Below are 576,716 nucleotides of genomic sequence, written 5' to 3'. Positions count from 1 at the left end.
AATAGGAATGAGTGTTGTATTTTGTCAAAGGCTTTTTCTGAGTCTATTGAAATAATCATGTGATTTTTGTTGGTTTGCTTGTTGATATGGTCAATTATATGAATGGTTTTCCTAATATTGAACTATCCTTGTATACCTGGGATGAATCCCAACTGATCATAATGAATAACCCTCCTGATCACTTGCTGGAGTTTTATCACTTTTCTAAATGCAAATTATAAGCAACAATTCACTATTTCATACATAATCCTTTTTGATCTTTGTATACAGAAATTTTTTTGGTTGATGTCTAAGTTCATAATTGTTTTTTTCTTTTTAGTAAACCTTTACCTTCTGTCTTGGAGTCAATCCTGTGTATTGGTTCCAAGGGAGAAGAATGGTAAGGGCTAAACAATGGGGGTTAAGTGACTTGCCCAGGGTCCCACAGTTGGGAAGTGTCTGAGGCCAGATTTTAACCTATGACCTCCCATCTCTAGGCCAGACTCTCAATCCACTGAGCAACCAAGCTGCCCCTAAGTTCATAATTTTTTAAAAATTCAATTATGAAAAAATACTTCTTTGAATGACTAGCAATGAAATTGCTTTTTATAGCTTCTATGTCATACTTGTTGATTCCTCTTGAACTTGAAGTCCACTAAAACCCTGGGATCATTTTTCATGAGTTTGTTTTTCAGGTGTCTGTGCAGGTGATTAGTTGATTCCCAAATGAAGGACTTAACAGTTATTCTTATGGGATTTTATCTTATTAGAATTTGCCCCCTGCTTTCAGCTTGTTAAGATCCTTTTGGTTCTCCTTTCTGTCATTCTGAACATTAACACTCCCTCTTAGCACTTAAGATAAATGCCTGGAACATTTAAAAACCACACAGGTTCCTAATCCCTTTCTTACAACTTTCTTATTACAAATGATTCATACATAAATAGGTGGTGGGTGCAAAGAAGCTACTATGTTAACGTACCTGTGAACTTGATAAATGTACCTTTATCTGCAAAATTACACTTGAATCATTTGCCGTGCTGTCACCTAAATGTGTGTTTTCATTGTTGGTCATATGAAATGCCATAGGAGGTGGGTAGATATCTATCATTTTGAATTCTGACACCACGATTAAGTTGTTATTCCATCATGATAGCTGTCGAAATTTAGGGTGTAAAACTCATTCTTTATCACATGGAAAGTACATTAAGTGCCTTAAAACAGGTGACAGCAATTCTCAAAAAAAAAAATCATGCTTATATGAAGAACTTCAAGCACTAGTCAAAAAGAATGTGTTAATCATTGTTTTGTTCTTCATTAACCATTATGCTAAGAATGCTAATACTTTCCCCAATAAATTCCTTTTTGCTTAGATAGAATTCCAGGGTCATTCAGTGGGGCAGCAAAATGGCCTGAGCTCCTACTGCATGTAGGATACTATGTGACATGGGTCAGAGAATACAATGATGAATAAAACACCATCCCTGAAATTTTTAAGCTTAATAGAGACACATGCACAAATCAGTGTACTTTATAAGCTGGACTAGCACATAGCTTAACAGAGGGATGAGGTACCGTGGAGGAAGGGAGAGAACACTGAAAATGAAATTCCACAGTTAGTTAGATTGGGAAGTGTGTATGTGTGTGTGTGTGTGTGTGTGTGTGTGTGTGTGTGTGTGTGTGTGTGTGTTTGTGTGTGTGTGGCGGGGTGGGGGGTCAGAGAATTCTTCACAAAGAAGAGACATTTAAGCTGGAACTTAAAGGCTGAGAGCATTTCAATGGGTAGAGGTGGATTGGGATTCATTCCAAACATTTAAAAAATAGTATGAACAAAAGCACAAAGGAGGGAAATCTCAATGTGGTTATGTAGAATACACAATAGTCTTGTTTGGCAGGACCATGGAGTGTATATATAGGGAAGTAGCAGGAAATCAGCCTGGAAAAGCAAATTTGGCCTAGAGCATAAAGAGCTCTGAATGGGAAGCTAAGTAGCTTGGACTTTATTTTGTAGTCCATATGGAGTCATTAAAGGCTTTCTAGTAGAGGAGTATAATGAACGGAGCTGTGTGTTAAGATGACTCATCTGGCAGGTGACTGGTATGAGGATTTGAGGGCTGGAAAGGACTAAACAAGTTGCCTTTAGCCAACTTCTTCTTCTGAAGAATGTAGAAAATGAGGTCTAAAGCTGAAAGGACTTTCTCAATGTCTCATAGATAATAATGAATACTGAGAGTGGAGGAGGGAATGACAAGATGAAAGGGATGGGGTCATTTAGCAGGTGGTCACAGTGGTCTAGGGAGCGATATAATGAAAGATTAAACCTGAGTGGTGAGTGAGAAAGGAAAATTAAAAAATGATTTTGGATATCATAGAATTAAAAGAACGACAAAAGATTGGAGAGAAAAAAGGAGAGGAAAGCAGATGTTAAAAATAACTCCCAGGTTTTAGGTAATAACAATAATTATAATAACTAGCATTTTTCTAGCACTTCAAGATGTGCAAGGTACTTTACATGCTATCTCATTTATATTCACAGCAACCTTGTGAGGCATCATCATAAACATCATCATCATATCATCAGCACCATCATCATTATTCCTATTTTATAAACTGGAAACTGAGTCCAAAACAGGGTTGGTAAATAGCTTGAGGCCACACAGTTGGTAGGTCTGAGATGTATTTTGAACCCATGTCTCCCTGAATTTGAAGCCTAGTTTGCTATCCACTATATCATCTAGATGCCACTTTTTAATCAGTTAAGCATCTTTTCACTTGCAAGATTTGAGTTTAACCCTACAAGGAGAAATTGTCCTTAGGCTATACCTTCCTTGAGATTTTGTTTTTTATCAGTAAATGACAATTGATCCTGTGCAGATCTTGGGGGTGGGGCAGGTTTGAAACAAGATCCATAAGCTGAGTGAGGGAAGGAATCAGCTAATCACAAAACATTTATTAAGTACTAAACTGTGTGCCAGGTATCATGTTAAGTGCCAAGAATATAAGAATAAGTTAAAAGAAAAATGATCTCTGCCCTCAAGAAGCTTACATTCTAAGAGGGAAGACAACAATACAAGAAAAAACAAGTGTGGGAGAGGGAAGAGAGATACAAATACTGCAGGTATTGAAGTCCAAAGGAGTGCAGTCTTATGAGAAATGAAGAGATGACTAGCCTAAATCCCCTTGTTAAATGTAAGAAAGAAGCACAAAAGACCCCCTAATTTTAGGAAAGTATTTGTGGGAGGAGACAGATGTCACCAAATTGGGGTGGGAGTTTGCTACTGGGGAAAGTGTTCAACTTTTCACACCCAGATGAACCAACCCATTTTGCAAGTTACCAGTGAATCTCATTATTTTTGAAAACTAGGTGCTAAGGTCAGTTGTTTTTTTCACTTTAGGATCAGGTAACCTAATTACTAGTAGGTATCAGTGGAGTTGATTTGACTTAAGATTTAAGACCAGTAGGACAGTCCCACCCAAAAAGTATCATGGTAAAATTAGAAAAAATTTAGGTTTATTCAGCCCAAAGCTTTGATATTTATAGAAGAGGAAACTGAAGACCCAGAAAGGATAAATAACTTCCTCAAGGTCTCAGAGAAAAACAGTTCAACTTATGAAATTGTGTCTAAGCTAAGGTGAAATCTGAATAAACTCATATTTAATAGACTCACAGAGCTTTAAGGTAGTGGTGTCATACCTAAATAGTTTTGATGTGGGAATATCGACTTAAACAAGCACAACTGAACATTATATATGTTGCATTGCATTTTTATTTATTTTGTTAAGCATTTCTCAATTACATTTTAATCCAGTTCAGGATAGCCTAGGCATTTTTTGCAGGTTACAATCTGCCAAGGAGTTTAATATTTCTTCTGTAAGGAATCTTAGAGACCACCTTGACCAACCACTTTGTTTTATAGAGGATGAAATGGAAACTCAGAGTTAGTGTAAGAGCAGGAACTAAAACTCAAGTTTTCTCACTCCCACTCCATCATTTTTTCTGCCAGCTTCTTGAAATGTGTCCTCTCTTGAGAGTATGAGCATAGCAGTGTTCTTATTGCAGTAGCCTTTACTTTTATGATTTGGAGCAATTAGATAAACAGGGAATAGTCCCTTATACATGCAACATCTCTTTCAAGCTCAATCTCTACCCTACAGGAAAGTTAAAGTTGGAGTCTGTAAATTTTTGAAGAAAAGAAAGAGGTAGGAGTGAAGGAGGCTAAGAAAATGCCAGAAATTCATGTCCCTCCAGTAAGGACTTAAAGATTGGATCCCTTTTCCACTTTCAAATGAAGGGGATTCATCCCCCACCCCTCTGATTATCCTTCTCTAAAGATGGAGACAGAGGCAGTGGAGAATCCCTAGTAATATGGAAAAATTACCCCCTCCCACCTTGGGAAACTAGAGAGTAAAATTTCATGGCAAAGACAAGGTTGCCCCAGTCATGACATAAGCATCCTTAAAAAGAGAAGACCCTATAGGAGATATTGTGTCCCTTCCTCTGCTTTGCCATCCACCTGAAGGGTTACCTTGTTTGGAGACCATTTATGCATATGAGAGTGGTGACTCTTTCTAGCCCTTTGTTACTCCCAGGCTATCCTCTACCTGGAGAGAGGTTTTCCTGAAGGCTACCCTTACTGCTATGCCACAAAAGGGACAGGTTTGTTGACCTAAGCATTAGATCTCTGGACCAGAACTGGTCTTCCTTCTCCAAGCCTAAGGTGGGTCATACTTTAAGTCCTAGCAGCCTTACTCTATCCAATTGCTTCTACCATCTTCATCCCATCTGTGGTTCTACTCAGCCATCATTACATTCCTTGACCCAAGCACTCCTAACCTCTACCTCACCTTTACTCCAGGATGTCTTACTCCTTAGAGGGATGTTATTACAAATCTCAAAGTCCATTAGTATGAGATTCTCTTCTAATTGGAAGAAAATGTCCTCAGCCTGTCGGAGGAGAAAGGTGGGATTAGTGAGAATGGGAGAGCAGAAAGTATTAAACTTATCAAGTCACTTCAATCTGCTTCCACTTCAGTAGCTATGTAGGGATGATGCTAAATCCCATTTAGATCATTGAAAGAAAAGACTATGAAAGTAGCTGTTGGTCTCCACCATATCCCTCTCTCCAGCTTGCTACACTAAACATCAATGAACTTCCCCTTGGGTAAGATATAGGACTCTCTCTTCTGTTTGAGCTGTGACCTTATTCCCAGTAGGAGATTTTCTTTTCTACTGCCTAGTATATATTTTCCTATTTCTTTGATTTCTGTTTTGCTCTCAACTTGATGTGGCCTTCTGCTGGCCTCTAGCTGTGTTGAAGTGTCTTCCTGGACACCTTGAGTAGGTCTAAGTACTACAACAGTCATCTACATTCTCCCTTGCCCAACAAACCAGTTTCTAGACAGAGACATGTAGAGAAGTAAAGTGTTTATGCACTTTTTGGGGGTATATTTTTGCTATGTTAGAACTAAGGAACCTCCCTTTGTTAACTGCTCAGTGACTGCTGAGTGTCATTCCATCCTAACATCAAACTTGAACTGTCAGTTTGTTTGGTACTAGTCTTATCACTAACAGAAAGCATCCATTGTGACTTGAAATCTATCTTCTAGAATTGGGTCCATAATAGAATGAATCATTAAACCAAGAATTAACAGTGACCAACTCCCAAAGTTTCCAAGGCATGTTTCAAGGTTCCCTACAATTAGCAAAGTTATCTGTAATTCCCAGGTATCACCAAAAATGATTATAGGAATCATGAGAAATGAAGGAAAGAGACAATTAATAAAGGCATAATCACTTGATTATTATTAAGCACTTACCCTTTATCCATCTGTTATAATATTTATGTGAAACGTGTTTTACTCCTTTAAGTTCTCTGTATCTGTGAGTGACTATTATTGTTCTTAATATTATTATATCTCCATCTTGTATTTTATGAAGTCTAGGTAGAAATAGTCTTGGAATAAATTATAATCCTACTCTAATCTTTTTCATTTAATGCAATTATTATTCTTAATCTTGTTCTTCTCATCTTTTTGATGGTGTTCATCTAGAAAGGTCCTGGGATGCCAATATCTTACTAATATTTTCTATGCCCTCCAGACTATTGTGTAGATGGACAAAATAAACCTAGATTCTTCTGTAAATTAGCTGAAAATGCCATCAGAACAACTCCAGTAGCAGACAGAACACCAGAGATATGTACTTTATCTTGTTCTCACCCAGTTTTGATTTCCTTTGCTAGATTTCCATATTTTGAAAGTTTTTCAGTATACCTAGTTTAGACATTGTGAATATTGATATGACCACATTATCTAAAATTATTTTTGAATTATTAAGAATCATTGTTTTGTTGGAGCTATTGAAGAACTTAGGAACTACAAGAAACACAGTAAGTGCTATATAAATGATTATTCCCTTCTCATGTTGCAACACTTTAGTCTGGGATAATTCTATAGTTCAAATAAAATTTATTTGGAAAACCCTCAGGATATTTTACAGTCTGTGTTTGTAGTAGAGGGACTTGGCATCAGTATATGGTAGTGAACTTTAGGTATTCAGCAGGAGCTAAATTCTTGCAACCTGAAGTAATGTTTTACAGTTTGAGGTATTTTTTTCCATTTTCTTGTATATGGAGATTAGCAAATGTCCTTATTTACATAAGGAAATCTACATTTAGCAATAAATCTGAGCTCCTTATGGCACCCTCTGTCATTGCTAATGTCAATGACCTCATCCTGAATTGTCATCATCGGCCCATCTGTTTCTATAACAAATCCACGTAACACAGCTATTTATTTGACACTTATTTCAGATATGTTTTTGGCTGAATTCCTCTTGAATTCCCATGAAGGGCCTCTTGATTCCATTATTGGTTCTTTATTGTTTCATATGTTCCTTTTGAAGCAATCAACTTTTCCTACATTCAACCATTCATGTGTATTTATTTACCTGTTATAAGTTAGACTATTGCTTGATGAAGTGATGTCTGCTGCAAAGTATTTCCTTGTTTTTGTATTAGTATGTCCTGTGTTTAGCAGTCTTTGGCACAAGATAAGCACTTAATAAATTTTTCTTCATTCATTTCCACAGGCTATTGACCTGTTCATCATGTGCTGTAAGGATATCAATCCTTGTCCTTTCTGGCAAGGAAGTTTTAATCATTTGATAGCTGCCTTAGAGTGATGGTCCCAGTGGATCATTAATATCCTTTTTTTTTAACTTTCCAAATTTCTTATGGTCTATTTTTCAGAATCAAAATTATACATGAAAGGCATTATTGTGTAGTTATCAGTTGCTATAAGAGTGTCTCCATATTTCTTTAACATACATTAACATTTTTATACTTCTCAAATCCAAATTATGTTATTGTAACAAGAAGCAGGATTCAATCTACCTGCTGCCAGGCTCATATCCCATCCACTCATTCCAGAAAGAATTCCAGGAGTTGTGAAATTCCTTTTTCTTTCTCCCTTCCTGCCTACTTGCCTTTCCTTGCTGGACACTTCCTTGCTCTTTACCAACCCGTGGGGGGCAAATAAAGTAAAATCCCTACCCCACTCCAATTCCCTAACCCACTCCCTCCTTTCCAACAGTGATGAATCAGGTCTTTTAAGCCCCTAATCCTGCAGCTTAATAGATATGACCACTCACATCATTTGGGTAAGCAAGGAATTGCAACTAGTCTTTCCTGTAAGATGGAGGAGTCCTGGTTCTCAACTTCTTCCCCAAATTAGTGATCTATGGTCCATTGAGCCTTACCATCTTCCCTTCACTATACACTTGGGCATACTAGGACTTACTTAGTAAGTGCCTTGCCACCACAGCCTCCAAATCCCCAGGCACTGTTACTTAGTACACCAATAAACCCAAGGAAGGGGTTGGGGGGTGAATTATTTGCCCTGTACATCACCAAGCCTTTCCATCTAACCTATAGGTGAACTCTCCTTTGTATGTTGGATTTTCCAGGTAGAATGGGAGTTTCTTGAGAGCAGAGATCGTCTTGCTTTTTATATTTGTATTCCCAGAACTTTGCACAATCTTTGACAGATAAGTAACTACCTAAATAATTTTTTTCATGAGGATGATGTGTTGTATAAATATGCCGTGAACTTGGTGACATTCTAGAGGTAGCTAGGTGGTACAGCAGATAGAGCTCTGGGTGTGGAGTCAAGGAAGATCTGAGTTCAAATTTGACTTCAGGAGTTTACTAATGATCTGCGTAACCTTGGATAAGTCACTTGTTCTCTGTTTGCCTCAGTTTCCGCAACTGAAAGATGGGAATAATAACTTTATCTACCTCTCAGAGTTGTTGTGAGGATCAAATGAGAGGATATTTACAAAGCACTTAGAACAGTGCCTAGCAAATAGTCATTACTCTGCCCTTTTCAGTCACGGCCAATTCTTTGTGAAGTTTTCTTGGCAAATATATTGGACTGATTTGCCATTTCATTCTCTAGACAATTTTACAGATGAGGAAACTGAAACAAACAGGGTTAAATGACTTGCCCAAGGTCACACAGTATATATCTGAAGCCAGACTTGAACTAAGTTCTACCTGACTACATGACCAGAGTCCTATTCATTGTACCACTTACTTCATCTTCAGCCACATAAATGCTCATTCCCTTCTTCCCCTTCCTACATGAATGAAATAACTAGGAATTATTGCAAAACAACATTCAATAGCTAAGTCAAATCATATGATAAATATCACAGGAAATGAAAAGTAAGGGGAATTAGTGAGGGTTAGAATACCCTCAGGTGAGTTCATAAAAGAGGTAGAATTTGGACTGGTTTCTAAAAATATAGGTGGGATGAGGATAGATATAACTTCTAAATGTGGGAGAAAAACAAGTAAGGCATCATGGAAGTAAAAGTTAGTATGACATTTTTGTGGAATGGAGGTAGGGAGTTAGGTAAAATGATATGATCATTGCAGATGATGCATATTGGGTAATAGTGGAAAATAAAGTTGAATGGATTCTCCAGATTAAGCTAGATGATCAGCTTTGGGAGATTTATAGAATAAGAACAGCCTGTCAAGTAGGACAAGAAGGCATGGAGACCTGTAAGAAGCCTTCCTTCGAAGTCATCTAGTTCAATTCCCTCCTTTGACAGATGAAGATAAGGAAACTGAGGCTCTAGGGATATTAGGAGACTTTCTTAAGGTCACATCAATAATCAGTGGCAAAGCTAGCATTTCAATCCACTTCTCAGACTTCAAATACAGTGTATTTCCCAAAACAACATTTGCTATCTGCATCAGCAGATGGAATACAGACAAGGAAAAAAACATTACCAATTCACCAAAGTAAAGAATGATGCCAAGGCAAGGCAGTGGAGTGGGGAGGGTGCTAAGAGTAGAACTCAGAAACACTGGGTTCTGGGCCATGGTCTGCTAATTAGCTATGTGAACTTGGGCAAGTTATTTCATTGCTCTTGTCTTCATTTTCCAAATTTGTAAAAAATTAAAAATTAGATGAGCTTATGCCTTGTAATTGCTTTAGTGTAGAGAAGTCCTAGTGTGTAAATACTCTCTCCTGATGCAAAATAAGCAGCAAAAGTACAACTTAGAGTCTTACCTAGTTTCTGGGACAATGAGAAGTTCAAAAAATGGCTCCTATTAATAGAACTAGTACATATCAGAGGTGGGATCTAAGCCCAGGTTTCCTACTTCCATGACACAATGGTAAGAGCCAGCAATAATACTTATGGGAGAGGTAATTGCTTCAGTAAATTGTAGATTCATAGAATTTGTAGAAAAGTAAGAAACCTTTGAGGCCATCTAGTTGAACTCTTCATAAATGATGCTCAATTTGTTTGAAAATAGTTTGTACTCTTGACCCATCAATCCTGTCTAAACTGTCCATTTTCTTTTTAGTCACTATATACGTCCCTTAACATCTCTAAAGTACTTTGAAAAACACAAAACATTATATAAAAGCTAGGTATTATTGTTATTTATCCTTTTAAATCTTTTATTGATGATCCCTTTTTCACATCAGCTGCCTCCTCCACCAACCTTCTCCTGTAACAAAGATGCAAACAAATCAGCATAGTGAGCCCATTCTATTCTATCACTACTCCCTCCACCAGATAATGCAAAAGTTACAGACCACCAACTTGGTGATGAATTTTTTGGTCTTAGCAACCAGTAAAACAAGGAATCATATAATTTGCCACCAGATCTGTGTGACTTTAGCAGGAGTGAGAGACAGATAGAAAATAGGGGAGAAGACACTAAAAATCACTTCATCTAGAAAAGAAAGTGGACTAGTGAGGGATGGATAGCCCAGATGCTTCATTAGTAACCATATAATGTCAGAATATCAAGAGAACAGCCTACAGCATGTTGGACAGATCCTTTGTGGGGAATTCATAGGAAGATATGAAAAAAAGAGGCGCCCAGGATGAGAAGGCATGGGTGGTTTGTGATCTGTCTCTTTGGAGAGAGTATACACATTAAAGAGATAACACATCTATTGGATTATCAAAGCATCCCTTTATTTCTTTTGCATTCTCAATTTTCTAAGGATATAACTGAGTGTAATAGACTCTAATAGATATCTTTATTTCATTTTAATTCATTGTTATTTACCCTTTCTCATTTTTTAATTTCACCATTTGATTTTCTTTTCTCCGCTTTTTGATTAAATTTGCTAGTAGTTCATTTTATTTTTTTAAATTGGCTTAGCCTTGTTCATCAATTACATTGTTCTTTCACCCTGTTTTATTGATTTCTCTTATTTTTATCATTTTCCCTCATTTTGCTTGCTTTTCATGTATTGACTTGTTTGTTCTAATTTCTTTAACTATAAACTCAGCTTATTAAACTTCTCTATCCCTCTTTTGTTAATATAAGTCTTCTCAATTAAAAAAATTGCCTTTGAGTATTGCATCAAATATATTGTGTTACATTGAATTCATCGTGTTATCTTTAATATAACATGTTTTTGTATAACACAGAAGTCATTTTTCAGTCCTTGAATAGTATTGCAACTTTTGATCATATTTTCCACATTTCATTTTTTATTGCATTGTGATCCATCAATTTAGGATGCCATAGGAATGTTATAAATTTTATGTGTCCCAAGAACAAAAATCTGTTTCTTCTTTTCACCATTTCATTTTTTCCACATCCCTACAAAATCCAATTTCTTAAAAATTCTTTCAATAGCTCTAATTGCTTGCTAGTTTGTTTAATTTATTTATTTTTGCTTTATTTATCATATTTTTTTGGTAGGGTGTATAAATCTCCCACTATAATTAATTATTCAATTTAATTCCTTTAGCAAGTCAGTTAATTTTTCTTTAATAAATTTCCTTGCTGTATCATTAGGTGCATAGATATTAAATATTGATATTCTCTGTCAATGCTAACTTTAATCATGGCACAATTTACATACATGACTGTACTTGATACATTTTATTTATCTTCTACTATTCTTCATTAAATTATTCATTTTGTCCTTAGGGAATATATTCTTCCTAATTTCATTTATAATGACACCCACACACATACACATGAATCAACAATGTTTAATATGGTTCCTATACATTTTATTATTAATGTTATAAACATCGCAAAAACCCCTCATCTACTTGGTTAAGATAGAGTTTGGGCTTTAGCTCAACTCCTTATTGTCCTTTGTTTCCCCCTCACCTTTCTATATTTATTTCTCTGTTCTTTTTTCTTCCTCTCTTTATCAGTAACATCAATAATCAACTCATTCTTTTCAGCTTTCCCATCAAGTCTGAATATGCCATTCTGTAGTTAATCAAAATAATGCTACTGTTATTTTTAATCCCCCTATGGTGATTGCTTTGAGATAGCTGTTCTAAAGCTTTTGTTGATTAAAGAATTTATCTTGACCAAAGCTTGTTCTGGGGACTTTTCTATCCTTGTTCATTTTGCAAGTCAGAAACTGCACTTAGGATGGTTCTTCTCTCCATATATTTTTTCAAATTAATCTCATTTAAAAATATCTAGCTTTTGACTTCTAAAATAATGCTTTGTTTTGTCTGGAAAAGGTGATTTTGCAAGTCAGAAGTTGCTTAGAAGATGCCTTCTCTCCATATGATTCTTAAATTCATTTCATTTTTTTTTTAAATCTAGTTTTTGACTTCTAAAAGAATACTCAATTTTGGCCAGAATGCTGATTTAGGATTAAATTATACATTTCTTTTTTTTTTAATAGTATTTTATTTGATCATTTCCATGCAGTATTCATTAAAGACAAAGATCATTTTCTTTTCCTCCCTCCCACCCCCCCGTAGCCGACGCGTGATTCCACTGGGTATCACATGTGTTCTTGATTCGAACCCATTGCCATGTTGTTAGTATTTGCATTAGAGTGTTCTTTTAGAGTCTCTCCTCTTAGTCAGGCAGTTGCTTTTCCTTGGTGTTTCTACTCCCTCAGTTTGTCCTCTGCTTATGGATAGCGTTCTTTCTCCTAGATCCCTGCAGATTGTTCAGGGACATTACACTGCCACTAATGGAGAAGTCCATTACGTTCGATTATACCACAGTGTATTAGTTTCTGGGTACAATGTTCTCCTGGTTCTGCTCCTCTCGTTCTGCATCACTTCCTGGAGGTCGTTCCAGTCTCCATGGAATTCCTCCACTTTATTATTCCTTTTTGCACAATAATATTCCATCACCAACATATACCACAATTTGTTCAGCCATTCTCCAATTGATGGGCATCCCCTCGTTTTCCAATTTTTGGCCACCACAAAGAGCGCCGCTATGAATATTTTTGTACAACTCTTTTTGTCCATTATCTCTTTGGGGTACAGACCCAGCAGTGCTATGGCTGGATCAAAGGGTAGACATTCTTTTATCGCCTTTTGTGCATAGTTCCAAATTGCCCTCCAGAATGGTTGGATCAGTTCACAACTCCACCAGCAATGAATTAATGTCCCTACTTTGCCACATCCCCTCCAGCATTCATTACTTTCCATAACTGTCATGTTAGCCAATCTGCTAGGTGTGAGGTGATACCTCAGAGTTGTTTTGATTTGCATCTCTCTGATTATGAGAGATTTAGAACACTTCTTCATGTGCTTATTAATAGTTTTGATTTCTTTTTCTGAAAACTGCCTATCCATGTCCCTTGCCCATTTATCAATTGGGGAATGGCTTGATTTTTTGTACAATTGATTTAGCTCTTTATAAATTTGAGTAATTAAACCTTTGTCAGAGGTTTTTATGAAGATTTTTCCCAATTTGTTGTTTTCCTTCTGATTTTAGTTACATTGGTTTTGTTTGTACAAAAGCCTTTTAATTTGATGTAGTCGAAATTATTTATTTTATATTTTGTGATTTTTTTCTATGTCTTGCTTGGTTTTAAAGTCTTTCCCCTCCCGAAGGTCTGACATGTATACTATTCTGTGTTTACCCAATTTACTTATGGTTTCCTTCTTTATGTTTAAGTCTTTCACCCATTTTGAATTTATCTTGGTGTAGGGTATCAGGTGTTGATCAATTCCTAATCTCTCCCACACTGTCTTCCAATTTTCCCAGCAGTTCTTATCGAATAGTGGATTTTTGTCCCAAGACCTGGGATCTTTGGGTTTCTCGTATACTGTCTGGCTGAGGTAACTTGCCCCCAGTCTATTCCACTGATCCTCCTTTCTGTCTCTTAGCCAGTACCAAATTGTTTTGATGACTGCTGCTTTGTAATATAGTTTGAGGTCTGGGACTGCTAGGCCCCCCTCATTTGTGTTTTTTTTTCATTATTTCCCTGAATATCCTTGATCTTTTGTTCTTCCAAATGAATTTTGTTATGGTTTTTTCCAAATCAGTAAAGAAATTTTTTGGGAGTTCCATGGGTATGGCACTAAATAGATAAATAAGTTTGTGTAGGATGGTCATTTTTATTATATTGGCTCGTCCTACCCATGAGCAGTTAATGTTTTTCCAATTGCTCAAGTCTAGTTTTAGTTGTGTGGCGAGTGTTTTGTAGTTATGTTCATATAGTTCCTGTGTTTGTCTTGGGAGGTAGATTCCTAGGTATTTTATTTTGTCTAAGGTGATTTTGAATGGGATTTCTCTTTCTAGTTTTTGCTGTTGAGCTGTGTTGGAGATATATAGAAAAGCTGATGACTTGTGTGGGTTTATTTTGTATCCTGAAACTTTGCTAAAGTTGTTGATTATTTCAATTAGCTTTTTGGTTGAATCTCTAGGATTCTTTAAGTAGACCATCATGTCATCTGCAAAGAGTGATAACTTGGTCTCCTCCTTGCCTATTTTGATGCCTTCAATTTCTTTTTCTTCTCTAATTGCTACTGCTAGTCTTTCTAGTACAATGTCAAATAATAAAGGTGATAATGGGCATCCTTGTTTCACTCCTGAACTTATTGGGAATGCATCTAGTTTATCCCCATTGCAGATGATATTAGCTGTTGGTTTTAGATATATACTGTTTATTATTTTTAGGAATGACCCTTCTATTCCTATGCTTTCTAGTGTTTTTATTAGGAATGGGTGTTGTATTTTATCAAAGGCTTTTTCTGCGTCTATTGAGATAATCATGTGGTTCTTGTTGGTTTGCTTGTTGATGTGGTCAATTATGTGGATGGTTTTCCTAATATTGAACCAGCCCTGCATTCCTGGTATAAATCCTACTTGATCATGGTGGATGACCCTTCTGATCACTTGCTGTAGTCTTTTTGCTAGTATCCTATTTAAGATTTTTGCATCTATATTCATTAGGGAGATTGGTCTATAGTTTTCTTTCTCTGTTTTTGACCTGCCTGGTTTTGGAATCAGTACCATGTTTGTGTCATAAAAGGAGTTTGGTAGAACTCCCTCTTTGCTTATTATGTCAAATAGTTTATATAGTATTGGGATTAACTGTTCTCTGAATGTTTGATAGAATTCACTGGTAAATCCATCAGGCCCTGGGGATTTTTTCTTAGGAAGTTCTTTGATGGCCTGTTGGATTTCATTTTCTTATATGGAATTATTTAAGAATTCTATTTCCTCTTCTGTTAGTCTAGGCAGTTTGTATTTTTGTATATATTCATCCATATCACTTAAATTGGTATATTTATTGCCATATAATTGGGCAAAGTAATTTTTAATGATTGCCTTAATTTCCTCTTCCTCAGAAGTGATGTCCCCCTTTTCATCTTTCATGCTGTTAATTTGCTTTTCTTCCTTCCTTTTTTTAATTAGATTGACCAGTACTTTGTCTATTTTGTTTGTTTTTTCAAAGTACCAGCTTTTTGTCTTATTTATTAAATCAATAGTTCTATCACTTTTGATTTTATTAATTTCTCCCTTAATTTTTAGGATTTCTAGTTTGGTTTTCTGCTGGGGGGTTTTAATTTGGTCACTTTCGAGTTTTTTTCATTTGTATTTCCAATTGATTGATCTCTGCTCTCCCTAGTTTGTTAATATATGCACTCAGGGATATGAATTTACCTCTGATTACCTCTTTGGCTGCATCCCAAAAGGTTTGAAAGGATGTCTCACCATTGTCATTTTCCTCGATGAAATTATTAATTGTTTCTATGATTTCTTCTCTAACTAAATGATTTTGGAGTATCATCTTGTTTAGTTTCTAATTAGTTTTTGATTTGGTTTTCCATGTACCATTACTGATCGTTATTTTTATTGCCTTGTGGTCTGAAAAGGCTGCATTTATTATTTCTGCTTTTCTGCATTTGTGTGCCATGTTTTTGTGTCCTAATGTATGGTCAATCTTTGTGAATGTGCCATGTGGTGCTGAGAAGAAGGTGTATTCCTTTTTATCCCTATTTATTTTTCTCCATATGTCTATTAATTCTAATTTTTCTAAGATTTCGTTCACTTCTTTTACCTCTTTCTTATTTATTTTTTGATTTGATTTATCTGAATTTGATAATGGTTGGTTCAAGTCTCCCACTAATATGGTTTTACTGTCTATTTCTTCCTTCAATTCTCCTAGTTTCTCCATTAGAAATTTGGGTGCTATATTATTTGGTGCATATATGTTGATTAGTGATATTTCCTCATTATCTAAAGTCCCTTTTAACAAAATATAATTACCTTCCCTATCCCTTTTGATCAGGTCTATTTTTGCTTTGGCTTTATCAGATATCATGATTGCCACTCCTGCCTTCTTTCTGTCAGTTGAGGCCCAGAAGGTCTTACTCCTGTGACAAGGAAATCACTTTTAAAAGACTGATATATATTAATTTAAGGTCACCAAGGAATTCAGCTATGTAATTCCTAAATGAAAACTCAAGTCAGCCATCAACCTTTTATAGAGTTTAATTACAGACAGGAGGAAGAAAGGAATTAGAGATAGAGAAAGAGAGGGAGAGAGAAAGGGGAGAGAAGGGAATAGGGCTTAAATACCCCTTCTGTTTAGGCTGGGCCAAAAGGCCCAAACCCTTAGATAGCTGGGGCAAAGAAAAGAGATTAGTCCCTATTACTCACGTGACCAAAATGGAGAAACAGTCTCAGAGGCCCCCACCTTCAGCTTCCTTCAGAGCAAGCTTCTCAGAGCACCTCTCCAAACACCCAGAGCCAAAACTCTCCAACCCACCCCTCAGTCCTCAGACCCCCCTATCTTTAAGGAAACCATCCAAGTTCCCTCCCCTCAGTTCTCACATCTACCAATCACTGTCCATCATTTTCCCTGTGCCAATGGTGGCTCTAGCTTAACCCAGGACCACCCAGAGGTCTGTGGCTTTGCACATGTCTGTTGAAGGTCATATTCTCAAATAATTAAATCTTGATCTTTTGCTACAGCCCTTCCTAAATCCTGTTACCCTGAGTATGGTAGAGATTGGAATAATTAAATTTTGATCCATGCTGCAGCCCTTCCTAAATCCTGTTAGGACTGAGTAGGGTGGAGATTGCAATTTCCAAGACCTGATTCTGTCATTCCAAGTATCTCCATTGTATCAATTCTAAAATCAATCATGACTCAAAGAAATTCCTGTTCTGTGCTTAAGCATAGGTCAAAGCCCTTTCCATTGTTCAGCAAAAGGTTTCTGTCCTAAAGTAATCTTAAGAAGGGAGGAGGAGGAACCTCCCATGCCAATGGGGTTCACATTCCAATAGACTATCACTAAGAAATTTTCTAAGTATGAAATTTCCCAATGGTGAAATTTCCAACATTTATAAGTCTAAGAAATTTTAAGGTTTACACTCCATCCTTTAATTCTGACCTTGTGGGTGTCTACCTGCCTCATGTGTGTTTCTTGGAGACAACATATGGTAGGGTTTTGGATTCTAATCCATTCTTCTATTTGTCTACGTTTTATGGGTGAGTTCATCCCATTCACGTTCAATGTTATGACTGTCACTTGTGGACTCCCTGTCATTTTGATATCCTTCCCTAATTCTAACCTTTCTTCTTCAGCTCTACCTTTTAGTCCAGTGATTTACTTTAAATCCATCCCCCTTGTATTTCCCTTTCTACCCCCCCTCCCTTCTTATTCCCTCCCTTATTTTCCCCTGTAGTCTTTTTAAAAATTCCCCACCCACCCTCTCCCTCCCTTATACTGCTTCCCTCCCCACCAGTCTGTTTTTTACCCTTCTACTCCCCTATAGGGCGCAAATCTATTCTCTTCCCCAATGGATTGGATTGTTCTTCCCTCTTTGGGTCAGTTTCAAAGTACGTAAGAGTTGAGTATTTCCTATCTCCAACCTCTTTACCCTTACAGTGTATCGATGTTCTCCCCCCTCCCGCCATGAGCTTCTTTGTGACATATAAATTTACCCCCATTTGTTTCTTTTCCCATTTCTTTTAGTCATAACCTCTTTTCTTTTTTAGCTTTAGTCATGTATATATATATATATATATATACATACACATGTATATGTATTTATGCATGCATATATCTATATACCTATTTATGTCTTGTCCTTTCATCCTATACAGTTTTTCACTGTTCCCTCTGAGTGTAGTTCTTCTAGCTGCTTAGGTGATAGCAACAGTTTTTAAGAGTTGCCAATGACCTCTTTTCTTATAGGGATACATATCATTTTAACTTATTGAGTTTCTTAAAAAAAAAAAACTTTTTTGTCGTTGTTTTTCTCCTCTTTTTTAATTACCTTTTGATGATTCTCTTGAGTTCTGTGGTTGGACTTCGAATTTTCTGTTCAGGTCTGGTCTTTTATTTATGAATGCTTGGAACTCTTCTGTTGTGTTAAATGACCATACTTTCCCTTGTAAGAATATAGTCAGTTTTGATGGGTATTTTATTCTTGGCTGTAGGCCTAGTTCCCTTGCTTTCCGGAATATCATATTCCATGCCTTTCGGTCCTTCAGTGTGGATGCAGACAGATCCTGTGTTATCCTCACCATGTTTCCATGGTATCTGAATGGTTTCTTCTTGGCAGCTTGTAATACCTATTCTTTTATCTGATTGTTTTTGAATTTGGCTATAACATTTCTTGGTGTTGTCAGTTGGGGATTAAATACAGGGGGTGATCTGTGGATTCTTTCAATCTCCTCTTTCCCCTCTTGTTCTAGGATTTCGGGACAGTTTTCCTAGATAATTTCCTCTAGTATTATGTCCAGGCTTTTTCTTTTGTCGTGGTCCTCTGGTAGTCCAATTATTCTTAAATTGTCTCTTCTTGAACAATTTTCTAAATTGTCTGTTTTGTGAATGAGATGCTTCACATTTTCCTCAATTTTTTCATTCTTTTTGTTTTGTTTTATAGTGTCCTGCTGCCTTGTGAGGTCACTTGATTCTAGTTGTTTTACTCTGGTTCTTAAAGATTGGATTTCATCTTTGGCTTTTTGGTCATCTTTTTCCTTCTGGTCTGAGTTTCTTTGAAGATCGTCTTTCATCCTCTTTATCTCGTCTTTCATCTCCTTTGCCTCATTTTCCAGCTGGATGATTTTGGCTTTCAGGACACTATTTTCTTGTTTTAGTTCAAGTGCCTCTGTTTCCAGATGATTTATCTTAATTTTTAAGTTCTTTTCCCAATTGTCTTCAGCCTCTCTTAGTTGTGTTTTGAGTTCTTCCACAGCCTGTATCCAATTTGCTGGGATTTCTGGTTTATCGTTTGCTGATCTCTCCCCCTCTGTTCCATTTGCTGAGTAGTAGCTGTCTATTGTAGTTTCTTTCTTCTGTTTCTGTTGTTTGTTCAAATTCACCCCTTCTTTCCTCCCTGTATTTGTCTGTGCTCTTGTTCCTCTCATTTTTTTAGTTTTTTAGGGACTTATATCAGTCTCCCTTCTTGGAGCTTTAACAGAGGATCTCTTGGTGTAATCTCTGAGGGAGGGTTGTTGGGGGTTTGAGCTTTCCTGTCCTCTGGAGGCTTTTGATTGGCTTAAAGTCCAGCAGTCAATGAGGATGGATGGGGAGCCTGGGCTTCCCTGTGTTCTGGAGACTTTTGATGGGATTGAGTTCAGTTTAGTTGGGCTGGGTTTACTCTGAGTTTTAAACTTCCTGGATGGCTGGAGCAGATATGGAGGATCTCTAAAGCTCTGGCCAGGCTGCCAGGTTTATGCTCCTTCTAGGCTGCCATCTTGACTTCGCCTCTAGGTTTCTGTTTTTTCAGAAGACCCAGCTCTCTAAGGGGGTAGGGGTTGTGGCTTGCCTGGATTCTGATGGCTCCTGATGGGATTAGGTTCAGGTGGTGTGGGCCGAACGATCCTGGAGCCAAAAAAAGGAAGAAAAAAAAAGCAGCAACCTCCTCTTCCACAGTCTGTGTTGAGTGCCCAGAAACTGGCCCGGGTTACTTTCAAGGTAAGCTCTTTGGAGCAACCCCTTTGCCATCCCTGAGTTTTCTGTCCTTTCAGTAGCTCTGAGGGCTCCTGATGGGATTGGGTTCAGCTGGTGCCCTAAAGCTGGGACCTCCCTTGAGACTCAGATGGAAGAACCCAGCCAGGGGGCTACAGGCTTCCCCCTTCTCTCTATGTTTCCCTGCCGTCTGTGTTGGGCGCCCCGGAGACTGGCTCGGGTTGCTTTCAAGGTGAGTCCTCAGAGCCCTGAGGTTCCCGCTGCTGCCTTGGGCTCAGCACTCTGGGTTGGGGGGGATGGGTCCTGGGACCTTCTCTCTGTCTACCCCTTAGATCTGAGTGATCTAGGGTTCTGGCTTTTGGGGTGTGGTACCTTTTGATCCAGGTCCAGGAGGAGGTTTCCCCAGGTCTATCCTGTTGTTTGGTTTGAATTTCGGTGGCCTAGGAGCACTCTGTTTGCGATTGGTAAGGAAGGGTTTCCGAGGTCTGAACTTTCACTGCTTCTACACTGCCTAAATTATACATTTCTGAAAGTTTGGTAGATAGTATTATACATTTTTAGTGTTTAAAAATTTTTATATAGGATATCATGAAATTTAATACATTTCTTTATATTTTCCCTCTTTATTTTTTTTTTGCTGCTTGAAAGATCATCTTCTTGACATTGCAGCCCAGAAGCTTAGCAGTGATGGATACATTGAATTTTAAAAGTTCCTCTCTAACTATGTACTATGAGTTTTGTTGGTTTGAAATAACTCCCTCAGTATCAATATTTTAAAGTTTTTTTTTTTTCTTGTAGAATATCCTGGAATATATATGTGGGCAGGCTCTTAAGATTTTCATAAGTCCATAAGCTCAGTTTTCTTTCCTTTATCTGCTCTCTATGTGTCATTTTTTAGTTCTACATTGCTTTCAGATCATTTCTCAGTTTAATAATTTTCTGGGTCTCTTTTTCTCCCTTTATTCTTCTATTCTCCAGTTTAGTAATTCTCCTTTTCATTAACATCACAGTTATGTTTATATTTTTATAAATATTTCTGAAATATCAAATTTCATTATCTTCCTATTCTGAAATTCTTCCTTTGGATTCATCATCTCTTGATAATTGTACTAATTGAATATTATCTATTCATTCTTTCATCCCCTTTGTTGTTTTGATTAAATCAATAATTTTGTCCCAGAATTCCTTGCTGGTATTATTTCAGAACATTTTTCTTCTTTTTTCTCCTAGTATTTTATCTCTTCTTTGAATATCCATAGGCAATACATATGTCTTGTACACATATTGTGCACATTAAAATAAATAGAATTATATATATATATATATGCTTATGTGCATATATTACATAGGTTTCATTGGTTTGTTGAGCTCTTTTAATTTTTTAATTTTCTTTTGAGGAATTAGGATAGTTCTACTTATTCCTGTAAAGAATTAAGGAAGTTTTGTAATAGAGTTTTAGTTAGCTAAATGAAAATTAGAGAAGCAGACAGATATAAAAGAAATGAAACAAGTTGGTAAATGAAGGGAAAGGTGAGAGAAAAGTTGATAATAACTACTGATTGAAAACCTAGATAGCTTGACAAATGGATGGTGTACTCACAAAAGGAGTGGATTTTGGCAGGGAGAAAATAAATTCTGTTTTAGATTTATTGAATTTTATTTCATGATTTTTGGTTATAGTTTGTTTTCAGGTTTTTTTTTTCAATTATAAAATAGTGCTGCTAAGACTATTTTTGTACAGATATGCCCTCTGTCAATTTTTTATATGTTAATTATTCCTTTTTTCTCTAAATCACAGTCACTTTCCAATAACCTTCTCCCTATTCAATACTTCACATACACACCCAAATTGCAATAATAAAACCTCTTATATATGAGAACTGTAGGTGAGCAAAATATAATTTATTGTTATTATTAATTTTTGTTGTCCATATCTGAGATATGTGACATATATTGGATTTTCACATCTCTGTTTAGAGGTGGGAAACAAGCTTTTTCCTCTGAAGTCAGTTAATTATTGTTCAGAGTTCTGAAGTCTTTCAACAATATTTTCCCTTAGTATATTTGTCATGAAAATTTGTACTGTGTACATCAGATTGCATCAGTTAATACAAATCTTCCCATGTTTCTCTGAAATTTTCATTTTCATAATTTCTTTTTTATTTCAGGCTTTTCAGTAATTTCTGGCTCTCCTTGACCCCATTTATGTTTTCTTGGCAAAGATATTGTAATTCTTTCCCATTTCCTTCTCCAGTTCATTTTACAAATGAGGGAATTAAGGCAAACAAGATTAAGTGACTTGTTCAGATTCCCACAGCTAGTAAAGGTCTGGAACCACATTTGAACTCAGGTCTTCTGGACTCCAGGCTCATTTTACTGCACCACATAACTGTCCTAGTGTTTCTTTCAGTAATCATATACCACAATTTATGAGGCCATTCTCAAGACTCTGTTCAAATACTTTCCTTCTACTCTTTTGCTACTACAAAAAGCACTTCTTAGATATTTTTAAATACATGGCATTTCCTCATTATCTTTGATCTCCAGTGTTTGTAAATTTTAATACATCTAAAATATCCAAAATATTTTCCAGAATGAGCTAACCAATTCACAGCTCCACAGGAAGTACATTAATGTACCAATATTCTGAAGGGTGGGGATAGTAGGTTGAAAGACTCAAATGAAATAATGGATGTAAAGCACTTTGCAAACTTTAAAATACTATAGAATACCAGTTATTATTATTAATATTGTTATTATAATTTTTTAGCCTATAGTCATCAGGCCTTCAGTTTTGTGATGATTTAATTCCCAGTCTTGTATTGTCCTACTGCTGAGCTCAAACAATGTTTATCAAGAAATTCCAGGGTATGCTGATAAATATTTAACTGAGTTTTCAAAAAATAATGTATGTATACACCTTTCTTAACTTTAATCTGCATTATTAACACTTTCTTAAGCCTATATAATAACAAAAGGAATATGAAGCCTTGATTTCTAGCAAATTTTGCTTTAATATCCACACTAAAATTTACCAATTGGCTCTTGTAGGATGGATTTGATTCCAAAAATGTCTGCGATTTTCCCATAGATTCTCCAGCATTACTGATTTTTTGTCATTTGGCAACTTCACCCAAATGTGGATTATGAGATGAAACCTCAAAGTTGTCTTAATTTGAATATATCATCATTAATAATGAATTGTATCACATAGTTGCTGATTGCTTACATTTCTTCTTTTGTAAATTTTCTGTCAATATCTTTGATTGTTTATCCATGGGGGAATAGTTCCAGTTCTTGTAAATTTACATACATTCCTAATATTTTTATGTCAGGCTTTTATAAGGCATATTTATTATAAAGATTTTTTCAAAAGCAATAATTTCTTATTCTAGTTAATATTATTTTAATTACATCAAAGGTTTCTTTTTAAAATTATGTAACTGAAATAGTATATTTTCTCTCTTGTTATCATCTCCATCTTTTGTTCAATTAAGAATGTTGCCCTAACCATTGTTGTATAAGCTACATTTGATTTTATTTGATTTTTTATGTTTTAGCCTTTACATTCAAATCATGTATACATTTGGAGTGTATAGCAGTGTATAGTGTAACATGTTGGTCTAAACACAGTTTCCTACAAATTGCCTTACAGCTTTTCTATCAGTTCTTGCTGAAGAGACCACAAAAGCTGATGTTTTTTAGTTTATTGCACACTCAGCTATTATATTGGATTGCTTCCAGATCTTAATTTTTAAGTCTGCTCTACTGATCAACTTTCCACTTTTTAACCAGTGTCAAATACTTTTGACTATTACAACTTCATACAAATGGTTTGATAACTGTCCATTTTAGGTCCCCTTCATTCCTTTAAAAAAAAAAAAAACCTTATGATACCTTTTGTTCCATCAAATTAATTTTATTATATTCACTTATTCTATAAAGTAAAACTTTGGTGCTTTCATTGGTAAGGCATTGGATTTATAAATGAATTGAGGAAGTATCATTATTTTTTATTAAATTGGCATAATGAAATTGAGAACAATGATCCAATCTTCAATTATTCAAATTTTTATTTCTTCTACTCCATACACACTTAGTAGTGGTATTACTGGATTTAAGAATTTTAAAATATTTCTCTTTATTGCATAATTTAAAACTATAGAGGCAATTCATTAGCATGGCAGTTTTTCCAGAGATCTTCCAATTTTTAGTTTTGAATATTTTTACTCTTTTTCCTAGTGTGATGGGGAAAGGTGATATCACTGTTTGGGTTTGCATTTCTAAGACTATTAAACATTTCTACAATTTTTATTAATGGTTGTTGGATTGTGTGTCTTTTGATAACTACCTGCTCATTTCCCTTGGTTGCTTATATATTAGAGAACAATATCTACTCATATTTTTTCCCTAATTCTTTATAAATTTTTAGGTGCTAGGATTTGATTAGTAATACTCAGTACAAAAAAATTTTCCCTAACCCTTCTTTTCTTTCTCATTATAGATACATTGATTTTTAATTGTATAAAGCTTTCAAAAATTTTATGACCTAAATCTTTTCCCCAATATAGAGATAAGAAGGGAATTCACTTCTATTTTCCTCTATTTTTAATATAACTTTTAAAAAGTTTTAGTTCACTTATCCATTTTAAATTGTGGTATATGGTTTAAGATGCTATTGTATTTTAGTCTCTCTTTCTTTATATACATCATCCCAATTTTTATTGAATGCTGATTTTTTTTATAACTTTTGCCACTATACACATTTGGTTCTATATCCTGCACCTAGTTTATTTCACTGATAAATGTTTATATTTTATATAGTAGTAAATAGTTGACAATTACTGTTTTTTTGTAGTTTCATGTGAGTTCTGGCATTCTCCTTTCCTTCATACTTTTTTGGTTATTATTGCCCTGGATGTTTTAATTTTTTGCTTGTTTTTCCATATATATATTTTATTTTTAAAAATAAAATCCTGTTATTTTCCCATTAATATTTTGATGGAGAAATTATTAAATCTATAGATTAATTTCAGGAGTATTATCTTTATTACACTGACATAGTCCAGAATGAATTTAGAAATTTCCTTAATTATTTTGTTTTTTATTTGTTTAAAAATATTTTATAGGTAAATTTCTATGAGTCCTATGTATGCTCTGGAAGTTTAATTCCCATATGCATAATGCATTTTGTAATAATAAATGAGATTTCATTTTCTATCTATTTTCCTGGGGTCTGTGAGTGAAATATAGGAATGCTGATGATTTTTGTGGCTTTATTTTCTCTCCTGCTATTTTTGCACACATTGCTTATCATCTCAATTAATTCTTTAGTTGATTCTCTCGGACTTTCTAAGTAAACCATCATATCGCCTGCAAATTGAGATATTTTAGCCTCCTTGCCAAAGCTTATTACTTTAATTTATTTTCTTGTCTTATTAATATAACTACCATTTCTAGAACTATGTCAAATAATAATGGTGAAAGTGGGCATTCTTGATTCACCCCTTTTCTTAGGGAGAAAGTTAATGTGTCTCCATTACAAATAATGTTAGCTCTCTGTTTCAGCTAAATGCTTTTTTTTTTTTATCATATTAAGGATACTCCTTTTAAGGATTTTTATTTTTTTCACATAAATAAGTGTTGTATTAGATTGGAGGCATTTTCTCCATCTATTGATATAATCACACTTTTTCTACTTTTTATTATGATGATGATTTATTATACTTCCTACATTACTGAGAAAATTGAGGCCATCCATCTTGCACTCTATTTCTCTTCTTATTCCACACCTCAAACCCCTTCTTTTTATACTACCTCCCTCGCCCCTGCCCTCCTTCCTCCTTTGCTTCCTTCTCTAGGGAAGAGATAGCCTTTCTTGCTAAGGCCAACTCCACTATTTTGCCCTGGATTAAATTACCCTTTGTCTTATCTAAGAACTTGCACTTTTGTTTATTCCTTGACTCGTTTTCATCTTCAGACTCTTTATTAACTGGTACCTTGGCTACAAACATGCTTAATTCTTATCCATCTTTGAAAAAAAATTTTTTTAAATGATCCTATCCTCTTCCCAACTGTTATCCTATGTCTTTTGCCTTTCACAACCAAAATAATAGCATAAAATAATCAATAATCATTTCCTTTATTTCCTAATCTCTCATTTAATCCTCAATACCTTGCTTTTAATGTTTACCTTTCCATTGAATCTATATTTGAATTGTTTCCAGTGATTTCATAATTGTTAAATCCTATAGCCTTATCTCTACCCTCATCCATCTTAATCTCTGTAAAACTTTTAATACTAATAACCATTCCCTCCTCAACTACTCTCTCATCATTTGACTTCCAAAACACTGGTTTCTACTGATTTTTTCTTCTATAGTATTTGGCTCTTCCTTTCTCAGTCTCCTTTGCTGAGTTATCATCTATCTTGCCCTCTGGGCCTAATAAGGGTGTCAGTACTAGACAAATCCATCCAGGGCCCTCTTCTCTCTACATTAGCTCCCTAGGTGGTCTCATCAAGTCCCATGGATTCAATTATTATCAATCAATTGTAAGGTAGGAGTGTGTGTGTGTGTGTGTGTGTGTGTGTGTGTGTGTGCATGCACTTGTTCACTCATGAAGTAGCCAGCATTTATATGATGTTTTCAAGTTTGCAAAGGACTTTACAATCTCTGAGGCTAGGAGAGGTTTAAATGACTTGATTATGGCCACATTATAAGTATCTGAGGCAAGATTTGTAACTATGTATCACTGACTCTAAGCCCAGTGACACTGTCACTATACTACTTGTATATTTACATGGAATTTCCAAATATATAGGTATGTCTCTTGTGCAGCATGGAAAAGTATATCTGGAACTTCTTTTTGAGATGGATTTTGATCCCACTTTTTTTTATTCCTTTTTATCCCTATTTATTTTTCTCCATATGTCTATTAATTCTAATTTTTCTAAGATTTCATTCACTTCTTTTACCTCTTTCTTATTTATTTTTTGATTTGATTTATCTAAATTTGATAATGGTTGGTTTAAGTCTCCCACTAGTATGGTTTTATTGTCTATTTCTTCCTTCAATTCTCCTAGTTTCTCCATTAGAAATTTGGGTGCTATATTATTTGGTGCATACATGTTGATTAATGATATTTCCTCATTGTCTAGAGTCCCTTTTAACAAAATATAATTACCTTCCCTATCCCTTTTGATCAGGTCTATTTTTGCATTGGCTTTATCAGATATCATGATTACCACTCCTGCCTTCTTTCTATCAGTTGAGGCCCAGAAGGTCTTACTCCATCCTTTAATTCTGACCTTGTGGGTGTCAACCCGCCTCATGTGTGTTTCTTGAAGACAACATATGGTAGGGTTTTGGATTCTAATCCATTCTGCTATTCGTCTACGTTTTATGGGTGAGTTCATCCCATTCACGTTCAAAGTTATGATTGTCATTTGTGGACTCCCTGGCATTTTGATTGCCTTCCCTAATTCTAACCTTTTCTTCTTCGGCTCTACCTTTTAGTCCAGTGATTTACTTTGAATCAGTCCCCCTTGTCCCCTCCCTTGATGTTTCCCTTTTTAGTCCCTCCCTTTTTTTCCCTCCCCCTCCCCCCTCTCTTTCCCTCCCTTTTTGTTCTCCCTCTCCCCCTCCCCCCCTTGGTTTTCCCTTCTCCTTACCCTTGTTGGGTAAGATAGAATTCAAGATCCCAATGGATCGAGATGTTTTTCCCTCTCAGAGTTGATTTCCCTGAGATTGAGGTTTAAGTAACCCCCCCCCCCTCTTCCTCTCCTTCTTATAGGAGTTTTCTTCCCCTCCCCTTCCCCTGTGAATCTTTGTGTGAGAACCATTATTCTATTTGGTCTTTCTTTACCCCCTATTTATACATTACATTTTCCCCACATATTAGTATACATAGGTTGATATAAATGTAGTCCTTATAGAAGAGAGTTTGAGTAAAAGAAGATAACATTTTTCCCCTTTCCTTAATATTTACCTTTTCAGGTATTCCTTGCTCTTTGATTTTCGGTATCAAACTTTCCACAGAGCTCTGGTCTTTTCTTTGCAAAAAGTTGGAAGTCTTCTATTTTGTTGAATGCCCATACTTTCCCTTGGAAGTATATAGTCAGTTTTGCTGGGTAGCTGATTCTTGGTTGGAGACCCAGCTCTCTTGCCTTTCTGAAGATCATGTTCCATGCCTTACGATCATTCAGCGTAGAACTTGCAAGGTCTTGTGTGACCCTGATTGGCATTCCTTTATATCTAAATTGTCTTTTTCTGGCTTCCTGTAGGATTTTTTCTTTTGTTTGATAGCTTTGGAATTTGGCAATTACATTCCTGGGAGTTGTCTTTTGGGGGTTTAGTGTAGAAGGTGTTCTGTGAGCTCTGTCAGTGGATGTATTGCCCCCTTGTTCTAGAATCTCTGGGCAATTTTCTTTGATTATATCTTGTATCACCATGTCCAGTTTGGTGTTTATTTCTGGCTTTTCTGGGAGTCCAATTATTCTTAAATTTTCTCTTCTCCCCCTGTTTTCCAGATCTATCACCTTGTCGGTGAGATATTTTATGTTCTCTTCTAATTTCTTGGTGTTTTGGCTTTGCTTTATTAGTTCTTGCTTTAAAGCCTGGTTTTCTTTTACAGTTTGGTCAAACTGGTTTTGTAGATGCGTGAATTTCTTTTGCATCATTTCCCACTTTTCCTCCCAGAGGGCTTCCATCTTTTTGGTCCTTTCTGATTCAAATTCTTCATGGGTTTGTGGAGAGTTTCTATTTCCTTTGGAAGATTTTGGAGAATTTTCTTGTATATCTTCTTCTATCTGCTCTGTATTTTGTATTTTGGCTCCATAGAATGTGTCCAGAGTCGCCCCTTTCTTCTTATTTTTCTTGGTATTTTGGGGCTTCTGTGCTTCTGTGGAGTTTGTCATCTCTGAACGTGGAGGATTGGCTTTTCTTGTCTTTGTCTGGTGATCAGAGGCTTTAGTCCTGGGCAGATGTTGGTTCTATGAGCGTTCCCTGGGTTAAACTGAATATGCCTCACTGGAACTGGAATGGAAGGGTTGGACCACGAGGCCACACTCTCCCCCTGGCTCGATTTCCGGAAGTTGCTTTCAGAATCCCTGGCCGTGAGGCTGTTTCGTCGGCCTGCGGGGGGATGGGCTGCCGCTTCCCCAAGCTCCGAGAGCACAGACTTTCACTGAGACTTGGATAGCAGGATCCAGCCCGTGAGGCTGTCTTGCCCGCCCTGAGGGTTGCTGTTGTTTTGACCAGCTCTCTGCAGCGGAGGCCCCAGGCAGTAACTTTCACCCGGACTGGGACTTGGGTAGAAGACCCTGAGGGTTGTTGTTCCTCAGACCCTGCTCTCTGAGCCCGGCGCGGCTGCCGCTTCCGGGAGCCTTGGACTCTGCGCTCCTACCCCTGAGGTCCGAGGGATCTTGGGTTCTGGCTTTTAAGGGGAGCTGTACCTTTTGAACCGGGTCCAGGTCCAGGAGGAGGGTTCCCAGGGTCTGTGCTGTTGATCGTTTTGAATTTCGGCGCCTTAGGAGCTTCTAGTTTGAGATCGGTTGGGAAGGGTTTTCCGGAGATCTGAACTTCAGCTTTCTCTAAGCCGCCATCTTAACCGGAAGTCCCGATCCCACTTTTTTTTAAACCCTTACCTTCCTTCTTAGAATCAATACTGTGTATGGGTTCCAAGGGAGAAGAGTGGTAAGGGCTAGGCAATGGGGGTTAAGTGACTTGCCCAGGGTCACATGTCTAGGAAGTGTCTGAGGCCAAATTTGAACCTAGGACCTCCCATCTCTAGGCCTGGCTCTCAATCCATTGAGCTATTCAGCTACCCCCTTGATCCCACTTTTAAAAGAGCAGCTTGATAAGAGGTATCAGACTAAAATTATGTCTATCTGAACACACATACCTGAAAATAAAATTGCTAGCATGTGGGATACAACTTGATTCAAAACAAAAGTTCATTAATGTATTTCTGGTAGAGTTGTGAATTGATCCAACCATTCTGGAGGGTAATTTGGAACTATGCCCAAAGGGCTTTAATGGACTGCCTGCCCTTTGATCCAGCCATACCACTGCTGAGTTTATACCCCAATGAGATAATAAGGAAAAGACTTGTACAAAAATATTTATAACCATGCTCTTTGTGGTGGCAAAACATTGGAAAATGAGGGGATGCTCTTTTGTTGGGGAATGGCTGAACAAATTGTGGTATCTGTTGGTGATGGAATACTATTGTGCTAAAAGAAATAATAAACTGGATTAATTCCATGTGAACTAGAACAACCTCTAGGAATTTATGCAGAGTGAAAGGAGCAGAACCAGGAGAACATTATACATAGAGACTGATACACTGTAGTACAATCGAATGCAATGGATTTCTCTACTAGCAGTAATACAAATAATCCAGGTCAATTTTGAGGGATTTATGAGAAGGGATGCTATCCACATCCAGAGAAAGAATTGTGGGAGTAGAAACAGAGGAAAAAAAAACAACAACTGCTTAAAAGGTGGTAGACCTTTAGCATATTGTCAATTTGAGAATCTGCAAATTGATTACATCAGCATGCCAAAAGCTGGAAGATACAAGTTTTGTTTGCTAATTGTAGACAGATTAAGTGGCCTGAAGCATTTCCATAAAATAGAAATACAGCTAGCTTTGTGGTGAAAGTGTTGATTAAGGAAATTATTCCTAGATTTGGAGTACCACTTACATTAGACTCTGATAAGGGATCTCATTTCACCCAGGATATCCTGAAAAGAGTCTGTGAGAATCTAGGAATAATACCCAAATATCATGTTCTTTATGACCCACAAAATTCAGGTCAAGTGGAGAGTGTAAATAGGGAATTCAAGACAATGGTGGAGAAGATCTGTGCTGAAACTCATCTAAAATGGCCACATATTCTTCCCATAGCTTTGTTTTACCTATATATGAGACCAAGAGTAGATTTACATGTATCATCCTATGAAATGCTCTTTAGACATGCTCCAATATAGGCAAAGTCTTATAAGACAGTCTATACATCTCTCTTAGGAGGAGATTGTCAACTTGTTTCTTACCTAAGTGCTTTACAACAATGACACAAGGAATTACATGATATGTGAGTATTGATCCAAGCTGGTCCATTGGATTATACTCTCCATAATTTCAAACCAGGAGATATGGTATATGCTAAAATTTTTGCTAAAACATCAGCAATGCAAGAGAGTTGGTTAGGTCCTCACATTACTGTGTTAGTATCTCCATCTTTAGTAAAAGTTTTGGATAGAGATTCATGGTATCATTGTTCACATATAAAATTAGCACATGGTATAAATAATGAAAATGTACAAATTATTGGACAAGAGGAAATTGAAGAAGAATAAATAGTAGAAAGTAAAAACCATCAGTCAAATTGAGTTTGCAGTCAGAATGATCAGTAAGGAGAGGACCATTCTAGTGGAAGAGGACAGTGGAGATGAAGAAGGGAATACAGGAAATTAATGGACATTGTTTAAAAACTGGAAACTTATAAATTTAAAGACTTTGAGAAATTTGTAATGAAAAGGATCATAGGATTAATGGATTAATGAATTAAACTTTTGGGGGTAATATATTATAACACAAAGCAATATAACACATATTCACAACTATTCATAAATATATTTCTTACCATGGAGTTGAAGAAGAAGAATGATTCAATCAAGATGAGATGAAAACAGGAAGAAAAATCTGGAGTGGTAAGTTTATTACATGCAATAATAACATAACATTAATATAACAGTAACACTAACATTACACTAGCAAAATGATATAACATAACAAAAATAACAACATAACAAAACATAAATACAAATACATAAGCATGGTAAGGTTACATTGATTCTCTATGTGAATGAGTGAAGCAATGTATAGTTAGGGTACTAACAATGTTATAAGTAGTTATAAATTAGTTAGTTAGTAACAAAAATTAACTAGATACCTAGTTTAGTATGGAAATATAAGTAGACAGGAGAAATTTACTAAGATATGGCTTTAGTTAGATAAAGATTAAAATTTAAGATAAATAAGATTAGGTACTGACTTGCATTACAACATACATAACATATATTACATAATACAAAAGACATATATCATCACATATCACAAAAATTATAAATATATGCAAATAGTGTATATAATAGGATTGTAAATTAATTGTATTATAGTGTATATGTATGTATATTTGTAATATGTGTATCATATGTATAAATATGAAGTATATTGTGTATATGTATAGCATAGATGTATATAGTATATGTATGTATGTACTATATGTATATATGTGTATACAGGCAAAATATATGTAAGTAGATCACTTATGTATAATTTTATCTATTGTTACCTGTAGTTTTCAAAGTGAGTTTAATGTTTTGGTTTGATTTCTGTGTAAAACTTAAGTAATGTGTTTATTGTAATTAAAAAGAAAATTCTCTACATTTGCTGTTATGCATTACAATAGTAGTAGTAAGTTTTGTATTAGTAGATAAGAGTAGTATTTATGAGTTTAATATTTGCATGGAAGTTGTGTTTATCTTTTGCTTTTGATGTTATTTGCTTGTACTTTAGCATATGTTTGAAATTTGTACTGGTTCATAATTTAATCCCTTTTTTCCTTTCCTTATAAAATCCCTAGAATAGGATAATATTATATAAGTTAAGATAGTTGAGTGTAGGTTGTTTGTTATTTTGGGTAGATATTGTAGTTTAGGTAATGGGTAAGTGAGTCAACACAATTTAGGCTTTGTGCAAAGGGGGGACTGTGGTGAGGGAAATTACAGGGTGCAAGGGAATGACTGACAGGGTGTGAGACTCAGAATCTTCCTGAGCCTGGTTAAAGTCATAACTCCTAGAAACAGTTCCCCAACTGTCACTCTGGACATGAGAGAGGAAGGAGACTGGTGTATATGTGATTCATCTTGAAATCAATCCATCAAACAACTGGTCTTGAGGATTTTCTAGCTGTGGTAAAAGATTATCTCCAGTTTTCCTGGTGGACAGCCAGACTGGGGAAAAGATCTCTACCCTGCTGGGACATCTGAGGACATCAGCTGGATTCCTATTTCTGACTGACTGAGGACTCTTTGTGAGAGACTAATCCTCTGTTAGACTTGCTTTTAGTCTAGTATAAGTCAGATATTGTTTATATAGTGGTTAAAAGAATTCCAATTTCACCCTTTCCCATTTCCCTTTCCTTCATCCCTTCTTTGTTAAATAAATTCAATATTTATATGTTTCCCCCTCTGTATTACTTTCCTTCCCCCTATCCAAATTATATATACTTTTAACAGTGTACAGTGTTCCCCTGTTTCTGCTCCTTTCCCTTTGCATTAGTTCCTGGAGGTGATTCCAGTTCATATGGAATTCCTCCATTTCTTTATTCCTTTAAGCATGCTAATATCCCTTAACCAACATATACCACAATTTATTCAGCCATCCTCCAATCTATGGAAACCCCCACATTTTCCAATTTTTTTTTGTCACCACAAAAACTGTGGCTATGAATATTTTTGTACACATTTTTCCCTATTATCTCTTTGGGGTACAAACCCAGCAGTACTATGGCTGGATCAAAGGGCAAGCAGCCTTTTAAACTCTTTGAGCATAATTCCAAATTGCTTTCCAGAATGGTTGGATCAATTCACAACTCCACAAGCAATGCATTAATGTCAATTTTGCCACATCTTTTCCAACAAATATTGCTTTCCTAGGTATGAAGTGGTACCTGATAGTTGTTTTAATTTGCATTTCTCTAACTTTAAGATATTTAGAACACTTTTTCATGTGCTTATTGATAGTTATGATTTCTTTGACTGAAAATTGCTTATTCATGTCCCTTGCCCATCTATCAATTGGGGAATGACTTGATTTTTTTATAAAACTGATTTAACTCCTTCTGTATTTGAGTAATTAGACCTTTGTCAAAGGTTTTTGTTATAAACATTTTCCCCAAATTTGTTGTTTCCCTTCTAATTTTGATTGCATTGCTTTTGTTTGTATAAAACCTTTTTAATTTAATGAAATCAAAATGATTTATTTTACCTTTTGTAATTTTTTCTAACTCTTACTTGGTCTTAAAATCTTCCCTTTCCCAAAGAGCTGACAGGTATACTATTCTGTGTTCACCTAATTTACTTATAGTTTCCTTTTTTATATTCAAGTCACTCACCTATTAATTTATCTTGGTGTAGGGTGTGAGATGTTGACCTAAACCTAATCTCTCCCATACTGTTTTCTAATTTTCCCCAGCAGTTTTTGTCAAATAAAAGATTTTTGTCCAAAAAGCTGGGGTCTTTGGATTTATCATACACTGACTTGCTGAGGTAATTTACACCAAGTCTATTCCACTGATTCTCCCTTCTGTCTCTTAACTTGTACCATATTGTTTAGATGGCCACTGCTTTATAGTACTTTTTAAGATCTAATACTTCTAGGCCCCCCTCCTTCACTTTTATTTTCATTATTTCCCTTGATACTCTTGGTCTTTTGTTCTTCCAAAAGAACTTTGTTGTAGTTTTTTTCTAATTCAGTAAAAAAAGTTTCAAGTTTGAAAAACAAAAGTAAATTAATTTGGGTAGGATTGTCATCTTTATTATGTTAGCTTGTCCTACGCAGGAGCAATTAATGTTTTTACAATTGTTTAGATCTAGTTTTAATTGTGTGGACAGTGATTTGTAATTGTGTTCATATGATACCTGTGTTTGTCCTTGGCAAAAGGATTCCTAAGCTTTTTATAGGGTCTAGGGTGATTTTAAATGGAATTTCCCTTTTTAATTCTTGCTGCTGGAATGTGTTGGAAATATATAGAAATGGTGATTATTTGTGTAGGTAACTTTGCTAAAGTTGTTGATTATTTCCACTAGCTTTTTAGTTGATTCTCTGGGATTCTTTAAGTAGACCATCATATCATCTGCAAAGAGAAACAGGTTGTTCTCCTCGTTGCCTATTTTAATACCTTCCATTTCTTTTTCTTCTCTAATTGCTACAGCTAGCATATCAAGTGCAATGTTGAATAATAGAGGTGATAATGGACATCCTTGTTATATTCCTGAACTTATTGGGAAGGCTTCTAATTTATTCCCATTGCAGATGATGCTTGTTGGTGGTTTTAAATATGTACTGTTTATTATTTTGGGGAAAGATCCTTCTATTCCTATACTTTCTCATATTTTCAATAGGAATGAGTGTTGTATTTTATCAAAGGGTTTTTATGCATCTTTTGAGATAGTTATATGATTTTTGTTGGTTTGTTTGTTGATATGGTCAATTATGTGGATGATTTTCCTAATACTGAACCATTCTTGCATTCCTGGTACAAATCCCACCTGATCATAGTGAATAACCCTCATGATCACTTGCTGGAGTTTTTCTGCTAGTGTTCTATTTAAGATTTTTGCATCTATGTTCACTAAGGAGATTGGTCTATAGTTTTTATTTTCTCTGTTTTTGTTCTGTCTGACTTTGAAACCAGTACGATATTTGCATCATAAAAGGATTTTGATAGAACTCCTTTTTTGCTTATTTTGTCAAATAGTTTGTATAGTATTGGGATTAGTTGTTCTTTAAATGTTTGATAGAATTCACTTGTGAATTCATCTGGCCCTGTGGGATTTTTTCTTAGGGAGTTCTTTGATGGCTTGTTCAATTTCTCTTTCTGATATGGGGTTGTTTAGGTAATCTGTTTCTTCCTCTTTGACTCTAGCCAATTTATATTTTTGTAAGTATTCATCCATATCAACTAGATTGCCATATTTATTGCCATATCATTGGGTAAAATAGTTTTTAATGATTGCCTTAGTTTCCTCTTCATTAGAGGTGAGATCTCCCTTTTCATCTTTCATACTGTCAATTTGATTTTCTTATTTCATTTTTTATTAGATTGACCAGTACTTTATCTATTTTATTTGTTGTTTTTTAAGCACCATCTTCTAGTCTTTTTTATAAATTCAATAGTTCTTTCACTTTCAATTTTATTAATTTCTCCTTTAATTTTTAGGATTTCTAATTTAGTTTTTATCTGGGGATTTTTAATTTGTTCTCTTTCTAGTTTTTTTAATTTACATGCCAAATTCATTGACCTCTGCCCTCCCTAATTTTTTATATTATATGCACCCAAGGATATAAATTTACCCTTGAGTACTGGAGCTAAAAAAAGAGGTTAATACTAAAGGAAATGGGAAAAGAAACAAAAGGGGGTAAATTTATATGTCACAAAGAAGCTCATGGCAGGAGGTGGGAGAAAATCAATACACTAGAAGGGTAAAGAGGTTTGAGATAGGAAATATTCAACTCTTATGTGCATTGAAATTGTTCCAAAGAGGGAAGAACAATCCAATCTCCTGGGGCAGAGAATAGATTTGCACTCTGTAGGGGAGTAGAAGGGAAACAAACAGACTGATGGGGAGGGAAGCATTAAAAGGGAGGGAGAGGGTGGGGGTAGTTTTAGAAAGACTGTAGGGAAAATAAGGGGGGAATATGAACATAGGGGGAAGAAAGGGAAGTAAAATAAGGGTGGGAACTAGGGGGACTTATTAAAAACAAACATTGGTGTAGAAGGAAATAGTGAAAGAAGAAAAGGCAGAACCAGGAGTAGAAATCAAAATGCTAGGAAATACACAGCTAGTAATCATAACTCTGAATGTGAATAGAATGAACTCACCAATAAAATGCAAGCAAAGATCAGAGTGGATTAGAATCCAAAACCCTACCATATGCTGTCTACAATAAATACATATGAGGAAGGTAGATACACATAGGGTAAAAGTAAGAGGATGGAGCCAAATCTCTTGGCCATCAACTGATAAAAAGAAGGCAGGAGCTGCAATCATGATATCGGACAAATCCAAAGTAAAAATAAATCTAGTTAAAAGAGATAGGGAAGGTAATTACATCCTGATAAAAGGCAGCATAGAAAATGAGGAAATATCAGTACTCAACATGTATGCACCAAATGGCATAGCATCCAAATTTCTAAAGGAGAAACTAGTGGAGCTCAAGGATGAAATAGATAGAAAAACTATACTAGTGGGAGACCCGAGCCTTCCTGTATCCGAACTAGATAAATCAAACCAAAAAATAAATAAGAAAGAGGTAAGAGAAGTGAATGAAATCTTTGAAAAATTAGAATTAGTAGATATGTGGAGAAAAATAAATAGGGACAAAAAAGGAATATACCTTCTTTTCAGCAGCACATGGTATATTCACAAAAACTGACCATGTATTAGGGCATAAAAACATTGCAATCAAGTGCAAAAGAGCAGAAATACTAAATGTGACCTTCTTAGATCACAATGCAATGAAAATAATTATTAGCAAGGGTACATGGAGAGGTAAATCAAAAATTAATTGTAAATTAAATAATATGATTCTCCAAAACTGGTTAGTTAAAGAACAAATCATGGAAACAATTAATAACTTCTTTGAAGAAAATGACAATGATGAGACATCCTTTCAAAATGTATGGGATTCAGCCAAAACAGTATTCAGGTGGAAATTTATATCCTTGAGTTCAGATATTAACAAATTAAGAAGGGCAGAGGTCAATGAATTGGGCATGCAAATTAAAAAAACTAAAAAGTGAACAAATTAAAAATCCTCAGATGAAGACTAAATTAGAGATCCTAAAAATCAAAGCAGAAATTAATAAAATTGAGAGTCAAAGAACTCTTGATTTAATAAATAAAACTAGAAGCTGGTACTTTGAAAAAACAAATAAAATAGACAAAGTACTGTTCAGTCTAATTAAAAAAGCAAAGAAGAAAACCAAATTGACAGTATCCAAGATGAAAAGGGAGACCTCACCTCTAATGAAGAGGAAATTAAGGCAATCATTAAAAACTATTATGCCCAATTATATGGCAACAAATATGGCAATCTAGTTGATATGGATGAATACTTACAAAAATATAAATTGCCTAGAGTCAGAGAGGAAAAAACAGATTACCTAAACAACCCCATATCAGAAAGAGAAATTGAACAAGCCATCAAAGAACTCCCTAAGAAAAAATCCCCAGGTCCAGATGGATTCATAAATGAATTCTATCAAACATTCAAAGAACGACTAAACCCAATATTATACAAACTATTTGACAGAATAAGCAAAGAAGTTTTACCAAATTCATTTTATAACACAAATATGGTACTGATCCCAAAGCCAGGCAGGTCAAAAACAGAGAAAGAAAACTATAGACCAATCTCCTTAATGTATATAGATGGAAAATCTTAAATAGGATACTAGCAAAAAGACACCAGCAAGTCATCAAAAGAGCTATTCACTATGACCAGGTAGGATTCAAACCAGGAATGCAAGGATGGATCAATATAAGGAAAACCATCCATATAATTGACCATATTAAGAAGCAAACAAACAAAAATCACATAATAATCTCAATAGATGCAGAAAAAGCCTTTGATAAAATACGATACCCATTCCTATTGAAAACACTAGAAAGTATAGGAACAGAAGGGCCTTTGCTAAAAATAATAAACAGTATCTATCTAAAACCATCAGCAAACATCATCTACAATGGAGATAAACTAGAAGTCTTCCCAATAAGATCAGGAGTGAAACAAGGATGCCCATTATCACCTCTATTATTTGACATTGTACTAGAAACACTAGCAGTAGCAATTAGAGAAGAAAAAGAAATTGAAGGTATAAAAATTGGCAATGAGGAGACCAAGCTATCACTCTTTGTGGATGATATGATGGTCTGCTTAAAGAATCCTAGAGAATCAACTAAAAAGCTAGTAGAAATAATAAACAATGTTAGCAAAATGCAGGATACAAAATAAACCCACATAAGTCATCAGCATTTCTATATATCTCCAATCCATTTCAGCAGCAAGTAATAGAAAGAAAAATTGCATTTAAAATCACCCTAGACAATATAAAACACTTAGGAATCTATCTCCTGAGACAAACACAGGAACTATATTAGCACAAGTACAAAACACTCTTCACACAATTAAAACTAGATCTAAACAATTGGAAAACATTAGTTGCTTATGGGTGGGATGAACTAACATAATAAAAATGACCATCCTACCCAAATCAATTTACTTATTTAGTTCCATACCATTGAACTACCAAAAAAACTTTTTTACTGAATTAGAAAAAAAAAAACATAACCAAATTCATTTGGAAGAAGAAAAGATCAAGGATATCCAGGGAAATCATGAAAAAAAAATGCAAAGGAAGGAGGATTTGCAATCCTAGATCTCAAACTATACTATAAAGCAGAGGTCATCAAACGTATTTGGTACTGGCTAAGAGACAGAATGGAGGATCAGTAGAATAGACTAAGGGTAAATGACCTCAGCAAGACAGTCTCTGACAAGCCCAAAGATCCGAGTTTTGGGGACCAAAACCCACTTTTTGATAAAAAACTGCTTGGAAAATTGGATGACAGTATGGGAGAGATTAGGTTTGGATCAACATCTCACACCCTACACCAAGATAAACTCAGAATGGGTGAATGACTTGGATATAAAGAAGGAAACTATAAGCAAATTAGGTGAACACAGAATAGTATACTTGTCAGATCTTTGGGAAAGGAAAGACTTTAAAACCAAGCAAGTGCTAGAAAAAAATCACAAAATGTAAAATCAATAATTTTGATTACATCAAATTAAAAAGGTTTTGTATAAACAAAACAAATGCATCCAAAATTAGAAGGGAAGCAACAAATTGGGAAACAATCTTCATTACAAAAATCTCTGACAAAGGTCTAATTACTCAAATTTATAAAGAGCTAAACCAATTATACACAAAATCAAGCCATTCTCCAATTGATAAATGGGCAATGGACATGAATAGGCAATTTTCAGTTAACAAAATCAAAACTATTAATATTCTGATGAAAACATGTTCTAAATCTCTTATAATCAGAGAAATGCAAATCAAAACAACTCTGAGGTATCACCTCACAACTACTTGAATACATGGATTGAAGGGATATGGTGGGGGATATAGACTCTAAATGAACATCCTAGTGCAAACAACAACAACATGGAAATAGGTTCTGATCAAGGACACAAGTAATACCCAATGACATTGAGCATTGGTTGTGGGATGGGTGGGTGGAGGGGAGGGATGGAAATAATGCAATTATTTTAACCAAGGAATAATGTTCTAAATTGAATAAATAAACTAATTCAAATGGAAAAAATAAAGATTTATTCACATCTCTTACCTCTTATTTATTTTTTATTTTGATTTATCTAGATCTGATAGAGGAACATACAGGTCTCCCACCAGTATAGTTTTACTATCTATTTCTTCCTTGAGTTCCACTGGTTTCTTGTTTAAAAATTTGGATGCTATACCATTTGGTGCATGCATATTGAGTACTGATATTTCCTCATTGTCTATACTGCCTTTTATCAGAATGTAATACCTTCCCTATCTCTTTTAGTTAGATCTACATTTACTTTGCCTTTGTCATATATCATGATTGTAACTCTTGCCTTCTTTTCCTCAGTTGATGCCCAATAGATTTTGCTCCAGCCTTTTACCTTTATCCTGTATGAGTCTATTTGTCTCATGTGTGTTTCTTATGGACAACATATAGTAGGATTTTGGTTTCTAATCCACTCTGATATTTGTTCTTGTTTTATGGGTGAGTTCATTGCATTTACATTCAGATTGATGATTACCACCTGTGTGTTCCCCAACATTTTCATTTCCTCACCTTGTTCTGTCCTTTCTTCTTTCACTATTCATTTTTAGACTAGTGGTTTGCTTTTAATCAGTCCCCCTTAATCCCCACCCTTATTTTATTTCCCTTTCTGCCCCCTCCCTTTTTATTCCCCTCTTATTATTTTTAGAGTCTATTAAATTTCCTCCCTCCTCTTTTTCCCTCCCTTTTTGTACTCCCGGCCCCACTCCTTCTCAGTTTCCCTGTAAGGTAAGATAGAATTCCATACCCCAATTAATCTAGATGCTCTTCTCTCATAGAACTGATTCCACTGAGAGTAAGATTTAAGTATTGTGTTTCTACTCTCTTCCTCTTCTTCTTATAATTAACTTTTCTTCCCCTCCCCTTCCCATGCACATCTTTGTGTGGTATTGATTATCCTATCTTTCTTTTTCCTTCAAGTTTCTCTTGGTGCCATCTTCTATTGTCCCACTTTAATTTTTTGCATATCATCTTAGATCACTTAGTACCCCAACCTCTATGTATGAATAATTCTTCTAACCACTGTAGTAGTGAATATAATTTTTGAGAGTTACAAATAACATTTTTTCCATATAGGAATATGAACAATTTGACCTTATTGAAGCCTTTAAAGAAAAAAATGTTTTTTTTTTATTTCTTTCCCCTCTTTTTCTTATTTTTCTTTACATATTCCTCTTGATTTTTGTTTTTGGATATCAAACTTTTTGTTTCTTTCTAGTCTTTTCTTTACAAATAGTTGGAAATTATCTATTTTGTTGAATACCCATACTTTTCCCTGGATGTTTATAGTCAGTTTTGATGAGTAGGTAATCCTTTTTTTGTAGACCCAATTTCTCTTGCCTTTCTCAATATCATATTCCAAGCTTTTCAGTCCTTTTGTGAAGAGGCTGCCAAATCTCGTGTAATCCTGATTGGTTCTCAGTGATATCTGAATTGTCTTTTTCTGGCTTCTTGTAATATCTTCTTCTTAGCTTGAAAGTTCTTGAATTTGGCAATTATATTCCTAGGAGTTATCTTTTGAATATTTAATGTAGAGGGTGATTGATCTATGGATTCTTTCAATGTCTATTTTGCCCTCTTGTTGAAGAACATCAAGGCAGTTTTCTTGGATAATTTCTTGTAGTATGATGACAAGGTTTTTGTTTATTTCCAGTTTTTCGGGTTAGCCTATGAATCTCAAATTGTCTCTCCTGGACCCGTTTTCCAAGTCAACCATCTTCTCAGTGAGATGTTTCATGTTTCCTTCTTTTTGTCATTCTTTTGACTTTTCTTTATTAATTCTTGAGATCATTAGCTTCTACTTGCCTAATTTTGGTCTTTAAATACTGGTTTTCAGCTACAATCATTTGCTTTTCCTTTTCGGTTTGGTCTGTCCTGCTTTTCATGGCTTCCAGGTATTTAATTCTGGTCTCCAACTTGCTTATCATTTCATTTGATTTCTGTGCTTCTTTTTCCAAGTGGGAGTTTCTATCTTTTAAATTGTTATTTTCTTTTTTGAACTATTTCCCACTTTTCTTGTCAAGTTTCTTCTATCTTTCTCAGTTGGATCATCATCTCAAATTTAAGCTCCTCAAGAACTTGTGACCAATTTCCATTTTTTTTTTGGAAGGTTTGAATGTGTTTACATGTTTATCATCCTCTGCTGTCTCCTCTGTAGTTGGATTGTTTCTCCATAAAAATTATCCAGGGTCAATTATTTTCTCTTGTTCTTTTTTTTGGTTGAAGATTGTTTTTCTTGAGTGTTGCTGTCCATTGCTTTGTTGGTTTTTCTTTCCCTTCCTAACAAGAAGTCTGAGTAAGGAGGGAAGGCTCCCTGTGTATTGAACTATAGAGCAGTTTTTGCTCTGAGGCTATTTTTTGAGTCTCTGTGCCTTTTGCTATGTTCTGCCCCTCTCTGTTCTATCTCTGTGCCCAAGGTCCATGTTCCTCAGCCTCCTAAGGTGCCAAGTCTTGCTGCTCTCAGAGGTAAGTCTATGGTGTTCTCAGTCAGCTCCTGAGAACCTATAAATTGTCACAAGCTTGCTCTGATTCTGGTGTGCTGCCTCTGACTCTGGCACTGTAGTTGGAATGGGGGAAGGTTGATCAGATCTCATTTTTTGGGGAGTTATTTAACTCTCTTATAGTGTAGAAAAACTCAAATCCCACCTACCTTCAAGCCTGCTTCCTACAGTGGAATCCCTTCGCTCATCTGATTATGGTTTTTTGTCCTTTTGAAGAACTTTATATCTATTGGTGGTGATGAGAGGAAGAGCCTTGCTTCTACACTGCAGCCATCTTGAAAAAACACACTTCTCTATGGTGACATTTAAAGTTTTCTACAATCTGGCTACTACCTATCTTTTCAGATAGACCTGATTAGTCTCATCTATGTAATTTATATTCTAGCCAAGCTAAATACTTTTTGTTTCCCAAATTCAACAAATTATCTTGCCTTCATAGGTTTGCATTAGCTGTCATTTAAGACCAGGAATTCATAAACTTCTCATCTGTGCCTCCTAAAATAATTTATTTTATTAAGGTTAAGTTCTAGTAACTCCTTCTTTCCTAATTCGCACAATATATCAAGTTCTCCACATATTCTGGAATTATCTTATAATTACTATCTCTGTATATTTATTTGTATGAATAGTAAGTAATTCCTCACAGAAGGATGTCAGCTCATTGGCAGTGAAGTCTGTTTCATAAGATAATAGAATCATGGCTTGAGGACTAGAAGGGACCTCAGATGTCATACAGTCCACCACTTCATTTTGAAATAAAGGAAACTTGAGTCCAGCAATATTAAAGTGACCCTAAGGTCATATAGGTGGTAAGCAGAATTTGAACTCAAGTCCAAATAGCAACTCAAGTTCAACATAGTGCCTGGAATATAGCAGGCACATGATGAATCCTTTTTTGAACTGAAAGCACATGAAGGTATTCCCTTATTTGCATGATAAATTCTATAGAGAACATCATTATAGATTTAAAATATTCTGTGGGTCAGTATTGGTTCAAAAACATATCTTCCAAGCCCCTAGCAATGTGTTTAACTTTCTAGTTAAAAAGGAGAACATAATAAACTCAGTCATGAATATAATGAAATAGCGTAGAAAGAAAAATGCTAACAAAACCTTCCATCTATAGACCTAGTCACAATCTTCTGAAAAGCATGAGCACTATTAGTGAGAATACTAGCCATATGTAAGAAATATGGGTACATCAGTAGGGAACCCACATAGCCAAAGCATAAACAAGGAGAGAAACACACACACAAGGGAAACACAAGGTCTCTTGAGTTCCTCTGTGCAAAGGATGGTCAATAGATATGCATGGATGGGTATCTCAAATTTTGGGCACTCCATTGGTAACAAAATCTCCTAGTGACATGATTTCACTGTTTCTATTGTCCCTTTTCCCAATGGCATTGCCAGTGTCTCTTGCTCTGGCCACTTCCATAGTCCCATGGCTTCTACCAAGTTAAATTGAATTTGGCCTGAGATTATGAGGATTTTCTCTGCTTCCTACTTTTAGTTTTTACCAGGGTCCTCATCTGAGATGTTATATCTTGGGTTTCTGCCATTAATTCTTTGAGTTTAAAACTCGGAGGCTCTTTTTGTTATAATTCTTTTAGAAAAGTCAAAACCTAATAGACTCAGGCAAAGAACAGAGGGAATCTATCTGTGGCTTTTTTCCATAAGTGATCTATTCATCTTTCAGAGTCTTATCTATCTAAAATGGGTTTTTCCTCTCCAGGAGGAAATTTCCTTGCTCTAGGCTCTAAGCTTGTTGAAGCCCAGAGCCATTCCAGCTAGCTGGTGCCCTCAGGCTTCTGTCTGTTTTATTTGTTTGTTTGTTTTTCACTTTTGTGTCCTGGTCACCAAAGGCAAAATATTTTGGAAAAAGATTTGTCTAACTTAGAGTCAGAAAGTCTATGTAACTTTCAAGTCAATTCCTCAGAGTTAAAGTATAGTAAGTCAGCATCCTTTTAGAGTCTATTCTTCAAATTGCCAAAGATTGTCAGCATCCCAAGTCCTCTCATTTCAACAGTTCCAAAATTCTTTTACTCTTCAATGCAAATTATTGAGAAAGAAAAAATTCAGAGGAACAAAATGAAACCCTGGAAATAAGGTCTCTCACTTCCTTCTGCCTAATCACATTCCTGTCTTTAATATGTATATGTCCCTGCCAGCAGGCCAGCCTGATAATTAATTTGTTGATTTTCTAATATTTAAAAAGTGTCTGCTCATATCATTAATCTCTTTTTCTATTTTGTTATTACGAACATTTAGGAATATAAATTTGCCTCCAAGGACTGCTTTAGCTGTGTCCCATAAATTTTGATATTTAGTATTATTATTATCATTATCTTTAATATATATATATATATGTATATATATATATTTTACCATTTCCACAATTTGATCTTTGGCCCATGCATTATCTACACTTTGTTTTATGGTCTCCATATAAACCTACATCTTTTTTCAATTAGATTTTTCTTATTGATTACAGTTTTGTTGTGTTTTGGTCTGTAAGAAAGGGGCCTAGTATTTTTATTTTTAGGATTATTTATGCCACTTATTATTTTCTACAACAGTTATCAAACATGTGCCTTGGGGATCACATCTATGGTAGCAAGAGATCACTCCTGATTTCAGATAACCAGATTAAAATATAATTTGGGAGCAGCTAGATGGCTCAGTGGATTGAGAGCCAGGCTTAGAAATGGGGGGACCTGGATTCAAATTTGACCTCATATACTTCCTACTTGTGTGACTCTAGACAAGTTACTAATTCTGTTTGCCTAGCCCATACCCTTCTGTCTTGGAGTTATTAGTAAGATAGAAGAAAGAGTTTAAATAAAAATGATGACCTGAGTTAGAATATTGCCTCACACAGCCAGGTGGTACAGTGGATAAAGTGTGTACCTGAAGTCAGGAAGATTCATATTTCTGAGTTCAAATCTGATCTCAGACACTTCCTAGGTATGTGATCCTTGATCCTTTGCAAGCCACAATGCCAGCTGTCTAAACCTTACTATTACTCTACCTTGGAACCAATATCTTGTATTGATTCTAAGATAGAAGGTAAGAATTTTTTTAAAAAAAATCAGTAATTCATGTATTTCTACAAAATAGGTATAATCCAAACCCAATATAACCTAGTATTGGTCACCCAGAACAAAATGGATGAATGCAAGGTGGCTGTAAATATGCTCCCTTCTTTACCATGATGATATAGTACCTGATGCATAGTAGATGCTTAATGAATTTTTATCAATTGATTCATGGACATTTATGTTAGAAATATTGTAAAAGAATTTTAAAATAGCAGAAGAGCAGAACTGAAAGGGATTTCAGGGATTTCAGTCTAAGCCCACACATGAAACATAATTTTCTCTAGGTATCACATAAAATCAGTTCTGGGATCACTTTCTCAACCCATCTTCTAATGGCAAGTTGGGTCCCAAAAGTTAAGCTTTTCAGATCCTCCTTTTGGGTTCTAGAGAACTGACTGCGAGAGGTTAAAGATACTTTTCTAATGCTTGAACTCATGAGTGTGTGCCCTATGTAATGTGTTCTTCCTAATATCATATTGCATTGAGCTATATTATTTCTCTAAAATGAATGTGACTAGTTCTTATCTCCCTCAGTGTGCTTCTATAGTATTTTGATCCTTTGATTTCTTCTTATTATCACTGACAAACATTTTATGCCAATCAAATTTTAATGAGAAGAGGTAGCAAGACAAAAACTTCCTTAACCAGAAACATATTCTCATCTATTGTTTTAGTTTCTGGGGAAAAGGGACTCAGACTTTAAAGTGCTTACTACAAACACTGCTCCTACCAAGATTACTTTTGGGTGTAGTGTAAGCAATGGAGGAATTCACTGCTGGGTGGTATTAATTTGATTCCTCCTCAGGACTAACTCCTATTTGGATTCAATTGTTAAAGCTACCAGCAAATAAATTTGCCCAAGTGTGCTTGCTACTACTTCTCTGGGTGGCTTTCTTGATCTTTCTAAGATCATAAGGATGGAACATGATCCAATCTGATTCTTATACTCACTTACTTAAGAGAAGGAAAAAAACAACACAACAGAAATGGGAGAAAAATGAGTCTTGAGTTCATAGCCACAAGTCAGCTAAGGTGGGAAGAGTAAGCAGCTTACCGGGGACGGGGAAGAAGGCTTAAGGGATCATTACAAGAGATTTCCCTAAAAAGGAGAGTGGAGAGGGTAGCTAGGGGACTTAGTCTTTAGAGAGGCAGGTCCATAAATGGGAGGTCCTAGGTTCAAATCTGTCCTCAGACACTTCCTAGCTGTGTGACCCTGGACAAGTCACTTAACCCTAATTGCCTAACCCTTAACAGGGTTTAAATAAATAAATAAAATGGAGAATTAAAAGGGTACTCACTGCAAAATTAATCAGGTAGGGATAGATATCTTTATACATATATCATCTAAAATGAAAACACTCAAAAATGTTCGTTTGAAAATAAGAATTTTTTAAAAGAAAAAGAGAAAATATTCATTTGACAAAAATAAATTTAAAACAGGATTCAGTAACTTTACTACTGTTACAATCTACTTGGGGGAGTAGGACTAGTATTTAAATCTCATCATACTATAAAGCATTTTCTGAGATTGTAGAGATGAAATTTTATATTTGACTTTGATTATGCATTATTCATAAAAATAGGTAAGATTTTTTAAAAATGTAAGACTTCAGACAGTCCTGTTGTCAGTGTCCATTCTTTTTTTTTTTTATCTAAAGGCTTCCCTTATGTCTACCTAGCTCCACCGAAAAGGACCCAGGATCTTTTGACATCTTGAACACATAAGACTATCTCCAATTCTGGACACAGATTTAGACTTTCCTAGGGATGACCTGAGCTTCATGTGATATATACTTAGACATATGGAAGCTGGGATGCGAGAACTGGATAAGCTACTTCTTCCCTCTCATTCAGTCTCAATAAGTGCCTCGAAATGGTTCTTTATTATTCAAAGTAGGATTGTTGTTGTTGTTTGTCACCAGTCATTCTGTCTCTCCAGTCTGTCAGTATATAGATATTTTTAAGTGTCTGTTATATGTCAGAAACTGTACTAAATACTGAGATTACAAAGTAGGATAAAAGACGTTACTTTCAAGGAGTTCACAGTCTAATGAGAGAGAACACAGGCAAATCATGTGCAAACAAGCTGAACGAATTAGAAAAAAATCAAAAGGAGGAAGGCATGAAATTAAGATGGATTGGAAAGGCTTCTTGAAGAAGGTGAAATTTTATCTGGAACTTGAAGAAAGTTAGGGAAAGCAAAAAACAGAGATGGGGCAAGTAAACATTCCAGGTAGGGGGAATAGCAAGCAAAATGTCCAGAATATAATAATATCTGATAATAATACATAATAAGAAAACTCTTTGACACCTTAAAGTGCAAGCCATTCAGCAATGGAAACATGGCCAGAAGCATCACTCAGGCTCCTAACTGGTCGCCTGAGTTCAGAAGTGGAAAGTTTGAACATCTTCCACCGAATGGCTTTTGTTAAAAGTTGAAAAAAAATTACTGTGTACCACTTTTATCTCTCTGGACAAAACACCTCTACTTCCACTAACTGGTCCTTATTTGATATGAGCTGGAATCATTTCACCATGCTTGCTATCTTCCATATTAGACACTCTTTGGCTTACCAGTGTCCTTAACTTGAATGTGGGATCTGTAGTTGAACATAATACTTCTGATGCTGTCTGGCTAGAACACAGCATAACCCAACTATCCGCTTTCTTCTGCTAAACATTTTGCCTTTCTACCAGCTTCATTGACTAACTTTTTGGCTGTCTTATCACATTTTTTAGCATATTGAGCTTTCAGTCCACTGAAATTCATACATAGTTTTCAGATTAAATTACTTTCTATATATGCCTTTCCTCATATTTTATTTATGAAATTGATATTTTTAATTCAAGTATGAGATTATTCATTTATCTCTATTAAATTTCATCTTATTAGATTCAGCCCAACATTTTTTTTTTTAATAAACCCTTACCTTCTGTCTTGGAGTCAATACTGTGTATTGGCTCCAAGGCAGAAGAGTGGTAAGGGCTAGGAAATGGGGGTTAAGTGACTTGCCCAGGGTCACACAGCTGGGAAGTGTCTGGGGCCAGATTTGAACCTAGGACCTCCCATCTCTAGGCCTGACTCTCAATCCACTGAGCTACCCAGCTGCCCCCTCAGCCCAACATCTTAACTGGTCAAGAACTTGTTAAACTCTCCTTCTTTCATTTAGTTTATGCTAGCTATATTAACTGGTTCTGTGTCACTGGTCAATTGAATAAGCATACCATCTAAGCCTTTATCCAAGTGATTAACTTGTTACTTGTTAATGTAACAAATATTAAGCAGCACAAGCCAGACACAAATTCTACAACACACTACTAGAAACCCTCTTCCACTCTGACATTGAAGCAGTAATGACAAATCTTGGCATCTAACCATGTAACACGTTCTGTGTCCATCTAATGTCTACCCAACTTTTCCACAATAATACCATGAAAGTCCTTGACAAATTCTTTGCTAAAAGTCTATTTAAGCTATACCTATGGAATTCTACTGATCTGTCTCCTTATATTGGGATTTTTAGTTCATTATTTAATACTCATACTTGGTGTATCTGAAGTCCTAGATTTTGTGAATCTCTTTCTTTTTTGGATAATGTTTCCTTTGAATTTTTGGTCTCTTCTGTTAATCTTCTTAAGTGTTCTGTGTTATCAACCTTGGTCGATCTATCTGGGAAAATCCCCCCCCCCCCCCACTCTCCAAGTTCTTATTCAAATGCATCAAGATCATATTGGGAGACTTCAGGAAAATGTTCTTAGTATATCTTTTTTTGGTATATTTCATATCTGACCAGGAAATCATCATTTCTATGTGGCTGACAAAAGCAAATCCCATTCTCATTCACCACATTTATAATTGTTCGTTTTCCATATCTCTAATTCCCTTCCTAATCTTCTAAAGTCTTCTTAATATTCCTGATCTTCAACTGGGAGTGATGAAGAAAAAATTACCAATGCCACCAAGGTCTTCAGTTTTTGTTTGTTTACTTTTTTGCCCAGGATTTTATTATTCTTTGCAAAGATTTTGAAGTTCTATGTCATGCTATCATTTGTCTCCAAATAAGGCATCAGAAGTAAGTAGTGGCAGTCAGAATTTATAAATTCTCCATCATATCTCAGATACCTGCTTTTTTACTATTCTTGTGTTGGATCTGCTACTCTATGGTATTTTTTTCCAGCTTTTATATTATTGAACTTTATGTACAAAATCATTTGATTTCAAATAAACATTTAATGTATAAACAAAGGTCCATTTCAACAACTGAACTTTTTCCATTTTAAAACACACCAACTGTACCATTCAAATGCTGACCAGCTTACATGATTTCTTCAAAATCTCTTATCAAGGGTACATATAGAAAAGGCATCTTTTTATAAATAGAAACAAAGGGATTTTTTTCAGACTTGGCATATTATGTCCTTTTGGTGATACTATTTGTTCTTACTTGAATGATCTAGAGTGAGAAGTGGTGAGCAAAACTAGGAGACTCTTCGGTTTAAACAACAAGAAGCTGATTCTATGATTCTGAAAAATGAATCATGTATGTAGACAATAGACATTCAAACATGCCCCAAAAGGAGGGATTCACAAGAAAAACTTCAGAGAAAATCTCCTAGCTACAGAGGGAGGGGTTCAATCACTCCTTGACCATTATCTGTTCCAAGGATTCCAGATCTCCTACAGTGATTTCCACAGGAGAAAAAAAATTCTTGGAGTTGGGAAAGTGGAAGAAAATACTCCTGGAAGAAAGAACATAGCTCTATACCATAGTCATAGACATATGGAGAAAATACACCATTCTAATGTGTTTATGGGATAGTATGACTAATCTCATAATGAAAAACAATTAGAAAATAAAATTCATTTTGCATAAATTCTTGTTCTGATTAACTTTGTTGGAATAGATCTACCAAGGACCACCTGTTCAATTTTTTTTTTCAAGATTTCAGGTGTGGTCCATCTGAGATTTTACCACTGAATGGAAAAAGCTTCTTGAATTGACCACTGTGAGGCTGAGATTTTTATAGCTAATTCAGAAATCATCAAAGTGTTTAAATAGCTCAGATTACTTCTTTAAATATACATTACCTTGCACTTCTCTACATTAAAGTTTATCTTCCATTAGGTTACATAATTAACTAACTTAATTAGATTCTCATGGGACTTCTCACCATTCTTAATGCTTTCTACTTACTTGAATGAGGCTAGATAACCATCTGTCAGGAAGGATATATCTGAGTGGGAGGTTGCACTAGATGACCTCCAAGGTTCCTTCTAATACTAAGATTGTAAATAATTAAGCATCATTTACCACCTTGCTAGGTAGAACTTTCAAATCATTAGTAAGTACATTGCTGATGCCAGCAGCATTTTATTAAATTAGCTTCCCAGTGGCAGCATGGTAGCATACAATAGATCAGTCTTAGAATCAAGAAAACCAGGGTTCAAGGATCACCCTGACACATGTGAGATATATGACCTTGTATTCATCCCTTAGGCCCCCACTTCCCCCAAGTATTGACTCAGGAAACTCTCTAGTACAGTAAGTTATAGACAACTGCATCAGTAGAGGCCATTTTCACAGTAGTGCTTGCCTATACCTGTAAAATCACAGGCCAGCTCCTCCCTTGATACCCTCTCCACTGATGAAAATTCCACTTGTCCAGAAATCTGGAATTTAGAACTGAAGGACTTTTTTAGTTCATCTACTTGAGGGTAATTCTTTTATTTTATGGATAAAGAAACTAAGACCCTGAGAGGCCAAACAAGTTGCCCATGGTCACAAAACTTATTAATGATAGAATCAGGACTACTAGCCTTTGTTATTGCCATTTTCAGTGTTGTTTTTTTCTCCCTACTATGTTGAACTTTCATTTAGATAATGGGATGCTCTGGCCAGTTAAGCAAAAATAATGGAGGATTTCCATACTATGGACAGTGTAGTTGAAAAGAAAATGCATTCAACTGGGTGTCTAGAGAATGGTTTTCTAGCTTCTAGTCTTAGGCTAGCCACTAACCCACTCTGTGACCTGAGCAAGCCGGTGACTTCTGTAGGTCTTAGTTTTTTCATCTTTAAAATGAGAATGTTCTCTAAATACCATAATTCTAATATCCTTTGAATCTTCATTTTAAAAATGTTAGAATATGAAAAAATATGCCTAACCCTAAAAATATACTCAATAAAATTTAATCATTTCTTACATTGTAACATGTAATCATCATAACCTCATCAGTTAATGGTGGTATAAATTTGCAAAAAAAAAAAATCTGGGTGAGTCTTCTAGTTCTTCAGTTTCCAGATAAACTGCAGTTTACAATAACTTCTCTCACTTCAAAAAGCAAATTTTTCTTCTTGTTTTTTTCTCCTGATTTCTCTCTCTGACTTTTTCTTTTACATCTAAAACCCTTCACTCAGTCACTACCACATTTAGCCCATTGTTATTATATTCACTTAAATAATTTTCCATTAGAGACCTTATCAAATTACCTGTAATATCAAAGTGAGGTCTACTATTCCATTAACCTTTTCAATAATTTTAGCAAAATTCACAGCGCTAGTTATTATTACAGAAGCCATGATGGAAATTCTTTAAAAACAAGTTTTTTTTTAAACTTTAAACATATTTAAGAAATAAGTTAATTTGACCTTGACCATCTGAGAGCATATATTATCAGGTGGTAATATTGATGAAAAGAAATGATTGTCTTGTGGCACAGCTGTACTTCTCAAAGAGTCAAAACCACGAAATCTCACTGGCAGAAAGTGTGACAGTGAACAGATTGCTAAAATTGTAGTTCAGAGGATTTTCTTATCTAAGTGACTCTGTGCACTTAAGTATATTCTGTGCCTCAATTGCCTCACCTATGAAATGGGGGATATAAATAGTGCCTACCTCAAAGGGTTGTTGTGAAGGATCAAATTAGATAACATGTATAAAATATTTTACTAAACTCAAAACACTAGATAGATGTTAGCTTTTATTTTTATTAGACAAGGTCAAAAACCTAGGAGGGCTAAAAAAGGAAGAACTTTTTTTTTTTTTCTGAGAGGTATGTTGTGTTCCAAGATGCTGCAAAGGGAGAATTGAGCAGTTAGAGTGTATTTATTCACAGTAAGGTTCCTGAAATCAAATAGGAACATAGAATAGTCTCCACTGGGCTAATTCGCCAAGGGCTATTGAAATAAAAAAAAAAAAAACAACCCAGAGATTAAAGTAGGAGCAGAAGATTCAGAGCCAGAAGGAACTTTGGCAATTTGAGTAAGTCACTTTAAGCTTTTTGGTGATCCTTAGTTTCCTCATCTGTATATTGTGACTACTGACTAGACACCCTATTATGGAGCAATCTACTACTAAATTCTATGTTCTGCCCATTTTATTTTATTTCATAAAACCCTTACATTCTGTCTTAGAATCAATACTGGGTGTTATTTCCAAAGTAGAATGGTAGGAGCTGTGCAATGGGGGTTGAGTGGAAATTTGAGCAAGTCACTTTAAGGTTTTTGGTGGTCCTCAGTTTCCTCATCTGTATATTGTGACTACTAACTAGATACCCTATTAAGGAGCAATCTACCACTAAATTCTATGTTCTGTCCCTTTTATTTTATTTTATTTTATTTTATTTTATTTTATTTTATAAAGCCTTTACATTGTGCCTTAGAATCATTACTGGGTGTTAGTTCCAAAGTAGAATGGTAAGAGCTAGGCAATGGGGGTCAAGTCACTTGGCCAAAGTCACATAGTTAGAAGTGTTTGAGACTAGATTTGTACCCAGGACCTCCCATCTCTAGGCCTGGCTCTCAGTACACCCAGGACCCTCAGTGCACCCAGCTGCTCCCCTACTCTGTCCTTAATTTTATAGACAAGATAAGTGTCATACACAGAATTTTGTCCTAAATCCCAATGGAAGTGAACAAACTCCCAAGGGAGGATGGGAACCCAGGTGCTCTGCCTAGAGATGCAAAGGGTCTTTCCATTATCCCATGCAGCCTACTGGCATAAGGATCAAATCATTCAACTGAACAAGGGTCAATAACCAGAGAACTTTTATTTTCCTTTCACTAAGGATTTAGGTCGCATAATAACTATATAAAGCAGAGGTGATCACTTTGACTCTGATAAGCCAGATGGCAGATTTTACTTTATCTGTAGGAGAAAGCTACCTGAGTAGACTTCTTATGAGAAGATTAAATTTTAATTGTCTATCTGTTGTATTAATATAGTTTAAAGTATTCTTGGTGGGTTTTTTTCTCTCCTAACTGAACATTAGTCTTTGCTACTTTTAAATGTCATCATTCCATTGGGATTTCTTTTTTTTTTTTAGGGGTGCTTTTAGGTCCCAAAGGGAATGAATACCTTGGTGCGTGTGTCTTATAGTTGAGTAGTGAGGATGTTAACGAGTACAACTATTTACTGAATTCTAACCAGAGACTTATTAGAGTAATAGAATCCCGCTCCTCCCCCCCAACACCCCCATGCCAAATGTGACATTTGTAGGCATGGACATAGCGTGAGAAATGGTTAGAAAATGAAAAGTCTTCTTGACGGAAGAGAGAATTTAGATTGCTTGACAAATGAACTCTTTGGGGAAAGGTGCAGAGAGAGACAGGCAAATTAATTCTCAACAGATATGGTGAATTGGTGGCAAACGCAAAAACAGATTAGGAACAAATGTAATCAAGATAAACTGAATCAGATCACTGGAGGCAGATCAGCCAAGCTTTTTAAATCAGGAGGGAAATAAGAAAGCTGCTTGCTTAACAACAACAACAAAAAAATGGCGTCCCTAAGGCCCTCTCTCACCATGCTCCATCTCCATCCACCCATCTGCTTCGTTATGTTTTTGTTCTTTGCTCATCAGGTACTATCTGATTTTGTTCATGGTGGAGATAAGAGGATTCAGGAGGGAAAAGTAGAATAAGTTAAATTCTTGCAATGCTGTAAAACTTGGGCCATGCCAGCAATCTAGGAGCTGCGATAACAGGGGGAAGCATGCTACTCTGAGGTACAATATCCTGGAAGATTATTACCAAATTTGAATGGGACATGAGAAGGGCAACATCAGACTCTTTTTTATTAAAAAAGTCGACTCCTTGTCTTATGTTTAGCTGCACAATAAATCCTTATCAGGGATTTCAGGCCTCCATCTATAGATCTGCAAGTCAAAGACATTATTTCTTCTTTCCATGAAATAAATAGAGGGAAGGCAGTGCAGGCGAATTCTTCTCTGATTAATATTGCTGGGCAGCCACTTCCTTTTCACATCCATTCACTGTGGAGTTGAAAGAGAAGTATTTTATTTGAAGCTGCCTATGGAAAAGGGAGGCCTGGAGGGTTTGGTGTGGAGGGGGGGGGGGAGGTTATTTGACCATTCATTTCAGTTTGAATATTTGTGCCTGTCCAGTCTCCTCAAAGCAAAGCTGTAAATCTCAGAACAATAGGTCTGAGTCTGGTCAGAGCTAGACTGCCCAGGCAGACTTAAGTGTCTAAGGGAGTGTGGATTGAAAAACAGTCATTCTTGGGTCCTAATGGCCTTTAGTGCCCAAGTTAAATTGGCTGCTCAGGCAATAGGGTCCACTGTACAGAAATTGGTTGTTCATACAGGGAGGGAATGCTGAATCACTTGCCCTGTTTGAATTCGGTCTAACATTAACTCTGGGTTTCGTGGTGACTGAAAAAAAGAAAAAGTTCTCCAAGTCTCTTGATCTTTGTGAGTTATTAGTCACAATTTGATTTCATCTGCAATGATTCCAAAGGAAAGAAAACATCTTGAAGCCAGGTGGTATTTTCATAAGCAGAGTAATGAATGGGACTTTCCATCTTTGGCTGTTCATTTGCTTCCAGGTTTGCTGAAATGCCATCTCCTTGAGACTGATACACTTTCTGGGTGCCAAATAATAGTGGCTGTTACAGCACCTCAATTTCAAGTAATCCAGAAGCAGGTTGAGGCAGGAATAGGAAGAACTATCAGTCTGGCAACAGCTGAGAGCTGAATCCTAGTTCTTGCCCTGCCACAAGTCACTAGCTAGGGTTAGTGGCTTCCCCCCATGGGACTCAGTTTCCTTAGTGGTAATATAGGGGAGCTGGAATTGGTCTGTAACATTAAAACAGTCCTGCTTCTCTGCTTTGGCTCAGGGTGCTGTCATCTGTGTGTGTCAGGGATGCGGGCAAGATTAATGTGCACCCAGAAGTTGTCCCCTCACTACATCTATGTGGAGACTTTGTCTAGCCAGTGTTTGTGGAAACTGTCATTTGTGGTCCTCTTGGGGCCAAAGCGACTTTCATGGCTCCAAGGGAGGCACTTTCAAAGCCCCATTATTTCGGGTCACTAGGTTAAAATGTAATAAATGACTGCACCTTAGTGGCCCCGAAAAAAAAAAAAAGTTAATGCAGCTACTTAAAGTGTGTAACTTACAACCAGGGAAGAGTCAAGGTCAAATATTGTCACTTTTTTTCCATCATGACGCCAGTCTGGGTCCAAATGAAGTATATAGGGTAGGTGCTGGTCTGCTTGGGGTGCAGGGGGGGATTGTATGTTATTTTCTTGGCATTCACTGCTTCTCTCATGAGACTCCTGCTCCCCCAATGCAACGAGAATATCAGAAAAGCAGCATCCAGGGATTTTTTTTTCCTTTGCTCTACAATGTAAGTAGCTGAGGCTAAAAGATGAGCAAGATGCTCTATAGTACTGACCCTGGAACAAGATTTGTGCCTGCCTTTAGTTCTAAGAAAATGGGGCTCACTAGAATACTATCCAAAGGGACTGAGGAAAGGCAAAAATCCCAAAACCTCAATAGAGGTAAGAGGCCAGATTATTGATTACAAGTGTCCAATGTCTCAAAGACAAGGACCAAAACTTCACAACCAAGATGGCTGTAGCATTTACACTGTAGCATTTCTAGATGGAATTGACCCTAGAAACCATTTTGTCTCCTTCTCCCTTTATTTTATAGAGTATTCTCTCTCTCTCTCTCTCTCTCTCTCTCTCTCTCTCTCTCTCTCTCTCTCTCTCTCTCTCTCTCTCTCTCTCTCTCTCTCTCTCTCTTTATATATATAAAGAGTATACTTGGACTCTATATATAGAGTCCCAGACTGGTAGAGCAACTAACTAGTTTCTTACTCTCTAGGTAGAAAGCAGTAAGACTGGGATTCAAATCCAGATTTGGGGACTCTAAATGCTCTGTTCCTTCCATAACGCCCTTCTTGCCAGTAGAGACTAGAATCAAAGGGCAGACTCTGCTTCTGCTCAGTGTGGGAGGACTTGCTTGCTACTCCAAAATCCAGCTCTCAGGATCCTATTGATAACCACAAAGAACAGCATTGTCAATAGCAACCATTGCAAGCATGAAAGGCAATGGTATGTTTCTTTCTTAACTGTTATTTATCTTGCTGATGATGTTGTAGGGGAAATGATGGTTGCTATTCCCTCTACCCCACCTTTTGCTTTTCAGTCTATAGACACCATCATTTACTATTGTTCAAAATCCTTTCATTTCCTTCATCTATTACAGTCTTCTGGTTGTTATTGCTGCTGCTACTGCCGGCCTTTTACTCTGCTCTTTTAATAAGGGTCAGCGAGGACCAGGTGATGAGGAGTTCCGCAGGCAGCCAAATTGGGCAACTTGAGAAATCAGCAATTATTTTCTGATCACAAGCAACTGAACATTTTTGGTAATTTCTCTCATGGCTCTGCTCTAATTGTGTTCTTGCTGTATTCTTTGGTTGTTATAATGTGTTATAATTTCTGTTCCCGAGTAGGTTCAAAACATATTTAATATTGGGAAGAGTAAATAAAGGCTTAAGGTTTTTTGAAATGGAGTGAATTCTATTATATAGTGGGTTTTTTTTTTAATACCCCAACAAGGAAAAACAGAAATCCAAATCAAGCTTGACCTCCATCTGAAGTCCACTCACGGAGCAGGAAGAAAGCTGCAACATGGCTTCATGTGGTGACTTGTCGGGCAAAGAAGAGCTGGCCAAGTGTGTCCCTGCTGAGAAATCAACTAGCCCATGTTTGTGGAAATGGACAGAATTTCTGACCTGACTTTGCAGGGCATGTACATTCAATCCAATTCAATAAACATTTGTTGTTCACTTGGGCTTAGTCGAATGCTACTGGGGCATCATGGTTGCATTTGCACCCCAGTCTCCTCAATTATATTTAATGGTTAGTCTGGAGGCAGTTTCTCTTTCACTGTAAAAAAAAGGAAAAAAAAGGTTGTCTGAGTCACAACTTTTCAACCTCTGTCTATATAGCACAAAATGAGGTGGTGGCTTAGCTTTTATCAGAGGTCCAGGGTTTAATTATTTAGTTCACCTATTTTCATTTTAAAAAATTAAGTCATTTGTTGTTTGTTACATTAAAATTCCCAGGTCTATCCCTTCCTTTATTCCCTTCCCACACTAGAGAAGGCATTATTTGGCAAAAAGATATTTATCTCTGTTTATCAATTCTTTCTCTGCAGTTGGACATATACAATTCATTCTTCAAACAGTATTTCTGTTTCTATATATAATATTCTCTTGGTTCTGCTCATTTTACTCCATAATTTCACATGGGTCTTTCCATGTTTTTTTATTTTAATTTTAATTTTTTTGTTTTTTAGAAAACCATTGCATTCTGACTTAGAAGTAATAACTGTGTCCATGTCAGAAGAGCAGTAAGGGCTAGAAAATGGGATTTAGGTGACTTGCTGAAGATTACACAGGTCAGATTTGAACCCAGGACCTAGCCACCTAGCTGCCCACCTCACTATTGTTTTTTAAAAAATTAATCTGTTTTGGGGAAAGCTGGGAAGCTCAGTGGATGGAGAGCCAGGCCCAGAGATGGGAGGTCCTGGGTTCAAATCTGGCCTCAGACACTTCCCAGCTGTGTGACCCAGGGCAAGTCAGTTGACTCCCATTGCCCAGCCTTTACCGCTCTACTGCCTTGGAACCAATACCCAGTACTGATTCCAAGATGGAAGGTAAGGGTTTTTCTTTTAATTACTCTGTCATGTCTTGCAGCACAGTAGTATTCCATCACAATCATATGCCATAACTTGTTTAGCCTATCTATTTTTCATGCAACTTGGAAAAAGCTGGATAAATTCTTTGGATCATGGTTTTCCTCATGTGTAAAATGAGGCCGAATTGACTCTGAAGGCAAGGTCAAAGGAGACAGTATAGTAACACAACTAGAAGAGCAGAACATTTCTGGTCCACTATTTCAAAACCTAAAACTCATAAAGTGTTACAAAGACCAAGTTCACAGAGACTCGTGAGTTCTGGTCCCATCAGACCCACATGCTTATACAAGCATACAGACATATATAAGTCTAAATGTATATATATAATCTATATCTTTATTTCCTCCATCTTGATATTCCTATATCTATATAGAAATCAACTTAATCAATTTAGAATACACTTAATATTTTTCTTTTTAAAATCAAATACAATTAATGCCTAGATCATCAACTCATATATATATATATTCATATGTATAATCTGTATTATAATTCCCTTCTCTTACTGCATAAAATTAACAATCAATTTCTTACATGTAAGAGAATTTCTACCACTTGTTTAGAAGCAAATTATTTGAATAATAGTCCATGTCATTATAATATTTCATAATGACAATGAGCTTTATGTATCTCATTGGCTTCTTAGATGTAGATGATCTATATATTGTTATCCCCATTTCATAGGAGGGAAAGCTGAGGCTCAGAGAGGTCAACTGAGACACCTTCCTCAGGTTTTCCTAGTGTTAAATCCAATGATTTGTACCATACTATTGAATTCTTCTAAACTTCTTGCCATTAACATTAACATTTTTCTTCACCTAGGTTTTTTCTTGTTAGCCAAGAAAGAAAATTCCCCCAAATCCATGCTACCTGTAGAGAAGATATTTTCTTCTATAGAAATCTGAGTAATAAGTACCTTCTGCAGTGTCTGTGTGGAAGCAGCTTCACAAAATGCCTCCAATGATGAAAATATCTTTTTTTTTTCCTTTGAGAGAGTTCAAGTTGGCTGATTCAGTCAGGTCAAGATTGTTTTGTTTTTTAATGTCATGTAAGTGCTATTTAATTTCACAGTCCCTCTCAGAAATGTTTTCAGATCTCCCTGGGGGAGGCCCATAATTTTTCCAATGGTGATTTGTGATGTAAAGAGAACTGAAAAGCAGCAGGCTCAACCCATTCAAGAAATGTTGATTTGGTTTTTCAGGATATTCTAGAACTGATGATATTTCCTGATTTTATTCTAAAGGTCAACACGGATTTTGGTTGCATATGGAAAATGTCTTTTTTTGGTGGTTGTTCTTTTTCCTTCGTACCTGTATGACAAAGATCCAAGACACAACTCTCTTCAGAAGGAAATGAATGTACAGTGCATTGGCTTTATATATCTTCTAGGTATTTTGAGAGAGTTTTAAGTTAGCAAAGACATCAAAATTTTAAAGTAAGAAAGACATGTTCTACAATCCTGCCAATAACACTTCCATAAAATTTTCTTTTTGTGGTTGACTTCTACATAGACAATGTAGAATAAGAATGTGAATATTCCCAAATGTCCACCAAATGTTGTGCTTTCTTCCCAGATTTGGTAGGGTTTTGTCTGTTTTTTAATTCAATTAAATTTAATTTTAAAAATGCCAGTTAATAAAAGTATACTTCTTTAAAAATGAAAAGAAAATCAACTTCAAGGATTTGTGATTCCATTGCTATGGTTGATAATTACTTCATACCTTCATAGATTATGTCATTAGTTGCTATGAGGGAAGAAAGGGACCAAACAAAAACCTTTTACGAGTGAGAATCTCTGAACTTTTCCAGGTGAGCCCTCGAGTTATGAGACACACAGTCTATCCCCAGAATCATTTTTCATCCCTTTCCAGTTTAGTAGAAATACCAGAGGCTAAGTCCTACAGGCAGAGCCTTCCAGAAACTCATCGCTTCTCTTTCACTGAGCAGAACAATGTAGGTCCATTCTGTAAATGACTCTTGCACTCAGAATATGATTATGTAATACTTACTATGGGTTAGGCATGGCATGCATAGGGTATGTAGCCAAATTGAGGGTAGTAGGCACATTACTTGGCACATAGGGGAAACAAGGAAAAATAAGACATTTATATTCATATGATTACAGATTTAGAACTAGAAATTACCTTAGAGCCATCTAGTCCAACCTTTATATTTTACAGGTAAGAAAAGTAAGGCCTAGAGAGATTAAGTGACTTGTCTGAGGTCATATAAATAATAAGTGGTGGAGTGAAGTTTGGAACTCACAACTTCTGACTCCAAATACAGCATTTCTTGCCATTATACTCTTTTGGTTGGAGAAGCTTAAAGAAAACAGGTAGAAACATGGGGAAATACAGCTAATAAGGACTAAAGAGCAAAGAAATGATACTGAGAATAACTCAGAAAGCATTTAGAGTATAAGGTAGTGCAAAAGCATGTAAAAAAAGAGATAATAAAAGAAACAATACTATCTGAAATTATAGAAAGGATAATTGACTGAATAAAGACATTTGCTGTTTAACGGAACAATCAGTCCTTGGCCCCAATAGACAGAGAAAGAGAAATGCTAGATAGCAGAAATAGTTATGCCATGTAAAGAGCTTCTCTTTTGGGAAGGGGAAAAACAGAAAAAATACTCAAAGAATCACTGAATCACAAAATCACCAAATCTCAATATGATTTTTTAAAACAGAGTTACTCCCACTCCAATTAATGTAAACACAGAAGATCCAATCTTCTTGAAATATTCAACAAATTCATTAAAGGTATAGACCAGGTGTGATCAAATCAGAGTACTAAAGTTCAATAGATAAAAGCAATGTATAAAAGTGTAGATATCTTGTGATTGACTGAAAGAATCAAGCACGTGTCTGAGCTGAGGTATAACATAACAAACCAGTTTAGAATGGCACATTTCAGCAGAAAGGTAGTCAGGTTCTCCTCCTACTTGTCTGACCACTCCTTCTTGGTCTTCTAAACTTGATTATTATCCGTATTTACTGCAAATATTATAACTAATTTTGTAAAAAATTTTTTGTAAAAAATGTAAGACATTTGGTCTTACACCTTTTCTCACTCAGCTGATGGTAACCTTGTCAGCTCCCATGGTTTCAATTATTTTAATTCTCTCAGATCTACATATCACAACATACTCTCTCTCCAGACCTCCAAGATTACAACACCCATTACCTATTGGAATTGTCTACTAAATATCTTATAATCATACCAAACTCATTGTGTCTAAAATAAAATGCCACATATGTCTTCTAAAAGCCACACTTCTTCCAAACTTTCCTGTTTCTGTTTTATCATTTCCATTTTTCCATTCATTCTTCCTTCCCATAACCACAACTTGAAAATGTTTTGGCAATGCTAGGCTCTTCAGCCAATAAGTTGCCATTTTGTTTTCTACTTCAATAGAAATTTATTTATTTATGTAAATAAAAATATTTAAATCTAATATCTTTCTCTTCATTTATTTGACCACCACTCTAGTTCAGTTCATCAACTTTTATTTGGATTATTATAAAGGCCTTCTAGTTGGTCCTTCTGCTTCAAGATTCTCCCCATGTCAATCCATCCTTCAGATAATAGCCAAAAAAGGTTTTCCTTGAACATAGGTCTAATCTTGTCACTCTTGTATTCTATGAACTCCAATGGCTCCCTATTGCCTATAGGATAAAGTTTGTACATCTCTCTTTTAAAGCCCTTTACAATATGACCTTTCCAGTCCCACAATACAAGTAAAATTTGTGACCCTACAGGACATGACAGATAGAGATGTCCAGTAGGCAGTGTGTAATGGAGGTCTAGAATTTAGAATAAAACTAGCAGTAGAGATGTTAAGTATTTCATAGGAGAAAAAATCCTATTATCTTGTAATATATTCCATGGCTTCATACACAAAGTATGGGTTGAAGGAAAGGTAAAATATTGTTGCTAAAACAAAGACAAATTTGGACTCATAGGTTATGTAGAGATGTGGCAAATATCTCCTATAACTGGAATATGACTCTGGAAGAACTATGTCTTATTTAAGTGAAATAAAATATATTTTAAGGGGTGTGGGGAATTCACATTGGTTGTTCAGTCATTTCCAGCCATGTCCACCATTGGTGACCTCATTTGAGGATTTCTTGGCAAAGTTACTGGAATGGTTTGATTTTTTTCTTCTCTGACCCATTTTATAGATAAGGAGAATAAGGCAAACAGGATTAAGCAACTTGTTCAGGACTGCATAGTGTCTGAAGATGGATTTGAATTCAGGAAGACTGACTCATCAGGGAATGCATATTACTTTTTGAATATTGAGATGATATACCCATATAAAGAAATAAAAGTACTAGAATGAGGGAAAATGTTGGGAAGCATTTGAATGAAGTCTGAGGGAAGAGACAAGAGGATTAGATTTCAGAGTGTAGAACCCACCTGAACAAAAAGAACAAATAACAGAGTTTAGGAAAAATAGTTCACAATTTTGGTACAGAGCTATAATATACTATTGATGGGAGAGTTCAATTATCTAGGCATCTGTTGGGGCTCTCTGTCTGCCAAAAACTGAATAGCTGAATAATTCTTGCTTGCTTTAATGATAATTTCATCCTTCAGAAGGTGGAAGAAGCAATAAATGATTCTGCTCTTCTGGATCTGAATCTTGCTAACATGGAAGAATTAGAAGTTGAAGTTGAAATTATGAGAATTTTGAGAGTAAATTTTGAGAGTAAAAACATTTTAGCTTAATATTTATGATAGACAATAAGAGAAAAAGTGCAGATAATCTGATTTTTTCCTAGATTTTGGGAGAGAAGAAATCAAAGGATGTATTAAAAGGGTAGATAATACACTTTGGCCTAAGTATATTGACAGGGGAATGCTCAAAGTGATGAGGAAGCTCTCAAGAATAAATTTATGAAAATACATAGAGAAAAAATTCTGATGAGGGAAAAAAAGTATGAGTTGTCTCCATAAGCCAATGAGCACGCACAAATATAAGCACTGACAAGCTTATATTTCTAAAAGGATAAATGCAGAAGATGGAATCAAGGGCAGGTAATGAAAGTGAATATAAAAATCTTGTACAGTACTGTCAGGAATATTCAAGCTCAGAAAAAGATGAGGCTTTCAGGATAGCAAGGACAATTTTAAACTATACATAGGAAAATAGATCAAAGAAAGTAAGGACTTCTCACTAACGAGAATGGGAAGATTAAAAATTGATTACATAAATTTCAACTAAGGAAGAGAGTCAAAGCAATGCCCAAATGTTAGGAATTTTCCTAACTGGGGGCTCTGAGTTGTCATGATTATATTATTAATCGTCTGCCTGATACAAACTATATAAAATATCAGGGGAATTCATGTGGACCTAAGGGTCATTAATATTGCCAAACAAGATAATAAAGGAACCAATTATTATAACAAGGTGTGGTTTATTAAAATACCAGCAAGAAAGAGTATAGGAAGGAGATGGAGGTTACTCACTGGAGAAAAGAAGAAACCTCAAACTGTCCCTCAGAGAGAAGACAGGAAAAGACCTAGAAAGAATTTAATTCTGTCCCTACAAGCAAGTAGGAGAGAGGAGAAAGGACCACAAATCAGCTAGTCAGTTTTTCTTTCACAATGAAATACTAATAATTTCTTGAACTGATTGTAATCTCTTCTCAGTAATATCCACCTTCTAGATCTACATAGACAGTTTTCTTCTTCACTTTTCTTTTTCAATTCATAGTCAAATTCATAGATTAGTTTCACAAGATTCTAATAAAATATATATTTCCCTAATCCTTGCTAAAGATGCAGTACTTAATCCTTACAAATGAAAAAAAAATTTAATGTATATTTTCAAGGAAGCTGTATAACATTCTTTTTTAAACTAGGATTCAAAACCACAAATTAGACAGATCTGGTAGTCTAAATTGTATCAAGAATTCATCTGGGGACTTAAGATCTGAGGAGCCTATTTTTTTGCCATTTTTTGCTACATTAGTGTACATAAGCTTATGTCCAAAAATTACAAATTGATTTGATCAATTTAGTCAATCAATCCAGTAAAGCTTTTAAACTAGTTGCTCGACTGAATCAGGAAATTCAGTCAAAATGGTCCATCCCATAACTCCATGTCCAAGTTACATAAGATTTCTCTGAGCTAGCTATGAAAAGGGATTATATATTATTGCCAGAGGGGAAGATGATTAATGGTTCTAATATTTCAATACTTAAGAGACTGATGATTATGTTGGTAGAGGTAATACTTTTATGAACACAGACTTCTTCCTTTCCCGATTGTATGACTTCAGTAGACAGTGTACATGAGTTGCTATAGCCCCAGAATTCATCACCTTGTCACCAACCTTGTAATGAGCTTCTTTGAATTTAAATAGACTGATCTTCAGACGACAGGTATACAGTCTTTCACTGCCCCAGACCTTCCTACTGTGGTAGAACTCATCATTGCTTGAGTTCCAAGAGGTAAATTTCAAGGTCCCAGTGTTACTCCTTTGCCATCATGTGGTATCAAAAGGATTTTAAAGGCAATGATGACTCTAAATCACTTTGGAATCAGGATGAAAAAGAATAACAGAAAAATGTTAAGCCTTTATTAAACTCACTAATCATTGGTATAGATAAGTTTAAACCAGACTCAACCGTTCTTCATCTCTATCATTCTTTGAGTATACCTCATCTGCTTCCTTTTGATAAAGCATACCTTCCGGAGACCTTAAAACTATTTAATCCTGAGGTTGGATATACCATATGGAAAATCATATAACCATAACAATTTATCCATAATCTTCCTCTACGTTGTACTGAACTTTGCACTATACAAATAAAATGACATAAATACAGTCTTTAGTTTCTTTACACTATGGGACCAAATCACTTTACTATTTCATTTCTTAATTTCCAGTATTTAAATGGTGGTGAGGGAAATTATACTATCTGAAGTCCCTTTTAAAAGGCTTAGAGTTCTAAGATTTTAGGCTTTCCAGGTTTGCTACACATTTGCTCCTTCTAGTCCCTTAACCTTTCATTTATAGCTCATTTGAAGGGCCTCTGGCTGGCTGACATTTTAAAATATTTTGAAAGTATCACAACATATTCTAGATCTGAGTTAAGAAGGAAAGACTTTTTTTTTTATTACACTTAAATACTTCATAATTTTCGTACAAGCAACTAGGACAAATCATTGTGTAGGGCTTAATCTCCTTAGCCTGTGAGATTACTCATACTGTATTACATTTGCCAATTTATATGGGCAGATGTAGTTTTTTGTTCGATGATCTGTCAAAACCCTTTCGTGCAGGCAGAAACCATAAATACCAACTCCAATTTCTGTTTCAGCAGTCAGTAAACATCTAATGTAAAAATTTAATTTTGGAAGTTTGACCTGTTTCACATTACTTATTTTTAATTTTGGACCCAAATATTTATTGCAATATTTCTAGAGATTTATGAGTTCACAAAAGGCAAGAATTTCAGAGGTCAGGATTTCAGAGGATCCTTGATTTTATTTTCTTTCTTACACTTCCTGACTAATGTGGCATAGGTTCTTTCATTATAGAATATCGGGTGATGAAAATTTGTACTAAATCAAAGTGCTTCAGGCTAACCAAGTAATTATTCATAGGCAAAATTTCTTCCTTCTATTAAAGGTACACACCATCTTTAGCATACGGTGGCAGAAGGATTGAAAAAGGGACAGAAGGGACTCTATGTTCAATATTGGATATCCTTTGGAGTAATTGGGATTTGCCTAGTAAAGCAATTTTATATTCATTTACTCATTCATTCATTTATCACTCATTCATTCATTCATTCATTCAGTAAGCCTTTATTAAGTACCCAATATATATGCTATGCATTGTGGGTATGAAGAATAAGACGTGTTCTTTCCCTCAAAGAATTTACATGGGAATTAACCTTACTTGGCTCAGAAAAACAATTTAACCTTACTTATTATGACCAATGGTATGAATAAAGATGGCAAAAAAAAAAAGCCAAACAAACAAAGGAAGCAAGTTCATTTTGATTTGCCACTTTGACTTTCATGGTGAACTAAGTTGTCTCTCTTTCTGGACTAATACCATGTAAGAAGCAGTATATGAGAGTAAAAAAGCAAATTATTTTTTGAATAGGAAGACTGGGCTTCAATCTTAGCTTGGCCTAGTATATAGAACTATGTACTCAAAGTCCAGAGGATCTGAGTTCAAATTTCATTTCTTATATTTATTTATTTCTTTTTAAAAGTTCAATTATTTATTTAATTAATTCAAAATATTTTTCCATAGTTACATGAATCATGTTCTTTCCCTCCCCTCCTCCTTCCCCCTCCTATAGCCAATGCTCAATTCCACTGGATTTTACATGTGTCATTGATCAAGACCTATTTCCATATTTTTAATATTTGCACTAGAGTGATCATTTAGAGTCTACATCCTCAACCATATCTCCATCAGCCCATGTGATCAAGCAATTGTTTTTCTTCTGCATCTTTACTCCCACAGTTCTTCCTCTGAATGTAGATAGCGTTCTTTCTCATAAGTCCCTCAGAATTGTCCTGGATCACTGCATTGCTGCTAGTAGAGAAGTCCATTACATTTGATTGTACCACAGTGTATCCGTTTCTGTGTACAATGTTCTCCTGGTTCTGCTCCTTTCACTCATTTCTTATATTTATTAGCTCTATGACCAAGCACAAGCTCTTTAACCTCATGGTTCCTTCCTTTCTTCATCTTTAAAGTGGTCAATGATATCTCTTGCATTTTTATTTACAGTGCCAGCTGTGTAACTCTTTGGATCTATTACTTACAAAATGAAGGACATGAGCTCTATGATCTAGATGTAAAGGCTATATATAAGCTACTAGAGGGCAGGGGTTATTTCATTTTTGCCTTTGTATCCCTACTGCCTAGTGGAATTTCTCTTGTTTTTCAGTTTTAACCAATGCTTTCACCAGTGGGGGAATCCTCTCTGAAACCACTGGCCTCTTATCTTATAGAATTACCTGAGACACTAAGAATTTCACTAACTTCCCCAAGTTCATACAATTAAGAAGGGTCAGAGATGGGACTTGAACCTCAGTCTTCCTGATTTAGGTTTCAGCATTTTCTTCATTCTGCCAAACTGAGACTAACCATGGTCTGCACCCATTGATTCATTCCAGTTGAGGCAAATTGAAATAAGAGTTCTTTCTTGTTCTAAATCTTTAGCTCTTCTTGTTAAAAATGAACCCATCTGAATGTGTTGGCAATGTTTAATGTGTTTGTGTTTTTTGCTTGCTTGATTGCTTTTATATTCTGCTCTTTCCTCACTGGTGTTATTTTATACTCTGCCATGGAACTATTGATATATTTAGGGTTTGTACCGTGTAGTGACATTTTAAAAATAAACTCCTAATCCTTCCAATGATAATGAAAGGTGATGATGACTAAAGGATTGAGTTAGTCAACAAATATTTGATTGGGTGCTTAGTACTGCAGTCATTTGAGGAGAGATATGGGGGAGAGATTGGTCAGAGCCTCTATATTCTAAAAGCATTCACTCTGAGTCATTGCTGGGGATTTTGCTCCCAGATAAAAGTCATAAAAGGGGCCTTAAATAGGGGAGGTGAAAGGTATATCTTAGAATGCTTCCTCTCTATTTTTACTAATTTTCTTTGCTAACTAGGAGTTAATTAAGTCCCTCCCTGACACATAAAGGGGTGGTAGGCAAGGTAGCAGGAGGAGAAAGTCCACTGCCCTTTTCATCCACCCACCACAAAATCTTCATTCTTTCCAGGAACCCCTCACTATTTCTTTGTAATGATAAATGAATGAATGAGTTCCAAGGGGAACATTTAAATATGAAAAACAACAGTGTGTATGTGTGTGTGTGGTGGGGGGAGGATTGATGATAAGTGAATGAAAAGTATTTAATAAACTTGTACTAGGCTCTGGATATACAAATACAAAAGTATAGTTTCTGTCCTTAGGCAATGTATATTTTAATAAGAAAAAATAACACATTTAGCTAAATGATGGTCAGCAAATGGAGTTTAAATCTCTGGATTCTGAATGGAATTATGAAGAGTTGGCTATCACATGCTTTCTAGTAGCAATGGTTGAATAATGATCCTCCTCACAACTGGTCTTGTATTGATTGCCTTTGAGGGGGGTGCAATTTGCTAAAGACATGGGGAGTTGCGAGTCTCCCAGCTTGAAAGAGAGAAGCTTAACACCAGAGCAGAATGGGATGGTGGAGTTTCAGGGCTTTAAAAATCCCCTCAGAGGGAGGACAGATAACATGAAGATCATGGAGCTTCCTCCAGGACTCAGACCACCAATAGAACCATTATTTTAATGGTGGTGGTGATTAGTGGTATTTCCCTTTGTCAAATGCATTGGGGGGCGGGGTTGACTGAAAAGGTCTGTAAAGAGGTCAAACAGGAAAAAATAAAGCTCTCTTTCTATTAATTAATTAATTAGTTCATTTATTTATTTATTTATTTATTTATTTATTTATTTATAGGCACCTGTTTAGGTAGCTAGATCTCAAAAGAAGAAGAAAAAACAGACATGGAGGAACTAATATACCTTATTCTCTTTCCATTCCTTGTTTCAGCTAGGTTTCCTAGCCTAATTCTAAGTCTATCTTTTATTCTGTTAAAGACTGCCACTTGATTGATCTAAACTTATTTCTCAAAAATACCTATGGTTGAGCCTGCGCCTTACATTTTCTTATCTCCCTTTGTTCCCATTAGGAGGTCTCAGTACAGCTCTGGGAGCCACACAGGAGAGATTGAGCTTTCCTAGCACAGAGCTTGGATCCCAAATCTCCAACCCCTTATTAGGGCGTTTTTTTTTTCCCCTCTCTCTGAGGGAATAATCACAAGCCATTCATATGCTTCATAACTGTTTCCAAGTGCAAAATTACTATAAACTTGTGCCTTCAAATCTGCCCCATTGGACCACAAGCCTAATGTAGTGACCCTTGGGTTACGGAAGGATTGATTTGATTACTGTGTCCAGGGCAAGAAGTGAAAAAGCTAGAGGTGGGGGGAAGGTCACATGTACACAGCGGGGCTGATGTCAAGATGCCTCCAGGGGCGTAAGATTCCTGGCAGATGACTGGAGGAAATCTGAAGCTTGGTCTGGATCTGGCTACAATATGGTCTCAAACATAGATGACACACAGAGAAGTGTCAAGATGTCAAGAGATCAGACTGAGGAATGGTCAGCGAGAGTCAAGACTTTTCTGCTTACAAGGGGCCCCTGTATGTCCTTTGCACTTAAGCCACTTTCCTCCACCACCCACCTAGTCCATTTATCTTCAATAGAAGGAGAAGGTCCCAGGTCAGACCAGTTATACCAGAGATGGACAAAGGGATGGACAGTCAAGGCCCTATTCAAGTCTGCCTTATTTTATGAAGTGGCAACTCTGTGCCTTCTTCTAATCCTGAAACTAGGTTGCAAATCAAGAAGTTTCCAAGATCCAGGGGCCATTTGTCATTTTGATTCCCATTCTGCTAACACATTACTCTTTTCTAGGTTCAGCCTGGGGTTGAGAAGTTGCCCAAGGTTAAGGATTCTTTGGACCTGTTAGGCCTAGGTCTAGGACTTTCCAGACCACAGTGGAGGAGCTTTGGATCTCTCTCTAGTATGGCTGTCCTGTGGACCCAGGCAGGAACATTTGATCTTGGTACAGTATAGAGCAGTGCATGATGGTGGGGAAGGCAGAATAGGGAATCATATTCCTTCAGCTATTACCTACCCAGGTGTAGACTTAAAGGTACACTCCATATGCCTGTGGGTTGGGGATGAATTTTACCAAAACTTTCTAAATTGGGGTCCTTTCCATTCCTTTATCCCTTGGGGGGAAGCCACAATTGCCTCCATCCAAGTTTCAGCCCTGCTTTCAGTGGAGAAATTTGGTTAATGATGCTTTAAGTCTATAAAATATGTATAAAGATTTCATTCTCAGTGACTTGCTTAATACATATTAACATTTCCCCAGATTCTGGATCAGGGTTATGGAGTAAGAACAAGAGACCCTGTAAAATGGACTAACACCTGTCCAAAGCACATTTTTACTATGCTGCAAAATTTTAACGACCCAAAGTCCTTACTGCTATGAATCTATAAACTTTAAGTAACTCCTTCTCCCTGCATCCCACTCCTCCCATCCCTGGCCTCTTTCTTCTTGCTGATCTTGATCTCTGCTTTCTTAGTTGCCAAAGGCCTACAAAGTAGAGATGGGTCCTTGGTTGAGGGCATTTTACTGATACAGTATCATTCCATTTGGGAAATATTATTCTAAAATAGAGTCTATCCAGGAGCTTGGGAAAATTAGACATGATCTTGCTTTCTTCATTTATATATATTTGCTTCATGATGTGGAAAATAATGAACTGGAGAAAGTGTTTGATTTGCCCTCTATCAATAGAGACCTGGGAGGCTAGGGAATTTTAATGCTTGGCTATGGACAGGGCTTTGAACATGGTAGAGATGATCAAAAGGGAAGCTTGATTACTTTTGTGAGCCTCTGGTACTTGGTTGCTTCATCCGTGGAATATTTTATCATGGAGAGGCTCCTTAAGGAGATGAAACAAAGGTAGAATCAGGGTGTGACTAGTCTTAGCCAAGCTTTACTTCACTCCCCTCTGATCTGACCATCTCCTTTCCATCCTCCTCAGTCATTTCAAAGTTTATGACAGAGACCTTAACCAGAAAGAAATTCTGCATTGAATCCCCAGGATCCTGCCTGGGAAAATGCCTCTCTCTGATTGCTATTTCAAGGAAACTCCAGCCATCTTTCATTTTACTTTACCCTTCCCTCCCCTTTCTGGAACTATGAATTGTGATTAAATCAGTTCTGACTACTCTCCTAAGGCCCCACCCTTAACTTGCCAAGCAAAGCTCAGTACTTGCCAAACTCTCCCCTGGTGTGTTCTATTTTCTCCTGGAGAATGTAAGCTCCTTGAGTTCAGGGGCTGTCTTTGCTTTTTTTTTTTCATTGATATCCCAAGCATTTCGTATAAATCAAATAAGCACCTTGTAAGTGTTAAATAAGTTGCTTTTTTATTCATTCATTCATTCATATATGAATCCATTCAATAAGGTTTCAACTGTTGTCATATCAAAAAGTCCTCGTGAGAAGACAGCCCTCATTAGCAAGCACTGTGAACTAGGAGCAAGTCATTTAATTAACTTCTTGTGAGACTATTTCTGTGTCTGTAAAATGAGAGGGGTGGAGGAGATGATTGCTACCATCTTTCTCTGCCAGAACATTGCATATTTAGTTTTTTGTGATATGGTAATAGTAAGTCCAATATAATAAGATGTGCCTACTTTAAGGAGACAAGCTAATATTGTAGGGGCAGATAGGTAGCTCAATGAATAGAAAGTCAGCTTGGAGATGGGAAGTCCTGGGTTCAAATCTGATTTCAGACACTTCCTAACTGCTCTTATGCCTCAGAATTAATACTTAGTATCAATCAATAGGGAAGGTAAAGGTTTTTAAAAAAGGAAGAGAGATGAGGCTTAATATCTTATGTAAGGAAACCCTCGGTTCCACTACAGTTAAATACTTTCTTTGAATTTATAGTCTTAAGGGAGTTACCTAGAGTCCTAAGAGATTAATTAAGTGACATATACCCGGTAGGTATCAGAGGTGGGAACTGAGCCCAGATCTTCCTGACTAGCTTTCTATCTACTATGCCATATTGCTTCCCATGCCAACCTTATGATACATTAATGGAAGCATAATATTCAACCATATGAAGGACTTTGTCAAACTGACCAGTCTGTGCTGGTCAGATCACATCTGAAGTCTTGCCATGATAAATGTTAAAGTCTTGGGAAGGACATGGTTATCATCAAAATTTGGAGAACTAGAGATAAAATAGTATACTTATAGAACTAGCACAAATCAGGGAAATTTAAATGGAGACAAATTTCAGCTCAATAGAAGAGACAACATTCTGTCAATTAGATTTGTTCGTAAATGGAATGGTCACACTTGAAAAGTAGTAAATTCTTTGTTGCTGAAAACAAGCAAAGGTTGATAATTATAGGATCAAAGATTTAGAAGTAAAATGAAGCTTAGAGGGGAGCCTTACCCCATCATTTTATAGATAATGAACTGAAAAGTTCAGAGAGATTAAAATACTTGTTTAGGGTTACATAGGTAAGTTCATGGCAGAGCTGGGACTTGAACTAAAATCTCTTGGACTCCAAATCCTATAGTCTTCCCACTATTCTATGTTGCCCATCAGGATGTTTTCTGGAGGATTCCTGCACAAAGTGCATTCAAAGACTTTCGTCTATGAATGGACTATAGATCCTTGGACAAACCACTTAACTTATCTAGACCTCAATTTTCTTATCTGTATAATTCAGGGATTAGATTTCTAAGTATTCTTTTAACTCTAAATTTATTATCATATGCTTTTTCCCAATCCAAAGACTACATTCTGGAATAAGCAACTAATTGGCAAATTCTTGCTAAAATTGTGGTGGAATTAGGAAATCATCATTGAAAGTGAGCTCAAACAATATTCTTTCAGTGGCCCAAAGAGAGCTAGGGATGTACAGTGGCACAACATATACTATGCCTATCTTTGATCTGAGTATACGAAACAGGGGGTGAGAGACACATTGTAATGCCAACTCATTTCCAAAGAGTTCTTAACCTTGTGTCTATGAACACAGCTGTTTCTGGCTTCCTCAGGTGTTAGGTGTGGTGGATGGTGAACCTTGTTCTAGGCACCATGTATTGGCTGTGTCCCTGTTTGGGCACCATGTGTGGCTGCCACACATGGGAGTCATTGTGCTGTGATTCTTCTGCTCTGTCCTCAGGCATGCTGGAAACTATATTTCTTGTCCTTTTTTTTTTAAACATTATTTTATTTGGTCATTTCCGAACATTATTCATTGGAGACAAAGGTCATTTTCTTTTCCTCCCCCCTCCCTCTCCCACAACCTATCCCATAGCCGAAGTACGATTCCACTGGGAATCACATGTGTTCGAACCCATTTCCATGTTGTGGGTATTGGCACTAAAGTGTTCATTTAGAGTCCTCCTCAGACATGTTCCCTCAACCCCTGTAGTCAAGCAGTTGCTTTTCCTCGGTGTTTCTACTCCCACAGTTTGTCCTCTGCTTGTGGATAGTGTTGTTTCTCCTAGATCCCTGCAGATTGTTCAGGGACATTGCATTGACACTAAAGGAGAAGTCCATTACGTTCGATTGTACCACTTTCTTGTCCTTCTTATCTCGTTCTCTCTCTCTAGCCTTAGTCTCCCTAGCAGGCTAGCTCTCACTCTTCATGGCTACAATGGCCCTCAAATCCAATCATTCATCACCATGCCTCCCACACATGGCAGCCACATACCACCTAAAACAAGTTGAGAACTCTTTGACAGGGAGAGTCACAGGATCAGAGGTAGAAGGTACCTCTGAGGCCATCTCCTTCACTTTGAAAAGATGAAGAACTGAAATCTGAGGTTTTCCCAAGGACGCACAGTTACTAAATTAAAAAAAAAAAAAAAAGGGAAGGAGTACTTGTCCTACAAAGAGTGGTCAGTCATGCCTTGTGCCTCATAAGGTGCAGGAGGGGAGGTGTGAAGGCAAGATTCTGGGGAGAGGAGGTTCATTTTCTGAGACAAACAAACAAAGTATCCTACTTCCTTTCTCTACTCCCATTTCTACTCCCATTAGCCCCGCCAATACCTCTGCCAAGATGATTGGAGTTCTGTGTTCAGGAAGAGATAAGTCATGCATTTCAAAAAGGTCTTGAACTCCTCATTCACCAAGTACAATGGGTTTGTATACTTAATATTTGGGGGAGGGGGGTAAAGTTAAAACTCAATCCAAAGTTTGTTTACTATTCTTGTCAGATCCCTCTTGCTTAACACTTTTGTGTAGATTAAGTGAGAAGTGCTTCAGTGATGCAGAGAGAGGATGACAAGGGAAGAAACGTTTCTATTATTTTGGTGGTCTCAAGTATCTATGACAGAGGAAAGATAAATGATTACTCTCTTTGAAATCTAAAATGGAGGAGGTGAGAATCTAAAAGATAGAAATACCTTAGTGCCTCTGCTGATTCTGGGAGCAGGAGTTATGAATATGGAAAGATAAGGAAGATTTCTATGACATCTCAGTCCAAAAAATCATTAAGTTATCCATTAGGAATAGTCAGTGCTCCTTGAGTAAATTATGTCTTTACAGTGATGGAAATGTATCAATATTAGGAGATATTCTGATTTTTTTCACTTAATCAGTTTTTAAATTTTCAGATAATTGAAATATATATGTGTGTGTGTATATATAGGCAGCTGGGTGGTGTGGTGGATTGAGCACTGGGTTTGCAGTCAGAGTGTCCTGAATTCAATTTCTTCATTAGATACTTACCATGTGACTCAGTCTCAGTTTCCTAATTTGTAAAGTTATTTCATAGTCTTCTTGTGAAGATCAGATGTTATACACTTTGCAATCCTTAAAATATGATAACAATCTTATCATCTCTGAGATTTTTAACTTAAATGATGAAGCCCTGGAATTTTTTATTTGCTTACATAGGTAGCAATTATCAAGATAAGATTTGGATGTAAACAACTTTAGTTGTGATTTACTCTGGCATTCCAGGACCTCCACAATCTGTCCTTTTCCCTTTCTAATTTTTTCCCTCACATACTATTTCCCTCCATGCATTCTACATGGAAGCCAAAATTATTCTGGTCAACTCATTCCATAAGCTCATTTTACACTTCTTCACTTAGTATAATTTGCCTTTGATGACTGTTCCTTCCACCATTACTAGAAAATGCTGCTTCTTTATGTCTTCAATTGAAATTTTTTGCTTCTTTTGAGGATAAGTTCAGATGCCATTTTGTTAAGCCTTCTCTAATGTCTTAGCTGAAAATGATTCTTCCCTCCCTAAGCTTCTTGGTTGGTATTTTAAAATCTTCTTTGCCATTTTCATTTTCTGCTTTGTACCAAATGTAAGCTTCTTGAAGGCAAGTACTATGTCTTTGCTCATTATTACATATTGCCTGCTTAACAAAGGCTTGCTGAATGAAGTTGATGAACTTTAAAAAGACCAGAATAATGAACACTAATCAATTACTCAATCAATGTGCATTTACAAAGTATATATGACATGCCATATTGAGTGAATCTGAGGAATAAATATAAAAATGAAACAATCCTTTTCCTCAAGGAGTTTTTTATTCTATCAGATGATATATCACCTGCATGTAGAGGTAAATAAAAAAATTTCCAGAGTGAATGCAAAATAATTTCAGTTCTGGGAGTGGACTGCACCAGCAACTTGTAGCTCTAAGGAGTGGAGGTGAGATGACAAAGTACTCCATGTATGGGATATAGTGTTTGAAAAAAATAAAGGGAAAATATATAGTGTATTAGGAAAAGCAGAGGCCAGACTGACTAGACCATAGAGTGGAGTGTGGAGCAATTTGTAGTAAACTGAGAGAGGGAGGCTGAAGTCACAGGTGATTTCAGGTTCAATATGCTATCATTATAAAAATGGAGCCCTAGAGAATGGACAGTTCTGATTCAGAGATGAGCTATATCAGCCACAGAAATTACAGGTTGCCAAAGCAGCCTAATACCTTGTGTAAGAATTCAGATTTTCCCTTTATTCCTCAGTGACTGATTCTCACACCATTGAGAAGGTTCTTTTGCTTTAGGAGACCAGCAGCTAAGAGATGATACACTTCTAACACTGTTTCCTAGCAACTGACATGGACCTTACTGATCTCCTGTTTGATTCAGCTTTAGTCAAAGTCAACAATGGCCCAGGAGGGTTGACTCAACTGAGCTCTAGTGTGGCTCCCTTATCAATTGTGCTAACAAAACTGAGTCTAGCCACCTAGTAGATCTTTCAAGGCATCTTTAAGAGGATCTGGAGAATAGATGAGATTAAACACCTAGTCTAGAATCGTTTTCAAAGTCTTCCCTCTCCATCAATGTAGAAAGAGTGGTGTCTCTAGCCCCCTCCTAGAAAGGGAAGGTGGTAGAATCAGTGACATAGGGATGGAAGGGACCTGAGTGACCACTTGTCTGCCTCTCTTTCTCCTTTTGTTCCCCACTTTATAGATAAGCCAACAAATCAGAGGATGATGGGTAGATCAAAATGCTCTCCCTTCCCTACTATTAGTCAGATAATCAAGGAAGGGAGAAGGGAGATAATCAAAGAAGGGAGCATTTATGTTTGTGTGAATGATAAACTGGATGAGAAAATTTTAGATGAACATTCAAGGGAGATGGTATATATCCCAAGAGTAAGAGAAGAGGTGTAAACCAGGGGTGATTAACATTCTTTCTGGGTGAGCGACTTTTAACAAGCTATTTCTAAACCTAGGCCAGTTGATTGTAAACTGTATTAAATGATCATAATACAAGATAATTCCCATTCAGCATTCACTCATTACCATGTCCTGATTTTGTTTTTCCTTCAGCACTGAAACATCTAATTCTATAATAATGAGTAATTTGAGTCTATCAATTATAAGCTGATAATAATCAGGTGTCATTTTTATTACCAAAACCCAACAATATTAGTTGAATAGTACATCAGCTCAAGATTAAAGGCTTTAATTAAAACAAATAGATGAGAATAAATACACATGGATGCTGGCAACAAAAGGCTTGATTTCCAGTTGCCTTGGTTTTATGTGTAGCCTTTCCCCTGACCCCCCTTCCCCAGCCATCCTTTCATATGCCTTGAGGCACAGACACTCTGTCCATCCATGGTGTATTTTGTATGTTCCCAGTCATAGTGGGTTCCATTACTCTATCAGTTGTTCCAGGATCCCCCAAAGTGCTGGTTGAAATATGACATGCCTGAATGCAAAATACCAATGAGCACTGTGGCAGAGGTTAATTACCCCCCAAACAAATTCATAATTGAACACAAAACCCATCAGAAAACATGGCCCTACATATTAGGCAAACACATCATTAATAAATTGAAGAGAAACTACCACCAGGGTTTTGAATAGGTCTGCAACTTTCCTTCCTTGTCAAAGAGTGGTATGGGATGGTAGCCCAAGAGGTACTATACTTGCCACCCTTCCTGTTGATTTCATAGATGTTAGGAACAGAGGATGCCAGGGAAATGATTCATGTTTACAAGATTATTCCTTTTTATCCATATTTAATAGTTCCTCTGTGTAGAACTCTGTTAGAGTCTGCTCCACTATGGAAAGTTAGCTCTCTGAAAATTTGGGAAATCCATCATAAAAAACTAAGTAAAATATGAAAGGTTTTTTTCTTCCATGCTTACCTTGTAATAAGAATCCAGGATGTCAAATTCATTAGGAAGCATGTGTGATCTGTGGGGGGAAAAAAAGCATTAAACTTTCAGACTTCAAGGCAGCATGGAATCTTCCTATCAGTAGGGGTATTAATGCATTTTGAAGTGGTGAGAGATCCTTAGAACAAGGCTTTAGAAACAGTCTTTGGTTTCACTCACTAGATATAAATATCATTTTTTTTTCTTGTAAAACTTTGACTGGACCTGAAATTTCATCCCTTTAGGGAGCTCCTGGTGAGGAGAAGCACTCTACCAATACCAATCAGCTCTTGCTTTGTAATTTCTATCTGAGAGTAGGCTTTGGGGTCCCGAGAGATTTTAAGATTTGACCAGGGTCCCCACACCCAGTAAATGCCACAGGTAGGACATGAAAACAAGTTTTCCTAATTCTGAGGTCAGCTTTTTTTTTTTAATATTCTGACTGTCAAGAGTGTAAAATCCACTTAAAAGAATCTAATGAAGATATGGAAAAAGCACTAGACTAGGAATCAAGAAAATTGAGTTCTAAGTTCTCTCTCTGACTCATTATAGTGTTGGGTGAGTCACATAACTTCCTTGGGCCTCCTATTTCTTCATCTGACAAATAATAATCTTCATTTATAGGCAGCACTTTTAAGATTTAGAAAATACTTTCTTCAAAATTACTTTGTGAGCAAGAGTCACTAATTACCTTCAATTTACAGATAAGGAAACTGAGGCTCTATAAAGAGACTTGCCCAGAGTCCCATAGCTAGCAAGGGTCTGAACCCAGATCTTGTTTCTCTAAGACTAAACTCAATGAGCTCTAAGGGTCCCCATCCAGCTCAAATATTCTATAGTTCTATGACTCCAAGTCATAAATTCGATAATTAAGCAACAGAAGGGAATTTTTTTTTAACAACTCATTTACTAATTTGATTAAGCTAAACTTTACCTAATTGGATTACGGAAGGAGGACTGAGAAATGATCAATTGGCCCATGTGGGTTGTGATTTTTAAGATGCTAATTATTTTAATGAGAAATTTAATAATGAAAAGGAAATACTTTAGGCATATCAACAGCTCATGTTTAATAGGGACACAATAGAGAACATTATAAATAAAGAAGTTGTATAATTGGGTGTCAATTTGTATTTCAAAATCTTATCACCCATCATTTATGGGGTGGGGGGAAAATCTCCCTGCCTACACAGTCTGACCTGGAGGAGTCAATTTGATATTCCTCATATTTGGAAAGAAAATATTTATGCTCCACTGAGATTTTGGTCTTTGACAGATTTTTGTTCCTGAAGTAAAAATGAAATTTTAGTGGCATGATTTTGTTTATGAAATACTTTTCAATATACCTCAGGATTCTTCTACTTTGTAATTACCACAGTTAAAATGCCTCAGAGTTAACTTCTCGCTATTGTTGTGAATATTCAATAATGCCTCATTTATTTTGCATTATCAAGAAATGAACTGTTTTACATGGACATATTTTCTAGGTGAATAACTGAAGCTTCATATTTTAAGGAAGTTTGAGCACTCCAATAGTTGGACCTAGCATATCATCTGGGTGTGTACCCTCTCAGTGATCCAGAACCTTAACCATTGCACACCTACCTATTTTGCCGGACTCGCATCCACTTCGTCCCATAAATTCACCACAGGGTATATACTCAACATACTAAAGGACTTTCTTAAGTCATCTTTTGAGAAGACCAGGGGACCCCAGGAGAAAATATGGTCTATTTACTCATTATCTCTTGCTTTCACTCTTTGATTATATGTTAAGCATTTTTTACAGCTCTTCTCTCATTAGGTCCTCACAACTACCCTGGAGGAAGGTAGTTAGTACCTTCTTCATTTTACAGTTGAGAAAACTGAGGCAGAAGTTGAGTTACTTGCCCAAGGTCATAGCTAGTACGTATCTGAGCCTGTATCTGAACCCAGATTTTCCTGAATCCTGACACAAAGCCCTATCCACAGAGTGATGTATCTTACAGGGTTGCAGTGAGGATCAAACTTGTGAAGTGCTTAGCATAGTGCCTGAAGCATTGTAGGTATTATTACTTTTTATTGTTAATGTTTTGTCTTTTGACACACACCAGGAGTCTTTCTGTTGCCCTTTGGGTGATACTCAGCTTCAATTAACTGAATTTTGATAGAAAATCTTCTAAATTACTTTATGTATTTCTCCACATTAGCAAAAAGCACAATGAACTTGGGACTCTGGGACAGCAGAGGGATCAGTTTTTGCATGGCACTATAATCGATTTTACACTCAAGGGGTATTGAATATTTATAGCTTGCCTTTCCATAAAAATGTGCTTCCAGGCAGGTTAGCAGTCACAGCAGGTAGGTGGTCAAATGGATAGAATGATGTGGGCTAGAGTAGGTAAGACCTGAGTTCAAATCCCACTGCAGAGTTTTACCAGCAGTGACGCTGAATAAGTCACTCAGCCTCTGTCTGCATCAGTTTCCCCAATATAAATGGGGATAATAACAACATCCATCTCCCAGGGTTATTGCAAGGATCCAATGTGATTAGCATTTATTTGTAAAACACTTAGCATAGATCATGGCACTGATTCACCTTCCCCTAAAGGCAACAAGTGCAGTGAACTGATAGAAACTTGAGTTCAAATGTTAGCTCCTCACAAACAAATGGTGTGATTGTGGGCAAGTTACTCAGCTGCTGAGTTTCTGCTTCATCATTTGCACTTCAATATTCTGGTGAATCTTTTCTCTTCGTGGCGGGGACATTACCTCCTCCAGTGTTCTTCCCAGCCTGCCCATGCCTTCTCATCCTGACTAATGAATGTTTGTGCCTTTCAAGAACTTCTTTCTGCAGGGAGTCTTCTCTGGAGATGTTCTTCTGGTCTTTTAATGTTTCATTTATACCATTACAACATGCCAGTCCTCATTTGTAAGATGGGAAAAGAATAGTTGTATAACCAGTTGTAGGAGCTATATGTGAGGAAAGTACAATACACTTGAATTCAACAAGCATTTATTAAATGCCTACTATGCACCAGGTGCTATGCTTAGTCCTGAAAATACAAAGAAAAAATGAGTTCCTACTCTCAAGGTGTTTACTTTCTTTTCTTTTTTAAACTCTTATCTTCTGTCTTAGAATCAATACTAAGTATTGTTCCTAGACAGTTGGAGTTAAGTGATATGTTCAGGGTCATAAAGGTAGGAAGTGTCTGAGGCCACATTTGAACTCAGGACCTTTCATCTCTGAGTCTGGTTCTCTAGCCACTGAGATAACTAGCTGCCCCAGAGGTGCTTACTTTCAACTATACAAATGGAACGTTATTATTCTAGTTATACTTTTGTCATGGCAGAATAATTCTTTCAACGGAGTATGAAGGGGTTATTTGCTCCTTGGATGCTCATTGATTTTCTGACTTTTCTTTTGTTTCTTCATGGGCAATTTTCCCCTCTCTGTTATTTGTTATCACTTTTCAAGTATCTGCATACTCATGATTATCCTAGCTCTTAATGTCTCCATTGTTGCTTCTTTTATGATTTTTAAAAACCATCTCTGTTCTCTCTATTTCCTGCCACTCCTGCCATATTTTTTTAAAGTGAACATGCTTTGACTTTTATATTTCTATTCATCCAATGAAAATGTTCCCCAATTTGTAAAGGAAATAAAAAACCCAGAGATGTCCCCGTAAAGGCTTAACAACTAGCTCTCAAAAAAAAAAAAGTCTGAGACATATTTTAAGTTAAATCTACATTATTAACAGTTTCTGAATCGTTTTCTTAAGACTAGACAATCAACAAAACAATAAATCAATCCTTAATTTGTAGCATTTGATAACTGTCATGGTTAAAATGCTTATTGAAAATTTAACAATCAGACTTTTGAGACTAATCAATGAGCTCCGGTGCTTCCCTTAAAGAATTACACTGTATCATATATGATTTTCCAATTTAACAATTTAACAAACAATGATGTAAGTGTCTGTCTTAATAAAAGATCTGGTAGGTAGTTTCTGAACACACAAAGAAGAAAAATAGGCATAGCCCCTACCTCAAGTAACTTACATTCTTCTGGGTGTGTGTCAGGTGGAGGTTTGACATATTAAATAAACACATTAGTACAATAAAAGAGCAAGTATGGTGGAGGTGAATAAAGATCCAAACAAAGAATTAGAGAAAAACCTGAGAATTTGCCTGGGATTAAATACGAATTTCTCCACCATTTCTCCACCCTTGAAAATATGGTTCTAACCTTGTCTGGTTTTACATTACTATTGACATAAGCTGTCCCCACTGGAGGTGGCCACTGAATCTTCATGACCTTAGTTGAGCCAAACTGGCCTTCTGGCTATTCCTCAAACTTGACAGTCCATAGCCCATTCCCTGCCTTTACACAGGCTTCCCTGATGCATGGCATGCACTCCCTCCATCTCATAACACCCCCAGTATCCTTCAAAGCTCAGCTCCAGCTCTACCGGCTACATGAATCAAGTCAACCACATTTATTCAGTATTTATGAGGTGCCTGCAACCGTGCTAAGGAGTAGGGATACAAAAACAACCTGTGCTCTCAAAGGGTTCACATTCTAATAGGGGAGACAACATGCAAAAAAAAACCCTATATACAAACAATCTATAGGCAGTATAAATTAGAGATAATCTCAGTGAAGAGACTAACATTGAAGGGAACTGGAGAAAGGCTCCTGAAGAGGGTAAGATTTTTATTTAGGTGAGATCTGAAGGAAGCCAGGAAGTCAGGAGGTGGAAAATTCCAGTGAAAGTCAAAGGGGGATGGTGATGTTTGTTGGTTTATTTTGAAGAACAGCAAAGATCCCAGTGTCACTGGATTGAAAGCACATGGATAGAAATAAATTAAGAGATAGGAAAGGGCTGGACTTTAAAGCCAAACAAGACCTTATATTCAATACCAAGGGCAATAGGGAGCCACTAGAGTTTATTGAATGAGTGTGAAGGCTACATTGTTATACTTGTTCTTTAGGATAACCAGTTTGATAGCTTAATGTATGAAGTGCTTAGTAGAGAGAGACTGGAGTCACAGAGATCAACCAGAAGACTGTTGCAACAGTATAGACATAAGGTGATAGTTCTAGGGAGGTAGCAGTGTCAGATAAAAAAGCAGGTATAAAAGACAGATCTGAGGAATATACAAAAGACAGGACATGGCAACGGCTTGGATGTGGGGAATAATAAGAGAGAGGGAGGAATTGAGTAAGACACAACTGTTGCAAGCCTGGGTGACTGGGAGGATCAGGGAAATCTTGAAAGTCGTAGGGAAGGAAGAGGGGAAGGTTTTGGGGAAAGGACAATGAGTTCACTTTCTAGCTGTGTGACCCTGGACAAGTCACCTAACCCTGACTGCCTAGCCTTTGTTACTATTCTGTCTTAGATTTGCTACCTAAGACAGAAGATAAAGATTTTTAAAATGAGTTGAGTTTTGGATATGTTGAGTTTAAGGTATCCATGGTATGTTTGAGATGTTCAATAAGCAGAGATGTAAGACTTGATAAAATAGATCTGAAAATCATCTGCATAGAGATAACTGAATCTGGGGAAACTGATGAGAATACTGTGCAAAACCATAAAGAGATAGAAGAGAAGAATGTCCAGAATAGAACTCTGGGCAACACTCATTCAGTTGGTGGGGTAGGGCTGGAGAAAAATCCACAAAAGGAGAGTGAGAATGCATAGTTGGAGAAGTTGGTCAAGAACCTAGAGATCAGTGTCATGAAAACCTAGAGAGAAAGGAGCATCATGGGGAAGAAGGTGATCAGCAACATCAAACATTTCATGGGGTTAAGAAGGAGGAGGATTGAGAAGAGGCCATTAGATTTGGCAATTAAGAGATGACTGGCAATTTTGATGAATGTGGTTTTCAGTTGAAAGATGAACTCAGAACTCAAATTGTAGAAAGTTAAGAAGACAGTGAGAGAAAAGGAAGTAAGGTATCCATTGCAAAAAGATATAAGATGATAGTTAGCAAGATGGATGGATGAGATGAGGGCTCTTGGAGATCAAGAGAGATATGAGAGGGACCACAAAAATAGCCAAATGACAAGGAAAGACCAAAGATTAGTGGGAGAGTGGGGATGGAATTGGATCACTTGAGGACAGATAGGTGGCATAGCAGATGGAATTCAGGGTTTGGAGTCAAGGAGACCTGAATTCCAGCACTGCCTCAAACCTTTAAATAGCTGTGTAACCCTAAGCATGTCACTTAAGTTCTCTGTGCCTTAGTTATCTCTAAAACGGGAATAATAACACCTACATCACCAGGTTGTTTTGAGGATTAAATGAGTTAACATATGCAAAATCCTTTACAAACCTTAAAATGATATATAAATATTAGTTATTATTATTAATTAATATTATTATTATTTTGTTTTCTCTTTTAAATTAATGTAGCTTCTTATGGTCATGGACTGTTTGACTTTGCCTTTGTATCTCCAATACCATGTACAGGTTCTGTAAGCACTTGAGATGTTTGTTGATTGATTGAGTAATTAAAGACTTCAAGGAAGAAGTATCCTCTGAGTTGAGCCTTGAAGGGAGAGAAGGATATTAACCAACAGAGATGAGAAAAGAAAGCATTCTAGGCAGGAGCCTGGTAAATATGATGAGGGATGACATGTCAAATGGGGGAACATCTAATAGACCAGCTTAGCTGGATATATAGTGCTTGAAAAGGGGAATTTGTGAAATGATGCTGGGCTAGGTGATCTCTAAGGTATTAGGGATCTTTGGCATGTCATTTCTCTCTGGCCAGAAGCATTTTTTTAACTTGGGTTCAGAGCTGTTCCAGATGAATAAGAGTTCCAGAAGTAAAAGGCTGCTTTAGCATTCTGACCAGCAAAGGCTGATTTGTCTTAAGCCCACATGGATATACAATAGATTCATATCTTGTTGGAAGAAAACTTTTGTTTGTATCATAAAATGCCATCATTTGGGATTCTAATAACTTGGAATCTGTGATCATTCAGAAAAAGCTTGGACTGAAGCTGACCTTTGCACTGCTTATAGGGGAAGAAAAGACTTGGTAAGCAAATTAATAGTTTAAACAGGATTTCAGGTCAGACCTTTAACCCACCCAAGAGAACAAACAGCTTTAAAACACTTTAGAAACATCATTTACAAAGAATTGCAACTGATGATCTCCAGGGTCCCTTGTAATTCTAAAATTCTGTGAATCTAAGAGATATTGATATAATAGCCCCCTCCCCATTAATTTTATCACTTGCTCAGTCCTGGAATAAATTTAAGAGGTGGAAATGGCCTAAGAAGTCATTAAATCCATACTCTTCACTTAACAGATGAGAAAACCACAGTCTAGAGCCATGAAGGAAAGTGACTTTCTCAAGGTCAAGTAGTTGGGTCTAGAAAATCCTTCTCTAGAATACACACTCTACTGTGGCCCTTTGTTCTCAGGCTTCTTTCTCCTCTCCCGCAGTGCTTCTGCCTCATCTTCTCTTTGGAGATTTCTCTTTGGAGATCCGATCCCTGATGTCAAAATTGTAGATATTCCAACCATATTTTCACATCAGGATACCTTTGTGGCTGGTCATTCTGTTGTATTCTCGTCCTTGTATCTGCACGTGTCTTCCAAAGACAATCAATAAGACTTATGGTAGAACTTTCTCTTCCAACAATTCAGGCAATCAACAATGATTTGTTATGCATCTACTCTGGGTCAGAGGTTGCTCTTGACTTTGGGGAAATTGGGGGCGGGGAAAGAAAGTCTGTCCTGAAGCACCTTACATTCTTTCAGGTGGGGGACACAACATTAATCTGGATGCGTACATGTAAAAGGCCAAGACAGAGTTAGAGATTGGTCCTGCAATGTCATTGATAATGGGAACTGTTTACAGGATGAGGAAACTTCCTCTATCAGTGCAGGTAGCTATCCTTTCTGCAAGTCTCAAGAGTTGCTTAGAGCACTGACTAGGCAGACTGATTTGCCCAGAATATGAGTTGGAGGCAGGGGCACAATCTCAAGCTGATTGGTCAGTTTTTTGGTGCAAGCATTTCTACCTAAGAAATTGGCAAATAATACATTTCTGGGCTTGATTTATTATTGTATTGATCATCTAGACTTCTAGATGCATCTAGACTAGATGGATAGGCTTCTCTCTTTGGAATAGTGGATGAGAACAATTTTCTCCAGTGGCCATGATGGGGACTGAGGTAGGTGCCATAAAGCACTTACAGCTTGGTCAGACATTGAAGATGCCAAAGTCATCCACTACATCTTGGGCCATTGTCAGTTGTCTTGACTTTCATCTTGCCACTGGACTTCACTGACTGAAAAAGAGAGTGAGGCCAACTACTTTGTGCAACTTGGCCTCAATTAAATCCATTTCAAGGGCAAGTTCAGGCATCAACCCATGATATCACTGGTCTTCTTAGAAAATAAAAGATACAACTTAAGAAAAGATGGAGATAATATTAAAAATGAAGATTAAACTTTCAGATATATCTTGTAGGCCTTCTCTACCTCCCCCAGAGTTCATTATTAAACCTTACTAGCCTACCCATAGTCAGAAGTATGTAAAATAAATGCAAGAGAATTTTAGGGGGATGGCACTACCTTCTGGGAAACGTCAGAAAAAGCATTATATATCTAGAGGAGCAGTTCTCTTACCATTTTTTCATTATATTATTAGCTCACATTCTTTCCCAAGCATAAATGTCTGATATTTTAATGCTAATTAGTCTAGTCATTAATACTGGAAAAATATATAAAAATAAAATGCATTGCTCAAATTGTGAGATACATCTAAATGGGCAACATGCCAAATTAGTGTATGTATGTAAATGTGTATGTATGCATGTTTCTATTGACCTACCTCAGTAGAAGCTAGGTGGTAAAGTGGATAGAATATTGGTCCTGAAATTAGGAAGGCATTAGTTCAAATCCATCCTCAGACACTTATTTGTTATGTGACCCTAGGCAAGTCATTTAACCTCTCTGCTTCAGTTTCTTCAACTGGAAAATGGTGATTAATAATAGTGTGAACATGTAAAACTATAAAAATAGTAATTAATAATACCTCCCAGGGTTATAGAGAAGACCAAATGACATCTTTATACAGCATTAGCCCAATGTCTGGCACAAAGTGCGTGTTTAATACATACTTGTTCCTTCTTTTCTATCTCTCTATTCCTTCCTTCCTTCCTTCCTTCCTTCCTTCCTTCCTTCCTTCCTTCCTTCCTTCCTTCCTTCCTTCCTTCCTTCCTTCCTTTCTTCCTTGTTTCCTTCCTTCCTTTCTTCCTTGTTTCCTTCCTTCCTTCCTTCCTTCCTTCCTTCCTTCCTTCCTTTCTTCCTTGTTTCCTTCCTTCCTTCCTTCCTTCCTTCCTTCCTTCCTTCCTTCCTTCCTTCCTTCCTTCCTTCCTTCCTTCCTTCCTTCCTTTCTTTCTTCCTTTCTTTCTTTTTCTTTCTTTCTTTCTTTCTTTCTTTCTTTCTTTCTTTCTTTCTTTCTTTCTTTCTTTCTTTCTTTCTTTCTTTCTTTCTTTCTTTCTTTCTTTCTTTCTTTCTTTCTTTCTTTCTTTCTTTCTTTCTTTCTTTCTTTCTTTCTTTCTTTCTTTCTTTCTTTCTTTCTTTCTTTCTTTCTTTCTTTCTTTCTTTCTTTCTTTCTCTTTCTTTCATTTCTCTACTCTTTTGGGTGCATGCTACAAATGAATGATAAGACACCAAATTAGCAGTGAAGCCATGAGGGTTCTCCAAGTCCTTATTTATAATTGGCATTTATATTGGGCTTGGATTTAGAAAGATGGGTTCAAGTCTCACCTCTGAAACTACTTATATGTGTGACTCTAGGCAAATCACATATACTCATTAAGCCTCAGTTTCCTTATTTATAAAATGAGTATAATATTCCAGGAATTTTGCAAGACTCAAATGAGACAATGTTATAGAAAGCACTTTGCGAATTTTAAAACTCTCTATTGCCATGTATAGTAAAGCATATTTGTAATTTCTGCTGCTAGGGAATACTGAGGTTAGTAGATTGCTTGAGCTGGAAAGTTTTGAACTGAAGGAGGGCCAATACCAACTCAGGTGTCTGCACTTTCTGTCTCTGGTAGAGTGAGCCTCCAGGAGCAGAGGCCACCAGGCTACTTGCTTAAGGAGGAACAAACCTGGCCATGTTAGGAAAACAGAGCAGATCAGCGCTTCCTTGTCCATCTGTTTTAGATTGGTCCTATGAATGACCTCTATATTCTGGCTCCTATTTCCTACCTCACAAAGCCCTCTTTTGAGCACCTCGATTATTTGCAAGACCTTTCATAATATGCCCCCAAACTCTGGATTCAAACATCTCCTATTCCAAGCCCAAATCAGCCAGTGTTTCCCACTTCATTTTCTCTTGTGGAACAAAGAGACAAAAATGAGAAAGCAGAAAAGACTTCAGCTCTACTGGTCATCACCCATAGTGAGGCCAGAAGGACCTTTATTAAGATGAGGCAGCATTTTGCCTTTTTCAATGGCGACTCTCCACAGTTGAAGCTGGTTAAGGGTACGTTGCCAGCATGGCCACTGGGCCCTAGATTGCAGGGATGTCCCACAAAAGAAATCAGACTATAAAAAGAGAAATAAGAGAGAAGCAGACATTTCCTAGGACATCTTCCTGTGGTGTCCTAGGGGAGACGTGCCTAGTTGACAGCTAAGGGTTGAAAGCAATTACGACAAGCAGAAATGGGAGATGGATTGTCAGTCAGCAGGAAAATGGTGGTGAGGTGTTTTATTCTTTCTCTCTCATTAGGCTTTAAAGTCAGTATGCTGAAGAGTACTTCCCCCCAAAGTTATGTGGGTAATTAGGTAAGGCACAAATACAGCTGATAGAATGGGGTAGCCAAAGGAAAAAAACAGACTTCCTGTGAGGAACAGGGCTTAGTAACTCTGGTATTTTAATGCCATGCCTTTTGCTTTTTATTTCATTCAATAAGTGTACTCTACCATAGATCAATAAATAATTTTTTCAGGTCCCACAAAATTCAGAAGGCTACTTGATTCACAATAAGAAGCAAGGAGGGAAGGAATCTAAGCCAAACATTATACATGTTGGACTATTTTCTTTTTATGTCATTAATTTTGGATATTTTTGCATGGTTACATGATTCATGTTCTTTCCTTCCCCTCTTCCCTCCCCCCTCCCGTAAGCCAATGAGGAGTTCCACTGGGTTTTACATGTGCCAGTGATCCAGACCTATTTCCATATTATTTATATTTGCACTAGGATGATCGGTTAGAGTCCACATCCCCAATCATGCCCCCATCGACCCATGTGATCAAGGAAATGTTAGAGTTATTTTCAAGAATGTATTCACACAATATGGAAAGAGGTATAAGTAATAACATTTGTATAACCCAGTGGAAGTGCTTATTGGAGGGAAAGCAAATGAAATATGTAAACATGGAAAAATATTTAAAAAATTAAAAATTAAAAAAAAGAATGTATTCATACCCTCAGACCCTTGCCTCTGTCATTGAGAAAAGAAAGATCTTGAATGTACAGGAGGACTAAAAGAGATGTTGAGCGCCCAGATAGAGGAAGGGAGATGGAGCAGCTTCATTTCAGTGGGTGGATGGGGAGGTCTTAGGTGGCTTCCAAAGAGATCGAAGTCATTCTCCCTACCACTTTTCAGTGCCCAAGTTCTCAGAGCCCAAGGGGTCCCCAGAGTTGGACACTTCTTTCATATATATACACTTATCTGTTGCATATTAATTCTTACAGTTTTGTAAGTTTTGAGCCCAAGGATATGTTCGCAGCTGAATTTTTTGTTTTATTTCAGTTTTTTTTTCTTTTTTCTTTCCAGCATAAAATTGGATGTTTGTTTTCCCATTGGTTATTCTCTCTTTTGACCTAGCTTACATGTCTCATAGGATTTCAAATGTAGGGAACATTGTGCCTGCTAATGTATTATTGCCGACAGTGGCATTGACTGCTGTTAGTTGACACTGCTTGTAATTCCGTGTTATTGATTAAATTATTGCTTAATTGCATAAGACATTGATTTCATCGCTATTGCTTGTTCCATGCTAATTGCTTTTGTGTATGCTTTAGCGTTATAATTGTTACCTGGTACTGCATGTTATTTGTTTGCATTGGCATTATTACATCGCTGAGGTCAATTTTAATGAGAATTTGAACAAAATGGAGGTCAAAACTTTAGAAATGCAGCACATTTGTAAACATGAAGAAAACTTTTACAATAAGGATATTACATTTTAAAGGTCACATGAATGATCTGGGGAAATGTTAACTGATCATTAATAGATACAAGAAAGTAGACAACAGCCAATTTTCTGGAAAAGGTTAGAAAAAGTTGATTAATCAAAAATTCTTGATATGATCAAAGCTGGGGGAGGATGTTTAGAAAATAATCACTGTCTCTCTGAAGAAAATGACTTCCTTAGAGAAATTAGTGTCATAATGGGCAGAGATGTTTTTTGCCAGTGGATGAACTGAAATGCCTTATTAAGTCTGGAAACTAAACCATACTCACAGATAATGTTGATTTCTGTCTCCCTTGCCATCATCATCATCATCATCATCATCATCATCATCATCATCATCATCATCACTGTGGGGTTTAAAGTTTGCAAAGTACTTTACAAATGCTATTTCATTTGATCCTCCCAACAACCTATCAGGAAGGTGCTAGTATTCTCCTCCTTTTGCAACTAAGAAAATTGAGGCTGAAGTTCAGTGATTTGCCCAGACTTATGCAGCTAGAAAGTATGTGATGCTGGGTTTGAACTCGGGTCTTTCTGACTCCAAGTCCAGTGTTGTATCTACTTTGCCACCTATGTGCCACAAAGGCAATACCTGTCTTCATCACCAACTTCTCAGTAAATGAGCAGTGTTCTACTAGGGAAGAATGAGGCCCCAGAGAGCTCACTCAGACTCTGAAAACATTGTGGCTGACCTCAATATGGGTCATTTATGGAACTGTTCCACATTGATACATAGGATTGCGTGCATGAATATAGAAGATACAAGGTCCTGCTGTATTGAGGAATAGATTCCTAGTGACTGTTTGTAGTTTAGTCATTCAATGACACATATTTGAGAACAATATATTCTAGACCGTGCAAGGTTTCTAAGACCTGGTGGACTAAGTGAGAGAGTCCATTGGAAAAAGTCCAGTGGGCTTTGTAGTCAGAGGGCCTGAATTTACATCCTTTCTCTGTCACTCATTAACAGTGTCAACCGTGACCAAGTACTTGACCTCTCGGACGTAGTTCCCTCCTTTTTAAAATGTGGGAATTGAAAAACCATGCTACATCAGAATGTCCTTCACCCCATCTCTGCCTACTGAAATGCTCCCCTGTGCAACAAAGTTCACGTGCATTTCTGTAGATCTAAGTCTGGAAGGAGCCTCAAACCTAGGTGGCCTCCTCTTTATGGAGCCTTTTCTGTACTCCTTCCATTCCAATTAGTCATGCTCATTCTTTTCTCTAGGTTGTTTCTCTTTCTTTCCTGTATTTTGTAGCTGTCTAATGACATATGCAATTCCGCTTTTTAACATAATTATTTATGTATGTTTATTATCCTCCATACTAAATTACACACCTTTTTTAGGTCATACAGTCTTTTATTCATTTACATATTACCTGTAACACCTAGCATAATGTCCTATACACAGGAAGAGATTGGTCTATTTAGGGAAAGAAATATACTGTGGAAAGACTCTGACACTGAAGTCAGAAGACTTGGGCTCAAATCCTACCACTAATATTTATTCCCTGAGTGACTCTGGGCTAATCATTTAACTTTTAACTTTTCTGAATCTCAGGAGCCTTATCTGTTAAATGTGGAGGTTAGACTAAGAGCATCAGAGGTTCTTTCCTCAGTTTCCATATCTGTTAAATGTGAAGGTTAGACTAGACAGCATCTGAGGTCCCTTCTTCAGTTTCTTTATTTGTTAAATGAGGTTAGACTAGGAAGCATCTGAGGTTCCTTCCTCAGTTTCCTCATCTGTTAAATGAAGAGATGAGATGAGGCAGCCTCTCCAGTTCAAATCTACAGCCCTATGATCCCTACATGAGCCCAAAGTGATCTGTATTATTGACAGTAATCTTTACCTGAATGGTTAATGAAATAAAACCAAATGATTAACTCGTGTTTTTGAGCAGTGTTTGACATTCTTCTAAGCAAAGAAGTTCTTGAGTTAGAATTGCTCACCTATTTTCAAGTCACTTAGTGTTGTTCCCTATGGAATAAAGAAGACATTTTACACCCTTAATTTCAAAAGCTTTCATGCTAGAATAACAACTTAATCGTAGTGTCAGAATTCAAAATGATAGATAGCTCCTCACCTACTCTGGGATTCCATATATGACCAGCAATGAAAACACACACACATTTCCGTGACAGTTCCCAAAGAATGGGGTTCCAGTTTGCAGATGACAGCTGCATTAACCAAGTTCATTCGGGCTTTGCCATACTCACTTCCTTGTACCCACTCCCCCTTTATGTATGGAACATTTATAATGAGCAAGTTGGGAGTCTATTATGAATTTCTGTGGTTTTTCGATGCTGTGGGCATTTATTGTGCGTGATGGGAAGGAGATATAACACACAGGGTGACAGAGAGGTGATCCAAAAAGATCTTGACAGACAGATGGGCTGCTTCTTCAATAGCACAAAAGTTCATTCCTAATATTTTTAATGGTTTTTAAAACCTTTCTGGCTAGAGGGCATACCACGGGGGCAGTGGGAGGAGTTCCACTGCACAGTAGAATTGCATTCATCCATATTGGGTGTAATCTTCCATATCCCATCATAAAGACATATTAGTCTATGCACCAGAAGCAAAAAGGTTTAGTATTTAGATTGATGGCAAATGATATGGCTACTAATTGAGTACAACCCAGCTATTAATGGGCTGTTTGCCTGAATTGACTGATTATTTAACTAAACTGCCTGGTCAATTTAGTCAGAGCTCTTAACTCTGCTTTGGTGTGTAGTTGTAGATTAAGGATGCCTTACCAAGCCTTAGAAGAGTTGAGTTGTTCCCATATGGGGGAAGAGAATGGGGTCTCAATAAATGTAGATTCAAACTGTCACTACTTCTTACCTGAATTAATGAAGAGCCTTCTCACCCCCCTCCAGACTTCTTACCTCAAATTTCTGTTCCTTCTAATCGAATCTGTATACTACTATTAGATTAACCAGTCTGAAGTACAGCTCTGGCTATGTGACTTTGAACTACAAACTAAGTCATTAAACTGTTCTATCCTTCCCTTTTGAACCCCTTTCTCTTGTGCAGAGTAGAGATGGGACTAGTTCTGTGATTCTCTATCCATGAAAGTTGATACCTTCTCCGTAACTTAAAGTTTTAAAGAGTTGACTTAGACTCAGCCTGTTTATGTCAAAGGAAAGCTTTGAACTCAGGTCTTCCCGAGACATGTGCTTGATAGGCACCGCTGTCATTAAAATGTTTTATATTAAAAGATCTATAATATTTTTTATTCCATTCCCCTTCCTCTTCAAGAACTATGACTTCAAGGAGGAAGAGAGCATGGGCAACTTTAGTTGCTGACTGGAGGAGTTAAAAAGGATCAAAAGAGATGTGACATAGAGTCACTTGAACTGAGAAGCTCAAGGTCAGAGATAAGAATATGGCACAGGGAGTAAGATTATAAGTGAAAAAGAGAGGGGCAGCTAGGTGGTCCAGGGGATAGAGCACTAGTTTGGAAGACCTTGATTCAAATATGGCCCCAGATACTTCCTAGTAATGTGACCCTGGGCAAGTCACTTAACCCCAATTGCCTAGCCCTTGATCTTCCGCCTTAGAATCAATACTTTGCGATTCTAAGATAGAAGGTAAGGTTTATTTGTTTTTTAAAGTGAAACAGAGAGGCCCTATTTTTCTAGTACTTCCTGTGTAATGGGATCAGGATGGTGAGTAGCACTGCCAACTTGTGATAAAATTATATATTAACCTTTTTAGTGAGACAGTCTAATTCAGGAAGACTCATTTTTATGAGTTCAGATCTGGCTTCGGCACTTACTTGCTGTGTGTCTCTGGGTAAGTCACTTAAACCGATATGCCTTCCTTCCTAATCAGGAAAATGACCTAGAGAAAGAAATGGCAAACCACACCAGTATCTTTGCTAGGAAAATCCCAAAATGGGATCCCAAAGAACTGGATATGCCTGAATATCAACAACGACAAGGTTTAGTGGCTAGTTCACTGGGTGTGGAGTGGGAAAAACGTGCAGATTTGACTTCTAACATGTGACAGTAACAGCTGTCACTGATGAAATCATAGATATTTCCCCAAAACATCTTTCTACATTTTGTGTAAGGAGAAATAAAATTTAAAAACCTTCTAAAAGATGATATTTGAATTTTCTCAACCAAATGCAAAATGGATCTGTCTAAAATTATAGCTGGGCATTTGGTGGCTAAAAGACAAAGTTGATTGGAGAGTTAATTGTTTTCTGAAAAAAAAATAAATTCCTCTCTCCCAAAAGAAGTCACTTTTTCTCCCCAATGGACAAATAAATGGTCAAGGGACAAGACTAGGCAGTTTTCACATGATGAAATCAAAACTATCAATAAGTACATGAAAAAGTGTTCTAAATCCCTCCTGATTAGAGAAATGAAAATTGAAACAACTCTGAGGTACTACCTTGCACCTATCATACTGGCCATTATGGCAGCAAAGGAAAGTGATAAATGTTGGAGGGGATGTGGCAAAGTTGGGACACTAATACACTGCTGGTAAAGTTGTGAGCTGGTCCAATCATGCTGGAGGGCAATTTGGAACTATGCCCAAAGGGCACTAAAAACTGTCTGCCCTTTGATCCAGCCATAGCACTGCTGGGTCTGTACCCCAAAGAGATCATAAGGAAAAAGACTTGTACAAGAATATTCATAGCTGCGCTCTTTGTGGTGGCAAAAACTTGGAAAATGAGGGGATGCCCTTCAATTGGGGAATGGCTGAACAAATTGTGGTATATGTTGGTGATGGAATACTATTGTGCTCAAAGGAATAATAAGGTGGAGGAATTCCATGGGGACTGGAACAATCTCTAAGAATTGATGCAGAGTGAGAGGAGCAGAACCAGGAAAACATTGTACACAGAGACCGATACACTGTGGCACAATTGTGTGTAATGTACTTCTCTACTAGCAGCAATGCAATGATCCAGGACAATTCTGAGGGACTTATGAGAAAGAATGTTATCCACATTCAGAGAAAGAACTGTGGAAGTAGAAACACAGAAGAAAAACAACTGCTTGATCACAAGGTTTGATGGGGATATGGTTGGGGATATAGACCCTAAATAATCACCCCAGTGCAATTATTAATAATATGGAAATAGGATTTGAACAATGATACATAAACATATAACCCAGGAGGAAAGAGCAAGGGAGTAGGTTGGAAATCATGAATCATGTAACCATGAAAAAATATTCTAAAGAAAAAAGAAAACAAAAGAATTTACTTTCTCTTTCTTTGGCTTTAGAGTGAACAACAGTGATTGAAGAAGACCACAAGTCTTCTCATTCTAGAAGACTTCACAGAGTTGTGCACATTTCTAATGAGATTGAAGACAGAATTGCAACAAGATAGACCAAGAAGTTATAAATCCAAGCTAAGAAAGGAACTCTCATAAGGAGATGTAAACAGAATTGTTCAACAGAGAAACAATAAAAAAAAAATTAACAGGTCATGCAAAGGTTTGTTCTGGCAGATGAGATATTTTAACTGTTACTTTGTAACCCAAAGTTGAAAACATTGAAGTTCTTGGGTTTTTTCCCCTAACAGGACATGATTTCTCTCTCACTTTAAATCTAGAGGTTCTCGGTATCTCTTGTGTCATAGATTGCTTTGGCAGCAAGGTGAATGAAGTCTATAGACCCTTTCTCATAATTAATCCTTTTTGTGCCTCAGTTTAAGAACTGCTTTAGCCTAATATGCAATTCTGATACGAAAGGATATTGAGGGTGGAAAAAACCCCAAACAAAGCCAAAACAAAAGGCAGCATTACCAAAAAAAAAAAAGGGGGGATTTTGCTCTATAGTAGGTCTAGGTTGAATGGCAATATCAATCTTTTTTTTTTAATTTGTGGAAATATTAATATCTTAATTCATTAAGGTTTTTTTTTTTAATTTAGATGCAGCATAGGGTAGTGGATACCATAGTAGACTTGTAGTTAGAAAGGTTGAATCACAAATCACACTTCTGACATTAACTATATGATCAAGGACAAGCCACTTTATCTCCCTGAAGCTTGGACAACTTTCTAAGATTTATCAGCTAAATTATAGATACATTATGAATGATTCCTATACCATTGGCATCAGAGAGCATTACATTGGTATAAAGTGAAGTTTTTTGTTTGTTTTGAAAAATCAGCTACATATAATATATAATTACAGCAGTGCTATGATTAGGTAGGAGAAAAAGTCTGCTTGTTGGCCTTTAGTACATTCATGTAACTTCCCCCTAACCTCCCACCAATAATGTGTATGGGAATTTATAGGGGGTTTGGCATTGAAAAAAATGGGGAGCCTTGAACTGGGGCCTTTGATAATTTGTTGGAAGAGTAGCTTTAAAAAGGATTCCAATCAGGTCCAATTTAGCAATCAGGGATTTAATGAGTGGGCCCCCCAAATTTCTATCTCAAACTCAGAGGGAAGCCTCTGGACGACACGTTGCTTTTGATGACTAGGAAATACATAGATAAATCACTTTAAGGACATCAGTTAGATGGAGTAGTTCTGCCTCTGTTTTCCAAAGAGCCTAGTGTAGAATGAAGGATCTGCTGGAGGGGAAATAAAGATTCTAACCAAACTCAAGGAAATAGGCAGACCTTTTAGGGGGGATAAAAACAGTAACTATTTTTGTTTTCTTCTCCTTTACCTTCCTCTTCTCTCCCTTAATGACTGGGAATAGTAGGCTTATTTAGAGCAAATAAGACATTGAGGCTTACATCTAAAAGATCAGTGGCATAACCAAGAACACATCTTATATATAAGAGGCAGCATAAAAAGTATTTACTCCAACAGATACCAGAATCTGGAAATAGATTACCCTGCTAGGTTCTAGAGGACATACTTGGATTATAAATTAATAGTAACACTGACATTTACATAAAGTTTCATATGCATCATTTTATTTGAGCCTCACACCTCTCTTGTCAAGATATTAATATTCACACCTTTCAGGTGAGAAACTTAAGGTTAGAAAAAATCAAGACTTAACCATGTTCATAGAGCTAATGAAATGTCAAAGGCAGGAATCAAACCTACATCTTCCTGATCCAAGCCCACCACTCTATTAACTACATCAAACTGTCTTTCAGTCGACTGGCCCACTCATATGTTCCAGGACAACAAGGCAGTTTTATTTGCTTTGGTTTCCTTCATGTTCCCAGAACTTTGCATAGTGCCTGACACATGCCTAATAAATGTCTGTTGGTCCATGGACTTTCAATCAGCTGGCCCGGTTTATCTTGTTATACATACTGCTCTCCTCCTCTCACCACTCTCTGACCTCTTGCTCTGCACACTGTCATTGATTCAATGCTCCCATTGCTTCCAGAAATAAACAAAAAAGCCAACAAACAAAAACAGCAGGATAATGACATTCCCTATGGCTCCACTCCTCATGCCTATGGCTTCCCAGACCCAAACATGCTTCTTTGTTCACCATTACCTTTTAGACAGTAATTCCCAGTATTAGAATGCAAGGTCTTTGAGAGCAGGGACTGTTTGACTTCTGTAATTCTATCTCCAACTTTTAGCATACTGTTAGTAACCGGTAGTAATAATTAATACTTTTCTGCTTCCATGTATGCATTTCATGCTTTGCATCACTTAATTTAAAATCTAGCAGGATTTGTACATACGGAGATAAATGCAATGAAAAATGATGCGTGATAAGTCCATCAAAGAGGTACAAAACAGTATGTTTGTCGAATGGTTAAAGGATTGGTATTTGCCTCTCAGTGAATTCCCAGACCATCCATTTTATACATAACCAGACAATCAACTACTAAGCTGCAGTAAAACAGGCGAATAGAGCAAAGCTTTTGAGTCATTTACCCTCGCTTTTGTTCCTTTCAGCCATTGATCCATTATCAAGAAAAGCCCAAAGAGTCCAACTCTGTCCATTACTAGACTATATTACCTTGCCATTCATTATATTACTGTACTTTTGTTCCTCACGTCTACCATCGCTGAATCAATAGTTGTCCTAGAGATAAAGTTAAGTGGGAAGCCAAGTAGTTAAGTCTGGTTCTGGTAAATGATATTACTTCAGACCTCAATTTCCTTCCAGTTTTCTGTTATTCTAATGCCCCCTTCAGGTAGCGTGGCTATGCCTTCAGACTAGGTCTTTGCAGCTTCTAATTCCTCAGACAAAATATAAGTGTTTACTTCATGTAAAGTGGACAGAAAAGAACTGAGCAGCAGCCAAAGATAAATAATGGCTGACCTCAAAGACCTCATGACCTAAGAGGAGAGACGTGTACAAAAATAACTATAACTCAAAAAAAAAATACAAGGACCTAAATTAGATAGAAACTAGATATTCTGAGAAACCTAATGAAGAGAGAGCCCTTGAAGAAGGTGGGGGCTAGGGACAAGAGAAGGCTTCAAGGTAAAAGTGGCACCTAAGTTAAGTCTTAGAGCATTTCAAGAGGAAGAAATGGAGGAGATGAAATTCCAAGTGCTCTTGGTTAAGAATTTATTCTCTTGAGCCTCAGTATCTATACACATAAAATAGGGATAATAAGCATTCTACAACCTATGTTACAGATATTGGTTTGGTGAAAACATCAATCATTTTTGTTATTAGAGTCCTACTGTGGAGGAGCTTAAATATCAGGAAAATCATCTGGGACTAAATTCTGTAGGCAATCAGTAGCCATTACACATTTTGAACAGAGGAGTGACATAGCCAGGACGACCCATTAGGAAGATTAAGCTGGTTTTTGGTGTGGGGAGATCACTGACTTGGAAGTCAAGATCTTTGGTCTCAGTTTCCTGACTTCCATCAAGACTCATCTTCAATGCTACTTATTCAAGAAGGCTTTTCCAGGTCCCCCCCACCCAGTGAATAATTCCTTTTCTCCAAATACCTTACATCTACTCAATATATATCTTGTATCTGCCTACTTGTTTACATGTCATCTTCTACATTAGAATGTAAACTCCTTATGGAAAGGAACAGTGTTTTTGCCTTTCTTTTTATCCCCATTGGTTAGCATAGGGCTTGACAAGTAGTAAAGACTTCATATATATTTGACTTTGTTTATTCATTTTGTTTGTTTGCTTGACTTATTTGTTTTAAAGAGTGGGTCTCTGGCCCGTGCTGGAAGTTCTGGGGCCACTCACAGTCTGTTCCCACTCTGACCATTAAGGGAGCTTTGACCCACTCCATTTCCAACCTAGACTGATTCATTTCAAACTCAGGAACCCAACGGTCCCCCACTCTGAGAGGCTCATCATATTAATGCTAAACTTAATGGGGACATCCAACTGGCTTAGCTCACTATAACTTAGAACTCCTGAACTCAAGAGAGTCACCAATTTCAGCCTTCCCCATTGCTAGGATTATAAGTCATGCACCACCATGCCTGGTCTAATAAATGCTTGTTGACTAACTGAAGGACTGAACTAAATAATCTCTAAGGTATCTTCCCCAGTTACAATGCTATGTCTCTATGATTTCATAATTTGGCAGTAATATGCTGAATGAATTGCAGATGAGACCAGTTAGGAAGCCATAATAATGTCTCATTTATTAGATTTTAAATCCCTTAAGGGCAGGGGCAATGTTGACATTTATATCTGTATCCCTAGTGCCTAGCATAGTGCCTTGGTCATGAGTCACTAAATAAATGTTTATTGAATAAATGATCCAGGAAAAAAGTAATGAAGGCTTAGAAAACAAGAAGGAGGAGGCAAATATGATAGATTCTTGTTGGAATGGGCTTGAGTGGATAGGAATAGGTAAAAGAGAGAAGGAAATTCAAGATTTCAAGTCTGGGTAACTAAGAATCTGGTGGAGTCACTAATGGTTTGATTGAAGGGATAAGGAAGATCAAGTTTGTAGGTCAAGATAAAGTGTGGCTTTTAATTTATGGTATTTTAAGAAGGTTGTTTACTTTATAATGTCTAATGTTTAGTAAGAAAAATTAGTTTTGAGCTTGGAAAAAGAACTAAAGATCAAGATTTAGGGAGTTCTCCATCGGGGCTGTAGTAACTGAAGTTGCAGAAATGTTACTGATAACACCCTGGGTGGCAAGAGCTTACATAATCTCACGTACACGTGTGCATGTGAATATATTTGTGCACATGATATATTTGGGGATTTGTTTGTGTATCTAAGGCATGCTAGACTTTCAGGCATCGCAGTAGCCTGAACTGACTCCATGGGAGTTCTGGCAGCCCTTTCAGTTGACTGAGTTCCTAGAGGCTCACAATGGGGTTGCCCAATAGCCTACTGAGCATCTAACCTGGCATCATCTCCATACAATATGGTGTTCTTTGGCCCAGCACCAAGCCAGAGGCGGGATGATCAGACTACTTTGATGAGAGCTCATCTTGCAATACTTCCAGACCCTAGAATGTTGAGCTTCTGTTTTCTTCACACACCTCACCTTTTGATCAGCCAGTCAATCATGAGTTAGACATGAGGCAAGCAGCAATATAGCCCATCACTATCTCCATTTGTCTGGCTTTATCAGTGGCATTAGGTGCTCTGGCATTGTCCCAGAGTAACTTTATTAATAGCTGACTGTTTCTTAGCCTGGAGTATGGGATTGATATATATCAATTGTCAAGACAATCTTTGTAATTTCCTCTTTTAAAATGGCCCTGTTATAAGAAAGACCTTTATCTATTCTTTGGATGCTTATCGGTCAGGGATGATTTCAGTGGAGACCTGAACGGAAACAAGGAACTAGATTAGATCAGAAAATCAAAGAATTTCCAGAGTCAGAAGGAGCCTTGGAGTCCATCTAGTCCAGTCTCTATCTGAGTGGTCTCAGAAAACTTAACAATCCCCAAAGTGCTCAAGCCAGCCCTTTCTCAAGGCCTCATGAGAAAAGGAGCTCATAAATCTTACAGCAGTCTACTTCACTTTTCATAAGTCTACTTTGGGATAGCATAATTGTTAGTAAGGTTTCCTTTGAACTGAGTCGGGATTTGCCTCTCTGCTTCTTCCATTCATGTTTTCTACTTCTTTCTTCTGGGGCCAAGCAAAATAAATCTAATCCCCTTTTCATATGAGAATCTTTCAGAAATGGGCTTCTTATCCTTGTAAGTCTCCTGCATGTTCAACAACTTAATTTCCTTCAAACCGTGCTGATATAGTATGATCTCAAGGGTTTTTTCTATCCTAGGCACCCTCTTCTGGAAGCTCTCCAACTGGTCAATTCCTAGAATCAGACAGCTAGTACTGACCATGATATCCCATGCAGGGTCTCCCAAAGATGGAAAACAATGACGTTATCTTCTCCTGTCCTTGACTTTATGGTTCTCAATGGAACTACAAATGATAACATCCCTTTGGGCTATCATATTTCTCACCAGTAACTAAAATTGCCAGCATTTTTCAGATCAACAGCTATTTAACCATATGTCTCCCTTCCTTGGACTTGCTTTTAAGTCCCATGATTAGTTCTTCACTCTTGGACTAGACAGATCTATAAGGAAGCTTCCTTCGCCCAGGTCTGGAGAACTGCTCCATGAAAACACCTATTACTAGACCAAAGAAAGTTTGGGGAGATTGTGAACCAAAGAATACAAACAATGAAGATATATTACCCAGATTACTCTGGCTCCGAAGTGAAATTTGGCTGAATTACCCCTCTAGACAACTGAACAAACGACACAGAAGACAGTTTTCCCAATAACAGAAAAGATAAAATAAATAATGGCAAACAGAAGTGGTGGAGAAGCATGAAAAACTAGGTCCTAAAAGAGGAGATTAAAGAGTTGGGGTTATTTAGGCTGTTAAGGAGAAGGTTAAGAGGTAACTTAACAACTGTCTTCAAGTAGATAAAGGTTTTTATTATGATGACATTGAGCAGCTGTTCCCCATTTTACTGAGACATTGAAAAAGAGCAAATGGACTTAAGTTACAGTAATGTCTTGGCTTAATATAAATAACTTGTTGACTGCTGAGATGATCAAATGCTGACAAAGAAAGATATATAATATCTTATATGTAGATAGTATAAATACTATAAAAGCTCTATGCAAGGAACTATATGTGTACATACATAATGTATAATGCATATGTTGCATACCTATATGCATATATACATGGGTATATATGATACAGTAAATATATACATGGACATATGCATTGTGTGTGTATAGAAATTATCTATCTATCTATATATGTATATAAGCTGTTAGTCTCAGATGGTCTCAGTTTATGGGATTAAAACGAGAGAACTTGTTCAAATGATTTAAATGTTCTTTTATGATCCTAAGAAAATTGCACCTATATTATATGCCTTATGGATATAGTTTATGTGTTTTATAATGTGTGAAATACATGTCAGAAATAATCATGTGGAGTGGGGAATTATAACCTTACTTCTAGTTAGTCAGAGAAGGTTTCATGGAGGAGGAGGTGTGATTTACGAAAAACAGTTAGTCACCAGTGAAATCACCAAACAATTCTCTCAGAGATGCTTTCGGAAGTCTTCTGCTAAAAGTTTTACTTACATTTTGAATTTTACTTTAGTAGTAAAAGTTTCTGGTCCCCAGGTGCTTTAATATATAACGGCAAAGGTTCTTAGAGGGAAAATGTGCCAAGATTTGTGAAGGACTAATGACTGAAAAATGCAAATTTCACAAACAGATTAATTGGGAGGTGCTTATATATATTAAACAATGACTACTTACCTTACTGAAGCTCTAACTGCAGAATTCTTTTAAATATTAGATGTTACTAGTGCACTTTATCTCTGATCACACATGATAGGGTTTTGTTTTTGTCTTTAGGGATATGTCTATTCTTAAAGTAGGATATTGCTTTATTTTCCTTCTTAAGGCCAAGAATCTTAAGAGCTCAAGTAAAGAGCCTGACAGGATACATGGATTGAATTGCCACACTTTTGTCTAGTCTCCTTTACTCTGTTTTAAAAAATCCTAGCAAATGTAGAATTTCTCCCTCCTTCCCTTCCTCCCTTCCTCATTTACTTCTATCATTTTTCTGCATGAGCCTGGTGTGCACTGTAATTGAACAGAATGGATGACGCATATTGCTGAAGATGAAATTAGCTCAGTTATTAAAGACAAGTCATAAGAGTAAAGGGAAATGTATGCATGGTCACCATATAGGAAAAAGGAAAGTGCTGGGGAAAAGATGTTGGGTCAGAAGGCTTCCCACAAAGAAGGCTAAGTTGCTGTCTACTGCAAGCTAGACTGAATAGGTCAGAAGAAAAGAGCCTAAAGCTATGGGGTTGGAGGCTCTTTGTATACTTGGGATGGTTATTAGGGTTTGTAACACGTGAACCATATAGTTTAGTGTAGTGGAAAGAACAAAGGAATATTGATGCACTGCTGGTGAACCTCGGAATGGGTACAACCATTCTTGAAAGCAATTTGGGATTATACACAAAAAGTTATTAAACAGTGGGTGCCCATTGATCCAGCTATATACCACTGCTAGGCTGAAACCCAAAAGAGATCAAAGAGGAAAAAAGTTGTACAAAAATATTTACAACAGCTCTTGTTGAGGAAAAAACCCAACTGGAAACTAATGGGATGCCCAACAATTGAGGGATGGATGAAAAAGTTGTAGAATATATTAGTATGATGGAGTACTTGTTGTGCTAAAAGAAAAGAAGAATTAGATGATGTAAAGGACACATGGAAAGACTATGAAATGATACTGAATGAAGTCATCATAAACAGAATAATTTATACTATTATATCAATGTTATAAATATGAACAATTTTGAAAACTTTCATAAGTTGGTGAAGAAAGAAATAAGCAGAAATAGGAAAACAATTTGTATAATAACAACAACATTGTAAAAAATAATTTGGAAAGTCACAAAAACTATGAACAGAAGGGTCATCCATGATTTCAGAGGACCAATGGTAAAACATCATTACAGAGATGAAATGTGTAAAAGTAGACTGCAGAATAAGATATAAATATTTTTCATAAACTCATTAAGAGAATTTGTTTTGGTTGACTAGGCATATTTGGTATAATTTTAAAAATTTTATTTTCAATGAAATGAGAGATGGGGGAGAGAAAATAGATTCCTGTTAATTTTTTAAGAGAGAGAGCTTGTGGGGGAGGAGTGTTGCTAAAGATGTGGAATTTTGCATGCACATTCAGATGAGGCCATTATTAGTAGTTTTACTCATTTTGCTTTGTTATACTAGAACTCCAATGAAGTGGGAGTAAGAACAAAGCATAGTAATAAAACTTTTTTTTTAATTAAAGAAAAAGGAAAAGGAAACATTAGTTCTGGAACTAAAGAACTCATCCCAAAGTGGAATAAGCTGCCTCAAGAGGAGGACCTTCTTTGGAACTTTTGACTAGAGCCAGAATTACTACTTGTCTGATATGTTGGTGTGGGGATTCCTTTTAATTATGGTTTGAATTGAACTACCACTGATGTCCTTCCAAATCTTGAATTCTCTGATCCTATGAGATGGGTTTCATTTCCAACTCTACTACTTACAATCTACAGAATCCTGAAAGTTACTTAACCTCTTAGGTCTTCCGTTTATCAGTGAAATGAGAATGGAGAACTAGATTATTTCTAAAGTATCTCCCACTCAAAATCTAAGGTCTTATCACTGCCTACAAAAAGTTATACACATAAGAGGCATTCTAAAATACTCAAATTCAATTCTACCCAGGGAAATCAGACTATTCCACCAAACTATCTTCTATGCCTCTCATTTGTGTTAGTTTGACCATATCATAATCTCTCAAAATGTTCAATAACTCTTCCTATAAGCAAATAATTCCTATCCTTTTCTTCAGAGTTTTCAAAAGCATATTTCTGCCATAATTTTGTTGCCCCATCTTACATTATGCTGGTTGGAGTTGCTTGGAACAGAAAGAACTGATTAGAAATATACAAGATACAATGTAAACATAATAAGTAAAATGATGCCTTCTCTGGCACGGGCAGGGGAGGAAGCGAGATATCTGGGAACTTTAATGTAACAAATACATTTTTAAAAGCTGAAAAATAAAAAGGAATGGGCTAACGTAGATAGCTTCTGAGGTCCCTTCCAAAGAAGAGATTCTAGGAATAATAAGTGATGCTCTAGCCATTTCTCTGGTGTGGTGGAAAAGGTCCTGGCATTTTGATTTGCACCAAGATATTTCCCATAATACTTAGCCACAAGCTCGGAAATTTCCCCTTCCTGAGTCACCTCTTTAGTTTGCATGAGGAATGATGTCCAGAAAGTCTAAGTTATAGGACAAATCAACACTAACATCCAAGAACTGATAGAAATGGGGTGAGAATTAGCGTTCCCATTAGTTGGCTGTCACCTAATGGAGCACCTTGACCCTACAGGACAAAGATTCAGTGGTTCAGTATTGAAAGAGGATCACAGGAGCTTAGAATATCAAAGCTTGAATGAGACTCAGGGGGCATCTAGTCCAACCTTTATGAGAGAAAAAAATGAGAGTGAGAGGGATAGGGGAAAAAGAATATAAATAATATATATACACATATGTATATATGCATACATGTATTTCATTTTTCCACTGATTAACACATATAATAATATATATAAACTCTATAGAACACATATTTATGGTTAGAGGTGTTTGTACATATATGAATATATGTGTATACTTATATTTGTGTATCCCTGTAAAAATTAATATATAATAATTTAAATATTTCTATATTGAGAGATTTATAACTGATCATTAGAAATAAAGGAATAAAAAGGTAACAAAATTAAAACCATGTGCCCATGGCTAAGTCACCTGTTCAAAAAGCCCACTCCACCACAGTTGCCAAGAAAGAACAAGACCAGGAACCCCACCAAATTTATCCCTCTGTTTATGTCAGCACCTAATGACAGGAAGTCAGTGGGCTCCTGGGAAATGTAGTTTTAGGATAACAAATTTCCAATTAGACATCTCGGATTTTCCAAAGTAGACTATCCAGTTTTACCCTGGGTATGCTACAGATATTAAATACTGCATGCACTTTCAGGTTAGGTCATTTTATTCTTAGTTTTGCCTAATTGTTTAACTTTGTTATGAGCAATTTCTCATGAAGTGATAGCAAAAACAAAACATATCAATAAAAGTCTCTTAAAAGTGATAATAAAGGGCACCCCTTGTTATAATTCTCCTTCTTTGGGATCTTTCCTAGCCCTCTTTCTCCCTTGGTCTCATATGGATTGGGGTAAATGGCTCCTGAGGTCCCTTCTCATTCTGACTTTGTGTTCCTCTGTGTGTATGGGTATAAATGTACATACCTATTATATGTATGTAAGCTTATATACATACTCATCCATATATGCATCCATATACATCCATATCTACAGAAATACTCCATCCGTGTGTCTGTGTGTGCCTATGTACATTTAATCTGAGACTAAAATAGAAAAACAGAGAGAAACACACAGAGAGAAACAGAGGCAGAGACAGAGAAGGACTCTGAAACCTGTGCATGATTCTATCCATTCTTGTTCCTTTTCACTTTTCTCTTTTCTCTCTGGGGTTCCATAATTATGAAGAAATTCCAAAATATTGTTGGTAGTTTCTAGTTCCATGAACCACATGGTAAAGAATAGTGGAGAAGAGGGAATGGGCTGTGAAGTACATCACTGCCTCCTGCCCATTGAATTTAATTCCAGAAAGCATTCTTATTGCATCATCTCTCCTACATATATGTCAGCTGCAAAGTGACTCATGTCTCTCAAAGCATCCATCCAACTGATGTCCTCCTCTAAATTTAACAGAATTTGTAATCTTGTTTTTTTATTTTTGAAGGAAACCTATCTACTTCATTACCTTGGTCTTATTCATAAACAACATACCAAGCTTGGCTGCCTGGGGAGAGCATCACGGCCATGCAGAGTGAATGCTTTCTTCTTTAAGTGGGAGAATTGTTATGCTCAACACACTAACATCCGTCATTTTTGTGACTTCATGACAGTGACTGTGTGGCATTATTGAAATCTATGACTAGTTGGTGAGCCACTCTAGGACTGACACGGTGACTCACACAAAGGGCATTACTTTGGTGGTTTTCATAATCATTTCTGGGGAATATTAAAATAAAAGATGGAAAGCGCTGCTTGATATGCCGTGTATACTTCAGCAGCTATTACATGTATACCACTTGATTACAGGCAGGCTCTTTCCAAAATATTTGCAATTTTCCAGGTCATTAAACTCACTCAGGGTATCCATGAAGTCCTAGGGAGCAATTTTGCAGTCTCTCTTGGGGTTTACAAGAGGGCAATCTATTGTATTGTTTGACCTCAAGCCCATTTTTCCTGGGCCTCTGGCTCACTGCTCATTTACACTTAGCAATAAGAGGTTTGAACAAGAAACTTTGTTAGTTGTGTTAGTAAAATTCACTGGGTTAGGGCCATTAGTGGTAGTTTTCCCACAAAGACCAACTCAAAGCCTCTTCCTGTTCTGCAAAAGGTCTTTCTGTAGAAGAAAGGATAAAGAAAGGTACACAGATGTCCAAACTAGTATGTTTTGACTCTTGAGGTTCCTGTCTCTCTCCTCCACTCTTCTTCTCACCCAGCTCTCTCCAGTTGCTAGCTTAAGCTTCCTGATCAAGTCTGTTTCCCTCTCTTTCTTCCTCCCGAGGAGCTTCACTAAATTGAAACTACGAGTGCTAGCTGTCCTGGTTGGGAATGTCCCTTAGCTAAGAGAGGTTTGGGCTACAAATAAGAAGCTGGAATATTTACCTAGTTTTTATACCATTCTTTTTGGGGGAGCTGGTGGTATGCAGTAGAGGGAGGGCTAAAGACAGGGAAGACCTTAGATCAAATCCATCCTCAGACTCTTAGTATCTTTCTTACCCTAGGCAAGTCACTTAAGTCTGTTTGCTTCCATTTCTCAATTGTAATATCGGTATAATAACAGCAGCTCTCTTGAGAATGCCTGTTTTGAAGATCAAATGAAATAATATTTATAAAAACGCTTAGCACACCTTATAAAAATGCTTATGCTCATCTCCTTCCTCCTGCTATCCCATTCTTTGTGACTCTAAAGATTTGGTAAATGAGGTCAACTCAGTAACAAAAATTCCTTTTCCCAAGCCAATTAGTTACTTATGTTAAAAAAAAAAATCAGTCAATCCAGGAGAGTGCCATTAGCACCCTAGTAGTAGTCTACATTAGCAATGTAGTGATATTTAGATGAATGTTCAGCTGGAGGTATGTTGATTGGCCAACCAATCAATTTGTTTATTTATTTATTTGTTGAGTGTTTTGTATTTATTAAGTCTTTACTCTGTGCCAAGGACTATGCTAAGCTCTGAGAGTGTCAGCAACAAAAGGTTCCAGGACCCTATTCTTGGACCTACACATCATCATATTCTCATTGCTAGAATCACAGACAGAACTGGCAGGGAACTCAGAGGTCATGTTGTACAGTTCTTCTTTCAATTTTGCTAGTAAGAAAACTGAGATATATTTTCCCTGTTCCAATTTGCTCTTGATATCACCATTTATGTCTAGGTCATGTATATGTTTCTATTTTATCCAGGTAAATCTTGTAAGATATTGGTCTATGCCTAGTTTCTGCCATACTGCTTTACAGTTTTCCTACCTCCATTTCACAGACAAGGGAACTGAGTCTCTGAAAGGTAGAGTAAGTTTCTCATAGCCAAATCATAGCTACAAATCCTGTGTTCTTTCCAATCTTTCCAAATACATTGTTATGAGACTCTTCTTTCTTTCCCTCCTCCCTTCTTCCCTCCACTCCTCTTTTCCTTTCCCTCTCTTTCTCACCTTCCTTATCTGTCTCTGTTTTTGTCTCTCACAAATCTATGCTTTTATCAGAGTGAGGTTCCACTAAAACAGATTGGCAATTCATCTGTAATATATAGTTTCAGAAAAATCATATGAGATCATGGAGAGATTAAATTATTGACCCCTGGTCACAGAGCCAGTTTTGCCTGTGGCAGGACTTGAACTCAGGTTTTCCTTCCTTTAGGGCCAATTCCCATTCCATTTCCCCCATGATGTTGTTGTTGTTGTTTTTATTTTTGATAAATTTATGGCATCCAGCTGAGTTTTTCAATTATGGAGTAATCACCAACCTTAAATTCTTATTTCAACGCTTTTATCAAGCTCATCAAACCTTATAATCCAGTTCCAGAGATAGTCATTATATCTTGATTTACTTTTCTATAAAAGACTAGCAAACCATTCCTGTTTGGGTACCTCATTTACAACAATGCAGAGAAATACATCTGTTTAATTTAAACCACTTTAAAGAGTGCTTTGTATTCTTGAAGACAATGTCAACAGAGCAGAGAAAATGCCAGGCCCTGTCTAGATGGCCAAACCTTTAGTTTAGTGACCAGTGACCAGTATGTCTGATACTGAGGGACAAGCCTGAGTTCCCAGAAGCTCATCACTTGAAAGTTGGTCACTAGTTGTGAATTATTTTGGTCACAGAAGCTCAAAAAGACTAATATGTGGAGGGGTTGTCATGTGTCAGTAGAGAGAAAATCCACTTCTGCAAAATCACAGATAATTTCTTGGAGTATTAAAATAAGTATCCATAATCACAATTGGTATACTTTGAATTGCATGCTTAAAATCAGCTAACACTGACATTTGAATATGATTCATTCTTCCAATTGAATTAATAGGCACACCTCTTCAGCCATCCATGCTAATAGCTGCTTTAAAAAAAAAAAGGACAGTAGACTAATTTCTCTACTATTTCTCCATCTCTGCCAACACGAACTGTCAAATATCTAAAGTATGAATAAGATAAAAAGATCTGTCAGTAAGAGAGATCAAGAAGAGATTATGATGTCTTCAAAATCTGCTTTCAGAGCTTGTATAGTGTTGAACCGGCTCTCTAACATGTTTTTCAAATTCAGTTCTACACTTAAAAAAGGTCTCGGACATCCATCAAGACAGGCTTTTGTACATTGAGTTTTAGTTTCAAGTCCCCAGAGAAGTATTCAGGGCAAATGAAATAATCCAGTGTTCACAATCTAACAATACCTAATTTTCTGAGTAAATGCATATGAAAATTAGGAAAGGAGAATACAGTAGACATATCTGTAATGTCCCAAGTTTCAATTTGGCAGGGTAATGATCAAATCCAGTTGATTTTCTATCTGGTATTCAAATTCCTCTAAAATGTGATTATCAAATGTGAAATAAGGTTTTATAACTTTTAATGAAATCTAATTTTCTCCTTTGAAGCAAATTAGCTCTAAGTACCCCCTTCGGGCGTTGGACCAAAATTTTTATGGTGGCGGTCTAATAGGACAACTATGTAAGAAGTGAATCTCAGGAACACATGGGGGTCTTTGCAGACTGAGCCATAAAGACCTGCTTAGTCAACTGTGCTTCCCTTTTTCCCTTGATGAAGTAATCACCTGATTTTTAAAAAAATTTCCAGACTAGTCTGAAATATTTTCAGACTTCAAATTTCCAAGTAATATAGCCAGGACATTTTCTAATTTCCAACATTATATATCAATTTTCATGTCTTTGCTAAATGCAAAGGGTACTGAATAAGTTTCATTAGAATCAGAAATGAATAAGTAATTATATGACCTGAATTGGGGTTTAACAGGCCTCCCACAAAATGATAAAATTGAAAATAAAGGCCTATTCTATCAAGAGGCAACTATGAGGGGATAAGTTTAATACACACATTTAGAAAAAATCAGCAGGTATAAATTAAGTCTCTGTAATTGAGACCCAATGGTACATTGAAGCATCATTCTAAAGCTAACAGCCATGGAGGAAATGAGACAAACAATCTCAGGATAAATATTCAGCAGTCACAATTCATTAGGGACAAATATTGGTCTAAACATGAAATGTACCAATCAAGGATTTGTGAAGAATTGAGCAAAACGATCCTAAGGGTGTTCATATTTTCACTGTCATGTCAGCTAATCCCAAATTAAAAACAATTTTATTAAGAGATTCAGACATATTGTCTTTAAAGAAAGTTGTTTTATTGGAAACATCCTTCAAAAGGCACTGGCGGTTAATAGCCATTGCTTCTAAATAAACTAAAAAGTATTCCATGGGGAATCATTCGATAGAAACAAGAAAATAAACTGTGCTTCCCAATCCGTGTTTCTTCCCCTATGTTTAATTTTTATGATTTTGTGAATTCAGCCAAGTTCATTAAAGTTGGGCCTGCATAAGAAAAAACTTTTTGGTTGGTCTTTCTTGTCCTGTAGCTCTTCTTCCCCAGCATTTCCCATTTCTTTTCTCCCATTCAGGAAATCCATGGTGAACATGGAACCCTGTCCTCATTCCCCCTCCCTTTTCTTTCTATTCATCTTCATGGCACAAAAAAGAAGTAAAGTGAGGAATAAACAAATAGCTCTTGAGTGCCCAGAGAGTTTCCAGAATTAATTTCTCTGAAACAGATTTTTTTTTCATATCCTCATCCCTCCTCTTCCTTCTAGAGACATGGTCGGAAAATTTCTGCTTTATTTTACCTAGTTTTTAAGACAAGAAAGATGGATGGAGCACAGCAGATAGAATGCTAGCTCAATGGAAAAAACCTAGGTTCTATTAATTTCACATCTACATATCTCCACATATTGACAGAACTTTTAACATTTCTTTTTATCTAAGAAATCTCTAAAAACTGGATTTGGATTTCATGAGGAAAATCAAGAGGCTGTACATAGGCAAAAATGTCTTCCTTCATTCTGTCACTTCATTCATGGTTCAAGAAATAATATAACATTTTATATGTATACAGCACTTTTTGTTTCCCAAAGCATACATAACTCCTTAGGACGTCTAAGTTGAGTGAGAGATAGACTGATTTTCAGTGTAAAGAATCTCCATATTGGGAGTTCTCTATAGTGATGAAATCACAGATCCTTCGGCTATTAAGAATAATATTTCTCCAAGAAATCTCAACATCTATATAAAGATTTCTCCAAGACTGGTGTTCATATCAAGTAGAAATATAGGCTTACAGAAATACTTCTTATATTTACTGTATGTACAGAGGTCTTTAGATACAAAGATGGCAATAAATGGCAAGTAACTATTGGGGTTACTGTGGGAAGGCAGAGACACTGATTCACTGCAGGTAGGATCACGAAGAGATCCAACTCTGGAATTCTGCAAGAAAAATGAGTATTGCTCATACCCTTTGACCCAAACAATCCCACTACAGGTCCTAGACCCTATGGGAATGAAAGATGGAAGCAAAATTCTAATATATTAAAAATATTTAAAGTGTCAAGAATTGGTAACACAATAAATAGAGAATGGTGATTAGTGAATGCATGAGCATACTGTGAGAAATACACACAATGGAATATTAGTCTTCTGTAAGAAATTCTGAATATAATGAACACACAGAAGCATGGGAATACTCATATGAAATAAAACAGAATGAAGCCATCAAAGCCAAGAAAAAAGTGGGTACAAGATAAAGGGAAAGATTTTTTTCCCTCCTCTTCTCCTTTTCCTAAAAAAAAAATATTATTTGTTATGTGAAATGTCTCTCTATATGTTGGGAGGAATGCTGAGAGAAATTTAGGCTAGGTAAAACAAAAGATATCAATTAAAAGAAAGAAATGATGAATGTAAGAAATGCAAGGAAAGGAAGATTTATATGAATTGATGCAGTGAAAAGAACAAAACTAAAAGCACAATATATACAATAAGTTTAATATGTGAATTTTTTGTTACCATTCATTTTTATATATAACATGATAGAATACATAACAGAATAATAATATAATATATCTGAATTGTTACAAATATGTAAAAAAACACTAAGGGGAAGCCAAAATGCCAAAACAGACTGAAGAAACAGTAATGGTTTTTAAGAGCAGATGATGGTACCTGCTCTCCTCTCATTGGGACAAAGGAAAGGGACTAAAAGGACCTGATGTTACATATTGTGAGATTTAAATGATTCCAAGTTTTATTTTTTATAAAGTTTATTAATAATCATCTGAAGTAGAAGAAATAAAAAGAACAAAAGCAAAACCCGAGTAAAAAACACCTGAGTAAAATTCTCCTGCCTCTCATCTCGCCCCACCTCCACAGACATGTTTTTGGGAGAAGTGAGAAGGCGGAGCTATACAAAACTTATATCTTCCCTATGTTAGCTACATTAGTTAATGTGAAAAGGAACATGGGAAGCTAGGAAAGAAAGTTCCTGGGAAGCAAAATTCTAATCCTACAATACCTTATTGGATACAATACTGAATTGGCTATTTTGGCTTTTTTTGTTTTTAATCCAGGAAATTTTCAGTTCTAAGGAAAGGAGTTATGGCCAGAAATAAGAGAGATAGACATAGTGATTGGACTTGTGATCTCATTAGCATAGGGAGTTCCCAGGTGAAAAGATTTCCTCTACCAAGTCAGGCTGGTACCTTCTCTTAAGCTTATAGTTTAGAGAGCTGCCTGAGGGTGCTTAGAGGTGACAAGACTTGCCTAATATCACACAGGTTCTAAATGTGGTCCTTAAAATCTCAGGTCTTCTGGGTTTTAAGGCTGGTTCTCTATCATGCCTGGTGGGAACTGTCTCCAGCTATCGCAGTAACATAAAATGAAAACACATCAACAAAACTTTTAAAATTTCTTTTTATCTAAGAAATCTACTCTGAAAACTGGATTTGGATTGCATGAGGAAAAAAACTAAGAGCCTTTACCTAAAGTAAAAAATTCCTTTCTTCATTCTGTTACTTTATTCATGGTTCAAGAAAAAACATAACATTTCATATGTATACAGTACTTTATGTTTTCCAAAGTATTTCTTCCCAAACAATCTCCTGCGGCAAGCAATGCAAATAGCATCTTGACTTTTCAGATGAAGAAACTGAGATTCAGAGAGATTATGACTTGCCCAGAGTCACAGGGACAGCATCAGATTCAATGCTTGAGCCCAGATCTTTGGCTGAGTCCACACTGTCTTTCTACCACTATATATTGTCTTTCTCAAGTACCATTTTGTTGGATCTTGACTCTAGAGTCCAAAGATACCTCATCTAAAATGAATCATTTTAAATTCTAAAAGAAATCATCTAAACCAACTCTTATTTTTTCAGAGGAAGAAAGTGAGACCCAGGGAGGAAACTGATCTACACAAAGTCACACAGGTGGGAAGAAATAGAGATAGAATTTGAACTCAGTTGCTTTGAGTCGTCAGAGACTCAAGCCAGTGCTTTCTCTACTGTCCCATGTGGTCTGCAAACAACAAATCATAAAAGTCATAGGTATCAGAGTGTTAGATGAAACTTTACAGGTCTTTTTCCAACCCTCTAATTTTAACAATGAAGCAACTAAAAGAAAAGGAAAGATTAGACTAAAATCTCAAACTTGACAGAGTAGGTTCAGGAAACTAGGTGTCCTGATTCCTAATCCTGTATATTTCCCTCCTGCCAGGCGATTTCCCATCATTATATCCAGCCTCTGACTTTTTACTGGTGCCAGTTAGGAAGACTCATTCTCTCCAGGCCATTTGCCATTTTAAGACTTGTGCATAAAGATGGAGTGGAAAGCCAGGTTGGCCAACTTCTCCTGCAGTTTGGTTAAGGTGCTAATTAAAATTAGGCAGCTGGAAACCTTTCCTTCCCCTCAGCAGAACAAACCAATTCAATGCCAATTTTTTTTCTTGAAATAGTTCATGAGGCCCATTTGGTTTCCTGATTAACAAACTGGCACTCACATCAGTATGCATTCATTAGATCTTTTATAAGTTTTGTGTGTGTTTGTTTGTGTAAAGACACAATCCTTTTCTTCTCTGTACAATGCATACCTTCCAAATATTCTGCAGAGATAGCAAGTGGTCATGAAGGAAAATGAATGAGTTGGCCCTGGATTAGTGCAAGGAGTACTGTATCAGCAGAGGCCAATAGCTATACAAGCAAGCCTTCCTGGCAGGAGGTGTAAGAACTTGGCATTATCTCTAAGGAATAGCAGAGACCCAGATAAAGTCATTCTAGCAAATGGCCTTAGAAAGTCATGGCTCTTTGGTATCTATTGCCTTGCTGAATCTGCTAGACCCACCTGGGTCTGGATGGAAAGCCTTATTAGCTCTCTGGATACCAATGAGAACCTCAGGGTTGGGTAGAAGGATGGAATAAAAAATGGGGTGTGTTCCAAACACTGGCTTAAATGGTGTCTTTACCTTGTAGTCCCCACAGACCAAGAGGTCCCTGGGAAGTGATGTTACTATATGCACTGGTCTATCTTAATAGTATCCCAGGTTTAGTTCTGCATGGGTCCATGGAAGCCTCTTAATCCATCCCTTTATTTTACATATGAGGACCATGAGGCTTAGAGAAGTAAGTGACTTACCCAAGGTCACATTGATAGTTTCAGAGATAGGACTTCGACCAAGATCCAAATTCTCATTAAACAGTACCATGACTATTCCCCTGGTGGCATATTAGAGGCACGTAGAGATTGGGTCCTATGGATCCTTATCTTCATTCTGTTATTTTGTCATATTTCCTCACCTTAAGAGCCCATTGTCATTTTTGCCCCCAGCTATGCAGGAAACCCAAGATCTATGCTTTATTCACCCAAACCTAAAGGATTACTGTATATAAAGGTTTTATTAGGGGAAAAAAGTTATATAATAACCACCAGGATCTAGAAATAAATATATTTCAATACTGAATTTACCTTCTGTCCCAAATTTACTCCTCCCAGCTCATTTGTTGGCACTATATCCTCTCTCTAAACACTCACATTAGCAGCTTCCTCATCATTTTGTTTGTGTCCTTTCCACTCTTGTTCTGCACTGGATCAATTGTGGAGTTTTATTATTTTTCAAAATATTGCCTGAATAGATCTCTTCCTTTTCGCTTATTAACATTAGCATAGTACAGTCCCTGGATTGTCTCACATTGACTATTGTGAAAATGCCTTAGCTGATCTCACCACCTGCAATGTACAGGTTTGATTACAGAGATGAAAAAGCTGATTTCCTATTACTTATTGACTTGGGGGTCAAGAGACTTGAGTCCTAGTTTTGACTCTGCCCTTAAGAAACAATGTGTAGAAAATCCAAGAAAAGGGCCATTAATCAATACCAACTGTTTAAATAGAAACACCAGAATTTTAGACAACATTCAAGAGGGACCAGAGGCAAGGAGACACATTTGATATCATAGCTAGCACAAAGATTTGGTAAGAAAAGAAAAGACTTATTATTGGAATGTAGCTCAGGATAAATATACCTTATTCAAAAGAAAAAGGAAACAGGAGAGGTAAAGTACATGAGTATATGGTGGGGGCAGTATGAGCAAGGCAATACTGTATAACATGAAATTATATTCATGTTAAGAAATCCAGAAGCCAGAGGGGAGAAGTATGGTAGAGGTCACTTAGGTGAAGCTCAGTGGAGGGGGAAACAAGTGATTTTATCATCAGAGTTTACTACAGACCAACTGGACAGAAAAAAGGAAATGATTGAGGCATTTGGGAAGCAGATCAAAACCTGGCCCAGAGACATGATTTAATAGTGATGGAAGACTTCAATTATCCAGACATCTGTTGTAGTTCTCTCTCTGTTAAAAATCAGAGAAGCTAACAACTTATTAACTTGCCTTGATGATCATTTCATCCTTCAAAAAGTGGAGGAGCCAATGAGGGAGAGTTTTCTATTTGGTTCTTGTTAACAGGAAGGAATTGGTTGCTGGGGTGGAAATGATGGAAAACTTGAGGGAAAGTGACCACTTTCCCCAGTGGGGTTGTGAAAGGAACAATGAACATAGTCTGACATGTTTTCTCGATTTGAGGGAAGCAGATTTTAAAGAATTCAGTTAGGATCTTGTGGAATAAAATTCTACAAAGGAAGTCAAACAAGGAGGGGTGGGAAACTGTCAAGAATGAAATTCTATAGATAAAAAGGGAAACAATTCCATTGAAGAGGGAAAGGAGAAATTAAATGAAGAGCTCAATATGGTAGCCAAGGGAACTTCCCAGACAACTTAGGGCATAAGAAGATATGTCCAGAATATTAAATCAAAGGCAAATAACAAAGAATAAGTATAAAATTATGACATAGTCCTACAAAAATATATTCAGGAGTGATTAAGTTTAGAAGGAGCTAAGGTTGTTGTGGAAAGCTAAGGAGAACAAAAGTGGATTTCAACCCATATTTGGAGAAAAAGGATGATCAAAGAATGGATAATGGATGGAATGATGATGACTAACAATAGGTAGAAGACAGCTTCCCCATTCTTATTTTGATTCTTTCTCTCTTTTTTTTTCAGTGCCAAGGGGAATGACCTTTGCAGTAGAGAAGACAGAACTAAAATGACTAAAAGGGAATTGATATGCCCTCAATAGGGAAAGAGATAGTAAGAAATCACCTGGGTGTTTTTGCTCAGTCCAAATCATTTGTTCCAGAATGGTTACAATTTTCAGGTACTGAAAGAAATGGCAGAACTGATTGTTGAGTGATATTTGAAACATCATAGGAAACTAAAGAAGTGCTACAGGACTAGAGGAAACAAATATTCTGCTTTTTTATAACAGTAAAATAAGAGAGTTTATGAACTATAGGTTGGGGAGCTTACCTTCAATTCCTGGCACAATTCTAGAATGAATCATTAAAGAGATAGCAAGTGAATATGTGGTAAAATAAGTGGTGCTTCCAAAGAGAATCAAGGCCAAGTCGTACTAGAATGTGTTTATTTCTTTTTCTTTTTTTTTTGCAAAGGTTACATGACATATCAAGAGATTGTTTACATATATATATATATATATATATATATAGAGAGAGAGAGAGAGAGAGAGAGAGTTTACCTAGATTTTAGCAAAACATTTATTAAAGTATATCATTACTGTTCTTATAGAAAAGATGGAGAGACCTGGACTAGATAGTAATACAATTAGCCATATTCAAAATTGGTTGAATGGCCAGATCCAAAGAGTAGTCATTAATGGTTCAATATCAACATGGCAGGATCCCCAGTGGAATGACCCATTTATTTGGGCTTAGAATAGTACTGTGCAATAATTTCCCCAATGACTTAGATGACAGACTCAGGATCCAAAAAGAATTTAACAGACTACAGCATTCACTACAGCATCTAGTAAGATTAAATTAATAGGGATGGATATAAACTATATTGGACTTCAATAATTCCACTTTACAAGTTAGTATGATTAGATGTAGTTTGTTTAATAAAGATCTGGGTATTATGGTATACTTCAAGAGCACTATGAGTCAGCATTGTGTTGTGGCAGCCAAAAAGCTAATGCAATTTTGGACTGCATTAAAAGAGGCATGGCTTCCAGGAATAAAGAGGTGATGGTCCATTTGTACTTTGCCCTGGTCAGACCACATCTGAAATATTACATTCAGTTCAGGGTGTCACAAAAGGATAATGATAAGCTGGAGAATGTATAGAGGAGGACAACCAGGATGATGAAAGGTCTTAGGCCATATCATATGAGGATCATTTACTGGGGCTATTTAGCCTGGAAAAGAGAAGACTCAGGGGGGAACATGATGATTGTCTTCAAGTATTTGAAGGGTTGTCAAGTGTAAGAGTAATTAGTCTTGCTCTGTTTGGCCCCAAGGGCAGAATCAGGAATAATGGATGGAAGTAGCAAAGATGCAAATTTATACTTGATGTCAGGAAAAGCTTCTTAACAATTAGAGCTGTCCAAGAGTAGAATGGGCTGCCTCCAGAGGTTTCCCTTCATTGGAGGTCTTCAAGCTATAATATGATTACATTCAGGTATGGGATGAACTAGAGGGCTGCTGAGGTCTCTTCCAATCCTAAAATTCAGTGCCTATGTGACTTTGGGCAAGTGACTTTTAAAAAATGCCATTTAACTGAATGATCAGTGAAGTCCCTTTTCTCTCTTATGAATGTGATTTCCTACTGTCGTAAAAACTCCTGCAAAAAGTGGTTTGGTATCCTTGTTGGCCCAACATCCAATATTCCATTATGTGACTCTAATTTACATTAACAAGTCTAGCTTTTGTAGACTCATAGAGTTAGAACGCACTGGTCCTCTAGTCCAATTCTTTCATTTTATACAGGGGGAAACCAAGATCCAGAGAAGCTAAGTGACTTGCTAAAGATTATCCTAAGTCTTCTGACTCTGAAGGCAGCCCAAGTATTTTATTTCATGCATTCTATGCTCCAGTCCTCATTTTTTAATCTTCTCCTACTTCGTCTACTTGCTTTTGTGTATGCCTTCCAATATAATGTAGTTAAGGCATGGAGTACAAAGCTATGAGTGAGATAAAATGCTCATTACCACAATTAGTCTGGTTTAATGGGACCATAAAATGACAGAGTTCAGGATCATGTGAAATAAATATTAAAGGGGAGTCTTGAACTAAGTCTTTGAAGTGGGTTGAACCACCAAGCTGAGGAATTTGTCTTTTATCCTAAAAAAATAAATCACTCAAGATCTTTGGGGGAAGGGAGTGACAGAGATGATCTTCAGAGTTGTTGGAAATTGGATTGGAGAAGGGAAAGATGGAAAGTAGGGACACCCATTGGAAGTTATTGATCTGAAATTGCCATCACTTGAAGGCACGTCCTCATCACCTCAAGGCTTGGACTATTCCAATAATCTGCTGGTGGGTCTGCCTATCTGCAGTATCTTCACAACTCATTTTATCCTCCACTCAGTGGCCAAAGTGTATTGGTTTTTTTGTTTTTCCTAAAGTGCAGGTCCAACTATATCACCTCTTCTTCATAATGTCCCCACCTCTTCACAATTCTTTCCAGTCTTCTTATACCTTGCTCCTGAACATGTATTCTTTGATACAGGGACATGGACCTCCTGGCTGTTCCATGAAAACACTATCTCAAAGCTAGAGGCATAGTCTCTGACTGTCCTCCATGCTGGCCTGGAATGCTCTTCTTCATCTCTGCCTTTTGGCTTTCCTGGCTTCCTTCTAGTTGCATCTAAAATCCAGTCTCCTTCAGGAAGCATTTCCTCTTCATTCCAGTGTCTTTCCTCTTTTAAACTATTTCCTATTTATATAAGTAGTCTGTAAATAGGTGTTTATTTGTTGTCTCCCCCATTAGACTGTGATCTCCTTCAGGACAAGGACTCTCTTTTATCTCTTTTTGTATCCTCAGTGCTTAGCACAGTGCCTAGCACACAGTAGATCCTTAATAAATATTTATTGACTGACTGACTGTGAGAGGTGATTAAGGGCTTGAAGTCAAAGGATGGTCATGTGAGTAGAGATAAGGGGACATTCTCTTTTTATTCCAAAGAAATTTCTCCAAAGTGAGAAGTCACCTATGACCTTGACCCTAATTATCCCTTCTTCAATCTCTCAGATGCCTCTTATGAAATCATTTTCTAGCCTGTATCATATTAATTTGTGTATCTGTCTGTTGCCGCCATTAGGTCATTTTTGTTTTCATCTTCTCATCCCCAGTGACTAGCACAGCATCTTCTCCATATGACCACAGGGCTAACAGCTGAAAAGGACATAGAAAGGTCTCAATAAATGCTTGTAGTTTTGTTGAATAAAAGCCTTGGCCTCTGGGGCAGATATGAATATCAATAAAACATGGTCCCTGAACCCAAGGAGTTTACCATCTAAGCTCATTATTAAGCTGGGCTCCTATAGACCCAGCTCTCCTGAGGACAAAGTACAATCACTTTATTTTTACCCCTCCCAGGCTCCCCAGTCATGAGTGGAATTAAGGGTGAGAAGGATGCTAATCCCTGGAATGAACTGACTTTAAATTACATTTTAATGCCCAATGCTGAGCCTAAATCCATCTGATAACTGTATATGAAGAAAAAAAATTCATGAAGTATAACAGTGAGGTGTTATTGAAATCAAACTTGGATTGATGCTCTCTTTTTCTTCACTTGAAATATCTTGCAAATGTAACTTTGCCTAGGTTGGGCTAAAATCAAGAAAGTGGAAGATCTGAAAGATTTTTATCTTCTAAGACTGAGGATTACATTCTCAATGTATAAGATACTTGGAACTAAATGTATAATATACTTAGGACTAAAAACAAAACAAACACCTGGTCTCATAGCAAGAGAATGACAACATAGTATACATAGTATACCAGGAAGATGAAAATAGTTGTATAACAAGTGTTAATAATGCATTATTTTTCTCATTTTGTTTTTCTACCCTTTTCCTTTGCATATTACTGAGGTCTGGTATGTTGAACCAGACTTAGTTATATTCATGGAGAGAGAAAAACAAAATATCTGGTTTCAAAGGGACTTTTGAGGTCATTTAGTCCAACTATACCTGGAAAAAAAAAAGAATCCCTTTCTGTGACATTTACTAGATGTCCAGATTCTATTTGAAGACCATTAGTAAGCAGAAAACTAATATCCATCCTGAGACAACTTGATGACTCTAATTATTAAGAAGTTTTTCCTAATTACATGTGAACTAGAACAATCTCCAGGAATTGATGTATGGTGAAAGGAGCAGACCCAGGAGAACGTTGTACACAGAGACAGATACACTTTGGTACAATCAAACGTAACGGACTTCTCCACCAGCAGCAATGGATCCAGGACAGATTCAGGACACTTCTGAGGGACTTATGAGGAAGAACCCTATCCACATCCAGAGGAAGAACTGTAGGAATAGAAACACAGAAGAAAAACATATGATAGATCATATTCGATGTGATGTGATTGGGAATGTTGACTTTAAATGATCACTCTATTGCAAATATTAATAATATGGAAATAGGTTTTGAACAATGAGACATGTAAAACCCAGTGGAATTACTTGTTGGCTCTGGAAGTGGGGAGGGAGGAAGAGAGGGAAAGAACATGAATCATGTAACCATGGAAAATTATTCTGAATTAATTAAAAACTAAAAAAAAATTCCCAAGAGTCTAGATTTACCTCTTTACATATCTGCATGTTACTCCCATTTCTTCTCTCTAGATCCAAGTCGAAAGCCTCTTCTACCTGACAGCCCTTCATATACTTAAAGACAGCTATAATGTTTTCCCCAAAACCGCTTTCTAGTCTTCTCTTCTGGAAGGTGAATTTCTCCCCTCTTCCTATGATCTTTGTATGAAGTAGTCTCAACTGGTAAATAAGGTTCTTCTAGCCCCCTTGCAATGATTTTTGTATGGCAAGGTCTCTGGACTGGTAAATGAGAATAATGTATATTAGTTGGGTACAGTACTTTCAGCTTTCAGCAAAACATTGACAGTGTCTTATCTTATCTTTATGAACAAGATGGAGATAAGTGCCAGAACATAATCAACCCGTCAATATTTCCAGTTAAGTGAATTAACTGGTAGAATAAATAGCTGAAACAAAATAGTCATTAATGGACTGATGTCAATTTAGAGAGATCTCTAGAATAATTCAAGATTCTCCCTTTTTTCTCTGTGCTGCTGAATATCTGGGAGAAAACCTTGGATAAAAGTATATACTGCATGTTTATTAAGTTTGCAGGAAACATGGAAATAGGAAAAAGGTCTAACACATTAAATGGCAAGAGATAAAATCCAGAAAACTCTCCAAAAGCAAAAGGATGTAAGTGAATCAAATTGGCCCACATTTAAAAGACAGAGGTATAAAATTTCACATTTGGTGTGAATATCAGTATCACAAACATAGGCATGGGGAGGTATGGCTAGACAGAATTGCATCTAAAGGAGATCTAGGGGATTTATTGGATTGTAGATTCAAAATGAGTGAACAGTGTAACATGGCAGTCAAAATTTCTTTCTGGTTTTTCTGTGAATATTCCCAAAGGTATTTTCATGTGCAGATGTTAAAAAAAAAAGAAAGAAAAGGAAAAGGGGGTGGGGGGGAGACTAATCATAGCTTTAGAGTTGCAAGGGATCTTGCAATTTATCTAGTCTAACCTCATTTTACAGATGAGAAAACTGAGGTCTAGAGGGCTTAAACAACTTGACCACACAGGTTTTAAGAGGCAGAGTTAGGACTCCAAAGGAGGTCTTCTTACTCCAAATCCAAGGATCTTTAAAAACATTGTACCCTGAATTTTCTTAGCTAGATGATGAGAATGATAAAAATCCACCTTAATCTCTCTCCTGGGGTTGTTTTAAGGATATAATGAGATTTTTTTTTACTTTGAAAGGTTTGGAGGTGGGGAAGCTGTGCAAATCAGAAGCATTACACATTCTCATTCCTCTTTCTTGATCCACTTCCAGGAAGCCTGATGTTAACTCTCTGGTATTTACATTATTCAGTATTTACACTGCATGAGGCAGAATGGTATAACACACAGGCCACTGGTCTTGGAGGCAACAATATTTAGGATCAAATTCTCTTCCAGAAACCTATAAACTGTGTTCTGTTGGGCAATTCCCTGAATCATACTGTGCCTCGGTTTCCTTTTTTTATAAAATGAGGGATTTGAACTTGATGTACTCTAAGGTTCCTTCCATCTTGAAACTTGTGCTTCTGTGATCTGAGTTAGCATCCTGGCTCTGCATTTTATTGCCTCTATGCCTCTAGGAAAATCACTCAGCCCTTTCAGCCTCATCTGTAAAATGAAGAGGTTGGACTTGAGGCATCTAAGGTTCCTTCTAGCTGGAAATATGGGGAACTCTGACCATTTTTATTTTTTGTAACCCACATTTAAGCTTAGCCCAGCACAGCTACCTTTTCTATGACAAGTTTGTGGTCTTTGACCAATCCCTTGAATAAACCTTTGGGAAAACAGCATACTGTCCTCTAAGCCATTACAGAGACAGCTGGCCTCCTATGCTATCAGAGACTAATGAACTCTTCAGCCAGGAGAGGACTGTTCTGTTGAAGTAATAGCCACACTGCTTCTCTAAATTCTCCTTTAGAGAGCAACACAGGGATAGGCAATCTTCCTTCTTCATCCTTCAATAGCAATATAAGCAAATCTCTATCCCTGAGCTGGAGAAGCATGGATTCCTCCCATCTTCTGGTTGCATTCGAAACTGAAGGAGACATAAACATTTCCTGGTGGAGTCTAGACTGGAGGGGACCCTTATTCAGGCTTGCAGAGGTGGTGGGAAAGAAAAATGAGAGTCAACTCCTGGCTCTTCTTCCATAAATCCATTTTTTATACTCTCCTAAAAACTCCATAACTAAATGGAAGTCTGAAGGGCCGCTGTTGCATTTTACATGTTTTTAAAATGTACAATGATCCCGCTCAAGTGTTTTGTAACACTCCCTCTTATTGTTCTGCTGTAATAGGGTCCAGTTTCTTGAAATTACAATTTGGTGTGTCAGGGGTTTTATTCCAGCGATATTTATATAGTGAACACAATGGATTGAAGATGCTTAAGGCTTGGAGAGAGAGGTACCAGTGAAGAACTCTCCATAAGCCTATTAACATAACAATGCTGAATTAGTCAGGAAAACAGCCTCCAGGACATTTTAATACCTGTTATAATGGAACTGCTGAAGTAGATGTTGATGTTCAGTTAAGACAGATGCCTAGGTTCAGGTCAGGAGATTTAATTATTTTTTTTTTATATGAGAGGAAAGTATCTTAAAGAGAAAGAAGCAAATAAGGGGAGTGGGAAAACATGGAATTTAGATTTATCATTTTACAGATGAGGAAACTGAAAAGTGGCTCAAATTTCCCTACTTATGGATAAGGATGGGACAAAATGAAAAGGTTCCCTGATGGCCAGATCAGTGCTTCTATTGGTTCTGAAGAAGTCCTCTATCACCTCTATCAGTGAGCCAAAAAAAGAAAAGTCACAGTAGTCTAGCCAGAAGAACTAAGACGGTTTAAATAAGAGAGTCAGGGGTTCATAGATTTTAGAGGGCATCTCACCTAACTTCCTCATTTACAGATGGAGAAATTGATGCATTATCATTGTTGGCTGAAGAGATCAGATTGAGTAGAAGAGGGACTTGAGCATGGCCTTAATGCATGGGTAGTAATTGGACAGTTAGAAAAGATAATAATATTGATTCCAAGATGGAGGGTAAGAGTTTTGTTTTTTTTTTTAAAGAGAGACAAGGTTGAATACAAAAGATGCCAGGAAGGTAGAAATGGCAAAATTTGGCAACTGATTCAGTGTATGGGATGAGGGAAAGTGAAGAGTTGATTAAGGTTGAAGTTAAGGGCAGTGTTTTGGGGGTATAAATGGGAAAAAAGGATTTGCTAGGAAAGACTTGTACATTTACTTCCAACTGTATCATTCTCCTCCCTTTCTCCAAGAGTCATCCCTTATTTAAGAAAAAGAAAAGCAAAAAGAAAAAGCTGTTCAGAAAAGACAGCTAAAACATCAACCAAATCTGTCAGAATATGGAGTATTTCACATGGAGAATCTACACTTTAACAGAGGCATTTTAGGAAGGTAAATCACTTGGTGTGCAGGATAGACTGTGGTAGAGGTGGAGGTGGTGGCGGGATGACTGGAGGAAGAGAAACTACCTGTTGGGGATGCCAGAGAAAGACTCCGTGCCCTGGCTGGGATCAGAGTAGGACAAATGAGCTTCAAGTAATCTTTGCATTTCTAAAATTCTATGATTTGAAGAGGCCAGTTAGGAAGTTATTACATTGGCCTGTGTAAGGTAATGAGGGACATGAACTCTGGAGGGGAAATAGATGGAAAAGAAAAGGGTATACAAAAGGATATTTTTTAAAAGGCACAACCAGACCTTCCAGTGACTACATAAAGAGGAATGAATTAAAAAGTTGAGTCAAAGATGACTCTAAGCTTTCCAATCCTGAACTAAGAGGATTTTCACTGTACACTTTGTTTTGGACAGAGTTACGGTGTGAATTATATAGTTTTAATATTGGTTTGAAGCGGGAGGTGTTCTTTTACCGGGCTACTTTGTGTGGGGAAATGTGTGTAGGCTAAGTTCTTAATAAAAGCCTTCTTGTTTTGCAGCTTCTAGATCAGCAGTTTGCCTAATACCTATGGAATGACTAATCTTATCCATATAAATATGAACTGAAGGAGACCATGAGGTGGTATCTCTAAGTTGTTCTCCTTCCCCCTTGGCGTTGTGGGGGTTCGGGACGATAACTGCAGATTATAATTTTGATGGCAGGCCATTGCCACATGGGGCATGCTGATGACGCATTACCACACCTAGCTGGTTAAGAGACTTGTATCACCATAGACTTCATCATACATATAAATGAAGCAAATAAAGAGAGAGGGGGAAACAGAAGCCATCTGTGTGGGCCCCCACGGGCTTTTCTAATTGCCATGCATACTAATGGATGCAAAGTTCATTACAGCCGCTGTAGGCATGGAGATTGTTGCGCACATAAGATGGCATAGAAACTCTCCAATAAGCAAACATTATGGAGGGAGTATGCTTTTAATTTTCCTAAAATCCCTCTTCTCAGCACCAACAAAGATAAAAGTGTTCCCTGCCAGTCACTGCATTTGGAACCTGACTTCGGACCTATGTTCAGCCACTATAAAAGTAAAGATATGCATTTGGTTTAGAGCTGGAAGCAAACTTGCTGGTCATCCAGTTCAATCCTTTCACTTGGCAGATTAGGAAACTAAGGCCCAGAGACATTCAGATGGAAGAGGAAGGATGTGAATTGGATTTCTCAGACTCTAAAATCAACCATATTTCCCTTGTACGCTGCACTATGTCTTGGCCTTGAACAACTTATATTCCCACTCTAGGCCTCAGTTTTCCAAGGATCTCCAAAATCCTTTGTCCCTGCGGCCCTAGTACAAGCTAATTGTTATTAGATCTATTTATTTTTTGTCTGAGAAGAGTTTCACATGGGATGTGATGCTGTTTTAGTCATCCACCCAGACCCTAAGGTACTGACTTCTATAGATGTCCTTGTGGTATGCAGGTCCACCTGTGCTTTTGGACTTCGCTAATTTGCAGCTATTAGCTCTGCCTCATCTCTGACTATTCCCTCCTCCCCTATGTTTATTTCTTTTTATCTTTCTTGGTTTCTTAGTTCTTTCTTTCTCTTTTTCTTTCTTTCTTTCTTTCTTTCTTTCTTTCTTTCCTTCTTTCTTTCTTTCCTTCTTTCCTTCTTTCCTTCTTTCCTTCTTTCCTTCCTTCCTTCCTTCCTTCCTTCCTTCCTTCCTTCCTTCCTTCCTTCCTTCCTTCCTTCCTTCCTTCCTTCCTTTCTTTCTTTTCTTTCTTTCTTTCTTTCTTTCTTTCTTTCTTTCTTTCTTTCTTTCTTTCTTTCTTTCTTTCTTTCTTTCTTTCTTTCTTTCTTTCTTTCTTTCTTTCTTTCTTTCTTTCTTTCTTTCTTTCTTTCTTTCTTTCTTTCTTTCTTTCTTTCTTTCTTTCTTTCTTTCTTTCTTTCTTTCCTTCTTTCTTCTTTCCTTTTCTTCCTTTCTTCTTTTTAAATTTTATTTATTTAATTAATTGATTTAGACTTTTTTTCCCATAGTTGCATGAAGGGAGTCTTTCCCTCCCCTCCTCCCATCTCCCTCCTATAGTCAATGAGCAGTTATACTGGGTTTTACATGTGTCATTGATCAAGACCTATTTCCATATTATTAATAATTGCACTGGGGTGATTATTTAGGGTCTATATCCCCCAACCATATCCCCATCAAACCATGTGATCAAGCAGTTGTTTCCCTTCTCTGTTTCTACTCCCACAGTTCTTTCTCTGGATATGAATAGCATCCCTTCTCATAAGTCCCTCAGAATTGTCCTGGATCATTGCATTGCTGCTAGTAGAGAAGTACATTACACTCAATTGTACCTCCACTTTATTATTCCTTTGAGCACAATAGTATTCCATCACCAACAGATACCACAATTTGTTCAGCCATTCCCCAATTGAAGGGCATCCCCTTATTTTCCAAGTTTTTGCCACCACAAAGAGCACAGCTATGAATATCCTTGTACAAGTCTTTTTCCTTATTATCTCTTTGCCTCCCCTATCTTTCTTGAAGATATTTCTTGTCCTCACTTGGCTCTGTGGGTTTCATATTTGGCTCTCTTGCTCTGTGTCTCCTTTTCTGACTCATGTCCCAAGTGTGTTCATACCAGTCCTGCTAACTCAACACAGAAGACCCCTACTCTGCATTTTGTTTGGAATCTTTAGTCCAAAGGTGGTATCTGGGGGCTTGTAGTGTTTTCTATCCCATTCACTGGCGCTGTGTTTATACTCTATCTAAGGTCCACATGAAACTTGTGAGCTTCAGAACACCCAGGGCTGCTTCTGATTAAAGCTGTCCATCCTGAAACCCAGACTTAGGTCATGACTGAAGCACCTCCACAGAGGTTACAATTCATCCCAGTCTAGTCGATGAGACAATCATGCCCAATTGCTTCTGGGTCAACCCAAGAGCACTGCTGTTTAATAACAGACTAAGGCAAACCTGGAATCTCATTCTATGGACAAACAGAAGTGACTTCTTTTATGAAATTAGATTCTGTGATGAACGCCCAACCTCAATTTGGCTTTAATATATCAATTTATTATGAGCTGTGGAAAAAAAAAAAGGCACCACTAGAGTCCGCATAGAAGATGCCTATTAGGCTAAACTCCACTGAGGGCAGAAGCAGCCATGCTGCCAGAATAATCAAAAGGGCTAGATTATTAAGTAATAAACATGTATGAGACCATTCATTCTAATTAGAACTTGGAACGTAGCATGCGTGCTCTTACTTTGTTAGCAGATGAATGGAAATGCTTTGAGTTTTCTGCTTTATGAAGAGTACACAAAGCCTGAATGATAATTGGCCTATTATATTAGATAAATGGCTAGAATTTAAACTAGAGGGAGGCAATCCATGTTCAATATAATTTGATTTGATAGTTGGAGAGAAGATGAGGCAATGCTATCCTTCAGACTGAAATTCAGTAGCACCCTTCCCCCTCACCCCCAGTTCATAAAAGTCATTCTGCTTCCTAGAGAAAGGTTTCCCAAGAATCTGACTCCAAAGTCTTATTTGTCAAAGGTGTTCTCTGTTAGCTGGGGTTATAAAATTCCATGACAAGTAGTAGCCAGCACATGTCTCAGAATCAGAACAATTCATTAAATGAGGTCTTTTAGAAATAACTTGCTTATTCAAAAAATGAAGAAAAAAGAAACTGATAAGTTTCCACAAGGAAAACCCAGATACCGATAATAATGTTATCTCTGTAAGCATCACTTTAGAGTTCACAAACTCCTAGGTTTAGAGCTGGTGAGGATCATAGGGACCAACAAGTCTAAGCCTTCTATTTTTTTCTGAGCAGCAAACTGAGGCTTAGAAGGGGTGAAGCAACTTCCTCAGAGTCACACTAACTATTAAAGATTTGTAGTATTTAAATCAACATCTCCTTGAATTCAATTTTATTTCTTTATCCACTATATCATACCTTCTCTCACTTTCAGCTCACAAAGAATTTTTATATCCTTTATCTTATTTGTTCTTCATCACCTTTTAAAACGTCTTCTTATCCCCATCATTCACCTGAAGTTGCCCAAATAAATCACAAAGATGAAACTAGAACCCTTGGATCTGATGTTTGCTTCTATACCATATACTCAAAAGCGCACATCATCAAGCCTGACCTCCCTTTCCTATAGGAAATGATCCTAAGGAAATAATAAATGGAAATTCCTTAAAAAAGAAGCAAAAAACAATGTCCCTAGAATACCCACTGCTGGTTGAGGCTCACTTGGTATGCCAGTAAGCATAGCTTTCCTATGAGGTAAAGGGATCTTTGTCCTGCACCAACAGCTACCAGGGCCATAACTTGATTTGTACAATACTATAGTCAGTGAGATGGTAATCGATGCCTGGAGACTCTGACAATCCATGGGAGCTTGGAAGGAAAGAGAGTTAAGAAGAGAGTCAGAGGAAAGGAAGGGGAGTCAATGAATGTAGATGGCTTTGCCTCAGAGATTAGCTATGAAAGAGAGAAAAGATATGGGATGCCAGAATACCATTATCATTCAATGTGCCAGGCATTGTGCTAAACACCAGGGATACAAAAAAAGGGCAAAAAAAAAATCACTAGGAGCTCATAATCTAATAGGGGAGACAATTTGTGAACAACTATGTTCAAACAGGATATATACATGATAAATTAGAGATAATAATAGAGAGAAGACACTAATATTGAGGGAGGGGTTGAGAAAGATATCTTATGGAAGGTATAATTTTATTTGGTATTTGAAGGAAGCCAGGGAAGCCAGAAGGCAGAGGTAAGAAGGGAGAGCATTCCAGGCATCAGTGATATATCTTGTACAAACAAAAATATACACAATAAAATAATCAACATAAAGAAAGTATTAGAATCAAGAGGAATTGGGAAACTCTTCCTGTAGAAGATATGATTTTAGTTGGAATTTGAAGAAAGCTCAGAAAGTAAAGATTTGGAGATAAAGAAGGAGAAATTCTAGGTATATGGGGGGGGGGGGAATGTCCAGTCTGGAAATGGAATATCTTGTGAAATGAAGAATAAGGAAGCCAGTGTCACCGGATCACAAGAAATGCCAGAGTATAAAGAATAAGACCAGAAAGGAATGGGGGTAGAACTATATGAAGGAATTTGAAAAACAAAGAGATTTTTCACTGAGTTGGACATATCAGCATCATGGTGTTCACCTTGCTGACAATTCCTAATTTCCCTCATGAACTTAAAAATTACATTAATACAATGCCAGCATGAAAGGATGGATGAATTTAATGAATAGAAAAGCTTTTATTAAAAGTTTACTATATACCAAATACTAAACCCTAGAGATAAAAGCAATAATAGTCCCTTCATTCAAGGAACTCATGTTGAAATAGTGGATAACAATATATTTAGTTGAATAATGGTCCTCATTGGCACCCAGCCAATCATTGCATGAGCTATAGAGAGATCTTTTGCCAGGATCCTTCATTTAAAAAGTTTTTAATAAATTGTCACTTGGGATCTACTATCCAGCACCATAGGATACTCTCATCAGGAGTTTTTAATCTGGGATCCATGGAACAACTTCCACACTTTTCTTGCAAGTTCATAGACAGACAGTTCAAGGCCTATGAACTTAAATTGGGAAAACAATTACATCTTTACTTTTTGCTACACTCTAGTTAAAATTCAGAATTTCCTGAAATTATGAATTTTTCAATGCCACCTTATTCTAAGAAAGAGTCAATAAATTTTACCAGATTGCCAAAAGTATTCATGACACGCAAAAAGAGTTAAGAATCGCTGGTTGATGGCTTCAAATCTCCCTGTTATTGGTACAAGAGCTTGTATAAGCCCAGTGAGAAAGCAGCCAGAGATGTTTGTTTGCTGAGTCATGACTCATGGCCTTTTGTAGCAGAGGCTATCTCCAAACTCAAACCCATTTGGCATTTCCCAATGCCAATCCTTTGGAGGTTAGTTTTTCACACTTCAATTTCACATTCCTTTCCTCAATGAATGCACTACTCTCTTGTCCATGTAACCCACAATTATTTTTTTTAATGCTCAATACTTTTTTATTCAGATCTCTATATATGTATAAATATAAAAACATAAGTTAACTATGAATATTTATTTATTTATTTATTTATTAAACATTATTTTATTTGGTCATTTCCAAACATTATTCATTGGAAACAAAGATCATTTTCTTTTCTTCCCCCCCCCCCCCACCTCTCCTATAGCCGACGCGCGATTCCACTGGGCTTCACATGTGTTCTTGGTTCGAACCCATTTCTGTGTTGTTAGTATTTGCATTAGAGTGTTCATTTAGAGTCTCTCCTCAGTCATATCCCCTTCCCCCCTGTAGTCAAGCAGTTGCTTTTCCTCGGTGTTTTTACTCTGACAGTTTATCTTCTGCTTGTGGATAGTGTTTTTTAGATCCCTGCAGATTGTTCAGGGACATTGCATTGTCCCTAGTGGAGAAGTCCATTACCTTCGATTGTACCACAATGTATCAGTCTCTGTGTACAATGTTTTCCTGGTTCTGCTCCTCTCGCTCTGCATCACTTCCTGGAGGTTGTTCCAGTCTCCATGGAATTCCTCCACTTTATTATTCCTTTTAGCACAAGAGTATTCCATCACCAACATATACCACAATTTGTTCAGCCAGTCCCCAATTGAAGGTCATTCCCTCATTTTCCAATGTTTGGCCACCACAAAGAGCGCAGCTATGAATATTCTTGTACAAGTCTTTTCCCTTATTATCTCTTTGGGGTACAAACCCAGCAGTGCTATGGCTGGATCAAAGGATCAAAGACATTCTTTTATCGCCCTTTGGGCATAGTTCCAAATTGCCCTCCAGAATGGTTGGATCAGTTCACAACTCCACCAGCAATGAATTAGTGTCCCCACTTTGGCACATCCCCTCCAGCATTCATTACTTTCCATAGCTGTCATGTTGGCCAATCTGCTAGGTGTGAGGTGATACCTCAGAGTTGTTTTGATTTGCATCTCTCTGATTATAAGAGATTTAGAACACTTTTTCATGTGCTTATTAATAGTTTTGATTTCTTTATCTGAGAACTGCCTATCCATGTCCCTTGCCCATTTATCAATTGGAGAATGGCTTGATTTTTTGTATAATTGATTTAGCTCTTTGTAAATTTGAGTAATTAAACCTTTGTCAGAGGTTTTTATGAAGATTGCTTCCCAATTTGTTGCTTTCCTTCTGATTTTAGTTACATTGGTTTTGTTTGTACAAAACCTTTTTAATTTGATGTATTCCAAATTATTTATTTTGCATTTTGTGACTCTTTCTAAGTCTTGCTTGGTTTTAAATTCTTTCCCTTCCCAAATGTCTGACATGTATACTATTCTGTGTTTACCTAATTTTCTTATAGTTTCCTTCTTTATGTTCAAGTCATTCACCCATTTTGAATTTATCTTGGTGTAGGGTGTGAGGTGTTGATCTAAACCTAATCTTTCCTACACTGTCCTCCAATTTTCCCAACAGTTTTTATGAAATAGTGGATTTTTGTCCCAAAAGCTGGGATCTTTGGGTTTGTCGTATACTGTCCTGCTGAGGTCACTTACCCCGAATCTATTCCACTGATCCTCCTTTCTGTCTCTTAGCCAGTACCAAATTGTTTTGATGACCGCTGCTTTATAATATAGTCTGAGATCTGGGACTGCAAGGCCCCCTTACTTTGTTTTTTTTTTTCATTGTTTCCCTGGATGTCCTTGATCCTTTGTTCTTCCAAATGAACTTTGTTATGGTTTTTTCTAAATCAGTAAAAAAATTTTTTGGAAGTTCCATGGGTATGGCACTAAATAGATAGATGAGTTTGGGTAGGATGGTCATTTTTATTATATTAGCTTGTCCTACCCATGAGCAGTTAATGTTTTTCCAATTGTTCAAGTCTAATTTTAGTTGAGTGGAAAGTGTTTTGTAGTTGTGTTCATATAGATCCTGTGTTTGTCTCGGGAGATAGATTCCCAAGTATTTTATTTTGTCTAAGGTGATTTTGAATGGGATTTCTCTTTCTAGTTCTTGCTGCTGAGCTGTGTTGGAAATATATAGAAATGCTGATGACTTATGTGGGTTTATTTTGTATCCTGCAACTTTGCTAAAGTTGTTGATTATTTCAATTAGCTTTTTGGTTGAATCTCTAGGATTCTTTAAGTAGACCATCATGTCATCTGCAAAGAGCGATAATTTGGTCTCCTCCTTGCCTATTTTAATGCCTTCAATTTCTTTTTCTTCTCTAATTGCTACTGCTAGTGTTTCTAGTACAATGTCAAATAATAGAGGTGATAATGGGCATCCTTGTTTCACTCCTGATCTTATTGGGAATGCATCTAGTTTATCCCCATTGCAGATGATATTAGTTGATGGTTTTAGATATATACTGTTTATTATTTTTAGGAACGACCCTTCTATTCCTATGCTTTCTAGTGTTTTTAATAGGAATGGGTGTTTTATTTTATGTAATCCACAATTATAATGAAAAATGGCATAGCCCTTATTCACTAGCTTCACTCCATTAATATTACTGTTGAAGTTTATTGCCTTACTCCTGCATCCATTCATTTCTCTAGAAGGTGAGATTCTGATCACCATTTCATTTCTCAGAAGACTTCTCTTTTGGGTTTTGATTCTGGGTGACCTGGGATGAATTCTCATTTTACTTAAGTGATCTCTACAAGGGAAGTGTCTTGGAATCCATCGAAACTAGTTTATCATGTGGCAGACCTCCCCCCTCTGCCCTCTGAACTCTCCTTTAGGTAGCTCCTTGTGTGCCACACTCATCATATAAACCCCACTCTCTTTGCCATCCAAGTATGCTCAGCTCAGTAATGTTCTTAAAGCAGCCCTTGACTCTCATGTAGTAGCTTGACATCATCCCTGCCCCGTGTCCCAGCACCGCTCCTTCCTTGGGGACCTCTTCTTGCCCTGCAGCACAAGTTTAGGGGGCTTCTCAATCTCTTGATAAGAAGCATAGACAAAGCTGGCAGTCAGCAAGAATTTAAGCATTTACTATGTACCAGGCACTGGGCTGAGTGTCAGGACCAAAAAGGAAGGTACATACTCTGCCATTGCTCCAAAGGATAATGGGGGGTAGATATATAAACAATTATTCATATTCAAGATACCTATAGTGTAAACGGGAGCTAATTTCAAGAGGAAAGAGTTTACACATAGACATGCTGCCTCATCTCTGCTTTGTCAAATGGTCTACACAGCCCTGGCAATAATTCTAATCACAGTATGGCGTAAAGTATGGCGCATATGGGCAACTTGCTGGAATGCTTACTGGTGACCAGTCTGAGATCGATTCATACCTGTTATTCCAATGGGATGACCTTAGAATGTGATATTTTCTTGATGCCTATGAGATTGAATGCAAGCACTCCGAGACTTTCCATTTACCTCATTGATTTCTCTGTATCAATCCCCTGACAGGGCTCCCTTGCTTCCACGGCCCCTGCTGTTGTCTAGGGCTCCAAAGTTCCTTCTCAGAGGATATGCACAGTTACTCTGGAATAGGGAATTTTGAGTATTTGCCTTGGCAGGCATAGAGGCTGATGGCCATCTCCAGCTGCCACCCTGAGACAGGTTTTATCTTCCCTCTTAAAAGACTTCTCATTTAATCTCCAGGTCATCCACTTCCCCACAGGAAAGTTTCAAGCCTTCTTGCTAGGTCCTTATCCTACATACAGGGTTTAGTAACTAATTTCCAGACATCCACTCCAACCTTTATCTCTTTGGGGATGCTGGAGTGTTCCACTCTATTAGGCATTTGGCAGAGCACAGTCATTTTTTTTGTCCTCATTTTTTGAGCACTTTAACCAGACCCCTACAGTTCCACAGACTGGGCATACTCTGGGAAGTCCATTCAGAGTCTTCAACGTGGCATTCAGGAGATACTTTTCAAATTAGTGGTCCTGTGGTTCCAGTTTCAGGAGTGTGCAGGAACTTTTCAATGATTGTCTAGCCATTCAGCTATTTTAACTCAGTCTCAATCACAATGAAACTCAAGGACGCAACAGTGATTAAAAACAAAAATTCTGCCTTATCAGATATGATCCCCTCCGTATCTTTACACATCATAGGGCTAGAGGTCATAGGACCATAAATTTAGATCAAGGAGGGACTTTTATGGGCCTGAGAGCCCAACCCCTAACTGAGACATAAAGAGATAAAGTGACAGTTACTAATTGTTTAAAGTGGGTTTTAAACCGAGGTCTTACTGACCCCAGGTTCAGCCCTATCCATTACTCCACATGCCTCTCTTTAAGGCAAAACATTTTCCAGGCTCATATCTCTCTAAACTCTCCTCTACCCAACTACCAAATTGTTGTTCTTCTTTAAAATAATATTTTAGGTATCAAGTGATAACATTTATACAACTCAGTGGAATTGCTTATCAGCTCTGAGAGGTGGGAGGGAAGAAGGGAGGGAAAGAAAATAAATCATGTAAACGTGGAAAAATATTTTTTAAAAAATAAACTTGAAATTAAATAATAATAATAATATTTTCCCTCAGTTGTATGTAAAAAACAATTTTAACCTTTAAAAAAATGTTTGAACCAAATTCCAAATTGCTATTCTTAAGCCACATGGCTATTACTTCTCTGTTCAAGATGTAGTGGCTCCCTACTCCTTCTAAGTGAAAATGTCTTTTAATGTATTTATATCTCTTCACAGTATGGCTCTATCTTCTCTTTCCAGACTTATTTCCCACCACTCTCATTCATAATCTCAATAATCCAGTCAATCTGGACTAATTACTTTCTTGTGTACATGGTATTCCATAGTCCACCTCCCATCATGCCTTTGTATATCTTGTACCCCATTCCTGGACATCCCTCCCTCCCTTCACATTTGCTTCCTAGAATATTTATCTCCATTTAAGTTTTACTTCTAATGCTACCTCCTATGTGAGCCCATTCCTCCTTTCTCTGGTTATTAGCAATTCTTCCTTCTCTGGAAATTATAAGAAGGTCATGGGGGCCTGGCTACTGGGAGCCATATTTTCAGAGCTTGTGTTGGGTACTCTATGCTTTCAGCACATGCTGAAGAAACTGATGAACCTGTTCAAAAATCTTTGGTTGTGCCTATCGTATATGAAATAAGGTTCAAATTCCTTTGTTGGGCATTCAAAGCTCTTCAGATCTTTATATCCTTAGCTCATATTACTCATTTCCATGAACTTTTCACTAGTCCTACCTCTCTCTCTTTCCCAGGAAAAGGCCCTGTAATTTTCTGCTTTTGATTCCCTGTGTTCCCTGTTCTTAATGTCTTCAATGTTCTCCTTACCTTCTTTGCTTATTTAATTCTAACCTATCCTTCAAAGTAATCTTTTCCATAAAGCCTTCTCTGATCTTACTGGTTGTTAATGATCTTCCTCCTTGGACTTCACGGGCCATGCATCCAGTGCTCTTAGGGTGCATTTCTCCCCATATTTATCAGTGTTTGGGTCTCATTTCTCCAACTCCCACTTTGCTATAAACTTCATAGGGAGAGGAACTGTGCCTCATTTAAATGCTGCACTTCCCCTAGCACCAGGTACAATAAAGGTTTAACAAAAGTTATTTGTTCTTAAATGCAGATGCTCTATAATTTCTTCATTGTTCTTGTACGTGTTTTTCAATTAAACACCACTTAGAGTATCTGATCTTTTTGCTGTAGGCCTTTTCCCCCTTTTTGTTCCATTTAAACTGCCCATCTATTTCTTCTTATTTTCATTACATGATTAGTCAACCCTTTTTATGGGTCATATATGTTCTCAGTAATACCATTTATGTCTCTTCTTGCCTGTGTCATCATTAGTAACATGCTGTAGTCTATTTAAACTCACTATGTATTGTCCCATTGACCTTTGGGATATTTGTAAAGTTCATTCTTCTCAAATCATACTGATCCAAGATTTGCATCCATAGAACAGCACATATAATTGAGCTGGCCACAGAAACTCAACCCATGCCATGGCATTTTTAGAAATTTATGAGTATGCCAGAGACTGAAAAAAAAAAAGGTTAGAACATGTCAATTATTCTCTGAGGTTAATAGCTCATCCATGTGAGGAAACTTAGTTTTCATCCAATTGAGTAAATTGCCTCTTTCAAGAAACTTCATGGGAGCCCACTCTTCTGGAAGAGTTTAAAGTACCCTATATACAACAATTTATTCTCAGCATTTCTTTTACTTTGACCTACTATCAAAATATGAATAACCAGTTGGAGATGCAAATGATGCAATACCAAGCAATTCATTTAATAGTGATATAGGCAAGGTTTCCAGATCAAATTATTTCTATTCTAAATACAGAAATTAGTCATGAGTCAGATTCTCCAGCCATACCCATGATCAGTTGGAGAGTGACTCTCAAGACAGTTCATTGATTATTTGAGGCAGCTGGGATACACTTTTTCTTTTTAATTGCTATAGCCCAATAAAAAGAACAAAAGACTGGAAGAGCTAAGAATAAGGGATGGCGTTGAAGAGAGGAACACTTGGGCTAGGAAATGGATTTCATTCTAGCAATTAGAAGAACTCACCATAGCAACTCTTCCAAATATTTTCATCCTTCCTCAAACCTCTCATAGCTCCTCCAACTCCTATTATCCCCTCCTCTGAGAACCTTGCCTAGTATTTTACAGAAGAAAAATAGAGACCACTCTTCAAGAACTCCCTCTTTCCCCCTTTTCCTTATTTCACATTACTGAAATGACTTCTACCACTATCTCCTTCAACTCTATGTCATATGATTAGGTATCTTTCCTTGTCAAATCCTCTACATTCACAAGTGGTCCCATTCCAACCTATCTCCTCCATCAGATTGACCCATGTATTAGTCCCACTCTTTCACTTGCCTTCAAATTCTTTCTATCTACTGACTGCTGACTTTTTGCCTACAAATATGCTCTTCTCTCCTCTATCTTCAAAAAATTCTCAATGATCCATTCATCACAGATAACTATCATCCAATAATTTTTTTCCCTTTCATGGTTAAACTCTTTGAGAAAAACATCTACAATTAATGCCTTCACTTCCTTTTCACTCATTCTACTCTTAATTCTTTACAGTCTGCTCTTAATTCTTTACAGTCAGGGTCATGAACACCTAATTAAATTGAAATTGTTTATCTCCAGCATTACCAATGATCTTTTAACTGCCAAATTCAGTGGTGTTTTATCAACCCTCATTCTTCTAGATCTCTCTGTAGCCTTTGACACCCTTAATAACTTTCTACTCCTTGATACTATATTATCTCTAGATTTTGGAGATACTACTCTTTCCTGATTCTCTTCCAACCTATCTGGTCACTCCTTTTCTGAATATTCATCCAGGTCATATCTGCTAACTCTGAGTGATGAAAAAGACTTTCTCCTGGACTATCTTTTCTTCTCCTTCCATACTTATTCATTTGGTGCTTCATCAGAGCTCAAGTATTCAATTATCATCTCTGTGTTGATGATTCTGAAATACACTTAACCCTACCTTTGTGCTGACTTCCAGCTTTGCATCAGCAACTGCCTATTGGGTATCTCAAACAGGATATCTTCTAGATACCCTAAAACTGAACTCATTATCTTTTTCTTCAAAGCATTCTCCCTTCCAAACTCCATCATACCATCAAGGACACTAGCATCTTTTTAGTCCTCCAAACTCAAAACCCATGTGTTATCTTTAACTTCTTACTATCTCTCATCCCTTTCCCAATCCAATCTGTTGCCAAGATCTGTTGGTTTCACCTTTTTTAATATCTCATGAATATGCCCCTTTTCTCCTCCAATAGTGTTATCACACTGGTGCATACCCTCATCTTCTCATAGCTGGACTACTACAATAGTCCACTGGTTGGTCCAGTCCAACTATGTAAAAGATTCATGACCAAAAAATCTGGTCAAAATAATAAATGAAAAATATCTGCTAAAATGCAACACACCCACCATGGCTGGAGGACCCACACCAAAGGTTTCATAGATATCTAAGTGACTGAAAGAAGTTAGACAAAAAACAACTTTCTCACGTGGTTTTTTTATTTAATGAAAGAACTCAAGAATCCTAGGGGACTGAATGACAGATAAGGTAACATGATAAAGTGGAAAGAAATCTGACCTGGGTATCAAAGAATCTGGTTCAAGTCTCAGATCTGCCACTTACCACTTACTTGTGTGACCTTGAGGAAAAAATATTCTGCCTCTTGTCATCTCCTTGTCTCTACCTTTAAAACGATAGAGTTGGACCAAAGGACCTGAAACTTTTAAATCTTTAAACTCCATGGAAGGTCAAAAATGGCAGATTTATTAGAACAGGATAGTCATGCAGTTTGACAATGGATAGACAATAGTTCCTCATTGAATCCCTCAAATGGTTTACTGAAGAGACAGAAAACTTGAGGGGACACTTTATTGGGATGAAAATGGAAATAGAAAACAGGATTACTGATTCTGACATCCAGTGAAAGTGGGCTCACCTTGCAACCAGCAACTGAGGATTCAGATATGAGATAATATTGCAAACCAGCTTATAGTAACACTTTAGAATTCAATCACACCCTTTTTAGTCCAAGTACATCAGCTTCTAGAACCAGATAGCATTGCTGGATATTGACATGCAAAGAACTGAGTTTAATTCTTGACTCTGCCCATTAAACAACTACATGATCATGGGAAGGCACTTCATTTTCCTGAACACCAGGTTTCCTCCTTTGTAAGTTAAAGAAAACACTTATCTCTTCTATAAGAAAAAATTATTGTGACTAGTAAAGACTATGTAAACATGAGTTTTACTATCACGTCTCCTGGGTAGGGACTGGGATACCTTTAAAAGTAGCATGGACTCATTCAGCAATGGCTCACCAAATTAATACTTAAGGCCAACTCTAATGGCCTAAAAAAATCTATACAATTTCCCAACACACCCAACTCACAACCAGCAAGTTACATTGAAATAGGGAGAAGCTGACTCACTACGTTTATCAGAAAATTGTATTTCCCTTTAGCCAAATTAACCATCTCTCATCGCTGGAAAGGATACAAGGAGAAGGAAATGGAACAAAAAAAAAAGTCCCTCCTTGCAAATATTCAGGGAGCAGTCCAAAGAGATATGCTTCCTTCTTGTCAAAGATATGAATTTCCAATTCCTGCCTCTTCGTCTCATGCAGCTTTAATTCTTTGGTATAAAGATCAGTACACCTATTTTCCCCTCAGGCAAGCTGACAGGTGATATGATTCCCATATATGAAACTTTTCAATGATCGACTGCTTGCACTTATTCTTCAGAACTTCATTGACGGAAATGTTTGTTTAATAATCATTGTACAGTTGGAAAGAGCAATGATGAAGGATTTTTTTTTCCACTCTCTCATACATAGCGTTTCAGTTGTCCTCATACATAAAAATATGAGTGTGTCTACAAGTGAAACAAAAATAGAATAAAAATACTTAAAGTGAAAATTGTTTGTATCATTAAGCAGAGGATCAAAGAATCCTAGCATTAAACCTTGAGAGGGATGGTAGGGATCAGACAGCCTTACACTCTCCTTTAAAGATGGGGAGTCTCAGGCTCAGGGGTAAGTGACCTGGCCGAGATCACAGAGTCAGTCAATGTCAGAGACAGAATTTGGACCCTTCCTGACTCCCAGTTCAGCATTTCCCTCCACCAGGTTATACCACATAAATGTATTTACAGGAGAGGCAACTGGAAAGGTTGACTCTGTAGTTAGAGGACCTCAGTTCCAAACTTGGCTCTGACACTGTCTCTGTGACCTTGAGTAATTCATACACCCTGGATCTTAATTTCTGTATCTGTAAAATGAGGGGGTTGAATTAGATGTCCTTTGAGGTCCCTTCCAGCTAGAGTTCTATAATCTGCGGTCCTGTGATCCCTTTATCTTTCCCTAAGAGAAATTGGTAATGATTGTCCGCCTCCTACAATTCACTGAGAGTCAGGGAAGAGTTACAAGAAGAAATCATTGAGATACCTTCCTCCCAACTAACAAATTTGAAAGGGGAAAATGTACTTTTATTATATCTGTTCAACTTTCGGTAACTACCTGCCGGTCCTTCTAAAGAAGAAATACCAGTCCATTCTTTAGGTCACCTCAATAGCCACTTTTATCAATTTTGACTTTTTCCAGGCTCTAATCCTTCACCAGAAAACACCCTGCCCTTTCTTTGTTCTCTTTAGATGTAATTTGTGTTTTCCTTCTGCTCAAATAGGGTTAAATCAGTTGACTAGTAAAATGCTGTGCTGCCTGAGTCGAGTGCTAAGAAACATGCTCGCCCACATTGGAGGCCAAGGACCTCTAATTTAGAACTTAAATGGAGATACTAAATGAAGAGAGGTCTGTTCTGGCTTCAGGGCAATCAAAAATCAAAGCTGTAGCTCTCTTGACAGTTCTTAATTTGAAACCTGAATGTTTCTCCATGATTTATCTGTTCCCAATCTTCAGTGTCCTGATCTTATTTGGCAAAATAATTGCACTTGTTTACATAATCAAGAATTCGCTCTTTGCTACAATTAAACATTTACACACTCTTTGTAATTTCTGCTGTGCAGTTCCTCAGAACTGTGGAATCTCAGGCTGGCCCCATGTGTGTCCTTATGGGTTAACTAACATGTCGGATTTACAAATATGCCACTTTATTTGGCTTTAGTCTACATAGTCATTAAAACAATTAATAAATAAATTAGAGAGGCAATAATCCTAGTCAGAACCTTCAGGATAGGAGATGCACCCAGGTCTTTAGGGATGATGAAAAGGTAGCACTTTAGAAACTGGGTAGAAAGATAGGATAGGAGCTCTGAGCTGACTCCACTAAAACCTCTCCACTCCATTTTCACTTGGCACAGTTTATGAACATTCAGGGATGTCAAGCTAACTTAGGAGAATTTATCTTTAAAAATTACTTCATTAAACATTTATGAGATGCAGTTTGGCTAATGTTTCTCTGAAACTTTGAGCACAATAGATTAGAAACAACTTTTAAAAAAAATTTATTATCAGACTACATCCCCACCTAATGACGGCAGCCGATAGGAAGGCAGAGTGATGGTGTTTTCTTTCTTGGACCAAAATAACATAAGTGACACTTAATCTCAGATAAAGATTTCTGGTTTCCTTAAAAAATTGCTTTTCCTGTGTAAGTGAGTATCAGGCGAACTCTCTGCAAACTAGTGGACTTTATATTCATATAGTTTGTAAATTGTCAGAGTGAATTAAGGATAAATCTTTTTGAATTGCCTCTTTGGGGTTGAAATTCCAACAGCATATATTCAGGGGTTCTCTCTGGATAGATATATATTTGCAATCCACTTCTCCTATTTATCCTTGTTTGGAAACAGAACAAAATGACCCCACAGTTAACATTCTTTCCCATTTGGTCCCTGGGTGAGTGCAAAGATGCAGAGCAATGTTTTGAGATGGACTGGCCCACCGAAGGGTCATTTGAGGTAGCTCTTCAGTTTTGTTTGGAGGTACATCCACACAACTAGTCTTTTTCCTACGGGCAATAGTACCAGACTCCGTGACCCTGCTTCAGCACTTTTTGATACCATCATGATCAGAAGATAGTGAAATAGTAGCAGGAAAAGGCAAAATGGCAAAGGAGAAAGTACTGAATTTGGTGTCAAAAATTTGAATTCTTCTGGACAATCTTTTACAATCAAATTGAGACCAATATTTTCAGTTAATTTACACATGCCATCCAGTTGTTGGGTCAGTGCTAGTTAACATAGGTTTCCTAAGAGGACATCCTGCACTGCTTCCAGTCTACTGCACTGTCTTCAGGAGCTCCTCTTCCTAATGTTGTTATTCTTTAAGGTTCCTTCTTTTCTTGGCCCTCTCTTCTCTCTGTACCTTCTTTCCCTTGATAGTCCTGCATAGACCTGTTGGCCTTCTGGCACAGTTCCAGCATCCATACCAAAATGAAAGGATAAATTATCAAATATAAGTCACAGAAGTTCAGAGTTAAGGACAACAATAGTAGATCAACTCATACCTGAAAAAAGAATTCTGTCCATGATATACCCAAGTGATCATCCAATATTTGCTCAATAACTGCCAATGAGACAAGATTTACCACCCCTGGAGGCACCCCATTTCACTTTTCCATAACTCTCATTGTTAAGAGTTTTTTGTTAGTTTCCATGAAACCTAAATTTGCCTCATTGCAACTTCCATTAATTGGTCCTGGTTCTGTCTTTGGGATCAAGCAGAATAAGTCTAATTCTTTTCCCATAAGACAACACTTTAAATGATTGAAGAAAGCTATCCCTGAGCCCCTCCATTTCGTAAAGAAAAACAATTTCTGAACATCCCCTGTTCCTTCAAATAATCCTCAGAGTGCATGAGCTGAGGCTCTTTACCATCCTGGTTGCTCTCCCTTGAATGTTCTCTATTAAGTATGGTCTTGCTAAAATGTGGTACCCAGAAATGAATATAGTATCCCAGATATAGTCTGAACAGAGCAGAACCTAGTAAGATCATCCCCTCCCTGTTCTCAGAAGATATGCCTCTCATAGTGAAATTCGAAATCACATTAGTTTGGGAGAGCCTTGGAGGGGAAGGGTGCTATATCACAGTATTTACCCCTCTTGAGTTTTTAGTTCACTAAATCCCCCATATTTTTTTTAAGAAAAATTACTAACTAACTTGCTCCTCAAATTGTGTTTTTATATACTTGGTCTTTTTGAACCTAAAAATAAGAATTTACATTTATCCCCACAAATCTCATCTTCATTGATCCAGACCACAAATCAAGGTCTTTTGGATCCTGACTCTGTCTTCCAGGGTATTAGCTCTCCCCCAGCTTTATGTTATCCTACCTGCAAGTAGGATAAGGACAGGACTGCCTTTATATGAGTAACTGATAACAATGCTCATCTCTAGTGAATCTTCGCAATTAATATGGAACACTGACCCCAGATGGAACTGGGTCGTTATAATTGTCAGTATAGAGTCATAGGTTTGACCTTGGGTGAAACAATTGGTCACGTAGAAATTCTGTAGGCTAATTGTCCAGATAAAATAACCTAGATTTGAGTCTGATCGGTTTCTCATGGGGACATGGTGTGTCTGTGAAGATAACACCGGCCCTCAGACTTAAAATTGGGGGGGAGTTCTTTGCAAGTTACTTCTACTTTAGTAAATTGAACACAATTCCCTCAAATTGTTGCTGGAATGTGTGTTCTTCGGTTATATAACAGAAATTATTGACTTCAGGCAGCCCTGGACTTAGTACATCTTAGACAAATTAGTGGTGTCTTTGCCTAATAGCTTTACTTTCTTTAATCAGTAAGTTCTTATATGGATTTTAAAAAATATGTACACTTAATTACACAAGCCCAGTTTTATTGGAAAGAACAATTCCAGAAATGTAGCCTCTGTCTCCAAGTGTTTGAGAATTTAACGTCTTAGACAGCTCAAATGAAAAAGCTCATGCTATCTGATTCATCCTTTAGCGTCAGAGTAGCTTTAAGAACTTGTCAAATTTAACATTAATAACAAGTCAGCCAGCCTTTTACCTATAGAAAATGTCAAAAATCTCTCAAGCTTCACATCTCTCACAGAGTGATGCAGGCTTGGCCTTTTAAAGATGAATCTTCTTTTCAGGTCACTAAAGGATTAAATCCTGTATTATTTTCTGAATTTTTATTTTTATTTTATTTTATTTTATTTTTTTACAGTGATAGATTGTGAATGCAGAAGTCATTTATGCAGCTCAACCTATCTTTTATGTAGCTGGGCTATTTAAATTATTCTAATGAAAATGTTTGTTGGTTTTTCTCACAAGGCTGTGGAAATATCTTTGGTTATCCTGATAACATTTTAAAGATGGTTTTTGACAAAATAATACGTTGAGAAGGGCATCTCTGTGCTGCCTTCATCCTAGATCCTCGACTCATCTCCAGATGAAGGTACTTCTTGGACTCCAGATGAAGGCAGTTATTCATTAGCAAGTCTGAATATGAATATTGTTTGAGCCATCAACTGCCAGAAGCCCTTAATGACACGTTCAGCCAGGGGACAGTCTAATTCGAGAGGCACGAAGCCTCCCCCCCAATATCCCATCAGCACTCCGCTGTTGTCACGGCACCTTCTGAGAGCTGTGCTCTTTGGGATCACTCCTAGTTGTACATGACAGTCTTCAAATAGCTGGATCAGAATGGTCTATGTCACCTGCCAGGAGGAGTGTTATTACTACTGACTCCTGGGCTTGATAGCAGACACTGAGTGCCCTTAAATTAATTCACCTTTAGACAAATTTCATAGTGTTTAATGGGATGTACAATGCCACGCTTTGCATTTCAGAAGTGGCCTAGAAAATTCTTTGGGGGATTCTGAAATTCTCTATTCCTGTGACCTCAGAAAGAGCGCTGGGCTGTGAGGTGAGCCCCGGTGGGAGGACCCAGCCTGACCCCAGCAAGCTCTGCGCTTCTTCCTCCCTAACATCTCTTGCGTGTGTATCCTTCCCTCCCCAATACAGCTCCCGTTCTGTTTCCTATCCTCTTTAACTAATTATCCAAGTCCTCTCCACCAAACGCGTTGCCAAGCATAGAGTAGGTGTTTAGCGAGTTCTGGCTTGATTATTCGCTAATTCCTTGAGAAGGCTGATGTAAAATTGCAGGAAAAACTATTTCCCCAAATGACGAGGCATCCTAACTGCCACATCGGTGGAATGATGTTGTTAACCCAGCTTTGTTGGCCTTGAGATCTGTCCTTATGCCAATAACATCTACAGCTCGGTAAAGTTTATACAGCATTTCCCGGGCAACAGCTGTCACGTAGAGAGGGCAAGTCTTACTGGCTTGTTTATTTTCTAGATGATGGTACTTAGATTTAGGGAAATTAAATGACTTACGCATATTCACTTAGTCAACAAGCATTTATTAGTAGCTTGCTATGTGCAGGCACCAAGAATGCAAAAATTTAAAAAGAAATGAAAACAGTTCCTGACCTCAAGGAGCTTACCTTCTTTGGATGGAAATGGATTCAAAGGAACTACTTAGTAATTGGGGAGAATGACTGTTAACTACTAGGTGATTCAGGAAAGGTGTCAGTTAGGAGTGGGTACTGGAGCTCAGCCTTCATAAAAGCTAGGAATTCTAAGACAGAGAAGGGAAGAGGAAGTGCATTTCAGGCATTGGCACAGCTTAAGCAATATTTTCATTTAATTACAGCGATCCTCACAACAAAAGTCCTTTTAATCACCTGGGCAACGGTTCATGGAACACTGAATGTAAAAGTGAGTAACATTAGAGAGTCATAGAAATTCAAAGGACAAGAGATTTAGTGTTAGAAGGAACCACAGAGATCACCTAGTCCAACTCCCATTTTATAGATGAGGAGACTAAGGGAATGGTCCAAAGTCACATCAGGAGCAAATTCCAAGATTGTTTCTCTTTGAGGTGCCCCAATCATGAGTTTTAAAAGAATGTCACAATACCAACGGTTTCCATTTGTAAAGTGCTTTCTATTATCTTAATTTGACTCTCACCATAAGCCTGAGAGATGGGTATTCCCATTATACAGATGATAAAACTGAGGCTCAATTTGAATGGCTTGATCATGGTCATGCAGCTACTAAGTGTTGACTATGGGATGCAATCCTAAGCCTCTCATGAATCCAAGTCCAAAGCATTTTCCACCATGTCATTGTTTCTCTCTCTCTAATAACTCTTATCTTCCATCTTAGAATCAGTACTGTCTATTGGTTCTAAAGTAGAAGTGCAGTAAGGGCTGAGCAATGGGGGTTAAGTGACTGGTCCAGGATCACACAACTAGGAAGCATCTGAGTCCAGATTTTATCTATGTCCTCCCGACTCAAGGCCTGGCTCTCTATCCCCTGAGCCATCTAGCTGGCTCACATTATATCTCTATTAATGCTCCAAATGAGCTGCCTTGAAATTCTGCTAATAAAATTAATAAACAGATGGCATTTCTTTAAGCAAATAAATTAATAACTCAGTTAACACTTTTCAACTAGAAAAACTACAGAAGATAACATAAAAGAGAGGAGACGAGCAATTATCAAGTGAATATGAAAATAAGCTTGGCTAAAGGGTACACTGATAAATGTTCAACAGACTTCTTCCTAAAAAAAAAAAAAAAGTACACAGGACACACTTTTAAATTTAATCTGCATTATTAACATTTTCTCCATTACTTTCTTAAGCCTAGACAGTCAACAAAACAATGCATCAAGCCCTGATTGGTAATTTGCTGATTTCTGAGGTATAAATGCTCTCACTGAAAGTTTAACAGTGAACTCCCACAAGCTAGTAACAAGCTGGCTCTAGTGTTCTCCTGGCCTGGAGACAGAATGCATATAGAATGTCTATTTTGCAGGATTTCGGAGAGGCTATCACCAGAGCACTGGACACTGCCTGATGAATTTGTGGTCACAGTGAGTGATGAAAATCCTCTACTAGTTACAGAAAGATTTAGATCTGCATAGGTTAGAAGAATAATTTCCTACTGAAATGATTTCATGTTGGTAAATTCTTTAACATACCATAGAGTTTGGCTGAGTGTCCATGGTTTTGATCAGAGATTTTCTAGTTTGAGCAATATAGGGAAGGTTATAGTCAAGAAATCCCTTTGCAAATAGCATTATAGGTTCATAGCTTTAGAGTTATAGAAAGTGTCTTACAGGTCATTTAGGAAAATCCCCTAATTTTTACAGTTAAAGAAAATTACCTAAAGATGGTAAGAGGCTAATGGTAAATAGTAACACAGTAAGTGACCTGTCCAAGGCGAAACAGCTCTCTATCCCAAATCCAGGTCCAAATCCAATGGACCATTTTGTCTACAGGGTTCAGAATGATGATCTGAACCATACCAATATTAAAAGCCTGAGAAATGGACATTGAGAAGAAAGAGTCAAATGTAGCATCTAAAAGGGAAGAAAAGAATCACAAAGTTCTAGGTGGGATGAGGGACAAACCCCACTCTGCCCACTACCCCCTTCTAAACTGGTAGATTCACCTCATCCTTTACTGAGGAAATAGAAACCATTATAATATGTTGCTTCTACTTTTTTTTTTCATCTTGAGAACCTTAGATGTTCTCCTCCCCTCTTTTCTTCTTTATTCATTTCTCTGATAGTGATTTAGAATTTCTTACCAAGGCCAATCATTATCCTTGGGCTTTTGATACCATTTTCCTGTTTTCCCTGCATGATTTTTTCCATGATTATACCCAATCCTCCTGAATTTCAGTCTTTCATTTACTTGTTCCGTCTCTGCTTCCTTTAAATAAGCCCAATGTTCCTAGTCTTAAAAATTCCCCACTATGACAACCGTTCTTGTTTGTACAAGCTACTATCCAGATATATGACTCTTCTCTTTCTCAGCCATATGGCCACAAAATGTTGTCTTTATTCCTTGCTTCCATTTCTCATTCACTTCTTTGTAATCTGCCTTATGATCTCATCATTTGAAACTGCTTTCTCTAAAGTTATTGACAATCTCTTAATTGTCAAATCTGATGACCTTTTCTCAGTATTCACCCTTCTTTCCCTGTCTGCATTTGAAATGGCAGCATTTGAAATATCGACCACCCTCTCCTCCTGGCTCCTCTCTCTTCTCTGAGTTTTCATAATGTATTCTCTGGTGATTCTTCTACCTATCTGACCACTTTTTCTCTGTCTCCTTTATTGACCCATCATCTCTACCACATTCCCTAAGTGTGAATATTCACCAAGGAGTTCTCCTTTACTCTCTTTTCAGTCTCTTACTAGGTGACCTCATCAGTTCCCATTATTTAAAAGTATCATCTTTAGACAAATTGCTCATAGCTCTATATATTAAGCTTGAGTCTTTCTCCCAAGACCTAGATAAGGGTGCAGATACACAGATACATAAAAATATGGAGTGAATGAACATCTATTTAAACTCTGACTATATATATCACTGTCTTTTGGACATTTCGAACATAGCGTCCCTCCTAGGCACACAAAACTACACAGCCCAACTCATTATCTTTCCTCCTAAACCAACTTTTCATTCAAACTTGGCATTCTTTTTTTTTAAGTTTTCTTTAATTTCTAAAGTTTTACAATGATACATGTATAACCCAGTGGAATTGCTCATCAGTTCAGGGAGGGGAGAGAAAGGAGGGGAGGAAAAGAACATGAATCATGTAACCATGGAAAAATATTCTAAATAAATTAATTAATGGATAAAATGTTTCTGAAGTTTTAAAATTCAATTTTATTTAACTTTCAGTTCCAAATTTTCCCTCTCTCCTTTCCCTACCCATTAAGATTTTCATTTTTTTCCCCTGAATGCATCACTATCCTCTAGGTCTATTAGGTTCACAAACTGACATCCTCTACTCCTCACTCTCCCTCATCCCATGTAGCCAGCCAGATGCCACAACATTTCTCATATCAGTAGCCTATTCACTTCTCAAATGGTGACTGCTTTAGTTTATGCCCTGATCACCTCTTGCCTGGACTACTGTAATGGTCTGCTGGGTTATATCCCTCCCTTAAGTTCTAATCCATCATTCACATAGCTGCCAAAGTAATTTTCCTTGAGTGTAGTTCTGGTCATGTTTCCCTACTTAACAGAGAATTGGAATTCAAGAATACTTCCCAGGATTAAGCACAGCAATTAAATTGGTGGGGCATTTGTTTCTTTTGGTATCCATCAAGCAGAGAAAATAAATATAGGATCAACATCCTTATTTCAAAATAAAATTATACCAAAAATTTTGCCTTAATGGTTGTGTCCAATTCTCCTAATGTTAATAAACTTCAGTGGCTCACTATTGCCTTTAGGCTAAAATATTTTTCTCTCTATGGCTTTTAATGTCCTTTTCCATGTGATGCCTGCCTACCTTACCAGCCTCATTATGTCCTAACTCCCTTTCTCTCATTTTACAGTTCTGCATAACTGATCTTCATTGTGTACTTTATCCACAGTACTTCATTTTCAGTCTCTGCATTTGCCCAAGTATGGAATGCACTTCTTTAATTCTGCCCCATAGAAAGCCTTACTACTTTCAAGACTCAGCTCAAGCACCATCCTTTACACAAAGTCTTTTTGATGACCGCCAACTGCTAGAGCCCTTCCTATGACCATGAAGTCCCCTGTTTTTATTGCCATTTTTCTGGATCCATACATCTATCTATACCCACACACATATTTGCAAATGTGTAGATATAAACATATATTCGGTCAGTGCAATACATACGGAGTAGATAAATATACCAATATGTGTATATATAGTGTATACATACACACTGTAGGATTTAATGTCCAATACTTCAAGTATCATTTTTACAAAGTTTATTATCTAACAAAATAGAACAATGTGATTAAGTTTTTTCTACCTGCTCAAAAAAGTCCTGCTCCCCCAAAGCTGCAACAGGAAGAAAAAAGGACAGAGAGACAGACCTTCACCCAATTTATATCCTGTGTACATCAGCATGTAATGACAGGGAGTGAGTAGGGTTCTGGGAATCATGGTTTTTTTCTGAGAATCTTAGTTTTGCTGGGAATCATAGTTTTTAGGGTAACCTAAAATGCCAGAAACAGTTGTTTAATTTTTCCTTTGGACCTCTAGCCCTTAATAGAGTGCCTGGCTCATTGTAAGCACTTCATAAATGTTGATTGATTAATTATTGATCTGTGTACCTGCATATGTTATTGTGCCTGGTTATTTGGAGTGAGCTTCTTGTTATGAAGTCTTCAACTGAAGAGTTCCCTCTGCCATTGCTCTAATTGTTATATCAGGCAGCCTTCCTTTTTTCCATGGGGACCCTCTCTTCTTCAGGATTTGAGTGTGGTGGTACATTATCCTCGAAAGACTTTTTCTTCTCCAACCAGGTCGGAAGCATGATGATGGTGGGGTAACTTCTAGGTGCCTTTTTCTTATCTTTACCCTACCCACTCAATGAAGTAATACATGTGAGCTCTGGGTTATGAGAACTCAAGGATTTCCTTCATTTAAAAGTCTTCCTTGTTGCCAAATAATAACTTGTGCCTTATCAAAGGAGATAATTATAGTTCCATAGGTCACTGCACTTCCCCATTTATCTGAAGGCTAGTCAATGAGGAGGACTTTTGAGTATTTCTTGCCCAAATCTAAGACTTCTGTTTGTAATGATTCCCATCAGGCTCTTCAGGGAATATATCTTGCCATAACTCTTTAGTGACTTATAAGAAGGCAACACCTATGGATAAGGCAAGTAACAAAGATTTTGGTTCAAGTCCTGCCTCTGATATGTATTAGCTATGTGATTCTGAGCAAATTTCTTCAATTTCTGTTTCCTAGGCAACTCCTTAAGACTATGAGTAGTACAGAAACTGCCATTCTGAATCTGTGGATAGAATTTCCTCGTTTGGAGTTCCCGAACTGCAAGTTCAGATCAAAAAAATATATAATTTCTTATATTTTAGTCTGAAGTCCCTCCAATTCTCCCAGATGTCTGCTGCTGATAGAGTAGAGTGTTGTTGTTGTTTGGAGGAAGAGAACTCAGGAAAAATTGAAGAGGAGAAAAATGATAGCTTAAATAGAAGAACATATTTTGCATTGAGGATTGGATCAGTCTGTGGGAACAGAAGTCTCTAATGGGTATGAGGGGTCACCCGTCATCTTAGTGAGCACGAGGTGTAACCATGGAGCAACATTGTTCTGTCTGGTTGGTTCTATCTGACTGGCTGTCAGAATGAGAGTGATGAGCAAGAGAGACATGAACCTTTTAACCCAGAGGGTGGTGAAAGAGCAGAAGAGAACTATAACACTAATTGGGTGTCCTGATCCAATTAAATTTGACTCAATTCAAAACCACACAAAACGTGAAATGGGACAGAAAGTTGGGTAGCCAGACCACTTCTCAAGGAATAATTGCAGAAACAACTTCTAAAGATAATGTGTCTTTTGTGCACATGCTTATATATGTGTACATAGGGAGAGGAGATTAAAAAAGGGGGCAGTTGAATGTGTGCTTAGAATTAGAACAATATTCTCAAAAGAAAATCATACCTTTAGTGTCAACTTATCAGGAGAGTGGGTTATTTGTTCTCCAGATTCTAGTCTCTACCCCTATAGAATCTCGGGGAAAACTAATCTTGGGTAGAGTGTGCCCCAGGGAGAAGTGTACCCCGTCTTAAGGAAGCATGAGCCCCTCCAACACTGGGACCCTGTCATTGAGCTAAATTATAGAATGGTAGTAAAATAGCATTGAATTTGGGATCAGATTAGGAATTGGATTTGAATCAGAGGAATTGGGTTCAGATCTAAATTCTGCCTTCTCATCACCTGAAAATCATGTCCCCTCTGGTTTTCTGAATCTCTAAGCTGGGATGTTGAACTCTAAACTCCCTTATATGCCTAAAATGATGCTATTGTGATTCTATTATCTTACCACTTCTTGAACCAACAGGTTCTCAGGAGTTCATAAAGTGATGAAAAATGATCCCTCTCCCATTCATCTCCATTATGAATCATAATAAAGTTATGAAATCACCTGCACATCCAACTTAGAAAAGAGGATGGCCTGATTCAGAGGGGGCAGCAAATGAAGTCACAGTGGCAAAGAGTACTTTGTTATAAAGTCATCAAAGGTTTTTAAATGATGGCTAAGGATTAACTTCTGACTCATTTTCACACATATTCAAAGGACCCAGAGAGGAATATGAGGAACTGATGAATCCATTTCAAGTATTTTCTTTAAGGATGTTTAGAGTACTTCCTTCTTGGGTCTAACCAATGAATACAATGACTTGTGATTGATGAAGTTACTGAAAATAAAATTACACAGTTCTAGAGTCTCTGTGGGGTGAAACCTCCATTCCAATGGCATCAAATTAATCTTGAACTTATTGAAATTGTAATATTCTATTCTAGAGGCATCTAGATATTACTGAGGATAGAACATTGGACTGGGAGAAAGACAAATCCTGCCTCTCACTTAATAACTAAGTGACCCTGGGTAAATCACTTAATGTCTTTCTGATTCAGTTTCTTCATACATAGAATGGGGATTACCAAAGTACCTACCTCACACTTGGGATTCTGGATCACCACCCGAGTACATCTCTCTCTCCAGGTGAACTTAGCACAGCTCCTTCCATCTTGTGTTAAGCTTTAGCTTGCCAACTTTACCACACACCTCATCCTGAGGACCCCTTCACAAGAACATCTATATGCATATACTTGTTAAATGTCCTCCGTTAAAATGTAAGCATGCTGACTGCAGAAAATGTTTTATTTTTGTCAGCCAATAAATGTTAAGCACCAACTATGTGCCAGACAACATGCAGAGTTTTTTGTATTTGTACCTTTCACACCTAAAAAAAGTATGAAATACAGCAGACATTTAACAAATGCTTTTTGATAGATTAATTGCTGTGGAAAAATTAAGTTCAATCCCTTTCTCCAGATACTCTACACACACACACACACACACACACACATGTTGTTTAATCATGGACTTGAAGAGGTAAGAAACAGGAACACTGGGAAAATCAATAAGGCAGCAGTTGGTCAGGCGAGGTGGCGTGGGATAGAGCAAGAACAGAGCTATAACTTGTGCAGAGCAACTAATAGCATAGAAACAATTGAGTGCAGCACCTAGTTACAAGAATAAATAGATATAATTAGAAGCTACCATATACTACTCCATTCTTCACTAGCCTTTAAAGGCTCATTTTGGGACACTCACCTGGGAGTGGTTGGTTGGTTGTGCTATTTGCCCCGGATGCAAGACTTCCTAGTTCTAACTTTATCTGGAGCTTTCTGACTCCCACTTCATTATTCTCTCTGTCCAAAGAGTATTGGACAAAGGTACTGAGGAAAGAACCACACTTTTGTTGATTCACCTGAATAATTCAGTCTGAAAAGTTTCCCCTGATTGAATTGTCCATGTAAAAGGTCAACCATTTTTCACTTTGCCTGTACAGATTTGGCTAAAGCAAGTCATTTGCTAGCATTTCTGACGCCTACTTGAAAAACACTACTAAAGGATACCATTCTATATTGGTGTGGGTTTAAAAAAATCACTTCCAGATAATTGAAAGATTATTTATTGGTTTAACTCCAGTGTGCAGGATTGAAGGGAGAGAAACAGGCCAAATGCCTTTTGCAGGGATTGGATAAAAGTTTTTAAAATGTAAAAAAAAAAAAAAAAATATATATATATATATATATGTGTGTGTGTGTGTGTGTGTGTGTGTGTGTGTGTGTGTGTGTGTGTGTCCAGCATACTGCTTCTCCCTTCCCCCTCTTTTTGAGAATCAGTGACTAATATCAAGAGATTAAATGACAGTGGGTGTCAATTTATGTGATTTCTGCTTAATTCATGGCAATCTCCTTATGGAAAGGCAGTGTGGATGCAAGAAGAATTATTCACCAGCTCTCATAAATTCATAGTGTATTGCCACTTAATGTAATTACATTGGGCTGCTATGCATTTGCTGAGATGAAGTGACTGATCACATTTAAGAGTGAAGAATTTTTGATGATTTTTTATAAAAGTATTTTACTTAAAAAGTTTTGTTTTGATTTTTATTATGTAACTGCAAGTCAACAGAAGCAGAGTAATGTAGTAGGAAGATCATGGAATCTGGGAATGGAAGATATACCTGGTTTGGTATGACCTAAGGCAAGTCACTTAATCTCTCTGAGCCTATTTCCTTATCTGTAAAATGAAGGGGTTGGAACAGATTTCTCCTCAAAGTCCTTCTAAATCTTATGATACTATTATGATTAAAGGAATCAGGAGGGGGAAAGAAGGATGTAGGGGAATGAATACAAAAGGGATAGGGACTTGAATTTATGAAATAAGACAAATTCTAATCACAGCAAGAGTGGCACATGTGAAAGCAGTCAAGATTAGAAGAAACTAGAATTTGTTTCAGTGATCTTGATATGAAGCGACGTATAAAATTAAATGGCAATCATATTAAACTTTATTCAATGTGGTGGTTTAAATCTCTTTTCTAAATTAGCCAGGCAAAAATTTAAATTGTGTTGCATGTGACTTTTTAGCCTGATTTGTTTAATTTAGATGAAAGAAGGAAGAAGAATGAGGAGGAAAAAGAGAAAGAAGAGATAGAATGATCTGATTCTTATTATTCATGAGGAAAGTAGGCTGTTTAGGAATCCCTCATCCCTTATTCCCATAGACTAATATTCTACCCATTGATTGCTATTAGGAACTGCTTAAACAAACAATTTGAACTCTTGAAACAATGTGATTTCACAGAATTCAGAGGTAACAGTGTAGGGAAAAGAGGACCAGGCTTGGAGTCAGGGTTTACTGGCCACCACTGATAATAACTTGACATATGACTGTAGGAAATTCATCTAGGCATTCTAAGCCTCAGTTTCCTCATCTATAACATTGGGATGATAATGATCCCTACCTATCAGGTTCTTTATGACATTCAAAGTCAATAATCTCTGTGAAGTAGTTTGCAAACCTTGAAGTGTAAATATCAACTGTTCTTATAAAATACTTACCTTGTAAAGCTGAGAAATGCCTTCAATGAGTGACTCAGAAAGTCCCTAATACTCGAGGCATCTTTCAGCTTCCTTCAGGTTCCAACTCCTGGCAAGCATTGACCTCCTTCACTCATGTTATAAGGAATTTTGTAATTACCTTCTACTCCTATCCAAACTTCTCCTCTGTAATAAATAGAGCTGCTGGTTTACCAAACTGACTTCCACAACTTTATCAATCTCCTATCAATATCTAGTAAACCCTGATAGCTTTATCAACCTCCTCCACCAATAATATTTACCCATAACACTTCTACCAATCTGGTTTCCTATTTCCTTGTTTCTTATTTATGGAAGGGGAGTCAAGCTTTGAATCTATCTTTCTATGCCATTCTATCTTTTTAGTCAACCTACAACCTACAAATTCTATATAAGTTTTGAAAACCTTTTTTCTTACTTTTCCATGACAAGAAAAAATACAAAAGGTGGGAAATATACACAAATATATAGAATGAAAGAAATTTTAATTGGTTGATATGATCATGAAAGCAAATGTACAAGGAAAAATATTCTTAAAACTATTCCATTTCTAGTTTAGAATCAGTCACTCAAAATTCTCTGGATTAGATAATGAATCAAGTTCTTGGTTTTCCCAGATCTCTTATGACATAACTGCGAGGATTCCTGAACTTAATTAGAGAGATCTTAGTCTTACCTCCTAGTCTGAGACCCACAACTTGAATGATACAGGATTAAAAGGAAATCACAGAAGTATAAATTTTAATAGAGAGTCCATCTCATACCCCAAATGGACCATGGATATTAAATACTCAATGAGAAGTTGCCCAGAGTCTCTGCTTGAAGACCTCCAATGTAGAGAACCACATACCTCTCAAGGCAGCATATCCTACCAGCTCTAATTGTTAGGAAATTAATTTTTCTGATCTCTCCCCACTTGGTAAGGAAAGGACAAATATATATATATATAGAGAGAGTTCCTACTTTGTGCCAGGTACTATGCTCAACACTTTCTAAAACTATTATCCCATTTGTTCAATCTTTACAACAATCCTGGGAGGTCCACCTCCCATACTTACGTTGCTATTTCAGGTCAAGTACTTTACTCGACCACTTCAAACTGTTTCTTGAAGAGAGTTATTGTGTTCTCCACGAGTCTTTCCTTCAACAAGATGAAAATGGACAGTTCCTTTAAATGATCCTCATATGATGTGTACCCTTCATCATAGTGATTGCTCTCTTGTGTATGATCTCTAATTTGCCAAAGACTTTTTAAATCTGTGGTGCCCCAAACTGAATAGAATACTCCAAATAAGATCTGACAGTAGAATAGAAGGACAATTACCTTTTTAGTTGTGGAAACTATACTCAGTAGCTTCATGTGGAGTTTGGCATCTAATAAAATCCCCAAATCTTGTTTAGACTACCATCTAGCCATACATCCCTCCATCTTCACTTGGGAAGTTGATTTTTTTGAGCCAAGTATAAAGCTTGATAATAATCATGTTAGATTTCATCATATTAGATTCAACCCCATGTTATAAACACTAGGGGAACTTGGTTGCACAGTAGATAGCATGTTGTACCTATAGTAAAGAAGAAACGTTCAAATTTAGCCTTTGATAAATATTAGCTACATGACTCTGGGGAAGTCACTTAATTGTTCTCTGCCTCAGTTCCATTAAGTGGAAAAATGAGAATAAAGATAATAACAGCATCTATTTTTCTGGGATGATTATGAGGATAAAATGAAAGAAAGAAAGAGAGAGAATTTCAATTTTATTTTCACTTTTAATTTCTCTTCCTCTTCCACCTTCCCTACTCATTGAGGAGGTAAGAAAAATAAAACCAATTACAAATATGTACAGTCATACAAAATAAATTTCTGTATTATTCATGTTGAAAGGAAGGAAAAAGGAAGGAAGGGAGGAATGAGGAGGGTAGGAAAGAAGGAAGGTAGAAAGAAGGAAGGAAAGGAAGAAGAAAGGAACATTTTGAGTCTCTTTTTCTTCTTGAAGAACAATAGTATCTCTATCTCTGACCTTCAATGTTTTATCCCACGAGTTTCAGGCTATCATACACTGACCTTGCAGCTGTCTTTTTTTTTTCCCCTAGATCAGGGCTCTACAGCTGGAAGTGATCTCAGAGACCATCTAATCCAATTCCCTCATTTTACATATTAAAAAAACTGAGGGTCAGAGAGGTTAGGATACTTGTCCATATTTTATTGCCAGAGGTGCAGTTGGAACTCAGGCCTCCTGATTTCAGAGTCCATTCTCCCCCCACCCCCACCCCCCCAGTACAGCACTTCTCCCTCAGAGGTAAAGAAATGAATTGAGCACAAACCCTTGTGTAAAAAATAATGACCAAGAGGTATCTGTCTAGACAATGAAGGCAGTTATAAGGGATAACAGAGGAACAGTCTGTAAGTTGCAATGATAACCACTTTATGGCAAATAATCTAGAGAAAGGGCCTTAATATCTTGGGTTGATGCCTTTTGGAAAATTTATGGGAGGATATGGAGAAGAGTGACTCACTCCTTGGAAACCCTTTTTTTGTCTTAGTTGTTTGCATTATAGATGGACTAGACAGATGTTCACAACTAGTTTTACCCTTCAGGTGAAACTTTATTTTCTCTAAACTTGCCTCTTTCCTACTAGAAAAGCTCATGTGTTAGCCTACTGACAGTATTTCATGCTACCTTTCCAATGTTGGTCTCTGTAAAGATTCCTACTAAACTAATTTTTCCTCATATATTCAAAAACATTTAGAGCTAGAAAGTCCTTAAAACAGCATGCAGTCCAATCTTTTATTTTTAAAGATGTCTCTTGCCCAATGTTACATAGGTAAGTGGTATAGAGCAAATCTGGGATTTGAGTCCAGGTCTTTCGACTTCACATCCTTTTTTCTAAAACAACGTCCCTCCTTCCACTTAAGTCCTGCTTCTGGACTAGGAGATGCATCTGGTGCAATGCAGAGATGAAAAGAACAAAGGTCTTTGGAGTCAGAAGACTCAGATTCAAATCCCCCTTTGCCACTTTGTCCTTGAAAGACTTCAGTCAATTCTCTTAATCTTCATGAGGAATTTGGACTAGATGGTCTCTAGTATCCTTTCTTACTTTAAATCTATGATCCTGTTTTCCTAAGAACCTTCCATTTATTGGTAGAGCTGAGAAAAGGAACAACTTCTTAACCAGATGGCCACATCTCAAGTAACCAACTCTTAACAGCTTTTCTAAACATGCTTTGATGAATATTTCTCAGATGACCCATGAAGGAAATGATCTTTTCTAGAATGTAGGTTCAGACCATTAAAGAAACATTTATAAATATAATAATAACAACAGAACAATGAAGAGATGGGTCATAGTGTCAAAAATGAATTGAGCACAAACACTGGTTTAAAAAATATTGACCAAAGATATCTGCCTGACATTTTTTTTTAATCTCATGTAGTGAGAAGAGATAACAGAGGAATCGTCTGTGTGCTACAATAATACCCATTTTAGGTCAAGCAATCTAATGTCTTGGGTGGCCCTTTGGGAGATTTATGGAAATATATAGAGAAGAGTGATCCTGGATGAGTTGGGGGAGCATTATAAACTGTACCAGTATTGGTCATATATACATTAATGAAAAACTGAGGTTCAAATAGTTTAAGTGACTTGTCCAAGGACATGATTTAAAATATTATTTTAATTAATAAAGTTTGGTTTTTTTGTATTCTTAATTTCTGAATATATCCCCTCCCCTTCTTTCTTTGGCAAGCCGTCCTGAACAATTATTCATAGTTTTATTCTCTCCTTCTCTCTAACCATACCCAACTCATTGAGAAGATAAGTAATATGATATAATACCTGTGAAGTCATGCAAGATATATTTCCATACTAGCCATGTTATGAAAAATAAAGTGGAAAAATGTTTCAATCAAAAAGAGAAAAAGAAAAGTTCAACTATATTAAGTAATCTTTCCTCTATATCTGATTGAATATTTGATATTTCACACCTATTTTCCACCACCTCTGAAAAGAGGGGATAGAAATACATTTTTTCAACTTCAAGGCCAAGGTAAGATTACAATGTTAGTTCATGGCAAAGCTGAAACTAAAACCCAGGTCTTCTAAGTCGAATCTTGGTGCTTTTCTCTATTGTATTATGCTTTTTCTTCTTAATTCATCTTCTCTCCCTTCAATTCTCCTTTATGAAGTCACAAAATGAAACTTCACTCCTTCTTATAGTCCTGCCAATCCTATTCCACATCATCATTAAATCTGAAGTTGGCCATGACCCAGCAGCAGTACGAAGTGAGCCTGAAATTTGCCCTCCTGGATATCAACCCCAAAGTCGGTTTCATGACTTTAGAGCAAATCTTTGGTGGAGTGTTTGCCACAGTTTATTATCTCCAGGTTTGGACTTTACTCTATGTGAGACCATTTCATTATTACTTCAGAAGCCTGTCTCTTTTCAAGTTTTCAAATCATCTTCTTCAGCATGTGTTCAACAAATGTTCCCATCAAGCAGGACTAGATCAAGTTAGAAAAGAATTTAGAGAATCTGCAGTTCCAGGATCTGATCTAAGTTGAAGCTTCTTTTAAGTAAGAATGGGTTATACATGGAGAAAAATCAAGGGAGAGGAAAACCCAAATTGCTTTACATGTGGAGTAGTGCCTGAGCCCAAATCATTCCCTTCTCTTTTCATTCCTGGCTGAATTCCTGGTACTGGCATCACTTACAATCTTTCCTGCCAAACTCAAATGTGCAAAGCCTGAAGTGGCTTTGGCAAACTTACTATTAGCTGGTCCAGGTGGATCCCTTTTGCTGCCAAATGGTTTGTCCCTATATCTATCTTGATGGTTGCTAAGTGGAGTGCATCATCGCCTCTTGATTTGGAGGGCTGAGATGTCAACTCCCTCTGACCTGGATAGAGTCTCCTACTTTGCTTTTCTGAAGGTGGCTTCTTGAGGTCTTCTGGGAGTGACTAGAGCTTCCTTTCCATCTACGGGTTTAACTCAAGGACTCTTCTGGCAAATTGTTTTCTTGTATTACATGAGATTTTCCATCCTCTAACAGAGTAGAAGCTGGGTAGGGAGCCATTAGTATGAAAGTTCACACAGCTGCATTAATAGAGTTGTTTGTCTATGTTCTTCACACAGTATTTGTCATGTATTTCACATAGTCTTGAGGCTCATAAAAAGCAAGGAGAAAAGGAATGTATTTCCCATCAGAATTGCTCTTTTCATACCAGAAAGTCTTCATTTGTTCACACTTTTGCATAGCACGATTTCTTCAGGACTAGCATGTGATAAAGTACAGTATGTAATGTAAAAATCTGGACTCTGTCAGATGTGCGAGTCTGTTGACACATACCCTCTTATTCAAAGAAAATAAGCAAAACCAAAGGTTACTCATTGAAATTCTAGGAATCCCAGTTTTACTAAGTTTCATTGAGGAATACATTCACATTTTAAAGTTTAGCAATATTTAACTTTTGACTTCTTCTCTTATGCTGGAAATCATTGTGTGACAATAGACTTCTCATACTTGAGCCTTCACTGATGTGGCCATGGCCACGTCACACCATCTCTCTGGTCTCTGTTCCTCATCTGTGAAATGGGGTAATACTACTCTCTAAGTAGGATGAAGTCTAACTCATAACTTTCTCTTCTTTTGCTATGCTTGCTAGGAATGGACTTTCTACCCTTGTACCTCCTTTCTCTGCTTTGCGCTCCAGTGAACTTAGCATATATTGTGGCATCCCATGTATGTAACATATTTCACTGTTGTGCAATAAATTCCAAGAAAGCAGAGGCCAAGTCTTATCTAAACTTTGCATCTCCTATTCCATGCTCTGCTCACTGTTAAGTACTGAACTGAGTTTGTTGAATTTAATTCAATAAAATGTGAGAAAGTGTTTCAAAAAATATAAAGCACTTTACAAGTATGAGATGCTATTAGCCTCAAAGTAAGATTTTCCCTGCCCCTAGGGGCTGGTAAAAGGAACAATTCAAAAGACTAATGATGCCTTTTTCCATCCCTTAACAAATGTTCTCTCTCTAAACTTCTCAGACAGCTGCACATATACATATGCTGTTCCCCCCAGACAGTCACCCCTTTTCTATTACCCTAGGTGAAGACCTATCCCCTTCCTCAGGTCTCTTACCTTTTTTTCAGGCAGATTTTGTATTGCTGCATTTCTTACATGAATAGTGAAAGTTCATAACCTTAGTCTCCTTGGGAAGAGATTGATCTACAGTCTAACCTGGACATGAATTTTGCATGCCTTGTCTCTATGACTAGAAGAAAAATTGGGAGAAAAAAATCTACAGCAGTCAGTGCTGCAAAGTTTGGACCTGGTATAATTAGTTTGAATGGAATACCTTTTCAGAGCTGAAGACTGATTGCTTGTTTTCCTCTCAGGTTGTTTATACAGAGGCGAATTATTTGCTAGTGTCCTGAGTCCTCCCAGGGTGGTTTGACCCACTGGAGATTTATGGCATCCTGTGGCTAAAAGGTTGCTGTGAATACAAATAGCTCCTCTGTAAAAATGAGAACACTTTAACTGAATGAGTGTAAAGATACCTCCCTTCCTATTTAGCGTTCAGATTTTAAAATCAAATGATGTTTTATCCCCACCCCCACCTTTACCCCCAAACAGTTTGGTCAGCCCAAACAGAGGTCCCTGATTGGAAATTCCATGTATGTATATATGCATATAAAATATACAGTTATTGTGTTTATATACATACATATATATGAACTTTTCAATCAGTAGCATAAATGGGTATATATTAATATGTATGTGTGGCTGCTGTGCTAAGAATTCCCCTCCATAAATCGGTTTTGGGGCTTAGTATGGAAAAGTCTGTGGGTCTTGTTTCCTGAACACACCTTCTATTCATCCTCCTCTTCTTCCTCCCTCTTCTCTTTTTTCTCTTCTTCCTATTTCTCTTCTTCCTTTAATAGATCAATTATTGCATTTTCATGGGGACTCTTTGATCAATCTCTTATCTCATCCTTCAATGCTTTCTTGGGTTATTCTTCTCCGTATAGTTCCATACAAAACTGTCACAGAGGAACTACTCAAAACATATTTTGTAAATATCAGTGCAGCACATAATCTGTCTATATTTAATCCTTCAGGTTTGTATTTAACTTGCCTACCTTGCTTTCCCAGTATGTTCTCCCTGGATAATAACTTTTATACTGCTACTCTCATATAAGTCATTATTGGTAATAAGCTACAGTCTAGTTACATCATCTCTCCATTGCCCTTTGGGTCACCTGTAATTTTTATTCTTCTGAGAGCATGGTAGTCCATGGTTTTCAGCCACATAGCATCACTGACAGGATATTGGTGTTAAAATGATGGACTTTTGTGACATTAAGCAACTAGGAATCATTGAAAACATGGCACAATTTCCCAAATTCATTGCTGGCTTCTGGTCATTGTCCATCTACAGAACTTGTCCATCATATTTATTTTGATAGACTACCTCAATAGGTTGTCCATCCAACTGCATGCCATATTCTGAGCACTGTGACTGCTTTTCTTAATCCACTTGGATGTTTTTCAGCATGGATGTCTAGGTCAATCACTTGTGATTGACTGGTGAACTTAGAAAGAAAGGTCTTGTAGTGTTCTGGATCTTGATATAACAAGTACAACATAATTTGCTAACAAATCTATCTGGAAGGCATTCATTTTTCATTTGAATTTCATACAGGACAACCTCTACAACAATAGATAACATTTTTGTTAATCCTCTTCTCCTACCACCTTCCCTATTCTCTTGCTTTTAAATTTCTATCACAATAGTCTGAGTAACATTGGGAAAAGTGACTATAGCTAATAAGGAATCTTACATGACCTTAACATGCAAAGAAAACATCTTGCTGGAGGAAAGTTCTTATAAATGTTCTTTATTCTACTACAAAAATACAGTGGGATTATATTCTCTAGCAGTATATTCTCTATAAGCCAGCAGTCAATTCTATAGGTTCATCTACAGAAAATTCTCCATAGAAAAATCATCTGCAAATGCCCTTCTCTTCCATTCTCATATTTTCAAGGATAGTCTCAATAGATGCATACCTATTCCCAGAAAGTTTTAAAGGGAAAAGAAAGTAGGCAACTGGGTTGATGGGTGTTGGTATATTTCTTGTTATAATATTTTGGTATCAATGCTATTCATGATTTTTAATCTTTCTTTCTTTGGAATATGAGAATTCAAATGTTGATATCTATGGCATTAAAATGGTGAAACCTTTCAAAAGTATTTGATTTGGTCCAGTAAGTCTTTCTCCAATCATCTTCTTAGTGCCACTTCTAGTTCTACAAACCAAGGGCATTATATCCTGAAGTTTAAGGATAGTTTGATCTTCAAATGTTCTCTGTCTGAGCAAGCTAAGCTGGATTTGCTTCATGGAAACTTCCAAAAGGCTTATTTTCTTCTCTAATTTTTTTTTTTAGTCTTTTGTATGGAAGGTCAATGCTTATAACTTTTTGTCATGTTGTCCTTTCATATTTAGAGGAAGCATGACATGGAGAAAAAAAAAAAACTAGAATTGAATTAGAAAATTTGGGTGTGAAGTGAGCATTTTATCAGCAGTAAGTATACTCCTTGGGGGCAGGGACAATATTATTTTTATCTTTCAATCTGTACTAGATAGTATAAAACCCATTGTGCATATAGAAAGCATCTAATAAATAATGATTCCTGAATTGGGCTACTGCATCTGAGAGTTTGGGAACAATCATTATTCCTCCTTTAGAACTCAGCTACTTATTTATACAGTTAAGGAGTTGGACTAGAAAAAATGATGTCGACAAATGAACTCTTAATCTAAACTTGTGCTATTGCCTTTGTCAGCAATATTTCTCCTTGATAAGAAAATCAAATGTTTGATGGTTTAGATGGTTTCTGGACACTTGGTATTCTCATTCAAGTGACTACTTTGAACTGGTTAAGTTTTAAGAAACAGTGAAAATCAAAATCAATGTCTTTTCTTTTATCCACTCTTTCTCAATCTTTGAAGGTTCTTTCAATAGTTTATATCAGAACTGTTTTCACTGAATGCTGAATCCTCTTCTCATCATCATCCATTTATTTCTTTTGGAGTTCATTTTTAGGTTCCCTCTAATCAGTTATGTTCTAAATATATTCAAGACAATTTATTTGGGAAAAATTAATTCCATTATTTTCATATTATTCAGTGCTTGACATGTCCTGTGCCTTCTCACTTTCTTCTTGAAGAAAGAGTTTATCTTCATAATATGTAGGAATTAAACCTTACATTATTCTTTAATGTATTCATTAAAGAATGCATACATAAATAATGTAATAAATAATACATAATACATAAAAAGTATTCTTTATGTATTCATTAAACCTTACATTATGATAGACTATGGTCTTCGGGCCTCTTTTAGGTCTGAAAAGAAACATTTTATTTAAAATAAGAATATGCAATTCAAAAATGTGCAAATGGGTCTTCCCCCCCCCAAAAAAAAGTTAACAAATTTCTAGATCTTTTAAAAGTAATAAATAGGGGGCAGCTGGGTGGCTCAGTGGATTGAGAGTCAGACCTAGAGACGGGAGGTCCTAGGTTCAAATTTGACCTCAGACACTTCCCAGCTGTGTGACCCTGGGCAAGTCACTTGACCCCCATTGCCTAGCCTTTACCACTCTTCTGCCTTGGAGTCAATACAAGAAGGAAGGTAAGGGTTAAAAAAAAAAGTAATAAATATTCACCAACGAACATTATTTCCGCTAACTTTTTTCCTACCTCATGGTAATATGATGAGGGAAACATTTTGTAAAGGCTTACACATATTGTCTTTTATGTCAAAAGACTTGCATTCAAGTTCCTGTTCCATTACTTACTGGATGAGTGACCTGGAAAAAGTAACTCTGGATCAATATTTCACTGGGGAAGATGCTGAGCTACCAGGAGGATGTAAGAGGAGAAGCCTGGACATCAACAAAGTATACAAGTTTGGGGGTGGGGGGACACATATCAACAAGGTAGAAGCCAGAGTCCAGAAAGCAAACATTAGCTGAGGTAGTTCTATATGTGATACCATCTTCATTCAACTTAATTTAGTTCAAGAAAGATTTACTAAGCATTACACCTTACTAAGAGTAAGGTCCTTGGTTATTCCCAGAGATACAGGCAAAATGGATAAACAACCCTTTTCCTCAAGAATTTTACAACCTCTTGGGTGGATCTGGTATCTCAGTTAACCTTGTAGGGAAGTATGGAATTGTTAAGGGGCAAATGATGAAGATGGAAGGCATCCCAACAATGCAAGAAAAGGTGTGGAGGTATGAGGTGGAATAGAGAGTTCATGAAATAGTAGACCCTTTATTTTGGTTGGGAGGAAGAATACTTGAAATGGAGTAATATGGAATAATAGGAAAGTAGGTGGATATTAGGTCACAAGGGGATTCAAATGCCAAACTGAAGAGTTTATCCTAAAGGAAATAGAAAGCTTCTTAGGTTACATGAGTTGAGAAGTGACATATTTATCTATGCTTTAAAAATATTATTTTGGTAGCATGTGGAGGATGGATTAAAAAGGAGAGATATTAGAATCAAAGATAACAATGAGGACGCTATCACAACAACCTAAATGATGGGTTATGAGACCCTGATCAATTTGAAGTGGTAGAGAGAAATAGATGGAGACTGAATACAGTGAAGAGACCTGGCAGTTTATTGAGTGTCAGAGGGGAATAAAAATGAATTTAAAAGAATACCTGGTATTTTAGGACACTTTTCAGTAAACAAAACATTATGCAAAAGTTTATCCTTTCAATAGATTTAAGAAGTGGGTTGAATGATCTATTTTCTAAGGAAGGAATCTGAGATTCAGAGAGATTAGTTGACTTGCCAGGGGCACACAGCTTTTTTCCAATGATGCAGGTGGGTCAGAATTCAAGTTTTCAGACAAAGTCCAGTGACTATGCTGCCTACCAGTATTCCAAAGAAATACTGAATAAATGACAAGTGCTTTGTTTCCCACACTTTATCTAGTTTCCTGTCTGATAGACTCCTTCTGGCCTTGGAATCGTGTGCATTTGTCAATTCTCATAGCTGCAATAAAATGTTATACAACCATATACAACATAAATGGAAAAGCAGTAGAAAACATGTGGTGGCTATTTTGTGCAGCAAAACAGCAACTTTCCAATGCAGTAAGGCAAGAAACATTAATTAAATACTTACAGTGTGCCAGGTTCTGTATTAAGTGTTCAAGAAATAAAGGTCTGATGGAGCTCAGTAGTGTAGAATGATTATTTCATAGGAAGTCAAAGAGAGGTATTCAAGTTCTAGCTCTGCCATTATCTGCGTTACCATGGGCAAGTTACCTGTGGAATTCAAATTTCCTCATCAGAAAAAATGAGGACTAAATAGATGGTCCCCCAAGTCCCTTCTACCACTAGAGATTATGATATATGATGAAGGAAGGAAGGAAGAATTTATTAAGTGCCTGCTGTGTGCAGTTCTCTAAGAATGTTAATTCTTAAAAAATCAAGATAGTTCCTATTGTCCAAGAAGCTCACATTCTAATATAGGAAGAGAAAAGACTTAAGAGCATTATTGCAAAGATAACACAGAAGGGATTCTTTCTCTTTTTTTTTGTGGGCATCACGTATCCCCTTGACCATTTGGCAAAGCCTTCTCAGGATACTGTCATTTTTTTAACCTTTGGAAATTTGTTGAGAATGATATTTTTAAATAATGGAAGGAAATGCTAAATGTGAATGGGAGATTAATGAAGAGAAAGATTAAGGGGAACCACACCTGTCCAAGTTCATGTTCTGAAGTTTATCCTTAGATCTCATCTGTGGAGTGATGGTTAAGAATCTGTGATCTAGAGGAAATAATACTCAGTTTAGAAATCTGCTTCCAGTCCCATCCTTACTACAAATTCACTGAATGCCCTGTCCATTCTACTATCAAGACCTCAGTTTTTCTCCTTATAAAATGAGAAGGAGAGATGCAGGCCTAGAAAATCTTGCAAGTGGCCTCACCTCTAAAAGTTTATGAATCTAATACAATTTGTCACTAGTTGTGGCAACTCCTATGTAAACAGATGGAAGTAAGCATGCCTGAGTCCCAAGAGAGATTGCTCTAAGCTTATGGTGGCTTTCAAACTGTCTGTCTGTTTAAAATGCTTGAACTGATTTTTTAAAAATTATATTGTCAATAAATAGACTTTAGGGTACTTTCGGGTACACACACACACACACACACACCATTCCCTCCTTATGAAATCTACTTAAATATTATTTTTTCCAAAGTTTGTTTTGTAATTCAATTAAACTGAATAAACATTTAAGTGCTCACTATGTGCTGGGCACTGTGATAGGTGAGGGAGATAGACTATTTACATAAGACATGGCCCTGGGTTCTTCCTGAGTAGGGGATATGACATACACAAATATCCAGGTGTAGAATAATGCAGAGAGGTGCAAGCAATGGGCTGGTTACTAGAGGCCTAAGGGGGAAAAGATCATTACTGACTTGGGGGATAAAAAGAGGCTCTAAAATCCTGAGAAGTATTCAGAGGGCTTATAGGGATAATACCTTTAAACATGAGTCAAAATCCTAAAGAATCAGCTGGGATAAAAGAAGAGGAAAACAAAAAATAAAAACCATTTTATTCAACTGAAAATGTTGAAATAGAATGTTCCTTGCTTCTTTCGTTTAATCCCTCCTTGACTATATGATTTGTCTAGTTTATACCCTCCTATTTGTCAATGCCTTCAAAGGATCATCTTCTATATGAAGATAATAGGCTTTGCTGCAGTCAAGACTTTTGACAGAAGGTGTCTTATTTCCACACACAGGGCCATTATACAGACTGGCCCTTCTCACTTTCAATTTCAAACCAGGAGAAATGGTGACCAACTAGTAAGGTACAAAGTAATCCATCAAAATGTTCTTCCTTATTGCCATGGAGATACCCAGGCTTCAAGGTGGTGATAGTGATGGTGGTGGTGGTGGTGGTAACTGTATTTGTGTCCTGAGAGGCAGTATGGTATAATGGAAAGAATAAAAAGCTCCATAGTCAAGAAAGCCCTGTTTTGGCTTCCCAGTTCTATCACAGATTTACAGGGTTACCAAATGTTCAAGCTGGACAGGAACCTGGAGAATACTTGGTCTACCTATCTCAATTCACAAAGGAGAACACCTCATGAAGCTGAGTGAATGAAATGGCATTTATCACATACTTAACTATGTGCCTGACACTGTGCTAAGCATGAGAAATTAAAAACCAGCTATGATTTTTAATAGAATGATTTTAGAGGACCAATGATAAACTATTCCATTTGTTACAGAGATGTAGGGCACAGAATGAGACATATAAATTTACTTATGTTATACAATATTCTCTGCACCATAGTATAAAATTATGGTGGCAATTTGTTTTGATTTCCTATATGTATTTATCATAAGAAGTAGAATTATGGGGGAGAGAATATAGATTTCTATTAATTTTTAAAAGTTAAGAAGTGAGGGTGCTACCTGAACTTTCAGGTAAGATCACTTATTCTTTTTCCTTCTTTTCCTTTAAAGTGGGATAAACTGTAAATATAGATGTAAAAACAATTAATCAAAATAGCAACAAATAAAATAAAATAAAACAATAAAAAGAAGGAAATTTAAATACAGACACACAAAAGGAAGAGAGGAGAGAGAGAGAGAGAGAGAGAGAGAGAGAGACAGAGACAGAGACAGAGAGAGACAGAGGCAGAGACAGACCATCATATCCCCTTCAGGGGAGATGATATATAGGGATTGGTGGCTAAAGACAGGTGTTTTAATCTTGCAAAAGTCATAGGAATTGTAGGTACAGCAACAGATTTTTCAGTTGACATACCCTTTCTAGAAGCAATAGCAATATTGATTCAATTACTGTTCCCAGGAAAAGAAGTAGAAAGGTAATGAAAGAGGGGTAATAATTAACTTAGTAATGTAAGCATTCAGAAAAATGTACTGTGTAAAGTATGATCAGAGGTCTAAAACTGGCTAGTAATTCACTCTCACCAATCAAGAGAGCATGGCCCCAAGAGAATTCCAGTAGCAATATCAGTGGGAAGGTTGCATGTTGGCTGTGTAGGTCTATGGCCCTTCCCCACAGCTCAATTTGAACTTCTCCATTACTGTCAAGCATAACCACTATCCTTATAGTCACCTAGTCTCATAACCTATGTGTTATCTTTGACTCTTCACTCTCTCTCTACTCCTATATCTAATCTGTGCTCAAGTCCTACCAATTCTGCCTTCACAATATCTCTGATACATCTCCCTTTCTCTCCTCTAACACAGCCACTATTCTGGTGCAGGTTCTCTCCACCACACCCCTGGACTACTGCAGTAGCCTGCTTTTTGGTCTTCTTGCCTCAAGTTTTCCCCCATTCTTGGCCATCTTCCACTCTGCTGTCAGAATAATCTTAAAGCACCAATCTGATCATATTACCCTCTATTCAATAAATTTCAGTGGCTTTATCACCTCCAGGACCAATAAAGTTATCTGTTTGATATTCAAAGTCTTTCAGAAACTTCCCCTTCACTTCTGAAGTATTTTTATACCTTACTGCCTCCACCCTCCTCATCCCCCCGCTCATATTCTATAAGTCAGCAATACTGGTATCATTGCTAGTCATCACATAAGGCATTTCTTTTCCAGACTAAGCATTTTCACTAGCTGTCCTGCATGTCCAGAATACCCTCTCTATTTGTTTTTGCTGTCTGGCATCCCTGACTTCCTTCAAGTTCCAGCTAAAACTCTGGTTTAGGTAAGCAGCCTTTTTCCCTCTCCCCTATTTAATACTAGTGCCTACCCTCTGTTATTACTTCCAACTTATTTTGTCTATGAAATCTGTCAGCATGTAGTTTACATGTTGTCTTCCCCATCAAACTGTGAGCTCCTAGGTCAGGGACTGGCTTTTGATTTCTTTACATCCCCAGAGCTAGCACATCGCAGGCACTAAAAATGTTTATTCACCAATTAACTGACTAAAAGTGAGAAGTCACTGGGCATTTGTCACACCATAGCAAGGAGTAGAATGTATTCATTCTTCATTTTCCTCCAAATCCAAGCTCTTTCCACCACTCTACAACAATTCTTGATATGGTCCTTGTACTGACCTGTCCATCCCAGTTTCCTTATTTGTAGAATGAAGGTATGGTACAATAGAATAACTCCTACTTTCATGACAAAGAACTTTGATTTGAATTTGAATTCTGCTAGTTATAATAAATGTGACCTTGTTAAGCCATTTAACATTTCTGTAGCCTCAGTTCCTCTTCTATAAAATGAGGGAGCAGGAGAAGATGACTGCTAAGGTTCCTTCTAGCTCTAAACTTATCCTGTGCTAATAGAAGTTCTATGTAGAAGGGAGTTTTGATGGAAGAGCTTTTACACTAAAGCATTATGTTTATAGGAGTTATTATAATTTCCTTCTCCTAAGTTGTAAACCAGCTGGTGTCTTAATTTTGTAGCTGAGATTTGCCATTCCTCAAGAAAGAAGGAAATATTTAAATTTAGAGAACATGGAGATCCAACAAGGCCCTCCTTCCTGGACAAGGTGGAAACAAAATCAAGAAGGAAGGGAGAGAAGACAATCACAGAAAGTGAAAACTTGCTTTTTGTTTTGGAGTAAGATTTAAGCACCAGGATTTAAATCTTAGAAATAAAGCCAGAGAAAGCCTATAAAAGTTTGTGGAGGCCTTTTGGCATATCTTAGACCTTTAAAGTTATATTCAAAACGTTCCCCTTGCATATACATCTACATAGAATAAAGGGTCAGGAGAAATGGAAGGAAAGCCTCACTCTGTGCTCTAACAAAAGAACAGCAATGATTCTGGCACTGGGGTTTTGGGCATTGAGAGCTCTGCCTAAAAGGAAACCTGGTGGAGCTATTTTTTTTCCTCAAAGAATAGGCCAGCTCTTGGTGATGTTCAAGCAGGTGGCAACGTATGCATCAAAAACTAGCCATCTAATAGAGATTAGAATTGTCCATTTATTGTTGCATGCTTCCTGTCATCAGGACCGGATCACATCATAAGCCTGCCAAGTTTGCCATTGTGCAGCATAGCTGGACTAGCTACAATAATGTATGGGGTACCAGGGTGGGATAGAGCTATGAACTGTACTTCAAACTAGCCCTGGAAATGACTCACCATAAGAGGACTCTGTTTAAGAGGTAAGGAGTTCCTTTGTTCGTGGCTTTACTGCCTTTGCTGCAAATAATGGTACTTTAACAGTATTTGAGGTGACCTTTTCTAAAGCCCTGTACTTATCACACTTTTTGACCACTTTCTTATTGAAAAGGTTCTTTTATTCCTTTGGATTATGGACACCTCACCCTCTGTGGGAAAAAATATACAGGTTAAGTTGTTTTATTTTTTCTCCTTTCTTCCTGCTTATTCACAGATGCTTAAAATGTATTTTCATTAATAGTGGGTACTGAAAAATAACTAGCTTCCATAGGGAGACCAATATTTCTTCTAGCTCTGTCATATAAATCACTTCATTAAAGTTAATTTTTCATATGCCTTTGAATACGATATAATCAATGATTAGCATTACAAGAGGAGAGAATTGTTTTTCCCAATCATATTAAGCCACTATATTTTCAAGCTGTGCCGAAAGTAAAAGGTGCTAAAGAATAAAAATGAGACCAAATTTACAATTCCTCAGGGTATTATTTCTTATATTTAATTGAGTTCAATTTAACAAATATTTATTGACTACTTATTATGTGCAAGGCGCTGTCCTAGGTGTTTTGGGGTTTTGCAGATGAATAAGTCACAGCCTTATTCCTGAAGGACCTCATAATCGAGTAGGAATGTTAAGCCAAAGGCCCAGAACACTTTAATACAAATTAGGATGCAGTACATGCCTGGAATAGGGACAGATAGTGCTATCAGGGTTTGGAAGCAAGGAGAGAGACCACTGGGAGTACCCTAGAAAGAAGAGCTCATCAGTTAGACTATGAAAGCTGGGTAACATTTTGACAGGTGGAAATAGAGATGAGAGTGGGACAGAGCATCCCAGGTGCAAGTAGTAGCAAAAGAAGTAGAAAAACACAGGTGAGGTTTGGGGAGGAGGTTTTTATGGTTAGCTTTCTACAGCAAATCATATCTTTGACAAAGAAATGACTGAGATATGTAAAACAGAAGTTTCTCTTGTGTCAATTTGTAGATTTTTGAAAACTAATAAACATTAGGGCAAAACAGTGCTGGATTTGGAATCCAAGAACCTAGCTTCAAATTCTGGATCTGTTTTTAAATAAACTTTGACAAGCCAATTTGCATCTTCCACACTGTTTCCTTCTCTGTAAAATGAAATGAAGGTGGCTGTCTAGATTATCTCTATTATCCCTTCTAGCTTAAAATGCCATAATGGTTTTTTTTTGTCTGACCTGTGATTTCATTGGCACATAGAACTCCCAGTGAAGAAATTCTCTCTACTAATAGTCTGTCTATCTAGTTTTATGCCATTATCTGAGCAATATGTATTCTTCAAACATTCTCTTTTCCAATATGTATGGTTACAATCTTCCTCCAATAATTATATAATTATGAATTCCAATTCAGCTACAAAGTAGGTCAGGAACATCTTAGCTACTTAGACAGCTCTGCTATATCTCTCCTTCATTTCCCTAGCAAACATGAATAAAAGAGCATAAAATGAATGAAACAGAAATGGACTAACAAAAAAAATCTCAAATTTAAGGGAAAGATTCATATCAATTATCTGGTAGACCAATTTAACAATGGCTTCTTGGCTATGTGTATATGTGTGTACATTGTTAAATTGCCCATCCAGAAAACTAACATGCATTAAATATACATATATATATATATATATAATTACACATGTATATACATATATTAATATTAATTTAGATATGGTTAGGGACTAGACCTCTGATTTTATTCATTTGGAAATTCTCAGAGAAGTAAACTCTCTCTACCAATGCAAGATAGAACTTTCTCTGTAATTATAATCTCAGAGAGTTGCCTAGAACACTGAGGGTTTAAGTGACAGGCCTAGGGTCACATAGCCAATTGGTATCAAAAAACAATTTGAACCTCTGAGTTGGGAGTTTTTACATCATGATATTTCTGATAAGTGGTTAAAAGTATAATTGTAGTGAAAAATTTTTTCATTGACCCACCAACTATAAAATGAAGAATAACACAAGAAGTTCTTTATTTATTCATGTAATATGCTCTCCAGTTTCATTTCATGTCCCAAATAGATTCCAAACAGAAGAAAAGATTCCCTATCAATGGGGAGGCATTCCAAATGGTTCACAGAAGGCACATTATTAATTGCATCAAATACAGAAACACAAAGCTTCTTCAGCAAAATCCATAATTATTGGGAGATTGGTTTAACTACACACCCCAGAAAATAACATGTATAAAGAAATCACATTGCTCACATTCTGACATGCAGCAAGGCAGACAGGCTACTGAGTGAGTCTTTCTGTCAGGACCTTGGACAGCTACTCCACACCAGACTGGGAGCTGGACTCACATTTGGGAAACCATTATGCTTTCAGTGAATTGTTGATTGCTATTGCAATAACCCATCTCTTTAACACAAATATTCCCTTGGTAATGGGCACCATAAACCAAGAAAATTGTTTAAATAAGAAAAACAAGTTATAGCTATAGACATTGAAAACCATCACCTCAGAATGATAAAAAAAAAAGAACCAAAATTGGTGACACAAGGAACATTAGAAAGATGCATAGTGAGTGTAATCAAACTCCAGTATGCTGCCATCAGTGACTTTCTTATGCTGGGGAAGAGTAGTGGATTTGGGGTATATATTGCAGTAAGAGTTAATAAGTGACCGACCTATGATAGAAAGAGTGTGGATGGAAAAGAGGACATATATGGGAGAGAAATGAGGGAAATGGATTCAATAGGAAGTATGGCAAAATGGTTAGACTATTACATTTAGAATTAGGAAGAGGTGAATCCTGCCTCTGACATTTATTAACTATGTGACAAGTCAGTTAACGTTTTTGAGAATCCATTTCCTTCTCTGTAAAACATGATGAATAATAACTGTATTACTTAATTCACAAAATTTCAAGGGGTTCAGGTGATATTTCCCAAATTGCTAAAGCCCAAGTACTTTGTATGTATTCTTTATATAACTTTTATTTGTATTTGGTGTTTTTTCCCTTTAAAATGCAAATTCTTTGAGAGTGTTTGTCATTTTATCCCAAGTACCAGTATAGTGCATTCAGAGAAATGGTGCTTAATACCTGCTTGTTGATTGGTTGATTGGTTGATTAGTTTGTAATGTATGAAAAGGACTTTTTAAACCTTAAAATGCTATATAAAGATCACACATTATTATTTGGACCTCATAAATTATTAGGAGACTTTACCCTGTATACCATTGCCTTCTTTTCCCAGTGGTGATGAGGCAACAAATATGCGCTTGCTGATCTCCTGCTATTCCTATGTATAGAAATGCTCTCTTCTCCAACCTTCAGCCTTATTATCATCCCATTCCAGAATAGGGAATAGATAGGGTATATGGATATTCATACTGCTTAGATGAATGAGGAGTCATCAATTGCAATCCTTCTGATAAGATGGTAGTCTATTGGACCTTATCATCTGCCTTTCCATTGCTCTCTAAGGTCAATTGTTTTTTCCATCTGTTTTGGCACTTTGTCCTCTAGACTTCTGAATTTTATCATCTGCCCCACTACTCACTCTTATCAGCAAGTTGATCTTTCCATCTGCCCTGCAAATACACCCTTCAATATATGTAATGTCTTTGGTAATTTGAATGCAAGCTCCTTGAGAGATAGGATGATTTTTTTTTTTGCTATTTATATCCTTAATCCTTAATAGGATGCTTTGCAAAGAGTAAGCACTCAAGCTTTTTAATTCCATTCCATATGTTTGTAAGGGAAAAGTAAAAGCCAAAAATAATTTCAATGTTATGAATCTCAGAGATAATGAGAGACCAGTGATGTTCTGAACAGAAATTTTAAAAAGTCATACAGAGAAATTGACATTGGAAAGAAAATTTAAAAATCAATTTTGGATCTATTGAATTTGAGTAGAACATTCAGGAAGAAATCACAGAATCAGAGATTCTCAGTTTACAGAATTTTATGGCTCCCTGAGAACTACAAAAAGGTCTCACAGGAAAAGAATTTCAATACATATTGGAATAGGAATCTTCCCAATAATAACACAAGCAAATGGTCATTCAGACTTTATTGAAAGACTTGTAGTGATGGGAAGCTCACTACCTCCTGTGGCAATTTATTCCACTTTTTAATAGCTCTAGTCATCAATAAGTTTTTTTTTTATATTAAATCAAAATAGGCTTCTTTGTAACTTTCATCCAGGGATCCTAATTTTTCTTTCTGAAATCAAGAATAATTCTTATCCTTCTTCCATACAACAATGTAGAGAGAATTTAAAGGAAGCAATCATGCCTCCCTCTAAATCTCCATGTATACAGGTTTAACATACCTAGTTGCTTAAATTGATCTTGTGTAGAATCATTTCTGATCATAGCACTGGTTTATTCTTCTCTTCTGTAGATCCTCCAACTGGAGTAATGTTCTTCCAATAATGTCATAACTGGAACTGAAAGTTATATTCTAAAAATCTAGTAGTTAGTTAAAAATATAACATATAAACATATAAAAAGTTAGTTAAAAATATAACTAGTAAATAGGAGAGAAATTGAGCCTGGAAATAGATATTTGAGAGTGATCTTACTGAAGGTGATAAATTGGAGCTCAAGGAGCTGATAAAATTGTTGAAGGAAAATCAAAAGAGAGGAATAGAAGGCCAAGGGCAGAAATGAAGAATTTTGCTAGGAATTTTTAACAACTGGATTTCCAAAAACCTATAATGTAGTTTTAGGTTAATCTGCATCATTAAAATTTCTCCATCACATTGTTGATTCTAGAAATAAACAAAACAATATATCAAACCTTGATTTGTAGCATTTGTGAATTTCCAAGGTAAGGCTCACATGGAAAACTTAATTGCCTCTTGGGCTAGGAGGAATTGGTCTACCACATGTCTTTACAGAATCTTGGTGAATGGTAATATTTAAGGTATGAGAGGTAGATAGGAAGTGATCACAAAGCATGGGAGCACATAGAAGAGTCACTACCTCAGAATCAAAAAGAAAAAAAACTTCGCAGAGAGAGTAATAGCTAGCAATAGTTTCAATTGCAAAAAAAGCTAAAGATTGTGAGAGCTGAGAAAATGCCATTGAATTTGATGATGAGGAGACTATTGAGGGCACTGTTTCAGAAGAGCCATGTGGCTGGAAGCCAAACTATGAGAGTCTGCAAAGTGAATGTGGTACAGAGGAAGTGGAAATAGTAGGTACAGCCTATCTAAGTAAGGGAGATTGCATAATAAAAACCACATATTCATATTGTGCTTATGCTAAAAAGCATTTTACAGATTTCTTTCATTGGTTCCTCATAGTTAATCCTATTGATGTGGGTATTATTATTCCATGATATAGCACATAGAGAGCTGATTTGGGTTTCAGTCCTGCTTCTGGCACATACAAGTGGTGTGACTCCTGGCAAATCACCTAAGCTCTCAATGACTCCTGGCATCTGTCTATAAACTGCAGATAAGCTGCTAATCACTACTAATAAGAGAAGTTCTTCCTGGAGGACTCCCAATACCATTGAAATGATTTTTACACTAAAAACAAAAATAAAGAAACTGAGGATCATAGAGGTAAATTGACTTGCCTAGCATCATACAAGCTAATAGTAGTAAAGTGATTTATGCTTTGAAAAGTGGTTTATATACATTATTTCAATTGATATATTTCAGAGCCAAGACTTGAACCAAGGCCATCTTCCTCCAGGTAAAATATTTTTTCCATCATCATCATCATCATCATCATCACATTCTCTTTTTCTCTCTCTTCTCTCCTCTCTCTCTCCCCTCCCTCTCTCCTCCTTTTCCGTTTCACTCTCCCTCCCTCCCTGCCTCCCTCCTTTCTTTCCTTCCTTCCTTGTTTCCTTGTTTCCTTCCTTCCTTGTTTCCTTCCTTCCTTCCTTTCTTCCTTGTTTCCTTCCTTGTTTCCTTCCTTCCTTCCTTCCTTCCTTCCTTCCTTCCTTCCTTCCTTCCTTCCTTCCTTCCTTCCTTCCTTCCTTCCTTCCTTCCTTTCTTCCTTCTTTCCCTCCTTCCTTCTTTTCCATCTTTTCCTCTCCCTTTCTCCCCTCTTTTTCTCTTCTATCACTGTATATACAAGTGTAGATCTACACCTATATTTACATGTATAAAAATCCAAATATCTATATCTACATAATGATATTACCCAAGACATGATACATGTGATTGTATTAATATATTCATGACTCTTGTTAAGGGAATTCTTTATATTCTGTCACAAATAGGTGAACACTTTGCTTCCACAGAGTTAGCCTCAATGTATCGTAAGTCTCCAATATGTTGCTTATCTGTGGAAGAGATACAAGGATCCCTTTGACATTATTGATAATTTTTCCTTTCCTCTTTCCATGTTTTTCACACCTCTTACATGAAAACACCCATATTCCATCAGCAACATTCTGCTACTTCCCTTAGATGTGTGGGAGGTTTGGGATTTAGCCTAGACAAGTTTCTGTGGCCACCCACCTACATTACATCTGCTGCTGGCCCTGAGCCTGTGGGACACTGCCAGACCTGGTAGCTCCTTGCTATATTCCTAATTTTGTTAAGTGTCTGTCAATTTAAAGGTACCTCTAAATATATGATTTCCAGTGGACAAGGATGTGGTTTTCAGCAGTTGTCTATATTCAGACAAAGAGTCAAATTTGGGCAATTCAGGTAAGTGCAAAATTTCAGCTAAGTAGTCAACTCAGTGTTATAAGGAAAATGCCCTGGATCTGGGAGAAAGAGCTCCTGAGTTTTAGCCTCTCCTCTGCTACTTATTAGCTTTTCTTTGACCCTGGGGAAGTCATCTGACTTGAATAAGCCTCAGTTTCTTCACCTTCTTAAATAACAGAGTAGAGCTAGAACACTGTGATCCCTTCTAGTTCTAAACTGAACACTTCCAACTTCCATGCCTCTTTGGAATTGAAGAGAGGTCTCAAAAACGGAAGAGCTTAAAAATAAGTTTTTAATCATTAGCCAATCATATAAGTAGGCTGTTACTACAAACCATTACTCTATTTGTCTTGGGGTCAAGATAAATGGGATCAAGTGACACTGCCCTAAAAAGGACCTATTCACAGAGCTTTTCTTCCCATCAAAAGTTATTAAGATTATGCTAGAAGGATTGTTGAAAAAGTAAATTTAAAACATCAAATAATGGTGCATTTTGCATTGTATGATAATTCCATCACATATGCAATGTTTTATTATGTACCTGGAAATCTTCTATTTCTTTGAACATCTTTCTGTCCATGCCCTTATCATTAGATCTCTCATCTTCTGAACCTCATATTCCAATTGGTTGCCATGTCCTATTTATTTTATGTTCTGGTATATCTCTCTTGGCTTTGCTCTCCTTTCTCTTATGATGCCATCCTCTAAGTATAGCTTTCATTACCACTGACATGGCCAATGAAGTTATCCTTCTAACAGGTTTTCCTGGCTTTAGTTTCTCCCCACCTCCAATCTAGACTTCACAATAATGGTAAATTAAACTTTTGTTTCTTGACTTCCCAGTTTCTGTCAAGGGCACCACAACTTTTCAGTTGCTCAGGTTCATAACCTCAGCATTATCTTGGGATCTTCTTTATCCCTGCCTAGTTCTTGAAATCCTGCCTGCCTTTTAAAGCCCAACTCAAATGTTCCTTGTGATTTATCCCTATAATTTTGGGATCTTCCATGAATATTACAATTAGTAACAACATTTTCTTCCTTAAACTTCATGTTTCATTTTGTTTTGTTATTTTCTGACATAATTTAGACATCATATAGCTTCATTGTGGTATCATGTAATATTATTTTAAACTATTACATTTCATGTTATATTTTGCATTTTGGCTCTCTCTATATTTAGCCTATTTTTTTCCTGGAGTGTAAACTTCATGAGGGCAAAGAGTGTGTTTTGTCTAAATCTGTGTTTTGCTGAGAACCTACCACTGTGCTCTGAACATTAGATAACCATTTGCTGGACCCAACTGAATAGCCTTTCCATAAAGTGGATCAACTTTAACTGTCCACAATTTAGTGGTCTTTTGGCTAAATATGGCTACCTTTCTAGGACCTGGAACAAAAAATGACATGAATCCTGACTAGAGCATTATACTTGAATATTTCACTGTTAGAAATGGAAGAGACTCCAGAGGTTATCAAATACAGTCCTTCATCTTACAAGTGAGTATTCAGACCCACAGAAATTCAGTGTCATCCCTGAGCTTGGTCATGCAGGTAGGTAGGAGCAGTACTGGCATGCATCTACCCAATGATTTTAGTGGCATGAGTTCTCCTTCCACCAGTAGACATCAGAAATGATTGGCATCTTTTCATCTTAAGCTCTTAGCTCTTTTCATCTCTTGTTACTGTTCTTGATATTGACCTATTAATTTCTATCACACATGTGATTCAGTCACCACATTGAAAGCCTTCCTTGGGTGATTTAACTATTTAATGGATGCCAAGTAATTTTAGGACTGCCTGTCTTTTATCCACTACTCTTATTTATGACATTCATATCTTCCCTTCTGTTTATAAATATCTTTATCAATATTTTTAAAAGTTTTATTGATTTTTTCATAGCCCAAATATTACTTTGCATCCACTTCTCCCATCCCAGAGATCTATCTCATCTAATAAAGAACAATTTTTTAAAGAAAGTAGAGGAAAAGAAAAATCAGCAAAACCTATCAATGCACTGAAAAAAATCTGCAAATTTATGTGATGTTTCATACCTGTGGATCCCTTCTTCAAAAGACTGAGGGAAGGGTATTGATTTCTCATAGCTCTTCTACAGATGGTTTAATGGTTCTTTCTAATTTTGCAGTTGTTTTGTATTTATTGTTCTTTCAGTTAATATTGTGTTAGTCATTATATACATATATATATATATATATATATATATATGATTTTATTGGTTCTGTTTACTTCAGGTAAGTGTGCCCTATTTCATGTCTTTCCATTTTTCTCTGTATTCATCATATGCAGTGCTTCTTCTCACAAGCACTGTCTCATTATGTTCATGTACCACATTTTTTTTGCCATTTTCCAGTGAAAAGACATCTACTTTATTTCCAATTCTCTGCTATCATAGAAAGTGATGCTATCACTATTTTGACTTATATAAAAACTTCAATGTCTCCTTGGGGGTATAAGTCTAGTAGTGGAATCTCTTAGTCAAAGGCTTATGGATATTTCAGCCATTTTACTTGCATAATAACAAATTGCTTTCCAAAATAATCATAAGTTTTAATTCCACCAACAATGCATTAGTATGCCTATTTTTCAATATCCTCTGCATTACTGACAATTCCTATATTTTATCATCATTACTGATTTTCTGGATAATGGTTTTTAAAAATTTGCATTTCTACTTTTTAGTGATTTAGAGCATTCTCTCTCATAAGTTAATAATATACAATGCTTTTGAGAATTGTTCACATGTTTGAACCACTTATCTATTGGGGCCTGTTGGCTTTATACTCTTCTCTCATGCAATTCACCATCAACAATATGTTGATCCCTGCTTACACAGACTGCACATTTTTCTATCACCCTTCCAGTCACTTGCAAAGGCGACTTCTCTGAGATTGTGGAATTCCATGATTCACAGCCTTATAGAATCACCTGGAGAATATTGGTGCTAAAATGGTTTTTGAGACTATAATAGTTTAGGATAATTCTAATCTCTGTGCAAATTCCCAAATTCCACTCTGCTAGGCAGTCTGATCTTCCATTAAATTCTGAGCCCAGTTCACTGTGACTCTGTTGCCTTTATCCAAAGTTCAATGCTCTAAGGTTTTCTGTACACTCTAATATAATGTGCAAGATTTTGAAAACCCAGAAATCATAGATACACTGCAATGACTTTGGTGGAGGGTGCCACACACATCAAAATACATATCTATTTATACATATATATTGTACTGTGAACAAAGAACAACTAAGTGCTATCTCTTAGGGCATGATAAAGTATGTGCCTGAAGTTGAAATGCAAAACAGATATGGCTGCTACATTGTTGACCCTACAGTAAAATTGTGAGGGAAAAGATTAATTACAAATTAAGAAATGATTGAGGAATTTCCTCACAATATTTGTGTTGACTAGAAGAAAATATATGGACAGGGATGTGAATAAATATTTTCCTATGAGTGAGGGTTTTTATTAGGGAAGAATATAATTTATTCTCTGAAACCTGCTTGAATGTTATTCCCTTCTTGCAGTCTATTTGGGAATTCAATTCAATTCAACAAACATTTATTAAGGAGGGGGTGGCCAGCAGTGTCAAATGCTGCAGAGAGGTTGAGGATAATGAGGACTGAGAAAGTGCCACTGGATTTGGTGATTAGGAAGTCACCGGTGACCTTGGAGAGAGTAGTTTCTTTATTCAATAACCACCGACAGAGCTCTATTTCTTTTTTATTCTCCTCACAGCATTGAATACAGTGCTTGGCCCATAGGAGGTAGTCAATAAATATTATTGACCGTAGGGGCTGGGTAGCTATGCCATCCCCTTGCCACCTGATCTCCACCAAAACTTTTACTGATAGTCAACCAGCTCAAACTACTCAGCCGTAAAGGAGACTGTTAAGGAGAACTCATTTACCCATTAATGAATGGTAGACTTCAGGTGTAAATTTCTTCCCAGGATCTTTCAGAATCATCACAAATTCCATACTCATAGCAAACTGGACAGTCTGAATTAACGAGGTCTTGTTTTATTTCGTTAACTATCAAATAGCTGGTTTTAGATCCTATCTTGCTGAAAAGAAGCAGTGATTGCAATAAAGTCAGATTAATGAATTTTTCTTAGAACTTTTTATTACCCAACGACTCAAGGCATTCTGGACCAGATGTTATGTACTATAAGCAAAGGTTTTCTATGCCTCTCTGTTAGTTGAAGCCCAAGTTTTAGGTATGTCATTCTATTTTCTTTGATTCATAGATATCTATGGATATGTTTTCATACATTTTAATATATGTATAATATGTATCTCTGTGTATAGAGAGATACGTAGACATGTATATGTATGTGTATATATATACACACACAAATACATATTATATTTATCTATGGAATCTGAGATTATTAAAGCAGAAAGGCATTTAAGAGATTGACTAGTCTGGCTCCCATATGTATATAGTTAAGGAAACTGAGGCCTAGAGATATCAGGGCATTTTCCAAAGCTAATGCAAAGCTAGGAATTGAACCATGGATTTATGAATTAGCTTAATTCAGTATGCTTTCCACTACTTCAGCTATAGTACAATAAACCAGGCTGAATTTATACCTCTGCTTTTCTAACATCAGCAAAATGCTTTGATGAGGTCGTCCCAATTCACTGATAACTTCACCTACCCCAGGTACCATGAAGAATTCTATTCTTTTTTCCTCTCTCCCACCTTGCCTATTCTCACAGTAAAACCACTGGTTAGGAAAAGTGGAAGCAAATTGCATCAATTCTACAGCCCAACAGAGGGATGGGAAGGAAATAAAGTAAGTGGCCATGAATAATACAAACTACTTCTAGCCTGAAATATTTACTCTGAACATTTAAACAATTCTGCTTTTACAGGCTTGGGTAATGCCTCATCCTTTCTTCTCCTCTTCTACACTCTAACCATTCAAATTGAAATGCTGTTATTGCAGCATATAAATTAGCCTTTTAAAGTTAGAAAAATCTTCCCCCCAATTTGAGTTGAATTGTGCAATGCATTTACAGCCCTGCCTACCCAGGCTTTCAATGGCTAATGAGCAGCATGGTGGGTGGACACTTGGGCTGGGGAAGTAGGGGGTGGGAGAGGGAGGGAGACCTCTCCTCAGAAACAATCTTGGAGAAATCCTGAATATAACTAACTGCTAGGGGCAGGCAAGAGGAAAGCTGCAGTGGGGAAAAGTAGACCAGACACAGAATTGAGACCCAAGCCTATATTTTTATATCCATTGGTGCAGTGAGTGGTTTGAGTTTAGGCAATCTGCTTGAGACTTTATTTCTTAGTGGGTCATGTAAATTAAGCATTAGCTCAGTATAATCCAATGTCTGCCTGCCTATCTATCCAGCCATCCATCTGCTATAAAAATCCAAGTCTGACATGACTTGTAGATCACCCTGGGTCCTTGAAGTCAAGGAACTCTGGAAGTTCTCATCAAAATGGAAAGACTTACAGTGTGGGTCTTATGACAAACATGCATCTGCAAGAGAAGTTAGAGCTGGAGGAGAGTTTAGAAAGCTTCCATTCCTTAATTCTTTATTTTACAGATAAAGAAACTGATGTTGAGAGAGACTAAGTGCCTTACCTATAGTCATACAGGCAATAAATGTCTAAGCAGGGATTTGAACTTAGGTTAGGATTAGGGTCTCCTAAATTTAGGTTCAGGATCAGGCTCAGGTTCAGCACTTTTCTTCTATCCCTGCTATCATCTGAAGACTTGCCCAATTTCAGTCATAGAGGTTCTGGCATTGTATTCCCCAGAAACTCAGGAAAACTATTATTAGTGAAATTCCTATGTTCCCTTACATCCTTCCAATTCCTAAGCAAAACATCTGATAACTCCTCTAAGACCTTGAAAGGATTATCCTCCTTGGATTGTCCTTTAGATTTGAGATGGACCTAGAGATGCACCTCCAGGCTACACCTCCATACCATCATACCATCCAGCTGTATCTCAGACACCCATCTGTTCCCTAAACCATGAGGGTCATCCCCTATGTTTCCAGGCAGACTCCAGTCAGATGACCAAACCCCCCACCAAATGCCTGAGTGTTTACCACTGTAGAATCACGTTCTTACCATGACACAGCATCATGTCCTCACTGTTGTAAAGAATATGTAATCCCTAGAATTGATGGATTCTGGGAACAGCCTTCCATCTTGCTATTCCACCTGTACTCTCCTCCTGGCCATTCTCAACAATACTTTCTAAATTAATACATTTCTCTTTTTACTTTTAAGCTAAGTGGTGGAATCTTGCATTCTTGCAAAAGATATCTATCCTTCCAGAATCCTGGGGGTTCAACTTTAGTGCCCCACAACAGTTCATCACTAGAAGGCAATGACATTTTTGAACAAAGCAATTCACAAAGGCTCATCCCTATCTAAGGTTGTGTGCAAGCATTGCAAGGTGTTGATGGCAGAATCTCACCCAAGTGGGTGAAAGTGCAAATCCTTATAGTATTGAAATTTTATAATTTTAAATTATTATTGGAGGCAGATAGGCTATAAACCATGCAAAGTGTTTCATAGAAGCAGTTGAGCTTGGTGGCAGGAAAAAAACTTAATAAATTTGACATGGACCACGATTTATTTTAACAACAAAGCAGACTCATATTTTCCATTGTACAGTTCAGCAAACTTGAGACCAATATCATAAAACTTTCCTAATTTAGACTAATTGGAGGCGAGAACAGTCTAAATTAGTAGAAAGTCATCTGAATCAAATAACTTATTTAAAGAAATATAGTTTTATTACTTTCAAGTGCACATGGCAACCAATTAGTTACTAACCAAACACTGGCAAGTAGAGGTCCTAGGGGACCTGCTTTAATGAATAAGGATGATTTATAATTAGCATATCAATTGTTTGTATGCAAATGGTAGTCTGAAGCATTTGGAAACAGTTTGTTCTCTTAAGTAGGTTAAGAGATGCCATCTGCGATCTTGTTTACCATATTAGTTTGTTTGGCAAAATATTCTTTCATTGGTGGAACAAAAGTAAACTTCAGCTTAGGTTCTCCCAAAATCAACCCAAATTCCAAATTAGTGGGGTCTGAATTAATGAGGTCTTGCTTTACTTCAGCTATAAAATTGCTGCTTTTTAGCTTCTGTCTATTTGAAGAGAAATGGTGGTGATTGAAGCCAAGTGAGGTTAATGGATTTTTCTTAGAACCTTTTATTGCTCTATGACTCAATTCATTGCAGACCAAATGCTTTGTGCTCTGTTACAAAAGGAAGTTTTCCTAAGGCTCTCTCTGTGGCCTAGATTTGTGTGTGTGTGTGTGTGTTGGGGGTGGGGGCTTCTCCTTTAGTAGTTCTATTTCCTCATTTTCCTTAGCTTGGAGTCATTAAGGTAGGCTTATCTTACACCTTTCTTTTCTAACCTCAGGACCAACTCATTCATGAAAGAAGACGGTACCAATCCATTGACAATTTCACTCTCTTCTGGGTACCATGAAGAGTTCTATTCTTATTTCATGCCTCCTGCCTTGTCCCCTGCAACTTAATTTCTGGGTTAAATGCCAGCTTATACTGTGCATTTGAAGTTCTATTGCCATCTTTTAAAAGTAATCATACAAGTTCTTATCATTGTGTACCTGACAGTGTATTAGCATTGAAAGTGAAGGGACAATTTCTTAAGGAGTCTGCAATTTCCAAGATTTAGAAAAACAAAATCTATACAAATGCTATTTTCCTGGACTTGAAGGACTTCAGCTGCATTTCTGAGGCTATTGTAAGTCATTTAGAGGAAACTCTTCCAACTCCTCCTGCCCCTTGCCCCAGCAATCTTTTTTGGTCTTCCCAGAAGGTTGTTAACAAGTCTTTATTTGTAACTACATTATCAACAAAGTATCAGAGGAAAGCTTCATTAAAATAACAGGAAACCAATGAACATTTTATAATCTATATTCCCATCATTCCCGGTATTCTTCCAGTGGTGCCAATGGTGCTACCATATTGCCATAAAGTCATTCCCAGTGTTATAGAATTGGCAAAAAGGATGTTTTTTGTTGTTTTTTCTTGTGCTGTTCCCAGAAGATCTGTTGCACCTTTTAGCTACTTCTGGTTTCCATCTATCTATCATTACCAAACTCAAAACACCCAGAGACACAGAGCAGGGAAGTGGTGCTCAAACAGCTTCTGCATTTTCACAAGAACCTATTAAGGAAAAACCTTTTGGATGACTTCCAGGGTGGTCCACTTAATTTCCTTTAGAATTACTTCACTAGAATTTCTCTGATGAATCCTTTTATTTTAACACCAGATAGAAGATTGTAGATGCTTACCCTATAGTTAGGGTATATATCTAACCCCAGTCTGTTTTTCTGGATTCCTCCCAAATACTAGAGACCTTACTCATGTTCTTTTAATATTAAATAGCTATTGGTATAGTGATAAAGCTGTTCATCTGTCATCCTTTAGTCTCTCTATATGACCAACCCTCCTACTTTACCAGTCATATATATATATATATATAATTGATGGTGGATTTGGGGTTTCATCCATGACTTTGTGTAGCAGTGTAAATATTCTTTCTTGTTTCTCTTCCTGACTTTTTTCATTCTCCTATATTGATTGACATTTATACTTGAGCCCCTAACTGTGGGTATAGGCTAAAGTTATCTCCTGGATCCTCTTCTTTATCCTTTCTACACTCTCTCAAATGTTGACTTCATCAGATTCTATTGGCTTCATGATCATTGCTATGCAAATAACTCTCAGACCTATATTTCCCTTCCAAGTTTCTCTCCTGAGTTCTAGTTCTACATTACAAATTGCTAATTACTGGACATTTCAAACTAGAAATCTTTGATATCTTTAATACTATTTATCAAACAAGTCATTATTTCTAATTATTGCAATCTAATTGTATTCATGATGTCCTTTCACATTGCCCTTTGAGTTCTTTAAATTTTCTTTATGTTTAGATGGTCATCACTATCATTTATATAGTACTTACTATCTACCAGGCACTGTGTTAAGTGCTTTACAATTTTTTTCTTATTTGATCCTCACAATAACCCTGGGAGATACATTATTAGCCCCATTTTATAAATGAAGAAACTGGGGCAAAGAGAGGTTCTTAAGTGACTTGCCCAGGGTTAAGAGACGGTGTGTTCAATTAGATTCTGGATTTGAATTCAGATATTCCTAACTCTAAGCCTAGTGTTCCATTCATTAAATGGCTAAGATGAGAAGAATACCATTGTTAACTAGATGAGCTTTTGTGGGAGTGAATAACTCAGGAAAACTGAACACATTGTACAATTTCTCAAGTGTATCCTATATGTGCTTTTTTATGTAATTCAGATGGCAAATTACATTTTATGTAATTCATATTTCCAAGATCTACAAGTTCAGAGACTAACTCAATAGGCCAACTGTCTGTCTCAATCTAGGCAACATGTATCTATCTACTTTGATTTTCTTTGGATGATTAGGCTCATCTCAAGGGCCTTTGGATGTCACTGAGATGGTCCTTTAGTGTCTCAAAGACAGAGAAATCAGTGCAATGCCAGAAACATGTATTCAACTTCTCTGTTGATGGGGAAGCACCGTTTTGCATGACTGCTGGGTGGGATATCCTCTATAACACGAGTCTCAACTTAGGTTGATACTCAGTTTTACTGAACAAAGTTACATGCCATAGAGTTCTGTATGATATTAACATTTTTTTTTTGTTGGGACTTTAATTGCTTGAACGGATTTTAATTAAGGCTGAATCTACAAACAAGACATGATAGAATTTTTGTACACTGAAAGAGGCTTTTCATTAAACTGTCCATTAGGTGATCAATTTTTGGTCGTAGCAACTCATGAAAAACACAAATCAAAAACTGCTCTCAGTACTGTGAAATGCCCTCCCTTTTTATAGTAATGGCTATAAACTATATTAAAATGGCACTAAGAAAATAATGTCTGTGTGGTTGAAAAGAATATATATACTTTGGATTAAAGAAACTGTCTCAAAAATTGCTAGAAAAGCATACAGAAAAATAAGAAAGATGTGACAGAACCACACAAAATATCCATATCCATAAACACAAGTGACAGGAATGTAAAGAAATATGTGTTTATTATTCAAATACACTTGATTATTCAACTGAGCTGAACATAATTACATAATAAATGCAAGTTATTGGGGAGCTAGGAATGATAAAGGGGATTGAGAGGATTGATTGGAGCAAATGAAGTCAGATAGAACTAGATTAGGTTGTATTTATGGAGGAGAGAGATGACTTTGAGAAAAACATCACAGGAGGCCAGGGACATTGCTTAGTACAGAAAGGTATAGTTTATTCCAGGAGGAGAAGAAATGCTGTGTGTGAGAGAGGGTGATATTTGTGGGGGATGAGTGGGCTTGTTTGGAGAGAGAGAAGACATATGCAAAGTTAGGTAAAGAATGGATCAATTCTTACAGAAACTGAAATGACTAGATATCTTAGTATAATAATTATAATGATAATACAGCAAATCAAAGATACTTCTTAGGGTTTACAAAGCACTTTATAGACATTGTACATTTTATCATAGGATTAGAGGGCTGAGAGACAACATGGTATAGAAGACAGAGAGTTAGCTTCAAAGACAGGAAGACTTGGGTCCAGAATCTTCCTCCAACACTTATTGACTTTATGACCCTGGACTGCTTAAACTCTTAATAATCTGAATAACTCTGCACTATTATTAGTTGTAGTCAAGATGTCAAACTACCTATGTAGAGGGAGGTCCTGTTACCATTGAAATAATAGGTTCCATCTTTATCCCTATCATAGAATTAAAAATAAGAGACTTTAGAGGTTATGTGGTCTAACCCTTTCATTTTTTTTTTCTTTCAGAAAAAGTGACTGAGACCAGAGAAATGAAATATATTCCCTTAGGTCACTTGCATCAGAAATGACAGAGCTGGGATTCACACTCAGATCTTTTCATTTTGAATAAGCTAGTCTGGCACCATCATGCCTTGTTCCATTTTAATTGGATAATTTAGATAGGATTTAAGAAGCCAACTGACACATTTGAAATGATGGATGAGGATGATGATTACTATTACTTACTCTGCATTCAAGAATTTGGCAGGGAGAGAGAGGCTAGAGGTAGAAATAAGACTGTGAAGCTATCCAAGCATAATGGTCTGGGCTAGGACTTTGGAAATGGAGGAGGGATTCTGGAAGTTATTACAAAAGTAAAATTGGTCAAAGTTGGCAAGGGTCTGTATGAGCTGGATAGGAAGACTGAAGGCAAGATACAATTTCAAGGCTGAGATCATGGACACTAAAGGGAGTCAGTAACATAATGGAATGAGAATTAAACTTGAAAAGGAGAGCTTGTGTTCAAATCCTAGCTTTCATACTTAGTGGCTGTGTGATCTGGGACAATTCATAGCAAGGGAAGTGAAATACTTCCCTGTCCTCCATTTTCTATTTTGCTAAAAGAAGAGAGGGGTTGATAATAATACTTGTACTACTTTTATCACAGAGTTTTTATAAATCACATACTATATAAGCCTTTTAATTCTATGTAAATATGAGTTATCAGAAACTTGGCCAGAAAGATAAAGTTCTAAATCATACATAATTTAATATTCAGTGATTATAGGATATTCAAGGAAAAATATCCTGTATATGACATTCTCTATCTGGTTGCCTCTTCAGTTTCCAATTTTGCCTCTTCAAGTTTTTATCAATTAGACAATCTATTTAACATCTCTTATATTTGTTCATTTCGCTCCAGCAGATTATCAAGTATCTACAGTGTACTAGCCATTGGGCTAAGGACTGATGATTCAAATAGGGGGAAAAAATGAGACAGTTCCTACTACCAAAGAATTCATTGTCTACTAGAGTTAGTTGAGAATCAACTTATACAAAGATAAGTAAAATACAAAGTAGATAGTAATGGGAGTAACTGAAAATTCCAGGCAAAGTATTTTAGGAAAATTTGAAAAGGGAGAGAAAAATTGGGGGAGATCAGGGATGGTTTTGGAGAGGAAGTAGTAGCTAAGTTAAACCTCAAAGATACAGGAGAAATCTGAAAGATGGAGGTAAGGACTGAGTTCATTCTAGTCATGAAGAATATGCTTCATGAATGCATTGAAGAGGGAGATATCAGGCCAAGTTTGAGAGAAGGGCTATTTGAATTTGTCTGGAAAGTGGAGTGCTTGATGGATAATAATGTGAAAAGAGAGTATAAAAGTAGGTTGGAGCCAGATTATTGGGGGGGTGGGTAATCTTAGAAGCAACAGGAATTGTTGATTTTTTTAAAATGTTACTGGGAGTGATATAGTTATATAGGTATAGTGTTTTAAGAATATTATTTTGGAATTTGTATAAAGGATAGATTGGTGAGAGAAGAGAATATAGGTTGACAGCAGAGGTAGAAAACTGTTAAAAGAGTAATTCATATTAGAATTAGGATGATAAATATATGAATGGAGAAAATGAGGTGAATGTCAGAAATCCTTTGGAAGGTAGACAGTACATGACTTGGTAAGTGTTTGGATATTGAAATGACTGAAATGAGAATTCAAGGCTGGGCAAAAGGAAGGATGGTGATACTCTCCAGAGAAACAGGGATGTGTGGAAAAGGGAAGGATTTAGGAGAGAAGATGATGACTTTAGTTTTGGATATGTTGAGGTTGTGATTCTGGAAGGATATTCATGTGGAACTAATAAGAACAGAGTTTGAAATGCAGGACTGCAGCCTGAAATGGAAGACTGGGAAAAATAAATCTGGATTCATAAATTTAGGAGTCAGTTAAGGGAACAGAAACAAGGAGAGATAAAAGAGAGGGTATAAAGAGAAAAGAAATAAGAGCTTAGAATAGAGCCTTGGGTCACCCTCACAGGGGTAAGAGGACAAAGAACCACTGATGAAGATTAAGGAAGAATGATCAGTTAAGTAGAAAGAGAACTATAATAGAAGAATATGATTAAAGATAAAAAACCCATAAGAATTAAGGATAATAAATGTAAAATGCTACACAAAGATGAAGGAAGAGGAAGACTGAAACAATCACCAGTTTTTGCAATTATAAGGATATTGGTGACCTTTAAGTGAACAGTATCAAATAATGAGGACAAAATCATATTGAAAGGAGCTGAAGAAAGAATGGCTAAATAAAATCATGACAGTAAATTACCCTTTTTCAGATTTTAGATGCAGAAAGGAAAGTAGTTGTTCTGTAGCTTGAAGAGGTGACAGAACTAAGGAAAAGGGCTTTTTTTTTTTCCTTAAGAGGATAAGAGAGACTTGATAACTATTAGAGGGAGATAATTGTTAGGGAAAGATGGGAGAGAAAACGATTGACAGGGCAATTCCTGGAGAAGCAATAAAGGATGGTAACCACAATACAAGTGGAGTAAAAAGGGGCTGTGGAGTAGGTTGTGATCCGTACCAAGGGAAGCAATGTCAGACTCAATGAGAAAACAGTTTCACTGAAATACTGATATATACAAATTGATACAATACTTGGAGGAAATGAGGCAGAGAAGGAAAGGAAAGAAAAACAAAAGTCTTATAGGCAATCAATCATCAAGTCTTTGAAGGGCTTTTACATGGAAGAGAGATTAGATTTGTTTTGCTTAGAACAAAAAAAAAGGAAAGAACAAAGAGCAATGGGTGGAAATTAAAGATAGGCAGATTTAGACTTGAGTTTAGAAAACACTTTAGAAAATAAGCTGTTCAAAAGTACAATGGGTTTCCTTGGGAGGTGAGTGGATTCCCCACTTTGGAATTCTTCTAACAAAGGTTGGACCATCACTTCTTGGAGCTGTTGTAGACGGATATTTGGACATTTGGAGAGTTGGACATTAGATGGCCTCCCAAGCTCCTTCCAATTCTGAGATTCTGTGGGGAGGAAAAAAGATGTAGTGAGGAAGTGGAATTTTTAAAGACAGTAGATAATAGAGGTTGAGGAAAGTAAGTTACATAGAATAGATAGACATTATCCATGCAATATGAGGAGTAAACTCTAGAGGACTGGAAGAAGACAGGCAAAAAGCTCCTGGATCCCCAAGGCCCTGAAACACTAAGTATCAGACAGAATAAGTGGAGTATAAATGGTGCATTGGGTAGACCAAAGAGATCAAGTGAAAGGGATGATAGGGCAGAACCTTCATATCAAGCTTTTATTATGTGTGATTGGCTTTCCTAACTACTGCCTCCCACATATATGTCACCACTAGCAGCAATTTGAAAAGGAATCAGATTTGTGAATAACATCTCTAGAGTGCTAATAGAAAAATCATAGAAAGTTTACAGAATTTTGCTTGTGACATTTTAGAGTTGTTGAAATGTCTCTTTTGACACTCCCAGAAATTTTCAGATCTTTTCAGATTCTTATGGATTTTCTGTGTATAACACTGAGGAACCAAACTCTTGACATGAAAATTCATGCCAGTTTGTGCTGAAGAAGTTTGATTTTGGGTTTCTTATTTTTAGGAAATTAAATCAGGACAAATATCATGCCAGGCCTACTTTGTTCATATTATATGACACCTTTTGGGGGGATCCAATTGCATGAAAGTGGCACTTAATTGAAGGTTAGACTTCCAGTCTACAACCGGACATTTGTAATATTATGGAATATTTATAGCCCAGGAGAAATAAGTGCCTCAGTGGAGCCATCTATTATAAACATTTAAATCACTTTTTAATACTTTAATTGTAATAGTTTTAGGACAAAGATCCCCAAGTCCATTCATTTTTATTGTGTGTTATTATTCAATTGGAATTCCATAGTTTAACCCTCAATGGTGTTGGGAGGAGCCAGTGAGTTAAAATAAGAGTTCACAGATGCCTAGGTTTAATGCTCATTTCTTTATTGTTACTGTAATTCATACTAAAAATGTTACTGTATAATGAATTGGCTTGTAATGCAAAACAACCTACATAATGGAAGCTCATGCTCTTTAGAAAGACTTTAGGAGCCAGGATGAAAGAAATTGCTGACCATAAATTTCTCTGATGACTCAACTTGTATTCTAAAGTACTGCTGTCTTAAAAAAAAAATCTGCTGATGGGGAAACTCTCTGACTTTCATTGCTTCCTGAAGGCAGCTTCTTGCAGACACCTATCAATTCATAGTGAAACACCTGGGGACACCATCTTCCCCAGTCCCAAAGTATAATAGATGAGCTTTATATTTAATGACTCTTTAGTAACACATCTTCCATCTTTCTAAGCAAAGTAAAAGTTGAGCCATTATCTGTTGGACACTCATATGCTGTTGGAGATGGAAAGGACCTTTGAGACTATCTGGTCCCAGAGTCCCAGAACCAGAGACTGTCATAGTTAGAAGCTGCCTCAGAAACCATCAGCATCTGATCATGAATCTTCTATATGGTGTCTTTGTCCTGTCATCATCCAGCTATTTCCTGAAAATCTTTAGGGAAGGGAACCAAGTCCTTTGGCATTCCACTCCCTTTCTGAACAGGTCTAGCTGACAGGAAATTTTCCCTTACCAAAACTTGCCTTTCTTCAGCTTCTACCCATTGCTCATTGTTCTATTCTCTGGATTCAAACAAAATTATTTGTAAGTCTTTTCCATGTAATAGCTCTTAAAACACTTAAAGACAATTATCATGTGCCTTCTTTGTCTTTTCTGTTCCAAGGTAAGGATCCCCAATTCCTTTGAATGATCCTTCCTGTGTAATATCAATATCCCTCATCATCCCATTTGTCAATATCCTTACTAAAATGGGATGCTCAGAACTGAACACAGTAATGTGACTAGAACAGAGGACAGGGGGAATAACACTTCCCTCCTCTATTCCGAACTACTTTAACTGCTTTTTGACTTTCAGTGTTAGGGTATCCCGAAAACTTTCTTATCTCCTTTAGACACCAAGATATAAAAGGTCAATAAGAATAAAACCAGAAGTAAAATTGTCCTTCAATATTTTGGGGAACGGTAATAAAAATCAGTATTTGTTTTGTGACCCTAACAGTTGATTAATTGATATTTGTAGGGTTTTGATCCATAATTTACTAACATAACTATTTTTAGGGTAACTAGTTTAAAATTTCTTTGGTTATTTCTCCAGTTGATTGTGAAATTGCAAGCTAAGGGCCATTGCAGTCAGAAATCAGACCCCAGTGCTAATAAAAATGTAAGGGAAATCTGAAATCCCCAAACCAGAAGCCAATGAAAGCACTGAACATGGAGACAGGAGTTGAATGATCAGGTCAGGGTCTGACACAATCTGGGCTGGTCAGTGGAACACAGAATTCAGTTCTAGACATATTGAGCCTACTTGACAGATTTGATATGTCTTGTGTACCAGTCCTCCACATGTATATTTCCATCAGAAACATAAAATACAGCATGGCAGACCCATCTAGTTACTGACTTGTTTGTCCCCAATTCTACAAACATTTGTTACACTGATTACTTAGTCTATCCACATCTGTTCCTGAATTGCAGAGGTGAGTTTCTGCACCTAGTCAGCATGGGATCTAAACACTGGTGTTAGCAGCACAGCAAGTCTTCCACAACTTACCTGATCAGTACTTAAATCAAGATATCAAATTTGCAAATCATAATTTTGTCATACTTTATTAAATGTACAAATGCAAATCTATGCTTAGTAAGATTGGTCACCATTCAGCTGTGAATTATTTCTGTTAATTTTGCTGATGATGGTTTTAATATTTCATGGCAGTCCTTTTTTCTTTCCTTTATTGCTGGCAGTTGGAAGCCCATAATGTTGATTTCCCCTTTTCTCTAAGCCTAAGGCGTCTTTCAAGTGGTGTCCTTTGAAACAGTTGACCTGATCATGAAATTCCTGGTACTTTTAATTGTTCTTAAAGTTCTTAGTTCATTCTGTAGTTCTTAGTAGAAACACAAAAATATTGGGTGGAATAGAGAAGCCAAGAAACCATGCTTCTTTATTGATTTCTACACAGAGAATTTCTTTTTTGTTGAAATTAATGATGTGAAATAACACAAATTAAGGGCTATAAGAGTTTAGGAGACTTCTAGATGAGGTTATAAAATTTTCATGTGGAAGGGACCATAGAATATATCTATTTTAAAACTCTCTTTGTATAAAAGAGAAAACTGAGGCTTGAGGAAAATGTGATTTATCACAGGAAAAAAAAAGGTATTAAGCTGAATTACACTCAGGTCCTCTTAACTCTAAATCTAGTCCTTTTTTCTACTAGGATGAAAATAGAATGATCAGAGGTGGATTCATTGAGGAGGTGACATTTGAGCTAGTCTCTAGAAGTTAAGTAAGATTCCAAGGCTGAAAATGATATAGGGGAACTTAAAACAAGTTGGATTGGAAACTCTAAAGACTGAAATTCTGGTTATAAACACACATAATAACAGTAAGGAAGAAAAGGGAATACTTTCAATGGAGTCTAGAGTAGATTTTTAGGGAATTCATCTTATTTAGATTTTTAAAAGCTCATTAGAAGAGATAAGGACTGAGGATGAATATAGATAAAATTGTGGCATGTTTCTGCAAAAAACAGTAATATCAAAATTTAAAATTATCTTTGATTGATCATTTTCTTCTCCATTGTTATAATCCTTGAGAAAGAAGTGACCTTTTGGCTTTGGACACTTCCCAGCTGTGTGACCCTGGGCAAGTCACTTAACCCCCATTGCCTAGCCCTTACTACTCTTCTGCCTTGCAACCAATACACAGTATTGATTCCAAGATGGAAAGTAAGGGTTTAAAAAAAAAAGAAAGAAGTGATCTTTCTTCTTGCCAAGCCTAACTTTTCTTGTGCTTCTCATCCTATCTTGTCCCTTCAAAGACAACCCCTATCCCAATCTTATCTACTGGCTCCTTCTGAGCTGTCTATGAACAAGTCAAGTTCTCCCCATTCTTAAAGTCATTTACTTCATCCTATTATTAGTAGTAGTATTACAGAAAGCTATTACCCTATATATTTCCTTCCTTTCACTGCCAAACGGGAAAAAAAAATCACCTATACTCTTGCTTCTGTTTCCTCTCATCAAAGTCAATTCTTTGACATCTGGCTTCAAGTAACCAAATCCATCCTTTTATAACTCTCTGCAACATTTGATAGTGTTGATCACTTCCTCTACCCAAACAGTTTCTCTTTCTTGGGTTTTCATGTCACTGCTCTCTCTAAGTCTTCTTTCCTGTTGGACTTCTCCATCTCCATTGGTTGACTAGGCATTGCTATCTCCACAACACTCTATATCCTTGACTATCTTCTTTTTTCTTTTCATACTCCCCATTTTGATGATCTTATTAACACATTATTATTATTATTAACTTATTATGATCTTATTAACTTATTATGCTAACAGTTATAATCTGTAATCACATTCCCTCAGATCTATTTATCCATCCCTAGTCTCTTTCCTGAGTTCTACTCATGTACAGATTGTACATATCAAATTTGCTATAATTTGGCATCTCAAACTCACGTCTGTCCAATAGAGGACTTTTAATTTTTCCCTTCATTTTCCTTTCCCCTCTCCTACCAAAACCATTTATCTTCTGGACTTGCCTATTTCTGTACCCTCTTCCTTCTAGTTGTGGTAGGTTTTCAGACACAAGCGTCCTCTTCAATGCCACACTCTTCTTTAATCCATATTTCCAGTCAGTAGATGAATTTTTTCTCATTCTATCTCTATGATGTTTCTTGTATATGTTCTCTTTTCTCTATTTACACATTCAATCACTTAGTTCATGTCCTCATCACCTTTCTCTACAACTATTGTAATAGCTACTTAATTGGTAACTCTATTTTAAGTCTATAACTCCACAGAGCTGCCAAAAAAATCTGACCATGACTGGTTCTCCATTGCCTTTAGGATCAAATACATTTTTTTTTAAACAATCTAGCTCCAGTGCCCATTTTCAAACTAAAAATATTACAAATAATAGGAGCTAGCATTTAAATGGCACCTACTATGTGCCAGGCACTGTGTTAAGTGCTTAACAAATATTATCTCATGTTGATTATTATCCCCATTTTAAAAGTGATGAAACTGGGACAAATAGAGATTAAATGACTTGCCCAAAGTCACACAACTATTAGGTGTCTGAGGCAGGAACTGAACTCAAGTCTTCCTGAATCCAGGGACAAAGTTGCAAGTAGTACTTTCCTGGCTAAATAAAATGAATGCTCTGACTACCTTTATGTCTCCTTAATATTCAGTGTCTCCTTCCCCTATCTCTGTCTCTCTCCCTTATCTTTAGAGCTGCTACTGTCCCTGTCAAGCCACAGGCATTGCCACAGCCACTAGCACTGTGGTTGCCATCATGGCAAAATCTCTGCCTCTACTGCCAAACTCTCTACGCTTCTCTCTGCTTATAGAGGTCTATATAAAAAGCCTATTATATGTACAAATGTACACATTGTTTCTTTCCCCCATTAAAATGTAAGGTTATGGAGAAAAGAAATGTTTTACTTTTGTCTTTGCATCCTCTGGGCTAGTAAGAAGAGGCACACAATAAAACTTATTGGTTAATTAATTGACTGATTTCCTCAATGCTCATAGTGGTAGTCTCTCGGTGACCGAGAATGACGATTGTCTTTGTGCATTATCATCTATTGATATACCCTCATGTGGCTTTGGAGTCCAAAGGCTGAGGTGCACAGTTTGTGGCACACGGGGCATGGGACGCCAGTTGTTACTGGAGGTGCAGTTGTGGCCTGGCCTCAATGCTCAAAAGAAATACTAACCTCTAATTAGTCTAACATCATGAAAACCCCTTCTTGATTCCCCAGTTAGTAGTATCCTATTCCTCCAAATGCCTTAGTATTCATTTTCTATATACATATATGTATAAATGTTATGTTTCCTTATAGAATGTTAGCTCCTGAAGAGGGGGGACTATTTCATTTATGTCTTTGTCCTAGCACCTAACACCGTGCCTGCTATATAGTGAGCACTTAGAAATTACTTGTTTGTTTTATTTATTTGAAGAAAATGATAAGTGCTTGTCTTCAAAAGAGAAACATAGCAGAGAAAAGAAACTTAGAAAAGTAAATGAGTTGGAACAGGTTGAGCTGGATAGTTTTAAGTCAAATATTTACATGTCGAAAGGTGGAAGGAAAAATATTGTCATCCCTTTGGAGTCCCGTGCCTTTAATCTTCAAAAAAAGGAGAAGAAAAACAGACCCAGGGATTGGGTTTAAAAAAAATATAGCAAACTAACAACCACAGAATTCCCTAGGGAAGAAGTGAGGAAGAGGAGAGGGGAGAAAATTACTCTCTCCTAATTGGCATATAACAGAAAATAAAACATAAAAAGGGGATGAACCTCATTTTATGAAGGTGAGCAAAAGAAAGTGGAAAAACAATTCAGGGTTAGAAATACAATAAACTAGAGATTGGTCTGAGAAGATTTAGTGAGAAGAGGGAATTTAGAGGGAAGACAGAGTTGAGAAGGTGAGAGCTGACAGTAAAGCAAACTATAAATATGAAAAGCTAATGACTAGAATGGGAAAAAGAGAAAGAGAAAGACCTAGTGCTTTTGGTCTGGGTTAGGATGAAAGAGAGAGGGGAAGAGGACAGAAATTAGATTGCCCCAAGCAATGTAAATTACAGTTACCTAGTGCTGATTTAATTCCTTTTATTTTTCTTTGTTTTTTTATTCTGAGGGTGGGGGACAGGAGAAGACAAGAAATATTCTAATAGGATTTGATGGAGTGAAAAATAAACAATAATCATAACCATGAATGGAAATGGGATTAACTCACCCATAAATTAGGCAGCAGTATGGCTCAAAAAGCAAAGCCCAACAATTTATTTTTTCATAAGAAACTCACTTGAAACATACAAATTCGTTCAGAATTAAAATAAGGGGCCAGGGTGGAATTTATTATACCTCAATGGAATTTTAAATAGCAGGAATGACAATCCTGATCTCAGACAAAAGTAAAAGATATTAGACATTGTATTATCCATTATTAGTGGAATTGAGTTTTGCTCCATCCATTCTAGAAATAATTGGAAACCACCTTAGGGGGCAAAAAAAAAGAAAGAAAGAAAAGAAAAAGAAAAAGAAACCAATCTGTTCATCTTTTGGTCCAGTGATACTGTACTGGGCATTTACTCCCCTAAAAGTCAAAGACAGAAGGACAAGTTCTCTAAGTCAAATAGTTATAACGGAACTTTTGTGGTAACAGCCCAGTTGTGGGGAGTGCAAGGAGTGAGTGACAAATAGAGGAATGGTTAAAAAAAAATTCAGTGTGTGAATGTAAGACACAATGCAGAAAAAAGCAGAGATCTAAGAGGATAATGCACACAATGACCATAATAAGGAAAAAAACATAAACAAAAAATATAAAAGACCATAAAAGAAAAGCAAAACTAAAAACTCAGAACAGTACACTGACTAATCTGATCTTGAATGGGCTGATATACTGTAACTCCTTTATCTCAAAAGAAGGGTGGTGGGCTACATATATGGAATAAAGCTGACATGATCAACTATGATCACAGTATTGGTTTGTTTAGCTTATCTCTACTTTCTTCTTTCTTTTTATCAAATCATTCTGTCGTGGGGTGGTGGTACTGGGAAATAACAGGTATATTATGTATTTGAGAGACTGAAATATAGAATTGCATTACAATTTTAAATATATTGGGTATTTATGCTTTAAAATACAGTTATAATGTGCTTAATATAGTTAAGTATGATTTATATAAATATTACATACACATCTCCCTTTTGGATTTTTTTGATAAAAGTGTATGAAAAAGTTCTTTTTTTTTCCGGTATAATTCTAAATTGTTATCTAGAATACTTAGACCAACATATCACTACCATGTCTAATATTTTTCATTATTGCCTTATCTGATGTCATTACTATAATGTCTGGGGTTTTTTTTGGATACTACTAAGATGTAATACAGTCTACTTTCTATCAAAAAGTATATGGTCAGTGTATTACAAATATACATATATACACACAACTGTGTGTGCGTTTGAGCACACATTCAGCACATAGTTCATCTAAAGCTTATGTCAAGTCCATGACATAATTTTAATTCCCTACTACATTTAACTTAAAATACAAAGTCTTTGGTTTAGCATTAAAGTCCTTCATAATCTGGCTCTGCACTACATATCTAGGCTTATTTTACATCATTCCACTTTTCCCGCTACATTCTATTCAAACTGGTTTTTGAAGAGTTTGATTAACACCCACAATTTACTCCCTTTATCACTCCTACTTCTTAGAATCTTTCAAAGTTCAGCTTATGCACCACCTCCTATGGAAAGCATTTCCTGATCCCTAGATTTGAATTACTGTCTATATGCTTCTCTATTTATATGTTAAAAAGAAATTTAGATGGATAGATTCTATAGCTATTGGAATATTTCAGATATATTTTAAGTAGATTTCAGTGAAAATAGTTAATGAAGTCTATCATGCTTTCCTCATCAAAAAGGCTGAGAAATGCTGTTCAGATGATAGTACAATTAAATAGACTTAGAATTGACTGGGCAGCTGGTCCCCAAAGAGTGGCCATTATTAGTTTAATGTTGACTTGGAGAGGATACTCCAATGAGAGTGCATCAAGAATCTGCCCTTGGAGAGGCAGCTAGATGGTTCCATGGATAGAGACCCAGGCTTGAAGACAAGAGATTCTGGATTCAAATCCAGCCTCAGTCACTTCCTAGCTGCTTGACTCTGGGCAAGTCACTTAAACACAATTCCTTAGCACTTATCACAGGGATACTTTAGTATGAACTCTAAGACAGAAGATAAGGTTTAAAAAAAAAAAAAGAATGTCTTTGGACCTGCGCTATCTAACATTCTTATCAATAACTCACATTAAACCCTAACTGCAGGCTTTTCAAATTTGAAGCTACCACAAAATTCATAGGGATAAATAATATGTTGGCTAACTGAATAGAATAACTAGATGACACAGTGAGGCAACTAGGACTTAGACTTGGAGGTAGAAAGACAAATTTAAATCCTGTTTCACATATATTCTTGGTGGGTAACTCTGGGAAAATAACATTACAACTTCTAGTTTTAGGTACCTCACTGGTAAAATGGGTATAATAATAACAGTTACTTGCCAGAGTTATTGTAAAGAGGTAATATACATAAATCCCTTTGCATATTTTAAAGCATCATAACAACGTTAACAGATATCAGTTATCTCAAAAGATACTGGGAAGCTAGGGCACTGGAGTGACTCGGTCACATAAGATTAAATTTAAAGAACTAAAGAAAAAGCCTACATTTGAGGGGGTTTTTTTGGGCGGGGGGGGGGTTGTTGTTGCTTTTTAAAATCAATGACACAATTTCAAGATGGGGAAACATAGCCAGATAACAGTTCATAGGAAAAAAGATCTGGGAACTAAAACAATAAAAATAAAAAAGGTCTAAGGATGTTGATGTTTTATAGGTTCAATATAGAGACAACCATGAGATATGAAATTTAAAAAAAAGTTAAAGGCATCACCAGATGCATTAGAAGATGCATGGTAGTTGGAATTAAGGAAGTGATACTATTCCCATATTCTGTCCTTATCAGACCACATCTGGGGTGTAGTGTTGTTAGATTCTATAGCTTTGGAAGGACTCTGGAGATCTAAAGAGTACATAGGAAAGGGAGACCAGAGTAAGGAAAGACCTTTAGACCTTGTTCTATGGGGATCAACTTAAGGAATGGGGATGTTTAACAGGAAGAACCAGATGGGGGACATAATAGCTATTTTCAAAAAGAGGAATCAGAATTATTTTATTTGGCCACAGAGTGTTGAACATAGAATGATGGCTAGAAGTTGACTATGAGAGGGGTGGTAATTTTCTAATAGCTTGAGCTGTCTGAAAGTGGAATGGGCTTACTCATTAAGGAACAGGGGTCTAAGAAAAGGCTAGAGGATTATTTTGGGTGGCGGAGTTAGGCACCCTTGGCTAGGTACTGGTTGGACTCAATGATTTCAGAGGTTATGTTCATCTCTTAGATTTAATAAAATTTCTAAGCTGATCCTTGAACCCCAAACTAATTCGTAGGGTCAGTCCAATACTTTTCCATGATACCAACTATAATAGCACCAAAAACTAAGGAGTTTTGGAAATTATTGAAACTTTCCCCCTAACTTAGATGATAACCGTAGCTCTTTATTCATACCTAAATATGTTCATCTAGTATTAGAGGTAGAAAGATTTTTTTTAAAGGCTATGATTATATTTATTGTTCAATTGATTTCAGAAGAGGTGAACTATGCTCCTTTGCTACTGTTACTGCCGCTGGAGTTAGACTAATTATAACTTTTACTGCTTCCCTTAGTCTTCCTAATAATTTGCTGTCTTTTATATATAAAGGATTGTGCTGTCGTTAGGACCTGCATTTTGATTTGTTTTTCCAATAGTGGTGCTGAGTTGGTAATGAGCATCTCTGCTCTCTATTGCTTGATAAGATGAATGGCTTGGGGTCAGAGACGAAGTCGTTTTTTCCTCTGTGCAAAGCAAACTGGCCCCTAAAAGGAACAGAACCTGCAATCTGAACCTCATTAATACCATGTTCTTTCCAACTACTCTTGAAGCAATAGGCCATATTCTTCCCCTATGTCTAAGCTGATGCTTGAGAGTGGACTAAAATAAATGTCCTAAATGGTATTGTAGTATACCAAAGAGCAAGTGTAGTATCATTTGTCATCAATCACTAAGTCAATAAAGCTTGTGATTAAAATGTAAACCTCTACACACACACACACACACACACACACACACATTTTTAGCAAAAGTCCATGAACCTTTACCTCTATAATGTTGACTTTTCTTTAGACTCAAAACCCCCCACACATTTGCATGAATTATAATATCCATAATTGAATTCTGTGGCAAAATGGAAAGAGCACTGGATTGGCAGTGAGGAAACCTGGATCTTAGATTCAGATCTGCCACTGAGTAGCTTTCAGACTTTGGGTAAATGATAACATTTTGCTGCACCTTAGTTTTCTACTCAGAGAAGGAAGGCAACTTTGCCCCAGGAGTTACAATCAAGAATGAAAAGGAGTTGAGGACAGAAGACTGAGGCTTTAATTTCTAGATTCCCCACCTTCTGCAAGAAACCTTTTCTACTCTCCCTTAATCTTAGTATTTTCCTCCTGCAATGATCTTCAGTATAGCCTGTCTCTATCTAGATCTATCTATATTTATGCCCATTTATTTGCATGTTATCTATCATTAGACCACGAACTCCTTGAAAACAGGAATGGGTTTTTGGTTTTGTTTTGCTTTTCTTTGCCCCCCCCCCCTAAAGATCACAGTGCTTGACATAGTAGACACCTAATAAATGTTTGTTCACTTCACTAGTGAGTATTGAGTGCAAGGAAAATATTGCAGCGATGATAGAACACACAATTTTAGTATTTCTGCCATGGCCAGATAATTGTCTATACACAATTCTACCTCTTAGAGGAAAAGGTAAAGGGTCTTAAAGAACATTGCTTCATTCTTAGAGTATTAGGGGAGAATGAAATTTTCCTTCATAAAATGGAAGAAAGGTTTCAAGGTTTGAACAAAAGGTGGAATAAAGAATTCTAAGAAGAGATAATGTGGAATTCTGAGCTATGTTTGGAGGTGGGAGGGAAGGAGAATGTGTTAATATGAAAAAAGAAAGAAGGATTACTGAGCTCTTGCAACTAACCCATAGGAAGGGAGGTGAACTATTTGGAGAAGCAGCTGCTTCAGTAATAGTAGTAGTAGCAGCAGCAGCAAGAGCAGTAGGAGTAGGGGTAGTCATAGGAGGAGGAGGAGGAGGATTAATGGCTATCATTTATCTAGTATTTAATGGTTTGAAAAATACAATTCCTTATTTACATTCACAAAAATTCTGGGTGGTAGGCACTATTCTTATCCTTTTACAGGTAAGGAAATTGAGGCAATGGAAGCTAAGTTATTTGAAGTGTCTGAGGGAGGATTTGAATTTAGTTCTTTCTGAGTTCAGGTCGTGTGTTCTGTCTACTGAACCAAATGACTGCCTGTAGTAGGGGTGGTTGGTTACTCTTCATGGAAGGATCCTAAGGCAGCCAACCTGCCAGCAAACAATAAAGAGATCTGTTGTTTTTCTGGGGCATATGGTCAAGAATTTCCCAAGATCTATCATTCCTGATGACTCCTCTTCTAGTAATCCTGTCCAAGAAAACTATAAATCATTATTCAAGAATAAAAGTCTGGGCAAGAAACTGAAGTCCCCAGGACTCAAATGGCATATTTAATTATTATTGTGCATAGAATGAAAAAGCCTTCACAGTGCAAAGGCAGATTTTTTTGGAAGTAAAGAGGTTAAGAAGATGGATTCTGAGATTTGTGAATCACAGGATAAAACATGGAAATGTTGGGCACTCTCTCTTTGACTCTGTCTCTCTCTGTCTCTGTTTCTCTATCTCTGTCCCCCTCTCCCTCTCCCTCTCTGATTCTGTCTCTCTGTCTCTCTGACTCTGTCTCTCTCTCTCTGTGTCTCTGTCCCCCTCTCCCTTTCCCTCTCTCTTTGACTGTCTCTCTGACTCCCTCTCTGTCTCTCTCTCTCTGACTCTCTCTCTCTCTCTGTCTCTCTGTCCCCCTCTCCTTCTCCCTCTCTCTCTGACTCTTTCTCTCTGTCTCTCTCTCTCTCTCATTCTCTCTCTCTCCTTTCTCTCTCTCTCTCTCTCTCTCTCTCTCTCTCTCTCTCTCTCTCTCTCTCTCTCTCTCTCCTTTCTCTCTCTCTCTCTCTCTGTCTCTCTCTCTCCTCTCTCTGTCTCTCTGTCTCTGTCTGTCTCTCTCTCTCTCCCCCTTTCTTTCAACACACACATATGTATATGTATGTATATTAAGTACACACACACACATATATATAAAAGTATATGTCGGTATGTGTGTGTGTTTGCCTAGAGACTTGCAAGTCTAAACAAAAGCTCTTTAAACAGAAAATGGAGGAAGCCATAGAACAATGAATAATAACTCACATTTATGTGGCATTGTGAGGTTTGCAAGCACTTTACAAACATTATCTCATTATTTGATTCTTACGACAAACCTTTGAGGTAGGTGTTATCCATGTACTTACTAGTAAGGAAATTGAGTCTCGGAGAGGTCATGCCACCAGTAAGTGTCTAAGACAGACAGAATTCAAATCTGATGGCATAAAGAGGTGGCAGAAGAATAGGAAAGACTTTGCTGGGAACAGACTGAACATGTGGCATAAGGGGGAATCAGCAGTGGAGAACTTTAAAACTGCAACCTTCTTTTCTCCCTGCTCACTACTACTCTATTCACTCTGCCATGTGGCATTTTAAGAGAGAAAGAGTATGTGCGTGCACACACATACATATGTTTACATACATGTGTTTACATTGATGATGATGATTTTGAAAGGCTATTGTTATATTAATTGTTTAACTGATTTCAGAAGAAGAAACTGCTCGTTTCTATGCTATCACATATATGTGTGTGTATATGTAACCATATATCATAAAAAGTAGTTTTATATACCTATGAATGCAGGTATTTTTGTATCATGTGTGTATATAGTTTTATCTCTTTGAATGCAGTATGGCATGGAGGATAGAAAATTGGATGTATATATATATATATAAAACATACATATATATATCTTGAACAATATCACAAAAAACCATAATACATATAATAAGATAAATGCCATTAAAAGCAGATACATAAATCTATGTGCATATATACACATATATATGTATACACATACACATATATATCTACTTCAAATGAATCATGACATGTTGGATGGAACAGCATTAAACTGGGCATTAATTTAATATATTTATTACATTAATTTAATTAATAATTTAAAGTTATTTGTTGCTCCTCACTATGGCTTACTCCACATATTCTATCTGTTGCCAAGTCTCTCTATAAACAAGCAAATGTCTTACCCCCACCCCCACCCCCTCAAGCTAAGGGTATATTAGTAAATGTTTAACAACCAGTCCAGGTGCAGGAAGGGGGGGGGGGGGAGAAACCAAATACCCAGTATACACTTTCAGGTTGAATCTACATTATTAACACTTTCACCATTACTTTGTCAAGTCTAAACAATCAAGAATACAATCAATCAAGCCTTAATCTATAGCATTTCTTGATTTGTAAGGTATAAATTATCACACTGAATTATTAATAATCATCTCTCATGATCCTGTATGAGCCACTTCCAGAACCCCCTGCATCAAGCTATTTATTATATATATATATAAATATTCATATATTTATACCCACATATGTGTATAAAAATAAATAAAGTTAATATAAAAAGTTGCTACATATTTGTACAAAAATGTATGTTTATATTCAGTATATGCATGCATACCTGGCACGAGAGTTCCTGTACATTGTTTTGTTTTGAGAAGTCTTAGGGACTACCTATCATTCCCCTTTCACACCAGTCTGGTAGCCCTGAAGTAAAGGACGTGCCATAGAAAGTAGCTGCCCTGTAAGAACAACAACAGCCCTGGAAGCAACTAAAAATTGGCTGAAGACAAAGCACAGGAGAGCAGCTGACATCAAAACTTCTGGCTTTATTTGTCTGTACCAAAGTTTTCAAAGTTGTGAGCAACAAGGTAGATGAATTAAAACTCTCAATGTAGGTAGGAATATTTGACCTTACTGGTATTCCTAAGACTTGATAGATATGTTGAGATCCATGACTAGAAAATAACTTGGGAAGAATATACCTTTTCAAAAGTAAGAGAATATAGCAATAGAACAGTATTATATATTAAGAAGAAATATTAATGTGAGCAAAGCCAAAAACTAGAAAGCAGAAGAGTGGTGCAGAATGTTTGGGTGGAGATCACTGGAGGACAAACATTAACCAATGTCATGGAAGTATCCTAGACTATCCAGATAGGAACAAATAGATAAGGGAGTCAGGAAACAGATCACAAGCCTGGTGTATGGATATGATGTATAAATAATGATAAATTTAAATTACTTCGATATTTGATGGAGCTCTCCTGCCAATTCAGAGGAGCTAAGATATTCTTGTCATATCTTTATGATAAGTTAATTTTTGACTTGATAGGAAGTAATAAAAACTTCTACTCAAAATTTGATCCTGCCCAACAAGGAAAAAAAATGGTTTGTCAAGTAGGAATGATGGGAACTTTGGGAGGGGGTAGGAGGAGTATGATGTATTATAAGGGGAGGTTAATTTTTACTAGAGGGGTAAGATTTTCAGTATGGGGGGAAGAGTGGAGACCTCCCCTTCTCAAAACGGGTTACAAGAGAGAGAGCTGATGTTTAGGTTTGGCTCAGAGAGAGGAGAGGGGTTTGAAGATTTTCTCCCTTCTGCCTTCCATCCTTAGCCAAAGCTGCTCTCCCCAATTCACTCTTGTCCCTCCTGTCCCCACTCCACTACTCAAAACCAAAGAGTCTCCCCTTGATCTGTTCACTCACACTCAGCTTGGGGAACAGATAACTTTTAATGTCAACTCAATTAGGTAATACAAAAAAGAATACAAAAAATACAAAAAAAAATACAAAAAAGAATAACTGGCATGGAAGAATGGGAAAGGGAAGTAGAGAAAAGGGGTCCCTGTCTCTATCTAAACCCTTTCCTCCCTCCTCGAGTTTGGGAGAACTCAGGCCTTGGCAGCCTGAGCCCCCTGAGAGAAAGTCAGGTTGACTGACCCCTGGGCAACAGGAGCTGAGGTAAAGTCTGCTCAGGTTTCTCTTCAGAAAGTCCCTTTGATTGGGAAGTGTTGGGGAGAAATATTTCCAGTCACCAGCAGGAAAAAGTGGGTAACCCTCAGGAGAAAGTCTTTTCCCACCTACTCTCTTTGGCTTCTTAAGAATAAGAGCCACCAACTCCTCTACCAGCCAGAGTCTTCTCCTCCTCAAGATTCCAATCCCTTGGGGCCTCACCCCTGTTGAGGTGATCAATTTCACACACTCTTCAGCCTGGCACTTTTTCTTTAGTGCCAGCCTCTGTCACAATGACTACTTCTTTTCAGAAATCATATTAGGGAATGAAAGGAAATCTAAGGACAAGCACTCTAAATTTTGTAAGAAAAAGTTTCAGAGGGTTCAAAGAAGGCAACATTTTTGGTAAATTGGTAAAATACATGGGAAGTCATTCTAGGACAGATAGAATGCTTTAAAAAATGCTCAGATGTAAAGGAAAATAGCTTAAAGGGGAAGAAAAAGAAGAGTTGTTTAAAGACACTGATGTTGATCAAGAGGAAACTCAACCAAGGTAGCTTTAAAAAAGACCTAAAGAGAAGAAGGAATCCAGGGAAGATTGGGGAGGACAAAAATAGAGGTATAGCTCTGCCCTCTCACAGTAGTTTTCAGGAGTTCCAAAGCTCAAAATGAGGGAAGACTTGCCATAATAATAAAAGAAAGGAGTAGAATGGTTATTCAAAATGGATAAGATAATAATGGCCACCAGAGAAAATGCAGAAACATTTGACTCAGTTTTTGTTTTTGTTGGTTTTTTTTTTCATTTTCTCTCCTAAGAAGAATACAATTTGGTACTGGAAAGAATAGAATGAAAATGGCTAATGGGATTGAAAACAAAGATAAACTGGGAGATTTGGTAGTAAGAGATCATCTAATTGCCTTTGATTTGTTCAGTTTACTAAGCCCACAAACATTCCATTGTGAAGAACTGAAAGATTTAGCATATGTGACTGATTAGTTTCTCTCAGGGATTATTGGAAGACCATAGAATACATTTCATGTATCCCAGGATTAAAGAAGGGGATATGTCCCAATTTTTAACAATGGGAATAGAATGGAGTTGGTAAACTATGGGCCAGAGGGCTTGACTGATTCTTGACAAATATCTAGAATGCATAATCAAAGGCATACAACTTGTAAGGATCCAGAAAGGGTCATTCAAATTGAAATTGATCCTTAAATACTACTCTTTTGTTCTAGTCATTTGACCAATTCTGATTCCATATAATTGTATTATTACCTAGCTCATGTCCCCCAATCATGTCTACAATGATAGTCTGAGAAGTCTTGTCAAATTTTCCCTCTTAAATTGATATAAACAATATCTCTATCATACCTCTTGATCTACCAGTTTAGTAACCCTAATCAAAAAAGGAAGTGAGATTAGTCTCCTATGATCTGTTTTTGATGAAACCATACTGGCTTCTTTCTTGATCCACTGCTCTCTTTCCTAAATGCTCATCAACCATCTCTTTGATAAAACATTTTACAGTTCTGCAATGAATTGAACTTAGAATCACTGCAAGTAATATACAGATCATACCCTTTTTCTTTTTTCTGTTTTTTCTGAAAGTAAGACATTTACCTATCTCCAGGCCTATGACACCATTTTCTTTTCACAGAATTTTTCAAAGATAGTTGATAAAAACTTAAGAATCACAACAATGATTTTTCTTTTAGTAGTCTTGGAACTAGTTTATCCAAGTCTCACTGAATTCACTAGAATCAATTAGGTGGTTTCTTAGCATGTCTTCTCATTTACTTGGAAACATCAGCTCTCTGTTAACTTTTTTTTTCCACATGGGGTAGTCTTATCTTTTTAAATTGAAAGATCATTTATCTTAAGAACAGAGAAGTAAGGCAAGAGATCTATATTCAATCTTTTAACTATTAGTATCATCCCCTTAATGCCAACTAACAATTCTTTCCCTTCATTTATCTCTGACTGTCCCTCAATATGGATTTAAAAGCCCACTTTTTTTTGTCTTTACTAATCAGTCAGCTTTATCTGAACTGCTTTCAAACCACTTCTCTCCACTTTTCTTTCAGATTTTTTCCCCCTGAAATAGATGTCCAGATATTATACAACTGAACTGAAAACAATATTCTAGATGTAGTTTAATGAGGGCAGAGTTTAGCTATACTATCACATCCCTGGTTTTGGATACCATACTTCTGTCAAAGTCTAAAAGATAGAGTAAAGGCTCAATTAATATTTGTCAAATGACTTAAAAAAGAGTTGAGACAATGGAGCCAGCCACTATAGGCAATATGTTATTTTATTTATTTATTTATTTTTCTTTGTTTCTCTTTCTTCTTGGCTCACTTTGTGGAAGATCAACTCTGGAAACAAAGTGTATCCCTTATATACATTTTCAGGAATTAATGGTTTGCCCTTATATCTATACTACTTTAAATAAAGTTGGAAGTGGTTCACAACTTACTTAGAAAAATAGTAAATCCAGTATAAACCTGAATTATAAAAATAGTATAAATATATATTGATTTTCTTGCCACATTATCCTGACATTTGTATGGGAAAAAAATCATTTCAGAGGAAACTAGCTCAGCCACCTACTGCTTTGGCCAAGTGTGGTTTTCTCCAACTTTTAGACTTTCTGGCAAAGAAAATACATACTGTAACTTGTCAAGAAACTTTTTTTTTGTATATAGATCAGTCTCAGAGCTACTGTTAATGCTCTTAGGAGTTTAATCAGGGATGATGAGCGACAATCTTGGCTCCAGTGTGATGTGGTGTGCAAGTCTTAATCCAAGATGTGATCAAATTGATTGCCTTTTTAAAAATCCCCTATGCATTTCCTGGGTATGATTCTCTGTATATGAGATGTCAGTAGCTGTTATAGTTTGAAGTAATTAATTTGTTTTTATTGTGTTTGAAATGTTTGGATCTAGGCCACTTAATACCACACTAATATTATATGCAAAATGTATATTGCTTTAGTTTAAAAAGTTTGAGAACTTTTATAAACAGGGCTGCTGCACAGATTTCACCTGTGGGATCCCATCAGCAAGGAGAAAAGAAGAGACAATCAATCAGAGAGAAGGAATGGAGAAGGGGAACATGAATTCAATAGAGGAATTAAATTTGAAAAAGCTTGGGTTATATAAAATGATATATTTTTTATCAAGGACCAATTTTTGTGTACTTTTGAGGAATGATTCTGTAATTATATAAAAACATAAAAGGACTAAGTTCCCCTCCACTCCCTTCATCTTTATTTTTCTTTCTCTCTTTTTAAAATAAATTTGCTGGAAATAAAGGAGGGCATCTTTCATCTAGCATCTTCAATCCAAAAATATCAAATATTCCTTCATGCTTAGTAATGCCAAGAATGTTTGACCCTGGCTAGTCTGGACCTTAATGAATATACTCTTTCATTCTTTTCAAAGTTATTGGCTAATATGGCTCAGATGATCAAGTCATTACTTTATATGAAGATTAAGGAAAATATTTTAAATTGATTATGATTGTCAAACAACCACTTTAGAATCTCTACTTTCCTATTACCACCCCATTCCTACCAAAAAGAGAAAAGAAACTTGGAGACACAGAGTTTTAATTGGGATGGATCTCACTGAACCTCAGATAATGAAATTCTGTTTGGTCATTATGAGAGAAACAACATGTGTATTATTGAAATACCTGCTAGTGGAAAAGGCAGTTGTCTAGCTCTACTCTATTATCCATACATGATGCAACTGTCAGTGGTTGCATCATCCTATGGAGAAGGCACAGAGTAGCATCAAAGTAGGACAGGAATATAGCTCTCCAGAATCTCTCTTTCCTTCCTTAACAACCATGAATAAAATAGCATTAACTGAACAAAACAGGTATGGACTAACAAAACACCTCAAAGGTAAGGGAAAGATGCCTATTAGTTATCTGAAAAGCTAATTCTAACTAAATGACCTGCCCTGTGCTAAAAAGATGGATAGACAATTATATACATACACGCACATATATATATATATGTAATACATATATATAGACCTACTTAAAGGTCTGTGATTTCACTGATAGAGAGTTCCTTTTAATGATTTAAGGTTGGTTACTTTTTTGCATCTTTTAGTCCTAGAATTGCTTATGGAACTGAGAAGTTAAGTGAGTTGTGTAGGGTCACACAAACACTAAATATCAGAAATGGGACTTGAAACCAGTTCTTTATGATTTCAAAGCATTGCCTCTCATCTACCTACCTATTTATCCATCCATCCATCTATCTATCTATCTATCTATCTATCTATCTATCTATCTATCTATCCATCCATCCATAAATATATGGATATACATTTTTATGTTCACTTATATATATATATTTATATCCATATATCCATTTATATCCACATATAGCTGAGCTGTCAAATGCATGTATGTATGTACATGTACACATATGGACTATCTTTGGAAAATTACCAAGTTCCTTTAATGATCCAAAGCTTCCCGTGTTAACAAAGCCTCACTTTTCTAATACCAACATTCTACTTGTATTGATGTTGAATATAATAGGGTAGAAAGAATTACAAATGAATATCCCATAGTTGGCAATGATGGGTGTAAGAAGAATGCAACATATTATCAATAAGGAACTTGAAAACAAAACACACAAAGCAAAGGAATAAAAGATGTTATCAAGAGAACATCTAGAGAAGATGGGCTGGTGCTGTGCTGCTGGTGAAAGGTATCAGGGACAGTCAGTATTTCATTAGCACTTTTCATGTCAAGAGAAAGGAAAAAGACCTCCAACAGGTTGAGCAGTCTCCCTATAGCAATCATAGGGATGATAATTCACAAGAGTTGATAGACAGGCATGAACATGTTTCACTCTGCATCAGTGGAGGGAACTCCAGTTGATTAGATGTCACATCATAGGATAATAGACCTTGAGCTGGAAGGAACTTCTTCACCCACAATCCCATTTTATGGATAAAATGGAGAACTGGAAGAGATTTATATGCATTCAAAGAGGCAGTAATATGAGAGGCACAATTAGATGAGGCCAGGTTTTATTCCAGAGTCAAAATGCTGCTCTTTACAATACATTGTTGAATATGAGAAAGGCAGACAAAGGCACAGAGGCAAAAAAGAGAGACAGAGAGGCAGAAACAGAGATAAGAAGACATAGAAAAAGAAATGAGACAAGAGAGAGAAAAAGATAAAAAGACAGCAAGATCAAGTAGAGAGAGATGGGAGGGAGACAGATGGAAGAGAGAAAGAGATAGAGATACAATCAGACAGAGAGGCAGAGACAGATACACAAAAAGAGAGACAAAGAGATAGAAAAAGATGTTATGTCTCTAACATTTAGACTGCTTATTAGAGGTCCATTTTTCACTGTGCTACATTACAGGGAAATCTAGAACTTTTAGAGGAAGTGTTTTGGCTTGTTTTCAGCCATGCACAGAAAAATGATTTCAATCTCCATTGTTCATTTATATAGGAGTGTTTAGAGAGTCATAGATTAAGATTTCAAGAGCCAGATTTATATATATTACAAAGTCTTTGGATGTGGTTAAGTGGTTTTGAAGTGAAGCCATCTGTCTGATATTAATTGATATGAAATCATATGAGTATTGTGGGCATACTAAAAAAGTTCAATTTGTTAGTCATTATATAGTTAATTTGGCTAGAAATAATTGAAGATATTAACTAGATTCTACTCCAGTACATGAAGGCTTGAAGGCTTGGACAAGTTTTACCTGAAACATCAGTCTGTTCCCTTGCTCCTACTACCTCAGTGAAGGATTGCCTGAGAGAAAATGGTAGAAAATATAATTGGTCCCAAGCTAACTTCACTGTTAATTCAAAAGGTATTTGAATTCCAAATCATTTCAAAGGAGAGTTGAGTTTAGTTATGGGAAAATGAAATGTTCAGAATAAATATTTACCTGTTGGATATATATTTATAAGTTATCTTGTTGGTTTGGGCCTTAATTACTTTTTTACCAAGACTATTCTGCTTTTGTAGGCTCCTCATGAATCATATTGTGTCCAGTCTCTTCCTCTCCAATCTATCCTTCACAGTACTCCCAACAAAGTAATCTTTCTAGTTTTGTCCTATCATTCTTCATATCCTCTAAAATCTTCCAGTGGTTCTCCATTGCCTACAAGATGAAATGAAAAGTCCTTATCTTGGCATACCAGAGTTTCCACAGTGTTGCTTAATCTTCATTTAGGTCCTTGTTTCATATAGTTTTCCTCCATAATGGGGCTTCTTTACTTAGGTTCTTTAAATCCTTAAATGTTGATTACAATATATAGGTTGATAATTATTTCAATTTAATTGGCTTTATATATATTTGCATTTAAAAACATCATTATGAGAAGATATGCACAGGCTTCACCAGATTCTCATAAGGATCCAGGATATATGAAAAAGCTTAAGAATATTATTCCATACATACTCAATATTCCAAGGAAATTGATATAGCAGAAAAAACCCAATAATGACAACCTTGCCCAGCATAAAAACAGGGACCATTCACTGAGAAGGTAGAAAGCCTAGTGACTGAAATCAAATGGGTTTAGATCTCAGCTTTGATATTTAATACTTTTGTGACATTAGGTATATCCCTTAACCATCTCAGTTATCAATTTCCTCATCTCTAAATATAGATGTTGGTCTATCTGGGAATGCTCTTACCTTCCAACCTCTCATCATTCCTTGATCTTATCTTGTCCTCCTCTACCTCTGTGCCTTTATTCCTGCTAACACCCATGCCTGAAACAGACGTTTTCTTCATCTCATTTTGTTGCAATTTTTTCCTTCTTTCAAGTCCAGCTTAGGTGGTCCTTTTTCACATGGTCTATCCATCCACAGAGCTAGAAATGGTCCATCATTAATTAAAACAACTCTGGGATAACATGTCAAACTTCAAACTCATTTTGGCTAATAGGACAAAAAAGGAAAATGACAAATGTTGAGGGGAGGGAATTGGGACACTAATGTATTTTTGGTGGAGGTGTATACTGATCTAACCAATTTGGAGAGCAATTTGGATCTATGTCCAAAGGGCTATAAAACTGGTCACAACCTTTTGATCCAGCAATACCACTACTAGATCTGTGTTCCAAAGAAATTAAAATCAAAACAAAAATAAAATGGACCTATAATGTACAAAAATATTTATAGCACCTCTTTTTGTGGTGTACAAAGAATTGTAAATTGAAAGGATATTCATCATTTGGGGAATCCCAGAAGAAGTTGTGTTATATGATTGTTATGGAATAGGAGAGTAGGATTCTTTCAGAAAAGACTTACATGAACTGACGCAAAGTAAAGTGAGCAGAAAAAAGAGAACATTGTATTGACTTTGAGAAATAATGAAGGATAGAAGGGCTATTGTGAATCTTAAAAATTCTCAGACCATACTGAGAATTTTTAAGATTTGATTTAAAACAAGACACTGTCTTGAAACCATATTTTCTGTGGTCACAATTTAAGCCAACCACTCTTTTATCTGCCATAGTTTATGGCTTCAGCTATTTAATTATAACACTATGTGCTATGGTCCATGGGAACATGAAGAGTTGCATATGACTGAATAATCAAACTATAAATAAAGACTTTAGGGACAATTTTTAAAAATGAAAAAAGGAAGAAAAGAAATGCCATATTATGCCATAATTATTCTTCCCTCTCTTTTTCTTTTTTTATTTATCATGTACCTACTTATAGAACACATTTTTATGTTTGTGTATCACTCACTCTAGTAGACTAGAAGCTCCTTCAGGTCAGGAAAGTTATTTTTTTTTATCTTTATACTCCCCGCTTGTAGAGAAGTGAGCTTTAATAAATGTGTATTGGTTTCAATCAAATATTTTAAAGCATGACAAAAATTAATATAAGCATGACATTGTGCCATCTTAAAGCGAGAAGATAGGTGTTGTCATGTCCAATAAAATCCACAAAGTTAGAAATTTCTATTTAGGAAAAAAGAACACAATATTATATTACTACTTTATCAACAATGATGGCTCTAACTTTTGGAGATAAGCAATTCTGATTAAGACACTACTACTAAAAAAAAAGAGCCATCATTGTTGATACTCTTTCATAATGTATTCAGAGGAAGAAAAAGGCAACTGGAAACTGCTATGGTCAAGGCAGTGTCCTAGGTGCCAGGAGTACAAAGATAATAACCCAAATAGTTCCTTCTGTCAAGCAAATGATATTCTACTTTTTACTCTGTGTTATTTTCAGTGATACTGATGTTGGAAGCCCTCTTTCTTTAATGTAATACCAAACTGAGATCCTTATATACATAAGGCATTACACCCTATATTGAGGAGCTAAAAAAGAAAGAAATCAAGTTGCCTGATCATTCATTCCCTTTGTTAATATTGTGAGACTAGCACTGTGTGTCTTTCCAGCAGGAAAACAAAAAAATCTCTTCCCTTATGGAGGGAATGAGATTTAGTAGACAAACAAGCAAAAAACAAACACCATTCTGTGGCCTCCAAGAAAGCAAAGTAGTTATTTACAAGCCTTGTTAGGAAATGTGGAGTTATAAAGAGCTGTTTTTTTTTTCTTTTAACTTCACTGGATTTGCAAAGCAGGGCTATGATCTTTCACAGAATGATCATTCAATGAGATTTTCACATGTTCTTGAGCACTGATGATATTGGTTTAATTGCTACTCATATAGCAAAACTATGTGTTGACAGTGCAGCTGTGAAAAGCACAGAGATCAGAGCTCCCAAAGAAAGGAGCAATCTTCTATAGACAGTAACAAGCTTTAATAGAACAGTTGAAAACCATCAGATGAGAAAGATTTTGGTAAAGATCAAGGCACTGAACACTGGTGACTAGCTCTTGTGGAAAAGAATGCATGAAGTCCTGTGGAGATTAACAACATCTTCTTTCTGGTCAGCAGCATGTGGTTAGGATACTTGCTAAAGTAGAAATGGAAAGTGAAGATTGAAAAACTGATGGCAAGAGAGACTGAGGTCTTCGATCTGCATTTTATCTTTCCAGAACACTTAACTACCCCATCAAATGCTCCCTTAGAGTTAGGGATTTTGAAATGCAAGATCATCCAAATGAGTCAGGGTTTACCACAACCAGTCCTTACAGGAAATAAACCAATTCAGTTCCATTCAGTTCATAAAGAGCCTATTTTGAGCTTTGTGCAAAGCATGAAAGACAGGATGAACAATAGTCCCTGCCCTCAAGGAGTTTAAATTCTGCTAAATTACAATTATGATTTTTGAAGGACATTAATAAAAGCCAGGAGAAGATGCATGCAGGAATACCAGTTAGGTAGCTATTCCTATAATCTTTAAGAGTGTTTAAGGTATCTTATTCTAGGCTAATAATGGAGAAAAGAGAGAAGGATATGGAGGAAAGAGATACTGCAGAAGTAAAATAGAAAGACCTTGGCAAGTGGCTTAATCTAGTGATGATAGCTGGCTCTTAATTATAATTTTAAGGTTTGCAAAGCAATTTTAATATATTGTCTCATTTGAAAAGGTAGGTCTTGCCCCCCTAATTTTGCAGAAATGAATGGTAAGACTGAGAGGAAGGCTAAGGGTATTATTGAAGGTTATATGGCTAATAAGTGTCTGAGGTAGGATTAGAATTTAGGACTACTGCTCTAGTCACCATGCCATCTAGCTGCCACATAAAGGAGGCAGAGAAGTAGCAAGAGGCCCATACAGCTTCAAGGTTTCAAGCACAGAAGATTAAGAGAATGATAGAGCTAGTACTCGAGACAATAAAATCAAAAGAAAGAGAACATTTTGAGAAGAAAGGCAATAAGTCTCTGGTTGTTGTACATGATGTGCTTGAAATAGCACGAGGGGCAGACAGGTGGAAATGACATGAAAGTAGTTGTAAAAGTAGGTCTGTGTCTTAAAAGAGAAGGCAGGAAGGAATATTAAAATATGAAAATCATCTCAGTAGACATTCTAGATGAAGACACGGTAGTGAGTGTGAATGCCAAGAAAGGAACCAGAAGAGGGCCAGAGAATCTTTCAGAACACCAATCATAAAGTGTTACGAAGAGGATGAGAAGCTACAAAGGAGAAACAAAAATAAGTAAAAGGAAAAAAACAAACAAACAGAAGACTGTGGTGTCATGGAATTAAGGGAAATAAAGAGTATCTAGATGGTGATCTAGTAGTATCTAGATATAATATTTAATAATATTAAATATGAAAATCTAATAAGTCTAACGCATAGAAAGCAAAAGATAATACATATAAATATAACCAAATTTAAAAAACAAATAAATATAAAAGACAATAAAAAACTCATAGCATTTGGTCAATTATTCTAATTTTGAGGTAGCCATTGTGGATGATAGTTTTATCATAAGTAAGAAGAATGGGAACCATTTGGGATGGGTTTGTGTGATGAGTGAAACTGGTTGTCTGCCCATTTGCTCAGAATGATAGCTACAGGGGCTGAGAACTTGCACCAGGTCAATCACTGTCTTGTTAGAAGGCACTGCTCTATGCCTCTCCCAAGAAGGGGACCTCTAGGAGGCTGTAGAGAGGATTGGCTGTAAACAACAAAGGTCCTGGCTTCAAAATCTGCCTCTGATGTTTACTATGAGCAAATCACTTAACTTCCCTGAGCCTCAGTTCCTTTATCTATAAAAATGACAGAAGTGAACTGGATGGACACTGAGGTCCCATTCTGCTTTAAATCTATAATTCTGTATTTGTAATGCAGTGTATATACGGAATGTCAAAACTCAGGAACAAAGAAGTCTCTGTAGCTTCATTCCAATGAAATTTTTCTAAGAACTTATGCTATTTTGTTTGTTTTTGCTCCTTAGAGGTGAGTGCCCTGGACCTGGAGTCAGGAAGAATTTAAATATGCTTCAGGCACTTATTATGTGACTCTTAATCTCGGTTTGCCTTAATTTTCTCAACTGTAAACAAGGGATACTAATAGCATCTTCCTCAAAGAATTATTGTGAAGGACAAATGCCTAGCACACAGTAGACTCTTAATGAATACTGATTCCCTTCCTTCTTTTTTCTTTTCTTTTTTTGGGGGGTAGATAGAAGGGGGAAGATTTGAGGTAGGGAAGATGATTACTGATCTGTTTTCTGTCCTCTTTAATTTTTTTATTTCCTCAATTGGTTTAACACTGGAATTCAACACTTTATAGCCTTTAGCAAACATTTTTTTTTTAAATGACATCCCCGACACAGAGATCTTGGAGTTATCAAAATTAAAAAAAAATCCTGACTCATAACAGAAATTACATTCTAGAAGAACAAGAGTCCATTAGAACACCATTTTCAAGCTTTCATTTCAAAAGAAAACTTAATGAGTTTTCTTTAAGCAAATATAAATAATGGTTTCATCAAATATGTTATTAAGAGAAAGAAAAGTTACTAGAGGAAAGTCATGCATAGTCTCTACCACAGGAAGGTATATTTCAGATAGTCACTTTCTTTGAACTGTCCAGGCATAACTTTTTCAGTGCATTCAGAAGACAAATCATGATCAAGGGGGGGAAACTGAATTAGAGTCAAAAATGGAGACATAGTGTGAATTATTGAGAGTTATTCAGCTGAAAGAAAAGAAACGAGTCTTTCTTTGGGGGTAAGGGAGGACACGGAGCAGAGAGTGTGGTTTTTGAAATGCAAACATACAATTCTAATTGTATTGATCCCACCAGGCACTTAGAGTCCACATTCAATTATATTTCATTTTGCTGTTGGAATCAAAGATGGGCAAACATGTTATATAACAATTTCTAATATAGCTGTGGGTGAAAGATTACATTCAATTTGGGGGGAACTGCAAATTACATGATAGAAGTGGGAAAAACAGGTGTTGTCCTTACATATGCAGCTGACATTACTGACCCACCATCAGTAGGAAATGTACTTTGAATTGCTTTCCAAATAGTGGTGATTCATCCACATACTCTCCATCACCTTTGTGATCCACCACAAGCATTTGGGAGACGGATGGATGTGAATCAGAATAAAGCCCATTGGCCCTCTTGAGGTCAAATCTATGACCTTGGCCTCAATAGCACAGCTCTCCAACAAACTGAGCTAACCAGTTTTATGAGGGAGAGGAGGAATCTGTCGCATGCTGGAGATAGACACTAATGCTCAAAGGCAGGGGAATGAATTGGATGACTTCTTAATTCTTTTGCTAGTTTTGAGTGCCATGACACTGACCCAAAACATCATTAAGAAAAAAAAGGGAATCCCACTACTGCTCTTCATATTTAATAAAGCACTGCAAATTTAATGTTGAAGAAAACAGCTTTAACAAAACTGCAAGTTATTTTGACATTCTCAAATGTCTTTAAGTAGGATTTTATTCATTTTTAAGACTTTTTTTTTTCTTTTAGGAACTAAAATGAAATACTTTGAATTTCAGTTTCCTGTTGTTCTGCCATTTCAATGTCCAAAATACCTGCTGTGTAATGGCCTGTAGTGAACATTTAGCTTTGACTTATTTTATGAAGCATTAGCTTTGAGCACATTTTAGCATCCTACTCTTAGGGAAGTACTACTCTTCTATGCTCTAAATGAGGAAGTAAATCCGGGCATCCTTCCTGTAAAGATGTATCAAATATGTGGGAGAAAATGGACCATTATTTGCTCACAGTTTATCATCAAGGAAAGGAGATGTATTATCACTGTTTCCTTTTCACAACATGGTGTTCTGGAAAAAGCAATGATGTAGGGGCCCAATGACTTGAGTTCAAGTCCCAAGTGTCCTACTAATTAGCTAATATTTAGTAACTCATTTTATTTCTCTGGTCCTCAGGTAAATTGGACCTCATTTGTAAAACGAGCAACAGGTACACTAAGGAATTTTCCAAATCTATACTTCTATTTCACCAATATCCTCTTAATATATTGGAATTTTTTCTCCTAAACTACCTGAGGCAATAACTTAAAAATAAAAAAGTCCTTGATTGTCTTGAAGATAATTTTTTTTTGTTGTTGAAACAATTAGGAAACAATTTTTCTGGTGATTTTAGTCATTTGGTTTGAGATAAGCAAGTGCTTTCTTCTATTCATCCTGAAACATTTTGGATATTGCTTCCAAATTGGTCTTCTAATGCAATCATAAATGAATGAATGAATGAAATGCCATACTTAAGCATTTACTCAGTACCAAGATCTGGGAATTAAAAAACAAAACAAAAACATTTCCTGAATTCAAGGAGCTTACATTCTAATAGAGGGAAATAATGTCTGTTCACTGGTCACCTGGAGAAATAGTTTGATCTGAAAATTTTATAGGGATAGTGAGTGGAGCCATAAGGTAGTAAGTAGCCTGACATAACCCTTCCAGTGGCGGTAGCAGTGATGATTTCATTATGGTTACAGAATTGGAAAGGGAGGTGCAGTGTAGGGTGCTAGGCTAGGGAAAGGCACCCAGCCAGAAGAATTAGGATCAACCTCTACAGCTGATTTGTGAGTGCCTGAACTCCTGATTGAGCCAGGCTTTGTATCATGTCTAAACAGAATAAGGTCTAAGGTATTTAGGACCTTCATAAGGACCTCTTGTCTCCAGACCTGATACTCAATCCACTGAGACACATAGTTGCCCTTTCTATCTCCTTTTAATTATGGAATACCCTTTTCTCTAGTCTCTACCTGTTGACATTTTTCAAGTCCCATTTCTTCTAGGAAGTCCTTCCTTGTCAAATCTCATAGAATTTTATCTTCTTTTGGTGCATTGAATATGTTCCAATAATATATTCCAAAGTTAATTTGTTTGCATATCCTATATCCTCTTGCTAGTTCATAAGAGTTTGAGGGATAATGTACCTTATTTGTTTTTGCTTTTTCTCTGGAGTCTAGGAGTATACATGGATTATTATAGGTATAGATAGTATACTGATTATATCATAATTGGTAAAATCTTAAGTATGTCTTAAATGAATGCATTTGGTTCCATTCACAGTAGTTAAACCACACTTGGCTTTTTATTAACTTTCATTTAATTTTTCCTCAATGTAATTTAAGCTCCTTGAGGGCAGGTATTCACTTATTTTCAGCTTTTCTATCTTCAGTGTCTAGCACATTGTCTGTCATAAGACAGGTACTCAATAATGTTTGTTGACTCAAAGGATGGATGAACCAATTCTCTCTCATTCTCTCTCTCTCTCTCTCTCTATACACACACACACACACACACACACACACACACACACACACACACATACATATATATTTTATGTTGTTCAAATTCAGTATTTAATTATCCAAGTGGTTTAATACTAGAGGTGATTTGCTCAACATTCTAAATAAATAAATTTATTATTGGGTCTCGATCTATATTATAGTTGATTCAAGTGTTCTGTGTTCTATGATAATTTGTAAAGAAATGAGAAGGGGCCATCTCTGAGGCCGAATTTATGGTCACAAAAAAACTTTTAGAAGCAGTTAGGTGGCACAAGGGTTGGGACTGCAGTCCAGAAAACCCGAGTTCAAATCCAGCCTCTGACACTCACTTAACCTCTATCTGCTTTAGCTTCCTCCAGTGTAAAACTGATATAATTCTATCAGCTATCTCCCAGGTTGTTGTGAAGATCAAATGAGATAATACTTGTAAAGATATCACAGTGCTAATACTTAGCTGACCATTCAAGACTTTTTTCAGTCTAGTGGATTGCTAAAATAATGACTAGCATATAGTTGGTGCTCAATAAATGTTTGTTCCTTACCTTCTCTAATGTTTATATTTACTTTAATATCTCCTTTCTTCTTTCTCTGGGAAGAATTCATGCCCACACTAATGTAGACCACACAATCAGTCTAGAGTGGATGAGGCAAGCCACAAAACACTGAAATACAGGCTGAAGCCACAGGTTTTAGATGGAGAGATGGGAGTCTATCTTAGATATATATCTGATCTGTTTCATGCCTAAGATGTCAGAGGCAGAAAGCTGACAATTTTTGTAATGTTGCCTATATCATGGAAGTTTCCAAAACAGAAAATCCCAGGACAAAAAGAGGATGTCAAAAAGGAGAAGTATTTTCCTTAATTGAGCCTTATGGATCTCAGAGACGTTCTCCAAAATAGATGTTTAAAATTTGCTTTTATTGTGAACTCAAATACCAAATAAAAGGGGTATTTCCAGATGACATTCAGATAATAGGAAAAAAATGAAGGGTTGTTCATGAAATTTAAGATTTCTTGGAGGTATAGCTTGCTTTTTTGGGTAGATTTATTATAAAATCAATTGGGAGCTTTCAAAGCTATCTTTCTTGTCTGCATTTCTTTCAGGACTTTCTTCTCTTTTATTTGCATTTTTTAAGAAGAAAAAGAACTGCCCTCCAGACCAAACCTTTTCTTTGCTGAAGTAACCTTATCCCCTTTCCCTCTCAGATAGCCCCAGGGAAAAAGAAAAAAGTAAAACAAAGCCCTTATATTATGCACAACCAAACAAACAACAAAACCCAAACTATTCACTTTGGCTAGGTATAAAGAAGGATATGAAGTAGAGGTGTTTTGGACTAGCACAAATGATTAGCAAGCTGAAGCATTGTGGGGACAAGAGTTATTTCTAAGTCACAAATTGCTGTGGCAGAACTTAAAAAAAAAAAAAAGCTGAACTCCAGGGTCCCTCCATATCCACTCTACCTGTCTAATAGTATCTTTAAAGTCTTAATATCTTTCTTCTCTCAAGGCTATTTTGGGTCAGTTGATAAACATGTCTTAAGTACCTACTCTGTTCTAGGCACTGGGAAAAGCCCTGGGGATACAAACTTGAAGATGACAGTTCCTGCCCCCAGAGAGCTTGCACTTTGATGGAGAAAGAAGTAGAAAGCTGAAAAGGGGGGAGTTTGGGGGAAGGTACCCTTTTTAGGAAACATACTGAAGAAGTCAAAGAAGTACAAAATGAGTGAAACTAGGTGGGAAATGGGTTCCCTTCGGTCTTATTTCAGGATTATTATTAGATATTTTTTGAGCATATCCAATCACCTAAATGTACCCCAAAGCAACTGGTCCCTTCTTCCATAGTTTTACTCTGACACTCATGAGAAAAAGGTAAGTTTAAGTTGCCTTTTTTACTTGAGTTTTCAACATTTGATGGGCTTTCCAGATATTTCAATTCTATTCCCTCAACCAGTATTTGGATGATATGAGGCTGCTCAGAATTTAGGAAGGGGGCAAGTGAGTGGAAAGAGTTTGGGACTGAGTGCTAGGGGATTTGGGTTCCATTTTGGGCTATGGTCATTGCCTGTGGATAATGCATTATCCCTCTGGTATTCCTGAGGCTGAGTGGGCCATGTGCATTCCTGGGCATTTTCTTAGGCTCATAGTACTTAATAAGATAGAAAAGTATGAGATGCAGTAGAAGCAGAGCTCTCTTCCTGGAATCTAGTATAGTCTCAGCTTTAAGGGAATGCCAGGAGTGACAGAAATAAATGAAATAACAGAGGACCTCTGGACAATGCATTTGCCCAGCTGGGAGTGGAAAAAAGCAAAAAGGCATTTTCTCCTGATCTTCCTTCGCCTTCTACTCTGAGGTCTAGTAAAACAATACCATTCAATTTAATTCAATTAACAATATATACTGAAGTGGATAGACTGTGGGACTTTGAGTCAGAAAAGCTTGAGTTCTAATCTGGCCTTAAATGCTCACTAGCTACATGATCTTGGGCAAGTCACTTAAGCTCTCTAAGCCTCAGTTTCCTCATCTATAAAATGGACATTATAATAGCACTACTTCACAGAGTTACCATGAAGATCAAATGATACAACCTACATAAAACAATTTAAATCACTAGATGAATGTTATTGTTATTATTATAAGCATTTAAAGTGTTTCCTCTAAGTAGAACAATATGTGAGGTGTTTGAAGAAATACAAACTTAAGGTAGCCTGTTATACCTGGCACCCTGGAAATTAAGAGCCTAATAAACAAGATTCCCATTAAGATAATTTTACACAATATTTTATATTTATTTATGAAGTGCTTTTTTATTTACAATTCCATTTAAAATGTACTGCTTTGAATTTACTTGCTAATGTACCTGTTGTAAATCCCCTCTCCCCTCAGTAGTATGTAGGTTCCTCAAGGCCAGAGTTTTGAAATTTTAAATTTCAATTTCAAATTTATTTTTCAATTCAATTCAATTCAAATATATTCAAATAAATTTCAAAAAATAAAAAAAATTAAATAAAAAAATTAAATTTTAAAATTTAAATTAAAATTTTATGACCATTGCCTAAGATGGTCCCTCAAGCATAATAAGTATACTTATTATGTATATAATATATATGTATATAATGTGTATATAATGTGTATAATATATATGTATATAAATACTTAATAAGTATTTCTTGAATGGAATTAAAACAAATCCATTACCAAAAAAATAAAAAAGAAGAAGAAGAAAACTCTGTAAGGCAGATAATTCAAATATTACTATCCCATTTTGCAGATGTGGAAACTAAGGCTCTGAATGGGATGCTCAAAGTCGTTCAACTAGTTCAAGGTCCCAGAACAAATAAATGGCAGGGCTTATACCCAGATATGAAGTTCTGGCTCTAAATCCTGTGCTTTTTCTACTATACCATAGCTGTCTTTATAATAGATATGAAGTAATTGGCCTACGGTAAAAAATGCTAATCAGCAATAGGATCTTGATTAGAATGTACAGTTCGTAGTCATGGCCAAGTCCTTCCTTGTGCCAGCAGAGCCATTTAAAAAATTGGTTCTTTTATTTTCTGAAAGCACATTTCTAAGCCCCACTTCTTCAATACTTCGATGAATCTATGATCCCAATGGTGTGAGTGCTCTGTCCACCAGGGCAGGTCAGATCCTCTCATTATGTACAATTTTGACCCACGTTTGTCCATAAATCAAATCTTCCATAAAGGACACTCAGCATCCTGGAGGCCTCCTCTGGTCCTTTCAGTGAGTCACGCCTTGGCTACATCTCAATGCCTCATTCTCATGGTATAACCATCTATTTCCTGTTCCAGGCAGACATGTTCATGAGGCTACTTTCACATCCTTGGCAATTTGCTACATATTACTTACACCCACCACGTCCCTTTCTTTTGCTCTTTGGGGTGACTTCCAATTTCCCTCTTTTTCAGAGATACATAATTTTTCTGGTTTTCCATGATTTACAACCATATAGCAGCACTAGAAAAATACTGGTTCTGAAAGGCTGCGCTTTAGGGGATCAGGAAGGTGGGACCCACAGAAAATGGAACATAATTTACCACTTGTGACCTAGCAACCTCCTACTTGTCCTACTAGATTTCTGCTCTCCGTTGCTATGACGGCAAAACTTACCTGATATACGTCAGTCAATTATTCAAATCTAATTCAATTCAGCAAGAATTTATTAAGGACCACAGGTCCTCTGCTCAGTGCCGAAGATGTCAGACAAGAAAAGATAGTCCTTGTCTTCAAGATGCTTACGATTCTTTGTGGAACAGAAGGATTGGTCCAGGAAACTCCCAGGGGAAGAAATGCCCCTATCCAATGGAGATTGGCACTTTCTCTGTGGCTTAGAGCCTTCAAGAAGAGCCCTGGGCACTAAGAGATGAAGGGATCTTGCCCACTGTCATGGAGTCAGTATGTGTCAGGAGTGGTGTTTGAACCTGTGTTTTCCTGGCTTCAAACCCAGTTCTCTAGTCACTGCACCTTGCTATCTGTCCCTTATGGGACATGGGTGACTGTGCCCATGACTGCTGGAGGAGGGACAGCTATAGAGAGGTCAGAAAAGGGAACAGTGGAAGAGGGAAGAAAGATTTGTTTCGAAGAAAGCTACCGATTCTTAGGGATGGAGGTGAACAGAGAGGACACTCCGTGTGAGAAGGGATGGAGGGGGACCCAGAAGACTGAGCCAGTTTGGCTGGAGTATAGAGACTTTAAAGGGGGTCATAAAAAATTAGGCTGGAAAAGGAGGTAGGAGCCAGAATATGATGGTTTTAAATTCCAAGGGGAAGATTTTTTATTTTATACTAAAGGCAAAAGGGGGCAACTGAAGGTTTTTGGAAAAAAAAAAAGTTGGTGGTATGGCCACCTATCTGCTTTAGGAATATTGTTTTGGCATCAGTATTGAGAAAAGGCCCAGAGAAGGTAGTGACTCTAAGCAGATACGAAAATACATCTCTTAGCTGAGTGACCCTGGGCAAGTCACTTAGCCCTAACTGCCCACTCCTTGCTGCTCTTCTGCTTTGGAACTGGTATTAGCATCGGTTCTAAGACAGAAGGGAAAGGAAGGGAGAAGGAAGAAGAGGACGGGTGAGAATGGCTTGATGGTAGCAATATGAATGAACAGAAAGAAATGGATGGAATCCATGTTGTTGATTTAGAAGCAACAGAAATTGATAAAGTTATATATAAGGTTGGCTGTCAGGGAGATGGAGAAACTGAAGATGACAACAAGGCTGTGAATCTGATCAACTATAGTATGGTAGAGCCCTCAAGAGAAATAGAGAAGTTTGGAGGAAGGGTGGATTTGGACACTATTATGTAAATTCCAAAGTTTGTACAATGAGTTTGAAAAGCCTATGGGATCTCTAGACGGGGATGGCTAAAAGATATCTATTGGCATGTTCTCAAGGAAAGACACTGGATGGGCTATCAGAGGACCTGGGTTCAAATCCAACCTCTGACCAATTGTATGATTTTCAACAAGACACACTATCTCCTAGGGCCTCAATTTCCTTCTCTTTAAAATGAGAAAGTAAATTTGATGTCTTATGAAATCCTTCCTATCTCTAGATTCTATCATTCTCTGATATGGGACTAGAGGAAAGTACAAAGAGTAGCACTGATAATCTTTTGCATAAAGATGATCATTGAAAACATGGAATCTGATGAGATCACTAAGAGAGAGAAGAGGAGGCTCAGGAAAATGCCTCTAGTGATTAACTGAATGGGTTGAACTTCTTTAATTATATGGATGGGTAGATCTTATTCTTTTGAATGACAATGGATTTCAATCAGGAAGTTTTTATTATTTTAGTTATTGACACACCGAATACAATCTCATATGCAAGTAAAAGCATTTGGGGGGGACCCTTATCATTATGGAAAACCTCTCTGTACTTCTCAATTGGCTATGTTCAACCCTGAATATGATTTATTGGTAGAATATTGTCTATGAAAGCATATGCATTCTCTTCTTCACAAGTTTTACTCAAGGATATCTGGAGTACATTTATAGACCGTAGTTACACAGATGAAACAGTAGACAAAGGTGTCAGAAATAGCTGCTATCTTACTAAACTACTCTGTAGAATTTTCTTCTCTTTGAAATATTTTGATATTTGGTCCTTGCAGGCTTTTATAATTGTGCCACCTCTCAACAGAAAAGGTAACGGAGCTGTAAGCAATTAGGCTAACAATATTCAAATACAGTACATCCTTTATTTAACCAGACAACAAATAGGAAATGGACATTACTTTCATCCAAACAAAGAGATAAAACCAAGACAAAACCAAAGGAAAACTTCTCTTTGTCACTCCACTTTCCCCAGAAACCAATACAGACAGTATTATGGTTTATTTATGTCCCTTTGCTTAACACACTTAGTCATTAAAGGAACAACTTTTCTCCTTATTATTGTGAGTTCCATTTTCCTAAGAATCCAATGAGTTATCTTCAGAATTATATTTAATACTACTACAGTCAAGGCATCTCCTTTAGGGGCAAGGACTTGGAGCTGATAAACAGTCAACTTCTTTGCCTTCAGAAAGTCCCACAAACAATCCAATTTATGGCACAACACTTAGGGAAAACATTGAAGTTCAATAGACATTCTATCCCTCTACTCATACAGACCTGTAGCCATCACATAATTCGCAACAGTGGTAAAGCTGAAAGTCATCATTTGTTCCTTCATATTTTGACTCTGTCTTTTGATTTTCCTTGGCCAAGAGGAGATCTCCATTTGGTTCTAAGAATTCCTTTTTTTCTCTAGGAGGCTAGATATAGGAACTTCCCAGTGTTTAAGAGGGTTCATTCTAGATTTTCTTCACCATCTTTGCCACTTGATCACTGTCATTCTTTAGGTTCCTGATTTCTGGGAGAACTTTCTCCCTTTATTGGTGGCTCATTCAAGCTTCCCTAGTTGGTATCTGAGTTTGAAGCTCATTTCACATTTAGGCTCCTGTCTCAGTAGCTACAGCCCCCAACACATCTTATTTAAGGCATAGGCTTTTGGAGTGTAGTCCAAGTCCTCAGTTAAAAGAGAGTTTATACTCTTGCCTTGATATCATTTAAAAATAAAAAAAAGAACAATGTGTAAAAAAAAGTGATATCAATCTACTCTTGCCTTGATATCATTTAAAAAAAAAAAAGAACAATGTGTAAAAAAAAGTGATATCAATATACTCTTGCCTTGATATCATTAAAAAAAAAAGGACAATGTGTAAAAAAAAGTGGTGTCAATGGTATTGTTTACCTTCTGTCTGGGAAGATAATTTCCATCCAGAACAAAAGTTTCATTCTTCAGTCTTGGAACCTAGTTAGCCTTTAGAAAGTCTCTCAGGAAAGATGTTCTACCTAGGAAATTCAAAGTTGAAAGGCCACCTTAGGAAAATGTTAGAAATTATGAAATTTGTTGCAGATGAGAGCTCATAAAAAGCAAGTTATTCCCTGCACTTATGGGTAAGGTCAACTCTGATAACCTAATCCACTCTTCATGTAAATGAATCTGAGGCAGAAAGGGGGAATATAACATTACATTTTGAATCTTTTGGGACCCCCCCAATTAATATACAACTATCTGCTATATGCCTATTCCCTCCCTTTAGAACAAGGTGGATTGAAAGCAAATTGCGTTTCAAAAGTGATACATAATGAAATACGCACATCTTTGTCCCTATGTGCTGTCTACAAGTGATTTTTCATTGTATTTCTTTAAAAAAGAAAAAAAAAGATTTTATTATTGCTATAACGAGAACAGAGGGGATTTTGGATCTGTCACCACTGGAAATTAAAGTTTTCACCAAGTCCACTTGCGTGGATCCCTGCAGTGTTGCCAATAAGGTCTGGTATTTAATTAGTCACCAAGGCAGCCTGAGACTGAGCTCTTAAGACTCTTAATGAACTTTATTCAGCAGCTGCCTGTCATATCTACCAATATACACAATTCTAAGAAATGGATTTAATTAATATTTTTGAGCATGGAAAGAATGAAATCTATGACCTGCTTATAATGTGACAAAGGACTAGTCCTAACAAGCAAAACCCACATGCTCAGCGCTGTTCAAACAAGGCAGGGTTATTGTTGATTGGGGGGTACATGGCTCTTCACTAGAATGCCTTTGCTTCACAGGTAAAGGAAATGATGGAAGGAAAAAGAAAAAGCCCACAGATCTCAGATGTCTGAATCCTGCTCGGAAAAGTATTCAGCGATGGTTATCACCTGTTTATACTGAGCATATTCTATATTCATTTTCATCATAGTCTGGGGGCCTTATGCTTGCTTTAATTTTTTTTTTTTTGCTGACAGGGGTAGGTAGGTGGTCCAATATTTAATAAAATGTTGGCCTGGCAAGCAGGAAGACCTGAGTTCAGGTTCAGTTTCAGACACTAGCTGTGTCACCCTAGCAAGTCACCTATCACTTGTCTGACTCAGGTTCCTTGTCTGTAAAATGGGGAAAAAATAGCCACTATTTCCCAGTGTTGTTGGGAGCACCAAATGAGATATTTGTAAAACATTTTACAAACTGTAAAAGATTTGAAGAAAAAAATAAATACTCATAGTATATATAAATGTTATTTAAACATAAATCATTTAGTTTATAATTCAATGCATTTTATTTTAAAAAACCCCATATTTTAAGAATGATTCCATATGCTTCACCAGACTGCCAAAGGAATCTATAATATGCAAAAAGATTTAGAATTCTATTAGAATCTCTTCTTTGGACTGTGACTGGTTGCTTGTGTGTGGTGGGTGAGTGGGGGTTGCTGTAGAGAGTAGTCATTGTGGATTACCCCCCTTTCTGACATTGTAGATTAGGATAGTGCTTCCCCTTTTAAAATATGTAATTCATTTCCATTCCAGCCCCCAACCCTTCTCCTATCTCCTGCCTTCAGAGGACGAGGAGTGCTTCTTTACATAACATAATTAATTCTGCAGATTGCCTCTGACCCATCTTTCCCCTCTTTCTATCCAAGCCCCTGGATTTTGCTGCTGCAATGGGGCTCTGACTTCCACTTGGCTTGCCTTTTCCCAGCTCCATTTCCCAAATGGGTAAAGCTTTTAAAAAATGAAAATTGATCAACCTTTATTCATAGGAGGGACTTTGAAGATTGGCATATCATTGAAATTATTATTCACTTGAAAAAGTGAAGACAGATACTTTAGGTGGCTTTTTTAAATAGCTAGGGATGTAGATTGTCTAATAGGCTTAAAGGATGCAAGCATCCATTTCATTTGGAACCAGAAGCTAGTTTTTTTATACTAGCACAGGCCAAGAACGTCTTCCTTTCTTTCCTTCTTTCCCCTTTCCCCCCTTCTGTCTCCTCTGTGTCTTTCTCTGCTCACTTTTTTAATGCCAACTAGTTTAAAAAGACCCAATGATTTGAAAAGTATTTCAGATGTAATCAAGGGCAATGGTTGGGAATTAGCATGCTAAGTTTCAAGCTGGAGAACATTTTTGTTATTAAGTTACAGCTCTCTAAATCACTGCAACTGAAGTAGGGGAAAATGTCAGTACTCAGAAACTAATAGAGAAGTTCAGAATCTTATTGAACTTCAGTATTTGAAATTAAAAGTGAACATCTGTGTCAAATGCAAGCCCCCCTTCCAGGATTGGAAGCTTCAGTGTTGAACTCTTTATTCCCTTAGAATAGTCCAGCAGAGTCAGCTCATGACCCCTAAGTCTCCAGGAGCTCCTGGGGAGAGTACATAGGCTAGAACAAAGATGAGAAAAAGAGACAAAAAGAAATTGGTTTCTAGAAAATAGACCATAAATTATGGAACACAGAATCATAGAATTGAAAGGGGCATTAGAGATTACTTTGTCTGGCTTTTTCATTTTAAAAGTGGGGAAACTGAGGTAGAGAAAGGTTTAGTGATATTTTAAGCTCACACACCTGGTTAGGGCAAAACTGGGGCTTCATAGAACTTAAGGTTTTGCAAACATTTTATGTAGAGTATCAAATTTGAGCCTCACAACAAGCCTGCGAGCTGGATACTCTAGGTATTATTCTGATCCCTTTTTATAGCCGAAGAAACTCAGGCTCCAAAAGATAAAGTGACTTGTCATGGTCACATGGCTAGTTATTGACAGAACTGGGAAATTCATGGTACTTTTAGGTTGGCCTGTAATTTATATAAAGTATCACACTGGAGCTTCATAATAATCTGGTAATGTAAGCTTTGTTCTTTAAATGAAATGTTTAATCTTCTTCTCCATTAAAATAAATGAGGAAACTGAGGAATTTCAGTCTATGCATCGTCTGTTTCCAAGTTCAACAAGACACACTGTTGCATCTCCATGTTCTAGAATTGTGATTTGAACCCAGGTCTCCTGATTTACATCCTGGTGCTATTTCCAAAACACAAATTTGTGTCAACAGAGAGCCAAATTTATAGTCATCAGTTCAAAAGCACTTATTGCATGCATCTATTTGCATATAGTGCTGTGCTAGGCATTTTATAAATCAAGCTAAATATACCAAGTCTTTGCCAACAAAGACCTTGCATTCTTTCGGCTTCAGTGCTTGGCTAGGCATGATAAGGATCAAGTTAAATATATACACAGTCCCTGCCAACAAAGATCTTTGAGGAATTGTGGAGGACAGACTGGGTACTAAAGGACTAGAGGCAGGGCAAAGTTCCCTATTTTCTGAAATTGGGAAAAGGGTAAATTCTAAAAACTTCATCATGGTCATCATCCCAGGCCAAACTCTTCAACAGGTTACTGAATGGAAGGTTTGTGAGCGCTTCAAAAAGGAAGCAGTAAGCACTAAGAAACAACATGGGTTCATCAAATACAAGTCATGCCAGGCTCATCTCATTTCCCTTTTTGAAAGGTCTACTCTAATGTTACAAACATAGCAAGGTTTCTGAAGAAAAAAGTCTTTCAGTCTCCTTGTAGACAATATGGAAACATGGGGTTTGGATGGTAACAAAGTTACACAGATGCAGAACTGGTTGAGATGAGGATCAGCTTCAAAGAAAGTCCTCTATCCCTAAAATTGTTCTCCATTGCTTAAAAAAAAGTGGGGAGAGGACCCAATGACAGGGTGAAAAGAAATGGGGCGCTTATCACATTTGCAGAGAGCATAAAGCTTGGAGGGATAACAGACTGAAAAATAAATCCCCAAAGATCTTAATAGGTTGGAGTAATGAGTGGAGTTTAGTTGAAGGGAATTTAACAGAAATAAATAGGCATGGGAGGTAAATGTAGTCAAATAGGAAAAAATGAGGGGGTAAGGGGGCTGGACTTGGAATCAGGAGCAACAAAGATTCAAATCTGCCTAACTGGGGGTTAGGGTAGGAAATAAGAATTTACACAGTGCATACTATGGACTAGGCACTATACTAATTGCTTTTCACAAATATTATCTCATTTCATACCCAGAACAACTCTGTCAGGTAGCTCTTACTATCCATTTTATACTTGAGGAAACTGAGGTTGTGACTTGCCCAGGATCACACAGCTAGTATGTTTTCTGAGGCTGTATTTGATATTAGGTCTTCCTGACTCTAGTGCTCTATCTCCCTTGATAATCATATGATTAGCTTCTTAGTCAGTTAACCTCTCTGGGCCTCTTGTTTTTTTATCCATAAAATGGGACTAATCATAATTATACTCTTTCACTGGTTTGTTGTAAGGAATCAATAAGGTTTCATACATATATATGTCTGTGTGTTTTAAATATTAAATTTAGCAAATTTAATAATTTAATGAATTAATAAATTAAATAAATGATATAATAGAATATATTTATATATATTTATACACAAATTACATTTATACATATATGTATACATATATATGCCACCTTGTAAACTTTAAAGCACTAAATAAAGCATTTATTTAGTGTAAGTAAAGCTAGTATTAATAATGGCAGATTGTTGTATCTGAGTTCATAAAATTATGGCACCAATTGTCTGGGCAAGGTATGGCTAGATATGAGAAAGACCAGATAGTTTTAATAGACTGAATAAACTTGGTATGAGTCAGTGTAATGTGGCACTCAAATCAAAACAAAACAATTTGATTTTAGGCTGCATCCTTAAAATGGATGTGTAATTAGAATCCACTATAGCCCTTGAGAAGAGCACTGGGACATGGTAAAAGCAAAGACTGAAAAAAGCATAATTTAGTAATGGTATTAAGGAATTAATGCAAGGCTACTCAATTCAATTTAGCCAACTTTCATTAAGTAGCACCTAATATATTCAAGGTACTGCACTCAGTCCTTAGGACACAAAACCAAAAATAAAACATTCCCTACTTTCAAATAACTTTCATTTTACTGAGAGCTAAGAGGTAACACCCTGAGATAGATAGAGAGATAGGTAAATAGTTAGAGATATAGGTAGACAGATATTATATAAATTAATAAAAGATAATTTGAGGACATTGGGATATTAATAAATGTTATTTAATAAAAGGGAAAGGAGAGGAGGTTTCTCAGAAGAGGTGACACTTTAGATGAGCCTCAAGGGAAAAGAAACATTCTGAAAGGTGCCTAGGAGGAGAAAGAATATCCCCAGAATAATATTTAAGTTCAATTGTATATTGTCAAGAAATGTGATTTCAAATTTAGAGAATGTTTAGTTTTGGCTAGAATGCAGAATTTGAGAAAGGGAAGAAAAAAATTTTAAAGTCTACAAAGGCTAGTCTATAGAGAATCTTAAATGCCCCCTGGTAATTAATGACTGAGAAGTTCATATTTTATCATTAAATAACTGAAAGCCATGGAAGGCTTTTGAATAAGAGAGGTAATGGTCATCTTTGTGTCCGAGGAAGGTCATTGTGCTAGATCTTTGGAAGACAGAACAGGACAAGAGAGGCTCATGAGGAAGCTATTACAAGTCCAGAGAAGAGATGAGGAGGACCCAAATGATGAACTAGGGTGATGACTGTGTAAGTGGACAGAAGGTGATGGATGTGAAGTTGTAATTTAATTCAGGAGAGTGATATCCTGGCTTGGACTAATCATGTCTTTAGGAATAACGAGGATCTGGCACTTTTAGGAGATGCTGCAAAAGGGGAAAAAAAAGTTATATTTGGCAGGCAGCTAACTATAGAGATCCCAATCTGTTCCAGGATGTTAAAAGCTAATACGTAATTCTAGCTGAAATTGCACAAAGTTGGGTGGAATTTTTTTAAAGAAACTCTCATTAGTCTTGGTCATGGGCATTTCTGATGATGAAGACAATTAGTGGGAAACTTGAGAAAAAATAGAAACCATGGTTATTTAATAAAGTCAATCTAGTTATTCAGGGATCCATTTTTAAAAAAATCTAGGTCTTATACTTCCTATTACTGCAACGATCATGGAGTTGTTTATTCACTAGTCATTAGTATTTCTTAGTAGAGGTTGGTAGTTGGAAAGGAAAAATAGGAAAATAAAGATCTGGGGTGAATGTTTGTTGGGGGAGATAGAAAACAGCACAAATTTCATTGCTAAAGTTGTCTTCTCTATCTTTCACTCTGACCATTATCACAGAACCTCTCCATGAGACCTGATCCAAAACATAATAGTTCATATTATAATTTGGATAAAAACCAGGCTTTCTCTACTAAAGCAGCTGCAATCTACCTCTCTTTCCTGGCACCCAAGAGTCTTCCCTTCTGCTTCTAACATGCTTACTTGGCCAGTTTCCCATGTGTCTCAGTATCCTTCACTTCTCTCAAGGCACTAAATGAGGTTTTAACAATTATCTCATTCATCCATATCCATATCCTTGACCCTTAGGCTTGTAATTGGGAATCAAATCTATCAAAGTTTACAATTAAATTACTCATTCTTTCCAAGATACTCTGAGCAGTTTACCAATATGAATTCTTGCATCATACTTCCCTTTTGCCTTTTCCCCAAATTATCACCTTAAATTGAGATTATTCCTGATTTTAGAGTAGATCATTAAATAAGTTGCTTTGGCAAGGATGAGTGTTGGAAATAGAATTTTTAACCCCTAATTTAACATGGATCTTATTGGGTACAGTACTTAATTCGTGTCTGGGAGAATACCCAGTTATGTACACTATGAACCCTGTCTTTCTCCAATCTCTGTTCCATTTTAGGCTTAAAGTGGTCACTTTGGTTCTTGCGTACAACGTTGTGATATAGAAATCTGAAGGCAATTGAAAGAGATATTATTTTTTTTGTTGCTGTTTTATTTCGTTCCTTATTAGCTTGTAATCATATCTGAGGGCAGGATCATGTTTATCATTCCCTGTGTTCTTCCTCAATCCATTAAAATTCAAGCAAATAAAAGTAAAATATTTTCACAAACATTTTCAAAAAGGAAATATTCTTTTTATGGAGTTGTTGAGTTTAGTGCTCTAAACATTTTCAAAACCTGTTTGAATTAGTAATAGAATAATTTTTGAGGGTTAAGGCTAACTTTCATCTCACCTTTCTTGGAATGCAATATTGATCAAGTTTTGGTTTAAAACTGTTAGGAGATAGCTGTGACTTCTCATACTGTCTTGAGTTTCCATTAAGACCCTGGCATGATAGCTTAGTAGAGGACCATGATGTCTTCTACACATTTCACTACCTTTTATGAGATAATATTACCTGTAATATTGGTGATGAATTCAATTCACCAGAATTAATGAATTTAGGATACTTCAACTCCATAACAGTTTTCACTCTCAAAGGATAATACCACATGGTCTAGTGGATAGGGCACTGCAGTTAGAGTCAGAGCACCTAGACACTAATCCCAATTTGGCCAGTTACTGCTTGTATAACCTTAGCTAAATCACAAACTCTCATGCCTCAGTTTCCTTATCTTTACAATAAGAGGTTAGATAACTTCTATGGTCCCTACCAGTTTTATATCAATAATTCTAATTTATGAGAAGTTGGCCAAGTGTTATTTCATTCCAAAGAGTGTGAAAACTTTTATTTAAACTATCTAACTTAAGCTCCTTTTGTAAATGAAAGAAGCTAGAAAAATCCCAAGTGTTTCCAAACGCTAATTCTGAAACTAAGAGTATGTTTATTGCCATAATGTTCTTTGGTCCAATTCAGGAGTTCAATCCAGGAGAATAATTTAGTCTTCTAAACACGCAGAACAAAACAGAGGCTACATGTATTTTCATCAAGTGGCTTAACCAGCAAGAGGCATGCAATCCATCAAGAATTATTGCGATCCACTGATAGATTGTTATTAACAGAAAAGAGAAAAGCATGTGTCCTCTATTCAGAATAATGATGAAACTCAACCTTTAAGGTAGGACTATTATACAGTATAATGAAGTAAGGGATACCTTAGGCTGAGCATCAATTTCTCCACCTATAATTACTTTTTACCTCCAGTTGAAAATTTTGTTTAAATATTGTATTATTTAGGTAGAAGAATATATTAGAACACAGAATAGCATTGGAGGTACTGCTTTAGCCATATAAGAGGATGAGTCACTGTCTCTCTTTTCAAACAATCCACTTATTATTTTGAATTATTTTACTTTCTTTCAGTAAACACTGCAGGGACCCTGCCATTGGTCCTTTTATTCTCAAACTCTCATGTTCAGTATGACCTTTTTATAAGGCAGCCCTCTTCTACCTCTCCAATCAGCATCCCTATCTCCAAGTTCCTCTACTTTGCCCTGGTGAGGTCTTTATTTTTTATTACAGTAGAATATCCTCACGCCATTAAAAATCAAGCAAAGAAAAGTAAAATATTTTCACAAACATTTTTAAAAGGCAAATATTCATTCTTTTTATGGATGAAGAAAAAAAAAACTAAGTAATGGATTAAGGTTGGAATAATTTGTAAAGGATTTAATGTATGTAGTACAGTGAGACTGGAATGATTAAACATGTCTGTTCTGCTTATGACCTATGAGTTACTCAAGTCCAGGATTTTAAGAAACTTCAGCAAAGCCTCACACTAAGTTCAATTCATTACAATTTAGGCTGCACGGGCATTTACTAAACATTGACTGTGTGCCAGGAACTTAATTCAAAATGGTGATGAAACAATGAAAAAAATGAAATAATCCCTATACTCTAGAAATGCACATTCCCCTGGTGTTGGTCTAATAGCATGATTTACTTAGTAGCATGGAAACAATGTAGATATATGCTTTTTAGGGGTAAGGGGATTAAATGCCATGGCCTTTTTATTGAAGTATGAAAATATAAATAGGTTCAGAGAAGGATTTGATATGCTTTTCTCTGTAATTGGTTATTATGGAGACATAGACCACAAAAGTGCAGAGAATATCCATAATCTTCTAAGAGTAGAACCATCAAAGACAATGAATAATCTCTACAACCTAAATTCCCTTGGTGCCTCTATGAGAAAGAAAATCAGTTAGACCATTGGATTGCCTTAATATGGCATATAGGAGGAATAGGATCTCTCTCTGTCTCTGTCTGTTTCTGTCTGTCTCTGTCTGTCTGTCTGTCTGTCTCTTTTAAAAGCATACAGAAAGATATGACTATCTTTGTTGCACCTTACTGCCATTTCTGAGTCCCCATTCTTATGTGGCCCTGGAAAATGACTCTGCCTTTGTAACTCTCCCAAGAAGGTCAGCTCTTTCCAGAACATCATGACTCACAGATACCTGGGTCTATGTAAAAAGGAAGCTAGAACTTCTTACATGTGCACCAATTAAAGTTAAATAAGGCAATTGACAGGGATATTCATCAACCCTTTAGCTTTCTCTTTCTGACATCATAGTGCTTACCTCACCTCCCAAAAGAAAAGATTCCTCTCTTAACAACCAGCATCAATCCAACTGTATCTCTTTCACTGAAGAATCCATGCAATGTAACACCTTACTCCATAATAATAGTTCACCTTTATATAGAAGTTTAAGATTTTCCAAGCATGTCACATACTCACACTGCACACACATTCAAATATGATTATTATAATTATTATATTTAATTCTCACAACCAACCTGTGAATTAGGTGCAATTTTTATCCCCATTTTACAGATAAAAAAAGTAAAGCTGACAGAGATTAAGTGATTTTCCCAGGGTTACTAAGCAAGCAGGTGTCTGAGGCTAGTAATTGTCTGAATTCTGCTCTTTCTGACTCTGAATCTTATGCTTTATCCTCTAAGCCACTTAGCTGCCTAGATCATTATTGGCTCCGCACACTTCCAGTGCCCCCAAACCTGAAGTGAATATCATTGCTGTTGGAAGCAGTCTTTCAATTTATTGCTTTTCATATACTGAAAGTTAAGCCTTTTTTTGACATTTGGAAACTATTTGTTTGTGTGGATTTCTATCTAAAAAATATGGTAAATTATGGAAATATATAGCCTTGGAGTCTCTGTGCAATATTTATTTTCAGTCTGGTAACTGGACTGTCCTAAGAATTTAGATTTATGTTTTTGTACATTCTTGGTTATAACCAAACCAATACCATGATCCTTCACCAAAGTCCTACTCATTATAGTGTGGAAGGGATCCTGGCCACTGAATGACCATGAGCAAAATTTGTTAGTTCTACCAGATCCTACATAGGTGGAAAAGCTCTGAATAGGGACTCAGAAATAGCTGTATTATTAGCACCTGAGAACTATTTGTGTTCTGAAATCAGATTTTTTTTTTTTGTGGTGGCAAAAATAGGAGAAAAACCTCCAACTGTAAAAAAAAGGAATGCCTAAAAATTGAGAAATGGCTGATTATGGTATATGAAACTGATGAAATATTGTTGTATCGTAACAAATGAGGAAATAAAAAATTTTAATGGGACAGTGAAAGAGGTATGCATCCATACCTACATATATGAATTGATGCAGAGGAAAGAAAGAGTAACAGTTTATACAATAGTAACCACCTTGTTGCAACAATTTTGAAAATTGTAAGAATTATGATTAATGCAGTGAATGTCCATGATTTCAGAGGGCTAATGAGAAAATGTTATCCACCTTATAACATATGATGGATATAGAATACAGGATGAAACATACATACATACATATACATTGAATACAGCCAGTGAAGGAATTCATTTTGCTTGAAGAATTTGTTTTTCTCTTCTCTTTTTTCTTCCCAACGTTAAGGAAGATAGGAAGGAGAGAAAGTAGATTTCTGTTAAATTTTATTGTTAAAAAAAGTTGTTAGGAAGGGCTCATGGGACATTGCATATACTTTTAGATGAGGCCACCAACTCTTTTGCTCCTCAGTGGTTTCAGTAAAGTTTGACTGTTTGCAACTCCATTTGGAGTTTTCTTGGCAAAGATCCTAGAATAGGGTTTTGTAATTTCCTTCTCCAACTCATTTTACAGATGAGGAAACAGTCAAATAGAGGTAGGAGACTTGCCCAGGATCATATAGCTGGCCCTAATATATGATGCTGTATTTGAACTCAGGGCTTCCTAACTCTAGACCTAGTGATAGATCCACTGCGCCACCTAGCTGCCCCCAATGAATTTTTATTTTGATTTTTAATTTAATTATTATTTTAAATTTTAATTTATATATGTATTTATTTTGCTTTAATTGTTATTTTATATAAAATTGAATTTTTATTACTTTGTTATTATAAGAGAGCTATCAAACAGAGAGAGAGAGAGACAGAGAGAGATAGAGAAAGAGAGAGAATGTGTATGTGTATATGTGGGGAGTAATTAAGAAGTATTTGTAATGTAAAAATAAAACTACAGCAAAAAAACAAAAACAAAAACAAATCACAAAGAACAAGTTTTTCCTTAAAGAAGAGATATGAGAAAATACTTCTCTTAAAACCTCTGCAGAGGTGGTGGGCTATGAGTGCTGAATGGTGCATAGATTGTCAGATTTTCCTGATGTACTGATAACTTTACTGATGAAAACAAACTTGTAAGGATGTCTCTCATGGATGGGGAAGAAGTTTAAGTTATATAAAAACAAAAGATTAACATTAAAAAAAAGATGTTTGGCTCTCTAGCAGTGGTTCTTCAATTAAGTCTATGAATTGTTTTTTTCATATTTTAATATCTTTATTATAATATATGCTTCTTTTAATTTCTATCTATTTTATTTTGGGTTTTTAAGGAATGTCATGGGAAAGGGTTCAAGGCTTCACTAGACTTCCAAAGTGCATGACACACAAACCTCTTCTCTACAAGCAGATTGTTTTTTCCATATTAATTAAAACTCCATGCATGGGGGCCAAGGGACCTTTTATCATAGGTCCATAGGGGTGGAAAGAACTTCAAGACCTTCTAGCTCAATGCTTCTAGTTTAGAGAAGAATGACTCAAAGTAACTTACCTACAGACCCATAATGAGGCAAAGGTAGGTGTCCAGACTTGCTGTTCAGTGCCTTTTCTCATTCCTAATAAGCAAAAAAAAAAAATGTTTTAGTTGTTTATTCAGACTTGTTTTGAGACTTAGGCATCAAGAAAACTTGAATATTTGGATACTACTACATCTCAGAAAGAGTTTCCTAACACCAATGAAGCTGTATCTCAGTGGGGATGCCTTAACCATGAGGCAGAGGCCCACTTACACCTCAGGCTGCTACTGAAATTTAAATATGATTAATTTAAAAAAAAAAACATTTCTGCAACTCAACTAACTCCCAAGCATTATTAGATTTTAAATATTTTCTTTAGGGATCTCAAAAGGTAATGCATTATTTATTACAAGTCAGGTTCAGCTCTCCTGCGTTTCCAAACATGGGAAAAGACAGAGCTTGCAGCTCAAGGGACCAAAATCTCTATGATGACGTGGTTTCGGGGGGAAATATATTGCTTTGCTGATTAAATTTTAAAAATCAAAATGCTTTGTGATAATTCACATTTGGGGATGGTAACACCCAAAGACATGACTCTGATGTGGGTTGGCATGGTTAAGAGATGTTTTTGAATTTCTTCAGTATTCCATTGTCATTTCTATACCAATATTTTTCACAGGTTTGAAATGGAAAAAGATCTTCTGGAGAACTCTGAAGTCCAACCTAACTGAAATGAATGATTTAAACTTTGAATCAAACCTTTCTTTGTTTGCCTCTTTTACTTTACTTAGCTCTGAATATGAAATTAAATACAGAACCCTCAGGTGAACCATTAGGGAGATTTAAACAAAGACCTGCTTCTGTTAATTAAGATTGGATCTCTGGGAGCACAAATGAAAATTTGTCAGAGTAAAGCCATGGATGGATGAATGGTTATTCTTTTTCTTTTTTAAAAAGTTGGTGAAATGTTTTATTGATATTGTGTCCCAACCTTATGGGTTATAATATATTTTAATAAGGGGTTGCTTTAAGGAACATTAAAAAATCTGGATCAATAAATTCATCAGTAAATAGGGTTCCTGGTGTGGACATTTTTTTTTTCTGTTGATGCAGGTCAGTAACTTATCTGGTTAATTGAGAAGTTGGGAAAGTTGTGACTTACCAATACCCAAATGGTAAGGACATGTGAGAGGAAGGACTATAATCCCCAATTTTCCTGACTTCAAGGCCAGACCTCTATCCTCTATGCTACCTTTACTTCTCTCTGGGTCTCTTTCTACCTTTCTACCTCTTTCTTCTTCTCTGTCTATTTTCCTTTTGTTTTTTCTTTGCTCCTTTCTCTCTCTGGTTTCTTCTTCGCACAATACACATACACACATTTCTTCTAGTTATAAAAGTCTCTTTCAGCATGTGTTACTAAACAACTTATTTGTCTCCTAATTCTGTCTTTTCAATGTCTGTTCACCAAGATCATTTTCAGTAATAATAGAATTTGCTTATGCAGAATTTATGTCCTATTCTAGAACATCAATGTAACATATGATAAACTCACGAACTCAATTTGTTTAATTTATCTGGGTTTTGATAATAATGGTATTAATTATTGTATTCATAATCATTATTTAGGATTTCCAAAGCACTTGGCTCACAACATACCTCATGTCCATTTTACAGATAAGGGATGTAAAATTCTTTTTTTTTTTTTTTTTTTTTTTTTTTTTAAATATATTTTATTTGGTCATTTCCAAGCATTATTCGTTAAAGACATAGATCATTTTCTTTTCCTCCCCCCCCCAACCCCCCATAGCCGACGCGTAAGTCCACTGGGCATTAGATGTTTTCTTGATTTGAACCCATTGCTTTGTTGATAGTATTTGCATTAGAGTGTTCATTTAGAGTCTATCCTCTGTCATGTCCCCTCAATCTTTGTATTCAGGCAGTTGCTTTTTCTCGGTGTTTCCACTCCCATAGTTTATCCTTTGCTTATGAATGGTGTTTTTTTTTTCTCCTGGATCCCTGCAAGTTGTTCAGGGACATTACACCACCACTAATGGAGAAGTCCATTACGTTCGATGATACCACAGTGTGTTTGTCTCTGTGTACAATGTTCTCCTGGTTCTGCTCCTCTCGCTCTGCATCACTTCCTGGAGGTTGTTCCAGTCTCCATGGAACTTCTCCACTTTATTATTCCTTTTAGCACAATAGTACTCCATCACCAACATATACCACAGTTTGTTCAGCCATTCCCCAATTGATGGGCATCCCCTCATTTTCCAGTTTTGGGCCACCACAAAGAGCGCAGCTATGAATATTTTTGTACAAGTCTTTGTGTCCATTATCTCTTTGGGGTACAGACCCAGCAGTGCTATGGCTGGGTCAAAGGGTAGATATTCTTTTGTCGCCCTTTGGGCATAGTTCCAAATTGCCCTCCAGAATGGTTGGATCAGTTCACAGCTCCACCAGCAATGAATTAATGTCCCTACTTTGCCACATCCCCTCCAGCATTCATTACTTTCCTTTGCTGTTATGTTAGCCAATCTGCTAGGTGTGAGGTGATACCTCAGAGTTGTTTTGATTTGCATCTCTCTGATTATAAGAGATGTAGAACACTTCTTCATGTGCTTGTTAATAGTTTTGATTTCTTTATCTGAGAACTGCCTATCCATTTCCCTTGCCCATTTATCAATTGGAGAATGGCTTGATTTTGTGTACAATTGATTTAGCTCTTTATAAATATGAGTAATTAAACCTTTGTCAGAGGTTTCTATGAAGATTTTTTCCCAATTTGTTGTTTCCCTTCTGATTTTAGTTATATTGGTTTTGTTTGTACAAAAGCTTTTTAGTTTAATGTAGTCAAAATTATTTATTTTACATTTTGTGATTCTATCTATATCTTGCTTGGTTTTAAAGCCTTTCCCCTCCCAAAGGTCTGACATGTATACTATTCTGTGTTTACCCAATTTACTTATGGTTTCCTTCTTTATGTTTAAGTCACTCACCCATTTTGAATGTATCTTGGTGTAGGGTGTGAGGTGTTGATCTATTCCTAGTCTCTCCCACACTGTCTTCCAATTTTCCCAGCAGTTTTTATGAAATAGTGGATTTTTGTCCCAAAAGCTGGGATCTTTGGGTTTATCGTATACTGTCTTGCTGAGGTCGCTTTCCCCCAGTCTATTCCACTGATCTTCCTTTCTATTTCTTAGCCAGTACCAAATTGTTTTGATGACTGCTGCTTTGTAATATAGTTTTAGGTCAGGGACTGCAAGGCCCCCATCATATGTGTTTTTTTTCATTATTTCCCTGGATATCCTTGATCTTTTGTTCTTCCAAATGAACTTTGTTATGGTTTTTTCTAAATCAGTGAAGAAGTATTTTGGTAGTTCAATGGGTATGGCACTAAATAGATAAATAAGTTTGGGTAGGATGGTCATTTTTATTATATTGGCTCGTCCTATCCATGAGCAGTTAATGTTTTTCCATTTGTTCAAGTCTAGTTTTAGTTGTGTGGCGAGTGTTTTGTAGTTGTGTTCATATAGTTCCTGTGTTTGTCTTGGGAGGTAGATTCCTAGGTATTTTATTTTGTCTAAGGTGATTTTGAATGGGATTTCTCTTTCTAGTTCTTGCTGCTGAGCTGTGTTGGAGATATATAGAAAAGCTGATGATTTATGTGGGTTTATTTTGTATCCTGCAACTTTGCTAAAGTTGTTGATTATTTCAATTAGCTTTTTGGTTGAATCTCTAGGATTCTTTAAGTAGACCATCATGTCATCCGCAAAGAGTGATAACTTGGTCTCCTCCTTGCCTATTTTGATGCCTTCAATTCCTTTATCTTCTCTGATTGCTACTGCTAGTGTTTCTAGTACAATGTCAAATAGTAGAGGTGATAATGGGCATCCTTGTTTCACTCCTGATCTTATTGGGAATGCATCTAGTTTATCCCCATTGCAGATGATATTAGCTGTTGGTTTTAGATATATACTGTTTATTATTTTTAGGAATGACCCTTCTATTCCTATGCTTTCTAGTGTTTTTAATAGGAATGGGTGTTGTATTTTATCAAAGGCTTTTTCTGCATCTATTGAAATAATCATGTGATTCTTGCTAGTTTGCTTGTTGATGTGGTCAATTATGTGGATGGTTTTCCTAATGTTGAACCAGCCCTGCATCCCTGGTATGAATCCTACTTGATCATGGTGAATGATCCTTCTGATCACTTGCTGGAGTCTTTTTGCTAGTATCCTATTTAAGATTTTTGCATCTATATTCATTAGGGAGATTGGCCTATAGTTTTCTTTCTCTGTTTTTGACCTGCCTGGTTTTGGAATCAGTACCATGTTTGTGTCGTAAAAGGAGTTTGGTAGAACTCCCTCTTTGCTTATTATGTCAAATAGTTTGTATAGTATTGGGATTAACTGTTCTCTGAATGTTTGATAGAATTCACAGGTGAATCCATCAGGCCCTGGGGACTTTTTCTTAGGAAGTTCTTTGATGGCTTGTTGGATTTCAATTTCTGATATGGGATTATTTAGGAATTCTATTTCCTCTTCTGTTAGTCTAGGCAGTTTGTATTTTTGTATATATTCATCCATTTCTCCTAAATTGGTGTATTTATTGCCATATAATTGGGCAAAGTAATTTCTAATGATTGCCTTAATTTCCTCCTCATTGGAGGTGCTGTCCCCCTTTTCATCTTTAATGCTGTGAATTTGCTTTTCTTCCTTCCTTTTTTTAACTAGATTGACCAGTACCTTGTCTATTTTGTTTGTTTTTTCAAAGTACCAGCTTCTTGTCTCATTTATTAAATCAATAGTTCTATCACTTTCGATTTTATTAATTTCTCCCTTAATTTTTAGGATTTCTAATTTGGTTTTCTGCTGGGGGTTTTTAATTTGATCGCTTTCCAGTTTTTTCATTTGCATTTCCAATTGATTGATCTCTGCTCTCCCTTGTTTGTTAATATAAGCATTCAGGGATATGAATTTACCTCTGATTACCGCTTTGGCTGCATCCCAAAAGGTTTGGAAGGATGTTTCGCCATTGTCATTTTCCTCGATGAAATTATTAATTGTTTCTATGATTTCTTCTTTAACTAAACGGTTTTGGAGTATCATATTGTTTAATTTCCAATTGGTTTTAGATTTGGTTTTCCATGTACCATTACTAATCATTATTTTTATTGCCTTGTGATCTGAGAAGGCTGCATTCATTATTTCTGCTTTTCTGCATTTGTGTGCTATGTTTCTGTGACCTAATGTATGGTCAATTTTTGTGAATGTGCCATGTGGTGCTGAGAAGAAGGTGTATTCCTTTTTATCCCTATTTATTTTTCTCCATATGTCTATTAATTCTAATTTTTCTAAGATTTCATTCACTTCTTTTACCTCTTTCTTATTTATTTTTTGATTTGATTTATCTAAATTTGATAATGGTTGGTTTAAGTCTCCCACTAGTATGGTTTTATTGTCTATTTCTTCCTTCAATTCTCCTAGTTTCTCCATTAGAAATTTGGGTGCTATATTATTTGGTGCATACATATTGATTAATGATATTTCCTCATTGTCTATAGTCCCTTTTAACAAAATATAATTACCTTCCCTATCCCTTTTGATCAGGTCTATTTTTGCATTGGCTTTATCAGATATCATGATTACCACTCCTGCCTTCTTTCTATCAGTTGAGGCCCAGAAGGTCTTACTCCATCCTTTAATTCTGACCTTGTGGGTGTCAACCCGCCTCATGTGTGTTTCTTGAAGACAACATATGGTAGGGTTTTGGATTCTAATCCATTCTGCTATTCGTCTACGTTTTATGGGTGAGTTCATCCCATTCACGTTCAAAGTTATGATTGTCATTTGTGGACTCCCTGGCATTTTGATTGCCTTCCCTAATTCTAACCTTTTCTTCTTCGGCTCTACCTTTTAGTCCAGTGATTTACTTTGAAACAGTCCCCCTTGTCCCCTCCCTTGATGTTTCCCTTTTTAGTCCCTCCCTTTTTGTTCCCTCCCCCTCCCCCCTCTCTTACCCTCCCTTTTTGTTCTCCCTCTCCCCCTCCCCCCCTTGGTTTTCCCTTCTCCTTACCCTTGTTGGGTAAGATAGAATTCAAGATCCCAATGGATCTGGAGGTTTTTCCCTCTCAGAGCTGATTTCCCTGAGATTGAGGTTTAAGTAACCCCCCCCCCCTCTTCCTCTCCTTCTTATAGGAGTTTTCTTCCCCTCCCCTTCCCATGTGAATGTTTGTGTGAGAATGATTATTCTATTTGGTCTTTCTTTACCCCCTATTTATACATTACATTTTCCCCACATGTTAGTATACATAGGTTGATATAAATGTAGTCCTTATAGAAGAGAGTTTGAGTAAAAGAAGAAGATAACATTTTCCCCTTTCCTTAATATTTACCTTTTCAGGTATTCCTTGCTCTTTGATTTTCGGTATCAAACTTTCCACAGAGCTCTGGTCTTTTCTTTGCAAAAAGTTGGAAGTCTTCTATTTTGTTGAATGCCCATACTTTCCCTTGGAAGTATATAGTCAGTTTTGCTGGGTAGCTGATTCTTGGTTGGAGACCCAGCTCTCTTGCCTTTCTGAAGATCATGTTCCATGCCTTACGATCATTCAGAGTAGAACTTGCAAGGTCTTGGGTGACCCTGATTGGCATTCCTTTATATCTAAATTGTCTTTTTCTGGCTTCCTGTAGGATTTTTTCTTTTGTTTGATAGCTTTGGAATTTGGCAATTACATTCCTGGGAGTTGTCTTTTGGGGGTTTAGTGTAGAAGGTGTTCTGTGAGCTCTGTCAGTGGCTGTATTGCCCCCTTGTTCTAGAATCTCTGGGCAATTTTCTTTGATTATATCTTGTATCACCATGTCCAGTTTGGTGTTTATTTCTGGCTTATCTGGGAGTCCAATTATTCTTAAATTATCCCTTCTCCCCCTATTTTCCAGATCTATCACCTTGTCGGTGAGATATTTTATGTTCTCTTCTAATTTCTTGGTATTTTGGCTTTGCTTTATTGATTCTTGCTCTTTTACACGATCGTTGTCTTCCAGCTGCCTGATTCTGGCCTTTAAAGCCTGGTTTTCTTTTACAGTTTGGTCAAACTGGTTTTGTAGATGCGTGAATTTCTTTTGCATTATTTCCAACTTTTCCTCCCAGAAGGCTTCCATCTTTTTGGTCATTTCTGATTCAAATTCTTCATAGGTTTGTGGAGAGTTTCCATTTCCTTTGGAAGGTTTTGGAGCATTTTCTTTTATATTATCTTCTGTCTGCTCTGTATTTTGTATTTTGGCTCCATAGAATGTGTCCAAAGTCGCCCCTTTCTTCTTATTTTTCTTGGTATTTTGGGGCTTCTGTGGTTCTGTGGAGTTTGTCATCTCTGAATGTGGAGGATTAGTTTTTCTTGTCTCTTTCTGGTGTTCAGAGGCAGTCCTGGGCAGATAGTTCTATGGGCTTTCCCTGGGTTAAACTGAATATGCCTCACTGGAACTGGAATGGAAGGGTCTGACCACGAGGCCACACTCTCCCCCCGGCTCGCTTTCCGGAAGTTGCCTTCAGAATCGCTGGCTGTGAGGCTGTTTCGCAGGCCTGCGGGGGGATGGGCTGCCGCTTCCCCAAGCTCCGAGAGCACAGACTTTCACTGAGACTTGGATAGCAGGATCCAGCCCGTGAGGCTGTCTTGCCCGCCCTGAGGGTTGCTGTTGTTTTGACCAGCTCTTTGCAGCGGAGGCCCCAGGCAGTAACTTTCACCCGGACCGACCGGCTCTTTGACCGACCCGGCTCTTTGCAGCGGAAGCCCCAGGCAGTAACTTTCACCCGGACTGGGACTTGGGTAGAAGACCCTGAGGGTTGTTGTTCCTCAGACCCTGCTCTCTGAGCCCGGCGCGGCTGCGGCTTCCGGGAGCCTTGGACTCTGCGCTCCTACCCCTGAGGTCCGAGTGATCTCGGGTTCTGGCTTTTAAGGGGAGCCGTACCTTTTGAACCGGGTCCAGGTCCAGGAGGAGGGTTCCCAGGGTCTGTGCTGTTGATCGTTTTGAATTTCGGCGCCTTAGGAGCTTATCGTTTGAGATTGGTCGGGAAGGGTTTTCCGGAGATCTGAGCTTTAGCTTTCTCTAAGCCGCCATCTTAACCGGAAGTCCGGGATGTAAAATTCTAATAAGTTAAATGACTATATGATGCCATCAACATGGGAATTCCCTTTGGTGAAGCGGACTTGCATTTATGCCTACTCCTTCTATAGGTTTCTCTTCTTTGGTTTCCAACTAAATCACCACAGGATGTATACAGAGCTTTCTTATTTTGCATATAGTGACTTGGAATCAAAGGGATAAGAAGGAGATGAAAGTTTCATTGATTAAATAAATCCCAGGTTATGGAATAGGGGAAGAGAATTCCCAAATACAGAAAAACATTTATTATTGACAAACAGAAAGGAGTCAGAGTCCTACCTTGGACAACTGTCTGATATTCACACTCTTCTTTACCACCAAATCAAAACAAATTACTTTCATCCTTAGGGAGGTAGAAAACAGGGATTATGTGTTGACCAGAGCATTGGTCCCAGCCCAAGGGAGATGGGGAAAGAAGGTTAGAGGAAGACTGAGAGATCAGGTGTGGGGACCATTGTGGATAGAAAGAAGTTTTTTGCTCTTGAAGACCTATAGTGATGGTGATAGTTGGTAATGCAATAGATAAAGCACTGGTCAAGAAAGACCAGAGTTTAAATCTGCCTTCAGGTTTGAATAGTTAACTGACTAGCATTGTGACCCTGGACAAGGCACAAACTGCTTCAGTTTTCTCAATTGTGAAATGGGGATAATAATAGCACATATCTCACAGAGTTATTGTGAGGATCTAATGAGAAATCTTAAAGTACTTAGCAGAGTGACTGGCACATAGAAGGAACTTAATAAATGCTTTCCCCCTTCCCCACTCCCATCCAATTTCCAATTTTGTACAACTTTAATTGTTAAAGCTTTTCCTTTTTCTTCATATTGAATCAAAATCTGGCTCTTAAAAAAATTTCCACCCATTGCTTCTAGCTCTAGTCTCTGGGGAACAAGTAGAACAAATCTGGTCTCTTTCACATGACAGGCTTTCATATACCTGCAGACAGCTATCATCTCTCCCTTAAATCTTCTCTCTTCCAGGGTAAAAATTCCCATTCTTTCAAATGATCCTCATGTGACATGGTTTCTGTGCTCTTTTCATTCTGGTCACTCTCCCCCTCAGCTTTTCAATGTCCTTTCTTCAGTGAGATGCCCAGAATTGAGCACAATACTCCAGATGTGATAGGACCTGGGCAGAGTAGAACAAAAGGATTATCCCTTTCATACTGAACCTTATGCTTTGATATGAATACAGCCTAAGATCCCATTAGGTTTTGGGTGTTGTTTTTATTTTTGGCTGCTATGTCACACTATTTCTTTGGGTTGAGCTAGTAGTCAATTAAGCCTCCTAACTATTTTTTTACAATAATTGTTGTCTAGTTCTCCATATTCCCCATCCTATACTTATCCAATAAATTTTTTAATCCATGTTAGATCTCACACTTGTCTCTATTAAATTTCATATTTTTAGATTTAGTATCATATTGTTGTTGAGTCTGTCATCCATCATGTTAGCAATTTTTCCTATCTTCCTTCTATGTACAAATTTTATAAGCATGCCACCTATTCTTTCATCCAAAATACTGAACTGAAAATGTTAAACAAGAAGGATGGAGTCCAGAGCAGATTCCTAGGGTACTCTACTGGAGACTTCCCTTCAAACTGACATTTAATCAATAAGTCACTACTCTTTGGGAAATGTCATTTAATCAGAAGTGTACCTAATCACATTATTATCATTCACCCCACATCTCTTCAAATTGTCCAAAGTACATCCTTCTAGATTTTGTCAGACCCCTAAATCCATCTGAATGTACGATGTCTGGCTACTAGGAAGAGTCTCCCTCTAGCCTAGCACATAACTTATTGTGGCAAGACAAGATCACTAAGAATGAGGTCCCAGCCCATTCTTAACCAGCATGTCAACTTAAATGTCATGGTCCTTTAAACCCAATTCCACAGGGCACACATAAAGAACAGATGATAGCCAATTTCTCCAAGAAGCAATCATTGGGTATACAGAAATAATTGTGAAAAAAAGGTGGGCAAAGAGATAAAGATAATATCTCTACTCATTTCCCATGCACTGTGTGCAGTACACTTTCCCAAGGTGTAGCAGAGGGGTAGGTGCTGGGGCAAGGGGAGGGGAAAGACTAATTTGATCTGTAGTTCCTGGCAGTGGGGGTGACTTTGGGGTAGATTGAGATGGATAACAAAGTCTCAGAAGTCTCATACTATCCCCAGATAAAAAATACAAAGATCACAACCCCATTTGTTATGTTATAGGGGGAAGAAAAAAGACTGTATAGTGGCTGGCTTCTAGAATCTTCTGGTTGGTATAGTTCCAGAGAATATAGCTTTCTTTTATGCTGGGTGTGTGAATATGCAAGTAACTTATATATACATATGCAAAGCCATGACTATGTTAACTAGCCATGGCTTTGAATATATCCATATATATATGGATATATGCAAAGACCTTTCTCTATTATCTCCCCCATCTCCATGGAGATTTCATCCTTAATAGTTGTGCTTTATAAAAAATTGTTTGGTAAAATGATTAAGTCTATATTCACATTTTCAACAGCTCTCTTCCCCTTCCTCATCCCCCCCTTAATGATGTCAGCAGGTTTATAGCATTTAGCTAGTGAGAATAAGAGGAAGAACTTTGACAGCAAATATTGTATGACTCATCAGACAATCAAAGAAAACGAGCAGACTGCTAGTTCAGTGTGGTGTCATTATAGATAATTTAAAGCAAAGTGCATGTTGATGCAGGGATGACGATGGGTAGATGCTTAAAAAAATAAATCCACAGCCTTAATACTGACTAAACCTAACTGTTTTGTATGAAAAATAAAAGTCAGTTCTGAAGGAAAAAAAGTTTTAAGTTGAAGAGCAGAAGCTGTTTACTCATTACAAACCAGGGTAATATCTGTATGTGTTTTTTAATGAGCTTTTCACTCTCAAGTCTAATGGACTGGATGGACTGTCCAATGATAATTAAATCTGCTTCCACCTTCTTCACTGATGAAGTCAACAAATCTCTCTAGTCACGAAGCAAGGACACATTTGGCCCTTATAGCTCTAGGGATCAGGACATTATCTTTATAAGGAGATCATCACCCAAATTTGAGACTGAAAATCTCATCTAACATTTCCTTTCTGAAAATGAGCATTAGGTAGGGTCAAGGTTTATTCTAATCAAGTTTTCTTTCTTTCTTCCTTCCTTTCTTTCTTTTTTTTTGTTTTACTCTCTAGCCTTAACAATGAATGCTCCTATGAGCCAGTAAACACACTTTATTTGATCTCATTTAAAATACAATTGAGGTAAAATGCTGTTTTAACAAACTCCATGGATCACCCCAACAGTTTTGTTTTAATGAAATTTCATTCTAATGAAGGCAATGCTAGAAATCACATTTCTAGTCTGCAGGACCTGAAGATGAGACATAACCCAGCATCTCAGCAGGGAATTAAAGTGAAAAGAAGTGCTCTGAATCTCAAAGTGGGAAATTGGGAGGCAAAGACAGGGCACACACTTCCAAATGTACTTTTTTCCCTCCCACTAGCTGCTTTTTGTATGTTGCAACTTAGTCCCTGGTTTGGCTTCTCAGGGAGTTTAGACAAAATGATTTGGTGTCTGAAATGGGTGACAGGTAGTAGAAGTGAGAAAGCCCAAAAGACAAAACTTTTCCCATTCCATAATCTTGTCTGGGGCTAATCCCAGGGGGCTGGGAAATCATACAATTTGTAAGGAAGCCATAGGGCCACTGTTCTCTTTGAACTCTCAAGGAGAGGAAGAAATGATCATGGAGGGGATTTTAGAGAACATTTAATCCAAACCCTTCATATTAACTCTGAGGAAACCAGTTATTTGCCAATATCATCTAGGAAGAAAGCTACAAGGCCAAGTTCTCTGGTTTCTAATCTCTCTTCTCTGCATCACACTACTTCTTTGGGTTGAGGCCAAACAGAAAGTTTGATTCCAGAACAGCCAGAGCTAAAAGGGATTTTGGAGAGCAGGTAGCTTAATCTCTAATTGGGGAAATGGAGGTTCACAGAGAGGAAATGACTTGTTCAATGTCATATTGCTACTATCATCTAGCCAGAAGCGCTTTACAAATAAATTGCCTTCTGGAGCAAATAAAAATGATTCTGCTTCTTGGCTATACTACGAATCCTGAGGACTTCCTTAGTCATGTCCACCTAAGTACATCCTTATTATTGATTTTGAACAGATTTAGCCATTTTTCATTTTGATTGCTCCCCCTCCTTTTTAGGATTCAATGCTAGATAAATATATATATATATATATCTATATATATATAGATACATCTATATATATATTTCTCTGCTGGAGTGACTTCCATCATGATGATTGAAGACTTCCCAGTTTAGGGAGTGGGTTTAGAAGTTTAGATTGGAAGGTCAGGGGCAGAAGTGGTTTGGGAATTGTATGTGCAACTGGGAAGGTGGATTTTCCTGCAAAGAAATTCACATTTGAATTTCAGAGTCACAGTTCTAGAGGTAGCAATTAATGTCTGAAGAAGAAAGGTCAAAATTTGGAAGTACATCAAAATCATAGGATCCTAAATTCTGAGCTGGAAGGGATTCAGTAAGCATCTAGTCCAATTTCTTCATTTTAGAGGTGAGGAAACAGAGTCAATGAAGTTAAATGACTTGTGTAAAGTCACACAGGCAGTAAGCAACAGAAGTGGCATTTGAACTCAGGCCCTCTGATTCTAGGATTAGTGTTATTTCCATTGTACCAGTAGCAAAATTTCTACTTGAATTGAGGCATTCTGACTAAAAATTCATTGTCCTTTCCTTCTGAATGATGAGGTCTTGAGATTTCTTAAGATAGTTTTCTTGCCAGGACCAACAAATAAGAATTTAGAAACCAAAAGTGTTTTCTTAAATAGTTACACGCTTGGATTCTCTAGGTACAAGTGTGCTTTTATGCCTGGCTGTGGTGCCATCAACTCCACTCTATACCTTCCTCTGAACTCCCTTTCGCTAGAGAGCTGCCAGAGTTACTCCCCTTCATTATTCTCCATGGAAACAACGAAGACTGTGCTATGGACAAAATCAATTCAATTCAATTCAGGAGGCATTTATTAAATGGTCACTGTGGCCAGGCTCTGGGTTCTCTCTCTGGTCTCCTTTTTCTATCCCTTTGCAAAACAAATGATGTATGATAATTTAAAATGTTTCTCCTCCAAAAGGAGATTTACATTTTGACAGAAGATCGAGTTGTTGCTTTTAACCATTACCTTACCTTTACTTGGTATAAATTCTAAGACAGAAGAGTGGCAAGATCTAAGCAATTGGGATGAAGTTACTAGTCTGTGGTCAAATAGCTGGTAAGTGTCCAAGGCCATATTTGCACCCAGGTCCTCTGGACTCGAGGCCTGGTGCTCTATTACTGTACTACTAGCTGAAACCAGAAGACAAAGTTTTCATCCAAAGGAATGAACAAGTATGTAATTATAGAGTTTGGGCATCAGAGAGCTGTTGGGAGAGATGGTTTTTGTTTGTTTTGTTTTGGGTAAAGGTAACCAGAAATGTCACTATATCAACTACTGACTTCTTGGTCCAACCCAAACTATTAGGTACATCGTTTGGAGTTAGAAAGGACGAGTCTAATTGAGACAGTGATGTGTCTTTTCTCCTTCCTTGATTATTTCACACACACACACACACACACACACACACACACACACACACACACACAAATTTATTAGGCTCTTTTACAGATTCTAGTTAGGCTCTTCTCCAGAAAGGTATATTCCAGAAAAGTAGATCAGACTGGAGGAGAAACACAACCAATTGGGATGATCAGCTGTCTCCTTACATTTCACATGCCTGGAGTAATGTGGTGAGCAACACACACACATATGCATATGTGTTAAAAAAGATCTGCTTCATATCAAGATCCAGAGCAAATTGAAACTCAAAACTACTTCCATTTAAAGGTAGTAATTTGCTATGCATCATTATCATAGTTTAGGAAGGGTTTCCAGGAGTTTCAAAAATGCCTATTTCACCAAGGTGTTAGGTTCAACTTAGAGCTGACCTAGCCCTTTTACTCAAGATGATATCATGGAAAGAGCTCTGGACCAGTCTGCTCTGTCACTAACTATCTGTCCTATCTCCCAAAAGGTGTTAACTGTAAAAGGAAGAGATTATTTCTAGGATAATTCTGATTCTGCTCCAGGGAGAACAACAGTAGGTTGCAGATTACAAAATGGCACCCTAGTGTCTCAAAAGTCAATTGTGGTATTGATTGAACATCTGCTATGGGAGAGAACACCATACTGGAGATTTGTGGAGTTACAAACAAAGCGATTTAATGCTCATCAGTGATAAGCAAATTTGAACATTGCGCTTGTGTTGACACTTCTGTTAACTTGATGGTCTGTTTAACTGACACCCATTGTCTTTATTAGGGATTGGTAGTGTAGCAAAATGACTTCTTTGAATCTCTAATAGTGATATATCATGCTTCAGTTTACTTGGTTATCCTCAAGGCTATTTTCCTATTTTTAATGTCCTTTCTGCTACATTGGGAGAATCTTCGGAAGATTTTTTAAATAAATCTTTAAGTCAAGAACTGAAGGGACTATTTACCTCCCTGCCCACAGATATTTCTTTTCACTTACAAAGAGTTGGTCTTACACATTGGCCAAATAGTAGTCTAGATAGTGTGATTGGGGCAGGGGAGGGGGGTGTTTCAGTCATGTTCTCTTAATTAAAATATATCTCCCCAACTATTTACTGAATCATGAAATTCCTTTTATTAAGGACAAAACAGAAACCCAAAGTGGTTTTTGATAAGGTTGGAACAAGGGGAATGAGTGGGTGCAGGAGTCAGGGAGGAGGCACTGGAGTGGAATAAGGGTGAAGAAAGCATTATAGGCATGTTCGATCTGCTTTTGATAAAGTGTTTGTTCATGAGTGTTTACATGTCCAGATGGATAAAGTGGTTGTGAGACCTGGTGTGTGTGAATGTGTGTGTTTATATCTTTCTCATTCATGTTAGTTGAGTTGTTGCCCTTTTCACATTTTAAATAATTTTGAGATTCCTCTAGTAAAGTCAATGTATGTCCTAGTTGCCAATAGTTCCATTGAATATACATTAAGAGTTCAGAGCAGACCCAAGTAAAAAAAGATTGTAAGAATTAAAATTATGCCACTGGCTATAGATTGATAATTTTACTAAATCAAAAGTAGCGGGAGGAAGAAGAGGGAAAAGTAGGAGAGAGAGCTGAAGAGTACTTTCCTAATTGCTGCCTTAGCTAATTATCCTGAGGACAACATAATGGCTAATGGCCACGCTCACCAAGAAGTCCACCAGCATCATCAACACCCAAGCCAAGAGAGCATTTCCTCCTTGCATCTTTCTTATAAAATTCTTTCTTCGCCCAGTAACTCTCACCCATCTTATCTTAGAAACCAACTGTGGCTTTCCATTTTGTCTGTTCCATCCAGGGGTGCACTCCAGGGAAGATCATCCTGCCCTCCTGGTCTTGCAATATTCTTGACTCCAATGCTCTATTTTCTGGCTGTTGTTCTACCCTCCTGGCTAAATTTGTTCATTGATTTCCCTTATATAGTCCTTGCTTTGAGGCTCATTCCCAGAAACGCATACCAGGTATGCATAGTGAAAAGAGGGGAAGAGAAATTTCCTTTGGCACAAGATATAATCAGAAAGAGGGTTACAGTTGGTGGGGAGGTAGCAGGGAGAGACCTTGGAGGCAGTTACCCTCTATAAGACAAATGAAAAGCATAGAGAAAGCCAAGGGTATGAAAACTTTCCAACTATGGTAAAGATATTCCTGTGGATTTATGTTGCTTCTTTGTATCCAGGTAGCCACATCATATATCTTTTCCATGACAAAATGGAGTGGGTGGGAAACCTACTACATCTTGAATCTGAAACCCCAGATTCAAATCCTGTCTCTTTTTACTTGTATGACTATGAGTAAATTAATTTCACCAAACTGCACTTCCTTCTTAGGTCAAATGGCAATTATATTCCTTTGCATCACCTATCTTATAGTATCGATTGAAGAACATGTTTTGAGATTTTAAAGGGGTATAAATTAAAAGTATGAACTGTTGCTGTCTCTCTTCCTGTCTCTGCCTATCTCACTTGTTGTCCCTACTTCCCCTTTATGTTTCTATCCCAAGGATGAAGAAGGCACAGAGAAGGACCCATAGAGAAGACACACTGCATTTCTCCCCTGACCTATGGCAGTTTTGAATTAATTCAATATACATTTATTAAGTGTTCACTATTTATAACCACAGCCTTCACATTGCTATTTATGCTCCGCTTCTTTGCTTCCTCCTTTGATAAAGAGACTACCATTCTCCCTGCTATGGTCAACATCTCCATTTGCTCTTACTCCCCTCTATCACTTATAGCATCTTATCCCCTTGGTCTTTACATCTCTCAATTCATTTCTCTTTGTCAGATCTACAACTAGACATTTTTGCTCCTGGGGAAAACATTTAAACTGGGGCTGGTGACGGTGGTGGAGAGGCCATATGCCCATGGCTGGTTAGGCTCTCTAACCTTCCCATCACCCTCTGCTCCGCATATGTACAGTAGTCATTTAGCACTTTCTATTTTATCTAATTATTTTGAATAACTAGGTGCTAAAGTCTTTTGTTTTTGTAGACATGGCTTCTGGAGAGGCCCAATTACTGAGCAGTAAGAGTATAGGGTATCTTCCAGCAAACAGAGAAATGCTTTTGAAGAAGGAGTGGTAAGAGGGCCTGAAGCAGACTCCTGATAACTCTCAAAATATCATGTTAGAGTTGAAGAGGTCCATGGAGACCACCTTGTCCAACTGTTTATTTTGTGAAGAAGGAAAGGGAAAGGCAGAGTTAATGAATGACAGTGCAGATGCTAGAACCCAGGTGTCCTGACCCTTAGTTCAAAGCTTTTTCATTCAGGTTGTTGAAATTTAGTCTTTCTCAGTGCCATCAATATACTTTCTAGACTCCAGATGGGCAGCTGGGGGACCCTTCATTTCTTTCAGGCATTCTTTATAGCAAACTTTCTCACTTTATTGGCTCTCATAAGAATGAAAGTTTACAAAGTCTGGAAGGGTAAATCTTGGAGGGAAAGAAAATAATCTAGTCTACAAGAGTTATAACTATTACATGTAAGGAATGGCTCCCTGGCAGTGGCCGAAGTTATGTGTGCCATTTTGGCCTTGTCCTTTTCCTACAGCAGTGGTTCTCAACTTTTCTAATGCCTTGACCCCACAATACAGTTCCCCATGTTGCAGTGACCCCAAACCAAAAAATTATTTTGGTGGCTACTTCAAAACTGTCATTTTGCTACAGTTTCTATTCAGAATGTGAATACCTGATATCCATTATGTATTCTCATTGCTACAACCTGAAAGGTTGAGAACCACTGTCCTAAAGGATACCCACTCTCTGTGGTCACTTTCTTAGGTAGGGAAAAACTCCCCTGTCTGCCACTGGTTTCTAGGTTCCCTTTTACCCTAAGGCAGAAAAACTAAAGAGAATGGTTGCTCCAGAGTCAGAGCATCTCAGTTCAAATCCCACTTCTGTGTGACCTTGGTCAAGGTACACAATCTCAGAAATTCCATAATTATTATATTTAAAATGAATAGACTGGACTATATGGCTTTGCTCCTCTCAGCTCTCTCTATATCTATGTTTCTGTGACTCACAGAGGTTGACCCTAAAGGGCTCCGCTTTGGACAAATACTAAAGGGTTCAGTTTACCAGGTCAGTGTTAAGTCTCTGTCTCTATCCTTAGGTCAAGCCTGGGTCTCACCAGCCATGACTCCAAATATATTTCACCTCTTCCCCAAGATACCAAATAAGACAGAGCCAAAACTTGCATACCCCAGTGGACCAAAGCTGATCTAGTTTATCCTGTTACTAACAATACTCTGCTATGACTTCATCCCACAATGAGTTCTGCCCTAACCACACTTTCTTCAATAGAGGATTACAAGTATCATTTAGTGATCCTTTTACATTTTCATCCTGGGAACATTTCTTCCCTGGAGGCAAATTTCCATTCATCTAACCCTAGGTCCAGCTTTTTATCCATTGACTCTTTCTCCGCTGTCTACTAGCATATTAATTCTCCTCTCCTCAAATACTTCCACTGGACCTTGTTATCTCTTTAACGTACTGACAAATCTTCTCCCTTTTACAGTCATAACCCAAAATTTCATCTACCTGCTACAGATGGTTGTTTCCATTTTTCTCATCTCTTCCTTCTTAAATTCTTGTCCTCTGACTTATGTCACCATCAATTGACTGAAATTCCTCTCCTTAAGGATCACTTCAATGATTATTCTCTCTATCTTCCTCCTATTTGATTTCTCTGTAGCTTTTGAAAGCTTTGGCCACCTTCTCCTGATCATCCTCTTTTCTTTTCTTTTTATTTTTTAAAACCCTTCTCATCAGTCTTAGAATCAATACTGGGTATTGGTTCCAAGGCATAAGAGCAACACAGGCTAGGTTATGGGGGTTAAGTGATTTTTCCAGGGTCCTATAGCTAGGAACTGTCTGTGACCAAATTTAAACCCTGAATCTCCCATCTCTAGGTTTGGTTCTTAATCCAATGATTCTTTCTAGCTTTAAATACTATGATCCTGTATGTAGTTATAGATCTAAATATATTACCTCCTATAACTTTCCCATCATACTATTATTATTATTATTATTTATCTTTCATTAAAGATATTGTTTCAGAATGAGTGGGTGTCCTTTGATTGGGGAATGGCTCAACAAATTGTGGTATCCATTGGCAATGGAATACCATTACACTAAAAGGAATAAGAACCTGGAGCAATTCCATGAAAACTGGAAAGACCTCCAGGAATTGATGCAGAGCAAAAGAAGCAGAACCTGAAGAACATTGTACAGAGAGACAGATACACTGTGGTACAATTGAATGCAATGGACTTCTCCTCTACAGCAATGTAATAATTCAGGACAATTCCGAGGGACCTATGAGAAGGAATGCTATCTACATTCAGAGGAAGAACTGTGGGAGCAGAAACACTGAAGAAAAGCGTATGATTGATCACATGGTTCGATGGGGATATGATTGGGGATGTAGATTCTAAAAGATCACTCTATTGCAAATATTAATAATATGGAAATAGGTTGTGAACAATGATACATGTAAAACCCTGTGGAATTGCTCATTGGCTCCAGGAGGGTGGAGGGAGAAGAGAAGGGGGAGGGAAAGAACATGAATCATGTAGCTATGGAAGAATATTTTAAATTAATTAATTAAATTAAAAAATGAAAAGTGAAAAAATGAAGATATTTCAGTATTGTATATTCAGATATTATTGCTTACTTATTTATAATTGATATCCTCTCTACTAGACTAAAATCTAATAGGACAGGGGCCAGTTTTTAATTATTTTTATCAAATCTTAATTGCATAACACTTTCCATAACCCATCTCCAAGTGGTTTCCATCCCTGCCCCCATGTCTGGGATGTACTTGCTCCTTCCTTGCTTCTGGTTTCCTCAGAGCATACATTTTACTTGAGGTCCTTCCTCATCCTCTACTCCATTCGTACAGTAATTAGCACTCTGTCCCTCTGGAAATCACTTTGCCATTTTCTTGCTTGTGTATTTACTCTCAGAAGAATATAAGCTCCTTGAGGACAGACAATATGTTGTCTTGGTCTTTGTCTCTCCTATACCTGGCATAGTGCCTTGAGTATAGAAAAATAATATTTGTTTAATTGAATATATTAAAATTTAACATCTCTCTCAGTGCCTAAAAGAGTTAATTTTTAGCATAGATGTGTCACTTAATAACTGGCTACTGGATGAATGAATCCATTAACTAATGTATTTATTATATACCTGTATATCACAATTATCCACATATTATGCCTAGTGAATTTTGATATCAGAGATGATTCTAAGCAGAAGGTCTGAAGTAGTTGTTTTGTTGGTATATATATATTTTTATATATATATAGTTCTGTGGCAGAATGATCCTGTGAGATGTTTGTTCTGTATTGTACAGGGTGGGATTTCAGCTAAAGGTGGTAACAAGTTCTTTTTCTGCCTGACCCTCCCAAGGGGAAACAAAACCAAACTCTCCTAATGAGAAAGAGAATGTGGAGTAGTGGTTAGAGTCTTAGTTAGGAAGGCTTGGGTTTACTTCTGTCTTTGACACATACTAGCTGTGTGATCAGGGGTAAGGGACTTAATCTCCCAGTGCCACAGGGACTTCTGTAGTGTTCTCAATTATAAGTTAGTTTCCCATCTGCTTCACTGGAAGGAGTCTTTGCAACAGGATAGATAGCTAAAATGCATGTGGGAGGAATGGAAATTTTTGTCGGGTTCAATCTCCCAAGGGTATTAGGCTAGTTCTGTGTTTATCTAACCCTGTGACGAGAAGATTGTAAATCTACACTTAAAGTTCACCGGCCATTTGGCCCATCCAATTTTGGAGATGAGGAAACTGAGCCCCAGAAAGGTTTTTTTTTTTTTAATCTAAGTTCAAACAGTGTTAGGATGTTGGGATTCAAATCCAGGACCTCTGATTCCCAATCCAGAACAAATTCCACCACCCTACTTAAAGGTCCTTCTCTACCCTTGATCCAAAAGATTTTGCACACCTGCTACTTTCAGATGCCAGTATTTGATTCTAACCAGATTCCTTCTTGCCCAGGGATACTGCAATAGCATGCACGTGTCTCCCTTCCGTTTATATTCCTAAAACAAATATGTTACACTTTATAGGTTTTCTCAGGGTTTTTACTGCTATTAACTGAAGAGAAACAGATGGGTTTTAAATAACCAGCAAAATTGAAAACAAAGTAGTTGCCTACTGATTTGGGATGGCTAAAGATTGCTGGCATATTAATGTAATGGAGTATTACTCTGCTATAAGAAATGACAAGTTAGAATAATATAGAAAATTTGGGGAAGATGGGATATGAACTGATGCAAAGTAAAGTAGAGAATTTAAAAAATGATATATACGATGACAACAACGTCAAAAAAACAACAGCAAAGAAACTGAACCCTGGGGTAATCATACTGACTAAAGCTGCCCCCCCCCCACAATAGAGGAGGTCCCTTTATCTTCCTGGATTGAGTGGGGGACCTTGGGGGTGGAACACTGCCTATTGTAAGCCACAACTAATATATTGGTTGGTTTTGCTGAACTGATTTTTTTTTTCCCTTTCCTTAATTGTGCTTTGTATTTGGAAATGGTTATCTGAGTGGAAAAAGGAGAAGGACGTTTTTTGAGATGAAGAGGATGAAAAAGCAGAAAACACCATTTTTTAAATTAAAAAACTAGAGGAGAGTTATAACATTTGGGGAAGCCCTAAAATAATAAATAAAATAAACCATAAGATATTATCTCTATTGAAATATGAGCAGACCAAGATATGACTTTTCTTTATGCCTGGCCTCTTTCAGGGACATCTTATCATTCTTGTCTCGGGAGCCAGCTCACTGAGAGATTGTCTATCTCTTTTATTCTCTGGGTTTTTCTGATATTGCTGGATTTCCTCGATCCTTTTGGCCAGGGAACAGACGGAAATTTTATCCGCAGTCCCTTAGTCAGTCTGTTACCAGAGACTCCAGGGTAGTACAAGATATGTTAAATGGGAGCCTAATGAGACCTCAAGGGTTTCCTTTGCTTTTCAGAGAGGCCTCCAGATAATCTCCAAATTCCTCTGCCTCACAAAAGGCAAGACAAAGTTCAGTTCTTCCTTCTGAACAAGTGAATAACTAGTCTACCATTTAGGTAGCTAGGTGGTACTCTGGATAAAATGCCCAACCTTCAGTCATAAGACTCAGAGTCTTACCGGTTGTGTGACCCTGGGCAAGTCACTTAATCTCCCTCTGCTTCAATTTCCACAACCATAAAAGAGACATCATAATAATACCCATGTCCCAGAGCTGTTGTGAAGATCAAACAAGAAACTATTTGTAAATCACTTAGCAGAGTGCCTGGCATAAAGCAGGTACTTAGTTAATGTTTGTTCTCTTCTGCCTCCCATTAAAGCCATCGTCCTTTAGCTTTTTATCCCCTGTTAAAATGCAAACACCCAGGAAAAGGGCAACAGTTTAAGCTCTATCAATCTTTTGCACATTAGTGTGAATGAAATGATCAGATTCTTTCTCAGAGGAGATTTTCAGGATGGGGCAGAGAGGTAGAAATAGAGGTTATCTGGAGGTGTCTCTGGAAAGCAACTGAAGCCCTTGGGGACTCATTGGGCTGCCATTTAACATATTTTGAGCTTCCCTGGAATCTCTGGTAACAGACTGACTATGAGATTGGGGATAACATTTCCTTCTGCCTCCTGGCCAGAGGGATGGAGGAAATCCAGTAATATCTGAAAACCCTGGGGACTGAAGGTAGACAGTCGCTCAGTGAGCCGGCCCCCAAGATTAAGGGTCCCTGAAAGAGGTGGGTGTTTCTATTTCAATAGACTCGAGGAATACCTTCTATTTTAGAGAAGTCGTAGTAACAGTCACGATAGCTACCATTGACTAGGGACTGCTGCGCACCAGACAAAGCACTTTCGAGACGTCACCTCATCTGATCCTCATGACGATGTGTAAAGATTAAAATTTATGGAATATGGGGAGACTGAGGCAGGTAGAAATTAGTTTCTCTCTGCAAGGAGTATTATATTTTTTAGAGGTTTATTAAAGGCTAAAGATTAAGGAACATACAAGTAAGAAACATGTGCCTAGACCAGAGGCCTAGACAAAATAACCTCACATCATGCAAGAGACGAGCCTGCTCCAAACAGAAGTCCAACTAAAAGACCAGCCTTTCAATCAACTTAAATACCTTCTCGATCTCGGCCCAGGTGAGATTACAAGGCATTCTGGGGAAGTGGAGCAAAGGCTCATGGGGATTGTAGTCCTGTATTCGAGTCTATTTTTTACAGATGCTGGCAGGTAGATGCTGTTATTTTTTTTTTTAGATGACAGAAGAAGGCAAACAGTTTTCATGACTTGCCCAAGGTCATAGTGCTTATAAGTGTCAGAGGCCACATTTGAACTCGGGTCTTTCTGACTTCAAGCCTGGCCCTCTGTACAGTGTAGCAGGAAAAGTATGGAATTGGGCAGGTAAAGATGCTAGAGACCAAGAATGCTAATGGTGGCATTTGCCTAGCATTAACCCGTCAGGGAGGGAAGAAGTCATGGCGCAACGCTTCCATGCATTTGTCATACAGAGAAACTGAGCTTTTCTACTTGCGACCTGGGTGGTCATGAGTTATGCAGGTAACCTCCCGTCAATTTCATTTACCCTCCCTGGGACTCAGTTTCCCGCTCAGTAGCCTGAGTGAGGTGGAGGCAGGAGACTCCCTGGGCTCCTGGCTCTGCATCACATTTAAAATTGCGAGGGAGCTTTGGATCACAACCTCTCATTCCTGGCCTAATGCAGACCGCCCAGCCATGGCCATACTTGGGGGAAAAGTCCCCAGAAAAGCATCGTGTCTTTTCTGGGGCGACCCAATATCTGGAGGGGCACGGCATCCCCACTCTCCAAGCAGTCTTTGAGTTTGACGCCTGCGTCTTTTTGAAAGGAAAGCAGAAATCCAAGCCTTGATCCGTAGGTTCTGTTTCATGGCCAGGTTTGCCAACTTTGAAATCTTCCCATTCTTCCATGCAGCAAGTGGTACCTCAGTGTAGTGGCCTGGAAGGATGATGCAACTCCCAAGGCTTTAAAAGTTCCTTCCCGGGAGTACTTTCGGCTCCCAGAGAATCTGTCTTTTTGTTGACTCTTTTTTTTTTCTCCTTTACCTGCTGGAAGGAGCCTGTTACTTTGGGAAGTCAATGCCAAAAGGCTGTTCGTTCTATCATTTATGCTATTAGATTTGTGACACATCGACAATTCTGCAGAGGATTCAGCCCTTGGCTTGGTTTCAAGTCAACACTGCTTGTCAGTGCCTTGAAATATGTCCTTGCCCTTTGTTTTCATCTGCTCTAAACAACCAAACAAATTCAGAAAATAGTTTAAAATATTGCCTTTTCCAACTCCCTCTACACCCGGGGGAGGGGGAAAAGAGAACTTTATCACTTAAGTCCCTTCTGCTTTAAAGTGTTTTATTGGTTATTAAGTTTTAGGTAAAATTGACGCTGCTGTGGGAATCCATGAGAGAGCTATTCCTTCTCCTCCAGATCTGAATTATAAGTCAGGAAGGCTCAACTTGCTAAACGAGTAAATGACACAGGTCTCCTTCAGAAGCCTGCAGGAGGACAAAGCTTCCCAGGGGACGGCATCCTGAGAACAAGGGATGGGAGGTGAGGTCCCTTTGCAAACTTTTGCTCGGGGGATGAGGACTACAGTTGCCTGTTGACGAGCATGATAAATTAGTACAGTTTGACATATAATGGATAGCCTGTAATGTAGAAGTATTGATGACTCCCCAAACTGCATTATAATGTTTCCTCTGTATTTAGAATTTGAATTAAGTGAGCTGAGCATTTCCAGAGTGGTGTCAATGGTTATAAAGCTTATATCTTTCTAACAAATGCAACTGGTTCTGCAGGTGAGAGAAGCCATTGAGATTTTAACAAAAATTCTTCCCGTGACAAGTATTTATTAGTGGATGGGTACTTCTAAGGTTTAATTTCAAAAGTACCCTCCTCATGCAAACTCTTTGAAATAGGTGGTAAAAGTACAATTATTCCCATTTTACAGATGAGGAAATGGATGGTTAAGGAAATGGAAGCTTTCCATTTTTCCCCAGGATGACACAGCCAGGAAGCCCTGGAGTTGAGATTTCAACTCAGGACTCTTGGCTCTAAGCCAGTACCCTTTTCTCTAGATGATAATGCCATAAGGAAAAACCAACCAGGTAGAAATTTGAAAATGAAACTTTTCCTGCTAAGTGCTTCTTTTATTCTCTCTGTGTTCAATCCTCTTCCTTGATTGCCATCTGGGAAGATTTTTCTAGTTCACTAGCCTTGGCTCTTTTCTAGTTTCATTCTCATTTCATGCCCATATCTTTGGGTTTCAGACAAAAACAAAACTAGGTGCCATCCAGAGTAAATATTTAGAGGCAGTTTGGCCTAATGACAATAATACAGATAAAACATTTATTAAGTTCTTTCTCTGTGTTATGAATTTGTGGTAAGCACTGTGGATACAAATACAAGAAGTGAGACTAACCCTTCCCTTAAGAAGCTTATGTTCTGACTGGGGAAAACATCATATAAAAGTGAATGAGAAAGAGTGCTGGGGGATCACCCATGAAAGCATTGTTTGCAACCAGCTGGGAAGGGACATGGCGGTCTGGTTCTGGGCAAGATAAAGCTAAAGTTCAAACATATATGAACAACCAAAAAAAATAACCCAAAAAACCACAACAACCATCCAGTAACAAAATGAAACTCAAAACACCTGTCAGAGGCCCAGAGTGGTTCCAGGGAGAGAGGCCAAGGTTCTTTTTTTGGGGGGCGGGGAGAGGAGAATGATTGTGATGACCATTGTGTTGGCAGCATGGTCTGGAAATAGCCAGAAAGGTAAAAATTGTGCTTGGAGTTAGAAAGATTTAAGTTCAAATTTTGACACTTTCTGGCTGTGAGTCAAGCAGCAACTTTTTTTCAGCCTTAGTTTCCTGTCTATGAAATAGGGATAAGAATAGTACCTACAATTTCATGTTTTCTGTGCAGATCATGAATTAATGAATACAAAGTACTTTCAAACTCTAAAGTAAGGTATGCATGACTACTATAAATATATTGTTATATTACTGAATTCTGGTTCTTTCAGTCTTTGGAGCAACCTTCTGAGCCACTACAAACCCACAGGGATTACTCTGATCTAGATTTAGCTAAATACATTTAATCTGACCCCAGATTATTCTCAGCCTGCATGGCCCTAGTTAACTTCACTTCACAGTTGAGTGGGGAGGCTGTGTTCACCTTGGGGGTGATAATAGATATAACTAGATCCATAGACAGATTCAATCTTCTCTCCATTGATTAGTGTCCCAACCAAGCTATTTTCATGTCTATCCTCAGAACTGATGATGATCCAAAACTACCTTATAGACCAAATTTTTCTATTTTTGTTCATAGCCTAGAACCAGAGAAATAAAAGGAACTCCACAGAGTATTGGGTTTGACCCATATCTAAAATAGCAATCTCTTCTACAGTACCCCCTACAATTCATCTTCTCACCTCCTCTTGAAGACCTCCAATAAAATGGAATTCCCTTTGCTCAGGGCACAGTTTAAAACAATACCGATATTGGGAAAATGGGTGAAAAATGTTGTTCAAACAGGCATTGTTTGTGCAGGATACATGGAAACATGAAACATCATGACACTACATGGTACCCATTGGGCATGCTGCCTCTGAGTTATGACAAATAATTTCCCTTGGAACTGAATGCATTAGTTCTCTCTATCTTGCCATTTTCTCGCCTGCACACCATCCCACAACTTCTAGTCAGTTGAGTTGGGAAAAGAAACCATGAAGCGAGAAGTGAACTGCTATCCTATGCTTGTCAGCCTCCTAAGTTCATGTAATTGCTTAATCAATAAAACTAACTGAACTGGATACACCATTGCTGCACCTTGGGATATTTTCTAATGTGCTCCATTGTTCCAGCTGTGGCCAATCATCTTCTCTAGTTTCCCTCAGTAAAGATTTTTCTAGTCCTCTCCCCTTGGTCCTGTGTATTTCATCCTTTCCTATATTTTTGTGTTTCAGACAAAAAGAAAAAAAAATACAAAATGAGGTTGCCTTCAGCATATGAATCTTCTTTTTCCCACTGCTTTCCCAGTGAATGCCGAGATTGGTCTTCACTGAACATCAGAGGTGAAGGAAAAATAGTGAAAGAAAGTTGATAATTTCCTGCTGATTGAATTGGACAGTGGGAACTGGGCCAAAGTAAAACTAGCAGAAGCCAAGCGAGGCTAAGAGACCATTTAAAATATTGATATGATCATTTCTCTTAGGAGTGAGATGACACTGCCGAAGACATCCTGCCATATTGCGACAACCTGGAACTACGAAGTACTCTGTTGCTGGGTATAAAGGAAATATATACATTGGTCACTGACATCTCATCTAGCGAGTTCTTCACATGAGTTTGGAGGTGATGATGGGAATGGAACAAAGACATACGAAGCAAACAGCAGCATCTTGAGGCAAAGAAAAAAAAGTTAGCTGTAGTAATTTCAATGTTTCTAGTCCCATCTGACAACACTTTTAAGGGTGTGTGTGTGTGTGTGTGTGTGTGTGTGTGTGTGTGTGTGTATGTAAAACACCAAGTCTGAAATAGCCTTCTTTGCACATACAGTACATGTACACAAAGTGTACAAGGGCATATCTTTGTTGGCAGATTGGGGAGACCTGGAAGAAGGTTCAACAAGGAGTCTACTGTGAAGGATGAATTATGGATGCAGCATGATCCATGTCAGCATTAATACCTGGGATTTGAAATGCAGAGCAGCTGCCTTCATGGTGCCACCCTTATTCTGAAATAGAGTTAATATTAAACATGGTCATAATAGCTAAAATAACAATGCCTTCTATTCATATAGGAACTTTCAGAGGAGTTCAGGCACAGTCCAGTTCATTCTGGAAGCATGGGACTTAGGAGACCGATGAGGTACAAGGCATTATTGTCCCTAGTTTATAGAGGAGGGGATGGAGATATATTTTTGGTGCACTGACATTCTGGTGGGAATGTTTCATCATTGAGAGCCATAGTGGTATTTGGTCCTATTATATCTTATTACTTTCTACATTTTTCAGTGAGGGAATGTGACTTTTTTAGGAGTCGTTTATTCGTTTTATATAGATAGTTTTTTCAGCTAAGGAATGGTGTTTTCTCCAGGATATGTAAGTGTTGGTACACAATGCCTCTTTTGTAATGTGCCACAACAACCAGGCACATAACGCGCAAAATACTGTAATTCTTCCTCCCATATCCCACTGCCCCAACACCTCCTTGAATCTAGGGCTTTAAGTAGTTGTCAGGTTTTGAGAAAATGCTTCATGGCCATTTTAAGTGAAGAGACATTTTAGGGAAAAAAACTGGCTTCCGAATTCGAGTTCACGTTTGTAAGTCTTCTTTTTGAAAATTGGATGGAAAAGGAAATTTGATGTCCTTAAAAATCAATTGTATCTTTCTGAAGCTCCAAGTGAAAGCAGCAGTCCATTTGAAACACACCAATTCAAAAATGGGGAAGAAGTGTTAATTGTCTGACACTTTTAAATGTAGGAAATATTGATTTACTGTCTTTATAAATTATGGTTTAAACAAAATAATTTGAGGTATGGCCATACATTGTCAGACTGGAGATAATTTGATAAAATTATAAAAACATTTTTTTTTTAGCAAAGTCCTTTTTTCATTTTCCGGTGCTAAGTGAGTAATTTCCTCACTGGGCTGCTGTCTAAATCCATGGGGTGTATCCTAAGGGCTAATTTGGAGTGAAAGGATATTGGAAGTGGGCACATCAATATATTGTTAAGAAAGTTGGCAAGATCTAGGAGAACTTTTCCAAAAGAATAATGCTGCAAACCCCTGACGTGCTATGCTTTTCTATTTCTTTACAAAGCACAGGGCCATAAGGAATTACATGCTAAACTGAAATCTCACGCCGGGCAGCTTCAGGAGGTGATGGCGTATGTAGCAGCTGGACTTTGCAGCCCTGATACCGATCATAAATCTGTTGGACAGAGAAAGCAGCTTGTACCAACTGATCAAATTGCATGGATGATTCATCTCCCCAGCCCGCAGACACCACCATATCCAGCACCAACACCACCTCAGCAATTAGGGAGGGAAATCTGTTGGAACATTTGGCCATTAGCCATGCAATAGGCATTTGGGATTCTAAAATAAAAAACATAGTTTGGGAATGGAAATGTCTCCCCCACCTTTAATTTGGAATTAATGATTGTAACCAGTTTTCTCTGGTGCCTAAATTGATGGCAGATGGAATCTACTTAAAATATTTTACCCAGAATTTTAAAGTTACATTGATATATTATAAATATTCATCAATTCTTAACATCCTTAATAACAACCTGGCTTCTCAAAGGCTGTGCTAGTGTAGCAAAAAATCTGAAAGTTTCGCTCAAGCTGGAGAGTCTGAATACGGTCCTGACAAAAGGATATAATTGCTGTCCGGGGACCAGCTTAGCTAATAGTGTAATGGTCCATCACCAAAAGATGGGGTTCTAGGTGATAAATTCTATGACCATGGTGACTGATGTGGCTCATGAAACAGATATCAGTTATAGTAACTCACACTTCTGTGATACTATAAGGTTTACAAAACATTTTGTTCACAATATGTACCACAATTCCCTCTAACACATACTTTTTAAATGGGCAAGAAGTAAGAAGGCTTGACCAGGAACACATTGTGTAAGGTGCAACTTGAACCTGGATCTCCTGATCAACAAGACCATTTAATTTTCTCACTACAGTATATTTCCTCATCATTAGAGAAAGGGTCCTTCACAATTAAGTTGCATATGCTTTCCTTTGGATATGTTTTCCTCTTCTGGTCCCTCTCATTCCTGTTCTCCATAGTATTCTTCTATCTATCCATCCATCTCTTCTTTCATTCATTCATTCATTCATTCATTCATTCATTCATTCATTCATTCATTATTATCCTTCTATAACCTTTTCCTATGACATGTTTATAATATCTACTCTTCCTAGCCTGCACTCCCCTTTGGTTCCCATTATTCAAACAATTCTTAAATTCTATCTTCTTAACAAAGCTTCTGCTGACTAGAAATATGAAGGTTCAGAGGAACAACAAACAAAATGCAGAAATACCCTACAGAAAATATGTCTGGGGAGATTAAGGGGGACTGGCTAGGGAAAAAGGGGATGATTTAAAAAGTTTCTTCCTCAGGACTTTTACATTATTTTCTGAAAGATGGGGAAATTGAAAAACTTTGGATTGTGAAATTGTTTTCGAGTGATGAATAAATTGTTTAACATAAAGTGTTCAGGTATTGCTACACAGCCTTTAGTCACCCACAATGATTTCTAAAAGCTATGCATAGGAAGACTTTTCTGTAAGACTTTCTACAGGATCAGATCATTACAATGCCTGTACACTGAGTAATTCATTCTGTTGGGAGTCTCTTGGGTCCAAGATTGATAGGCAGAAATGTAAGGATGATAGCACTGCTACTGCATTTGACTGCCTTACAAAACAAGGAACATAGTTAGGGAGAAAGGCACTTTCCAGAGCTACAGAATAAAGAACTATTGGAGGTTTGAGTTCCGGAATTGTGCCAGAGTTTTTGTGAAGAGATAGGGAGAGTGAGGGTGGTCTGCCAAGCATACCCCTTCTGCAAATTAGTGCCAAGACTCTGGCTCCTCACTCTTCTTCTTTCTTGTCTGATTCAGAAGCCCCTATCTTGGGAAGAATGTGAAGGAAATTGGTCCATGTTTGAACATTCTCACACCAAGCCAAGAAATAAACTAGCAAGGGAAAGGTGAGAGCAGCTTGACTCAGTCTGGAATCACCAGCAGTCTTTAGGAATTGGCACGAATGATAAAAATTGAATGTCTAAAGATGCAGAAGCTGGTGATTAGAGATAGCTCAGAAAAAGGACTGATTAGAAAAGGGTTGCATGTGGTTTAAGAAACAACAACCTCATTCAATATTTTTCTAGTTAGGTCCTTAAAATAATACAAAAGAAGAACTTTTTGCACTTCTTGACAGTGAGGAGGGCACTAAGTCTAACAAATGCAATAACTTCTTCTTCAATACTTCAGCAGACGGAGGTTTCATTAATGTGTGTGCTGATTCACCTATGCAGAGCATGACCCCTTCATGCTTTAGTAGACAGTTTCATAAGCTGCTTTGGCCAAAACCAAAATCAACACCTGGTGACCAGCCTTTTCCTGAAGAGCCTTCTAAACTTCCATTGATCCTTTAATGACATATACAGCCCATGGCCCAGTCCCTGCTGTAGATTTTCCAGTTTAATAGGACCTGACAGAATTTACCCCTGCATTGCTGTAACATGGCGAGGTACCAGGGGACTGATTAACATTCTCTGTTTCACTATGCAGCCTTAATTAGATTTCTTTCCTCATTTTTTTGGTTGTTTTCTTTTACACTGAGAGCAAAACAATTTAAAAGTAAGAAATATCAGCTTCCCTAGATTTCAGTACCTCCTATGATCATTTCTAACTAAATTTAAAAACACTGAAAAATATCAAAAGAAAGCACAGGATTTCAAAGATCCTTAAGACCAAGGTTCCTTAACCTTTTTTATTATCATGGGCTCCTTTCTAAATCAGGCAAAGCCTGCTTAGAATAATGTTTTTATTTGCAAGAAATAAAATACAGAGGATCACCAAAAATATTAAAAACATATTCATGAAAGTATTTAAAAATAATAATTCTGAGGACTTGGGTTAAGATAACTCCCTTTTTAGTCTAACCCTTTTATTTCATTCATTCCTTCAGGATATTCCATATGTAGATGTGATAGACATATATATTACACAAAGGAATAAATAAAGGAATATGTATATCTATCTCTATGCTCTATAGATATTTTAGCTATGCTGCTTGGAGAATGGTGTACTAAGTGCTAGGAGAGATATAGAGTTTAGATAAGACACTGCTACCTACCCTCTAGAAACTTGAAATGTAATGGGAGGAGATATAAAGGTATACACACACCTACAAGGAGATTTAAATATACATGTGTGTGTTCATGACATATATAAGGAGATTTTTGTGTATATGTTTGTATACATATATAGTGGGTATATATTAGATAATATGAGAATAGATATAAGATTTATAAATTAATATATATATATATAATATAATATAAAATATATAATAAATATAAAGATATAAATTCATTTCTATAAGGAACTCTACCCGGAAAGGGTTACCTTCTCTGTAATTTAATGGTTTTAGAGAATTGCAACCAGCACTGAGAGGTTCAGTTACTTGCTTGGGTCTTATAGGTAATGTATGTCAGAGGAAGGAGAAGTCATAGGAAGTCATCTAGTCCAGCCCTCTCATTTTATAGATGAGGAATTTGGGGCTCCAATATATGAAAAGGTTTGTCCTAGGACAGAGAAGTAGGCACAGAGTGTCTAGATTTAAACTCAGATCCTCTGATTCCAGATCTTGCACTTTCTACTCTCAATTTATTTGAGACTTATTAGTATCATGTTGCCCCTCAAATGCACCAATTGGATATCACATTCTCCCAACCAGCTGTTCCAAATCATTATCTCTCCTCAAGACAACCACAGCCCCTTCTCCTGCCTTCTCAGCTGAAGAGAGTCCTGGGGGGACAGCCTGTGCAAAGATTCAGAGACAAAAGTGGAGAGTCACATTCATGGGATTGGCCAGTTTTGCTAGATTTGGGGTACTTGAAGAAACTAAAGAAGAAGTGGGGAAAGGGAGAGAGGGACCAGGATAGGAAGAGCTCTAAGTTTATATTTTAACCTTGAGGTAAAACAGTATTGACTCCAAGATGGAAAGTAAGGATTAAAAAAAATACCTTCTCTTAATCTTACTATCTCTAAAAAGTTATTAGTCTGCCTCTTACCTCCACTTTGTGACTAAGTGAACACATTTTGAAAGCTACATTCACTTAATTCTAAAAATTCTGTAGGTTAACTTCCAACTTCATCATTCAACTGAAACTGTCCTTTTCAAAGTTCCCAATGACTTACTTATTGCCATATAATCTAATAGCCTTTCATCCTTCTTAACTTCTCAATAGCCTTTGATACTGCTGAGAACCTTCTCCTCCTAGACACTCAATCCTCTCTGGATCTTCGTGACCCTGATACTTCTTAGTTCTATTTGAGTGATCCTTCTCAATCTGTTTTGCTGATTCTTCATCCATATCATACCCATCAGTGTGGTTGTCTCCCAGCAATGTCTAGGCCTTCTCATTTCATTCTGTACTTTTTCCCTTGGAGTTCTCATCAGTTCCCATGTGTTCAATTATTATCTTTCTGCAGATGATTCTCAGATCTATATATTCAGCTCAAGTCTCTCTCCTGAGCTATAGTCATGCATCACCAATTGCCTTTGGAGTATCTTAAAATCTTGTATGCATCTTAAATAAAATATTTTCTTTTTTTTTTAACCCTTACATTCTGTCTTAGAATCAATGCTGTGTTTTGCTTCCAAGGCAGAAGAGCAGGAAGGGCTAGGCAATGGGGGTTAAATGACTTGCCCAGAGTCATGCAGCTAGGAAGAGTCTTGAGATCAAATTCAAACCCAAGACCTCCCATCTCCAGGCCTGGCTTTCAATCCACTGACCCACCGAGCTGATCCCAATAAAACATTTTCAAAATAGAACTCATTACTTTCCCTTCCCATTCTCATGATGGCACCATCATTTTTCTAGTCAGCCAGGTTTGCAGTCTCACTTCTCATTCTCTTTTTTTTTTTTAATATATTTTATTTGATCATTTCCAAGCATTATTCGTTAAAGACATAGATCATTTTCTTTTCCTCCCCCCCACCCCCCATAGCCGACGCGTAAGTCCACTGGGCATTAGATGTTTTCTTGATTTGAACCCATTGCTTTGTTGATAGTATTTGCATTAGAGTGTTCATTTAAAGTCTATCCTCTGTCATGTCCCCTCAACCTCTGTATTCAGGCAGTTGCTTTTTCTCGGTGTTTCCACTCCCATAGTTTATCCTTTGCTTATGAATGGTGTTTTTTTCTCCTGGATCCCTGAAAGTTGTTCAGGGACATTACACCGCCCCTAATGGAGAAGTCCATTACGTTCGATTATACCACAGTGTATTAGTCTCTGTGTACAATGTTCTCCTGGTTCTGCTCCTCTCGCTCTGCATCACTTCCTGGAGGTTGTTCCAGTCTCCATGGAACTTCTCCACTTTATTATTCCTTTGAGCACAATAGTATTCCATCACCAACATATACCACAGTTTGTTCAGCCATTCCCCAATTGATGGGCATCCCCTCGTTTTCCAGTTTTGGGCCACCACAAAGAGCGCAGCTATGAATATTTTTGTACAAGTCTTTGTGTCCATTATCTCTTTGGGGTACAAACCCAGCAGTGCTATGGCTGGGTCAAAGGGTAGATATTCTTTTGTCGCCCTTTGGGCATAGTTCCAAATTGCCCTCCAGAATGGTTGGATCAGTTCACAACTCCACCAGCAATGAATTAATGTCCCTACTTTGCCACATCCCCTCCAGCATTCATTACTTTCCTTTGCTGTTATGTTAGCCAATCTGCTAGGTGTGAGGTGATACCTCAGAGTTGTTTTGATTTGCATCTCTCTGATTATAAGAGATGTGGAACACTTCTTCATGTGCTTGTTAATAGTTTTGATTTCTTTATCTGAGAACTGCCTATCCATTTCCCTTGCCCATTTATCAATTGGAGAATGGCTTGATTTTTTGTACAATTGATTTAGCTCATTATAAATATGAGTAATTAAACCTTTGTCAGAGGTTTCTATGAAGATTTTTTCCCAATTTGTTGTTTCCCTTCTGATTTTAGTTATATTGGTTTTGTTTGTACAAAAGCTTTTTAGTTTGATGTAGTCAAAATTATTTATTTTACATTTTGTGATTCTTTCTATATCTTGCTTGGTTTTAAAGCCTTTCCCCTCCCAAAGGTCTGACATGTATACTATTCTGTGTTTACCCAATTTACTTATGGTTTCCTTCTTTATGTTTAAGTCACTCACCCATTTTGAATTTATCTTGGTGTAGGGTGTGAGGTGTTGATCTATTCCTAGTCTCTCCCACACTGTCTTCCAATTTTCCCAGCAGTTTTTATTGAATAGTGGATTTTTGTCCCAAAAGCTGGGATCTTTGGGTTTATCGTATACTGTCTTGCTGAGGTTGCTTTCCCCCAGTCTATTCCACTGATCTTCCTTTCTGTTTCTTAGCCAGTACCAAATTGTTTTGATGACTGCTGCTTTGTAATATAGTTTGAGGTCTGGGACTGCAAGGCCCCCATCATATGTGTTTTTTTTCATTATTTCCCTGGATATCCTTGATCTTTTGTTCTTCCAAATGAACTTTGTTATGGTTTTTTCTAAATCAGTGAAGAAGTATTTTGGTAGTTCAATGGGTATGGCACTAAATAGATAAATAAGTTTGGGTAGGATGGTCATTTTTATTATATTGGCTCGTCCTATCCATGAGCAGTTAATGTTTTTCCAATTGTTCAAGTCTAGTTTTAGTTGTGTGGCGAGTGTTTTGTAGTTGTGTTCATATAGTTCCTGTGTTTGTCTTGGGAGATAGATTCCTAGGTATTTTATTTTGTCTAAGGTGATTTTGAATGGGATTTCTCTTTCTAGTTCTTGCTGCTGAGCTGTGTTGGAGATATATAGAAAAGCTGATGATTTATGTGGGTTTATTTTGTATCCTGCAACTTTGCTAAAGTTGTTGATTATTTCAATTAGCTTTTTGGTTGAATCTCTAGGATTCTTTAAGTAGACCATCATGTCATCCGCAAAGAGTGATAACTTGGTCTCCTCCTTGCCTATTCTGATGCCTTCAATTTCTTTATCTTCTCTAATTGCTACTGCTAGTGTTTCTAGTACAATGTCAAATAGTAGAGGTGATAATGGGCATCCTTGTTTCACTCCTGATCTTATTGGGAATGCATCTAGTTTATCCCCATTGCAGATGATATTAGCTGTTGGTTTTAGATATATACTGTTTATTATTTTTAGGAATGACCCTTCTATTCCTATGCTTTCTAGTGTTTTTAATAGGAATGGGTGTTGTATTTTATCAAAGGCTTTTTCTGCATCTATTGAGATAATCATGTGGTTCTTGCTAGTTTGCTTGTTGATGTGGTCAATTATGTGGATGGTTTTCCTAATGTTGAACCAGCCCTGCATCCCTGGTATGAATCCTACTTGATCATGGTGAATGATCCTTCTGATCACTTGCTGGAGTCTTTTTGCTAGTATCCTATTTAAAATTTTTGCATCTATATTCATTAGGGAGATTGGTCTATAGTTTTCTTTCTCTGTTTTTGACCTGCCTGGTTTTGGAATCAGTACCATGTTTGTGTCGTAAAAGGAGTTTGGTAGAACTCCCTCTTTGCTTATTATGTCAAATAGTTTGTATAGTATTGGGGTTAACTGTTCTCTGAATGTTTGATAGAATTCACAGGTGAATCCATCAGGCCCTGGGGATTTTTTCTTAGGAAGTTCTTTGATGGCTTGATGGATTTCAATTTCTGATATGGGATTATTTAAGAATTCTATTTCCTCTTCTGTTAGTCTAGGCAGTTTGTATTTTTGTATATATTCATCCATTTCTCCTAAATTGGTGTATTTATTGCCATATAATTGGGCAAAGTAATTTCTAATGATTGCCTTAATTTCCTCCTCATTGGAGGTGCTGTCCCCCTTTTCATCTTTAATGCTGTGAATTTGCTTTTCTTCCTTCCTTTTTTTAATTAGATTGACCAGTACTTTGTCTATTTTGTTTGTTTTTTCAAAGTACCAGCTTCTTGTCTTATTTATTAAATCAATAGTTCTATCACTTTCGATTTTATTAATTTCTCCCTTAATTTTTAGGATTTCTAATTTGGTTTTCTGCTGGGGGTTTTTAATTTGATCGCTTTCGAGTTTTTTCAATTGCATTTCCAATTGATTGATCTCTGCTCTCCCTTGTTTGTTAATATGAGCTTTCAGGGATATGAATTTGCCTCTGATTACCGCTTTGGCTGCATCCCAAAAGGTTTGAAAGGATGTTTCGCCATTGTCATTTTCCTTGATGAAATTATTAATTGTTTCTATGATTTCTTCTTTAGCTAAACGGTTTTGGAGTATCATATTGTTTAATTTCCAATTGGTTTTAGATTTGGTTTTCCATGTACCATTACTAATCATTATTTTTATTGCCTTGTGATCTGAGAAGGCTGCATTCATTATTTCTGCTTTTTTGCATTTGTGTGCTATGTTTCTGTGACCTAATGTATGGTCAATTTTTGTGAATGTGCCATGTGGTGCTGAGAAGAAGGTGTATTCCTTTTTATCCCTATTTATTTTTCTCCATATGTCTATTAATTCTAATTTTTCTAAGATTTCATTCACTTCTTTTACCTCTTTCTTATTTATTTTTTGATTTGATTTATCTAAATTTGATAATGGTTGGTTTAAGTCTCCCACTAGTATGGTTTTATTGTCTATTTCTTCCTTCAATTCTCCTAGTTTCTCCATTAGAAATTTGGGTGCTATATTATTTGGTGCATACATGTTGATTAATGATATTTCCTCATTGTCTAGAGTCCCTTTTAACAAAATATAATTACCTTCCCTATCCCTTTTGATCAGGTCTATTTTTGCATTGGCTTTATCAGATATCATGATTACCACTCCTGCCTTCTTTCTATCAGTTGAGGCCCAGAAGGTCTTACTCCATCCTTTAATTCTGACCTTGTGGGTGTCAACCCGCCTCATGTGTGTTTCTTGAAGACAACATATGGTAGGGTTTTGGATTCTAATCCATTCAGCTATTCGTCTACGTTTTATGGGTGAGTTCATCCCATTCACGTTCAAAGTTATGATTGTCATTTGTGGACTCCCTGGCATTTTGATTGCCTTCCCTAATTCTAACCTTTTCTTCTTCGGCTCTACCTTTTAGTCCAGTGATTTACTTTGAATCAGTCCCCCTTGTCCCCTCCCTTGATGTTTCCCTTTTTAGTCCCTCCCTTTTTGTTCCCTCCCCCTCCCCCCTCTCTTTCCCTCCCTTTTTGTTCTCCCTCTCCCCCTCCCCCCCTTGGTTTTCCCTTCTCCTTACCCTTGTTGGGTAAGATAGAATTCAAGATCCCAATGGATCTGGATGTTTTTCCCTCTCAGAGTTGATTTCCCTGAGATTGAGGTTTAAGTAACCCCCCCCCCTCTTCCTCTCCTTCTTATAGGAGTTTTCTTCCCCTCCCCTTCCCCTGTGAATCTTTGTGTGAGAACCATTATTCTATTTGGTCTTTCTTTACCCCCTATTTATACATTACATTTTCCCCACATATTAGTATACATAGGTTGATATAAATGTAGTCCTTATAGAAGAGAGTTTGAGTAAAAGAAGATAACATTTTTCCCCTTTCCTTAATATTTACCTTTTCAGGTATTCCTTGCTCTTTGATTTTCGGTATCAAACTTTCCACAGAGCTCTGGTCTTTTCTTTGCAAAAAGTTGGAAGTCTTCTATTTTGTTGAATGCCCATACTTTCCCTTGGAAGTATATAGTCAGTTTTGCTGGGTAGCTGATTCTTGGTTGGAGACCCAGCTCTCTTGCCTTTCTGAAGATCATGTTCCATGCCTTACGATCATTCAGAGTAGAACTTGCAAGGTCTTGGGTGACCCTGATTGGCATTCCTTTATATCTAAATTGTCTTTTTCTGGCTTCCTGTAGGATTTTTTCTTTTGTTTGATAGCTTTGGAATTTGGCAATTACATTCCTGGGAGTTGTCTTTTGGGGGTTTAGTGTAGAAGGTGTTCTGTGAGCTCTGTCAGTGGATGTATTGCCCCCTTGTTCTAGAATCTCTGGGCAATTTTCTTTGATTATATCTTGTATCACCATGTCCAGTTTGGTGTTTATTTCTGGCTTTTCTGGGAGTCCAATTATTCTTAAATTTTCTCTTCTCCCCCTGTTTTCCAGATCTATCACCTTGTCGGTGAGATATTTTATGTTCTCTTCTAATTTCTTGGTGTTTTGGCTTTGCTTTATTAGTTCTTGCTTTAAAGCCTGGTTTTCTTTTACAGTTTGGTCAAACTGGTTTTGTAGATGCGTGAATTTCTTTTGCATCATTTCCCACTTTTCCTCCCAGAGGGCTTCCATCTTTTTGGTCCTTTCTGATTCAAATTCTTCATGGGTTTGTGGAGAGTTTCTATTTCCTTTGGAAGATTTTGGAGAATTTTCTTGTATATCTTCTTCTATCTGCTCTGTATTTTGTATTTTGGCTCCATAGAATGTGTCCAGAGTCGCCCCTTTCTTCTTATTTTTCTTGGTATTTTGGGGCTTCTGTGCTTCTGTGGAATTTGTCATCTCTGAACGTGGAGGATTGGCTTTTCTTGTCTTTGTCTGGTGATCAGAGGCTTTAGTCCTGGGCAGATGTTGGTTCTATGAGCGTTCCCTGGGTTAAACTGAATATGCCTCACTGGAACTGGAATGGAAGGGTCAGACCACGAGGCCACACTCTCCCCCTGGCTCGATTTCCGGAAGTTGCCTTCAGAATCCCTGGCCGTGAGGCTGTTTCGTCGGCCTGCGGGGGGATGGGCTGCCGCTTCCCCAAGCTCCGAGAGCACAGACTTTCACTGAGACTTGGATAGCAGGATCCAGCCCGTGAGGCTGTCTTGCCCGCCCTGAGGGTTGCTGTTGTTTTGACCAGCTCTCTGCAGCGGAGGCCCCAGGCAGTAACTTTCACCCGGACCGACCGGCTCTTTGCAGCGGAAGCCCCAGGCAGTAACTTTCACCTGGACTGGGACTTGGGTAGAAGACCCTGAGGGTTGTTGTTCCTCAGACCCTGCTCTCTGAGCCCGGCGCAGCTGCCGCTTCCGGGAGCCTTGGACTCTGCGCTCCTACCCCTGAGGTCCGAGGGATCTCGGGTTCTGGCTTTTAAGGGGAGCCGTACCTTTTGAACCCGGTCCAGGTCCAGGAGGAGGGTTCCCAGGTTCTGTGCTGTTGATCGTTTTGAATTTCGGCGCCTTAGGAGCTTCTAGTTTGAGATCGGTCGGGAAGGGTTTTCCGGAGATCTGAACTTCAGCTTTCTCTAAGCCGCCATCTTAACCGGAAGTCCTCTCACTTCTCATTCTCAGTCATCCCAGTATCTCATCTGATGCTAAACATTGTTATTTCTACCTTTATAGCATTCCTGTTATTGTCCTCTTCTCTCTTCTCACCACCTTAATTCAGGCCCTTATCACTTCTTTCCTGCAGCAAAAATCTTTTAATTGGGTTCCTTTCCTCCAATTTCTCCCTGCTCCAGTCTACTAGGTCAGATCTTGTCATATCCTTGTTCAAGAAGCTAGTGGCCCCATATTACCTCTTAAATACAGACCCTGTTTGACACTGAGGATTCTTCATAAACTGGTTCACTTCCTTTCCCAGGCTTCTTTTTCTTTTGTTCCTTCAAGTACCTCCAGTCCAGCAAAATTGACCTACTTGCTCTTTCATGAGTGGGATTCTCCATTTCTGACTCTATCTTTGCTTTGGTTGGTCCCATGACTATAATTCTCCATTTTCATTTCCACCTGCTTGTTTCTTTGGCTTCCTTTAAGACTCAACTCAAAGGCTTTTTTTGGAGAAAAAACTTTCTGTTTCCCTTAGTTGCTAACACGTTCCACTCTGAGGTTACCCTCTCTCTCTCTATATGTATATATACACATAAGTTATTTATACATGAAAATAACATTAATATCTTAAGGTTATTTATATATTTTCTCCCCCATTAAAATGTAAGCACCTTGAAGGTAAAGACTTAATTTTTTCTCTTATTTTTCATCCTTAATACCTAGCACAGTAACTAGGAAAGACCCAATAATTGCTTATCAATTGATTGGGGTAACTAAATGGTACAGTGGACAGCGGGCCAGGTCTGGAGTTAGGAACTTATCTTCCTAAATTCAAATCTGGCCTCAGACACTTACAAGTTATGTGGCCCTGGGCAAGTCACTTAATCCTGTTTGCTTCAGTTCCCTTATCTCTAAAATGAACTGGAGAAGGAAATGGCAAAACACTCCAGTATCCTTGCCAGGAAAATCTCAAATGAGATCACAAAGGATCAAACAGGACTAAAAACAATTGATTATTGATTTATTGTATTTTGGAGGATGATGATTATAAAAACATATGAAGTCATTCAGTTTTAGGAATAATAACTAGATAGTATTATAAATATACTCATCAAGAAATACTAAACCAATAGACTAAATTGATACACATAACAACACCAAAAATGGAAATACTGAATATATTTAAATCCCTTCCTCACTTTGTACATCATTCCTTCTTCAAAGATTTTTTAAAAATCCATACAAGCCTTATATATTATGGAAAAATTCACAGTTTTTCTGACTAACTGTCCAGGATTTCTGTCACCATATATCCTTTATGACTCTTCCTTTTTGACCCCTCTAAATCGTTATCTGTTCTTCAAGATTCAACTAGACTCACTTTCTCTATGCTCTTTTTTTCCCTGATTATTTTGAAATATCTCTTTCTTCATTTTTTAAACTTAATTCAGCCCCAATTTTGTTTTTTTAATTTTAACATGTAAGCATCTTATCATGTAATATATCATTCCAGGTCCTGGGATAGAAAGATTAAAAAACAAAAAACAAAAACCAAAACAAACACACCCACACACCCACACAAATTGTTCTTGCCCTCAAGGAGCTGACATTCTACTTAGGAACACAGTATATAAATATATATAAGGTAATAAGAAAGCATTATCCACTAGGCTTGGAAGGGAGTATCAGGAAAATTTTCTCAAAGGAGGAACATCCTGAGCTGAACTTTAAAGGAAGGGGAGGGATTCTGAAAGACAAATATAAAAGGGTGTCCAAGGCTGCAGAAGATTCAAGGCTGAAGACAGGCCATACAACTCAGGAGTTGAGTTCTTGAGTAACCTTGGAGAGAACAATTTCACTCCTTCTGAGGAGAGAAGTCAGATTACAGAGTTATGAAATGAGGGTATAATGAGGAAGTGAAAGCATTGAAGTAGAGAAGATGCTTTCTGGTTACTTGCTAATGAATAAAAAGGGGAAAAGAGAAAGGGCAGTAGATAGAAACTGAAGAGGACGATGGTGCTGAACCATTTTTTTTTTAAAGAATGGGTGAGACTTAACTAGGTTTGTAGGAAGCAGAGAATTAGCCACTAAAATAAGGAGAGGCTGAAGGTGAGACAGGAGATAATCTAAGGGGCAACTCCTGGTAGTGAGATCAAATCATCATCACCATCCAATCTGGTTTACGATTTTTCTCTAATTTAAAAAATGTATATATACAATCCAGATAAGAAATTTTCTTTTAGGATAAGAACAATCAATCAATTGATATGCATTTATTAAGTCCAATAAGGTACTGTTTAGATCCAGAGAAATAAAGACAAAAATGAAGTAGTCAGTAATCTCAAGGAATTTATATTCTATCAGAGACTGGATTTTAATTATGTTTGCATGCTACTGAAAAATGAATGAATGAATTTTTAAAATTATTAAAATCACTTACCAAGTGCCAAGCACCGTGCTAAGCCCTGGAGATACAAATAGAAATATTCAGACAGACTGAGGTCTCAAATAATTCACACTCTAAGTAGGTCTTTTCTCAATGTGTTAAATTACAATTAGCTTACAAGTATATATGCAACACTCATATATTGGAAGTAATTTATTCTTTAATTTAAGAAACTATGTAAATTGTCTGTATATTTAATTCATTTGTGATAAATTATAATTTTCTGAATCTATCTGTGCATGTTTATGTATGTTTTCCCTGTCAATATCATTAACTATCTTATATTAAAATCTCCTGGAAGGAGTCAGGTCAGAATTATTGCTACAGGGGAAAAAAATGAGAACACTGTTCTGTATCATGTGTTTAGTTTAAATGGAATGGCCAGGGGCTGAATGACTGGTCCTAAGTTGATACTGGTACACAGATAATTGGTATATACATATTGGTCATGCAATAGTGGAAAACATTTTCTGTGGTCTAACTTGCATGTATTTGCAGCTCCCCTTAATATCTGGGTAAGATGTTAGGCATCTCAGGGAAAGAACTCAACTCTCAGGCAGTGAGACTATCACCATCTATCTCTCTGTTAATTTGAAAAAAGGTTCCTTCTCTCTATTCCTCCTCCTTTCAAAGATTGAATTGCCTCCTGAAAGAGTGGGGAAATGAGAAAAGAAAGAGATGCCTGTCACTGCGGCACATCTCCAAATGGCCAGCCCGGCGGCAGCTGCGGCAGGCGGGTGGGCAGCTCCGATGTCAACCACAAAAAGAAGAGGCTGCCATCAGTGCTAAATGAAACAATCCCCAAAGTACAAATATCAAGTAAACTAGAATGAAAAGGTACAACTTCCTGGAGCTAACTTGTGATGAGAATTCTTCTCCCAAGTTTCTAAAAGGTCAGTGTGGTCTTTATAAAGAACATGCATTGGCTACATAAATTTAGAGCAGTCTGATGAGGCTCTCCATGACATTTTCAAAGGAAACTAGAGGAACATGGTTTGTTATTGGATCTGAAGGCATATGTGCTGCAGAGTGAGCAGTAGGTAATTTTGCTGGTACAATGTCAACTCAGAGTCAAGTGAGGGGTCCTATAATTTGCCCTTACTGAATCATTTTGGATACTTTAATGATTGATCTGGAGGGGAAAGGAGGGAATAAGCTCATCAGATTCTGAAATGATGAAGAGGTATGATAGATCACAAATATCTAGGAGAAGTGGGGAGAGAGAGATTGAGAGAGAGAGAGAGAGAGAGAGAGAGAGAGATTGAGATTTAAGATAAAATTAAAGAAAAATATGACTAAGGTTCCCCAGACCACTGGGGACAGTGGCTAGATGTTCCTGGTAAAGTGTCAGGGAGAAAGAATGAACTCTCACATTGCTGGGCTATTGCCATCTATCTTTCTGTTCATTTGAAAAGGCTCTCTCTTTCTCTGCCTGCCTCTCTCTGTCTGTCTCTTTCTCTCTGTCTCTGTCTCTGTCTCTCTCTGCCTCTCTCTGTCTCTGTCTCTGTCTCTCTCTCCTTCTTTTAAAAGACTAAATTGCCTTCTGAAAAAGTGGGAAAATTCTTGGTGCCAGGAGGGATATAAACTGGTGGACTATATAAAAATAGGTATTGCTCTTCTGTAAGCCATTGAGAAAAAAAATGAAAAGATTGGGAAATAGGTAAATCTGAAGTCACTGGGGGATGAAGTAAAACACTTGGGGCAATTTAGGTTATCAGTCCACTGGGGCTTCTCTCAGTTTCCCCCAGTTACTTTCACCCCTTTCCTTGCCTTTCATGCCTCTTCTCTTTGTCTCTCTTTTGCTCTTTATCCTTATATCCCTTTGAATAATTTACAGTACTGGAGTTCTCTGTACAGAACTGTGAGGTCTCTGGAGGAAGGATAAGTATAGAAATTCAATATAAGTAATCCAATAACAAATAAATATTTGAGACAGATTGTCCTAGTGTGTAAGATAGAGCCCGAAGTAACATAGTGCCTTGGGAAGGTAAACTTTAAAAATTTCACTTCACTAGAGAACTACAAATATAGTGCATGGAATAATACTTTATTAATGGTACCCTAGAAGCCTGAGGAGTTAATGCAGATTTCAGAATTACTTGCCTCACTACTCAGGAGTAACTTATGCACCAGGAGAGTGACTCATCTAATACCCACTCTTTGAAGAGTTTCTGTCAACTCTTTGAAGATAAAGTAAGAAATGTCTCTAGGACACAGAGTGGAAATTGCAGGGGCAATAGCCACTTCTCTCCTTTTTTCCCCTGATGGGGAAAAGGATATGGACCAGAATTGCAGATTTTCCAATTTGGGACTGGTCCAAATACTGTCTTGTTCAATAGCAAACTTCCTTCTTTTTTGATGGGCATGAGTGAAGGCTTTGCAAAACATGGAAGAGAAGAAGCCATAAATAAGATCATAGATATGAGATGAAAGAGACCCTTGAAACCACCTAATCTACCCTCCTTCACTTTTCAGATGAGGCCACTGGAGCTCATAGAGGCTGAAAACTTGCCCAAAGTTACCTAGGTGGTAAATGGTAGAGCAGGGTTTCCAACTCAGATTTCAGAGCTCCCTGCTCATTGCTTTTTCCACTGGGCAACATTGTCTCTCTGCCTTCAAGCTACTCATACTCACTGCACAAAGCCACTGGGAGAACAGTTCTGACTTTTGATTAAGTTCTTTGCTGGAAAAGACTTGCCCTGCAACTCTTACATTCCTGGGAAGGTGCTCTAATTATATAGCTTCTATTTACCAAGTACCGTCTTGCATTTGCAATATCTTGGTGGGGAGGGGAGGAACAGAATGTCGAGTGTACTTTCAAAGGGCAATTTTTTTCCATTGGCAATAAAAGAGAAGTGTCTTAAACACAGGCTACAAGAACCCTCTCATTTATTTTTTATTGAGAAGAGACAACCAGTGATTATATATCATCACTGAATAATATGTAGAATTTATTGTGTTCTGTTATCTATTTCTGGGATGTCAAATAATACCTAAAGCATTTGCACATATACTAAGTTAAAAAGGCCAAACTTAGAGACAAGGATAAAAGACTCAATTTTTATTTGAATCTCTCTAAGCACTCATCACTGGAAAATAAGATTGTAAAAAAGCATTTCTGTTTTGAACCCCAACCCCAGAGGTTATTATGGAAGGAACAAAAGATCTCATTGCATGCTGATTGCAAACATAAAATATCAACAGGGCAGAGACCCTGAGGACAGTTAGATCTTAAGTCTGCAGTGTATTCAGTTCCAATGACCAATGCATATTAAGCAAATATAGTTTAGCTGGTAGGGGACAGAATAAAGCTTGGATAAGAAAATGCTCCTGACCTCAGGAAGCTTATGGTCTATCAAAGATGATACATACACAGGTAGCCAGAACTATAGTTAGCAATTTGGATAGCAAGGACAAGGTTCAAAAATATGTAGAAACAAGAAGCACACACAAAAGAAGTCTCAAAGATGTGTGTGTATGTCTTTAAAGAAATATTCATTTGGGAGTGGAAAGGCTCTGGGACAGAGAGACACAAAGACATTATGGTAGATGCTCCAGGAAGACCAAGAGGAAAAGGGCGTGAAAGAAGCCCACTGTCTGCTGGCTTTCTGTTTTTAATTAATTACTAGTCTTGCTATCTTGAAATATTTTTACAGAAACACTCTAAGTACAGGATGCAGTTTTAAGTTTGGTACTCTGGGGCAAAGCCCCATTAGCTATATCCTAGTCATATCTCCCCAGAACTATAACATAGGATGGAAAGTGAGAGTTCAAGTAGGTATAGTGACCTGGTATAAGGGAAAGAGCCTCAGAATTGTATTTGAGACGTGGGTTTGAGTGCTAAATCAGACACTCATGTCTCATATAATATTTTCCTAATCAGAAGAGAAAGAAGGTTAAGCCTAAGCATGAGGCAAAGGGAATGATGATGAACCAATATGGAGGCTATTGTAGATCATGAGGGCTAAAATGCAGCTTAGGTCAGTAACAAAAAAATGGCTCATGAGGGCAGGAGATGAAATAAAGGGGGTAGATTCAAAATCAAATACTTCTTTCAAACTATAATGTACTTCACACCATACTTCAAAGGGAGTCTTTCTGGGTCATATATTGCTAAATTAAGTACTTGGTTTATAAAGAAAAAAATAAAATATGGCAAAAAGAAAATCTGTTCTCCTAGATGACAATGCCTACTTAAACTTTGGAGCTGCTTTTCCAGAGTCTGTGATGGCTATTGTGTTTCTTATTTTTCCTTGAGACACTGAATGGCATAAGTCTAGAGAGTGCTGGACTGGTGGTCAGGAAGACTGAGGCTCCTATCTTGCCTCTGACACAATCTTTGTGACCTTGGACAAGTTCCATACCCTCACTGCTTCTCGGTTTCCTCATATCTATTTGATGGTCTGTGAGGTCTTTCACCATTCTGGATCTGACATTTTAACCTCAGGTGCTATATCTGGCTAGTATCTGTGGCACTCATTGTAAGGTTCACATGAGATAATGGAAATAAGATGTTCTGTAAACTTTACAATGTTCATGCATTTCATTTATTGTGATCACTGTAAATCATATTACTTCTATATAATAATACTTTAAAAGTTTACAAAGTGCCGGACATAACATTATTTGCCTGGTAGCTCATAACATTCTTGTAAAATATACCTGTAAACAAAGGTATTGTTTATCCAGATGGGGAAATGGAGTTTCAGAGAAGTTGTGTGATTTGCCTAGGATTACAGAGCAATTCAATGCCTGAAGCAGGGTGCACAGCTAGGTTTAGTCAAGCCCAATCCATCTCTGCCAGGTCTTGCCACTTCTCCTGAAATCAATGGCACATTTCTTACAGGATAGCTACCTGGGGCCATGTAAACTTAACTGGCCGACATGGGCCAATTTATTGGCTCACAGACTTGGTGTCATCCTTGAAACAACTGAGATAACCCAAGGCCCAAGACATTTGCCAAATGATATTTCTTTTGGTTTTTCAAAATTCAGAATTAGTAAAAGAGCAAAGGGCTTCTTTTTTGTTGAACTTCTTAAAATCGAGCCAATCTTATTCACATAATGATTTGTGAAACATACTTTATCTAAATTCTAATTTGGATATTTAACCTGTTTAATCTTCTGCTCACTTCTGTTCTGGCTGTGAGGGGCACAGTGGCTTGCCCTGTGGTTGAGGTGGGTTAGAGATCAAGCTCTCTGCTTCTTTGAATAACATAATCTTAGAGCTAATGAATCCTTTGTCACAAACAATATGCAGTCATGAAAAGAACACCCATCATTCATATGACAAAATCAGTATTCTCAATAATATACTTAATGCATCTGAATAATATTTCCAGAGTGTTAGAAGTTTCTGCTGTAAAATCATTTAGGATCAATCTAGTACCACAATTCAAAATAGGAAATTAAATCCATTTTTTTTTGCAGTTTTCATTTACCTCTTAAATCAGACTAACTGATCATTTTGTGTATGGATTCTTGTCTGTTACAAGGCATTGATTGTCCTCTTTTGACTCTTGAAAAGTTATGTTTTCAAAAAGTCACTCAGAGAGCATTTCTAAAACCCAAGGGAAAGCAAGAAGCAGTAGATTAGAGCTTTCCAGAGACATTTAGCCATCTGGCTAGGGAAGAGAAACTGTATTTTAATGTAGGTAAGTGCTTTGAAAACCTAAGTTCTAACTTGTCAAAATGGGGGGGTGGGGAAGAGTATTAAATCCCTCCTTACCAAAAGTTCAGTGAAAGCAATGTAAAGTGGTAGGAACATGCTGGAACAAGTTGGAGCCAATGGGCCAGGTCCCTGCCTCCGCTATATAGCCTCGTGTGTTACCTAGCTTCTCTTAGTTTCAGGTTCCTCATCTTTCAAACGGAGCCACTGAAAGGGACACTACCTGCCTAAAGAGCCCTAGACAGGTGGGCTGTTTTTATTTTAAAGGAGATTGAGCATGCCAATGAAAGCGTTCATTTGGAGATAAATATAGGCTGTAAAAAAGTACCCCAGTAACCAGAGAGGGGAAATGGGGGTCTCCTGAAGAACTCCTGGCATTATCCCCCCATTTTAGGGGTCCCTGGAGGGTGAGTATTGTGTGGAAGGTAAAAGGAGATGGGTATTTACATCTCCCTCCTTCTGCAATCATTCCTGAGCTGGGAAGTTGCCTTGTTTCAGTTTGGGTGGTGTGGGTAACCTGGAACTCTTCTAAGTTTTTTTTCTTGGATTGAGGTGTTTAGGCTCTGTCATGAAAAATACCATGATAATGGTAACTTTTAGCTTTCAATATGTATGTTAATGACAAAAAAGCTGGACTCAGGCTTATGTTCTCAACAGGAAACAACAATTACAAACCAAATCTCATTAAAAATACCATTAGGATGAAAATTTTTGTATTTAAAACAAAACAAAAACAAATAAACAAAAAGGATTTTTAAACAGCAGGCCATGGTACAATTATTTCCAGCAATTCTAATGTCTACTGCCCCCCAAAATACCTGATGTCAAAGGAACTGGAAGAATTCCCAATGGCAATAATTATAATGATATTTGATGTATGGTAAATTTGTACATTTTCTTTTTGTTGAAGGCATCCATTCTCAACAGTAATTACTGGTTTGATTAAGTAAAGTGTTTTGCCCTTAAAATATATGTTTCCACTTCACATATTTGAATTGCCCAAGTTCTAGATTTCACAGGAGGGAACAGATTCATAAAACACTGCTCATAATGAAAGCAAAAGGTGTTACTTAAACAATTAATATTGGGAAGAAAGAAACAATTTAAAAATTTGCTAATAATTATTCTCTGAAGCAGACTTGAGTTAGCATTTAATCTTTATAGATGACTCTGGGCTTATGCATATCTTGAGAGGTAGTATTATGTAGTATATAGAAAAGTAGATAGGAAATCATAAGTCCAAGGTTGAAAACCTGCCTCAAATGTCACTGTGTGACCATGGACACATTGAATAACTTTCCAGAACTTCTATTTCCTTGGTTCTACTGAAATGTCATTCTAGTAAGGCAAATCATTCAGTGTTCCTTAATGGATTCTTTTGGGGCAGCTAGGTGGTGCAGTGGATGGAGCACCTGTCCTGGAGTTAGGAAGACTTGAGTTCAAATCTATCTTCAGACATATAATAGCTGTGTGATCCTGGGCAAGTCACTTAGCCCTGTTGGCCTAGTTTCCTTATCTGTAAAATGAGCTGGAAAAGGAAATTGCAAACCATTCTAGTATTTTTAACAAGAAAATTCTAAAGAAGGTCATGAAGAATTGGACGTGACTGAATAACTTGTCCCATTCTCCAAAGTGACTGTTTTAAATCTCCTTTTCCCTTTTCAAGCCTTGCAAGCTAGCCTTTCAGCAAAGAACTGTTTCTTATGAAGTAAATAGAAGTTTTTGTCCTGAGAATTCCTTCCCCCCCCATTCTACATCATAGAACCCCCAATGACATCTTCCTCCTCCTCTTCCATTTTCTCCTCCTTTATTTTAGTCTCTGATAAAGAAGTGACCTTTCTCCTTGACAAGGCCAACTTTCCAATGTGTATCCTTGATGATATCCTCTTTAGTTTATGGAAGATTGTCCCCATAATTCATTTCCTCTCTTTAAATTTAAATTTCTCTTCTGCCTCATTCAGTGTTGTCTACCATTATGCCTGTGTCTCCCTCATCCTTAAAATATTCTCACTCAACCTACCATCTTCTTCACCTAACTTTCCATCTCCTTCTCCTCTATTTTGCAGCTAAACTCTTAGAAAAATATTTTTATACCAATTGTCTCTACCTTTTCTTCGCTCATCATTTCTCAGCCCTTTGAACTCTGGCTTCTGACTTAATCATTCTGGTAAAATGGCTTTCTTTGTTTCTCTCCTGAGCTCCAATTCTGTATCACCAGATGATTATTGGATATTTTAAACTGGATGTCTTGTAGACATTTCAAATTCAATGTGTCCAAATAGAGCTCATTTTTCTACAAAAACCTACTGGCCTTCAACTTCATTTCTATTTCCTTCAACTCTCACTGGAGTTATCCTCAACCCCTCACTCTTGCATCTCCTAGATACCTAATCGGTTGCCAAATCTTACCCATTTTAACACCATAGCTTGTGAAAATAATCATTTTTTCCCATTTATATATACTGCCAATCTTATCAGCTCTTTCTTGGACTATTACAATAGCCTCCTAATCTATCCCCCAAGTCTCTCTATCCCTAATCCATCTTTCACAAAACTGTTAAAATGATTTTTCTAAAGAATTCTTAAAGTTTGACTCTATCAAAGTCTTTCTAAATAATTCTAAATAAACTCCAATGTCTTTCAATTGTAATTTCTGGGATCAAATACAGTTTTACTTTTTAGGTATTCAAAGTTCTTCACCAAGTGGCACCAATTTTCTTTTTAGACATGCTATATATTCCTTCCCTCTGGGCACTTTATGGTCAAGCCAAACTAGCTTTGTTGCTCTTCTCAAACACATACCATTCTATTTTCCGCTTCCACGTATTTGCATCAGCTATCCTTCATAACTGGAATCCAGCCCTTCATCAATCTCTACTTTTAAGAGTCCTACTTTCCTTCAAAGTTTAGTTCACATGTTGCTTTCTACAAGAGTTTTTTTCTGCTCCTTCTAGCTATTAGTACCTTCATAATAAAATTACCTTTTATTTATGTTGCATGTCACCCTCTTTTATATTTTTATTTTATTTATATTTATGCAGGATTTCCCCAAAGCTGTGCAGCTTTAAACTTTGAGAGTTTAAAAACTATATTAAGACTTTAGGAACATCCTAAATGTCTACATGTTACCTCCCCTGATACAAAGTAAACTCTTGGAGAGCAGGGACTATTTTATTTTGTCTTTCTATCCCCAGCACCCAGCACAGCATGTGGCATCTACTTAGTGTTTAATAATTACTTTATATCTGATCAATTCATTTCTAAAGTCATTTAAAGAATCCCACAATCCATGGTGTACCTACTTCAGAGGGGGAATTCTAAGGAAAGCAATATGCAAAGCTTAACATGCTTGGCAAATGTCAGTTATTATTACATGGATGAGCTAATGGCTATAGCTTGAAGGGGGGAAGCAATGAAAATATTCCTGGATTAGGGATCTATTTTATACTGTCACAAGTAACTATACACTTCTCTCTAGTTTCATTTATTTCTTTGGTTTTTTTTCTCAGAGAAAAAATGCACTGTTTCCTCTTTCTAACACTATGCTCACAACCCAAGCTCCAGACTCCAAACCCCATCTTTCCTCTCCATCTCCAAGTTCTTACTTCTTAATGGATCACTTCCTTCACATATTCTCAACATCTTCTCTGAGAAGTCTCCTTCTTTTATACTGAGAGACATTTAGAAAACTAACCTTAAAAAAGTTTCCTATTTACCTGCTCTCACCTTAAATGACAGCCCCACTTCTAGCTTTACTTTCATTGATAAACATCCCCCAAAATGTAATCTAAACTCTGCTTTCTCATCTTTAAAGCCTCCTCTTCACTCTTTGAGTACTTCCAATCTGTCTCTCATTCCCTGTGCTTCATTTGCACTGTTCACTAATCACTTCCTTATTACCAAAATCAAGCCTTCCTTTCCCTTTTGAAATATTTGAATAGTTTTTGTCTTAGCTTTTATAGCATAGAAGGAGAACATATATAGGTTTTCTTCTCCACTTTCTGAGTACTCTTCCTTCATGTTTTTTGTTGTTGTTGTTGTTGTTTGTTTGTTTTTTGTTTTTGCTACTTTTTCTCTTTCTGGAACTCAACATAAGTGCATTCCAAGACTTTATCCTTGGTCTTCTTTGAGCCCTCTTCATTCTCTACCAGGTAAATCCTATCCACTTGGTGGCTTCAGCTCTACATGTCTTTTATTGGTGCTAAATAGCTACCTTCAGAGTTGGTCTCTCTCCCAGAATCTATGCTTGTATTTCCAACTCCCTGCTAGATATCTTTACTTAGTTATCTTGCCAAAAACTCAAATTCAAGTTGTCTTCAACTGAAATCATCATTGTACTGTATGTGAAATCAGAGAAGCTGGAGGACAAAAAATTATGTATTACCAATTATATAGGATGAAGAAACTAGAAATGGAAAGCCTAGAGGAAAACAGGTTCAGAGGGGGAACACAGAGACCTGTTCAAATACATAAAGAAATGCTACATTGAAGAGAGTAAGGCCAACAGGTAGAAGCTAGAGGGAGGTACAATTTGGGAAGCAGAATTGGAATTAATGATTAAAACTGTTCTAAAGCGAAATGGCCTGCCTCAGGAGATAACAGATTCCTTGACTCTGGAGTCTCTTAGGCAGAAGTCTACTGACCACTTAGAGGGCAAGTTATTGAAAGAATTCGTGCCTCTAGACCAAGTGGGAATCTTTGACCTCTAAGGTCCCTTCCAACTCTGAAATTTTCTGATCTAGCATCATGAGGTCATTATTGGTGTTAACCACTTATGGCAGGGTTAGTTATTGCTGAGAGTCCTACCTCTTTGCCTTGAAGGCCACTTGATGCCTTTGCTTAAAACAAGTTACCTAACTCTTCATCATCACATACTAAGTTTCTTTGCTTATTGCTTCCCAACATAAAAGGAATATGCCAAGGCTTGAAGTTGGTTTGTAAGATTTTTCAAAACATCTCTTCTCTCTTCCTTGCCTGAAGTTACCCCATTTAACACAGAAAACTTTCCAGCCTATTGAAGTCAATCAAAAGATTGACAACAATAATCAACAGAATTTTGCAGGAGGAAGGACTGCCTGAGGAGCCAGGAGAACTCCTGCACCCAGAAACAACATTTCAGCAACTCCCATCTCTTAGAAGTCACAGCTTTGCACATTTCCTTTTGTCATTTCCCTGAGTTTCTCTCCCAAGTCAACACAAAAATCCCTCTCTGTTACTGTGATTCTTTGATTAATGAATCCTCTATATTTGATATTAATGAAGCTCCTTTATAACAAAGTCAGTTATGTTAAAAAAAAACTAAACTTCATAAATCATGCAAAGCAGCCCCGGTTTGCTTCGAATGAAGAATCACTAAATTATAGAGGTTCATTGCTTGAAAAGACCTCAGTTCAAATTGTACCCAAACAGGAAAATTTGGTATTATCCTTGACAAGTGAGCATTCAACTTCTGACTGAAGAACTCTGGTGATGGGGACCTCACTACCTCCAGAGGCAGACTAGTCTACTTTTGGAGAGTTTTCAGTTACTAGTGTCTTTTGGCTCAAATGTCTTTTGACATTTTTGTGCCACTTGCCACATACTCTCTTACATACGGTGTGCCATTTCATATTATATAGTGTACTTCTCTTTTGTTGTTAATAAGTCATTTCAATTGTTCCTGACTTCATTACCCCATTTGGGATTGTCTTGGCAAAGACACAGGGATGGTTTGCCATTTTCTTCTCCATCTCATTTCACAGATGAGGAAACTGAGGTAAACAGGGTTAAGTTACTTGCCCAGTCTCACACTGCTAGTCAGGGTCTGAGGTTAGATTTATACTCATGAAGATGAGTCTTCTTGATTTCAGGTGTGGCATTCTATCCATTGTGCCACTTTATGAATTTCTCTTATTTGATTAGAAGTCACTTGAAGGTACAAATCATGTCTTTTTTTAGTCACTTTATTACATGAAACACCTAGCAGTGTACCTTTTTTATATATGAATGTCTCTAAACAAATATTTGCTACATTGAAATAAGGTTAGCTCTTTAAATATCTTTCCTTTTTCCTTCCTATTTCATAAATAACTGAGCTGGTTTTTTATGCTAGAAAGTATCCTAGTGAAGAGGAAAGATTGGGGAGAGAATAGATGTGAAGAGGGTATAGAAATGATGAGAAGAGGATAGGTGACAAAAGTGAGAAGTATATAAAGGTGATTGGGGAGATAATTGAAATCTTTAAATTGTTGAAGGTCTTGGATAGCTTGTTAATGAAGAGAAGGTCTGGAAGTTTTAGTAACAAGCAAGAAGTATTGCCAGAGTGAAATATCTAGGAGATTTCTCAAGACCCCCAAAGCTGGTAGAATAGATTTCGTCCTGAAGTGATCCTCTTTCTGGGAGAGTGAAAGAGAAGTGCTTAGCAGGTTATTTACATGATAAGGAGGAGGAAGAGGCAGGTTCCACCAGAGGTATACCGCATTCCACAATGTGTAGTCCTAGCCAGCACTCAAGAGTCATCTCCTTTGTGAATTCACCTCTTTTCCCCATCCCAGTTACTTATTATTTCTCACTCCTCAATTCTTTACACTGTAGTTATTTCTATATAAGTTGTACCTTTGCCCCCCTAGAATGTCAATCCTTAAGAGTAGCATCTCTAATTTTTGGCTTGGTATTCCTGGAACATAGAAAGTATTAATAGATATTTCTTGGATTGAATTGAGTACAATGATCCTGTGAGAGCTAATATACCAAGAGAATTTAGCGGTTGAAAATCTAAATAGATTTTAAAAGGTTTAAAAATAAATTGATAATTGATCCACAAACAATTATTAAGAAATGAGGGCTTATTTAGAGTACATTCCTGATCTTATATAAACATCAAGATATAAATACCCTGCTGAGACAAAAATTGCCTTTTTATTTTCTTATTTAAATGTAATAGGAAACGGGGAGGGGGGAGTAGGGCTGTGTTGTAGATTCAAAATTATTATAGAGAGAAAGATTTCTACAATAACTAGTGGGTAATTCCTATCTCTGTGACCCTTCTGAAGTTCCTGTATATTGCTAATGGGGTACCGATGCCCAGTGAAGGTAAAGAAGGTAAAAGAAAGTAAAAGAAGCAATACACATGAGGAAAGACCTAGAGAAGAACAAACTATATTATGTTTCTGGGAGAAAAAAGAACAAAAGTCACCAGAATTTTCAGCCTTCTTTAGTCAGCTCAGTCATTGTTATTTACATAGAATAGAGCAACATTTTTCAGGGTAAGTGAAAATAAGGTTAAAAATTTTCTTTCCACAATATCACTTAGTTTATTTTCTGCTTGAGGAAATAGAGTTGGAGTGATATTTGCCCAGCTGTGGGATTATATCCAATTTGATGCCAACTCTTGTTGACTTTATCTTGATAACATCTCTGGTATATGTCTCCCTTTCACTTTCAACACTGCCACCACTCACTCTGGTGGAGACTCTCCACACTTCCTATCTTGACTACTGAAACTACTGTTGGTCTCCCTGACTCAAGTTTCTTCCCACTCCAGTTCATCCTCCATTCAGCTGTTAAATTAATCTTCCTAAAGCACAAATATGATTATGTTGCAAACACACGCAAACACACATTCAATAAATTCCAGGAGCTTCCTATCACCTCCAGGATCAAATAAAAATCCAGTTTGGAAATCAAAGCCCTTCACAATGCGGCTCCCTCCTACCTTTCCAGTCTTATTCCTTGCTCCTCCATTTTCCTCTGTCATTCAGTAATATTGACTTCCTTGCTTTTTTCTCACAGGAGACATTCCATCTCCAAATTCTAGGCTGTTCCCCGTACCTGTATATTCTCCCTCATCATCTCTGCCTCTTGGCTTCTTCAAATCCCAGATAAAAATCTCACCTCCTACAAGAAGTCCTTCCTGATCTCCCTTTAATGCTACTGTCCTCTATGTTCATTATCTCCAATTTATCTTGTATACAGTTTGTTCACATTATTACTGTTGCTCAGTCATTTCAGTTTCCTCTTGCTTTTTGAGACACCATTTGGGATTTTCTTGGTAAAAGTACTATAGTGCTATGCCATTTCTTTTTCCATGATGGGGAAACTGAGGCAAAAGGGTTAAGTGACTTGCCCAGGGTCACAGCTAGAAGTGCTTGCAGCTAGATTTGAATTCAGGACTTCCTGACTCCAGACCCAGTGTTTTATGCACTGGGCAACCTAGGTCTCACTTATTCCTGTATAGTTATTTTAATATTGTCTCCTCTACTACACTATGAGTTCTTTGAGAGGAGAAGCTGTATTTTTTACTTTTATTTTGTATCTTCTGCCTTTAGCATAGTGCCTAACACATAGAAAGTGCTTAATAAATATTTATTGATGGGACAGCCTGGTGGATCAATGGATAAAATGTAAAAACTGGAGTTGGGAGGACCTGGGTTCAAATTTGGTTTTAGACACTTACCAGCTATGTGACCCTGAGCAAATCACTTAACACAAATTGCCTACCCTTACTGCTCTTCTGTCTGGTAAGAGATTCTCAGTAGTGAGTCTAAGATAGAAGGCAAGGATTTAAAATAATAATTAACTAAGAAATCAAAAGGACTTCTGACTATAAAACAGATGATAGTTGAACTAAATGTCTCTGAGGAGATAGTACACAAGAGAACTATATAGAATAGTTCAGAGAAGAATAAAAAAGATGAGTTCTTAAAAAATTAAAACAGTAGACCTCCTTGACTCAGTTGGATCTCTATTCCCATCTGATACAGCTTGACTGAAGGAGAAGAGCATTATCAGCCATTGTTTGGGAAGGAAGACTGAGGAGAGTTGAGAAGTTCTTCAAAGCCATTGGCAGAGGAGAGAGCCTTACTAATCTCAACACACCAAATAAACAGAGTTTGGAGAAGCGTGTGGTCTCAAAAATAGCTGAAGCTGAGGACAAATATAAAAGAGTTGTGCCATTCTTTGTAGATCAAAGACAAGACTCTCCTAGTAGAAGGTGGAAAGACCTAAAAGACAGACAGAGCTGAAACATTTCCTGAAGATTAAGCCATCTCAGGAATTATGTCTTGTATAAATGATAATATGTTGGGTACCTGAATTCAATGATTGTTTATTTCTTATAAAAATAAATTATAAATTATAAAAATAAAGTCTAAATTCCTTAGCCTGGAAGTCAGGGCTCTTCATACTCTTACCTTCATTTATTTTTTCAGCTTCATTTGCCCTCCATGGACTCTATATTTTAGTCAAAATGATCAACTTGCTGCACTTCAGAAATGAACTTCATTCCTGCAATTTTCTCCTCTTGGTATATACCTTCTTGGGTGACATCAGAATGTAATGGAAAACCACAAAAATTTAGAGTTAGGATCTTGAGAAAGTGGCTTCAGCTCTGTGGGGCTCAGTCTTCTTTCCTCTACAATGAGGAGGCATGATTAAATTACCTATTAAATTGCTTCCAAAATGTATGATCTTGTTATTGTCTCTAAAGGGGAGTTTTTGAGTCACATTTAAATACCACCTCTTTTGTGAATTTTTTTTTTCCTGACCAGTCAGTTGGACAGCATATATCCGTGTTCTGAAGTCTTCTAGTAATTTGTATCATTGATATTAATTTAATTTGGTATTTATTGATTATTATTAAAGACATGTTAAAGAAACTCTAGAAAAGAAAGTGATCAAAGAATCCCTATATCTTCATTATGAAAAACTCATGTCACAGAAATTAAGTTTAAACTAACACCTTGTTTCATATACTACAATAAGCTCAAAATGAATATGAGAACTGAATATATTATGTTATTTTAAAATGATGAAAAAAATCAGGTACCTTTCACATATATATATATATATATATATATATATATATATATACATACACTCTCTCTCACACACACATAGTGAACATTCTCAACCAAACATGGGAGAAAAGAATATCACAAAAGTTGCAAATAATATTAAAAAGGGAAAATATCAGTTGAGAAAAAATATTTGATTTAACCAGCCCTGATAAGCATGTGATACTAAGATATTTAGAGAATTATGGACAAGGTGATCAAAAATAAGAACAAATAGCTCTTGAAAATTCACAAATATTAACAGTTTTATATATATATGTGTGTGTGTGTGTGTGTGTGTGTGTGTGTGTGTGTGTGTGTATTTGTTCAAAACCACAGAAATTAAGAAAAATTCAACTCAAAGCAATCCTAAGGCTTTACTCCTTATACCAAGACAATAGATAGAGCTGGAAAAAAGACAGAAGTACTCAATGTTTCCATGAGCTGTTATATTCCACTGTTATATTGTTGGTGGAACAATATATCCCATACCATTCTTGAAGGTAATATTGAATTAGACTTAAAAACAAAGTGCTTAACATGTTCATATTGTTTGACCCAGAGGTCCTTCTTTTAGGTACATATTCCAAGGAAGTCAAAGACAGAAAGGTCCAAAATATGTATACTGTACATTTTTTGCAGGCATGGGAACAAGGAAAAAAAGGAGGGACCCATTAGTGAATGGCTAGACAAATTTGGGATGTGAATATAATGGGATATTACTGTGTCCTAAGTAATAATAAATATGATAAATAGGAGAATTGTGGAAAGACTTTACATGTACTAATACAGAGTGAATTTGCTAGCATCAAGAGAACAATATACACAGGGACAAAACAATACAAATGGAAAGAAAGATCACAAAATTATCAAAAGTGAATGTTAAAAACTTAGAAAGAACAACTATATCAACCATTCTCACAGCAAACTTGGATCAGCCCTTGATTCCTGAAAAAATTTCTTGCCTTTTCCTCCATTTAAATACTATCTCTCCCCTATATCTCATCTTTGATTTTTTTCATCTCTATCATGTGATCTCTGACACATTAGAATGCAAATTTCTTGCTGGAAAGGGCTGTTGTTATTTTTTTTAAGCTTGTGTTTGTATTCATACTACTTACCACAGTATCTGAGGCTTTTATAGAAAGCACAAATAAATCTTATCTATCTATCTATCTATCTATCTATCTATCTATCTATCTATCTATCTGTCCATATTTCTATTTATCTATCTATCTTGCATGTTCTCAAAGAAAAGAAATGAGAAGATATCTTCCTTCACTCCTTTGCATAGGTAGAAGGTCCGCAGATGTGGAATATTATATATAGTTTCAAATTTTAAAATTTATCAGTATTGGTTATTTTTTCTTCTCATTCCCCTTTGTCTTTTACACATCTCTTTTATAGGCCGTCTCTAAATTAGAATGCAGAGGGAGAGATCTTAAGGAAAATTTAAGTGATAAAAGTTGAAAGATATCAATAAAATTTTATTTTTAAAATGTGTAGAAGTTCATTATCATTAGGCTAGCCACTTATTGAAGAATTCTTAGGTCCTGACAACCCATGAAACAAAGAAAAATACTAACTAGATCACATTCCTCTATGATACCCTTTTACTTCTACATAAATGCTAGCTAGCTATTAGCCTTTTACTTCTGCATGATGATAACTAAGCAGTGGAAATTGGGGGCAGAAAGGTGCTGAGAATTACATTGTTTTTAGTCCATATGTAAACATTAATTGAGCTCTTGGTATTTTAAATGGGAGATGTTTTTCACTGATCAATGAGAGGACAAACTACTGGATGAACTGAATTATATCAATCTTGACATTCTTGCAATGAATTAATATAGAAAACAAAATGTTTTTTAGCTGGATGAAGAGCTGATAGATTTTCTTTGCAATACAAAGTAAAGCATTTGGTTGAAATTATTTAACTGTGTATACTAAAGCAATATGAGATATAATTTCATGAGACACTTGGACATCTTATACAACAGTACTCATGAGAAATATTTTCAAAAGGACTACAAGAAAAATAACTGAAGCTTATGTACCAATGCAATTTGAAAGGGATCAATAGGTAGATAAATTCTATGAGGAAGTAGAAAACAGCATCCAAATTCTATCAGATTCCATTTTTTACTCTTTATCCTCACTGCAAAGGAGGCATAGAGGAAGATGGCCAAAAATGCTTGAAAATATAAATCAGGAGAATTAGAGAAACCAAAGATTCACAAACTATATTGAAGCCTCTCATCTATTTATTGTGAATACAATTTTTTTTCCTAGAAGAGAATTGGGGAGCTCAAATAACATCACTTATATGATTCCAGTTACATTTTAAGAGATAGGAAATGACTAGTTACTGATAGTAATTTTTGTTCAGTAAATTAGTCATTTTTGTTCAGTTAAACTACCTCTTGTTAAAAGCAAAGATCAAAATTAATATCAAATTAAAATGAATGAAAGTGAGAAGGTATCTTGCGCAATTAAGGCTACTAGAAGCGGACCTATTTAAACAAGCTATTTGCACTGGGAAAAAAAAAACAGGAAATAGAGAAAAGGATTGATACTGATACAACCCATCACCATTTTCTGAGTTTAACTCATAAAGCAAATGACATAATGAGAACAAAAGAGCCTAGAAACCACATAAGCCAGCAAACATTCAATATGCTTGCCAAGCAGAGAGATATGGCAGCCAAGGGCAATGAAATTTAGAATTGAAACTAGTTTGAAAATGTGACAGAGGAAAATGGGGGTAGATGATGAATACTACGTCCCATAAAATAGTGAGAAATATTGGTGGGAAAAAAAGCTTGGCAAGAGACCCAACTAAGTAAAACTTCCCAGGGGTTTTAAAGGATAAAACTAGAAGGACAATGAATGAAAAATGGGCAAGAACTGTAAGGATTTTTATACTAAAAGTCTTTTCCCATCACTGACATAGAGTCACCACATTTGGACTCAAACAGCACAGTCCCATATGTGCTATAGAGGAAGTGAAAATGTCACTAAAGAAAACAAACATGCGAAGAGCAGCTGGAATAGACCAAGTATACACAGGAGGTCTGTACTGCTGGTGACAAAACGGTTTGGGCTTTGAGGAAATCATTTTTAAGATATCTTAAAGAGTATATGCATAGGGAAGTCTTGGAAAAAATTTGGGGGATCTTATTACTGGCAAACTGAGAATATACACTACCATCGAAAATTTTTACCTTCCTATCTCAACAAAATCTTTAATAACATATGCCACAAGATCATTCTTGATGACTGTCTGAGAAAAGGAATAATCAGGTTTTTGCAAATTGTATTCAAAAGCAGACCACATCTTTTTTAGTACACAATTGACTGAAAGATATAGAAAACATAAAATTCTGCTGGTCTTATTGTTTCTTAACTTCACTGTAGCAAAATGCCAACTTAAAAACTCACTGACCGACTGGTCCTATGAACATGTCAGAAATCATTTAAGTTTTCTTGAAAAATGTTGAGCTAAGCACCCTCCCCTTCTTGTTTTACCCATCACTCTTTGTGCTTCAAATCATTTCACAGGTCACGATCTTAGGTTAGCTAGAGGGACCCTTCCCCCCCTGAACTCTTCTTTCTTCTCCAGATTTAGACTGGCCCAGAGCTCAACATGGATGGGATAATAGGAAAACCTACTACCATTGAAATGATCACTCCCTCTTGACTTCCCCTTTTTCCCAGGGGTGAACTCATTAGGTTTCTAGGGTCTCAGGTATATAATATCAATATAATGCTCAACTCCTCAAATATCCATCACTCCACATTGGAATTGACAATGGAATTAATTGTCCAATTATCTACCAAGTTAACATTTCTTACTTTACATAACCTTACTTCAGGTCCTTGTTATTTCTTACCTAGATTATTGCAAGAACCTTCGGACTGATTTTCCTGTCTCAAGTTACTCACTAATGTAGTGCAAATACCCCAAAGACTGCCCAAAGACATTATTTTTAAGTGCAGATCTGATCATGTGATTCTCTTCTTCAATCAATGTCAAGTCCTCTCATTGTCCCTATGATAAAACACAAACTTCTTTCTTGAGCTTCTAAAACTTGCCTCTTCTAGATTCCCCTGTCTCCCACATAATGTAGCATCCAGTCTAGGTCTCCCTCTGTTCCTCACACGTGTTACTGATGTAGGCAATACAAAATTAGGGACTCATCCAAAGAACTGACAGCTCAGACTAATTCCATGTTGAGGGAACAAGCTTTATTAGAAGAGAATATAGTAAGAAAGTAGCTATTAAAAAAATTAGAAAGAAGCAGATAGGTAAGTAAAGTAAGGTAAGGAGTGGGTTTAAAGTAGGGGAGAGGAGTTGAGGAGGTAGGTAAGGGGTTTTCAGTAATGCTTTTTATCTTGGTTAGTTACTAAAGGAGGGTGGTTGTTGCCCTGTCATTTGCAAGGAACTGATGTCACTATACCCATGGTCCACTTTGTTGCCACTTTACCCATGATTCTCTATTTGTCCACTTTTTGGAGGAACTGAAATGTAAATAGGATATGTTAAACACCCCAGGGCAACTTTGGGTCAAATTTTGCTCATTTCTGTACAGATTTTAAGGAAGGTAGTGATTGTGGAAATTTAGCATTGTTTGAACCTGGTCCTGTGGATATGGAAATCTGAACCCTCTTAAACAAGGACTAAAGTTATATGATTCATGGAGTTTTCTCATAATTGTAAATCTAAGCAACCCATATGTTTTTTTTCTGAAAGTTGGTCCCATATTAACTGCCTTGTTATTGTTTTCATGTTTGTTTTCTTATTGTTTACAGCTACTTGGCAGAGTCTATGTATTTTAGCTTGGATCAATATTCCATCTTTTGCCTCAATGTCTTTGCAATGGCTATTTTATCATGCCTAGATTACATCCTTTCCTTCTACCTCTATTCATTGGGATGCAGCTCAGGAACCATATTTTGCATGATACATTTCCATTTGTCCCCACTACTGCTCATGTCTTCCCAAACTAGCTTGTATTTAGGTATTTTGTTTATAATGGGGTATGATGACCCAAAATTCTAGTTTTGCATTTTAAAACCTTCAGAAATAAAAACTCTTGAAATCTAAGAAATAATCACTTGAAAGTTTAATTACATAAATTTATTGTACAAAATTTTCAGTTTTATGAATTTCAAATTTAAACAAATTAATTAATTTTAATTTCCCCCCCCTCATATTTCTGATTGAAGATGGCAATCAGTGAAAAGTGAACTGTGTTCTCTGGTTAGCTGAACTCAAGTCCACAACAGTGATAAGAAGAAAATTGCCCCTTATAAGAAAGAAATTCTCATAAAAACCTATCATGTATTTAAAAATTTAAGCAGTTAGACTTTCAAATTTTGGATTGGGGGGGGAGTTTATAACATATGCTTCTAAAATTATTAAAGTTTTAAATTGCACTAAAACATTTGGGACACATCATATTTACTATCCATATTTTATTTATGTTATATATATATATATATTTTATATATACTTGAAATCTTTCCCCATTAGAATATAATCTTGTAATAATTACCAATTACACTTAGAGATTACAGTTAGAGATTAATTAATTATTTGTACCTGTATCCCCATGCCTAGAGCAGTACCTGGAGCATAAAAATATTTGTTGAAATATGAAGTTCCCTATGTCAAAGAAAACACTGGAAAAAAATCCAGAAAGAAGGAGGTGGTGGAACTACAGTACTGATGCTTCAGGGAAGCACAGGTTAGGAAGGAAATTAATAAAATGAAGAGAATTTATGGAAGATATAAACTAGGATGTTGAAGTGTTCCCCTATCTTGTAATATTAGGATTGGGTGAAAGCAATAGGAAGCCTTCAGGGGGCAGGACAGCTGTGGCATACAGTATCTAAGGGGCTATCACATGGAAGAAGGACTAGACTTGAATTGATTGGTCTTAGAGAGGCTACAGAATCAAGGGAAATGCTACTAGGGAAGCTTGGTGGCTCAGTAGTTAGAAAGCCAGGTCTGGAGACAGGAGGTCCTGGATTCAAAAATGACATCAGATATTTCTTAATCTTTGGGACCCTGGGAATGTCAGTTAAGCCCCAGTGCCTAGCCCTTACCATACTTCTGCCTTGGAACCAATACTTGGTATTGATTCTAAGATAGAAGGTAAGGGTTAAAAAATTTAAAAAAGAATAGTTCTAGTGTAGAACCAGGGGAGTCAGATTTATGCCTGAAATTTGAAAAACTCATCATATTTGAGATATTAAATGAAGAGAAAGAAATGGACTGGCTCTACTGAGTAAATTTTCCCTTACTAGAAGTCTTCAAGGCAAAGGGAATAACTACCTGTTCGTTGTGGACAGGGGATTCTTATTGAACTCCTAAACATCTGAAATCAAAGCCTGTGAATCATGATATTTTCTCTTTGGTTTAGAATTATTTGTGCATGACTTTACATTATAATAAGTTTCAGGGAAAATATCAGAATCAGAAGTCCCAAATTTCAGTTCTACTTCTGGAACTTATTAATTGAATAACCATAGACAAATCCCTTAAACTTCTTGAGCCACTGTTTCAACGATTTATGATTTCCTTTAGGTGGGAGTTCTTTCCCTGCATTATATTTACAAGATAGTCTCAGAAAATTTTCTAGTCTCAGAGAAATAAAAATTACATACAGGGTCAGACAGGGTGGATTTGAACTCAATTCTTCCTGATTCCAACTCCAGTCTTTTCATTAAGGGATACTATCTTTTTCTTTAGTTGTAAAATAGGAATAATACTATATCTATTGCCTAACTCAAAGAGAGCTTATGAAAAAAAGCTCTTTGTTGTGCTTTAAGAGGCATATAAATGAATATGATTATTGAAGTTCAGAAATCTGTCTTATTCATCCTTTCATCTTTAGTAGTCAGTACACAAATTTGTTGTTGAAAGAATGAACAAATGGATACATACCTAAAAGGCTATCTCATATAATTCTGGTATTCATGATGATTGTTTTGCTCCCATTAAACTACTACCTTTACTACCCTAAACTTCCACTTTCACTCAAGATATCTTCTTCCCCTTCCAATGGCAGAAGAGGGTCTGCAAAATCACAAATGCTAGCTATCTTCTCACAGACCTAATTCTCAGGAATGGGGTGCATGTGCTCTGGTAATCAGGGTAGGCAATCGCTGATATTCTGAAAATGTGAAAGTTGGCAAAATACTTGCAAGTTTATAAAATGTTTTCATATATTATCTGATTTGATACTTATTATAACTCTGACGAATAAGTACCCCAGTCATTATTTTTTCCCCCAGCCATTATTAATTTCATCTGAAGGATGAATGAATGAATGAAGATGGAATGTGGGATGTGGAAGCAGGGAAATTTGTGTTTTAATCCTGCCTTTGACACTTACTAATTTTGGCACGTAGGCATCTCATTGAACTGCCTCCCCAACTCTACCAAGTCATGTTCTAGTGACCAACAAGTTTTTATCATTTATGCTTAAATGTTTACCCAGGCACTGTGTTAAAGCTGAAGATGCAATAACAAAAAAAGAAATGACCCTCTTTCTTCATGGCAGTTCTCTTCAAAGGGAAGGAAAAACAAAACACACACACACACACAATAAAGATATCAAAACAAAACAACTTTCTGGAGGGAAAACAGTATTTAGAGATAAGAGCAAATTTGGAAAGGTGACTATTAAACTGAATTTTGAACGGAACTAGGGATTTAAAGAGTAGGTGAGAAAGGAGGGAATTTCCTATATAAAGAAAAGCCTGAGTAAAGGCATGGAAAACAAAGATGGTGTGGTTGAGATATTTGCTGGTAGAAGGAGTCCCCACTTTTGGGACTTGTGGAACTCACAGTTCCTTCTCCTATTCAGCTATTTTTTGAGGGGAAAAAATGAGACTCAAGTAATTTAAGTGATTTTTCTACCTTATAGTCTCACAACCAAAAAAATGCTGGAGGCAGGATTTGAATCCATGACTTGTTCACCTAAAGATTCACACACTTTTCATTCTTATCATCCCGCCTCACAAAATGGAGAAAAGGGGAAATGCAATTTTTTCCCACTCCTACCCAACTCCCCAATTCACTTTTATTAAAATGGGATTTCTTAACGACTTTGCAAGGAACAGTGATTTCTGAGGTAGAGTATTGCAAACAATTATGAATCCCAACGGGGAATGATTCGGAGATTCAAAGAAGCTTTCTGTACCTAACTGTGTCTTACCCTTACCTATCAAAGTAAACATCACCTTAATATTTCTGACATCAGATTACTGGCAAAGACACCACAGGTTTCAGGCAATCTGCCACTTGCCACTGCACATACTACTTTTTAGAAGCTATTATTAGGATTTCAGCTGAGCAACATTTTAGCTTCCCCACCGAGATCCTGAACCAATAAGAAACTGTGAAAGTGGTCGGCAACATTGGTTTTTCATCTTTAATCCTGTGGGGCAAAGATGGGGATGGAGATACGTAAAGGATGCACATTTGACTTACCGTGCATGTGTAAATAACCAAGATTCTCAATGCCTCTGGACAAAGCGGGATATTTACCCCCTAAAGTCTGGACTACCTTTTGGTTACTTTTCACCCCCCCCCAAAGTTAAGGTTATCATTGTTACCCGCATAAATACTTGTTCTGTGGAGGGGAAATGGTACATAGCTGTCATTTTTTCCATCGCACCTAAGCTGAGGTGATGTGCTGGCCATCTCACAAGTTGAATTATCTTTTCCCTGGAGGCAGCCAACCTTCATATCCTTGTGCTTCCAGCTTTGCATGGGTGTTATCAGCTGCCTGATGAAAGCCTGCTTATCAATGCTAGTCCCACATCTTCAAAATAAGATAATACAGTGCAGGGAGAGAACAGTTCAGAATGACATTTAACCTTTTAAAAATGGGCTTGATTAAATCAGGTGGGATATTGTTTTTGTAAGTCAACAAATTCGGCAAGAAACTCTTACTATGTTTCTTAAAGAAAAATACGTTTAAATCACATAATACATTTTTCCAAGAGCCCAGATAGTTTTATATCAGTCCCAGAAAAATGATATAGCTCAACGGCACATTTAGTCTGAAGAAAATACATAGGTAGAAAGGAGGGGTGGGGGATTACCGGATCAGTTGCTGTGCTAAATTACTCAGGACACTAAATGATAATAAAAAGTAGTCTGGTATATAATAGCATTTTAGTTAGTCATTTCATACAAACCTCACAGAAACCCTTTGAGATAGAGACTATGGTTATAATTATTCCCATTTTACAGAGAAGGAATTGCAACTCAGGTGAAACAATTTTCCTATCATGGTCTCACATCTATTAAGTGTCAGATTCAGGATTTGAATCCAGGTATTCTTATCACCAAGCCTAAGGTTCTGTGCACTGTGCCATATTATTTCACACTAAATATATATCATATTATCCAATATAATGTCTTATAGATCAAGTTCTAGTAGCCAATAAGATAAAGTTATTTTTGCTCATTTGGAAACATTTTAGAAAGACTACATTTCTATAATGACCAAGCTTGAACAAGAAACAAGAGCATGCACCCCAATCTCTTCCTTTGAAAGGGTGACTCACTATGGGTTTGGAATATTATATATTGTCAGGCACCATTGATGTGTAGGTGAGCCCTTTTTTTTCCATTTTCTATTATAAGAGATGGCTCCGTGGGTAAGGAGGAGAAGAGGAAAGATTTGGAAACAAAGGAAACATCAAAAACAAAAAATGTTTATAATTTAAAAATGAGACTAAATTTCAAGACATTTCAGACAAGTTATAGGTTGATTAAAAACTTGGTGGATGTTCTAGTGAACAAAATAGGAATTAGTTCTACCGATATGCAATGACATAACACTTTGGTGTTGTTGTTGGCAAGAATAGTTGGGTAGACCTTGGTAGATGTTATTGGCCATAACTTCCTGCAAAGCATTTGATAATTTCTTTAATGACATCTGTAAAAGCTAGACAGATAAATGCTAGAAGATAGTTTTTTTAAGTGGTTTTGTAACTATTCGAATGACAAGACCCAAAGGGTAGTCATGAATGGGTCAATGTCTATTTGGAATGAAGTCTCAAGTGGAGTGTCTTGGGGAATCTATGCTCAACATAGTCTTGTTCAGCATTTCTATTAGTTGCAGATGACATGAAGCCAAGAGACAGGAAACATTTGTAGGATCAAAGAATCAGGGAATACAATTATCTTGACTAGAGGATGACTATGAGGACCACTGTAATTGGGATAAAGGCTACATCCTGCACTTGGATTCAAGGAATCAACCACAATAGAAGAGGATGGTGAAGCCATGGACAAATGAGTTCATGTGAAATAGACTGGTGAGTTTTAGAGTATTTCAAGCTACTTCAAGTCAACAATGTGATCTTGCAACCAAAGATGCTAGCTTGATGGTGAGTTGCATTAAGACATATTGAAGATATGGAAATATGTATTGCACAAAAGTATGAGTATAATATATATCAGACTATTTACTGCTTCAAGGAACGGGGAGGGTTAGGGTGAGGAAGAAATTGAATTCTGAAATGTCATGAAGCAATTGTCAAAAGTTATTTCTAAATGTAACTAAAAAAAATAAAAGGACATATTGCCATTTACAGAATGAAGTTATTGCACTATTTCCTGCTAAGACCCTACTTAGAGTTCAGTTCTGAGTGTTACATTTTAAGAATACATGGAAAATATTGAGTGTATACAGAAGAAGATGACCTAAGATTGGTAAAGGATTGATGGTCATTCTGAAAAAGATTGGTTGAAGGTATTAAGTATGCATGGCAGAGAAGAGAAGCCTTAGTGGCAATAAGAGTGCCATCTTCAAGTATTTAATGGGCTACCAGATGAAGGAGAGAATCAACTTATTCTTTCAGTTCCCAGGAGGTACAGTTGCAAAAAGTTGCAGAATGATGGAAGTAAGACTTCTAACAATTAGTGCTAAACAAAGTGGAATAGACTGTTATTTCAGGAACTGGGATCTTCCTCACTGGAGGTTTCAGAAAAAGGCTGGATGACCACTTGTAAGAAAGGTTCTAGAGGGAAGCTATTTGGTTCCAGAGGGTTCTAATTGGGCGCAAGTTATAATAGTTGGTCCTGAGGTCATTTCTAACTCTGAGATTTTGTGTTTCTTTGTTGAAGCCTCCATGCAACTCCATGTAATGATTAGTTATGGCTGACATTCTCCTCATGTTCCATATTAATCATATAGATAAGTAAGAACTACAAAAATGCTTATTTCTTTCTCTTTCTTTTCCCTTCATGAAACCACAATCAAAGGACTTGAGATCATATTTAATAAACTTCTTTTCAATTTCCTTCACTCTAAATGGTTTAAAAGGTAAGGTTCTGGGCCAGAAATCAGGAAGCTTTAGATTTGTATTCTGTTTCAGACACTTACTAGTTTTATGAAGCTGGATAAGACCTTGGTCTTTCTGATTTTGCCTTTTCATCTGTGAAGTGGCCATAACAATATCTACCTCAGGTGGTGGAGAAAATTAAGTGAACTATTATATATTAAGTGGGTTATAGAAATGCGAACTATCTTTTTTTAAGACTAGTTAATAGGAAGCATCTTGATGTTGTGAAAAGTTCACTGGACAAAGATTCCAGAGACCTAGGTTCTTGCCCAGATTCTAGTAATTTTAAATTATGTTGTCTCGGATAAATTATTTCTCTTCTTTGAGTATCTCTCCATTTACAAAATGGATGGAATAATTTACATGATTTCTAAGGTCTCTTCCAAATCTGTGGCCCTTGAAAAGAATCAAGGTATTACAGTAACCCTTCATTTATCTAACATTGTTAAGTATCCAATTATCTAACATTAGATGTTCAGGATAAGTGGATTTTCCAGACTACAGAAATTTAATACTTGGTTAAAATTATTCTTATTCTTCGTTCTTTAAAAACTTTAACCAGTTATAAAAGTAGAAGTCCTCACAAATGTATTATGTATTTTCCATATTTACCACCTACAGAACATTATTTAAGGTTTTCTTTATAAGCGGGTCATCATTATAAATATCAGTTATTGTACTCTGTTTTCATTCCCTGAAGAGACTTTATAGGGTTGTAGTAGATTTGTAGGACTTCGTTTCCCATTTTACTGAATTCCCTCAGACTGTTATATTGTTAAATTGCCTGCTTGGCTGTCTTTCTGAACACTGGTGACCTATGGGTCTACTGAGTTGTAGAGGGCTGCTTGCCCAGAGATGCTAAGTCTGTGAGGCTGTGATGTTCCAGTTGATGGTTCAGCTGTGGCCTCCATTGTGGGCTGGCTGCCCAACTTCTCATCTATCAATTTTCACAGCTGTGAGTCTATCTGTTGCTACTGCCCTCCCAGACCTCGATTCTAATGTCTTCTCAGCATCTTTTCTTCAACTAATCTTTGATTGTAACCTGGGGCAAAACCAAAGGTTGTCAGGGGAAAGGAGATACTTGATTGTGTATAAAAGGAAGCAAAATGCATGGGCTTTCTGAAAGCTATTTTTGTTGGGCTCAGGGAATTTTTAGAGTACTTGTGGGTTTTTTAGAAGGTTAAGTACATAGAAATCTGATATTTTATTTTGGTGGTGGGGAGAAAGAAAAATGCGGGGGTATTCCTGTATAATAAACTTTAGGAGATGTGATTTAAAATATTTGGTGTTCTTGAATGGATTATTCTCAAAATGTTCCTAAACCAGATATATTACTATTAGCTAGATACTTTTCTCAGAAGCAAGAACAAATTATTCTGCCTTGAATTTATATTTATCTTCATAAATGTAGCAATTGTCAAGCAACTTATCACATTTTAGAAAGCACAATATAAAATGTTTGAGAATGTAAACACCAACTGTAAGTCCGCTACTGTTTTTGCAAGCATTACTTTTTTTCTTAGGTTTTTAAAAGCATTTTTACCCCAAAATCATTTTTTAAAGTTTGTGATACATTCATAAAACACATTTACTGTGGCTATAACCCAGTTGTAAAAAACACATTCTCCAAAGCTAGTTGATATCTTGATAGTTTTATAACTTTGAAAATACAAGAAGAAATGGTCCCAAATGTAAAAATAGTTGGCTTGAGTTTTGTGATTGTTATAAAACATCACAAAATAAGAATCACAGAATCATAGAATTTTAGAGCTGGAAGAGACCTCAGAGATCATGTAGTTCAACAACCTCATTTTAGAAAAGAGTCCACTGAGTCTTAAAGAGGGTAAGTGACCCACTCAAATTCATAAAGTTAGATATATTTCCCAAATTCAAAAGCATTTTTCCCCTTCAGTGCCAGAAATTTATGATATATGGAGTCCATGTGGAATAGTGAAAAAAAGTCCTAGACTAAGAATCAGAAAACATGGTTTTCAGTTTTAGCTTGTCATGCAAACAGTTGAGTCTGTGAATAAGGATGCATAGGGAGGCAGATATGGTAAAGTCAAAAGAGCCTGAGACTTAGAACAAGCAGACTTGGGTTCAGATCCTATTGCTGATAATTACAAGTTTTATGAAGTGGAGAAATTCTCTGAACCTGGCCCCTCATCTCTCAAATGGTGATAATAAAGCCTACCCTGCTTCTTTCAAAGGGTTGTTGTGAAGACTGAATAAGATTATATGTGAAAGCCTTTTGTACACTACAAAGAATAAGTATTCAACTGTAAACACATAAAGATAAGGCATCAGTATTATTGCGCTTAGCATCATACCTTGCACATAATAGACACTCAATTACAGAAGGGCACTTGGAAAAGAGGCAGTTAAGCTTGATGTAAAGAAAACTTCCCTAACAATTTAAGCTACCCCAAAGTGGAATGCATTGCAGGAAGCTGTGCGTTCCTTTTCATTTGAGGTCTGAAAGCAAAGGCTGGAGGACCACTTGTTAGATGCATTAAAGAGGAAATTCTTTTTCAGGTAGAGGGTGGACTAGATGGGCATTGAAATTCCTTCCAATTCTCTGATTCCATAATATTTACTGGATGAATAACAATTCATGGTCATGAAATAGAAAACTAACAAGAAGAATGTATATAGAATTTGATAAATACACACAATGTTAAATAAATAAATTCTTCATTAATTTATTACATATTGTCTTATACACAGTAGGTGCTCAAAAGGTATCCAAAATTAGGTAGCATGATATAGAGGTAAGAGTGGTATGATTTGAGTAATAAAACTTGGGCCTTAATACTGGTTCTTCCACTCATTGCTCTTAGTAGAATATTAGGTAACCTTGATGTGCTTCAATTTTCTCATCTGTGCTATGAGGTGTCTGGACTAGACAGACTGGCTCTTCTAGCTCTGTTTCTGCAGTCCTCTGAGCCTGAGTTCTTTCCTCCACAATCTAATGCCTCATGAAGTTGTACTTCCCAAAGAAGTTCCTTCTTTAGTATTCTTCAAGAAGTCCAACACCAACTGCTTAGGTTACCTCCAGGGCACCTGCTATTTCTGTTAACCTTGTAAGATTATAGCTTCTTTCTGTCAATACTTTGGGCATTGCTAAGTCCCCAGTAGAATCCTTTCCTACTTTTTCCTTTACCTTCTCACTTTCTTTTATCAAATCTTATTTATCTTACTGTTTTATGAGAAGCTCTTGCTGTCTGTGCATTGGAAGAATAATTCTAATTCCCTTAAAACATCATATAGGGACCCAGAGGCATACTTACTTGTCCTTACGACAGCCTCCCATCTCACCACATCAAGAAGAGACGAGAAAATTGAACTCATTAGAACTACTTCATCCTGGCAAACAAAGGAATTACATGGTGGTCATGACCTTGGATATATAATGGAAGTAAATCTTGAGTTTTTAATATAGATTACTGAAGTCAAGCAAGTAGCTCAGGAAATAACTAATTAAAATGGTCCACTCTGTGGACAATATACCAATATGTGTATTAAAACCTTAGCAACGGGAGGAACCAGAAAGTTGTGACCTACTTTAAACATATTTCTTAAAAGCCAGTTAGCTAGCCTTAGCTACGAAATGGAAAATGTAACCAAAGGGAATGTAGAGTAAGGGATCTTTCGAACTCTTCAGATAGATATTTAAATGACATTTAAAATGTTCTTGAACTACAGAATTGACAAGGAGATATTGAAACAATTATAAAAAAATTCATTAATATATAAGCCAGGGTGTTGGACTTTGGTAATTGAAAGCATTGGCATTGAAAACATTTTTATTTTAATTGGGTTCCATGATGCTTTGAATGCCAGAGAAATGATTGCACATATATTTCTGGCTAACACACCCACTCATATTGTGTGAAAATAACTGCTGGCAATTTGCACAGCATCAGCCCTCTTTGAACCTGAGTGACACGTAGGTTTCGATTATAACTAATTACAATGGGGGTGGGATGGAGGACTTAAACACTAGAGTCCCTCCTAAATTTCTACCATGTCACGTAAGTAGGAGACTCTGGATGACAAAAAATAGTAATAATAATAATGATCTTAATAATAATAATAATGTCATTCATGCAATTCAGAGTTAATATTGACTCTCCAGAGCTGAAACTCAATTTATTTTAAAACAAGAAAATCACCTACTTTGATAAAATGAGCCTTTAGAAACATAGTACAAAATAGGTCTTATTCTCTTTTCCATGAAATTTTCAATGACTTTAATGGGAGTTATAGGCATAGGACAAGAGGATATTGAGGTGGAAGGTGCTTTTTTCTTCCAAGTTAAATAAATGGTTGAAGAGCTTGCAAATGGTTATGCATGTGTCATAATCACAGCCAATGTTTATGGTGATTATACAGCCAAAGCTCTTAGTCCAAATGTCCCCTTCAAAAGTAAGCTATAAATGAGTCATTCTCAGTCAAAGAGGAATGTTTTTGCTGGGCTATTAAATAGCCCAGTAGATTGGGTTGGGTTTGGTGGGGGGCATTATTTTCATTTGACAAAATATTCACAAAAAGTTGGGAAGCAACAATAGTTATCAAATGCACTGACCAATGGCTTTAAGGGTCATGTGATGGGGAGAGGGAGGACTGGTTCATTTTCTTTGCTTCTACTTCAGTTCAGTTTAACAATAACTAATCAGCATCTTTGAAAGACATCTGGTGGAGGCTAGGAAAGTTAGTCATCTGTCTCAGTTGGAAAAGTGTGAGGAAACAGGAAGGCATTATCAGGCCCACTGACAGGTTCACCAAACAGAGTTTGTAGATTAGGGGTCTGAAAAGCACCTTAAAGGAGTCTACCTCCCTTTATTCTACAGATGATAAAACTGTAGTCCAGAAATAGAACATGACTTACCTAAGGTCACATAGTTATAAGCAAAGGAAACCAGGTCTCCTGACTCTCAGACCAATGTTCTTTCTACCTCCTGTAGCTGATTTCTTGGACTGGAATTATGCATACTTTAAAGTGGGTAAAATCATTCTTCCAAGTCTGCCACCTTGAATGGAGTTTCATTTGTGCCTTTTCATTTTACAAATTTCCTGTGCTTTTAATTATTTTTTTCCCACAACTACACTTTTGCTGGTGTTGTTAGTTCCATTAGGATTCCATTATGTTTAATGGGCTCTATTCTAGGAAGGACTTCTATAATAAATTAGCTGCTTAGGGAGGTACCGGAACTTTTGCAAGCCAGGAAGACATCATTTAGAGCAATGCACAAAAATTTAATACAGCAAATCCTCTTGATTCTTTGGTTTTTGATTGATGGTTTTAGATATTCTCAGAATAGCACCTACCTAGTGTGATGCTGCCTTGATTTGCTGAATCCCATGGGGTTACTTATAAAAATTAGGTGGATGAGGAGGAAAGGAACAGAAGATGTCTTAGATGCTGTTATTTTCATTCTAGGGAAGTAATTAAGTATGTCACCTATTCTAAGTCCTAAGTCACAGAGTAGGAAACTGAGTCTCAGCAAGGTGTAGTGACTTGTTGGGTATCTTGCATGTGTAAACATCAGAGCTGGAATTTGAATCTAAGATCTTTTATTTTTAAATCCAGTGCTTCTCTCCCCACCATCATCCTCAACTACAGCACACAGACTAATTTAGAAGGCAACAAACTGGTATTTTTCACATAGCACTATCAACAATCCTGTCCCATATTTTTATTGCACATTGGTGCTTCTATCTGATTTCTATTTCTTCCCCTCTAGGAAGAGGAGAGAAGAGCACATTTACCCCTTGTCAATCTTTTGAACTTGAAGTGGATGAGGATACAAGAAATAAGAACTGGTGGAGAGAGTGTGAAGGAGATGTGATGGTCTACTAGTTCCTCCACCTCCTCTCATTCCTGTCCTTGGTCCTGAAATGCTTTCATATAGCTGAGAGGGAGAGGGGTAGATAAGGTTAGTTAAGGGGGCAGTATTAGAATCAGTATAGACTGAGCTGTACGACTTCAAAAGTACAGTAATAAAAATCATTTTGACACAATTAAATGTTTTAATTGCAAAAGAAAGAGAGAGGATCATAGGATTTTAAAATCAAGGACTTAGAGCAAGAAGGAATCTCAGAGATCAACAAATTCAAATATTTTACTCATATGGGGAACTGAGGTCTAGAAAAGTCAAATGAATTGTCTAATATCACAAAGGAAATAGGTAACAGGACTTTTTAAAAATTATGATAAAAATTTTCTAATGAAAAATCCATTTTACTTTCCACTATACCAACCTTCCACTACAAAATGAAAAAGTAAACATCAACAACAACCAGAACAATGGTGAGTGACCAGAAAAGAGAGACCAGGAATGGGGTAAATTTATGCAATTTGATGATCCACACCATTCATACTATTTGAAGATTAATTGAACAGATGGAATCTCTTTAGGTGAAACTAAGGAAACTCAGAAAAATAAAACCATCTTCCAGAATTCAAAGGGCTAGTATATGAAACAGAGAAACAAGTTTGTTTTGCTTAGCCCCAGAGAGTAGAACCAGAAACAATGGTGGGTAGTTGAAGAGAAGCATATTATGTATGAGATAGAATGAGATTTTTATGAGATAAACCTTCCTAAAATTTTAAGCTGTCCAAAAGTGGAATAAATAGTGGCTTCTCACTCATTAGAGATCTCTAAGCAAATATTAGATAAACACTGATTGGGGATTTGTAAATTGGGGACTTATTTTACAAGGAAGGGTTGTACAAAATGGCCTCTTTGGTCCTTTCCAATTGCCAAATTGTGTGCAAGAATTTCAAAATGAGTCTATAATTTGTTCCAAGACAAATTTTTTTATTTATTTTGTATATATGGTATGTTTCTGTGTTGTCCATCCCCACCCTCCCCCAATATTGGCAGAATATATGATCTTTGAAGGAAGGGACTATTTAATTTTTGTCTTTGTATTCTCAAAGCCAAGTAGAGTGTTTGGCAAGTAATATGTGCTTAATAAATGCTTAATAAAAAGAAATTTTGTCCTAAATGAGTGATGTTGCCTTTTCAGGGGAGGGATAGTAGGAATTAGAGAGAAATCTGACTGAGTAAACATATCACAGAAAATATAATTTTTAAATATAATATACACTTAAACATAATACAATGATAAATTCTTTGTTCTCAGTGAATTGTAGTCTGCTTGGCTAGTACAAACAGTCAAAATAAAGGGATACCCTATAGAATTGAAGCCTTCTGGAACTTCTGCAGTGGACCTTGAAAAGCTTTCAGGAACAATCATACTTTAAGGAAGCTGAGTAGTTCAGTTGGTTTGATTGCAGGGTTCAAGAGGCTAAGGACAGAGTTAGTTTTCTTTGTTTTGTTTTGCAATCACAAACTGCTCCTCCCAACCAACTAACCACTACCATTACCAATTCAGTAACTTTGTGAATGAAACCTGTTATCACTGGGGATACTGAGACTGGTGGCACCAGTAAAAATAAAAAAGAAATAAAAGCAAAAAAGTCAACAAATGCTCAAAGTTGATGATAATGTGCCTTCTATAGAGAGGACCTCACTGTTCCTAAAAAGAATTGGAAAACAGGGAAAGTTTCAAAGAAGCTTAGTGAAAGCACAGGTGAGTAGACAAAGAATGAGAATGTTAGCCTAGACTAGAACAGAGTAGAGTAGAAAGAAGACAGAAGAAATAACAAAAGAAAAGGGATATTAGGAGCTGCTAATAGCAGCCTTCAAGGCAGAATGCATCTATTTATTCAGGATGCAGTCAGAGCATCTTTCTCCTTGCCTCCCAATGATAATAAGATCTGGCTTTGGAGGACCAAATAAAAAAGGGAAAAACACTCTGCATATGTAATCTGAAGCTTTTCTATTGAAGCCACTAGCAGTTATAGAGGAAAGAATACAGACACTGCTCAGTCTTGTTATTGACAAATGATATAGTTGAGAGGAAGAATGTCATGCTCCTTGAACATACTGCCATTAACATTGCTGTGAAGGACAATTGGTTCTTCTAGAAGATGAGATGAAGGATTAGCATAAAGTTGCTTGGCACAAGAAGGGTAGTCTCTGGATAGTGGGATATTATAACATAATCAATAACAGTCAAGGAAATTGCAATGATGACCTTCATTCATGTAGATTGCTGTTAGCAAAGACAGAGATGCCGACCCCAATATGGTGTGTATTTAGAATTGGGAGGTAAGGTCACAAAATGTCACTTTCTATGAGTGACAGTGATGAGAACCAACATGAAATGGATGAGGTTTATTCTGGCAGACATCACCCACCTTAAGAAATGGTTTATACATTCATTGCTGGTGATGAAGGATCCTCCTAAAATGAAAGAATCTCAAAGTAAGAATGGACCTTCATCTAGTACCTGCACATGATTTTATCAACTGGATCCCTGACACACCCTGTGCTTGAAGATTTCCAGAGAAGGAGAATCTACCAGTGTTTGAGACAATCCATTCAATTTCTGAACAGCTCTAAAAGTTATGGAGATTTTCCTTAATTAGAATTTAATCTGCCTTTTTGTAACTTTCAGTAATTTCTACTCAATGCTTGTAGATCTGTTATCCAGGGTCAAATTCATCAGATCTAATTCTTCTTTCATACAATAGCCTATCAAGTATAAAAGACAATTATCATGTCCTTCCTAAATCTTTTCTTTAGGAAAACTTCCACATTCCCTTTAAGCAATACCTGATATATTTACATACATGTATATGTACACATATGTTTTATATACATATATACACATCACTTAAAAGTTTAACAATTACTTTACATATATTGTCTCATTTGGCCCTCACAAATATTCCTGTCAGTTAGAGGTATTCATACCTCTATTTTATTGATGAGAAAACTGAAGCTAAAAGAAGTAATTTATTCCTGGCCATAAAATACTTATATATTTATGCACACACACACATACATAGTATGTGTTTATTTGTGAGAGATTTGTTTTGTGGTAAGTACGACTTGAGCCCAAGTCTTCCTGACTCCAGATACCAATTTTATGAAGGGTAAAAGAGAGCAAGGAGTTGAGGATGGTTCATTTGGATGGAATATGGATGATTTGGAAGTATTGGCGTGCCCTCTATAGAAATAGGGAAGTTTGGAAAAGGAGTAGTAGTTTTGGAAGGAAAAATGAGTTGTGTTTTGTTCATGATGGGTTGGAGATGTTTATGGAAATCTAATTTGAAATGTTGATGAATGTGGTGAAAAAAGAGTCTTGATAATACTGTTAGTTGAATTTTCAGCTAGTTGAAGAATTCTACTCAATATATGCTGATTAATGGTGTGTGTGTGTGGGTGTTGTATCATGTCTGGTTGCTCTCTATAGTGTTAGGTTCAGGTAGGTCCTAAGAATATACCCAGAGATATGGTATCTTTCTTTTTTAAATTTCTTTTTAAAAGTGTTATTGATGATCTTTATTTTATATCTGTCACTTTCCAATGACTCACTCCCACCAATAAAATCCTCCCTGTAGCAAGAAGTATAATTAATCAAAACAAATCAGCACATTGGGCCATATCTGACAATGTATTCTTCACCTATAACCTGCCACCTCACTCATGAGAAGTGGGAGGCATGCTTCATTAATAATCTTCTTGTCATAATTGGTCACTTCACTGGACTGTTAGCTCAGTAGTAACAGCTTAGTAACAAGGAATGTCTTTTGTCTTTCTTTGTAACTCTAACATTTAACAGTCCTGGCACATAGTAGACCCTTAATAAATGCTTTTCAACTGAGTGCATTGATCAGAATTCTGAAGCTTTTCAGTATTGTTTTCTTTGACATTATTAAGAGTTGCTGTGTAAATTTTTCTTATTTTGTTTATTTTGTAGCAGTTCATGCAAGTTTTTTCAGCTTCCTCTAAATTTGTAATATTCATTCTCTTTTCTGGTATGATAATGTTGATCACAATTATATACTATAATTTATCCAGTCATTCTCTAATTGATGGACAATAAATTTCCTTCCAATTCTTGGCTATCATAGAAGGTGTTGCTATACATATAGATATCAATACTCATAAAAATTTTCCTTCTTTCTTTGACATCCTAATAATAATAATAATAGCTAGAGTTTCTTTACAAAGTACCTACTATGTGTTGGGCTCTATAGTACTCACTTCACAAATATTATCTCATTTTATCCTAAATTAATTCTGTTTGCTATTTTGAAACCCCATTTTAGATGAGGGAACTGAGGTAGGCAGACAAAGGTTAACGTGACCTGCTCAAGACTACATGGCTATTTTGTTTATAATCTTCTATCATTCACTCTCTTCCTCATTCTTGACAAACCTGTTCTTTATCCTCCTTGCGAAGAAAAATCCTTCTAACCCTCAGTATTCTCCCTGGCTACCACACTTGCACTGGCTTTACTTTTCCCCCCTTCTCATCCTGAACCCTTTTATGGTGTTGATTCCATTTATCCCTTATTCTTTTGTCATATCACTATTCACAATTCACCAAATACCCATCCTATGTTACTCCTATATCATTCTTCTCTGCTATTATTCACCATGTGCAAAACATAGCTGGGTATTGGATCTGTGCTGAATGTGTCCACTGTAAATTTATGTTATTTAATCTCAACTGGGCTATTATTATTTGAGCAGTGCAATCCTTTTAATCCTCTCTAATTCATTTGTATTTTTAAAAAATAAATCTTAATTGATATCTTTTTATTTCATCACAATTTCCCCCAATATCCTTTTCTCTTGTCCTCCCAGAGAGTAAATTCATATAACAAATAATATTTTTGATAAATTATATTTTACTTTTTATTTATTTTTATATTTTATTTTATTTAGTTAATTTAGAACATTATTCCTTGGTTACAAGAATCATATTCTATCACTCCCTCCCCTAAATCCACCCTTCCCATAGCCCACATGCAATTCCACTGAATATTACATGTGTCCTTGATCAGAACCTATTTCCATGTTGTTGGTGTTTGAATTAGGATATTAGGATGTTCATTTAGAATCTACATCCCCAAACATATCCCCCTCAACCCATGTCTTCAAACAGTTGTTTTTCTTTGGTGTTTTTATTCCCACAGTTTTTCTTCGGAATGTGGATGGTGTTCTTTCTCATAGATCCCTCTGAGTTATTCAGGATCACTGCATTGCCACTAATGGAGAAGTCCATTACATTTGATTGTACCACAGTGTATCAGTCTCTGTGTACAATGTTTTCCTGGTTCTGCTCTTCTCACTCTGCATCACTTCCTGGAGGTTGTTCTAGTTTCCATGGAATTCCTCCACTTTATTATTCCTTTGAGCACAATAGTATTCCATCACCAACATATACCACAATTTGTTCAGCCATTCCCCAACAAAGGGTATCCCCTCATTTTCCAATTTTTTGCCAACACAAAGAGTGCAGCTATGAATATTCTTGTACATTTTCCTTATTATGTCTTTGGGGTACAAACCCAGCAGTGCTATGGCTGGATCAAAGGGTAGATATTCTTTTATCTCCCTTTGGGCATAGTTCCAAATTGCCCTCCAGAATGGTTGTATCAATTCATAACTCCGCTAGCAATGAATTAATGTCTCAACTTTGCCACATCGCCTCCAGCATTCATTACTTTCCTTTGCTGTCATGTTAGCCAATCTGCTAGGTGTGAGGTGATACCTCAGGGTTGTTTTGATTTGCATTTCTCTGATTATAAGAGAGTTAGAACATTTTTTTTCATGTGCTTATTAACAGTTTTGATTTCTTTAACTGAAAATTGCCTATTCATGTCCCTTGCCCATTTATCAATTGGAGAATGGCTTGATTTTTTGTACAATTGGTTTAGCTCTTTATAAATTTGAGTAATTAGAATTTTGTCAGAGGTTTTTGTTATGAAGATTGTTTCCCAATTTACTTCCCTTCTAATTTTGGTTACATTGGTTTTGTTTGTACAAAACCTTTTTAATTTGATGTAATCAAAATTATTGATTTAACATTTTGTGATTTTTTTCTAACTCTTGCTTGGTTTTAAAATCTTTCCTTTCCCAAAGATCTGACATTTATACTATTCTGTGTTCACCTAATTTACTTATAGTATCCTTCTTTATGTTCAAGTCATTTACCCATTATGAGTTCATCTTGATGTAGGGTGTTAGGTATTGATCCAAACCTAATCTCTCCCATACTGTCTTCCAATTTTCCCAGCAGTTTTTCTCAAATACTGGATTTTGGTCCCAAAAGCTGGGCTCTTTGGGTTTGTCATAGACTGTTTTGCTGAAGTCACTTACCCCAAGTCTATTCCACTGATCCTCCTTCTTGCCTCTTAGCCAGTACCATATTGTTTTGATGACCACTGCTTTATAGTATAGTTTAAGATCTGGTACTGCTATGCCACCTCCTTTCACATTTCTTTTCATGATTTCCCTGGATATCCTTGATCTTTTGTTCTTCCAAATGAACTTTGTTATGTTTTTTTTCTAATATAGTAAAAAAATTTTTTGGAGTTAAATGGGTATGGCACTAAATAAGTGAATAAGTTTGGGTAGGATGGACATTTTTATTATGTTAGCTTGTCCTACCCATGAGCAATTGATATTTTTCCAATTGTTTAGATCTAGTTTTAATTGTTTGGAAATGTTTTGTGGTTCTGTTCATATATTTCCTATGTTTGTCTCGGCAGATAGATTCCCAAATATTTTATATTGTTGAGAATGATTTTAAATGGAATTTCTATTTCTAATTCTTGCTACTGAGATGTGTTAGAGATATATAGAAATGCTGATGACTTATGTGGGTTTATTTTGTATCCTGCAACTTTGCTAAAGTTGTTGATTATTTCAACTAGCTTTTTAATTGATTCTCTAGGATTCTTTAAGTAGACCATTATATCATCTGAGAAGAATGATAGCTTGGTCTCCACATTGCCAATTTTAATACATTCAATTTCTTTTTCTTCTCTAATTGCTACTGCTAGTGTTTCTAGTACAATGTAAACAATAGAGGTGATAATGGGCATTCTTCTTTGACTCCTGATCTTTTTGGGAATGCATCTAGTTTATCCCCTTTGCAGATAGTGTTTACTGATGGCTTTAGATAAATCGTTTATTATTTTTAGTAAAGGTCCTTCTATTCCTATACTTTCTAGTGTTTTCAATGGGAATGAGTGTTGTATTTTGTCAAAGGCTCTTTTTGCATCTATTGTGATAATCATGTGATTTTTGTTGGTTTGCTTGTTGATATGGTCAATTATATGGATGGTTTTCCTAATATTGAACTATCCTTGCATTCCTGGTATAAATCTTACTTGGTCATAGTGAATGACCCTCCTGATCACTTGCTGAAGTCTTTTTGCTGGTATTCTATTGAAGATTTTTGCATCTATTTTTATTCAGGAGATTGGTCTATAGTTTTCTTTCTCTGTTTTTGACCTGCCTGGCTTTGGAATCAGTACCATGTTTATGTCATAAAAGGAATTTGGTAGAACTCCCTCTTTGCTTACTTTGTCAAATAGTTTGTATAATATTGGGATTAGCTGTTCTTTGAATATTTGATAGAATTCGCTTCTGAATCCATCAGACCCTGGTGATTTTTTCTTAGGGAATTCTTTGATGGCTTGTTCAATTTCTTTTCCTGATATGGGATCATTTAAGAATTCTATTTTTTGGACTTCTGGGTAAAAATGGCTGCAATTTAGATGTGAATCGCTTCTTCTCCCCCAGCACCAAACAAAATAGGCTGCCTCAAAAAAGCATAAAAATCATCTTTCGAAGAACAGAGGGACTCTAAAGTAGGGTAGAGCAACAAAGGTACATGGGGTTTGAGCATTTCCACACTATAAGAAGGAGAAAAAGCTCCCAACCAAATGTGATCTGAACTACCCTCCCCATCTCACCTAAGGAACCAGAGTAGGGACCAGCGCACTCCGGCAACAGCGAGTGAGTGAGGAACGTCTCTGTAGTGACTGGGAGGGGGGCACACCAGGGTCCTTGGAATTTAATGAGGACTTCCAGGGAACTACCCCTCAGAGAGGTTTCATAGGAGACCTCTGCACACTGGAGAGTGTGCAGACCATGGGGGCTCTTGCAAACTGCGAACGCCGTGGAGACTCTAGAAACTGCCTGAGGCAAAAACTCTGCTCCTCGCTGTAGTGGGGGGGGCATGCCAGGGTCCTAAGGAACTGACAAGGTTTACCAGGGAAATACTCCTCAGAGTGGTTTCACAGGAGACTCCTGAGCACAGGAGAGAAGAGACCACAGACCATGTGGGCAGGCGTGCTAACAAACTGCGGAGGCTACTGAGGCAAAAGCACTAAAACCCGCCCATCTCACTCAGACCTCTGACTAAAAAGGAAAGTGAAAACTGCCAAAGGGGTGGCTCATATTGCCCAAGATCAACCCTCCAAGAAGAAAGGGAAAAAAGTGACTATTGAAAACTTTTACGGAGGGAAAATCCAGGCTACAGAGGAAAAAGAGAATGAAATTCAAAAAAAATCAAAACATTCCCCCCCAAAATGGAAATTGTCCACAAGCCCTGGAAGAACTCAAAATGGAGCTTATCCAAAAGATGGAAGCCCTCTGGCAAGAAAAATGGGAAAAAATTCAGAAAGAGGTCAACAGTCTGACAGACAAGAACTCCCAATTGGAGAAACAGCTGGAAGCCTTAAACAGAAAGGCAGACCAAACTGAAAAGCAAAACCAGTCCTTAAAGACCAGAATTAAGTAACTGGAATACAATAATCTTGCAAAACAGCAAGAATTAATAAAGCAAAGTCAAAAAATTAATGAATTAGAAGAAAACATAAAATATCTCACTGACAAGGTGACAGACCAGGAAAACAGAGGAAGGAGAGACAATTTGAGAATCATTGGTCTACCTGAAAAACCAGAGATTAACAAAAATCTCAATGCCATACTACAAGAAATCAGTCCTAGATCTCAAACTCTATTATAAAGCATAGGTCATCAAAACAATTTGGTACTGGCTAAGAGACAGAAAGGAGGATCAGTGGAATAGACTTGGGGTAAGTGACTTCAGCAAGACAGTCTATGACAAACCCAAAGAGCCCAGCTTTTGGGACCAAAATTCACTATTTGACAAAAACTGTTGGGAAAAATGGGAGACAGTGTGGGAGAGATTAGGTTTGGATCAACACTTCACACCCTACACCAAGATAAACTCATAATGGGTAAATGACTTGAACATAAAGAAGGAAACGATAAATAAATTAGGTGAACACAGAATAGTATACATGTCAGACATTTGGGAAGGGAAAGACTTTAAAACCAAGTAAGACTTAGAAAGAGTCGCAAAATGTAAAATCAATAATTTTGATTACATCAAGTTAAAAAGGTTTTGTACAAACAAAACCAATGTAACCAAAATTATAAGGGAAGTAAATTGGGAAACAATCTTCATAACAAAAATCTCTGACAAAATTCTAATTACTCAAATTTATAAAGAGCTAAATCAATTGTACAAAAAACCAAGACAATCTCCAATTGATAAATGGGCAAGGGACATGAATAGGCAATTTTCTATCAAAGAAATCAAAACTATTAATAAACACATGAAAAAGTGTTCTAAATCTCTTATAATCAGAGAGATGCAAATCAAAACAACTCTGAGATATCACCTCACACCTAGCAGATTGGCTAACATGATGGCAAAAGAAAGTAATAAATGCTGGAGGGGATGTGGCAAAGTCGAGACATTAATTCATTGCTCGTAGAGTTGTGAATTGATCCAACCATTCTGGAGGGCAATTTGGAACTATGCCCAAGGTTGATAAAAGACTGTCTGCTCTTTGATCCAACCATAGCACAGCTGGGTTTGTACCCCAAAGAGATAATATATAAAAATACATGCACAAGAATATTCATAGCTGCACTCTTTGTGGTGGCAAAAAAATGGAAAATGAGGGGATGCCCTTCAACTAGGCAATGGGTGAAAAAATTATTATATATGTTGGTAATGGAATACTATTGTGCTAAAAGGAATAATAAAGTGGAGGAATTCCATGGAAACTGGAACAACCTCCAGGAAGTGATGCAGAGAGAAAAGAGCAGAGCCAGGAGAACACTGCACACAACGACTGATACACTGTGGTACAATTGAATGTAATGGACTTTTCCATTAGTGTCAATGCAATGTTCCTGAACAGGGATCAAGGAGAAGAAAACACTACCCTCAAGCAGAGGACAAATGGTGGGAGTAAAAACACCGAGGAAAGGGAATAGCTTGACTACAGGGGTGGAGGGGATATGATTGAGGAAAGATTCTAAATGAACACCCTAATTCAAAAACCAATAACATGGAAATGAGTTCGGATCGAGGACACATGTGATACCCAGAGGAATCACACATCGCCAATGGGAGGCGTGGTGGGAGGGGCGGGAGGAAGAAAAGAAAATGATCTTTGTTTCTAATGAATATGTATTCATCCATATCACCTAGATTGCCATATTTGTTGCCATATAATTGGGCAAAAGAGTTTTTAATGATTGCCTTAATTTTCTCTTCACTGGAGGTAAGGTCTCCCTTTTCATCTATGATACTGTTAATTTGGTTTTTTCTTTCCTTTTTTTTTTATTAGATTGAGCAGTATTTTGTCTATTTTGTTTATTTTTTCTAAGTACCAGCTTCTGGTCTTAAATATTAGTTCAATAGTTCTTTCACTTTAAATTTTATTAATTTCTCCCTTAAGTTTTAAGATCTCTAATTTAGTTTTCACCTGGGGATTTTTGATTTGCATGTCCAATTCATTGAACTTTGACCCCCAATTTGTTAATATATGTACTCAAGGACATTAATTTCTCCCTTTGGGGGATCCCATAGATTTTGAAAGGATGTCTTTTCATTGTCATTTTCTCCAATATACTTATTGTTTCTATGATTTGTTCTCTAACCAATTTTGGAGAATCATATCATTTAATTTCCACTTGATTTTTGATTTGCCTTTCCATGTACCCTTACTGATTATTATTTTTATTGCATTATGATCTGAAAAGATTGCATTTATTATTTCTGCTTTTCTGCCGTGTTTTTATGCCCAAGTACATGGTCAATCTTTGTGAATGTACCATGTGCTGCTGAAAAGGAGTATTCCTTTTTGTCCCTATTTATTTTTCTCCATATAGCTATTAACTCCATTTTTTCTAAGATTTCATTCGCATCTCTTACCTCTTTCTTATTTATTTTTTATTTGATTTATCTAAATTTGATAGTGATAATTTCAGGTCTCCCACTAGCATAGTTTTACTATGTATTTCCTCCTTCAACTGCACTAGTTTCTCCTTTAGAAATTTGAATGCTATACCATTTGGTGCATACCTGTTGATTACTTATATTTCCTCATTGTCTATACTCCCTTTTATCAGGATGTAGTTACCTTCCGTATCCCTTTTAATCAGATCTATTTTTACTTTGGCTTTGTCAGATATCATGATTGCAACTCCCACCCTCATTCTATCAGTTGAGGCCCAATATGTTTTACTCCAACCTTTAATTCTAACCTTGTGGGTGTCTACCCTCCTCAAGTGTGTTTCTTGCAGATAACATATGGTAGAATTTTGATTCCTAATCTACTCTCCTATTTTTTTTTATTGGTGAGTTCTTCCCATTCACATTCAAAGTTATGATTGCCACTTGTGTATTCCCCAGCATTTTGATATTCTCTCCTAGTTCTGTACTTTCTTCTTTTGCTATATCCTTTTAAACCAGTGGTTTGCTTTTAATCAGCCCTGCTAATCCCCGCCCTTAATAAGCTTCCCTTTCTGTCCCCTCCTTATTTGTTCCCTTCTTATTTTTTCAGAGTTTGTTAAATTCCCTCCCCACTCTCTTTCCCTCCCTTTTTGTACTCTCTGTCCCCCAATCCTCCTTAGTTTTCCCTTCTTACTTTCCCTGTAGAGTAAAATAGAATTCAATATCCCCAATGGATCTAGATGCTCTTTCCTCTCAGAATTGATTTTACTGAGAGTAAAGTTTAAGTATTAGCTATTAGTAGTCTCTTCCCCTCCTTCTCATAATTGTATTCTTCCCCTCCCCTTCCCATGTGTATCTTTGTGTGATAAAGATTGTCCTATTTATTTTATTTCTTCAAGTATCTTGTGGTACCATCTTTGATTCCCCCCTCCCTTTTTCTTTTTTGGCATATCATCTTATAGCACTTATTACCCCAATAACTTCCTTTGAATGATTCCTGTAGTTTTGAGTTACAAATAACTTTTCCCCCATATACTAATATAAATAATTTGATCTTATTGAAGCCCTTAAAGAAGAAAGTTTAAATAAAAAAAAATTTTTCCCCTTTTCCCTCTCTTATTTACCTTTTCATGTTTCTCTTGATCTTTGTGTTTGGATATCAAACTTTCCACTTAGTTCTGGTCTTTTCTTTACAAATACTTGGAAATCTTGAATTTTGTTGAATTTCCATACTTCCCCCTGAAGTATATAGTCTGTTTTGATGAGTAGGTGATCCTTGGCTGAAGACCTAATTCTCGTGCCTTTCTGAATATCATGTTCCAAGCCTTGTGGTCCTTTAGTGTGGAAGCTGCCAGGTCCTGTGTGATTCTGATTGGTGCTCCTTGGTATCTGAATTGCCTCTTTTTGGCTTCTTGTAGAATTTTCTCCTTAGCTTGAAAGCTCTTGAATTTAGCAATTATATTCCTGGGAGTTGTCTTTTGATGATTTAGTATAGAGGGTGTTCTATGAACTCTTTCAATGTCTATTCTCTCCCCCCCCCCCACCTTGTTCGAGAACATCAGGGCAGTTTTCTTGAATAATTTCTTCTAGTATGATGTCAATATTTCTGTTTATTTCTGGCTTTTCAGGTAGACCAAATGATTCTTAAATTGTTTCTTCGTGCTCTCTTTTCCTGATGTCATCTTTTCAGTGAGATATTTTATGTTTCATTCTATTTTTGTCAGTCTTTTGACTTTTCTTTTTTAATTCTTGCTATTTTGCAAGATCACTGACTTCCAATTACCTAATTCTGGTATTTAAGGACTGGTTTTCCTTTTTGGTTTGTTCTATCCTGCTTTTCTTGGCTTCCAGCTGTTTCTCCAATTGGGAGTTCTTGTCCTTTAAACTGTTATTTTCTTTTAGAATGACTTCCTACTTTTCTTGCCAGAAGGTTTCCATCTTTTTGATAAGCTCCAATTTAAATTCTTCAAGAACTTGTGGACAATTTGTATTTCCTTTTTATTTCCTCTGTAGCTTGGGTTTTTCCTCCATAAAAATTATCCAAAGTCAATCCCTTCTTTTTTTTTCTTGGTGTTGGGAAGTTGTTCCTGGGCACTGTTTCCCATTACTTTGGAGGTTTTTCCTTACCTTTCCAGTTAGAAACCTGAGTGAGTTGGGCAGGCTCTCTGTGTATGGAGCTAAGGATCAAGGATTTTGGTTGAGGCCAGCTCTTGAGTCTTTGTAGCTTCTGCTGTTTGCTGCCTCCTCTCTGTGCTATCTCCCTGCTGGTGCCCATGGTCTGCACTTCTCAGTCTACTGGAGCCTCATGTCTAGCTGCTCTCAGGGGTAGGTCCCTGGTGGTCTCAGTCAGCTTCCAAGGACCCAGAAGTGCCCCTCTCTCACTCCAGAGGTGCCCCTCACTCACTGATTCTAGCACGCTGGCTCTGACTCTGGCTCCGTGGGTGGGGTGGGGGAAGGTGGATCAGCTTGTGTTTTGGTAGAAGTTTTTTCACCCCCTCATGGTGTCAAAATGTCCAAATCCCACATGCCTTCAATGTTGCACCCTACTCTAGAGTCCCTTCATTCATATGAATTTGGGCTTTTATTTTTTTGGCTTTTTGAGGTACTGTATTGGTAGGTGGTGAGGAGAGGAAGAACCCTGCATCTAGACTGCTGCCATGTTTACCTGAGATAAATTATATTGTAAAGAAAAAGGGAAGTAGAAAAATCAGAATGACTGATTTTCAACATCGAACACTGAAAAACAAACTCTGAAAAGTATGTACGTAAATGTATAACATTTATTAACCTCTAATTTCTCCAAAAGGGATGTGTTGGGAATATCTTCATATATACCTATTTAGTCTCTATTCTTCATGAAATTAAAATTGATAAGGTACATATTTTGACTTCCCTCTTCTAAGTAGTTTCTATGTTATTGCCTTATAGATCTTGTCCCTTCTCCCTAGCCTCCTTTTTCTATTGTGCCTCCTTCTTAGAAATGCCAATTTCTGAAGGTAATAGAAAGGATAGTAACACAGGATAATAATATTCCTATGCATTTAATTATTTACCTTTGATTTCCCCATGCTCTTACCACCCACCAATCCCATGAGCAATGTGAAAGCCTCCTTAAGTCAATGACCTCCAATTCTCCTGACTATTATTTGCCCATAGAAACTGTGATTTCCCTACTCATAAGGGCAGAATGAATGGTCTCCCAAAAGGCAAAAACTTTAAAAATTATACTTATTTTTTTAAGTCTGTAACTTCCCTTAACACATGATTTCTCTTTCCTTATGGGAGTATTCATCAGAGGTACCCCCTCCAACTACTGAAACAAGATTTCCCCCTTACTTCTTATTTTAATTCAATTCAATTCAATCAAGTAGTTATTACTCTACTTTTGAGACCTTTAAAACTTTTTTTATTGGGCTATGAAAAGAGTCTTCAGACTTTCTCAAGTTTCTCCTATCCAATCCATTCTCAACAATGCTCCCAAAGTTTTTTTCCCCCCAAAGCACAGGTCTACAAAGGGGATTTGTTTGTTGGATAAGGACATTGAAGGATCATTTTTGAATGTGTGGATAAAATAAATATAAGTGACAGGCAATATGAAAAAACAATAGCAATAAAATTCAAAATTATTTTGACAGGATAGAGTGCTAGACTGAACCAATGTGATCAAATTTTATGATGGTAATATTAGTTGCTAATATTTATATAATAAAGGAAGGTTTACAAAAGACTTTACAAGCATTGTATCATGTGACATTCACAACACTCTAAAGTAGGTGCTATTATTATGAGGAAATTGTGGAGCAGAAAAAGTAAATGAATTGTTTAGGGTTATAGGTGGTAAGTAGAAGACCCAGTATTTGAACCCAGATCTTCTCCAGCTGCTTGTCTTGTTCTCTGTCTTTTTCATAACTGTACCATAAAAATTTACTTATTGGTGGTGGGAGTCTTCATATGTTCCTACTGACAGACTACATTGTAGGAACTGCATCAATTCTTGAAATAAGAAGTTAAAATACAAAATGACATTTGGAGTATTAAAGAAAGAGATTCATCTATGAATCACTGAAGACTTGGGAAGTGACATGGTTCGGTGGAAAGACCACTGTATTTTAAATTATAGGAATTTGGTTCATGTCCAGGCTCTGTCACTTATTACCTGAGATACCTTGAATAAGTTATCTTAATCTTACTGGGTCTCAGTTTCCTCAACTGCAAAATAAAGAAATTAGATCAGATAATCTTAAAGAATGCCTTCTAGCTTTATAAGCCTCTGATCCTACAAACCATACTTGAAAATCGTAGTGCATTTAAAATTCATGTTACTGAAATTCTAACATGCAACTAGACATGTACCCTATAAGGTGCATAAAATACATACCTACAACCACACATTAGTTACATATACATTCAGTATATACAATGAACAGACACATACCTATGTATATACACACACATATATAAAATGAACACAAATACACACATATATGTATATATTCAAGTATCCTTAACAGGTGCTACAGTTGGACATGTGCAGAGACCAGAATGCAGTAGAAGTGATAAGGCTATATATCATTTGGGAAACTGTATAGTACTTAGACTGATTCCAAACTGCCTGCTGCCACAAAAGCCCATTTCTTTAACATCAATAGCTGCCTGGTGATGCTATATGACTGCAAATTATGGAAGACTAGGAACTTGAAAGAATCAAAATTACAAGTAATCTAAAGTTCAGTGAAAAGACAGATTGGTGAAGATACATTTTAGTATGTTTCCAAAAATGACTTCCACCTTAAAAGTGGTATATGATACTTCACTAAGGACATTTATGGCTGAAAAAATAGGAGGAGATGGCTGTGTTGTGAAAAGGAGAGACAGTTGATGAATATACTGAGGGCTGCACTGGAACCCACAAGATATTAAAAGATTTGAAGGAAATCTTCTTGGGTAGAATTCATGAAATGACATAGAAAAATCTAAAAAACTGAAATGATATGGTGAGCATGGCATTCACAGTGATCTTACTCATTCTGAATAAGGTGGCACCATAAAATTAGGTTGCTAAGACAAAATTTTCCTTGGATTCTTATGTGAGTTCTTCATATAGAGAAGAGATAAAGTGAAGTCTTTTTTTCTCCTTTTTTGCCATTAGTTCCCCTCCACCCCCAGGTATCTGTTCATTTCTGACCAAAGGTATTTGAACAATTAGCATATTGTTGTCAAGAAAGTCCAGAAACTTATAGTAGATTAGTTTTGCTTTTCTTTTTTTTTAATTTCTTTTTTTATTTGGTCAATTTCAAACATTATTCCTTGCTTACAAAAATCATTTTCTATTCTTCTCTCTCTTCCCCCCTCCCCCTCCCATAGCTGACATGCAATTCCACTGGGTATTACATGTGTCCTTGATCAGAATCTATTTCCATATTGTTGGTATTTGCATTAGGATGTTCATTTAGAGTCTACATCCTTAACCATATCCCTTCGACCCATGTATTCAAGCAATTGTTTTTCTTCAGTGTTTTTTCTCTGAATGTGGATAGTGTTCTTTCTCATAGATCCTTCCAAGTTATTCAGGCTCACTGCATTGCCACTAATGGAGAAGTCTGTTACCTTCAATTGTACCACAGTGTATCAGTTTCTGTGTACAATATTCTCCTGGTTCTGCTCCTCTCACTCTGCATCACTTCCTGGAGGTTGTTCCAGTCTCCATGGAATTCCTCCACTTTATTATTCCTTTGAGCACAATAGTATTCCATCACCAACATATACCACAATTTGTTCAGCCATTCCCCAACTGATGGGCATCCCCTCATTTTCCAACTTTTGGCCACCACAAAGAGCGCAGCTATGAATATTCTTGTACAAGTCTTTTTCCTTATTATGTCTTTGGGGTACAGACCAAGCAGTGCTATGGCTGGATCAAAGGGCAGACAGCCTTTTATCGCCCTTTGTGCATAGCTCCAGATTGCCCTCCAGAATGGTTGGATCAATTCACAACTCCACCAGCAATGCATTAATGTCTCCACTTTGCCACCCCCCCTCCAGCATTCATTACTTAGTTTTGCTTTTCTTGAGAGACCCCAATGACTGAGCACCTAATTCAACCAATGTAAGGCAGAATGCCATAGTAGTTTCCAGAAGAGTTATAAATAAGAATGGGTGAGGATTAAAGATTTCTCTTTCAGTAATTTCAGAGAACAAGGGGGATTTTGCAGTGGGCTACAGAGAATATTTCAAATTTGTGTTGTTGCCAGTGCTAAATATTTATATATAAAAAAGTACATGCAGGTCTTTCTCCTAGAGGAAAAGAAGAAATGTCTTAAGGAATTTCTTTCTATTTATCAGGTTATCAGGGGAAATGAAATGTCCTTTTGAAGTATGGAATAATTGCATTGGGGAAAAAAAGAGTCAGAAGAGGGGAAAATAAGAAAATAAAGATTCTGAGAGACAGAGGTGAGGATGGAGTACATTCTAGGCATGGTTGGATGGTTTATGTGATGGCTTGGAGGTAGGAGATAGAATTCCATCAAGCAACGCAGCCTGTCTGGAACATATGAAATAAAGCCAGAAAGGTTGGTCGGGTCAAGATTGTGGAAAACCTTAAATGACAGGCTAGAAGCAATAGCAAACCATTAATGGTTTTTAAGCAAGAGAATGATGTAGTCAGATCTGACTTTGGCTGTTTTCTGGTGGGGGGGGGAGTGGAGTGGATTAGGAAGAAAATGGAAGCAGGAAGACTAAGTTGGAGGATATGAAAATAGCAAATATAAGAGGAGATAAAGGCCTCAAAAAGGATGTTAGCTAAGTTATTGGGGAGCTAAGTATCTGAATGGTGTTATGAAATTAGAATCAACAAGTCTACTACTGAATAGTTCAGATTAGAAGAAAGGGAGAGCAAGAATAACCTCAATGTTATAAACCCTGAGAATTTTGGAGGCAAGTCAGATTCAAGGAGAAATATGATCAATTCTGTTTGAAATATTGTATATTGAGTTTGAATTACTAATGGGATATCAAAGAAGAAATGGCAGTCACTTGGTAATGCAGGAATGGAGTTGATAAGAAAAATTAAAGACTGATGTGTAGATTTTGGAGTTACTTAGATATTGATAATAATCAAACCCATCAGAGCAAATGAGATCACTAAGAAAGAAAGAATAGTAACAAAAAGGAAAGGGACTTAGGAGTCTCAAGGGACACATGCACTTAAGAAATTTTCCTCAGGATAGAAAAGTTTATTGTATTGATAAGAATGAAAATGTGGACTTAGAGTTATTATTAGGAGGGAGATCAAATTACAATGGTCAAAGGAAGATGAGATGCTACATTGATATGGGTCACCTCGGCTTTGTTCTGACATAAAAAGAAGATGATGATATCTCAGAAAAGTATTTTGGAATCATCACTTATGAGAATGAGGGTCTCACAGATGGTGAAAATGTGAACTTAAATACGGTTGGTATGTGTCTCACAAACACACGTACACACAGGCACATATATACACATGTTTGTGCATATATATGTATGTGTATATATATATACACATTTATATTCAGCCATTTTTGGTCATGTCCAATTCTTCATTACCATTTTTGGGGTTTCCTTGGCAAACAGAATATTTTGCCATTTCCTTCTCTACTTCATTTATAGATGAGGAAAGAGAGGTAAACAAGTGACTTTTCCAGGATCATACTACTAATAAGTGTCTGAGGCTGTATTTAAACTTCAGAAAATGTGTTTTCCTATTTCCAAGTCTAGTGCTCTATATTCTGTGATATCATCTATGTGTGTGCAATCACATATATGTACACATGTACACATATCTACATTTATATGCAGAAACATATAATCACATACATTTATATCTATACATCTTTCATTCAGTTCTTTTAAATGAACTATTGTTTAATCACACCTCCAAATTCTATTTGTAAAGATATTTTCTAAAACTAGACCTATGTCCTTTTCCATCTACAAATATGATCAATATTCTGTCTATCTATCTATCTATCTATCTATCTATCTATCTATCTATCTATCTATCTATCTATCCTTCTAGCTTCATATACCTTTTTCCCTGAAAATCTGATCAAGAGGGCTTCAAACTTTAAAATGATGTGGAGAGAACAGAATCTACATATGTATATGCAAAGACATATACCATAAAAAGCAGCAGGTATAAGAGAGGAAGAAGAATAGCAAGAGAAAAGAACATTAATACACAAGAGACATTATACAAGGGGAAAGAAGCACTAGCAATAAAATTTATGGCCTTGGCAAACTATACACAAAAACATAAAGCATATGTAATAAATAAACATAACAGGAGTTGATGGTATGTTTATCAAATTTGCCAATGACACAGGGGATGGGATGGATAGTTAACATGCTAGATGACAGGACTCAAAAAAAAGATCTTGACAAAATAGAATGCTGAGCTCTATTGAGTAAAAATAAAATTTAATAGGTATAAAAATAAAGTCCAACACCAGGGTTCAAAAAATCAACCCTGCAAACCCAAGATGAGGATTACATGGCTAGATAGCAATTTAATCAAAAAGAAAGCCCCAAACCCTGGGATATGCCAGTCAAGAAAGTCATCTTAGACTGTTTTAAGAGACATGTAGTATACAAAACTAGAGTTATGATAGTGACACTGGACTCTACCCTGGTCAGGGGATACTGGTGACATTATGCTCATTTTGGGGCACCACATTTTAGGAATGTGAGTGATCAAAGAAAGATGACCAAGATGGTGAAAGGCCTCATATACATAAGGATCAGCTGAAAGACTTGAAGATAAATAGCAAAGAGAAAAGCAAATTAGAGATGGTATGGGGAGCATGATCACTGTCTTCAAGTGGAAAGCTTTACCTCGAATACAGATTGATTCTTTTTTTATCTTTGAATTTCCAGCACCTCTCAGATTGCCTCATACATGGTAGAAATGTAACAAAGCTTTGCATCACTGCATTGAACCGAAATGAACAGAATTGACCCATCTGGACTCATTGGAACATCATGACCACAATACAACCACAGACAGGTGGGTCTTTGTTTTTTTGGCATAGACCTCTGATTTCCCTAGTGTAAGGAACTCTTGGTACTAAATCTCTGTCTACCAATACAGATTAGCAACTGTTCTACCAGTCATTATCTTAGAGACTTTCTTGTGGGATATTGAAAGTTTAAGAAACTTGCCTAGGGTCACATAGTATAGATGAAAATATTGGGCAAAGAAAAATGGATCTGCAAAAAGCAAAGGAGCTTAGAACTTTTGGAACACACAGCAGGGGAGGAGAGACTGTTCCAATGGAACCTTGAAGTTAGCAGTTAGGAAGCTCCAGCTGCCTGAGACTATATCCTTCTTGGCTCTTTTTACCTGAAGGTGGAGGACAGACCCCTTTGTCTCCTCTCTAGCCATTGCCTTCTACCAAGACTGTGAGCTGAAGAGAGATTTGGTTTGCCCAGAAGAGACTTGTCAGCAGTGCTGTTAATATCTACCCTTAGGGGAAGATAATTTTGTTTTCTGAATTGATTATGTTTCAAAATCTTCAATCAACAAGATAACTTAGAAATTAGGGAGACCCTTAATTTCCCTCTTTCCTCCCAACCTCTTCTTACCCCTTTCTCCCCAAAGAATAAAAGATCTTTTAGTTAAAGGACTAGTGGGATTTAGTTATTAGTGGGAAAATCTTCAATTTACCACCTGTGAGAAAATCCTTCATCCAGACAGTTTGGGGAAGAAACAGGAAGTAGTGTAGGGGAGAGGCTCAAGATTCAGTCTCTTCCTTGGCTTACTTCCTGCTGCAACTTCTCTAAAATTCCTCCCACTATATTTCACCAAGTTTCATTATCTACTACAATAGCTATTATCTGACAGAGGTAAGACTTCCAACACAGAACATCCTAAGGCGGTATAGAGAAGTGGGTAGAAGATGGCATTGGCTAATGACTATTTATGTGATCCTGGGGAAATCACTTAATTCTTCAGTGCCCCAGGTAAGAGAGGATTAATAATAATAATAACAGTTAGTATTTATGCCCTTGATTCCCATTACATCCCTGTGAGATAGGTGCTAATATTATCCCCATTTTTCAGATGAAGAAATTGAGGCAAGCAGAGGTTCCGTAGTAATGTACCTGGTAAAGTGTCTGAGGCAGGATTTGAACTCAGGTCTTTCTAACTCCAAGCCTATACTCATTCAAAAGGAAGTGAAAATGTAAAAGAGGAGGACAAGTAATATTATATATTAAGAAGATAAAAGTAGTATTATGTATCAAGAAGATAAAATCTTGTGATAAATTCAAGAATTAGAATGAAGCACATTTGGGTAAGGATCAATGGAGGAAGAAATCAACATTATCCTGTTGCTATGATACTATGACAATATCACAAACCATCTGGGCATGAGAAAAAAAGAGATGAGTTTGTGAAACATTATAAACTTGGCAAAGAAGACCCGGTGATAGTAGTGCTGGCCCTTGGTGTTCTATATTCCAGCTTTTTCCTTGCTCTCTCTATCTGCTTCTCACCCTTCCTAATCCCCCTCCCTCAATTGCTGGCTGCCTTCAGTTTCCTTTATCTTTCCAAATCCAGGATTTTAGGTACCAGATTCCACTTCCCCCCAGGAATCTTTTGTATACTAAGATTAAGCATTCTCTATCCTCAAGGAATCTGTATTGTCCTCAGTTGGAAATAGGATATAATGTCTACAGGCAAGCAAAGGCAAGGTAAACATAAAGTAATTTTTTAAAAACATTATTTTATTTGGTCATTTCCAAACATTATTCATTGGAAACAAAAATCATTTTCTTTCCTCCCCTCCCCCTCCTACCACCTCTCCCATAGCCTACGCATGATTCAACTGGGTATCACATGTGTTCTTGGTTCGAACCCATTTCCATGTTGTTGGTATTTGCATTGGAGTGTTCATTTAGAGTCTCTCCTCAGTCGTATCCCCTCCACCCCTGTAGTCAAGCAGTTGCTTTTCTTCTGTGTTTTTACTCCGACAGTTTATCCTCTGCTTGTGGATAGTGTTTTTTAGATCCCTGCAGATTGTTCAGAGACATTGCATTGTCCCTAATAGATAAGTCCATTACCTTCGATTGTACCACAATGTATCAGTCTCTGTGTACAATGTTTTCCTGGTTCTGCTCCTCTCGCTCTGCGTCACTTCCTGGAGGTTGTTCCAGACTCCATGGAATTCCTCCACTTTATTATTCCTTTGAGCACAATAGTATTCCATCACCAACAGACACCACAACTTGTTCAGCCATTCCCCAATTGATGGGCATACCCTCATTTTCCAGTTTTTGGCCACCACAAAGAGTGCAGCTATGAATATTCTTGTACAAGTCTTTTTCCTTATTATCTTCTTTGGGGTACAAACCCAGCAGTGCTATGACTGGATCAAAGGGCAGACAGTCTTTTATCGCCCTTTGGGCATAGTTCCAAATTGCCCTCCAGAATGGTTGCCTCAATTCACAACACCAGCAATGAATTAATGTCCCTACTTTGCCGCATCCCCTCCAGCATTCATTACTTTCCTTTGCTGTCATGTTAGCCAATCTGCTAGGTGTGAGGTGATACCTCAGAGTTGTTTTGATTTGCATCAATCTGATCATAAGAGATTTAGAACACTTTTTCATGTGCCTATTAATAGTTTTGATTTCTTTGGCTGAGAACTGCCTGTTCATGTCCCTTGCCCATTTGTCAACTGGAGAATGGCTTGATATTTTGTACAATTGATTTAGCTCTTTGTAAATTTGAGTAATCAAACCTTTGTCAGAGGTTTTTATGAAGATTGTTTCCCAATTTGTTGCTTTCCTTCTGATTTTAGTTACATTGGTTTTGTTTGTACAAAAACTTTTTAATTTGATGTATTCCAAATTATTTATTTTGCATTTTGTGACTCTTTCTAAGTCTTGCTTGGTTTTAAAATCTTTCCCTTCCCAAATGTCTGACATGTATACTATTCTGTGTTTGCTTAATTTTCTTATAGTTTCCTTCTTTATGTTCAAGTCATTCACCCATTTTGAATTTATCTTGGTGTAGGGTGTGAAGTGTTGATCTAAACCTAATCTTTCCCACACAGTCCTCCAATTTTCCCAGCAGTTTATATGAAATAGTGTATTTTTATCCCAAAAGCTGGGTTCTCTGGGTTTCTTGTATACTGTCCTGCTGAGTTCACTTACCCCGAGTCTATTCTACTGATCCTCCTTTCTGTCTCTTAGCCAGTACCAAATTGTTTTGATGACCGCTGCTTTATAATATATCTGGGATCTGGGACTGCAAGGCCCCCATCCTTTGTATTTTTTTTCATTGTTTCCCTGGATATCTTTGATCCTTTGTTCTTCCAAATGAACTTTGTTATGTTTTTTTCTAAATCAGTAAAAAAAATTTTTTTGGAAGTTCAATGGGTATGGCACTAAATAGATAAATGAGTTTGGGTAGGATGGTCATTTTTATTATATTGGCTCATCCTACCCATGAGCAGTTAATGTTCTTCCAATTGTTCAAGTCTAGTTTTAGTTGTGTGGAGAGTGTTTTGTAGTTGTGTTCATATAGTTCCTGTGTTTGTTTCGGGAGATAGATTCCTCAGTATTTTATTTTGTCTAAGGTGATTTTGAATGGGATTTCTCTTTCTTATTCTTGCTGCTGAGCTGTGTTGGAGATATATAGAAATGCTGATGACTTATGTGGGTTTATTTTGTATCCTGCAACTTTGCTAAAGTTGTTGATTATTTTTGGTTGAATCTCTAGGATTCTTTAGGTAGACCATCATGTCGTCTGCAAAGAGTGATAACTTGGTCTCCTCCTTGCCTATTTTAATGCCTTCAATTTCTTTTTCTTCTCTAACTGCTATTGCTAGTGTTTCTAGTACAATGTCAAATAATAGAGGTGATAATGGGCATCCTTATTTCACTCCTGATCTTATTGGGAATGCATCTAGTTTATCCCCATTGCAGATGATATAAGTTGATGGTTTTAGATATATACTGTTTATTATTTTTAGGATCGACCCTTCTATTCCTATGCTTTCTAGTGTTTTTTATAGGAATGGGTGTTGTATTTTATCAAAGGATTTTTCTGTGTCTATTGAAATAATCATGAAATTTTTGTTGGTTTGCTTGTTGATGTGGTCGATTATGTGGATGGTTTTCCTAATATTGAACCAGCCCTGCATCCCTGGTATAAATCCTACTTGATCATGGTGAATGACTCTTCTGATCACTTGCTGGAGTCTTTTTGCTAGTATCCTATTTAAGATTTTTGCATCTATATTCATAAGGGAGATTGTTCTATAATTTTCTTTCTCTCTTTTTGGCCTCCCTGGCTTTGAGATTAGTACCATGTTTGTGTCATAAAAGGAATTTGGTAGAACTCCCTCTTTGCTTATTATGTCAAATAGTTTGTATAGTATTAGGGTTAGCTGTTCTTTGAATGTTTGATAAAAATCACTGCTGAATCCATCAGGCCCTGGGGATTTTTTCTTAGGAAGTTCTTTGCTGGCCTGTTGGATTTCTTTTTCTGATATGGGATTATTTAAGAAATCTATTTTTTCTTTTGTTAGTCTAGGCAATTTATATTTTTGTAAATATTCATCCATATCACCTAGGTTGGCATATTTATTGCCATAGATTTGGGCAAAGTAGTTTTTAATGATTACCTTAATTTCCTCTTCATTGGAGGTGAGGTCCCCCTTTTCATCCTTGATGCTGTTAATTTGCCTTTCTTCTTTCCTTTTTTAAATTAGATTGACCAGTACTTTGTCTATTTTGTCTGTTTTTTCAAAGTACCAGCTTCTAGTCTTCTTTATTAATGCAATAGTTCTATCACTTTTGATTTTATTAATTTCTCCCTTAATTTTTAGGATCTCTAGTTTGGTTTTCTTCTGGGGGTTTTTAATTTGTTTGTTCTCAAGTTTTTTGATTTGCATTTCCAATTCATTGATCTCTGCCCTCCATAATTTGTTAATATATGCACTCAAGGAATATGAATTTTCCTCTAAGTACTACTTTGGCTGCATCTCATAAAGTTTGAAAGCATGTCTCACCATTGTCATTTTCCTCGGTGAAATTATTAATTGTTTCTATGATTTCTTCTCTAACCAATTTTGGAGTATCATATTATTTAATTTCCAATTTATTTTTGATTTGGCTCTCCATGTACCCTTACTGATCAATATTTTTATTGCTTTATAATCTGAAAAGGTTGCATTTATTATTTCTACTTTTCTGCATTTGAGTGCCACATTTCTGTGACCTAGTGTATGATCTATTTTTGTGAATGTGCCATGTGGTGCTGAGAAGAAGGTCTATTCCTTTTTGTCCCTATTTATTTTTCTCTATATGTCTATTAACTCTAATTTTTCTAAGATTTCATTCACCTCTTTTACCTCTTTCTTATTTATTTTTTGGTTTGATTTATCTAAATTTGATAGTGGTTGGTTCAAGTCTCCCACTAATATGGTTTTACTGTCTATTTCCTCCTTCAAATCTCCTAGTTTCTCCATTAGAAATTTGGATGCTATACCATTTGGTGCATACATGTTGATTAGTGATATTTCCTCATTATCTATACTCCCTTTTAACAGAATATATTTACCTTCCCTATCTCTTTTGATCAGGTCTATTTGTGCTTTGGCTTTGTCGGATATCATAATTGCCACTCCTGCCTTCTTTCTATCAGTTGAGGCTCAAAAGGTCTTACTCCATCCTTTAATTCTAACCTTGTGAGTATCAACCCGCCTCATATGTGTTTCTTGAAGACAACATATGGAAGGGTTTTGGGTTCTAATCCAATCTGCTATTTGTCTACATTTTATGGGTGAGTTCATCCCTTTCACGTTCAAAGTTATGATTGTCACTTGTGGATTCCCTGGCATTTTGATATCTTCCTCTAGTTCTGACCTTTCTTCTTTAGCGACATCCTTTTGAAACCAGTGATTTACTTTAGGTCAGTCCCTCTAGTCCCCTCCCTTGGTATGCTTCCTTTTCTAGCCCCTCCCTTGTTATGCTCCCTTCCCCTCCACCCCTTCCCTCCCTTTTTATACTCCTTCCCCCCACCCCCTCCTTAACTTCCCTTTCTTTCTTACCCTGTTGGATAAGATAGAATTCAGGATCCCAATGGATCTAGATGTTCTTCCCTCTCAGATTTGATTTCACTGAGAGTAAGGTTTAAGTAATCCCACTTCACACTTTCTTCCTCTCCTTCTCATATGAGAGATCTTCCCCTCCCCTTCCCATGTGTATCTTTGTATGGGAAAGATTATTCTATTTAGTCCCCTCCCCCCATTTCTTGAAGTAAATCTTAGTATTGTCGATGCTTCCCCCCCTCCCTTTTCCTTTCTTTGCCCCCCCTTTCACCAAATCTTCTTGATGCCCCAATCTTTCCCTATGCATGATTCTTCTAACTACTCTTATGGTGCATACAATTTTTGAGAGTTAGACAGTACATTTTCCTCACATATTAATATATACAATTTGATGTAAATGTAGTCCTTATAGAAGAGAGTTTGAATTAAAGAAAAAGATAAGATTTATCTCCTTTTCCCTTTCTTTCCTATTTACCTTTTCATATTTCTCTTGCATTCTGTGATTGGATATCAAATTTTCCACTAAGTTCTGGTCTTTTCTTAGCAAATGCTTGGAAATCTTCTATTTTGTTGAATGCCCATACTTTCCCCTGGAAGCATATAGTCAGTTCTGCTGGGTAGTTGATTCTTGGTTGGAGACCCAGCTCTCTTGCCTTTCTAAATATCGTGTTCCATGCTTTGTGGTCTCTTAGTGTGTTAACCGCTAAGTCACGTGTGATCCTTATGGGAGCCCCCCTATATCTGAAGCTCCTCTTCTTAGCTTCTTATAGGATTTTCTCCTTTTCTTGGAAGCTATTGAATTTGGCAATTACATTCCTGGGGGTTGTCTTTTGGGGATTTAGTATTGAGGGTGTTCTATGAACCCTTTCTATTTCTATTTTGCCCCCTCGCTCCAGAACATGTGGGCAATTTTCTTCTATAATCTCCTACTGTAGTATAGCATCGAGGTTTTTGTTTATCTCTGTTTTTTTCAGGCAGACCAATAATTCTTACATTGTCTCTTCTTCCTCTGTTTTCAAGGTCTGTCACCTTTTCAGTGATATATTTTATGTTTTCTTCTAATTCATTAATTTTTTGGCTTTGCTTTATTGATTCTTGCTGTTTTATGATCTCTCTTTCTTTGAGTTGCTTAATTCTGGTCATTAGGGACTGGTTTTGCTTTTCAGCTTGGTCTGCCCTTCTATTAGATGCTTCCAGCTCTTTCCCCAATTGTGAAGTCTTGTCTATCAGACTGCTGATCTCTTTCTCCCATTTTTCTTTCCAGAAGGTTTCCATCTTTTGGGTAAGCTCCAATTTGAGTTCTTCCAGAGCTTGTGGAGAATTTCCATTTTGGGAGCCATGTTTTGATTTTGTTTGGGTTTCATCCTTTTTCTCTTCTTTTCCTTGGGTATTCCCACCATAAACGTTTTCAATAGTCACCTTTTTCCCTTTCTTCCTGGAGGCTTGATTTTGGGCCATGTGAGCCATCCCTTTGGTGGTTTTATTCCCCTTTCCTTATTGGTCTGGGGTCTGAGTGATATGGGCAGGTTTTCTGTGAATTTAGGTTGCGTCAGACTAGTTCTTCCCAGCCTCCGAGGTTTCTTAGAGTGCAGGCCCCTGTGTTCAGCGCAACCACCCCTGTGTTCAGCGTGGCCGCCCCAGTGTTCAGTGTGGCCGCCCCAGTGTTCAGCGTGGTCGCCCCTGTGTTCAGCGAGGCTGCCCCTTTGCTCAGCGCAGGATTCTCCGGTGAAACCGCCCTGAGAGGTCGTTTCCTTGCAGTCTTTAGATCTCAAGGACACTGGTGTGCCACCCCCCCCCTCCTCCCAGACAGAGACGTTCCTCACTCAATAGCTGTCCCAGTGAGAGCTCTGATATCTTAGTCTGGTTTGGTGGGGGAGTTGGGGGTGGGTGGGTGGCTCAGTTCATGTTTTTGTGCGAGCTTTTCCTCCTCCTTATAGTGTGGAAATGTTCAAGCCCCATGTACCTTCGTTTCTGTGGGATACTGGAACGTCCCTCTGTTCTTCCAAAGGTGATTTTTACACTCTTTTGAGGTAGTCTATTTCGTCGGTGCCAGGGAGAGGAAGCGATTCGCATCTAGATTGCAGCCATGTTAACCTGGAAGTCTCCATAAAGTAATTTCAAAAGGCACAGGGTACTAAGAACCAAGGTGAGCGGCAGTTAGGTGGCTCAAAGGATAGACAGTTGCACCAAGATTCAGAAGGTCCTGGGCTAAAATCTGGCCACAGACACTTCCTACCGTGTGATCCTGGACAAGCCACATAATCCCAATTACATAGCCTTTACTGTTCTTTTGCCTTAGAAGTTCTAAGACAGAAAGTAAGGTTTAAAACAAACAAAAAAAGGAATCATAAAGTTCTGATGGAGAAGGTAGCGCTCCAGCCATTCTTTGAAAGAAGATTTGTGTTTTCTGAGGTACGGGACCCTGTCTGGGTGAAGGCATGAGGATGGCAGATGCATTGTTGTACAGAAGGAACAACAAGTAGGCCAGTTTGAATAGAGCAGAGTCACAAAGAGGAAGGAAGTGTAGGGTGCAAAACAGAAGGTGAGATCAATTCAGAAATTATGTAGAGGTGGGAATTATTTCATGTTTAGTAATCCTCTTAAGAAAGCTTTTCCTTAGATAATTTTTCAGGTCTCTGTTCTTTGCCTACATTTGTCCCTCAGAGAGCTCATCCTTTTCATTCATTAAGCAATGATGGTGATGACTCCCAAATATTCATCTGCAATCTTGACCTTTCGGCTGAGCGCCAGTCTCCAACTGCCTTGTGGGTTTTTTCACTTGAATATCTTGCAATCATTTTGCTCAGAATGTCCAAAACATGTCATCAGCCCAAATAAATGCTGCTTGAATTAAACTGAACATTGAATCCATCATATTTTCAGACAAACCAGTCTTCCTTCCCCTTATGACATCTCAGATTCTGTCAAAGGCACCATCATTCTCCCAGGCCCCTAGGCTCAAATCCTTTGGGTCATTTCTGGCTCATCTCTCTTGTTCATTTCTTATATCCAATCAGTTACTAAATCCTATGGGTTCCTCATTTGAAATGTCTGTCATATCTATCTTTTCCTCTTCAGTCCCACTAGTCTAAACCCTTATTACCTTCTGACTGAATTACTAAAACAGACTTTTATTTGCTTTCACTGACAACAGTCTCTCTCCCCTCAATTTACTCACATGCTATTGCTTGATTGATATTCCTAAATATCACTTTGATGTCACTATCTTCTCTAAGATAATTTAAGAGCTCCCTGTCCTCCTAAATAAAATCTAAAATCTTTATAGCTTTCAAGTTCTTCCATAATCTAATCACACCCTACCCTTGCAACCTCTCCATAATCTAAGCATATCTTACCTATCTAAATCTAGTGTCCAGTGGTCACACAATGACAGAAACATCAAATTTTAGAGATGGAAAGGGTTTTCCTAAACCATCTAGCCCAATACAACTGAATAGAAATGTCCTTGATAACCATGATGAGATTAACAAATACTTATATAGTCCTTTAAAATATAAAATATTGCATTTTACATACATCCTTTGGTTTCATCTATTCTACAATATCCCAAAAAGATTCCCTGGCTTTTCCTTAAGCTCACTTGGAGAAATAACATGGTAAAGAATAGAATACTGGTCTGAGAGTCAGCAAGATTTAGATTCAGATTGTCCCTTGAACATTTAAGAGTTGTGTGATCATGAACTTGTCTGAGTTAGTTTCCTTATCAGTAAAATGAAGGATTTGAACAAGATGGCTTCTGAATCCTTTCCAACAATATATTGATAATTCTATGATGCCTAATGCTTTGGAAGCCAGTATGTCTCAAAGAAGTCCAAGTTCCTGACATATGTCAGCTTCTCTCTATTCAGGCTACATTTTCTCATTGTCTTTAGAATACACAATCTTTATTTCTTCTTTAACTTCACTGATACTGTTCTTCTAGCTTGAAATAGTCTTTGTTTTCCTTGCTGCTTATCTAATGTTAACATTTTTTTCCAAGGCCCAGCATAAGTCTCAAATCTTCAATAAAGTTTTCTCTAACTATACCAACCAACATAAATCTCTCTTTTCTTTGAACTCCTATAGAGAAAGCATGGGGTTGAGGGCTTTCTTCTGATATTTGCTAGCTTTAGGTCTCTGGGAAAAATCACCTAATCCCTTTGAACCTCTGTTTTTCTCCCCTATAAAATATAGATTACAATAATTGGACTACCTACCTGACAGATTATTATGAGAAAAGTGTCTTGAAAGGTTCTTTATCATTTTGAGCTATTATTATGCCACTTATAGATCATAATACTCTACTACTGAGCACTTAGTCCTATGCACCAGTGGTATCCGACTCAAATAGAAATAGGGACCATTAAATCATACCTAAGGATCCCTGCAGGCTTCATATTGAATTTAAAAAACCACACATTAACATTATCTATATTCTATTGTATTTTTATTCATCTTGTTACTAGTCTCCAATTACATTTTAATTTGGTTCAGGCATCTGGGGAGTATTGTGGGTGGGAGGTGTGTTTGACATTTCTGTTGTACAATGCTGAAAATATTTTTTTAATGTTAGTCTTATCTCCTTAATCAGAGTAACCATATGAGGGCTGAGATTACACAACATACCACTTCTGATTTTTATAAAGTGTCTGTTCTCACAGAATCACTGAGGAAATAGGGCAAAGTAGGAGGCAGTAAATGTCAGAGCAGGGTGGAGGAGTGCCTTTATATAAAAGTGGAGCTTTGCAGACGAATATTACATTAGACAAACAATAATTTTGTTTGTTTGTTTGTCTCTCCTGGTACTATTAGCACCCTGATTCTCTACTGACTTTCTTAGCTTAACATCTCCACATCAGTTCTAGTTCTTCTACCAAAGCATTTGCTTGGACTTTGGAGTTCCTGGGAAACTCAATATCCTTCTTGTTATATTGCCTCTACCTTACACTATTTTTGGGATCTTACTTTGGACTTCACCTTTTTCATCAGGAATTTCTCTTACTCTTGGTGACTGCTCCAAACACTGAAAGGAGATAGATGATATAGACAGGATCCAACCTAATTCTTAGCACACACAATCTAATCCAATTCCATCTAATCCACAAACCAGATATTAAGTACTTCTAAATTATAAGGCACTGACCTAGGTTCTTGAAATACAAAATCATAAACATAAAATATTCTCTTGGGATCAGAATTTACATTTGACTAGAGGAGATGCTGCTGTTGTTCAATTGTTTTTTGGTCATGTCCAACTCTTTGTAACCTCATTTGGTGTTTTTGTGGCAAATATACTAGAGTAGTTTGCCATCTCCTTCTCCAAGTGGAGGAGTTACATCTTGTGAACAGAAAAGTATGTACTTTTATTTTTTTTTAAGAAGGGTAAAAGAACTAGAAACTAGGTAGATAAGGAAAGATTTCTTGGGGAAGTGACCCATGAGCTGAGCCTTTAAGGACACTAATAATTCCTTAGAATTTCTTTTAAGATGCAGTTGCACAGAATATGGGACCTTGCAAAGGCATGAAGCAACTGGACCATTTTGACTCAAACACAGATTGTGTGGAAGGGATTAAAATAAGCTGGAAATGGTAGGCTAATGCCTAATTGTGAAGGGAACATGAAGAAGAGTTTATATTTAATCCTAGAAGTGAAAGGAAACTACTAAAGATCTTGGAGCAGGGTAGTAGTATGGCAAAACTTGTGACTTAGGAAGATGCTTTTAAGAATTGTGTTAGAGGATTAGTGTTCTTATAGAGGAAGATGAAATTAATAGTTGAAGACCTGGAATAGTCTGGAAGAAGTAGGATCAAGTGCATGAGTAGAAGGGTCGACTTTAACAAGGAGAAGGGCCATGTGTTTGTCAGAGATAAGAGCTAAGGAAGAGAGGAGGAATATTGTCAGAGGGTTCTGAGGTATAGAATTGAGAAGAGGGAATTTATGATGAATGGTCTCTATTTTCTTCATAAAGTACTTATATCTCATCAGTACCCTTAGTAACCTCTACCCCTCTGCTCCTCTGACTGGAGAAAAGAACAAAGAAAAAAATCCCAAAGCCTTCATTTAAAGAGGGGTCATCATACCTGGCCCCCTCCCAGTGTCCAGCCTCTGTGTTTCAACTTCCTTTTGAACACTGTCTTGTCCCCATTAGATCGTAAACTCCTTGATAACAGGAACTATCTTTTTTATTTGTATCCCTCCAACTTAGCACAGTGCCTGGTACATTACAACACCTATACTTAATAAATATTTATTCAATTGAGCTGAATTAAAATAAGTGATGCCTTTGTCTTCAAAGGAGGTTCAAGGACATCACTTGAAGAGGCATGCGATTTAGCAAATAACATGACACCAAAGGAAGATAATAAATGTTGGAGGGGATGTGGCAAAATAGGGACATTAATGCATTGCTGGTGGAGTTGTGAATCGAGGCAACCATTCTGGATAGGGATTTAGAACTATTCCTAAAGGGCTTTAAAAGACTGCAGACCCTTTGATCCAGTCATACCAACGGCTGGGTTGATATGCCAAGAAGATAATAAGGAAAAAGACTTGTTCAAAAATATTCATAGCTGCACTCTTTGTGGTGGCAAAAAATTGGAAAATGAGGGGATGCCCTTCAATTGGGGAATGGCTGAACAAATTGTGGTATCTGTTGGTGATGGAATACTATTGTGCTAAAAGGAATCATAAAGTGGAGGAGTTCCATGGAGACTGGAACAACCTCCAGGAAGTGATGCAGAACGAGAGGAGCAGAACTAGGAGAACCTTATACACAGAGACAGATACACTGTGGCACAATCGAATGTAATGGGCTTCTCTGCTAGCAGTAATGCAATGATCCCAGATAATTCTGAGGGACTTATGAGAAAGAACACTATCCACATCCAGAGAAAGAACTGTGGGAGGAGAAACACAGAAGAAAAACAACTTCTTGATCACCTGGGTCAATGGGGATATGATCAGGGATGTAGACTCTAAAATATCACCCTAGTGCAAATATTAATAATATGGAAATAGATCTTGATCAATGGCACATGTAAAACCCAGTAGAATTGAGCATTGGCTGAGGGAGGGTTGGAGGAAGGGAGGGAAAGAACATGAATCATGTAACCATGGAAATTTTTTCTTAATTAATCAATTAAATGACATTTAAAAAATTTAGCAAAGCTGCTATACAACAGCGATTAAATTCCTGAAGAATAAAAAGATTTTAAAAATTGTTATTTGTCATTAGGAGCCTAGGTGAGATGTGAGATTATATTGTATGTATTTGTCATGGACCTTCAGTCTGATTTCTCTGGCACTTTTCAGTAGGAAAGGACCAAGAAAGCTAATGGTAGGGGGGGTAGCATGTAGTTTTTGTCAAGACATAATAGGTGTTAGGGCAAAGTCCCAAAGGCTTGCAGAGTAGATATTCAACATAAAATTGAGATGGCAATGGGAGAAAAGTGAGGACAGCTACTGAAAGAGTACTAAATCCTAAAGTGACAAGATGTGTAGATGATAGTTCTCATCCTATCAATTTTCAGCTCTACCCATAGGACCAAATTTTCCTCTTTGTTTTAATATATCTCATCCCCTTTTCTTGTTAGTTTTGCTTTCTTCATTTGTGTATAGACACCAAAAGTTTTACATTTTATTTCTGATTCCCTTCTTAGATTTTGCCTTAAGAGAATTTCTGGCCAATTCTATTTCTGTTTTTACTTATAAATCCAATGTGTCTGGTTTGGTGGAAATCTACACATATTGACACAGACACAAGAGAATATCTTGTCCATTCCCCATTTTTCAGTTTAAAGCTCTTTGCATTAAAACATTAGACATATATATTATATAAAATAGTTGTGAATCTTCATCCATCATATAATAAGTTGTAATGGTTCCATTTGCTTCTCTGTAGTAAATTGTATCTAATGCATGGAAGCTCTCTTTTCCTGCTGTGTCTCATATTACAAGATTTACTCTTTCCTCACCAATATTTAACTTTGTTGTTAGGAAAGACTCCTTCAGGGTAGTGAAGAGCTTATGGGCAACTTGACCAGTCACATTATTAATACATACATGCATAAACTACTTATGCTTATCAACAAAGATATATGAAATAATAAAGGAATTGGGGGTTCATGGATATTTACACATACACATATAAACCTACATACACATACACATTTTACCAAGCTTAGAATATGTTTTATTCTCCTTCCATATCATGAATTCTGAGTTGGCTACATACTTACATACAAATTCCCCTTAATTTATATTTCAGAAAGAAGATCAATTAATAACCAGCCCCCATTAAGGGCATTCTATCCCTTGCCTGGGAACTGATGATAGCTGCCTCAAAGCACCTGAGGAAGGAGCCACTATTTATTTCTCATTCTCCTGATCCTTACTAGTAGAAATTTAACTTGACCACACATATCTACATCATTATTTCTTGAAGGACAAGAAGCTCTTTTGCCTCCCTTTTCAGGAAGAATGTTTTATCTTAGCTTTAAGTTTACATTGATGTTTATGTAAAAAAGTTTCCAAAAGTTTTAACACAGGGCTCCTCTGCCTCTATAGATATTTTTCTTTTTTTTCTCAATTGATCTTTATACATCATGAAGGCCTGTCTCTTATTGCCTTTCATGATTTAGCATCATACTAGGAAAGAGTCTTATTCCTTCCCTAAGTTTCTGCTTACCTTAACTAAAAGTAACTTTTTGTTGTCTTTAGTCTTCGGCACCATCATGTTGAGTTTTGCTGCTCATAGCATTATTGTTAACAGAGGCAAGATGTTCTTGAGGAAATTTCTTTTGGGGCTAATATTTAACTTGTATTTTAATATTTATTAAATTTATATTAAAATACAAGTTAAATTATGAATTACCCTGTCCCTCCCCATTGGTCTTTTTATACAGCTCTTTTCCCCTCATAAAAATCTTTTTTTGTGTGTGCTTTCAGACATGATTTTTAGATTTTTAGATTCTAATTTTGCCCATAGAATTTTAGGACATGGGAATGCCACCTATCCTTTCCCCAATCCCATGAAATTATATCTACCAAACCCCAGGGTAAGCTTTTATGTTCTTCCTTATTACAAACTCTCAAAAATGTAGCTACTTGCAATCAGAGTTCCAAGCATTTCTTCCTCAGCAACTAGAATGTTCTCATTGGCCAGAATCAAGTCCAGAAGCAACTTCCTTGGTTGCTTCCTCTACATTTTAAAGAATGAAATTATATCACTGAGACAAGTCAAGAACATACCAGCTGCTCTAATTTTGGCAGAGAAAGAGCCCCACCAGATGTCCAGGTAATTGAAGTCTCTCATCAGTACTATATCATGTCTTCATGCCAGGTTTTTTGTTTACCCAACTCCTTTACCATTCCTTATACCATCCAGTTTGTCTTTAGCATACTCCCATGATTATACTGTTTTTCTTTCTCTTCTTCTAATTCCAGCCCCAACTCCAACCCCCTCCACCATGTTTACCACCTCCGGTTCTTGGATGTTGGCACAAGTTTTTCTTAGTAAAAAAGGCTATTTTAAAAAAGTCATATCTGATAACCAATCTGTTGCTTTATAAAAAATAAGGTATGCCTTTTCACATCCATTTTCCAGTCTTGACCTCCATTTTATCAAGTCTTAGTGATACCTAAGTGGTCAAATTTGCTTTCTAATAGGATCACAGTTTTTCCCTGTTTATTAACTATACGTGTGAATTTGATTTGAAAACAACTGAACACTTGGTTTTTATAAATTTGTCTTCCCATATATTGTTTCCTTTGAACTACTAGTCCCTTCTACTCTTTGTCCTCTTATTTTTTATCTGATTCTCTCTGCGATATGTGTATATACACATATGGTTTTCTTCCTTTCCCTACACTTTCAGTTTTAAGTCATCTTGATCAGATTCAAAAGACTCTAGGCAAATATATATATTTTTATAAATCCTTGATAAGTGTACACTATTTGGACAAGAGACTATATTTCAAGCTGTGGTCCAGAAAATACTCTATACTCAGATACTATTTTCTTAAGTCACTGTTATTTCCCAAACCCAGCTTTCTCTTCTGAAGTTCTGATTTTTTTCTTTTGACCTTAAAGACATCAAGTCTGGGTCCAGAACTTGCTTAATACCCAGTATCCTTTTCTAGGTTCTTTTAAGCTGTATAATTTGTCTGAGCACAAATCACACAAATTGGGCAGCCCTCATGTTTGACAAAATGTGATCTCCTGCTGTTGTCTGCAATGTCCTGAATATATACCCTGGGAATGCAATCAAACCCTTTATTATTTTTGCTGGGTGAGCATATTGCCCCATCCAGATCTCTCAATAAGGGAGTCACCAACTACTATTACTCATTTCTTTTTTTCTCTGAACATCACTAGATAATTTCTGACAGTCACTGTGGCTTTATATTGGGGCAGCTGGGTGGTACAATAGATAGGGTTCCAGGCCTGGAGTCAGGAAGACCTGACTTCAAATCTGGCCTCAAACACTAATTACTTTGTGACCCTGGGCAATTCACTTAACCCTGTTTGCCTCAGTATCCTTGTCTGTAAAGTGAGCTGTAGAAGGAAGTGACAAACCATTCCAATATCTCTGTCAAGAAAATCCAAATGGGGGACTGAAGAATCAGAAAGGACTGAACAACAGAGAGGAAGAATCTATCTCCTCCCCAAAGAGAGAATTCATCACCCCAGTCTACAGAAAATTTGTCACACCTATCACTTAGCTTTGAATATTCAGAGATCATTCTTCCATTCTTTCTCTGGGTAATATCCTCCTATCATGCAACTTCGTGGCATTGTTTAGGATTCCTCTCAGCCTTTTTGGATCAACTTTCTGATTTTCCCCAAAATTACTTCTTCTATTCCTTCTAGGGACATTTTTATTGTCTCTGTTAACCTGAAGCATTGAACAATATTTGTCCATTCTTTTTTTACCTTTGCTTCTAGAAAGAAGCAACAAAGCTGAGAATTCAACCTATGTAATTGTCATTCACCACTGATACAAACACAGCAACTTTACTATAGCTGTTGTGCAAGGGTACTATAGTCCATTGCTAAATTTCCCTAGCTCTCTAAATAAGGTCTCAGTTCTCTCTTATTTCAACTGGTGGCTTCTGTGACTGATTCTCATAACATACTATTGTGGTAAACTTTGTGTTTGCCATGCTTCTTCACTGTGACTTGGGCCCCCATCAAGGCTTAATTTTATTTGTCATTTTTTCGAGATATGATGTGAGCTTAGGCTTTTGATTGGCAATTAACAGATTTTTGCCAAGCCCTAATGCTGTCTGTTGTGCAAGGGTTCAAGCAAGAATCCAATTACCAGTAAGGCTTTACCTAATTAAATTTAATTACCTACCTCTTCTGTCCTTTTCCCTCAGATAAATTTTAAATATCCTTTTATATTTCTCTGGCTATAGTATTCTTTTGTACCTCAATAAATAGAAAACATAGCATCTCAACAAAAGTAGTTACCCAGGAAATTACACTTAGAACAGATTTTTCAAACCATTCAGCAATATTTTTATTTAATTTAATTCCAAATAATCGGCAAAAATGATATAAAGCCCAGGGAATGTGCAAACCACTATGCTAGGAGATATATGGAAAATATAAAGTTTAGAGAAAGCATAGGTTGCACCCCCCCCTCCAACAGCTTACTTACTCTCTGGTTGTGAATAAAAGTAACAGTAACACAAAAAAGATTAGCTAAGAAGTACATATGAGGTACAATCAAAATGGTACACGAAACTCAAGAAGCAAGTAACGGTATTTATCAATTAGGAGATCAGGGAAGAGTTCATGGAAGAGAATATAAAGGATAGAAATTCAACTAATAGGAACAACTAATAGGACAACATGAGAAAGTCCTAGAAGTAGGAAAGAACAATCATTATATTGAGGATGATGAGAAACTAAATGGAATGACTGGATGTGATTCACATAGAACAAGGTTGGAAAAGTTGGGTTGATTCAACTAGCTGAGGACACTGAATGCCATGCTAACAACTTTCAATTAGATTCTATAGGCAAGAGAAAGATAGTGAAGAAGAGGACCAACATGACCAGATGGATATATAAGGAACTCTCCTGGTGTTGTAAAAAATGCAGTTAGGGAATGATTGTGGAAGGAGGAGAGGCTTTTAGGAGTCTGTTACCATAGAGCTTCTGGGTGGAGATGAGAACTTGACCTAGCAGTGGGAAGAGAGGGAAGGGGAGTGATATTCAAGTGCCTACTCTGGGTAAGTCTCTAGGCTGCTAGTTGCTTCACTTTCAGATATTTCAGGCATACATTCAAATGCCCTTTGGTGAAGAGGGCATTTTCAATATATTATTAAAATGATTAAATTATATTTAAATCAGCTCTGATAGCAGTGTGAGTTTACTAAGGTACACATTTTAGATAATAAGCTATTATTTTCATCAGCATTTAATTAAATGAAAGAGAAGTACATAAAGTATATCATAAATTCCAAGTAATTTTGGATAATGTTTTCATTATATTCTAACTAGCATTAAAGACTTAAAAAAGCAATAAGCTTGGCATGCTCTGAGGATACTTCAATTAATGTAGAGAAACTAAATGAAAAGAACAACTTTGTCCATCAAGCTCATTTGAGTGATATAGAAATAAAGTCTTTGGCTATAATAGTAGGGCAAAAAAGCCACTTTTAGGAATGTTATTTCTAAAAGACAATTTCAAATGTGATTTGCCCCAACATAACGATGCTACCAAAAGTATCCTATTGAAAACACCTCATTCATCTTTTTTTTAAACTTCACTCCAGGAAGAAATTGAAAACAATTTTTAGGGAAAATACAAGTCAAAGCTTGAATATTTATTAACAACCAGGAATGCATTCTAAATAACAAATCTACTCTGGCTGGGAAATAAGGGCGCCCAACAAACAGGAACCATGGGTGCTTCTAACTTCTGACTACCTACCATTACTTCCAAACAAAGGATATTTCTCTAAGAGAGAAGGGAGAAAGGAAAAAAGAAGGTAGAAAAGAAAGGAGAGGAGGAAGGAGGGAGAAAACGTGAGGTCATGGATCAAGAATTGAAAGCAAGCTTTGAGATCCTCTGAGGGAGTGGGGAGTGAGAGAGAGAAGGAGAAGAGAGATGGGGGGGGGCACAGGAAGACCTGGGTTCATATTCTACCCTTGAAATTAATTATTTTATTCTGAGCAAATGATTTAATCAATTTAGGCTCAATTTTCTCAGCTATAAAATGAGGGGGTGAACTGCATGGCCCCATTCAGTTCTAAGTTTGATCTATGGAAACATAGAACAATGAAAATAGCAAAAATTTAAGTTTTTATTTGTAAAATTTCCTTTGACTTCAGTTAAAAAAACCAGCAAAAAAACCCCCACAAATGTAAATTGTTATTTATATGTCTGTCTATTCCCACATCTTGAGCTGTAGAAATCCTCTAATGATGTCAGACACCCGGAACGATAGCCTAATTTATGCATTTTTTCTTCATGACAGTGATATTGCTTCCATAAAAGTTATTTACTTCATTCCTCTTTAATAATAGATATTTTAATCACTTGGAGTTCCAAAGCCTGAGTTACATTCTCAAACTAATTAGGGCAGTTTCAGCTCTGATTATGGACTTCTGCATCATGTGGAAATATCACAAGTGCTGCATTTGTTTCTTATTTTAAAATAGAGAAATATTTGGTTTGAGGTTCACATTACAAGGGAGAGTTATATTCATTAAAATTCTCTTCCCGTTTAAACAAATACTTGAAAATATAGAAATGGATACTTATATAGTGATTTGCATACTTTACACACCTACCTTATTTTTACTTTAGAACAATGCCGGGGGAGGATAATTATTATGACTATTATTATGCCCATTTTAGAGATGAAGAGCATCTCTAGATTTATAAAGATTAAGTGATTTGCCTAGTTTCTCATAGCTAACTGTAACAGGGGGAAAATTTTGAACCTAGTTTTATACGACTCTAAGCCCAGCACTCTATCCACCATAAATGCCTCTAGAATAAAAATATAGGTAGAGTAGTAGAAACTTTTACAATTCCAAGTCTATGAAAATAGTTGAAAACCTACAAGTTATGCCTTTTCTTTTAAGAGCATCTATTTCTTAGCCTATTTGAAAAAAGCTTCCTGTACTTTAAACGACTCCAGGCTAGCACTTAAAAAAATAACCATACAGTTATAGGATAGGAAAAATCTTACAGAGATAAGTAAGCCTTGAGTCAGTGCTTAAATGACAAGGAAGAGTATAGAGAAAATAGTATGACCACCAAGAAAAAAGCAAAGAGTGCCTAGGATGTTAAATTGAAAAAAGAAGAAGGCTGGAGAGGGGAGGGTGAGGAGAAGCTCTGTTTCTGCTTGCCACCTACATAGATTCAATCTTAAATAAATCATTAAATTCGATATTTGCCCTAGAAGTAAATGGACTAACCATTAATAAGCCATTTAGCTGAGTTGTGTTAAAAATCTAATCAGTTCAACTGGGTGGCAATGCAATGCTATCCATATGCTCAAAGCTCAAAGTGAACCTCACCAAGTCAGCCTGGATGGTAAAGACTTAGCTCCCAGATGCCAGATTCTCTCTAGTTCCTTTGGCACTCCTAAGTGATAAGTCATTTGCTTTAAGTCACAGGAGAATCATTGAAGGCAGTCCTCTTTCATTTAACTCTCTTAGGTTGTCCTAGCTACGGAGTAGAGGTAACAATAGTATATATGTTAATTCTAGTGTAAAATGTCACCGTTTCAATTAGAATCATACCCTTGAGATCAGGAAGTGTTTCTAAAGAATAATGTTAAAGTGACAGGTTTAAAATGCCAAGGCCACAAGCTGCCATCCATTTTTTTTTCATATGTGATAAAAGGGGGTAGAGAATTTCATTACAATTTGGAGAAATGGTTGCTGGGGCTTTTTCCACTTCCCAGATATATTAATTGCCAGGAGTGAACATGAACATGAGACACAGACAAGAATCACATGGATCAGATGGCAATCAGCATTTTTGGAGGAAATTTTTCATCGGTGAGATGCCAGATCCATGAAGATCTCAAATTATCAAAGATTTCTATCTTGGTCCCATTTAACAGATAGAATGGTTGTCAAAAAGTGATGAACAGAAGGAAATCATATTTCAGGTAGAAGATAGACAAAGTGAACTCTGAGGTCTTTCTAGATGCTAAGATTTCTGACTTATGAGAAGATTTTAAGAAATTACATAAACTATTTACTCAAGGAATTTGGAATCACAGAGTTTCATAAAGGGAAGGCACCTTTTATTTCATAAAATCCAACTCTTCTGTGAAAGATGAGGAAGTTGAGGAGTATAGAGGTATTAAGTCATGCATGACATATTTTAGAAAGAATGGAGACAAACTGGAAAATTTCTGAGAAAGGATGTCAAGAGGATGATAAGACTAGAATCAGATCATCATAGTATAGAAGAAGTAGAAGGAATTATGGCTATCACCTGGAGAAAAGAAGACTGAGGGATTACAACTATTCTCTTTTAATATTTGAAGGAATGTCCAATGGGAAGAGTAAAAAGCTTGTTGAGTTTGGTGCTGCAGGACAAAACTCTATTGAGGGTAACAGAATTTAGTTTTATTCAAGAAACAATTTATTTTTTTAAAATCTTATCTCCTTTCTTAGAATCCATAAAAGCAAAAGAAAGTTAAGGGCTAGGCAATGGAGGTTAAGTAACTTGCCCAAGGTCACACAGTTAGGAAGTGTCTGAGGGCAGATTTCAACCCAGGTCCTCCATCTTTATCCAATAAGCCACCTAGCTGCCCCCAACAAATAATTTCTTAATTATTAAAATTATAAAATGGAATTGACTGCCTAGTCACATGGAAAACCTTCTCTTAGAAGAAGTGATTTATGAGCTGATTTGAGATGACCACTTGACTCTGTTCTATAGAGTGGGGTCTATTTATTGGTTCTAAGGCAGAAGAGAAGTAAGGGCTAGGTAATGGGGTTCAGGTGAATTGCCCAGGGTCACATAGCTAGGAATGTCTAAGGCCAGATTTCAACCCAGAACCTCCCTTCTCCAGGCCTAATTCTCTATCCAATCTATTCTATAGAATGGGGTCTTGCCTCATAGATAGGTTAGATTGGATAACCTGAGCTTCTTTTCAAGAATACACCACCACCAATGATGACAAGAAGAGCTAACACACATGTATGAGACACGTATATAGTTGGCAAAATAGAAAGTTTACAAAGTATTTTGTAGAAGTTATCTCATTTGATCCTGGTGATATTTCATTGAGATCAGTTTTGCAGATATGATTCTCCCCATATAATAGATGAAACAAAGATTCCCAGAAATGATATTAACTATTCATAAAATTAGTGTCAGAAACAGAATTTAATTTGATAATTATTGAAAGGCTGTTTGGAATGGGATGGTTACTTCTGTTTCTTATTAGCCATTTCAGAATTTTGAATTTAACTCACTTCATCAGTCTTCTCTGCAAAATTATGAAATAAGTTACCTACAAACAAACAAAAAACAAAACCAACCAACTCAGCTGGGAATGGTCCTTGTTGACTAATTATGGATGGGGGCTCTTTGATTCAATCTAACAAGCATCAATCAGGGCCAGTCATGTGTTGGGTGCTATGTTGGGCCCTGAGGATACAAAGACCAAAATGCAACCGTACCGGCATTCTAGAACCTTACATTGTATTTACAGGGAGAGGAGGAAGTAAGGAAATGAAGAAATGCCAGAATAAATAATTCTTATATATATGTGTGTGTATATATATATATATATAGTAAATTCTGAAAGGAAAGAGCACTCACAACAAAATGTAGGAAGGGGCATGAAGTGTAAAGCATAACAAATTTATAGCTCTACATGCTTGTTTAAAATTTATTTAAAAACATGTTTGTTTTTAGATATATATTTTGTATGTAGGTAATGTACACTAATGTTTCTCCTTGGTACATAAAAAAAATAATCTATTCAACACTCTACTAAATCTAAACTATCTTCCCCCTAAAGAAACTTACAAGTGATTTTTCTAAAGTTCAGGTCTGATAATATGACTTCCCTGCTCAATAAAGTCCAGTGGTTCCCCACTGATTCCATAATCAAATATTAAGTGCCACTATTTAGTGTTTAAAATCCCTTCTAGCCTGGCCCCAAACATACCCTTCAAACCTCATTATACATTATGACCCTTCCAACACTCTCCAGTCCAGACACAGTGGCGTTCTTGTTCTTCAAACATGGCACTCCATCCCTTAAGACTACCCTCACCTCACCTCTGTCTCTTAAAAACCCTTGTTTCCTTCAGCATTACATTCAGGCATCACTTTATACATAAAGCCTTCTCTAGGTCCACCTCAAACCTTTTGCTATTTGCTATGGATTTCCTACATCTATACACACCCCCCCTTCACACACACACAGTGACCTCATATCTATTTAGTATATGGTTTCTTCTACTTATAAATGTAAATTACACTGAAATAAAGTAAGTTTATTACAGGGACTGGTCAGGAATTGCTTCATTTTTGTCTTTGAATTCTCAACACATGGCACAAAGTCTGATTCACAGACGATAAAAATACTTGTTGATTGATTAGATGGGTATTTGTTTCAGTGAGAAGTTTATGATCATTGAAAAGTGTGGCAGAATATTTTTAGCTGCAATTGGATGATGATGATGATGATGATATATGTGTGTATGTATCAGAGGCAGTATTTGAACTTGGACCCTCTGACTCCAACTCTAACATACACACTCTCCACCTTTTATTTTTTAACTATAAGGAAAGCCTATGACCCTTTCTTCTATTCCACTATTTATCAGTAATTTCCTTATATATCTTCATTTCATTTACAGCAAGAACATCAATATTATTATGACTTAATTCTTCTATTAGTTTACCACTGTGGTTGTTGGACAAGCACCTCATATGTATTTGTATCTTTGGATAAATGCCTTCTCTTGCTATTGTTTAGTCATTTCATTTATATCTAACATTTATGCACTCATTAAGGGTCTTTTTTTCTTTTTAAATTTTATTTAATTTATTTTTATTTATTTATTTAATTGATTAGTTAAGTAATTATCTTAATTAGTTAATTAAGATAAATTTTCTATGGTTACATGATTTATGTTCTTTCCTTCCCCTCTTCCTACCCCTGTCCCATAGGCAATGCACAATTTCACTGGGTTTTACATGTGTCATTGATCAAGACCTATTTTCCTATTTCCAGATTATTGATAATTGCACTAGGGTGATTGTTTCATTAGGAGTTTTCTTGACAAAGATACTGGAGTAGTTTGCATTTCCTTCTCCCATTCATTTTACAGATGAGGAAACTGAGGCAAACAGAGTTAAGTGACTTGCCTAGGGTCATAGGGCTAGTGTCTGGCACCAAATATGAACTCAGGTCTTCCTGACTCTAGGACAAGCACTCTATCTCCTGTGTCACCTATATATAACAGATCTTAAAAACTATGAAATTCTTAGCACCTTCCTCTTCCCATTTGCACAATGAAGCCACGGTCACTGTAGAAACAGAGGGTATATGCACTAAATTGAATGCTATTATATATTTTTCATTTCAGAGGCTGTCACAGTCAAAGGATTCATTACCCTGTGAATAACCAACTGGTAATGAGCTTCTCTGTACTTAGCTAGATTGGTCCTTGGATGAATGGCAGGCACTGTCTACATCTAGAACCTTACTCACCATCTTTCCTACATGGAAGAATTATACATAGTCTATGCTGCTCCTGAATTGCCTTCAATAATCCACTGCCATCTTTACTCTGTCATGAAGCATTATAATATGACTTTAGTTGAACCTTGATTCATTGGAATTAAATTATAGAAAAACAAATGATAACACGGTTTAGAAATTACTCTTCTTCATAAAGTATATATCCCATAGAAGTCCAAAACAAAACAAAAATTCCAACATATACTACAATATTCATGGAAACAATTTTGGGAAATAGCAAAAAAACCCCAAAAACTAGAAAAAAGTGGGCATGCAACAATTTGAAGAATAGATGAATAAATGCTAGTGAATGACATATTATTATGTAGTAAGGGATTATTAAATGACTAATATTATTATGTAGTAAGGAATCATTACTATAAGTAATACAGAAAAACATGGCAAGAATTATGTGAATTGATGCTTAACACAGTTTGGCACATGGCAGATGCTTAATGAAAATTTACTGACTATTGACTATGATTACAGATCATGAACCTGAAGAACATAGACAATTACCTGAATTGTGTAAAAAAGAGCCAAATTTCATATGCTGAGAAACTGATATTCCCAGGGACAAATTTTGCATACAATTGCAAACATGGTCACTGAATTCACTGATTTTGATTAGATGATTTTTACTTGTGAAAGGGTTTAGATTTGATTGGGAAAGTTATATCTGGAAATGTTTAGAAAAAGGCATCATTCGACCTTTTTTCCTTTCCTTCTTTTTCATTTCTCCTTCCTTCTCTTCTTTTTCTTCTTCCTTTTTTAAAGAGACTACTCTTCTGGAAAGGACGAGTTTTGAGAAGCAATGTGGTGTAATGGACAAATTGCTAGTCTTGAAGTTAGAAAGCAAAGCTTGATATCTTAACTTTGACGTGGGTTATATGATGAGCATCAAGATTCTGTAACTCTATGACCTTCAAGGTTCTCTTCTTTGAATGGAGAATGATATTTTTTTTTACTATTTATCTCATGGGATGATTTTATAGGAAAGTACTTAATAAACTTTCAAACACTATATGATTGTGATTGAACAAAGCATTTAGCACACACAGAGACAGTGAGAGTGAGTGAGTGAGAGATAGTGTCTCATCCATCCAACCTTTTCATGGAATAGATGGAGAAATTGGGGTACAAACAATTTACTAACATCCATAATAATAAAGGTATTAAATATCAGGGCTGGGATTTGATCCCAGATTCTCTGAGCATAATAAATAAAAAAAATTTATCTCTTGAGTGTACATATAAAGTCTCATTTAAAAAAAAGTAAATAATTAATGTGTTGTTTGTTACATTAAAATTCCCTGGTGTCTTCTATCCTCCATCCCCTTCTTGCACTGGGGAAGGCAACGTTTAACAAAAAAGATATATGCATATAGAAAACAATTTCCTGCTTGTTTCTTTTTCTTGGTTCTAAAGAGGCTTTATTTACATAAAGCTAATGTGAAGTCTCTTTAGCTTGATAGGACTTCTCATCTTTCTATAATAGGACATTTAGATATTATTGGGAGAGGTGGAGAAAAAGAGAAAAGCAAATTATTTTCAAGGTGGCATTTAAATGTCCAGAGATGGGAATTCTGATAAGGTGGTATGTTTCAGGATGTCAAGAGGCCATTCTTCCCAAAACAAGAAGGGGTATTATGATAGAAGAGGCAAATTCATGTCATATGTTAAAAGAATTGAGGATGTTTCATTTAGAGAAAACTCATAGGTACTAAAAATCTGCTTTCTAGTATTTGAATGGCTAATATATGAAGAAGGATGAAACTCATTATACTAGATCATAGAGGTCAAAAGCAGAAATAATATATCAAAATTGCAAAGAGACAAGTTGAGTCTAGAAATTAGGAAAAGCTTCTTAAAAATTAAAGCTATCCCAAAGTCAAATGAGTTGTTTTAGAAGGTAGAGGGTAGCCCTTCTCTGGTATTCTACAAGCAGAGACCTATGAATATTTATTCAGAATATTATATTTCAGAAATATGAGACTAATTTCACAGATGAGAAAACTAAGGCTCAGAAAAATTAACAAATTTGCCCATGGTCACTCTGGTAGTACTAAATAGACACAAGATTTAACCCCAGTCCTTAATTCCTAATGCAGTACTTTTCCCCACTCTACTATATTTCCTAATGCTCAATTTCTGTTATTTCACTTATGTGGATACTTCCTATACCTGGATACATCTCAATCCTTTTGTAATTAAATAAATTGTCTAGGAGAGTTTTGTGGATGAAAAAATAAATCATCACCTTATTGCTAACCTGGTAATGAGACTTTCCAGTCTTATTCAGTATTACCTTTAAATGATACTCAATCTTTCCACAGGTATTTTTTCAAAACACTTCCAACTTTGAAAAAGCCATAAGAGCTTTCACTCTACTGGTATAGTCTTTGAGAAGGTAGGGTCCTGTCCATATCAAAAGGAGGCATTGGAATAGGACTTTGGTGTGGACATTTGTCATCTAAATTTTACTCATGTCCAAATACTTACTTGCATGCACTGTGAACATCTAGAAATGATTTATTTTGGGAAGACTGACCATTTTCCTGTTTGCTATTCATACATAAATACCTCCAGAATCCATCATTTTGTCAATGTAGGTCATCCGTCCACCAATTCAAGATCACAACCATTCCAACTTAAAAGATGGTGTCCATGAGTTGCTGTGACCAAAGCATTCATCACCTCATGGTCAACCAGGAAAGGAGTTTTTTTCAAATGAGTTAGGCTGGTCTTTCAATGACTGACGTAGTTTGCCTTTGTAGTTATATTTAAACTTTTCTATCTTGAAAAGAAGTGACAGAGCTTCTACCTCATCTTCACAAAGCCTTCCCCAACTCAAGTTCTACTTCCTCCTTCCACAATAAGATCCCAGGACTGAATTTTATTGATTTCCAGGTATACTATAAAATAACTTCTGTATTTCTAGGAAGTTGGTTTTAAATTTCCATCTATTATTTTTTAAATCCTTTTATACTGGCTAAAAGTATAAACTGATAAGGGTCTGGAAAATGAAGCCAGTAGACAAGTAATATGAATGATTACAACTCCAGTCTACTCTTGAATGTACTATGTTACCTGTAAGTATATGAAAGGCAGTCTGGTATAATGGATAGAGAGCTGGCACAAGTCAGGAGACCTGGGTTCAAATTCTGTCCTATATATCACTGAGCAAATTACATGGTCTCTCAGTGTTCTCTGGCAATTCTCTAAGACTATAAATTGCAGAATTACTATGGTAAAACAAATGTGTCCCTCTATGTTGATGAAATCAAAGGTTCAGAAAACAAACATACCCCCAAAAAACATATGAAAAAAAGATGCATAAGGAGGGAAATGGAAGCCATATATCCACAACTTTTTTATTTTGCAGATGAGGAAACTGAGGCCCAGAGAGGTTAAATGACTTCCTCAAAGCTATACAAGTAAAAAACCTCAGTGGGAGATATCCAGCAACAAGCTCCTAATCTGCTGTCAAGCTTAAACTTAAAGAAAGATATGTATTTTTAAAGTTTTGATACTTGAAATTAGAAAGTGAACAGAAACAAATAAAAAACATTATATTTTCAAGAAATTCTAATCCTCATACCTCCCTTCCCTCCTCTCCATTCCTACCCCCAAATTCTGATTATATAAAGTACAGATAAAGAAACCTGGCAATAATTCTCTATGCTTAGTTTCTTACAAGGACAAGAGGCCCAAGCACATCAGATGTCTAAAGAGCTGTTCTGAGTTTCAAATGATTAGAGTATTAACAACACGAAAGAGTCTCTGTTTTTGGAAAATTATTTTCATCATGCATTCCAAGGACCCTGACAGCAACCTTGGGGTGACAATATGAAGAACACAGAGCAAACAACATAGCACACTTGCTTTTCTAAACAATCAATCTACTGCAAATGCTCTCAGAAGTAGCCGATGTTAATGTTGACTTCCCTGACAGCTTCCATTTTCGGGGGTGAAAAAAAACCACAGACTATGCAAATATATACTGTCTGCATGATCCAATGTGATTGACTTCACGCAAATATTTAAATTACTTAATCATGCTTGGAAAATCAATTTTGCTTTTACCCCTCAAGTATATCATATTAATAATGTTTAAAATAATTATTTAAATAAGTTCATTTCAACAAATCTCTTTTTAAAAATTGCCTGTTATGTGCACTGTGCTAGATGCTGAGCATATAACAAGCAAATGAGACTTTGCCTTTGCATTCATGATGCTTATAAGCTAGTGGCATGGATAAAACAAATGCAAAAAATAACTAGAATAAAATTTATAATATATTATGCTCGGCAAAACTGCCTTCTGACTGTTCCTTGTACAATGTCCATTTCCTGTGTCCAGACCTTTGTATTGCCTCTCTCCCATACCAGGAATGTACTTCTTTCTCACATACATCATTTCAAATTCCTAGTTTCATTCAAGGTTCAGCTCAACCTGTTTTATCTACAAAAGCCTATTCCTATGTTAGTGCCTCCTCCTCTCCCTGTTCCCTAATCACTTAGTATCTATTCTGCACCTCTTTTGTATACTCACAAACATTATCTATCTATCTATCTATCTATCTATCTATCTATCTATCTATCTATCTATCTATCTATCGATCTATCATTGCCTCCCACAAATAAAATATAATCTCTTTGAGGGAAAAGAGATTTTGTCTTTATATTCCCAGTTTCTAGCAAAGTGTCTGGAATATTCTTAATTTTTTTATTATATTCTAGGAATTTTTCATTCCTTAGGAGACTTAAAGGAGACCTCACAAGATTACTTGTATCCATCATTATATTCTAAAAAAAATGCAACTCTCATTGATGCATCTAAAACAAAATTGTGGAGCTGAGGGCAAAGAGGGATTACAAGAAGCAAAGAAGACAGAAGAAACAACCAATGAACACTACAAAAATGCTAATGTCCCCAAATAGGGTAGCATCTTGTATTTCCCAAAGGGAAAAGAGAAAGCCAAGGAAGAGATTAAACCATGGGTTTTACCAGAGTTTCTGACTCAATGACATGCAGGCCATGGCAGAAATATGGAAGCAAAGATTCAATGTTCTTGGCCTTGGACTATCATCACACTAAGCTCTCACAATGACTTATTTTTAAGGAAGGTTTGGCACTCCTAGGTCTGTGGTCACAATATGCATTTGAAAATTTGAGTATTCCAAAGAAGGTTACAGATTTCCTAAGATGGGAGAGGAAGGGGAGTCTTGTATAGGCATATATAGTTGTTTCCTGAAATAGAATAAGTAAACTGATGGGGAAACTGTTTCTTCTTGCTGTAAATGACAGCTGTCTTCTGGCTTATGAGTAGAAAGATGCTACAGGAACCTGACACTACTTGGTTATAATGAAGGTAGGACTGAGAAATGCTGAGGGATGTTAGTACAGGGATGCTGCCACACAGAGATGCTGATACACAGGGGCACTGCTTTGGGGAATGCTCTGGAGTTTGCCTACCGATCCCTACTGATGGCTGATGAATCAATATATCTTTCTAACCTCCTCCCCCCTTCACTCCCTCCCTTCTCCAACCTTTTCCTTTTTGCCTCCCTCACCTCCCAGTTCTTCTTGAAGCCTTTGGCTTCTTCCCTCCCCACCTTGAGTAAACTATAAAGATACTCTTTTTATTTTCCTTTTCAAATCAAGGGGTTTATTGGGATAACAGGATAGGAAACAGAGGTGAGAGGGATGAGGATGTCCTTAATCTAAAATGAGGAATAATTTGAGGGTTTGAGAAAGTAGTCCAGACATCCAACTGTGACTTTAAGACAGTTAGGGAGATGGAGGGCAATAGCTGTTTAAAATCTTCTTTCTTCTTCTTCACAAAATCAGCAGGTCTCTCAGCTTAATTTCTGAAGCCCCACCCCCAAGGGTCCTTCAGTCTGAGACAACTCTCCAAGAGAGGGAAACAAAGTCCAAAGATTTTCCCCTGGTCAGCTTCAATTGCCCAGAGCCCAAGAGATAGATACCAAGTCCAAGCCAAGTTTTTGCTTCTTCCCCCTGTGGCCAGAAACCCCTAACTGCCATTCCTGGGAACATTCCATTTGGAACTTTCCTCTAGATTGACAGGGAGGTTAGGTCGCCAGCCTTGGTTCTTGCATCTTGGCTTACAAGTCCTCTCTCTCTCTCTCTCCATGCCTCTACCACATTCCACACCTTTGATGTCACAGGCATGGTGATATCAATTGTCAAGGCTGTGTACCAATTAAAAGTTTCTAGCAATGGAAGATTATAACAGATGAAGGAGGTTCCTGTTAGAAGTGAGCATGTCTTGAGCAGAGTTAATCCAGTGCAAAAATGTTACCCAGACCAGATGTTTGTTGGACTGTCACAGGAATGCAAAAGAGAGATCCAAAGAGAATGGCATAAAAGATCCAAGAAAAGACTAATCAGTTTGAGGAGTTATGCTTTCATCAAAGTAGGCAGTCTCTTCACTTAAATAGACTACAAACTCTTCACATGACCTAGGGCATGCATGCTAATGCTATTTATTATTTCTTCTTCTACTTGTTGCTCTGGTAAACTGCATCAGTTTACCATAGCAACTTAATTAACCATTAAGATGAAAATATTTATCATGATAACAAACCTCTTGAGAAGCAATCACAAAATTAACTAGTCCTTTTCGTGGATGCCAGATATAATGTCGTTAGTGTTATATTAAAACCTTTAGTAGACCTGCAAAGAGCTTATTTTCCATGTATGTGGTCTCTGAGAATTGAGAATTATTTTCACAATATGATGAACTTGGACCAGAGTAGGTCTTCAGTTGCTGTCATAAAAATGATTTATGGACCTATAGGGCTTAAAGATCAGTCTTGTATGTCCATTTGTTATTTTTCAAGTCTACCATCAAAGTTACCATAGTAATCCAATATTATGGTCTTGGCTTTATACTATTTAATATTTCTTATAAGATTTGAATCAAGGAGTAAATGATGCAAAAATCACATTTGAGAGGGGAAGGCTAATGTTCCCATCTAATATGGTATAATTATCTATTTCCTACTATAACTCTTTTAACTTCTCCTTTAGGAATTTGGATGCTATGCAATTTTATTGCATATATGTAGTATTTCTTTTACTTTATTGCCTGTGATAACTTTTATCAAGCTATATTTTTTAAATCTCTTTTACCTCGATCCAGTTTCACTCTTACTTTGAGATCCTAATCACTGTGGGTTTTTTTTTTTACTTTTAGCTGAAGTGTAATAGATTCTGCTCCAGCTCCTTAACTTTACTCTGTGTGTGCCTCCATGCTTTAAATGTGCTTCTTGTAGGCAGTATATTGTGGGATTTTGAGTTTTAATCCACTATGCTACTTCTGTTTTATGGATGAGATCATTCCATTGACATTCACAATAATGATTACTAATTGGGTATTTTCCTCTGTCTTATTTTCCCTATGCTTATACTTCTCTTAATGTCCTTTCAGGCTTTCCCTGGCCATAAATATTTTGCTTTTGACTACCACCTTCCCCAGTTTACCTAGTGATATGAATATTAAACATACACATGAAGACAAAGTTGGTTAAGATAATAATACTGATTTAAAATTTTAAAGACCTTCATATATTAAAGAAATTGACTTGTGATAATATGATACATTTTAATCATATTATAATATTTAGATGCTAGAGTTGGGTTCATAATTTGTTTTGTAAGATGGAAGAGAAATAGTTACATAATAGTTCCATTGGCAGTGGTCCAAACAATGAGCTAACTGATATTTGTGTTTTGATTCTAGGTAATAAGAATACTCTAAATCTAGCTGAATGAATCCAAAATTACTACTAGGAACTTGGAAATGTATGTAGAAAGTATATATACTACTTCATGGCCAGATAGCTCAACTTCATATTAGATTGTTTCAGAGAAATATGTGCATTTACTTTATTATGTCTATTTATCATCTAATCTTCTTAGTATCTTGATAAACACATTTTTGAATTTTTCATTGTACACACACATACATTTAAGATACTAAGAAAATATACCACTTTTCTTGGAAGAAGACAAAAAAACAAAGAGAATTATTTGAGTGCAAACCATATCAAACCTTTCAAAATCTCTGTCTCTCTCCCTCTGTCTCTCTCACCACTCTCTCCCTGCCTCCCTCCCCGCCTCCATCTGTGTGCCTTCATCTCTACATCTCTCACTTTCATTTCTATAGTTATTCTTTAACTACACCTGTCTAAACTGAGTTATATCTATAGCCCTCCATTTATTTAAAAAATTAAAGGGTGTGACTAAGTACTATATAAGATTTCTCCTATCCTTAAGATTCTATCTCAAATACAAACACCTTCCTTCCTTCCTTCCTTCCTTCCTTCCTTCCTTCCTTCCTTCCTTCCTTCCTTCCTTCCTTCCTTCCTTCCTTCCTTCCTTCCTTCCTTCCTTCCTTCTCTCCTGCCTTTTTTCTTCCAGTGTTTAGTCCTTTTTCAAAAGAATATTAATAGTTTAGTGCATATACAGAAGACAGTGACCAAAATACTGGAAAAAAACCCATAATGGGGGATGTTTAGCCAGGATTGGAGAAGCCTTGGGGGAAAAATGATTAGAAACTTTGTATATTCAAAAGCACATGATGTTGAAGAGGAATTTGATATGTTATACCTAGGAAAAAAGGGAGGCAGGGAGATGTGGAACTTGAAGAAAAGTGTAGAAGTTATAGATACATAGATTTTAAATAAAGGAAAGAGGAAAACATTTTTAATTATCAGGGGCATACAAATTTGGAGAAGAGGTTACATCAGGTGGAAGAAGGTTCTGCATCCTTGGAGGGTTTCAAGTTGAATTTGGATGATTACTAAAGGACACTGAAGAAAGAATTTGTTGTTGTTGTTGTTGTTAAAGGATATGGTTGATCTAAATTCTGTTACTTGTAATTAGGAGGATTAGATATATAAGGCTGGAAGAAATCTTAGAAGTTATCTACTCTGCCTCTCCCTATCATGTTAGAGGTAAAGAAATCTTTACGGTTCTATGAAATGGTAGGGAAAAGAAATACCACTAAAAAGTCATGACATTCCAAAGTTCACATGGGAAGGGAAAGAGTCATAATTTGAATCCAGGTCCTTTAATTAAAAAAAAAATCAGTGCTTCTTTTTCATATGAAAGCATCACAGAAGAGATATATTTTGAGCTGGGCTCTGAATGGAAAATGTTAGCTATTGATAAGGCAGAGAGATGGAAAAGGAAAACACTGAGTTCAGGGAAAGATTTTTAGTATAATATGACAGCAATGTAGGAGAAATGAAGTTGTTAAAATGTAGAGGGCTGAGGAGGACAGCTTGAGTTTTTATGATGTTTGGTATGTAATGGGCAGTCACTGAAAGTTTTAAGCATTGTTATGTTAGCAATCATGTGAAGAATTGATTAAAAGGTAGGCTCTAGAGCCTGGGAGTCCAATTATGAAGCTAAATAAGAAGCATTTAAGGTCTTAAATCAGGTAGTAGTAATGGAATGGAAAGGAGAGGGACAGGTTTAAAAACTCTAATATTGACAAGACTTAGACAACTGAATACTGGCTTTGGAAGCAAGAAGACCAGGGCTCAGATTCCAACTCAGTGATCTACTACATGTGTGATGTTGGAAAAGTAATTTTATTTCAATAGAACTTAATTTTCTCATCTATAAAATAAGAAAATGAGGCAGTTGGACTAAATAGTCTCCAATATCTCTTGAAGTTCCAAATCCTGTGATTTTATGATACGATTCTGTGACTAGAAAATAGAGTTAAAGGAGAGTAAAGACTCAAAGACGACAGAGATTTTGAGTCTGGGTGCTTGGGAGAATGATAGTATCATAAATATAGATAAGAAGTACACAATTTTTTGAAGGTAGAAATGAATTCCATTTTTACAGGCTGAATCTGAGAGAAAGGCAAGACACCTTTTGGGAAGATGACTATTAGGCAGTTGAAAATATGGGTGTGAAGAGTAGAAAATTTAGTAATAGATTCGAGAATCACCTACTCAGAGTTGATGACTGAAATCTGTTGGGAGTTGAAAAAGCAGGTAATATTTGTGGAAGAAAACATGGAAGGAAAATTCAGTTTGGAGGCAAGAAGAATGGAAACAAAAGAAACATTTAGAAAAGAAGCTAACAGAGAAATGGGAAAGGAAAAAGGAGAGAATGTGGTAGCAAAAAGTCCGAGGGAGAAGAAGGCTAAAATAAAAGAGTGAAGGACCAACAATGTCAATTAGTGAATGGAAGACAATGAGAACAAAAAGTTTTAAAGGACTCTTAGAAAGGAAGTCACTAATGATTTTAGGAGAGCATTTTCACAAAACAGGGAGCATAGAATAAATTGAAAATAACATAGTTTTGTTGTTAACAATAGCAATAATAATAGTAATAACAATAACAAGTCACACATATTGCTTTAAAGTTTTAAAAGCACTTTCACAACATCACTTTAATGTAGACAGTAGGAAGTATTATTATTCCCAGTTAACACAAGAGGAAACCAAAGCTTAGAAATATTTTTCTTAAGCAAGACATAAATTCACATTGAATTTCAAAGTAATGTATGAAAACCCTTTTTTTCCCCTTTTTCCTTTTTTAATTTACAGCTGAATGCTTAGGTTGAAAAGTAATGAATGGCTAAATCCCACTTCTGCGATTCCAATTCAAATTTTGTAGGTGCAGACAATTTTGAAACTCTCAATAGCTACAGTAAACAACACAGAGAGTTGGTAGATTACTATTTCCAAATCAGTGAGTGACAAAACATGACAATCCTCTTTCCTGATTCTTTTAAATGCCTCAGTTGTCACTGATTCAGTTTACCAAAATGACACGTAAAAGAAGAATTAAATAATAACATGTGGATGTCTCACAAAATGTGTTAAATTCTTTGACAAAATAAAATATTAAGTAGAGGGAAGTTTAAAACATTGACTCTCTTTGCCCCCATACGTTGTTGTAAGCAGATTTATTTAATCGTTTTTTCCTGTGGTTACATTGGCAAACTTTCATGTATAAATAGGTGTTCCAGAGAGTACTGCGTAGGTGTTAAGAGGATGGATGTAATTTTAAAATTTTACATGTTTTTGGAAAGCCTGAATATAGAGGCAGCATGGGGTAGTGGAAATTAGATTAGATTAGGAATAAAGAAAAAGTAAGTTTGAGTCTCAATTCTACCACTTACTTACTCATGTGATCTTAGGTAAGAGACTTCCTCTCCTCAGTTTCCCCAACCGTGAAAAGTAGTTGGATTATATAATCTCTAAGATCTCTTCTGGCCAAGAAATTCTTTCCTCTCATTATCTTTATCTTTACTTTTATAAACTTATTAACTTCTTACCACATTAAACATTCAAATACATAAACAGAAGCATAATATAGACAATAAATGAAACCATAAATATCTGCCACATGATTTGTGTTCATGATGTGTTTCTTAACTTTACAAGTGAGTAATAAAACTGAAACATCTTGCTTGTCTTGGTGTCATATTCCTTTTTTCCCCCTCCAATGTATTTTTCTGGATTTCACAGAGTAATAAGATGTTGGTGATAAATTATTCTTATTTCCATGGTTTTATACAACTTGTTTTGTTTTGGATTTCTCCTTATCTGTCTTTATATACAGTTTCCCTGATTTTTTGTTATTGTTCAAATTTGTTATTTCTTTTAGGAAAGAGATAGTCAATGGTTTACATATACTACAATTTGCTCAGCCATTACCCAATTGGTTGACCTATGGGTTGTTTACAGGTTTTTGCTATTATGAATAATGCTACTAGGAATATTTCTGTGCAGGTGGGTTCTTTTTTCCTTGTCAATAATATACTTGGGGTCTAGTTCTAATAGTGAGATCACTGGGTCAAAGTATATGAACAGTTTTTTTAGCTTTTATTGTATAATGCCATATTGCTTTCCAAAAAGATTGCACCAATTTACAGCTCTACCAGTAGTGTAATATGGTCCTATTATCTTTAGCTGCTGAATCATGTGCTCTTTTATATAACAGCATTGTCATTTGGTTGAAAATGAGAAATACTAATCTTCTTTCTGATATTATGATCATACAGTCTTACAAGCATGAAGCAAACATAACCTTCCAGAAAGATAAATTGATAGCAAGAGATTTTTTTTCCCCATCTAATGAATACCACTGAAGGATCAGGTACAGTTAATTGTAAGCTCTCTCTTCTCTGAAATGTCAGCTATGGAACACAATAAACAATCTCTAACTACCATAAACCCTGCCAGTAAGGGCTGAGAATTGCTTAGAAAAGTACACTTCAGCCAAATGATACAACTTAAACAAAAGATGAAGCAGATTTGGTTTCAAACATGTTTATAATTTCCTTTCTTATTTTCCTTCCTTCCTTCCTTCCTTCCTTCCTTCCTTCCTTCCTTCCTTCCTTCCTTCCTTCCTTCCTTCCTTCCTTCCTTCCTTCCTTCCTTCCTTCCCTCCCTCCCTCCCTCCCTCCCTCCCTCCCTCCCTCCCTCCCTCCCTCCCTCTTTCTTTCTTTCTTTCTTTCTTTCTTTCTTTCTTTCTTTCTTTCTTTCTTTCTTTCTTTCTTTCTTTCTTTCTTTCTTTCTTTCTTTCTTTCTTTCTTTCTTTCTTTCTTTCTTTCTTTCTTTCTTTCTTTCTTTCTTTCTTTTCCATGAAGCAGAAGCAACAATTTAAATGTGTTTTTAATGAGTTCAGGTCTTCATTCATTTGCTTTATCACTGAAGGGGTAAGGAGGATTCAGTTTGTTTTTCCACTCATCTGTTCATCCATCCATCCATCCATCCATCCATATTTATTAAGAAATGTATCAGTTAGTATGCTGGAAGCAGAAAATGGAAAGATGAAAGTTAACATTTCCTACCCTCCAGGAGCTTATATTCTGTTCTATTCTTTCATTCTATTCTTTGATGAATTTCACATCCCTGTGTCATTTACATATTATTTCCTTCCAGTGTAGTCTAATTGGTTACAGCATCACTCTTACTGTGCTTACATAGAATCTGGATCACTAAGGTGGCAGATAATCACAGTATATAACACTTTATGGGAGTAAAGATAAGAGAGATTTCTATTTTAAAAATGGAAGTGTTTCCCTTGGCCATCTTTCATGAAGTAAATACAACTAATTTAAATTTTCATTTTTTTGGAAAGAAGTTATTTTAATGAATTTTCAATGTTTACTAAAAGATGTTCTGCAAAGTGTCTTCTATGGAGTAACCCTGGTGATATAAATGAGCTCCTACTAAAATAACAAGGTACAGCAAACACAACAAAACAAAAGCAGCCTCAGAAGACTGATAATGTCACAAGGACAGTTCTCTCTTTCCCACTATCTTATAGGCATCTTAGAAGTGCTCTGGGCTAGAAGAAAATATAATTTCTTTTCTGGGATCTAGATTCTCTTTTTCCATTTTGAATGTTCTCTTCCAGTGATCCTATAACTTTATTGAAAATTATAGTCACCCACTAAGCTCAACAATACCTATAGAAGAAAACAGTGGTGGTAGAATGGGTATATCATTTACCAGGAATTACTGTATGACAAACTGTGGAAGATTTTTATAATTATTGATTATGCTTATGTCTTTATGGTCAGTTATAAGGAACAAATCTGGTGATAAAAGCAAATACCACAAAAATGTCCCTAAATTGCCTTTTAAGATAAATTTATTTGGAGGTTGAGGAAGCATCTCAGACCCAGTGAAACAGGGCTATGTAGATAGAGGCTGATCTTGGCTGGAAATTCTGCTGAGTTGGACGCCAAGAGATGCAAAGAATTCACCTGGGGTGTAATAGAGTATAGAAACCCACTATCTGGAAGGTCATTATTTTAATCAATTACTTCAGCTCACTTGTTCCTATCTGTTAAATGTATATAAGTGACAGAAAGAGCACTGGTCCATTACCCCACATACCATAATTACATTAAAACTAAAGTAGAGCTCTCTATCTTTCTAAAATTATTTTAATGTATAATTTTGTATATCATTACATATATTTCTGTTTTCTCCCATTAAGCTATCTCCATTGAATTATCTCTCTATATTTTTTGTATATAGTTGTTTGCCCATTGTCTCTCACATTAGACTATATGAGTTCTGAGTGCAGGGTTTGGATTTCCACATCCACCTTTCTCTGCATCCATAGCGTTGGACATAGTGTTCAATATAGTAGATTTTTAATAAATAAAATTTACTGATTGACTGTAAGCTCTAAGAGGGCAATTTCTTCATCTTATCTAAGTTTCGCCTCCTGAACTTAGCATAGTCCTCCACAAATACAATACACTTAGGAAATGTTGAATGAATGAAGACAGAATACCTGTCTGTGGTAAAACAGTCTCTTCTTATCTAATTTGATCAGGGATGTATATTTTATATATTAAAATATTATTTTCCTTTCTTCCTCCACAAATCATACTTCATTCACTACCTAGTTCCTTATAATGTTTAGTTATTGTTTTCAAGTTGATATCTAAAATTATAACAAAGTCCTAATTGAACAATTTTAAGAAGGATACTTCTTCAAAGGAATGTTAAATGATTTGGTTGCTCAGTAACAGTAGCAACATAATCTAAGATTTCCAAACCCAGTTCCTGTGCCAATCAGTATCTTATATTCAATCATTCCTTGTAGCTATTTCTCTCAGAGATTAGAATGCATTTTAAATTTCTTTCCTCACTTCTATTATTTTAAATAACCTTTGAACGATCTATAGACCTATAGAATGCCAGAGCAGTAAAGGGACCTTAAAGGTCATCCTGTCCAATGATCTCAAATTCAAATAGATATCGAGGCCACTAAACCATATTTCTAGCCTATATTGACTTAGAAAACAACATATTAATGTTTTCTATGTTCTATTTTATTTTTATTTAATTTTCTAAATATTTCCCAGTTATTTTAATCTGGTTCCAGGAGGCAGGCCAAGTGTTCCATACCTTTGATCTATTCCAACCTCAACAATTTTCCAGATGACAAAACTGAAGTTAAGGGATTTGGGGAATTGTAAAAGGTGACTTCCTAGTTATTAAACTGGCAATTTGTTGCAAAGATGGGACTTTGTCACTAATTCCCAAGTACAGAGGTTTTTCCACTTTTAATATTACCTTCCTCTTTGGGAGATATTTCTTTAAGAAAAAATTTTGGTATAAACTCAGCCTCTCTCCCTAAAAAATGACCAAGTGATTAATTTTCTGATGTGGTTGATAGTTTCCAAAAATTGAAAAAGAAAAAAAAACCCAAAACCTTCAGTAAAATTCTTAGGATTAACTACGACATGTGGTTTAAGTACAAAATCAATTTTATACCATGGATTACTTTATTCTTGTTCATTGTCTTTACAGAACATTTTTTTGGGAAAAATCCAAAATACATTTTGATTTTCAATAGACATTTTCAAACGATATTAACTACAAATTAGTTATTTCTGGTCACTTTGTTTGCCTAGCAGTTTAATCTCATACATATTGCCTCCTATGGCAAACATTTTGTTATTAGGGTTATGCCATGGGTGGAATAGAAGGTCAGTTCTGTAAAATTCCCAATTCTATGAACTTATTTTCCATTTAAATTCTTTTATTATTTATAGTTCTCAGATACAAAAGACTGAGCAATAACATGGAATAATACACTGTTCCCTAGGGACCTATTCATTATCCCTCCGACATCCATAAAGTGCTATTAAGCATTAAAGAAAAGCAGTAAGCATAGTATGTTAGTGACAAAAACATCCATATAATTAATAGAATCAGTTTAATGACTTGAAAAAAAATCAGTCAGCAGGAAGAGACAAGATGAAAGGCTTTGGAGAAATGTGGAGGGCTGAAAGCAACGTAATTACCTTACTTATTCCCCTAACCACCTAATTTTTCATGCAGTAGAGCTAAAAAAGTACTGTTTGGATGATGTTGGAATAGTGATATCATCTAAGTGTCATCTACCAGATAGTTAAATTCTCAGTGGCACAGAGGATTGAACATGGGTGAACACTGAAAGTTGAGAAATTTGGTGGTTCTGAGATCAGAACTTACATTGTCCAAGGACTAAGAAGGATAAATTAATGTTCAGTGATGAATGAAGAAGATGACAAAACAGAAGTATCAGAGAAGGCAGAAAGGCAGAACTTCTAGAAGGGAACTTTTGGATAACAGCAATATTTGGAAAACTATGTTTTCCTTAAACTATTAGTTTATAAAAAACAATTTAGTTTTGTGTTACTACAAATGTTCTAAATCTCTAATTTAAATCTAATTTCATAATCTTGACTATTGTAATGCATAGAAGATAAAATTTCATCTCAATGAGTAAGAATTTAATATCAAAGATAATATTCCTCCAGGTAACAATAGAGTTGAGTAAAATATTAAAAGATAGATCAAAATAAGTGGAACTTTTTACTTAAAGATAGTAGGAATGGGCTAAAATATAAATTAAAAAATTGACAAAAATGTAGATGTGGAGCATGAAAAAAGTGACAAAATTGTAAATCAAGCTTTACATTCTGGAATTATTCCATATTTGCAACCTGGAACAATGGGGAAATCCCTTTTCTAAGAGTCATACCCACTGTGATTTTGCACTAAAGTAGTTTGCTATTTTGAAATGAGCTACCTACCCCAAATACTCTCAGAAAGCCCCGGAAACTCTTGGAAACTCCAAGGGAGGAAGTGCACCAGAATCCATCATTCATAAACACATCCCTTGAATTAGAGTTTACTGATTATATACTTGGGACCCTATCCAAGAAGAGGCCTAGTTACTCATATTCCAACTAAATCATGTTGAATACTGAGTTTCATGGATATTAGACTCATCATTACCTAAAATTTGTAGGTGTCTAATTCATGGGCCTTCATTGCCCTGTGTTTGCACAAGGATTTGTCATTTTCTTTCATTTTTTTTCCTGTCCAGAGCTCTTTCCAACATTTTAAGAGGATCCTAACAATATATCTTTAAGGGACAGCAGGTATTATTATTTCCATTAAATAAATGAAGAACTAAGATCTAGACAGGTTACACAATTTTCTTATGGCCATATGGTGAGCTAGACAGAGAGCAAGAACTGAATCCCAATGTTCATTCCTTCTAGATCAGTGTTTTCTTTACTAGCCCAGAAGTTCCCAACCATTATAAGTAAAAATATTCTTTTTAACATCAAAAAAATTTCTTGGGGCCCATTGTAGCAGTCTTATTAGCATGTACTGATTGAGAAAATACACTATGACAAAAAGGAACTATGAACTCGTTAACACCTTTAAATGAATTTATATTTTGTTAATTACAACAACATATGAAAACAGTAATATATGTGTGAACCACAATTTATTCAGCTTGCAAATGTATGTTCACTGACTTATGGATTTGCATATGCATTTGATGATACTTTGCAAAAAAAAAATGATCCCCTAATCCCTAGAGTTCTTCAATGTACCTTAGGAATCACTTCAAAGGTTACCCAAGCCAGGATTGTGAATGGAATACCTGAATTATAAGCAAAAGTGACTGCTTATTAGACACCAAAGAAAAAACTAAATGTTATCTCTCTTTCTATAGTCTTTCCTTACTCTAATCTACAATGCAAAATTTGTTTGAATAATTTTCCTAAATCAGATCTTATACCACACCACATAACTACAGAAATGAAAACAAAACACTATGTTCAATGGTTCCTTGTTGCCTAAAAAAATAAAATCTAAACCCATTATTTTGCATTCAAAGCTTTCCAAAACTCTGGTGCAATTTCAAAATGAACCTATTCATTATCGTCTAAACATATCATAAGCATTTATCTTTGTTCTTTTTCTTTGTTTGAGTTGTTACCTCCATGAAATGGTCTCCCTACTGCTTTTGTAAGATTCAAATTCTATCCGTTATTCAAGTCCTAGCTCATGTTTCAATTCTTCTATGAAATTTCTTTCCTACTACCAAATCTACCCCTTCTCTATTTCTCTCCTGTCTCTTTCCCCCCACCCCCTCATGTCATTTATTGCTCATTAGACACCACCAGAGAATCACTGAAATCCAGAACTAGAGGGAGCTTCAGAATTTAGCTAGTCAAACCTATAATTGAATAGGAATTCTCTCTACAACACTTTCAACGAGTTGTCATCTAATTTCCACTTAAAAACCTCCAGCCATAGAACAGATACTATCTCCTCAGGCAGTGCATTACTCTTTTGGACACCTCTAATTGTTAGGTGGTTTAACCCCTGACACCTAGCCTAAATCATTTTCTCTGCAATATTTTCTTGCTGTGACATCTCTTGCATTATGGGTTTGTTATTTGGCTCTTACATAGTTAATCTAACTTTTCACATGTACATACCTTATCATTCCAACTTTGCCAAAAGCTCTTGCAGGGCTAGACCTGAGTGTTGTCCTTCTTTTTATATTTTTGTTGTCTTTTTCTTTTTTTTTCCAGTGATCTTTGGCATTCTGTTCTGAAAATAAAAAAGAGGCACTCAATAAATATTTGTTGTTTCTGTTCAGATATATTTATAGCATCATTATTTGTAATGGCAAAAACCTGTAAGCAACCTAAATGTTCAACAATTAGGGACTGGCTGAATAAATTGTGCCATATTAGTATAATGGAATACTCTAATGCAACAAAGATTTGTGAGTAATATAAATATATAAACCAGAGAGACTTTTATGAAACACTATAGAACCAAAAGAACAGGGTACACATGAAATGGGACTAAATAAAATGGAAAATGTATAAGGACAAACAACCAAAGCAAATTGGAGCGAATGGAGGGCGTGATCAACAAGTTATTGTGACTTTTTTATAGTTGAAATACAAATGCAATGTTTTCAAAGTAAGGTTAATTGGTTTTGTTGATGTTAAAAGTTGACTTTAAAATAAATGATGTTTTTGAAAATTAAGTTATCCAAAAGAGACTGAGGGGGTGGGAAATGGCAGAAAAATATTTGTTATTTGTTTTCTGAGCAGTGTCAAAAGCTCTAGCTTTTTGGTGACTTTTAAGATTGTTCCTGAATGTCAAAGCTTGTTTTCTACTTTCATTCCTCTTAAGACTAGGATAATTTGTTGTTAAAGTAAATTGTTCCAAAGTGAATTTAACAATTAGCGGTGGGGAAAGCCAATTGGGAAGACAATGATTAAATGGGTTACAGAGACACAGAAGTGACAAATACTTTCAATATTCTTGGCTAACTAACACAATAGCCAGAAGTATTCTTGATTTAGATGTCTCTTCTCTAGGTAGAGGCTGTCATCCTGACCTAATAATACGCTACTCTTTAGGAGTACTGACATAGATTATGACATTGATAAGCCAAACAGCTCACCATAAAATCATGTTTAGAAATGCAGAAAATTCTCTATTGTGGGAAATGCTTGGTGCCTCTGAGGCAATCCAAAGTAAATTGCTTCTCTATGTCAAAGCAGGGCAACTTATATCATTAAGCACACAATCTAATTTAAGAAGTTGTTTTTTTTTTTAACTCTTAAACCAGGCTTTGGAGCATCCTCTAACGTCAATATCCCATAGAAAACTGTTCCTATCCAGATATCAAGAAAACCAAATGGCTCCAAGGCAGCCAAAGGAGGCTGGTACAGGATGGTATTTCTGAACCTGGACATAGAGGTCCATAATTGATAAATAAACTGAGGTTCAGGAAGATTAAGACATAGGTATTTATTTAAAGAGCTATTCTTGTTTTCCTTTGGATAACTACTTCCATAGTGAGTCTATGTAGCATTTAATAAATTAATGGAGAACAGATACCTTTACGCAGTACTATTAAGGAAATAGCATATAACAGCCTAATGAAAAATCTAGAAGATATGCAGGAGATACAGAAGAACTGAATTTTACTACTTAACCATTGGTCAAAAATTTATGTCTATAGCAGTATGATCATATATCATGGCAAAAAAAAATGGTGCTTTGTAGTTCCATTTTGATAGGATCTTCCAAATCCATAAGCTCTGGGGATTTCCTCTAATAGCTGATCTTTCAACATGATAAAATTATATATTATAATTTCTACTTTATTTACAGAGCAGAAAGTTAATTTTAAGTCTTCTAATGTATGGGTATGTGCATGCGTGTGTGTATGTATGCATGGTTATAGTTTAAAAACATACCCAGTAGGACTAGTAAATAAACCAGAATTCTACCTTTTCAAACAATGAAGTTGGCAACCACAGACAAGTAAGTACATGCTTATATACTGAATTCAAGAATATTTTTGTATTAAATTCAAGAGTATATTTAGTTAAAAAAAGTTTTTAACTCACGTGGAAAGAACAAAATAGAGGATGATTCTCTGTTGAATTGCTACAATTTGGAGTCTCATTTTAAAGCTGAAGAGTAAATTTGATTAAATGATGCTCTATATGCTATAATATTTTTAGATTTGTTTTTTTAAGTTATTTTATTTCATTAATTTAGAATATTTTTCCATAGTTATATGAATCATGCTCTTTCCCTCCCATCCTCCTACCCCCTACCGTAGCACTGTTAGATTTGACATGACTAGTTTTGTAAACCTTGATGACTATAATTAACATATGTGAAGTTTTCCAAGGTGCATTTTACATTTATCTAGAATGAAGTGTTCAGAGATGCATATGTTTAGTGTAGAAATTTAATTACTTGGATTTTTAGAGTAATATTCCCTTTTTCTCCTGGGATGTGCACCCTTGTGTTTAAAAAACACAACTCAATACTGGGTGCCAGTTAACCAATATGCTATGAGCCTACCTTTCAGAAACTGTAACTTAAATCAGTTTGCTTTCATATGCCTCAGAAGGGCTAAAATGTCTTAGCTGTTAGCTTCCCAAATTGGCAACTTCCTAAGAACTCAGTCCATACTTTGTAACCTTATTAAGGTTTTCAAGGAGAGGACGCTTTTACAATGTCAGATTATCAAGCTTTCACTGTATGTTGATATTCCTTCAGTCAAATACCTTGTCTCAGATATCTGTGAAGATTTGTATTCTTCATTTCTGGGTGTTTTGATCTCATGCCTGAACTATCCTCAAACATAAATGTATAAAATTCTCCCGAACTGCACCATGCAATTAGAGTACTGAAATGGATTCCTTTCAAAACTTTGATGACTTGAATTCAATTAATTTGCCTTATTCCTACTTTCTATACAAACTTCTTCAAACAGACTTTATAAATTACATACACTGAACATAGCCTAACACCTTTAATCTTCAGTGCTATTACATTTGCCACATGTTTTAGGGATATATTGGCCCAGGGGACCATGTTTCAGGTCCACATCCTATTTCTTAGCACACCTATAGCTTTCAACTCATTGTACCATCTTTAGAGGAATGGCCTCATGATTTTATCCTGATGCCTATATGAAGGGTATCTTCTAATGTCGATTTTGGTAGCAGCTTCTTCAGCTCATTATGAGGAGTTCTAAAGATTTTCTTACCCTCATTAGTGATTCTTTTCCCCAGTGTTCCTTATAGAACATGCCTTTAATCTGTCACTGAGTAGCCCAGTTATTGTCTTAGCTTTTGGGAAATATAAGGAGCATTTTTCACATTTGAAGTTAGTGTTCCTTTTTCTCTACCTTGAAGATTCCATTATTGAATGAAAGATGGTACTAAAACAAACAACCAAGCTTCCCCCATCACAAAAAATCCTTAGATCAGTGAGCACTATCCATGAAAAGATATAAATGTCCATCACTTTTCTCCCTAAAATTCTCACAGTATTTCCTTCGGATTTGTCCTACGTTAATAATAACAACAACAATGCTTTGTAAAAACATGGTACTTTGATCCAACAATCTTAACACACTTTCAAAGCCATTAAGCAAACTCTCAACACATCCCAGAAACTTGGCAGACAGCATAAGACAGCTTTGCAAATATTCCTTCTATTTCTCTCTCTATTCCCTGAGTTAGAGAAAACAAGCAACTCCCTGCTGTAAATACACTCAAGAGTTCCCTTATAAACATAGGTTCCCATGGAAACCAAACAGGAATGTAATATAGAGGGGAAAAAAGTATACTATATTCTTGTTAGGATCACTGCCCAATTCCCGTTTGGCTCACCATGATTTCTTCCAGATGTGAGGTGTTTAATTTCATGAATGCTGTAGTTTATATGTAACTTCCCTTAAATTTGGGCTTTGGACCAATTAGAAAACTATGGTTTTCCTACATATATGCTATATAACTGAGAGAGTTCACAGGACAGTTGGGATTATTTTGATATTCAGATATAAAGCAACTTTTATAACCCAATATTAGCATTTCGTTACATGAATGAGGATTTGGCCCAGCTGGAATATTAGATAGCTACAAATTAAGATGAAGGATAATCTTGACCTAAACAAGAGAAGGATGGAGGAAATCAACCCATTACCTTGGGGTGGTAAAAGTCTGAATGCACTATAGATACCATGTTTATTTTCCTTTGTAGTTGTACATTTTCCCCTATCCCTAGTGGTGGATAGTCTTTCAACAATCCTAAGATATTCTTCCTTCTTCTAAGGAGTCATTGCCCAGATGAAATATAGATAATAATACCCCATTTTACACCCAGCCCATACCAGTACCAGTCCCCACCATCTCTGTCCCCACCTACCTACTTTATACCAGGCACAACTATTTGTAATTAGAATTCAAACTTTAAATTCTAAAATCTAGCTCAGTTGGGACCAGGCTGCCAGTTACCCTAAAGTGAACCAGTGGAGGTAAGTCTCAAGAAAAGAGGGGTACTGTCTTGAATTGACTGTGTGTGGTCCAAATAATTTTCATACAATTATAGTAGGACTGCTTAAGAAAAGTTTTGAGGTTGATGACCTTAAACATCATCTGTTTGCTAAAACTTCAGTCCAAAATTTCTATATGTGGAAATTGAGTTCAGAAGAGGATAAATGACTTGCTCAAGGTCATACAAGTAGCAAATAAATAGCAAATACACTATTCAAATATAGATTTCTTAACTTTAAAACCAGTTCTCTTTCCCATTTTATTTCCCATTTTTCCCATGCTATACCACATAGCAACCTTCAAAGCAGCCCTGTACCCAGACACTGTTATATAGCTTAGTATTCAGTAAATACTTGGGAAGGTCTGAAAAAGTTTCAGTTTCTGCCTGGTTTTTTTTTTCATGCTGATGGTTTCTCTATCACTATCCCAATCCTGGAAGAAAATCATGTTAACTTTTGGCCCCCATTATTTCCCTCTAATGTGTCTAGCATCCCATCTGAGTTTACCTCAAGAAATTTCCAAGTTTCTGGAAGAATCTACAGATGTACTGTGGAATGTATCTGTTTGTTCCATGACTACTTCCATCTGGATTTCTAGAGTCAGAGCACCAATGGGTATCCAGATTGGCTTAGCCCTGAGTACTGAGCTGAACTTTTTTTATATAGTATTCAGGAGCTTTCCTGAAAGCATTCCATCTTGTCTTCTAGAGATTAGCATCCAAGGTGTCGGGGTAGACCTTATTTCTTGTCCTTGTACATGCCATAATCTCAATTGCACTGCATGCCAATGACAATAATATATCCATAGATCCACCTCCTCCTCCTCCTTCTTTTTTCCCTGAGAAGGGGAAAGAGCTCTGGAGTCAGAGGATCTGAGTTTGAGAACTTCTCCTAATGCTAATTACTTGTGAGACATAGGCCAAGTTAAAATCTCTCTGATCCTCAGTTTTCTGGTCTGTAAATGAAGGGGTTGAAGTAGGTCATCCCTAAAGTTCCTTCTATATCTATGACCCATGTGATAAGATTTTCTATGCTTCAAGCATTTTCATTTATAATATATTCTCCAATGCATTTTCTCTAAATAGGAGTTAAAGGGATCAAATTAGTTTGGGAGCTTAAAAAATTATCATTGGAGCAATGTATAAAATATTGGCATTTAATACTCCCTGGTTTTTCAATCCAATTAGTATATATTACTTGAATTAGCCAGAATTACTCAAAGTAGTGAAGAGGCCAAAATTAAAATTAGTCTTCAATGAGAGTAGCAGCATGGTATAATAAGGGGCACATTGGATTTGAATTTAGAAGACATGTTTTTAAGTCTTTGCTTTGCTACTCATCAACTGGGTTCTGTGTGACCTTTTCAGCCTCAATTTCCTCATCTAAAAATAAAGATAATAACTATTATAGTGCCTACCTTACAGGGTTATTATGAAGAAAATATCTTGTGAATCATAAAGATTTGGAGAAAGGCAAAACTGGGTTTAAGATCTGTCTCTGACATATACTGACTATGTTTCTATAGGCAAGTAGTTAAGTTTTTAGGAGACTTGTTCATGTGTGTCAATGAAGGTGTTTCCACCCTGGGAGTGCCTTATATGAGTGTAAGTCATCAGTATTCTCTCTCAAAAAAGGTGCTAAATATCATCTCATTTTTTTAAAAGTGGGAGTTATGGGTAGAGTAGACACTTATGGTTTAATTGATAGAGTGAACTACCAGTGAGAAAACTTCTACCAATATAAATTGGGATACTTGTGCCTATGACTTTGAGGAGATCATTGGTGTGATAGCAAGAAGGTGCATAGTATTGGTTCTAAGATGGAAGGTAGGTATTTAAAAAGAGTATTAAGTAAGAAGGAATATCCTGATATATAGGTGAGTCAATGAGTCATCAAACATGGGGTCACTTCTGTCATTCAGGGCCCACCTAAGCTAGAAACAGGCTGATCCTAACAGTGATAGAGTGTTAGAGTATTGCCTAGAGGAACAGAGAACTTGAACTTGTGAAGGATCAATAAGTCAATATCTATCAGAGGTATGATTTGAATCCAAGTCTTCTTAACTCTGAAACTGGCTTTCTGTCTACTATATCACACAGTCTCATATCACAGCTCTAGAGAAACAAAATGCATTTATATTTCATATTCCAAAAATACAAGGAAAGATCCAGAATTTTTAAAAAATCACTCAATTCCATACAGTTAGGTATTTTTCCTTTAAACATATATTTAAAATAATCTGTTGATTTTACATTGTCTACATTTCTCCATATCCTCCTTTTCCTTCTTCTAGAGAAACATTCATTTTAACACAGAATTAAAAGGAGAACTTAAAAGCAATAGCAATAGTTCATCAAAATTTAAGCAATGCATAAGAAGTCCAACATTAAACACAGTATACCATATCCAGAATTCCTCATCTCTTCATGGAAGACATAAAGGGGCAAAAGAATCTAATTTTGTATAGCCCATAAGAAACATTTTGAACATATTCAAGTGGTTGTGAAAATTCTATGGTCCTTTCTATCAGGTTGCTCTGTCAAAAAGTCCTTTCAGGACAATGTCCTAAGCAATTCTTACTAGTGTTAGCTAGCTAGCAATGTCACACAACAAGCTTAGAGTGGAAATAGAATTGGAATGAAATTTATCTTCAACAAAACAAATCTGAACAAATACACAAACTGATATATCACCAATCTGAAATCACTGAGAACACAAGGCTGGCAGTATTCTAGGTGGCTATGTATCCTTAGTTTTGTCAGGACAGCCACCTCCAAATACAACAGGGAGTGATATATTATTTTGTAGCTATATGAACAGTGATACTTTCTTGTGCATTGGGATATTATTTTATTGATGAATTCCTCGAGAATTTTCAGAGTGTCCCTTGGATGGGATATGTTAGTACTTTTGAAGGGGTATGAGCAAGACAACTGAACCAATTCTCACTGTATGAGTCACTCTTATTTTGAGGTATATTGGAACATATATCTTGGTCACTACTGGATACAACTTGGAAAGTTTTTTGGAATGCACTAGGTGTGTAAAAAATGAGAGAATGGGAGAGATAACTAAAAAAATTATGTTCTCCTCATCCTCTGGCATTACTAACATTACTTCTATGTTTAAAATGAGTCTACCAGTTTTATCAAAAATTCATCTTTTTCATTTATCCTAGGAAAAACATGAGGATTTATTCTTTTTGATAGTCAATCATTTTTGGAGATAATTTTTAAGATGTGTAAATGTTAATGGTGGATATTCTGGCACATAAATAATGTTTGTTCCCTATGGCAAGATAGATGTTGCAATAAAATTGGACAGATGAAATTACCCAAAAAGCAGTCACCATGAAGAGAAAATGACATTACCCAGGAGGGGAGTATTTGTAAAACTAATTAAATATTATTTTGAGATGTAATAAATAATAAGAACAGAACCTTTTATGAATGAAATAGAAGCAGGACAGTCATCAAAATGGTTATTTCAGGCTTGAACATTTAAAATTATTGGCTTTAATCATCTCACACCAACCTCTTCTCTCGGGTCTTTTGTAAATATACAATTCACACTTTTCTTCTGGTTTGATTGAGTCTCGGTTGGGCTACTCTGGATATAATGCCATGGGAACAAAGTACCTTGAATGACCACACAGAATCTGAAACTAATGAAATATAGTAAATCCCAGAGTGGCAACACTAGCTGGGTAAGAACAAATGCAAAGGTGACTCACATTATCCTTCTCCCCCTAATGAATTTCCATGACTCAGGCACCTTGGGTATTAATTTATTTCTAACAATCTTTGTTCCTCTTCTAAAGCCTAGAGTTAGTTTATTTTTCTAAATTTCTGCATTATTAAAAGTTTCTCCAGTGTGTGTAGTACTGGGAGAACTGATTTTAGTTCAGGTGCTTGGGTTTTGATCTGTCTATGGCAAAGGTTCTTAACCTTTTTTTGTGTTTATGTAGGTCCCTTTGGCAATCTGACGCAACTCATAGACCCCTTCTCAGAACAAGGTTTTTAAATGCACAAAGTAAAGTGCATGTTTATAAAAGAAACAAATTATATTAAATATAGTTATGAAAATACTAAAAATCAAAATATTAAAAACATACACTTTAGTAGTAGCTAGGTGGCTCAGTGAATAGAAATCCAGGCTTAGGGATGGAGATCTTGGGTTCAAATCTGGTCTCAGATACTTCCTAGCTGTGTGAATCTGGACAACTCAAAACCCCCCAGTTGCTTAGAACCTTATTGCTCTTCTTGGAATCAATACTTAGTATTGATGCACATGCACACACATGTTCACAAAGCCTAGGTTAAGCCTCTCTGATATATATAGTGTATGAAATTCTCTACGAATGAATATATTCTATTCCTCCTTGGATTTCACTCCTAGTTCTTTAGACCTCTGGAATCATACCAGAGTATCCTTTTAATCACTTTTCCACTGGTTTTCTCACCCTTGAAGGATACTCTGTTCTGTAACTCTTTCCTTTGAATATTCCATAGCTTACAGGACCTCTATTTTAAGGAAAGTACCCAAGAAAAGTAGGTCTTTCTATTTGAGCTCAACTGCTAATTCTTCATATTTTATCTTCCGTGACCCTCAGGGTACAAAATATCTTTTTCCGTCTTTTCTCATCATCTTTTAATCTTCTTTTTATGTGTACTCTTCCTCCATTAAGAAAGGAAGTCCAAAAGGGCAGCCCTATTTCTCTTTCCTTTGTAGTTGTATTCCTAGTAGTTTGCTCAATACATGTGTGCTGACTTGATTTTATCAAGTGTTTAGTATGAACACTGTGCTAAGCAGTGGGAATATACAAAAAACAAAAAGGCTGCCCTGCCTACAGGAAACTTATAGTCTATAATTCCAATAAGAAAAGATTATATGTATATCTACACACATGTAGATTACATACATATCTATATAAGGGCACATGTAGGCATGCCTACTTGCATGCCTACCTATATATACACAGAAAACACAGATAGGAAAGGGTGGCTTGGTTTGCCAAATCACAAAAGGATGATGGAATCATATTGGACTAGACTGAGTTGCCTTTTTCAGAAATGATGGTTGTATTGGCTTGATTACAGTTAATGCATCCTTTCCAGAAGCAATACTTGTGCTGGTTTACTTAGTTTTGGTTAAAAAAGGAGGAGTTATCAGGGTGACTAGAAAGAAAATGGCATGAAGGACAAGTCCACCATAGATGGAAGGTTAGGCAAATGAGTACCAGCTCTACACAGCTGGTATAAGGCCATCTAGATAGGGGAAGCTGTATGAGTTTGTCATCAACTCATCACTATAGAAACCTGTGCCACTGGACCACAAGGCTTCTACAAGTGGCTCTCTCTTTCACCATCCATGGAGCACAGATGGTGATAAATATTTTTACTGTTCACCCCCTATTTTGTGAATCTATGGACCAAAGAGCTCTGTACACCTCAAGATGAACTATTAATATTCCAAAAGATCCATCAGCATGGGTCCTCTCAAGTAGATCATGACTTCTCCATGATATCTATATGAATATTTCTAGATCTCTATACATGTATGCTTACATCTATAGAGAGACCTAGACATATTTTATGTACACATCACATAGGTGTTTATGTGTGTGCATTCATGCATATATATAAGTCAATAGATATAGTTTTAGAAAAAAGTTAAACATATAGATGTAGATATAGCTATGGGATGATACAGATATCACTGGTGGTCTACTAAGGTTGATCAAACTCTCTGAGCATATTTGGCCTGATCCTCTGACAACAAAGAGTTTATCCCTGGGTATGTATTTAACCCTTTTTCCATTTGGTGATCTGTCACATCCTATCCAGATCTGGTATAACTTTAAAAAAAATTTAGGTTCCTCTGAGTGCCTTGATAATGCACCAGATTATTTTAGTAAAGGGGAAACTTGACTTGCCAAAAAGTAAAAAGCATTGAATTTGCAATCAGAAGGCTCAGGTTTAAATGCTGGCTCTGCTAGGTGACTAGGGGCAATGTATAACCTCTCTAGATTTCAGTTTTGTCAACTGCAAAATTAGTGATCAGATTGAAAAACTTTAAAAGTAGTGTATAGTTCTAAATCTATGGTCCTATGATACAAAGTGTTTACATGTCACTTTAAATGGACTTTGATAAGAATTTTAGTGCAGGTTGAGATTACATTAATACTTTGACATTAAAAAAGAAGTAATACCATCTACTTTACAACTGTCTCCTAAGGACCATGGTGGGGATTTTCTATTTCACTTGCAACTGAGACTTTCCACATGTGTTGTCTCTTCCATTAGAATGTAAGCTCCTGGAGAGTAAGACTGTCATTCCTATTTGTATCCGTAGGACTTAACAGTTCTTTGTGCAAAGAAAACACTTAATAAATGCTTCATTCATTCATTCATTCATTCATTCATTCATTCATTCATTCATTCATTCAAATTAAGCACTCATTCATTTTAAAGTGCCCGTAAGCTTCATAATACATATGGTAGACATTAATATTTGTTGAAAAAAGGCATTTGGCCTATATTATCTTTATTATGTATTAGTATATAAATCTTCAAGTTTATTTCTAAACAGAAGAATTTTTTTCAGATATAATATACATGTATACCTGTGTCCCCCCCTTTTGGCTTACAGGTAAAGAGAAGATTGGTATCCATGGCAGAAAGGAACAAATAGCAGAATCATAAATTGTACTTCTTTTTTGCATGCACCCACATATATAAAAGAATTAGATTATCTGAGAGAAAGGGGATTTCAGAGGTCATTTAGTTGAACTCAAAAACGAAAAGGGATCCCTTCAAAGCCACATCTCACATGTATGCCTGTTTCCTTCTTGGAAAACTTCTCTAGTGAAGGAGAAACTTCAACCTCCCTAAGAAATCCAGTCTATTTTTGAATAATTCTAATTATTAGAATTAAAGCTTTATATTTACTTACTCAAAACCTAGATCTGTCTATAGACTTTTTCTTTCTTTTTCTTTTTTTTTTTAATCTTTGCTCCAATTTCTGGGACCTAGAGACAAGCAGTCATCTAATACTTATGTAATCTACATAAGTTGGACTATTTTGTTTTGGCCTTATAGCCCAGAACTAGGAGCAAAGGGTAAAAACTTTTGGTTTTCCCTTGATATTTGTGGGTTTCAAATGAGTAGTTTTGGTTATTTCTGCATTGGCCATTAATATTTAAATGGGAATTTTGGAAGATTTGTAGGGTACTTGCAAAAACTACAAATGACAAGCCTATGTAAAGAAAAGCAAAAAAAAATTGTGCCATAAGTACAAAAATATTGTATATTATTAATTGTTTTTTATTTGCTACCTTAAGTATACCTATATAAATTTATTAAAAACAGTTAAATTTTGTTAAAAGTTTCAGTGTGTGCTGAAGGATTATTAGCTACACACTCTTTTTGGGACCACCACCTCTTTGTCTTTCTACCATCCAGACTCAGTCAGGGTGATTTTCTCCCACAGTGATCACTATGTCGTGCTTTTTGTAGAAGGAAATTTGTGAAGCAGTTGTTGCTTTCTGTGTAGTGTGTTAGATGCTAATCTCTCTTGCAAAAACAGCAATTTTTAATGGGTGAAATGTGTTCTTTTTACTTGTTTTGTATATTAAATAAATAAGATTAAAGTGATTAAAATAAAATTTTATAGTTATTTTCAGTTTTTCACATTCATGGGTGTCCTGAACTGCTTACTCTCGCAACTGTTGAGGTGCAACTATACTTGAACTCAAATTCTATAGCTTTCTCCAAGTCTTTTCTATTCCAAGGCAAAGAGCCCAAGTGTCTACTTTTTAAAAAACTCTTATTTTCTGTCTTGGAATTAGTACTATGTATTGGTTGTAAGGCAGAAGAGCAGTAAGGGCTAGGCAGTGGGGGTTAATGACTTGCCCAGGAAGTATCTGAGGTCAGATTTGAACCCAGGACTTCCCATCTCTAGTCCTTACTCTTAATTCAATGAGTCACCCAGCTACCCCTCTCAATGTCTACTCTTAAGGCTAAATGATTTGTGAAGTAGTTCTATAATAATTAATGGATCCTATAATGTAACCAAAGTGACTTTAGAGCTATAAGAACAAGTGTTGGTTCAGCTTACTTCCTCATGGTGTGAAATTCCAAACAAAACAATATCTACTACCCTGCATTAGGCCAAAAAAACCTGCTATCAGGGAAGAATGGAAGTCAGTTGGAATTGGACCAGAGAAAGTAAGGCAATCTAACCTTGCAGTGCTAGCAAAAAAAAATATTTTAAATGGCTAATAATATAGTTATGCACACATAGTAAGGGACCTTTATAATGTGTAATGCAAAGTACTTATTTACGATTAAGTTTTTGCAGTTCATTTTCCATTTCTCTGATATATAAGAATGCAGCAAAATTTGAACAAAACAGTTCATGAGGTACATGTCAGTTCCCAATTGTAACCCACTGTTAGTGGGAGGAATAAGAGCTAGTTGAATGACCAAATACTGATGGGATTGCTACTGTTTGATTTACAGGGAGAAATGTGATATGAGATAGTTCAGTAAAATATTGGGAGTGGGGGTGGAAGTCACACTGCATAATGAAATGAGATGCATTTAAAACCAGCTGAAATGTCAACACACTTTAAAGAGGTTTAGTAGCAATGCAAATGTGAAGGTACCTGGATTTGTCATAAAGAAAACAATGAAACTCATTAGAAGATACTTGTGGGACTTCAGGCTTTGATAACTTGGATTTTATGAGTCAGAGATGCAGAGAAAGCCAGAAAAAAAAAACTAATTTCCACTTGGGCAGGAGTTCATCCTACTTATCTGAAGTCTGAACTATATTAATGGTTTGAATTAGTTCTGAATGTTTCTACTAATTTGTGTACAGCCAAATAGCATTCATCTTTGTCTGTGAATGGACGATAGGGTTCAGAGCTTGGAAGGGCCATATCAGCTCATCTTGTATAGACCCCTCATTTTAGAGATGGAGAAACTGAGACACAAGGAGATAGAATGATTTGTCTAAGGAAACATAGATACAGCAGCAGAACAGAAATTCAGACCCAGGCTTTCTGATTCCAAATCCAATGCTCTTATAATTTCAAGCTTGAATACTTTTTTCCAGCTTTTTTCCTACTTTCTCCCAAAAATGTATGGAGAATTGATAGTGTCAGAGTTTATGTCTTGCCTCTGACATATACTGACTTGTGATCCAGGGAAGTCACTAAATCTCGAAGTAACCCTAATATCTAAAAATATAAATTTCAGAAAAGGTATAAATCTTCATTGGTAGAGAAAATTCCTCACTGGGAATTCCTTACACTGATGAAATCACAGGTCTAGTGTTTGAGTGTGTGTGTGTGTGTGTGTGTGTGTGTGTGTGTGTGTGCATGCATTTTGTGTTTGTAGACACAAACACATATATGTTAGCATCAAAAAGATATACCAGAGAAACTTTTTTTCCAGTTTCTAATTAGACATTAAGCTTTACCATTTAAAAAAATCAGGCTGTATCACATGTTTCCAAATAACCATTTCACTCAAGTATTAATATTTACTGTTTCACATATGAGTTAAGCTAAATAACATTGTATGTATATATTAAAATATATACCTGTATGAATAAATATTTGACATATGTATATACATATATATATACAGAGAGATATTTATAGAATAGACACCAATGGATATGTGAATATGTATATATAAATAGAACTGACATGTAAGTGTATGTATAAAATGAATAAGTAATCTAAATGAATGGTGAATTTACTAAGAATAAAATAGTTCATTTCTAGAATATCCCCTAAGAGTCTTTACATGCAATTTTAAAAATACCCAAGAAAATAATTTAGAAGCTTCTCTATGTTTTCTCATGAAAACACAAAAGTACCTTCTCCTATGTCTGAGTAGAGGTGCAGTCATTTCCCTAATACCATTTGTTGGGGATGGGGAAGAGAGGGCTATAGGTTAAAGACAGGACACAAAGATCAAGATATGGAGATGTGTTTCTAATGTCTTCAGTTTCATTAGAAACAAGGAAGGTTTTTGTAGGGGCAGTACCAAACCACAATTTATAACAATAGATTTCAAGTTAGAATAACAAAAATATCTTTGGAATACAAAATCTGATAAAGTCAGAGAACTAGAGTTGAAACGATTTGTATGGGAGCTATTCTCTAAGCTCCAGCAATTGTCATTTCTACTGATGACCCTGTGCTCTCCTTAAAAGTGTTTCTTTATCATTTCAGACCTCAGATTCTGTAACTTCTTTTTGGCTGGCACTTTGACATGACACTTTTTATGATTCCACTGGTGTGATAGCAATTTAGCTTCTGACTACTGTTTTTAATCTTCTGCTCCTCCTGATGCTCATATAGAGGAGAGTTTCTTTGACTGACTACTACCCAGTGGTATACATGGCCAATGATTAAGTTGCTTCCTGACTCTATACATCCAAGTACATAATGATATAGTTTCATCTGTAAAATGATGGGGTTGGACTGAATGACCTTTAAGGTTCCTTCCAGCTCTAAATCTATGATCAATATTTTAGATTTCAGGATTCCTCATAAGAGTCTGTAACTTAGATAAGTTATAAGCATTGCCTGAAACTCAGAAAGGTTAAATGACTAGAACACAATTAGAAAATGTCAGAGGTGGAATTTGAACCCAAATTTTATTGATTCCAATTCCAGCATGAGATATATTACATTAGATTGCCTCTCAGGCATTAAAATGAACATAGTATGAGACTCAAAATCAGGATATGCAATTGAAAACTGGGTTCTAGCTTTAGCCCTGTCACTAACTCACCTTTGGCAATATTCTTAGCCAGTCTTGAGTCTGTGGTCAGCTACTGCAATAATGCCCTTTCCTCTATCACTGAAGCATCACTTGACCTCTTGGCCTTCTGAAACCTCTTCTTTTCTCATCCTTATCCTTGGCTGAGTAACTCTTATCTTTTGCTTCCTTTATGTCTACTTCCAAGAAGCTAAACACTGCTGGAGGAAATAATGAAGTCATGATGAATGGCTCCACTGTAAATTTATGGTATTGAAACTTAATTGGGCCCATAATGCTTTACAGAAATTCTTTTATTTATTTCTTATTGACTCTATCACATTCCCTGAACTGGCTATTCTAAACTCTCTTCTTTCCTCATACTCCCAATACCACTCCCACTTCTTTACCCTTAGTGGATGACTTCAGTTCATACTTTACTGACATCTGACATAAACTTTCTCAACAACTCTCAATACACTAAATCTCTCTATGCCCTGACCCTTCCTCTCTTCTTTCTATCAAGTCTCAGAGGAAAATTTCGTCTTGCTCAGACTAACCCCTATACCTGTACTCTTGATCTCATTCCCTCATTTCCTTAGTGACTTTGTTCCATCAGGCATTCCCTTTTCATGCATTTTCAATCTCTTTTTCTTTACTGATTTTCTCCTACACTGACAAAGAAGCTCAGGTCTCTTCTAAAAAACAAAAACAAATATGATAATAAAAACTTCCCTTACTCTTGTATTCTCTTCAAACTATCATTCTATTTTTCTCTCTTCACTGGCACATTTTTAGAAAATAGAAGGATCCCTCCTTTTTATCACTAATTTCTTTATACATCTTTGTAATCTGATTTTCATTCTCACCATTCTATGCAAACAGTTCTTTTCAAAGTTATTAATATCTTCTGAATCCAATAACCTTTTTATTCTTTGCTTCTCTGAATCACCTGACATTGCTCCCACCACCCCTGCCCCTTGATACATTCTCATACATTGATCTATATAATATTGAATACTCAAGCATCTCTTCCTACATCTTTGACTTCTGGGTCTTATTATACTGGGTCTTAATGTCCGTTCCAATATTGTAAGATTTGTTGTGATTACATGTACATAACAATGAAAAAGACCAAGGCCTGAAGAATAGAAGAAAATGTCTGAATCCTTTTAATTGAGAGGTTTTGTGCTCCTTCAGAAAGGCAAAGAATTTTAGAAAGCCTAGGTGCCTTTGTCATTTTGGGGTTTGTGGGAATATACAAGTCAAGACATATCAACAAGCATATATTAGCACTTACCAATGTGGAAATACAAAGGCAGGAACAGTCCCTGCCCTGAGTGAGCTCATTGTCCAATGAAGTAGACAACATACAAAGTATTATTAGAGAGGGAATAATATCTGTAAGAAGCTTACTGCTGAGGCAGTCTTTTAGCTGAGACTTCAAAGAATCTAAGGGAATCAGTAGGAGAAGTGAGAGAACATCTACCAAATGAACAGTGAACCCAGAGAGACTTGGCTTTGGCAACTCTCTATTACCCAAAGAATGGGAAGATCCTTTGAGGAAGTCAAAGGTCAAAGATTGGTGTATTCTTCACACATTGCCCTCAAGTATCTCCAAAATACTGCCTTCTACACTGAGCCTTCCTTATCTTTGTGTCTTCTAGCATGAACTTCCTTATATTAAATTACCTTGTTTTACATATATATGTATAAATATATGTACATGCATACATACATATACACACAATAGAATGTACACTCTTTGAAAGCAGGAACTATTTGACTTATTTCCTCTGTATTCCCAGTGCCTAGCACAGTGCCTGGGCCATGGTAAGCTCCTAATAAATACTTGATGATTGATTCATTGACTTATTGAGTGACCAGGTCTTCTTGCATGAGTGGAATGAGGTATATGCACAAATAGCAACACACAGAATATACTTCAGTTACTTTTTTTCACCAAACCCTTACCTTCTGTCTTAGAATCAACACTGTGTATTGGTTCAAAGGCAGAAGAGCAGTAAGAGTTAGGCAGTGGGGGCTAAGTGACTTGTACAAGGTCACACACCTCAGAAGAATCAAAGGCCAGATTTAAACCCAGGACCTCCCATTTGTAAGCCTGGCTCTCATGAGTCATGCAACTGGCCCCATACTTCAGTTGCTTTTTAAGTTTTCTAGGATAATATAACCAGAGGTAGAAGATGTTATAAAATACCTGAATAAAATTTTTGTCAAAGGGATTAACACAGAATCTCATAATCCATACTCATAGTACATAATATTAAGGAAGAAGACTGAAAAGATTTGAATAGGTATAAATTATCAGAATTTGAATGAGAGAATTAAAGTGCACTCATCTAACATATTTCAAGTCTAAGATATGCTGGACTTTTAACTCATCTATTGGTTTTTAACATTAGACTGACATGCTCAGCTCCCAGTGGAAAAGGAAGACAAGATGACATGTTTTATCCATTCAGTGAAATTCTGATAGGTCAATTACAGGCTCCCAAGAAATATGGGGAGACATGGACCACATTTCAACAGCTTATGGAGAAAATGGCTGAAGACATAAATTAAATGGTATGATTGGTCAACATAAGCTACTTCACTGCCTTTGGAAAGAATTTGGAAAAATAAAGGGGAAGTCAAATGACAGTATTAGGTTATCTCTAAAATCCTTATCTGAATCTGTCAATTGCCAAGTGTCAGTTTTGTAAAGCCTCTGTCAAGTATGTGGGTCACATAGTGCTTTAGCAGGGCATAAACAGTGATCCAGAGAAGATAGAAGCTCTCATCAGCTAGTCATATCTAATGGAATCTTTGAGAACTAAGGACTTTTCTAGGATTAGGTGGCTATTATTGAAAATTTGTGAAGAATTATGCTATTATTGCTAAACCTCTCCATGATTTCACTCATAGTTTTCTGGTTTAGAAGATCAGAAAGTAGCAGCTGAAGAAAGGTCAATGTGGTCTGACCCCTGTAACACCATTTGAAGATTGTTGAGATGAGAAATGTAAGCATGCTTTCAAGAACTTGGCCAATTGCTTCCTATATACAGCAATGCTGCCTTACGAAGACTCAGGCAAGCCCTTTGTGCTGCAGACTGATGCTACATTGGAAGACTTGGGAGTAGTTTTGTACTGAAAATGATTGTCACAAGAAATCCACCTCATTTTCCGGTAGAGAACTTTGCTGACAGTGAGAATGACAACAATCCACTGACATATTCTGAACAGATTAAAGTTGGATGTTCCTTGATAGGGATGGGTGGCACTTGCCAACAGCGCATTCTAAATGAATTAGCTGGGGAAGACTAATTTGGATGCAGACGATCTATCCCATAGGTCACATGAGATAGGCATTACAGTGACATTCATAGATGTGGCAGTGGCAATCTGTAACACAAAAGGAGCTACAATTCTCTTGCATGAAACTGCACCTGAAAGTCTGAGACTTCTAATCTAAAGTGTACCATTAGGTTTTGTTTAACTTTGCTTCAGTGAGTCCGTACCTTTTCAGTCAATTGTCTCTGGATAATGGACAGTCAAAGTAACTTTGTTATAAAAGGCTAGGAAAAAGTAATGCAAGTCAGGGAGCAAGAAGCAATTCCTGAGAAACTTAACTTCACTTTCCAGAAGATGCCCTACAGTTAAGGAAAGGGGACATGTTGAAGCTATGTAATGGAATACTATAGTAGAGTAACTAAGCCTGCCACCAAAGCTGGTGCTGTCCAAGGTACTTTCCTCTATTGCTGTGAAAGCACTTCATTATGACTCAAAAGAGAACCCTAGAACCTTTTTTGAAATAGATTCTACTAGATCAGAATGGCAGCAAATGTCAAAAAGCAATGTTAAAGTAATGTTCATTCCCTTTAAAGGAAAGTATTATCAATCTTTGCTGCACGTTTTAAAAATTTTAAGCACTAGTAAGGCAATGAAGTTTGGCTGTTTAAAGTTTTTATCATGATAGGAGGAAAGGAAAACACACACACACACACACACACACACACACACACACATATAAGCAACATTCCTAGTGGCTACGGAGCATTTCACCAGGAATACAGAGACCTGCCTAAATGGAAGCCAGAAAGCATATACAGTTGTTAAGTTGTTGTGTCAGAAGTGTGTCTGTATATGGCTTCCATACCAGAAGACTGGGGATTGCTGATAATAAATAGCCTTTGCTATTCACAAGATCTGAATTCAAATCAATGTAACAAGAATTTATTAAGCATCTAATATTTCCCATGGTCTATATTAGACTCCAGGGATTCAGAAACAAAAATTGGACAGTCCCTACCCTTAAAAAGAGTATGTGTTACTAGAACTGCAAGCCATTAGGTCTATAAGTACTGAGAATAAGTTTCTGCAATCTGCTAGTTCAGGATGCTGTAGGAGACATACTGGGACTACTTAGCTCCCAAGAATATTCTTGATGCTTCAGGAAAAAAGGGAGATGTGACTAACCATGTAGGTAGAGAATCACTCTTGCTGGACTGAATATGATGAATATTTTGTACATGATCAAAACTTTACATCATTTCTGTAGAACTGAATCAATCTTTCTCAGCCCAATAAGCTTTTTAAAACCCTAACCTAAACATGCACTATTCCCCTTCCTTCCACTCTAGTTTCATCTTAGAAGCTTAACTTATTGGCTCTTCTCTACCTATAACTCATCTATTTACCTGGAGCTGCCCTATAGTTTAGAAAAAAAGATGACCCTGAGGTCCTAATGAACACTGTTTCAAGAGTACTGTGGATCTCCTCCTCCTGCTATGTCCTGAAGATCATCATACTTAAAATTCCCTGGGCATATTCCTAATTATGCCATCTCCCTGTATTTTCCAGGCACACTGCGGAGGTATTGGTCCTGGCCCAAGTGTGGGGATTATTTCTATGTTGCCCTGTAATCCCCAGTAGTGAGAGTAGACCCCAATAAAAACAGAGCAATCAGCTAGCTAGAGACAGGCATGTAGCTTCCTCACCTCCCCCCAGCATGAGAACTTAATCCAACGCCTTCACAAATACTGTATGTCCTGCCAAGAAACTTATTGATGCAGGAGATCTGTGAGAAGAACATACAGTATTCTATACAAATGGGGTCACACATTGACATGTTGGATTGACATGTTACCTGTGATTTATTATACTTTAGAAAACTCTGTTCAGTACCTCTGAGGTAATCTACATCCATTGTCTCCATCTTGTACATTATTAACCATTTCCATGCAACAGGTTTACCCAATCCCTTAGCCAACATCATTTTCCCCATAAAGTATATGCCCCAATTAATTATATTTTATCACTGCCCAGCAAGAGGGTGTCTGTGTGTCTGACCTGTCAGTCTGGTGGTTCAAACTCCTGTAATCCCAGAATCATTTTTATCATCCCAGTTTGTTGACCCAACTCGAGCAGAACTTGGCATTGCCCCATTAGCCATTCTGTCCATTATCTTAGTTCAGCTTGATACTTCCTCAGATATATTCAGTTAAACTAGTATCTATTAAGTATAACCACATATAGGTAGCATATTATATTGTAAAACATAGAAATTAAAGGATGCATACATGTATATATCTGTGTATACACACATATGCATATGTAAAATTCTTCAATGTCCCTTTAGGTCTTATATGGACATTATATTATGGCATGTATAATTATATACATATGTGTGTGTAAACTAAGTTTTCTATATAATAAGCAGTCCTCATTAGACCTAAAGGGACATTATGGTAAGGCAATCAATGATGAAAATATTAATCTTATTTATTTGGCTAATAAGGGAAACCACTCTCTCTATATATAAATATATTAAATATATATATATATATATTTTAGGTTGCCTCTATACATTTTATTCTGGTGAGATATCTTCATTCATCAAATTAAGTAGATAATCAGCAAAGTTATAGATTACTTTGTAGACATATATAAATATATAAACATGCAATGTTATACATGTACTTCTGATATATTCAGACATACACACTTCTTTCTTCATGTATTGCAGACTTGTATTCTTAGTCTTCTTTTTGCAATGTTGTCATAAGTGCTGTCATCATGCGTGATGTACTGTGGTTGTTGCATAGAATGTAGTGAGCTGAATGTAATGGGAATACCATGTAACAGACACGTGCACTGAACTATGTAATTGGGAAGGTTACCAATAACTGTCATGGTAATTTCTTCACTGCAATGTATATCTAAAGATATGTTTCTGCATCTTTTATAAATTCTTTACTATGGTTAAGGAAATAGAGTGATTCACAGCCTCTCAGATTAATTGTCAAATATATGACACACATACATACATATATGTAGATAGAGAGAGTCTACATACACATATTTTTCTACCTTCCTCTACAAAATTTCTCCCTATTTTTATATACATAAAGGCACACATACATGTATACATGTATTCACATAGGCATACATACATATGACTATCCTTGATTCTTCAATCTCCTATGTCTTGCCAATTAAATGAATGTGAGGGAGATAAACTAAAAAGAAAAGTTTATTGTTTCCTACTTTCCTGGACTAAATATCTATACACATTTGTACATATGAAACAGATATGCTATATACACACATAAGCAAATGTATAGACAATATTCCCAAGCGCATTTCTTCATATATACATATATGTGTTAAGTACATTTATTAAATATACACATATATATATATTTATACAGCTATATGTATGAGAATATGTATGTGTGTTTGTGTAAAAATGGGATAGGCAGTTAAAAGACAATGTCTTTTTCCTCTTCTAAAATAATTAATAATTTAAAACAATAATGAATAATTTAAATAAAAAATTTAAATTTAAAATAGTTTTCTGAATTCACTGAAAGTGCTACACAGTTTACCTAATGTGCTCGTCTAATCTTCTATGCCTATTAAATTTTAAGCCCAATTGTCCAGCACTTATTCAATATGCTAGATTGACATGATGACCTTTGATTTGAATATATGTTATACTTTGGATAATATACATTACTTATTATATTATAACTTATATATTATAATATATATAAAAATAATAAAATACAAAAAATATATTATATATTATAACTGACTGTGGAGTCAAAGGTCTTGAATTAGAATCTTAGCTCTTCTACTTAATTTGTGCAACCTTGAATAAGGCATCTAATTTCTCTGGATATCATTTTCCTCATTTGTAAGATGAAAAGGCTGAACAACGTAGCCACTAAGGGCCTTCCTAACTCCAAAGCAATGATTCTTCACACCCTATGACCCTCAATCCTATGATATTATGAACATTTACTTGATTTTCTGAGTGTACTAGAGTATTGTTTTCATTGATTAGCTCTTGCAGCAGTCCTAGAATTCAATGAAATTAGGATAATGTCAAATACAAATGAAATATCTGAAAAAAGAATCACATTTCTATTTGAACATTGTAAAGGACATATTCCATGATGCATATGAACTTTTGGACTATCTCTCTATATGTGTTACTTTACTTGGTATTGATAATGAGAGCATTATCAAATAAAGTTAGGTCTGTTGATATAACTTATTCAGTGAAGGCAACTTAATTGAACAGATCCTGTGGGCTTAGGTTTTGCATTATTTATGCTTTTTGCAATTAACAAAAACAAAGATAATGAGAAATAATCTCTATATTTTTAGTCAACTAATAATGAGACATGTAGTTAGCAAAACTTTTCTAGTTCCATTCTATTTTCATCAAGGATACTTTCAACACAGCTGTAGACCGTTTTCATGAAGATTTCATAGAAATGTACATGGCTTAGTAGTTGCTGATGTCTTCCTTGGCTGTCTGTTTTATAGGGGTAACACCAATACTTTCAAAATTATTTTTCAATTATTTCCTCTCAAATAGCTTGAAAAGTGATATCTAAGTTATCAGAATATGTGTGCATATGCCTGCAGCACATTTTTCCATGTATTTATTTGGTTCTTACGAAATTCATCTTTTTGAGACCCTTTTCCACTTCAGCAACTGAGGTAGTGGAGTTCAAATGTAGCAGTTACACTCTTACAGCTGACAAGAATTGATTGCCATAGAAACGCCAGCAGATTTGTTCCATTTCATGTCTGTTTGTTGTCCTTATTCCAGTTTCATCTACGAATGCACTCAGGATGATCTGGCTTAGCTAAATTTCACACCAATCTTTCTGTAGGCTTATTTTCCCCTTCACTGCTTTTTGCTGTTTTTGAGTTAATGCTGCTAGTAATCTTTCATCCTTCTCTGTAATGTTTTGCCAATGAGCTCATACACTTAATTCTTAGCATCACTGACCCCCTTTGCACACTTTGCCATTGCCATTGCCGAAGGGGAGAAGAAACTTAGAAGACTGAGGGCTACCTTTGTTTTATGAGTTGTCATACTAAATAGTTACCTAATGTTTAACCTTTTGGTGTCTTTCCACATTTTACTAAGCTGTTGTGTCAAAGTATTAGAGCAACTTTAAGGAGGCTCTAAATAAATGGCAGACTTATGACAATATTATTGTTTTTTCTGTTTGGAAAATGCATGTCAAGAACTTATATGAGCATATATATTTTTATGTGTGAGTATACACTAATGGGATGGAGTTTCAGAAGATCAGGGCTGTGCAGGAAATGAGGATGTGTAAAATGAAAAGGGCACATGATGACAATGAATAAGGTAAGGTCTAGGGAGAGTGACTTAAGTGGCAATTTCATTGATCTACAGGGAACTTTGGGATGAGGAAATTCCCTCTACCAATTCAGGACAGTATCTTCTCAACAATTTCGAATCTTAGAATAGTGCCTAGACCACTGAGGGGTTAAATAAATTGCACAGAGCTGAACAGACAGGGAAGAAAGAGTGAGTAAAACATTTCAGAAATAGGTGGTAGGAAGAAAAAAATGTAGTTTAGTGAAAATGGGCATACTCATCTTTTGACATCATATATGTTTAGTTTACATGTGTAAAAAAAAGGGGGGGAGGCTTTCAGTTGGAATTACATCTACTGTTCAGTTGTCTTTTGGACCAGAAAATAACAGTAATGTTTGAATTGCATCTCAGTCTCAGTTTTCATTTAATCTTTCCAATTCTGCTCTACTTGCTCTTCTAAAGTGTCCATGTCTTAATAGGAAAATCAAGATCTATCCCTCCTTTCACAAAGGTTATAAGGGAAATAATGAAGAACTTTCTTGTGAGAACCTTTCTTGCCCTCTAAAAGATTGACTCCCATTGAAATGTTCATCTTACTAGCACTGAAGAAAGAAAGAGGAATTTTTTTTTATTTTCTTCTCTCCCCTTTACATCTTCTCACCTTTGGCAAGCTGGAGAGAGTGAAATTCATTTTTTTTGTCCATTTGTTTTCCTTTTCTGCTATTCCTAGAAGAGAGGCAAATAAGGTGAAGGTCTCTGTCCTTCATGCAGACCAATGAAGCAGGGGGCTATGTCTGCCAAATAATGATTCATTTTTTTCTTTCAGGCAAATAAAGAACAAATAATTTGCACACCAGATAAGCTAATGGAAACTTAATCAGGGTGGGCTTGTGTCTGCTGCTGACAGCAGCAGGCTCAGAGATGGATGAGGCATATCTCTGGCAGTCACATATTGTTTCGTTAATATTCAGTAAAAGGCTCAGCGAGCTGAGTTTGGCTGATATTTGTACTTTGTGGCAAATGTATCAATCAACTCTTCCCTAGAAATGGCATACTGCTTTACTTGCAAAGGTCAGGACAGAGAAACTGCCATTTGGACTCCCTGGGGATTCCTGTCTTTGGCAAACACAGAAGCCTGGAGCAACTTGGCTGTGTTTGCTTGGTGTGGGTAGTGTAGCAATGGCTCGCAAAAGGTGAGTTAGTTGAATTCAAGTATACAGATTTATAGTTACTTCCTGGATAATGGTTTACATGGCACATTGTGGCCAGGAAATCAGTTTTCTATACTTGGGAACTCTAAGTTTCTTTGCACAGTTAACAGTTTTTTTTTAAATTTTTGTTTTTTGTTTTTATCAAGAAAATAGCTGGCAAATTGTTCCAATGGAAGGATTCAGTGGTATTTATCAGTGCCAAGAAAATAGGTTGTACTAATTAGACTGTATCAAACAATATTCAGAATTTTTCAAGCAGGATGAATTAAGAAGGAATGAGTCCTGACAACCCAGGTAACATCACTTTCCTTGTCTGTAATCATTCAAAAGGAGTTATTGAGCATAACCTCCCAAGCTCAGTGCTTTGTTGCCTTCTAGAAAAGTGACAACAGATGGAACAGGGACAAAAATGATCCCTGCCCTCAAAGAGCTCATATATATTTATTTTTTTTTTGAGTCTTGATATAACTAGAAGCCCCTGGGTATTTGGACTCCTTGGGGATTCTCCCTAGAGAGCCACTGATTTTGACAAACTGCAGTGGAGGATGACTCCCAAAAGATACAAAAATGTAAACCATTCCAGATGAGGACTGACTAAAGGAAGTATTTAGCATGGAGAAGAAAAGACTTGATCAGGTCTTGATAGTCATTTTCAAGAATTTGTAGTTTTTATGGAACTCAGGGATAGGGTTTGTTCTGCTTGGTCTCAAAGAGAAGAACTCTTGTTCTGGGAGACAGACTCACTAGTTTCATAAGCAAGTATTTAATCTTTCCAGGGCTGTTTCACCATCTAAAAAAGTGACAGGGTTCAATTAAATGACTTCAAAGGTCTATTTTAACTTTAGATCTAAGATCCTAAAACTGGAAGAGGGACAGAACATCAATGGGTTTAGAAGAAAACAGCCTAACAATTAGAGCTGTCCTAAGTAAAATGCCTAGAAAGTGTCTCTTTGTGAAGAAGCCTTTAAGTAGAAGTTAGGTAACAAGAGGAGGATATTGTAGAGATTTCCATTAAAATATGGGTGACAATAATAATAGCTAGAATTTATAGGGCGTTTTAAAGTTTACAAAATATTTTACAAATATTTTCTCATTTTAACCTTGTGAAAATCTTGATATACAACTGGTATTACTATTGTTCATAGTTTACAGATGAAAGAATTGAGTAAGACAGAGAATAAATGACTTGCTTAGCGTCATACAACTAGTAAGTTGCTTAGGGTCATACAACTAGTAAGTGATCAAGGTCAGATTTGAAACCAGGTCTGCCTATTTCTAGGTCTAACATCTAACCAATGTGCCATCTATTTGCCTCTATGCTAGTTATCCTCTGCTGTCTCTACCAAATGCTAAAGATATAAAAGATCTTCATTTTAATTTTACTTTCTCTTCCATTCAGAAATGTTTTACAAATAGTAACACTTTTGATGGAGAAGGGCTACTAAATAATAGAGAGAGAAAAGTCTCCATATTAGATTAAGTAAGAGGAATCTCTTTGGTAAAGGATGATTTCATATTCTGAGGGGAAGGTTGTTGGCAGTCTGTTTAGAATTGTCCTACCTTTATCTGGGCAGAAATCTCCTCCATATTATTTCAAAGACATGGAAAGCCAGAATCCCTATATGAAGTCCTCAGTTAATAGGGAACTCACTACATTTCAAGACAGACAACTCTATTATTGGCCAACTCTAATAGCTGTGAAGCTTTTTGAGATAAGTAGTGGAAAGCAACCTCTCTGTAATTTCTACCCATGATAAAGAATGATTGAGAGAAGGTAGAACTCAACTCTTTCTGTATTGCTTTTCTTTCCTCAAACAATCAGAATGATCTTTTGATTAGGAATAATAGATAAAACATATTTCATAAGGAAGTGAGGGAGAAGCCATCATACATATAGATCTGGTAGGTCATACAATCTAGATGAACTTCATGTACTTTTAAAAAATCTAGTTACTAGCCTGATAGTACAGAAGCATTTCTAGATTTCAGGGTTGTATTCAACAAAGTCTTTTATTATGTCCTTAAAGATAAAATGGAGAGATATGGTTAAATGGTAGTTAAAGTGGGTGGATTTTGGACTGGCTGGACATAATTAGACTCAAAGAGATGTAATTAATTAAACAATGTTAACCTTGAGAAACAACTCTTCAGGTGCATCTCATTGGCTTATGTAGAGAGTAAAGATGAAAAAAAGATTTTGAGAGACCAGACAGATGTTTAAAATGAAGTTTGATTGAAATAAATTCAAAATCCTCTATTGGGTTCAAAAAATCAACTTCCTAAGCACCCAGACAACAATAAGGGGATGCAGGATAGAGAAAACCAAAGGTAAACAGAGATAGGAACAATTCTAGCCTAGGGAATAGAAACTATTTAAAAACTCCCTGGATCTGGAGCAGGAAGTGGGGTTGATAGATTTATCAAATTCAAAGTTGCTGCCTAAATTACTGAGTAAAGCAAAGCTTTATGATAGGATGTTTTCCCCTTTACATTCTTGATTTACTCATTCCCCAAACCAGGTATCCTGACTGCAAAGCTAGTGTTACCCAGTAACATTATTCTGAAACAAACAAATAAACAACAACAAAAACTCCATTTTACTAGAGAGAGGTCCCTAGTATATTTTAATGAACTTTTACCATGGACTTCACAAATCATATATACAGCTATAATCTATATGTTTACATAAATAGGCATAGATGTACATATATGTGTGTGACTAACCAAACATGGTATTATACATTAATTTTAACAAACATTTCCTGAAACTAGGCTCATATGAAAGCTTAACAATCCTTACTAGAATGCTTTCCTCCTCCCAAATGATATATTTAATAAAAATGGCAGCAATTCATAACCATACCCAACTTCTTCTCTGTGAATAACTTAATTTTCTTGGTAGAGTTGTCAAAATGAGAAATAATTTGGATTGTTCAAATATTAGAGTCTCTCCAGGGGTGACAAACCACTGGATAACAGCTGCCCACTAGATTACACCAAAGCGTCAGGTAGTGAGTACATCAATCTAGTTGAATAGATATATGCTAGGTTGTAAAGATTAGACACACTTATTAATAATGTGAGTGATTCAAAAGGCAAGGAGGTAAAAGTAGATTAAGTGAGATGGTCATCTAAAATATCACTGTTATTACATCTTGTAATATGTGGGATATATAAGCATGTCTAGACTCTGAAAAAAAAAACCTAATGGCAATATTAAAAAATGAGAGATAGAAGAAACTTTTTTTCTTCTGGGGGAAAAAAAAAACCTTTTTGATGGGTAAGCACTGCTTTTTATTGACCTGGGGCAAAGCCCCTGTCCCTTCTTTCCTGGATGACTGAGAAAGCTGCAATAAGATTAATATGTAGGCTCTTCTCTAAGATTCTTCCTTAAGATAAATATTACAGTAACACCTCCCAAGATGCTTTAGGATCTTTGAATGTTTCTATAATAAATGGAGTCTCTGGGACTAGGTTCAAAGAGGGTAGGAGGGCTTGATAATTGTTTGAGGGGTGGAGCTGGCTATGTGCATAAGCTGGGAAACAACATCTGGACTGTCACCTTGTTACAGAATTTGAAAGAGAATTACATGCTCCTCTCCAAAGACCATGGACCAAGGAAGGAGAGCTATCAATAAACTTATGCTAATTGTGACTCTACTCTATCTTGAGATTTTTTTTTCTTGGAATTCAGAATGCCACCAGTATGGAATAGAACAGATGCAACTTTATTGAATTTGAATATATTATTGTCTAGTAAAAGAGCAAATGAGTAGCTCACTTATATGATCATGGTCAAGACATTTGGACCACCTCAATCTTGGATCCTCATTTGTAAAATGAAAAGGTTGGAAGGGTAACTAGGTTGCTCAGGGGATAGAGAATCAGGCCTGTAGATGGCAGACATTTCCTACCCCCACAGGTCACTTAACACCCACTGCCTAGCCCTTATGATTCTTCTGCTTTGGAACAATACTTAGAATTGATCCTACGATGGAAGGTAATTGCTTAAAAAATAAAATAGATGGATTAAATGATACATGGGGTCTCTCATGGTGTTGAAGTTTTATACAATCACAGAGGTTTGATTAGAATTAGACAATCATATTATATATACATATAAATTAGGCAATCAACAATCATTTATTAAATATTTACTACATTCCAAATACTGTGCTAAGTGCTGGGTATACAAAGAAAGAGAAGAGAAAATCTGATGCTTGCCTTCAAGGAACTCACAATCTAATTGAGGAGAAGCATACAAAATTATGAACCTAAAACAGGTAGTTCAAATTCAACCTCAAATATATACCAGATATATGTTCCTGAGTAAATGACTTAACGCCTGTCTGACTCAGGTATTTCACCTATAAAATGGGCATCACTCACTTTCATGGTTGTTAAGGGGGACAAAATGAATTACTTGTAAAGTAGTTCACAAACCTAAAAATATTTTATAAATGTTTTATTTATATAAATGTTTGTAAAGTGCATTATAAACCTTATGGTATAAGATTTAGCTATGATTATAATTAAAATATATAGTATCAATGGGAAATGTCTAAAAGAATAAATTAGCTCTCTCTTTCTGTTTGTGTGTGGGGGGGGTGTAGGAATGGGGAGGAAAAGAATCTAGCCTGTTACCATTACTTAGTTTTAGGTGAAGAAATTGAGGTTTAAAGGAAATGATTTGCCAAAAATCATACAGTTAATAAATTATTTGAACCTCACACCTCCAACTCCAAATGCAGCATTATATCAATTAATCCAAACTTTCTAGATGACATGTAGGAGCCGGAAGAAGGGTATTACTTGGTTATTAAGGAACATCAAAACATTTCATTAAGAACGTAGGGTTTTTTTTTTTTGTATGTTTGTTTGTTTGTTTAACTGGAAGTGATTTTCCCAAGACAAAGTGGTGTTAACATACAGACAACCTAGTTTTAATTACTGCTTCTTACACTAACTATCCAAATGATCCTGACTAGAACTGATTGGTAGAGGGAACTTCCTCATTAGTAGTCCACCCAAGGATCTTTATTCATTTGAAATGAGAAAATGCTTTCCAGGAGCCTTACTATGGTCTTTTAGAATAATGCAAAGTTAGAAAATAGGGTCTGCTACTGTGTACCTTAGGTAAAGTTCTCTACTTATCTGGGACTCGAGATTCTTATTTGTAAAATGAAAGTGGTCAAGTTTAGATGATCTCTAAGTTCTTTTTCATCTCCAGTATTTTATGATTCCATGAATTTTGTCCATGCCACTCTCCAAACTCCTTTTTTCAGCCTCACCTCCCACTTCCTTGAATCTTCTTCTGCTACCCACAGGAAACAAATGTTCCTCAGACCTCTTCAAAAGCTTCCTCACCTTCTCACTCCTAGAAAAGGATTTTATTTCCCACTTTACTGAGAAACTTATCAGTTTCCATTGGTTCAATTGTCATTGCTTTTACTCTTGATACACTCCCCTTCCTTATCCCCTGAGAATTAATCCAGCCACCAATCCTTCCATTTCTTCCCTATTTTTACAATATTCCCTTAATCTTAAGGTTACTTTATTGGTGTCCATAAAACTTCTCCTGACCCAATCATTCACTCAAGTTCTCTTCATATATCTTTTCTCCCTTTATTAGTGAATCTTCTGGTTGTCTAGTCTCATTGCTTCCATTTCCTCATCTTCCACTCTCAATCCATTGATGTATGACTTCAAAACCCATTACTCAACTGAAAGTGTTCTATACAAAATCATCAGCAATATTAACAACTAAAAAAAATGTTCTTTTATTCTTTCTCTTCTAGACCTGTTGCAAATTCTGAAATGATCAACTGCCCCCTTCCTGCTGGACACTCTCTGTTCCCTTGACTTCAGTAAATGAGCATTATTTAGTGGTATGTATTAGCTACTATTACACCTGGAGATTCAAAAACAAAAACAAAAGAGTACCTGCCTTCAGTAAGCTGACATTCTACCTGGATAAAAATGTGTTCAGAGTTAACTAAGTACAAAATAAATCAAGGAGGGAGGAGAACAAACACATGAGGAAATCAGAAAAAAGACTTGGAGATAATATTTGAACCAAGCCTTGAAGGGATCTAGAGTTTCCAAGAGGTAGAGGCAAGGAGAAAGAATATTCCAGGGATACTAGACAGATACCTGTGCAAAAGGGAGAAGAAAGGAAAAAAGATGCAAAGGAAAGAGAACATCAAATAGATTAGTTTGGGTGAAATGCATAGTACATTGGAAGGAATAATGTGGGACTGGTTTGAAGAGAAAGTTTGCATCCAGGGAATAAACTACTTTAAGGGCTAAAAAGAATAATTTGTACTTAATCCTAGAAGCAAGAGGGAACCACCAAATCTTCTTGAGCAGGAGATGGCATGGCCAGACCTGGTATCTTTGTGAAAAATGGTGCAGAGAATAAACAGATTATATACCAGGAATCCAATTAGTTGAGGCAAAATGACAGCTTTATTAATAGAGAAGATGATACATCTAAAGGATGTAAGAAGACATTCATAAAACTTGGCAGCAGACTGAATAAGGGAAGGAGGGTGAGTGAGAATGGAAAGTCAAAGATAACTACAAAGTTTATACACAAAGATGATTTAAGGTTTGAGGTGTATTGGTCCAAAATAAGGAATTTAGGAGGAGTCTATTTGGGGAGGGGAACCAAATTCTGTCCCAATGCTAACAATATTGCATTTGATAGTCCTATGAAACATACAGGTGGAGATGTCTAGCAGAACTTGATAATTTGGGCTTCAGAGGTACTGTTCTTTCTTATTTCTCTTATCTGTCTAACCACTATTCATCAGTCTCCTTTATCAGATCATCATAGTATACCTACTCACTAAATATGGTCAGTCAATCAGCCAAATAGTTTTTATTAATCCCCTATTATATGACAAGTAGTGTTTTAAGTGCTAGGGATACAAAAAAAAGACAAAAAAAGTCTCTGGTTTTAAGGAGTCCATCTTCTTTTCTCTACACTTTTCTCTTTGATGATCTCATCAGTTTCCATGGATTTAATTATAATCTCCAAGAAGATAGGAAGATAACTCTAAAATCTAATATTTACAGCTTTTATCTCTTTCATGAACTCTCATCTTACATTACTAACTGATTGCTAGTAAGCAATTAGTAACTCATGATGGTCCTATAATATTCTCAAGCACAACATGTTCAGAACATCATTTCCCATTCTTTCCTTTTTCTGTCTTCTATAATTTACTATTTCAGTTGCTAGTACTACTATCCTACAAGACAGCCAGGCTCACAGCTTGGGAGTCATCATTATTTAAATCTTCTTCCTCCATCTCTACATCAAATCAATTAACAAATTTGTATATCCTACATCTACAGCATCTCTTTCCTCAGGTACTTTCTCTAAAACCATACACTACAGCCTTAGTTCAGGCCTTCATCATCTCTTTCTTAAACTAATGAAATCATTTCCTGATAGGTTTTCTTGCCTTCTCTCCAATCACTCCTTCCACCCAATTGTACAACTGACATTTTCCATAAAAATTTATTATACTCCTACTCAAACATGTTCACTGGCTCCCTATACTTCTAGATAAAATACATAATTTTCAACTGGCATTTAAAACCCCTAATAATCTAGGTCCCAAAGAATCTCAGAGTTGGAAGAGACATTGGAAGTCAAATAGCAGGTTGTGCTTAAGTAAATTCCAGTCTAAAAAAACCCCAGTAAATTTTCTAGCCTTTACTTTAAAAGTGAAAAGTGAAAAAATTCACTTACCACTGAATGGGGAACCTATTGCTTCTCTGCAATTTCTGCCAGATGTTTATAGTTTTGTCTTTTTGGGTCAAAAACAGGTTTAGTCTATGTTCATGTTAAATCCCTTTAGACAACTGAAAACAATTATCAGGGTTCTCACTCCAGATTAGTAAGCTCCATATAAATATGTCTTTATTCACTGTTGGAAAGTCATATTTAATATAGATATGTTTACTTCAAAAGGAGAGTTTTGGAATTAAGCATTTAACAAAGCAAGGTATATTGGTGTTCTATCAGTCTCAGCTTTTGTGTCTGTGTTAAAGACAGTTGTGATTTATAGGGAGGTCTTCTGGGAGGATTAGATCAGAGGGAGGAAAGACTAGAAACAGAAACTAATTTGAAGACAATTGCAATAGTCAATTAATTAATCAATTAATAAATATTTATTAAGAATTTATTATTGTATGTCAAGTTCTGTGCTAAGTACTAAGAATAATAAGAAACAAGTTAAATGGTTTTTGCCTTCAAAGTGCTCATAGTCCAACTGGGGGAGATAATATATAAGATATATATGCATATATATAGGTATATATAGATAATGCATATTTATAAGTCACATAAAAATGGCACCCAAGCTGAGCCTTGAAAAACAAAACTGGAGATTCTAAAAGATGGAGGTGAGGAGAGAGTCTACTTCAGGCTTGAGGGACAGACAATTCAAAGGTTCAATGGCCTTTAATGAGGAATGATAATATCAGTTTTGGCTGTACTGTAATATTGTGGAGGGCAGTAATCTGTAATAAAGCTAGAAAGACAGACTGAGGGCATATTGTAAAATGATTTAAATGACAGAGTTTATATTTGATAATAGGGAATCACTGACCTTTATTTGAGTAGGGAACTACCTGCACATTAGGAAAATTACTTTGGTAGCTATGTGGAGGGTGGAATGGAGTTGGGAATGATTTAAAACACTAATGCAATAGTCCAGGTAAGGTGAACTAAGATGGCAGTTTGGGGGACAGATAATGGACCAGAAATGAAATTATTCTGATGGTACTATTTCTGTATGTAGCACCATCATTCAGCTTTTCCTTTATATTTAGACTCCAGATATTTATTTATCTTTTATCTCCCTCACTTTTCCCAAGTAACTACAAAGTATAGCAAATAAAGTTTTTAATTCTTTGCCTTAGATTCAAGACTCTTCACTATCTTGAATTATCCTATCTTTTCAACCTTATCTTATATTACTCTCTCCACACATTCTACCCTGTGGCCAAACTGGACTGCCTGCTGTCTTCTGAACACTTTTCTGTCTCCTTGCTTTGTTCACACCATTCCCTCTTCCTGGACTTTCCTCCCTCCCCTCTCTTCAAGCTGACTTCCTCCCCATCCTTCAAAGCCCAATTCAAATGCCAACTTCTGCAGGAAGTCCTTTTTGATCCTCCTTCCAACCTTGTTTATTCAATGAATGAATGAATACCAGCCTTCTATAAGCGGTTGGTGTATGACAACACTCTACAAGCTTAGGTTTATTTTCAACAATTCAACACACATTGATGAAACACCTACTATGTGTCAAGCATTGTGATAGGTAACAAGACTACAATGACAGAAGAAACAGTCCTTGTCCTTAAAGCACTTATATTTGTATTTCTGGATGTCTTAATATGTATTATGTATTAACACAAACAAGTATAGTCAAGGTAATATGGAGAGGAGTACATAAAACTTAGAAAATCATGGAAGGCTTAGGAGAGGAGGTAGAAGTTAAGCTGAAAAGGAAGAGAAAGATTCTGAGAGGCAGAAATGAGAAAAGTGTGCTTTGCTGCTATGGAGGAAAGAGTAATAAGTTCAGGGAATACCTAGAAGTGTAGTTTGACTAATCAGGAACACAATTTTTCTATTTTCATTAAGTTAGGAAGCTGGACCATCTAGTGAGAGAGAAATGTGGTTAGGGAATGAAACGGAGTATTGGGGAGAAAAAAAGTACTGGAACAAATATTGTGGTGGCTGGGTCAGAAAATCAACCGAGGAAGAACAAAAATGTTGCCATAGAACCATGAGGGTCCATCTCATATTAAATAATATGAATTTGTAGTAGATCTAGCTGACATAGATTTGTCACTCTTCAATGGCATTTTACTTCTCAGGAGAATTGAACAGAGAAGGGAATAATCCTAGATTGAGGATTAGTATAGTACAAACAGTGATAGGATAAAGATTGATGGTGAAGAGCAGTATATGGTTGAATTGGTCAGCTGTGGATGCATTAAAAGCATGTTTTTATTTATGCAAATCAGTTCCCTATTCATAATGTGGTGATCAATGTGATTTTCAAAGTGAAGTCCCTGGAAATCTAAAGGGATCTTTCTTTTTATAGGGTTGTATTACCAAGAGTTACTTCTAAGAACCTCCTGCTGGATAGCAACACAATCAAGGAGAGATGGGATGGTTGTAGTGATGAGGCAGGAAGAGATAAGCCAGTACCCTTAAAGAAAGGAATGGACACTCTCAATGTGAAACAGGTAAAAGAGAACAGATTAAAAACCAGGAAAAGGAGAAAGGAGGCAGGTAGGCAGCTAAAGATAGAGAGTCAGGGAGAAATAGCAAGTGGGAGGTAGAGAGATGAGAAAGAAACATTAAATAGAGATAGAAATGGAGAGAGACAGACACAGAGAGATCTCTATGACAGGGATAGAATGAGCTGAAATCTCTGCAACAGAGAAAATGGTTGTGCTTTTTGAGACCTTGTCATGGTAAAGAAACTATGCGAAGAGGTTTCTGGGGAAGAGAGAGAGAAATGCAGATACAGAAAGTCACCAAAACAGAGAGACAGAAATATAGACAGAGACAGGGACAGACTAAGATAGAAAGACAGAGATGAGACCTCTTCATGGGAGAGAGACAGAGAGAGACAGAGAGAGAGAGACAGAGAGAGAGAGAGAGAGAGAGAGACAGAGAGAGAGAGAGACAGAGAGAGAGAGAGACAGAGACAGAGAGAGAGACAGACAGAAAGAGAGAGAGAGAGAGAGAGAGAGAGAGAGAGAGAGAGAGAGAGAGAGAGAGAGAGAGAGAGAGAGAGAGAGATGAGTGATACCTCCATGGCAAAGACTCTGTTTTTGTTATGTGAAACCTTTGCATTGAAGGGAGTGAGACCTCAGTGACAGATAGAGAGATGGAAAAGCAAAAGAGAGAAATTGAGGTGATACCCCCTTTTGACAGAGAGCTAAAGGAGATCTCTTTGTGGGGAGGGGAGAAAGATACACAGAGAAGGACCGATAAGACAGAGTGATGAGATACTTGGAGAAATAAGACCTCTGTGGTAGAGCAGGATTTGAGTGAAATCTCTAAATTGTGCCAGGTGAACTGTTAAGAGTGTATATATGTGTGTCTGTGCGTGTGTGTGCACATTCACTGGAGACAGACAGACATAAACAGAGAGGCAGACAGAAATAGAGATAAAGAGAGACATTAATACTTAATGTTGAGATTCCTTTATAGTAGAAACAGAGCTAAGTGAAACTTCCATGCTAGAGAATTTGTGCTATATAAGATCTTTTCATAGTAGATTGTATTGAGTGAAAACTCTGTGTTGTGTAACTCCATTGGAAAATCCTGAATGATAGAACATCCTAAATAATCTCTACAGTCTTTAGGTAGGAAAAAGAGTCTTTTTAAAAAAAAATTCAAAGACCAGTGTTTGAATGCTTCCTCTACTGCCTTTTGGCCAGGTAACTGGGCAACAGCATAATGGATCTCATTTGAAAAAATGAGGTTGATGGAGTCAATGCCTGAAAATATAGTTTTAGAATTGGAAGGAATTTCAGGGTTATTTCATTAATTTTACAAATGAGGAAACTGAGATGAACTCAGCTCACATCCCTTCCAGTTCTAAATGCAATAATCTTTTATCAGAAGCCACAGAACTCTGAAAGCTGGGGATATGTAATCTTTTAAAAGTCTCAAGATTCCAGCCTTTCTACTTCTGCTGCACAAGTAGGGGCAGGAAAATATGCATCCCAAGAGTCTATCCTGTATCTCTCATGAGGAGGGTGTGATAGTAGACAGGGAATCTCTGTAAGCAGGGTTTGTGATTCATAAATTAGGATGATGATGGTGATCAGACCAAGTGTCACTAAAAATGCCATTTCTGACATGTGCTATACAGAGACTTCCAGCCCCCTGCCCTGAGAGGTTAGTTTCAAACTGAGCAATCTTTACAGTAAAAAGCCTCTTTATTTCCTCCAAGCAGTTATATGAGCTCGCTGCTTATTCACCTTTATAGGGCCCAGCTGTCCTTTTACCTTGTTAATTCAGAGACCTTAATGAATTTCTGTCAACCATCCTTATCCCTGATTTAAAGTCTCCCTTCCATCAGTAGAACAAAGTTCTTTTCTCCAGTTCTACAAAAATTCTGTATCATTTTGGAACCAGTAACTACTCATTGAGAATTACAAAAATGGGGGCAGAAATGTCTAATCTCATCTTAAAATGCTTAGAGAGTGGATTATGAAGTTAGAAACGAAAACCTCATTTCCTTAAATAGTTTTGTGAAAATCTTTCCTACCCTTCCAAACAAAAATAAAAATTAAAGAAAAAACTCATAATCAAAAGTTTTAGTAAAAAAGCTTGATAGTAATGGTTTAAAACTATTAGTCTTGTATAAATTTGTAAAGAACAATACTGAATCGATGGATGATAAATCAGTTCTCTGGAAAAAACTTATTCATCAGCTGAAGATATGAACCATTATAGCTCCAAGATAGCACCTTAAAAAAGAGAAGAGTAGAGAAGAGAAGAGAAGAGAAGAGAAGAGAAGAGAAGAGAAGAGAAGAGAAGAGAAGAGAAGAGAAGAGAAGAGAAGAGAAGAGAAGAGAAGAGAAGAGAAGAGAAGAGAAGAGAAGAGAAAAATGTGGGTGAGGGAAAATGGAGTTTCAGTGAAGTCTGTATGTAACTGAAATGACAAGCTTTGCTTCCATGACAGTTAAAATTAAGTGTCAGTAGAAAAATATGGTGGCTTCTTTCAACTGAGGATGATTTGGGGTCTAGGGTTACCAGAATAAAACAACAACAAAAATTGGCCATAACAGTATTCTTCAATATGAAACTGACTCCTGTTACCTGCATGATGTTTTATCTAAACCTAATTGCCATAGCACAATGTTGGGGGAGAAAGTGTTGTTGTTAAAACTTGCAGGTAGTATACTATCCTAAGATTTGAAAAGATGATAAAATTTGAGTACTAGTAACCTGGGTAGCCAAAGTACTATTTAATGATATCTTATCTCTCAAATATAACTTAGTGTACTATAAACATCCTACCTATATGAAATTTTTTATGAAAAATATTAAACTTATTTTTTTCTAAAAAGGAATCTCTTGGTGACTTAAATTCAACAACAGATATTTATTATTTGAATTAGACTGCTTAAAATATTTAGCCTACATATATTTATTTAAGAACCAGGAAAATCAGAAATCATAGCTTTTTATATGGGAGAACTATTCCCTGATTCAACCATACATCAATCTACTGTATTGTTAATAGCAGTATCCTGTGATACAGACACCATTCCATCGGGAAACACAAAGAAATTGACCTTTTCTGTATCGTAGCTGATATCTAATTCACCCATGAAGCTACAATTAATTTTCCTATTGTGATTGTTGTAAGTGGTAGGAGATTGATAATTAAATTTCTTTTCTGGATCTAAATACTGCTCAGAGAGAAGGAAGATGAAATAAAAAAAATGAGAAGATGAGAAGTAAGGGTTTGATTACATATATTTATAATCAACTAAAATAGGTTTACTATGTGAAAATATATTATGTCTTTGTTTATTCCACTGAAAAGTAATATAGGAAACAGGCAATTATCCAGATAATTCCATATTAAAACATTAGATAATAATTAATCAACAAGAATTTATTGGGTTTCTATCAAGTAAGGTGTATTCAGATTTTTAGGAAAAAAAGTGAAATTTGAGGGCTTGAATTATCCAAATGATTTTCCTAATTTTCCCCTTTGTTTGATTTGGATAAACATAATATATAGTGCATATCAGTCTCACCCGACGGTAACAGGCAAACAGCCGAGGGAGAGGCAGCCAGCGTGTTGCACTAAAAACAAGACCCTAAACCTGAGAGACTGAAAGATGGTCTGCCTCAGGTAGAAAGCATCTTATGTGATTGTTGTAACAGAATACAATAATTTGCTTTTAATGGCTTGGTTTGTCTAGCAACTTTCATACCCGATAGATCTTGACACTTATTTTGATATTGCCGGGAAGATGTATTAGTGACTCGCAATTTTCATCTCTGATGTGAAGCTCTGGGATCATCCTAGAACTCATTCTGTTTATCAAATAAAAGACTAAAATCAAGGGAGAGTGAAAGAGGGTAAAAAAGATATATCATAAGAAAAGAGAAATAAAAGGAAAGTGGAAAAAAGAAAGATGAGAAAAATGAGAGAGTAAAGAGGAAAATAAGAGAGAAAGCAGGAAGAAAAGAGGGAAGGTTGGGAAGGGGGAAAAATAAGAAATAAGAAAATTGGAAATTAAAGAGGAAAATAAGGAAAGAGGATAATGAAGGAAAAAAGAGAAAAGAGGAAAAGATGAGTGAAAGGGAACTAAAAAAATTTTAAATTTTATGCTATTAACTGTAGGAAAAGAGGCAGGTATAGGAATACATGATCTTCTTCCAATTTTCTTTAAGTATATATCACTACCTCTTTTTAAATGATTTTCATATTTAAAATGCATATTCCTTATCACTTTTAAGATCTGTAGTCTGTAGAACAACAATCCATTTCTTTAGTGGAAATATACTAGATTTTTCTTGAACATACTGTGGGATTGACTCTTACAGGTGAAACTGCCTTAAAATGATGTCTTAGGGGGGTATTTAAGTAATTAACCTCCCATGAATGGGATGAGACAGATTCTGTCTGGAATTAATTCTATTACCATCATTTTCTTAGCTATATTGCCCAGTTTATGCACATTTGGTTACTACTGACATAAGCTTCTGGGACCTCCTTGGTCCCTTTCCACATAGTGTCAGTCATTGTGACTTTTAAAAATATATGCATTTTATTAAGAGTCTCTGGATGATCAAAATGAAGAGAGAAGAGAAATAAGCTTTAAAGCATTTCTTCCGAGAGATGAGCTGTGAAACACGGAGCTACAATCTGCACAAGCAAGAAAGAAATTGAATATTGAACTCTAATCTCAGTCTCAGCAGAACATAAAGTCCAGGACATTTATCAGGACTGGTAAACATCTCTCTGTTATACAAATAATTCTAGGATTCCATATTGTATTCCATATAGATTCCATATAGAAAAAGAAATAAAGCAATATGGGGAGGGGGAAAGAAGAACAGACATCATCTCTGTGTTCTCTATGTGTATTTGGTCGTGTATATGTGTCAAAATGCTCCCTGTTAGACATTTCCCTTCTCTAGCTTATAGCAGTCAAAGATGGCCACAATATTGCAGATAAAGTTGATTTAAATTCTGTGTCCTTTTCAAACTTGTTCTCAAAGTTAACTTTTTTAAAAAAGGAAAAAAAAAGTCTTTAAAACATGTTGCTTCTCTGCTAGAAAGTTTATCTTAAAGCAGCAGTAGCACATTTTGAACAGCAGGCTGGTCTGGTAAAACAGTGTCATCTAGCTTTAGGTAAGAGAAACATTGCAAAAAAAAAAATCAGCAAGTGGTTTCTAGGCTCAGCTTCTTTGCTGTTAGAAATTTTCCCTTGATTTTTAAACCAGAGAAACTTCATACTGACAAATGAATATCACAAATGATTTTTATTTAAAATATGGGTTTGACTGCAGTTATTAGCAACAATAACAACATTTACAAGAAAAATATGATTGAAAAAGATAATCCAAAATAGTTGGGTACCACAAACAGTTCCTTAATAGAAGTTTTCTCCCTTGGTGCTTGTTGGGACCTTGAAAGGTACTCATTTCTGGCATGAAAAAAGGTACCCTCACATAACAGGGGTGTAATGGTGATTCTGAGATGGTTCCCTTTTTTTTTAGCTTCATTACATTCATTGTCTTTCTAAATAGGTAACCATCTTTGGGATAGGATTTAAGGAATAATGGGAAGGAATTTCAACCCCAAAATATCTTTAATATTCCTCATCATGATGCCTCACAATCCACCTAAATTAACAAGGTTTTGTTATTATTTATTATTTGTTACACATAAATATATATTAAAGTCTGAAAGAAAACAGCTCAATTCTTTGACAAACATGAAGTGGATGAGAATCTTTGCACTAGACCGGAATGAATGAAATCTGAAGGCTCCTTCAGAAATTCGAGGATTGATGCTCACAGAAAATGAAATGTTTATTCCCAAGGTTAACCTATAGACAATCATAAACCTTGCTCTCTAACACTGTCTGAAATTTTCCTTTTTCTTAAGGGCTTTATCATTTTATTAAATCATTGCTATTAAGAGAGAGAGAGAGAGAAAGAGAGAGAGAGAAGGTAGTAGAGAGAGATTTATTATTTCTCTAGATCCTAAGGATTTTCAGTCTTTTAGGGCTCACGATTTTAGTGCAGGGCTAAAATCTCAAAGCTGTTTCTTATTTCATAGTATTTCTGAGGTATTAAATACTGTTAAAATTTGTATTTTTATATATGTACACATACAATGGATATACACATAAAGATAATATATTATTCATTCAGATTTTTTGAGAATGAGGAAAAAAGCCAGATTTTAAAGAAACATAAGGAAAATACACTTTAGCACCTATTTCTTAATTCTTAACAACCTTTTTCTAATCCCAATTTTATCCTCTAGACCTTGATTAAAATGCTTTCTTCCTAATTCATCCTTTTCTAATTCACTCCTGTTTTGGAATCAAGCCTGTCAGACTCCTGACAACTAGGGGCAATAGGACAGGATGTGTATTAGTTATTAAGGACAATTAACAGGGCTGAGGAAAATTACCCTCCAGATAAAAGGTGCTGACCGAAGACTTAGTAAAAAAAAATGTCTTGATGGGTTTAGTTAGAATTTAGTGTAATCACAACAGCATATTTGCCTTATTTATACCTTTAGATATAATTAAAAGGATAGCCTTGCTTTTGAGTTTTTAACACAATCACTAGTGATGGACATTTTACTGAGTATTCTCTAACCAATATTCTCTGTCCAAAAGTTAGAAAAAAAGTTACAAAGTATCGTGCTATTGTAGAGAAAATAAAAATTCCAGTGAAAATTTCTTTCTGATTCCAGAAAGTTTCTGAGCCAATTCTTAATGCTTAGTTCATCATTTCTTTTCCTTTCCTCCTTTAATTTATTTTTCCTGTTTGCTCATTCTTTTAATTCACTCCTTTTTTATTTTCCCTTTTTGTCTCCTCATTCTTTTCATTTCTTCCTTTTCTTTATTTTTCTTCTTTTCCTCTTCCTTATTTCCTCCTTTATTTTCTTTCTTCATTCTTTTTCTTTCCTCTCTTGTTTATTTGTTTCCTCTTTTTCTCTCTTCATTCTTTTAATTTTCTCTCTTTTAATTTCAGTTTCCTTTTTACTCTCTTCATTCTTTTTATTTCCTTTGTCTTTTTTATTTGTTTCCTTTTTTCTCTCTTCATTCTTTTCTCTCCTTTTTCTTTTTTGTTTGTTTCCTCTTTTTCACTCTTCATTCTTTTAATTTTCTCTCTGTTAATTTGTTTCCTTTTTTCTCTCTCTTCATTCTTTTTATTTACTCTGTCTTTTTTTATTTCAGTTTCCTATTTTCTCTACATTATTTTAATTTCATCCTTCTTTCTTTAATTTTCCTCTTTTCTTTCATTTCATTTCCTCCCTATTTTTTATTTCAATTTCTTTTTTCTCTCTTCATTCTTCTAAATTTCTTCTCTTTTTATTTTGGTTTCCTTTTCTTGCTTCAATCTTTTCTTTCCTTTTTCTTTTTTATTTCACTTTCCTCTTTTCTCTCTTCATTCTTTTCCTTTCTTTCCTTTTATTTCAGTTTCCTATTTTTCTCTCTTCATTCTTTTAATTTTCTCTCTTTTAATTTCAGTTTCCTTTTTTCTCTCTTCATTTTTTTTAATTTCCTTTGTCTTTTTAATTTCAGTTTCCTTTTTTCTCCCTTCATTCTTTTCTCTCCTTTTTCTTTTTTGTTTCCTCTTTTTCCATCTTCATTCTTTTCATTTTCTCTCTGTTAATTTCAGTTTCCTTTTTTCTCTCTCTTCATTCTTTCTATTTCCTCTGTCTTTTTTATTTCAGTTTCCTATTTTCTCTACATTATTTTAATTTCATCCTTCTTTCTTTAATTTTCCTCTTTTCTTTCATTTCATTTCCTCCCTATTTTTTATTTCAATTTCTTTTTTCTCTCTTCATTCTTCTAATTTCTTCTCTTTTTATTTTGGTTTCCTTTTTCTTGCTTCAATCTTTTCTTTCCTTTTTCTTTTTTCTTTCACTTTCCTCTTTTCTCTCTTCATTCTTTTCCTTTCCTTTTATTTCAGTTTCCTATTTTTCTCTTTTCATTCTTTTAATTTCCTCTTTATTTTTTAATTTCAGTTTCCTCTTTTCACTCTTAATTCTTTTCATTTCCTCTTAATTTTTGTTTCCTCTTTTCTCTCTTCATTCTTTTCATTTCCTCTCTCTTTTTATTTCAGTTTCCTCTTTTTCTCTCTTCATTCTTTTCATTTCCTTTTCTTTTTATTTCAGTTTCCTATTTTTCTCTTTTCATTCTTTTAATTTCCTCTTTATTTTTTAATTTCAGTTTCCTTTTTCACTCTTAATTCTTTTCATTTCCTCTCAATTTTTGTTTCCTCTTTTCTCTCTTCATTCTATTCACTTCCTCTCTCTTTTTATTTCAGTTTCCTCTTTTTCTCTCTTCATTCTTTTCATTTCCTTTTCTTTTTATTTCAGTTTCCTCTTTTTCTCTCTTCATTCTTTTCATTTCCTTTTCTTTTTATTTCAGTTTCCTCTTTTCTCTTCATTATTTTAATTTCCTCCTTCTTTCTTTAATTTATTTTTCCTCTTTTCATTCTCTTCATTTCCTCTCTCCTTTTTATTTCAGTTTTTTCTCTCTTCATTCTTTTCATTTCCTTTTTTCTTTATTTTTCTCTTTTCTCTCATCATTTCATTTGCTCTCTATTTTAATTTCAATTTCCTTTTTTCTTTCTTCATTCTTTTCATTTCTTTTTCATTCTATTTGCTCTTTTATCTGCATTCCTTTATTCTCCCCTTCTTTAATTTATTATTCTTCTTTTCTTTCTTCATCTTTTTCATTTGCTTTCTATTTCAGTTGCCTCTTTACTTTCTTCATTCTTTTCATTTCCTTTTTATTTGTTTCCTCCTTTCTCTTCCATTATTTTAATTTCTTCCTTCTTTCTTTAATTCATTTTTCCTCTTTCCTCTTTTTATTCTTTTCATTTCCACTCTCCTTTTTATTTCAGTTTCTTTTTTCTCTCTTCATTCTTTTCATTTCTTCTCTTTTCATTTGTTTCCTCTTTTCTCCCCTTGTTCATTTAATTTCCTTTTTCTTTTTTATTTGTTTCTTCATTATTTTAATTTCTTCCTTCTTTATTTATTTTTCCTCTGTTCTCTTCTCACTCTTTTCATTTCCTCTCTCTTTTTATTTCAGTTTCTTCTTTTCTCTTCATTCTTTTAATCTCCCCTTCTTTTCTTTATTTTTTCTTTTCTCTCTTCATTCTTTTCATTTCCTCTCTCTTTTTATTTGTTTCCTCTATTGTCTTCATCCTTTTAATTTCCTCCTTTCTTAATTTTCCCTTTTTTCTCCTCATTCTTTTCCTTTCCTTTCTTTTTTGAGTTTCCTCTTTTTCTCTATTCATTCTTTTAATTTCCTTCTTTCTTTAATTTACCTCTTTTCTCTTTTCATTCTTTTCTTCCTTCCTTCATTTCCACTTTTCTCTTCTCATTCTTTTTTTCATATCCATTATTTCATTTCATTTTCTCTCTGTTCTCTCTCCATTCTTTTCCTTTCCTGATTCTTTTCTTTAATTTATATTTCCTCTTTTATCTTTGTTCTACTAATTTCCTAATTTTTATTTCAGTTTCCTAATCCTCTTCATTCTTTTCTTTATTCTCCTTTTCTTTAATCTATTTCCCTCTTTTCTCTTTTTGTTTTCCTTCTCCTTTTTCACTTTTCTTTCCTCATTCTTTTCCTTTACATCATCTTTCCTTTATTTCATTTTTCTCTGTTTTTTTTTTCATTCTTTTCATTTCTTCCTATTTTATTTCAGTTTCCTATTTTCTCTCTTCATTCTTTTCATGTCCTCTTTTTGTTTATTTCATATTTTCATTCCTTTTCTCATTTTTATTTCATTTTCAATTTTTCTCTTCATTCTTTTCCTTTCCATCTCCATTTCTTTATTTGATTTTCTTTGTTCTCTTCATTTTTTAATTTTCCAATTTCTTTTCTTTCTTTACCCATTTTCATTCTTTTCTTTTCCATCTTCATTTCTTCATTTCATTTTTCCTCTTTCCATTTTCCTTCCTTGTTTCTTTTAAATTTACTTTCTTCTTTTCGCTCTTTCTTCTTTTTCTTTCCTCCTTTCTTTATTTCTTTTTTCCTCTTGTCTCGCATTCTTTTATATATTTTAATTTATCCCCTTTATCTTCTTTTTTCATCTTTTGTTTACTTAAACAAGATTCTCTTTTCTTCTTTCTCTCCTTTCAGATTTATCCTGGGGTTTTTTTTTTCTGTACTTTTTCTGAATTCTTTTGGCTTTCATCTTTTCTTCCCTCTGCCATTTTTTCTCTTCATTGTTCTCTTTTCTCTTCAATATTTTTTCTTTTATTCTGCCTATCCTCTTTTCTCCCACCTCCATCATTTTTCTGCTGCTGCTTCTTTCTCTTATTTTTACCTTATTTTCTTTGCCCCAGGAAAGTTATATTTACTTTACTCTCATCTGCCTATCTTGTTGCTATTTTTGTCTTTGCTATTTGGATCCCCTCACACCTTTTCTCTCTCCCCTTCCTGGTCTTCTGCCCTCCCTTTCTTTTTTGTCTTTTCCTCTACGTACCATTCCTCCTAATAGGGTGTGCACATTTGTCTTTCTCTTTTCTTTTTTTATCTTTTTTTTTTTACTTTTTACTTTTCTCTTTTGTCATAATCATCAGTAAATCAGTCAGTCATTAAGCATTAATTGAGTGCCTACTGAGTGCTAACACTGTGTTAAATGTTGAGGCTATAAGAAAGGTTAAAGGCCCTGTTCTGAAGAAGTTCACAATCTAATGAGGGAGGCAACATGAAAACCACTATGTACAAACTAGTAATATGCAGGATACATGGGAAATAATCAACAGAGAGAAGACATTAGAATGAAAGTGTTTATGAAGAGCTTTTGTTCAAAGGTGAGATTTTAGCTGGAAGAAGCAAAGATGAGGAAGGAGAACACTGGAGGTATGGAAGACAACCAGTAAAAAAGACCAAAGTCCAGAGATTGGTTGTCTCCTTCAAGTAATAGCAGGGAGGCCAGAGTAACAGAACTTCAGTGTATCTAGGAGAGCATAAGGTTTAAGAATATAGGAAGGGACATTATGAAAGATTTTAAAATTCAGAGAAATTTTTATTTGATCCTGGAAGTGACAGGGAACCACTGGAGTTTAAAGAGTGGGAGAGTAGCATGGTTGGACCTCTGTTAAAGGAAGATCAGTTTGATAGCTAACTGGAAAATTAATTATTTGCCCTGTCTGTTTTCTTAATTTCTCTAATATCTCATTTTTCCCTTCCCCCTTTCTTTTTTCCTCTCCTTCCTCTGTTATAAGGTATTTTTTATGACTTTCTTGTATTTCTTTTCTTAGTCATTTTTCTTGCCATTACTTTTTTTTTCCTTTGCTCCTTCTGTTTCTATCTTCTTCCTATGCCCACTTTATATTTTGTATTCTCTTCTTGGCCTTTTTTTAATTGAATTTTTTTCTTCATCTTTTTGCCCTCATTTTTCTCATTATCTGTTTGCACCCTATTTTCTCTTATTTCCCTATCTCTTCTTAACTCTCTTAATTTTTTATTTCTCTATTCTCTTTTCAATTTCTCTTTTGCCCATTTTCTTTGGTGCCATTTCTCTTTCTCTTTATGGTCTCGTTTCTCTTCCTTTGTCTTTCTATTCTCCCTTTCTTTACTTTTTGGCCTTCTCCTCTCTTCACTATTTCTTTTTTCTCATTCAATTTTCCATGGTCCCCTTTCTTTGTTTTCTTATTCTTTTTCTTATAATTTTTCTCACTCCTTTACTATTTTTCTTATTCTACTGTATTCTCTGCCCGCTTTTACTTTTTTTTTGCCCACTTCCTTTCCTTCTGGTTATTCTTTTATTTCTTCTTTTCTCTCCACTATTTTTCTTTTCTCCTTTCCAATCTATTTTTAAAACTTTTACAAATAGGAAGACTCTTAAGTATCATTTACTTAAACTGCCTCATTAGAAAATGAAGAAACACGGATGTTAGAAAGATGAAGATTTTTGCCTTCCATAACTAGTTAAAGGGGAGATCTTGGCAAAAGTCTTAGCGAAGGTGTTTTTTATTGAAGGCACCTTCAAAAAATTCCAAAATAATTTTCTAAAAATGTCAGTATCACTTTACTCAACATTTTTTAAAGCACAGGATTTAAAGAGAGTTCCAACAAGCTTATTGAACAGTTTTAAAGTGGTTTCTTACAGTTTTTTGGTGGTGGCAAAAGTACTGAACAATTATACTTTATTTTTTGGATTCTCATTCCTACCCTATATTCACCACTGGACAACAATCTTTCCCTCTAGTTAAGGAGCTAATCTTTAAAGGGACCATTATTCTAAGGATAAACATCAATATTATCCACTGATTATTCATTAATCCTGAATTGCTTTACACTTTCATGAGATGACACAATTAGCAAAATGAGATATCTTCAGAATATTAGCTCTCAAGCACTCATTAATTAGTAGGGGATAGATGGACCTTTTGGTGATTATGTATCAATTGATCAAAAAAGAAAAATCGAAAATCCTTAGAGACTGGAAACAAAGACAAGATATAGTTTCTAAAGTACTAGATATCTACCTCATTTTAATGAATAATTCAGCTCCACTTTTTAATTGTGTCTTAATAGCATGTTATTTAGACTTAATAAGATACATTACTAAATGTGTTTAAGTGCTACATTGTTTAAAAAGTGTTATTAAGATTTCCTGGGCTTCTAATCTAGATAATTAGCTAAAATTTAATGTAGTGAATTTCATTTCTTAGTTGAAAACCTTAAAGTGGTTCCAAATTTCTGTTACATAAAACTTGAGAATATATTCATCTTTTTCACTTCAATAGTTCTTATAAGGCTGCATTATTAGTGAACATTTCTATATCATTCTTAATTTCATTTTAATTATATTCTCCTCTTCCAAACACTGCCACTTTTCTCATCATTGATATTAAGCAGATCAGATTTTTATAATGAATATTGTCATCTTTCTCTTTTGTGGGTAAAATGTCAGAAATACCTCCTGCTTCTGCAAATAGCAATAGTGTTGTTGATTCTGATGTTGCAATATTTCTTCATATCACTTCCTTCCTTTTCACTTTCATAAATATAATCTCAATTGGTTTTCTCATGCCTTGCCTGTAGTCTTTTCTCTCTCTAATCCTTCCTGCCTCCAATAGTTGTCAAACTCAATCTTTCCAAGCACTGCTCTGATCACATCATTTCCCTGCTCAAAAACCTTCATGGGTTCCCTATTTCCTACATTATTCCCTTAATCTGTCCTTCAATGAAGTTTATATTCTAGTTTAAATCCACCTATTCATCCTTATTTCATACAAATTTACTTTGGATATTCTATTTTCTACTATAAAGAGTATAATAGAAACTCTCCTATCTTACCCTGCCCTCTCTTGCCTTTATGCTATTTAGTTCTGCTTGTTCTTGATCTCTTCATGCCTTCAATGCTTAGTTGAGCTACCTCCTTCCTTAGAAAGTATTTTTTATTCCTTTAGCTAGAAGATGTCTCTCCTTCTGGAAATGCTTATCCCGTTTTACCTTATTTGGGTCCATTTTTCATTCTTCTACTAAACTCTATGCTCCTAAAAGGGAAGGGATATTTCCATCTCCATCCTCTTTTATGTTTATATTTGCAGTGCCAGTACATTGTCCTTTTCTACATAATAAGTATTTCTTGAAGTAAATTGGTTGAATTGAACTGGATTGCCAAACTGAGCACAAGCCTTTTTTAAAAGGTATGTAGGTAACATCTTTAAAACAACTGAGTCACACAAAAGCCTTTGTAACCATATACACATATAGGAATGCAAAATGTAGTGATTTGTGTTCCTGAAAACTGTGTGAACTTATTGTGTAAATTCTGAATGACTGATGCTGACTACTGTATAAGACAAGAAAAAGCATGGAGAGGTCCATTGTCTGTAGTTCTATTTACATCCCTATTCCCAAAGCCAATGGCTTAAGAAGTTATTTGTTCAATTTATTAGTGCTTCAACAGAATGAAGCCAAAGTCAAGGATCCAGTCATCTTGTAGGCCAGTCATTTTCCTTGTATTTGCTGGATAGGGAGGGTCACTTGAATCCTTGCTATCTAGATAGATAAGATAGATAAGACACATGGAGACTGGCATGAGAGGGTGAGAATGGATAACTGGAAGTCCACTGTCACTATTTCAAATAGTGCTATCCTTAGGTATGAAGAACAGAATTGTTATTTCCAGACCTTGATTGTAGTGATTAGTCAGTCTTTAATAGAATTAAGTGTTTTGGATTTCATGAGAAAGTTTGGATTTCACATCTTGTACTTTGCACCAAGTTGCCAAGACTAGCCATTACTTTTGATGTGTGACATTTCTCATCTAGTCATAAGGCTTTACTTAAACTAATAATCAACCTTGAGAACAGATGTGTCAACAGAACTTCATTAAGAAGACAGAAGAACAAGTCATCGCTAATTGTATACGGATAAACATTGTGGTAGCTACACAAATATTAATTTAAAGTAAAGGTCTGTCAAGAAAGTCGATATGAATATACATACTTTCTTGGAGACAAAGATGTATCACATTTTCGGTTTTGGCTCATCCAAGCCAGTGGCAGAAGATTATTGTCATTTTTCTGCATTATCCTTTGATTACTGCCTTAGAATTCCTTGCTAATTACTGACATTTCTAGAGATGTATCATTACTTTCTCGGTTCTGTAGTTGCAGTTAATTATTGTGTTTTTCAGTTACTGAAAGGTATAACTTAGTTTCTTGTAAGTGACATTTATCCCTTAGAGTTATCACAAACCTTTTCTAATTTAACCACTTGGCAACAGGGGGTGTTTAATATTATACAATTGATTTTATGCTTTTCACTTTTGTATGTAATTCCCAGACTCTGAATATTAAAGAGGGAAAAATATTTTCCTCCTTGGGTTTCTGCTTCCTTAGAAAAAAATAATACATTGTATTTCTAAAACATTTTATTCTCCACCACAGGAAAAACAATTTTTATCAAAAAATTTTTTTCATTAGGAGTTTGACATTTACAGCCCAAGTTCTCTCCTACAGACTTTGCATCTGATTTTCCATGTTCTTTTTTAGATATTTAAGGGGAGGGGGAGGGTTTTCTCTCCTTTTCTATGAAGAGGATAATAGTAAATCACATTTCTATAGTGCTTTTAGATTTATGAAGCGCTTTTCCTCAGAAGAACTACTTGTAGGCAGTACAGACATTATTCTCTTATTTTACAATTAGGACTCTAAGACTCAGAGAGGATTAATTTATTTATCCATCATTATATAGATAAAAAAGTGTCAGACCCTGGACTTGAACTCTAGTATTGCATTCTTTCCCTTGCATGGCATTTCCCTCCGAAGCATCAAGCTTATGGAGAATGAAGCAGCCGTTGCTAGCAATTATGCCCTAGCTTTGTGGCATCTGAGAAAATTATTCTGTTCCTTTCAGGGTGGACTCGAGGGATAGCTGTTCACATGCTATGCTCTGGGAAATATAATAATTATGAATATTGGGAATTATACATATAAATACTAACATATACATAGGGGTGACATACCCTGTGGGGGCTATGGAGTCCAGCTGTGTATGTTCCCTGGGTTCATTTCCTTATAAAAAACTCACTTTGCTTTTAAATTCCCCATTTGCCCCTCAGCATCTGAGGACAAGGCTACTAATCAATTAATGTATATAAATTGTCTGAGAAATTGCAGAGGGGCAGAGGAGAAACAGAAATTTTATCTAAAGTATTTTTTTAATTCCCCTAGATCTCCCTAGAAGGAAAACACTATATGCTCAAAATGTTTCCTGATTAGAAATTTATCTTAAATGTACAAAATATGACAAATTGTATATATACAGATGTAGCTATGTATTTATGTATCTATATAGAGAGAAATAAATGTATGGAATACATAATATTTAGGGCTCTCGGGTTCTGTGCAGGTGAAAGAAATTCTCTACTCTCCTGCAGTTAAACATGCAATATTACATTTTCTTCCCCAGAAACAAAGCCTCTCTCTGCTTAATTAATAATTATAAATATTAGTATAAACACTTAATCAATGATTGTTGAATTACTTATTTTTAAATTTTCTTTATTATTGTCTTTAATTATTATAATATGTTTCCTCATATATCAGGTATTTAGCTAGTTTGATGCTATTGGAATAGGTATCAAATGAAGAAATTAAAAGAGATAGTAAGGTAGTAACACAAAAAGGCAGACTGATGAAGGAAGTAAAGAAAGAGAAAAAAGAAAGAAAAGAGAGGATAATGGAAAAAAGAAAGAAGGAAAGAAAAAGAGAAGAAATAAAATCTAAGGCAATAAAGAGACTTCTGTAAAGAGACAAAAATGGGCAGAAGAGCCAAAGACCTTAAGCTTATCCACAATATACAAGGACTGTTCTATTCATCAGCTAAAAAGTAAAGGATTGCTCTCAGTGCCAGGGGAACAGAGGAGCTAAAATCCTGTGTGATGCTAGAAGTAAACATTATGTCTTTTTTAGAGACTAAGAGTCTGAGTTGTTAGTGTTTCAGATGTTGTTATAGATGAGACCCAGTTAAATGAGACAAGTCAACTCCGACGGAATAGATAGCAGACCCAGGATTTGAACCCAGATTGCCTTCTTACAACCTTAGTGCTCGTTCTCTGACACTGTCTTATGGTTATAAAAGCCAAGCTACTCTCATTGAAGGCAAAAAGCTTCAGGAAATATAGTGGGAAAATTAATGGAAAGGAAAAAAAAAGACAGGACCCAGAAGCAAATGTTAGAAAAGATAAACAGGAGCCATTATGGACCTCAAAAGTTGGCTCATCTTAAAGGCCACACTTCTGATATTACAGACAAGGAAACTGAGGTCCAGGGTTCAAGGGATAGGCCTAGGGTTACAAAGCTGGGATTTACAATTCTGCCTTCTGACTTCTAATCAAGAGCATTGCTTCTATAATACACTGACACACACTCTGATGGGAGAGAGTTAGCTCTTAGCAGAAAAACTAAAACAAGTCTCCAGCCTCTTTGGATAGATGGATAGGCTATAGCATTCAACATCCCAGGAGCCCCTAGGGAGAGTTTTATTTCATGAAGACATCCCTGTATTCAGATAGGAAGTGAAATTAAGCAATTGAATAGTAAAAAAAAAATGCACAGGGTCTCTAGACTCCTGCCTCTCTAACCAGTCCCAAAGGAGAAAAAAACAAAAAACATTTTATGAGCAAAAAATATTTGAATTCTCTTTATTTTCTGATGGAGATTTTTCTTTTTTCTTTTTTGGTCATTTCAGGGTGAGAGACAGTGCTACAAGAATGGATGGAGCAAGTGCAAAATAATCAGCAAACCGTGCAGACTTGGAACACTGTTATGTCTTTTTCTCATCTCCTAAATAGTTTTCAAAATTTGTTGATGAACTTCACCAAATTCAACCCCGGCAGGTGCTGGTGCATTTAGTTTCCCAGAGTTCAAGTCGATTCAGGACTGGTTGCCTTTCCTCACAGCATGCTCATGCCACTGGCTTCCATAAAAGATAACCTTTTTGTAATTGAAAAATATAATCATCCCTGAGCTTTCAAAGGTGTCCGTCTGTTGCTGATTGAGCACAAGGAGTTAATTTGGATTAATGGATAAATAAAACTGCCCCCTCCCCGCCTCGCCCACTTCCCCTGACAGCTCACTCCTAGGATCGGTCCAAACCTTCAATGGAAGCTTATTTCAGGACCAGAGGCTTACCTTAAGATAGCAAAAACTATCGTGCTGCTTGGACAATCGGGGAGTTAACTTCTCCGAGCAAGCAGAGTTAGGGAAGTGGATTACTTATTTTTTTTTAAACTGTTTTCCCTGCCTGCCAGTGCTACTTTATTGATTCAACTTATGGACCAGGGTGTTATCCAGACTATGTAAAATACTTGTTCATTGATTGATATCAAGGCGAAGGTCTAGCTCAGAGATTTAAGGCCACTGGTTAATTTGTCTTCCTAGAATGCTGCTGCGAGATTGCTCTAACATGCAATTCTTCACCGGCTTCATTTGCTCCTGCTACTGCTTAATTAGAATCAAAAAAAGATAATCCACCGAACACACTGTGGCAGGAGGGGAAAAAACAAACCTCTTTATTTTATTTTATTTTTCCTCTCTGCTGAATGTGTCCTATTTGGTTTCGGCTTTACAATAACAATTTAAACCAACGGCATTTAGAGGAGAGGGAAGTTCCTACCTAGCAGTTTGTAACAGAATCATCCAGCCACAGAGTATTTTAAATGGATGGGACATTAGAAATAATCTCGTACCATGTTCACTTTTTACACATGGGGAAACTGAGTTTCAGGGAGATTCCCCCCCCCAATACACTAAGACATTGTTTAAGAATCCACATTCCATGGTACATTATATACATATATATATATATTTCAATTCAGAGGCAGGTTTTAAAATTTTTATCATATAATAAATTAATTGGAACTGATCCAGTCTACCTGAATTTGAGTTCTGACTCTAGCCACTGATTTGCAGCTCTAAGACCCATGTCAGTCAAAGCTCTAAGCTTGTATCCAGATACTTTTCATCCAGGAGAGGAAAAAAATTCTTTAGTCAATGCCAGAACAAAAATATTGAAATAAGCAATATTTGGAAGCAAAAATGAAAAGGGGACAAGGTAGAGTTGCTGAAGAATTTGTTTGCTAAAACCTGGATCTATTAAAAAGGGTAGACTCTGGTGGGGTGGCTCTCATCTGAACGACTTAAATTTAAAAAAAAAGATAATTGAGACAAAAGTGGTTTACCAATTTGAAATTTTAGATTTTGATCCAGTGCATTCTGTACCCACCTGAGGAAAACTGTAACTTGAATAACTCATGTTTTAAAATAAATGTTTTTAGATGGCTATACTCTTCAGAAAATTTTTCTTTCTATTTCAACTATTTCTTTAAATTGCTATATCTACCAAATAAGGTTCCCTTTTAAAAATAAAATAAAAGTCAATATACATATAATTTTTCAGGAGCATATTTATGAAGCACACATTTCTATTAAATTTAATTTCTATACATAGTCTTCTTGTATTTTAGAAAAAGAGATATTTCTCACATAGGTATTTTTTTGAAACACACCTTCTGTCTTGGAATCATTACTGTGTATTGGTTCCAAGGCAGAAGAGCAATAAGGATTAGGCAATGGGGGTTTAAGTGACTTGTCCAGGGTCACACAGCTGGGAAGTGTCTGCAGCCAGATGGGAACCTAGGACCTCCCATCTCTAGACCTGGTTCTCAATCCACTGAGCTCCCCAGCTGCCCTCAGGTATTTTTAAAATAATCATTGCCATTACAAATTGCTAGTTTATAGCCAATAAAGGTCTGCTCCTTGTTATAGAAGAATTGCTTGTTCAGTTAGTGGTCTTTTTAGCTTTTGTCTACACAATAGAAAGTAGACTGAAACTCTGGCAAATGTCTAATTATTTTGAAAACCGCAAATAGTGAATGGATAACCAAACTCCTAAACCTACATTGAGACTTTTCTAACAGTGATCTCCATGGGATGTTCAGCATTCCCAGTGTGTATTGGGGGTTTGGGGGAGTGGGGACAAAAACTTCCCATTACTTTATCTGTTTAGATAAAAGTGGAATACCATATCAAATAGATTTCAAAGATACTGTATCAACATTGGTTATATCAAATATAAATGGAAAATTTGGATAGGAAAAAATTATTTCTCTAAAAGAAACCCATTTTAAAAAAATGTTGTAACCAGTGACCTATTTTAATCATTTGAATTACTATCACCTCCAAACCATTGTAATGTCTACAATATTCTTCAGTGAATGACTTTGCTTTAACCTGTCTGATTTGCAACAAGTCATTTTTAATTTCAACCAAACTCAGAAAAAAGATTTGTGAAGTGATAGGAGAATAAATAATGGAAGTATACATTTGATTCACAAGAAATGAAGAATCTAGTCTTGGAACATGAATCATGGGGACAAGGTATCCAAAACAAATGAAAATCTTCCTTTACATGGATATTGTTGACTGAGTTGATTAAAGTAGGAAGCACTATTTTCTTTCCAACATTTGTCTGTGTGAAGAGAGCTTGAAGTAAGGAATGGGGTAGAAGGAGAGACGAACTGATCTTTTTCCTTTAACTCAAAAGAAAAAAAACTGCAAACAACAGTTTAAAGAGGAAGCTAGCCTGCAGAGAGCTTACCATGGATGGGATAAAGTGAGCCAGATGATAACATCTGGAGAGAAAACTTGAATGCCTACAGACATGAAATAGAAGGTATCTGCTTGTGTTTCTGTAGTTATCTATTCTCATGGATGATGAGGGTGGAATGGCCACATTTGTACTCACCATGTCACTTTTTTGATTTGCCATTGGAAGAAGTATCAGTGGCAACAAGGTAACAAGCATTTATTAAGTGTTTTCTATGTAACAAGTTCTGTACTGAAAAGAAGCAACTAAACCTCCCCAAATTCACAAAGAATAAATTTATGCTGAAGGGGACATGACTGTATAAGCAGTCAAGAATCACTTTCAAGGTATCTTAAAGTGTGGAATATTCTAGAAGGGCAGCAAAAAAGATCAGAGACCCCCCAAAATAGTGACCAAAAAGAAATGAGCAACTACAACCCACATACCTACTTTTTGATTTCTGTAAAACTTCTATGAGAAATACTTTTGCATACATGAAATAATATTTCTTATTGCCTTTAGGCATAGGATGAAACAAACTCTGCCAACTCTTTTATTTACCTCTCCAAGGAGGACTTGTAAGCTTTTTTCTCATTTAACTTTTAATCTTTATGTCGTCTAGTTTCATTTACAAGAAGAATGTTGATATGGATGCAGTTCAGTTCCTCAAATTGGTTGTTAACCCTACTGGTCATTGGACAAAACCATCCTCTACCATTTGGCCCTATCAGTGTCACAGAGAAGCTGAAAAAAAGACTGTTGGGTTGAAGACACTTTTGTATTTTTATCTTTTTCAGGAGTCATCATGACCAAACTTTGCCAACCTTCTGACAATAGACTTTAATATATTTATTTAGTCTTGAAGATGGAATAAATTTTTTTTAAAATTAAGATGTAATTCATTAATGAATCAATTAATCTATTTCTAACATTTTGGAAATCATTCATTTTTCTATTCAACTGGTTATGTTTCTGCCATGTATCTCAGATTGTACCAGACACTATGGGATTACAAAAGAATATAAGACATGGTAACTTCCTTTAGGAAGCTTATAACTAATTTCAAAAAGTTTGTGGGGTAAAAGGGTTGTTTAGTGCTTAGTATGGTGCCTTATACAGATTAAGGGCTTAATAAATGATCTATTTACTTATTTACACATGAAAGCTATTCTTACAGGAAACAAAGTTTTTAGAGTCATTGCATACATTAAGTTAGAGTTGGAAGGGTACTTGGCAATCATCTAGACCAACCTCTTTTTACAGATGAGAAAATTGAGGCTGAGTTTGGTAAAGTGTCATAATTACATATTTGGTAAATGGCAGGGCTCAAATTCAAATCTAAGATTTCTGACTCCTAAAATATCATACCTTTCATAACACCCAGGTGGGGAAAATGCTTAGCATTAACTCCCTGCATAATTTTCATTCAGTCTTCTTTCAGCTAGATGGCAGATTGCATATAGTGTGGGGGCCCAGGAGTCAGAAAAAACTTGAGTTCGAATTCAATTTCACCTACTTAGCTATATGACCCTGGGAAAGTCATTTGACTTTATCTTCTTCATTTTCATGCCACAGATTCCTCATCCATAAAAGTGGGAAATAAAAAGAGCACCTAACTCTCAAGGATGTTATAAGGATGTAATGATATAACATTTTAAAGTATTTTGTAAACAAAGCATCATCTCAATGCTAGCTATTATTGGGGACAGCTAGGTATTACAATGGAAGGGCATAATGTTGAATCTGTAATCAGGAAGCTGTGAATTCAAATCTAGCATTACATATTTACTAGCTGTGTGATGCTAGAAAAGTAACTTAATCTGCATCTGCCACAGTTTACTTAACTCTAAAATGAGGATGATAAAAATAATAGCATCTACCTCACAATGTTGTTGTAAGTATCAAATGAAATCCTATTTGGAAGATGCTTAGCACTGTGCTTAGAAAATAGCAGTCACTTAGTAAACCCTTCCTTCATGCCTTCTTTCTATCCAAGCCACTATCTCAGTTCCAGTTAGAATAGCCTTTTTGGTGCTTACTGTGCTGAACATTTCCTCTTCTACCTTTGTGCTGGCACACCTTTCTTCCTCACCTCTTTGAATCTTTAGCTTCTTTTAAGGCTCATCTCCAGCCCTGCCTTTAACATTTTCATGATTGTTCCATTTGTTAGAACACTCTGCTTCTCCAATTAAATTTGCTCATCGGTGTATATATTGTATCTATACATAAAATACAAGTTTCTTGAGGGCAAGTGCCATTCAATTGTTTTCATATTTTCTGCAGCTAGACTAGTTCTTTTGGAAATATCCTAAGAATGAGGAACAGGAACAGAAAAGAGTCAATGACAGAATGAGCACAGGATTAGGAATTATGATCTGGAGAGAAGATTTCTGTTATGAATTCTGAGAAAGAAGTTTAGGGAGGTAAGTAAAGGCAAATTTGGCACTATTCAAAAAAGAATGATTTATCCTGCAAATATGAGCCTCAACCTCCCATACCCTTTCAGCCACATCTGGATGAATCCAGAGGCTTTCATCCAAGAACCTGTCACCAGGACCTTGGCATCAGATTTTGGATACCCTGGGCAATTTACAGACTCAGAACATGAGAGCAGAAGAATGGAGCAGAAAAATGTTGAAAAGAGGATTATATGGTGAACACTTACACGTGATCACTGGTGCCTAGTCCACTAAAAATGTGTGACTTTAATGGGAGAGGTGATATAAAAGACACCAGCTTGAAGATAGATGATCAAAAAAGGAGGTATGGGTATCAAGCAGGTGAGGACAAGAAATTACAGAATGAAAGCTCTCATGTTACACTGGAATGTTAGGAGACTCACAGAAAGGTCACTGATGCCTTGGATAAGTCGTCTCAAGAAGGTATATAGGAGGAGGGAGGAAAAATCTCCTAGGAAGAGAAGGTTGGGGTACGTGTTATGATATACCCTGATAGAGATCCTACAATGAAGAAATGACATATATTAATTAAATTATTTCTTATTAATTATTATAACTATGATTATAATAATTAATTATAAATTAATTTAAAATACATTAAACATTGCCATGTACAAGCAGCTAAATTAAATACAAACTCTGGTTTCAAGGCACTCACAACATGATAGAGGAAGATATTTCCATTTCCTTCTCTGACTACTATTATATAGAGATACTTGTATTTTATACTATGGTTCAAAATAGGATGTGATAGGGGCATAACAGTTGACTAGGAAGATAGTTTTCAATTGGGGATGAAGTATGAATGTACTCTGTGAAGGTAGATTTTGGGAGTTAATTTTTAAAAGAAAGGATGGAATTTTACAGAAAAGCTAGGGAGAAGGGATCCATTTCAAACATGGAGAATTGATATGAGCAGAGAAAAGAGGAGGGAATGAAAGATAAGTAGCTCTGTTTTACTGCAAGATCAGGTTTGAAGGGGAACATTTTGAGATAAAGCTAAGAGGTAAGTTAGAAAAACTGTAGGAAGTGATTAATGCCATTATATCCAATGTATATTTTATTTCATAAATACTGGGGAGCCACTGAAAGTTTTAGGAATAATACTATTTGAGTGACCAATTAAACATATTTTCAGGAGCCTTCTGAAAGATGAATTGGAAAGTGAGGCAAAAGAAGTAGTTGAGATCCTTAGAAGAATCAGAATCATTAAGAAATAATCATGTATTGAAGTAGAGTTGACAATGGAGGTTAGAAATATTGGTGGAATGTGTGAACTGCAATGACCTCCACGAATTGATGCAGAGTGAGAGGAGCAGAACCAGGAGAACATTGTACACAGAGATGGATACACTGTGGTACAATCAAATGTAATGAACTTCTCCATTAGTGGCAATGCAGTGATCCTGAACAATTTAGAGGAATCTATGAGAAAAAACACTATCCATCTCCCCTCTCCCCACGATGTAATGTAAAATAAGAATTGTACATGCATTATCATACAAAAAAAAAAGAAGTTGGTGGAATGATCAAGACTCAATGTACAGGTAGCATGAATAGAGTCAGTCTTTTACAAGAGGTTCTTCAAAACCATGTCTGAGATAAAGTTTTGAAGTTCATCTAGCCCTACCCCTTAATTTTATAGATGAGAAAACTGAAACCCTCAGATGTTAAATGACTTCTCAAGTTCACAGTAACAGATTGAGGCAGGATTTGAACTCAGATCCTCCTAATTCCAAATCTAGCTTTCTATGCTACACCATGCTGAATGGCTGATGGTGCCTAAAAAAGAAAAAAAATATGAAAGTTGTCTATTGTCGAAGTTGCTGAAAAAACTTTCTGAATTTTATTGCTAAGTTCTCTACTTGTTAAAAATAAACGTAAGGATAAACACATGCACATAACAGATTATCATTTTCTTGTCAACAAAATTAGTTGCCACTTTTCACTTGTATCTGAAATCTTTGTTATCTTTATTGTTGATAAAACTCACTGATTTTCTGAAATGAAATCTTCGGAACATTTCCATTTGAGATTACTAATTGACCTCCACTATTTCTACCATGTAGAATAAGCACTCAGTAAGGTTTTCTGTGTGTAGGTGGGAAGGAAAATCAGAATAGATTCTTTCATCTGCAAACTACCAAACACATTAACAAAGAGGGGGCACAGAATAATGATTGAATGTAACTCAAGATTGGATGACGTTGAAGATGGTGTTAGGTGTTCTTTAAGACTACAATCTCTGGAAATAAGAAAAATGCTATCTGGATGACTGCTGTGTTGAAGTCACAAAACCTTGGCTAAATCAATAACTGTGAACTTTACTGGAGTTGAAACAGTACTTTTGATGAAAACTGACCTGAGAGATAGCCCTGGAACAAATAAGATCAGGAGAGGGAAAAGCCACATTTAAAAGGAGTATTAAAGCTTATAGGATTGTATTATTCTGGTTTAGGCAGAATTTTTCTGCTATGGTTATTGCACAAAATTCACCATAAATAAGATGAAAATATAAGAGGAAGTGAAAGGAGTAAGGAAGGCTCACAAGTAGCTGGACTGATTGACCAAAAACCCCTTCCCAGAAAGAAAGATACATAGGTTAGATTGTCAGTATTTATGAAAAATAGGTACAGAAGATGCAGATTTCTGTATTGCTAAAAGATACATAGTGGACCTAGCCTTATATCAAATTCATATTAGAATTTAAGGACAATAATAGTCAAATGATGATTAGTCCATTTAAATAAAATCATTCTCCTAAATAAACTACTTTGGACATCTATAGAAAACTCGAAACTCCAAGACAGAGCACTCTGTATCCTTTGCAATGTACAAAGTTAATAGCCTTGTAGTTGCTCAGAGCATATGAAGCAGAGCACTGAACTTCTGGTGAAATTTATTTATTGCTACCTTTTGCCTGTAACTATGGAGATGCTGCATTTATTGCTGCATAATTATTCAACTGCTGTTCTGAGAACCTATTCAAACTATGTATGGAGTTTTCCCCTTTGGCTACAGTGGCCATAAGTTGGCATTTCATTCCATATACCCTCTCCTAAAACTTGAATTATGCATGCATTTGTTATTGTCTCTATCTCATATCACTGGGTGTTTTTGCAGTGACATATTGGGCTACCAAACACCACGGATCAGACTCACCATCTGGGAGGTAGCATTTGCTTATATTAATATAGGTAGGATTCTCAGAACACCCCAGGATAGCTCCTTGAAGACATAAGCCTGATGAATATTTGTTATTATTATGTGATGGATGGAAGAAAGAGACATAATCCCTTGATAGACAAATAAAATGAGGTACCTTATTGAGAACTATAACACACAACAGTCAAACCACAGAATCCAGAATTTCAGAATTGGAAGGCACGTCAGTGGATACTCCAACTCATCACTGAGAAACTATCTTCTCTATGATACACCAAACAAGTGCCTCATTGCCTGGTTTCCAATGATGCCTCTCCAACAACTCATCAATTAGTTATAATGCCTGAGCATAAATGTGACCATTCTACTCTCATCATCCATGAGAATAGATAACCACAGCAACACAAGCAGATATTTTCTATTTCATGTCTATAGTCTTTCGATTTTATCTACAGATGTTATCACCTGGCTCATTTTTGATCCCATCCATGGTAAGCACTCTGCATGCAGGCTAGCTTTCTCTTTAACCTGTTGTTTGCAGTTTCATGAGTTGAAACTTTTTTTTTTATCACATTTACTTCATATCTTTTACTTGAAGGCATTCTATTAGGAGAAACTCCCTACTAGTCAAGGCAGCCCATTTTTATGAAGTTTTAATTTTTAGGAAGTTATTCTTACATCAAGAATAAATTTATCTCTCTGTCCTGGGTAACTACTGCTATTAATTTTTCCCTCCAGATCCAAGCGGAAATCTAATGACTTTTCTATGTGACTTTGAATAACTGAAATAAATAATTATATCCTGGCTAAGCATTCTAAGCTAAATATCCTCAGTTTCTTCATATTTCATGTTAAACCCTTCATCAAAAGTGAGCTTAGCACATTCCATACTTGAAGTCTAGGTAAATATCTATTCCCTTCTTCATGGACATTTGTCAGACTAATCTTGTTTAATTAACTGAGTTGCTCTTTTCATTTTTGATGTGCCAGTATTCCAAATATCAATTTTATCCCAATGGTTGAATTATCATACAATAATATTTAATCCCTTTTATGAAACATTCCCTACCTAGTAGGGTAAAAGGTAGCAAAATTTGTTGGGCTCTTCTACTCTAACTTTAGAGTAGTTATTACTTCTCTTACTTTCCAAAAAATTAATTCATTTTGTTGATGTTGTTTGGTCACTTTCAGTTATGTCTGACTCTTTGTGACCTCATGTGGGATTTTTTTTGCAAAGATACTAGAGTGGTTGGCCATTTCTTTCTCCAGTCATTTATTTTACCATCCAACAAATAGTTATCTCATATATATATATATATATATATATATATATATATAGTGAAATGGCACTGACTATGCTAAATCTGGCAAGGTGTATATAGAAATAGAAGACACAGTCCTTCTCATAGGCCTTCGAGTCTCATAGTCAAAATAAATGATAAACAAACAGCCAAGATATAAGGTATAATATGAAAGATGTATAAAGTTCAAAATAAGTTCATAAAATAAAAGAAAAAATTATCTTGGGGGGCAGCTACTTGGCTCAAAGGATTGAGAATCAGATCTAGAGATAGGAAGGCCTGGATTGAGATTTGGCCACAGGTACTTCATAGTTGTGTGAACATGGGCAGGTTATTTAACTCCTATTGCCTAGCCCTCGTTGCTCTCCTGCCTTGGAAACAAGATAAATCACTGATTTCTAAGATAGAAGACAAGTTTTTTTTTAAGTTATCTTAATGTACTAAGGAAAGTATAACGAGACCATGTAACATTTGGACTGGGTCTCAAAGGGAAGGAAAGATTTCTAGAAAGTGGTACAGGAGAGAAAAGTTTCTAGACTGAGAAATGATAGGTGAGAATTCAGATTATATAGGTGACATGGACTAGTGAGTGAAATGGGTTCAAAAGAGAAATGAGTTATAGACAAAAAGAGGTCTTAAATGCCTGGGGAAAGAGTTCTGACTTCAATCTGGTAGCCCACTAACGATGTCTTTGAGAAGATGTTGATATTACCAGAGCTATGATTTTGCAAAATTAATCTTGTAAAAAAATGAATGACTGAAAGGCTGGGATGTTTTAAGTAGTTCAATCAAGAGGTAATGGAAGCTTGTAGTAGCAGGAGAAATGAAGAGGAGGGGGACAGATGGGAGAGCTATTTCAGAGTCAGAATCAACTAGACTTAATGACTCTATGAGAGGGAAGGAAGGAGGAGTTAAAGATGACAGGATAGTTCAGAATCAAAGTGACAGTAAAGTTAATTTTATCATGAACAGAACATTGAGAAGTCAGGAGAAGACAGTTTGTAAGGAGAGATGATGAATTTAGTTTTGGACATATTGAGTGAGATGTCCGGGAGACTTCTGGGTGGAGATGGCCATGAAGCAGACAGAAATGCAACTTTGGAAATGAGGGCTGGGAATCGAGGGGTTTAGGAGTAAAATTTACAGAGGTTATACCGGAATCTATGAAAATGGATGTGACTACACACAGAACAAGTGTAGACTAAGAAGGAAAAATGACTCATGATAGGACTTTGGGGAACACTGACATTTAGGGGATTTCAGAAGGAAAATGAGCAAGTAAAGAAGACCTAACAAATATTACCTAGGGCAGGCAGGAGCACTGAAACTAAAGAAGGAGAGTTTCATGAAAGGTTGTCAATATTGTTGATGACAAATAAAGCAAAGCCCTAGCAACCCCAGCTTGATCAAGGTGAGCAAGCATTTCTCCCACTCTTTCCCAGATACACAGACCTGTGACAGATTGCTAGAGTACTAGAGAGAATGTCTCTTCCCTTCTATTAGAGCAAGTGGCATGGAGAATTGTCACAGAAACAGAAAAATGATGTCTCTGCAAGTCCAGTCAGCCTTAGAGCGGATGGGTTGCCATGGCAGTAGAAGAAGCAACACAATCATAAGCAAACAGCAGCAACCATGCCTGCCCAGCAATGCAGCAAATAGCAAAAACAAAAGATAGGAAAGTTGAAGTATAGATATCAGAAACACCTGCAGAGCTACATATGGGCCATGCCCTCCCTGGGGTGCTCTCTCTGGCTAGAGAAAGGAGTAATACTAAGCTATTAAATATTGAGATGTGATATGGATAGTGTTGGTGATCTAATAAAGATCTGAAGTTGTCCCTTGGCTGTTCTTCTTCGGTAGCCACAAGCTTATCTAAGGGTGAGGTTATAAGGGAAAGTCATTTGAGAATCCTGTTTTTCCTTAGTTGATTTAATAACTTTTAATCTCTATCACCATCATTCAGCAGCCTTTTTGGAGGTTTACATTCAAATTTATCTAGTCCCATCATAGGGGTCATTATCTATTGGCCTTCAGGATATTTTCCTTACTCTCTATAACTGACTCACAGTTTGTTTGTTTTTTCTAACCCAACTCCTGCTCTCATACTAGGGGGCTTCAATATACATAGTAAGGATCCCTTAAATAATCTACCTTCTCAGTTCTTCAATACACTCAGTTCCCATGATCTACTCCTCCACACCTGCTCATTCATCTTGGCATCAGCCACAAGTCTTGCACTTCCACGTTAATGAGATCTAAAATTCCTTTATGTGACCATAATTGTTTGTTAAGTCATCTTTCTCTATAATTTCAAGACTCTTAAAATTGTTCTTCATTTTCCCCATGATCTTTAACCCTTCCATCCTTCATTGCTTTCCCAGTTTATTATAACATGTGCTGGCTAAACTCTTTTCCCTTCCCAGTCTCATATATTTGATGAAACAGTTCAATTCTATATTATCTGCTACACTTGTGCTCTTATCCTACTGCCAATTCCACTTTCCCAAATCCTAACCATAGATTAATTAACCATCTGCCTCCTATCCTCCGATGTTCATGCTACCTAACTGAACTGGAGAAAATCAAGAGACCATGGATTCCCTAAAAATTTGTTACATGATCTCACCTGGGGACTCACTGCAGAAAGCTAATCTTTTTCTACTTCCCTAATCAATTTGCTTTCCTACTCTTAGCACAGTAGCTACTCCAAACTTTTTATTCTTCCCTCAGCATGTTTGGATCCATACTCCAATTTGATGATCTCTAAAGGGATTACTGTTTTTCATTCACCTCACATGTCTCAGGCTTCTTTTCAAACATTTCCTTTATCTCTCTCTCACAAAAAGAGGTGGTCATTCTACTTACCAAAGCAAACCCTTCTTTGTGTATCCTTGATCCCATCCCATTCCATGCCATCTTCTTCAGCAGATTTTTCCATACTGTAATAATCATTTATTAATCCTCTATCTCTTTACTGGCTACCTACAGTCTTCTGTTCTGCCTACAAACATGTGCATGTATAGCCAGTCCTAAAAACAACTCCCCCTCCAAAAAAACCCTTCACTTTATTTGACCTTTGACCATCTCTGTTAATTTTTTTGTCTTTCTTGCTAGTAAATTCCTCAAGTTTTCATTAAGAATCTTTTCTTCTCTCAATTCTAAACTCATTGCAGTATGGCTCTTGATCTCTTCATTCAACAGGAGCTGTTTGTACCAAAGTAATCAATAATGGATTAGGGGCCAAATCTAACAATTTTATATCAGTTTTCATCATTTTTGACATTTATATAGGCTTTGATATTGTCAATCACCTTCTACGCATTGGTACTGTATCCACTCTTGGTTTTCTTGGCACTGTTTTGTCCTTGGAATCTTACATGGTTGACTATTACTCTTCAATCTCCTTTGTTGCATCTTAATCCAGGTCATACTATCAAAGCTCTGGACTGGGCCCTCTTCTCTTTTTGCTCTTTATTATCCCATTTGGTGATTTTCTATCGTTTCAATGATCAATTTTATATCTGTGATTATATGTAGATCTATAAATCTAGCCCCAATCTCTCCTGAGCTCTTCCTTCACATTACCAACTGCCTTTTGGACATTTGAATTTTGATGTACAATAGGTATCTCAAACTCATCATGGAGTGTGGAAATAGAATACTATGTGCAAGGAGAAGTAAGTAAATAGTAGAACAGGTTCTAGAATGAGTATCAAACTCAAAATAGAACTTATTCCTCCAAACTCACCCTTCTTCCCAACCTTCATTTAATTATCGAAGCAGAGCTATCCTTCCAGTCATCCAAACTTAAATCCTCATTTCTTCATTCATAATCACCCCACATATTGCATTCATTGTTAAGATTTTTTCCTATCTTTTTAACATCTCTGGTAATTCCTCTTTCTATTTATATAGCTGCTACCCTGGTAAGGCACTCATCACCTCATGCCTGGGCCACTGAAATAGTTTCCTGGTTGGCCTCCCCATTTCAAGTCTTTCTCCTCTCCAATCCATCATCCACCCAGCTGTCAAAGTGATTTTTCTAAAGCACAAGCCTGACCATGTCACCCAGACCATAAACACACAAATACACTCAATAACTACAATGACTCACTATTACATGAACTCCCGAATCAGACACAAAATATACTATTTGTCATTTAAAGTTCTTCATAATCTAGTGCTTTCCTACCTTTCCAATTTTCTTATATCCTGGAGCTCTCAATACTCCTTGTAAAGCCTATTCTACTAATTTACTTGCTTCTCCTTGTACATAGTATTCTATTTCCACATTCCATGCCTTTTCACTCTGTCCCTCTTCGTATAATTTTCCCTTCTCACATCTCCTTATGGGTTTCCTTTAAATGTCTACTATATGGAAGATAATATATGAAGGTGCTATAATAGAAACAAGGAAGACAAGGGATAGGTTTTGGAGGGAAGGTGTCGATTTCAATTTGGGACATGCTAAATCTGAGATAAGATTCAAGGAGGAAGTTGAAGATGAGGAGCTGATTTCCTAATAAATAAGGAGTTGAAGAATATGTCCAACTAGTTATTAAAAGAAGAAATTAAAACTATTAGCAGTCACATCAAATAATTTTCCAAATCACTAATAATAAAGAGAAATTCAAGTTAAATCAACCCTGAAGTGGCAAAGAAGACAAAAGACAGGAACCCGACAATACTGAAAAATAGTTGTGGGAAAATAGTGGTGATAAATCAGTACACCAATTTTGGAAAGTCATTTGGAATTATGAAAACAAATCAATTAGGGAATTGGTAAACAAATTGTGGCACATGAATACAGTAGAATATTACTATGCTGTAAGAAATGATGAATATGACTGACACCGAGAAACAAAGTAAACTTAAATGATTTGATGAAGACGTAAGCAAAGTCAAGAAATTAGTATATTAGAAATATTGAACACAATGACTACTGCTTTTTTAATGGAAAACAACAAATGGAAAACATTTTAAAGTGTTTTTTGAAGAACAGCAAAGAACACTCTGGAGCCCAAAGAAGAGATAAGAGAAGATACCCCACCTCTAATCTTTTACAAAGATGTGAAGGTCCTTTTATATATTTTCTTTTTGAAACCTTTACCCTCTGTCTTAGAAGTGATACTAAATATTGGTTCCACAACAGAAGAGAGGTAAAGGCTACGTAAATGGGGTTAAATGACTTGTTCAGGGTCACACAGCTATAAAGTGTCTGAGGTCACATTTGAACCAAAGACCTCCCAGCTCTAGACCTGGTTTTCTATCACCTGAATCACCCAGCTGCTGCCAATCTTGATATTTTCAAACATTTATAGGTATTGAACAGTTTTGCTCACTTTCCCACTCTATCATCTTTCCCCTCCTATTTATCAAAAATATTTTATGTCCTACATGACAGCTATTTGGAAGGGTGGGAGGAAAAGTATACTGGGAGAAATTTAGGAGACACAAACACAAAAGACATCAATTTTTTTAAACGAAGAGATAAAACTTAGCATAGCCCAGAGACTAGAATTCCTTAGTATAGAACTCCATTATATTAAGATTACCAGGGGGCAGCTGCAGAGCTCAGTGGATTGAGAGCCAAGCCTAAAGACAGGAGGTACTGGCTTCAAATCTGGCCTCACAAACTTCCTACCTGTGTGACCCTGGACAAGTCACTACACAGTATTGGTTCCAACACTGAAGGTAAAAGTTTTTTTTAAAAAGTTACCAATTATAAAAGCCTAAGAAGAGAAGAGATAACTGGAGTTGAAAACAGAGGAGGTGGAAGAGGAAATATTAAAGGAGACAACAAAGATGCCATGGAGAAATAGAGGGAGAATCAGCTAAGAGAAGTATCAAAGAATTCAAGGCAAGAGAAATTCCAAGAGGGTACCTGACAATGCGAAATGCTGCACTAAGGACCAAAAAGCTGAGAATGGAGAAGAGATCATTGGGTTGATTAAATAGCCGATCACTGAAGCCACAAACCAATTTATAAGAAATTAAGTAGTGAGTTGAAGAAATAGAAGCTATAAATTATTTTACTTCTAGGAGTTGAACATTGAAGGGGATGAGAGCAATATTATGATAGTTTGAAAGACTATCAGTGTGGAGGTGTGTGCATCTGTGTGTTTGGTATGTGTGTGTGTGTGTGTGTGTGTGAGTGTGTGTGTGTGTGCATGTATTCATTAATTTCAGAGAAGAGTGTTTTTATTAGAGGAAGGAACTATTAAAGTGTGACAGGCAAAAACTGAGAACAAGACACTGAGGTATGAAGTGGAGAAGAATCCAAAGATGGAATAAGGGAAACAGGTGGAGGTGTGGATTTGGTAACCTCATCTTCTGGCCTGACTAGAAGAAAGGGATACTGGGTGGGAGAAGACACAAAGCTTTTGGCACATGGAAAGGGCATTAATAGAAGGGTCTCAGTTTTGGTAAAGTATTTGACAATGTTATCTGCTCAGGAAGTGGGAATTGAATTATATATTTGGGGAAACATTCTCTGACCAACATTTTTTATTGGTTTTATGCATTTATCATCTACTACTTTGTATTTTTTTGTTTCTGTACTTAACTTACTAGACTGTAAACTTTTTGTGATCAAGGACTCTATGTAATTTAGCTTTATGTATCCCTCAGTGCCCAATTCAATACCTTATGCACCACAGGAGCTAAAAATATTTGTTAAATTTTGTTGTGCTATCTCTGCTACGGACTGTCAAAGCTGAATGAACTTAAATTTGTTGAAAGTACACTGGTAAGTCTTTTCTTTAAGAAGTTCTATTTTTTCTGATTCTTATTTTCCTCAATATTAGTAGTTCAAATTGATTATTAATCTAATGACACATTTGTTTCTTCTTCATTGCAGATATAGCTATGTAATGGGAGAAGTAAGGACTTAGCAGAATATCATTTGCAAGGGGGTGGTAATTAATCCTTTCATGCTACTAAAATATTTTTTTTACAAATATCTTACTTTATCTTCCTTTTTTAAGAAAAGCAGTTCTATGAACCAGAAAAGGCAAGGTGTTCTAGTGGAAAGAGATACAAATTTTGAGTCAGAGGACTTGGGTTTGAATTCTGGCTTTGCTAGTCCATATCTGTATAATCTCTGGGAGGTCACCAGACCTCTCTCTGTGTCTCTGATTTTAATTTATAAAATGAAGTTGTTGGCCTGAATCATCTTCAAGGTTCCTTTTGGATCCAAATCCCTGATTGTATGGTCCTATGAATCATGGGTCTGCAGAATTCGCAATAACAGCTCTTGTAATCAAGCTGAGTTGGAGGAGGTAGTCAGTATCTGTCCACAGCAGATAGAAAGGGCAGTTTAGACAGTGAAGCATAATGCCCAAGAGTACCCAATTTATTAAACCCACCCTTTTGATTCTTTTCTATTTATCATCCTTTCAGGTGACCTGTGGCTACTCTCCTGGAGCCATATTTAATTAAATGCCTTCTCAGATACAGTTTTTGCTTCTTGAAGAGATTTCCTACTGATCAAATGAACCAATCTCTCATGATCCTAAGGACATTGCTAGGTCTTGCAAGTTTATTGACCTATGGCTTCATGTTGACATGTCTTGTGCTTCTTCTTAATGGGACCTGATGGAATGAGGACATTTTTTGCCAACTCACCACCTCGATATAAATTATATATTGGATGGCTCATGTCTCTCTATCAGTTTAAATTTTGTTGGACTCTAGCTTTTTTTTTTCTTATTCATTTAATCAGAAGACTTAACCAGCTAAAAATTCATTATCAAATGAACCTAATTAGGATGGATGCTGCATGCAAAGAATTGTCTTTGCTGCAATCATCTAAATATCTGTATGTACTTCATGTGAGAATGCCTTTTAGATTGAACTAGGGTTTGATTTGCTCCAAACGAATTTGCACATGTTTAGGTATCTGCCTTTTAAGCATATATTACCATTTATTTTGTTGGCTGTAAAAAATTGTTTAATGCTGGGGAATTAGGGCTGATGAACTACTCCCACTCTTACTGCCTCATTGCAATTACTCCTGAAACCTTTTGTGTCATCCCAATATCTTGGAGCTATGTTTAGCTGTCAGCCTACTATAATTTTTTTTTCTTCTAGTCGAAATGTTATAAAAGTTTTCTGCTTTGAGTTTGGCTTCATTCTAACCTGTTCTGTTTCATAGAGCCTACGTGAACACATACTAAAACAAACATGGCAGGGGAACCTGGTGCAATCTGTTACCCTCCAACTAAGTTAAGCAGTACTTGTGATTGATTGATATTATTCTCCCCAGAATGGAGTTTGGCATTTTATTATTTCATTTGAGGATACAGATGGTGTTCTCTGCTCACAATTCCCAAGTCCCCTAATTAAAGGTACACGAACACTTATCAACAATTGATTCACTTATGCAGGTTAGATTGCATTTATGTCAATGTTATTAACAAACATACTTTAATATGAAAAAGTATTTAAGAGGAAAGCAGTTTGGATTTAAGTCCTCAACACTTGTTTCAAACAAATTATGCTGTCGAGCTGCTTTTAAAGAATGCCAAGAGGCAATTTGTAAGAGTTGGCAAGACCAGCCTTTATCCATTGTACCTTTCTAGGCTGTTGCTACCCTGCCAGGCAATTTTATCCTCTAGTGCTCCCAGGCTATGATCCTAAGTAAATGTTCTTTCACTTAAATGGTTTTGACTGTTCATTTAAGCTTATTTGAGAGAGACTATAACATGAGATTGGACATTATTAACTTTCTTAAAAGGGATAGAAATGTATCTTTTTAGGTCAACACTTGCATTTGTGGCTTTGGTCAATATGGTCAGGCTATGAAGACTTCTATGTTTCTTGTATTTCTTGAAAGAAAAGTGGGAAGCCAAGATAGATCCTACTTTTAATTCTACTTTTTGAATGATGAATGAATGAAAATGTCGTAGAATGGATTGTTACTTCAGGTAGGAGTGGTTAGATGAACAATAAGGTACATCACAGACTATCATTATATGAAGAAATATAATTTTTAAGTTCTTAGCCTTTGTCTACTCAGACAAAGTGAAAATAGAGAACTGAAAAATCATCTGGTAGATTAGGTCAGTGTAGATAACAATTGTGACCCAGACCACCTCTCTGGCTTTTTTAATGTTTGAACAACATTAAAACATCCTGATGAAAAGGGACCACACCTATAAAATGAAGGGGTGGATTACCCAATCTTTAATGTCCCTTTCCTGCTCTAACAAGCTGGAAATCTGTGAAAAACAGGGTCAGTCACCTGGATGTTTCCAATATTCACTGCATTTTTGGTTTCTTTTTTGACTTTCCATCCCCATGTTTTTGTGATTTTGTAGACATAGCTTTTGTCGTCAATAACAGGCATTTTTAAAAAGCCTAAATTACTCAGATAATTACCACGAATTACCACAACGCTCTACTTCACTGATGTAAACACAGCCTATATTTACACTGAAATTACAGACTGGTATGCAACATTTAATAAACTAAACTAGCATACTGAAGCTACTCTCTCTGATAGTCACATTGTTTTGACACATGTACAATGAACAAAATAAAAATTCTCATAATATACAGTTATGGCTTCCAAGCATTGACTTTCTTGCATTTAAGAGTGAGGGCTGAAGGGTGGGGAAAAGGGAGAGGCTAATTATAAACAAATATTGACAGTAAAGTGATGGGAACAATAAGATGCTAGGTGAAAGAGAGTACCTCAGTAAACCAAGTTTGAGATATTTATCTTTACATATTTCTTGAGACATAGTTATTCAGTATGTAAAACTAGTATAAGGAAGGATTGATCCAAGTTTTCCTAATGATATCTGGAAAAAATGGACTTTTTCATAATAACAGCTAAAAGGAAATGTGTTGAAATAGAGAATTGGCTCAGAGATCAAGCAAGGTAGACTTGGGTTCAGATCTTGCTTTTGCCAAATCCTGGATGTCTGATCTTGGATAAGTCACTTAATCACATAGGGTTTCAGGTAACTTTCTTTGAACCATCATATTTTTGTTAAGGGCTTACTACATGCCAGGCACTATACTTCCCCTGGGGGTAAAAAGATGAAAGTAGCACAGTCCTTACCCTGAAGGAGATTAAATTCTACCAAGAGAGACAATAGGTACCTTTAAAAGTGTATACAAAGTAATAGGTTTTTGAGGGGTAATTTGTAGCTGAGTGGTAGAGAAAGTTCTTCCCCAGCAACTCTATGCTGATGAACTTATAGTTACAGCACCTCCAAATAAAATAAAATAAAATAAATTAAAATAAAATAAAATAAAATAAAAACTGGAGAAAATATTTTTAAAAAGTTTTTCAGAGGCAGAGTAGTAGGGATGATGGAAACAGTAGAAACTTTCCCCACAGCAATACTATGACACCAGTGTTATCATTTCAGTTTTAGAGAAGAGGAAACCAATGGTTCAGAAAATTTAAGAGACTGACCTGGGTTCTTTTGTGGGGAGAATTTGTTTCCCCAAATACATATTGAAGCAGATTGCTCCTTTGGTGTTTTTCTCAAGCCAGAATTCTGTGACTTGGTCAAGATCACAATAGCTAAAGAGAGTCTGAGGTTGGATCTGAACTCAGTTCTTATAAAACTCCAAGGCCAGTGTCCCTTTCTCCTATACCATTCTGCTTCCCAGTTAGATGTCTCTGGTTACATTTGTATTTTTTTGTCCCCAATTCAATTATTCTTAAACAATTCCCTTAGAATCCTTTATCTAAATTAAATAAAAACATTGAGCTCTTTGTTACGCTTGGTCTGATTTATGGTTAAGAGAAATGAGTTGTGCCATAAAGCATTGCCTTTTCTATTTTTCTCCCTCTGTTAGTCTCTGAATACATAATAGTTCATTTTGTGACCACTGCCACTGTGAGCTATATGTTAAATAGTATAATGACAGGCAGTGGGGCGTAGTAGAAAAAGCACCAGACTGCGAATCAGACTAGTCCTTGCCTTGCTACTAAAAAACTCTGTGACCTTGGGGCATGTCACTAACCTCTGTGGGCCTCAGTCTCTTCATCTGTAAAATAAGGCAAGGGGATTATCTGACTTATTCCAAACCAGTCTGGTCCTTTCCAGATCTATGATGCTATGAATAATTAAACACAAGGAAGGAATGAGGGGGTAAACAACTAGACCTAAAGATGATTCTTTCCCAAATATTAACAAAGATTATGCAGTGGAGGTTGGGCATTTCCAGTAATACGTAGTCTGGGCCACACAGAGCCTTCTAAGCTACTTGTAGGTGGTCCATAGTGCATTTTAAATGAAATCTGTAGCTTTTTTTTTTTTCTTCACTAACCCTGGAAAATCAACTTCTGCCTTCAGGTATTGACATCGATCATCAGTCCCTTCCTGAGCAGAGTGGTTCGGTATGAGAAATTAGTTACATTCAAATTCACAGTTTCATAATAAAACATCTGATATTGCAGACCTGCCATGTGCTGTGTCAAAAAAGAAAAAGCCTCAGGTGTAGGTCCATTAGTTAGTGAGAGGAGCCAACCTTGGATCAAACTCAACTGTGGTAAAGGATAAGAACCTGTTTTCTGGGAGGGCTCTGGCACAGTGAATGACAGAGAATCTGATGCACTTCTAAAGGCAGTTTGCAATAGATTATAAAGTGGAATTACAGTTACTCCAAGCTAGAGAAATACCTTGGAAAGTTAAAGTGTACAGCCTTGATTGGACGGTGGTTCAAAAGAAGACATGAATCAAGAATGTACATGATGAAAAGCATGGGTTGTGGGGAAAGAAAAAAAAAGATGGTGCTTATGATGGAAAACCACAGGTGATGGAGTCCTGAGTCAAAGAAAGTAGAAAATCCGGCAGAAATGTCTAGAAAATGAACTCTGAGTTTCTAGGGAGAAGAGAGAGCATATAACTATTACCTCTCCTGGGCGCTCTTGTGTGTGAGCCTGAACTGAAATTCTCCAGAAGCCTAGAGATGGGATGAAGCCCTGTAGAGGCCATGGACAAAGTGTAGGAGAACCGTCAAACTCCTATTGATCTCTTGATGGATTGGAAGTGGAGAGAATCCTCAGTGGGGCCAACACACTGGAAACGTTAGTACGTAAACAAATCCCCCTTCTCCTCTTCTTCGGGAGCAGGACATGTCAACCAAGGTAGATAGAAACTGAAGGGAGAAGTAGCAGTGTTTTTCACTCAGCATTTTTTAATCTTGCTGGGATAAGCTGTTTCCCTATGTAGGGAAGATAAATGACCATGACTCCAAGATGAAAAGAGCATTGCTCAAGGAGTAGTTAAAACATTTGGAGGCTGTCTGCTCATCAGCAACTCTTCTAAGTCAGTTAGTGGGGTGGGGAGAGAGAGACAGGTAGGGATGAGGGATAGAACCCAGATAAAATGCTGCAACAACTACATCCTCAGTCCCCAAGGATTGTCTGGAACCCACTAAGAGAAATGAAATCTCAGATACCTTTTCGGCAGTAATATTTCAATGTTCCTTGAAGGTTGTGGAGAACATCGTTCTCCTATCTAGCCCTGCCCTTCTGGTTTCTTGGTGATAAATTCATCAGGGAAGAAAAAGTTCTCCACTGGACTAATTTTTGGATTTTGGGGACCAAGTTCTTGTGAGCTCATTGTTATACAAAACTTTTGGTAAGGAATCTCTCTGCCAGTTCAGATCAATACTTGGTCTAAAGTTTTGAGACTTAGAGTACCCTGAGAGTTGCTTCACCTCACTGAAAAGTAAAGAACTAATGCAAGAGTTTGTTGCTAGCCAGCATTCGTCACAAGCAAAGATTTAAACTCAGGTTTTTGTGACTCTGATCCTAGTACTCTGTCCACTATGGTATTATGCCTCTAATCATTCTAGGAAAACAGACTAACAGATTTTTTCAAGTTGGACGGGCCCTCAAAGTTATCTGGTCCAGCCCCATCATTTAATGGACAAGGAAATAGAGGTGTAAAGGGAATAATGATTTATCACCAGAATGAGCAATTAGAAATTCACAGTAAGTAAGGCCAGAAAAAGGCCTAGGACCCAGAACTCTAGCACTCTTCTAATGTTGTTGCTCCCACATAACTGGGGACAAAATTATTTGGAGCTGAGTGCTTAGCATCTGTTACCAATACCTGGCAGGTGAGAAATGCTGGTTAGAACCCCTTTTTGTGGTTGCCTCAGCCTCAATGCTTGAGACATCTTTGAAAATACAAACCTTGACTAGAAGAAGAGCCCAGTCATCATGAGTGAAATGGATGGTCTTTGGCAAGAATCTGATGACCACCATGTCACCATGTCACCATGAGTGAAATTGATGGTCTTTGGCAAGAATCTGATGACCACAGCTTTTGATCCCTGGCCTAAGTTATTCCTTTACACATGCTCAGATCCTAGAGGGCATGACTTTTAGTAAAGCTAATTGTGAAAGTAATAACAGCTTTCACTGAAGATTCTTTTTGGTTCCAACCACAATCTTTGATTCCAAAGTCTTAATGGAAAATCCACTTTGCTAGTCTGTTATTTTTCTATTGGTTCATCACTGACCTGCTTACCAAAACCACTTTAAGTTGCTTCTTATAGGAGTTAGAAGAAAATATTCAACCATTCAGAGGCATGGCTCTTTGGTTAGGAAAACCAAACCATATTTCATGTGACCTCCCAAAGTTTTCCCCTCACCTCATTTAAAAATATTTTTGAAAGGCAAGATGGAATTTATCTTTATTTAGGTTCATATTAGAGAGACTGCCAGGCCTGAAATTAGGAAGACTCCTCTTCCAGAGTTCAAATGTGGTCTCAGATACTTATTTGTGTGACTCTGGGCAAGTCACTTAACCCTTTTTGCTTCAGCTTCCTCATCTGTCAAATGAGCTAGAAATGGAAATGGCAAACCACTCCAGTGTTTCTGGCAAGAAAACCTCAAATGGAGTCATCAAGGGTTAGACACAACTGAAATGACTGAACAATAACAACCAACTCTTTGTTTAGGCACAATCATTAAAGCTAAATTCAGCTTGCAAAGAAATTTGTGGAAGTCAACTATGTTGCCTTATGCTGAGCACAATTCATGGGCAAAAATGCTACTCAGTGACACCTATATTGTCCCTTTCTTTATTTTTTTAATCTAGAGGACCAAAGACATTATTCTGCCTTCTCTCTGTTTGAAAACCTAATAGTAAGTTTAAAACCTGATAATAATTATAATAGACATTTTACATAGTCCTTTAAAATTTGCAAGGTCATTTATATGCATTAGATACTTGGGCCATACAGCAAGCTTAGGAATTTATGACCCCATTTTACAGATGTGGAAACTAAGACAAAGAGATGTGAAGTGATTCAACTATGGTCCAGATACTTCTGACTCCATTTCTAAGACTCTATTCACTAAGCAATGTTGACTCTCCAAAACACATGACCAGGCATTGAGCAAATATATTGAATGCATTTTTGTGTTTATTTTCTTGGGAGATCTGGAGTAATATTCTTGGCTTAAAAATAAAATATATTTAGAATTGTATTTATTAATTTTAAAAATAAAGAGAGTAATGGTTATATCCTGGGGAAAAAGCATAGGACTTAAAACCAAGGAAACCAAAATCAGTACTGGTGATACCACATGATATTCTATGGCTTTTGGCAAATCACTTGAACTCTGATCCTTAGCTATCTCATCTGCAAAATGGGGATGATAATGCTTGCCTTCTCTACCTTACAAGGTTTCTGTGAAGAAAACATTTTGGAAACTAAAAAGTACCTCATGATTGTGAGCTGCTGCCATTATTATGAGATGTTTACCTCAATATTTAAATTATTGATTTATGCTTAGATCAATTCTCTTCCCCTCCCCCCCAGGACATAAGGATGGCAGTTTTGATCATTATTGAATAAATCTCTTGCGCTCTTGGTAAGAAATCAATTTTTTAGGAAACAAAACAAAACATCCTTATTTATCTTGTTAGCACGACCCCATGAGGCAAACCTAAACATGCTGGAATAAATTCAAATGAGAATTTTTTTTAATAAATAAAAATAGTTATATATAGTTCCCTATTTTTATTAAAGATAAGGAAATAAAATAATGTGAATTCCTTTCTGATTATATACACATGTGCATATATTCTGCATTATATATAGATTTTATATATACATTATCATATATTCTACATGTGTGTGTCCTAATAATAAAGCATTGCTAGAAGGAATAAATGAACATGGAAGCCCTAAGAAGAGATAAGAACCTCTCTTAACTGAGTGGTTCATGGCTAATCTATGTTTCCCATCATTTGCTTGCAGTTTGTCCTTTTGAGATGGATTTACAGAATGATGGAATCACAGAATTTCAGAGTTGGAAGGGATTTAGGTGGCCACCTCATCCTGGGCTCTTGCCTGAAAACAAATGTCCTCTAAAACATACTTGAAAAATGACCACTTAGCTACTGAGGGAAGACCTCTAATGAGAAGCAACCACTGACCTCCTTTTAGGTAGCCCATTTAATTTTTGGACTGCTCTAATTGTTGAAAAGTTTTTTTTTTCTTCTGATGTCACATGAAATTGACCTTTCTGCAACTTCCACCAATTGCCCCTTTTCAATTTGTAGTATGTCATTTTGCACTAGTTGAAGGTTTCTTTTCGATTGTCCCCCCGTCATTTTGTCTGGATATGCCTTTCCTTACTAGGCTGTAAGCTTCTTCAGAGCAGGAACTAAATCTTCTACTCCTGTTGTATTTCTACAATCTGTCTTATTTGATGCTCTCCATTCAAAAGGCACTCCAACAGTGCTTATTATCGTATTTACTCACATCATTTACTAGACTCATAGACTTTCAGAGCTGGTCTTTTTATTGTCTTATATATTTTACTCCTAAGAGTGAGAGGAGATTACATGGTGATGTGGCTCTGACAGCCTTGAACCTACTAAGCCCCAGGATCTGGCAGGGGGGAAAGGGGGAAAGGAATAAGGGGGAGCAGGCTCATGGGCAACACAGTATTGTCAAGGGCCACCTCTTGTTCTCTGCTCTGTTGCTTAAATGAGAGCACAAGATTGCTGAACCAGATTCTGCTCTGTCTGTACTTTGGGGAGCGCCAACTAGGTAGCTCAGTCCACAGGGGTGTTGGGCTGAATTCCAAATCCTGTTCATTTGACCCCATGCAGCAGGCTTGGATCATGGGGAGAATTTGCAAGAGTTAGGTGGTTCGCTTGTTGTTATAGGTACAGAATAAAAGAGCCACTCAATGGGGCCTCTGACCTGGCCTATTTTCCCTGGCCTGTAAGCAACATTCTTTTTAATTTTTTAAAGTTATAAGCAGTTGACCATATGAGAGGAACCACAAAGTATGGAGGCGGAACATATGGAGAACAGGGTTCAGTGTTGTAATCAAATAAAACTTGTGACAAAGTTAATCTGGCATATTTAATGATATGCTTAATCATAATTGTGCTGCATGGCAAACAGGCATAAATGGTTAGTGTTTTGCATAAATAACAGTAATTAATATTACTTGTACACAATTATGCCAAGAATTTTTGGTGTTTGATAGTGGAAAGAAAAGTATTCTAGGTGGTTGAGGAAGCAACTCCATTGCCCTTTGAAGCCTCCTTGATCTATAAGCCCCAAGTTCCCAGATTTGGCCACTTTTCTAGAAAGAGCATTACCTAGCCCAGGTGTTCAGGGTGATGCAGCCCCTGCCCCCTCCTTTCCAGTACCTTTTAAAGATCTATTTCTTACCATATGGGGAGCAGGTTGAGTAGTTTCATTTAAGTAAAACCCCTCGACACAAACAGACCTCCTTGGCCCTTACTGTAGATTTGTTTAAATTAACTCCTAATACCCAGCACTAAGATAGGAATGGCTGATAGCCACCTACTTCTCCCATAATCCTCCTATGGGTGTTTGTTTATGAAATAAAATCAATCACTAATTGGTAGAATTTCAGGCAGTGAGAGGGAGATAAAATGAAAATTGTAGGAGCTGGTCTTTCCCAGATGGTATAGAGCCAGCCCTGGGCAAAATTACAAAGTAAAGATTAGCCTTGGCAGTTCCCCTCTCCCCCTCCAAACCAACCTGTCTTTCTGCCCCTAGTCCATTTTCCAGCTCTTCCTCTTCTCATTCCCCAGGATCCCGGTGCTCTTCTGCCATCCCTTTGCTATCTAAAGACCCACCCAACCCTGACCTTCTCTGAAGGTCAGGATGCTATTAAATTACCACCACCACCCTCCCTGCAATAATTAAGAGTTTGATTCTCTAGTGTGGCTTGCATCAGAACTTTGACATTTGCACAAAATGTGGTCTAAAAGTCACGGGTTAGGGAAAGCCCCGATTATTATCTGTTGTACCAAAACATGAAGAGGAAGAAAGCAAGGTACAGATATCAACTGGGAAAGGGCCTTAGAGGCCATCTAGTCCAACTTCCTCATTTTATACATAAGATCTGAAGAGACTGAGTGACTGCCTCAAGGTTATGTGAAGTAATAAGTATCAAAGATGCTATTTAAATCTATTCCTTTTAACTCCAAAGCTAGTGCTTTTGCCACAGTGCCATTGTGGATCTATTACCATTTCCTGACCTTATCTCTTTTTTTCTCTCCTCTTTTTTCCTCCAATTAAATTGGTTAGGAGGGAGGGAGGCAGGCAATTTTCCAAATTATTCATGAAATCTTAAATAAGTCTAGAGCAGGGAAGACTCTTTTTGTAAAATGTCTAAGTAAACAAAAAGTTTCATCTTTGACTTATTTAGGGGCAGTCCTCACTGTGTCCTTGTTTCTTCTTCTCTATAGACCAGGAATTCTTGGGTTGGGGTCTGCAATTTAAAAAAAAAATCTAATCACTGTATTCAATATATTTTGTTTCTTCTATATTTTATGTCTTGTGCTTAAAACCATCATTCTGAGAAAGGGTCCATAGGCTTCACCATACCACAAGGCTACCAAAGGGCTCACTAATGGGAAAAAAAGGTAAAGAACTGGAAGTGAAAAGCCCCTAATGCTGCCATGCTACTTTATGGTCAGCCAGTATTTTCTCTGACACAAACTTGCCTTGACCTCTGAAATTTCTCTTCTAATCTCCTGTCTTCCACCCCCAAATCTCCCTCAGCAAGGGCAAGTAGTCTTCCCCATTACAATTTAAGTTTCTCACAAGCAGAGATTATTTTTCTCTTTGTACTTGTTCCCAAGACCTTATATAACCACTGGGAATTCATAAAAATGTTTTGATAAATTCTTGTTGATTCATTAATTCTCAAACATACTAAACTACAGGCTTAAATATGTGAACAATTTTCAGCCTATTTTTGAAAGAACTTCACACTCTATAATTCTCATCTACCTTTCTTGAACCGATTTCATATTCTTTCCTTTTATGCTTTAGTCAAATTGGCTTCCTGTTCTTACTCTATCCACATCGTCATTTCATTACCTGCCTTCCACATGAGTTCTCCAAAGTATGAAATATATCCCCTTTCCTGGACCTCATCTGTAAAATCAACAATTTGGAATAGGTAACTTCCATTTCACTAGTCCTAGTTCTCTGCTACTGTGGTATTCAATTTGCTCTCTAGAATTCTCAGCTCTATTCAAAGGTCACATCTGGTGCTCCTTCCTATAGAGGTACATTCCTCATCCTGGACCATCTTAATACTACCTTTCACTTAAAATTAGTTGACATGATTTCATATACACTTTGCATTTACTTACTTTTGTATCCATGCAACTCAAGCAAAAGTTAAGTTATTTGGGGGAAGAGACTATTTCATTTCCATCACATCCCAGTATCAAGCTCAGACCATTTGAACATAATACACGCTTAATGAATGCTTGCTGAATTGTATTGTAATGAAAGTGGCGACTGGTTATACAATATCCATCCCAAATATCCAAAGGCCAACAAATGGTATGCCAGCCTATTATTAAAACAACAACAACAAATGCCATCATGTCACTTGGGCTTGTGCCAAACATACAGATATACTTGAATAGGAAGCTAATAAATATTCAGGTATAAAAGGAATGTGCAAGGATTTGGGGTTTTTGAAGTTAAATAAAAATATGATTAGACTGAGATGAATAAATTTACAAATTCCTGAATATTCTTTCATTTTGTTGTTTGCTTATTTTTTAGTCACGTCTGAAGCTCTTTGTGACCCCATTTGGTGTTTTGGTTTCTTTGTTTCTTTTCTTGGCCAAGGACCCTAGAATGGCCTGCTATTTCTTTCTCCAGCTCATCTTATAGGGTAGGGAAAGTGAGGCAACCAGGGTTAAGTGACTTGTTCAAAATCCCATAGCTAATAAGTAACTGGGGTCAGATTTATTCACATTTTCCTGACTCTAGGCCTAGAGTTCCATCATTTGCTCCATTGAGTCGCACTATTTTTTCATAAGATCACAATTTAATAATGATATTAGTTATTATTTATAGACTTCTTCAAGATTTGGAAAGCTCTTAGAAAAAAGACCTTACTTTCTGTCTTAAAATCAATATTAAAAGTGGTAAGGTCAAGGCTATGGATGGCAAACCTTTCAGAGACTGAGCTCCCAAACTGCAACCCTCATACCATGTGTGAGCCACCCCATTGCCCCAGACAGACAGGGGAGGGAAGGAAGCACTCCCATTGGGCTGCTGGGCAGAGCGGAGGGTCTTGTGAGAAATGTGCTTAGGTGAAAGTGGAGAGAAAGAAGGTTGCAGTCCCCTCAGGCACACATGCCATAGGTTCACCAACATGAGTCTAGACAATGGGGGTTAGGAGACTTGCCCTGGGTCACATTGATACAAAGTGCCTGGGGCCATAATAAAACCTAGGACCTCCCATCTCTAGGCTTGGCTTTTAATCCACTGTACCAACTAACTGCCCCCTAAGACTTAGAAAGCTCTTTACAAATATCATTCCATTTTATCTTCTCAGCAATCCTGTAAAGGAAATGCTATTATTATCCCCATTTCACAGATGAAGAACCTAAGGTTAATAGAGGTTAAATGACTTGTTCAGGTCTACACAACTAGGGAGCATCTAAGGCATCTAAGATTTAACTTGATCTTCTTGACAGTGAGTCCAGTACTCTATTCATAGAGTCATCTAGCTGCCTCTTTAAAGATTTAAAGCCAGGAGGGCCATTAGAGGCCATCGAATCCAATCTTTTTTATTTGATAGATGAGAAAACTGAGCCTCCGGCAGGTTTAAGTGAATTTCCCAAGCCCACATAGGTAGTAACTTAGCAAAACTGGGATTTGTACTAACTGTTCCATTGCTCTTTTTAGTACAAACAACACACAAAAAAACAAACCAAAATAAAAACCTGACATGGCAATATGGCCAAATTGAAGCTAAATAGATTTCATTATGCTGTTGTTTGCTTTTCTTTGAATGAAAATGTAATTTGTACAAAGAAAAAATGGAATGCCTACAACTTGGGAAAAATTGTTAACCTTTCTCTGTATACATTTATACATATATTATACACAGAAATCTCTAGAGTCACCTAGGTAGGGTATCAGATGTATAAATGGAGATTTTGAACCCTAGACTTCAATCCCAAGAAGTCCTTGGTATTTCCCAGAATTCCTTATAATCTCACCTGAGTCTCCATGTAGGTGAGATCACAATTGGTATTTAACTGGCAGTAACGCCTACCATGCTCTCTTCTCTTCAATTGCAATGATATAGGAAGTGTAGCAAGTAAGCTAAGCTCTGGGATTTTGAATGGGCTAAACAGCCATGGGCACGTGTTTTTTTATTTTGAATCTTCTTTATTCCTTGATTTCTAATAATCCTTAATAAATCTCATAAAATATAATATTTTTATTATTAGAGATATATTTTAATTTTTACAGAAGAATGCTGGTATTGGAGTTATGAAGATCTGAGTTTAAAATCTGGACTCAGAGCTTAGGCAAGTCCTTTATCTTGTTTTCCCCGACTGTAAAATGGGGGAATAATAATAGAATCTACAATCCAAAGTTGTAAGGATCAAATTAAAAAAAATTAGCAAAGTTTAGTATCTTATAGATACTTAATAAATGCTGTTTTCTTCCTTTCTTTCCTATGTTAAAGGCCTCAACCAATTAATGACTATACAAACACCCCTTGGCTTCATCTGATTCATCTTAGTCATGTAATTTCTTTACCTTCTTAGAGTATCTGAGCTTCGAGTGTCATTTCTTCACCTTTTAATAAAATAAAAATGTCACTTTCCATTTCTTTTTAAAATAGATTTTTATTGATACTTTTAAACATGTAGATTTTTTCCTCTATTCTTTTCCTCCTTCCCCTTCCCAAGATATCCTTATAAGGAAGAATAATTCCAATTTCTATAACTTTTTTCATTTTAGAAATTGTGTGCCTATGATAAGGTGGTATAGATATCCCCATCTTATAAGGGTTTTCACTTGAGCATAATTAAATAGCTAATAAATATCAAATCTGAGGTTTAAGCCCTGGTTTCTTCAGATATAATCCAGCACTCTTCTTATTAAAATATTTTTAAAACTCTGTTATTTATCTTTAACATTCTTTTCCTTTGGAATTTTGAATTCTAGGTTCTCTCTCTCTTCTTTCCCACTCAATTAGAAGGCAAGCAATATAATATCAATTATAGATGTGAAATCATGCAAAACATATTTCTGTATTAACTATATGAATTAAAAAATAGAAACAAAGAGAAAATTTTGCTTCAATTTGCACTCAGAGTTCATAAGTTCTTTCTCTGGAGGTGGACAGTGTCTTTACATTATGAGTCTTTGGGATTGTCTTGAATCTCCAGCACTGTTTCTTCTGCCTCATGGTGCAATGAAGAAATTGTGAACATGGAGGTATTTGAGCTTAAATCTCACTATTTTGACACCAGAGAGGCACTATGACCAACAAGAGGCTGTCCTGGATTTGGAATCAGATAGAACTGTGCTCAAATATATAAAATAAGGTGTTGAGACTTGACAACCTCCAAGGTCTTTTCTACCTTTAAGTCTATTATCCTGGGACTAACTATGTGATGTCTAACAAGTCCCTTACTCTTTTTGAGTCTTGGTTTCTTCATCTCTACCATGGGGATAATATCTATAACATCAACCTCACAACAAAGCTACAATCAAAATTATGTATTTTGCAATACTTCAGTAACCTTAAAAAACTAAATAAATGTTATTTTCTTTATTTTAAAAATGTTGATCTTTAACTTTAAAATACTGTGAAAAGTGATGCTCAAGAAGGTTTAGGCCCTGCCCTGTAAGTCATCACTTTTTTCTTTTTCTTTTACTTCACTTTGTCTTATCACCATCCAATTCATTATTTCTAGACAATAACAAGAGTATTTTAGCCTCACTAGCATGTATCTTCTTTATTTACATTTGAGTTTAAAAAATAACACAGTAAGAAAACTAGAAATATAGACAGAAACTGTCAAATAAGTGAGTTTGATTTTAACAATCAACAGAGCATTTCAGGGGCATTTGACCTAAATCAGATGACAGCTTTGAATAACACAAAAAATCAAGGATGATGGAAATTTGCATGAGAATAGGAAGCTGAGAGCATCAAAGCTTTCATTTGAAATCTGTAGTTATATATGACGTTATTTGTAGTTAACACCAGAATATATTTGCTCAGCATATTCTAGAAAGTTGATTGAGGAGTTGGCCAAAAGCCTAAAGTGATGAGCAATTTATAACAAAGTTGTATGACTTAAACTTCAGAATAAAATTTCCCTACCATGTTCAAATTAATTTTGAAGACTTTTTTGAGAGAGCTGGGAATTTTAATATAACCAACCAACAAATAAATGTAAAAAATTAAAGTTACAGTGATGAAGTTAGAAAAATATTCACAAATGTTTCTGAAATGAGATGAAAGAAGTGATGAAAATCTATTGTCAAACAGAATATCCCAGAATTCTGAGCATCTAGAGGGTGGGGACCTGGTCTTATGTACCCAAATAATTCTCTCAATACTTAGTACAGGGTATTGCATATCCAATATGGGTAGAATGATGGATGGATAAGTGAATGAACTTCTTAGCATATATTTCATCAACTAATTATCTGAGTGGCTTATATTAAAAAAAAAAATTCTGCCTGCGAGGTATGGCTGGATTCAGGACTTTCTTGGATAGAGGCCAAACCTTCTTCCCAAATGATACAAAATTAGTTCCAGTTTCTATCTAGCCTCCAGAATCTCTCCAGCAGTCGACTGGCACTAAGAATAAAAACATCAGGAACAATGATGGTAATAGGAATGATATTGACATTTATATGATGCATAAAGGTTTATAAAGTGTTTCAGATGCATCATCACATTTGTCCTTAAAGACTGTTATAAAGGAAAAGAAATAAGTTGCCATATCCTCTCAGTAGGTCAATGTCCAGACCACAAGAATGGAAAGCATATAAACCCCTACATTGTCAGAAGTTTTCAATATTGCTTGGCGAAGACTTTCTGTTTACCTTCTGTGAATGTTCCTCCAGTCTTATAATGGGAGTCAGTAATGAAATTGAATTCACTTTACAGACAACTTCCTTAAAAACATCCATTTTGTGATGTGAGGTAGTTCTCCAATATATGCTACCACTTAATTCATTTCCCTCAATAACATGCTCTGCTGAACTAATCGAAAGGGTTTGTGTTATGGAAGCAAGGTAAAGCTGTTGGAAGGATGATTGAGGATATGGTCATTAGATGCTGAATTCACAGTAGACAGAAGAAATGAGGGCATCTGTGAGATAGAAAAACTACAACGTAGGGCCCTGAAGAATGTTCTGTCTGGTGAATGTAAGAATGCATTCATTCATTTTTTTTTCCCCCTAACATATCTCGGTTTCTACGGAAACCTCAGTTCTTTGCAAGAGAAAGCATTAACATGGAGAGGTTAATTTACATGATAAATTCATCAGCATATCTATTCATTCAACACACTCTGCTACATGGGGCATGAGTGGAAAGAGTGCTGGAATTGGAATGAGAGGCACTAGACTATTGAATCCTCTGTGGGGCTCCTTATGCCCTGTGTGACCTTGGGTCCTTCTTTGGATTATGATTTCCTTACCTACAAAATGAAGGGGTTCGAATATATGACCTATAAGGTCTTTTCCAGCCTCAAATCTGTCAGCTAATATGCCTTAAGCTGAAAGCCATGAAGAATATAAACAATGACCAACACCCATGGCAAGGCCATATCAGACAAGATAGAAATTGGTTCTGTAGTTTTATACCTATTGAAGGAATTAAATAAAGTCTTTATAAAACAAGCAGATCTCCCTCCCCCCCCCCGCCCCCAGTTCAAACTTCCTTGCCAATTTCCTCTTGATAGTTTCCTTGCTTTTTATTTTCCTTTTTAATTCAACTTAGTAGTTAAGGAAAAGGGCACACGCACCTGTGGAGTTGAGAAGTGGAAAAAAGAGCTAAACTGGTCCATAAAGACATCCAACTCCACACTGCTCTTTCTCACTCCCACAGAGAACCATCGGATGTCCCTTATTTGTCCATGTATTTCTAGCCTGTGCCAAACTGTTAGCAAAGGAGTACTTAATGAAAGGGTGGAAAAAAGGGCATGAGGAAGTGTTGGTTTTCTCTCCTTAGCATGCTGTTGTCTGCCTCGAGAATGATATATGAACCCAGGAGCAGTGGCAATTTATATACCATAGGACTCCATTCTAGTGCTGGTGTGAAGAGATAAGGCTAACACCAATATTACAGCCTTTCCAGGTTATAACCAGAGAAATACTCTATGAATCCCTAAAATCCTTTAGAAAAAAATATCTGTAGGGTAGCCAAATCCAAGGATAAAGAGGCATTTAATAACTGGCTCTGGGTAGATCTTAACACATAATTGTTTTGGAAGGAGTTTCCTTTAAGAAGATGCCACTTTCCCCTTTCTTCCTCCTCTTTTCCCAGTCTTTCCCAGTCTAAATGTTTCCCCTAGAGAGTAATCTTCCTAAATGCACAGCCTGGTCTTGTTATTGTCTGGTTCAGAGACTTTTAGTGGTTGCCCATTATCTCTCAACTCATGTCCAAGGTCCTTAACTTATATTTTCAGAAGGATTCTTTTAGTAACTTGTTTCCTTCCCCAGTCTTATCTCACTCGCTTTCTTATACTCTATGCTCCTGCCACACAATCTTAGTCTTCCCTACGCTCTGCTGGGCTTTGCCTACTTCTCTGCATTTGCTTCTGTATTCTTTCTTTCCTAAAATGTACTCTTGCCCCAGCCCCTCCTACCCTTCATAACCCAACTCAGTTATCAGCTCCTCCAAGGAGCCTTCTCTGCCTCTCTCTTTGGATTTCTCAGAAGCTGTTATTCTGCATTATTGTTGTTTGTACATGTCTTTTCTTCTCTATTAAACCCCAAGAATAGGGTCTATGTTTTTATATTCATGCCTTGAGTGTAGTATGTACCTAATATTATTATTAATGTATTATATATACATAATTAATAATGTAGTAATACTAAAGGCTGTTAATATTCCATAAACTCTTAGGATTTACAAAGCACTTTATACCCATGATCTCCTTGGATTCTTACAATACATTTATAAGGTAGGTGCCATGTACATGTAGTATTATCACTCTTTGACTGATGAGGCAACTGAGGTTTGGAGGTAGGATTCAAACTCACATCTCTTCTGACTCTGGGAATAGCCATCTTTTTTGCTACACAAATGCTGCCTTTCCCACAATTTCCCTTTGAAATTGAATTAAATACTCAAAAAATTTGATCAAGTCCCCTTCCCTCAACAATCTTACTTATGACCTAAATGGAAGATAATATTTCCTTCATCAATTGCTGTCTGCCTTTGTCCATTTCTTCTTGACTAATCTCAGCCGAAATCATAAAAATGCACAAATCTTCAGAGAAGACTTGTGGATGCATTTAGTTATTTGCAAACGCTTGGGAATAGTTTCCTTCCCTGACAAGTCTTGGGCCAGAAACACACAGAGGGAAGGTCAATAAGGACACATTAGATAGAAGCTATTGACTGCCTATTCTGCACCTTTATCCTAGAGAAGAGAGGAAATAGGTTTAAACTGCTCTAGGAGGAATTTAGAGGAGATGGACGGCCAAACTTTCTGACAGGGAAGATTGTTAGGCACTAGAAAAAGTTATCAGAGGAGTCTGTGGAATCTCTTTCTTTAATAATAGGGTTGATTCATACCTGACTGGAGTACTTTAAAGTGTAATTCTGCCTCTAGACAGGAACAGAATTAAATGGCCTCTTGAGATTTAAAAACCTTAAAATAATGCCCCTGACGTAAGCATTCAATTGTGGCATTTTAAAACCTAGAAGATTCTCATTTTCTTCTTCTTCGTCTTCTTTGGGAGAAAGAGCTGGACAAATAACAGTGCATTATAGCCTCAGATTTATGATACATACAGCAGTGCCACTGATCACGTCTCACAGCAGAATGAGCTTTGAAGCCACAGCTCTTAGCTAGCTGTCCAGAGTCTCAAAATATGTGTTTGTCAAAATGGGAACATTTGCATCCCCAAACCCAACCTGATTCATTGTCTACATACAAATTAATGAAATCTCTTCGAGGCCCCCTTTTGTATCCCAAAGTTATTGATACACTCATACACTATAAAGTGAAATTTAAATGTGGAAATTCAACACCCTTGGCATTTGCTCTGAAAGGTACTTTGAGTTATAACCTTACTGTCTGCCGGGTTAACATGATTACTCACAATATTTCACCTTTTGGGGAAATATATCAATCCTGATTAGGGCATATTGCTACAGATCTTGTCAATTCCGACACACTTCATTGATTTCCTAAGTTATGCAGCAAAACAAAGCTAGCCACCTTGGAATAAGATAAAGCCAGAGGCTGGTTTAAGATTAAGATGAAATCTATAGAACCAGGATTTGGTTTCCATTGTTTTTCCTACAGATATGCTCCCCATCCCCTACTCCCTCCCTGTTCTACCACTCAAAAAGTAAGAGGAAATCATTTGGAGATTAAAAAACTTAAGTGACTATGTCTAAGTAGTAGGTTGACATTTTAGCTTGTCCACCACCTGTTTCAGGGTTCTGTGACATTTCTGTAGACTTAGCCTTAGGAATTTGGTAGGGACCTCTGGGAAAATGTACAACTACGCAAACTAGTTAACTTCTTGAAGATTCTTTTCCTGGCTCAGCTCCTTCATCTATAAGCTATGGATATTAATTCTTGTATTAACTACCTCCCCCCTCCCAGGGTCATTTGGAGCAAAGTACTCTGTAAAATGGAAAACTATATATAAATATGAGCCATCATTATTATTATTGCCATAAGAGCTGTTATTGTATTGCTGCATAGCAACATCATTTACAATTTCAGGAAGATAAGGTCATATAACTGAATTAGTTCAGAGGATAAAAATGGGAAATTACAAGAGTTTATATTCATACAGTATTTTTCAGTTTTATCAAGTACTTTCAATATTACAGCCATGGAAGGGAGGTAGAATAATTATCAATATCATTGTTTTAAAGATGAGGAAACTGAGGCTCTGACTAGTTAAATAATTTGCCCAGAGCCACATAGTTGCTAGAGCAAGAAAATGTAGCTGCCATTTTAATGCCAAGTGCTCTTTCTATCATCTAATAATGCTGTTAAAATATACAATAAGTCTTGGGAATGAGAAAAAGAGAAACTATTATTAAGTTTATTTTTTTTATTTTATTAATTTATTTTATATATATTACACATATAAAATAAATGAATAAATTTATGAAATTTATTTCCTCTCAAATATAGTCAGTGGTTTTTAAGAAGGAACCAATGTTCTATACATTTGATAGTATGGAGAGGGAAAGGAAAAGCTTTGATGTCTGGGAATAAATTCTCAAAAGAAACAAAAAGAAGGAGGAGGAGGATGGTTAGGAGAAGAAGGAACCTTTGCTGGATTCTGACTTGATTTCTGCAATGTAGAGTTTTTCACACTTTCTTTGTTACTGCCCTCCCCTCCTCAGTAATATAGCTGGACAAATAAAACATTAGCAAACATAACACAGAACTTTGTGTGGACTTCCCTATGACAAGATGAATAAATATTGTATGATCTAAATTTGGACATTTTAATAAAGAGTTATTACAGTGACGTAAAGCCCCTTTTAATCCACTTTAAAGGAAATAATGAGGATGGCAAGGAAACAATAGTGGATATTTATACAGAACTTCATATGGATAATCTTATTTGATTTGATGACAACCCTTTAATGGCTGGTGTTATTATACTTATTTTACACATGAGAAAATAGGATCAAAAGAAATGTGATTCTACCAGGTCATCCAGTCATTAAGTGGTAGAACTTGTTTTTTTTAATCCTGGTCTCCGGACACCAAGTCTAGTGTTTTACTACACAGATTCAGACTAACTATAGATACTGTGTATTCCTGATAATGCTGTGTAAACTCACCATGACAAAATGAGGAAAAATAACACATCCTCACATCAGGAAATTAGACTCTGGCAAAGAAAATCAGGCTTTAGAAAAGAGGAAAAATTAAGAAATCAACTGCTCATTTCTCATTTTTCCTCTCACATACACTGAGGATGAGGTTCAAATTTTAATGTCAAGTGTAAACAATGACTGCAAATACTAACATTTCCAGGCATGTAAGAAACTGCAGCATGCAGCTGAATAGGAGATTATTCTCCTTTGGAAATAAGATTACACAGGCAAGGAAATATTATGAAACATTTCTGGAAATATAGAAGAGGCAAAAGAAGTAAATAAGCTTTCAGGAAAAATGATAAGTTCAACCACAACCCCCCCCCCCCCCCCGCCCCAACAACAATCAAAATGAGATGTTAGCCGAGAGGAAACACATAGAACAAGGAAGGAATGTTACAAATATATGAGTAGGGACATTAATAACAGCCCAGGGAAAGGATCTGTGTCTCCATAAGAGAAAGATTATTGAAGGCAACTTTTAAATGCATGTGACTTTTTGGAAGGAAATATGGATCTTGTAAATATCTATTACCACTAAAGAAAATGGAGAAAGAAATACTTAATAACTTTAAAGACTGAAGATTTTTTTTTTGCACAAATCTCCACACATCAAATGGAATGTTGATTTAGGCAAAGTTCCGATGAATCAATTCATATAAAATGTATATCAAACATAATATAGAATTTGATATCAAGTCCCCTCCCCCCCGGAGATAACTTGTTTCAGATGCTATATGGCCAATTGGTGCAATTATACTAATCATAACTCACACTTACAAAGGCCTTTTCTTGGAACAGTCTTGTGAGATAGTTGGACTAAGCATAATTACAGATAAGGAAACTTTTAGTTCAGCAACTGAAGTAACTTTCACTGATCACCTAACTCCTAAGTAGGGCTTCAACCCATGTTCTCTTAATTCTCAATCTATCTTTCAATTTACCAGATCTTGCAACCTCTCTAATCATGGTCATTTTTCAATATATTTCAACTCAAAAAATTGCATTCTAAGGCCAGGACAAGGGAAGCTTTTATTCCTGAGGTTGGAAAAAATGTAGAGTATTGTATTCACTTTTGGGCACCAGATTTTCGGGGCACCTTGTACACATACATGAATATGTCTGCTAATATATGCACACACAAAAATATGTATGTCTGTGAGCAAATATATATCTTGTGGTTTTATCTTTTGCTACAAGAAGGTATTATTTTTGGTGCTTCATAAGAGAAAGGAAGATTTGTGAAAAATTAAGAAAATTGGGTAAGAGAAGGGAACTTGGATTTCTGTACCGTGATTTAAGTTGTACTAATAATAGCCTTTTGAAAAGAGATGGAGTATAGATAATTAGCACTAATTTAAAAATATTTACCTAGAAATTTACAGATCTAAGTTTAAAAAAAAAAGGTTTCAAATGAAAATAGACAAAGGGAGGAAACAGCCCAAACATATCTGCCAAATCATCTAACAATAATCCTATTGGGTAAGACATAAGGAGAATAGAAATATAACAGTATATTATAATTCAAAAGAGAAAAATATGCAGGAAGAGAGGCAGTAAAAAAGAGCTTTAGATATCTATTCAAAAGAGTACAAAATATGGGTAATAAACAAGGGAAAATAATGATTTTTATGCAAGAAGGTAAATTTGACCTGAAAAGAATTACTGAGACTTTGTAGGATGTGACTCCAGCCTTCAATGTGACTATGGAATTTATACCTTTATTCAAAAGGAATAAATGTATAAAAGACAAGAAGAGGTAGCCTTGGATATTAACTATATATGCCCATGTGAGGAGTTAAGAAATTAGAGAGGAAAGCAATATTATGAAGAATATTTGTATATCAATGGAAGAAGAACTGAGCAATGATTTTTTAGTGGAAGTATACTATGAACCACTCTACCCAAGAAGGACATGCACAGTGAGTTTGGAAAACAGCTAAGTGGCACACTGGTTGGAGCATTATTCTTGGAGTCAGGAAGACATGAGTTCAAATTTTGAGTAAGACACTAGCTATATGACTATAGGCAAGTCCCTTACCCTCTTTATACCTCAGTTTTATGATCTGTAAAATAAATATTTTGGAATTGATTCTATCTAATGTTCCTTCCGGTTCTAAATCCTATTATTCTAGGACTGAGTCAGGATAGCAGTGAGGTAGTTCTTATGTTCTTGAATTCCTTAATAATCATTTCTTATTTCAAAAAGAGGAAGAAGCACCATGGGAATTTTTTTGGCCCTATTTCTGAGCAATAAGAAAGTGTTGTTTGTTTTTTTCTGAAGTAGAGGGAACAATAGAAGCAAGTAGTCATTCCAATTGAGAATTTGTGATGCATTAATAAAAAAAAAACCTGTACATGATCTGACAAACCTATCTTAGGATTGAGAAAAGTAAATTTCAAAGAGAATGGATAGATTTAAAGAACTGATGAGTAGAAGTCAATGGACTAAAATTCTACAGAGAAAGTCAACCCAAGAAGGCTTTGGAAGCTGTAAAAAGAATACAGATGGGAGAAATTTGATTGCAAAGAGGAAGGAAAAAAGGGTTTGCTCCATAAATATTTTGATGTGGATGTGCAATCAATTCAATAACCAAATTAGATTTTTTTTAACAAGAGCCCTGCAAAAGATGGAAACAAAGGAGAAGGGAAAAAGAGAAGAAAAATAAGAGTGACATAGTCCTACAAGATTATTATAAGGAGAGCTAAAGCTAGAAATGTACTATTTGAATTTGAAAATTTGAATTTGAAAATTTGAAATTTGAAAATTTGAATTTGAAATTTGAATTTGAAAATGAAAGTTTATACCAGTAGGAAAACAACTTTTTTTTTAAATCTTCATTTTGGTCTATATAAAAGTAAAATGGAAACATTGCTTGGGTCTGATGTAATGATGATGATGACTGAATTTAGAGAGAAGACTAAACTATTCAGCTTTCATTTTTCTTTTATTTCTTTTATCATGGTCTTCAGGCCATGAAGTATATAACAAAGATTGTTAAGAGGGAATTTAAAACCAGAACACTTGGGGAAGTGGTAAGAGCACCTATATGGTGATTTCAAGGTCCTAATCCCAGATGATTTACATCCTCAGATCCCTAAAGAATCAGGAGATGTGATTTCTGAGTTGCTTCTCAGTGGATTTTGAAAACAGGAGGAATTGGAGCGAGCCTACAGAACTGGGAAAAGGAAACAGGTGGGACATTTTTAGACTGGAGTCTGGCTTTAATTACTGTGATTATTTAGGGTCACTCAGAAAGAAAGTGGTAATCACTTAAAGCCACCAAGGCTTCATGACTTCTTTTGGGATAGGTAATATAAGAATAACTACATTTCCTTCTTAAACATAATTGCTACTCTAGTAGATCATAGGAATGCCACAGATATAGATTTCAGCAAATAATTTGCTGACTTTAAGGATAATATGGAGACAAATAAATTAGGTCAGTCAGACAATGAAGAAGAATTTGTTAAGAGCTTACCACACATATACCAGGCACTGTAATAAAGGTTCAGGAAAAAAGACAAAGAAATGCAAAAATATAGCCCCTGCTCCCAAAGAAATCATAGTCTAGTGGGGGAGACAACAAACAACTGTGTGTAAACAGACATATCAGGATAAATTAAAGATAATCAATAGAGAGAAGGTACTAGCAGGAAAAGCAATTTGGGAAGGCTCCATGTAGAAGGTAGCATTTTAGCTGGACCTGGAAGAATGTCAGGGAGAGCAAGAAGCAGAGATGAAGAAGGAGGTGATTCCTGCCATTTGGCAGAGCCAATGAAAATTCCTGGAGTTGGATGAGAGAGTTTCTTGTGCAAGGAATAGCAAGAGGACAGTATTGCTGGATCATGTATGGCAAAGGTAAAATGATTCTGGATAGGTTGAATGTTCAGACTCAGAGAATAGTCATTAATGGACACGTCTTAACATGAGATATCAAAAGATATCACTAGATAAATGTCCCAAAGATTTGTGTTTGATCTCCAATATTTTTGTCAACCACTTAGATTAAGGTAGAGATGACTTCCTTTTCAAATTTGCTAATGACATGAAGCTGAGAGACAAAGTGACTACACTGGATAATCAAATCAGGATCCATAATCACCTTAACAGATTAAGGTGATGTACTTAAGTCCAAGAAGATGAAATTGCACAAACATAAATTCAAAGTTAAATATTTATATAAAAATAAATTACAAGAATATAGGAGGATTAATGTATGTCTAAACAATGTGAAAAAGTTCTAGAGATCTGGATGTTTGTTTTCTATGGGTTCAGATTTCCTGTGTTTCAATAACTTGATATAACTATCAACATAGTCTTCAGCTAAAATAATAAATAAAATGTTGGAATCAAGAGAGGTGATAGTTCTATTGTACTTAACCATGGGCAAAGTATGTCTTTTCACTTTTGCTGGAGATATTTTTGGAACGATATGGATAAATTAAAGTATATTAAAAGGAGAGTGACCAGGATGGCAAAAGCCCAAAGGTCATGCCATATGTGGTTCATTAGAAGGAAATGGGGATTTTTAGCCTGCAGAAGAAATAACTTAGGAGGAAAGAATCACTGGCTTCAATATATAAAGAATTCAATGTAAAAAAAAAAAAGGATTAGATTTGTTTTGCTTGAGCCCAAAGCCTACCTGTAGGAACAAAGAATGCAAGTTCCAATGAGGAAAATTTAGACGATTAAGTGTGATACAAAAGTGAAATGGGTTGCCTCCGAAGGTAGTGGATTTTTTTTTTAATTAATGGAAGTCTTTCAGCAGAGGCTAGATGACCACTTGACAGGGACACTGAAGCATTCAGTTACCTAAATAACCATCTGGGTTACTTCCAACTCTGAATTTCTTTAATTCTGTGAAATGTGATAAGAATTCTCCCATAGTGCAAGTTTATTGCAGCAAATGTAGTACATAATTAAAGATGTAATGGTAATACTGAGTTTCTCCTCCTATAAAGAGATGGAGTGGGAATTTGCAAAGACATAATAGTAGTCTAGCTCCCACTATACCAAAAATGTGTAGAAATGCACACATGAAGTTAGATCTGAATTTTATTTCACCTGGTATTCAGGCTAAAATTATAGCTCTTCTCATTATAAGATGATACCACATCTTATACTATATAGGTAGGACTAGAGCATATATATATATATATAATGTCTCAGGATCAAAAAAGGCAAAAAAGGTTCCAGTTTCCAACAGACTACCTTGTCCATGGTATGAGCTTCATAAATATTTGTTTATATTAATCTAAATGAATATCTCTATGGTGAAACTATAGATCTGAGACTGTCCTGGGATTTAGGTAATCAAAGAAGGAATTTGCTGAGGTAGATACATCAAGTTGCACTGGCTCTCTCTTCCCTGTCAGAAAACTGATCCAGGGTTGTCTTTAGCTATAGAATACTTGTAGAGTTAAGAGATGATGTAACTCCTGGGGAACATCATTTACTCTACCTTGCCATTGCCTTCAACTGATGGATTCAAAGAAGACTTCAAAATAGAATTGGCTAATTAAGTGTTATCTATAATAGAGAGCCCCCCCCCAGGTGGGATTTCAGAGTTTATAAAATTTTTGAATACCTAGAGAGATGTATGCTACTAAGAAAGATGCATTGATGCTTAGAAATAGAAAAAAAAGGTGTTTATTTTTAATGGAAACAGTCAATGTTGCAGGAGCTGTGGGAAGGCAGGCACAATAATACATTCTTCATGGGGCTACAAATTGGTAGCAAACCATTCTGGAAAACAATATATTTGATAAAAGTTACTCAAATGTTCATGTCATTTGACCCAGTAATCTCAGTACTGTATAGATACCCCAAGGAGGTTAATGGCAGAAAGCAAAGTCATACAACAAAATATTCATATTCAAAATATTCTTTGTGGTGGCTCACATGCATACACACCTACCTAGAGACAAAATGGGGTGCCTATTGACTCAGGAATAGCTGAATAAATTGTGGCATATGAATGTAATTAAATATTGCTGTGTGTAAGGAATGATGAATATGAGAAATTGGTAGAAACATGGAAAAGCTTGCATAAAATTATGCTGAGAATAGAAAGCAGAACCAAAAGAACAATATACATAAAGCAGGTGTGATCAAGAGAACCTCCATTCAGTGTGATCAGTCCCTCTAACCTATTTGTTGAGATTAAAGTGGTATAAGACATCAGGTACATACACAGCATGTACAAGAAGAATTCAATTCAAAAAGCGTTTAGTAAGTGCCTACTCCCTGCTAGGCACAGTGGTAAGTGCCTTTTGGGGGTGGGGGGAGAAAGGGTAGGAGGAAAAGTACTGGACCTGTGATTTTCTTTCTTTAGGAAACTCTTTTAGCAGTGAAAATTTATATTTACCTACAATTCTGTCCATCTTAGCTGCCAAGGACATCAAGTAACTCATCTAGGGTAATAGATAGCATATGTTAAAGTCAGAATTTGAATTTATATCTTCTTGACTCCAAATCTGGCACTTATCCACTATGACTTACTGCTTCTGAATCAAAATGCTCAGGACATAAAACAAAATTTCCTGCCCTCAAAGAGATGAAATCTTCTCTTTTAAAAAAAATTGGGTTTAAACACAAGAATGCCACATAAATAAATCAAATACACACAAAAATTCAAAATAAAATTAAATAAAGTGAGGGGGCAGTAGGGACATAAAGAAGACCCTTGGAAATTAAGGCATCTTTATAGGTGGTGACAACACAAATAAGACTTTTACAAAAGGATAAGATCAAGGATTATGGTGTTTTTTGTTTGTTTGTTTGTTTCTTTTGTTTGTTTATTTTAATGAACACAAATGGTTACTTCATTATATCCTTACAGATCATACCCAACTCCTTTAACTTTCTGGTTAGATTTTTGTGTTCTCTGGTGACAAACATGTAAGAATGGGATAGAAAAGGACAAGGTTAAGTTTAGGTTTGAAGGAATTTCTGGACAACTTATACATGCTTAGAAGTAGAGGTGCCCAATTGGAACAGTTAAGGTAACTGAAATATTACTTCCCTTCAATAGTGAGGATAAGATTGAGAGATAATGGAAGGTTCATCATTGGATTACAGGCTTGGCTTAAAAGGGGGCATTAGGGGTCATCTGCATTTATTCCTCTCAATTTTACATATGAGAAAACTAAAGCTAAAGAAGAAGTGACTCGACCAAAGTCATATTGGTGACCAGTTGAGATTTGAATGTAGGACCTTTGATTGAGAACCCAATATTTTTTCCCCTCTGTAGAATACTGCCTGCATTAAATGTAGCATATGCCATTTGGGTCAAGCATAGTAGTGTGAGATGACAATAGATAGCTCTATCCATTTTATAATTTTCTCTTTTATTAAACTTCTTTTTTGTCTCCCCCACAACTGTCTTGCTTTTACCTCATCACTCCTGACTTACTGTTAGTTATCATATGTTCAAGCAATCAATAATCTATTTATTTGTTATCAATTATTTATTTATTTTAGGTCATATATTAAATAACAAATATATTACTATAATACATGTATAACCCAGTGGAATGACTTGTTAACTCTGGAAGTGGGGAGGGGAAAAGAGGAGAGAAAGAACATGAATCATGTAACTATGGGAAAATACTTGAATAAAAAAAATTAATCACAAAGGGAAAAAAATGAAGTCTAAGATTCTAAAAAAAAATAATATTATTAAGTACTATGTGCCAGTAACAGTTCTAAGTGCTAGGGTTACAAAGAGGAAAAGACAAGCCCTGCCTTCAAGAAGCTTACAGTCTGTATGCTGATGAAGACTCTGTAAAGGAGTTCACCTAGTACAGCAGAAAAGCCCAGCAGCAGGTATTATGGAGATCTCCCAACTAGGTTCACCCTTGCCCTTACTCTTACCATAAAATTTTTGTCACTGTCAAATAAAGTCCACTTTAATGCAAAGTGGGTCTGGAAGGCACAGAAGAAAGAAAGCTGGCCCTAGTCAGGAAGACCTGGACTCTGGGACGGTGCAAATCATGTAGTGCTTCAGACAAAACACTGTTAGCTTCTGAGCAGATGCTGATCAGTGCTGCTGGAAGAAGTTTCTGCACTGGGAGTTCCCTACATGAGTGACATTACAGATCTGGTGATAAAAAAAAATCAAAAGAAAATAAAACCAAAGAAAAATTCCAATAGGATACCCTTTCCACTCTCCAGTTCTCCTAAATACCCGGGCAGAAGGCAGGTGCAATTAGCCACCAAACTTCTCTGATGTGCTTGTTGGAAATGTACCTGGGAAGTCTCCTGAGTTGTCTGTAGGGTACTGCCTTCACCCTCTCACTTCTCTGTGCCCTGATATGCCCCTTTTTCTCTATAATACTGACAAGACGTATCTGTGTGCTCCCACCTCTAACAACCACCTACTCACTAAACAGTCTAGATAATTGATAATATATATGGAAATATCAATATAGTAATTAGGGGCAAATGTCCAGTGCACTAGAAATCAATACTAAATTAAGCCTTGGAACAAGCTTGAGTAATGTTGGAATTTGGGCCAGGAGATAAGCCAGGATGAATAAACATTTAAGAGGGCAGTTCTCTTTTGCTATATTTACAGGGACTCCTCCTTAATTCAGGTTTCTACTCATCTCTACTCCATTACAGCAATAGACCCTTTAAAAAAATCCTCATCTTCTGTCTTAGAATTAATACTAAATATCAGTTTCAAGGCAGAAGAGTGATAAGGGCTAGACAAATGGGGGTTAAGTGACTGGTCCAGGGTCTCACAGCTGGGAAGTGTCCCAGGCCAAATTTAAATGTAGGACCTCCCATCTCCAGGCCTGGTTTTCTATCCACTGGGACACCTAGCTGACCCTGCAATAAACTTTTTCTTTAAACTTTTCCCTACTATGTTAAAATCAATTGTATTCTAAGGGAAAAAGAGTAGTAAGGGCTAGGCAATGGGGATTAAGAACCCTGACCAGGGTCACAAAGCCAGGAAGTGTCTGTGTACTGTCTTAATTTGCCTGTCTCTTCCCAGTCTCTCTTCTCTCCAGTCCATTGTCTATCACTGGCAGTCACTGGTAAATTTAATTCCTAAAATGCATACCTGACTGCACCACTCCTCTGCTAAAAAGATCTTCAATTACTCCCTGTTTTTTCTAAGACAAAATACAAAATCCTCCTCTTGACATTTAATCTCTTCAATCTGGCTCCCACCTATCTTCATAAGTTTATTTATTCTTATTCCCCATCCCTTTCCCTTCATCCAAAGAAAATGGTCTTCTGGCTATTCCCCAAGGATGACATTCCATCTCTTGTCTTCATGCCTTTTCACAGTTGGTCTTCCCTTTCTGGAATGTATTCTCCCCTCACCTCCTGGCCTCAGAATCATTAGTTTCCTTCAAAGGAAAGCTCAAATGCTAACCCTTACCCAAGGCCTTTCCAGATTCTTCCCAGGTGTTATGTTCTCTCTTTGTTTCTGGCTCTGGTTGTCTGTCTCTCATTGGGTACATTCATTGTATTCTTCTGTATACAAGTTCTAAGACCAAATGTTTTATGCTGTCCAATAGGCTAGTCTTCCCGGCCTGACAGAGGATATTCTAGCAGGTGGGCTATGAGAAAGGCCACATGGAAGGGATCTCAGAAGCTATCTCTCCCAAACTTCTCATTTCACAGATGAAGAAACTGAAGTGCAGAAAGTCTAGGTAACTTGCCCAATGTTGCGCAAGTAAAAAGTGAGCTTTTATTCCTATGACGAGAATTCTCAGTCTGAAGATCTACAGGCAATTTTAAATATGCCAGCAACTCTAGGAAAATTCTGGGGGACTAGGCAGGAAAAAAAATGAATCAAACTACTTCTAAAGCCATTTGTTTCCTTTTTAAAGGCACATCCAGTTCCTTGGAAGCTACAATATCCCATTCTGGTTTGAAGTTCCCAGATTAAAGGGCAAGAAAGGATTCTAATATCTTCTAAACTGGGGTGGCAATGATGCTGTTATCTTTTTTTCTTGACAGGAAAAAGAGGAGATATGACTTTTTCTCCTACAAGACAAATGGGAATGGATGCTAGTATGTGGCTACTAATTAGGGTCAATAAGCAGGCCTGGAAGAAGGGAATACATAGAGTGGAAAGAAAATTATACAGCCCAAGAGGACAACAGAACAGTTTAGAGGTCAAAACTACAAGCTTTCCTAGAGGTAGCATGTCCAGAGTCATAAAACAGTTTAGAAGGAATAGATCCTAAACCAGGAGGAGTTCTTCTACAAGGAGTAAGGTCAGTAAAATACCACAAAGAGAAGTAGAAGATATCTCCAAATAATTATTTTGCCTGGAATGTGGGTCAAAAGTAACATCATCTCATGGCAACAACATAATTGCCCCATTTCCTCTTGACTCAGCCCTCCCAGCATACTGCAGCCTTGGGTCCCAGACCTTAAATAATTCAATTTAGTCAAAGAATGCAATTCAATTCAACAAACATTTATTAAATGCTTGCTACACCCAAAGCACTGTGGTAGGCAATGGGGATAAAAAGTCAAAAGCTTACATTGTAGTGAAGTTACAAATTGGTTGGATTTTCAAGCTTAGAGTATTGTGAACTAATTACTGTTCTAATGGACAGGTGCTTCTGATTACCTATGGCTCTGTTAATCTTCTTTGCCTATACTGTAATGCACATTTCCCCATCTGAAGTTGTCTTGGTGATTTCACTTCATTACTGTAGACCTGAAAATGGTATTTTTTTGTCCAACATATGTCTTGTTGGTTTTTGAGAACTAGAGATTAGGGTTGGAAACTTGCCTTTGGAAGAGGTTGTTTTTTTTTGTTTTTTTTTTTGCCCTATTCAAACTAAATTTTGTGTAAATGGGTAGCTTAACATCCATTCAAGAGCTTCTAGATGCAGGATGTAACTGAAAAGGAATTTTTCTTTTATTTTCTAAAGAAACATACAGCCATTCCTAATTAGCCAAAATAATCTTCAGAATAGATGTTGAAAGATACCACAATATACTTTTATTTTAGTTTTCTGATTTGTCTTTCACTAACTTTAGTTCTAATTTAGTCAGGAAAAATACAATTTTATGGATTTTTTTTCAGAAGACTATAAACCACATCTACAAAGGGGATTAAGAAGCATGCTTTGAATCATTTTTAAACATTCTTTATGTCTCCAGTGAATATCATAAAAGTGCTCTCTCGAAATTGTTTTTGTTCATCATAATCACAGGCTATCTACAAAATTCTCTAGGCTATTCTGAATTGAATATTGACATATCTTATTTAGTGATATTAGAATTTTGAAAGTAAAATAAAGGAAAGTATAACTCTGTTGTATTTCTTCAGGGATGCAAACATCATCACCCTTCCCCTCCCCAATTCCCACTACCATGTATGCTCAGTTGAATTGTCACTTTCTCAAATCATTCTGACCTTAAATTACAATTACATAAGAAGTCATTAAGTCAGGCAGTCAACAAGCATTTATTATGCAAATTCTATGTACCATGCATGGAATATGACAATAATGTAAAGAAATATACAGTGTACGAACAGCTTGAAATCTGACACAGTGCCTTGTGTCCATTTGGTGTTTAATAAATGTTTGTGGCATCACACTACAGGGAGTAATTGGTGAATAATGTCAAATAAAAAGTAACTAAGTCCTAAGTGGTATGAGCTGTCAGAGGTTATATGAAATCATTGAAGTATGGTATGGGGGAAATCTATGGAGGAGAAGGGATGTGTAAGTGGTCTTGATGGATGATAAGGCTCTAACTAGATGAAGAAGTCTGAATATTCTAATAAGTCTAAACTGACAAAGAAGGCAGGGTAAAGGGTATGGCAGGCTGGCATAATATGATGAACAAAAGTAGGATGGTAGCTTTGTGGGCCAACAAGGAAATAGCTCTGCATGGAGCTTCTCCTCTACCCTTAATAAATGCCTGTCACCTGACATCTTTTCCTACTTTCAATTTTTATTACTATAAAGAAGATAATAGTATGTAGTTATGCTTCCTACTGTTACAAAGGTTACTTATTTCCACTGAGTAATATTACAGTTGCTGATATAAAATTCCTCTAATACTGGAAACAAAGGCATAAATTGTTCCTCGCATGTGCCCATTAAAGATTCAGCGATGAGGTCTAATTAATTTAGAAAATTGGCTTTCACTTAGAGCACTGTCAGTCATCTTCCCTCCTCCCATTTCTGTACGATGTGTATGTCTCCAATTTGGCAGTGGAGCCCTTTTCATGACCAAGTATGTTGCCTTGTCCATTCTTATCACAAAGAACTATAAACAGAAAAATCCAATTTCTTTTTTAAAATGTCTCATAAGTGGGAGTTAATTCAAATGCTTGTCTCAGGGATAGACATTCTGACTTACTACTAAAATATGTAACTGAAGACAAAAGAACTGAGAAACAGTGAGCACAGTCAGATTACAGATGGTATAAAGGAGAAAGGATATGGATTTTTTACTGGAAAAAAAAAAAACATGATACCTTTTTCCCCCATGCAAAAGATTTATTGAGCTACCTTTATATTGGTTGATTGCTATTCTTGTTAACTATATGAAACTTTATGTGTTTATCACAAACCTTAGGGTCCACAAACAGTTACACATACTTGGATTTAATTAAACCACTGAGCCTCAGAGCTAGAAGGATTTCTTCAGGGCCAACCAATACCAGCACAAGAATTCCCTCTATGACTTGCCCAACTGGTTACTGACCATCTGGCCTCCTCTTGAAAATCTACAGTAATGGACACCCAATAGCTCCTTTGATAGTCCATTCCACCAGATAGGTCTTACTGTTAAACTGAGCTAAAATATGCCTCTCTTAACTTCCATCCATCGCACCTGGTTTTGCTCTCTGGAGCCAAGAATCACAGTTTTAAATGGGTTTTTTTAATTTTTCGCTACATGTATTCTCAAAAGTTTTAAAATACATTTTCATTTCCTACGTTTTGTATCTAGAGCGTAAACATCTTCAATTCCTTCATTTGTTTCCTGTTGAACAGGGTAGATGATAGCAGGACTATCATCTCCCTGAAATGAGAGTAACAAGGTCAGTCAGTAAATAAGCATCGATTAAGCGCCTACTCTATGCCAGGCATTTGCTAGGGTAGAAGATAAAAACACAAATAAAAACAAAGAGTCCTTGCCATTAAGAGCTTATGGAAGTCAAGACACAAAAAGAAACTGAAGAGAGAAGCAGGGGCCCAATGGCATGATGGGGGGTTCTAAAGAAGTCCAAAAGCAGTAAGTAGATGGTGGAAGGGGAAAGGTGAAACAACAGCTAACATTTATATGCTTTCCTGGATCCTTGTCTCAGAGGAAAGGTTTAAATTGCTTTATAAACGATAAGCTATGCCATGCAGGGTTACCCAAGACAGACAGGTAATAGAGGAGAGTTATGACAAAAGGTGGTCTATTAGAGAAGAAAATGGCTAGCCACTCTAGAATCTCTGCCAAGAAATCCCTATGGACCAAGGACCTGGCATGCTGTGGTTCATGGGGTCACAGAGTCAGACATGACTGGAGAAACAACAACAAAAAAACCCACAAATATTTATATAGTTCTTACCTTGTGCCAGGCACTGTGCTAAGTGCTTTACAATTATTATCTCATTTGATATTCACAATAACCCTGGGAGATAGGTATTATTATTATTATTCCCATTTTACAGATGAGGAAACTGAGGCACACAAGAGTTACTTATTTGCTATATTACGTGACTAGTTTCTGAAGCTGGAATTGAACTCAGGTCTTCCTGACTCCAGGTGAAAGAAAATGTGCAGATCTCATTAAATAATTTTATTTTGTAATATGCCCTTCTGTCTCATGTACTTTTATCTGCTAAAAAATCAAAACTTGCCTGAGAAGGACTAGAAGACCTTCTTGGGAAATAGAAAGAGATACCTATAGAAGATCAGCAAGGATAAGTATTTATAGATCAGTATCAAGGTGAAACATGATAAGTGGATCTCATATTCAAGGATCTAGCCTCATTTTTTACAAACAGTCCAAGCACAAGGTTAACAGTTCTGCTGGAGTCAGGCAGGATTCAAACTCAGGTCTTCATGACTCTTAAGATCAGAGCTCTATCCTTGGAGATCCACCACCCTAACTCCCTCGAAAATAAAGCTAAGTTGAAACCTGCCCAGATGAGAGAAATCACAACTGTGAAAAGATAGAGGAATATGTCACAAGGGGAAATGGGGACATTTATTCTGGAGGGAAAAGACTTAAGAAAAATAATTGTCTTCAAATTTTAAGGGGTTTTATATGGAGAAGGGATTGAAATTGTTAGTTTGGCCCCAAAAGGATAGAACTATGAACAAAAAAGGCAAATTTATACTTGAGATAAAGAAGAAGAAAAAAAGGCTTTCCCTCCTAATAATTAGAATTGGCCAAAAATTGGAAAGGTTTACAATTCAGGTAGTGTGTTTGGTTATAGTGGATACTGGATATCTGTAATCAAATTCTATCTGTCCACTCAGGTATGTTTTAGAAGGGATTTTGCATTAGGTAGACGGTATTAGTTGGTTTGGGGGATCACTTCCAACCATGACGTCCTACGATTCTATGACTATTGAGTGCTACATCTTTTGCAACAGACTTGTCTCAATTACGCCTAAGATGGAATTGTCTCCTTTGGCTACCATGCCACACTGAGCTTCCAGGCTGAGTGCTTTCCCACAATTCCAGGGGAAGGGTGATTTTGTTCTTCACATGTAATAAATAGCTAACATTTATATTGCACTACGTGCCGGGCACTGTGCTATTATTGTTCATCCTATATTTTCAACCAATGGCATTATGGCTGATGTTTTGACTTGGGTTTGAATTAGATTTCAGTAAGGCAGAGTTTCACAGTCATCAGCTTCACTCTCTTTAGTCACTGAAGTCCAGAGGCCAGATGTAAGTGAGCACTGGTGATGCTCTTGGGAGGCAGAATGAAGCTCTAAAGTGCTGCACAGCACCTGCTTCAGCTGCCCTAAGTAGCCTTTGGAACAAACTGTCCTCATCTGCCCTTTCCACCAGGCAAAGTCTTATACACTTGAGTTAGACACTTCCCTGAGTCTCTGATGTGTTTGACCCCTCTCAGGTACCTTCAGCACCCTTCTGCCAAAACAGCTCACTACATCTTCTTGGAGCCAGGAGGACCTGTGCTGTGCCTCTAACAAAGTTATCATTTGATTATCGCAAGAATTCTGTGAGGTTTATACTGTTATAACTCCCATATGACAGTTAAAACTAAGGGAGACAGAGATTAAGTGACTTACTCAGGGTCACACATCTGGAGAGAACTCTGAACCTACCGTACACAACTAAGGTCACGTTTGACCTCAGATCTTCCTGACTTTGGGCAGGTCAGTGGCACAGTGGAAGAAGTAGCATGCCTGGAGGAACTCATCTCCCCGAGTTCAAATCTGACCTTAGGCACATACTATCTGTGTGACCTTGGCCAAATCACTTAATTCTTTCTACCCCAGTTTTTTCATCTGGAAAAATAAGTTGAAGAAAGAAATAGCAAACCACTCCAGTATCTTTGCTAAGAAAACCCTAAATGGAGTCACAACCAGAACAACTAATAGCAGCAACTTCCTGCTACTAGCTAGCTTATATTACAAATGGGAGTCATATTTTTGGCAATACCAAAGTATAATTCATCTACAATTCCCTATAATAAAAATGGAATATGCTCATCAACTAATTGAATCTAATGGTCCCACAGAAATAACCCAAAGAGTTTTATCTTAACGAAAGTCAGTAAATTCCCACTCCCTTCCTTTCTCCCTCTTCTTTTACTTCACAAGTTGTCTAGATTCACTTTCAGCTTTTGATTTCATTTACTACCCTATCTGCTTACTATTTTCAATTCAACAAAGATTTCGAGAAATATTTTGGTCCTAAGAGGAAAATGTCAATCTCTAGCCATGGTACTGATGCTTACAGATTTGGAGAGGAAGAAGATTCGAAAAGAGTTGAGCAACCAAACAGTCTTACAGAACACACTCCTAAGAGTATGTACCTGCATGAAAGGTCATCAGAAAATGGGGTGGCATATCTATCCTCCTCTTGGTGGTCACATTTGGTTCATAGATAGATTTTCTGTTTCTTTTAAGCTAAGACACAATGTACATTAGAGAAGATGATGAGTGTTAAAGATGTGTCTTGCAGATTCAGTCTATAAACCTCTACAATTGAGCTCAATTCTTAATCACTTGGAGATAGTGCCCCAAAATAGTACAATTTTACATTGTGCAATATAACATTCTCCTCTCTTCTGAAGACAAGTAACTAGACCTACCAGATTGGTGCCAGCGGGCACCAATCATTGCAAGAAACTAATGTTCTCTCCCATCTTTGAGAATGAAACAGAAAATGGACTGAAGGTTCTTCTTGGTCCAACCATGTCTGGACATCTTAAATGCTCAAAGTCAAGTGGTAATTCTGATTAGAAGTTCTAAACTGACTCCTTCTGGGGATATAATTAAATAATTATAAATAAGTTAACCTAAACTCTTCCAGATCTCATTTAGAAATTATGAACAATTATGAATAAATCTATGATTTCCCCTGTCTCTTATGGGACAATAGTATTCCATTATCATATACCACAATTTACTTAGCCATTCCCCAACTGATGGACAACCCTTTATTTTCCAGTTCTTTGCCACCACAAAAAGAGCTGCTATAAATATTTTTGTACAAGTAGGCCCTTACCCCCAATCTCAAGGTATTTTTGGGTTAAAGGATATGCTCAGTTTGATGGTCCTTTTGGCTTGGTTCCAAATTGCTCTCCAGAATGGTTAGATCAAGTCACAGTTCTACCAACAGTCTATTAGTTCCCAGGTGTTGCCAACTCCCCTACCAACATTTATCATTTTCCCTTTTTGCTTTATTTGCCAGTCTAAATATGGTCCCTAATCTTAACCTTTAAAACAACATTTTTAATTTTTAAGGTGATGCTGGAGACAGTTCTTGGAATATCAAGTCAACATTTATTTTTGCATTGTGCTAGGTACTGTGGTATAATTTATTTTAAAAAGTACAAAATACTATCTCAACTCCCAAAGCGCTTTCAGTTGAACAAACTCCACAGTTTAGAAACAACTATGCTAGATACAAATGCATACTCAATATAAGGGAATAAAGGACAATCACATATAGCTGAGTAATTGACTTGAAGTAAAAAAAAATGAATTTAAATTCTTCCTGAACACTAGCTTTGTAACTCTAGCAAAATCACAACTTCTCAGAGACTGTTCTCTCATCTGTAAAAATGAAGTCATTGAACTCATTGTCCACAAAGGTCCCTTTTAACTCTAAATATGTTAGTATGATGATCAATGATACTATAATTCCACAGAATTTTCCTTGTAGAAGGGGGAAATTGTCCTGATTTTTTTTTTAAAAGGAGGAAGCAGGAAGGGAAGAAAATACAAGCTACAGGTTGGTAATCTTGGCTTCGCTCCCTGGCAAAATTTTAGAATGTATTATTAAAGGGATGGTTTGTGAGCACTTAGAAAGGGAAACAGTTATCACTAAGAGCCAGCAAGGCTTCATAGCAAACAGTTCATGCTAGATTAACTTCATTTCCTTTTTGGGCTGAGTAACTAGACTGTTAGATCAGGGAAATGTTGTAGACATAATATGCCTTGATATTTTTGCATAGAATTTGGCAGAATCTTCATAGCCTGGATCTTTCTGCAAGATAATGCAACCCTTTTTATCTCTCAGCACTGAATTCTCTTTCTGTCATGCCCTGCCCCACCCCCCACCAGAAACCTTAGGCGAGGAGGAAGTGTAAACATATTCCTATGTCCTCATGAGATCTTTCTTCTGCTGTTATTACTCAGCAACCTCTTCTCTTTTGAGATATACTCAATCCACCTATGCCATATTACCCAAATCTTTGTTGCCAATCGCCAAGTTATTTTATTCCTTTCTAAACTTTTTTCAGTACCTACATACAAAGTCTACATCATCAGTTATACTCCTGCTCTCATAATTGAGGACTAGAACACATTCCTTCAAATGTTTTGGCCTCTCAGTTCATCAACTTCTTTAACTTTCCAGAGCTATATCTTTACAATGCCTCATGTACCACAGGAATGGGTATAACATGCCCTTATTCTCATCATGCTAGGTGGAGGAGCTTCCTCCATAATTCTGACTTCTGAAATTCTCCTCTCCCCTCATCTCCTGACCTTCCATCTTTCAAATTTTCTCACTCCTTCCAAACATATTTTTCTCCTACTTATAAGCTGAAGTTGCTCTAGATCAGCATTGGCAAACCTTTTTGAGATTGTGTGCCCAAACTGCAATTTCAAGCTGCCAATAAGCTCCCCTCCCCCACAGACAGAGGAGGGAGGAAGTGCTTGCTTTCAGCTGATGGGCAGAGGTGCAGGGAATGTGAAAATTGTCCTAAGGTGTTGTGGAGAGGGGGAATGGAGCAGTCTCCTTTAGCATGCCAGGACACATGTGCCATACCTTCACCAACATGGCTCTAGACTAATTTTCCCAATCAGTACCCTAATCTCATTATCTTCCTTTAATAGTTTCACAGACATTCATCTACACTACACAATGTCATCTACTATTGAATCCTTTGCCTTTTTGTTCTATCATCACTCTTGGTGGGTGTGTTTTGGGTTGCCCCAACTATATATCTTCTTTGTTCTTACTTCCATGCTACTGCATGACACCGGAAGAGGTCACACATCTCTTCTGAATTATTCCAGTGTCAGCTTATGTTATCTAATCTCAACTGGGCTTTGACTGATTCAGAGGGATCCTTTTATTATCTCTTGAATTTGTCTCACATCATCAATTGTCTGCTGGAAACCTATACCTTGGTGGCCCCCCATATATCTCACATTTAACAAGTATGAAATTGAACTCATAACCTTTCCCACTAAGTTTCCTCCTCCTCCAAACTTCTCTACTTTTTTAGAGGCTACTATTATCCTTTTATCAATGAAATTCACAATATTGGAGTCACCTTTGTTCCTTTCTTCTACCTCACCTCAAATACACAATTAAATGCCAAAAATGTTCTAGTCCATCAACACAATATTTCACACATAATACATTCTCTCCACTTTTAATATCATCACCCTAGTTCAGGCCTTTATCACCTCTCATCGAAGTTATTGAACTAGTCTAATTGGTCCTCTTTCTTTCAGGGTCCTCAAATAATCTTTATCAAGAATAGATCTCACTGTTTAATTTCCCTGTCCTATAGATTCATATTGCTTGAGACATAACTGTAGTGGATACATTTATAGAATCGAAATTGATTTACAGTAACGAAGAAAAACAACATTTTTGGACTGTGTATAGTATACATAGGAGAGGTATGCTGGAAACAACATAATTTTGAGGATAATGGGGGATTAAATCACAAGAAATTATAAAACTGGGAAGATAGGAAAAATTCGAGGGGTGATAAAACCTCAGACTTTATTAATACCAATATAAATTGAATGAAATCCCAATGATTCATGAGCTCTTTTCCTATTATATAGAAGTTTAAAGCCAATAATCCACACATTCATTGAGGGCACTCTTGGTAATGGTATCCGAATAAAATAGGTAGGTTTTCACAAGGGATATTCTACAGTAGACCACATCTTTATAATCATCATCACTCAGTTTACTAAAACAATAGATAGTTATAGATATCAGATAGATAGACGGACAGATGGATGGACAGGCGGACAGGTACACAGAAGAATGGGTGGAATGAAAGACAGACAGACAGATAGATAGATAGAACACTTCTTATGTGTCAGATCTGTGCTAGGTTTTAAGCTACACAGCACCTGCCCTTCAAGATGTTGCATTTTAATTGGGGAAGGAGATATATAAAGCAGAACTGGGAAGGGGTAGGATAAAGGCTGAAAATGGCCAGGCACTTGACTAGATGCCATTGAGATAAGGCAAAAGCTTACCATCATAGACTGGAGATCTTAGGGCACAGTCCAAGACTGTGTTGGGATGGGGAGAGGAGGAGTAAGGATGATAGTTGAAGTGTAAATAGTACAGGCTCGAGATTGCTGGGAAGTGACATGGAGGCCTGTTTCTAGGAAAAGTATGTGGTAAGTGAAAACACACCTATTAGAAGTAGGGAAATTAGGGATGGAGTGCAAGGTTGCATTGAGGTTAGATGAGGGTGTTAATGTTTGTTTCTTTGCTATAAAAGTATTTGATTAAGTCGATCAAAAATCATACCCTGAAAGGTATATATCTGACAAGGTATTTCCTTGGCATGAATCAAAATTTTGCAAGATTTCTTGAAATATAATAAGAAATAACCTTTCTGGATTCTTCCAGTTGTTTGTGCATGAACATAACTTTAAAATATAAGATCCCTTAAGGCAAGGACTGTCTTGTTTTTTACTTTGTATCCCCAAAACTTCATTTAGCACCTAGGATATGGCAGGTAACTAAGCTTGCCAATTGGACTCTGTTCTTTGTGAACATCTACTCTTCATATTAGGAAATGCACAAAAGCAATAGAGACCAAATATACTTACCACTGGCATGGAGGATATCCAGTACAGTGCTCATGATGAAAAAATATTCCTGGAGATGGGCTTTGTGTTTGTAGATGACTGTATGGTGACTGCAATAGTCCTTGAAAAATCTGTGGAAAAAATTCATAATTTTTGGAGCTGTCCGAACCTGGATTATGGCCCATTTAAGGAAACATCTGATTCCTCTGCACTAGGCATGAGCAAAGAGTGAATGCTGGGGATGATGCATGTCCCATTTTTGATCAACTACAGATTGGACAAGATAGCTTTGGGGGCATTTCCAACTCGGAGATTCTATAAATGCTAGAGCAACAAGGGTCTATGGTGGTATTCTTAAACAAACCTTCACATCTTTATAGATGAGTAAACTATGACTCAGAGAGCTTAAGTGCATTGGCAAATTCTTTTAAGTAGTGATAGAGTTGGGAATGGATCTTAACCTTCTTCCTTTGTCCAGTCCTCTTCACTGTACTTCCTGAATAACAGGAATTCCTTGAAATACACATTTTCTTAACACACTATACTTCATTTTCAAATTCACAGCTCTCCAACATGGAGTAATGACATTTCATGGGAGAGTGGTGACATTTAATACAAAGGGTTACTACATGGACCTGTTTCAAAGATAATTGGATTACATAAATTATTATATTTGAATGCTTTACAAGGACAAAATGACATATTAGATAGTTAAACATGTGAACAGACTATGTAAAAGTTGTAAGAGTGTCTAGGGGAAAAACAATTTTTCAGATATGTCTTCATTAGATCAATAGCACAAGCAGACATATATTTGGTATACTTCAGTGCTTTGAGGCAGTACAAAACAACAGGGGAAAAGGGAACAACCTTGTGACTTTAGCTTGTCTCAGCTTTGCTACCTACTAGCTAGATGACTTGGGTAAGTTTCAGGCAGCTAGCTAACTAGCTAGATAATTTATTAAGTGTTTGATAAGTACCAGGCATTGCGCTATACATTGGGAAATACATTTATATATACAAATAAACGATAAACCCATTGTTTTCAAAGAGAACTATAATGGGAAAGAAAAAAACAAAAAGAGAAACTGGTGGTACTGAGGAAGGCAACTAAGGGGCAAATTAGCATCAACAAGGTAGGAAAATCTGGTGTGTGAGCAGTAAAACCAGAAACAAAATGAGCTTGGCCTAGAATCCTCAAGAAATGGTGGCCTGGAATACTCTCAATCTAAAGAGTGCGTCTCCAAGTGGAAGACTATTGGTGAGGGTATTGAGAAATCCAGAAAAATAAAGTAGGAGGCAAGGATCCTGAAACCTCTCTGAGACTCAGATTCTTCACTGGCCAAATGGGAAATACAATAAGCACAGTGTGTGCTTTATAAGAGTAATATGAAGATTGAATGAAATAACTTTAAAGTCCTATATCAACATAAGTGACTCTTACTGATAATTTATTTCTTGCTGACTCTGCCAATAGTAGAGCTGACTAGTCTCCAATTTGAATTAAGTAATACTTCTAACCTTCCCTATTTGGAGTCCAAAAGAAGTGGATTTAAATCCTGCCTCTGACACGTAATAGTTGTATGATCAGTAACAAATCTTTTCATTCTTCTCAGCCTCAGTTTCCTCTTCTGCAAAGTTGCCCTATAAGCATCTACCTGAAGAAAGGATATTGTTTTTTTTAAAGTTTACCATTTTATTAGAAAATCAAAGCTTTTCTCTCTTTATCCCATATCACCCAATTTGTTCATGAGTATATATATATATATATATATATATATATATATATATTCTCTTCAGATCATTTAGAAAGAATGTGATACTTTAGGACATAATCTTATACATGAATCAAGAAAGGATATTGTAACTATCATGCTTTGCAAGGTTTTAACCAGTACTTAAATTGTAGTTATTATTACTATTTTATTCCATACTGAAATGAAATTACAAAAGTTAACTAAAATTCATATCTGAAGATTATGAATACAGTCTTCAGTATATAAACCTTGAGAATTCATAACCTTGTTTTTGTGAGTATAGCTTCCAAGAACATATATGATACTTCTCTAAGAACTTTATAGTTGGGCTTGAAGAGTTGCTGTGATCAAGTATTTAATCACCCTGTGGTCAAATTAGTTGGCCTGGTTTCTCTGAATTTTTTTCAAATTGGAAAGTGACACAATGGGTAGAGCACTGGGTCTGGATTCAAGAAGATCTGAGTTCAAATCTGTCCTCAGATACTTACTAGCTGTATGCCCCTGGGCAAACCACTTAACCACTGCCTGCATAAGTTTCTACAAATGAAAAATAGGAATAATAACAACACCTAACTCAAAGAGTTGTTATGAGTCTCAAATGAGCTTAGCCCAGTGCTTGGCACTTTGTGGATGATTAATAAATGTTTAATTCCTCTTCTTGAGTATCATCTTTATGCCACAGAGACATCAAAGAAATAATATGGAATATGATTATATTTTTTTAAAAATTTCCTTCACTAAAGGTTTACTACAAAGGTTCTTTTTGCCACTGTCAGTCTTTCTAATAACTTCAACTCTCTATTCCTGAATCTGCTAAAAATTCATTTTGCTATTTCTCCACTTGTAACTTTAGCCAGACCCTCATATGGTCACATAGTAGAACTCATTATCTTTTTCTTTAAAAAGCCTTACTTTTTTGTCTTAGAATCAATATTAAATATTGGCTTCAAGGCAGAAGAGAGGTAAAGGCTAGGTAAATGGATGTTAAGTGACTTGCCCAGGCTTACACAGCAAGGAAGTGTCGGACCACCTAGCTTTCTTTTATTTTCCTCTCTTTCTCTTCCTTTCCTTTCTTTTTCCCTTCCTTCCCTCTTCTAAAAATTCATACTTTCTGTTTTAGTAACAACTTTAAAGCAGAAGGACAGGGGATTAGGCAAAAAGATTACCTCATTTGTAAAGGGTCACCAAGCTAGGAAGTGTCTGAAGTCAAATTTGAACCCAGGTCTTCTTGATTTCCAGGCCTTGTATTCTATTCATTGTACCATTTAGTTGCCTGAATTCATCATCTCTTGAAATTTCACCACCAGCCATCAATTAGGGGATGGCTGAACAAATCTTGGTACATGTGGGTGATTAAATGCTATTGTGCTATAAGAAATGATAAGCAAGATGATTTCAGAAAATGCTAGCTAGATCTGTATGAACTGATTCAGAGCAAAATAAACAGAACTAGAAGAACACTGTACACAGTAATAACAAAATTATATTGATGACCAATTGTGAAAATTTGGCTCTTCTCAGGAATCCAATGATCTGGAACATTTCTGAAAGACATGATGGAAATTCTATCCACCTCCAGAGAAGGAACTGTTGGTAATTGGAGAGTTCTGAATCAAAACATACTATCTTTCACATCCGTGTATTTATGATTTTATTTTGGGGTTTGGGTTTTGTGTGAGTGTGCTCTTACAACAATGACCAGTATGAAAATGTGTTTTGCATGATGATACAAATAAAAATTTTAAAAATCTAAAAAAAGAAAATCTACCCCTTCCAATATTCAAAACTTTTAAATCCCAGTCTCTACTCAACACCATCTCTCTGTCTCTGTCTCTCTCTGTCTCTTCCTTTCTTTTTAAACCCTTACTATGACACTCCCCCCGACTAAAACTCATCCCTATTCCCCAAGTCTGTCTTTCCACTGCTGGATTCACTTGCTTAATTCTCAGCCTTAATTCTACAGTTGTTCTTCTCCATAATTGTAAAAGGTCATTTGTGAAAAGGCGGAGTAAACAGAAAGCAATTCATGCAAAAGGAGGCCCTGAAACTTTATCCTGAAGAAACCAGGAATTCCATGAGATGGAAGAAAGTGGGGAGAGTGTTCTAGGCATAAATAGCCAATATAAAAAAGGCATGGAAATGAGAGATTAAGTGTCATAATGTGAGAAACAGCAAGTAAGCGAATAACACTAGATTACAGCAAGTGCATGAAGGGAGGTAATATGTAAGAAGTCTGGAAAGGGAAGAATAGGACAGTTTACGAAAAGTTTAAGATGTCAAGCAGATTCTTTGTGGAAAATTTGTGAGATGGATCACAAAAAGGCTGTGAAGGATGAGAAGCTGTAGAAAAAGAAAGTAAGAATAATGTTATTCAACTCCTGGGTTCTCTCTAACATAATGTGTACATTTCTTGGTTCTGAGACCTCTCATTTGTGGTCCACATTAAGGGGAACAATCCCAGGCAGAAGTGGAATGAATATATTACATCTCATTTGCACATGAGCTCCCTGTGCATATATTCATTATAAAGTATCACAAAAAATGGAAATAGAATGAACAGAATTCTTAAATGTTTAAAAATGTTATCTCCCGAATCAAGTTTATTTTTATCCTTTAAAAGCTTTTCAATCTGCTCTCCTTTGGATATCCCTTAGATGTTTCTCTTGCTGAATCTTGAACTACATTAAAAAAATCTGTTAGTACATTCTAAGCTGTCAGTTACTATTAAGGAGTTTAAACAAGATGACTTACAATCAACATATTTTCATATTATGAACTTGTGATAGATACCACTGTTTGTAGGTCCAAGAAAGATTAAGGAAAACCTCTCTATTCATTTCTTCACTGTGTATACTAATAGTTTAAATTTATATGGTGGTTTAAGGTTTACAAAGTGCTTTTCTTGCAACAACTCTATAAAGATAGTAATGAAAGAAGCAGCCACATTTTACAGATGAAGAATCTGAGGCACAGAAGAGGTTAAGTGACTCTTCCAATGTCACAAAGTCAGTAAATGCCAAAGCCAGGATGTAAATTCAAATCATCTGATTCTAAGGACAATGCTCAGGAAACAAATCACCAAACTCTGAGAATTTAAAATTTATCCCCTAAAATTATTTATCCCATAAATTATTTAACAATTTAAGAAACTCCTTTAAGACCAAAAAAATAGTCCTTTCAAAAGGCCAAAATCTACTTGGACAAGATTGATCCTCCAACTCTTGCTTACAAAACCTGATCATTTACAAAGTTTTAAGTCCTGCTTATGAAACAGTTTATCATTTGCAAAGATCCAGATTCAAAGAGTATTTAATTAGGAAGTTTCACAATGTATAGTGAATCCATTGTTTTTTTTTTTTCTGTGATATCACATGTTTCTGGATATTTGCTGAAACAGAATAGCTTGAAGATGTAACTGGAACAAAAATAACTGAATAAATAAATAAATAAATAAATAAAACCCTGTTGTGCATTGGCCCACATGGACTCTTGTATGACAGAAAGGTCTTCATGGTAGGCTAATACTTGACCTCAAAATTTCAAATTAAAATTTTTTATTTTGTGACTACTTGGTGAGGATTTCCTATCCATTCATTCTCTCTGATTCAAAGTCTAGACATCTGTAGAGGTAATTGTCACAGTAGGGTGTAAAAGTACCTACCACAGGAACAATATCCCCCATTTCAGTTCAAGATTTCACTGTTTTCTGCCTTCACCCTCTTTTCTACTCACTATTCAGACCTGCTGCTGTGTGATAATGGACTGCTTACTTAAACTCTCCAAGACTCAGTTTCCTTATCTGTATGTACATTATGGATTATAATTTAATAGAGTTGTTATCAGGAAAGAGTTCTGTAAACCTTAGAGCACTTTATGAATGCAAGTAATCATGTATTTGAATTATTAATTCAAAACCCCAACTTCTAATAGATACAGCATAAAGTACAGCCCAGAAGATGTAGTTACTTGGGAAGAAAGATGGGTGCTCCATGTAGGGCTACTGAAAGCCACAGTCCCATAGATTAAATACCCTCTTTGTCTAATTGTGGTAACAATGCTGTTGCTATCACTGAGCATTTTTTTCTGTTTTTCTTTGTAAAAAAAGTCTATTCTTTTCCTGATTTAAGCATAACATCCTTGATGGAATCTTCTACCTATCATCTGGGGAGTCACTGGCAAATCTTTCAAACAAATTCTAATAAAATCTTATGTATGTGTGTTGTAAGCTGTTTTATTGATAGACTTTAAAATCATATATATCATCTAATTAGCTATCAGATACCAAAGAAGTATTCAATAATTTATGCTCTGTGCTGTTTTAAAACGCAAGAGCTTATCACAACTGCTTTGTTGGTAGATGTTTCATTACTTCCTTGCCAAATTGATGTGTGTTCACTTGTTTTCAAAACTAGATTTCCTCTTCCTAAATTTTATCTCATTACTCTTGGCAATCACTGTTCAAATTATATTGAATGATAATTCTCTTTACATCTCTAAAGTGTATGTAATTTTGTTACTCATATTCATCTCTTAGTCCCCTGATATTGCAGTAATGTATCTTTTTGCCTCGCCTTCTCCTCCCTGGTGATTGATCCCCAATTTAAGAAAATTAATTTCTCCAATCTCCTACTCTTTCCAAAACAAACTTAGTTGTATTATCTTATTATTTACTTTTGTAGTTTTGGAAACACTAAGTTCTTCTCAGTAAAGCCTCCAGTTGGATTCCACATTCTTAATATTCTCATGTCTCTTAGGTTTCTTTGAATGTTTCTCATCCCTAAAGGATAAAAGAAGATGAAACTCAGTTTCTTCTTAGGCCTTCCTTAGAGTTCTCTGAATAGCCAGAGTGTTGCATAAAGAAAGCCGCTCTTAGGAACACCAGGGGGTGAAGAAGAACTTTACAGGCTTGAATAAGAAGTTGCAGAGGCCCCAGGACAGTGAGCTGTCAAAACTGTAATTACATCTCTCTCCTACTGATATCCCTGCTCGTTTTTTCCATCACACTTCTCCTCATTGGGAAATCACAGAATTTTCAGAACTAGAATGTATGGTAGAGGTCACATATCCCCCTCATAGTAAGTGCACTTTCCCTCCTAAAATTTCTTGTACATAACTTGTCCATTTACATGTTAAATATGCCTAGAATATTGCAATCTTCTTGCAGGCAGGAGTCATTTTTCATTTTATTTTTGTATTTTCCAGACCTGAAAGAATAACTAGAATAGATTGGGCCCTTAACAAATGGGTCCTGGCTTGGATTTAGTCTAATCTCCTCATTTTAGAGTTGAGGGAGTGGAAAGGCAGAGAGGTTAAGTGATTTCTCTAATTTCACACACCTAGTTAGCAGCAGAGAGAGAACTAAATCTCTGTCCACTGACTGAGCTCATTGTTCTTTCCAATTTGTCTCTGTAGGGCAGACCAATGATTAACTTAATGAGTTTACAAGATGCATAGACTTTATTTGAGACTTGTCTCATCAGGGTGAGATGAAACGACTGTCTTGGACTGTTGTGGACGAATTGGGAATTAAACAGTTGACTAGTACTCTTTAATTTCTGTCACCCACCGTTTCCTCAGCTGTAAAATGAGAAAAAGAATAGCCCCTGCCTCATAAAGCTGTTGTGAGGATTAAATGAGATAATATGTGTAAAATATCCTGCAAACCTGAAGGTACTATATTAGTGCTAGTTATTAGGATATGATGAACTAAAGCTATAATATAGGGGAGCAAAAGATTTAGACTTTTTCCTTAACTATTTTTATGAGTTATTCATGCTTATTGTACAGACATGATGGGAAGCAGGTTGCTTGCTTAGTATCCCCAAGTGTACTTTATATCAATCATGCTCATTCTTTTGGAGAAAGGATTGCCTTGAGAAATTAATGCAATGGACTTGAGGATGCCTTCAGAAGTGCAGGCTGTGAAGCATCTAAGGAACATAATCAGAGCAGAATATGGAAAAGGAGTGGCTTCAGGCTAGGAAGAAGCAGCTTTAGAAGGTGAACAAACACTAACAGCAGGAGTAAAAGAAAGACTCTAGAGTCCTCTCCCCTTCATCCCAGTGGTTTGAATTAAGGCCCAGAATAAATAACAAGAGTGACGAGACACTTTATACTTTCTAGAAAGAAATAAGCTAGTGTGCTTGGTTGTGGATGATTAAAAATGCTTATTGATTGGTTGACCCCCCTTCTGAATCTCTGGGAACATTTACCACCCCTGCTTCCCCCAAAATGGGGGCACAGTGATTGAGGGAAAAAGGTACCAGCTGTGAATCCAAAGCAAGTTGTGATTGAACTTCCTCCTTGCTCAGAGAGTGTCCAGACATCTTCCTTAAGTCAGAAGAGTAAAAGTAACTGAAAGTTACTCCATAATTGTATGTGAAAGAGGTTTCAGTGCAGAGAGTGCTAGCATTGTGTTTGTAACTGATCAGTGGTGTGTATTAGAGGACGACATCTGTGCTTGGGAATTCAGAAAGATAGAAGGGAGAAAGTTGCTACTTTGTGAATTCCTGGATACATTTGTGGGATCTAGAGTAGATTCCAGCAGAGGAAAGGGAACAAATCTAGGTGTGAATTTAGAATGGCTGGATTTGTCTCTAAGAAGAGCCATTTTTTTTTATTTCTGAGAAAGAGGCATGTGGAAATGGAAATATATGAGTATATGGTGGGTTCTGTCAACTATCTCCACAGAGTGAAACTAGTAAAAGAGATAGTAATGACCAGCCCTGACCATATTCTGTCCAAATGCTCTTCATCAGTCTGGTAACAAGCACCTCTTAAGTGTTGGGGAATACAAAGAAAGGCAAAGGACAGTCCCTGCCCTTGGTGAGCTCACAATATAACAGACTAGCTATTTCTTAAGTATTCTCTACATAAGAAAGGAGAATTCCTGGGACAAGCTGGCCTTCCCACATAGATGGAGCAAGGAAATGAGTGTTTGAGTGAGTGGGCCCCTGCCAGGTGGGTACATAAGAGGATACAAAGGTAAGTAGGATGTTATAAGACAAGAAGATAATTTGGGGTCTAATTACAGAGGACTTTGAATGGTAGGCTAAAGAATGTGAAATTTCATTAGGTAAGAAATGGATAGATTTTGAGGAGAAATTTTGTTTAGAGGATAGTTCTGGGTATGTTGTGAGAAAAATTGGAAAAGTGACACACTGGAGACAGAGAATCTATCAGGAGGCTGTTAGAATAGTATAATCCAGAAGGCTTGAACTCCAGAGGTTTTAGATGAAGAAGATAGAAAGATATGGAGAGAAATTATTAATTTGATGGTCATAGAGAAAAAGAATGGAAGAAGACAAGAGAAAAGTATTTATACATTAAGATGATGTGGTAGGTACTTTAGAAATATTATCTCATTTGATTCACAATAGCCCTGGAATATAGATATTATTATCTCAATTTCATAATTGAGGAAACTAGGGAAAAGGAGACTTTAAGTGACTTGCCAAAGGACACATAGCTTGTAAGTGTTTATGGCTATATTTGAACTCAGATCTTTTTGGATCTGGGAAAGCTTTTTTTTTTTTTTAACTTTGGGCATGTAGGAGGTGCAGTGAATAGAGTGTTGGGCTTGGAATCAAGGACTCATCTTCCTGATTTAAAAATCTGACCTCAGACCCCAACTATGTAATCCTAGGCAAGTCACTTAACCCTGTTTGCTTCAGTTTCTTCTTCTGTAAAATGAGCTAGAAAAAGAAAAGACAAACCACTCCAACATCTCTCTGTCAAGAAAATTCCATAGGGGGTCACAAAGAGTCAGATATGACTAAAACAAAAACTTTTTGACTCTAGGCCTAGCACATTATCCATTGTGCCACTCTGCTGCCTAGTAATACCATTGGTGGTGACAGTTGGGATAATAACATTTATATAATATTTTAGGGCTCAGAATGTACTTTATGAATATGCCACCTTCATCACAATCCTGGGCAATGTGGAAAGGAAACTAGACTGACAGTTTGTGGGGGAAGGGGCCAACTGGGAGTGGCAGTGGGGTCTTGTGACTAGCACTTCCTTCCTGCCATGGGGACTGGCTTCTTGGTGTTGGAGGAGGAAGGAGCTTGTTCAGCCCAGTCTGGTGTGGTGTGCTGCCTCTTCTTGGTTCAGCCCGAAGATTCAGGCCCAATCACCTCTGAAGGTTAGACCTGTTCTTGTTTGCTTTCTGTTTGCTGCTAAGATTCTAAAAGACAAAACTGGACTGATATAGAGTGGACGGGAGTGGGAAAACCCTCCACCAGCCTCTGGGGCCTGACCTCAGGTCTGAAGCTGAGAAAAAAACTCCAATCTAACTGGTTATTAAATTTTATATTATTTGAATTCGCAGTCAGATAAGTGGACTATCTTTTCTGGTCATAGAGGGAGCTGAACTTCAGTTCAGTCATTCCAGGACAAACAGGCCTTATTGGACCCCTGCTGCTTCCTCTCAGCAGGGGGAATCTCCCTCCCTTGCCTCAGCAAACAATATTCCATCTCTCCCTTTAACTCCTCCATACCCCATACAAACCTCCCATTATCCCCATTTTTCCAATCCTATTTCCTTTCCCAAATAAATATAGCATCTAAGGCATTATTATCCTCATCCCTGTTTTATAGATAAAGGCTAAGTGATTTTGTTCAGTCATATAGCTAATAAGTGTCTAAGGATAGATTTGAACTCAAGTCTTTCTGATTCCAAGTCCAGCACTTGACAAGTGTTGGGTTATAGATGCAGGAGGACAAGAAAAATACAAAAAGTATTGTTAAAAAGAATTTGTTTTGTATAGACATGGGCTTAATTAGAAGCATTAATTCTTATTGCCATTATTCAGGACTAATAGACTTTGCTGATTATTTTCTTGTTTACTAAGTGCCTATTATGTTCAAGGCACTGAGCTACATTCTGGGAATACAAAGCAGCCCCTCCATTCCAGGAATTTATCTTTTACTGAACATGCCCATTAAACTTTTAGATAATTATAATTGTTCAATTCCATCTAATCTTTCTTCCATAGAATAGACATTCAAATATTTGAAGACAGTGTGACAGCAATCATATTCAAGAGCCTCCCCCACCCTGAATCTCTTTTTTTCAGGCTAAACATCCAAACTTTCAACTTAGGTTGTTTACAGTCCAATAAATGCTCTTAATATTTTCAGTGGAAAAATCACTGTCTAAATGTGATTCCTCTATTTTATATTTGTATAGGGGTTTTTTGCATTTGCATGAAAACATTTATACTTATCATTGTTGTATTTCATTTTATGAATATCGATTTGGTCTAATACTCTATAGCTTTTTCAAGAGATTTTTGGGTTTTTACTCTAATGTCTAATGTGTTATCTATTCCTGCCAGCTTTATATCATCTGCAAATTTAATGAACATGTCACCTGTATCATTATCCAAGTCATTGATAAAAAGGGTTAAAAAATACAGAGTCAAATATAGATCCTTTTTGGTCCCCCATTGGAGACATTCTACAACAGTGACATTGAAGTTAACAAGTTAACACACAACCTAATCTTAGGAGATAAGTAATTCAGAACTGGCAGAGGTCCTTAATAGCAAATTCCCTTTGCATATTATTGGAATTCTCATGAATTGGAACATTTGAGAAGGATCTAAGTGGAGAAACTCAGACTATTTAGGACCATCTTGAAATTGCATCCATGTATCTAGCAGTTAAGTTTTTGAAAAGCAAATCAAACACAATTAGGTTCCAATGTGTCACACCACAGGGATATTTTGAATCTGGGACCAGCAAAATACTGACATTGGAGAAAGAAGTATAAGCAAAGTGATAGTGTTGAAACACAGATTGTAAGGTGTTACAGGTAGTAAGGAAGAGAAAGGTAATTTAATAGCTACAGCACTGGACATGGAATTAGAAATACATGAGTTCAAATCTAGCCTAATAAGTGAGAAGAGGATCTTTAACAGAGGACAGAGTTGTTTGTTTGTGTGTTTTTTTTTTAAGTTTAATTTGTTTCATTTTATTTTTATTTTTACTTTGGCAGATCGAAACTCTGAATTATAGGTATTGAGGGGCAGGAGGTTGGATTTTACTAGCCAAAAGTTGTGAGAAGAGACAGTTAACTGGGTAGCAGTACAACATTTCAACTCTAGATTGAGTTTGATAAGAAAAGAGTAGGTCATTATAATTGTATTTATAACAAATGCAGCCAAACTGTGATTCTGTGATCACATAACCATGAAGAGTCCTTGGAGATGATTTGATCGAAACCCTTCCTTTGAAATGAATTCTTATTAGCTCTTTGATTGAATCAGACCCATTGGGCATGGAGTAAAATGAAAGGTTAAGCTGAGATTTCTCTCTAATCCACTCTCACCTTCCTACACATGAGTCGAAGGATTAAGAAGTATCTGGTGAATAAAACCAAACCAGATAATTTCTGATAGTCATATAGAATATGGTAAAACTTTCTAATATAGAAATGCTTTTGCCTCGCTAAGGAAAAAAATTTCAATTCCATAATATGGTCAGTTTTTCCTATACAATATAATGGGAAGTTGGACTTTTCTTCCATAGTTCAGGTTATATTCTATGCAATGGGCTAATTTAAGAAAAATATAGTGCCTGAATTATCTAGAAAATTGCTTTAACTTATCTTTAACTCATATTCACATGAAGATGTCTATATAGGATAAAGAAAATGGCATTTTAAGGTTCCTATGCAAATGCCTGTGAGTCATGGGGAAATGTTCTATTTATTTTATGGAAACGTGTTAGAAAGATATCAAATTGTGTAGAAATGAATTCCTGTTCCAGCATTTTAAAATCCTAGGGGTCTAAGGGGAAGGTGGAGTACTATATCAAGAAAAGGACTGATGTCTGTTTCATGTCTAGTTGTAATTACATAAATTAAGAGATTTTCTTAAATCATCATTGCTGCTAATCATCACTTAAAAGAAAAAATGAAAATGCCTACATTTTGAAGATAAATTGAAGGTAAATCTCAAAGTAAGTTTAGTAATATATTTTTATCACCAAGAAGAATTTTTACTTGTTCTAATACCATTCAGCTAAATATCTTTTCCTCCTTGCTTTGTGATTCATTGTCATAACTGTCAGATCTTCTTTAATGGTTGAATCTCTATTATTACTTATGTCAGATCATAAGTAGAATGTGCCTTGCTCTAACAGTTAGAAAAATCATCAAAACACATAAACAGAAAACAAATTTTGATATGGATATTAGTGTTGGAAAATATTCAAGTCATTCAGCACAGTCACTCATGAGTTGACTTTATATTCTATTTATGAACCATATTCTTTTTTCCTATTTTCTTTTAGAAAATAATTTTTCATTCCCTTTCCTTTAGAGTTGAATTTTCCATCTCTACACCCAAAGACAGGTCCTAGAAGTCACAAATGTCTGAAGAACATGTAATTCTCCAAATAACTAATTTATATAAATCATATCACAATGACCCTTTAAAAATCCACAATTTTCTACTCAGGTCATATGGTAAGCAATACAATATAAATGTAACTTGTTTGGACAACAAGGCATTCCCCAAACTTGCCTACCACTTATATTTGCTGAATCATGGTCAGTAATACATGAAAAATTGAGGGGAGCAATTTAGAATTAGGGTAGGAATGTCCCATTTAGAGGAAACATGAGGTGTTTGTGTGCAGGAATTAGAGTCTATAAAGCATTAGTGAGTGAGCTTGGTTTTGTTTCCTCAAAAAATTAATTGCATACTTTAAATTATTGGTGAACAATCTGGCTTTATGTGATCTTCTTTTGAATTCATAGCTCCCTTATCCTATCCCATTCACTCTTTTTCAAACTCTAACCCTGAATTGCTCTCCCCAACAGAATGAGAGAGAAAAGGAACTTAAATTCCAAGAAGCTGGCCAATCTAAACTTTGTACTGGGAGATGGTAGATAAATACATTGAAATATTCCTTCTTAGTGCCATGTATTCGGGTTTATACCCCTACAGTTTGACTGAAAGTATTCTTTGCAAAGTTGTCAACAACTTCCTTCTTGAAAATCCCATAACTTCTGCTACTGCTCTATTCCTTTTACCTCTTACTTCACCAAATTTCTCATTTTGACCTTCTCTTCTTTAATAAAGATCTCAGTTTGCTCAACTTACATATGTAACCCCATTCACATGTTTCCTTCCCTCCCCCCCAAAAAGCTATTAGATATTTGAAGTTTTCATCAACATCAGCATTCATTCAGAACCAGAATTAATATGCCTTCAATGATGTTTACTCTTACCAGTCTTATTTTATACATTAGTTTAAAATTTCAAGAATATATAATAATTAGCAAAGAAAGTAACCAAGAAAATATCTCAATAAGCATATACAGGGTACCATTTTCTTCAGGTTACTATATATTAATAGTTGGGAGCAAAACTCACAAAGACCACAGGTATTGTGAGGCACAAGCATGAAAGGTACATTTTGAGAATATGGGTTCAGGGGAGCATTCCATTAGTCTGTGCAAGACACATGCATGAAGTATACACATATAGCCAAAGTATATGAATGATTCGTGCAATTCATATCATTGATACATGTCATGATGCTGCTCTCTACTCTTTTATGTTGGTTAATCTTTGTTGGATAGGCTTCTCCACTGGTCTAGATTGCAGTGTGTTCAAAAGTCATTGAGAAAAAGAAGAAGCCACTGAGAAGAGAAGAAGAAAGTCATTGAATGGATATGTCTTTTTCCAAGGAGTTTAACTGAGAATGGAAGGAAAAATATTTGATAGTAGTTAATAGGTATGGAAGAATGTAGTGAGGATTTTTTAGGAAGAGAAAATATAGACAGGTTTTTAGGGAATAGGCAAAGAACCAAGAAAGAATAAAAATAAATACTACAGAGATAGAGAAGGGAGAATAGTGAAGACAATCTAGTAGAGAAAATAGGACTGAAAGAGATAAGAAGGTATGTGTAGAAGGAGTAGGTCTTGGTGAGGATAAAGATCAGTCTCTTTATCAGAGACTCTAGTGAAGGAGGAGAGGAAGAGAAAGAATGAGATGAGAAAGAGGGAAGAATAAACTTGACATTAATGACCTTAATATTTTCAGTAAAGTATGAAGTAAGACTTCAGCTAAGAAGAAGGTGGGGAATGTGCCAAGAAACTTGAGAAGAAAGAAGTTTTGAACAGCAACTGTGGAGAATGGGATAGGTAATCAGTAAGGAAAGAGCAAAAGGATCTTCTTGCTTTGATAAAGGACCAGTTGAGATTAGATAACTTAAATTTAGGAGGATCTCAATCAGCATGGTTTTGTGATTTCCTCCTGTTGTGTCTGTGGCACATAAAGAAAAGGAAAGGCAGTAATTGGTTGGAGAAATCCTGGGTTAAGATTTGACAAAGTATGAATGGAATAAAGAAAGAGATGAGGGAAGATTAAAAAGTTCAGGCTTGTGTAAAGCAGTATTATTTTATCAGTAACCATCTCTTCAAGAATATAATTATTTTTTTGACAAATAAAAATCAAGCTCACTCATTAATGGTTTATAGACTCTATTCTTAACTTTATCTCATTTCTCTCTATCCCCCCAAAAATTGAGACATGTATCTTTTGGTTCTAAAGCATTTCTCTTATTCCCCTAATTATATATATATATATATAATTACTGACCAAGATTCAGCAAATATGAGTTCTCTGTGCCACCCATTAACCTGATTTTGGGAGTCTCTCTGCCAATACAATTCCAGGAATCAGGCCTAGGCTACAGATGGCTTTGGAGGAGGATGCCTCTGGACCAGAGTACAGGAAGGAGCCAGATCCCCATTGCTTTTAGCTATTTGTTCTAAGTTTTGAAGCTAAATGACAGTGCTCTAGGATGTATGTTTGAGAGAACTTTGGCCATCTTGCAAAAGCCCAACTTTAAGCAACCTGGCTAATACAGAATTAGACTTAAAGTCAAGAGTCTATTGTCTTTGGTTGTAGAAGCTCTTGCTTCTTTGGTTGTAGAAGCTCTTGCTCTAGCTTTTACAGAGATAACAGACCTCTATAAAATGAGGGGGCTGAGTAAAGTGATCTCTTAGGTGTCTTACAATTCTAATGGTTATATGAGCTTTTGAGATCTGAACTCAATTTGACTTCATTTCAGCTTAGCTTTAGTTTCTGAAAAAGTTTCTTTGACTTTGGGTATGTTATTTCCCTGTGGTTTCCTAAAAACAAAGGAGTTGGGCTCCTGGTATAGTATCCCACTACACCATTTTATCATTATAATTTAGGCCTTTCTTTTGGAGGGAGGGATTCTGAGGGAGAAAAAAAAGTTGACTTCAACCTTCCTCCCTTTAAACTATTTCATCCCTACCATCCATTGGTCAGCATCCATGGATTACAGGAGTCAATAAATTACTGACAATAACATCAAAATTTCAAGAATCATTGAATAAAGGGGAAGCCATTAGGCTGACTACTTTTTTTACCCCAGGAAATCTCAGCAGCCTCAGAAACCAACAGACCTTTGTGACCTAGGTTGGTCTACAGGGGTCAAGAACTTGGGAGTCTGGTTTCCTACAAAGGGAAATATATCTATTCCAGCCCCTCAGATTGGTAACAGACATCATGTTGGATGTTTCCCTCACTTGCACAATCATCTAGATTTTTGATCATACTAGATAAACTCTTAGATCACTCTCTGACTGAAATCCTTTGAATTAGGTCTTCCCAGATCATAGGGTGATGCATATCTCTACATACTCAATATGTTTCTCTTGAGCAAGAAGGAAAGAATAAGTTTAATGTATTGAGCATTTAAATGCTTCATTTTAGATAGTTTACTGCACTGATTCATATTAACTTTATCTTCTTGAAGTTCATGTTTCTTCAGACAGATGTGACAATCAACAGTTTCAGGATAAATGACTTTGACCAGTTGGGACCACAGATGGGTTCTTGCCATTTCCATCTGGACTTGCTCTCCCCTATTCCAGAGTAGCATCAAGGCCACCTATCCTTTCTGACCCTGCCAGCATATTAAATCAAATATTCTACATTTTTCTTTTGGCGAATATGCTAAGCATTGTATGTTTAGGAGCTTTTAGATGTCCTCACAATGTAAGCTAAAAGCATTCCTTTGATAGCCTGTTACTAATCAGGACTTGTATGAATTACTTTCCTACTCCTGATTTTTTTTCCAAGAAGAGAGCAGTCATTAACAGTTGATACTTAAATAGCTATGCAGGTATATATATATATATATATATGTACATATATACATATGTACATATACATATATAATATCTCATAGATTGAAAAATATATATTATGCCCATATAATATAGATTAATTCCTTGCATCTTCCCAACCAACTTATGAAATAGATACTGTAGATATTATGATCCCCATTTTATAAATGAAAAAAAAAACTAAGATAGTGTCACAGTTGGGAATTGAACTGGTGTTTTTCCTGACACAAAATCCTTCATTCTTTATACTCTATCATAGCAATTGTTTACTCTGAGCAAAATTCTATGCTAGAGATGTAACAAAAGAACAGACTGCTCAACAAGACAGAAAGCAAATGTCCATTTGTCCCCTAGGTTAGTCTAACTCTGCTGATTGCACTAGGTTATGGGAACTGTCCAAAAAAAATCAGAATAAAAGCCACTAGTTTGGACGAATAACATTATCTTGCATGACATAAGTGAATCAACCTTTAAGCCCCTTGGTGCCCCCAACTGCAAAAGAAGAACAGAAATGCTTAGGTCTCAGACATGATTTCTGAGGTTTTTCTTAAATGGTAAACATACTTTGTGTCCCTCTGAGGAAAGGAATTAAGCCTGTGAAAGTTGTAAGAACACTCAGGAAATGAAGAAAACTCAGGCAACTGTGAAGAAAGTGCAGACAAAAGAAATCAGTTAAGGAAGATAATGGAGGTATTTGGGGGCAGGAAATAAGTAGATCATCTGTCAAGATTAGATTAATCACATTCATAGATAGTCAAGATTTTCATCCCTCCTTGAGACACATGCACATCAGTGAACTGAAATTTCAAAGAGGAATGTATGCAGTGATGACCCTGTGGACTGGACAATTATGCTCAGGGAATTTACTTTTCATTCTCTAGGACAGGAATCCTAAATCCCTTATTCTTATGCCCAAATCAACTTAAAGCAAATTGTGTCATAGAACAGAAAGACTCCTGTAGAATAGAAAGACTTTTGGATTTGGAGATATGGTTCAAAACACAGCTGTGACTCTTGTTTTGTGATCTTGTGAAAGTAAATTCACATTTCTGGGACTCCATTTAGATTTCTATAAAATGTGGAAGTAGGGATGGTTCTACTAATTCTCTAACTTCCATGTCCTTGGATCAATCCTCATCCCTTGCCTGACCCAAATAAAATTAGTATCTTTCCAGGTTCTGTCCCTGGTTCTTTTCCATCTTCTTCTCTTCCAATACTACTTCCCTTGGTTTTGGTAATCTCATTCACTTCTATGATTTTACCTACTGCTTCTACAAATATGAGTCCTAAATATTTCTCTCCAAACTTGACCCATCTTCTGAGTTCCATATTTTGTACTGAACGGTCTCTAATTGCTAATCATGGAAATATAGAATTTCAAAGAACCTTCATGGACATACAAACCAAACCAAACCTGAAAACAATTCGTCATAGAACCTACTCAGTAAGTATGTATCTACCCTTTGCTTTAATACCTACAAGGAGGAGAAGCCCACTATATCCTCAGGCATCATATCCTATTTTGGGACAGTTCTAATTGTTAGTTTTTCCTTACCTCCATTCTAAATTTGCTTCTCTAAAACTTTTATCCATTGCTTCAAATTCTACTTACTCAGGTAAAAACCAACAACTATGATCTCTTTTCTACACAGCAGTCCTTGAACTACTTGAAGATAGCTATTATATCTACCTGAACTCATCTCTTCATGATAAAAATTCTAAGATCCTTCAACTAAACCTTATGAAGTATGAACTTGGAACTGTCCACCATTCTGGATGCCTCCTTTTTAGCCTCTCCTATTTATCAATGTCCTTCCTAAAAAAAGGTGTTATCCAGGTCTGAACATAATATTCCATAAGTGGTCTGATCAGGGCAGGATACCAAAAGATTATCACCACTTTATTCTTGGACACCATGTCTAAGGTTACATTAGCATTTTTGGCTTCCATATTATACTGCTAGCCATATTGAATTTCTTTTCAATCCACTCAAACTCTCTTATCTCTTTCAGGTAATCCACTGTCTAGCCATACTACCTCCATTTGGACTTGAAACAAATCAGAGATTCGAGCAAGTAAGGGGAAACTTATATTGCAAGCTATAGGATATTGTACAGAGAAATAGAAATGGGAGATAAAACAACAGTAATGGGGCCAATACAGCTGAATTATAGAGTTGTGTAAGAGTTCTACTTAAGATTAGAAAAGCAGGGACTTTATAAAGAGATTTAAGTGTCAAGTGAAAGAGTTTAGATTTGATCCTGGAGTTGGTAGAAAACATAAGAGGATGGTCTGGTATAAGAAGAGTTTTGAGTTAGAAAACTACTGCAGTGATTCAAGCAGGAAATGATGTGGGCCTGAACTAGGATGTTAGATATGTGAAGAGAGAAGAGGGAACACATAGTAGAGAGGCTGTGGAGACAGAAATAACAATGATTAACTAATGATTGGATATATGAGATAAATGTGATGAGGTATAAAGAATGGGAACAAAATTGTGAATCTTGGTGACTGAAAGGATGAAAGTGCCATTGCTTTTAATAAGGAAATTCCAAAGAATGATGGGTTTTGGAGAAAAATAGTGAGTTCTATTTTAGACCTGTTGAGTTTAAGATGTCTATGGGACATTCAGTTTATAATGTAAAAAATGCAGTCATTCCTATGGGACTGTAACTCAGGAGAAGGACTAGGATTAGACAGATGGACATCTGGGAGTTAATTTCACAAAGATGGAAATTAAATTGATTGAGGTTGGTGAAACTCTCTCAAGAAGGGATTCATGACAAAAATTTTATCCACCACCATAGAAGGAACTGAAAGAGTCTGAATACATATTGAAGTATACCATTCTTCACTTTGTTTCCTCAATGAATTTGTAAGCTATATGTGCCTTCTTTCACAATATATTAAACATGGAAATATATATTTTATGATAATACATGTACAACCTATATCAGGGAGATTCTGAAGAAGGTTTGGAAGATGTCAGAAAAAAATGATTAAATATTGCATCAATATGTGAAAAAGAGAGCAAGAAAGTCTCTCAAGTGAAAAAGAAAGGAGACTGGAGAGAACCCTGTGGTATACTCAGGAGACTGACCATGAAGCTTCAGCAAAGCAGAATGAGGAAGAGTTATAAAGGTTGAAAGAGAACAATGACAGCAATGTCACAAAACCCAGTGAGAACAGAGTATCCAAGAAGAGAAGGTGTTTAACAGTATCAAATAGAGTAGAAAACTTAATAAGATTAAGAATGACCATTAGACTTTGGCAATTAAATTTATTGGTTACTTTGTGGAGAGACATTTCAGTTAAGTGGTAGAGCCAGAAACTAGATTCCAGAAAGAAGAGAAAAATGAGATAGCAGGAAGTGGAAATGCCAAGTGCAGATGACCTTTTCAAATAATTTGACTCTTTAAATAAGGTGAGATATGAAGTAAGATGATCATTTTGCCATAAGGAAAGATGTGGACATATCACTTCACTGATCAAAAATCTTCATTACTGCTCTAGAGCCTACCAAGTCCCATTCAAAATCTTTTGGTCTATCAAGGCCCCTTTTCACAATGTAGTCCCACTCCTGTGGCAGTATCTCTTAATTACTCTCCATATACACTCTATTAAAATTACTAGAGTATAATCACATTATGATTCTCTCAATCTCCTAAAAATGTTTAAACATTCCCCAACTCTAGATATCTTTTCTGCTTAGAAGCTGTTCCCTCAATCTAGAATGTTGACTTTCCTCAACTCCATTTCTTTGGAAATACCTACTCTTCCTTTGTTATCCAACTTGAAAGTCATCTATCTCTTCATTCATTCAAATACATTTATTAAGTACCTCATATATATTGAACATTGTCTTGGGCACTTTGAGAGATGAAAAATTTAGATCAAACTGTATTACCATTAAAACTACTGTTTAGAGGAAGAATTTAAACAGTGCTTCAAGGTTTATGAAGGACTTTGTCTCAGTTATTTCAATGAATTCTAACAACAACCTTATGAGGAGGTGCTATAATTTATCTCCATTTTACAACTGAGAAAACTGAGGCAAAGTTAGATGACTTTCCCAAGGTCACACAGCTAGAAAGTATCTGAGACTTCATTTTAACTCAAAATTTCCTGATTCCAGGTCTAATATTCTATCCATTGTGCTACTTTTTAATAAATATTATATGTATATTATTGAGTTACAAAACAAATTTATATGTAAGGTTTTAAGGCTAAAGTGTTTTTTTTTTCTATCTTGATTCCCAATGACAAATTTTATGGAGAGCATGACACTTGAGTTGCATTTTAACCAATGGGAAGAAACCTCATAAGTAAAGATAAAGAAGGAGGCATTTCAAACAAGGGGACAGCAGGATTGTGAACCTGGTCAATAATTACCAAAACCTAAGATCAAAAACATTTTTTGCACCTCCCTCATACACTTTTTAGATGGCCTTGATGACCTTAGTAAAGTAAGTAAGGGTTTCAGAGGATGTTTACAGGCTCTATTTATTCCTTAGAGGAATAAAAGGAATTAAAAAAAAAAAGGAAAAAGGTGAGAGGTCAGGACAATATTGAGGCAATGTGTAAGAACATCACTGGAAAAGGACATAGAGAAGTGGTTTCTGAAATAGCCACTGGTAGTGGTTGTATAGGACAGGAAATAGGTGACCTGATATAAAGGGTAAGCATTTTACTATTAAGTTAGAAAATATGATAATTCTATCATGGAAAGAGAAATAGTTAAAAGTGGCCTCCCAAATCCTTGAGACTATAGCATATTTTTCTTCAGTCATACTGCTTAAAACATGCCATTTTTGATGAAGTTCATAATAATTTAAATACATTTCATCTCATGAATCTTTGATACATAGAAAATATTATTTTACACATATTATATATTAAGAAAACATTTTATATTTATATTTATTATATATTTATATTTTATATATATTTTAATATATTAAATATATATTTACATAAAAACAAATTATATATTAAGAAAATAGGAGCTCTGTTAAGGGAAATGTAGATAGAGAAGAGTTAGGTATATTTAACTTAAAATAATATAAACTGTTGGGGGTGGTTCACAAAAGCCAATTACAAAATATAGTTGACTAATGTGAGGAACCTCTGGAAGAGTTAAGATAAAAAATGCCAAGATGATAGAGGAATGAAAATCAGGTAAAATTTTTTTGGCTGATACCTCATAAACAAAAAAACAGCAGAATGCAACATTAGCTTGAGCTGAGATAGGATGTTTATAATTATTTTCAATTAACAACAATCAAGACTGTGCTCAAAGCAATTATATTCAGTAAAGCATATTTCATTCTCATATATACTCAATGAATATTGAAATAGGCAGATTGTCATTGAATTGCCTTCAGTACAAAATGTGCCATTATGATTAGGTGGTAAAAAAATGCTAGAGACATTCAATTTCAGTGAATTATGAAACTGATTTTGTGGCAAATTCTAAATAGTACAGATAGTATTTTTTCTCATCTCCAATATGGAAGGAAAAAAAAGACTAAAAACCTTTTCATCTAAATTCTATTAGCTTCCAGCCAGCATTTCTCCCCATCACCAGCTAAAAAGTATACCTGCATATTCAGTCATAAAGCAAGAAACAGAAAGTGAATTTTGTGACCATTTAATTTTAAAAAGCTGTCATATTGTTTCTGGAAATCCTCTTGTATACTCTATTGGTTCAGGAGTTCTTGGAAGCTGAAAGCTGCCACTTATGCACATTCACAGATTGAAACAACTCTAGTGTCATGGAGGCCATGTTTGTGAAGATATTCTTCAACTGTGTCAATCTTGGCCATTTTTCATTTTTTAAAAAATGTATAATTACACCTGATTTAACATAGTGTGGCTTTTTGATTAATTTTTTGGTCTCTTTAGACTGGCATAGAATTGCGCATTTTAAAATGCGCATTTAAAACTTATACATAAAAATGTGAATTGTAAAAAAGAAAGAAGGTAATGAAACCTAGGGTAGGGGTGCTCTATGGATAAAAATGTAATTGCCACAGTCATTTCCCCCATATTGAGCCATCAAACCTTTCTGCTTTCATGAGCTTGCCAGCTGTTTCCTTTGGCTAATGGTAATGGGGCAGGATCCTGGCACTGGACCCTGTTAAAGGGTGCCAATTGAAATGTTACAGTTATTTATTAAATGTGTTCTTTGTGGAACTAGGTTTTCTTAGTGTTACCATAATCAGCAAGGTAGAATAGTTCATCTTGGAAAGCAAAAAAGTAGCAAGTACAACTTATAATCATAAAGATTTCACCTATTCCAAGATAGCTCATGGGAGGGAGCTAGGGATTTCAGGGGATAGAGCATTGGACCTGGAGTCAGGAAGACAACTTCAAATCCAGCCTGAGACACATACTAATTGAATGACCCTGGGCATGCAACTTAACCTGTTTGCTTCAATTCACTGTAGAAGAAAATGGCAAACCACTCCAGGATTTTTTTGCCATGAAATCTCTATCGGTGTGCTATGGTTCATGGGGTCAGAAAGAGTCTGACACAACTGAACAAGAAGAAGAATATCAAATTAACAATAACCTGAAACCCTAGTCTGGCATTTGGACTAGCCTATTATATATTGACTCTTAATTCAATTCAACATAAATATTAAACATTTACTAAGAATAGACCACCTTTCTAGAGGAGAGGGATATAATGTAAAAAAAAAAAATCATAGCCTTGCCCTCCAGGAGCATACCTTGTACTGTAGAGATAAAACAAATATAGAGCTAAGTAAATAAATACTTATTTAAAAAAAAAAAAACACAGAGTAAATAAAAAGTAATCTTCAGAGGGATAGGATAGGGAATTACAAGACTTCAAGCCCCAAATTGATTTCAAGCTAGACAATCCAGAACAAGGTGAGATATCCTTATGGCTGAGCAGAGGACCTCCAACTGAGTTTGGTTTCCTAGGATTTCCTTGTTGGTTTGTTTGCTGAATGTTAACTATATCATAGAAAAAGTTTTATGCCTTAGATTATACTAGAAACTGTTTGAGGTCTCAATGAGTAGTCTTATGATAATGATTCTGTTACAAGGACAAAAAAACAACTAGCTACATCTACTTAGCAACAAGTTAGAAACCTTATAACCTCTGAGGAGTGTCAAATCCTGACAATGTAGGCTCCTCATCCACATTTTGTAGCCTATATTCATGTTTTCCAGGGCCCTATCTTGATTCTTCTCTCCTAAGCTCTCTGTTCATGATTTCACCATGATTTTGTTTCCCCAAGTTCTAGTTCTAAGTTGTTTTCTCAACAGTTTCACCTGAAATTTACTTTAAATCCACTCTCTATATATTTTGTTTCCATGTATATATGTGAATATATATATATATACATATGTATATATATATATATATTCTTTCTCTACATTAGAATGTAAACTACTCGATAACACTATTTCAATTTTCCCTTTGTGTCCAGGGTTATATCAGCTCTAGAGTCAATTGTTAAATTTTCAGTGTGAGCATTTGCAACACATAAATCAGCAAATGACACAACTCGGGGCTTGTTTTATTGCTTTTTGATTGTCTAGATTTAAGAAAGCAATAGAAAAATATTAATAATGCAGAATAAACTTAAAAGTATATCATGCATCATTTTTTTTCCCTGAAGATTCAGTGGCTGCTAAACATTTACCAGCACATTGCTGATTGTATCCCTGAGTTCTCCTATCACAATGTGACACATAATAGGTGCTCAATAAATGATTGATAAATTAAATTATATAATTTTGAAGTTATAGTATGGGAAGATACTTTTAATTCTTTCATTATATGGTAGCAGAAATTCCATAAATATCCCATTGATATGGAAAATACTCTTTAACCTACCCTGGAGTGACTAACTGTTTAAGAACTAGGAAGAACATACTGACTATATTCACTATGTTTAAAAGCTTTCACAAAATTTTGAAAATAATTTCTCTTTTGGAATTGAATTCACACAGTATGTGAAGCAGTGAAATATGAAATAGAGGAATGAAGATAAAATAGGATAAGATCATAGTATCAAAACAGCTGCAAATTAAACCAATGTTCTGATTCCTGATCAAATGACCTTTCTACTACAATGCCTTATTCCTAAGAACATAGTTTTTCAATATTTTTAAAGAGACTAATATCCTTGGCTTCACTGGGTACTAAACAAGTAATTTCAGCATCTCTTATTAACTCTTCCAACCCTGAAGTTGTCATTGTTTTGTGGAGTACCTGAAAATTCGATAGGATCTGAGAGGCCATCCAATCTAACCCTTAACTTGTCAAGAATCTTCTCTACAAAATCTCTGACAATTGGAATCTATCTTTTCTATGAATAATTCTAAAGGGGGAAGACAGCATTTTTTGATTTACTTATTCTACTTCTATGTAATTCTGATTATATTTCTTTAAATCAAAGGAAAATCTGATTCTTTGTAACTTCTACTAATTATTCCTAGTTCTGTCCTCTGGGGCTAAGAATAAATCAATATATCACTCTGCTTTTACTAAGTTCTTATTATGTGCCAAAACTGTTAAACTTTTTAGAATAAAAAGACAAAAAGTATTTGCTTCACCTCTACCTATCTGTCTAGAAAGTAAGGAAAGCCAAGAAAGGAAGAAAGCAATACTATTTCTTAGACTTCTTGAAGCAGCCATTCCATGACTCCTTCTCAAAATCTCTTAAATGGCCAGTTGTCAGTGTTTAAACTCCATTCTTTGTACACTAATTGGTCCCTTATTCCTTTTAATTCAACCTTGCCAAGACCTACTCCCTTCTCTAAAGCTACTTATCTTTTAGACTATGCTCTTTGGAATGCTTGCTTCCTAAGTAACATACTTGTTTCATCTTAAACATTTTTTTTCCTTTCTCCATTCATGAACTTTCTTGCACTTACTGAAACTAGTATCACTGGATGACATAATTTCATTGGCCACACTTTCTGGCACTGAATGGTCCTGCCTTATTGATCGTTGTTTGGGACTTTGTTCCTCATAGCCTCTTCTAGCTCTATCACTCAGTAACTTGTCCTCATTGAGTTTCATTCAATCTATACTTATTACTCCCTATCAAGAAACTGGCAGTTCCTATCTACCAGTATCTGGAATTAAATATTTCTTTCTCTAAACAAGCTGAATGCCTTACTCCTAATCTTTAACCCCTTCTACAAGCCTTGTCCTCATTTTAGAGAACTTCAACATACATATTGAAGCTTTCTGAAACACTCTAACCTGTCAGTTTTTTTCAACTTATTATGGTAATAACCTTGATCTTGCCATCACCCACAAATGTTCTACTTCAATTTTCATTAGCTCTAAAATTTCTTTTTCTCATCACAATCTGTTGTCAATTCTAGATCTCCCTCTGTCCTACAACCCCAAATCTTTTTCTCCATTCTCACTATAACCTCTAATCGCTCAGCCCCTCAGTTCTTTCTCAAGTCATCATCTCTACACTGTCTATACTCCTCTCTCTTCCCCATCTTGATTCAATGATGTGGAAGTTCAACATATACTCTTGAGTAGAAAGGAATCTCTTGAATCCCAGATCCCATTAAAAATCTTGGCCTACCAAGTCTCAGCCTTGCATTTTTCTCATCAAGTAGTACTTTTACTTCTACACTTGAATTGCTGAAAGAAGTGGAAGAAAATTATGAAACCATGGTAAATTGCTCCATTACAAATTTATGTTCTATAATCTCAATGAGAGCATTACTGCCACATGGTGAATTCTTTCACATCTACATAAATGATTCAATATTTTATCAAATTGGCTTCTCCAAATATTTTCATCTCTTCTCAAACCTCCCTTCATTTCTTCTTCCCTCTGAGATGGACTTTGACTGATATCATGTGAAACAAAGACCTGAGGCCATTCACTGAACACTCCCTCCAACTCTCCTCTTCCACACCTCACATCTGTAATATTGTAAATTGATACTGTATCAATTTGGCCAGTTATTATTGATCTAGAGTAGGCAGTTGTCTATTAGCTGGTATTGGTTATGATTCCGTTAAAGCTGTTACAGCCTAGTTGAAGGTTTGGTAGATGGAAACTGGCTGGAGACAACTTTTAACAAGAACAGGGAAAGAAAAGGAAAGGATAAACATAAGATTGAGATAAATTCCTTAATCTAACAATACTAAACTATAACCCAGTACCCAAATCTGTCTCATGAAACTGCTTCTTGCTTGATTTCTCAAGCCTGACTTAAGCTCCTTAACTATTTAATATCTAATCTTACTAAACAAGTTATACGTATTAATTATCTTCTTATAAACATTAGAAATCCTCTCTCTCCTTCTTTGTTCAGCTAGAGATCAGTCTAGCTACTACCAGGTTCCCAGGAGTTAGTTCTCTCCAGGCACTGCTGACCTATTCCTCTTCTGTAGTGTCAAAGACAAAGCTCAGCCAGTCAGTCCTCACAGATGATCTCCTCCACAAACTTTTTTCTGAATCTCCAAGTGTCTTCCAAAACCAACTGTCATCAACTCTTCCAGGATTTCCAGAGGAAAGATTGAACCACCCACCCTTTTGAGTCTCAGACCCTCCAAGAGAGCATTCATTCTTTTTTCCACAGACCCCTAGGTTCTTGTAAATTCTCTTAAGGAACCTCTAGGAAGATTCTAGCTGGCTTCTTAAGATAACCCTTTAATACTCATTCTCTAGCCTAATTTTACTTATCAATAATCTCTAATTAATCCAAGTTATTTAATAACTCTTCTAAATCTTACAGATGCCTTCCAAAACAACCTCACTCTTTAACTCTGTGCATTATAGCTCTTCCCTTGCCAAAATAAATCTAGATTGCATGACCGAATAACTAGAGGATGATGGTACCCTTGAAAATAAAAGGAAGGGAAAGAAGAAGAAAGGGCTGAGGTGGGTGGATGGGGGAAAATGATGAGTTAAATCTTGGACATGTGAGTTTAAGATGTCTACAGGACATTCTGTTCAAGTGATCACAATGCACAAATAATCACTCTTCATCTTATATTTTCAAGAAGAATATCCTCTCTATCATCTCCATGATCTCACTAATTTTCTATCACTCTTTGTCTATCGGTGCTTCTCTACCGCCTACAAACATGCACATGACTCTCCTATTCTCAATGACAACCTCTCAAATAATCCATCCATTGAAGTACCTCTCATCCTATTCCTATACTCTCTTTCATGGCTAAACATGAGAATGCCAACTAAATCTGATGCCTCTGCTTTCTTTTCTCTTCCTTTCATATCTATTCAACTGACTTCCTACTTCTTCATTTAACAGACACCAATCTGTCCAAAATTATCAGTGATCTTGTTTGTCAAACCTATTTGCTTTTTCATCTTTCTTTACCTCTATATATTAATTAGCAAATTATCCTCTAATCCTTCATTGTCTCTCTTCTTTCACATTTTTGTGACACTATTCTCTCCTGGTTTTCATCCTGCCTGTCTGACTGTTTCTTCTCAGTCTCTATTGCTAGATTTCAGTGGTCATGTCCATTAACTGTGGTTATCTAACAAGGCTCTATCCTGGGTCCTCATCTCTTCTTTCTATGAAGTGGTGATTTATTTAGTTCAAAGAGATTGAATTATCATCTCTAAGCTGATGATTCTCAGGATCTCTTGTCCACCATCAAACAGGATATCCAATATAAGGGTTAAACTCAACATGTCCAAAATGAAACTCAACATCTCCCTGTCATCACCACATACCCAAGAACTTCTTTCTTCTTTACTTTCATATTATTTTCAAGAGTACCATCATCCTCTTAGTCACCCAGTCATGCACCTCTTTGCATTACAGACTCCTCACTCTCTAATTCCCTATATTCAATCAGATGCCAACTTCTTTTCTTTCTTCATAAATCTTCTCTCTGCCGATACTATAATTAATTTGGTTTAAGTCCTTCTCACTTCATACTTGGACTATTGACATGTCCTTCTGATTTATCTCCTTGCCTCAACTCTCTCCCCACTCCAGTCTATCTTCCTCCAGTCTATCTTCCTTTCATATTACTCTCTACCAAAATTCAATAAACTTCTGTGGCTTCCTATAACCTCAAATAAGAATTCTATTTAGACTTTTAACAGAAGCCTTTCATAGTCTGTCAATGTCTTACCTTTCCAGGCTTTTAACATGTTAAATTCTGTGATGTAGTGACACTGGTTTCCCTATTCCTCTTACAAAAACACTCCATCATGATTCCATGCATTATCATTGGCTTCCCCCCTTGCCCAGAATTTTCTTCCTCCTCTCCATATCTTTGTCTCTTGGCCTTCTTCAAGACCCAACTAAAGATCCACATTCTACAAGAGGCTTTTTTCCAATCCACTTTAATTCTAATTCTTTCCATCTGTTAATTATCTCCAAATTATCCTGTACATGTCTTTGTATATATTTATTTGCATGCTACCTTAAAATATATTAGATGATGAATTTCTTAAGGATAGGTCATGTTTTTTTGCCTTTCTTTGAGTTCTCAGTGCTAAATGTATGACAAATAGGATATTTTAGAAAGATTTACTGAATTAACTTGCCCTCAAGGAACTTACATTCTATTTGGGATAACAATATACAAACAAATGAATAGAGTACAGCACTTTAAGCTAGGAAGTTTCAATCCTGCTTCATATACATGGTAACTGTGACAATGGGAAAGTCACTGCATGTATCTCAGCTTCAGTTTTCTCATCTGAAAAATGGAGATAATAATGGCACCTCAGTTTCCTCATCTGAAAAATAGAGGCAATAACGGTACCTACTTTACAAGACTTCTGTGAAGATTAACTGAAATAATATATGTAAGGTGCTTTGTAAACTTTAAATTGCTAGATAAATATATCTTGAAATACCTCCTGAAGAACATACAATTTGAATCTAGTTTTAAAGAAGGTCAGGAATTCTATGAAGAAGTATAAGAAGAGAAAAGATTCTGGATGACCAGACTTCAGTGAAAGGACACTGATGGAGAGGAATATTATCACAAGACTTTACAAGGGGAATAAAATCAACTTTAAAAAAAGTTTCTAATGCCAAAAACCTTTATGTTAAAATTTCAGAATAATAAGGACTCACTGGAGTTCATTGTGGAAGGACATGGTCAGACTTAAACTGGGGTGCTTAGACAAAGCAAATTGTAGATATAACCATAGAGAAGACAATGGAGGCAATGTAAGAATTTCTCTATCACCAGTTATCATCTCATCTACCTTAAGAAGTCATCTTATCCTTTCTTTGTTCATCTTCTTTCATCAAAAATGACAAAAAATGAGAAATAACTTGTTTTTTCTTAGGTTTCCTCAAAAGCCTCAGTTTATTGTTATACTCAATTCTATTTCACACTTTAATTTTTAATCCTCCATTACCTTCCCTCATTCCCTTCTTATATATGGGTTTTTGTTTTTGTCATTAGTCTAGGTAGGTTGATAAATTATTCAATCAATAATCCATTGTATATGCACAATGGTCTTTTTAGACAATTTCACCTTTACCCCCTTATATGTATTGTTTCTTTAGAATTTCATCAAGGAGAGATTCCTATCCCAAATGTGATGATTTCCTTTTTAATTTTATTCTATGATATGCTACTTTCCTTTCCCCAAGTGTTTTGAAGGAATAATTATAATACTAGCTAGTATTTATATGTCACTTTAAGGTTTGCAAAGTGCTTTATATATATATATATATATATATATATATTTTTTTTTTTCTCCTATGATCCTCACAATGACCCGTCAGGAAGTTACTATTATTCTCCCCATTTTACACATAATTAAGAGAAAATAAGTTAAATTACTTGCCTGGGGGTTAAGTACAATGTTTAAGTTGGGATTTGAACTCAGATCTTCCTGACTCCAAGTCCAACATTCTACTCACCCAAAATCTATAGTGCAGATTTTATTTCTGGCTTTCTTTCCCACTCAGGTATTGAAAGTAAAGTATATAAATCAATAGAAAACTTGAAACATGTAAAGGAATTTTTTTTTGAAATCTATAAATAAGATTTGTAATGGGCATTGTACCATAGCTGGCTTTGGAGTTAGTAAGACCTCAGTTCAAGTTCAGCCTCTGATATATAATTACTCTGTTACTCTTTCCATGGCCTCAGGCCACTTTCTAGGGCTCTTCATTGCAGAGCTGGAGTAGATTTCTGTTCCTGAGTTGGTAGAAAGAAATCACAGATCTAGCTAAATCCTAATTCTCCTGCTTTAAAAAAATTACTCAGTAGTACCACAATTGTCATCCAAAAATATTAAGTGGCCTCTTGCATATGGTGCTTTGTGGATCTGTCAGAGAAATAACAATATTACTCTGTTCACACACACACACAAACTTGTATGTTGAAACAAACATTCTTCTTTGGGCTCAGAAGGATTGGATCTGATGATAATCAAATACTCTTAAGTCCACATGTGAATGAAATGAAAGCCTCATCGAAGGGATTGAGTTTGGAGGATCCAAGAGGAATTTAGACAGGTGATAAAGAGAAGGATTGGATTATTCTAGATAAAAGTTAGGGATTTATTTGGTACCCCCAAAATGACTTTCACCAGGAACATTTTTCCTAGGACTTGAAGAAAGAGAGCAACAATAGCTTGCAATTCCTATTAGCTTGGGGTGTTACCTGTATCAGTAAAGATTTTCCAATCTGCTTTGTGGAAAAAAAAAAAGTCTAACCCTAGTGAGCAGTAGGGTGGATTTAGTTTAAACATACAGAAAGATCTCAATAAGTAATGGAAGTGACCCTAGGATCTGGAAGGCCAGGCTAGTGTAATGCAAGTTGAGAACAGTTCTGCTAACTTGGAGAGGCTTTGAGTCCAATCCTACAACAGATTGTGTGCCTGAGAAACAGGGTAGCTAGGTTTAGAAGGTAATAATTTTTTTTATAAAATATACATTTTGGACCTAGAAACTCAACATACTGTCTGTGAATGAAGAGGAATGGAGGGAAAGAAGGATGGATGAATAGGAGGGGGAGTCAGACAGACAGACAGACAGACAATAGACAGAGACAAAGAGAGAGAGTATAAGAACTGAGAGAAAAAAATGGGCAACTCCCTCTTGTCATGTCCAAAAACAAGGTGTCTTCTGTCCTTCCTAGGATATCTTCTACTGTAGAATAAATCTCACCTGTCTGGGATGTTGGCAGATGCAGTTTTTCTATTAGTTTCATCTAGCCCAGGGATTCATTGGTTCCATGTGAAAAACTAACTGCATAGGAGGCAGAAAGAAATTTCTTTTAATTTAGCTATGCAGGCAGCCTTTGCAATAGGAGAAAAAACAAACATGTCACTGCGTCAGAGAAATAAAATTTCTCCAAATTATTCATCCATTTTTACCTCAGTTTACTCCTCTATAATATATGAGGTTGCTTTATTGGTCTTTTTTATATTGGAAAGGAGGGAAAGAAATTTAATGAGAAAATAGAAATGTTAAACAGAAATGAAATGAAAAAAATCAAATAAAGGAGTTGCATATTATGATTTATCTCTACAGTCCCTTCTAGCACTAAAGTTCGTTGATATTATGACTCATACCATAGGAAAATTTTGCATCCAAGTGTTTGACTCACTGTTGATACTTTCTTTTCAGGCCTCTCTCGTCTGCTGTGATTGCATGCCACTCAGGTTCCATTTTCTCTCGCCACAGAATAATAGATATGGTTGTGGGTGGGAGTCTTAATGACAGAACAGGATTGAGCCAGTATGACATGAAGGGTTTGAGTTCTGTAGCAGGCACTCTGTTTCGTTTCAGCTACTTCTGCTTTCAATCGAAGCCCATGCTTTTATGGAGCGATGGGAGCACGAGAGCTGGCTGCTTCCCACAGCTTCCGCTTGCAATTAAAACCTGTCACGGCCACTGGCCATGCCATGTTATGACAGTTAGTCTCTAGAGGAATTCCTTTGGAGGGGTTATAAGAGAAAGGGGGATAGAGGATGAGCCAAGAGAAAAGAGTCAAACCTCTTTATCAGCCTAGGCAGTTGTGTTTGTTGACAATTATGGCCTGCCTTTATTAAATCTGCTGACTTAATTGGGACATTTGTGCTAAGGTAACTTAATGGGAACCCAATATAGTTGTTGTCACCCACTCCCTCAAAATACTGTGCAAAAACATATACCCCTTAAAAAGAATATTTACCAAACTTTATAATAGGCCATATAATAAAAATGTCTATCACCTACAAGTGAATAAATTATTTACAATTTAATTTATTTTTTTCTTTCTAATACTGGATAAAAAATATTGTAGCAGATTTAGGTAACAATTTATAGAAAATGTCAAATTATTTATTCTATTTTCAAATAACCATAATTATGATGAATATATCTGGTTATTCAGATATCTAATTTGTACTCTCAGTGGATTGCCAATGAAATTGAAGATGAATTAATAACAACTTAGGGAACTATTACTCCGGAACATTCACCAAATTCCGAATGACACTAGGAAGGACTCTCTTTATATGCTGCTTATTTTCAGATCCATAAATCAGGCATTTTCAACACATCTGAGTCTTCTAACTATCCCCTCAGTCAAAAAGCAAAGTGAAACCAAAAATAAGACTTCTCTCTTTAATAATAGCAGCTGATATTTATGTAACACTTTAAACTTTTCTCATTTGAGTCCTATAGAATGAAGGGAGTTGGGCACTATGTAGCATTTTTTCTCCATTACACAGATAAAGAAACAGAAATGACTTGTCCATGACTGTTAAATATTAGAGGCATGACTTGAACTTGAGGCAGATTTTCTTATTCTAAGCAGAATCCTCTCTACCTCTTCTTTTGGCTTACAAATACTGATTTCATATTAGAATAACATAACTAAAAAATTCCAAGTGTCAGGACTGCCAAACAGACTTGAGACACTACTGAATATTTTAGTATTTATTGAAGCTTTTTCAATGCCTCATCACAGCATAGACATCCCCCTGATTTTTGAGGCCTTTGCAGAGAAGCATAACTCTTCCAGAAGGCCTTCAAGTACATTCTTGGTGAGGGGCTGAGTGTCTTTCATCTGAGAAACAATCTAACTGCATTTGGAGAAACTCAATACAAGAGGGTACGTCATTATTTGACCATTTTTGTCTGCTGTTGTTGAAGGTAGGGGATGATTTATATAGGTATGTAGAGTGAGATAAAATCAATCAAACAAAAATCAATAAACATTTATTAAGTGTCTACCATGTGTTACATGCTATGCTCAGCAGTGGGGATTCAAAAAGAGGTAAAAGTCTGTCTTGCCCCCAGTGAGCCTACTATGGAAGAGGCAATATATACACAAATATGTACATAAGAAAATATGTACAGGATTAATAGGAAAAATAACAGAGAGTTTTGAAATTGGGGAAGGCTTGCTAAAGAAGGTAAGATTTTAAATGGAACTGAAATGAGTCTAGGAAGGTTAGTAGTTGGAGCAGAGGAGGGAGTTCATTCCAGACACAGGGGAAAACTAGGGAGAATGTATAGAGTTGAGAGGTGGAGTGTCTTATTCATTGAAAAGCCAAGAGGTTAGTGTCCCTACATTAAAAAGATCTTCTGATTTATTGAAATAAGAGGAATTTGTTGAAGAAAGCTGAAAGCTGAAAGGAGTTCGTATATATTACCTTAGTCTACCCTCTTCATTTTACAGATGTGCATTCTGAATCCTAGAGAAAGGAAGTGACTTGCTCAAGATCAAAGGGATAGTTGTAAGGAACAGGAGGTGAGATTTTTAGTCATGTCTCCCATTTTCCAATTCAGATCCTTTTCCACTCTGAAATACAAATGGCTTTTGGCTAACTTAGGACTATAGATGAGAGTTTTGGGGTTTCTGATAGGATACAGAAAAGAGGAAACAAACTACCTGAGCAGACAGAAAGCTGTAATTGCCCAGTTCATAGGTCAGTGCTGCATAGATTTGTCTTTGAAATTTCAATTCACTGATGTGCGGGTGTCTGGGCGATGTGAAGTAGAAATCTCTGCTATCTATGAATGTGATTAATCTAATCTTGACAGATGATCTGCTTATTTCCTGCCCCCAAACACTCCCATTATTTTCCTCAACTGGCTTCTTTTGTCTGCCTTCTCTGCACAGTTGCCTGAGTTTTCTTCATTTCCTGAGTGTAGCTACAACAACTTTCACGGGCTTAATTCCTTTCCTCAGAGGGCTCAAAGTATGTTTACCATTTAAGAAAAACCTCAGAAATCACGTCTGAGATATAAGCATTACTATTCCTCTTTTGCAGTTGGGGGCACCAAGGGGCTCAAAGGTTGATTCACTTATGTCACACAAGCCACGCTCAGCACTATAAACAGAACTTGAATTACTCATCTCAGCTGCCTCAGTTATTCCCTAGCTTCCTTTTTTTTTTTAACAGGCAGAGCTAGGATGTTTGATGAAATATTTCACAACTAAAATGCTCATTCCATCATCTCCCAATTAGGCAAATAGTGAAGGAAGCTACTATATTCAAGCCCCCAAACTAGAAGAAAGAAAAAAGAAGGAAAACAACAACAATAACAAATCTAAAGCACAAGTAACAATAGTAGTGATTAAAAAAGAGTAAATTATGAAGAAAGGGGCAAATTTTAAAGGAAGAAGACTCCTGGGTATGATTAGAACCCTAAAAAAATCCATTATCTTTTTCCAAGTAGATGCTTCAGCTATAGGATCATTTTTTCAAGTGCTTCATTTTTCCTTGGTGTGATTTAATGAACTGAACTTGAATGTCTTTCTGTCCCTCTATATCTTGTCTGTCTGTCTGAACTGTTTGGAGAAATTGAAATCTGGTTAAAAAGCTCTATTGTTTAACCCTATAGTTATTGTTCTTAACAGTGCTTTTCCCCAGTGAGCAGTTACATTTTGTTAGCTGGCAAGACACAACAAAAACATAAGAGCTTCTTCCACAAACTTAGTTTCCACCTGGGTTTTTTTTATTTATGCCAAAAACATATTCAGTATTGAACAGGACATATGTTATTGTTACTTGTGCTTCTTCTATTTGACTGAAGAAAGATTATATAGAAAGGAATGCACCTGTTTCTGTTAAGAAGTTTTCCTTGACCATGGAGAAAACCAGAAAGTCCATGAAGTATATTTCTAAAGGTGGCAGTGGTAGATTTTAAGTTACCCAAAGGAAGGGAAAAAAAAAACTTAAAAAAATTTCGCAGGGACTTTTAAAATAACAAAACATAGAAAAGTGGGTAATACTGAAATGTCATGCTCCCCATTTTCACTGAAATGTAATTGTCCTAAATAAAGGTTTGGCCAATCATAAACAGCACTTACACTGAAATCACCATGATTTTTTAAAAATTGCTGCTGGCAGAATAGTACCCTGTTTTTCAATTGTTTATTTCTATAGTGGCTACGTAATATATTATTTCTAGAGAGTCACATGTTATATATGTTCTATTCCATTACGTCTCCAATTTTGCATTGCATTTTAAAAAATTATTATTTGTTGCATGAATTGCCATCAACAAAGAATAACATAGGAAGCAACCAGCCTACTGCTATTAAGCCTTCTTGGGACTACACAAGATTTTCCTTACATATGTGAATTTTCCAACATGATGGAATCAGCCAGAACTGCTAAAGTGTAGCTACTGAGAATCCATAGCCACCTATACTACACAGTGAGACACTATTATCAAAGCAGACTTACAAAGACAGAATGGTAGGATGGGTGGAAGACAGGTCCTGTGGTTAAGAACTGAGCTTGAATTGTGCCTATAGAGCAGAAGAAAACTGCAAAATGGCAATGATGGAAGCAACAACTAAAATGACAGCATTACAACTTACAAAATCTGACTCTGCTTTTTTATATCTGTATGATCTTAACATCCCTTGGTTCAAATGTCTCCATCCGTAAAATGGGAGCCAGTTGATCTCTAAAGTCTCTTCCAGGGGGCAGCTGGGTGACTCAGTGGATTGAGAGCCAGGCCTAGATCCTAGGTTCAAATTTGGCCTCAGACGCTAACTCTGGGCAAGTCACTTGACCCCCATTGCCTAGCCCTTCTCTTCTGCCTTGGAACCATTACACAATATTGACTCCAAGATGGAAAGTAAGGTTTAAAAAAAATAAAGTCTCTTCCAGCACTAAATTAAAGATCCTATGATTAGCATATTTAGGACAGTTTCTGGAAAAATAGAAGTGCTTAATGAATGATTATTAAATTGAATCACATTTTTCATATAATCTTATAGTATTTATTATGTTATACATTATGCAACATTATATGTCACATCAATATATATTGGGTTAATTTTGTCCATATGCATATATGTACAAGCTATCTCTCATACTTCCTTTAACTTGCATTTTGATTTTTTTTGCTTTATTGAGCTTAGCATTTTTTCCTGTAATTCCACAAGAAACAAGGAACTCTTTAAATATATATATTATTTATTAACTTTTTTTCCTTTTGCATTTTGAGTTACACATTCTCTCCCTTCCTTCCCCACTCTCCTTCACCACTGAGAAGGCAAGCAATATGATATCAATCATACATGTGGAATCATGCAAAACAATTCTACTTTACCTGTATTTCAAAAAGACAAGAAAAAGAAAATGATAAAATTATACTTTGGGTCAGTTTTTTTCAATGCAATATTTCATATTTTCTTCTATTTTTCATCATTCTTTCATTCATTTATTTTACTTTCATTTTTCTCACTTTTGTCTTTTCATTTTGTCTACTCAATCACACTTTTTCAATTCTAATTTTTAAGAACTGATTTTTTCAGTGAATTTTTTAATCTCCTTTTCTATCTAGTCAATTCTCCTTTAAAAAATTCTCATCTTTAGAGGATTTTTGTGCCACTTTTACCATTTGACCAATTCTGCTTTTTAAGATCACCTTTTCTTCAATATTTTTGTGCCTCTTTGGCCAAGCTATTACTTCCCTTTTCATAATTTTCTTGTATCACTCTCATTTCTTTTCCCAACTTTTCCTCTACCATTTTTGTCTCCTTCTTTAACTCTTATAAGAATACTTGTTCAGCTTGGATTCAATTGGCATTTTTCTTTGAGGCATTTTTGTTAGCTGTTTTTATATTGTTTTCTTAGTTTGAATCTTGGTCTTCCTTGACACTATAGTAGTCTTTTTACGGCCAAATTCATTTGTTAATGGAGTTTTTTGCTCATTTTTCCAACCCGTTTCTTGACTTTGAACTTTATGTTTAAATTGAGCTTTTCTCACCTAGAAATGGGAAGGCACCACCCCAAGCTTTGGTTTTTACCCAGGGAAGGGTCCCTCCTCTCCTACAGCCACAAGCTCTAATGCTCATTTTGTCTTAGAACTGAAACCAGGACCTTCACTCCCCTGTGACCAACCCCCCAGTGCTCCTTGGTGCCCTAGAACTGCATTTCAGAACTGTGTATGGGTAAGAGGTTTTCCAGTGCTAGCTGCCCCCAGTACCAGCAGAGAATCTCCATTAATTCCTTTCTCACCAGTTACCTAAGCACCACCACCACCATCACCCTTTCTGTCGCTGTGATTAGAGGCTTTGAAGCTGCTGCCACCGCCACTATGTGTGGATCTTTTAACAGCTTCTACCCTGGAGTCACCAGCCTCTAATTCCAACCTCCTGACTTTTCTTAGGTTTGAAAAATGTCTCCCTCTGACATGTTTGTGTTTCAAAATTTGATCTGAAGCTTTACTTTAAAGCTGTTTGGAGGGGAAAAGTAAGAGAGTTAAGCTGGGTTGCCTCTAATCTGCCATCTTGGCTCCACCCCCTCTGAATTAAATTTTACATATTACATAGCATCGAACTGACCCTGTCAGAGACTCCGGAGTTCTTTTAGATGATAAATTATGGACAAGTTGCTAATTTGTATTGATGGAGGAAGTACTTATACCAAGAAACTTTCATATAGATAAAATAACAGGTCCGAACCAAATGAAACCAACATCAAAGCCTTAAAGCCATACTTCTCATAGACAAGATTTCTGTCCTCAGGTCAAGATCTAGGGGTGGAATATAAGGAAGTTGTGTTAAGAACGTCCCTAGAATCAAAGGATTGAATTAGAAAATGGCAAAGAATTAGAAATTGAGGGAATGCTCATCATTTGGCAAAAGCATGAGCAAGCCATGGTATATGATTGTGATGGAATACTATAGATGGGCAAAATACTTTAGAAAAAATCAGGAAGACTTACATGAACAGATGCAAAGCAGAACCAGAAGAATGGGATACATAGAAAAAGCAATATTATACAATGGTCAATTGTGGAAGACAGCTATTCTCAGCAAAAGAAAGAGAAAGAATTATTGGCATCTGAATACAATTTGAAGCATACCAAATTTTTTTACTTTATGTTTCTGGTCTGCATTTTCTTTCACAATATGAATAATATGGAAAATATGTCTTGCATTACTGCACATGTATAACCTATATCATGTCAGTTATCTTCTAAATAAGGGGGAAGAAGGGAGGGATTTGGGAACTCATCATTTTAAAAGACAAATGTCAAACCTGTTTTTTTACATGTAATCAGAAATTTTACGAGATTTTGAAAAAAGGACTAGACCAGACTTGACCTTGTGTGATTATCATCTAGTGGTTTTCTTTTCTTACAAATTTTACCTTAACTATTTTAGGCAGATGCTACCATTTACTACATCCTCAGAATCAGTACTAAACAGTTTTTCTTTATTTTTTTATGCAACAAATTGAACATTTTTGACATGTAGGATTGCTATTTCTCTAGGAATCCTTTTTGAGTTTATATGTCTCTGTTTTACAGTGTAGCCTGCAAACACTAGGTAAAAGCCAACACGTTTCAGTTGGTATAATGGCCAAAAAGAGTATTGGGGGGGTCCATTAGCAACATTGAGTCCTTCATAAGGATAAGTAAACTAAGTGAAATGAGGTCTGATATGAGGAAGTAAGAGATAGATTCTGGGACCAAAGACCCCTCCCTCCAAACCCTGCCTGAGAGCAAAGCCTCCCACTCTCCCCCAGCACCTGCCCAAGCATGGGACAGAAACTGCCATAATAGTAAAATCTGGTAAGACTCCAAGAATAGTCAGGTCCAGACAAATGACCTCCTGCATCAGTGACTATCAGGCCTGAGAACTTCCCATCCCTAGAGACTGAGGTTCCCAAACCCCTTAAGTCTGTCCAAAAAGCTTCACCCAAGCACCCCAACTTTGCCCAAAAGAGGCTACCAAATTCCAGACCACCACCCTATAAAAGATTGCCCCCTTCTCCAGCCCAGTGGGGACTCTTAGCCATCTACAGGTTGCAGGCTCCCCCCTTGTTCTCCCTTCCTCCTCTCCACCCCTTCCTTTCCCACAACAAAGCCTCTCTGCATCACTCAACTCTGTCTCGTTAGTCTCTGGTCAGACCCACATCATCCATGTCTGACAGTAAGTAATAAGAGGAACAAAGCAATTCTAGAACCCGAAAGCTCACATGGATATATGACATAGGATGGTACTGCTGGTGCTATCTGTAAGGAATGATTCCAAGACCCGGAAAAGCCACAGGGATTGTCAATTTCCGAATAATGATTCTGAATTTTTAAATGATGCCCCTTGAATCCTTTTAGCTCAGAAACAAAAGCCATTTTAATATTCAAATCCAATGACTACACTATAGTCCTTCTCTGATATATCACCACGACAAGGGATTGTATCCCTGAATTCTTGAAGGCTACATCAATGGGCACAAACTTTGCAAGATTCTACCTAGCCAGAAAATATTTCAGAGGTAAAGCTAGAATGACCTTAGAAGTCATGAAGTGAAGCTTTTTTAATATATGAGCAAACTGAGGCTCCCAAAGGAGCCCAACATCAACAAGGGACAGAAGTAGGATTAAAATAAGGTTTGGGATCTGAACTGAGGTGTTCAGACTTTTAAATGCATCTGCATCTATTCCACTGTACCAAGGCTTCAAGTCCAAGTTTGGTGATAGACTGTCCTTTTGTCACCCTTTGTTGACTGAGCTAAGTCTGAAAAGGGCTCCTCACCCATTTGGGGGCAAAAGGATGGCAGCGATTCTCAGAGATCTTTTAACAAGTTCTTTTATCAATTTGGTGTGGGCATCTGTGTTGGTGAGTGATGAACTCACAGATCCTAACAGTCATCAGGAGAGTGTGGCTTCAAAAACAGGTGTCACTTGGCTTACACTATGTGATTCATGTGGATAGGTGGAAAGGTGCTGTCCCCAAATGCCTCTGTAATGCACCCCATCTAATCAGCCCCAGCAGTTATTTGGAAGTCTATCAAAGAGATTGTAAACTCCCTGGCACTGCTCTCAGAAGTTTTGGGGTTGAAACAGTTTCTGTTGCTATATGGTAACCTTAATAGTACCGTGGGTAAGGAGAGGTCTCAGATTGTGGCTGCTTTGCAATTATCTCCCAAGAGGGTACTTCAGAGGCAATGAGTCAGATTCTCCCAGTGTCCAAATTACTATCTGGTTGGCCACCTCTGGAAACTTCATTAACATGTTCAGGACAATAGGGTAATATTATTGCTTCTAAGACTGAGAATGAGATAATCATCAGTTTCTCACTCCTGGAGATAACAACTGAAACCAGTAACCCCTGACCCGGGCATGCAAATGAGCATATTTTGTGTGGCCTAATGATGGTTGAAAACTATTTATAAAGCTGCTCAAATATCATTAGAATTTTTGTCTTTCAGGTGAGAACTGAAGAACAGAAAGGCAAAGTTCAAAGAAAACAGACAATTATTTAGAAGTTACACTTCAGATGACTCATTTCTTATTGATTCTCTATCACACTCTCCACAGTAGTTCTAAACCTTCTCCACTTTCATTAAGAACCCAATCCACCCCCATATACCACCCTGGGTGCATATCCTCAGCAAATGACTTCATCTCCTACTTTACAGAGAATACAAGGTCATCCAGCAGGAGTTCCCTCATATTTCCCACTGTCCACCTGACAATATTTCTGTCTCTCTAGTCATCGTTTTCTTCTGCCTCAAAGGAACAGATGTCTCTCTCCTCCTTTCAAGGCTAATAACCCTTCCACCTAGACTCTTGGTTCCACTCATCCCTGGCTGTTTTGAGTGGAACTTGTTCCATCAATTTCCTTCTCTCTCTCTCTACAACTTCAAATACTCCATCACTATTCTTTTCCTTTTGCATACAAATATGTGTAGGTTTCCCATGTCTTTGAAATACGTCAAAGGATAATGATGTAATTTCTACCCCCATGCTACTTTTGTTCTTAATTCTGTCAAACTGCTTAAAAATCTTGACAACAAATGTTGCCACCTCTTCTTCCATTTCTTCACTCATTAACCCAATATAATTTGGCTTCTGTCCTATCCTATCCATTTCTATTGAAGCTTTCAATGTTCACCAGATACTTCTTAATTACCAAATATAGTGGTCCTTCCTCAGTCTCCTATACATTGCTATATTTTATACAACTGAACTTAATATGTTTTGAAATGCTCTCGCCCTTTGGCTGACATGACACAACTCTTTCCTGGTTCTCCTTCTACTTCTCCAATTCTTTTCTTTGTCCCATTACTGAAGGGAATCTTCCAACCTGACTATACATCTTTTCAGGGCTTATTCTTCAATCTTCTTTCTCTACTCTTTATCCTCTAGAGTACTAAGGAGGTAAAGAACCTTAAATATGGAATTAGAAAATCACAGTGCAAGGCTTAGTTCAAAAATCAGATATCTGGGTGACTGTGAACAAGTTACTGAATGATTCCAGACTTCAGTTTCCTCTTCTATAACATATAAAATAATATTTTCACTATTCACCACATAGGATTTAACTAAGACTCAAATTGAATTATTATCCATTCTTATAACTAAAAATGATCCCTCTGAAAATGCCTTACAAATATTGTCTCCAGCCCATATTTCTTGTCATATTTCTCCTTATATAACTTTAATAGCTTATTAGAAAACTACATTTGATTACTCCATTACCACCACAAATTTAGAATGTCTATAACTCAGAAATACTATTCCTCATTGAACCCAAGCCTGTCTGTCCTTCCTTCCTTCCTTCCTTCCTTCCTTCCTTCCTTCCTTCCTTCCTTCCTTCCTTCCTTCCTTTTTTTCTTATTTTCTCTCTCTCTCTCTCTCTCTCTCTCTCTCTCTCTCTCTCTCTCTCTCTCTCTCTCTCCACAAAATCAATTTGAAGATATGATTATTCTGTTCATACTAGAAACAAATATTTTAGACAGACTCTTCTCCCATCTTTATCTTCAACTCATATCCAGTCACCAATATCCTGCCAATTATCCCTTGTTAATATATCTTCACAGTGCTATCCCTATGTCCAAGAACTCATCACAATGGATTTGGATTATAGTAATAGTCTCCAAATTACACTAATGTTTCCATTCTCTTTTCTCCTACCTCCTAATTCATGACACATTTATATATACATATATGAGGAATCATTTTCCTAAAATATTCTTTTATCATAATATTAATAGGTCCCATGATTTCCTGGAAAGATTTACATGAACTGATGCAACATGAAGTGGGTAGAACCAGAAGACCACTGTACATGGAAACAGCAATACTGTATAATAAACAACTGTGAATAACTTAGCTATTTTTAGCAATAAAGTGATCCAAGATAATCCCAAAGATTCCTTCTGAAAAAATACAATCTGACTTCAGAGAAAGAACTGATGAGGCCTCAGTGTAGACTGAAACATACTATATTTCAATTTCTTTCTTCCTTTTTCTTTTTTGGTTTGAAATCTCTTCTGTAAAATAACTAATGAAAAAATGCTTTACATACTTGGATATGTAAAATCAGCATGAGATTGTTTATTGTATCAGAGAAAGGGGAGGCAAGGAGACAATTTGGAACTCAAAATAAAAAAAAGGTGTTAAAATGGTTGTTATATGTAATTGGGGGAAAAGTAAAATATTAAAAATCATTGCTTAATGATACTATGTCATATAATTTAAGGTTAATAATATGATTTTTTCATAATGATACTATGATTTAAGTAGCACAATCATTATTAGAGACAAATATTTTTGACATATTATATGTGTAAAAACTGAGGGTTTGAGAAGCTAAGTCACTTATCCATAGTTTCATAGCTAATTATGTATTGGAGACATGATTTGAATCAGATGTTCCTTGATTTCCATTCCCAAACTCTTTCCAATATAGCATTCTATCCATAGGATGAAAACAAAGATCTTGATGTCATTCCAGTTATTAGAAATTCCTTACTTTGACTCTAAGTATCTTGGCCTTGACCCAAGACTTACTCTTGACTACTGACTGAGTGAAAGAGATGTGAAGACTACTATAATAAAACCTGAATGGAAGTAGATATATACAACAAGATCCAGAGGCAGTCATAGAATTTATTAAGCACCTATTATGTGCTAAGGGTCAGGCGAATACAAGCAGAGGGAGTAGCATTAAATAACATATTATGATATATTTTTTCCTTATAAGAGAGAGTAAGAGGAGAAAGTGAATGATGATGCTCAAAGGTTTAGAAGAGTAGAAAAAAACAATTAAGGAAGTTCTTAGATGGCCTCAATATTCTTTGGAAACTGTATTTCTGTATTTTATGGTGTAAAGGTTAGGGAATTGATGCTCAATAGGAGATTTGAAGAGAAATTTAAAAAATTAGAAGTCATAAATATAATATAAGTAATAAATATAATAAACAAAGTAAAAAAGCTTGTTGGATTCATGGCATAGCATAAAGAGTGCTCACTTTAGAGTTAGAGAGGCTCAGCTCAAATTCTGTACCTGTGTGATGCTGGAGAAGGGACTTAACTTCTCTAGTAGACTCCAGTTATCTTATCTGCAAAAAAAAAAAAGTTTGAGTGAGGCCACCTCTAATTTTTCTTCCAGCTTTGAGACTATGAATTATTTTTTTGTGACTTTCTCTAGGGATATTCAGGAGCCTGGAAGCAGGAACAGAAATTTTGGATAGTTCTCAGGTATAGGGATAAGCAGTTTGGAAATGTTATAAAAGTTTGAGGGATTTTTTTAAAGTAGTGGTTAATGAAACATTTAAATGGCTGACCAAAGGGTCAAGACATGGGTATGGAGACAATGAAGCTAGAGTGGGGGTTGGGGAGTGGAGTGGTAGATTAGAATTATTTTAAGGAACTGAAGATGATGATGAAGATAAATGTTATATTTACTGTGAGTATAAAAGAGAGGAAAAAAGGGTAGCAAGCTGTGGTCTGAGAAAGGAATTTCTTTAGTTCAATCATCCCATTTATTTGATGAAGACTTCTCTGATTATTCTAGCCTAAGGTGATCTCTCTCTTCACTCAGTGCCTAATACATTTATTGACTGTATCCTCTTTTGACACTTAATCATATTCTGCCTTGTGGCAACTTCATTTTTTTAATTGCCCTGTTATTTAATTTTGTGTGTGTATATCTTGTCACTCCAACTAAATTTTAAGTTAATTAAAAGTAAGAAGTGAGCTTTATATATATATTTATCTCCTACAATCCTTATGCTCATAGTGAGTTAATAACAGAATAATGCACAATTCTAAACTTCCTATGTTCCTTCCACCAATGTTCTGTCAGTCTAATGCATTGTAATTAAATGTTATCAGATCAAAAAACCATTTCATAATTTCCCAACCATAATAGACTTCAGAAATTATTTAAATGTTTTCTGAATATCTAACTGTGCTTAAAGTACAACAAAAATGCTGAATTAATTTTTAAATAACTTTAAAAGTTTAATTTTTGTTATTTTCCATTATTTGAAATTGAACATTAGATCAGTATACTTAATGTACCATATACACAACTTTAACCCTTATGTTATTGGCTCTTATATCATGAATGGCCAAGGTACAATGAAAGATCTTTCATTTCTCTAGCTTCTTGCCATGAAAATCTGGGGGAAAACTAGACATGATCTTATGTGATGAATACCAATTGTTTGTAAACATGCAGTTTACAAAATTAAAGATAGTATTATTGTACAAACTGGCCTACTTCAGTTTTAAGAAAATTATCTAATTTTAAGCTTAGAGGGAAATCAAATGATCCCTAAGGTTCAAGGATCGTCTTTGTCTCTTGTACAGAGAGTTTGACACAAAATTATGAGTTTAGACACAAATTATTTGAGACCCCAGTTAGGAAAATTCCTAACACATAGGCAGAAGTTTTTTTTTCCTTTCCCTAACTTTTTTTCCCTAATTTTTATTGTGATCTATAGTTAGCCCATGCTTTTTTGTGGCTGAGGTTAAATTCAGTTTATTGGAAAACTCTGAATAATGAAATAGCAGATCATATATTATAGTGTCTGAGGGCAATGAGAGGGAAATTTATGAAAATTTAGAGGAAATTTAGAACACCTCTCAAGATTTTCCTGGGCCTGGGACTTCTGCTTTGATATGGCCCTATTTGACACTATCCTTTTCTCTGCCACTGCTCAATTCTAATTTTCTCTTCAGGGGTGTGAAGTAATGCAAGCTTTATCCAACTTCTTAATGAATGTACAATTTTAACTAGCACAGTTTAGAAGACCCCTAAATGTAGACAAGTTTTCTCAGTCTAAAGAACATGACTCTTATGTCACATTATTACAGATAAAAAACAAACAAAAAAAAACCTTTTCCAAACATATCCTTAGGTCTTTGTATGACAAGGACAGATTGGGCATCATATCATTTACTTTAAGTTGACTGAATTCGAGTAAATTAAATCAGCCAATCTTTATAAGTGGATTGTAAGTATAGAGAGTAAAGTGAAGAATTAGATAACCTCCAATAAACAAACATCTCTCAAAGTTATCTAGAGATTTTCCAATACTTACAGACCCAATTAAACAGATTATCATCTATATCATTATTTCAATATTATTATTCCTATTATTATATATACTCTAAGTATCTAGGATTTCTAGATATGTGTTCTACAATTCTGTACCACTTTCAGTAGACTTCACCCAGTATGGCACTAGGGAAGGTCCAAACCTTCACTAAGGCCAATATTTCTATCAGTTGGTGTGGTCTTTATCCTCACTGAGATGACTCACTGGGTTCTCCTTATCTGTTATATGTATTCCTTCATTATAGTTCTAGAGAGTCAAGATCAGAGGTAGGGGTGTCCAGGTTAACATGGTGGCAGTCTAGACGCAGGACTCATCTTCTCCTCAGCACCTGTCTATATAGGCTACCTCAAAAGACCAAAAAAAAAAAAAAAAACTAAGTTCATAAGAACGAAGGGACTCCACAGTAGGGTGCAGCATTGAAGGTATGTGGGATTTGAATATTTCCACATTATAAGGGGGTGAAAAAGCTCCCACCAAAACCACGAGCTTATCTACCCTACCCCATCACCTCTATAGAACCAGAGTCAGAGCCAGCCCGCATGCCAGAATCAGGGAACAAGGGGCACCTCTAGAGTGAGTAAGGGGTACCTCTAGGTCCTTGGGAGCTAACTAAGACCACCAAAGACTTACCCCTGAGAGCAGCTACACCTGAAACCCCAGCAGGCTGAAAAGCACAGACCGTGGGCACTCATGGGAAAATTGCACAGAAAAGGGCAGCACAAAGTAGAAGCTGCAGAGATTCAAGAGTTTGCCTCAGGAAAAATTCTTGCTCCTTAGCTCCACACACAGAGAGCCTTCCCATCTCACTGAGATTTCTAACTAAAAAAGGAAGGAAAAACCTCCACAGTGATGACAAATACTGCCCAGGAACAACAACCTCCCTCCAAGAAAAACAGGAAGAAGGGGTTGACCTTGGAAAAATTTTACAGAGGAAAAACCCAGACTGCAGAGGAAATACAGGAGGAAATTCAAATAAACCAAAAACCTTCCAAAAGATGGAAATTGTCCACAAGCTCTTGAAGAATTTTAATTGGACCTTATCAAAAAGATGGAAGCCTTCTGGCAAGAAAAGTGGGAAATAATTCTAAGAGAAAATAACAGTTTAAAGGACAAAACTCCCAATTGGAGAAACAACTTGAAGCCATGAAAAGCAGGATAGACCAAACCAAAAAGGAAAATCAAAAGATTATAGTGGAAAATCAGTCTTTAAAGACAAGAATTAGGCAACTGGAAGACAATGATCTTGCAAAAAAGCAAGGATTAATAAAGCAAAGTCAAAAGACTGATAAAATAGAAGAAAACATAAAATATCTCACTGACAAGATGACAGATCAGAGGAAAATCCAGAAATAAACAGAAATCTTGTTCATACTACATCATACTACAAGAAATCATCCAAGGAAACTGCCCTGATGTTCTTGAACAAGGGAGCAAAATAGACATTGAAAGAGTTCATAAAACACCCTCAACACTAAATCCTCAAAAGACAACTCCTAGGAATGTGATTGCCAAATACAAGACCTTTCAAGCTCAGGAGAAAAATTCTACAAGAAGCCAAAAAGAGACAATTCAGATACCAAGGAGCACCAATCAGGATCACACAGGACCTGGCAGCTACCACACTAAAGGACCACAAGGCTTAGAACACGATATTCAGAAAGGCAAGAGAATTGGGTCTTTAACCAAGGATCACCTACTCATCAAAACAGACTATATACTTCAGGGGAAAGTATGGGCATTCAACAAAATACAAGATTTCCAAGTATTTGTAAAGAAAAGACAAGAATTAAGTGGAAATTTTGATATCCAAACACAAAGATCAAGAGAAACAGGAAAAGATAAATAAGAAAGAGAGGGAAAAGGGAGAAAATGTTTTTTTTTAATTCAAACTTTCTTCTTTAAGGGCTATAATTAGATCAAATTATATATATATATATATATATACACACACATATATATACACACATATATATTAACATAAGGGGAAATGTTATTTGTAACTTTCAAAAATTATATTCACTATTACAGTAATTAGAAGAATCATTCATTTGAAGAGATTGGGATAATAAATGCTATAAGATGATACACAAAAAAAAGAAAAAGGGAGGGGGGAATTGAAGATGGCACTAAGAGATACCTGAAGAAATAAAACAAATAGGACAATCTTTATCACACAAAGGAGATGGGGAAGGGGAGGGGAAGAATACTTTTATAAGAAGGAAAGGAAGAGAGTGCTAATAAGTAATACTTAAGCCTTACTCTCAGGGAAATCAATTCTGAGAGGAAAGAGCATCTAGATCCATTGGGGTCTTGAATTCTATCTTATCCTACAGGATAAGTGAGAAGAGAAAACTAAGGGGGGAAGATGGGAAAGGGAAATCAAAAAGGGAGGGAAATATAAGGGGGAGGGAACTTGGACCCTAAAAAAACAAGAAGGGAACAAAAAGGGAGGGGCCAGAAAGGGAAGTATATCAAGGGAGGGGATTAGGGGGATTGATTAGAAGGAAACCTCTGGTTTAAAAGGATATAGCAAAAGAAAAAAGGACAAAACTAGGAGAGGATACCAAAATGCTGGGGAATACATAAGTGATGATCATAACTTTGAATGTGAATGGGATGAACTCACCCATAAAATCAAAACAAATAGTAGAGTGGATTAGAATACAAAATCCTACCATATGTTGTCTACAAGAAACACACCTGAAGCAGGTAGATACATACAAGGTTAGAAACAAAGGTTGGAGCAAAACCTATTGGACCTCAACTGACAGAAAGAAGGAAGGAGTTGTAATCATGATATCTGACAAAGCCAAAGTAAAAATAGATCTGTTTAAAAGGGATAGGGAAGGTAAATACATCCTAATAAAAGGGAGTATAGACAATGAGGAACTATCAGTAATCAACATGTATTCACCAAATGGTATAGCATGTAAATTTTTAAAGGAGAAACTAGTGGAATTGAGGGAGGAAATAGATAGTAAAACTATACTAGTTGAAGACCTGACTCTACCACTATCAAATTTAGATACATCAAATCAAAAAATAAATAAGAAAGAGGGGGAAAGAGGTGAATGAAATCTTAGAAAAATTAGAGTTAATAGATACATGGAGAAAAATAAATAGGGACAAAAAAGGAATACTCCTTCTTTTCAGCAACTCATTGTACATTCACAAAGATTGACCATGTACTACATCATAAAAACATGGCAAACACATGCAGAAAAGCAAAAATAATAAATGCAACCTTTTCAAATCATAAAGCAATAAAAATAATGATCAGTAAGGGTACATGGAGAGCCAAATCAAAAATTAATTGGAAATTAAATAATATTATTCTCCAAATTCGGTTAGAGAACAAATCATAGAAACAATTAATAATTTTCATTTAAGAAAATGACAATGATGAGACATCCTTTATAAATCTATGGGATGCAGCTAAAGCAGTGCTCAGGGGAAAATGTATATCCTTGAGTTCATGTATTAACAAATTAGGGAGGGCAGTGATCAATGAATTGGACATGTAAATCAAAAACTTAAAAGTGAACAAATTAAAAATCCCCAGGAGAAAATTAAATTAGAGATGCTAAAAATTAAGGGAGAAATTAATAAAATAAAAATGAAAGAACTATTGAACTAATAAATAAGACTAGAAGCTGGTATTTTGAAAAAAAAAACAGACAAGTACTGGTCAATCTAATAAAAAAAGGAAAGAAGAAAACCAAATTAACAGTTTCATAGATGAAAAGGGAGACCTCACCTACAATGAAGAGGAAATTAAGGCAATCATTAAAAACTATTTTGCCCAATTATATGGCAATAAATATACCAATCTAGGTGATATGGATGAATACTTACAAAAATACAAATTGCCTAGATTAACAGAAGAAAAAATAGAATTCTTAAATAATCCCATATCAGAAAAAGAAAATGAACAAGCCATCAAAGAACTCCCTAAGAAAAAAATCTCCAGGGCCTGATGGATTCCCAAGTGAATTCTATCAAACATTCAGAAAACAGTTACTCCTAATACTATACAAACTATTTGACATAATAAGCAAAGAAGAAGTTCTACCAAATTCCTTTTATGACACAAATATGGTACTGATTCCAAAGTTAGTCAGGTCAAAAACAGAGAAAGAAAACTATAGACCAATCTCCTTAATGAACAGATGCAAAAATCTTAAATAGAATACTAGCAAAAAGACTCCAGCAAGTCATTACAAGGGTTATTCATAATGATCAGGTGGGATTTATACCAGGAATGGAAGGATGGCTCTATCTTAGGAAAACCATCCACATAATTGACCATATCAACAAACAAACCAACAAAAATCACATGATTATCTCATTAGATGCAGAAAAAGCCTTTGACAAAATACAAGGCTCATTCCTATTGAAAACACCAGAAAGTATAGGAATAGAAGGATCTTTCCTAAAAATAATAAATAGTATTGATCTAAAACCATCAGCAAACATCCTCTGCAATGGGGACAAACTAGATATATTCCCAATAAGATCAGGAGTGAAACAAGGATGCCCGTTATCACCGCTATTATTTAACTTTGTACTAGAAACACTAGCAGTAGCAATTAGAGAAGAAAAAGAAATAGAAGGTATCAAAATTGGCAATGAAGAGACCAAGCTATCTCTCTTTGCAGATGATATGATGGTCCACTTAAAGAATCCTAGAGAATCAACCAAAAAGCTAGTTGAAATAATCAACAACTTTAGCAAAGTTGCAGGATACAAAATAAACCCGCATAAGTCATCAGCATTTATATATATCTCCAACATATCTTAACACCAAGAATTAGAAAGAGAAATTCCATTCAAAGTCACCCTAGACAATATAAAATACTTAGGAATCTATCTGCCAAGACAAACACAGGGACTATATGAACACAAGTATAAAACATTTTCCACACAATAAAAAAACTAGACCTAACAATTGGAAAAACATTAACTGCTCATGGGTAGGACAAGCTAACATAATAAAAATGACATCCTACCCAAAATTATTTACTTATTTAGTACCATACCCATCGAACTACCAAAAAACTTTTTTACTGAATTAGAAAAAACCATGACAAAGTTCACTTGGAAGAACAAAAGATCAAGGATATCCAGAGAAATAATGAAAAAAAAGGAGGCCTTGCAGTACCAGATCTCAAACTATACTATAAAGCTGTGGTCATCAAAACAATATGGTACTGGCTAAGAGACAGAAAGGAGGATCAGTGGAATAGATTTGGGGTATATGACCTCAACAAGACAGTCTATAACAAACCCAAAGGTCCCAGCTTTGGGGACAAAAATCCACTATTTAATAAAAACTGCTGGGAAAATTGGAAGACAGTGTGGGAGAGATTAGATTTGGATCAACATCTCATACCCTACACCAAGATAAATTCAGAATGTGAGAATGACTTGAATCTAAAGAAGGAAACTATAAGTAAATTATGTGAACACAGAATAGTATACATGTCAGACCTTTGGAAAAGGAAAGATTTTAAAACCAAGCAAGACTTAGAAAAAGTCACAAAATGTAAAATAAATAATTTTGATTACATCAAATTAAAAAGGTTTTGTATAAACAAAACCAACTAGCCAAAATTAGAAGGGAAGTAACAAATTGGGAAACAATCTTATAACAAAAACCTCTGACAAAGGTCTAATTACTCAAATTTACCAAGAGCTAAATTAATTGTACAAAAAATCAAGCCATTCTACAATTGATAAATGGGCAAGAGATATGAATAGCCAATTTTCAGTTAAAGAAATCAAAACCACAAATAAGCACATTAAAAAGTGTTCTAAATCTTTTATAATCCAAAAGATGCGAATCAAAACAACTCTGAGGTACCCCCTCACGCCTAGCAGATTAGGTAACATGACAACAAAGGAAAGTAATGGATGCTGGAGGGGAAGTGGCAAAGTAGGGACATTAATTCATTGCTGGTGGAGTTGTGAATTGATCCAACCATTCTGGAGGGCAATTTGGAATCATGCCCAAAGGGAGATAAAAGACTGTCTGCCCTTTGATCCAACCATAGCACTGCTAGGTTTGTACCCCAACGAGATAATAAGTAAAAAGACACGTACAAAAATATTCATAGCTGTGCTCTTTGTGTTGGCAAAAAATTGGAAAATGAGGGGATGCCCTTCAGTTGGGGAATGGCTGAATAAAGTGTGGCATATGTTGGTGATGGAATACTATTGTGCTAAAAGGAATAATAAAGTGGAGAAATTCCATGAGGACTGGAACGACCTCCAGGAAGTGATGCAGAGTGAGAGGAGCAGAACCAGGAGAACATTGTTGTGGAAAGGAAACAAGACTGACAGTTTGTGGGGGAAGGGCCCAACTGGGAGTGGCAGTTGGGTCTTGTGATTAGCATTTCCTTCCTGCAGTGTGGGACTTGCGTCCTGGTGTTGGTGGAGAGAGGAGCTTGTTCAGCCCAGTCTGGAGTGGCATGCTCTTCTTGGTTCAGCCCAAAGACACAGGCTTCTGATCCCATTTCCTTTCCCAATAAATATTACATTGTACACAGAGACTGATACACTGTGGTACAATCGAAGGTAATGCACTTCTCCATTGGTGGTCATGCAGTGATCCTGAACAACTTGGAGGGATCTACGAGAAAGAACACTATCCACATTCAGAGGAAAAATTGTGGGAGTAAAAACACTGAAGAAAAAACAATTGCTTGATTACATGGGTAGAGGGGATATGATTGGGGATGTAGACCCTAAAGGAACATTCTAGTGCAAACATCAATAGCATGGAAATAGGTTCTGATCAAGGACACATGTAATACCCAGTGGAATTGCAAGTTGGCTACTTGAAGGGTGGGGGTGGGGGTGGGAAGGAGGAATAGAATACTATTTTTTTAACCAAGGAATAATGTTTGAAATTGACCAAATAAAATTTAAAAAAAGATCAGAGGTAGGACCTTTTTCTCACTCAGACCTTATTCCCATTGCCATTATTCTTACTACGCTCTACACTTACAAACACTTGTGAAAGAAAGGATACTGTAATTCTCCAAACTTCAAGTTTCTGTGTGTCTCTATGTGTGTACATGTGAATTCCTCTGCAAACTTATGAAAACATAACTTTGGTATCATGTGTTATAGCAAATATTTGGAAATTAATCTTTCTAAATTTAGATAGCCTCATCTTTCCTAGAGTAAACTAATGGACACATCCTAAATTCAAAGAAATATTAAAACTATTTAAAAATGAACTGAAATATAAAGGCTCCTTGAAAATGGCATCCCAACAATGTAAATGGGAAGTTATCTGAGTCTCCTAATGAGGATAATAAAATCCTTTGTGACTTGAAAGGAAGGAAGGAATGAGAGAAGTATTTATTTAGGATCTACGCTATGCCAGGCACTGTTAAGAAATACAAATTTAACTGTTTTGGTTCTCACAACTCTGTGAGGCAGGTACTCTTTATTAACGTTATTATGCAAATTAAGAAACCAAGGCAGACAAAAGGCAAGAGACTTGTCCAAAGTTACTGGACTAAAAATGTCTGAGGCCAGATTTGAATCAGGTTTTCCTGATTCCAGATTTAGTGCTCTACTTTCTACCTTTTGCTTTGTGAGGGCTGCAACTGTTTCACCTCCTTACTCATATTATAATCAATTATACTATGTTTTCAATGCAGTAAATAATTTCTGAATTAGGGTAGAAATATATGCAAATGGCCCTGGACAAATTATTTAACCCTGTTTGCCTCAGTTTCCTGATATGAAAAATAAGCTGGAGAAGGAAAAATGGCAAGCCATTCCAGTACCTCTGCCAAGAAAGCCCCGAATGGGATCATGAAGTGTTGGACACGACTGGAAACAACTAAACAACCTGCAAATAGACTAGTTTATTCATGAGTACAATTTTTTCCTTAATTTTATTGACTACTTCTTATATGCCAACCATTTTAATGGATACTGAGTATAAGAATACAAAAACAAAGCCAGTCTTGTCCCCTTAAGAAGCCTTTATTCTACTGTGGTGGAGTGAGAAGAGAGCAGCATATACACAGAAGGTGAAAAAATATGTGTAGGCATATAAAATATGCAGAATTTATTATGCATATTTATATTCAAAGTAGGTCTGATGAGGACTAATATTTTAGGAGATTAGGAAAAGCCTTCTGAAGGAGGAGGCACTTGAGGAACCCTCTGAAGGTGGTTGAGGATTCTATAAGGCAGAGATGAGGAGGAAGAGCATCCAAGGCATGGGGTAATACCTGTCAAAATGCATGGAGGTAGGAGATAGAATGTTATGTATGGAAGAACAAGTACTCAACTAGTGTGTTTGGAATGTAGTATGCATGAGTGGGAGTCTATGATTAGTCTAGTTATACAGATTTTAATCAAGGGCTCTTGATTGTTCCTGGTAATGCCTCTCCATCCCCTCACAGGCACAGGATAGAACCTTCTCTTGAAAAAATACAAACAAAAAATGAAAAATAAACAAACAAGAAAAACCCCGCTCAAGGAGTTAAATGAAACAATAATTGATGCCAGAGTGTGTATCATTTCAGGTCTGAGGTCTACTCCATTTTTACTAAAAGATGAAAGCATTTTCCCCATTGAAGGTCCCTTGGTGGACTCTAATATATAAACAGACTAAAGTGAATACTAAGGTTAAACAATCATGTGGTACTACAGTGACCTGTGTGCAAATTAGCCAGACTTGTCATGCTCACCAGGTAATTACCCTGATCAATATTTAACCCTAAAACAAGTAAAAGTTTAAAGAATTGTTACTGTTGCTTAGATAGTACCTTTTGCAAAATCTTTTGTCACTACTATTGTGCCCTTTAAAGAGAGGGCGTAGAAATGTGGAGAATGGCAGCTAACTGTCATTTTGGGGGGAATTTGTGTGTCATTTTGGGAAGAATCAAAGAGAAGACTAAGAGAAAACATCTTTCCTGAGAAGACTTGGAAAGTTAATTGTCTTGAGCAAAGACAGTCTATGAGAGACTTGAAGAATAAACTGCTATCCTTGGGAAAATCTGAAGGGATGCTTTAATTGAACTGAGCTGAACTCATTCTATGAAAGAGATGTTCTGAAAAGTCCATTGAGACTTTACTGCTATCCTGAGAGAACTGACTTATTGGGCTGTGGTTCCACTGTTTTGAAGAGTCAGAAGTTGGTGAGAAATGTCTGGCTGTGATTTTCTCAAAGTCAATCTATTGACAAAATAGTTTCTCTGCTTTTGTATTATTCAGTTCTACCAATAAAATTTTTGGATAATAATATTGATGTTGGTGGAAGCTTATGAATCTGGGGTTTAACAGAGGAAAGAGAAAAATGTATGGAGAATAAAGTTTCTCAGATTTGTATGACTAAGGAGCAAAGTAACTAACCAATAAATTAAAGGCATTTTTCAGTTTAGAAATTTACTAGGAAATGTTAGATCACAACCCTTTTTTTTTATACTTGATGAGAGAATTAATAAAGAGCTAATGCAGTTAGGTATATTTGTCACTGAAGAGCATACCTTCAAAACCTATATATCATATCTGCACAGTATTATCTATATCATAGGTAAACACAGTATTACACCATCGTACACAAATGATAGTACAAAAATATTTTTCTGAAGTACAACTATTTGTTTTTTTAAATAATATCTGATTGTCTGAACACAAGACATTAAAACAGAAGATTGAAAATCCAAGTAACAAAGTTCACATTGAAGAAATAAGCATTTTATCAGATTATCAAGATAATCATTTAGAGCTGTTGATATGTCATAAAAAAATTCTCTAGTCTTCAAGGTCTAGTCTTTGTCCAAGAGACTATCTCTGCTTTAACCTCATCCCCTCCCCTTCTCCTTCCTGGAAAACCCCTTCCCTTTCCAGGAATCTACTGAATTTGAAACATTCATCTCCCATGCAATCTTATTGATTGGCTCAGTTCCCTGCCTGTGGTATCTGAGGTAGGAAACCAGTAAGAGGCAACTGAACTGGAGCCTGCCTTTCTCTATTAAGCAACTATTGACCTTCAGCATTCCTGAGCCCCCCTGATAAAGAGCATAATATTAAAAGAAGTGACCAAAGGGGCCTATCGTTTTCAACCTGACTGACCAATCTGATTTTGGGAATCCTCTTTTAAGTAACAACTATGGATTGCTTCAAATTGCTATCAAATTCAACAAATCATATTTCAAGTCTGTAACTTCATTTTAACCATGTAGACATAAACTAAATCATTCTGTGGGTTGCAAATAAGAGAAAAGGATCATAATTAGGTCTTAGAAGAAGATCCTATTTGCCTCCTTTCTTGATGGGAAATGCATTCACTCTAATAACTTAAAAGGAAATGACCCACATGCTCCCCTCCTCTCAGATAATCTTCTTCATATGTTCACTGCCTTATACATGGCATATGGCTGCACCATCATTAAGACCAGATGTGCAACACCTAGGATTGCAAATGGTGTCTTCATGCTTTACTGGATGACCCCACCTATTGTTATGCAGCTCCCATGAAAGGAATTATTCTTTTCCTCTGCAAACCAGTTTAGCACTTTTTTTTCCCTCTAGCTTTATGCAAGGCTAGCCTCTGATCTAGAGGATATAAAACCAGGCTTATCTTGTCCCTCTGTAGCATCTCTAGAGGGTTCTCCAAAGTTGTGCTTGATATGTATAACAACGAAACTACAATTCCAAAGTGATGGCAATGTCGTAGGAGCATTTGTGAATTCTATAGTTAATGCACAGCCTTCACTTTGCAGAAAGATGTTCAGTATTGAGTGGCACGGATGGCTAATGCCGGCCATGCAGGATGAAGCAATAAATCCCCTTCTCTGTCATTTTTTCCTTTTGTCACTTTCATATTTTCTCATTTTCTCAATCTTAGAAGTTTAGCCTCATATAAGTTCTATGTAGGAATGAGTCACCCCTCCTCTCTTTTGGGTGACAGGTGAAGTTATTGGAAATGATTGGGAAAAAGCTATATCAGTTTGACATTTTTATAACACAATTCTTGTAACCATTTTTTTTCTTCTGTTCCCTTAACTTTCACTGCTCTAGTAGCTGCTTTGTTTTTAGTATTTGCATACTTAAAACAATGCTTGATCACCAGGATAGCTTTATGAAGTACACATCTCAATTTTACGGGACATCCCACAGAGATAGCTGTCACATTCTCACTCTAAGGTTTTCCAGTATAGTCCAGGCAGCTAGGATGGAGGCCACTCTGTCTAAAGGAGCAGACAGAAACAATCAGTTTTCACTGTAGCTTTGGCTATTTCTCTTTGTAGATACCTTTCTAAATAAAGTGCATTATGATTTTGTGTGAAAACTTATCTTTTCCAAGCAGGAAATTATGTTCCTCTGCTTTTGCATTAACTGAAATATTACACAATTTCCTCCTGTAACCCCTGTTCATATTGCTAATTTTGAAAGAATAATGTAACTGCCCCTGATTTAGTGGAGAAAATCTGGAAATTAAGATGTCTTCTTGTATGACCATCACAAATATTGTCTATATCACTGCAGGCTGAACAGTAGCTCATAATATCTCCGTTTTTAGGAAATTGAAGTTATCTTTTCAACTTTCTCAACTTTTATCAATAGTTATTGTCAGTTTTAGCATCAATCTATAGCATGGTAGGAGATACAAAAAATAAACTTTTTATTTTATTTTGACATGCTTTGAAATCTGATTTAGTGAAAATACACTATAAGATCTAGATGATGGATTTTATATTATGCTCTCCCTCTTTGTCCCCAAAGTCCAATTGATATCAGTGGTGGAAAGCTGGAGGAATAAAGGTCAGCAGTGTTGTCAAGATACAATGAGAAGATTGAAGAGGGAATTTAAAATCAATAATTCATATGATTAATAACTATTCTCTCCATATTGAGGAAAGCTGAAAGAAGCAAGTAGTACAGGGCCACCATGGGGAAAAAATTAAAAAGAATACTGAAAAGAGAGAGCATGATTAATGAAACTGGACTTATTTATCATGGAAAAGAGGTTGAGATATGATTTAATAACTTTCAGTTACATAAAAGGGCTATTATATAAAAATAGTGAGTCTCTTGTTTCATGCTTACAACAAGAGAAAATGGCCTTAAGTTATAATACAACTTAGGTTAACTACAACTCAAACTTTATGTTTTTAGGTACTGGAAAAGCAACAAAAAGACAGGGTCCTAGTTATGGAACTTCTTAGAAACAGATTAGATATCCATCATTTTGGAATGGCTCAGTATAGTCCTGGCTGTAGGTGATTGACCTTTGCATTCAAATGCAGATGTATGATTTTATGATCTAAGTGAGTAATAATAATAATAATTGACATTTATGTAGCACTTTAAACTTTGCAAAGCATTGTACATATATCATCTGCTCTGAGCATCATAACAACCCTTTAAGGCAGATTGTTCTATAGTCATTCTCTCTCCCATTTTAGAGAAAAAGAAACTGAGACTCATCTCTGCTACCTCTTGCCTCAATGAATTTAGGTAAATCATTTAAATTTCACTAGGCCTCAATTTCTTCATTTATAGAATGAGGGAATTAAACTATATCACTTCCAAAGTCCTTTCTACCTCCAAATCAATGATAATCAGTTATTCTGTGTTTTACCCAGGGATATCCAAGCTTAAAAAAAGGTCAGAAGTAGGATTTAAACCCATGTCTTCCTAATTCCAATTCCAATATTCTGTTTCTTAGATCATACTTAACAATCTTAAGATCACTAAATAATAAAGAACAAGAGATCATTTTAAACAAGCCCAGAAAGCAGCGTGTCATGATAATGAATTTTCTCTCACAAAAGGATACAATTTGGTGAAGCAAATAAAATTCTGGGCTTGGAAACTGGAAGATCTGGTTTGGAATCTTCTCTCAGATATTCCCTTGCTTTATGTGGTCCTAGAAAAGTCACTGAACCTCTCTGGGCTTACCTCCCTCATCTATAACATACTGTGGCTGAGTCAGATGATTTCTAAGGTCCCCTTTAGCTTTAAATGATTCTATAATGGTATGAAGATGATTATTAAACCAGAGTCAGAAGAGTGTGTGTTTTTCTGTGTATTCCCTATCCCCCCTTCCCTGTAATGGGGACCAGGTTGAATTGGGCTTTCCATATTCTCTTGCCTCATCCCTTTTTATGACCCTTGTAAATGTAGTTATAAGATGACTAACCTGTGTTAGAATGCCAATCTATGGCCACAGGATTGAGTGAGCTGAATTGACCCTTAGAAGAGATTCAGTCTAAAGAGAACAGAAGTTTGTCAGGTGGCTTAAGAACCAAGAAAACTATGAAAGCCCAGAGGTTTACAAAAAGTCTGATAACCCTTACCACTTTTATATTTTCTACCTCCTTCCTGATTTTACCTAATAACTTTCCCTTAGATCTGAAGGGAAGAAACATTTGCATTTTTGTCCCCTGTATCTATAATAGATATAGCCATATTTATCCTACTTGATATTTGCTTTGAAATATACTCTCATATACTCAGTATTCCTTGTCTGAATGAGATGCAATATTCTCAAACAGCCTTAATGGCCACACATTATATTTCTTTATGGAGGCAGCCACAGAGCAACTGGTAGAGAGCTCAGTATAGAATTAGGTAAATCTAGGTAGAAGTTCTTCTTCCCAATACAGCCTGGCTATGTGGCCCTGGGTAAGCTATTAAACTTCTCCATAACCCTAGGCAAATTAATAAGACCCTATGTTGCAGATTTCTATTGGTAGAAAGGTTTTCCACACAGGAATTTCCTTCCATGGAAGAAATCACACTTACGATTCCCCTCAAAAACATGTTGAAATAGTGAACAAGTATGTCATTGGTAACCTCTGGAGCACATATTTCTCAGTTGCCAAGATAGTATTTTATCTAGCCATGTTGACTACAAAGGCAGTGGAGACCAGCGGATAAAGAGCTGGATTCCAAGCTAAGACCTCGCTTCTAATCTTGTCTTTTTTACATATTGGCTGTGGGAACCTGCACACATCGCTGAAGCTCTTTTTGGGCAGCTTGCTAAGTCTGTAAGTTGAAGGAGAGTTGCTGGCGTTCAATTGTGGGGAGAATACAAACTCCTCATTTGGGAGTTCCATAGACCAATAAATTCACAGATCTCGTGCTATCTTATATTTACCATACAATGCAAGTTTAGGTCTAATGTGATGTTAGGATGCATAAAGAGAAGCATAATATCCCAAGTGAGGATAGTGTCAGAAAATCCTGCTGTACTCTTCCCCATTCACAGCAATAGTGTGCCCGTCTTTAAATTACATTTTGAGGCAGACAGTGATAAAATGATACAGATCATGTTATTGAGGTTATCGACTAGGTTATTGAGAAGACTGGACACCATGGTACACAATAATCCATTAAAGGAAGTAGGGATATTTAGCCAAGAAAAGAAATGTCTGAGAGGGTCACGATGGTTGTCTCCAAGTGTATAAAGGAAGGTTAGGCAAAAGAAGAAATAAACTTGTTGTCCTTGACCCCAGAAGACAGAAGTAGAGGAAATGCAAGGCCACCGAAGACAATCAACATAAGGGAAAAATTTCTTAATAATTAGAATGGTTGAAAAGAGAAACTGGTTGCTTTAAAAAAGAATGTCACTTTACCGGAATTCTTCCAAGAAAGGTAGGATGACCACTTGTTGGAGATAATGTCGAGTGAATTACTTTTCAGGTATCTATTGAAACAGATGATCTCTGAGGCTCTTCTGACACTTAAACCCACATTTCAAAACAGTCCTTTTTTTCTCCTTCAGAGTCATTTCAAGGTTTCTAAATTCACCTGAAACTGCTTCAAGTTTTCTCTTTTCAGTTTTCAAAATTTCCATGTACAAATAGCTATCATATCACCCCCTCTCTCTTGTTACTAACAAATTGCTTTGTAGAGGAACAAATTCTGTCTGGAATGTTATTAAATTATTTCAAGCATTAAAAAAAAACAATTTCTCCACAAATTTCATGTAGAGAAAGAAGTCATGGGTTAAAAGGTATTGGGGGGATGGGAATCACAGGTGCTGTTTTAACCTGTTTGCCTTATAAATAATCATAATAATATCCTGCTTTTATATCTTTAGAACATCCCTGCAAAGTAGTAATGCAATCAGTATCAGTAAAAATTAAAGGCAATTTCCATGAAAGAGAAAATTGTCATGATAGGCATGCCCTAATGTTCATCTTTTCTCTTCTATTCTAAAATCAGTTGGAAGTAGCAAAAAAAAAAAAAAAAACCCTATTCAATACCTACTACATTGAGGATACTATGCTGCTAGGAATGGGAGATGGTAAAGTTTGTAGGAAAGGTTCCTCGCTTACATTTTGGAGTTTATAGTCAAATAGAAGGTTAAGTCTAAAAAGGCAGTCATATTAGTGTAAAGGGAACTGGACTTGGAATCAAAGAATCTGCATTTAAACCCTGGTTCTGTTATTTACTACTTGTGAGTGCTTTGACAACTCATTTCATTGTTTTTAGTCTCATTTTCCTCATTTCTAAAATGAAGTTCACCTAGATCAGAGGTCTTAAACTCGGGTCTGTAACTTCTTTTTGTCTTTTTAACAGGTTTATCATTGTATTTCAATATAATCAGTTTCTTTTGTAATGCTATGTTTTTTTCTTTTCTGCATTTACAAAAAGACTACTATGAAGAGTTCCTAGGTTTCACCAGCCAAATGTGTCCATGACACAGATAAAGGTTAAAAATTCTAAGCCTAGACCATCTTTACAATCCCTAACAGCTCTGAATCCTATGGTCCTATAATGAACCACTACGTTATGAATGCAGTAATAGGTTTAACACTTAGTCCTGGGGGATGGGAAGGTGGGGGGGGGAGAGAAATGTCATTATTGACAGTGAGCAAGCAAGGTGATGAAGGGGGTGGCATTTTAGTTAGAGGAAGAGGGATGCAACAGGCAAAGAATGAGAGGAAGAACATTCTAGGCATCTAGTGCAGCAAGAGTAAAAGCATAAATAAAGTTTAATAAAGATGCCTTGCCCTTGTCAAAGACAGTTTAGGTCTTACTTTCCCCATTACAATATAATGTTGGGGAGCTATTACATACAAGCAAGCTGCATAATAGCATAGCCTTCAAACGAATCATTGGCTGTTGTCTGAAGGCATATGTCCAATCACTAACCTGGCCATTTGTAGGCAGACATACACAGTAAATTCTTGCAGGCTTTTACCTGGGGGAAGTCATTAAAATTAAATAGAAATAAATACTTTCCCTAAGCAGGAGCAATCATCTTGCAGAATTTTTTTCAACACCAACACTGGTCATTATTTTTCTGTCTTGGAAATGTTCCTTCACTATACCATCTTGTCTCCCTAAACTAAGAAAAAAAGATCACTATTTTCTTCCCTTTAAAAAAAATCAGTACTAATAGGAATATTTTGGAATATACTACTTCATGGTAAGAGCTCAGGACAGGTTCGATGGTTTCTACAGACTTTCTGCAAATTGAAATGCAGCTTTATTTCCAGAACATTATTTCCATGACTCTTTGCACTCTTTAGAAAAAAATATTTTTCATTTGAAATACAGTATCTTTTCATTTTTTTCCTTCCAAACAAGATCTACATTTTTAAGAAATGAGACAAAAGTTAGATACTAAAACAACTAAAACTTGCTCCTAAGTTTCTTTCTTCCAAGCCAAAGGCTTTGTGTTATATTATTTATTGATTTACATTTTAAAATACCCTTGTCACCTGAATTTGTCTTCCAGTTATTTGGGTGGTCTTGACATTGATTTGCCTAAACACAAACTAAAGGGCAAATTATCAGTAGAATGCAGAAGGATGAATAGCAAACCAAGGTGAATCCAAAAGAATCTTAACTGTGGAAATGTATTCCAAATGTGAAGTCTTGCATCTACTTACAAGGAGCAAATCTGATTCTTATTCGTACATCTAATACTAGGAGTTCTTTCTCTTCAGGCGATGTGAAGGCATTTTATCATTAAATAGTGTGGCAGAAATTGCCAGATGATTTAGAAAGGGTAATGGATGATAATGTATTAATGCTGATTCCTTCAGCTTACAGGGACCATTCTAAGTCTCTAAGGTATAAATCAGAATACAAATATTAATAGAATGGTAGGAAATTAGAGGTGGAAAGGACCTGAGAGATAATTTAGATGTTTCCTACATTTTTACAGATGAAGAACCCATAGGGGTTGAGCTGATGGTCCAGGGCTTACCTTGCTAGGGGCAGACCTGAAGCTGGCTCCCTGCATGGACTCCTACAAACAGGATGAGAAAACATGGAAAAGTGACAATCTGAATCATTGGTATTAGCCTCTACATCAATAAGATCACAGATGTTTTAAATATTTAAGTTTTTATTTAAAAAGGTATGAGATGAAATAATTCTTAGGATGCTTGCTTAATTTTTCAGAGCTATTGTCAGACTATGTTACTTTAGTTAGTACTGACAATTTTTAATTCACTTCATTTAACTAACTGAGTAGCGAGAGCTAGGTGATATAGTCTGGAAGGTAGGAGTTCAAATCCAGCCTGAGACACATACTAGCTATGTGGCCCTGGGCAGGTCATTTAAATCCTATTTGCCTCACTTCCTCATTTGTAAAATGGGGACATACTGGAAAAGGAAATAGCAAACCACTCTAGTACCTTTGCCAAGAAAACCCCATTGACAAAATTCACCTAGAGTTGGATTTGATCAAAAGAATTAACAACAAGAAATATCTAGATCTCTAAGTAAAAATTAAATTTTCCTAGAAAATGCTGGGAAAAACAATTTAAATAATTTTGTTTTTCACCCCTTTCCCCATCTTGTCCCCCAGGCTCCCCAGACCAGTGATTCTTCTCTTGAGGTCTTTTGGAACACTGTCACAATCTCCTACCATTGCTAGGGTTAGGCTAACTCTAAGGACAATTGAGTATTTGCCTGATCTCCTTTGGGGTAGCTTGCTCTTTTCTTACACACTAAGCACAGTGCTCTGTACATAGAAAATTCTCAATAAATGTTTGTTGAAGTGAATTGAAAAAAAATTCTTGATGGGGAGAGGGAGAATAGTAGCAGAAACAGCAGAAGCCCTGAGGAATATCTGGACATCGTGGGGATTTATTCAGCTTACTTTGTGGAGTTCATCTAACATTGACATTTCCTCCCTCCCCTTTCCCCTTACCCATCACATATCACGGATGTAGTAGTTGATTTAATATGCTTCTCACAAAAGGGACTGGTGGGGCCAGAAGGGACAAGCAGGCTCCTGTGCCATTACAGAAAAGGAGTAAGACCAGATGGAAGGGCTAAGAACTCATTTGTAGTCCCAACTAGTCCATACAAGTCATTCCTTTTTTTTTTCCCCAAGTAAGTTATTCTTAAACTGGGGATTGTGACATCTGTTTGGGGGCGTTCTTCCAGACCTCAAGGGGATAGAGCTAATGTGAATGAGAGCATTAAACTACCCATAAATGAGGTGTTTAAATGCTCAACACATTAAACCTAATTCTTCCTTTTTTTTTCCTCAGCAAGAACATATTGGAGATATGCTCCTCTCCCTTTGCCCCATGCATCCCTAAATCATACTGTTTAGAACTGTAAAGAACCTTACAGAATATCTAGTCCAACATTCTCATTTTAAAACAAGAAACTGAGGCACTGAAAGATTAACTGACTCTCTCAAAGTCCTATAGATGGTTACTAACAGAGCTGGGATTCAAACTCAGGTCCATGGGATCCAAATTCATCAGACTTTCTATTATGCCACATGTCTTTGTTTATTTAATACAAAATAATGGTTTATCCTTTTCACTTTGTATCCACCTGTAGATATGTATGAATGTGATAATAAAAGCAATGATTCAGAGTTTGTTAGCTTTTTTCCTGTGAAGAATTATTGGTCCCATTTAACAGATGAGGAAATTAGTCCTAGGGAAATTAATGACTTTCCCAACACCACGTGTAAATTCTGGTGAAGAATAATATATGAAACCAGAAATTCTAGTTCTGATATCTCTGGATTTGGAGTTAAAGGACCTGGGTTTGTATCCTAGCTCTTAAAGATATTAGCTCTATGACCTTGGGCAAATCATTTAGCCACATTCAGTTTTTGCATCTATAAAATGAAGGCATTGGATAGATGATTGCTAATTTTCAGCTCTAAATTGTGAAAAATAGATAATAAATCTTTAGAGTTTTCTGGTTTGGTTATGTTTTTCTATTTTCATAAATGTTTCTTTATTATGGTTTTTCTTTGATATTTCTGAACTCTTCATTTTTCTATACAAATTTCTCTCTTGGTTTATTATCTCTGGCTTCTCCATATGTGAAGAGCAATAAATAGAGCAGGAAATTAACCACCATTTATTAAAACAAGACAATATGATTCATCCATTTTGAAAATTAAAAATCTTTTGTCCAGGAACATAAGCAAAAAGTGGCATTTTAAGACTTTTTAAAGAGATTGCAGCCAGGATGTTTTTACTATTACCACATTTTTAAAGGGACTCTGCTGGGCAATAGTTTCTATAGATAATTATGTGATTAAAACAAAATAACTTCCTAATTACTAATGGAACTAGAAATTAGTGGCTATAAAACCAGTGATTAGCCAGCTAACATTGGGGAACAGTTCATAAGCATCATCATTTCCATTGTTCAGGTTTTGCACATACAAGTGAACTGAAGGGAGCACTGGATAAGGAGTTATTAGAACTGAGTTCTAGTCCTGGCTCTGGAAGTAGTTATTTATGTAAATCTAGGAAAATAATTAAACTCTCTAGGCCTGTTACCTATTCCACAAAATGTGGATTTTAGTCAACAGAATTCAGAAATGAAAATCTCTCTAAGAGAACATCTCATCTAGTCTTGGATTTTACAAATGAGGAAACAAAAGTTGTTCCTGTCTCTTTCCATACCCAGTTAACAAAAGCAGGTCTATGTGTGATTTTATTAAAACAATTTACTTTAGAAGGAGGACCAATCCCAAGATCACTAGTATCAGATAATTCTTTAATAAAATCCATCTAAATTCAGAGGGCCATCACCAGGTTGGCTTCAAAAACTCATAAAGTGCAGATATTAATTTTATATAGATTCCAAGAGCAATATCATCAGAAGTAGTATTCAAAACAATGAAATCATAGATCCTTAAAATAATAAAGTAAATTATATTTCAAAAAGAAGTTCACATAGACACATGGCCAATCCAATTCAGCAAATACCAATTAACAGTCTACTATATTTAAGAAACTATGATAAGTGTTGAGGTATAAAATAGTGTACTTTAAAGGTATGTTTCTATCCTTGCTCATACTTTTAAGAGTAAGGGGGAAACAACTTGGAATTTCTCTCACTGGGATTTGGATTTCAAAAAGTTGATCCTATGTATGTTTTCAATCTTGGGGTGGCATAACCAGTTCTTAAATATAAAGAATTCTGAGAAATGTAGGAAGATCTATATGAAATGATGAAAAGTAAAATAAACACAATCCAGAGAACAATTTACACTGGCTATAATAATGAAAATATAAATGACATTGTACGACTTTAAAATCCTGATCAATGCACTGATCAATAATGATTTTAGATGACTAATTGTGAAAACGAACTTTCAGCAGAGGGATCGTGGACTATGGGAGTAGAATGAGTCATACATTTTCAGGTAACTGATCAGTTAACATATATTAAATACCTTTTATGTGCCAGGTGCTGCTCTGCTAAGCTCTGGGAAGAAATTGGGGAATCTATGTTAATTTAATTTTGATTATCTATAGGTATGGGGAATCACTGAGAGATGATAGGGTTATAACAAAAGAAAAAGAGTTCAACAAATTATATGATACCAAATCAAGCTAAAGGGAGAGACTGATCAGGGAGACATATGGAATTATAGCCTCTCTTCTGTAAAAGAAAAAAAATTAATTACATTATCCCAAAGTGGATGGTAGAAATGGCTAAAAGAACTGGTGAAAGAGTTATAATCAAAGTACCTCTAATTGAAGCTATTTCAGGGTATTAAGTAACATTGAAAATATTCTGAATAAATATGTTCCATAACTGGCTGGCAAAGGTAAAACACATTGGTGGGGATCATTAACTATGGCTTGGAAATGAGTGGAAATTAGAAAATGTCTAGCACTGGGGGTAGACACCTGAAGGCCAAAAAGTGCATTGCCAAAATGGATATTTCCTTCACTTCAGATATTAAGTTTAAAAGATGAGGAAGGAAAAATAATAAAAATAAAACAAAAAAAACCCCTTGTAACTACATAAGGCCAGAAATGTGAAGAAATAAAAGAAGAAAATAGCTATTATGTGGAAAGAAGGGCATCAAACAAGGAAAACAATTCTGTCACACTGGATTCACAATCCTTTGAGAAATGGAGTAGTAAATCATTTCTCCAAACATGATTTCGTGGGTTTGAAGAAATATTTGTTTTGAAGCATACAAGAAAAGAAGCTGGTTTTTTTGCCTAATTTGCGGTTGCTTATTCAAGAGTGGTTGAGCTTCATACATAATCACTCTAACTCCTACAAAGCTGACATATGAATGATGGGGGTAAAGCTTTGTTTTACATATCACTGACCACTTCCCTTTTCAGGTGATAGTCCCATAATGTTGCCTCCATTATTTCCACTCTGACTTATAGTCATAAACTATATACATCCTTTGAGAATGGCAATATATTTTGCTTTAAAAAATCAAAGGCATCTGATATGAGCTTAATTAACTCCCTTCCTTCATAAATAAAAAAAAAGCACTTTATCTATAGCCATCCTTTTCTCCTTCCCTCTAATCTCAGAGGATGAGGAGGCTATTCAGACTACCAAGGCAAATGCTCTACTAGTGTTCTTGACTCGATCTCTTTCTATCTCCTTTGGGACTTTTCACTATAATTTTTTTTCTCCCCCTGTGTTTCATTTTAAATTCAACAAATGAATAATAAATAGAATCTATTAAACACCTACTGTGTCAGAACACTGTGCTGGGTACTGGGGAATATATTAATTTTTATATAAAACATAGTCCCTGCCTTCATTAGTCTAGTAAGAGGATAAGAAACAAGTTTAGAAAACTATACACAAAGTCTATTCCCTATGTTATAAACATTCTAACTAATATTTCATGGCATCCGTGATCTGAGTACAGATGGAAACTCAACTTTACCTTCTCATCCTGTGCCCATCTTACTCATGTTCAACCATAAATCCTCCAAAGGAATCTTCCTCCAGATTTTTGGTTATATTTTTTGGTCATCAGTATATTTTGCAAAAATAACATTATCTTTATTTTTTATCATATTCAATTAATCAATTCAAGAGTTTATAATTTCTTCCAAATACTACTTCTGTCATTAAATAGTACTTCTACTAATTTTTCTGTTTTGATTCTATTTCTTCTGTTTTTACAGAGCATAGTTAATTCTTTCAAAGATAGATCTAACTTTTTCTTTATGTATTTCACCTATTTTTAAATTTTATTTCCTCCTTTTCTAAAGCTATAGATTCCAATAAGAGAATTTACGAGAGTTCACATAGGATTCAAAAATTATAATTCTTATCAATGTCTATAGGAATATAGAAGATGGAATCAGTCTATGGAATTAAGTAAATGGGGCTTCAATAGCCCCTTGTCTCTTCCTGTCACCTGGTTTTCAGCTCCAGTGCAAATCAGGAGAGTTATTCAGTTCTCAGTTATGACAGATCTCTTACGGGTCCCTTCTAGCTCTAACATTACATGATTCTATGGTTCAAAATAAAATTGTTTTTTAGTACATCATCACAAGGTTACAAAAGTGATCCAAGTTTCTCAAGATTATTACAGTGGAAAATGAACTTTGAGTTCCAACCAAGCAGAAAAGAACTCAAACATGCCTAGAAATAGTCCCGTTATACAGTATTTGAAAATGAGTCTTTAAAAAAGACTTAAAGAAATACTTCTCCAAAGAACTACAAACTATTAACAATCACTTAAAATAATTTTCCAAATCATGACTACTAAAAGAAATGTAAATCTAAACAACACTGAGATTTCAACTCATACCTAGAAAATTAACAAGGATGAAGAAAGATTTAAACAATTAAACAAATGTTTGAAAATACAGTATTTGAATAAGACTCCCAAAACGAGGTTCTGGGAGTCTCATCACTAGGATAGCCCCAGGGTAATGGAAGTTTTGGTTGGAGAATCTTTAAATACAAATATGCATACACACTCTTTTTAAGACTCATTGTTGTGTACTTGTGAACTCACACTTTAAAGAAATTGATTATATATAACAGGCAATTATAAACAGTGTACTGTGATACACAACCACATTAAGAACAATTACATACATTTAAACACATACTCTTCTCTTGTTCACTCTGAGTTGCCAAACTGGCTTTCTCTCTAATTCTCACACATTATACAGATATGCATTAGTAAATGTGAAACAATTGTGGGCTGCCACAATTGTTTTCACATTTACTAATGTATGGGAATGAATAGAGATAAAAGAACAGATGTAAAAGATATTGTGTAAAATGGAGAAAATTGATAATTACTTCTATAAGAGTAAAAATAAGCTCTACTCAAATAAATAGATAGTCAAAAGATTTAAAGAAATACTTCTCCAAAGAACTACAAACTATTAACAATAATATAAAATAGTTTTCCATATCATGACTACTAAAAGAAATGTAAATCTAAACAACACTGAGATTTCAACTCATACCTAGAAAATTAACAAGGATGAAGAAAGATTTAAACAATTAAATGAATGTTTGAAAATACAAATTTCATATTTTATGGGTTTTGGGACGATAGGTACCCTAGTTAGTGAAGCTATGAATCATTATAACTATTTTAGAAAACAATAAGGGGACAAATACATTGAAATTGAGAGCCAGGCCTAGAAATGGGAAGTAATGTATTCAAATCTGGATTTGGACACTTTCTGGCAGTGTGATGCAGAGCAAATCTTAATTCCAATTGCCTAGCCCCTACCATTCTTCTATCTTAGAACTGATACTAAGACAGAAAGTAAGGGTTAAAAAGAGGCAATTTGGAATTATGCATAGAAAATAACTAACTAAATAATAACTAAAATGTTCATGCCCTTTAACCCAGAAATTATGCTATTATGTTTTTAGCACAAAAAGATCATGGATAAGAATAAAGTCCCCAGAAATACCAAAATGTTTATAGCAGCACTTTTTGTGGTAAAAAAGAATTGGAAAAAAGAAGATGCTCATCAATTGGTGAATGGCTAAACAAATTATGGTACATGAATATAATGGAATACTACTCTATAATACAAACAAAACAAATATCATTAACACAGAAAAAAAATGAAAAGATTTACATGTCTGAAGACTGAAGTTAACTAGAGCCATACAAGCAATATACATAGTAGCTACAATGAGGCAAATGGAAATAACAACTATAAAATAACCAATGTATGTTGCACAATTAGAAAGAAAAAGCATGTTACAAAAGAAGAGATATGAGAAAATACTCCCTTTCCACTCTTGCGTGTATTTTCAGACTTTTGTGATATTTTAATTGATTATATTATTTTTCCCTTATCTATTTTTCTCTATAAAACATTATTTGTTACATGTGTGGCTATCTGGAAGGAAGAGAAAAAGGACAAAGAAGATAAATTTAACACCAATTTTTAAATATGAGACTGGATGAATGGTGGTACCACTTATAGGAATATTGAAGTGGGAAGGATTAGTTTTAGACACATTGAATTTGACAAACTGGTGAGACACCCCAATTGGAGATGTTGTATAGGCAGTTGAAGACACAAGAATAGTACTTGGAAGAGAGGTCAGGGCTAGAGGATATAGAATTGGGAATTGTTTGTATAGAGGTAATAAGCTTAAGCCAGGGAAGTATATGATTTTCCCAAGAGAAAGAATGTACAGAGGGAATAAAAGAGGGCTGAGAATAGAATCTTAGAGAAATATCTATTTTCAGGGGTCAGGAAGAGGACAAGGTGCCAAACAAGGATGGATTAGAGAGGCAGGTAGAGAGGCAGTTATAGTTATTTGTAGGCAAATATTTTCTAGGAATCTGTTGGGCTATGACCTCAAATGTTTTAAATATATTCACAGAGAGCATTAAAGTAACTAGCAGGTGTGAACCTTACCAGGTATTACCAAAGAAAGGATTTTTTTACAAAAAAACAAAACTCCATTAGATAGTAAAGCATTCTGTTTTAAAATAAATATATTTTTTTTTTGTATAACATAACTGATTTATATGCATAAAGGCTAGATTTCATGCCAATAAATATTGGTTAAATCCTTCCCAGAATGTCTGATATTAAAGAAGAGGTAGTCCTGTTAAAATATTCTTTATTCAATTTAATACTGGTCTATCTGAAAAGATAACTTGAGAATGTAAGCATATTCTTCTTATTTTGAAAAACAACACTTCAGACAATGAAACAGTTTTAACAAAATGAATGCTATTATAAACATAGCACAGGTGAAATGATATGAAAAGAGTTCTTGGGAATAATGAAGTAAATAGATTGTGATAGAAAATGAAATTAACAAAACTTAAGAACAAGTAAAAACAGTGAAAATTCTGAGCTCTTTTCAATGAATCAAATCAATGCAGCCATTTCCTGGGTTGGAATAACTATGATATGTGATGAATTTGCAAATTTCATTTTTAGTATAAGAATAAAAAGGGAGAATTTAGTCATTCAGATGAAGCAGCAACTTTGTAACAATTTGATTTTAGTTCAACAAACATTTATACCATGCCTATAATGTACAGAGTCTCTGCTAGGTGTGAGAGATAGGGTTAGGGAAGAGAATTGTGATTTATTGATATTGGATATTCTCTGATGAGGAAACTATGTCTACTAAAACATGCAAATACGTTCTGGGTGACTTAGAGCCTAAAAGACTTGCCTAAAGGAAAAGATCTTAATCCTTTTTTTTAACTTTTTGTTCTTAGCTCAGTCTAGTGGCATTCTAGTGAAACCTGCAGGTACCTTCCCAGAATCCTATTTTTAAAAGCATATAGCATAGCACATAAGGAATATATACTCAAGAAGGGAAATCTAGAACCTTGAAAGGACAACATTTGTATGAATTTCTAGAGAAGGAAAAAAAGAAGAAAATAATATTGCTTTCAGAGTAAACTAGAGATTGCCTAAACATTTAGAAGAAATAAGGAGTTCAAAGAGAAAATCACAAACCTGGAAGAGAAGCATGATTTAATAAGGAAGGGGGGCTTTATCTACAAATACTTCGAAATCTCTCTGCTAAAAGCAAAGTAGCTCAACTCATCTTTAAAGATAATTTTAGTCCTCTAAAGAAGGAGAAACCAACAAAAGGAAATTCTATGGTTTTATTTCCTCACCATTAGAGAGAAAATATTTATTAGGATGGAAATCATGAGCACTTTTAAAGGAATTGACCAACCCTTATCAGAATTTGTGAAAAAAGAGATATGTCAGACAGTCTTACATGCCTCCAATATTTCAGAAGAATCTATTTCAAAGGTTTCAGAGGAAGGATAGGAAAAACTCAACCCAGAGGAACCATTCCAGAAGGGAAGGGTAACTCCCAAGAATGAAGTTGTGATGAAACAAAAGGAATTCATGTCCATGAATTTGGCATTGATTCCTAGGAAATTCACTAACCAATTTATCTTTTTAAAAATGTGTCCCAAAGGCAAAAATATTCAGAAATAAGTTAGAATGTTGATTGGAATTCATAGAGGTCATAGCTGGAAAAATACATTTATCCCTCATAGAACTGAACACTGAAGCCAAGGTAAAAGGTAAAAGTTTCAAAAGAGACTGCATTTTGCTATAAAGATGTAAGAAAGGGGACAAGTGGAAAAGGACTGGGTGGATTCACACATTTATAATGCAAGGAGGAAAGAAACAAATAGAGGAAAATAGCAAAGTACATTACAAGTTGTAAAATGAGAAAAAGTAATGGGAATATTCCTCTGGTAGCCCAAAGAAGTAGAGAATATCAAGGAGAGCAGGGGTCAACAGTGTTTCATTCTGTAGAAAGTCAAAGAAGATGAACACTGAGCAAATACTATTGGATTTGACAATCAGAAGGTCAATGGAGAACATATTTTCAGTAGTAGGATGGGGACAAAAACACAAGTGGCAGAGGACAACTTGATATAGAAAGAGAAACATGCTAAAGAAACTACTCTTTCTAGACATTTGTCAGGGAATGAAGGGAAAGGAAAAAGCAGGGATAAAGTTTGCAGAGTGATTTGATTTTTTTATGATTATTTTTGGTATAAGAGAGATCTGAAAATGCTCTAAGGCAAAATTAGAGAGGGAAAGATGAAGGGCTAAAATAAATGACCTCTAAGTTTCCTCCTAACTCTAAATTTATGAATTTTTTTATGTCTAAAAAGATAGAACCAGGTATCCAGGAAGCTAAAATTCAAAATACAAGGACTATGATGTTCTGTTTGATCCTGGGATGTTCTGAATAACCACAACTACTACTGACATTTTACAGACCCCTGGTATGGACCAAGTACTGTGAAATACTTTACAATTAATATGTTCTTTGATCCTCACAACAACCTTGCAACAAAGGTACTATTACTATCCCCACTTTACAAATGAATAAAACTAAGGCACACAGAGCCTAAGTGACTTAATCACACAGCTAAGAGGTGTCTGAAGTCAAATCAGTTTGATTTTTTGGCTCTTTTTTTTTGTCTAGACATATGAAAATAATACTGATAAAGGAAATTAAACCTAAATATGTGCCATGAGTATATCTTTTGAGAGCTTGTTGTTAAATATTTACCAGCACACCATGTTTTTTTAAAGACAAAATCTTTTTTAATGATAGAAAAAATCTGCTATCTGGCATAGAGATATTTTATTTTTTGATAAGACAGTCACATGGATTTCAGTGAAGACTTAAATCCCCTAGTGAGTAGTAGAACATGAAAGCTCAATATTCAAATATCAGGAGTTGGCAGGGGCACAATTTCCAAATCTTGTGAAGGGTATATAAATGCCTGGTTTCTTCAGGAAATTAACTTGCCAATTGTAAGTTTTTCATAATTGTTTTTTTTAAGGAAAATATATTCCCATATTTAAATGGATCAATGATCTTATTGACATGAGCAGTCATTTATGTGATACAGATTGTACCTCATCCGTGAATTTTTATTCTGTGTAATTGTAGCCCATGTGCTTTGATAAGTCCCCACCAGAGACAATCTCCTTAGTGCCTTGGCCTTTCTCTACCACATTCTGTGAGTAACAGAACTGCGTTTGAGTTATCCATCTGTTTTACCTTATCTCATTACATGACTGATTCATCCCATATTCTAATAATACATTTCTTTGACTGTTTACCACTTGTATGTGAAAGTCATTGCTATTAATACGTGGCAGTCTATTTTTGTCCATCATGCATCTCTCTACTACCTGAAAGTTCCCTACAATTTTTAATCTTTGAAGAGCATGATTCAAAGTCATGTAGTATCACCAGAAAAATAGTGGTTTAAAAGATAAGATTTTTGTGTTGAAATATAAAACCTCTACAGTGACCTAGATGCAATCTACTATGATCCAACTCATTCAGCTCCCAAATCATTGTCTATGCACTCTCCTTGCCCAAAATATATGTACTGATCAATTAAATAAATGATCTTCCTAGCCAAGATCATAATATTCTAAACAGTATGTATGTTTCATCCTTTTGGATTTTCCTGTTAGGATTATTAAACCAATGTCCTTTTAGTGGTCATGGATCTCATAAGCAAGGACCTACAGTATATAGGGGATGGATGCAATCAACACAATGGCATCTGCAAACATGAGCATCTGGAGTAATTTGCCACCTTTTCCATTTCAAACCTGAGAAGGACATATTCAATGAAAAATGTGAATACCTTTAGCTAACATTTGCCTGTCTTTTTTATGCCCTAATTTGGTATTGATAATTATGGGACCACTGAACAGTTTTCTTCACTGTTCAATCTATCAAAGAATATGTTAATATCTTAAAATATGGAGAACATACCTACCGGATAAAATGATGCTTTATAATCAACAAATAACCAAGGAAATGATCTTGTTGCTATGCCATCCAATCATTTGTTTAACTAAGACATGGTTTTGCTGGAAAATATTATTTGTGAAAACCTGCTTGTTCCATCTCATGTTTTTTTAAACCAACAGTGCCCTTCACAAGAGTTTAATTTCTTCTCATTAAGATTTTTAGAGAGATAAAATAATAGGCATAAAGGTGACTATTAGTGCCTTTATTATTAGTTTAGGTTGGGGGAACAATGCTATGTAAGATATTTAAAATTATTTAATATCTTCCCCTCTTTCAGTTATATTGAAAGCATTAAACTCTTATTGTATACACAATTGTATCTTTTCCAGGATGGATTTCTTCAGTGTACTTGGTTTATTTCAGTTGCTTCTCATCTTTCCCATTTCCATATTATTTAATCAGAGACTGGTGGTTCAACAGCTATCAATGGTCAATAAAGTTTCTTATAGACAGATTGATAGATATATTCCCTTTCTTCTTGTTTGCTTTACTTTTCACAGTCTTACCTGTAAATGCTCTAGGGATGATGTACCTAGATGTCTACCTAGATGTCTAAAGATTTGTTTTCTCTTACCCCAACCTTTGCTCTCTTGTGATACTGCCTGAAACTGTCTACCATCTTTTTCTGTAATATTTTACAAATGTACATCGTATATGTTTGCATTTACATACAAATAGTATATATTCTAATCTAGCATAGAACTTGGCTGCAGAGTCTCTGGCAAGAAGATCAAATATTTGTTGGTTAAAGTTTTGCTTTAAATTATTGTTTTAAATTTCTGTCGGAAATGGTGATAATGAGAACCTATGTCTTTCACTCTATCTACTTCCAATTTTTTTTTGCATCAGTAGCTTGTTTGAAAAGGTCATACTGTAGCTGTTATAATTGCATGCAGTGTTTTTTTTTCCTCCTCATCTTTATCCCTTCTTCTAATTGGGTGTTTATTTTGACCTTTGCTCTAATGAATCGATGGTCTGACTGCACAGACAGCTGAATCATAAATGACTCCCACACTAATAACCAGTCATTTACTTTCTGTTAAGATATAGTCTATTCCTTTTTTTTATGATGTTCGGTGCTCACCATGTAAAGTGCCTTCTAATGAGTTTCTTAAAAAAAGGCAAAAGGCTTCTGAGTAACAAACATATCTTTGATTCTTTCATTTCTTAATCTTGAACCATATTTTTCAATATATTTTACCATCCTCCCCTGTGTTCAGTTTTGCATTGAAGTCACTGAGTAGCAGTCTATATGGTGACTTGGTTTGGAAGTGAAATTCTTGATAGAATCTCTCTGCTTTGGCATCCTATACAACAGGTGCTGGTGCAGATGAACCGTCTAGTTGTCTTTTTACTTCTAATTATATTAAGCACTACAAGACAAGACAGCCAAGTATACTATGAAATAATGTTTCTTACTGCCTTTAGGTGCAAGATGAAATCAATTTTAACATCTCCTTTATGTGACTTTCCAAGAAGGACCTTTTAGAGTTCCTCCTTCTCCTCCTCCTCTGGCTCAATTTAGCTAAAGCTTTTTTTTTTAGAGTTAGAAGGAAACTTGAAGGTCATTTATTTTAGCCCTTCATCTTTCCCTCTCTAATTTGACCTTAGAGCATTTTCAGATCTCTCTTATACCAAAAATAATCATAATAAATAAAATCCTCCCCCCAAGCTTTATCCCTGCTTTTCCCTTTCCCTTCATTCCCTGATAAACTTCTAGAAAGAGTGGTTCCTTAGCATGTTTCTCTTTCTATAGCAAGTTGTCCTCTGCCTTTTTTCTTATTTTTTTATTTCATTTTATTTTTTTCTTATTTCACCTATACTGAGAAGATTAATCTTGATATTAATTAGTTCCCAATTAACATAACAATTTATTGTCCATTGAGCAAGGACCACTTAAAGTAGTAATATAATTCAAAGGATATAAACAAAATATAAAGTGACCTAGAGTAAGGCTGCCAACATGTGAAATGTCTCCTCTAAAAAAGGATCTATGCAAAATTATATGTGTTATCAGTAAAGGATATTCCTACATCTATAAGACTGACTACTGATATTAAGTTAAACAAATCCTTATCAGATGGCCTTAAAACTGGGTGATTACTAGCACATTCTTCTCCCTTTCCCCATCATATTATCATGACCAGTTCAAAAGTAAACAGAAACTGCATAAGATAAAAAGCCATTGTGGGGGTATTTTTCTTTATCCATGAGTGACCATAGACAAATAATTCCTCACAGAACGTATAATCAATCTATTGATGCTAAGCCTAAGTCTAGACCTCAGATAGCAGACTGTTCGGACCATTCTCAAAGCCAAGTTACCAGAATCTTGGTGGACAACAGGGGAAGAAGCCTCTTTGAGATTCCATAGTGTCTGCTCCTAATCATATTCAGAATTTTAGCAACAAGGAGAATGAATTTCATCTTGGATCTATCAATATCTCATACCCTTCCTAGGGCATTCATCTTGTGCTCCATGGACTGTGGTACTTATTTTGTGTATTTATGTGGTTACCACTATGATTCTCTTTCTGCTGATCTTGAAGTGCTACTTTTGAGACTAATTATCTCTGCCTATATTTTGAAAAGTTGGCTCTGGACTCTGTTTATATTGAGCTGCACAAGCTTGTTTACATAGCAAAACTTTATATAACCTCATCTACTCTTAGCTAATTATAAAAACTACCTGCTTAATAACTGAGTTTATTCCAAATTATGTATAGGTTTTCTTTGCTCAGAAATTTAGTTCTCAAAGTTCACTTAATAAAACCATAAGCCTACCTTTTTTTAATTGAAAGCATTTTGGGAGGAAGAGATACTTGCAGAAAAGAGCAAAACCCAAGTTAATATCTTGCCCCCCAGCTCAAGCTGAACAAGACAAAACTCAAAATTCTCTCTCTTCAACACTAGAAAATGTAAATAGACTTAGAAGCAAGCTACCTCTACATGCAGCCAAGGGAATATGCCAATGTTTCATGAGCAATTGCTTTGGGTTTTGTAGCTGTAGTCCCTATCTATTTTTTGGAATAGTATGGATTTTTCTTTCATTTTAATAGCCTTAAAAGTTAAAATAATTTAAAAGAGAAAACTAACATTTTTAAAGACTCGGAGTTGGTTTGTTCTCTGCTCTAGCCCCAAAGCTTTATATTTAAAATCAATTTTGCAATCTTTCAGGCTATGTTTATAACTTTTCCAGACTTTTCAAAAACTCGTCTAAGACTCCCACCTGCCCACTTGTTTGAGAACCATCAAACCCTGAAGTCCAGTAGATGAATTGTCTCATGCATAGTTGATAAATAGAGTGAAGCAGATTTCCAAAACTTGGCCTCAGTGCACAGATTGTTCTTCTTATGTAGGGCTCCTGATTCCCACAACTGATTTTTTGATGCCCCTTTCTCCAAATGGGTTGGCACAGTCTACTTTTGGCTGCTTCCTAAGGCGCAAGGATGAAAAGTCTGGGAGTTTTTGAAAGTGTGAAAAAGGAGAATTGCAAGTTGAAAAAGCCACTTCTTTCATTGGATTGAGAAATAGGTGAAGTTTTGAGAGATTCAATTAGAAATCATGAGATATTAACTGAGGTCAATCTACATTTTCAACCTTATCTCATACTAGTTCCCTTTCATGTACTGATTTCAATAAAGATATCACACTTTCCTCCATGTCTCAGCTCATGAAGTTTCCTATGATTAGAATGATTTTCCTTTTCCTGGCAACCAGCCCCCATCTCTACTTATTGATAATCTTTCTATTCTTCAAGACCCAGGCCTAAGTTAAAGAATACTTTATCTTTAAAGCTTTTACTAATGTATAAAGACAGTAGTGAAAACTTAGCCCTCTAGTACTAGGTGTGTATCATTCTTATGTACATAGTTCTAATTTGCAATACAATTATTTATATATACACATACATATATATGTCTTATTTTACTTATTGGCCTTTAAACTCCTTGAAGGAAGACATTGTCATTTATCTCTTTATCTCTGGGCAATGTCTAGAAAAACGCATTATAAATATGAGAAATATAATGAGTGTTTTTTCCTGGATGAATTTAACAAATACTTTTTTAATACTTGCTATCTGCTAGATACTGTATGAGATAAAAAGAGATAAATGAGAATCTTTATCCTTAAGTAGAAAAAAAGTATTGCTTGAAAAATATCTTTCATACATTTAATATGTACTTATTGAGTGCATAGTTCTTGTTGGGAGATTTCCCATTTTCTCCAAGATCTGCACTCATGCCAAACACCCTGTACCCTGACTCCAAGATCATGAAGTCATTTGTCCTCTTTGATCATGAAGGATAAACAACAGCAATAATTGAATGCATAACATGTCCAGGATGCCAGGCTAAGCCCTGGGGATACAAAGATAAAAATTAAAGTCTTTGAACTTAAGGAGTTTTATGTTCTTCTGTGGAGGAATAACATGAGGACAGTATTGAGCAAAAGTATATTCAAGATTTTTTCCTTATTTTTTTCTCCTTTTATGAGGCTGAGGGCTGAAGAGTGCACTAATAATTAGAGGGATCAGAGTAGGCTAGAATTGGGGTACTGATCTGAGCTCAGCCTCAAAAGAACTTAGAGATTATAAGTGGAGGTGAGAAGGGAATGCTTTTCTGATACTGGAGACAGCCTTTAAAGAAGATGGAGAATAAGATTCAAAGAAGAGCAGGTAAGCCTGCTGAACCAGAAAATAGTGTGTGAGAGAGAGGAGCACCACCATCAGCTTCAAAAGGTAGACTGGACCCAGCCTGTGAAGGGCTTTCAGTGTCAAATAGAGGTATTTATATTGTGAGCTCTGGAAGCTTCTTGAGCAAAAGAGACAAGCTTAGACCTGTCTGTAGGGCTGTCAATTTGGTGTCTATTTGGAGTACAAATTGTAGGCAGAATCAAGCTCTAGACAAGGAGATCTATTAGGTTATTTTAGAGTTCAAGAAAGACGTAATAAGGGACAGAATTGAATTGGTAAATCATTTAAGTATGGCAAAAGGGGACAGATATAATAAAAGTTCTGTTCCCTAGCCTTCTTTTCAGACATTTCTCACATAAAAAAATCTGAAAAAAGTAATATTCAAAACATAACAAACTCATAGATTTAGAGTTTGAATGGGTCACAGAAGTCATCTAGTTGAAGTAATATAACTAAGGCCCAGAGAGGTTCAAGTAACTTCCCAAGAACATACAGAGAGTCAGTGATAGATTGAGGGCTCAAATCTAGGTTTTCACTGATATAGACTCATTCATTCGTTCATTCCCACTTTCCAAAGGATGGCCTAAATTTGGACTTTTATTGTATTATGCACAACTGTAATATCTATTGTTTAACTTTTGGTAGTAAATTTTATTCAACTGTGTCATTCTTCATGGAAACATTAGAATAGGCCCTAAACAAACTTTTAAATCACATGAATTTCATCTTTAGCACCATGTGTTCTCTCTTGGTGATTTCTCTTTGTTGCTGCTACTCCCCTATTTTACCAGATCTACCCTGTGGAAGTACATTTCTCATCCCCTCTCCATGATCAAAGATCCAACTAAATATAATTCACTTCCTTCCCTTTAGGAATGAGGAAACAAATGAGGAAACTAAAGTAGGGTTATTTGTCCGGGATCATATATATTATATACATCATATATATGTATATAGTAAATATAAGAGCTAAAACTAGAATGTATTAATTTGACTCCTAATCTAGATTACTTCCAATTCTTCTACCCCTTCCTCAGAAAAGAATATAAACTCCTTGTTGGCAAAGACTATGTAACTGAAACAACTCCTGTTTTACCTCTTTACATTGATTTCCTTTTCTAGGGCTTCTGTGTTTACCATAATTATTTGTCATTGAAACTTAACTGTTTTATATCTCATCCTTCTGTGCCTGGCTCTGTGTGTTTCCATTGTATTACTGAGCTACCTGAGTCAGTGCAAGAAACCAAACAATGCCAATGGGATAGTTCTAAAGGGACCCTCCAAGGAATGAAAAAAAAATGTGTATTTGAACAGTCTTGTCCAGATAATGCACCTAGCTTGTGTTCCTCTTGAACAGGGTTCAAGAACTCTGGTAGGTTAAGGTGAGGTTTGCATACCAAACATACCAAGCAGCTATTTCCTACTAGACTGACTTAGGGCGTCTGTACTAAGACAGAGTCTTCATTTCTTTATCTTCTTTGATAGAAGAGGTACTGCAACAGTGGGCTGAGAACCAGGAAACTTGGCTTCTAATGTGGTTTCTGCCTCTAACAGCGATATGATCTTTGGAAAATCAGATAGATTGACTTAGAGAAAAAAGGGTTAACTTTGAAACAAAGGAATCCAATTTAACATTCAGGTCTGGCAAACCCTAATGACCTTGGATAAGTCATTTAAACTGCCTGGACTTCTGTTTCCTCATCTTTAAAAAGATTGATGAACAAGATATGCTCTGAGGTTTCTGAAGTTCTAGAGTTCTATTCCTATGAATTCTCTAGAACTCAGTTTATGCATTTGAAAAATGAGAACACATCTCTAAAAGTCTTTGTCCTTTCTGATTCCTAGGTAGAAAATATTTCATCTATGTTGATAGGCTAATAGTTAAGAGTAACATAGCACTTCCTCAAGGATATTTCCCCAAATTTTACTCATTATTTGGGTCTCCAAAATGTGTCTGCTACTTTAGGTTTAAGAGTGTATTTTGTGGTATCACTCTCCTCATGAACTCCATAGGTGTATTTTCCACTAAAAGAAAGAAGGTACTTAGCTAACAATTTACTCAAATTTCATAGCAACAATAATAATTATCAAACACGCTCTCCACAAAACTGGAACATAGTTTCTCACAAAAACAGAATCCTTGGGATAGTAATCTTAAACTTAGAATATAATATGTGTTATATTTATAACATATGAAGACAATTCACAGTTCTTAATGCTAAATTCTTGGTGCCCTTTTTCTCTTAGAGACTTCCCAAATGTTCCTACTTGGAATGGCATTTCCTAAATATGTTTAATTCCCAAAACTTTATCTCCACAAGGTAGGCCATTAAAAAACCTGTCATTGTCCCCAAAAATCACCAAAAAACTCAGGGGTTTGAGGTTCCTACTTATTAAATGATCAGAGAGTCTTCTTGCCAGCCTGAAATGGCTGGTAAAAAAGGTTTAGAGGCAACCTGTGCCTTTGGGATATTTCAATGACTCTGAGGGTCACCTCCCTAAATATTAGGTCACTAGCTAAATATTCAGTCTCACAATGTTATTGAGGTGTAGAGTCTGAATGGAACTTTCCCTCTACTAGACTCAGATGCAATCTGAGTGAGAAAAATAATTCACTGGCATCAGAAAAGGGACTTCCCCTCCACAAAGTTGTAAAAACAGTCTGCATGGGACTCACCCTTCACACGCCACTGTCTCTGTAGCTTGTCTCTTACAACCTGTAAATTTGTTCAAGTCTGAAAGGGGGCAAGCCCTTACAGTCATAACATAATACATGTAATGTTTTTTCAGAGACAATTTTTGCAATATTGCATCTCACTACTGAAGTCACCAGAATTTTGCATTATCCAAAGGAGCACAAGCCCATTTAAAGAGACTTTTAATTACAACATCAGCACCAAATCGAAAACAGATACATTGTGCCATTAAAAGACATAATTAGCCATGTCTGACAATTAGTCCAGATGTCAGATGTACCACACCAATGACATTACATACAAAATGTTTTCGGGTTGAGGGACTGCCTCAACTATTTCAAGCACTTTAGGCATGAAAAGTAGTTTGATGGTATATTGTAGTGGGATGCCAAGTTGTTTAATATTTAAAAGTCACTTGAAACCTATAAATGTTTGCAGATTACCAAGTCCAAGGCTATATTTCTCCGCATTAACTGCATGTCACTTACTCAGAAAAGTGATGCCTAGATAGGTACTTTCATTTTATTACTTGAGGTTTAGAAATGGGAAGCTGCCATATATGTGGAAGGTCTTTGTTTTACAAGGCTGTCAAATGGTTATAAAAGAGATAATGGGATAAACTTTGAAATAGTCTCATAACTTTAAACATTTGTTGTATTTACTCCACTCAGTAACCTGGTATTCACATATAGTTCATACGGACAAACACGGGATTGCCTTGGATAGAAAGTTTACTTATTGCCTTCTATTGCACTGTAAGGATCATTTCAGGAACATCATGAAAGGACACCCAAATCACCTTCATCTCATGTTTCCTGCTCCCTCTGTAAGCTACTACTTTAGGGGGTCCTTATGTTCTTAAGTCACATGAACAGAATTAATATCCAGGGGTTCTATGCCATAAAAATTAATGGTGGTAGAATGCATGTGAATTGAACCTCATAGGTCTCAGTTCATTCTCATAAATAAATGGGTATCTCTCCGTGTCACATGATGACCAAAGACTGAGCTCAGGTCCTTTCTTTCCATAACTATTGCTTGAAATTCTCATCCTATCAGTTTCCTTTACAGAAGGAGATATCTCCACAGAATGATTCATCCCACTCAGTTTTGCACACTGGATCCCAGGGGTGTAACTAGCTCCTTGGGGTTCTGGGGAGAGTCTATGGGGTTTCTCTTCTAAAATAGTAAGCTCACAATTTCTATCCATGTTCTTCCTATTATTTATCAGCAGCCAGTTCACATAATTAATTCTTATCAAAGGCTAAGATGCCATAATAAGAACAGGAGCTGAAATATGCTTCTGCCTCATAAATCTAGGTTGCCTTTTCCCACAAAAGTACATAGTATCTATGGGAAAAGTGGACTCAGACTTCAGAGTACCATGGGAATGAGTTTCATGGGTAGAATGTACATATGATAAAGGCAACTTTCAACTCTTTTTACTTCAGGGCCTAGAAATAATTTCCTAGAAGCTAGGTATCTCAGAGCTTGGAATGTCTTCAACTCCTTAAGGATTAGCTATTTTGAATTCTGAAAGGTCTGGGTAATTTGTTTGCTCAGCCAATGAAGTTACTGTCTTTAATTCTATTGAAAAAAAAGAGGGGGTTTCTCCTTCACAATAAGGACTAGGGAATATATTTTTCTTTATAATTAATAATTACAATTTCATTTTGACATTTCTTTGATCATATCAGCTGAGGTGAAAACTGGAGAAGGGAAATACCTTAAAAAAAAAAGAAATTCATCTAGAGGAATATTTGGTCTTCCACTCTTTTAACTTTCTTGTTCTTTGGTATTTCTTGCTCTTTTCCTTCACTGCCTTAAGCTTTGCATTCTTCCCTTTCCATCCCATTTAACATTTAACAATATGTCACTTCTCAAACCTCTTAATCCATTTGCAAATCACATTGCACCCTCTAATTACACTTTATGATTTCAAAATACACTCTATTATTTGCTTATTATTTTATGAGGATTAGATCCCTTTCCATAACTACTGAAAACTTCTGGAGGGTGGGGATGAATGCCTTGTGTGTGTTTGTTTGTTTGTTTTTTCATTCTATCTCCCATTGTCCTTGGCAGAAAGCAAATTCCAAGCAAATGTTTATTCAATGATTAATTGATTAGTGATAAATAATCCCCTAGCTAATGTATCTCTAGGCATCCTCTGGGTATGCTAATTTTTTTCTTTCCCATATTATTTTACATTATCATTTA

General features: G+C 36.3%; 3 long non-coding RNA genes across 3 annotated transcripts; 2 read left to right on the top strand and 1 right to left on the bottom strand.

The window, feature by feature from the left end:
* The first annotated feature begins 145,155 nt into the window (after nt 1-145,155).
* LOC103100002 (uncharacterized) lies at nt 145,156-178,655 on the top strand. Its single transcript, XR_008913173.1, has 4 exons — nt 145,156-145,674; nt 146,396-146,460; nt 177,572-177,605; nt 178,483-178,655. It is a non-coding gene; the product is annotated as an uncharacterized LOC103100002 (long non-coding RNA).
* Nucleotides 178,656-191,988: 13,333 nt separating this feature from the next.
* Nucleotides 191,989-555,310, bottom strand: LOC103099888 (uncharacterized). The gene is made up of 9 exons (XR_001622894.2): nt 555,265-555,310; nt 536,000-536,054; nt 491,346-491,455; nt 380,111-380,225; nt 314,072-314,147; nt 250,687-250,878; nt 250,029-250,092; nt 241,626-241,689; nt 191,989-192,455 (listed from the first exon to the last, which is right to left on the bottom strand). It is a non-coding gene; the product is annotated as an uncharacterized LOC103099888 (long non-coding RNA).
* Nucleotides 289,792-434,173, top strand: LOC107649314 (uncharacterized). Its single transcript, XR_001622892.2, has 4 exons — nt 289,792-290,003; nt 336,858-336,987; nt 410,939-411,028; nt 432,633-434,173. It is a non-coding gene; the product is annotated as an uncharacterized LOC107649314 (long non-coding RNA).
* Nucleotides 555,311-576,716: the final 21,406 nt, after the last annotated feature.

The sequence above is a fragment of the Monodelphis domestica genome, chromosome 6, assembly GCF_027887165.1.
Source record: "Monodelphis domestica isolate mMonDom1 chromosome 6, mMonDom1.pri, whole genome shotgun sequence".
Taxonomy (NCBI): Eukaryota; Metazoa; Chordata; class Mammalia; order Didelphimorphia; family Didelphidae; genus Monodelphis; species Monodelphis domestica.
The sequence above is the reverse complement of the archived record's forward strand: the minus strand, read 5'-3'. Positions and strand labels throughout refer to the sequence as shown.